General features: G+C 41.8%; 29 protein-coding genes and 6 non-coding genes across 54 annotated transcripts; 23 read left to right on the top strand and 12 right to left on the bottom strand.

The window, feature by feature from the left end:
• Positions 1–46,111: 46,111 nt before the first annotated feature.
• Positions 46,112–69,575, top strand: LOC118101979 (complement C3-like). Its single transcript, XM_047338625.1, is given in 40 exon segments — positions 46,112–46,246; positions 48,649–48,844; positions 48,970–49,132; positions 49,253–49,347; positions 49,522–49,610; positions 49,854–49,936; positions 50,173–50,303; positions 51,145–51,291; positions 52,793–52,892; positions 53,002–53,096; positions 53,187–53,378; positions 53,549–53,695; positions 54,713–54,842; positions 54,960–55,028; positions 55,242–55,400; positions 56,060–56,180; positions 56,284–56,369; positions 56,477–56,616; positions 58,278–58,490; positions 59,942–60,005; positions 60,098–60,187; positions 60,315–60,521; positions 61,328–61,403; positions 61,560–61,719; positions 62,162–62,257; positions 62,605–62,755; positions 63,545–63,630; positions 64,005–64,082; positions 64,445–64,600; positions 64,695–64,757; positions 64,911–64,992; positions 65,182–65,230; positions 65,323–65,413; positions 65,520–65,654; positions 65,657–65,801; positions 66,789–66,878; positions 67,416–67,508; positions 67,644–67,727; positions 68,926–69,070; positions 69,174–69,575. Coding segments are annotated over 40 exon segments (4,710 nt in total). The 5' UTR covers positions 46,112–46,169; the 3' UTR covers positions 69,310–69,575.
• A 23,186-nt stretch (positions 69,576–92,761) lies between these two features.
• On the bottom strand, positions 92,762–94,786 carry phax (phosphorylated adaptor for RNA export). Its single transcript, XM_035147912.2, has one exon. The coding sequence runs from the start codon at positions 94,432–94,434 to the stop codon at positions 93,187–93,189; it is 1,248 nt and encodes a 415-aa protein (XP_035003803.1). The 5' UTR covers positions 94,435–94,786; the 3' UTR covers positions 92,762–93,186.
• Positions 94,787–95,242: 456 nt separating this feature from the next.
• pmpcb (peptidase, mitochondrial processing subunit beta) lies at positions 95,243–101,850 on the top strand. The gene is made up of 13 exons (XM_035147910.2): positions 95,243–95,403; positions 95,723–95,860; positions 96,377–96,463; positions 96,866–96,995; positions 97,265–97,463; positions 97,585–97,664; positions 97,869–97,981; positions 98,130–98,273; positions 99,294–99,454; positions 99,546–99,631; positions 99,711–99,799; positions 100,903–100,978; positions 101,662–101,850. Exons 1-13 carry the CDS (start codon positions 95,326–95,328, stop codon positions 101,724–101,726), a joined length of 1,446 nt encoding a protein of 481 aa, XP_035003801.1. The 5' UTR covers positions 95,243–95,325; the 3' UTR covers positions 101,727–101,850.
• dnajc2 (DnaJ (Hsp40) homolog, subfamily C, member 2) lies at positions 101,779–108,898 on the bottom strand. Its single transcript, XM_035147909.2, has 16 exons — positions 108,624–108,898; positions 107,239–107,429; positions 107,043–107,118; positions 106,852–106,950; positions 106,540–106,762; positions 106,372–106,437; positions 106,191–106,282; positions 105,938–106,059; positions 104,704–104,853; positions 104,520–104,608; positions 104,327–104,396; positions 104,015–104,196; positions 103,781–103,881; positions 102,651–102,761; positions 102,091–102,245; positions 101,779–101,949 (listed from the first exon to the last, which is right to left on the bottom strand). Exons 1-16 carry the CDS (start codon positions 108,676–108,678, stop codon positions 101,881–101,883), a joined length of 1,851 nt encoding a protein of 616 aa, XP_035003800.1. The 5' UTR covers positions 108,679–108,898; the 3' UTR covers positions 101,779–101,880.
• A 140-nt stretch (positions 108,899–109,038) lies between these two features.
• psmc2 (proteasome 26S subunit, ATPase 2) lies at positions 109,039–112,998 on the top strand. Its single transcript, XM_035147911.2, has 12 exons — positions 109,039–109,210; positions 109,511–109,548; positions 109,660–109,741; positions 109,893–109,992; positions 110,245–110,376; positions 110,490–110,562; positions 110,697–110,792; positions 110,942–111,106; positions 111,207–111,294; positions 111,551–111,753; positions 111,852–111,948; positions 112,717–112,998. Exons 1-12 carry the CDS (start codon positions 109,141–109,143, stop codon positions 112,872–112,874), a joined length of 1,302 nt encoding a protein of 433 aa, XP_035003802.1. The 5' UTR covers positions 109,039–109,140; the 3' UTR covers positions 112,875–112,998.
• On the bottom strand, positions 112,964–129,708 carry slc26a5 (solute carrier family 26 member 5). Of its 3 annotated transcripts, none has more exons than XM_035147906.2 (18): positions 129,490–129,708; positions 127,743–128,057; positions 127,049–127,188; positions 126,735–126,845; positions 123,964–124,145; positions 123,550–123,714; positions 123,086–123,321; positions 122,721–122,868; positions 121,420–121,533; positions 121,220–121,297; positions 120,862–120,957; positions 118,475–118,581; positions 118,242–118,311; positions 118,048–118,140; positions 117,392–117,493; positions 116,350–116,556; positions 116,096–116,150; positions 112,964–113,842 (listed from the first exon to the last, which is right to left on the bottom strand). In XM_035147906.2, the coding sequence occupies exons 2-18, from the start codon at positions 127,916–127,918 to the stop codon at positions 113,700–113,702; spliced, it is 2,223 nt and encodes a 740-aa protein (XP_035003797.1). In that variant the 5' UTR covers positions 127,919–128,057; positions 129,490–129,708; the 3' UTR covers positions 112,964–113,699. The 3 variants fall into 3 exon arrangements, with proteins under 3 accessions (XP_035003797.1, XP_035003799.1, XP_035003798.1); XM_035147908.2 differs by having other exon boundaries at positions 116,350–116,505; XM_035147907.2 differs by having other exon boundaries at positions 129,365–129,503.
• A 10,422-nt stretch (positions 129,709–140,130) lies between these two features.
• LOC118101560 (chloride anion exchanger) lies at positions 140,131–152,905 on the top strand. The gene is made up of 21 exons (XM_035147455.2): positions 140,131–140,384; positions 140,826–141,010; positions 142,020–142,159; positions 142,983–143,093; positions 143,194–143,354; positions 143,812–143,976; positions 144,056–144,208; positions 144,527–144,609; positions 145,722–145,869; positions 145,962–146,075; positions 146,598–146,675; positions 146,768–146,863; positions 146,987–147,093; positions 147,809–147,878; positions 148,824–148,916; positions 149,173–149,268; positions 151,256–151,483; positions 151,572–151,626; positions 151,846–151,991; positions 152,114–152,173; positions 152,693–152,905. The coding sequence occupies exons 2-21, from the start codon at positions 140,880–140,882 to the stop codon at positions 152,717–152,719; spliced, it is 2,262 nt and encodes a 753-aa protein (XP_035003346.1). The 5' UTR covers positions 140,131–140,384; positions 140,826–140,879; the 3' UTR covers positions 152,720–152,905.
• A 1,461-nt stretch (positions 152,906–154,366) lies between these two features.
• LOC118101978 (chloride anion exchanger) lies at positions 154,367–161,978 on the top strand. Its single transcript, XM_035148101.2, has 18 exons — positions 154,367–154,494; positions 154,573–154,712; positions 154,965–155,075; positions 155,423–155,583; positions 155,679–155,843; positions 156,565–156,717; positions 157,443–157,525; positions 157,607–157,754; positions 157,942–158,055; positions 158,256–158,333; positions 158,833–158,928; positions 159,055–159,161; positions 160,069–160,138; positions 160,221–160,313; positions 160,413–160,508; positions 160,614–160,835; positions 161,503–161,557; positions 161,788–161,978. Exons 1-18 carry the CDS (start codon positions 154,367–154,369, stop codon positions 161,976–161,978), a joined length of 2,211 nt encoding a protein of 736 aa, XP_035003992.1.
• A 1,381-nt stretch (positions 161,979–163,359) lies between these two features.
• On the bottom strand, positions 163,360–169,851 carry LOC118101843 (E3 ubiquitin-protein ligase Hakai). Its single transcript, XM_035147865.2, is given in 7 exon segments — positions 163,360–164,111; positions 164,114–164,682; positions 164,887–164,960; positions 165,049–165,132; positions 165,431–165,537; positions 168,499–168,663; positions 169,737–169,851. Coding segments are annotated over 7 exon segments (1,449 nt in total). The 5' UTR covers positions 169,750–169,851; the 3' UTR covers positions 163,360–163,674.
• A 922-nt stretch (positions 169,852–170,773) lies between these two features.
• On the top strand, positions 170,774–187,615 carry ppp6r2a (protein phosphatase 6, regulatory subunit 2a). 4 transcript variants are annotated; one of them, XM_035147438.2, is made up of 24 exons: positions 170,774–171,208; positions 173,947–174,116; positions 176,298–176,552; positions 176,665–176,851; positions 176,971–177,108; positions 177,197–177,262; positions 177,390–177,502; positions 177,845–177,958; positions 178,211–178,337; positions 178,570–178,722; positions 179,094–179,318; positions 179,569–179,633; positions 179,934–180,049; positions 180,148–180,224; positions 180,813–180,893; positions 181,035–181,132; positions 181,365–181,422; positions 182,452–182,579; positions 182,691–182,815; positions 182,934–183,078; positions 184,004–184,083; positions 184,220–184,415; positions 185,059–185,166; positions 186,104–187,615. In XM_035147438.2, exons 3-24 carry the CDS (start codon positions 176,326–176,328, stop codon positions 186,150–186,152), a joined length of 2,676 nt encoding a protein of 891 aa, XP_035003329.1. In that variant the 5' UTR covers positions 170,774–171,208; positions 173,947–174,116; positions 176,298–176,325; the 3' UTR covers positions 186,153–187,615. The 4 variants fall into 4 exon arrangements, with proteins under 4 accessions (XP_035003329.1, XP_035003328.1, XP_035003326.1 ...); XM_035147437.2 differs by having other exon boundaries at positions 180,148–180,233; positions 184,223–184,415; XM_035147435.2 differs by having other exon boundaries at positions 180,148–180,233.
• Positions 187,616–188,920: 1,305 nt separating this feature from the next.
• Positions 188,921–246,694, bottom strand: sbf1 (SET binding factor 1). Of its 7 annotated transcripts, none has more exons than XM_035147428.2 (43): positions 246,481–246,694; positions 226,132–226,217; positions 224,942–225,079; positions 224,024–224,152; positions 223,619–223,729; positions 222,376–222,453; positions 219,003–219,032; positions 216,917–217,022; positions 216,196–216,328; positions 215,944–216,052; positions 214,239–214,352; positions 209,576–209,653; positions 208,859–208,972; positions 208,613–208,741; positions 208,095–208,193; positions 207,666–207,873; positions 206,963–207,075; positions 206,583–206,732; positions 205,556–205,624; positions 205,216–205,377; positions 204,751–205,016; positions 203,790–203,962; positions 203,601–203,674; positions 202,086–202,278; positions 201,864–201,991; positions 201,575–201,750; positions 200,711–200,847; positions 199,891–200,101; positions 199,601–199,797; positions 199,161–199,298; positions 198,961–199,056; positions 198,640–198,714; positions 197,918–198,090; positions 197,619–197,795; positions 197,392–197,493; positions 197,125–197,310; positions 196,041–196,167; positions 195,802–195,935; positions 195,286–195,630; positions 193,368–193,570; positions 193,180–193,267; positions 192,970–193,101; positions 188,921–192,791 (listed from the first exon to the last, which is right to left on the bottom strand). In XM_035147428.2, the coding sequence occupies exons 1-43, from the start codon at positions 246,533–246,535 to the stop codon at positions 192,693–192,695; spliced, it is 5,841 nt and encodes a 1,946-aa protein (XP_035003319.1). In that variant the 5' UTR covers positions 246,536–246,694; the 3' UTR covers positions 188,921–192,692. The 7 variants fall into 7 exon arrangements, with proteins under 7 accessions (XP_035003319.1, XP_035003320.1, XP_035003322.1 ...); XM_035147429.2 differs by having other exon boundaries at positions 224,024–224,146; XM_035147431.2 differs by lacking the exon at positions 198,640–198,714.
• Positions 246,695–258,664: 11,970 nt separating this feature from the next.
• Positions 258,665–268,240, top strand: adm2a (adrenomedullin 2a). The gene is made up of 3 exons (XM_035147482.2): positions 258,665–258,801; positions 259,183–259,484; positions 266,712–268,240. The coding sequence occupies exons 2-3, from the start codon at positions 259,384–259,386 to the stop codon at positions 267,121–267,123; spliced, it is 513 nt and encodes a 170-aa protein (XP_035003373.1). The 5' UTR covers positions 258,665–258,801; positions 259,183–259,383; the 3' UTR covers positions 267,124–268,240.
• An 11,704-nt stretch (positions 268,241–279,944) lies between these two features.
• glt8d2 (glycosyltransferase 8 domain containing 2) lies at positions 279,945–291,818 on the bottom strand. Its single transcript, XM_035148085.1, has 10 exons — positions 291,709–291,818; positions 287,982–288,025; positions 286,098–286,190; positions 285,777–285,978; positions 285,109–285,226; positions 284,915–284,999; positions 283,898–284,010; positions 283,404–283,570; positions 282,753–282,865; positions 279,945–280,471 (listed from the first exon to the last, which is right to left on the bottom strand). The coding sequence occupies exons 2-10, from the start codon at positions 287,998–288,000 to the stop codon at positions 280,293–280,295; spliced, it is 1,089 nt and encodes a 362-aa protein (XP_035003976.1). The 5' UTR covers positions 288,001–288,025; positions 291,709–291,818; the 3' UTR covers positions 279,945–280,292.
• A 1,384-nt stretch (positions 291,819–293,202) lies between these two features.
• LOC118101639 lies at positions 293,203–299,522 on the top strand. The gene is made up of 12 exons (XM_035147557.2): positions 293,203–293,267; positions 294,327–294,869; positions 294,949–295,100; positions 295,191–295,268; positions 295,348–295,439; positions 295,535–295,974; positions 296,080–296,389; positions 296,538–296,747; positions 297,362–297,905; positions 298,017–298,229; positions 298,321–299,119; positions 299,251–299,522. The coding sequence occupies exons 2-12, from the start codon at positions 294,328–294,330 to the stop codon at positions 299,441–299,443; spliced, it is 3,573 nt and encodes a 1,190-aa protein (XP_035003448.2). The 5' UTR covers positions 293,203–293,267; position 294,327; the 3' UTR covers positions 299,444–299,522.
• Positions 299,523–302,750: 3,228 nt separating this feature from the next.
• On the top strand, positions 302,751–302,941 carry LOC118102032. Its single transcript, XR_004694621.1, has one exon. It is a non-coding gene; the product is annotated as a U2 spliceosomal RNA (small nuclear RNA).
• A 2,068-nt stretch (positions 302,942–305,009) lies between these two features.
• Positions 305,010–305,200, top strand: LOC118102031. The gene has a single exon (XR_004694620.1). It is a non-coding gene; the product is annotated as a U2 spliceosomal RNA (small nuclear RNA).
• Positions 305,201–306,742: 1,542 nt separating this feature from the next.
• On the top strand, positions 306,743–317,227 carry ankrd16 (ankyrin repeat domain 16). 3 transcript variants are annotated; one of them, XM_035147659.2, is made up of 8 exons: positions 306,743–306,782; positions 312,530–312,905; positions 314,163–314,383; positions 314,610–314,652; positions 314,944–315,052; positions 315,136–315,297; positions 315,610–315,688; positions 316,959–317,227. In XM_035147659.2, the coding sequence occupies exons 2-8, from the start codon at positions 312,562–312,564 to the stop codon at positions 317,120–317,122; spliced, it is 1,122 nt and encodes a 373-aa protein (XP_035003550.1). In that variant the 5' UTR covers positions 306,743–306,782; positions 312,530–312,561; the 3' UTR covers positions 317,123–317,227. The 3 variants fall into 3 exon arrangements, with proteins under 3 accessions (XP_035003550.1, XP_035003549.1, XP_035003548.1); XM_035147658.2 differs by lacking the exon at positions 306,743–306,782 and adding an exon at positions 310,467–310,533; XM_035147657.2 differs by lacking the exon at positions 306,743–306,782 and adding an exon at positions 310,540–310,678.
• On the top strand, positions 307,180–307,370 carry LOC124851316. The gene has a single exon (XR_007032360.1). It is a non-coding gene; the product is annotated as a U2 spliceosomal RNA (small nuclear RNA).
• LOC118102030 lies at positions 308,250–308,440 on the top strand. The gene has a single exon (XR_004694619.1). It is a non-coding gene; the product is annotated as a U2 spliceosomal RNA (small nuclear RNA).
• LOC118102026 lies at positions 310,924–311,114 on the top strand. The gene has a single exon (XR_004694615.2). It is a non-coding gene; the product is annotated as a U2 spliceosomal RNA (small nuclear RNA).
• trnay-gua lies at positions 313,010–313,097 on the top strand. The gene is given in 2 exon segments: positions 313,010–313,046; positions 313,062–313,097. It is a non-coding gene; the product is annotated as a tRNA-Tyr (tRNA).
• Positions 317,228–319,148: 1,921 nt separating the features above from the next.
• On the top strand, positions 319,149–331,021 carry LOC118101705 (rab GDP dissociation inhibitor beta). Its single transcript, XM_035147656.1, has 10 exons — positions 319,149–319,397; positions 324,895–325,002; positions 325,273–325,372; positions 325,620–325,754; positions 325,904–326,102; positions 326,227–326,358; positions 326,653–326,752; positions 327,545–327,716; positions 328,653–328,852; positions 329,899–331,021. The coding sequence occupies exons 1-10, from the start codon at positions 319,164–319,166 to the stop codon at positions 330,049–330,051; spliced, it is 1,533 nt and encodes a 510-aa protein (XP_035003547.1). The 5' UTR covers positions 319,149–319,163; the 3' UTR covers positions 330,052–331,021.
• Positions 331,022–331,460: 439 nt separating this feature from the next.
• asb13a.1 (ankyrin repeat and SOCS box containing 13a, tandem duplicate 1) lies at positions 331,461–334,526 on the top strand. The gene is made up of 6 exons (XM_035147660.2): positions 331,461–331,545; positions 332,417–332,604; positions 332,908–333,064; positions 333,564–333,698; positions 333,877–334,068; positions 334,180–334,526. Exons 1-6 carry the CDS (start codon positions 331,503–331,505, stop codon positions 334,335–334,337), a joined length of 873 nt encoding a protein of 290 aa, XP_035003551.2. The 5' UTR covers positions 331,461–331,502; the 3' UTR covers positions 334,338–334,526.
• A 26-nt stretch (positions 334,527–334,552) lies between these two features.
• On the top strand, positions 334,553–343,003 carry LOC118101709 (ankyrin repeat and SOCS box protein 13). Its single transcript, XM_035147661.2, has 6 exons — positions 334,553–334,741; positions 335,549–335,736; positions 335,965–336,121; positions 336,224–336,358; positions 337,147–337,338; positions 338,436–343,003. Exons 1-6 carry the CDS (start codon positions 334,699–334,701, stop codon positions 338,561–338,563), a joined length of 843 nt encoding a protein of 280 aa, XP_035003552.1. The 5' UTR covers positions 334,553–334,698; the 3' UTR covers positions 338,564–343,003.
• Positions 343,004–427,854: 84,851 nt separating this feature from the next.
• Positions 427,855–458,235, bottom strand: net1 (neuroepithelial cell transforming 1). Of its 2 annotated transcripts, XM_035147533.2 has the most exons (11): positions 458,001–458,235; positions 449,272–449,335; positions 442,343–442,405; positions 432,006–432,113; positions 431,720–431,884; positions 431,175–431,237; positions 430,766–430,939; positions 430,399–430,656; positions 430,133–430,303; positions 429,732–429,918; positions 427,855–429,623 (listed from the first exon to the last, which is right to left on the bottom strand). In XM_035147533.2, the coding sequence occupies exons 1-11, from the start codon at positions 458,144–458,146 to the stop codon at positions 429,181–429,183; spliced, it is 1,842 nt and encodes a 613-aa protein (XP_035003424.1). In that variant the 5' UTR covers positions 458,147–458,235; the 3' UTR covers positions 427,855–429,180. The 2 variants fall into 2 exon arrangements, with proteins under 2 accessions (XP_035003424.1, XP_035003426.1); XM_035147535.2 differs by lacking the exons at positions 442,343–442,405; positions 449,272–449,335; positions 458,001–458,235 and adding an exon at positions 434,898–435,227.
• Positions 458,236–459,095: 860 nt separating this feature from the next.
• rint1 (RAD50 interactor 1) lies at positions 459,096–469,545 on the bottom strand. Of its 2 annotated transcripts, XM_035147993.2 has the most exons (15): positions 469,182–469,545; positions 468,445–468,570; positions 468,070–468,185; positions 467,663–467,836; positions 466,947–467,087; positions 466,231–466,423; positions 465,726–465,836; positions 465,057–465,282; positions 463,602–463,739; positions 463,259–463,353; positions 462,642–462,746; positions 461,885–462,105; positions 461,340–461,520; positions 460,233–460,351; positions 459,096–459,580 (listed from the first exon to the last, which is right to left on the bottom strand). In XM_035147993.2, exons 1-15 carry the CDS (start codon positions 469,413–469,415, stop codon positions 459,367–459,369), a joined length of 2,394 nt encoding a protein of 797 aa, XP_035003884.1. In that variant the 5' UTR covers positions 469,416–469,545; the 3' UTR covers positions 459,096–459,366. The 2 variants fall into 2 exon arrangements, with proteins under 2 accessions (XP_035003884.1, XP_035003885.1); XM_035147994.2 differs by lacking the exons at positions 467,663–467,836; positions 468,070–468,185; positions 468,445–468,570; positions 469,182–469,545 and having other exon boundaries at positions 466,936–467,063.
• A 4,085-nt stretch (positions 469,546–473,630) lies between these two features.
• LOC118101718 (prolactin) lies at positions 473,631–476,183 on the top strand. The gene is made up of 5 exons (XM_035147674.1): positions 473,631–473,761; positions 474,035–474,222; positions 474,482–474,589; positions 474,810–474,989; positions 475,731–476,183. Exons 1-5 carry the CDS (start codon positions 473,740–473,742, stop codon positions 475,923–475,925), a joined length of 693 nt encoding a protein of 230 aa, XP_035003565.1. The 5' UTR covers positions 473,631–473,739; the 3' UTR covers positions 475,926–476,183.
• Positions 476,184–477,283: 1,100 nt separating this feature from the next.
• On the bottom strand, positions 477,284–486,718 carry hspa14 (heat shock protein 14). Its single transcript, XM_035146971.2, has 14 exons — positions 486,567–486,718; positions 485,444–485,524; positions 484,119–484,201; positions 483,391–483,439; positions 482,812–482,917; positions 482,352–482,442; positions 482,153–482,257; positions 480,750–480,911; positions 480,175–480,330; positions 479,268–479,370; positions 478,927–479,142; positions 478,492–478,656; positions 477,713–477,780; positions 477,284–477,459 (listed from the first exon to the last, which is right to left on the bottom strand). Exons 1-14 carry the CDS (start codon positions 486,621–486,623, stop codon positions 477,381–477,383), a joined length of 1,521 nt encoding a protein of 506 aa, XP_035002862.1. The 5' UTR covers positions 486,624–486,718; the 3' UTR covers positions 477,284–477,380.
• Positions 486,719–487,485: 767 nt separating this feature from the next.
• Positions 487,486–492,320, top strand: cdnf (cerebral dopamine neurotrophic factor). The gene is made up of 4 exons (XM_035146972.2): positions 487,486–487,761; positions 488,991–489,118; positions 490,680–490,821; positions 491,036–492,320. The coding sequence occupies exons 1-4, from the start codon at positions 487,689–487,691 to the stop codon at positions 491,206–491,208; spliced, it is 516 nt and encodes a 171-aa protein (XP_035002863.1). The 5' UTR covers positions 487,486–487,688; the 3' UTR covers positions 491,209–492,320.
• Positions 492,321–492,367: 47 nt separating this feature from the next.
• On the bottom strand, positions 492,368–502,839 carry irak3 (interleukin-1 receptor-associated kinase 3). The gene is made up of 11 exons (XM_035146969.2): positions 502,630–502,839; positions 500,996–501,184; positions 500,528–500,691; positions 498,831–498,895; positions 498,628–498,742; positions 497,484–497,602; positions 496,312–496,510; positions 495,653–495,715; positions 495,152–495,322; positions 493,786–494,143; positions 492,368–492,905 (listed from the first exon to the last, which is right to left on the bottom strand). The coding sequence occupies exons 1-11, from the start codon at positions 502,730–502,732 to the stop codon at positions 492,793–492,795; spliced, it is 1,659 nt and encodes a 552-aa protein (XP_035002860.1). The 5' UTR covers positions 502,733–502,839; the 3' UTR covers positions 492,368–492,792.
• Positions 502,840–507,143: 4,304 nt separating this feature from the next.
• Positions 507,144–509,993, bottom strand: LOC118101324 (beta-2-microglobulin). Its single transcript, XM_035146973.2, has 4 exons — positions 509,810–509,993; positions 508,720–508,992; positions 507,553–507,590; positions 507,144–507,440 (listed from the first exon to the last, which is right to left on the bottom strand). The coding sequence occupies exons 1-3, from the start codon at positions 509,868–509,870 to the stop codon at positions 507,580–507,582; spliced, it is 345 nt and encodes a 114-aa protein (XP_035002864.1). The 5' UTR covers positions 509,871–509,993; the 3' UTR covers positions 507,144–507,440; positions 507,553–507,579.
• A 1,305-nt stretch (positions 509,994–511,298) lies between these two features.
• Positions 511,299–514,403, bottom strand: LOC118101655 (beta-2-microglobulin). Its single transcript, XM_035147579.2, has 3 exons — positions 514,243–514,403; positions 512,842–513,114; positions 511,299–512,338 (listed from the first exon to the last, which is right to left on the bottom strand). The coding sequence occupies exons 1-3, from the start codon at positions 514,304–514,306 to the stop codon at positions 512,325–512,327; spliced, it is 351 nt and encodes a 116-aa protein (XP_035003470.1). The 5' UTR covers positions 514,307–514,403; the 3' UTR covers positions 511,299–512,324.
• Positions 514,404–517,799: 3,396 nt separating this feature from the next.
• Positions 517,800–522,409, top strand: tmbim4 (transmembrane BAX inhibitor motif containing 4). The gene is made up of 7 exons (XM_035147926.2): positions 517,800–517,972; positions 519,113–519,221; positions 519,876–519,981; positions 520,521–520,554; positions 520,641–520,758; positions 520,876–520,921; positions 521,471–522,409. The coding sequence occupies exons 1-7, from the start codon at positions 517,882–517,884 to the stop codon at positions 521,675–521,677; spliced, it is 711 nt and encodes a 236-aa protein (XP_035003817.1). The 5' UTR covers positions 517,800–517,881; the 3' UTR covers positions 521,678–522,409.
• Positions 522,410–525,919: 3,510 nt separating this feature from the next.
• Positions 525,920–541,147, top strand: lemd3 (LEM domain containing 3). Its single transcript, XM_035147402.2, has 13 exons — positions 525,920–527,316; positions 528,866–528,906; positions 530,544–530,613; positions 532,296–532,369; positions 533,114–533,193; positions 533,296–533,441; positions 534,660–534,761; positions 535,084–535,186; positions 536,354–536,532; positions 537,609–537,690; positions 537,804–537,909; positions 538,004–538,082; positions 539,090–541,147. The coding sequence occupies exons 1-13, from the start codon at positions 525,984–525,986 to the stop codon at positions 539,275–539,277; spliced, it is 2,583 nt and encodes an 860-aa protein (XP_035003293.1). The 5' UTR covers positions 525,920–525,983; the 3' UTR covers positions 539,278–541,147.
• Positions 541,148–542,636: 1,489 nt separating this feature from the next.
• On the top strand, positions 542,637–552,499 carry msrb3 (methionine sulfoxide reductase B3). 5 transcript variants are annotated; one of them, XM_035147353.2, is made up of 7 exons: positions 542,654–542,790; positions 546,996–547,144; positions 548,899–549,007; positions 549,253–549,330; positions 549,587–549,615; positions 550,277–550,374; positions 551,509–552,499. In XM_035147353.2, exons 2-7 carry the CDS (start codon positions 547,069–547,071, stop codon positions 551,692–551,694), a joined length of 576 nt encoding a protein of 191 aa, XP_035003244.1. In that variant the 5' UTR covers positions 542,654–542,790; positions 546,996–547,068; the 3' UTR covers positions 551,695–552,499. The 5 variants fall into 5 exon arrangements, with proteins under 5 accessions (XP_035003243.1, XP_035003244.1, XP_035003242.1 ...); XM_035147351.2 differs by lacking the exon at positions 546,996–547,144 and adding an exon at positions 544,989–545,096 and having other exon boundaries at positions 542,675–542,790; XM_035147355.2 differs by lacking the exon at positions 542,654–542,790 and adding an exon at positions 544,996–545,096.
• Positions 552,500–554,597: the final 2,098 nt, after the last annotated feature.

The raw sequence follows: 554,597 nt of genomic DNA, 5'->3' as shown, positions 1-554,597 counted from the left end.
CTCAAGGCACGAGAGTTGTGGTTTTTCGTGGTCAGCGTAGATCGCAAAAGCTGAACAGAAATCTGACGCTCTGGTCCACAGATGAGTTCTGTGATTGGTTTCGCCATCTTTTTCTGCTCCTACTGTCGCCCAGCAGCATGTGTGGCTTTGCTCAAAGCTATAGAGCTAACAGTAAACAAGGAATGACTTAAATGTGCAGTTTAGGACATCAGGAATTGAACATGGATGTGTTACATATAATTGGCCCCTCTATGGCCCCTGATTTAGAAAAACCCTAGAGCCACCACTGTTCTAAAGCATGACTTCTTGCTGGCTCCCAAAACACATGGCTGGCATGAAGTCCTTCCTGAAACTTAAATTCTGATGATACCAGTCATTTCAATGTTTTCATAGTTTATTTAGCAATGATTGTTAATGTAGACATTAACTTCTTGGGCCAGCATGCGTCACACGATCCTGTGATACCGAATGTGGCCCCCAATTCAGAAAAAAGGCTGAGACAGAAACTTTTTTTTTTTTAATAATCTGGACAAAACTTTGTTTCTCCAAATTAAAATTCTCACCTATTCAGAGGCGGTGAACAACAAAGGGGGATTTGTTCAGCTCTTCACCTGCTGTAAACTCAGCCCCCGAGTCCATCACCATTCTGCTCCGGCTCTGATTCAGATCACTGCTGCTGTTCTTTAGAAAGATTCTGCCTTCTCATCCTCCAGGGAAAACAAGACACATGGAGGCCTCTCTGAATGTGTTGACTTAAAGAAGTGCCGGGTGTGTTGAACAGTTATGGATGGTGTCTTTACCCAGCATCAAACAGACCAGAGGCTGGAACATCGGGTTTGTGGCACGTGGAAATCAACAAATTGTCCTCCATCTCATTTATCAGTGAGGTAATTGTTGTAACTTGACTTTATTACTAAGTCCAGTAACATCAGGTACAGCTGGAAAATGCCACATCCCATTGAGAGTGAAAGGGTAAACAAAGCGGTGGCTGCATCCGTCCGGCGTCCAGCGCTGATCTCTCCCTCAGGTTCCTGGAACACCGGCGCCCTGCTTCTCCCACTTCCTGTGTGCCTCTGCTCATCCTTCAACTCACGTCCAGCAATCAGCACCTCTCGGCACGCACTGCATCTCTGAGACATCCCGGCTATCTTTACTCCCATCGCCATGGAAACAGCCACAGACGTGCCAGAGAGATGTAAACAGCCGGAGTACCCCCCCCTCAGCCTTCTCCACCCACCCTCCACCTCGCTGCCCGGGGAGGGGGCAGGGTATACGGTGCCAGCTGCTGAAATCCAAAATACCAAATTCGTGACATGAATATTACATGAGAGACTTTTTGGGTTCTTACTTGGTGAAACATCAGGTAACTCCCAGTTCACCCACACTGAACTTACTTGACTGTGAATGTAAATATAGATTCAGGGGATTAGAACGTTTGTCAGGTCAAGTTGAACAAAGTGCTGTACAATAAAAACACAGAGTAAAGTCATAAAATAATACAAGACACAATGTGAAATACGAGAAAATGAATAAAATTAAATGGATTCAATAGTGTGGATAAAAATGTCTTAAGGACACTCAAAAGAACGCAAGAATATGAGAGTCTACAGTCTCGTCTTAGATATGTTGACAGACAGGGAGCTCTTGTTTATGAATGGTGAGTGTTCCAAAGCTTTGGGGCAGCTACAGCAAAAAGTATCGTCAACCTCACTTGTTCCTCGACCAAGAAACAGCCAGGAGCCACTGATCAGAGTCTGTGGTGGAGAGTGAAGTTAGAAATCTTTGTGTTCATCCTACCTGGTTTATCGGCAGTGAAGAAATTTATTTTATTTTATTATTGTTCACGTTATTGTTCGCATGTGTCGATTATATTAAGTGTGAACGATTTACATAACTGCTGTTATTTTTTCATATATTACGTGTCGGCTATTTCAGAGGTCTGTTAAGCAAGCGACACAATCTTCAGACCCAAGTTCACAATTTTTCAAAATAAAAGCTCTGTAACTCACCATGACATAACGCATTAGAGCAAAAACAGATAGACAGATGTTTGTAGAATTAGTGGGCAGATAGGTAGATGTTTTCAAAAGACCTTTTACAACGTATTGTAACATAATATACCTGAACCTCTACCTTTATATAAAACTCCTCAAAGTAACAAACAGAAATTGGCACAACATTGAAAAAACTAAATTCCCAGAAAGAATTCAAGTTCTTAAACTGTCATGAATCAGTGAGGAGACACGTTGATGCTCCGTCAAGTCACACCTGACGTGATTCTACACGACGTAGGAAATGAGAACAAGCTGCCGGGCCCTGAAGCTGTCACTGGTTCAACCCTGATAAGTGCCAGGTAATGGGACTGGCATCGTTGACAAGGGCACAGTGAGTCAGGCGGTAGAGTGGGGGCTCCATTTACAGGCTTTGTTCCAGGTGCCGCACTCATAAAGCCACGGGGACGCTCCAAATTACTCACACGCTGACACGGAGCCCCTTATTGACGACCCGAGGGCTGAGTGGTGGGAACACACCAGAGCTCTGGATGCCAGCGTCAGCTCATGCGAGACAACACAGAGATATAATATCAATAATAACAATCAAACAACAAACAACCAATAATAAAGCAGGCATGAGGCGAGGATGGTACTGGAACTGCAACTGCAGCAGGAAGTGAGTCCACACAGGAGGCCGGCCCTTCAGCCATCATGTCCACCACTTCACTGCTGTAAGTATGTGGGATACTGATGTGTCCTCCTCCATACTTCTGACTTGTCAGCCTTTATTTAGCTGCGGATGGAGGGAGGCACTGCTATGGAAATGTTCTCTTCAGATACAGTAAAGATGTTTCATAATATCTGCGTATATTGTTTTCTGAAGCTTTGTTAAAGAGTTTTATGATTTCTGATGACTTGTGACAGAAATATAAGAAAACAGTTATTTGGGCATCAGTGTTTTTCCCAGCGTCATGAGCACTGATATGGGAATCACTCTCTTATTATTCCAACCAACTATCAGTGACATTTTCAAAAAAATATTTCATAATTTCAAACATTTCATATAACCAACACGTTTCTCTTCTGATGTCTTTAATGAAGTTTCCCAACATTATTCGCTGAGAAACCGAGGAAAATGTTTAAAAAGGAAAATTAAGCAAAGGGATCTGTCCTTCCACTGAGTTTGGTGAGGGGATGAAACTGTGGACATGAAAACAATAAGACCTCGCTCTTTCATAAAGAATAATAATTAAAAATACATAATTCCTCTGCCAGCAAATGCACAAAATGACTACAACAGAGTTACATGACTTACTGAGCACCTTGTCTCCATGAGCAGTCATCGATCAATCTGAAGGTCTGCCGGTCAATCCTTGGCTCCTTCAGTCCTTACATTAAAGTGTTCTTGGGCAAGGCACAGAAATTGCCTGAAATGTTTTTGAAAGTTGTGCCATTAGTGTGTGAAATGTATGTGGCTATATATAGAAGCACTGTGGTTTGTGTGTGTGTGTGTGTGCGTGCGTGCGTGTGTGTGTGTTAGAGTGCTCATTAAGACCAGAAAAGTGCTGGCTCTACTGACCATTCTGTGTTTGACTGTGTTTATTTGCTGTAACTGTTTCCTTGTGCTTGTTGCTTTCCACAGTTCTGCATGAAGCCGCTGCTGAGATGATAGATAAGTCTCAGCCCTCCCAAAAGAACAGCCGGCCCCTGTTTGGACCCTGAGTTTTAAATGGACAGCTGATCATGTAACTGTCGAGGAGGGTCTGCATCCAGAGAGAACCTTCATAGTCTTAATGACCACTGTGCAACACTATGAGTCACATCTGAGCATGAGGGCAACATCGTCAGAGAGAAAGGTTGAAGGCACTATGGTCGATGACCTCTCACAGCCGTGCTAGGGTCGACTCAGAGCTGATTTAACGTGTGAACCTTTTAAAAACTAGTTTGCTTTTCCACAGGCTAGAACCATGTCATTACATCACTGTTTACATCACTCGACAGGTCTCTGATTTGCCAGCAGCACGAGTGCCGACTCCAAACACAACAACAATGGCGGACCATAGAATCTTGCAAATGAACACTGGCATCCGAACACGACCAAAGTAAAAAATACTAAAAATATTGAATCTTCAGAATCTACAGACTCCACATGGAATGAGCACTGTTCTCTTTTTATGATGGTCACAATGTTTTGGTTTGTCTTGTTGGTCTGGTCGGTCACGACATTTCCATCCGCAGCCCCTGACTTGCACAGTCTTCCCTTGAGATCAGCGAGGTGCTGGTGTCAGAGTGGAACAAGTTCTTCTGCTCGAGGGTCAGTTTGTTGGCCGTCGTAAAACAAAGAACTGGTTCGAGAATAGGCGCTGGCTCCGAACTGGCCCTGGGACAGCCTTGGTGGCAAAGTGGTGACAGTGGCTCAGTCTACCTCCTGAGTCACAGCCGCATGTGGTTGGATTATAAAAAGAGGGACATACTGTATTTTATGAGAAAAGGTGGACTTTTGTGCATTAGCTTACAATTTGTGTGTCTTCATCAAGTACAAAATGTGTGTGTGTGTGTGTGTGCGTGCAGTAGCTGTATTTGACATGCTGTTGTGTTTTTTTCCGGGGAAGTGTGGATGAAACTCTACAAACATCAATTAGTTTGGTTGAAGTGTGTTTGCACAGGTTTACTTTCGTTGTGGCGGAGCAGCCTGCCAGACTCGGACCAACGTGTCCCTGTGAATATAGACACACGTGAGAAGTAAACAGACGGAGACAGAATGAGAACATTATGATCAGTAAACGTCTGTTTAATGAAGATGGCTGTGTCGGCCGACAGTAGATTACCTCATTCAAAAGCTCCTCTCACTTTCAATTTACTCTGAAGCAAACTGTGCGGCTGCCAGAATCGCTGCTAAACGCCTCTTACTAAACATCAGGTGAGCTCGTTGGCTGACCAAAGGGGAAGGATTCGCGGCATATTGAGTAAAACGACTGGACGGTTTCCAATATCTTTCGGCTGCCCACAGCTTCACCGTGCACTGCAGCGGTGAAGCACCTCTGCATGCTGAGCCACAAAGTCCTGATGATAAGCAGACAGAGAGGGGAGCATTAAATGTTTTTACGTCAGACATTTCCATTGATCAGCCGAAGCCTCTTATCCAGCTCAGCCGCCTCCGTGTCATTACACAGAGCGAGATCACACACCGCCTGCACCCAGCGGCGTGCTAATGAGCCAGCCGAGCCAAGGTAAGCCTGTGCACACCGTTGCATCAGGCCTCGCGAGCGGCACTCGTGTAAGCAAACTAAATTTAGCACAGTGGGATTTCTGATCTCGCACGAGGTTGATGAGCATTTCCCCCGATGTCACAATTAGAGAGAGCCACGTGTGAGGGATCCCTCTGCCAGGATGGACAGAAGCATGGAACAGAACAAATATTTACAACCCTGACGATGTCTAACATAGATGAAGAAGTGTATCAATGTTTAAAGTATTTGCTCATAAGAAAATTATTTCAGCTGGGGCCAGTTCCCCCTGGCTCCAGCCCTGGATCTGCCCCTGGAGCATGTTACTTTGTAGATGGCTTCGAGCCCATAAAAACTTTGAAAACTATACAGAACTGCATACATACAACATACTACTACTAAGATCACATAAAAATACTGTAACTGGGTAAAGCACTTTTCAGAATGAATACATTTTTCCATCATAAATAAACACATTTGTTGTCCTTGAATATAAAATGCACATTAAAGACCCATTGTGAGAGCTGTGGATCAAGGATTCACTTCCTGTTGCAAATGCTGAACAACTAAAACATTAAACGTGTGTTTTGATCAGTCGAGACAACATGAACTCCATTGTGCATATTTTAAGAAATAAATGCGACCCCATCCCAACTGGAGCAGCAGCTGCTTCCACTGAGACGTCTTCAGTGATGATCACAGCGTAGAAGCTGAAAGTCTGCTCCCTAATTCCTCCGCATTGTTTGTGTTGACAGGACGTCAGCCTGACATCTGCACACAGCTGGAGAGCCGGAGTGACACAGCAGCAGACACAGACACTGTTCCCTCTGCTTGCCTGGCTTCACACCTCATTGAGAGGAAACGTGTCTTTAATAAACACAAACCGCCGCCGACACTAACAGCCCTTCTCTCAGTGTACTGGCAGATCGCAAACAGATTTAAGGTGCATGTATACTTCCATCTGCTGCACCTGCTTTTTCAATACGTGTTTTACTCCAGGAGGGGAAATTACAAGCGCACTAACATCTGAATAAAAAAGCAAAACGAGTTTTATCTACATCAGCAGGGCACTGGTTTCATAGAGGGACATTCAGATTCTTTTAACTGTCACTGAGCCTTTTCTGATAATGTCTATGATATATAGCTGCTCTGCCTTTGAATACAAACTGTCACATATCTCGAGCACCATTCATCTTATCGGCTTCTCTCTCTCGTTATTATTTGCCCTCGTAAGTGTAGCGTTGAATGTGGTGAGATCTGGACACATGATACGATCAATATTAATACAATTTCAATAAACAGGCGACCTGCGCTCTGTAGCATCTGCAGCTGGGACTCATCTATGTAACTGATGTTGTCAGTTGTCGAGCTTCACAGAACTTGGAATAAACAGGTGATCAGCTCTTTGTGCAGCTTCAGGGCTCTGAGGACTGAGACCTGCAGCAGGTCTTTACTTCGCTGCAGCTCAATTACTGCAGGTGACTTTTACAGTTTCAGAAAACTAAACTATATCTAGTATTACCACAGACCAAGCAAACAGGCAGGTTTACAACGGGCACTGCACTAGTTCAAATAAAATGTTCATTCATAAAAACTCAAACTCAAACTTGCACACTCAAATGCACGGTCATCATGAAAGTATATTTTATTTCTGTCATTTTTTCGCAGGTTTGTGATGATAAATGTGACCATTTCTGCTAATCTCCATCTTCTGTATATACAGTGTGATGCTAACATCTGTTGCTGATACATGATGTCGTTGCCATTCACATGTGTAGAGTTAACTGCTACATATTTAATGTCTGCATGTAAAATACACACGTTTCCATCACATCAGTGAACATCTGCTCTGTGTAGTAGTCGGTAATGACCAGTTAGTAATGAGATGATTGATTGCATTGATCATTGCATGATCGCATTAATATTGAGATGTTTAGACGGTGTTGTATTTCAAAAGATTTAAAGATTTTTATTGTCATTTTACTCAGGAACAATGAAATTGTAGGAGGCTTCTCTCTCCAGTCATTATATACATATAAAAGTAGAAACTTATAGACAAATATAAGAAAAATACAAGGATAAGGCTTATCAACATTTTCATAAATATTGCAGAATGGTACAAGAATTCTCTTCATCTGATGTTTTGCATTAACTAAGTCCACAAGATGCATTAATGTTCGATCAATCTAAAGCTGTTAAAAATGCTTCAAAAGGAACAAACCTTTTTTCGAACCGCTAAAACAAAACTCCTTTGCGTCACACAGTTGTAAAAATGTATCGGTCTCTGTTGTAGTGCAGTTTAAGTAAATTCCTGATGTATCCAGACATCCCTGTAATGGATTTGGACTGAAACATTAAACACTCTCAGGGTCTTGTTGTTTATTTGTGCTGTGGTGCATCCAGGCAGCAAATTGCAGAGAGAACACTGGAGGTGTTTGATAGCATCTATTCTCGGTTTATCTCTGTGCAGTCACTGACTCTCAGCTGATGAGTAATTAACATGGAACATTTCAAATCCGCTGCACTTGAAAGAAATGAGAAGGTAAATAACTCAAACGGCTTGTGCCTCATTCGAAATGAATAAAATGGCTGCTCCAGTCTTCATCTGTATCCAGAGCAGCTGAGCAGCTTCTAATCGCTGCCTACATGGAAATAAATGAAATAAGTAATTATAGAGAATCGAGGCACTTTCCTGCTGTGCATAAAACGCTGAAAGGATTGAATTACTTTTAAATTGCAATACTACTTCCCTGCAATTCCAGCCGTGTCATTTATGACATGCAGCATTTTTGGAGTCCGTGAAGTGGCAGGCAATTTAGATGTCAGCCATCACCGGGGCTCCTGTGATGGACCCCACATGAACGTGACTCTAAGCTCTCCCCATCCCAAACTTGACAACTGTAATTGAGTGTGTGATGAATTTGGTTTCAATCAGTGGCACGCGGGTTGTATTCATCGACTCCACATGGCACTGAGGGAATTAGTTTTACTCTGTGTGTCATTTATGTTTGATGCTTTCAGGGAGGTTTCCAAAGCGTGGTATTTTCTCTGCCTGACTGGATTTGTGTTGGCTGACCTGACACAACCGGTAGGATGAGGGACCAGAGTCTCTGCAGAGTCAGAGGTTGTGGGTTCAAATCTCCTTCTCTCTACAGGACATTAACCACATCTGGTTTCTCATCGAATGACCCTTGTTTAAGGCTCAACGTAAAAATATTGAAATGAATAAAACACACGAAATGAGGAGCATCTGAGCATCTGAGCAGCAGTGCATACAGTGTGTGCACGCTGTATATGCCCCAATCAGGAAAGGCTGTTTCGTATTGTAATAATGCAATTTCATACTTAATCATCATCATTTCATCATAAGTAATTGTTTGATTTATATAAGCTTTAGGTTGTGTGTATACATCTGTAGGATGCGAAGGATGCAACATTTCTGAACTATGTATGATGTCATTTTCTGACTTCTTCATGATGTCATTACTTAATTACTCTCTCACACACACACACACACACACACACACACACACACACACACACACCTTGTAGTCGAGAGTTTGTGTGGTTTTTTCTTCAGAATAGACATTATCCTTATTGCACAATCTTTCAAACTCCTAATATTTATTAGACGAGCCAAAAGATGAAGTATTTTTTTATTTGTTCTTGTCATGTTATGACTTAATTCTCATAAATATACGACTCTATTCTCATAATATCACCAACTTATTCATGTGGGTTTACTACTTTTTTCTAGTAATATTACAACTTTTGGTAATATTGCGGTTTTATTCTCATAAATTTACAAATTTAATTATGGAAATATTACCAATATTATTGAAATTTCATTTGATTTAATTGACTGACCTTTTTAAATACAGTCTATGGCTCTGACTGAAAATGAATGTTAACTTGCTCATTACAAACAGCTGTGACTTGTGTGTGTGTGTGCGTGTGTGAGAGTGAGCGACTTTACTCTTGGCGGGTGTATATATACAGAATATACATATATAATGAATATTTATATTTTTTCAATAGTGGCCCACTGACTCCAAACTTATACCAAATTGTATTGCTGTGCTACAGAATCAGGGCTCACCTCTGTTTACTGTGTCTTATATTTAATATGAATCAATTTATTTATAAAGCACCAACACAGGATGTTCAAAATGAATTAAACATGAGTTGGTATATAGAGACCAATGCAAACCAAAACAATGAATAAAAAAAAGCTAAGGTAATAATATATATATATATATGATTATTCATATTTTAAAATCATGTATTTTTCTATAGCTTTCAATAGCTTCCTTGTCATGTGACCCACTGACTCCAAACTAATGCTGAATTGGATTATTACCCTAGATAATCTGGACACGCATTTGTTTTACTAAATGTTAGTGTGTCTTATATTAATATCATAAATAATAGGATACATTTTTTTCAATAGCTTCCATGTCATGTGACCCACTGACTCCAAACCATTGCTCTACAGCTTTAACAGTTATAATCACGCATAATGCAGTTTTTTTTATTGGTGATGACATACAGTTGAGATAAATATGGACCTGGAAAAACGATACGAGAACAAATTCTCTGTGACACGTATTGAAGGAGGTATGACAAGTTAACATCCCCCCCCCCACAAAGTTCTAACTCAATTAGGATCTGAGATGCAGAAAATTTCGTTTCCATATGTTTCTAATAAGATCAAATGGGCAAAACAAATGTCATTAAGATCTGAGATGGTGTGGCCCAATAATTTGACACGAAATGATCTGAGTGTATCGCTGGGGCCCCAAAGGAAATGCAATTGGTTCATTAAGTTTAAAAAAAAACTTCCATCTAGTTAATTAAACAAGAATAGTCTTGTTACAATATCTGTGTTTTTAATTACCATGGTTGGACGGCATCTCTCCATTTAAAACCTGTTGTGTGTAATTGGTTGTAACCAGATGAAATCCGACCTGCAGCTTCTATAAAACAATGTCCCCTTTTTCAAATGTTAAAAATAGGAGCAACACCAGTGTTGTTTTCAATGAACTGTCCCTGTACCTGAAGCTAACGATCTTTAACCTTTTATAAATATTAATAGTATCCATCAGTATAACATGATTACTATTTCTCCTGATGAATTAGATGAAGTACACCATTAGTCTAGGAGTCATACTTGCATTGGTCGACTGGCTCTCTCTGTTTTCAGTATGTTTTGTAATGAAGATGATCGTCTGTGTACACCAAGTCATAATCATTCAAGTGGACATCAGAGCTACTCGGGTGGTAGGCGGGTGTGGCTCAGGACGTAGAGCGGGTCAGTCCTTAACCAGAATGTCAGCAGTTCGATCCCAGTCCCCCAATTCTGCGTGCCCTAGTGTTTTTGGGCAAGATACTGAACCCCAAATCTCCCCGACGGCTCTCTCTCTCTCCGCTGGTGTGCGATTTGATGCGTGAAAGAGAAAATGCTGCAGTATAAATTAGTGTGTGAATGTGTGAAAGGTACAACTGTACTGTCAAGAGCTCTGAGTGGCCGTCAAGACCAGACGAGCACCATATAAATGCAGACCATTTAGCATTTGTGTCATTCTGTCGCTCACAGCTTCAGAGGTATCTCTCTCTGCGCTAACTGGAAAAGGACGTCGAGCACTTAACCCAAATTAAGGTTTCACAACATCCCTTCAGCAACCTGTTGTAGACCTGACAGATGGCGCAGTCATGCCGCCCCACGCGTTCTGCTATATTCATGAATTAAAACAGTTTGCACTAAAACGGTGACGTTCATTAGTGGAGCAATGGAAATGCATGTTCGGTATAGAATGAAAGGTGAGAGAGCTGTAATTCACAGGATGCATTTTTACTGCTCTTAATGATCTGATGGATTACTGCCAGAAGGCGTCTCAGAGATAAATTCTAATGTGGTCGATGGTGGTTGGAGTCTTGTGCTGCGTTAAACAACAGCACTAATTACCACAGGTCAGAACGCCCCCGCCACCCCTGACCCCTGGAAGAGTGAATAATTCAGATGGCTGTGTGGCTGCACAACCATAAACTACATGGAAGCTTGTTCATGTGACTGACTTACAGTATAGGCCTTATATATTATAACTAGTGCAGTGGCCGACAAACCTGCCTTTTAGAATAAGCTGTTCTCTTGTCTGTGTTAATGCTGCAGAGCTACTTCAGAATTATTCCTTACTCCTGAAACAGTTCTCCAATACACTGTCACTTTTTATTGTTTGTGTGCAGGACGTTATGCACAGAGCTTTTTATAAACAGTCTATGGTGCAAACTGTTCATCCCACCTGGTTTATCTGCAGTGAAGATTTAATAATCTTTAATAGTTTTTTAATTTAATAGTTTGTTATCAAATAAAACATTTTCTTACATAATATATATAATAGTTATTTATAAGTTTATATAAGTTTGAATGATTTACTTAACTGGTGTTAGTTTTTCATAGTTTACATGTCGGCTATTTCAGAGGTCTGTTAAGCAACTGACAAAATCTTCAGACCCAAGTTCACAACTTTTCAAAAATAAAAGCTCTGTAATTCAGCTCGATATAAAGCATTGCAGCAACAAAATAAACACATGCTTTTACTTTGTAGACAAATTGCTGAAGAGGAAGTGATTCAATGAATGTCGTTGCCATGGCGGAGATCAGTACCCTTGAATGTCAGTGCGATATGGTACAATAAAAATAATCAATTTATCCAAATGATCTGGTGACCATTTCGACCAGCGGTTTGACCCAAATGCTGACCACTGCGGCAGCTTATTCCGAGGACGTAGATATGATTATTCACATTTTAAAATGTCTCTCTTAACAGCTTTTTTCACCTCACATACACTGCGAAAATTGGTCAGGTATGGTTGGAGCTACAAGAACAGATGTCTTGAACGTATGAATGCATTCTGCACATGTTTTCCCCACTGGGTGCTGATGTTGGTATTACATACAGCTGACATCAGTGCAAACAGAATGAGATGAGTAACAACAGAGAGTAAACAAACGCTGAGTCACTGGGGCCCTTTGCACCAATGCTGCCTCCATCCACATGCAAAACACATTCATGCCTGCAGCGCCTAATGACAATACAACAGACACACAGGAGTCACAAATTAAATCAGTGCATGAGTAATGCAAATGAAAGGAGATGACGAATACACATGAATAACGGCAAAGAGTAAACAATAATCCTCGCTCCTCAGACGAGACTAAGCTCCTTCATAAACAGACTATCAAATAGCCGGATGTGAAAGTAAAGCAGCTTTGTGGTGTGTGTGTGTGTGTGTGTGTGTGTGTGTGTGTGTGTGACGAGAGTGAGTGAGTGTGGGGGAGGTGGGGTTATTGATCTTTAGGCGCCAGGAAACCCTGTTCTCCCATTTCCACTGTAATGAAACATAATCGCCTTGTGAGTGGAAACTTTGCCTCACAGAAAGACTTCAGATAATCTGGGCCTTTTCCAGTTGGCACTGAGTTAGGCTGTGTGTGTGTGTGTGTGTGTGTGTGTGTGTGTGTGTGTGTGTGTGTGTGTGTGTGTGTGAGTGCATTAAGTTGAGAATGGGGAACAAAGAGAATAATACAATGTAGAGTAAGTGAAACCTCTTGATTCTACATGTTCAAAGTTTCAATGAAAAGACACTTAAAAGCAGACTGCAATATATTTTTTTACCTCCGCCAAAGAAGTAACGATTTCACCCCTATCTGTTTGTTTACTGGTGTGTTGGTTTGTTTGTTTGTGTGTTTGTTTGCACACAAGATTACACAAACACCACTGATCAGATTTCCACAGAATATGGTGGAAGAATGTGCTATGGGTCAGGGAAGAACGGATAAATGTGGATCAGGATCAGGGGGCTGATCCAAGAATTGTTTTTGCCCCCGTCTTTAACATTGCGAGATGTTTTTCATAGACGTTTTCAACATTTTCACCACTTTCCCATTTTGATGAAACAAATCAGGGACATTAAGGGAGCTGATATCTCAGAGTGTGTGCAGTTTGGTGGGGCTTGATTGAAGTTAATGGGCCGTTGGGCCTTGGTGGAGTTATGCTCTCTGCTGAGTGACATTCTCGTTGCTTAATGTGATGAGGCGTAACCTGCAATAAACCAATCAGAGGGCAAGATCTAGTTGAAAGGGATCTACTGGCAGAAATTGAATAAAAAATAATCCGAGTGATGTTTTCACTTGTGTGTAATCACCTAAATTGTACGAATTGTTGTTTTCTTTACCCTAGAATCGGCCCTTAATATTTAAATACATTATATTTACACTGGGAGCGGGTCCTCTCTACGGAGGCCGCCATGTTTTTTACAGTAGCCCAAACTGGACAAAATAAACACCTTTTGAGTTTTTATGAAAACTGACGGTTACCATTAAGTTCTCCTCCATGATGGAAGTGGAGGATGAGGTGTATTCAGCTGCAATATGCAACTTCACCACTAGATGTCACTAAATCCTACACACTGAAACTTTAAAAGCCAGGTTCACTCGCACCTTGGTAAATTGCTATTTTAACTTTGCATTCACATGCTCCTTTGAAGGTCCTATTTCCTGAGTTGGGAATTTTTTGTTCCAACGTTGTGTTTGTGTGCTTTGAATGTGGAGAAATCATGGCGACTGTCAACAATATGTGTTGTATTTGTTGTGTTTGTTGCATTGTGTTTAGAGCGTTTAAATGACACCTTGACACCTCTTTCCAATATTTGGATCATAATGTGGAGCAAAGAAAAAGGATCAGTGTGATGGAAATATGCATAATTTAAAATGTATGCTCGTTTGTCAGCAAAAAATCTTGGCCAAAAAGTCTTAGACGCTTGTGAGATGAACCGCTTAACATTTGACAAGTTCACATTAATCCTACTCTGGCTGTAAAAGTATATTACTTTAGTTTATGTCTCTACCAAACTACACAAATTTCCGCTGACTTTCCAAGTTGTTGTCCCGACTTGAGGTGAATTTCCCCAATCTTTTGTAACTGCTTCAAGATAGTGATATGTTAACAACGCACTTGAGCGGTCGGAAACTAGCAAAAACACAATCTTCTCTGTAATTTGTATTTCGAAGACATCTGATGCAACCTGAATTGAGGATATTTCGGTGAGTTACAAGAGAAACTGGAACAGGTGCAGTTGCATATTAAACACAAAGAGATCAATTGAAGGCAAATAAAACTCATCTCCCTTTTTAAAAGAAACTCTGATTGCCCTGAAATCTGCTTCATCGTCTCATCTGCTGCATCTTCAGTTTGATTTTCATCCAGTGCTTATTCTGAATCTTCCATTTGTGCCAAAAAATACCTTTAAAGTTCTGCAGTAATCACATAGATATTCATATTCATATCCAATATAGGGTCTTGAAAAAGACTCCTATCCCAGTAGTTAAAGATACCCTCTGATTTTGTTATTGCAACCTAAAAGTTGGAATATATATATATATATTTCTATAGCCATAAAAAAACTGATTGATTGATCGACAGAAAGATAATCTGCAGCTGTTTCGAACATCCTTTGATTCTCGCTTCTCAAGTTATATTTTCCTGCATCTTCTCAGATTACATTGCAAAATGAATATTTTAAAATATATCACCTTAGACTCTGTTAAGTTGTGATGGGCATTCACAGACAATTGTTGATGATTCACAGACAAATCGTATGAACGATTACTTCGTAGTCTGCAGTGATGGAAATAACTGTTGGTTGCAGCCCAAACATAGTGTGTTAATAATTATTTTAATATGTCATGTTTAAGTTTTAAGCTTGAACTTCAGTACCACTACTGAAATAATACTTATTTTATCTTTCTATATAAACAGGTTTGTATATTAACATGTTTCTTGTATAGAACCTTTTTTTCCACTTTTTCCATCGAACAAAATAAGTCAAAGAAGCAAAAATTAAAAAAACTAAAAGAAAACAAATATCTCCCGGTGAAAAAGTGGTGACAGACACGTAGACGACACGGACGAGGATGTCAAGAGAGTTGGTGGTGATAAGAGCCGACACCCGTGTCTGTGTATCACGTGATCTCTGCAGCGGAGTTAATACGTCACTGCCGTCCACCTCTCGCCTGAATAATGTGGAGGATTTGATGCTGTTGTGAACGCGTCGGTGCAGAAACCTCCCGCTGTGTTGTGCATGTGTGAAAGGCAAACTCTGGATAAACTCTGAGGCCAATTCTCTGGATTTAACCCGCAGCCGGTCATGTCTGAAAAACGGCTTCAGCAAACACTCGCTGCCAAACTGGAGTTGTCAGTTTTAGTCTTTTCTACGGTTGCTAAGTAGCAATAAGGTATTGACGTATAAGACTCAGCCCTATTCAATACTTGAAGGTAGACTTGATAGATAACTAAGCTTTTTATTTCCCTAAACTTTCACTTTTTGTATAAATGGCTCAGCTTGAGAGCTCAAAATACACGGTGAGAGAGGAGGAGAAATGTGCAAACAAAGATTTAAAGTTTGAGAGCAAGGGAGACTTTTTAACATATTAGCCCAACTGGCATTTACTCTGCCTGTCAGCAGCTGTCTGAGCAAACAGGACGGAGACAGAGGAGCGACCCCGGCTGTCAGGTAGAGCTGTGTGTCACCGAACACTTACACCCCTTTTATAGAAAAGAACAGAGGAGCGCAGCAGCAATCACCGGGCTATTTGTCAGAGTTTTAGCCATCTATTGTGAGCAGAGCAGAGCGAGGGACACACGCCTGGCTTATTATCTGATACAATGTTTACGCAACAATTACTGTATTCCTCTTCCTCTTATTTAAGTAGAGCGAGTCGGGTTTTCTGTATCCTGATAATGACCGATAAATTCATACACATTTAGAAGCAGGGTCTCATGTTCCGAAAACGCTGTGTTCTTTGTTTCATGCTCGAGCACAAAGCAAAGCTGGCGTCATTAGAAACTTTGAGAACAGGAGCCCAAAGGCTGCGAGGAGCCTTACATCACTGCTGTTGCTATGCAACACAAAGTTCAACAACAAGTTACACAAGCTACATGTTAATTAGTGCTCCGCCAGCTAACGATGAGTAAAAGATGATGGAGATAAAGTGTGGGTTTAAATGTGCAGTTCACCCAAAACAAACATTTCACAGGTGGCATGAAGTCTGTGGATAGTTTGTGTGTGCATATGCAATATTGCAATGAACGAAGGTGTACTGATCCAGCACCAGCAGGAACATGCTGTTATTGCACATTTTATTTCAACCAGATCAGATTCTCCTCCTCTTGTTCCAGTCCTCAAACGCCTCGCTATGGTTTCAGTCTTACTATGTAAAGTGCCTTGAGATAATGTTGTGTTTTGGCACTAAACAAATACAACTGAATTGAGTAAGCAGCAGCCTTCACCTTGGCTGAAGGTTATTCTGGCTACATTTTTGATTTTTAGAGGCCTCCACCATGACAGTCAGGGCTGGAGTGGTAAAAGAAAAAGGTGCCAATAATCATCGTTGAAAATGGCCCAGACAGTGTAAAGCAATAAAAAATATATTTTCTGAGTTTGTCACACCACAGAGCAACTTGTCATCGACCACCCAAGCAAATTTGATTGCTTACTGACATGTAGAGCATTTGAAGAGACAAATGACTGAATTTGGTTTACACAGTCTTTAATGTCCAGCCAGCATCATTGGAAACTAGGTTTGAAATGAAATTGCTATGATTCAGATAACTTGCCAAGATCAATGCAGCTAATAACTTCTTACAACTTAAGCCTGATTGAGTTCATCAAACATCACACAGGCATGTTGTTAGTCTTACTAACACATAAACAAGCAACCACCATTTACCATTTGCAGGCCTATAATTATGACTGTGTTATTTTTGCTGGATGTTTGGAAAAGTGACAGATGTCCATCCCTGTCGCTGTGTGTTTAAATGCCACTGTACTAAATCTTTAAGGTCATCACTGGCGCGAAAAACTCTGGGCCTATGTGCTCAACACGTCGTTGTTGGATTATTCTCTGTAAATCCAGGGGGCGTACACGCCCACACAGAAAACATTCTGTGAGGTCACTTGTGTTTAACATCGTGTCACAGACCAACATGGCTACACTGATCTCTCTCTCCTCTTCAAGTTTTATGAGCTGTTGCATCACATCGAACTGTTCATCCAGCAAGAGAGGACCCACAGCAGCTCGGTCAGTTTAGAAGAGAGACTGGACTTTGGGAGTCTGCAGACAGCGAGGGCTGAACGATCAGGAGGAGGGGGTCAGGTGCCAGGCAACGGTGAGAAGGGCCGGGGGTGAGGGGAGACTGTGCTCTGAGATTCATAGGAAGCTCAGTAAGCAACAGTGTTGAATTTGACTCAAACTTTGAAAGATAGGACAATAACAAGTGAGTAAACCACCATAAGAAGCTGCGTAAACGCTATTTTGATATTTAAAAAAGGTATGTAAATGGTGTTTACGTGCATTTACCCCCCCCACCACAGCCCTGATGCCAAATGCTACTGTTTGTTCTCCATTAGCAGAGAGTTTACATCTCACATATCTGTGAAAAAAGCACCAGATCATTCTTAGTCCTTATGTTAGTATGGTAAACCTAATTTATCTAAAGTGTAATTTTCTTAATGATAGCCCCACTATGGTTTCCAGCTTGGTACTCACAACTCTAACTTTTCTAATCTCCATCTCACTCCCTCCATACGTCGCATATCCATCAGTTTCATTCCCCTCCATCCACTTTGCTGTCGACATGGGCCGTCAGCGCAGCAGAGAACCGAGTGCTTTTAGGCGCGTTTTAGCCAACGAGTAACCAATCTGTCCTTTTATCAACCTCCATCCGCGCTGGTAATTTCCCACAGCAGCAACATTTTGCCCACCATCCATGACGTGAGCCTGCCGAGGCTCGCTCCATCAAGTTTTGTTTCATAAGCCAGCGTGAGGCAGTTTGCATGGCTAGTGATGCTTCACAGTGGCTCTGCTCCTCTGCTGACAAGAGTTGTTCAAAAAGTTATGAAATAGATAAACTTATAGGGAGTGATGACTGGCAGTTTCTTTTCTGTTGAATTTGAGAGCTAGATATTGATATTTATATTTTTTTTACAACCTAACCCAAAAAGACCTAAAATGTCTCTCACTGACCGAGCCTTGTCTGGATCTGAATCTTCTTCATTGTTATTTTCATCATTGTTTTTGTCTTTTTAACTTTGCTGTAATCTGCTTCAATGTCGCTTCCCTTCGCTTAGATCGTCTGCCATCGTCTGAAACGTTTCTTTAAATGCTTTTTGGCCGGCTGGAGGGCTAACAAACAAACTACATTTACAATAACACCTTTCCCGCGACTGTTTCAGCGAGCATGATGTATTTATCCATCTCTAAAGAGAGAAGTGTGCAGACGTCACATTCGGTCTTCATGGGTTAATAGAAAACCTTGCACCGTCTTTGTCACTTTTGGAAAAATGTTACTTCACTTCTCAGACAAGTAGAAGAGGACGTATCCCTCTGAAAGATTCTTGATATTTTGAATCAGGTTCCTGAGAATAGTCATTTTATAGCATACGATTTCCTACAAGATTTGCTCCCACACCGACTATGACCTATCATGTAATCAGAGCAGATTCTGAGTACACACAGGTTCATTTGGGTGCAGTTTTATAAGACCAGAGATCTGTGGCAGTAAAACAAGACTCTCGCAGATCCAAGGAGTTTGAGCACAGTTTGGTCTGGTCGGAGTTAATCCGTTGCTTCCTGAATAATACGGAGGATTTTTTGCTATTGTGAAGGTGTCTGTGCAGAGAACCTCCCGCTGCGTTGTGCATGTGTGAAAAACAAACTGTGGGAAAAGTCCGGACTGAAAATGGCTTTTGGTTCCTCTTGGTTCCTCAGACCTGAGTGGAGTCAAATATTGATAAAGCAAACCTGTCATGTCTGTGATCAGGCTGTAGTTAGTTTTAATGTTGATTACCAAGATCTTTCAAACATTTAGATGAAAAATATAATTCAGAGCACATGTTTCTCTCTCTACATTCACCGTAGAAATGCACTTGTGCATATTGTGGATTCTGGTAGACTTGGTTGATTTATAGCATGTGACTGTGAATTAACCTTTTATGAATAGTGTATGAAGAAATTTCCGTTTAGGGACCCTGTGCCTTTCCACCCATTTAGTCCAATCAGCTGATGTCAAAGGTGTTAAGCTGTCACCCATTCGCATCTTTCAAGTCTCAGTCGACCGGCAGCGGGAAAAGAATGAATCCCCTGGAGTCCTCGTGTTGGCGCTCGGTGCTGCTACGTCCATACGTCTCAATTATAGTCGGGCTGAAGGACAGTGAAGGGCATGATTTCTGAAGGTAAACGTATCCAGTGTTGGTCTGTAGAGGGACAGCACGCTCACACATGTATTGGTTAGGTCTTTGTTGTGAGTGACAACGTAATAAACCCCACCACCCAGTTAAAGAGACCCTGTATAGGCTTGGTATTGATCAAAAATGACCACTGGGGGAGGTCAAATAAATTTTGGCGAACCATTTGGCCAACACTTCATCTGAATGTGTAATTTTGGTGTTTCGCTGGTTACCTGTACCCAGCTGAGGTCAGCATTGAAGAAAAAACATGACCTTGTTTTTTTCAAAGTCAAATTTTCACCCCCATTCAGCGCTTCGTAAACTCCTACCTAGTGGTGCAGTTTATGTGTCAGGAGAAGAATGTTTTACAAATGACAAATTTCATTTCCAGTCCTCCGAGTGGGTTTCATCCCTGAATTAGGACTGGCGTGCCCTCCGACGGACAGTTCAGGCAAGGTAATTACTTCCATTAGCCCTGTTTCACCTACTGCGATAGTCAAGATTCATTAAATTTATCAGATTATTAATCCACATGTAATTAAGTGCTGGGGACCTCCAGGGTCCTGTTTGACAAATAGAATATCACCTGTCGCGCTATCAGAGGGTGACATTCATCGAGCGTGACTCTATATTGTGACTGACTTCAGAGAGCAGTCAGAAAGGGTCGCCACCCTCAGACACCCAAATTAGTCTCAAGTCAGGGAAAAGTTTCTCTTGTGTAACCAAAGTTAATTAAAATATCTCCTAAGTTTGGTTTAATTAAGAAAAGGAAAATGCACGGGTCGGTTGTTTTACTTTTTATGTCCTGCAATTGACATAAAAATCAAGTAGGCAGGAAGAGGTGTTACTGATGCGACCCTCACGTCCTTGTTTAACCATCCTGCTCTTAAGATAAGACGGAAGATACAGGGAACACACATTTTCTCAGATGCAGTAAATCATTAAGAAACAAAACAAAAGTGAAGGTTTCTCCCGGATGTTGGTTGAAGGTGGTTAAAATGAACTGGATGCAGACTCTGTTGTGTATCCCCAGCTGATGATCATCAGATCTGCAGGGCACTGGGGTTTTATTTCCTTCCCTCACATCAGCACCTGATTGTGACTGATTGAGCCGCTCGTCTCTATTCTCTCTATAATTCCTACTGTAACCATGATTGGTGGAAGGAACAGGTTCCTTCCCTCCTCGGCTTCCGACTGTAAATAACTGGCCAGCTCTCATCTCTTTTCTGCCCTGATTGGTTGCTGATCTCACATGCAGCCCTGCACTGCTCTACAGGAGGTGCATACTGTATTTTTACATTCGAATCCACCTTACAGCAGCGTTACAACATGGCTGTCCCTAATGGAAGCCGAACCACTGACCATCCCAACATCATTCCCTCACTCTGTGTCCTCAGCCACACAGCGTCACTAATCTGTGTGTGGCTGAAGTCGGTGATAGTCTATCACCTGGACTCTTCACATCTCACGGTTGTCGGCTGGTGGTAATCCGGTTAACGTTTTTTTCCGCTGTTGATGGTTTTCAGCTTCAAAGCTCTTACTGGATTTGTCACATGGGTTTCTGTGGAAAGTTCGAAGTGTTTCAGACGGCACCCTCTGCTCTCGGCCTCCACGACATGAAGGACGAATTCATACAGACACGAGATTTTATGGTATTTTTCATCATTTTGCTGTTATCTGGTTGAGGACCATTATATTATATATTATACATAGTTTTAATGCAGATACAGAGAACTTTGCATTTCAACAGATGAAATGCACCCTTGCTCAATACGACACACTCAGGGGATTTGGTTGTGACTTACACTTGGTGTGACATGATCAGCAACTTCTGATGACTGGTATGTAGATTAGTGTGTGGCTCACGCCGCAATTTTCGGGACATTAAAGAGTAGATTTAGTTAATTCACTTGTCATGATAAAAAAAAGTTATATAACAAGTGCAGACAAGGAGGGCAAAGTCTTAAGCTTTATGCTTTAATACCAATTAAGTAAAAGATAGTGAAGGCCATACTATTGGTTCAGTAGATCCAAAAGTCTTTCCAAGTCCGCTGGTTGCCCCAATTCCAGAACTGCTCATGGCTGCAGGGCCACTGCCTGTTCAAAGTGCCATGAAGTGATTGTTTGTGTTATCAGTCGAAGTGGGCCGGAGCTGGGCCGGAGGCGCTGCAGGCCTCTTTGTTTCATTAGCATCATTTGATTATTCCCGGGGTATGAGTGCTGAGTATCTCTGGCATCACGCTCACAAATAAAAAGCGTCCGCCCGGGTGTGAGTGGGATGATAGTGGTAGGACTGTGACTCAGAAATATGTCGGGCACGCGTTTCACAACCTGCCGGTGTCGGAGGGAAAACTCCTATCTGCCAAATGTCAGCAGCGCTGTGTGTTTATCGTTTGATCCAGAGAAGAGGGCGGCTGGAGTGCAGAGGTCATCAACTTTGCAAGAGCAGAATTTTGAAAGCCGAGTTAAAATGAAGCCATGGCAATTGCTCCAACCGGAGTTAAACAGATGTGACTCAACAGCGGTTTAATACAGTTGTAGAGAACATTCAAATTCAGGCCTGCATGAATGTGCACTTATACACACTTACTTTTCTAGTAGTAATTTCTGAAAGACAGTCATTACCCTCACCAGGTGGGCACACTACTACTTCTACTGCACTAACTCGTAACTCTTGTGCGCCAGCAGATATTTGCAAATAACCAAGATCCTAAGAAAACTGCTCCCGAAAGTACTTTCACTTTATTGTGTTTTAGATTTAATTCCAAATGGATTAAATTGCCTGACAAAATGAAAATATTTTTTTAGAATTTGAATCTTTCATTCTTTCAAACTTTCGCCAATTATTCAGACATTTGTTATTCGATACTCGTGTTGCATTCACCACTGGCCATTTATTTTACTCATGATCATGTAGTTGGAACATGAGGAATCAGGGTAAATTACACGATGACTCATCAGATCCAATAAGGAAGTGAGCGTGGGTGTCTGCATCGGTTTCTAAAAGTCTCAGTTTCTGCTCGTCCAGTCTAAAGTGTAACCCTGACTTTTTCTAACCAATATGAGGCGAGCAGCGTTCTCAAAAGTCTCAGTTTCAGGGGCTCAAAAACTGCCTTATGGTAGCAAAATTGATTATATTTGTTATTTTTATTTATTAATTGATCGGTCACTTTCATTGAAATTTTTCAATCTCTCTTTCCAGAGAGACATGACAATAGGAGACATTCAGCAACAGCAAATACATAAAACACAACAAAGAGTTAATAATTAAGAGCAACAAAACAAGGACTTCATTCAAACAATTACAAGAATCATGAAAAACATTGGGTATTAGGGGAATGTAAAGACTTCAGTTGTGGGACAGATTGCAGCTCATTCCATCAAAAAGGTGCATAACACAGTTCTGCTGACATTAGTGCTAGTACAAGGGATATCTACTGTAATGTAGTCACCGTGGTAACTACTTTTAAATGAGAGAGGAGAATAGAAGTAGTTTGGAAGTTTAATCAGTTGTAGTTCATAAATTAATTACATGAGATGACTGTTTTTTTCTTCCTCCAACCGAATGATACAGAGAACAATGATGAGTCACTTGTGGTCAAAGTTATGCAGTGAGTGTGATACACAGGTTTTAACTGCTGAGGTGTTGTTGGGGCAGCATGACGATTCAGTACACGTCTGTCATCAAGGACGGACATGGAATCAACCACAGTAATTTGGCTGCCATTCAAAGTTTTAATGGCAGGATAATCAGAGTCACTGATGGAGGTGGAGAACCTTTACTTTGTCTTTTCTGCATTTTAAACTACTCTGTGAGTTAATTAATGAGTGATGATTGGAAGTAATCAACGGTTGACTGAAGACAGATAAAGGCCTGCGTAAGAGAGGAACCTGAGGCGTATTACATTGTGTCATCAGCCAAAAATGGACTCCTAATACCACATGTGGTTGCTAGGGGAATTCGAAATAATGGGCAAAGCCTCTATAAACTAAATATACTAAATAAAAATTAAAAAAAAAATTCTGATGATGGTGAGTAGGGAGTTCCTTTTGCTGGACCATTAAAAACATTAAGGAGATAAAAGAATATTAACATTGAATACATTTTTCATATTTGTCAAGCTCCCATAAAGTTTTTATCCGGCCCATTCTTTAGTATTTATTTAGTATGTATTTATTATGTATTTAGGCCAATGAAATAGATGTGATTCAATATTACACACATGCGTGGTGCAGTTTTGTGAAGTTTGAACCGAGACAAAACAGAATGAGAAGAAAAGAGAAAACGACAAGGTGTGTGTGTGTGTGTGTGTGTGTGTGTGTGTGTTTAATTGATGAAAACCTAACCCCTCCTCAGGCACAGTGCACAGGGAGCGTGTCCATCCTTTCCAGCAGAATGTTCAAGTAGACACAGTTGAAGTATTTAAAGCAGCAGCAGCCCTGTGCTACATCCATCTGCTGCCAGGGAGGTAAGTACAGCAGCTACGCACGCAGCTCGTAGGCAGGCTGTGTTTTACACAGAGAAGCTGTGCTGGGCCAACAAGTGACTCCACAGCAGGGAAATGTCACCGCGATACGTAGTCACACAGAGGGAGAGAGAATGACTTTGCAGGGATCTAGATACAGAGAAAAAAAAGTGAGATGTAGAAGTAGGGCTGGGCAATTGACCGAAAATGTAGCGAAACAGAGATTTATGACCTCTCACCAACTTAATCTTGCTCATGTCGGTTAATACTTTCCCTAATGCGTGCATTCATGAACTGTTGGATTTCTACTATTCGACTTAATGGTTTGAATTTAAGAGGTTTTTTTTGCACAGATTGAAAAAAACACAGAAAAATGACAAATGATAACATAGTGTTATTGTAAAGCCTCCATTGAAATATTGTTAGAATTTCACAAAATTAAAAAAAAAAAAGGTAATTGACATGGCGAATAACTATGAGAGTCAGCAAATTAAAAAAAACACGTATAGCCTAATGAAAACAAAGAACAACACTTAGATCAATAGAAAAGCAAAAGATGAGTGTGATGTGGACACATGTGCAGATGCATTCACATGCATGGCTAAGTGTGTGTGTGTGTGTGTGTGTGTGTGTGTGTGTGTGTGTGTGTGTGTTGTGTGTGGCAAATTCTAAAATGTTCTGGTCAGGTTAAAAATATTACCTGGTATTACCAGTATTGGTGGGGTTCTAGTTTATAATGCAATAGACGGATTCTGTTTCTGGAGAGCTTAGGTGCTGTGGTGTGGCTTGTGGGGGGGGCAGGGGGCATTTGGTCGGGGGGTTATGGGTCCTTGTTACCTGATGTTATTAGAACTATGTATTTTCTAATCATTTTGAACCATTGTCATTACAATATTTGTTAAAAAAATGACTCATCACTTTTTTTTTTCTCGAAATGTTGTTGTGGAGTTGTGTTGTAGTGTAATAAAGTAGAATAGAGTTGTAAAGTGTAAAGTAAGAGTGTGGATGACATGGAAACCTAAGGTGCACGGTGCAGAACAACATGGAAATACCACAGCAGCTCCTGCATTCACTCCACATCCCCAAAGTGTCAGGAGTTGCTTGGCAACAGACACAGAGGTGAATCGCAGTGCTAAAATGGTGGCATCCCTCGCAGTGATGACTCTGCTCTGAAGGATTTAAAATCCCACAAAAAAACAGTAACAGAGAGCAGCTGCCAACTGCAGAAGTAGTTTCGCTCTCAGTGCTGCACAGATTGCTCCGACGTTTCGGAGAAAATGAAAAATGAATGAAGGAGATTTAGGTCTTCTTTTTCCTAAATCATGCATTTTGGTTGGAGTGCAGATTTCTTGGTGGAGGCTCTGCATGTATTTATGAGCACAGCTCGGAATATAATAACCAAGCCAAAGCTTTTGAAACATGATGCAATTATTCAGAGGTTGTGTGAAGCCATTGCCTCAAGTGTTGGAAGAGAAGTCCAACGTTAAGTCCTAAACTTAGGACTTAAAATATCTCCTCGAGTTAATGTACTTGTGGACAAATATAAGGCCCACTTAAATGTTTCAATTATATATACAATTAAAATGATCAACCATATGGATGTTAATATGATGCAGATCATATAATGTCTTTGTGTTCTGTTTGAACACGACTTTATACAATTATCAACCCTTCCGGCATGGAGTCACATATTCTGACCATTTTGTATTGACTCGCTTTAACAGAATTAAAATAGTCTTATCACAAAACATCAAATACAAGGTTTCTGAATTCTTTTCTCCTCAAACTGAAAATCTGCCAAGGTGAAAAGATGCTTGAAAAAATATGCTGCAGCCAAAGTGAAGCCACTCTATGACTTCAAAAAAATAGAAACTGTCTTTATCTAGCATCCATGGAGACCGTGACATATTGAATTTGAGCTCTTAACCTTTACTTGAAGGTGCTGAGTCTGAATCTTTGTGTTGTGAGAGAAACTCACAACACAAAGATTCGTCCTTGGAGCCTTCGGCAGAACTTCATCCATAGAAAATGACGTATTTTCATCTCGTCTCCATTGACCTGAATGGAAGGCCTTCTTGTCAACCTTCCATGCAAACCTACGCTCAGTGTAAATCTGACATTTTGGAGCCTAATGGCTGCTGGGAGATTTGAGGAGTGGTAAAGATCGACTAAAACACACGGTAAATAACAGGTGTATGTTTTTTCTTGTATTTCTGTATTTGGTATAATTTATTACATACATTTTAATTGTTTTCCTCAATATCAGTTTATGGAAATTTACGGTATAACAATGAAATAACAGAATTCTGGGTGTAGACATCCAAATATATAATATCCATCTCATCAGCGTGTCTCAGATCTGAATTCCTTTGCTGAGAGATCTCTAGTGGTTGTTTTGTGTGTTAGCATATCTCCCATCTGCTCACCTGATGAGAGTCATTATCATGGACTGACATATGTGTAAGCTATGCGTCAGGAGGAAACCCTCCGGCATAATGCTTGCTGGCAAGACCTCATGTTTACTGCACACAAGATGTATTTTATATCCTGGGAAATAGCTTTATATCCTGGGAAACGCCTGGAAACCAAACCAATCCCAAGCTTGTATTTTGTTTTCTATCTCACAGATCGAACTCCATCTGTCCTGAGACAGGTCCGACCAATCTCAACCATTCATCTAAAGTAGGACGGCTTTGATGGAAGAGAAGCACCGCTATCTCGACAAACAAACTGGACAGACGTTTTCTCTAAAAGAATAATAACACTTTCCGTGATGGGGGACACTTTGAGACTGGATGTCAAAAGTGAAGACACAAGTTGGCCGTATACTAGCTCTGTGGAACAGCAATTTTCATTTCATTTCATTTATTTGTTTATTTGACAGGGACATTGCTCATTGATCAACAGCAAAATAACTGCAAATGAGCCAGAGTTAGGTCAACAGGCTCATTTTCATCTGTTGTCCCTGGCCAGTTTTAAAAGTAAGAATCAAATAAATTGTTATAATCAACACAGACAAGCTTTTTATTTTTATTTTAAGGGGGGGGGTTTCTGAGACAAAGCACAGAAAGAAAAACTGCAATTATATACAGCGATAACATGACAAATATGTTATTGGCTTACCAAGACAGTTCAAATGCTCCACAAACAGCCCTATGGCAGCCTCAGGTAAAACTAATCCAAACCTTTTAGTAAAAACACAAAGAAACATGAAATTGATAATCCTCATTTATTACTCCATTAGTCTTATCTTGTGTACCTATCAAATTGGTAAATTAGAGTATGTGTTACAGCAATCCTTTTCATGATCAAGAAATATAATAATTATACAAATTTAAATATTAGAATTTATCCCAGTCCGCCTGCACACACAACCTCAGAACCACGTCGAGCATGCCAGAATGCATTTTCCTTTTTGAAGAATGCCAGGCAGAGGTTATGTTGTCCTTCATCCTGCACTCCTTCCATTCAGCTGGTCTGTGTTCTATTACACGCACGGTCAACCACGCATGACGTTCTGAGTGTGCACCCTGCACAAATAAACCATTAACTAAACACTTAAAGGATGAATTTATACTGGTGAGAATGGTCTCTTAGTCAGGAAAGTATTAATACTCAACAGAATTTATAGTAAATCCCATAGAATATACAGAAAATCGATTTTTTAAGGATTTTGCATGGAGTTAAGTCTGATTCGAAGGAGATGGGCCGCAGCTTTAGTGCCGACTGCTGAGTAAACATTGTACTTGAGTCGAGCCCGGATACCTGATCAGTATGTGACAAATAAAATGTGGCAGATGGTCCTCGACGGCTGCCTCTGTTTGGTTTCCCCCAACCCAACCCCCTGCTGCACATTCTAAAGGAGCCATGTTAAAAGAGCTGAAGTTTGTTCGTTTGTATGATCACAGATGTTCAGTGAAAAGATCTTTGAAGCTTGATCGGAAGTTACAGCACAAAACTACTTTGGTTTATTCAGTTGTGTGTGACTGATCGCAGGAAATCCATTAAGCCTAATTCTAATCAGTTGACAGCATACTACATGGAAAGCCTTGAAGGTTTAACTCATTTGAATTAAGCGATGTTCACACTAGCAGGAAGGGAGGCGACAGTGAGACGGTTTCATTGCCTGCTACTGTTCTGCAGTAATGTCGAAGACCATGGTTCTGCAGCGGAGCAGCATGTTGGCTCTAGTGTTCTTCCAGCTGAGCTTTGTTCAGTGGGATTATACCTGAGAATGGAAATTTGTCAGAACAGTTTTGACATTATGTCAAAGAAGTCTTTGTATTGTAAATGGTAAATGGACTGCGCCTTACACAACATTCATACAGCGCATTCATACAGTGCATCTATGGGCAGCACTCACAGCCAGTCAGGGGCAATTTTAGTAATTGCCCAAGGACACTTGGGCAAACTGCCGACATTCTGGTTAGAGAACAACCCACTTTACCCTGTGAGCCACAGCTGCCCCGATTGTGTTGCATCTATCATGTCCATCTTTATTTTGTACCTAAAGATGTGGTAGTGAGTCAGTCTGGCCTCATTCCAACATGAGAGGATGAGGAAATAACACTGTCCAACTTATTTAGCTATATATATATATATATATATATATATATATATATATATGGCCTTTGCACATTAACAGTGGCTCAAATAAACAGCACGAGATAGCAAATAATTCTGAGGCAAATTCTAACCGCAGTGTGTCAAAACATAGTTAATATCATACAGACTTGTAGCAGAGCATACAACATTGATTCACAATCTCATAGGTACCATTGGATGCTTACAACATTATGGTTGATAATCTAAATCCCTGTTCAAATGAATGGCACAGTTGATCGAGGCCCTGAGACTCCCAAGCAGGTTGTAACAATAACCAGCTCTGAAGGCTACAGTGTCTACATGAAGATGCAGTGGTGTACTTTACTGCTTCTAAATTGATTCTGATTGCCTGGGGCTGTCAGCCAATCAACATAGTGTTATTATGTGCTAATGCTGCATTTTCCGTCATGGGTGTCAACTGAGAATACACAGCTCGTTTTTTAAGAACTTCAGCCTGTAGGGTATAAACATTAACATGATGAATTCATTTTATTGTCATGGATGGTTGAAGTGTGTTGGTGTTGTACTAGAATACCATTCTAAACTGGTCATATTCCTTGTAATATCATTTTAGGTAAAGTGAGTTCACTGCAGTCAGATATCTAGCTATAATTAAATGCCAGTTCTTTTTGGAGGATGATAGTGGGAGGTGGGGTGATTAGGCTCACCTCTTCCTTACAGGCTGCTGCACACTACAGCATTTTCAACTCTTGACCGATTTTTTAAAAAACGTGGGAGACCACAGACACATTTAACAGATTTTTTTTTATCTTCAAATCTTCAGAACACACAAACTAGATGATTTGGAATGTAAAACCACACACTTGCCTTTTTGTAGGAAATGATTCATAGCCGCGATTCAAGAGACTTCGAATCTCACAGAAACTTGCAAGATTCTTCTTCAGTGTTTTTACGGCGGTTGGCGACAACGTTTAGGCGATTGACCTCTGGTCTGGAACCCGTTCATGAGGGAACAAATCAGGTCCGAAATCAGCCTGATTATCCTCTAGTGTGCAGCAGCCTTAACTTGTCTGGTCTAGTTTTTGACGAAAGAGAGAGGTGATTCTTCTTCAGGGAAAACCAGCTCACAGATGCCTCTCATTGTTTCTCCATCACCCAAGTAAGTGTCTCTATTTTAGGGCCATGATGGTGTATTTTGGACAAAAAGTCAAAAAGTGTGTGTGTGTGTGTGTTTGTGTGTGAGAGAGAGAGAGAGAGAGAGAGAGAGAGAGAGAGAGAGAGAGAGAGAGAGAGAGAGAGAGAGAGAGATGGATAGAGAGTGAAAGAGAGGGGGAAGACAGAAGGAAAGCTTCAGGGTCGATCTCTACAGGAATACAGTCAGTCAGCTGTGTTCCTAAATCAGGCTGTTGGCTGTGCCCCCACCAACCCCCCACTCCCAATTTGCCCTTCAAACAGCATCCATCCCCTCATAGATCACCATGGCAACAGGGCACACTCTCAGGACAAAGCAGCAGTGAATATAAAAAGGATTATGTAAGAGAAATTTAGATGAAAGTGGGTTTGGTATTTAAATTCACTCCCGACAAACATAATTGTGGGACTCTGATCAAGTGCATCAGGGAACGATACATGATTAAACAGCTGTGCTGGAGATGCTACAACAAAATACAACACATAAACCAAGGTGGATAACCTGAGAGGCTGTGCAACATGTTCCCACCTGATATTTATGTGTGTGTGTGTGTGTGTGTGTGTGTGTGTGTGTGTGTGTGTGTGTGTGTGTGTGTGTGTGGAAAGTGGGCTGTACATTAGTACTTAACATTTTGACACCCTTCCTCTGTAGCACTTACCAATTGTTTTGACATTCATAACAATCATAGTTACACTACATTCAATATTTTGAATGAATATGATTTACCATAATATTTAAACAGTTAATGGACCAAAGTTTACATGTGTTTTTGTGTTGTATGACTGTATCTCTTTGTTCTAGATAAATAGAAAAAAATTACATTGTGATGCTGATCATAAAAACTTCAGTTACATGTGTGCATCGCAAATATACAAGTCCCAAACCTGCTGAACTGCCAGATAGTCTGATTAGATAGAAAATAACCAACAGATTTTTTTTTTGTACAGATATATTACAAGAATTATTACTTTTTATATCTAAAGTGTCATTAACTCATTGTGTGACTTTCAAATGCTTTCAAATGCTTTTCTGGTCTCGTCAATTGTCCAAAATCAAATGTCAAATCAGTGTGGAGAGCACTGACCACTGTCATAAAGCTTTAATACTTTTTAAAGCACAAATCACGAGGCTAGTGATGACACACACCTCCGGTACTCAGAGTGACGAAAAAATTAAATCATGTATAGAAATAAAATTCTTCAATGCATCAAGAAGCATAGATAATCGTTCTATCATTGAATCGTAGCCCTCTGAATCGCATCGAATCACGAGGTGCCTGGAGATCCCCCTAGGTACTGAGGCAGGAAAAATATGAGTGGGATACTCCAAGTTTAGTTTGGATTGCTCACAAAACAAATGCCTTTCTTTTTGTCCCTGCAAAATAAACGGGGTCTCGGTGGGTTTCAGTGTAAAGAGAATTAATTGGGAATAAAACATTCACATCATGAAAGTGTAATGAAATGGATTAGTAGAGCAAGAGACACAGTGTTTTTGTCCACAGAGAGACAAGTCATTTACTGGAGATCAGTGATGACAGATGAAAGTAATCATATTTGCAGATAACACTTGATTTTATTTACTCCGTTCTGAATAGATTATGTATCCCACGAAGTATCCATCATGCATGACAATAAAATCATTCCTTTGTCGCATATGAACATCAGATGCTCTGATCCTCAAGGGAGGACACACACCAACAGCTGTATGTGTGTGTGTTTCTTGGAGATTAAGTGCACAACATACATCCTGAAGGGTGAAATGTCAGATTTCTGTGATATATGCTTATGTGTGTATGTGTGTAATGGCAATGGGAACATCGATCACTGTTGACAGTTACTGTTGGACTCTCACTCAGGATCAAGGTCATCCAATGACACGGATGGTTGTCTCTTTCATTTCAATCTTATGTGTTTTTACCTGAATTATGGAATCACATATATAATTGTTCTTAGTCCTTAAAATACTGTAATCTACTGTAGTTGTATGATAGACACAGAGGTAGATGGATGTATGGCCAGGAGGCTACATCTTTTATACCAAAAGTAGAAGGTAAATGCGGGTAAACTTGCTTCAAAGGCGATGGACTCATTTCCCAGTGCCAGTAGAGGAGTTTGCCCCCGTCCTTTTTTCATGTTGGACGTCACAAAGGCACCGGAAGCTGAGGCGCTCTCTCTTTCACCTCTGCGTCCTGCCAGTGTTGCACTTTGCATCATTTAAAGAAAAAAATCGCTTTTGCACATTGTTCCCAAGATATAAAAAAACAACAAGTACAAAAACATTCATGGCTTGCACCAATACACAGATAGTTCAATGCGTGCCGTAACATTTCGCCAGATAATGTGCGGCATTAGCATCTAAACAGCCAAAAAGAAGTTTAAAATTAGTGCGTTCACCCGAGTGTCATGTTTCCATCAGTGCTGATTGGAAGCTCGAGCTGGTAAAAAACGTTAAAATTTGTTTTTAAAAATAATTATCACAGTGTAAATATTACCCACAGATTCACCCATCGATGACATCAAGCTGTCAGGCCAACAGCATGAAAGTCGGGGAAGTTCAGGACACTTGTTGAAATATTGTTGACAAAATTGAAAGTACAGATATTTCATCAAAGAAATCCTCCTCCTCTCTCAGCTAACTCTTGATTTTGTTCTTGCAGTGTGACTCCTCGCGGCCCTTTCAGCCCATTCTGTCTGTGCCACTGCCATCCAACCCCTGCCCCCAACTCCATCACAATCAGCGCTGCTTCCTTCTCTTCCTCTCTGCGTCTCGCTTTCTTCAGGTGGTGCGGCTTTGACCTTGATAGAAATCAGTATTCATCACAAGCGGAGACCCATCAAAATGTAAATGATGACAGGTAGAGGCAGAAAAGTGGGAGTGGGCGCATCGTGCACCCAATGAGCCGTGCCTCCAGGGGCCAACCAAATTGCTCTGGTGAGATGGGCTGCTGGGGCTTCCCAGATGGCGAATGGTTGATAGCTCTGATGATGTCACAGCCATCTCCTCTCTGTGTGCGGCTGTAACCTGCTCGCACACAGTTTGTCACACTGGGAGGATTTAATGGAGATAATGGCTGGTTTCGTAGCAGTGGTTTCTGTCATCAGTTCTGTCTCTTTGATTTCCCCTCTCTGTACCAAAATAATCATCTCTGTGTGGCTCCAAATGCCTCAGTGACCTTTTCCGCCGCCTTATTTCAGCCATCTGTCTTAGAGGTTCGATCTCGCCAAAAGATATTGCACCCAAACTGACTTGAGACGGGATTCTGTCACAACCCCACTAAGGCTGCTACATGTAGGCTTTACCATTGGATTTAATGCCAGTGCTTGAATATTCACTGTATTCCTAAATTCATATAAAAAAATTGTGTTAACATGACCCATGTAGATGAGGTCTTAGTGGACTGATTGGTCAATAATTCTTTCGCCATTCAATTCTGGTTTTCAGTTTTCTACTGACATTCTGACTTTGGTTTTAGCTGACCATCATCAGACTCTTACAATTACTAAGTGTTTATAATTGTAACCATGGTGACAAAATGGTCTTAACCCAAACGTCGATGTTTACAAGCCTTAACCAACTTGTTTGGTTTTTTTACCTCAGAATTTAAGAATGAATTGGATGGCTTTTTGAAATGTGTTGCCTATAAACCAAAACAATAAACTAAAAATAAATATACTAAAACGCTCTATAATGCAGAGGGGGACTGCAGAGTTGGTGATAATTCTCTGTATCACTAAGCAACACTTCATATTGAACACTGTAATTTTGGGTTTGTTCATAAAAAACTCATGATTACAATTCATCAGTGGTTTCAAATTATTATTTCTCTTCATTTTTAAATTTATGAACTAAAAAGTAAATGTAGCTAGATATGTAGCCTGAAAAACTCTCTCTCCGCAACTGAATAAAACAGCTGCGGTCGTCAGGACAACAAATACTGTCTCAGGATTAAAATTCTGATTCGTGACCAATTTATTCAGCAACCCCCTCATCTGTCTGACCTCTGCACACCCCTATCAACAACCAGTGCGAACACAGAATCAGAGGGGTCTCACTTGGCTGAGTGGAGTAGTGAAGCAATAATTGTATGAAAAATCTCCCAGTCACAAGATTGGAAAACAGACTCAATGTCCTTTTATTTCTATTTTTTCTCACGTTTGACATTCAAAATAAAATACCGCTCTGTTGTTGTCTATCCATATTTGTTTTGTCACTTTAAAATACATCAACCAAAACACTGACTTTCAACCAATATTGAGATCACAAGTGAATTTGCCTCAAACTGGAAAAGCTGAATACAGAAAGCTCCAGCCAAACCAAATAATGTTGGTAGCACTGTAGACAAGTTTTTACCTAACGTAAAATTAACCCATCATAAATTTGACGGATGTTATAGTAATATAAAAATGTTACAGATATTACGAGTGAAGGAGCCAGGTGGTTAAAATGCTTCAGATTCTTCAGAGCAGCCAAACTCTTGCTAGTCATTGTTGGCCATTAGCATTTTATCACAACTCATTGCCAAGAATCAAGTCACTTTCTCTGGTTATGTAAAAATTGACACTGCACTTTAGTTACAGAATTCAGGCTCAGATTACCACTGACTCACCCCACCTGATTTTGTGATTTTGAGTCGCTAACAGGTAAAATCAGCACCCGGAATTCATTCATTGAACACCTCTTGGATATAAATTTATTTGTATACTGTTTGTTGTGATGTTTAAACCCACTAACATCTGTAAACTTGACTGGGCATGTGTATTATTAAGGGCCAGAGGAAGAACAATGTCGTTTTCTACTTACAAAAAACTGAATAAACAGGCACACAGTCTGTAGGGCCGAGGCTTGACAGTGTGTGAGTCTGTGTACCGTCTTTAACATGTCTTCGTCCTTGCACAGCCCACAGCAGTGGTCAGGAACTGGCAGCAACACAACTGCCTCATCAGCAACAATATGTGTCCCGCCAGATCATGTTGACGATTTTTATTTCCCACAAATCGGACTGACACGGATATTCGTCACAGATACTGCTCTCCGTCATGGCAACAACATTCACAGAATCACTTCCTCTGAAGCAATTTGTCCTCTAAGTAAAACACTATTACGATTACTGTAATTCTTTATACTGAGTTGCTTTTAGAACATTTTAAGAAGTTATTTGTTGTTTATTCTGAATCCTACTAGCTGCAGCTCAATTACTGCAGGTGACTTTTACAGTTTCAGAAAGAAAGCTATACAACCAGCATAACCACAGGCCAAATCAAACAGCCCAGTTCAAACAGGAAAGTTTAGAATGAGCACTGCATCAAAAGACAGTAGGTATCTTTTTAAATGGCAACTACAAAGATGGTGAAATGTTGTCGGAGAGCTGAGAACAGGAAGGGCTCTTTGAAATGTCACTAGGACGGACACGGCCCATTATAACGTGTCCTCTCCATAAGGACAAAAGGTCACAGACAGACATCTGTGTGCGTATAGCTATACACTGTGTGCGGCTTCCTCTGGAAAGATAATTGTGTTATCATCTAATCTTGTGGTGTGACTTTGTTTGTGATTGGAGAAAATAAATTTCTCCTTGTGTGTGTTATACAACCTGATTACCATCCATCTGGGTCCTTAGTGTCCTCTGATGCTTTTTCTGACACTGACCCACAACGGCCCATTTTATTCCATGCAGCTCCAGTCGTCTTAGTCAGTTCTCCCAAAGCTTTTTATCCAATTCTTCCTGACAGATCCTCTTAGCCTCTGACTGGTTGGATGTGTAGTGTCTGTGAGTTGCCATCTACAAGTCTCTCCACAGATGTTCTGTGGGGTTTAAGTCTGAATTTACCTTTCCCTCAATTCTGGCCACGCTCCCTGCCCCTCCTCCCTCAGACGCTCCTTATAGCATGATGTTGACACCACCATGTTTCACTGTGGGGATGGTTTCAGTCATGTGATGAACCGTGCCTGTTGTTTGCTGGACACAGTGAATGGAGTTCAGTTTCTGTCTCATCAGACCAGAGAATCTTTTTCCTCATGCTCATCCTCATGACCGTTTTTGGTTCATGCTTCTTGACCACCTCCCTGAATGAAGCTCTTCTTGCCTGGTTGCTCAGTCTAGCCAGATGGCCAACAGAAGAGTTTTGGTGGTACTAAACTTCTTCACTTTCACAATTATTGAGGGCTCTGTGCTCCTGGAATACTCACAACTTTATAAATGTTATAACCTTGAAATGATAAATGCTTTATGCGTTTATTCCATTCATACTATCCAAAGTTTGAAATTGAATTTCCTAAACCTGCCCTTCCGCATCCCAGTTGTCTGATGTTTTCACTCTTCACTATTTTAGCCACATTTTCTACCCTTTTTCAAAATCATATGTTATCAGTTATTTTCTTTATTCACTATACAGCACACACACACACACACACACAAAGACACCTGTAGTTGAAGGGGTTAAAGACAGTTGAAAAAAATCTTATACCCCCAGGTAGTTGCAATGTTGATAATGTACTGAGGAACAATCAACACACACACACACACACACACACACACACACACACACACACACACACAGACAGAGAGAGAGTTCATACTCTATATATCTACACACACATGCTGCAAATGGCACTATCCCGGCACGCTGCACAGACTATTGTTTTATTGCTCAATCTAGCTCCATTACAGCATGCCTCCTGCTGTGGAAGTCATCTGAAGGTCTTCTTTAAATCTCTCTACTTCATTACCTGGAGCTTTCATGTGACGACCAAGTCCAGTAGATCATTATTATCCCTAACAGTTTGCTGCACAACACATAGCAGCCGCTGCGTTCCAGTGACTGCCTCGACTATTACTCCACTCACTGTTTCCTCATTACTGCTGGAGCGTGGTGAAGCAGACCCGGGCCAACCAATAGGTTTAATAGCGCTACAGATATACAGGGTGAACATGAACATGTGGTTATTCATTCCATACATGTTGGATTTACAGATCTGATAGATTTCATTTTCCTCCAGTTATCCTGGTGGGGGTGAAGGTAAAGGAGCTGTTAAGTTAATAGAGACTAATTCAATGACAGTAGGTGTGAGTATGAGTGTGAATGGTTGTTTGTCTTTATATATCAGCCCTGAGATGTGCTGACAACCTGTGCAGGGAGTACCCCCCCTCCTTTCCCAATGTCACCACATTTTAAGCAATTAAAACTATATTTTCTGAGTTTGTCACACCACAGAGCAAGGTGTCATCAACCAGCCAAGCAAATTTGATTGCTTGAAAAAAATCGCCAAGTAGGGTTAACAGTATTAGCTGCTCTCACACAGCTCTCCATAAATGGTTGTGGAAGCCACGTCCAGTCGCAGAAAAGGTCCCGCCTCTGTCTAGTTCTCTAGTTCTTATTAGTGTTGGGCTCGTTCATCGACGATGACTGACATTTTGATGCATAGAGGGTGGAAAAGAAAGGCAGTGTTGAGTTGCATTATGGAAAATGTAGCATCTAGTGTTTTTGTTGTGTAACCCATCATATTAGTCTGCGTTAATTTTGACCTTTTTTTCTCTCCAACTAATAGAAATCCAAATCGAATTACAAGAATCCCTCTTTTATATAAAATAAAAACCTGGACCATCAATAAATATTGAAAATAAGGGCTGTAATTGTAGCTCTACTTGAAAGTACATAAATTACCAAGCTTTGCACAGAGTGCTTTTTGGACAGTTGAACCAAACATCAGAACCTTTCAGGGATTTTTTCAATGACAGCCGAGTGCAACACTACAAATGGTTTCAAGGAGAGACTGCCTAAAAGGGTTCGCCGTTATCCCCACAAGAACAATTATCATGTCTGAAACCATTATATGATGACAGGCGAGTCTGTTTGAAACCCTTAAACTTAGTCTTAACGCTATCTACACCTTAATGGTTGAGGCCATCAATAAGTGCTCTCATAAATAGCGGCTATAATATTTGTGATTGGTCCAACATTCCTTTTAGGGTCAGTTGACTCTCGATTGATTCCAGTACAGAAATAAACCTTAAAGAAATTGTGCTTGGGACTTGTTCTCTGGGTTGGAAGATGAAGAGTCGCAGATATTCCACTGATTCATCTTTTACAGACCCAACATCTAATTTAGAATTCACAAAGACCAACCAGTTCTCGAAGCTTCTCGTCTCCCTGCAGACTTATTTCCAAATATACTAAATAGGTTAGAATAAAGCACTGGTGTTAATTGAAATAATAACTTTGAGAACATCATTTCGCTCACTCCCTGATCACAAGCACAGTACTGTTTGATATTGGATTATCTTTGCACGTCTGATTTGATGTGAATACGCAAAAATTGGTTGAAGTTGGTGTATCTTTCACTGTTTTCATTCAAGACCTGAAATTTGATATTTTTCTGAATAGCTGATCATAAAAAATAATTTAACACTACTAATTGCAATGTTGTTTTTGACCAAAACTGGGAAAAACTGGTAAAGGTTTTAATATTTTTATCCTTATGTCAAAATCTTGCCCAGTGGTTCGGCCCAAACACCTGCCACTGAAAGCGGAGTTGATTTTGTCACGGATTTATTTGATCTATTTTCTTACCTTTATGCTCTTTCTTAATTAGAATATATTGTCTTGTTCAGTTGGCCTTTCCTATTCAGTACAAGTCTGCAAACAAGGCAAGTTCAGAAAGAGGTTACTAAAGTCCACTACTTATCTGTAGTTCAGAATGTGCCCCATTATTATCAGCAGTAACCATAGCAACCAAGGTGACCCAAACAGCTCTATAGAGTACAACACTTGAATGGTCCAAATATGGATAGAAATATTCATTGTTTGACCTTCCTGGAGACAGATAGAGCCATCTGTCCTCTGCCACAAGTCAAGGCAGAAGTCACAACAGGTTACATCATGGAAAACATGATGTAACGTTTAGATTTCCAAAGAAACATAGTTTCAAATACAGTTCCACTGGTAATCGAAAGCGCTAAAGCCATTATAAGCAAGATAGAGGCACTTAGAATATCCATATATGCACCTTTTACAAGTACAGTCTCAGATTAGCGGGATAGCATTGTTACCTTGTTAACAGCTATCACTTTTCTCCCTCATGCATCAAACCTGCAATATGCTTCTACTTAAAGCCTAGCTTATGCTCACTATTTTTATCTCTGCAAAACACAAGGCAGAAACTACGTAATGATGTGGTGACAATGGGGCTGGTTGTGCACCTCCCAACTTTTTGGACTCGGTGTGCGTCTAGTACAACGTGGATTAATCTGGAGGAAAGAGTCTGTGAACAGGGCTGTCTCGACAGACAATGTCATTGATGAGGGAGCTAAGAGACTCCCAGATGACTCATGGAGGGAGATTGCAGATGCTGCTGGTAAAGACGAGGCATTCTGCAGGAAATTATGGAAAAACCTTAGTGAATGTTTTTTCTTAGTGACGACACTTATCGTTTAGGAAAGTGCAATGAGTCACTGAGCCTCAATTATGAAAGGAAAAGGCGTCTGTTGACATCATACTTGGCACGCACAATGACCAATCCGTCAGGCCTAAGTGTAGTTTTAGACATCCTTCATCTCCTGAAATCTCCTTCCTTCAGCCTATAAGATTTCCCCCTCAGATTTTACAGGATGGTCATGCCGGCCTTCATCCTCCTGTTTTCCTTGTACTTATTTGTTTTAAAGATTTTGCCATTCCCTGTCATACCTCACCCCTACACTGGACGCCCTCAAAGTTTTCATTAACTGGTCTGGCACTTGCCTTCTCAGTGGGTCATTACACTCAATCAATGTTGCCGATTTGCAACCCTCACTTGATTTGGCAACTGCATTCGTTCTGTTTTTTTTTTATTAGGGCCCGAGCACCTCCGGTCGGAGGCCCTATTGTATTTCGAAGGATTTTTATTTCCCTTTTGGGGCTTTTTCAGGACCTAGACATGCTCAAATTCTCACCAAGGTTTGCAGGAAATTCAAAACCCTAAAAAGTATTTGAATTCTGGAGTAATTTGAAATGGGCGTGGCAAAATGGCTCAACAGCGCCATCTAAAGAAAATCCCCTCAGTTAACTTTCACCGATCTTCACAAAAATCGGGACACCTGTGTATCATGACCAGACGCACAAAAAAGTCTAGAGGTGCATTGTGAAAGACACAACAGGAAGCCCGCCATTTTGGATTTAGTGGCCATTTTCCACATTTTCCACATTTTTACTTTGACAAACTTGTCCCAGGGCTTTCATCAGATCAACTTCATATTGAGATGAATGTCATCTCAACAAGATGGAGATATAAACTACCTAGAATTTCACGTTTTCGTCACACGGTGTGACCGTGGCGTGGCGTCAAAGTTTGATTACACGCCATCAAAACAAGGTTCTGTATCTCGGACATATTTGGTCCAATCGACTCCAAACTAGACATGCAAGACAAGATTCCCAGCCTGATGACATCGACACAGAAATCATGACTTAAGATCACAGCGCCCCCTGGTGGCAACAGGAAATGTCTTGTTTTTTGCATGTCTTATACTTGGAAGTATTCCTCCTCATCCACTCACCTCAACCATGTCAAACTGTGTCAAAAGGGTCTCAAGACATTGATAATGAAGGCATAAGATTACTGTGAGTATTCGTCAAACGCCATATTAGTGGCGTGGCGTTAAAGTTCATCAACTCGCGGTGACACATGAAATTGCTGTAACTTCGGTGTTCAAGGTTCATCCCCCCTCAAACTACATTTGTGTAGCAACAGCCCCCCCCCCCTGCAGACATTCATATGGTTTTAAGGAATAGGCATGGCAAAATAACTGACTAGTGCCCCCTAAAGTGCAGCCCCGGCACCACGATTGGCCGACATGTACAAAAATCGGTAGGGCCATGTGTCTTTACATAAAAAACAAAAAAGTCGCTTGGATAGATATGCTAGACCAAACAGGAAGCCCGCCATTTTGACTTTGGTGGCCATTTTGGCCATTTTAACTTTGACGAACTTGTCGTAGGACTTTCATCAGATCAACTTCATATTGAGATGAGTGTCATCTCAACAAGATGGAGATATAAACTACCTCGGTATATACGATTTCATAACACGGTGTGACCGTGGCGTGGCGTAGAATCTTGATGATTCGCCAAGAAAGAGGGATTTATTATAACTCCTCTGTGCATTGTTCTATCAGCCTCAAACCTCATTCACACATTCACAGTCCCGCCCTGATCAGATCCATGTGTCAATATTCACTCATCATTACAGCACCACCTGCTGGCGACAGGAAGTGACATGTTTTATAATTTGATGCACTGCTCCTGGTGGCTTTATAATATGCAGCTCAAATGAGCTCAGTCAAGTCATAGGACCATGGTCAGAATTGTGACATTTGTGTAAACATTGAGGTGCGGCGAAGGTTCAACCTTCGCCAAAGGAGACGATGTTGTCATAACTCCACTGTGCATTGTCCTATCACCACCAAACTTCTGTCTCATGATCAGAGTCCAAGCCTGAACAGCTCTATGTGTCAATATTTCCTCAGTGTCATAGCGCCACCTACTGATTCGCCATGAAACAGGAAGTACTTTGTAAATCCAATCTGCATTATCCAACCGGCCCCCAAATTCTGACCTATGATCACAATCCTGACCTGAAAGCTCCATATATTCATATTAGTGCAGGGTCATAGCGCCACCTACTGATCAGTGTGAAAATTAAGTTGTTGTAACATTGTCCAATTGACACAAAATTGCTCACACCACATGAGAGCCCCTACTTGAACAGATCTATTATCTGTATGTAATAATAGTTATGGTGCCACCTACTGGAAACAGGAAGTAGAACTCATTTTACAACTTTAATAAGATTAACCTAAAATTTTGACTTATGATCACAATCCTGATCTGAACAGCTCCATATATTAATATTAATTCAGGGTCTTAGCGCCACCTACTGATCAGTGTGAAAATGAAGTTGTTGTAACATTGTCCAATTGACTTAAAATTGCTCACGCTACATCAGAGCCCCTACTTGAATAGATCTATTAGTCTGTATGCAATAATAGTGATGGCGCCACCTACTGGCAACATGAAGTAAGCTTTGTTTTACAACTATCATTAGATTTACATAAAATTTTCCCACGTGTGATGTGCAATTGATAGCGTGGACCGTAATGCGCAATTAGCAGGCAAGGATCGACGCCGCGTGACGGAGTGATGGCGCCGCGGACGGCTGCCTCGGTGTGTTGGTGCGCGTTGTTTTGTCTTGTTTTGTTAGTTAATTCAGTGTTTTGCCTAAGAACCGGGAGCTCTTTCACCAGATAAATGCTCATGAACATCAGGGTCACAACTCCTGAGAATATATTTCCGACTTTTATTGCCTCATCTGTCAAAATTTTGGATATTCTGGTCAAAGGCGCCCTCACCTTCGTACATACAGTGAAGCGACGGAGGAGAGGTAAACGTGCCGGTTCGCTTGTGCGTCTCCGCCGGCGGGGACTTCGCACACCGCTACCAGGTATATTCCTCTCCAACGTGCGTTCACTGTGCAACAAGCTGGACGAACTCCTGCTATTAGTTGGTAAAAACAGAGACTTCTCCTCATCTTCTGTCCTGTGCTTCACGGAGACGTGGCTGTGTGGATCGATACCGGACTCTGCGCTGCAGTTGGCTGGCTTCCAACTTTTCAGAGCGGACCGCCACACGGAACTCCGGCAAGATGAAAGGTGGAGGAATCTGCTTCTATACTAACTGCGGCTGGTGCAATGATGTGACAGTGATTCAACAGCACTGTTCTCCTGATCTGGAATATTTTTTTATCAAATGCAAACCCTTCTACTCCCCCCGTGAGTTTGTTTCATTCATTCTGGTCGGTGTTTACATTCCACCGCAGGCCAACGTGCAAGAGGCACAACGCATGCTCGCCGACCAGATACTGTGTGTGGAACGGACTAACCCGGACTCCTTAGTTATTGTCCTCAGCGACTTTAACAAAGGAAATCTCACCCGCGAACTCCCCAAATATAAACAATTTATTAAATGTCCGACCAGAGAGGAGAACATTCTGGATCACTGTTACACCACAGTAAGCAGTGCCTATCACGCCGTCCCCCGGGCTGCACTGGGACTCTCGGACCACGTCATGGTCCATTTGATTCCTGCATACAGGCAGAAACTAAAACTCTGCAAACCTGTTGTGAGGACTTCAAAGCAGTGGACCAGTGAAGCTGTGGAGGATCTTCAGGCGTGCTTGGACTGTACAGATTGGGAGGTTTTCAGGACTGCTACAAACAGTCTGGACGAGTACACAGAGGCTGTGACTTCGTATATCAGCTTCTGTGACGACAGCTGTGTCCCATCACGCTCCAGGGTGTGTTACAACAATGACAAACCCTGGTTCACAGCCAAACTCAAAAAGTTAAGGTTGGAGAAGGAAGAAGCGTTCAGGAGTGGGGACAGAGACAGGTTTATAGAGTCAAAATACAGGTTTAGCAAGGAGGTGAGAGAAGCCAAACGTCTGTACTCTGAGAAACTCCAACACCAGTTCTCAGCCAATGACTCTGCCTCTGTCTGGAAAGGGCTTAGGCAGATTACAAATTGTAAGCCTAGAGCCCCCCACTCCACTAACGACCCACGCCTGGCCAACGACTTGAATGAGTTTTACTGTCGCTTCGAAAGACAATGGGACAGTCCTGACACCATCCCCCGTGACACCACCCTCCAGCCCATCAACTGCACCTCCCCCACCATAGCAAAGGCCTGCGCCTTTCCACAACTGCCCACCTCAGAGCCCCCTCCCTCCTCCCCTACCACAGTGACGACTCTCTCCATCCTGGAGAGGGACGTCCACAGACTCTTCAGGAGACAGAACCCCCGCAAAGCAGCCGGGCCAGACTCTGTCTCTCCATCAATCCTGAAACACTGTGCTGATCAGCTGTCTCCGGTGTTCACAGCCATTTTTAACACCTCACTGGAGACATGCCACGTACCAGCCTGCTTCAAGACCTCCACCATCATCCCTGTCCCCAAAAAAACTAAGATCACTGGACTCAATGATTACAGACCCGTCGCCCTGACCTCTGTGGTGATGAAGGCATTTGAGTGCCTTGTGCTGTTCCACCTCAAAGCCATCACTGACCCTCTCCTGGACCCCCTGCAGTTTGCCTACAGAGCCAACAGGTCTGTAGACGATGCAGTAAACATGGCCCTTCACTTCATCCTCCAGCACCTGGACTCCTCAGGAACCTACGCCAGGATCCTGTTTGTGGACTTCAGCTCTGCCTTCAACACCATCATTCCGGCTCTGCTACAGGACAAGCTCTCCCAGCTGAGTGTGCCTGACTCCACCTGCAGGTGGATCACAGACTTCCTGTCTGACAGGAGGCAACACGTGAGGCTGGGGAAGCATGTCTCTGATTCCAGGACCATAAGCACCGGTTCCCCTCAAGGCTGTGTTCTTTCCCCTCTACTCTTCTCCCTGTATACCAACAGCTGCACCTCCAGTCATCAGTCCGTCAAACTCCTTAAGTTCGCGGATGACACCACCCTCATTGGGCTCATCTCTGGTGGGGACGAGTCCGCCTACAGGTGGGAGATTGACCATCTGGTGACCTGGTGTGGTCAGAACAACCTGGAGCTCAATGCTCTGAAAACAGTGGAGATGGTTGTAGACTTTAGAAGGAACCCAGCCCCACCCACCCCATCACCCTGAGAGACTCCCAGACGACACTGCGGAGTCCTTCCGCTTCCTGGGCACCATCATCTCCCAGGACCTCAAGTGGGAGCTGAACATCAGCTCCCTCACCAAAAGAGCTCAACAGAGGATGTACTTCCTGTGACAGCTGAAGAAGTTCAACCTGCCAAAGACAATGATGGTGCACTTCTACACCTGCATCATCGAGTCCATCCTCACCTCCTCCATCACCATCTGGTACGCTGCTGCCACTGCCAATGACAAAGGCAGACTGCAGCGTATCATCCGTTCTGCTGAGAAGGTGATTGGCTGCAATCTGCCATCTCTACAGGACCTGTTTGCCTCTAGGACCCTGAGGCGTGCAGGTAAGATTGTGGCCGATCCTTCCCACCCGGGTCACAAACTCTTTGAGGTACTTCCCTCCGGCAGGAGGCTGCGGTCCATCAGGACCATAACCTCACGCCACAAGACCAGCTTCTTCCCGGCTGCAGTTGGCCTTATCAACAAGGCCCGGGACCCCCACCTGACTTGGACTCTTATCCCGCCCCCACGCCTCAAGTCTGTGTTACATTAACACACATTACATTGCACATTCTCATTGCACTCCTGTTTTGCATTTTGCATTTTACTTAATTTTTTTTCTATATATATCTTTTATATCTTTTTATTACATTATTATTATTTGTTTTTTTCATGTGTGTAGTACTTATTGTGTTTTTATGTTTTATGTTCCTTGTATGCACCTATATACCAAGGCAAATTCCAGGTAGGTGTAAACCTACTTGGCAATAAATACTAATGATTCTGAAGTTTATCCTTCCCACAGTGCGCGGAACGCATGCAACGCGGAGCCGTGTGCCCGGGCGCCGATCGCTCTCTCCACCAACCGCAACAGGTCCCGAGTTGTGTGTGCTCGGGCCCGTTCATTGCTACAACGTAGCCCTAGTTATTATTTTATTTCAGGCAAAAGAAGGGGCTTTTTGAGGGCTTTAACATGCTCAAATGCTTACCAAACTATGCCGAAAATTAGAAAGTGGTGAAAATGTACGTATTCTGGAGTATTTTAAAATGGGTGTGGCAAAATGGCTCAACAGCGCCACCTGGAACGCAGCCCCTAGGTTTCCCTTTGACCCACCTTCACTAAAATCGGAACACAGCTGTATCATGACCACACAAACAAAAAAGTCTCAAGGGGCATTTTGAAAAACGCCATTTTGGATTTAGTGGCCATTTTGGCCATTTTCCACATTTTTACTTTGACGAACTTGTCGTAGGGCTTTCATCAAATCAACTTCAAATTGAGGTGAGTGTCATCTAAACAAGATGGAGATATAAACTACCTCAAATTGTGTTTGCTTGTGTGTGATTTGTGATTGTGTCTGTGTTCTGAATCAGCAATCTCAGAAGAACTATAAGTGACTAGAAGTTTCTAATCAAAACAAAAAAAAGCATTTTTTTAATGTCTCATTTAAAAAACTGTCCATGGCTAAAGCAGAATAGCTTCTGCGATGAAGTGTTTATTTGTGAGTATGTTTAGCAATCAGTCGGATCTGTTGACCAGTATTGATTCTCTTATGTTTATCTTTTTCTTCACAAAAGGTGATAACCCTTATCTGAACTGAACAATTTCTCAACTGCTGCTGGGAAATTGTGTAGTTGTGTTTGTGTTGACATGTGTTCAGAGGGCTCTGGGAAGGGGCTGGTGAGTCTATGTGGAGGTGAACTAAGTAGAGGAGGGAGGTGAGAATATAAAAAGGCAGTGCAACAGTCTACATTGTCAGAATCAGGGAGGAGGATGAGTAGGACTCCACTGTGGCTTCTGGCTTCGCTGGCCTTTGCCTCTGTCACCTCACTGGTTGATGGATCTCCACTGTGAGTAGATCTGTCTTTGTTACCTCTGCCAGGGAGTTTATGTTTTCATCCCTGTCAATTTGTTTTTCAGCAGGATAACGCAAATACATACTGAGTGGATTTCCACAAAACTTTGTGGAACAATTGTACATGGGCAACGAAAGAACCCATTAACTTTTAGAGGGGATCCATGCAGACACAGGGGCAAATCCAGAACCCCCCCCCCCCCATTTTGTTTTACATTAAGAGATATGACATTTTTAACAAATAGTAATAATATAATAATTATAATAATAATAATAAATCTTATTTGTATAGCGCTTTTGAAGGAACTCGGATAAAAACGTATTATCATTATACATTGAAGGCAGTTCTGAAGAGGTGAATTTTGAATAGCGGTTTGAAAGTGGACAGGGGAGTTCCACAGGGAGGGGGCAGCTATTTAGGAGGTTCTGTCACCCCAAGTCTAATGATTGGGCCTCTGTGGTATGGAGAGGGTTTCAGAAGTGAACAAATTCAGTTCTTACACTTACATAATGAAGGATGTTGTCCAGTTTAGAGTTTCATAAGTCAAGGTAATGTTGTCTTTTAAATCATGTCAGTTAGGCTGGATTTTGTCCTGAGTTTGCAAAGTGATGTGTTAGAACAGACAAAGCAAACAAAGTCCAGAGACATGATGAAATGTTTAACTTGTTTAGATAAATATAAGCTTTATCACAGACTCCGAGACAGTAGTTTGGTGCATGAAAAGCAAACAACAAAACTAGAACAGCACTCAGTAGCGCGCACACTGCTGCCAAGGTCCAAAAGTTAATTAACAACATTACATTACATCACATATCATTTAGCTGATGCTTTTATCCAAAGCAATTTACAATAAGTGCATTCAGCCATGAGGAACAAACCCAGAACAGCAAGAACCACGTAAGTACAATTAGCTTAAAAAAAAGCCAAACTACAAAGTGCTACATCTAAGTGCCATATAAGTGCAACTAAACTTACTTTTTTATTATACATATATATATATATATAAACACCAGAGTTGAGGATTATTAGACATTATCTTCTTAACCAAAGTGTAGTCGGAAGAGATGTGTCTTTAGCCTGCCTTTGTCCTGATGTCAATAGGGAGCTCGTTCCACCATTTAGGAGCCAGGACAGCAAACAGTCATGATTTTGTTGAGTGTCTAGCTCGCAGTGCGGGAGCAGCAAGCTGATTGGCAGATGCAGAGTGGAGTGGACGGGCTGGGGTGTAAGGTTTAGACTGGGCCCGATCCGTTTGCAGCATGGTACGCAAGTACTAGTGTCTTGAAACGGATACGGGCAGTCAGCACATTCATAGACATCAGCAGGGTGTGAGTTGTCAAAGAAATCAGAGCGGAGAGTGTTTTAAAACATTTTTATTCACTTAGCTGAATCATTAACCTCATTGGACCTATAGTCTATGAAGCAGCTATTTTAATATTTATAAAATCATTATGAATTATAATATAACTAATTCAAAACTTGGGCATATCAATGCATTTTCAGGAATTTATATGTATTTTAATCTACTCATTAAATAACTAATATTTTTACTCGATCATACACGACATGCCAAATTTAAATCCTGCTTTCAGTGACAAGTGATAGCTCATCTTGGCCCGTGAGTAAACACAGTAGAACATAATCAAATCCAAATAGTACAGCAAGCTGTAAAACAGCCGAAGTAGCTTAAATATGCCTATTTGTCAGACTAAGAAAGGAGTCTGCTTCAATGGTGGACCTTTGTCCTCTTTTTATGTTTTCCAAATGTGTCAAGATTTCATGGGTTCTTTTCTGACCCACACCACATCCCTCCACTAAATTTCGTGGTAATTTGTCCAGTAGTTTAGCATAATCCTGCCTACAAACAAAAAAATCACATACAGATGAAAACACAACCTCCTATAGGTACAAAAAGAGAATAGTGTCAGTTCATATGGATGTGGGCCACTGCTGCACTTCTGGCCTTCGTGTGGACTGGACAAAATGGATATGAGCCTAAAATAGCCCACTTGTAAATTAGAAAAAGTTGCCCAAATATACCAAAACAAATGGGTTTCTTTTTTGGAAACATGCCGTGCTCTAGGTAAAATGTAATCTGGATGTGGACCTATAGTGGCCCATATGGTAAATGGTGACTATGGCCCAAACACCACAAAACAAGTTCAGGTCACCTTTGGTTGACTTGCAGTATTGCTACGGCTTCATTGTGGCCCAGATCTAGCAAACAGGAGCAGATTGCTCGATTGGCATTATTCCATTCCGTAGGTGGGCTAGATTACACTGTGGCAGTGTCTCATACAAATATGGGCCGAAAATTTGTTTGCCCTGTATGAGCACATGGTGCAAAGAGATGACAGTATGTTTTTTTATCTTTGTCTTTTCCTCCTGCTCTGTAGGAAGGTGATGTCTGCCCCCAACTTGCTGCGCGTAGGAACGGCAGAAAATGTCTTTGTGGAGTGTCAAGACTGCGAAGGAGAAGACATCAGGGTCGAAATCAACGTGATGAACCATCCAACCAAGAACAAAAGGCTGGCAACCACATCTGTGACGCTTACCAGTGCAGAACACTTCCAGGCACTGGTACAAATAAAGGTATGTGAAACACTGTTGCTGTGACTTGGCGTCATTTTCTAACATGAACTCCGAGATAAATGCTCCTCGCACATGTTTGTCCTGCTCCTCAGTCACACACTCATTTCTCTACATGCTGCCATCAGATCCCTGCTGGAGACTTCAGCAAGGACGCCAACATGAAGCAGTACGTCTACCTACAAGCTCAGTTCCCCGACCGCCTGCTGGAGAAAGTCGTCTTGGTGTCCTTCCAGTCTGGCTACATCTTCATCCAGACTGACAAGACCCTCTACACCCCAAACAGTAAAGGTCAGTTCAATACGACTTCAGCGCTGAGGAACTCACCCATATCTCTGCAAGTAGGCCATCATTTTTCTTTTTTATGAATGACTGCACTGTAAAATAAACCTCTATCTCTCTTCCTGTCAGTTCATTTCAGAATGTTTGCAGTGACGCCCCGCATGGAGCCGGTGGAGAGGGACGAGGAAATTGAAAGCGACGCTTCCATTGCCATTGAGTTTGTGGTATTGCATTTTAACTTTGCATTTTACAAAAAAAAAAGTTATAATTAGAATCAGCTCAATGGCACATCATTTCCTAGCTTTCACCATCATCTCCAACGAATTCTTAGATTGTTAGACTTCACTATAAGTGGCAGGGTTCAGTGTTAATGATTGTCCAATGATTTTTATTTTTAGACTCCTGAAGGCCTCGTTTTACCTCTGGATCCAGTCTCTCTGAGTTCAGGGATCCACTCTGGATATTACCAACTCGATGAAATTATCAGGTTAGTATTTAATTAAATCAAATTAAACTATTTTGGGCAGCCATCAGCTTGTTAATCTTTATTAACAACCTGACGGCTTTAGTCTATTGGACTGACAGAAATAACAGAACAGTGACAGACTTCATGATTTATTAGAGAGTCAACCTGGGTACTTTAAATGTAGTTTTTCTCATCTTCAATTTTTGCGTGTGTGTGTGCATGTGTGTGTGTGTGTGTGTGTGTGTGTGTTGGTGTGTGTGAAAGCCCTGGACTTTGGAAAGTTGTGGCTAAGTTCTGCAGTACCCCACAGGAGAGCTTTTCTGCAAAGTTCGAGGTCAAAGAATATGGTGAGTCCCTTTTACCTCAAGCGTTATTTACTGTAAAACCTAAAAAGCATTCATTCATTTTTACTTCCACAATAAACTTACTTGATATAATACATTTTTCATTTTTTAGTGCTGCCCAGTTTTGAGGTGAAACTATAGGATATGTGCATCAGAAATGACCATTTTCATATATATGTTTAGAATGTGAACAAATGTAATGAGCCTGTGGGTGGGTGTGCGTTTGTGTTTCTGCACAGGTGGTGAGATGGTGGAGGCAGAGTTGAGAGGTATCCAGATTGTCACATCACCCTTAGTCACATCACCCTACACCATCCACTTCAAGAGAACGCCCACATTTTTCAAACCGGGAATGACCTTCGATGTTGCGGTAAAGCCCTGACGCATTTTTACAAATATATAAAATAACAGTGACGTTCTATATTTCTATGATGCAACATGAACAAATTATATTCCAGAGGGCAAGCAGTAATTCATACATTTCATATCATTTGTTTATTTATTTGCTGGAGAAAGTGCTCATTAATCAACAGACAAAATACGTTAAAAAAGTTAGCTGTACAAGCTAATTTTATCTGTCGTTTTGTACCAGTTTTGACCAGGCAACCTGAAATAAAATAAAATTACCTATGTTATATAAGATAAAATATCTCTGGATAATATATATGTATTATAAATATTATCTGAACTAACTGTACAAAAAAAACATGATCAAAACTCTAATCCAATTTCAATGTTTGGTTTTGCTTAAATTATTCATGTGTTTATTTGTAATATATTGTAAGGTGTCTTTGGGTGTCTGTCAAGGCGCAGTGAAATAAAATGTATAGTTATTAATATTGTATTATTATTATTATTTCTGTTGTTGTCTTGAGTTTGTATTTTAAAGGTTAGATAATTACTACTCAAGTCAACAGGTAAACTATTCTAATCCCACATAGCAAAATTGTCACTGTCATCCAGCCCACATACTGCGTGGAATGATGGCACTTGAGCAGTCCGCTCCTGTTTGCCAGATCTGAGTGGCCCTAATTAGTTTTGTGCTATTTGTGTAATATTCATCATTGTTCTGTTCTGTCTATTATTGCACAGTACATACACTGCATACAAAATGATGTAATATAGTTTGTTTGCCCTTAATAAGATGTGATTAACTGTATGCTTTGATAATACAGGTGAATATTTCTCATTGTTTGTTTCCTTGATGACAGATTGAAGTCACAAATCCAGATGAAACTCCGGCACAAGGTGTTGCAGTGGTGGTGAATCCAGGTGAGGTGGAGGGTTTAACTGCAGCCAATGGCTATGTAAAGCTTACAGTCAACACAGTGGGCGGACTTCCAAGACTGATGATCAATGTAAGTGTCTGAAGTTTCTTGATTTAAATTTTTGCTCTTTATACGACACAGTTTGTTTGCAAACGGAAGCTGAAACCTACATCAGAGTACATTTTTGATTTTCTTTTGCAATTGATTACAATTTGATTACTATCACCCAACTCTGCAGCTCTGTGCAAGTTTCAGATAGATTTAGTTTGTTGATTTGGTTCTGTTGCTGCTGTACTGAATGTTACTGCTGTCGAGATTTCTTGTAATAATCAAATAATGCAGCTTTAAGTAAGCAAGAAAGGATCTTAAAGTCCCCCTCTGGTGAAAATCAAGTGAAAAAAAATGTTAGCATGTCACCTTTTTGCCTTTTATATACCATTACCTTTTATCTCGGTGCACATGACAGATAAGAACCCTTGACTCCCACTTAATACAAGAACATTTTTGAGTAAAGTAAGCAGTCAACTGCATGGCGGAGTTTTTCCACCTTTACACTGCAGTTAAGAAATGCCAGTGTAAGAAAAGAACAGATTTAGTGTTTTGTGAAGTCTCTACCTTTAGCCTCAGTGTACCCTCAAGTTCGGCCTGTATCATTGATTACAAAGACAAAACACTTGATGACGCCAAGGTGCACAACTGAAGTTAAGTCCATAATGTCCGCTGGTGGCCACTAACAACTGCTAACTTCTACTGGTAGTTGGTAACCTAAATTGTGCAGAAGATCTTCAAACGTGCCAGGGTTATTCAAAATCATGTCCTATATTCTTAAAAACAACAACTATGCTGTGGTTACGCCTGGTGTTCACACCATTCCAGAATTTTAGAGCCTCTAAAACTGAGAAGTTTGGAAACACTGCTGACCCCATTTTAACTCCAAAGCAGTGTTTTAGTCCTAAACGAGCAGAAACAGAGATGTTTGGAAACAGGCGCCTATCACATGACCCTGTTCCAGAAGAAAAAACAGACGGCATTAGCCTTGGCCTCCAGTGTAGAACGCATCATGGATAATCAATTACAAGTGTTGTTAAATTCTGCATTGTACAATGATACAACCGGTAACATGTGAAGGAAACAATCGATTCCCAGAGCAATTCCTGTGTACACCGGCATGTGCATGCCAAGTGTACGTGGTCATGTCATTTTCCTTTTTTACATGTGTTATTATAGATGGGAATTAAACCTGATACGAGCGAAAGCACTCACATTGACAGAGATCATTTTAGTAAAACATAGTAGTATGGATAAAGCCTCAGTAGCTGGAAAAGGCTCCTCCGCCACAGAGGTCATTTTAGCATATTCACCGATCCCAGTCACGGACGTAGGAAGGAATAATAATGATAATAATAAGATATAATTGATTTATAGGAACAGAGAGTTTTAAGGATGTAATAAACTGCTGGAGTAGGACTTTAAAAACCCTCATCAATTCTCGTCAGTGTCAGTCAACAATAGGATGAGATCGGACGGGACGGTGCAGAACTGAGATCTTTTATATGTATTTCTTTATAACCATATGTGTCTCTAATTGAAGGCCAAGACCAACGATCCTCGTATTTCACCTGAGAGACAAGCAGAAGCCAACATGGTAGCTGTCCCATACAACACTAAAAGCCAAAACTACATCCACATAGGTAAGTCTAAATAACTTCAGATGATAGGACAAGGCTGTGATGATAAAGTACTGTATGTGCCATGAACTATTCAGTGTCTCCCACTCATTGCAAATTATCATTTTTGTAGGTGTGTATACAGCAGAGGTGGAATTAGGAAACAATCTGAAATTCACCCTCAGTCTAAAACAGCAGTCAAATCAAGCCATTGACATCACATACCTGGTGAGAGATGTTTTTCTCTGCCTCATGCCTCGACCTATGTAAAGTATAAAGTCCGGTTTTAAGTACTTATGTGTGAATCTGTGCCCCTAGATCCTGAGCAGGGGTCAGTTGATCAAACATGGCCGTTACAGGACAAGAGGCCAAGTGTTGATTTTCCTGATGGTTCCCATCACCAAAGACCTGCTGCCATCATTCCGCATCATAGCCTATTATCATCTAACTGACAATGAGGTGGTGTCAGACTCCGTGTGGGTGGATGTCAAGGACTCCTGCATGGGTTCGGTAAGACTCACATCACTGATTTTACAGAGTTAAACTAATTACGAGAAGAAACAAGACAAGCAGAAAGTGAAAAAGTTGGTTCTGTACTTTTGAGATATATTTTTACGTGTTTTTCATCAAGCACAAAACTGCTGGTCTCTTTCATTCATCGCCCTTCCCTTCATGTTTAGCTGGAGCTGGAATCTTCGAGACTTGCTCCGTCCTACGAGCCTCGCAGGATTTTTTCTCTGAAGGTCACCGGAGATCCAGAGGCCACGGTGGGACTGGTAGCAGTGGACAAAGTTCAGAAAAACAAGCACCGCCTCACCCAGAAAAAGGCAATTTCTTTATTCTATTGTTATCAGTGGAAATATTTCAAAAGGTGGTTAATTTTAACAATGATGTAAAAAAAAAAAAAGGTTGTTTCAGAAATGAACTCCAAAGTTTGCCTTTCATACTGAATGAATGACGCAGGAGGAGATTCTCCGCTTAGACGTGTTCACAACAGCACAGAAATCTCTGAAGCGTTCATGTGAGGGGTGGCGCAGCAGGCAGGATGTAACGTATTCATCCGGCTGCAGAGATCTCGTGTTTTTGTTTACAGCACATCGACAGTGGCATCGGCCCTTATCACCAAAAGCTCTCTTGAGATCTTCATCTGTGTCTTCTACGTGTGTGGCACCGCTTTTTCATCTTGAGATATTTGTTTTTTTCACTTTTGCATCTGTCACGTGTTAGAAGGGTAATCAAAACGCCCATTCGTTTGACGGTGAACCTTCAGAGGATCTCTAGCTCCGAGTCTCTTACTTACACATTTGCGTTCTCACATACAGCCGCGCTGGAGAAGGTCAGAATATCTCGTGGTCAGTCCATGTGTGAAAGCATCTTATTTTGGAGGGTCACAATTGCTCCGCCAAGGCCCAATATATGATAGTCTAGTAATTATAGTACCAATACAAATGAAAAAAGAAAGTGGTTATTTATTTGTCATTAAAAGAAAAGTAAAAAATTACCAGATGGGCCTTAATCCATATTTGGACCAAAGAATAATGATTTCTATTCAGAACCGTTCCTCCAACAAGTTTGGTGGAAATTGGTTCAGTGGTTTTGCGTAATCTTGCTGACAAAAATATCCACCAACAAACAAACCAATAGACACAGGTGAAAACATAACCTCCTTGGTGGAGGTAATAATGTACATGTATAGTGATGAATATCCAGTATACTGTAGTTATCTGTCATGCTGCTGATGCACTTTATAAATACGTCTTCTTTATGGTGATTCAGAACTTGATTTATTTCCTTAATTCCGCAACTTTGTATCCCTGTGTGTAAATGACTTCCACACTGTTCAGGTGTGGGACATTGTAGAGAAATACGACACAGGCTGCACACCCGGCGGAGGGAAGGACAGTATGAGTGTGTTCTACGATGCCGGCCTGTTGTTCAAGTCCGGGAATGCCTCGGGGACTCCCTACAGAACAGGTGACACCGATTTTCTCTCATTTGTTTTCCCTTCTCACATTAGACTGATTTCATCCAACCAAACTATATCCTCTGTCAGTGGCTCTGTTTAACATTTAGTCTGTGTTGCATTTCCAGAGAGGAAATGTCCGGTCCCCACCAGGAGGAAACAATCTCCCACTATAATGCCCGTCACGACCAGCTTAGGTAAGAACCACAACTCTAAACTATCTAGTCCACACATGACTATTTGAATTTTGAATAAAAGTGAACGGCCGTAATGTGGATAAGACTGACTTGACTAGTTTATGTATCTGTTTCTAATTTGCCTTAATTTAAAATGCTTTATTCCAAACAGCTCCCCTTTCATTTTGTACTTCATCCCTTCTCACCTCTGTCTCTCCTCAACCCTCTTTCCAGTGAGTCATTATGACAATGAACTGCAGCATGGCATGAGGGAGACCTCCCTGTCATACACTTGTCAGACGCACAGTGAGTGCATCTCGGACGGTGCATCCTGTGCTGAGGCTTTCCTGCACTGCTGCACAGAGGTGGAGAACCTGCGAGACTTGGCTCACAGTAAGAGACGGGGGATGAGGGAAGGGGGGAAGAGGGCTGGGTGGGTCACCCACGGTCAGACAATAGATTGTACATAAAGATGGACGACACGTCTCCGCTTTCTCCCACTATTTAGAAATGAATCCAAAATGTCCAGAATACAAACTCTGCCATCTTGTGCATTTGGAATCAGAGTCTGAGCAGTAGCGATCAGGGGTAGGAGCCACGCGCTCAACCAATCACGAATCAGTCATAAAAGAAGTAATTTTTTTTAACTCATCAGAAAAATTACAGCTTGAACAAACATCAGTGTGATAAGAACTACCTAAAATGGCAGACACGATTTATTTGACGTGTAGTTAGTTTGATCCATGTTATTGCCAAAAACTCCTTTGACATCTTCGTCGGTGTCTTCTACGTGTGACACAGATTTTTCATCCAGAGATATTTGTATTCTTTTAGTTTTCTGAAATTTTTGCATCTGTCGCGTTTAAGAAATGTCATCAACACAAATAGCAGCTCTAGAGGAGGCTAGATTTATCCCGTATACTGCAGCCAGCCACCAGGTGGCGACCGAGACAGGCTTCACTTTTGTGTCCATCTTTATTTCAGATCTATGGGTCAGACTGGTGGTTGTGAGACAATCAAAGTGGTAACCTTCCTTGTTAATGACTCTCCAGGTGAGGACGATGACGACAGTTACATGGACAGCAATGAAATTGTTTCTCGCACCAGGTTCCCTGAGAGTTGGCTGTGGTCAGACATCAAACTGCGTCCTTGCCCGCGACAAACACCGGACTGGTGAGGCAACTAAAATAGACATTCAAAAATACTATACTTCGTTCATGACACCACCAACGTTGAAAACCTCTCTGAGTCTGTGCACTTTTTTTTTTTGATTCAGTTCCACATCCTTTATGAAGATGCTTCCTTTGCAAGACTCAATCACAACCTGGCAGTTCACTGGCATCAGTCTGTCAAGAACCCACGGTGAGAACTCGGTGAATTTTAGTCGTACCACGATCATCTTAAGTCTCTCTCATCCCCCATTTTCTTTCTTCTCTGTTTCACCACTTCTTATCCTTCTAATCGTTCAGGAATCTGCATTGGCGAACCATTGGACGTGATTGTCCGGAAGGACTTCTTCATTGATCTCAGACTGCCCTACTCTGCTGTCCGTGGAGAGCAGCTGGAAGTTAAGGCGATCCTCCACAACTACAGCCCTGATGTTATCACAGTAAGTCTGAGCGCAATGCTTTGTTGTTTCAGGATGGAGTCAATGAGACGACGATCATTTTTCTCACTGATGTCAAAGAAAGCAAAAGTAGATATTTAAGTGATTGTTTCTCCTGGCTTTCATAGGGTTTTTGTGGGATCTTAAAAAGTCTAAAATTGGTTGAATTTTAGGCTGTAAAGGGTCTTAAATGTGGTACAATGCAACATACTAAGTCTTAAATATGTTTAGGTAGGTCATTTAATTCTAAATCAGTTGCACTTTAAGATAACCATTATTCATTTCTGAGAGAAATGTTTTGGCTTCATGCATAGTTTCTAATATCTCTATCTGTGTAGTTCTTTCTCTGTGATGTGTGATGGAAATTCTGATCTTGGGTAATGATTAATGGAAGAACAGACATGTATGTAGAAGAATGGATGAACAGATGGGTTTCTGTGAGTTAACTTAAGGTTTACGAGTGTTGCTCAAGCAACTTAAATGTTTATGAATTCCTGAAACCTTGAGTGTTCTTGGGCAAATGGTTCACTGCAGGGGTCACTCAAGGGGTCTGAGCAGATGGGTCCAGGGGTCTTTGTATTGTAAATAGGGCCAGGATGTGCCCCACCCTAATAAAATAACAAAGAAGGTAATGAATACCTTCTGCTCCTTTGTGGGAGGGGGCTATGCATTATAAGAACATAGCACTCAGGAGTCTTCTTGGCTCTTTGTATAATGTCCTTCTGATGAGTGTACTTTGAGTCCATCTGCAGATGTAGAATTAAACTTACCGAAAGACAACTGTATGACTTTGTGTTCAATTAATAGAAATTTCCACGACAATTGTCGTGGAAATTTCTACAGCCGGGGCGGCTGTGGCTGAGGGGTAGAGCGGTCGTCCTCCAACCTGAAGGTCAGCAGTTCGATCCCCAGTCTTCCCCATCTGCATGCCGAAGTGTCCTTGGGCAAGATGCTGAACCCCGAATTGCCCCTCATAGAACAACAAAGTGCTGCTAATAGATGCACTGTATGAATGTGTGTGTGAATGGGTGAATGTAAAAAACTGTACTGTAAAGAGCTTTGAGTGGTCATCAAGACTAGAAAAGCGCTATATAAATACAAAACCATTTACCATTTGTAGATATTAGCAGGCTCTAATAAAACTACAAACAAGACCAACATGGGACTGATAGCTGAGTCTACAAACACCTTGGTCAGAGGTTGTCACAGTACACTGATACTGCCTGTAGTTTGTGAGATAGTTTGGTGTTTCCAGGGTTATTATCTACTCTGCTACTTCACTTTATCTTCAATTATGGGGAAGTATAAATAATTGTGTGACTCCAATATTCCTTTGTATCTGTCGTAATTGAAATAAGTCTTAAATTTCATTCATTATGGTCTTAAAAAGTGTTAAATCTTACTTGTAAAACCCTGAAGACACCCTGGATAAGTGTAGTAGTGGCCGACATGGCTCCTTCTCATTCTCAAGGTCAAAATGTTCTTTTGGAAAACAATTTCAACCATTAAATTGTTGTTAATTTCTTTTATTTACATCAAAGTGTACCTGAAATTGTCAAATATGAGAGGAATCATCGAAGAAGAATCCACATCTACTTGAGGCAGATCTTTGACCGACTGCACATATACCTCACTCATTGATGTATCTTTGTGTCTTTCCCAAGGTGCGTGTGTATCTGATTGAGGAGGAGCATGTGTGCAGCGCGGCTTCTAAACACGCAAGGTATCGTCAGGAGGTCAGAGTCGGGGGACAAACCACACGATCTGTCCCCTTCGTCATCATTCCCATGAAGGAAGGAAAATTCAGCATTGAGGTCAAAGCAGCTGTTAAAGACTCAACACTCTCTGATGGAGTCATGAAGATGCTGCAGGTGGTGGTAAGAGAAACACACTCTGTAATATACCTCTTTTACACCACATTTAACAGGTGTAAGAAGGTATTTAAAGCCAGGTAAACCTGCTACAAAAGGTGAATTACACCTTTCCCATTGCCAGAAGAGGAGTTTGCCTTTTTTCCCCCCTGGTGCATCATGTTCTACGTCACAAACTCCTGCTGTCTTGCGAAATTGGCACGTTCAACCGGGTGTCACCTGTCCATCACTGCCAGTCCGATCAAACCCATGTCTGCTGCAGAGCCATTTGACTCGGGAGTGAATAACGATTGTATCCATTCCCATTGCAGGCAAAAGCCAGATGTTAGTTAGCAAGATGCAATAACCGCATAATAGGTCGGGGCAGTAGTGAGACCTTAGTGGGGGCGTCATCAGGGCCACGTCATCAGTCACAGAAATGGCGAGGAGTACTGTAGACAAGCTGTGTGACCAGGCTTGGAATTATTTGTATGATGGGTCATTGATTTTTCTGTCTTGATCTTACCATTTGCTAAATGTTGATCTCCTTGAGGGTCTCCATCTTTGTTTATGTTTACCGGAAGAGGCAGAACCTTAGCAAGTATAACGCTCCCCATGCAGCCGGTTGCCTACACGTACTCGACCTGAGGCCTGTTACTATGTGATGTGGATGTGTGTGTGTGGCTGCTTTCAGCCCGTTGCAACCAGTGTAACCTGAGTTTTTGTACGTAGCCATTTTCATTTTTAACATATCCTGCTCTCATTAGGTGTGTCGATATCATTCCCAATAACTCCATCGGGCTCTATAAAGGCATTCACCCCCTGCCATCAAATCTGAAAGTTCTGAGCCACGAAGTTCACAAAGGCCCAGCCAAAATCAGATGGTCTGATCTGTGAAGGATTTCCTTTTTGTATCACCAGCGTGTCCCGTTCTTACCATCTCATCGTTAGCTACTATGGCTGCGCTTACTGCAGCCCAACCACTCATATACCTAGCTCGTTGGCTTTGCCTCTGGCACGCAATGAATCCTGGGATAGGTTTGGCCAGAGAGGGATTCACCCATTGGATCCCAAATGCAGCCCCTTAATTGGGACACAGCTTTTGTGTCATTAGAAACTACAATTCTACAATGCAGTCCTCATTTTCATATTTCATCAAATGCAAAAGTTATTGCTGTTCACATATATAGCTGTCAGTGGCAAAATACTGAAGATGACTAGTGATTTCATGAATGGCGAACAGCGATCTCCTGTGGTAAAGTAAGTTTGGCGAAGCAGATATCTTTTAGGGCTTTACTTTGACTTCAAATGCAAACTGTATCAGAAATGCAACATCAACTGAGAAAAAGAACCAGACCAATAAGGATTGAATATTTTAACGGACAAACCGCTCTGTATTTTATTGTAAACCAGCATAATATATTACTTAAAAAGTAGTTGTGATTTCTAATGTTTGTTTCTGCTGGGTTTTTTTTCAGCCAGAAGGTGTTCTGGTTAAACAACAACAGATTATAACACTAGACCCCTCTAACAAAGGTGTCGGTGAGTTTACCACATAAACAGCTGCATTTGATAGTAATGTAGTAATATTGTGTTTTCATTATTACTTGAATTCATCCTGTTTCTCTCTTCAGGAGGTACACAAGTGGAAATTATCAACAGTGAAATCCCAAAGAAATATTTGGTTCCAAACACACTTACTACCACACAGATTTCTGTGACAGGTGGGATTATGGTACATTTGGACATGTCGTGTATCGCATGCCCGTAAAATGAATTCATGTTTATTTGCTTGTTTCCTCCTGTTGATTTAAAGTGCTTTGGTTTTTCTGTTGGTGTGTGTGCCTGCAGGGAGGGGAAAAATTGCTCCAATGGTAGAGAACGCAATTAGTGGGCAGTCGATGGGTAGCCTTATCTACCAGCCGGCAGGCTGCGGAGAGCAGAACATGATCCACATGACCTTACCCGTTATTGCAGCCACTTATTTGGACAAAACCAACCAGTGGGAGGCTGTGGGCTTTGAGAAACGAAACAAAGCCCTCCAGCATATCCAGACCGGTAAGATCACTCAGATGTATTTACTCGCACATACCTAATTTTACAGTGGCTGAAGTGGTATCAAAACAAACAAGACACAACATGCTACCCTTGCTCCACATATCCGAGCTACAACACTCAAGCTGTTTTCAGACATGAACTCAAGAGAATATCACACAATTGGGTCCGTACTTTCTCCCAAGTTTTTCTTCCACATATGAACAACACAGCAGGAGATTCTCCGCTTGGACTCATTCACAACAACACAGAAATTTCCAGAGCGTTCGGGGGAGGCTGGTTCAGCAGACAGAGGCAGGATGTGACGTATAAATTCTGCTGCAGAGATCAAGGGTTGTTTATAGCATATCGACACCAGCATTGTCTCTTATCACTAAAATCTCTCTTGACATCTTTGTCAGTGTCTTCTACATGTATGGCACGGCTTTTTCATCCGGAAATATTGGTACTCTTTTTCTCATTTTGTATCTTTTGCGTATTAGAAACGTCATCAACCCACCCACTCACTTGCAGTGAATCCTGCCGAGGATTTCTTGCTCACATCGGCTCATTTTAACTTTATCCAGAGCTTTTACTCAGAGGCTGGCAGGAGAAACTCTGGAGCCTCTCACTCTGACATTTGCGTTCTCACATACAGCCCCCCCGGAGAACGTTAAGGGATTATCTGGAGTTAGGTTCATGTCTGAAAGCAGCTTAACTAAATACAACACATAGACACATACACAACTAAGGTTTTCACCCGTTTTTTACAAACAAAACTGCCATCAGTTATATTCAGTTAAAACATAGTGTGTTTTGTTTGTGTCCAGGCTACAAGAACGAGCTTGCCTACCGTAAAGCTGATGGCTCTTTTGCTGTGTGGGCCCATCACAAAAGTAGCTCCTGGTGAGGCATCATAACATCTATGAACTCATACGTAAACATCCTCTAATATGTAATGTAATGTCTCCTAACGTTTATTCTACTATACTATGAGAGGAAGGGTGTATTTCATTAGCAAATTTATAGAACTGAACAATTACCCCCTCTCCCCTCCCTAAGGCTGACAGCGTACGTTACCAAGGTGTTCGCCATGGTCAACGGTCTGATGGTAGTGAATACCAACTTGATCTGTGACGCTGTGAAGTACCTGATTCTCAACGCGCAGCAATACGACGGCGTGTTCAGAGAAGTCGGAAATGTGAACGACGGAGAAATGATGGTGCGTATGTTACGGGTCCCAGGATTGGTACCACAGCAACAAAGTATGTCTGTAAAATACAGCATGATTGCAGCAGCAATAAAGACACGGAGCATTCAGTTCATCATCCAGACTGCATCTGACATGTGGGCGGAAGTTACCCCAAAGAGACAGTACGGGGTGCAACTGCTCCCGTGCCAAACGTTCCACCTGAGTGCTGCTGTCATTTACTGATCTCTCCATAATGCATATGAAACATTCACCCACGTGACTATCACGTATATTATTAGGAATAATTGCAAAAATTACTATTAAAGTAATTAAATCAAATTTTTGGGGGCATACCACACGTACACTAATTTCATCAACATCAGTCTTCAACTTAATGGAGATGAAGAACACCATTACAAATTTTATAACCATATACAAATAGAATTAAATTTGTGCATATGCGTGTGTGTAGGGTGATGTGCGTGGCTCCGAATCAGAAGCCTCCATGACGGCCTTCATCCTCATCGCCATGCAGGAGTCACGGACTCTATGTGCTGCCACTGTTAGTGTGAGTACCTGCTATCTTGTATTTCTTCATTTACTTACTTCTCATTATGAAACCATTGGCTGAGCCCTGCCCCCCTTATTTACTACTGCCACTCCTGTCAACCTTCCTGTTCTTGCACGGCACATACAGTTACAATAATACTTGTGGCAGATTTACTGCTCAAAAAGTACATTTACTTTGATACTGTACTTAAGTTAAAATTTTCAGGTACTTTTCACTTTTAGGGTCAGGGTAGACACTACACGTATCAGCAAATATCTGTACTTTCTACTCCTTGCAATGCATTGTGTAACATGTTGTATTATAGTGATTCCCCTCGTCCTCTTTTTTTCTCTCCTGATGCCCAGAGTCTTCCAGGCAGTGTAGGCAAAGCGGTGCAGTACCTGGAGAGGCGTTTGGACAGCCTCACCAACCCATATGCTGTTGCCATGACATCGTACGCCTTGGCCAACGAAGGCAAACTGAACCGAGAAGTCCTCTTCAAGTTCGCTTCTCCAGGTGCTGCCACACAACAATATTATATGGATGTGTAGAAGCAAATATAAAACACATCCACAATTAATTAGAGCCCGAACAACATTGATATTATGGGAAGATTTAAGCCAAAAATATAACACATACCTCTGCCAAAGCCCAACAGTCCCATTGTGAAACCGCATTTAAGTTCACTAGATCCAGATTTTTATTTGCATCTTCACCAAATTACAAAGACTCATGACTATTAGTCCCCTAAAAAGTCTGATTGCTTTCATCAAGATCCATGGATTATTCTCTGAGATATCAACAAAAATGTCCAAGTAAAAAAAAAGCCCCAAATCACGTTAAAGTAAAGTAAAAAAAAAAAATTGATCTGTCCCCCAATCCAACTCTGCACCAAAATTCATTATTTTAATAGTTCCTTTCTTTTGTCATGCCCCGCCTCTCCACACAATTTTTAATGAAAATCAGTTGAGTGGTTTTTGCATAATCCTGCTAACAATTAAACAAACAAAAAATATGGTTGTCTGTAAAGTATATATATATTTTATAGTTGAATATCAAGTCTTATTTCAGAAATATTTTACATAAATGTACATATTCAAAACTAAATGTCAAATATCTGTATTTGCCTTAAAAATCCATTATAAATTGGATTTTCATGTAAATAAGCCTGTATTTGCTCACATTTTCGAATTCCTCCTGTTTTTATTTCATTTTTTAAGCAAAATTAGATATTCTAAGTCACTGAAGTTTGTCACAAGTTCTTCTTTGTATTAAAAAGTTGCTTTGTCTGTTTTTTCCCCTCAGAGCTGTCCCACTGGCCTGTACCTAAGGGACATATTTACACACTGGAGGCCACAGCTTACGCTCTTCTGGCTCTGGTCAAGGTCGGGGTAAGCATGTCCCACTTACAGTATGTGTGTTTGACCGGCATGTCGAGCTACACACAATAACAGTCACAAGCCATGCCTCCTCATTAAAAGGCTGGAGGGATTATTAGGCTAGTGCAGTGCCTGTTCTAAAATAACAATTTGGAATGGGCTGATCAGAAGTTACAGGGACTAACCCTAACCCTGTTCTTGTACAGTAAAAAACATTGCTAACCATTGATAATCGATTACTTGTATCAGGTGAGCGCCAAGTCTGTGCAAGGAAGAATTGCCATGAGAGAAAAAACAAATTTATATTGTGGGTTTCTGAAAATCCAACCAAAACCGATGCTCAATCACAGAGACTTCAACCCTTTTCTCCCCCTCTGTTTATAAAGGCCTTCGAAGAAGCCCGACCTATTGTGAGATGGTTCAACCAACAGCAGAAGGTGGGCGGAGGATTTGGATCAACTCAGGTAACAAAGCACTCTCTCCATATGCACCTCTAGCTAGTTATCATGCATTTGAATTGTCATTCATTCATTCAACCTTTACTTTAACCCGGGAATACATTTAGGTTGATACCTCATTTACAAAACAGCAGAAAATGTACAAAATGACAGTTCATGAAATGTTATTCAAAACAAATGAATCAACTAAAACAAGAAAAGCTGGACGTAAAATAAACTGAGATTGACAACTTAAATTGCCCCAAGGATTAAATTGAGTTGAACTTTAGATCTTACTTTATGTTGTGTAAATGAATCTGGACCTATGAACAATATCTTTGGTTTTTAAAAGTGTTATTGTCTCCCCCTCACTCTTTCTCTATCTCCAGGCTACCATTATAGTGTACCAGGCTGTAGCAGAGTACTGGGCCAGTGCTAAAGAACCAGAGTACGATCTGTATGTGGATATCTTGTTGCCGGGCAAGTCAAAGCCTACGAAGTTTTACTTCAACCAGGAAAACAGCTATGCCACAAGAAGATCTAAAGTGAGTACACACTCTCACACACAAACTTGCATGTTGCTTTTCTTTTTGTTTCCTCTCCTGATCCAGTGTGTGTGTGTGTATTTTATATCCTCAGATCAATGATATAAACCAGGATGTGAAAGTGACTGCCACAGGATCAGGAGAAGCAACATTGACAGTAAGTTAAATGTTTTTTTTTTGTTCTTCGCTCTATCATCTGCTGTGTATCTGTTCTTTATTGATCCCAGATCCGACCAGATACATTTTTAACCTAGTGTCAACAAAGCTTGTACGACAAAAGCCCATTTATGTGATATTTTCTGTGTGACAGATGGTGTCTATGTATTATGCTCTACCTAAAGAGAAGGAGAGCGACTGTCAGAAGTTCAACATGTCAGTGCAGCTCATCCCAGGTAATTTGCCTGTCTCTTCATTTTTATTTGTTGTGATCATTTGTCATTTTCTGTTTGTCTCCTTGTATGCGTCTATTTTGTTTGTGTAACTGCAAACTGTGTTTTTCCTGCTGCGTCTCCATCATTCTGCCAAGTTTTTTTTCTTTATGAGAGAGGATTTAATGCTTGTGTGTTATCTTGCTTTTCCAGAAAAAATGGATGCCGATGAGAAGATATACAAGCTGAAAATAGAGGTTTTGTAAGTACAATAAAGAAACAATACTGACTGAAGTGTTTTTCATATTGTTTTAACTGTCTCGTTTAATTGAACATTGTTCATTTTCTACACAGATATAAGGACAGGGAGCAAGATGCAGGCATGTCAGTCTTGGATATCGGTTTGCTGACTGGCTTTACCGTCAACACTAATGACTTGGACTTAGTAAGAGCTTTTACAGATACACACATTCCCACGTAGAGCCAATGTTCAAAGGAGATGTTTAATGGTTTTGAAAGGTGTCTGACACGGTTTGTTTGTGTGTGTGTAGTTGTCTAAAGGACATGTCCGCAATATTTCAAAATATGAGATGAACACTGTCCTGTCAGAAAGAGGCTCACTGATCATCTACCTGGACAAGGTAAGACGTAAGCCTTTCTTCCCCCTTTCACCTTTTTCTCTAGACCTTGCTCTGTCTCTACATCACATTTGCTTTAAATTTCTCTGCAGGTTTCTCACACACGACCAGAGGAGATCACATTTAGGATTCACCAGAAGATGAAAGTGGGCATCTTACAGCCAGCCACTGTTTCTGTCTATGAATATTATGACCGTAAGCCTCAAACACACTTAGAATGACACTCAGTAGAGCACTTACTTTCCCCAAGGCCTAACAGTCGCCATAATTCAAATCAAGCTGCACCAAATTGCACACACTCCAAAAAATGTCCTATCAAGTGTTTAAAGGGGACATAGCATGCAAATTCCACTTTGTTAGTGCTTCTACAGGTTAATGTGGGTATCTGGCATGTCTACCAACCCAAAAACTCTGGGGAAAAAACACTCGCGCGTTTTGTTATAGTTCCTCTAAGTCAGAAACGTCATGCTTGAGCGACTCGATTGCGCTTCCTGGGTATTGTTTCGTAACAAGGAACTGGAAGTCTCCCTACATGGTCTTGGCGAGGCAGCGCAGTGCCATTCTCAAGCGCGCAGCCGCCTGGCTGTTCACACGGGACGTGCATTTCTCCGCGCTGGTCAGCCCCATAGACTGTATATATAAGGTCAGCCCGCGATTCTGCTTTCTCCGCTTGTTGTTGTACCCGTTGAATGTCGGGGTTCGGGGGTAAATGATGGTCTTCATAGCCCCCACCCCTCTCTCTCTCTCTCTCTGTCTGTCTGCTTGTGTGCTTGTAGTGGGGGCAGAGGGGACATTTAATTATGTGATTGGGAAAATTAAAACTCCAGGACAACAGAAGGGAATACAAAGTATGGGATGCATATTTGATAATTTATATCATATAAAATATGTAATTTATATCGTTTAAAATCATGGGGGGAGAGGGGGGAGAGGGGAGCTGGCTCATTAGCATTTAAAGGAACAGGCACTCAAAACAGGTCACTCTGTGGAGGGCTGTTTTATACAGGGTAAAAAGGGTGCTGTTTGAAATGATCCTTGTGGTATTTTGACCAAAGTATGTTACAGACATTTCATTAAGACCCCAAGGAACCATATCAACTTGTGGTAAAATGGGCATGCTATGTCCCCTTTAATGTTGATTTTCACTGATGTAAGCCACTGTATATTTCTTTTCCATTGCAGAAAGACATTGTGTGAAATTCTATCATCCAGAGAGGAAAGCTGGACAGCTACTGAGGCTCTGCAGAAATGATGAGCGCAAATGTGCCGAAGGTAAACAGGGTGGTGTCTCTTTGAAGACAAAAGCCATCCATACATCCATCCACTATCTATACCCCTTATCCTTTGAGGGTCACGGGGGGATGCTGGAGCCAATCCCTGCTGATGTTTGGCGAAAGGCAGGGTACACCTTGGATAAATCAGGGGCCAACATACAGAGACAACAACCGTTCACACTCACATTCACACCTACAATCTCCTGCTTAACTTTCAACTGTTGGAGGAAGCCACAGTAACTGAAGAAATCTCACGCAAACACAGGGAGAACATGCAAAGACACGCTCAACACATGACACTAATGTAGTGCTTTCATCATCCTCCATTGTCTGTTACCTGCAGCCTTTTAGTATCTCACCTCTTTAACTTTGGGTGAAGATTAAATGAGTTGGAAGGAGGTGGTCGTGGAAAGTGGCTCACAGTAAATCTCCAGAAGCTGATGTCTCCGGTCGATGCATCCATACACCAACACATGTTCTCAATTAATCAGGTCATCACTTGTGTATTTACTTTGTGCCTATTGTTTATTTCCAGAGAACTGCAGTATGCAGAAGAAGGGCAAGATCAGCAATGATCTGCGGATAGAAATATCTTGTGAGACTACTCCTACCAGCAAAATAGATTTCGGTAAGATGCACTAAAAATGGTCTGCACTTGAGTTGAGATTTGTTTAAACCTGATCATATTGTGTGTTTGTTTAAGTGAGTGATTGTTAAATAATCAAATAAGTGAGGTAACAATCTGCCTCTTGTCTGTCCTCAGTGTACAAAGTGAGACTGGAGAATTTCACAGAGGGTTTGTCTACTGACATTTGCACAATGAGGATATTGGAAGTGATCAAAGAAGGTGGGCATTTATCTCCTCTGTGAACCATCGGAAATTTAAATCACCTTGTGTTTTATTGAATATATTTCTAAGGCCGTTTTCACAGAAAGTTTGCATCAAGGTCCAAAACCAGGATCATGTCTTTTCTACATTGTTTGCATTTGATCTGTTGTTTTGGTTTCTGATTTTTTTTGTAACGTCCTGTCGCCATCACCTATTTGGGCTGTCTGCCTATACTTCATTTTGATTAGTTTGTAGACAGACCTGTTGTCAGTTCGGCAGGTGGAGAAAATAAATGAACCAGTTGATTTCATTCATTTCGTTGCCACTGTAATATCATTATGGTATTACTAGCAGCATTACAAACTTCAGGCGTGATATAATTGGTACTAGAGACTGCAAGCATTCCTGCAAGCAGCTTGCACTTCTTTGTCTGTCCTCTATTCTTTAATGCCGTCTCAACTTTGAAAAAAATTTGGTCCATTGGTTCAGACCCTGGTCCGATGCCTGCTATTTTGTTTCTGGACTAAACTGAAAAGTCAGATGTGTCCAGATGAAAAAGGGTAGGTGTGAAGAGGTGTAGGTGGCATAGCTACACCTGAACTGAGTGAACTTGCAAAACATGTGCCATCAGAGAAGTTTGCCTTTGTGTTTTTTCCGTGGTGAGTCATGTCTGACGTCACAACCAACACATGAGGTGCTCTCTCATCTTGCTGTCTTACCAAATTAGCGCATCGACCCGGCTGTCATGTTTTCATCACTGCTGATAAGAGCCTCGTAAAACCAGTGTCTACTGCGGAGTCATTTGCCCTGGAAGTGAATACAGATTGAATCCATTCCCATTGCAGACAAAAGCCAGACATTAGTGAATGTTGAGGTTCTTTTTGACCAGTTGAAAAGGGGCTTTTTTTCCCTGCATTGTTGTTTCTGTAGGCACACAGAGCAATAATTGCCCATTTAAAGAAAGTATATTTATTTAGATTTGTGCAGAGGGGCAGATGAAAAGATTGAGTTCTGTTTGCAAAGTAGAAAACTACCCCTAGCAGCAGGCTAACTTAGCTTGCATCGCCAGGCGCAAAAACAGTGGGGGTACAGCCCAGCACCTGCATGTAAACCCCCTTTAGACCCCCAAAATGTCTCACTATTCATTTATGTTACACATCTCCTTTAGCTCTCCATTCAATCCTAAAGCATCTTCTCTCATTTATTTCAATCGCAGGAAGTTTCGATGTGGGTTCTCAGGGGAAACAGCGCACATTCCTGAGTTCTCCACACTGCAGGGAGTCTTTAGATCTGGGCAAAGACAAAATGTACCTCATCATGGGCACGTCAAAAGATATTCACAGAGACGAACAACATCAATCGTAAGTTTCTTTGTGTTTAAACAACTTCAGCTCCCATGTTATCTACTGATCCTGCACTTTTTCCACATAATGTTCCATGATATTTTCACTATGCTCTCCACAGGTACCAGTACGTGCTCGGGGAAAGAACCTGGATCGAGTACTGGCCCACAGAAGCCAAGTGTCAAGTCGAGGAGCACAGACCAACGTGTTTGGGCTTGGAGGAGATGGTCCAGCTGTACGAGCTCTTTGTATGTTAGCAGTAGCGTAACACAAGAGAAAACGCTTTCTTGTTTAAATCATTTTTATTTGCTGCTATAAGATGTGTCTTTTTTCAATCAAACTCTGTAATCTGCTGTGATGTGGAATTTAAGACAACTCACACACTATGAATCAATTAATATTTGCAGCAGTAATAACAGACATTTTTACTGGAACTGAAATGCTGTGCTTCTACTGGCTAAATTGGTTAACAAGAAAATCTGGTCAAACAAATACTGTGAATAAAAATGCAAAGGGAATGTGATGCAGCAGCCGCTCATAAAATTTAAATGAACATTAAATTAGGTGATTCAATAGTTGGACAAGAATTAAGGTGACGTGTTGAAGGTGAGTCTGTGTTGATGGCATCCTAAGCATATGTGGTTCCTCTAATCAAAACGTTTTCTGTCCTTACTAACTTTCACCATTTAAGGCAACTAGATGTCACAAGTGACAGCGTGAGATCGGCTTGATTACTGGACAAAGAGAATTTACAAAATATACTCCACAGTTTGTGGAGAAATGTACTTGGCACAGGAGGATTACACAACGATGTTAAGTCTATTTGTTTAGGGAGATATTAATAACAATTTGCATATATATGAATATATAGCCTACTATAATATATATATATATATATATATATATATATATATATATAGTATATATTACACACACACTACAAACTTGCATGGTGAATTTTCACAATAAGACGCATACATGTGGCATAATAAAAGCAAGATATATGAAGGACATGTGGCATATTATTCCACATAAGCTATCATTACTTGAAGTTATCATTTACTATTATTGGTTATTTTTTTTATATTATTAATTTATTAGTTATTAGTCTAGCTGCCTCATGTCTAGCAGGCAGATTTTGGGTGCTGGAGGGATCACAGTGCAGCTAGGGTCAAGGCATGTGGTGCTACATATTGGTTAGTTTCCAAGTTTCTCTCTTGATGTGATGCCAAATGCCACAAGGAACAAAGTCCAGAGCAATGATGAAATGCTGCATTGATCGTGTGTTGGATCTTGTTCAAGATAATCAATAGGTTACCCATTGCATTTAAAGTCCAAGCGGAAGGGTTAGGGTTAGGGTTAGGTGTGACGAAAAATTGAAATTTGAGGTAGGTTATATCTCCATCTTGTTGTGATGACACTCACCTCAATTTGAAGTTGATCTGATGAAAGCCCTGGGACAAGTTATTCAAAGTAAAAATGTGGAAAATGGCCAAATTAACCACTAAATCCAAAATCGACTTCCTGTTGCCGTTTTCATAATGCACCTCTAGACTATGTCAAACTGTGTCAAAAGGGTCTCAAGACATTGATCATGTAGGCATAAGATTACTGTGAGTATTCGTCCAACACCATATTAGTGGTGTGGCGTCAAAGTTCATCAACTCGCCGTGAAACACGAAATTTATGTAGCTTCAGTGTTCATGCTTCAGTCTCCCTCAAACTACAGTTGTGTAACAACAGCCCCCCCCTGAAGATATTTATATGGTTTTAAGGAATGAGCGTGGCAAAAATACTGACTAGCGCCCCCTAAAGTGCAGCCCCGGCACTACGATTGGCCGACAGGTACAAAAATTGGTAGGGACATGTGTCTTTTCATAACAAACAAATAAGTCTATATAAGGATAGATATGCTAGACCAAACAGGAAGCCCGCCATTTTGACTTTAGTGGCCATTTTGGCCATTTTCCACTTTTTTACTTTGACAAACTTGTCGTAGGGCTTTCATCAGATCAACTTCATATTGAGGTGAGTGTCATCTAAACAAGATGGAGATGTAAACTACCTCGCATTTTGATTTTTCATAACACGGTGTGACCGTGGCGTGGCGTAGAATCTTGATGATTCGCCAAGAAAGAGGGATTTATTATAACTCCTCTGTGCATTGTTCTATCAGCCTCAAACCTCATTCACACATTCACAGTCCCGCCCTGATCAGATCCATGTGTCAATATTGACTCATCATTACAGCGCCACCTGCTGGCGACAGGAAGTGACATGTTTTATACTTTGATGCACTGCTCTTGGCTGCTTTACAATATGCAGCTCAAATGAGCTGAGACAAGTCATAGAACCATGGTCAGAATTGTGACATTTCCTCAAACTGTGTAAACATTGAGGTGCGGCGAAGGTTCATCCTTCGCCAAAGGAGACGATGTTGTCATAAATCCACTGTGCATTGTCCTATCACCACCAAACTTCTGTCTCATGATCAGAGTCCAAGCCTGAACAGCTCCATGTGTCAATATTTCCTCAGTGTCATAGCGCCACCTACTGATTCGCCATGAAACAGGAAGTACTTTGTAAATCCACCCTGCAGTATCCAACTGGCCCCCAAATTCTGACCTATGATCACAATCCTGACCTGAAAGCTCCATATATTAATATTAGTGAAGGGTCATAGCGCCACCTACTGATCAGTGTGAAAATTAAGTTGTTGTAACATTGTCCAATTGACACAAATTGCTCACGCTACATCAGAGCCCCCATTTGAACAGATCTATTAGTCTGTATGTAATAATAGTGATGGCGCCACCTACTGGCAACAGGAAGTAAGCTTTGTTTTACAACTATCATTCGATTTACATAAAATTTTCACTGTGGTCTACAATTGTCGTGACGGACGCAGGAAGTGAAGCGTTTATCCTTCCCGCAGTGCGCAAAACGCATGCAACGTGGAGCCGTGTGCCAGGTCGCCAATCGCTCTCTCCTGAACCAGCAACAGGTCCTGAGTTGCGTGTTCGGCGCTAAAGCAAGGTTGATTCGCGCCAGAGTTTAAACCTGCCACACAACACGAGACGTAACATGACATGCACAGTCAGGACATCAGTGTTAAAGTGATCGGAAAGATCCGGAGTCATGATCCAACATCATCGATTAATAACTAACATGTGATTATCAGTTTGTGTGTGAAGAGTAACAGAGACAAGCTGAGACACAAACACACACACTCCTGCAGAGAGAATAGTTCTTCACGCAGATTATGACGCAGCGCTGTGTTTTAACTTCTTTGTTGTAGGAGAAGCGAAGCCCCGTTTATCCAGGAACATAAATATGAATCCATCAGGTTTTTATAAAGATCAGTTCTACGTGTAAGTGATTAGAAAACATCAGAGGAGCAGAATCACTTGTTGACGTGCATAAAATCCATTTTTTTAATTGCCATTCATCACATTAACTACAATTTCAATTATTTAATCCTGCATTGAATGTAGAAATATAGATGTTTGTTACAAAATATGACTTATTTCCTGCGCTATTCATCGTGCAGTGTGAACCCTGATACAGAGACTGGTGTAGTTTCAGTGGTGGATTCATCAGTGCAAGCACTAAAAAGGTGTGTAAGTGAGCTGCTTGTAGCTCCAGGTTGTTAAGTCATACATCATGAAAAGATGATAGATCTACCACTTATGTGACTCGCTCTCGTGTCGTGATATTACACTAGAGAGGGATATTTACTATAATTATGGACATGAGTGAGATGCAGCTGCATGTAACCCCCTGAGGTGGATCTACATACATACACACTCCACAAGGTCAACAGTGGGATAATGTATATGATTTGACCGTTTTCCTCAAAGTAATCACTTTGAAACACATTACTCACAGGTGTGAATCAACATATACAGGATTACAAAAACAGATGTGAATGGAAAATGCCACAAGGTAGAAAAACATAAAGACCTCAACATAACAGAGGAGCCGTGCCATTTGCATCATGCATCTTTATTGCTCTGCTGCAAGTCAACATTCATCAGTCATGCAACAACGGCCTTCAAAGCGGGAGAGGAAATGAAATTTTGAGATTTTGGCACTGACAGGAGGTAAACCTTACGTAGAGGTCTGAGGAGGAGGGAAGGAGAAGCAAGGTCACCATCATAACGTTTGTAGGTGGAAGAGTTTATTTAGATTTTATTGCTGTGCTGGATTTTTGTACACAGGAAATAAGACACTAGAAGGTTCGATCAGTTGTTGTCTTCTGTACAATACCTGTGTATGTTTTGTTTGTTTATTATGTGTACACAAAAAGACTAAAATATTCATTAATTACAAATGTATAAACCAGTTCATTGACATGGCCCTGCTCTGCAAATCTCATTCATTGTGAAATTGTGTGCAGGCACAGGTCTGATTTCACAGTGACGACGTCTCACAGTTATGAATGTGAGCATGTGCTCAGCAAATTAATATCTCCGTCTGCTCTACTAGTCTCTGAATGAAAAGCAAATACTTAATTCAATGAATAACACTGATGAGGTCCTCCACCTTCCATATGTTGTTTGTAGCAAATGTATTGTCAATAATTAATTAATCACAACCGGTAAACATGGCCAGATTCATTTGTTTTGGGGCCCAGGGGCAGAAAGCTGTTGTTGTGCCTCTAGTGAGCCACTCCCTATAGCTGCTTTCAGACATGCACTGAACTCTGCACCTCCTCTGGATTTTCTCAGTGAGTGTCTATGCACCTTTTTAAACCTATTGTCAAACTAATTGTTCTGAAATAATTAAGCTTTGAAAAATATTTTTGAGAACGGTCATTATAAGAAAGGCCCCCGATAATGCACAACCTGCCTTTAAGCCATTTCCGGTGATGCATGTTTTCCAATTGATCAAATAATCCGAATTAATCTGACACACAGTAGATCTGGAACCGAGGAAGACATCGGTTACATCTGATGCAGGAAACCTTTGGGACAAGCCTAAATTTTGGACAACACAGATAAGCATCACTCACAGCATCAAAGTGCTCCACAGGATCAAAAAAGCTATTTCGATGTTCCCCAGCAACCAGATGGTTCTGTATGACAAAACTGGGCAAACCCTGCAGCACTGTCACCTACGAGTCGCTCATAAGCTAAATATTCAGAGGTTGACATGTGATCTGATTACTGAACACACTCACACAAAAAAGAAAAACGACCTTTTGACCTTAGGTCTCCAGGTATCAGTTGAGCTGTTAAAAACCGAAGCCGCCATGTTTGACACGCTCCTCCAAATCAGCAAGAGAGCAAACAAGTTGACAATACAGTTCATTTGTGCTTCTGATGCCTCCCGGATGAGCTGCGTCAAGCTCCTCAACTGTGCTAACCTCCAAATGACACCAGCTAACACAGAGCTTTGTTGTACAAGCATCAGCCGCTGCAGCATCAGCTCCTCATTTAGACTGACAGTGTTTGAAGAAGGCAAGAAACATCTGTGACAAAAACAAGACAGCTTAAGGGAAATGACATTTACTATGCCTAAGTGACTGGTGCTCAAAATCTAAACAAACCCAAGTGAAACTTTGGTAGCCGTGCTGTGTCCTTGAACTTCTGCAAAAAAAACATGTTATGTACAGGTATGTAATAAATATAAATCAGTTAATGATAAACAGCACCCATGCTCTTTCCATTTCCCTGAAAATAAAGGGAAAACCTGAGATAGAACCATTGGAGGCATTACAGCATAACAGATATTATCATTGCCAACGCTGTATGTGCGATTTAGGTTTTTAATCAAATATTCCTTGACACCCAATTAATACAACTTTGAGAGGCGATTCAAAAATTAATTTATCACAAAATCTCAGAGGTGTGCAGTGAAATGTGTAAAACCCATTGCGGTTTCTAGACTGGTTTATTAAATATAATAAAATAGGGAAAAGAAATGAATGCCCAAAAATGTTGCATGTGTACCCTTTTTATATGCGTATGTAAACTGACAACGGAGGCACTCTCTCACCTCGCTGTCTGACAAATTAGACAAATTAGTGCATTAACCCGGGTGTCGCGGGAAACACTGTAGCTACTTTCCTCCTTGAGGGAGAAAGCAACAGACTTTTCACAGCAACCTTACGAAGCAGAGTGTCAGTGTTTGATATTTAAAACATTTTCAATCTTGACTGACACTCAGTGGCTTCATAGGCTTGCAGAGGAGCTTGTCAGTGCAAATAAATAGACTGTGTTGTGCAGCGGTGTGGAGTTAGCGAGTGCTCTGTGCAGCAGTAATGAATGTGTGCAGAGCTGCAGGCGGATGGGATTGAAGAGACCATGAGGAGTGTTGATAGAATCATTTGTGTGAGATTTTCAGGTACCTGATGTACAAGTAACAGGAATCATGACGCCTGTACATGTGTGTTTGTGTGAGTGCAAAATAAGGTCTCTATCTCCTTTGTGTAAATCAAGGTGAAACTCAGACTCATGCAGAGTTGGGGGAATAAGTGTCAATACGGATGTGTTCACACCTCATCCATAGCTGTTCAGAGATGTCACATCTGTTTCTGTAGCTCATCGCATTCCAGTTTGTTTTTAACTGAGCTGATGAGACTCCCCAAATACCAATCGCATCACTGTTTGTCTTACCTCTCAGTGTTGTTTGTCAGCGTACTCTGCGGAGCTGCATTACGACAGCTGTCTCAGGTGAATAAAGATTTATTTATCGTCATGGCAACGCCGATTCAATAGCAGTCTATTCAAAATACAAGTTGCATGTAGGTCGCATGCTTGAACACCAGGATTTACATGTCCCAGATCGACACACACTAAAAAAGCTTTTGATTCTCATGCAGTTTTTTTTTTTTTAAAGTGACGTGAGGGATAAAAAAAAGAGATCTGAGACAGTTTGAGGTTGTGCGAAGTGCGAAGAAGAATTAAAAACATGTCACAGACTGATAATAAAGCGACTGTCCTGGCAGTTTACAGCCGCACGCGAAAGCTGCACGAAAGCAGCAGCGTGTCAGAGCTGCTTAAGGAGAGGATTAGCGAGAGGCTGTTATTATCAATGAGCAGGTAAAAGCAAACTGTGTGTGCGTATTGATTTGGCTGAATTAGTGGAATCTGTTCACCTCTCTGTCACCACCTCGATTATGCGGAACCGCACACGCAAGACAGCGACGGGAGGAATGCCTCGATTCACACCAGTAGAACCGGGGGGGCAATTAATGCAAGCCGGTTACCATGCCGACAGGAGGCGGTCCATTTCTATAAAAAGCCGGTAGTGTGTTACTTTACATAATTCCAGTCACTTTGGATTTTCCACCCTGCTCCTCGAGACTAAGGGGGCTACATTAATGAAGCAGGTTTAAGGAGGCTCGTCCAATCGCGGTGCAGCAGCGCCAGCAGCTCCACGCCATCGCTTCTGACCTGCAGTTTGACACAAACAGGCATGTCCAAGTGGGCCTTTCGATTTTGATGCTATTGGCTGGTGATGAGTGTAGACGCGCCCTCCGTAACCCTGTGGACTTGACCTTCCTTAGTTTGTTTCATAACATTTTTCAGCTAATCTTTTTTACCTTTTAACTATATTCTGTGATTACAGTATAAATGTGAGGGATCTACAGCTAATTGGTCAGCTGCAACTGTGTAAGGGACTTTTTCCTCTCTACTCTCGCTAAGTGCCTGCTGATAGTGGGAGGGTTAGGGTTATGCTGCTGGGTATCTCTATAGCCATTTCAGGCATGAACTCTGGAGGAAGTGCGCAGAATTGGGTCCAAACTTTCTCCGGAGTTTGACTTTCACACATGAACGCGTTCACAACAACACAGAAATCTCATCAACACCGCTGTTGGCCCTTATCATCATAAGATGTCTTGACATCTTAGTCAGTGTTTTTCATGTGGAGATGTGTTGCATCCTCTTCTTTTGCAATGGTTTAATGCAGAGGTTGAACAAGGAACAATTTTCTAAATATATTCAATGATGTGATAGGTTATAGAGCTAACAGTAAACAAGGAATGATTTAGATGTGGAGAAACATGGTAAGGATTTTAGTTTATGTGGTGTTGTTGAAATGCTAACATTTGCTAAACAAATGGCATAATTGCTGATTATGTACACTAAACTATTCAGTTTGATTGTTAGATTTCACGATCAGATTTCATGATCATTTCTTGATTTTCAATAAAACCCTTTTAAACCTCTTTAAGTTTAGTATGAATGACAATTGTTAACATTTGATGTACTGACAGTCACACATTCTCACCTCCAAACTTCCCCTGCTTGCCACATGATGTGTTTTGATTGTAATGTATGCATTATGAATAGATGTATTTGAAACACACTGTGTTATGTGTGCAGACAACTGAAACTATGTGAAGTGTGGCGTACAAACCAACCACAAAGATTTTAAAAAGTGGGGTTTAAGAGGGACATATAGTGATGATATTGGTTTGATATTATATTCGTCTAATCGGCCAAAAACTTGATTCTACGTCATGCTCAAACAGAAATGCAGATTATTTGTATGATTGATTTATCGTCATGGTTTGCAGTGAATAAAAAGATGAATGATCTTGTTGTAAAGCAGCCTCCATTTTGAAAATATGCAAATACAATCAAAGTTAACAGACTGGTTATGAGCGCAACAGTAATTATGTGATGGTTCCACCAACATGATTCGATTCAGGCTTCACGGTAACACTTGATGTCTGATCAAACACAATACATTCTCCATTCTCTAATAATCAAGCTGTGCTGGCTGTCAGGTTACCATTGTTCATGGACAAAAACAGTTGTATTATAAAATAAATACAATAAAAATAACCTTGATAATGTCATTTAACGTCATATTCTCAATCTGCTTTGACAGGTTTATAGAAATGATAACGATATTCATAATATTTTATCCTGTGTATGGAGAGAGTGACAGTTTATACTTCTCTGCCTCAACCTCTTTCCTGTGTTGGGCAGCCCTGTGAATTATAACAGTGGTCCTACTTCCTGTTCGGGGCTTTCAGTAATTTTCAGGGGGGTAGACTAAAAGCAATCAGCGTTACTTGTAGGGCTGGAGTGGCGACCCAGTGACTCATATAGCACCTAATCTGGCTTCCTTGCAGACTGATGTGCTTGTTCCACTCGTTATTTTTAGCGCACACCAGCGACTCATTGGAGGAAAAAAGAACAATATTTCTCTGACCTCACGCTTTCAATGCTTCCCCTTCACATTAATTGAAGATGAGTGGTTTTAAAAGTTTGTTTATTTTAGAAGCATTCCCCCCTGAATTCCTCATCAAGCTTAACAGCCCTCCGAGTCGACTGAGCCGCAGCGCCACTGAAGCTGTGAGAATTTGTCCACATCACAGACATGGAGCTTATTAATCTCACACTGGTGTCAGGCGGCTGGCAGTGATTTAATGAGCCAATTAATGTTAAACAGATGAGTTGCACAGATTAGGAGCAATTCATTTGAAAAATTATTCTTTAATCATGTGTAAATGTTCTGTTCGTGCTCCTCTGCCTCACTGGAATTGAGAAGGAGCAGTTTCTGATGAAGACCTGTGGTCTTTAGAAGCATGTCAAAAATACATCACCATGGTCTTATGTAGGTGTTATGATTAATGGCAACGGTTTTAGTTTTATATATTCATATCAAAAGGACATACTTTGGCAACATCTGGTAATGTAATTGATGTAATGTAGTCATTATAGTGAAATGTTTCTAAAGGTCTTGATTCCTACAGCATGACTGTGACACATATGCTGGACTGAAATTACACTGAATCAGCTTCTGTGACAAAAAATCTTAACTCAAACATGATCACTTAACTTCTTGAGATGGATGGATGTTCACCTGACTTTACAATTTCATCGATGAAAACTGAAATTCCTCTATTAATGTTTTTTCTTAACTTAATTTACTTATTGAAAAAAACAACAAACTACTGAATAATGTATTATTATTATATCACACCAATGTGTGGGGTTTAGCAGCACTAAATTACTGGTATTGACAGACCTAATGTCAATAATCTGCATTGTAAATATAGCACCAGATGACGCCCTGTGCTTTGTCAGTGAATTTACTATACTTTGAATTAACCCTCAAAACAATTGTCTTGCCTTGAATGCATTTCATCCAACACTTAACATAAGAAAACCTTTTATTGGCACAGTAAAAAAACAAGTATAGCCTCATGAACAAACAAGACTTATTTACTTCTAAACATTGACATAACAACACACAAAAGAAAAAGTAAACGAGACTCCAACAACAGGCCTGAAGTATTAGGTAGAGAAAACATTTCCTCACAGAAAAATGTAGTATAAACTGTATTCACCTTTCAACCATATGTCACCTTAATGCTTTTACTAGGTCAACATTTTAAAACAAATATCCAACGTTATTATTTCTGCAATACCTAGTACAGATACTAGGTATTTATTCATCACCCACTGATATATTTTTCTTTCTTGATTCAACTTGATTCAAATCTGAGGCTTGTACTGCTCAAACAGCTTCATGCCCTCATCTATGTCTGATTTGCATTCAAGAAAGCAAGTTCCCTCACTTTTGAGGGCTTAATGAGATTTCTCCTCTCTGAGATAATTTGTCCAGTCTTGGAGAACATTCGCTCTGACTCCCCTTTACACCTCACTGTTCACGTGCAGGGGAGTAGCACCACTGGAGTGGATTTTATTAGTTTAGAGCAGGCATTGGATGAAATATTTGGGAACACTGATAAAAACAACGGCTCTCAAGTACGACTCTGTGCCTTCATTCATACCAAAGAGCCGTTGAATAGAATCGTATCGTACACCGCTGTTTCTGGATCTGCTTTGTGTCCCTGGCCTGCTGCTTCACTCTACAGCGTCTACAACTTGGATCAAAGTAGTGCAAAGAGGAACTTGCATGTTTAAGTATTGTATAATACCTGAGGGACTCCATGCACCACTGAGCTCCACTAAGAAACAACACTTCCAACAAAACAAGTTTAAACTTGCTGCTGTCATAGAAACTTTAGATTGAATCGTTTTTATGGAGTTTTTCCAACACAACTTCTCACAAAGTTTAAAAAACTGTTCCAACACCGGAAATAGCGAGTTGCTCTCAACACTCCAACTTGAATTTGATGTACAGGTTCATGGACTGAGGCAGCCCTTGATTGGAAAGTGATGAAAAGTCCCAACGCACCAAAATGTACATGTTGGCTTCTTCTAAAAAATATTTTAAAGTTTGGTTCCTGTAACATGATGGAATCATTTGTCATGCCTACTCCACTGATGCCCACCTGTACTGTACTGGTCCCCCCCATATTTACCATTTAGATTTTCTGTCTACTACTCTACTCTTCTGGCTTTGGCACTAAAAGACTACGTCCCTTACATCCCTGCAAAGCCTTGATAGGCTAATTTATTTTTCTAGATTGAGAACAAAACCAGTACTACTGTTTTTATGAGTCAGTAATTCAGCTGTCTGAACCTGGCTAAGATACAGACCACAAATATGTAATGAATACCAAAGGGTTTGATAGCAAACTGTATTTGCTCATGTTAAAATGTCCAAACTAAAAACAACAGATGTCACAGAGACAGAGGTGACACCAGGTAAAACCATTGTTTTATATGGGTCACAGTCTACTCCACTAACTCCAGACATATTTGGAACCAAGAACTTTTCTTTTCCATGCCATCTCTCAGCGTGCGTTACCAGTGCCCTATATTCTCTGTGATGTGGGGGACAAATGTGTGTGCAGAGCCCAGAGCAGACCAAAGCAATAGTGGTCAGTGAGTCTGAGCGATTACACTGGTGGACATAATAGAAGCCCATTATCTGGGGGCAAGAGAGGGATGACAGAGGTGGAAAAGTCACCTGGCAGATTAATGGCATCGCCATCCAGTTCGAGGACACAGCCATTTGGCTTTAGGATTAAGAGGACAACCGGTAAAGAAAGATGTCAATAGACTGGGCCCTGTAGGGCTGGGCAATAAACCTATATCAATACTTATTGTAAGATAATTCCAATATACAGTATATCTATATAATGGTTATGCATTGTTTAAGCACGGTGAGAAGGTACAACACATATTTGATCTTCCTCAGATTTTAAAATGGCTTGTGCTTATAAAGTATCATTGGTTGAGTTTAAAACCACAAACTTCACTCTGGAGCATTTTATTAAAACTTAAATTAAATAATTATTTGACATTTATCATTATAGTTATCCATATTGACTGATATGAACATTTTGTGTTTGGCTATATCCCAGTCATATGTACATATATATGACTTTAATGGAAGGTTCATCTTTTAATGAGCCTAAATTAGACCTCCAGAAACTCCAGAAATTGAGATATAATTGTAAAATTGCTGACTTTAATATACATTAATAAACATGTTAAATGTCCTTATAGCTGTGTTTGCATATGTATATATTTGCATATGCTGCTTATAACTAAAATAGTTATAAGTTGGTTAAAGTTTGGAATTTCCAATAAAGTAGTAGTAAAAGTAACAAAGCATATTTACTCAAGTACTGTATACTGTTACTTTGCCTGAGTATTTGAAATGTATGTTACTTTATACATTTACTCAGCTACTGCTCGGGGGAGACAACTCAATTTATTCTGGTCACTTCAATTGGCTTTCAGATTTAAATTTACTTTTAAGTTTATAAAATACATTTAACCTGTGATTTAACCTGTTGAACAAATAATTTACAAAAGATAGGATTGTGGACATTATGAAAAACTTAAGATAATTAATAAAGAAGGAAAAGAAACTGCGGTCAGAATAACTAAATAAATAAAAGTAATGTTACTTTCCCAGGAAAGTTGCGCCTCTTCACCCACAGAGATTTACCTCAACCGCTGAAATAATTCAGCTTCAGAGAAACACGTCTATCAATCTACCAATTCCTGTGGACTTTTCTGTCATGTGACCCCCCGGCCCCGTATCCTTCATGCAGAAAAGAAGTGGAAACAGTGATTGAGTCTGTACTCATGTGCTCGTCCATCACTGTTTCATATAGCCACACTATTTGTACGCAAAAGATCCCTCATTCGTCTCTGATCAGGGTAGTTAACGGTGGTCTCGGGGCAATCTGTCATTCTGTGCACTTGACAAGGCTTTCTCAGTCTGACATGTGTTTGACTGTCGCGTCGCCACGTGTCTTTCACAGCGAAGCACTAATGTGTGGGTTTGTAGCTCTGATCGCTGTGAGTGGTCTTTATAGGTAACACATTCATATCCATTTGCACACACTCTCCAACAACTCACTTATGTGAATAAGAGCATAGTGAAAAACTATATGTTACAATCGCCCTGCTACAGAGCAGCAGATTATTGTATTTTGACCCTTACAGAGGTTTTAAATGGTCTGTATTTTAAATGGTCTGTATTTAAATAACACTCAAACTGCTTTACAGTTCAGTTTTGCCATTCACACACATTCATACAGTACATCCATTTGCAGCCCTTTCTTGCCCAAGGACACTTCGGTACGCAGAATGGGGGAGACTGGGATCGAACTGCCACCCTTCTGGTTAGTGGATGACCCACTCTACCTCCTGAGTCACATTGTGTTAATATCAGGTTTCAGCTACTTTACACCAAGAGGGCTTCTGACTTTAGCGTGACTGTGACAACTCTGTAAGCACGAATGTCCGTGACTGAGTCAGCTTTGGTCAACTGGACCCCACATGACTGAGGCCCTGTTCAGAGGGTTAGGTCGAGGTCAGGTGATCCGATCACATGCTGACAACTATAAATTCAGGTGTGAACGCTCCCGAGACGCATTCAGGACACATTTGAGATCCGATCACTCAGAACCCATTCGGCGGTGGTCTGGGATCCACGTGGCCACATTGTTTTAACTGTGTGAACACAAATGAGTCCTGGGCTTCATATGGAGAAGGACCACATACTCAGCTGACGTCCTCTGACCTGCTGAGGAGGCTGCCGAGGTCAAAGCCGAACAAAGCGGGGTCACCGAGGTCAGAGGCCTCGTGAAACCGAGCTCCAGGAGAAATTAAAGAAAAAAAAGCAGCTGCGAGAGGGAAACTGGGAACCGTCATGATCTGTCATCACGCTCAACACCAAATCTCCACTTGAATATTGACAATTATTTATTCACAACTAATTTATCTACGGACATTAATAGTCATTTGTTGTCTAATCCAGCCATTTCCAAACTTAAGAATGCCGCGGCCCAATTTGAAAACTGACAAATGTGTGCGGCCCACCCACACCTTTAATCACAACTATATGATCCACACACAGGACTAGAATCATACATATTATTAATTTTATAGCAAAAATAATTGTATATGAACACAGGCATGTGCAGTGCAAATCCAATAACATCCACATTTAAGCGTAACAATTTGCAAAGCAACCAATGTAAAAAAAAACATGAAGTGCAAATAGGGTATTGTTAAAAAATATATTCTTGCTGTTTGTATAACAGAGCACGACAAGAATATCCGGGAGAAGAAAAACACATTTGAGGCGTAACCAAATATACTTAAAGGGGACATTGTATGCCCATTTTACCACAAGTTGATATGGTTCCTTGGGGTCTTAATGAAATGTCTGTAACATACTTTGGTCAAAATACCACAAGGATCATATAAAACAGCACCCTTTTTACCCTGTCTAAAACAGCCCTCCACAGAGTGACCTGTTTTGAGTGCCTGTTCCTTTAAATGCTAATGAGCCAGCTCCCCCTCTCCACCATGATTTTAAACGATATAAATTACATATTTTATATGATATAAATTATCAAATATGCATCCCATACTTTGTAGCACATTAACGTGTAGAAGCACTAACAAAGTGGAATTTGCATGATATGTCCCCTTTAAGGCGTTTAAGCCCCCCCCCAAAAAACACTCGCTATCACATGTCCATAAACTGACATTAACACTGGATTTCCTCTGGTCTGACAGTTTATCAGCAGTTTATCTCGATATACTTGATATTGAATCACACATCGCGTGAAGGGACATCGTGTCACCTGTAACTCACCCAACCAATGAGAGGGCTGGTGTTGCCGCGTGGCTGGCTCCGAGGCTCGAATAAATATTGTCCATGTTTAGTTTCTAAATGGCGGCGGCGCACTTTACACGGTCCCAGGGTCTCGTTAGCTAGCATCTCAGCGCACCGCACACACACACACATGCTTGGGGGTTGTCCTCTGGGCCAGCGACAGGTCCTCACTTGAGTCCTTTCTGCGAGTCCTCTTTTTAGTTTTGAATGATTCAGTTGGACTTCCTGATTCCCCTTCGTCCTTAACACCTTTCCTCTGCTCCATGTTTGCTCGACCCAGAACACAACAAAGTTCTCCCTCACCTATGATTCCCCCGCTAAGGATGCGTTCAAGTGTTAATGTGACGGTCAGCAAAAACAACGACACCTGCTATATAGGTCAGATAAAATGAGAACAACGTGGAATTTAAATGTCTTTGTTTCATTACCTGTGATAACTTTTTTTTTTTTAAATCAACCGTAAATGTTTGGTGGTAATCAACGCTTACTTACAAATCTGAAACTTTTTTATCTATTTATTTTCTGATGACCTGTCACGGCCCACCTGCAGTGGCTTCACGGCCCACCAGGGGGCCGCGGCCCACACTTTGGGAATGACTGGTCTAATCCTTTGACTTTGTTGTTTTTGTAAATTCAGCAGTTTAATCTAGTTTAGTTTGTAATCCTTCAGCTCTGGTTGATTTTGTTTTTTTGATTTGATTTAACTTGATATTCCCTGAGAAGATAGTTTGTCAGAATCACAACAGAAAAGCACATGGTGTGTTTATTTACAGCACACCCAAGCAATGTCTCTTTTTGTTCTTTTTATTTACAAAAATCTAAAACCCTCTGCCGAAGGCACAGTTCTAAAAATGAATTCCTCGTGCAGTAGGCAATCTGAATCCAGTGCAGGAATGTTTGAATCCACTACTATCAATAACAAATAATATACACAGTAAAGACACATTAATATATTGAATGGTTAGAACAGAAAAAATAATCAAATGGGGTTTGACTCCATGATCATATTGAGGAACTTCACTGCTTTTTGACCTGAAAACTAGATTATATGACTTTTCTTTGATGAAACACATTAATGCCGGTTTTAATATCACATTCATTACCAAATATATTTTAAAGAAATCTACATTAATGGATTGAAAATGGCTCATAACTTCACCCAGCGCTTCAAACCGTCTTGGTCGCGCGAGTCCTCTGTTCACAATAATTTCATTTCATTCTAATTCACTCATTTCTCTGTAAGTCTCTCCCGATTGAAATACACCTTCCGGAAACAACCCACTCACATTTGGTTTGTCATATTTTTAGAGATATCTGTGTCTATGAAATTCTAATTAAGGGTGTCCCGCGTCACAGCAAGTGTGAATATCCAGGGTGAGCTTTTGACTGGAGATACGTCACGCAGGCTTGAAGCTTTGTGAGGATATAGTCACGAATAGCACTGGTTTATTTGGCTGCTCATTCACAGCAAAAAAAACAAACACCCACAGTGAAGAATCAGGATGATGCCTGAGAAGGGAAAGCAACATGAAATACTAGTTATAATTCATTGAAGACAGTGTTAAAAAAAGAAACCCAAAACACTGGTGCTCCATTTTGTATCCAGTCACAATTTAACTTCCAATTCCAAGGTTGAAACCAGAACATGGCAGAGTCACGTTCCAATTTTGATTCCAAATTGATTCCTGCTTAAACAAAGACAAACCAAAACCCATTTCTCTCCTAAAAGTAATTAAAATGTGGGTTATTAAAGACATTTCTTATGGTTTCTATCAATTTGTTATTCTCTCCCAGTCAATTTCCAGGCCTCTCTTACCCAGAATGACACAGTACAGCTAGAAAAGCATATCCAAATTCACCACATATTTGTGTTTTAATGTGTTTTAGTCCCCTTTTCTCTTTTAAAGTATCAGCACGGCCCAGGGTTGAGTTAGGGAGGCAAATAGATGGCAACTGGAGGAAGGTTCAAATGTGTCTGTGAGAATCCACACTGACGTTCTTGGGAGACAGTTTGAAAAGACACATTAATGTGTAGGCTTGTGCAATAGAGAAACTCCACATCTAATCTAATGTTATGAAGTTACTGTAACTTTGTTGGTTAGAGCATATCTCTTTGCAAGGACAGCTCAGATTTTTAAATGAAGCTAAGGTTGAGCCAATCACCTGTAAGTTTAAAATGTTCTCTCTCCTTCTTCGTTCTGCTGGCAGTTCAGTGCTGTGATCATTGAGTGACCCATCCTGCACCACCTCAACACTGAATACCAGGTCATCCTCCTCCAACCATCCAACCAGAGGCCTTCAGGACACGTCCCAACTAGGGATGGGTATCGTAAGGATTGTATTGATACCACATTGCTCTTCACAGACAAGCACAAAATAAACTTCTGATTAGAGTCTGTGTTTATTGGTAAAGCGCAAAGTGAGCGCAGGCCAGAGAGGGAGCGGCAATCCTGAAGCAGCAGTCGTAATTTTCCAGCGGCCTAAAACGTAACATGAATATCAGAAGCAAAAAGCGTTCGTTCAGAAGCTTATCTATATTTTGGTACCGAGCAATGAGGAACCAGGACCAATTTAGTAGCGGTTCTCGATACACATCCCTAGTTCCAACCTAAGTCTCTCTTCATATCCAAAGCACCTAATTCCTCAGAACTGCTTCCGGCTTTATCCGTCTAAGCATCAAAGTCTATTCCTCTGTTCACAATAAATTTAATTTCATTATAATTTACTCATTTCTTTCTCAGTGAGTCTCTCTTGATTGAACTATTAGTTACATTTTTTAATGTAATGTCTGTACAGCTCATCTGCCAAGTCTCCCTGATCCTTTATTGCCACCCTGGGATATTTCCCTCACACAGATAACAGGTACATGACAACCATCAGGCACTTCTTATCCTCCAGTCATTTCATGTAAAGCCTATAGCTAAGACACGCAAAGTAGTTGGAAGCTCACTGTGACATAGTAGAAACAAGCTGCAGGAGAACAGCTCCAAGGACAAAGCAGGGAGGGAGAAATGAAGGCTGTAGCTGTACCTAAGCAACAAGCTGCCATTTCTGTGAGGAAAAGAAACCCACTTCTTGTTGATCGCACTGTTCTGCTCTGTCAACTACTTTATAACGTACGTCTCAGTTAGGGGTTCAGTGACTTGCTCAAGGACACTCGAGACACACACTGGAGGAGTTGGGGACCGAACCAGGAACCGTCTGGTCACTAGACTGACCTGAGCCATGATAACAACTCAAGGAGACACCAAAGAGTTTGTTATGGGTCCCAATTGTCACTGATGGTTGCGGATGTATTTTTATTAACAGTAAAAACAAGATAGGGACAGATACTTCATGTTAAAGCTGCACATGGCAGTATTTTTATATTTGCAATAGGCCAATTGACTGTGAAAGGGTTTCAGATCCACAGAGAATTATTTCTGAATCTGTTTTATGACATGAAATAAAAAAGGCATGGACCTGTTAGCATTGCCTTTTTTTTTTTTAAAGTCATGATTTCAGCACTGCTGCTGTCAAAAGGGAAGTCATCAGTTTTACATTTTTATTTCCCTCTTCCTCTTATTTCTGGCCACCACCGTCAATTTCATGCTTGGTTTGAAAGGATGTCAATTCATTTGAAGCGACTGTGAGGATCTCTTGTCAGCCTGCGATCAATTTCATGCTTCATTTGATTGGATTGTCACATCATTTGGTCCGCTTCATCGCTACAATGCAAAGTAGGAATACTTTATGAAGAGCATTTCATTCGTCTTGTATGTACAAGGATCCCGGTCATTTCTATTAAGACGCTTTGTGTTCTACTGGTGGTGCTGCTCTGGGGATGGTGGTCCACTGGTGTGTCAGCCCAACACTTAAACTAGACTTAAACATCCCAACAAGTATCGGATGAACTGCAATCGTTTCTTCCTAAGAGGCTAAAGGCTAATGACTTTGACCTTTGACTTTGGATCTTGAAGCACCAGCAGGTGAAAATTTCCATTGTCCAACCGATTTAGTTCATGGATAAGATTCCTCTTAATCTAATACGTCCCTCTCAGTCTTAGCTGCCTTCATGCTAGCCTGCCAACACAGTGAATGTTAATTCAAGGTTCAAGGTATCTTTATTATCCCTGAGGGGCAATTAGTTGTACAGCCAGCGGTGACCACATAAAGTCAGGCCACATAAAAATAAATACATCGACAAATGAAATGCATCATAATGAGTCATTTAAAAGGCCGATGGCAGCAGGGATAGATTACTTTTTAAATCTATTAGTTCTGCATCTTGGCAGATTGTATCTATGACCAGATAGAATCAACAAAAACTCACTATACAGTGGCTGGCTTCAATCATCAAGGATTGTTCTGGTCCGCTGTAAAATCTTGACATAGTACAGATGATGAAGGTCTATGGGTTGTGCCATCTGACTGTCAGGGTAGGTGACCAGTACCACTTTCACCTCCTCCCACTATAACAATGTGAAGAATATACATGGAGAAAACCTTATATAAGTGGAGAAATATACGATTGTTTGTCCATTCCACAATCAGGGGGTTGAAATTACTTTTATATTTGTATTTGGTTCTAATGATGATATTGTGAACTGTAAGTTCCATCAGCTTGTTGTTCACTGTGACTCCTGACTGGACAGATGTGACAGAGAAGAAATCAGGAGCTCAGACAAATCAGTTCTGGATCATGTCATGAGAATAAAACAGCTGTTCTGTGTTTTATATTTATGTGGGTGTGTCCAGGTGCAACTGTGAGGTTGTGTCACTTTTTTGTTGCTGCCCGCAAAGAATTGTGGGGCATCATTTTCTCCCTTCCTTTCATAAAGGATGGTCCAATGTTTCCTATGCTAAAGGAGATAAGTCAGGAAGCATTGAAGCTCCTTTCCTAATAATTTAGACTTTAGAGAATTCGAAAAGCTCTTATTATGGTGGCCGCTGAAATATATCTGGGTAATTTCACTCAGTTAGGAAGGTTCCTAAGCAAAATGGACTATTCGAACGCACCTTAAGATTCTAACATGCAGCTCAGTGCTCAGTCTGAAATGTTGTTACAGTTTCCAGCCTTCAGCCTCAACTGATACTGATTCAACAGAAAGATTTAATTTATATTACACGTATTGTACAACAGGCGTGGACGGTTACTCTGACACTAACCCTAGAACTGCGATACCATTTAGATCACTGCTTTGTGCAACTTGCATCCTGCTTTCCCTTCCTCCTCCCTGTTTTGGTCTGACAATGAGAAGCACCATCAACAAGCTCTCGAGCCAACATTGCAGCTAAGGGAAAACTCTGTATTAGCCACGTGTGAAATGTTCCTGACTACAATAACAATAGCTGAAGTGACATCATCCCCAGAGGCCACACACACTTTATGAACGTGATCCATCGTCGCTTTTCTCCTCCCAACTGAGTCACCTTTGTTTTTGGTGAAAGTGATGAGTCACTGACTGCTCTCAATGGTGTTCTGATGATGTTATCTAACTCACTTTTACTGCGGTTCATCTGGATACTTGCAGCAGCCCAGGGAACACAGGACGGGACGCACTGAGCATTGCATCCTCTCCCATGGATCTGACGTCTAACTGTGGTGACGTTCTTGCCTCTGTCAGCGGCTCCCTGGGTCAGAAAAGGCTGCACCGATCAACCCTGATTTCTCTTAGCGTCTGCTTTTGTAAACATTAGACAGGGGGAAAAAAGACGTCTTCGAACAGCCTCTTCTGATTTCCAACACGAGCTGTTCATCCAGGACATAGCTCGGTGATTGTGGACAAAACCTCAAAGAGCAGATGCTCCCAGAACTGTGGCGACAAAGACGTAAGCAATAGACATTTTGTTTGCTGCAGCGAACCTCTCTGGAAGCTGACATCATGCTGATGCCTCGCCTCCTGTCCAAAGATACAAGTATTTCAACCAGTGGTCCTGTTTGATCCAATGGAAATAAGAAACAGGGTGTTGTATCCAGGCAACAAGTTTGTTGCCAGGTGACAGATAAAGAAGTCCTGAGACCAGGGACTACATGTAACAATTCCACATGAATAAGACGAGGCACAGCATCATTTCCCTCCTGCAACGCACACGTTTCTTTGATAATCCTGCTTTGATCGCCCTCGCCATTAAAGCAAACAATGCAGGCCTGTTTGCCATCGTATGTTCTTCTTCATGGCAATAAACCCAGCACATGTGCAGAAGAAGGGACGGCAGGAAAAGTCAACCGCAGGAAGTTGATCCCTGCACCTTTCGCGAAACCTTAATCAGCTCTGCCTAACCGCCGCGTGGAGCCAGGACGTGCACAGTGACGGCTTATCAGAAACAACACATCCGCCAGCAAATACGCAAACAGCCGTAAGTGGTGGGATTATCAAACGTGTTTCTGCCAGAATGCTGGGCCTTTCATGTGGCAGCCACGAGCAGAGATAATGATCATTTCCAAGGCGCTTCAGCTGACAAATCCACTGCCACCATTAAAGGCTTTCATTCTCCCGGGAGCTGTGTGAGGCGACTGCATACTTTTATTTTGATCTAGATGCAGCTGCTTTTGTAAGGTGGGGAGGGGGGGGCATTTGTTTATGTTAAGCACAAGTAAAAACTCTAATTTGTAAAGCAAATATTGGATGGCGAACTGTATGCAAGTTGTACATGGAACATTAAAGCTGCACTAATCAGATTTCTTACACTGACAAATGTACGTGATGAAACACCAGACAATTATCACCAAGAATTTAACTCTCATATAATCATCACCATCATCTGTTTCTTGAGTTTCCTCTAACTCTGTGGAGATTTTTAGCAACTTTTAGCTCATTGTTTTGGTTTGAAACCATAAAATCCAACTATATAACCACGTTTTCTGATCCGTCAGGCGGCCCATGTTTTATTTTTCTCGGCAGAAGAAGTTCTAATGAGCCCACTGCGCGCTCGCTGCCTGGCATCAAACAAGAGACAGGCAGATTCAGCTGCTGCGAGCTGGTGAAAAAAGATGGAACATGAAGCAGCTAAAGTTTCTGAGAATTTTCGAAGGAGACGGTTGAGATGAAAACTGAGCACAAAGCAGAGCGAGTGTTGGACTTACTCTGCAAAACAATTAGTGGATGCAGCTTTAAATATAAATGTTTTAGTATTCAGTGACACTTATAAAGTCCTAATAATTTCCAAGCAAGTTTTAGTGTAGCAAGAATATAATTAGATGTAAGATTCATTCATTGATTAAATTGTATATTTCTTCTCAATCAATCAAATTGTATTTGTATAGCCCATATTCACAAATCACTATTTGTCTCATAGGGCTTTAACAAGGTGTGACATCCCCAGTCCTTCACCCTCAACAAGTTCATAGTTAATAATTAAATACTAAACTTGCATAACCTACTGTATTTCTTTTAGTCAGTGGGCAGCAACAAGAATCTGCAGTCAGTAATACAATTCAAGATATATAGTTACCAATAATACATGAAAAATTCTCAATAACCTCAATAATTTTTTAGTTAAGTGAAATTCCATTGGAAACCCATAGTAGCTTATTAAACTTATAAAACATTCACCGAATTAACTCAACTAAAACAACATTCTCTTTGAATTTTGTCTTAATTTTCCTAATAATTACCCTCAAATTACACGGTTGATGCCAGTAAACTTTAGACAATTGATAAGTGAAAAAAATACAGGCTCATGGACTCAAGCATTATGAATAATTCTGTCTGATATATAGATGGCTGACAAATCATTTTTTGAGTTTGTGTCGTGCATAAACTCAGCACCATAACGGCATTATCATGAATAACCGCTTCTGAGAAGTTTGTACCGTTGCCGCCGCCATAATCAGACCTTTGCTGCCATCCATGTGCTGTGTGCTGTAAATGCACGACTGAAAGATGGAGACAACAAGGAAGACAGATGTGCAGATGTTGATCCCTGTGACTGTGACTGTACCAGAGACCAAACTCCACTGCAGGAACTGAGGCATTTGATCACAGTAGATGGGTAAAAGATGTGGATGGGCAGATAAATAGGTCCAGGCACTAGTTGAATAAGGACTCCACATATCTGTGAACGTACATGAGAGTTTTGGAGGCCATTTTTACTTGCACACCAATTTGTCTCTTTAGCCATGACTTGTTTTGCAGCTTCTCTTTCCAGAATCAATGCTGCACTTATGACCCATTAACATAGTCAACAGTCTTCATAGGCACTTGCTGCTTGGTCTATGGATTATGCAGTGAGCCGGACAACGAGTCTAGTACCTGATATATCTGCTGTCACTAGTGATGCAATATATTGTGCGGCTATCTATTTTATAACCACTCAAGTTGATATCATTCATATTCAAGTGCAGTCTAACTGTTAAGTGCCGCTATATATAGACACTTAATTTCATCGTCCTAGTCCAGTCTTTTTAAGTGCATTTTTCTAACATGTATTATTCAGCCACTTGTTTGTGCTTTTATTTCCTGTGGGTAATCAATACTTTTATCTTGTCCTAGACCTTGTGGGAAAGAGTGTGTCCGCCATCTAGTGGACATACCTCTGCACTACTATAGCAGTTCAAATTCTCTCACTCCAGTATTCAGATACTTTATTGAACAATTTATTGAGCCCCACAATTTAGATATTGTGCGCATCCCAGAATATGAGGGACTAAATGAGTGAATTTCTTTAAACAACGATAATAAAAGAAGGGAAACTGTAAAGGTAAACTATTTTTTTATAATATACCCAGAGTCAACTTTATTTATAATCCAGATAGTTAAGCCAACAAACAAACTTATCAACTCAAGACCTCATTATCACAGAATGAAAATTAGAGTAAAAAGAAATTATATTAAGAACTCCACAACATACACAGTATCCTGCAACAACTTGATGATCCAGACTCTGATTTAAAGGCAAACAACATTTGTAACACAAATCAAACTAACTTAAGATTTTTGTTTACATGTGCTGAAATGTAGAAATCCATGCAGTTCCAAACGAGACTTTAACTCCCCTTTCTGTGCTAAGGTAAGGAAAAGGACACGTGTGATTCTGTAATCTTCACTCAGTGCTTTCAGTGTTTGATTTGAATTTTTAAATCCAAGTCGTCCTTTTTCAGACCTCTTAAGAGTTCAAACAGCAGGAGGCCTTCAGAAGACCTCCAGGTCTGCGGAGTTGTACACCACCGCCGTCTCCTCGGTCCCCACAGCAGCTTCTCCCTCACCCTCCTCTTCCTCACCCTCCACCTCCTCTGCAGCCTCCTCCAGTGACTCCAAGGCCTCGTTGGTGTCACTGGCGAAAGTCTCCCTGGACCCGTCGTCATGCTCCTGCAGGTTCAGCGTCCCGATGGCCTGCTTCATCTTCTTGGCCACCATGTACCTCCTCCTCTTCTGAGCAGCTTTCTTGCTCTTGTTGTCCTTCTGGTTCTCATCGATGAATATCTTCCTGATCTGGGCCTTGGTGATGCTGGGTGTGTTCTTCAGCAGGTTGAGATACACCCCACCGGGTGTCCGTCGCCGGGTGCCGTCCATGGTGTACACCCCTCCGCTCTCCTCCAGTGTGGCAGTCTCTCCGAGCAGCTCGATGGCTTTTTTCACCCCCACGACATCAACGATACGCTCTATCAGGTCCTTTTTGGGCTCTTGCAGCCTGTGTGCTATCTCATCTGCCACTTTCTCCTCAGGATCATCCTCTGTGATCTCATACCTGCCCTTGGTGTCCATCTCTGCTCTGGGGCCCAGTCTCTCTTTAGCTGACCTCTTCCTCTTGGCATCTTCTCCCGACCTGTCCTCTGACCCCCGGCCCTTCATGTACTCGTCCAGCTGGGTGTCCAGCATGCTCACCTCTCCATCGTCCTGTGACTGCATCTCCTTCTCCCTCTCCTTGTCCATCAGCTTACGAGCCAGGACGAAGTTATAGGTCTCCACATTCCTGCTGGACATGCTGACCTCACCCTCCATGCCGAATATACCCAGCTCTGCGGTGATGGCGTCCTGGCACTGCTCCTGGACCACGGAGCCCCAGATGTTGTTCACCTTGCGGCCTTCCGTTGCGCTGGGGGCGGGCAGGCGTGTCGGCGCAGGTCGGCCGGTGGCGGAGGCAGGAGGCTGCGGAGCGTTGGACACTTTCTGACGCTTTTTGCGCCAAACAGACGCCTCCTCATCAGACGAGGCCTGGTCACTGTCGCTGGACTCCGCCGTCTTCCCGGCGCTGCGGTAGGCGGCGGCAGGGGGCTGGGCAGCGGCTCTGTTCTGGAAGGACTGGCCGCTGAAAGCTGGAGGAACCCGGGGTCGACTCAGGGCTGCTGCTGCTGTGGCCCCCATGTCTGTGTCCGAGCCGGACCCGGAGATCTCGCCATCTTCCAGATCACCGGCCATTGCATCCCCATTATCCGCCATTTCTGGTCCGGAAGTCACAGCAAAGACAACGAGCTGCCTGTTGTTTCAATGCATCAGCTCCAGTCAAGGCCGCTAACTAGCAACAACAGCTAACTGCACTGTCCACAACCAGCTAACCTCAGAAGTTAATATTCAACCCGGTGAAGACTCACACGAGACTGGGTTCAACAGGAAACACCGTCAGATGAGTAACACAGCAGCTGATTCTCTGTCCGCTTGTATTTTATTCTCTTCCCTTCAGAGAACTGCGGAGATCAGGTTCACGATCTACACGCAAACTTGAGAGACTCATTCAAGACATTTCGCGCTAAGCTAAAGTCCCGCTTCCGCTTTACCAGCGTCACACCCTTTCAAAATAATCGTGACCCAGGAAGAATTTAAAAAAGCGTCGGAAAAGCAAACTTAAACATCGACTCAGAATGCAAGTATATTTAATGTGATCAAAAAAGTTGTAAATACGCGACTAAGACAACTCATTTTCTAAGAGTGTTTTATTCATCATATCGTAGAAATGAAAGAATTTGTGAGTAATTTTCAAATTTAACCAAACATATTTCATTTCATTGTGATGCTATGACTATTTACACAAGTTCAAAATCAGTTGAAAATAAACTTTTTTAGATTTCATTCCGTCGCATTTTAAGTAATTATCAACATCTTGTATTTTTGGAACATGTAGTTGTAAGAATAGATGTGTGCAAGGTTGCGCTGAGTAACAAACACGTGACATTTCAACAATAAGTTTTGTTTACATTAAGATTTTTGCGTGACTTTTTTTTTTTTTTTTTTTATTTTAGAATTTTGTTATTGATGTAATGAAATCATCTCGACATTTCCGGCGGATATTGCATCAATGAAAACCGCACACGCGCAGTCTGACAGATAAACAACATGGCGGCGTCCGTGCAGCGTTTCACGTCTTCTGGGAGGATTCTCCTCCAAAGACTGAAGACAAACTCTCTACACAGGGTAAGAGGAGCGTGTCAGCGGCCATGTGTGTGTTATTTTCTCCCTGTGTGGTTTATTGACGGGTGTCGTTGTACAGTTTCACGGAGGAGACGCTCTCGGCGTGGTCCGTCCGGTTGAGTGTTTGCTAACGTGTTTGCTAACGTTAGCGAACAGCTGTGACATGCCCGGCGTTTCCAAGATGGACTCTTCAAGATAGTGGAGTTTAAGTTTGGCTTGTGTGCTTCTGTCTAACCCATCGATGACATAGTTACATCAGCTGTTACGTCAGTGTCCAGAAAGTGAAGCGTCATCCTGACTGTTGTTGGATTTGCCCCCGCAGCTCTCAGCCGGATCACACAGACTGTTGGCTACACAGGCTGCCCAGCAGGTGGCGCTAAATGTCCCTGAAACCAAGGTGAGCACGCTGGAGAACGGGCTCCGGGTCGCCTCTGAGGACGCGGGACTCACCACATGCACAGTAAGTTCCACGTTTCCTCTCACACCATGATCACCATGACTGCTTTTGTTATTTAAACCACATATTTAATTCACTTACACGTTGTGATGTAATGTCTTGATCATTTCCACACAAACCTTATTTCCATCATGAAATTCACAATCTTAGGCAACATGTTAGGTAGAACTAACGAAACTACAAAGTTTTTTTGGGTGCTAAAAGCAAAGTGAGGTTGCTTTTATTTATTATAATACTACAAACAGCTTTTATTTGTTGAATCATGAATCTAATCAATATGACCTTTTGCATTTAAAAACAGAAGCATTTCTACTTGGTAAACTCCTGCACAGTTTTTCAGAATACTTGATAGCAGATAGATTCAGGTTGCTCCAAGCATCTACACATTGAGGGATTATTTCAGTTCCCAAAACATTTACTTATAATAAGTTTATCTCCATCAGTACAGAAGTTGTGGTACAGTAGCAGTTTCCAGTGTTTTGATATAATATGTAAATATAATTCACTGACTTCTTCCAGGTGGGCCTCTGGATAGACGCCGGCAGTCGCTATGAGAACCAGAGGAATAATGGCACGGCACATTTCCTGGAACATATGGCGTTTAAGGTGAGATGGGAGCAGTGCAGACATATTTTTACTACTGTAAACTAGACTCAGTGGTTTGTATTTAATTGGTTCTTATTTACATTATATGCCACAATTATATAGAAAACGGGTTATTGTAGTTATAGTAAATAAAGAGCTATTGAGTACATGTTTGTAGATACTAGGACTCAGGAAAGGTTCCAGTTATACAGACAGTCTCGCTGCCATTAGCTTTAAAGTGCCCAAGACGCTACTGCTAGATCTGAACAGGTCATAGGTACAGTGACATTGTTTTGGTTGTCAAAATCCAAAAGGGATTACTTAAATCTAATATTATTAACTCAGAAAATGAAATAATGTTCCTTGTGTTTAACATTTCAAGTATTTTAAAAGTTTTGTTCATTGTGTGCATGTGTATGTCAGGGCACAAGGAAAAGGTCTCAGCTGGATCTAGAGCTGGAGATCGAGAACATGGGGGCTCACCTGAACGCCTACACGTCCCGGGAGCAGACTGTGTACTACGCCAAAGCGTTCTCCAAGGATCTTCCACGAGGTACGATACAGCAGGGCAGAGTACCTCAATGTCAGAGGGACCTTAATGACAATTAAATTAGTGATGAAGAGAGAAACATCCATATCTGTTTTCAAAGAATTGCATATACCATACAAGGATGTTAAATAAAGTAAATTACATTACCTTTACATTACAGCATAGTAAAATAACACCCTGAATGTACTGGACATCCTAAACAGATATGTTTGAATATTCATATGAAAAAAATACATATATCCATAAAGTTTTTCCTGTTTCTTTCTCTCAAGCTGTGGAGATTCTGGCTGACATCATCCAGAACAGTACGCTGGGCGAGGCGGAGATTGAGAGGGAGCGAGGGGTCATCCTCAGAGAGATGCAGGAAGTGGAGACCAACCTGCAGGAAGTGGTCTTTGACTACCTGCACGCCACAGCCTATCAGACCACAGCTCTGGGCAGGACCATTCTGGGCCCCTCTGAGAATATCAAGTGAGTCTGACCCTTCATTTATAATGAACTGCTGCTGAGCACAGGCTGACATGTGTTGTTGTGTACACACTACTCAGTTCTTTCCTGCTTTGAGTCAGTTGTATTTTTGTATGTGATGCAGGACCATCAACAGAGGAGACCTGGTGGAGTACATCACCACTCACTACAAAGGCCCCAGAATAGTGCTGGCTGCTGCCGGAGGTCAGAGCTCTTTATCTCCTCGTTTTGCATTCAAATGGTCTTAATATGAGCCTATTAAACAATAAGAATATATGTAAATGGCGGAGGCAGAATAAATTAACATTACTGTTGATTCTTCTTGAAATCTCAGTAAACCACAGTCATGATTTCATACTCCAGTGACATGTAACCCCAGGGTTGTTCTGACCGTGTGTATTTGTTCAGGTGTTTCACATGATGAGCTCATTGATTTGGCCAAATATCACTTTGGAAAACTTCCTGGTCGATATCAAGGTGATGCTCCGCCAGTTCCTCCCTGCCTCTTCACAGGAAGTGAGGTAAGGTTAAGTCTTCATGCTCATTGTTAAGGTGTTCCAGGCTTCTGGGTTCTTTTTTTAAATGTATTATTTACTTTGATTGTTGCACATTTAAAGAAAACAAGACAAAATCATTAATAGATAACTTGGATAACTACTGTTGCTTCAGATCCGTGTGCGTGATGACAAGATGCCCCTGGCTCACATTGCCATCGCTGTGGAGGCAGTGGGCTGGTCTCACCCCGACACCATCCCCCTCATGGTGGCAAACACACTCATCGGAAACTGGGACCGCTCGTTCGGTGGCGGAGTGGTGAGTACTGGTGAAACTCCAGAGTCATGATATCTAGCACAAAGTGATGCCACTCCAGTTTAATTTCCTGTTTAGATTTAATCCTTAAGAAGCACTTAGACCCTTTTTTGTATTCTTGTGGTTGATTTACTGACTTGTGCAATAAGGATGTTAGGTTTTGGTTTTGAGAGCAACATGCACAGAAAATAATTTTGTTTGAATAGAAAGACCACATCATTAAAACCTGCCAGCCATGCGCAAGGATGCGATCTGGTAATAGTATCCGTCCTGAGAGATCTGATCACAAGTGGTCAGCGATAAGTGTTCTGTGTTCACACACCTGGCAATGGTGTCTCCTGTGACCACTTTTGATCCAATCTTACTACCCTGCTCTATATGCAAATACACACTAGATCATTTTTGTTCACAAAAAACAATTATGTTTTTGACCTTATGTCACAGTGTTTTGTTGTGTGTCGGCACAAGCAACAGAGAGAGGCAGAGAGCGAGCAGTTCGGTTCATTGTGAAACTGTAGTGGCTCAGAGACATCAGCTCATCAGGTGGTCCTTCATATGTGACCCAGGAATAGACTGTAGGTCCCACCGGCAAATGTGGTCTGTGTGATCAGATCTCAGGCATGTTCAGACCAATACGGAATATCAGGTCTCATTGGGGTCACTAATTTGATTGGTTCTGAGTTAAATTGACTATTCTACTGTATTTTAATGGTCACACAGAAGGAAATAAATTTCTAAGATTTAAATTTTGTTAAAAGTTTATCATAATTTTATTTTGAGTAGACAAAGTAATTACTCGCATTGTGAGGACTTTCAAAGTATCATTACTTTGAGGTGGATAAATCTAATTCTGCTCTTTATCTGTTGTGTGTAATTGTACCAGGATGGAACATGAGCTATTTCACAGTCATGCTGAATTAGTTTATTTCATACTTTACTGTAAAATCTGCCACAATAAATGCACAGATCCTGCTTCAGTGTTCTCACACAACCCTGTTGGGTTCTTGTCCTGTGTGAATCCAGAATCTGTCCAGTAAACTGGCTCAGATGGCCTGTCAGGGAAACCTGTGCCACAGTTTCCAGTCCTTCAACACTTGCTACACAGACACAGGCCTGTGGGGGCTCTACATGGTGTGTGAGCCCGGCACCATCAACGACATGATGCACTTCACTCAGATGGAATGGTAAGAACACACACTGTTGAAAGGGTTGGAACCATAAATGCTGTGTCGTCTAAATGCAAAAGATAAGAGTTGTCGGTTTGCTTCCTGTCAGGATGTCTCTTTGTACGAGCGTGACGGAGAGCGAGGTGGCTCGGGCAAAGAATCTGCTCAAGACCAACATGCTGCTGCATCTCGACGGTAAGACACGGTCACAGAGTCGGTGTTGATAAGAGAACTGTAGCATCACATGGGTTTTAATATCAGACTGACTCTCCAGGATCCACCCCTATCTGTGAGGACATCGGCAGACAGATGTTGTGCTACAGCCGCAGGATGCCTCTGCATGAGCTGGAGGCCAGAATTGATGTGAGTGGAAACTGTTTTATCGATTCTAAGGTTAAAAATCTAATCAGACACTAGGAAAGAACAAGTTTCTCCTAATCGATACAGATTCCAAAGCTTTTCAATTACTTTTATTGTATGAAAACATTTAAGACACCAGTCAAATTTACTCACCATAGAGTAATAATTGTCACTCCTGATACTTTTAAGGAGAAAGTGAATATTGATTAATTTATGTTGAGGCTAATAATTTTGTTACTCAGGACTGAAACTCAGGACGTTACTCCTACATTAGCCGACTGTCCTGCTAAAACTTGAACAAACATGAGGACGGTGTAATGTACCGTTTAGAAACATCCGGTTGTAACCAACTGTAAATATGTGGCTGGTCTTCTATAGCGGTATCCAAACACGCCAGAATGAGACCGGTGATAGGCCTGGTCGCGTGTCACTCAAAGTGCAGTCAGCCAATCAGAGGAGGGGCTCAAGAGGCAGGCAGAAGAGAGGACATGGAAATACACATTGCAGCAGTTTTTTCGACTTTAAACCACTGATGTATCATCTTAGGGGAACCAATACCTCAAATTAAATCCCAGAAAGGTGTCAAATATAGGCCCTTTAAAACAGCAGCTTCAAAATGAGTGTGATGTTACACTGACTTGAAATAGGGAAAACTGTACCAGGTGAATTCCAACTCATCACTCTGAACCTCTCCTTGCTCAATTTAACCTTAGTGAGAATATGATAACTGACTTAAATTGCTATCATCAGGCCCAGCAAGCTCAAGAGTAATGCTGAATTGATCTCCAATATTCAGCATGGAAACTTTTATCATGGGTAATATCCACAGTTCAGTGAGTGGGACTACACTGTCAGAGCTCCGGTCAACATAGTGAAAGGCTTTCTTTTTTATTCTTTACATGAAAACCATCACTACACATGGCTGCAGAGGGAGCTGTTGCTCAGTAAAAGTTAATGTGTTGCTTTAAGTTCAACAGACTTTATCTGTATCTCACAACTTTCAGTTTTAAATACATCATGAGGTCCTTGATCTCCTTTTTTAAAAGGAGAGTTGTGGGAAATGGTTGCAGTGTCTTACTTTATTTATTTTTGTCACTTCTCAATAGGCCATTGATGCTAACACCATAAAGGACGTGTGCACCAAATACATCTACAACAAGGCTCCTGCCATCGCCGCAGTTGGTATGTGGCTAATTTTTTATCGTTTCATGCAAATGACACTGTAGAGGCCGACTGTACATTAAGTCATGAAAGTTTGAGGTTCTTTGTATAACAGCTTACATTTTCTGTGCTGGAAATGTCTTCGATGTCCACTCGTCAACAAAGAAACTGGTCATTCATGTCTCTGGGACAAGATGCTCAGCTTTAGGTGTTATCCAGGTTCTGTTAACTGTCTGCCACACAAGCAGAGAGATATACACTAGTCTTAAATCATTGCCTGGAGCTCAGCATCACTTAAAGATGACCCTTGATTAGATTTTTACTGAATAAGTACAGAGTCCAAAAGTCTTGAGACAACTTTAATTAAAAAGTGATCTGATCACCTAGACTCATGTTATAATAATGAACAGTACCTGTGGTTTGAAGTTGCTGTGAATGGATTAAGAGGAAAACATTTGTTTATTATAACTTAAGCTTCATTATTTTTGGTCGGGACGTGTTATAATATTGTACTAAGGGGTAAAATAAACAGGTTTCTAACACTTGAGGCTCCTCGGTAGGTTAAATTTGAACCACCATCTGATGCTTGTTACCTGTAACTTTGTGTGTGTACAATGTTACTATTGGTAGATCTGATGCCAGAGCTACAAAAATACAACCACATTTGTTTTAAGGGATTTAAATCCAGTTTGTTTCTGTCTCAGGTCCCATTGAACAGCTTCCAGACTACAACCAGATCCGCAGTGGAATGTACTGGATGAGAACCTGAGGACGAATCACCTTTTTAACTGTACAGCATATTCACATAAAGAGAACCCGTATTTAAGTCTTGTCTTTTTCGTCCTTTAATTTTTTATTATAAAATAAAGACCAACACAATAATGTTAAAATAACACAGATACTATTGTCTTTTGTGGTTCTTGTCATTTTTTGCTCTTGGGTGCCACTTGTTCCTGAGCAGCTTTCTTGGCTTTAACCATTTCCACCAGTTCCTGTCAGAGAAACGGGGGAAATAGATTAGAACCAAGAACCATGCAGTTATTGATGCTTGTGAATTTGTATTATACAGACATGTTACTTTAATCTAACCTCATACACATGATAAAGCCCATAGGAGGAGACCAGCATCTTACCTTGTACCGCTTCATACAGTCTTTCTTATTCCGTCCTGGGACAGCAGCAGCGATTTTCTCCCACCTCTCAGGTGTGGTGACTGGGTACGTCTTCAGGGCCTGTTCCAAAAGCTTCTGCTCCTCTGTGGTCCAGGATGCAGCGTTACCACCAGAGGCTGAGAGGAACAAACGGGAGACATTGGTTTGTCTGGTAGAAATGATCAGCGTCAGCAGAAACAACTTGACTGTTGAAGTAGCACTGATAAGCTCCTTCATTGCTGCAACATGATGCAACAAACTGTTCTCCATGAAAACACTGGTCTCACAGTAAAGGTGACAAAATGATACATTCCTTGTACAGCACAAGTACTATATATTTGTTTTACTTAATGTACAGCCGTCACTGCAAATAGAAAGCAAATTATTGATTCTACTTGGTGGCATACACAAAGTACTGGAAATTTTGGGTCACTTTCCTCACCAATTATTCTCTCCACTTGAGAAACAAACTGATTTATTGTGGTTTCAGTCAGTTTATCACATGTGTCACAGACACTAAGCAGCTGTATAGATGTACTCACCTTCAAATCTCTCTGAGGGCACAGCGTTGTCTATGGTGGGCGCCACAAACGAGTGTTCCTTCTTGAACTTCTCAAAGGCTTTTTTGTTGATCTCATCTTTCTGTAGCGGATCTGAAGAGACGACATGAACACTTTGAGCTCACTGGAATTCATTTATATGGTTACCTGATGACGAAAGGAGTCTTTGACACTGATGTATTCTGAGTATTTAAATTGCAATGGCAGCAGAATTTCTCTTCTATACGAAATTACCCTTTCATTTACTTACTCTTCTGTATATACACACCAGTGATCTCCAGCATGTTTCATTGTAAAATACACATCTTGTTAAGAATGATCAGAGAGAATATTTCTGTCAAAACCTCACTTGTGAATGTAATGTGACATAAAATTATTTGCGTTACCTTATGACTGTTTACTACGCAAAACTTTGTGACTTTTTTTTAAATGCCATCCTATGCTATGACGTTTTTATAGCCTTACTGTGCTATGACTTTTTATACATCAGGTTAGGTTACTTTATTTGTACCCGTAGGTAGATTTGTTTGGCAACCAAAAAAAGAGGAGGCATCCATCTAAACATGATTCAAAATTATAACACACTGACAGAAAAGAAGACCACAAAAAGTGCTAAAATGCTTCGCTATCAACAGAAAATTGGATAAGGCCAAATGTGCAAAGATAGCTATAACCCGTTCAAGTGAACAATTGCAGCTGGAACAAAACTATTTCTGTAGCGTTTTGTTTTACCCCTTGGGAAATTCCCCATGAAGAGGATGTGAGTCATCATTCATAATGGAGCTGCCTAATCACTGTCTGATGTACAGGGACTCTAGGCTCATCTGAGGCCTACCAATCAGCCAACTTACTGTACTATGACGTTTTTATGCCGTATTATACTATGGTCTTTTTAGCACCTTAGTGTACTATGACATTTAATGCCTTAATATATTATGGCCTTTTTTTAACACCTCACTGTACCATGAGCTCAGCAGAAGATAACTTGCACTTTGTTTGGGCTTCTTAAAGCCCATTAACAGGTCTTAATCAGCATTAATGAACTGTAGACAATCACTAATAATGAATAAACATGCATGTGAACTTAATCTACAGTCAGTTGTGAAGCTCACCGAGTCGTTGCAGATTCTTGGCTTTGTTAATGACATCTTTGGCTGTCCTCTTCATGCCGCTGGTGGAGTGCAAGTTCATATAATTGGCAATAACTTCCCATCTGGAAGAGGAGGAAAAATACAGAGTTGGGTAATTTTCTTTATCAGTATACATTTGGAATACACTGCAAACCAGGCATTATTAACCCTTGTCTTCTATTCTGCCATTCGTAACTCGCTGCTGTATCCATTTACCTGGCGTTGGTTCCAGCGGGGAACAGATTGACAGCCTTGATGAGCAGCTGGAGGTCGTCCTCGTTCCAGCCCTTCCCTGAGCTGCCTCCTCCGCCGCTGGCCTGGTCCGCGCTGCGAGCCGCCTGCCTGGCCTGAACCTCAGCCTCCTTCTCCCTCTGCAGTTGGTTGTTCACCTCCTGCACCTGAAAAAAAGACACACCAACATGTCTTTAAACTTGAGCGCACTTAATACCTCGGTAAACATCCCCATGAAGGTGGTGATCATTCCTCTGTCAGCTGTTAAATTAAATAAACATTGACATTTTTTTTTACCTGCTTCTCCACAGCTGCCTTGCTGTCTTCTTTTGAGCCTGAGGCCAGGATTTCATTCAGGGACTGAAGACTGCAAACACACAAGCAACAGAACATAAAAGATCATGTCAGATTAAAGATGCATTAATCCCCAGTGTGTCCACTATTACTAAAGCATTAAAATTCATCCAATTGATGTTGTAGGTGACAATACCTAATCAGCTCCAGCCTATCACAGAGCTTCTCCACTTCTTCCATCATCTTGACACTTTCAGACTCATTGTCAGCAAAGTAATTCCAGTTCTGTGAGGGAGGAAAGATATGGAGTTGACAATAGAGACAATAAGACTAGATCGCACGACTCTTCAGATTTGAGAGTTGAAACCATGAAAACCCACCTTGCAGGTCGTCCTGAGTTTCTGTCTCTCCTTCTTGACGGCCTTTTTCTGGATCTCCTTCTCTTTCTTCGCCTGCTGCGCCACCTGCTTGGCCTCCTCTTCCTCCTTCTCCTTTGCCAAACGAGCTGTCTCCAGCTCCGCCTGCCGGGCCTGTCGGGTTCACAGAGAAACACACTGATGAGCAAATGACACCATTGTAAAAGCAAACTTAAGAATAAACCAAACCTAAAACTTGAACATCCGTCAGGAAGTAAATAATAGTCAGAGTCAAACTATTTCCTTGTCTTATAGGATGTTTAGCAATATTTTATATTTATTAAAAGTTTAAAAAGTGTGTATTCAAATACTGATGAGAGAAGCAGCTTCATCTGTAAATGTAACGATCTGCGTATATTGAGGTGTTTTCAGACATGAACTCCGGAGAATGTCTGGACAATGGGATCCGGAGTTTGTCTTTCACATATGAATAATGCAGCAGGACTTTCTCCGGTCAGACACATTCACAACAACAGGAAAATCTCAGGCTTTTTCAAGTGAGGGGCGGAGCAGCTGGCAGGTTTGCAGCGTCATCAACTTGCCCACTAGTGAATCCTCCGGAGGATATCCTGCTGTGACTTCACACTGACTCACTCGGACATTTTCCAGGCTGAAGAAACTCTAGAGAAAGTCCAGAGCCTCTCACATACACCACATCTCCGGAGTTGAGTGCATGTCTGTAAGCAGCTTAAAAGAAAATTCTGCTCTGTGCCTTGGGAGTCGTCTTGGCTTGGCAGCCACTTCTAGTGTGAGTAGCCAGAGAACTAAACCATCTCCATTTATAGACAGACGGTGGAGAGATTCTCCTGAGGCCTGTTTCATAACAGCAGATGCATCTTGTGAACAACAAACTGAAAAATGTTTTTCAATCTGGTTTCAAAGACATTTGCTCCTGACACCTTTTCTGTTGATGGCTCTGGACTCTGGGTTCACATTACTTTTCCAATACATATCACTTTGAAAGATGGACAAGACCAATACAATGACTTGTGTATCCCAGAGTTAAAATAAAGCTTGCACGAATGAGGGGCTCACTTATTTTGTATTACCACTGTGTATGCAAACCATTTTCTTCTATAGGAACCGAGTGTCTTTATTTTTTCAACATGAGCCTGAAAAGCACGAATGATGCTTTTAGATTCACCCACTACAGACTAAAGTCAGTGCATGTGCAGTGATGTAATGAATGAAGACTTACTCGGTCCTTCTCGTCCTGCTCTCTTTTCTTGGCATCAGCTTTCGCCTTCTTCTCAGATTCCTTCCGGGCTTTTTCGTCGTCTTTGAATTTCTTTATTCTAGGGTCACAGCTGTAGGCAGTATCTGCAGAGAAGCAATAACACGGATCAGTCCCACTGATTTAGGGCCTTGTGCACCTTTGTGATATTTTAGCTGTTAAATTACATTGTGCATCATGAAATCTCTGAGTGTATGCTGGCTCTGAGGGACTGTACCAACTAGTGTTCGTATTCTGTTCATCTCCTCCTTCTTCCTCTGACCTCTGGAAGCTCGATTCTGCTTTTCAATCCACCTCCTCTCATCTCGACTGCAGCACAAAACAGACAAGGGAAGTTATGACACACAAGCTCAAATTTGGCTCAGTTACTTGGATGGCTGTGATAAACGCTAGCTCACCATTCGGCCTTTTCCTTCTCCTCTTCATCCAAGTATGAAAATTCTCTCCACGAGTCAAAGTTGTACCTTTAATAGTAGAAAATAAGAGATTGTGAGTTTGACTTGTTTCTTTTTTTTAAATCTGAAATCAGCATCTTGCTTAATAGTGACCATAAAAACACCACTTACCAAAAAGTGTAAAAATTATCCACGTCTTCAAAAGACGACTCCATGGTTCCGACTTTGGGAACGTGCTTTTTGGAAGACCATCTTGCGTTTCTCTCAAAAATGGGAGCATACGCATCAAAAAAGTTCTCTTTGCCTTCACTCTTTGAAGGCACAGCGTTGTCAAAGGTCGGATCTACACTGTCGAAAGCTCTTCTCTTCACAGGATCTGACAGGATTTCTATAGCTGAGGTTCAGACATTGACAAAGAGCAGCATCAGTTTAAGAGCCCAAAAATAATGTTAGTGTTGGTGACATATAGCAGCAGTTACATACCTTTAGTTATACAGGTAAAGTAGTCGTTGTCTCCTTCTACAATCGTCTCCCCGGCAGCTTTCCTTTTGTCAGGATGATGCTTCAACACAATGGATTTGTCTGTCGAGAAACAGCAGAATGTGGCTTTAATTAATTCTAATCAACAACTACAGATACAACTACATAAGAGCAGGAGGAGGAAGGGTACTCACGAGCAGCTTTGATCTGTTTCTGTGTGGCTTTGTACCTCAAGTGTGGGACGCCAAGGACACTATAATGATCCTGATTCTGACAAGCCAGAGACAAGACAAAGAGGTTCAATGACTCCCTGCGTGAATTTATTATATATGGACTTTCATGGTTTATTAATGAAACATCACTACGTGTAATTTGTTACTGGACCAATACCTTCCAGTCTTTGGGGTCGAGCGTTCGGAGCATGGGGTACTCCTCCAGCTGAAACTCCTCATCCTCTGACTCCTCAGATGACACCTCCTCTTCCTCCAGCTCCTGGAAGGAGGCTGACGTATTCCTGCTCCTCCTCTTCACGAAGGCCTCCAGCCACCGCCCCACAGGTTCCACCTGGACCTGCACAGAGGCTGAGGAGGGAGAGAGGAGGTGAAATAAAAACATGCAGACTGCTCCTAGTCACGTTTGGATAGAACTGCATGAGTAGAGAGAGTAATATGAACTGAGCGGGGTGTTTTACACCTGTCATTGCTCTATGTGTGTGTTTGTGTGGTCCAGGTACAACTCAAGTTGTGGGAACCTATATCATTCTGTTCACACAGTCACATTATGGGGTCTTGTCCTCCTTATGGGGACATAATGTAAATCATTGAATTTTAGGGTGAAGACATGGTTATGCTGAGTTTAGTAACTAGAAATTACGGTTAAGGTAAGAGTTCGTCTCGGAGAAAATCGCTGCAAGTCATGGAGACGCAACTCTGTGTGTGCACCAACTGCAAAGGTGGCCTTGGCTTGGGGTTGCGGTCTCTATTTTTGAATCATTACACCGCTAGAGTATATATACGTGTGTGTGTGTGTGTTCTAAAAGCAAGCCAGTGATGTCTGTGATCACGTACTGCAATAAAATCAATGAAAGAGCAATACAACAACCTACTGCAGGTGCAGCCTGTTGAGCTCTCATTACTTTACTAGGTTTCATTTCACAAAAACACATGCGAGTTACTAGGTTACCTGACAATATTACACATCAGGTTTAACCGCATGAGCATTTTCATCAAATCAAGATGAGGGATGGATCAGTAGACTGTACAGACTCCAGGACACATTCAAATCTGCAGTGATGGACCATTTGGATACGAACTGAAACAAAGCTAAATAAAACATCCAGATCTGAACTGAGCCATGAATCTTTACACCTCGTGTGACGCTAACACAGTAGATCCAGGAGCCATAATGACAGTCACGCTCTATGGAATTTAGCATACTTTTACATGAACTTGCTCCCTGTGGTCACAAACCCCTCAGTTCCCGTGGAGGTGTATTTGGTGAAATGTGAACAGGTCTGACTGTCATAGGTTACAACCGGTAACTTCACATATTATGTAACTAGCTAACAGGCGCAGTCCACCTGTGAGAGTTCAGCTCATAACAGCAGCTAATGACCAGGACATGACACGTGAACACAGAATGACACAGACTAAATTAGCTTTGTTAGCACTGGAAACATTAGCCCAGTCCTTGCTGTGTGCGTTTTAGCTGCATGCTAACGCCTACAACGCTGTAGGTTTAGCTAGCTCTCTTCCTGTGGCCTCCTTCTTTCTTACCGGCAGCGGCTGCGAACACGATCGTCTCATCACCGTCCAGCGCTTCGAGCAGCATCTTGGAAACAAATTACTCGAACACTCGGCTGCTGAAATGTGGAAGCTTCCTAAAGTGCAGGGGTTTGATGGCCGCTCATTGACAAACCACATGGGCCTCCACTCACAAGTGCCTGACCGGGAACGAGCTCCGCTGTCACACCGCCGAACGGTCCGTGTTGGGACTTTGGTTCCTCTCCACTCAGGTTCCGCAGTAGGCGTTTTCATTCACCCGTGTCTATTTACTGGACACTCTGACACATTAATATCATTATTTTTATAACATCTATAATCGAAGTGTTTATACGAATATTTTATTTACGACGAAAAATTTCTTTTTTTGGTACTCCCTAAATAAAAGTCCGTCCCGTACTTCCGGTGAGTGGCGCACAGAAGCGGAAACCCAAAGCTGCTGTGTAATTGTTCAGTTTAGCTGCAGGAGCAGCGTCCTCTCTTTGTGGGAAGCAGTCGATTCAGAGGAAACATGCCGGATTATCTGGGAGACGACCAGAGGAAAACCAAGGAGGAGGAAAAGGAAGACGGTCCCATCAGATGTACGTTTTAAAAATAACTACAAGTTAGTTGCTAAAGGGAGTAAAAGGTTATTTGACGTCGACATTAGCTTTATTGCTAACGTTAGCTTAGCTCGAGAAACAACCCGCTAGTTTACTACTGGTTGAGGTTAAACTGTTGTTCAATAAACGTAATGTGTCAACATGTCTGATGCTAAAAAACCTGAATAGCTTATATAGAGTATTTAGTCTTGTATGAATTAAACTTCACCGCTCAGTTCAGTGCTCGCGGCCTGCTCACACAGTGACCCATCACTGATGTTGTTTGTATCCCCATCACAGCTCTAGATGAAGGGGACATCGCGCTGCTGAAAACATATGTAAGTTTGGACTTTGTGTCCTTTTGGGATCTTTCTTTTGAAATCGGTCCCACTCGCAGTATCTTTAAATTCCAAGTAGCGCTAAGTTGTGTTGGTCTGTTTTCTCTCCAGGGTCAGAGCACCTACTCCAGACAGATCAAACAAGTGGAAGATGACATCCAGCAGCTGCTCAAGAAGATCAACGAGCTGACAGGTGGGGGATCCATCAATTCACTTTAAATGACACCAGAGCTGACTGTGTGTCCTGACAGTGACACACATGGGGCCATTTTCTTTTTTGTGTCATTATGCATTTAATGTCTGATGTTTTTATTATTTTTTTTGACTATTATTTGCTTTGCCAGGTATTAAGGAGTCAGACACCGGCCTGGCTCCACCTGCACTCTGGGATCTGGCTGCTGACAAACAGACCCTGCAGAGTGAACAGCCTCTGCAGGTGGCAAGGTACACCAAACTTGGTCTAAATTACAAAACACAAGATTATTCAAAGTTATTTCTTGACTTTACTTAATTTTTATGTGTGTGTGAAATGGACTGTGAGGCAAAAAACTTAACAATAATGAGTTAATAGATAAATTGACCTATACAGGTATGTCCTGCTTTATTGATTGTTTCTGCCTCCTTGAAGCACCTGTACACTTGCATTCAAAATAAAGTGTTAACGTTACCTTTCATGACTTTGTTTCCTCATCACAGATGCACAAAGATCATCAACGCAGACTCCGAGGACCCGAAATACATCATCAATGTCAAACAGTTTGCCAAGTTTGTGGTGGACCTGAGCGACCAGGTGGCTCCAACTGACATTGAGGAGGGCATGAGAGTCGGGTGAGACTTAAGTGTTATTATATTAAATATAGTATCAAATATCATCACATTTATCTATTTGAGGTGTGTGGTAATACAATCCGCTAACCATCACGTCTCTTTTGCTTGTGCAGTGTTGACAGAAACAAGTATCAGATCCATATTCCTCTGCCTCCCAAGATTGACCCCACTGTCACCATGATGCAGGTATGGATCCACTGGTGGACATGTATAAACATTTTAGTTTGACGTTTTTCGATGTGAAAAGTCTGAATTGCCATGGTAAATGTTGCCCTTTTCAACTTTTCAACAATACTCTTTGTCCAAATGTTGCACTGTAGGTGGAGGAGAAGCCTGATGTGACGTACAGTGATGTTGGTGGATGTAAGGAGCAGATTGAGAAGCTGAGAGAAGTTGTTGAGACCCCCCTGCTGCATGTGAGTGTTTACAAGTGCTTGTCATCAATCGATGGGAATTCAGTCTCTTCTCTTAACCGCTTCTTGTGGAAGAGTCTACACACACACACACACTCTCACACACTAACATACTCACACTCACATACATTGTTTGTTTTTCTTCTCAACAGCCTGAGAGGTTTGTCAATCTGGGTATTGAGCCTCCGAAAGGTGTCCTGCTTTTTGGGCCCCCCGGAACAGGAAAGACCCTGTGCGCCCGGGCTGTGGCCAACAGGACCGACGCCTGCTTCATCCGAGTCATCGGCTCCGAGCTGGTGCAGAAGTATGTGGGAGAGGTAAGAAGAGCTTGGCAGTCAAAGTGTAGCTGTTGTTTAGATTGTAAATGTGGACTGATTTAAAGATTCACTCCCTTTGTTTCCCTCTGTTTGTTTGTAGGGAGCCAGGATGGTGCGTGAGCTGTTTGAGATGGCCCGCACTAAGAAGGCCTGTCTGATCTTCTTTGATGAAATTGATGCCATTGGAGGTGAATCTTACCCACAATGCCCTATTGTCTAATGTGTGAAAATATTAGTTGCAGTACTTTTTTTCTTAAAAAAAATGGCCACAACAGATCTTACATGAGCACAGCATGAAGACTTATATCATTTTGTGTAAAGTTGGCTTCTGTCCTGTCATTAAATACCGGTAGCCATTTTAAAAACAAGTGTAAAAAAAACAATACATTTTAATGAGATGAATATAGTTGTAAAATACTTGTCCTTTGTGCTTGAACTCGACAGGTGCTCGTTTTGATGATGGCGCCGGAGGAGACAACGAGGTGCAGAGGACCATGTTGGAGCTCATCAACCAACTGGACGGCTTCGACCCGCGTGGCAACATCAAAGTTCTAATGGCCACCAACAGGCCTGACACCCTGGACCCGGCCCTGATGAGACCCGGGCGTCTAGACAGGAAGATCGAGTTCAGCCTGCCCGACCTGGAGGTGAGTTCTAGGGGTTATAAAGATACGCAGACATATTCACATTTTTTTTTTTCAATGAACGTTTCGACCTTACCACTTTACAATTTGTGTTTTTTAAGGGTCGCACACACATCTTCAAGATCCATGCCCGCTCTATGAGTGTGGAGAGAGATATTCGTTTTGAGCTGCTGGCTCGCCTCTGTCCAAACAGCACTGGTAAGACTGGCATCATTCTCTGCCATCATCGGTCTTCATTAGACTCACATTCTCACTGTGTTTCCACTACTCAACATCTTCTCCCTCTATTTCCTTACGTCAATACCCTACCAACGTCTGTAGCTCCATTTTATCTATTGTCCCCCTTTGTTCCTGTTGTAAAATGTTCATTCCAAAGTCTCAGGAACATTGATAAGCAGTATATAAGCAGAGTTTTTTTTTTTCCTCATTCGTTTTTAACACATTTATTCTGTTAATTGGCCGTTTTACAGTTAAAATCTAGTCTTGTACACTCAGCAGGACTCGTGTACGACCACAAGGGTGCACTGTAACATCATTCTTTCACTTTCAAGGCAATACCATGTATCTCCCAATGACATGGGTTTGACTTTCTCTGATTGTGTTTCAGTGAAATTCATTCTCTATTTGTATAAGTTCAACTTTATTAGAACCCAGTGAATGATCAAAGTTATAACACCTTATAAACGTGTTGTTTTGAGAAACAGCTTTACTTCATATAAATGTCTTCTCCAAATACAGTTTAATGTTTTTTTTTCAGGGTTAGTTTCCATTTCAAACAAAGATCTGGGGCAGATGTAGACCTGCACTCAAAGCATTAAAAGCTTGTTCCCGTCTTGTTTTTAAAAAAAAAGCCACAGAAGTATCTGATCCAAAACTCTGGAACCTCCAATCTGAGTGGTTTGCTGCGTGAACTTGTGAACTTCCTGTTCGTCCTCAAAGACAAATTAAATGTGTGTTTCCTGACAGGCGCCGAGATCCGCAGTGTGTGCACAGAGGCAGGCATGTTCGCCATCCGCGCTCGCAGGAAGATCGCCACAGAGAAAGACTTCCTGGAGGCCGTCAACAAGGTCATCAAGTCCTACGCCAAGTTCAGCGCCACCCCCAGATACATGACCTACAACTGAGTGCGAGTGCGCGTGTGTGTGTGTGTGAGACTTTCAACGTTTGCGTTCCACCATCGAAGAAGCAAAACAAACTGCGAAAAATATTGTTCTTTTGTTGTCGGTTAAAAATAAAGTTTATTCCAGATTTAAGTCTCAATGCTTTGTTCAATATTGTCAAATGACCTCAAGGCATCCTGTGTTTTACAGTAACAACTTTAAGAAAACACTTTGTTCTAAAATATGACCTTCACAATGTTTAACATTAGTGTTGACTGTAATGCAAATGTGCTATAACAAACATAATACTGCAAATTGACAGTTTTGCTTGTTTAAATACACAATTACATAGAAATACAGCAGAAAATCTCAGACACACATTCAGCATCAGGACACAGCTTCTCTTCAACTATCACATTGGAAACCAGCGGACTGGACTCTTACAGAAAATACTGACAATGCCACTCATACAGCAGCAGCTTACTAAAGACTTAGTCCTCCCAGCAGAGCAGTGACAACTTCAATAGAACTACAGATATGTTAAAGTCTAAATAATTCCCTCTGGAAAGAAGATGAACGGGAAAGAGGCTGGAAACTTGATCCCGAGTGTGAGAGTGGATTAAAAACCTCATGGAACTTCACTATCTCGCTGCTTAGGGCACTTACATTTTATCCTGTCAGAATCAGGAGTGCACCACGTGAAGGAAAACCAGCAGCACCATCACACATTGATTCAGTTCATCTCTACTGCGACGTCCATCCCTCTCCAGGTTGTGGCGCCACCCACATTTCCAGTCCAAGTCAGAACTGCTGCTCTGATCTGTTCTCGGCCGCAGGTGTCGTCCGCTGTCAGGTCAGCTCATTGGCCGGAGCAGCTGCGGGGCGGGGACTAGTGCAGTGCAGCACGGCGTCGTGGACTGTGGGGAACACCATGTCGGTGGTCATGGCCCCGGTGAAGAACTGTAAGGTGTCCAGGTCAGCCAACACCACTCCTTTCAGATTAAAGCACAGATTGAAAAGACAAACAGTCAGACAAGCTATGTTCATACAGGAGTGTTTATTTTAACGAAGGAATGTAATCGCAGGCCTCCGGCAAAAACTGTGGAAGAGCTTCAGTGTGACTCCACCCTCACATAGTTTGTTACTCCCTGTAATAATACTGCTGCTGAGACCTTAGAGGATCTTTACAAGCAAATGTTGCCAGTTCACTGAGGTGAAACCTGCTGCGTGTGGCCTTATCACAATAGTCCTGCAGTAAATCCTTATGATCGCTTTTTAATAAATCACTTTCTGATCTGCGTCGTAGCAACAACATTCATAGAATCCCTTCCTGTTTAGCAGTTTCTCTTCAGAGTAAAAGCACAACATTCGCTTTGTGGCTGCAATGCCTTCTATTGAGCTGAATTACAGAGCTTTTATTTTTTTTAAGTTGTGAACTTGGGTCCGAAGAGTGTGTTTCTTGCCAAACAGACCTCTAAAATAGCTGACATACAAATGTATGCAAAGATTAACAGACGCTGAGTAAATCATTCAAATATGTACACTACCGTTCAAAGGTTTGGGGTCACTTAGAAATGTCCTTATTTTTCAAAGAAAAGCACTGTTTTTTTCAATGAAGATAACATTAAATTAATCAGAAATACACTATACATTGTTAATGTGGTAAATGACTATTCTAGGTGGAAACGTCGGGTTTTAATGAAATATCTACATAGGTGTATAGAGGACCATTTCCAGCAACTATCACTCCAGTGTTCTAATGGTACATTGTGTTTGCTAATCGCCTTAGAAGACTAATGGATGATTAGAAAACCCTTGAGCAATTATGTTAGCACAGCTGAAAACTGTTTTGCTGGTGAGAGAAGCTATAAAACTGGCCTTCCTTTGAGCTAGTTGAGTATCTGGAGCATCACATTTGTGGGTTCGATTATACTCTCAAAATGGCCAGAAAAAGAGAACTTTCATGTGAAACTCGCCAGTCTATTCTTGTTCTTAGAAATGAAGGCTATTCCATGCAAGAAATTGCGAAGAAACTGAAAATTTCCTACAACGGTGTGTACTACTCCCTTCAGAGACCAGCACAAAGAGGCTCTAACCAGAGTAGAAAGAGAAGTGGGAGGCCCCGGTGCACAACTCAGCAAGAAGACAAGTATATTAGAGTCTCTAGTTTGAGAAATAGACGCCTCACAGGTCCTCAACTGGCAGCTTCTTTAAAATGGTACCCGCAAAACGCCAGTGTCAACGTCTACAGTGAAGAGGCGACTCCGGGATGCTGGCCTTCTAGGCAGAGTGGCAAAGAAAAAGCCATATCTGAGACTGGCCAATAAAAAGAAAAGATTGATATGGGCAAAAGAACACAGACATTGGACAGAGGAAGATTGGAAAAAAGTGTTATGGACAGACGAATCAAAGTTTGAGGTGTTTGGATCACACAGAAGACCTCAAGTCACCAGATCTCAACCCCATTGAGCTGTTGTGGGAGCAGCTTGACCGTATGGTACGCAAGAAGTGCCCATCAAGCCAATCCAACTTGTGGGAGGTGCTTCAGGAAGCGTGGGGTGAAATTACTACAGATTACCTCAACAAATTAACAGCTAGAATGCCAAAGGTCTGCAATGCTGTAATTGCTGCAAATGGAGCATTCTTTGACGAAAGCAAAGTTTGAAGAACAAAATTAATATTTCAAATAAAAATCATTATTTCTAACCTTGTAAATGTCTTGACTATATTTTCTATTCATTTTGCAACTCATTTGATAAATAAAAGTGTGAGTTTTCATGGAAAACATGAAATTGTCTGGGTGACCCCAAACTTTTGAACGGTAGTGGATATAAATCACACACGTAAACAGTAACTAAACAAATTCTGTTTCATTTTATGAAAAAACACTGATTATAAAATCTTCACTGCAGATAAACCAGGTAGGATGAACACCAAGCTTTCCAACTTAACTCTGCACCATAGACTGTTTATAAAAAGCTCCAGCACACAAACAATAAAAAAGGGACAGTATATTGCAGAACTGTTTGAAGCTCCAGAGCATAAACAAAGGTCAAGAGTTCAGGCACAGCCCGAGTGAATCGAAAGTGAGAGATGTGAGAAGTTTCCACATCACTATAAAGTTTAAACTGGGAGTCATCAAAGCTTTCCTGTCTGCAGAGCAGATCAAGTGAGTGACTGATAAAAATCTTAGTAACAGTTCCTGTGATTTTCTAGAAATGTGGAGTAATATCCCGATGACTTACGGCTGCAGGCTGCTATCACCACCTGCACATCCACTGCTGCGTATTGCTTGATGACCTGCAGACACACAAACACGCTTAGTGACTGAAAGTGACATGAAAAGTTGTTTAGACATTCAAGTTGTACAGAAAAAAATACGACCAAAATTCCTAAAATACCCTAACCCTAATAGGAGTGAAACCTACACAGCCTCTCCTCCTGATGTGATGACACTGAAAACAGGAGTAAAAAAAAAATAAAAAAAAGAGAAAGGTACCTGTTTGATGGCTTTGGCTCCCACAGAGTCGACGAAGGAGACAGGCGTCCAGTCCAGGACGATGGAGTGGACGGTGCTGGGAGATTTAAGGTAGACCACCTCTTCTGTGTTTGTTTCGGCGCGGCTGTCCCCTGAAGGTCCGTTCCTGTGCTCCTCCAACAAGTGGTTATCGGACAAAACCTCATGAGACACTTCCTGATTCTTGTACTACAACCAAAGAAACTGAATTTTTATGAAGGGATTTCAACAAGTCAAGGACTCAGGTTAGTTATGTGTTGGGTTAGTTGTGTGTATTTTCAGTGGCTCTATGTTTTTTTGGTTGCGAATCCGTCTCATTCTTTTGAACAATATATTTTAAAATGCCTTGAAGGTATTTATTGAAATTTGGCACAAATGTTAATTTGGACTCGAGGATAAATTCATTAGAATTTGGTGTTCAAAGGTCAAGGGCAGAGCTGCCTAATATATCTATATATCTAAAGTCTTCCTTCAGGGAATATCCTCAAATTTGGACCAGCTGTCACTTGAACTGAGTAAATGATTAGGTTTTAGTTGTCAAAGGTCACTGTGACCTCCGATGAGTCGGTTCATGTAGATTGAAACTGCACTGGTTGGCGGAGGAATACAACCATGGTGCTAAAACTGGGGAAATCAGATTTAGCAATGTCCAAATTCTAGACATGGTGCTTTAAGTATGTGGAAGCTTTGTAAAGCTCAACAGGCTGACCTGTCTTTTCCCCTTTACTATTACTGCAAGTGAACACTGGTGATCATGGGTTGGATTAATTAAATGCTCTACATAGATTTAATTCCATCTCGTCACAGAAGTTCTGCACAAACAATCCCTGTAATTCAATCATTACCTTTCAAGCCAACTAAGGCTGGGAAACATGGCCTGGAAAAACCTCCTGAGGTGGGTTTTTTTTTAAATATCAAACTTGGGAAACCGGATTTACACAATCCCCTGCGTTAACAATTTAAACTTGAAGCACCCGTCATGTTTACACAGTCAACAAAGCTGACTGAGCACATATTGACTCACCTTGACACAGATCCTCAGTTGTGCGTTTTGGTTGTCGTTTGCCTTCTCCTGTTTTTTCCTGGCTTTCCGTGCAGCTTGTAGGTTTTCAGGGTTCACTCCCGTCTGTGAAGACATCGACATCACGGTGAACGAGAGGAAACTTTTCAAAAGTGACATTTATGCTTCCAAAAACAACCAAGTCAGACTTCTTCTTCTACAATACTACATATTACTGTCTTTATTTAGATAGGTTGATGTTGTACTTTTAGAAATGTGCATTCAAAATCCAGAGGCAGTTTTAAACTTTGTCTCGTGAAATGCTCAGCATCATAAAGGGAATCACTTGTACAAAGAGGACAACATCCCATTGACCTGAAAGGAATTAACACAGTTATATTTTAGTCTAACTGATTCTAATGTACTTTTATTATATTAGCTGCCAACCTCTGCTGTAGTTTATTAGAGGACGTAGAAGAAGACACACTGCCCCACACCCACTGACTTCTGAAGAGCATTGGTCTCACACACACACACACACACACACACACACACACACACACACACACACACACACACACACACACACACACACACACACACACACACACACACACACACACACACACACACACACACACACACACACACACACACACACACACACACGATAGGATTACCTTCTCCTTGAGGGTATTCACATAAAGGTCACTGTTGGCAAAGTAGATGGAAGAGTTGCAGTGGAAAATCTTAATCCCCTCATATTCAACTGCCTGGGAACAAAACACAGAACAAAATCACCTGTTGGGAATTTATAATCCTGAGTTCAGACTGAAGTGTTGTTTTTTTGTTTTTTTTTAAATCTCAGACTCACCTCCTCATACTCATCCACATCACAGTACAGCCCAGTACCGGGAACATAACCCAAAACGGCACTTTTGGAGCTGAAAGACAAGAAATGTCAGAGGTGAAATATCCCTTTTGAACTCAAATCTTCAGCGAGCATGCTCAGAGCATCTTCCAGCCCGACTCCTCTGCACATGTTATGAAACATGACATTAGGTGTATGCAGCAAATAAGGGGAATAAAGACACCTGTCATCAGTACCTCTGTGTTCTGTAGATGACTGTTAGTATGGCAAACACAATAGCCACTAGGAGGCCAAAGTCCAGGCCCAGCAGCACAGACGCTACGAATGCTACCAGCCAGATGACCTGAGAGAGAGAAGGGAAGAAACAGAAATAAACTAACAAGCTGAGCTTTTATCGCATGATGTCTTTGACTTTTACTATCTGTATCTGTATTATTTTTTTACTCTTTTACACTTTCATACTGCTTGTTGTAAAGCACTTTGTTACTTGTATTGAAAAGTGTTATACAAATGAAATTATTATTATAATAATAATAATAGAGAAAGTAGAAACAGCTTCATCCTCTCTTCCTCCTATGAGAGGGAACAAACTGGCACACACCAGCATGTGACCAAGGCTCACTGCATCTTATTTGCCTATGGTGATGGTAAGAGGAGTTCAATGATCTACTGACGTTACAGTGACACATTGACCCAGAGTGTGTGTCTGTGTGTGTGCGTGCGTGAGTGCGTGCGTGTGATCATACGCAAGCCCTGGCCGGTCAGGGTTAGGGTTAGGGTGACCCAAGGATTGTCATTATCCAATTCTCCTGGGGTAATTGAGACCAATGGATTGTCATTCTCGATTGTCATGGGAGGGGTCATTTAGACCCCCAGAGAGGGCGCTGTGGTGCTCTGTGGGGTCATTTAGACCCACACCTGATTCCAATTGAAATCAAGGGGGGGTACATTAGACCCACATATAAGTCTCAGTGTGCCACTCTCTCCCGGACCATGGCACGATGTCGCGTCAGGAGCGTTTCACCAGAGAACAGGTTCTCCAACAGCTATTCTCCCAGCAACCATCCTCTGAACCCGAAGAGGACGCGAAAGAGCCAGACCGAGAAGCGGACGGACAAGAAGATGGAGAAGCAGACCGAGAAGCAAACAGAAAAGCAGACCGAGAAGAAGACAGAGAGGACGGAGACGGAGACAACGGCGATAGCGAAGAAGACGAAGACGGTGACTACGAAGACGACGACGAAGACTACGACCCAGTGGGTGATGCTTCTGCAGATTCTTCATCCTTGGAAGAAGAAGAAGAAGGAGGACAAGACCACAGCAACACCACCACCGGAAAGCCGAGCGGCGGGAGCCCAGAACGGAACCAGGGGTTGCGGGTAGTGCTCGATGTAACGGAGGGACTGCACGGTCGTAACATCACGCAGCTCCTGGAGAGGAAGCTCACCGTGGTCGGCACTGTTCGGAAGAACAAGCCCGAGCTCCCGACCGGGCTGCTCGCGGTCAAGGGAAGAGAGGTGTTCTCATCCAAGTTCGCATTCACGCCCACCGCCACTCTTGTGTCCTACATCCCAAAGAAAAACAGGAATGTGGTGCTCCTGAGCACACGGCACCCTGAGGCCGACATCAGCGACCGCGAGGACGGGAAACCGGTCATCGTCCTGGACTACAACCACAACAAAGGTGGCGTGGACAACCTAGACAAGGTGATCGGAACGTACAGCTGCAGGAGGATGATCGCGCGCTGACCCCTGGTCGTCTTTCACAACATTCTCGACGTCTCTTCCTACAACGCCTTCGTGATATGGAGAGAGATCAACCCAGACTGGATGCCAGGCAAGCGGAACAAGCGGAGGGTGTTCCTAGAGCAGCTGGGAAAGGCTCTCGTGACTCCGTTCATCGCACGAAGGGAGCGCATCCCCCGCCGCGGTTGTGAAGGCTGTAAAACCCGCCACCGCCGCCGCACAGAGAGCTGTTGACTACGACGCTCGACCCGAGTGTCCGGCCTGTAAGGACTGTAAAACTCACACCATGTGCCGCGGGTGTAACAAATACATCTGCAAGGGCTGCTCACTTGTCTATTGCGCTATGTGTGCGTCCTAATATGGGGTGGGCTATGTGAGGGGGCCAACAGCCGGGGGAAGCAGGGACAACACAAGGGTTATGCACCTTGAAAATCTAAATGTATAACCATCAGCTGTACATGTCAGCTTAGAAAGTGGAAGTTAGGTTAAACATCTATAAATCACGTCATGTTTAACTTGACATGTTTTTTTCCCAAGTTGAACCCTGATTAGATTAGATATCAATATCCCTTCTGAAATGTGTCTTGCGTCACAAGTAAACTCTGTTACAGAGCGTACATAAACAAAATGATAAAGTACAGTGACAGTAAACAACAGCTGCTGAAGACACAGTATGTGTTGCTCATGGTAACGAGACTAATTTGAGAGAAGAGACTCATCACAGTTTAAATCACATCCATCTAGAACCACAGCGAAAAAATACACATACAAGACCCGGATCAGTTTGTTTTGCATCTTCAGGTTTTCATTGGCTGCTGCCAGAGGGGCTCGGCTGCACAGTGACATTTCTGATGTTAGGTTTAATTTAACACACTGACCAGTTCGATCTTAGTGGTCCTCCACAGATTAGGAATGTCTCTGAACTGTTTGAACATCCCCAACAAGTTGACCATGATGATGGCAGCCAGCGCAGTCTGAGAAACGCACAGAAAGACAATAGTGAACAGAGCAATGTTTACACATTAAAAAGGTCTGGCAGTCTTCTGATCTCATCAGGTAAAACATGCAGTTTTACTAGTTTTAGTGACTTGGAGGCTGCATCAGTGCAGCTGTCAGCCACTGTTTGTTCAACAGACTGATAAGAAAATGAAAAATACCTGCAGCTCCACCTGTGATGGTGAGCTGCCACACAGGAAGCTGGAACCTCTGCTCCATCAGCTCCACATTGTCACCCACCTGAGGGAGTGGCTGGAACACAAAACCAACGGCCACAACCACCAGCAGCACCATGAGAGACGCCAGCAGCCCCGCGATCTGAACAAACACACACACACAAAATGATCAACATCATCTCTTCGCCTAATCAAAGTTTAACAATCCAAATTGATTGTGTGTGTGTGTGTGTGTGCGTGTGCGTGTGCGTGTGTGTGCGTTACCTGTGTTTTCCCTCCTGTGCTCTCCTGCACCAGGCTTCTTGACATGGAACAAGAGATGGCGAAGGTTTGGAAGAAAGAGCTGATGAAGTTACACAGACCGAGGGCAATCAGCTCCTGAGGGTAGAGCAAGTCATTCAAATAAACCAATCAAATGCATTTAAAAAAAAAAGGTCCAGTGTGTAAGATTTAGGTGAATTGGCAGAAATGTTATATAAAATAAGGGTTAGGGTGATTTTCCTTAACATGTCAGATACTGTATCATACAACATGTAAACTCTGCAATGAGGTATTTTTACTGTTATCTAGGGTTAGGGTGACCTGTGTTTATTTTGTCTAGTTTCTCTGTCATTGGGCAACGTGAACCAAAAACAAACCAAATACAAAAAAACAAGGTCTTTTGTTTCCACTGTGGCTTCAACCAGACAAAACATAACTTAGAACAATAATTTGCTGGTTACTGAGAGAATCTCGAGCTGCTATCGGACCTGCACTGAAGCCCAGACGTTTTCCAGATTTTCGAGTCAATTGCTCCCAACATTTTCCAGAACATTCCAGAGAATGTCCGAGTGAGCCCACGTGAGAATAGAGAAGGAAAATGTCTGCTAACAAGCTAGTGGACGTGACAATGTTATTTCTAGCATGTGATGAATGCAAAACTGGAAGAATACAAATATCTAAGGATTAAAAAAAGAGACACTGACGAAGACGTCAACTTGGAAAGACAAAGACACTCGAGAGCCTTGGGTGATAAGGGCCGAGGCTGGTGTCGATGTTCTGTAAACATATTGCTCTACCCAGAGGCCACTACTCGTCTGAATGTTCCGGTTGTTGGGAACACGTCTGACCCAGACAATCTCCTGCTGTGTTCTGAAAAGCAAACTCCCGATAATTTCCTAACCCAAAGTTCATGTCTGAAAACACTACACGGGTAACCAGAGAATGTGGTTGCATGCACAGTAGTAACCTGCAGCTAACCAGCAACATATTTTGGTTGGAATTAATTTACATAAAAAGGATGTTTTGCTACATGTAAAATCCCTTCCCTTATACCTCCACTGTCTTGTACCAGCAACATTTTACCTGTTTCATGCCTTTGTTTCACGTTTACACGTAAAAATCTGAGTAGTAACATGGTTATCTGTGTTATTCTCCTTAACCTCGACCTTTTAAAATATCTGTTTATCAGAAAAGGCCGAAGGTAACCTGGTTTCTTAAGTGTGTGCAAACATACTGATCCATGACAGAGTTCATTGTGCCGGGACATGTAGCTTGTCCGGAGCATCTCAAACGTCTGCACTCACCTGGTTGCCGTCCACACTGTACCCATGCTTCAGGGCAAAGGTCTTAGCCAGAGAGATGTCCATTGAGAATCCCACAATCGCTACAGCAAAGGAGTCCGTGATCAGATTGGGTAACAGAGAGAAATCTGGGGCAGCAGGGGGGAGAAGCCTGAGGACGCATAAAAAAACATGTGTAATACATCCATCCCCATGTGAAAGTATGTTTCAGCTGAGATGTTATGGGGTCTCACTTTACAGCTTGAGGAATAAAACAACTAAATTACGATGAAGATATAAAACACAAGTTCTATATGATCTTGTCAGAAAAATAATAAAACCATTAAGATCCTAAAAATTCCCATGAAGATGAAAAGCTAACAACCTACCCTGACGGTATGTACCCAACAACATCCACCTTGTGGTCTGCTGACAGCGACAGGCCGTACGAGACGCCGGTTGACACCATGACGATGATGATCTCTCCGGGAATGGGGATAGGCAGTTTCTTTTTGAAGCGCTCATTCATGTCTTTGACAAAGTACAGGACGATGATACACGCAAGGCCCAGGATGAGAGAGACGACGTTGGTGCTGGTGATGTCTGTGAATACCGCCTTGGCGCTCTGGGGTATGAGAGAGAGGAGAGTGTGACCAATTATGATAAATTTAAGTAAACAAAAAAAAAAAAAACATGCCTTGAAAGATGAGCGTAAAAATATGTTTAAACAAATGAGTCCCACACCACCTACAACAGTGGTCTGAGTGATCAGATCTCAGGACGCTAATCACTTATGATCGTATCACTCCCACATAAAAGAGCCCAAAATCCCTCTAGAAGAAATCAAACTCACATAAATAATAGCGAGGGGTCCGCTAAAACGCTGCGTCTTCACCCCCAGCAGGTACTTGATCTGGGAGATGAAAACATGCACGGCCGCTGCTGTAGTGAAGCCTCGCACCAGAGGCTCTGTGAGGTAGATCGCCACGAAGCCAAACCTGAGAAGACCGAAGACGAACTGGGAAAAAAAGAAAACCAAAGAAAGAAAGAGGTAAGGGGAAAAGGACATTCTATTTAGCTTTGTTTCAGATAAAAACATGAAATCATAGTGCCAATACTTCAATGGTGATTCAGACATCCTGCTGCTTTGAGTACATAGTGATTTGAGGAGGCTGGATCCCTTCATTGTGGTGTCCTAACCAAATAGCAGACACACTGTGGGGAATGAAGGCAGCTCACTGAGTGTGCGGGTTGTTTGGACGCTGACCTGGATGATTCCCACCAGGGTCGTGAGCATCACGGCCACCTGCACCCTCCTGGCATCACGAGCCTCCGTGTCAACGACGGCAGACACGTTGGATGCATTTGCAGGCAGGAGTGGAAACATCGAGTCTGGGGCCTCCCTCAAGGCAACACCCCCGATCATCAGACTTATAACTGCAAAGGTTCCTAAAGAGCACACACACACAAAAACATATTGTGTCATAAAAGAACTACTTCTTAGCCCAGTAAAGTATGAGGATCCCCACTGTCACTGTGGAGGAATTCACCGAAACCATGTGTGTGGCATCATGACTGAATACTATCATGTGCAGTATGTCTTTGAAGGAACAGGCTATGTATCCCGGCACTAACAGCAATTATACCCATTAGGTCAGAGCTACTGAAATGTCATAATCCTGCTGCTCATGTCAGCTGAGCACATGGAGAGAACTTCACAACACTCGCTGTCTTGAAGAGCCCCATTTAGATCAGGATCAACATTGACTAACCTAACAGCATGGGAATAGAATTGTGGGAACTGTTGGATTTCTCTATAAATTTACGCTGTTGACCTTAGTTTGTTATAATTTGGTCCTTAAAATTGAACTGAACTGAAAAAAAGTTTTCTTATTATTAAAGTGGCACAAAAAAAATGATTTCCTTAAAATACAATGGCAAACGTTGATGGTACAACGAAACCTCTAAACTGTGGCTGCTGCCAAACCTTCTGACTGGCATACTGGAGCAGAGATTGTAATCACCTGACTCCATCTAAAACAGACTTCTGTCACAGTTGACATAGTAGGTAAAGGACAAGTTATTCATCACATCATTAGGAACACCTAGCTAAAATGAATGCTATCGAATCCAACAGTCCTGCAAAAAACCTTCCACCAGAGTGTAATGTTAAAGCAAAGAGTCAACCATTCAAATAACTGGCCAAACATCAGAAACACCTGATAATATTATGCAGTACAGTTCAACTGCAGTTCAAATCAGCTGCATATGTATTATGATGAGTAGGAAAGAATAAGAGGAAATTTGTCAAAAGGACCAGGTACAATCAAACTGTGGAACAATCCTTGCAACATTAAGCCAACTGTCTAATCTTAATCTGACGTCATTGTCATCATTTATGGCCTTCAGGAAAACGCAGCCGATCAACAACACAATCAAACATCACCATCCTGTGTCAAATATTATGTCTAAATTAAACTTGGCTCTATATCCAGGCTTGGTGCTGAGCACTGTCAGGATTTCCAGGGATCTGTGGGGTCATGCACTTCAGAGTGTGAGTATGTGTGTATAAATCACTTTGCGTGAACAGGTCATCTTTCCCAGCACTTCCCAGAGCAGCCCAGTTATTCCCACGCACTCTCAGCCAGAAGTGAAGTGATTATTTCCATAGTAACTTGTGATTGGATTCAATTTTGAGAAAAGGCCATTTTACAGGGCAACCACCTGCTTCCTGTTGTGCGTTCCATACACTGTTCAGATCAGGTCTTTAGTTTGAAAAGGTTAAGCAGGTTTAGTTTATTATACACTGGTCAGCGGGAGTCATAGGTTAGAGCTGACATATGAGATGGCCTGGAACAGTCTCAGAGATGTCAGGGTGTGGAGTGAGTTTCACCATCCCACTCCCCGTGTCAGCTGAGGACACGGTTATTGCAGAAGTTCCTGAACTTTGCCCCAGAAACACAGAATCTAACTAGATTTTCAAGCAATAATGAGCTGGGAAGGGAAAGTGGGGAAGTGAAGGAATAGGAAGACCCTCAGTGAAAATATTCAGGGGGCGCTATTGAGCCATTTTGGCTCACCTGCCAAATATTGTCCTTGGGATGAATTTACATTGTGACGCTCATCATACAAATCAATTTTGAGGCAGATTGGAGCTTGGGCAGTGATGTCACAGCCACTTCCTCTTTGTTGGCGTTCCATCGAAGGTCACGCCATCGCTGTTCAACGTTAAGGCTTAAGTGTCACTTGAGTGTGTGTCACCAGGACCCAACAGGGAAGGAGCCTGGTAGCTGAAGCCTCCCATATTAATTTTACAGAGGGAGCCAATGAGTTTCGCTGTTTATTTAAGTGTCTTTTAAAGTTAGCACTTTGGACACAAACACAGAATTTGAACACCTCAGAGTTGGACCTTGCAGCTCGATGGCCGTGTCCAGAGTGTTGCTGTGCAGCCATGTTTCAATGAAAACAAACATGCTGCAGTTTATCACCTCATGCTGGGTACTGAACCTGTCAGGCTCCAGGAGACAATGGCAGCTGTAATTGAGTTTCAGCTGCATAAAATGTGCTCTTTTGGCAGCGCCATGGCAACCAATTCACAATTTATCTTCCACCTTTGCTTCACGATAGCACAGTGTCACGTACAGTATATACCCATCAAGTGCATTTCTAAAACCTGTTTGCATGATTCTATTTTCAAAATAAATCACCAGGTACATCCACTTCATGAAATTTGCCTGCAACAGTTCTACTTTAAAACAGGACGATGGTGCCATTACTTAAAAACATTTATAAATACATTTTGTACCATCAAGAAGTCCGACATCAGACATAGCTATCATTGCAATGTGTGCTGGGGGGCTTCAGGAGCGATCATCTGCAAAACCTTTTATTTTGACAACCTCCATTCAACATAATATTATCTTTACAGGACAACACACATGAGGACATTAGGTAACAGCAAAAAAGGCTCCATACTGGCACCAAACACAGCAGGAGGAGATTTATGTCTGTATGAGAACCTTTTGGTCAATTTCTCACCTACTGATATGTGTCTGGAAGTGCCAAAGAAGGTGTAGAGCAGAACAGGGTAGAAGGAGGAGTACAGACCATAAACTGGGGGCACAGCTGCCAGCATAGCATAGGCTAGACCTGTGGGTCAGAGAGAGAGAAAGAGAGAGAGCTGTAAATAAACAGTTCCAGTGACCGAGAGATTGCATCACAACCTCAGAGCAGCAGATAAACCAAAACAAAGTCAGTATGAAGCCAGCAGCAGCCGCTCAGGAGTCAGCAGCTGCTCCTTCACGCTGTTTAACCCTCGTGTCATAGCATAGCTGGAGCTGCGGGACACTGACCTTGAGGGAGCTGCACAACTGCCGTGCTGAGACCTGAGACCACATCTGAGAATAAGTACTGCTTGACTGGATAGGACGGCAGCCATGTCAGGATGGGCAGGGAGCTCAGAGCCACTGCCTTGGCCCTCGCTGAAGAACACCTACAGAATACGACAGAAGATTCATCACCGCATCAGTTTGTGATTTAAGAAAATTGTTCAATCTGTTCACACACAATCCCAGATTGTCATTGGTAGAATGATAGGAGCTTCCCTTCCCTTCATATATGAATAAATAATGAACATGGACTCACAAATTATATTGATAAGACACTGTTACATTTCTTGTTTGTTGTTTTTCTGTTTGTAATTGCAGTACAATTTGCGTAAAACCGACCTGCCTATTAAACTTCTGGTCAATTCTAAAGGTTTATTAATTCTAACAAATCGGTCTTGTTCCACTTAATTTCCACATCCTGCCAAAAACAGGCAATCACAATGTATATGATGGTTATGCTTCCCAAGGAACGATACTTGAGAAATACATCTTTAAGACGGATCAGTCACATCAGAGCAGGACAATATTAATGTTACTTTTATAGATCTTATGTCCGTAAAAACAATTCTTACAAGTTATATATGACTCACTAGTTATATAGCAAGATTGTCGTCACAGAACAAATCATTAAGTACATTTCTCAGCTTAATCTTCTTACCTGAAGTGATTTGCCAGCCGCTCTCTGAAGGTGGTGGAGTTGTTTTTGCGGCTGAGAAGCTGCGACCGGATGGAGGTTTCATTATAGACTGGACGTTCTATCCTGTACATCAGCGTTGAGTCTGCATCCTCCCTGGCTACAGCTCCATCTTGCTCCATGTCCACAGGCAGGCTCATGGTGTTGAATCAGAGCTTATGTATTTCCAGTGTTTATTATGTCCCCCACTCGCTCGTCTCCATCATTGTCGTGGACAGTGTCTTGTTGATTCCTTTAAAGGCTCCGACTTCAATCTGTCTGCACTAATGTTTTCTGCTCCTGGGGCAAGAACAGACAGGATACAGCGGTTATCATTCCAATAATGACTGCTTTGCCTTTTGCTTCACTACTTTTAAAGGATAGCAAGATGATAACCAACCAGGCCTCTGTGTTCTGTACACTTTTGTGCTGATAGCGAGAGAATACAGTAGGATTTGCAAGGCCTCCTCCTTTGAGTAAATATATAATCTGATTTTTAGTAAATATTGGATCTTTGGCAAGCTAATGCAAATATATACTTTGTATAATGTGATCTATCATTGGGAAAGATTTTGCTTTACAAAATTTGATGGAGCCGATGTTTGTGGTGGCAAATGAACACAAACAGTAATTTTATCCAATAGGAAATTGTTGCTTTTACCTGGATGGTTACTCTGTGTTATTATGAGACTGCTGTAAGTTGCCAAAGGGCTTTCAAAGACAACACTCTGTCTCCCAGGGAGACGGCACAGCTTTGACTCTGGATTGAACCTGGGGAAGCCCGTGGATAATGCTGAATACAACTTTAATGTCGGTACTTCCACTGACCATCACTGTCAATTTACAAACAAGACGAATATTAAAGATTTAACAATCAGATTTAGATTGAACATTAAGATTTGATATTTACATTGAATGTCTAGTTTTAAGACTAACATTTCATAAACTGACCAAGTTTACAAATTTTTGCTGCAAATACGTTCAAATGCGACAACAGAAACTCACAACACTGTTTTCTTTAGATTGTTTGGTGCTAAACATGGAAAATCTTCTTGTTCATTTCAGCATTGAATTCAAGACGTCGTGCCAAAGAGGATTCATGTCAAGATGATTCATCCATTCTTGCACAACCTTGTGGAATATTGTTTCTTTTCAATGTATTTGTTTACTGTTCTCTTCATTTTTTTTTTTTCCTGTTACATATCAATGTCTTATTATCTGTTAAACTGAAGCTATCCACTAGATGGTATCTAATGTTGTGATCTCCACGCCACGATGTTTGTTCATGATGCAATTGAAACAACTTGTGGACTCGGCTCCGGCAGAAGAGGAACACACCCAATACTACAATATGACGAAATCATCCACGTTGTTTCAAAGATTCTACTTTCACCCAAATTATGGAGCAAATATTATTGTTTTTAGTATTAAATTCAGAACCAATGCAAAAGTATTGGTATTTTGAGTGGTGGAGGTTCAGCCCCACAGTGTCTCACAGTGTCACCTCTCCACACCGGTGTCCACGGCCAGGAGCAGAGAGGTCGCCACCGGAAGTGCCACAGCTAGCTGCCACATATGAGTTTATCTCCTTCATAAATAACACTCACATGAAAGTTTCAGCTGTGTTAACCGGAGTTCAGCCTCGCCATCCTCTCTGTGCGCGTGTTTTCTAGCTCCCTGCGCGTCGACACTTAAGCTAACACGGAGATGCTAATGGGAGACAGGCTCTTACCTCCGTCCTCCTCCGGCCGCTGTGAGGATGCTGCAGCTCCGGGACATTTATTAGTGTCAGTCTGTGGTGGGGCTGTGACAGGGGAATCGACCTTTAACCGACAACACACACACACACACACTTTCTGCCACACAGCACAGATGGTCTGCGTCGACAGGATGAACGACTCCGGTTTGAAATCCCTCTCCACTTTCCGCCCTGAGCGCTGAGCCTCACGCATGCGCAGTCCGCTTGCAGTCAGCCCATTTGTAGTCCTTGAAGTTTGGAAGCACTTTGTTTTTTTTAAATCTGGCGGATTTCCTGCGCCCTGACGTCACCTCTTTACATCAACCAGTCAATGGTCGTCACACAGCTTTTCAGTTTAACATATTTATTTCGTGATGATAATAATTTGTTACCCAGCCCAACTAAAAGCACCATAAAGTTTTATATTTCATTTAGTCAGCTGAATCATTACTTATACTTTGCCCTGAACTTACGCCGGCTGAGAGAGATAAACGCACTGCAAATTAAGAAAAAACTACTTTATCAATTTGACTACACATGCACTGCAAAAACTCACAACACATGCATGAAGTTCCATCACCACTGACAAGTAACAGACTTCAATAATGTCACCAAGCATTGAACTACAGCCAGGTTCATCACCTTTTTGGTGCCCTGGAAACATTTCTGGTGTCGTTTTTTCTCAATTTGCATCACCTTTCTGTATTTGCATGTGTTGTGACTTTTCTTTTTGCAGCGCGTGTCATCAAACAGATGAAGTTATCTTAATATGCAGTGCATTGACCTCTCTAAGCCCCCTGTACGTAATACACCTATTTCAAAGCAGCCATTTTGACATGAAATCACGTCTTATCGATCACATTGATTAAGCTTCTGCTCTGTTTAGGCACAGAGCCTTAATTAATGTCCTGTAGTTTAATGCTGTTTCATGTCAAAACGTCCGCTGTGAAAAATGTTTACAGACTACCACAAAAATATTCCTAGATAGATAGATAGATAGGATAGATAGATAGATAGATAGATAGATAGATAGATAGATAGATAGATAGATAGATTGTTTACTATAGGGAGGTATAAAAATACAATATAGTACATCAGAAGCAGTTGGTTATCCACACTTCCACCTTAATGCTAGTGGTTATTAGCTCTGAAGATCTACAATGTTATAAAGAACTTCTATTGAGAGGAATTCTGTGAAAACATGAAATCCATGGTGCGGGCCCACAACGAGAGCAGCAATTTCTTGAAGCTACCATCAGAGTGAGAGCTCTTCCCTTCCTGTGGCTCTCTGTGTGTTAGGGGGCAGGGTGCTGGATGATGAAAGCAGAACCAGCTTCAGAGCAGTCATGCCTTTACATGTAGCAGTCACGAGCTCCCTCCTGTGCCCTGCTATTACTTCTCACACGGTACAAAAAGAGCAAATGCTAAGAGCTTTCCGTTTCCACACACACAATGATGACATTCCATGATCATTGTTTTTTTATTTAATCTTGATCTAATCTGTAAATCTGAATTAGATGAAAAACTTTCTTTTTGACTGTAAAGGGAGGTCCAATGTTTGTCATTATATCGATAGATAGAGTGTAATACACAGGTTCAAGGGGCTGAATCGTTGTGTAGAGCTGCAGCATGACAACACAGTTCACCTCCATAGTCAGGTGAACTGCACAATAGTTTCACACCACAAAGCAGGACTCAGTATGTAGAAGAAGCACGAGGTAAGGCAGATTGGCTGACTGCTTGAGACAGGGACACTAGTGCAGAACCTATAAAACCAGAGAGACAGGTTAATGTCAGGCGGGCAGGTGGTAAAACAGATGGAAAAGCAGATATGACAGGTTTCCAGTGAAGAAGGTGAAGAATGATCCAGCAGAGAAGTGGTGGTTACTAAAGACTAGTTTAGAACTAGTTGCTAAATACGGCCAGGGGTGTTTCAACAGGGTAAGCAAAGCAAACAACTGCCTGGGGCCCGAGCTGAGAGGGGACCCCCGAGATTGATTAGTCCACAGCTACAACAATTTAGTGACTTCTATGATCATCTATGTACATGAGACTGGAATTACACAGTGGTCAGAAAGCCCATTACAAGGCTCCATGCCGGTAGCTTTCTGCTAAAGCTTTCTAAAAGGCAGGGTTGGTAAGTTCTTTCTGAATCAACCTTTCATGTGATTTGTCTCTACCTGTGTCTGTGGCCCTGGTAGGACTGTAATAAACACGACCAATCATTACTATCACCAATCGACCTGCTTTGGTCGCTTTGATGAGAGGGCCGACTGGAGGGGATGGGATGTATCAGCTGCTAGCTTTTCCAGGATTTCCAACCCTAGGTTTAATTTTGGAGCTTTAGTTAAAGACTAGAACATCTAAATGCATGCGTATGATGGGCCTGCTTTTAAGTGTAAGGGGATGTTACTGGCCCTTGAAATGCTCCTGGACACAGCAGGTGAGTTCATTGAATGATTAGGACCAAGTGTGTGGAGCCGGTGGCAGATGCAAGGGGCCAGAAGCCACACCCAGCCAGGAAGGGAGCTAATTGAAACACATATAGAGTCATAGAAACAAGAAATAACTCCAAAAAGTCCATAACATTAACACAAAATCCTTTAATTCTGTTCAATAGGCCCAGTTTCATCTTTAATTTGCGAAATTAAAGTTTTTTTGGGGTCTTGAATGATAGTCCTCTGACAAGCTAAATACCTATGATTCAACAGTATGAATCATACATACATTCATACCAATTACTAACCAATGATGTCAGGGGATTCCAAGGCTTAAAATCTTAGATATTGGATGCTAGTTGTTAATATCAAAAGTTATCATCATGTGTAGCTGTACTACTAAATAAATTATTAAGTACCATAATATCATAATTTGTAATTGTATATTATTTACAACGAGCTGTTTATATACAGTTTATATCATTGCATTTACTGTATGGAGTAACATCGTGCGGACAGAATGAGAAGCAGTGTCGGCGTCTGTCTTTCTGTATTAACATCTTGTTTCCATTGGGGGGCAATAGCAGTCAGGGAGGTAATCATCTTTATTGGGGGACAGACTCTGGAGAGTTTAATCGTAACAAAAGGCTTTCTGTGATCTTATCAAACGTAATAAAATGTGCTGCATATTTTAAAACCAAAACAGCATTTGGCCTTTAGTGTCAAAACATTTTCAATAAATTGTCATTTCATACATTTAGTTTATTTCATACACATTTTTGTATGTGTATAATGTCTGTTGCTGGATGAATTCTGTGTCTCACAGTCATGAGTCATTTGTTAAGCAGGGGAAGGAGAATGGCAATAAGGAACAATAGACAAAGACAGTCTCGGTCCACCAATACAGGAAATTGAAGAAACATGAGAGACTTATTCATTCAAACTGTGAAAGTAGCTTCATTTCCTCTTGTTTCTGCATATGTGAAAAAACATCTGCTACTGTGCTGCTTTCATTTTGGCCAGTGAGTTTAAAAGGGAACCAGCTCAGTCTGTTTGCTGGATGGCTTCAGTGGCCTCAGTAAACAGTAAAGGTGTCTCATTGACATTTGCAAACACTTTCAGCAAACTTTGCTTCCTTAATAAGTACATTACATCACACACCACGTGCTGCCTCACTGTGCCAGCACTGAAAACTACCCTCACTCTAATAAACTGTTATTGGATGTTCTTTCAGTGGTTTATAGCTTTTTGTCATAAGACATCCTCATTGCAACATCCGGATTTTCTCATTTCTACCATACAGTTACAAGTAACTGTGGTGCTGACTTTCACATGTTAGCCACTTGGCTAAACTGTGGAAAAAACTGCCTGATAATCATGTTTTTAAATGTACCTCAGCATCAAAATAATCCAGTGATAGTCTGTTATAAATTATAGTCTGATAATTTGTTATTGTTCTGATTGAGAGAGCCCCTAGTGGCAGGCAAAGACATGATGCCATCGTGATGTGGTAAAGAAAAAGCTGAATCAGAGTGACACATTTTAGAAGGAAGTATTGATGAAACCCCATAAACTAAGATTAGAAGTGGGCTAATTTCCTGGTTCTCGTGGCCCAGTTTGCCAAAGAGAATGACTTGCTATCACAGAATCCTCCTTCTGTCCCTTCCTCTGCGCTGTATTCACCACAGTATTTAAGAAAAGTGGAAATTGCTTCACTAAAGTCATGTTAGCTGTGGTTTTGTGTTCAATGTATCAGTATCATCCTTCTTGTTATTGCTACTTTTGTTGTCTCAACTCTCTGGTAACCTTGTAGCTCAATGTCAATGTCATAAGTACCTTCCTTTAATCGGGACCCACAGCAGTGCTATCATTTATCCTCAGCCTCAAAATTTAGTTTAAACTGATCACAACAAAGGTCCTTCATGTGACAAGTGACACAAGTGTGTGTTATTTTTGCCTCATTTTTTCACACTCTGCTAATACAGGATTGCAGAGAGAGAGGGAGGGGATGCACACACATGACATGTTTTGTTTTTGCATTATGTCGACTAATTGCAAAACTTAAAATAAAAAGAGTTAAATTGTCAAACAATATTTGGACTCAATGATGCTGCATCAATCTTTTGGTTTGGATTAGAGGTTATCTGTATCCTTTATGAAGAAGTGTTGGATCTTCGTAGCTAAAGAGCTCAGACACTTTTGGCTTTAAAAAGAATTCACAGGACTGAAAAATATCAACGAGTCAACATTGTCAGAAACATAATTGTTTGGAGACTGGAAACAGGGAAACGGCTGCCTGGCGCTGTCTGGAAGTATTGGTATCCATCTGTTAGTAGGTTGGATAACCTTTGGACACAGTGTAACACATTGTTCTTAAGAGTTTCCGTGATTTGTAATAAAACACACCCTTGCTCTGGGATTGTAGTTGCGCCAGCTTTATTTGATCTAGTATGACTATTGGCTTTGTTGTCATTATATTTAACTCATCTTTCACCTTTATTGTAAAATCTCTGTGGTAAATAGGTCCATAATTTCCAAAGAAGTTTTCTGGAACTGAAGTGATTAGATGCGACTAAACTCCAGTTATAAAAGCAGGCATTATTCATTAATGTATTATTGGACATTTCTTTGTAATTGTTCAATTGTATTATTGCGTGTCCACAAATAGAACACACTTGTATACAATTTGTAATAATAATAACAAGGATTATAACAAGATGAAGTCACTCTTATGTATGTTACTTTACTGACTGACAACATAAAGATTCCATACCCCCTCTACATCTTTGTATACACATTGCTCTGTAATACAACTTGACATCATTTGAAATATGACTCAGTGTGTTTGTTGTTACATTTCAACTTATTTTACTCAAAGTTTACTCGACTAGTTGACAACACTTAACTGTTATGTTTGTTCTTTTCTGTTATTATGGATTTTTCTTGCCCTGCATGAACCTGTAAACTTTGTACCCCTTGTTGATGCTCCTGGGTAGAAGACTCTGAAGTTTAACTCTGCCCTCTACTGCTGCGACCTCAACACTGCATGGCTGCTGACAGTCATAGAAGCAAACTGACGTACACCACAGTTTATTAAGCCAGTTTTGGTGTAAAAGCTTTTGCAGCCTCTGGTGAATTGGCAAAGATATAGAGCCAAGAGATGGATACATATTAATCACAACTGTAAAGATATGTTGAGGCCTGATCAGAGGAGTTCAGTGACCTGTCTACTGCAGTAAGTGACATTTATCAATATTTACACTTTCTCTTTATCCACACGGGAAAGTAAATCTGTTCAATCAGGGCGTTTTGGTTGAAGACATTTGGAATTATTAGCCTAAGTATTATTTACTTGGAAATCAGCGATTGATCTTCATTATCAGCCCTTTGTCATGAATCCTTGATAATATGTGTTATCTTGGCAAGCAGAATCTCAGATGTGAGATCAGTAAATAGTTCTGGTGTCCACTGGCATTATCTCCACGGGGGGGATGTTGTTGGTATTTATTGCCCATGCTGGGTTTAAAGTCTGTGTAATAAAAACATCTTTTATGTTACAAGCCTCAGATGTTGTGTGTCTAGTGTACACAAATATTTTTACTGGAAAACGACTAGAGGGAGCATTCATTTTAATGGGTTTCTAACATTTGAGAGTACGGCATACAATGGATTGTACTCATACCATTGTACTTAAATCTGGCCGGACTATGTTTGACAGGATCCTTAAATGTATTTCAACACATACATTATCCTAAATTGAATCTACTCTAAAAACATGTGATGGGGCTACACAGTATGGAGTATGAATGTGCAAAATTGGCAAAACAGCGAGGGGAGAGGACCTCTCAGTTTTCAATCCATTCGTGGCCTCGGACATGACACATGCACAGTGGGGGAAACAGAGAGGCAAACTCTTCTACTGGCAATGGGAAAGGAGTTAATTGTCTTTTTTAGAGGGTTTACTCACATTTAAAAAACCTGCATATACTGTACCCGCTGATTTTGGTGCAAAAGAGGTGTTAGTCCACAGCGAAGGTTTGATATAGGGCCCCACATGTCTCTTTTGCCTGGGGCTGCGCGGAGTCAGGGTATAAATCCAGCATTTGTCCGCTAGTTAGATAACAGTTACTATCACAATAATTAACTACAATGAAGTTTATGAGTGGTGCATTTCGAGCAGAGATCATGTTTACCACATTGTTAATCATGCAGCTCTCAGAAAGGATGCAGGCTTGTTGCAAATAATGTTCAATAAATGACAAGACAAAGCTGCTTTTCATTAAAAACTGGTTGACTGAAAAATAACTTTACAGTTTTCATTTTATAGTCAAAATAAAAATGTTCTTATTTCAACAAATATTTTTTTTTGACGCACACTGTTGATACTCCCAGCAGAGGGCCTTCTTCAGACCTGTGCCTGAAACATTACATGGTCGGCAGGTAAAATATATAAGTTTGTGGGAGCATCAACTATTGTGCAGACACTCTCATCTACTGAGACTTGTAAGAAAAACCTTTTAAACAACAGTTAAATATTACGCAGGACATGCTGAGGCATCCCAACTAACTCACAACTCTAAAAAGCCTCATGGCACCAATCAAAAACCTCTTTCATTATGTGTCCCCTGCATGTTCATATCTTTCAAACATCATGTCTCCGTTTGTTGTTATCTGCTAAAATGGGTAAGATCAAAGTCCACATAAGTCACATAAGTTGATATTCATAGTGTCGTCTGTGGTTCGATTTAGGCCACGGCACTTTGGTTGAACACAAGGAAACATTGATGTTTTTGTTAAATGCAAATCCACATGTTGTGTAAACATTGTTAATTTGTTCTGTATTAAATCAACAGACCACAATTTCGTCCTCATATCAACCAAGTGCTGTTATTGCCGAGACACAACCATAAAATCATAATAACAATGATGAGGATATTGTTTTATAAGATCATATAAATTGGCGGAAGACAAACTGCAAGTGAACCTTTGACTGATCAAAACATCAACATATTTCCAACTTGCCAAGTACAATTTGAAATGGATATCAGTGACATTTCAATAAACACTCAATAACAAAATGTTGGAAAAGTGATAATGTGCCAATATGCGTGATATCAATATATTGATCCAAAAGTTTCAAAAAAAAATTGCGAATTGATTTAAGATCAAAATCTTGAATCTGTCATTAACAAAAAGATTCTATTTGTCTTTTTAGATTAATTATTTAACATTAACGTAACCCTAACCTTAGATGAACTGTGTTTTGCTAACAGAAGCCATTGCAGCCATTTCATCACAAAAAACATTAACGATATTTATTTTGGGGACTCGTGACCAGCACCTGGACCTTTCCGGCCACGATGAGCCAAAATGTCTGCCGTGAAAAAAAGGCCTACGAATGGAAATACCCGGCGGCAGGATTGAAAATGTGCAGTCATGAGAGAAGAGGTTTTACAGTGTTGCAACATGAAGACTCCAACCTTCTTTCCCCTGACTCCACGTCCCCTCTATCTGTGTCACCACATCATGTCCACTTCAGGTCAGGACACTGTGTGTGCTGAACGTGGAAGTTACAAGTTGTTCTTGTTCTTTTTGTAATTTAGCTGTTGTATAAAAAAACAAAAAACAGACCAAGCATTGATTTTTTTTTCTCTCAGTTCTCTACAAACCAATGTTAAGTTAAGTAACAAAAGAGTTAGAAATACTGGCTGACAAGACATGTGCTCACTGACACTGATTCTGTCACTATTACCATTTATGTGCTGTGACAGTGTGGCCTCTCCAGTCTCAAATATCATTGAGCGCACCAATACAAAGGGAAAATCGAATTGTACACATCCATACATTAGATTTTTAAACAGTTCCAGTTCAGTGTATTTACTACATGGCCAACTGATTGCTACTTAATTTTCTTTTGCACAACACTATGATACAAATGATAGGGAAAAGTGTTTCTGGCCTACAGTGTGTGTGGATTGTGTGAGTTGGGTGGTGATACCTGTACAGGTTCAGATGCACTAAGAAGGAAATATAAAATGCATTTGGACAATTCAGGATGGATTTGGGATTTTCCAGAGCTGATGTGGGTGCTAGTAAGATAATTATAAGGTAATGAGTACTTTGTGACTATACATTAAAATATCATAATGAAGCTGGGACTTTATTCTGCTGTATAGTAGCTGTTTTGGATTGAAAAAACTGAAAAATAAACTGATAGATATCATCCCTGACTCATCCCATCAGTTTGTTCCTGTTTTAGGCTGGAACAACTACTCAAAATCTTTAAAACCTTGTGATCCTCTGACTCTTTCTGCTGATTTTGTTCAATACTTTAGCTTGAGCAAAACTAATGACATTTCAAGTATCAACAGCTGTACTATTTATAGTGCTCACTAGAAAATGTTGTATGAATATGATGAACTTTAACCAGTAAAGTATACCTGCTAAACATGGACCACTGAAACAGGACCTTTTTCACAGCAGACATGTTACATGTTACAGTAGGAGGAGATCAGGCGTTCATGATGAAGTTAAGATGTGACAGTGATGCCAGCATGAATAACACCAGGAGCTCTGAAGCAGCTAAATGTGACATGTTAAAATATCTGCAGTGAAAAAAGGCCCTTACAGAGAGAATTGTGTGAACTTGTTTAGCAGGGGCTTGAATGTTATAGGCAATACGTAAAAGTCCTGCACTCTCACTTTAAGTTACACTTGATAGTTAAGGGTATACACAGTGGATGTTCTAGTTGTGAATGTTGGTTCTGGACACCTCAAACTAATTCTGGAACACCTCAAAGAAAGAGAGTGTGCACTGCTTCCACATGTGCTGGTATACAAAAGCTTGACAGAGCTCCCATGTCTAATTATGGTTGCTAAGCAATGATTGGACAATTACCTTATTTATTTTGATATCAGATCATTGTGGAAATATAACAGAATAACATTCATGGTCTGGATTGTGTTTTGATGTGTTAATTGTTTACTTTACTTTAAATTGTATCCTTAAAATATACACACGCGTGCTCACACTTTGTTATTTGCTTCAGGCTTTTTTTTATTTTTATTAATGGAAATAGATAAATGCAAACCGAGTGGAAAGTTCTTGACCTTGTGGTTATTGATAATTGTTCCAGCATTTATCAGATATTAACTTTTACACTGCTGCTTATCACTCGCCACGGTGTGACAGAACAAAGGGTGCATGGCCGGAACTGCCTGACAACACTCATACGATCCAATCACACCACTTTATTATACTGATTTATAGGAGATGGCGATTTTACCCGGCAAGTGGGAGGGAGACTGCAGCTTAAACAAGATAGAAATCCACATACAAACACATATTAAAACATTTTTACATGTGCATTTTCTGTTATTAACTCTCAGGTGAAAACATTCCAATGAAAAATCCAAAACTGGAGCTTTTGTTTTCACAAGGACGCACTGTTCATTCATTCTTCTGGGTTTACACACACACACACACACACAGTAAATACACACACTTTTCCCATGAACCTTGACAGCGGGGGGGGCAGACATTACCTCCACTTAATTCTGAGAGGACACTTCGTTAAGGTCATTCACACACTTTCCTGTGATGTTTGCATTCCACCTGCATGTACTGAAACCAGTGACTAACAACCCACAACCACAATTGCACAATACACACACACACACAAACACACACAAACACACTTCATACTCCAGCACTTTCGGGTCTTATCAGTTCGGTTGGTGTTACTTTAAATATGAAGGACGGCGTCTTTTCCCCGTTGGCTCTCTCTCTCTCTCTCTCTCTTCTGTCCACTTTTTGCGAGAGGAAGAACATAGAAGGTCAGTTCAGTTTTACGATGACTCGTGAATTATAACTTGTAATGTGTTTAACTTTCATGCCAGAACTCTGATTATCAGAGCACCAGGGGGTGTCTTATCACACGCCGCTGGATAAATAAATTTTGGACCCTTGCATTCAGCAGTTTTTCCACAAACAATGTCAGTTCCTGCGGCACACAAACTATTGTTACTCCTGAAGTGCACTGTGTGGAGGTCTGCAGCCAACCCTCAGCGGCGTTTCCCCCTCCTGAAAAGTAACTTGATTTCCACTTCATAACAATGACCTGATCTGTCCTGTCCCGTCTGCCCTGTCCACATCCTCCTTATCCTGCCCATCGCTACAATACCTTTTCGACTGCTCTTCTGGGGCGGAAAGCCTCCACTGAAAGTTGTGTGTTGCAGATATCAGTAAGAACAATGGTCAAGGATAAGTTAAGCGTCCAGCAGCTGTGCGAAACGGGGACCTCATCATAATTGCTGTCAATAATTACAGTTGTGATAAGAAGAAGTCGTGGCATTTATTGATGGCAAAACCGTCTCGGGTCTCAGTTGATCCAGAGGAGCCGGAGGAGTTGGAAGAGAGAGCAGACGCTTTGGATTTAGAAACACTGTCAGGTATGTGGGATACGCTGCTGCACAATAGGATATGAGGGCTAGTGGGAAGACTGGGAGCTTCTCAACGTGAAATCTTTAAGGAAGCTTCAAAACTCCAGAGCTGCTGATGTATTTTCAGCGCAAAGGAAGCAAATATTTCCTTGAGTGATTCATATCTTAAAAATGAAAAGATGATCTCTGGGAGAAGTCCGAGAGCTGAGACATTTCAGTGTTAAAATCCAAAACAAGCCTCACTGGTGTTAATCTGTTTCTAGAGCTCTAATGAAGCCTGACAATGCTCATCCACAGATCTGAGCAGGTCCTGACCTGGCACGTGTGTTCTGCCCGTGTTGGAGGGGTCTGGACCTTTTGTTGTCTGCCTGTTCGTGTTCTTTTGATTACTGATGTTCAAAGTCAGGACAGGATCCTCTTCCTAACCCTAATGTGATTACTGGATCTCAGAGTCACATACAGTAGAGGAGAGAGAGCAGCGGTGATCCAGGCGGCAGAGACGACATGATGCGACCGGGAGCCAAGCAGTATGTGGTGGCCAGGCCTCTCTACTCGGAGGACTCCTTCACCGGGGAGCACGAGAGGGTCCACAGACAGCGCAAGACCATGCTGAACCACCTCAAGCAGTACTTCACGTGAGAAACATGCAAAGCTTTTGGTTTTTGATCTGCTGGTTTCCTGTGAAGATTTCTGTCCTGCATGAATGTTAGGATTTCAAGGGACGAGGGGGAAAAAGTTTGGCCTCTGGGTAAAAACGAGTTTCTCTTTATTCCTTCAGCTGTACTTTTAAAACTGCACTGACCACAGAAAACTATTACATTTAAACTACATCATGAAGTCAAGTTTGTATATACAGAAACTGATATTTGAATGTATATTTTACAAATATAATGGTTAAGGTAATGTTTTGTAAAGTAAAGCTTGTATATATAAAAATATAAAAAGAAAGAAAACACACACACACACACCACTTTATTTTTGTCATCGTCAGACTTTCATCAGGCAAAATAAGAGGAAGTAAATACAAATTTTGTTTTCTTCTTTCATGCTCAGAGTTTTCTATCTGACTTTACTATCACACTAATGTCAATTTAATTATTTTAAAAAACTTTTAAATACAAAGTCCTGAGAGGAGTTCAGGATTAAGTCTTCCTGAAAGAATCTTGTTTAAGACAGATAAACAGGGAATTCTTATCCTGTTATTCCCAAAAATCTGATGCTTTCATTTCAGTTTTTATGAGTTTTTATCATCTTAAATAAACCACTAATCCATTTACTACTCCAAGCGTGATTCACTCTCATTTATCTAAGTAATGTAGACATGAATATATAAAGACCACGGAGGAAGAAACAATCAGTATTCATATAAATAAAGCAATGTTTCAAGTATATTCTGTAATCAAACGCTTACTTATCAGAATTAGCCATTTTCATGAGGAATTTATATATATTGGAGTAAAGTAAAAACTAAACCTCAAAGCTGGACTCAATTTCAGGACTTATATGAGCGTGGACTAAGTCTGACACCAACCATCATGTGCACTGTACAAATCTTACCTCTGTTTTGCTTGAAATTCACCAAATGATGCCAATGACTGATCCATCTCCACTTGACTTTATTTCTGTGTCTGTTCATCATTGCAGATGTGACGCCAAGCGGGCCAAGAATGCGGCGCTCTCTCTCCTGCCGGTTATTGGCTGGTTGAAAATCTATCAGTTTAAAGAATGGCTGCTCAGTGACATCGTGTCTGGGGTCAGCACTGGACTGGTCGCCGTCCTGCAAGGTAAATATAATCAGCGAGTTAATGGAGTCTGACTGATAGGTGAAGATCTGACTCCCCCTAGTAGGTGTGTCTTTGCACTATCACATATCAGGAAGTTATATTAACTGAGGGCATGACATTTATTGTTATTCTGTTAAGTTATAATGACTTAAAAATGATTTATTTTCTGCCTCTGCTTACATTGTGCTGATTATTACTCATTTACTGTTCTGAATATGTTCATTTTATCTGGGACACTTGTGCAACTTGAGTCTATTCTGATAACATGAGATTACCTTGCAATCAGCCCTTCCCCTGGTGTCTGTGCTGCTCAGTATAAACTGTTTCTCTCCAGCAGCAGCTCAGACTCTTTATACATACATCTTTTGTCCTGTATCAATTTTATATATATATATATATATATATATATATATATTTATATACATATATTACACATATTTTTTTAATTTATTGACAAGAAAGGCCTTGACACACAGTGTGACATAACACAGGGGAGAGCACCACTCATAAGGTGTGAGTGCATAATTGTAGAGATGAGTGGAGGGCAGAGGGTATGAAAAAAATAAAAAATACAAATATGGATGAATAGGGAGCAAAATGGAAAAGGAAAAAAGGAAGATAATAGAATCAAATAAAATTTGAAAAAAAGATTGTTTCAATTTTAAAATTTGTTGTTAAAATTTGTATTTCATGTCAGTTATATGTCATCATAACTGTCTGATCATGATAAGGTTTGGTTTGGTGAGTAAAAATGCTGTTAAGTAAAAATAATTTGATATAAACATTTTTGTATATCTGTAATGTGCATGTTTTTGTGCTGCAGGTCTCGCCTACTGTCTGCTGGCCTCCCTGCCACCCTGGTATGGACTCTTCTCTGCCTTCTTCCCTGTCATCATTTACTTCTTCCTGGGCACTTCCAGGCACATCTCAGTGGGTAAGGCAGGCGTGTGTGTGTGTATGTGTGAGTGGTGGATGTGAATCTCTTGTCAATACACGAGAACTGTAACCAGCATCTTCTCTGTCTCACCTTGCAGGTCCGTTCCCAGTCTTGTGTCTGATGATCGGCTCAGTGGTCACCAGGCTGGTCCCAGACGAGGGTCCGGCCTTCAACATCACCGGGTTCGAAGGCCTGACGATGGACGATCAGCGAGTGCTGGTGGCTTCTTCTGTGACCTTCCTCGTCGGCATCATGCAGGTTAGACGCCTCATAACAGCCATTCACTTCATCTTCTCAACAACTGCATCACTTCACCTTTATCTTGTTGACCCAACAAAAACTAGACTTATGGTGTAATGGCAGGATTGTGCAATAAACCCCCCCACAACAGGACCAAGCCTCAAAACCTTAGACAATTAGTATTTGCTCTGCTTTAGTATAAAACACAAGAAAAGTGATGATACCCATGTCAAAGATCTTTTAAACTTTGGATCCTGTACTGATATTCGACAGTGAATTTAGCTTGATCTCACAAAAAGTACAGTTTTATTTACTTTTTTACTTTAACTTACGCAAGAAGGTGACTGCAACTGTCATGTCTCACTTTAATGCGGTGCTATATCCAGGTGATAGTTAACCTAGCTTAGCATAAGACGTGTAAAAGTGGGAAAACAGTTAGAAGCTGGTGAGGTCTAACTGTCTGTGTCACTTCCAGCTGGTGATGGGCATAATGCAGGTAGGCTTCGTAGTCATGTACCTGTCAGACACTCTGGTGTCCGGCTTCACCACAGCAGCTGCCATCCACATCCTGGTGTCCCAGCTCAAGTTTGTGCTGGGGCTGCAAGTCCAAGGCTTGAGTGGACCACTCTCCCTCATATACGTGAGTAGAGAGAAGCTTAAAGCTTTCTGACGTGTGTCACAGTCGAGGGAGTGTGTCTCATTTGTCTTCATCGTTTCAGACCCTGGAGATCATCTTCAAAAAGATCACCTCCACCAACGTCTGTGACGTGGTGATCTCCTTGGTCATCATGGTGGTGGTCTTCATCGTAAAGGAGCTAAATGACAGATTCAAATCCAAGCTGCCGGTGCCCGTCCCCATTGAGGTTATTATGGTGAGCAACATTATGCAACACGATACTTATAAATGTTTCCATAGAATGAAGTGTTAAAGGCTTGTTGGTCATATAAACAGCAATAATGATAACACTCATTTTGGCTTTGATGTTTTATGACTTTGCCGAGCAGGAGTGTGCCGTCCATAATCAATAATCAGATTTATGAGATCATCAAAGCATTTATAAGAAAGCATATGTGTTGGTTCAAGGAAATAGCTCACAATCTGTAATCAAGGCCATTTAGATACTGTCCCTGTGAGACAGGGCCAAGTATTTTCAGACATGATGTCATGATTTGTATCATCTCTTCTGCAGACCGTTATTGTATGTGGAGTTTCATATGGCTTTGACTTCAAGACGCGATATGGCGTTGATGTTGTTGGCCATATTCCAAAAGGGTGAGTGTTTGCACATTGGCTGAAGCCAAGAAATTTGATGTGATGATATGTGGGTGGATGTGACTCAGGAGGTAGAGAGGGCCGTCCACTACACAGGAGGATGGTGGTTCGATCCCCCGCACCTCTGTCTGTATTCCGAAGTGTCCTTGGTCAAGATACTGAACTACAAATTCCCTGACAGTGTACGGATGGTGTGATAGAAAAAGACAAAGTGATACTAGAGTTGTATGAATGTATGTGTGACTGGGTGAATGGGAATTGTGCTGTAAAATACTTCGAGTGATTGATAAGACTGGAATAGTGCTATATAGATAAAGTTCTTACACCGTTCTAGTGGCATCAGTGACAATTGAACTTCACTTGCTGTGTACCTGAGTTTTCTCCGACTGTGTGAACCATCAAAATGTAAAGAAATTACAGTGCAGAAAACTGAGATGAGCGAAGCTGAGATTATAGATCATAGGAAACAACATCTAGATGAAATAGCATCTAGGCAAAGTTAGCTGGAGAACCTAGTGAAGCATTGAGCACATAAAGAGTGAGATGAGTTGGTGAAGAAGCTTATTAAAGCTAAAGAAGAGCGAATATTGGACGGATATTTGTTAAGTGATCAGATTAGGAAAATCAGTCCGGTTGTCTTTGATTGTTTTTGATTAAACACAACCTATTTGGTGGAGATAATTACTTTCATTTTCAGCCTCCGAGTGCTCTCCTATAGTTTAATTTAAATGCCACGTAAATCCATGTATCACAAACTCTCTTTGAAGAACAGAGATATCCTTTGTAGGAGGCACAGTTAACTCCTGGGACAGTGAAAGCACTGATTTATCTCTTTCCAGTCACTATCTGTCAGAGCAGAGTAATTAATGAACCAGAGGTCAGTAACAGTTTGAAGACAATGAGGATATGTGTATATCTGTAAGGCCTCACCCATCAGTATTGATACAATACTTGTAAAGTTAATAGCTGAGCATTATCAGCTGAGAGGGTAAATGGGCAAACGTGCGACCCACAGCCACAATTGATGGGTTGAGTGTGGTAAAATTGTTAAAGGAAGAGGTCAAATCAAAGATTAAGAAAATCTTCCGCCTGACAGTACTCACTTGTTTCAGGTATGAGGCTCCGATGGCTCCAAACCTGCAGATCTTCCAGGACACAGCAGTTGAAGCGTTTCCCATGGCTATAGTGGGTTTTGCTGTGGCCTTCTCCGTGGCAAAGGTCTACTCTGTAAAACATGATTACACCATAGATGGAAATCAGGTTTGTACCAATGCTAAAACAAACGGAACACACTGAGGTAGAAGTCTGCGATAGTGATAACAAAACATGTTTTCTCTTTGATTTGGCTGTAGGAGCTCATAGCCTTTGGAGTTGGCAACATCTTCGGAGCTTCCTTCAAGTCTTTTGCTGCGAGTACAGCTCTGTCCAGGAGCGCAGTGCAGGAGAGCACAGGAGGCAAGACTCAGGTAAACCAACACGTCTGACCTGTTATTAGACCTCATAGCGCTGGAGTCAAAGTTTACCCAAACACCAACTGTAACCCCAACACTCATCAAGTAGAGGGAAGATCCACTCAGAGCTGGATGCAGGTTTAGTTATGGCTGAGTCAAGAAGAGGACATTAAATAATACCAGAGGTGGGAGTGTGGGCACAAGTACTCAGCATTAATTGCTTTCTTGTCAAGTCATGGTAGATGAGAGGACGGTTGGTGGTTCGAAACCGCCGACCATCTGGTGCTACTTCCTGAGCCACAGCCCCGCACAATCTAATCAGAGTGACTAATGAGGGCGCTGTGAGGAAGTGTGAGGATGGTAGAGCACACAGGTGACTAAAGCTAAAATCCCTGAAACTTATTATTTGAAGATGAAACAACCATCGAAACATATATATATATATATCTATATATATATATATATATGACATTAATAGAGTAATCCCTACATTTGAACAAACTCTCAACATACATACTCCTCTTCTGTCCTATTCAGGTAGCTGGTTTACTGTCAGCTGTCATAGTGATGATCGTCACCTTGGCCATTGGATTCCTCCTAGAGCCACTCCCCAAGGTGAACCTCAAAACTACCTCGTACTCTCCCAAACATACAGAAGAAGTAACTGGACTGGCTGAGTTCTGACCTTTGACCCATTGCTTGAACAGTCTGTGCTAGGTGCTGTGGTCATCGTCAACCTGAAGGGCATGCTGATGCAGTTCAGAGAAATCCCATACCTGTGGAGAAGGGACAAACCAGACTGTGTAAATTCATATATAATCCGAGAATAGTTAAATAGTTAAAAATTCCTTCAAAAATATTCTGTGGTCATTTTGCGCTCTCTGGAAGTAGACATATGGCTCCTTATGTTTCTCACCTTCGTCCAGGTGGTGTGGTTGTGTACCTGCATTGCCTCCATCTTACTGGGGCTGGATCTTGGATTGGCTGCAGGCCTCGGTGTGGAGCTGATCAGTGTGGTTCTCAGGACACAATTGTTAGTATTTGGCAACAAACCATTTTTCTTGACTCAAAATGTATCTATCTATTTTGTTTTGTCTTGGCTTGCACTTTTGTTCAAAGTCTTCATTGTATACAGTTTGAGCTGCTTCCTGAACTCTGGTAGTCCGTACCAGATATAGCCATGTCAGCAGCACGGCTATAGACCTGGAAATGTTGGTCGGTCCACCACTTTGGAATATCTCAACAATCTCTGGATGGATTGTCATGAAATGTGGAACAAATATATATTCATGACCTCTATATGACAACCTGAATAGATTAATATCATCCCTTAGGTTAATGAACAAATACCTGCAAAACTAACTACATTCCTATAACCTTCAACTGGCTACTTCATGTTCGAAACTAATTAGCAAATACCAACATCCTAATATAAGAAACTAAGACTGTTAAGATGATTTAACAGCATTTAGCTCAAAGTACCATTAAGTACAACTTATATAGCTTCTTCTTCTTCTTCGTTTGGTTTATTGGCGAGTGGCTACCAACATCAATGTGCATTACCGCCATCCACTGTGTGTTTCAATATCCTACCTCTTCTTCTTCCCCATTCGGTACTGTACCTCTTCTTACCCTTGACATTTAACTGCTTCTCCTTCTTCTTCCCACTGACCATAGCTGTGGCCTCTTAGTCTTGTTAACTTTAGGTGCAGACAAACATTCGTTATTGAAATTTTGTTGTCTTTCAGCCCTCGCTGCAGTCAGCTGGCCAACATCAGAGGAACAGACATCTACAAAGACAGAAAGGACTACATCGATGTAAGTTGGTTTGGGTTTTATCATGTGTCTTCTGTAGTTTACGTTAAAGATATAGTTTTGGAAAGATACTTATTTGCTTTCAGGTGGACAGTTAGATGAGAGGGTTGATACCAGTCCCATACCTGTCCATTAAAATAAGGCCAAAATCGAGCTAGTTAGCTTAGGTTAGCATTAACGCTGGAACCACGGGATATAAGCAAGCTGGCTCTGTCCAAAGGTGACGAAACACCTATGACCATCTCTAAAGGTTCTTGATCAACACACACAAATAGTCCAACACAAAAATTATGTAAAATTGTCAGTTTTGCATTTTAGTTAAAAAGAAAAAAAAACATTTGACATGTTAATTTAGTGTAGGTTTGTGGCTTCTGAAGTTTGAGTTACTATAAGCTCATAAGTTTCAACATAAGTGGTATCAATCTCATTTTACGCTTTTGCCTCTCAGCAAATTAGCTCCTCAATGTCAAAGTACCCTGGGTGAAGGAGGTGGCTTCACTTCATGTCATAGGGAGGGAAGGAACACCAGATAAGAGTTTACTGGAATGAACAATTTGTACCGAAGAGGTATTCGAGACCAGCTGAAAGAGGTTATGTGAGGAGGAAACTTCAACGACAGTATTCCTTTAAAGCCTTTATGTGTTTTGCCTCCATCCATTTGCTTGATGTGACATCAGAACTAGTTTGATATAACTATTATTTCATTCATTAGGAATTAGGAGCAGCAGCAGAGACAGGAAAGTGCTTAAAGTTTAATTTCATAAGTTCCAAATTGAATTCCCATAAAGAAGACGTTGTGTCTTTATGAGAACCAGAGAGGTGAAAGTAATCATCCCGGTTTCGGTCCACCTTCTCTGTTTCATTTTCACATCTTTGTTTAAAGAGGTTTGATATATTTTAACCTGATTTTGGCCAAAATGTGGTTATAATGCAAATGACTCTCCCCAGATATACGAGCCAGAGGGAGTGAAGATCTTCAGGATCCCTTCGCCAATTTTCTTTGCCAACATTGAATTCTTCCGGAACAAGCTGGTGGAAGCTGTAAGTCTTGCATGGCTTTAGAGTCTGTTGCATTTTTTTTCATTGTTTAAGACACATATTCATAGAAATATAGTAAGTCATATGTAAAATCCTTATTTTGACCAATTCAGTTTCCAATACAGCATCTCAATCAATGGAAAATTACATAGAGGATGCTGTAAAAAAGAACCAAAGGCTATAGAACTTAACAAATTGTATCTTTGACATGATTCTGTGTCTTGAACCCGTGATTTAAGTCACACAAATCTCTCCTCAGGTTGGATTTAACCCACTGAGAGTGCTGAGAAAGAGAAATAAAGCCCTCAGGATGATCCGGAGGCTTTTAAAGACAGGTGACCTGCAGTGGACATCAGTAAGTAATGACTTTTACTTTGTTTTCAGCGACTACGTTTACATGGACACCAATAATGGTCATAATATTGACCTTTATCAGAATAAGACATTATTTTGATTATGATGTTTACCAGTTTGGAATGGAAAAGTCTGTTCACATTCCTGTTTACATTTTACAGAGCATAGTCGGATTAAGACTCCTGTTAACATTACGTCCATTACGTCATATATCTCGTGAGTTTTAAAGCCCCAACCTGAAATAAATGCACAATGCTGCTCTATACACTTTTTGAGTGTTTTCATTATAATTTTGTAAAAGCTTCAATTCTATTTTTCTAGCTTGTTTACACTCAAACCTAAGGCATGCATCATCAAGCAGTTGATCACCGCCATATGTCGATGTATGTCAAAATGCTGTGAAAAGTCCAAAAGGACATTATAATGCAATTAAGATGAGTACGTGTCTCCATAATGTCACCAAGGTCAGAATACTCCACATGTCTTATCAGATTATAGATTATTCCAAATATGACCTTATTCTGGTTAAGGTTATCAGGAAATGTTGTTTATATGACAGTGTCTTATTCAGAATGTTGTCTAATCCTGTTAATAAAGAAAGCGTTAGTGTCCATGTAAATGTGTCTACTGTAAAGAACATGACACACTTTGTCTTTGGCATCACTTTCCCTTGAGCTTTCAGTTATTCCATTTTTATACAGTCATTGTTATTGTTTCCTGTTTTTGTCTGTAAACTCTATTCAGGTCAGCAGTGAACATGTACACCCCATAAACAACACAAAAGACTTGTCAATATCACAAGAATACAATTAATGAAAACTAATAAATTCAGTAGAAAACTTTATGTTTTTAAATACACTAATCGTGAGTCTTACAGTAGCTGCACCAGAGTCTGGTGCGCGATGGGATTTGCTCAGCAGATGGTACAAAGTTCACTGAGCTTACAAAGAGGTTATTATATGAACCTGATAGGACCAGGCCTGTGATGTGTGGAGAAGCTGAGGGTTTGCTCTGTTTGGTTTGGTTTTTGAAATATATGCAATCAGTTGTTTTAAGTACAAACCTAAACATGTAAACTATTCATTATTAGAAACTATTAGGAACATCAGAGTCCTAGAGACTTGAGAGGATGAAACAAATGAAGACAGCGGAGACACACTTGTCCTATACTGCAACGAGGACATGATCCTGATCAGCTTCATATCAGCCAAAGATCAGGTTTCATCCAAATGAAGAGCAAATTTTAACATAACATCCTGCAAATATTAGGAGCTAGTTGATTGGCATTAAGAGTTGGTCATGCTTATTCTCCAATAAGGCTCCACATTTCTATTTATTTCCCTCTGGGCAGCTGTGGCTCAGGAGGTGGGCTGTCCATTAACCAGAAGGTCAGTGGTTCAATCCCCAGCTCCTCCTCCATTGGAAGTGTCCTTGGGCAAGACACTGAATTTGTGGGTGAATGGACAAACTGTACTGTAAAGTGCTTCGAGTGGTCATGAAGACAATAAAAGCTTGAATACATATATATGTATATTTGAATAAAGACATTTTATCATTTACCATTAATAAAAGGATAGTTACAGTCTCCCTATTACTCAACACAGATCCGAAAAGGTTTTGTCCTTATTTTTCATTTTATTTTCAGGCACTTCAGTGAGGGGAACACTAAACCACCAAGTGCAGTCAGGTTTCACTGCACCTTGTTGAATTTTGCTTTTATAAATACAGCACCTATCACACCGCAGCCTTTTATACAAAGTTTAGATTTACTTTTCCATGTTTCACATCCAGCTTTTTTGGGGCAAATTAAAACTTCATAGGTGTATGAAAAACACACCAATAAATTTTGGTTATGTTTAATGAAACCTAAATTACCCAGATCTCAGGCCTCCCATGTGATCTATCTAAAGTACTTCCTATATTGATTTCTGGTTGAACATTAATTATACCTATCTAATTATAACAACTAATTATATCTTCCATTACAGAAAGGCTTCTCCAATAGCTCTTGTGGACCGATCAAGGAATCAGAGGATGAGAGCACCATGGAGGAGCTGGACCAGCCGACCGACTTCAAGGACCTTCCTGCCCGGATCGACTGGAACGCCGAGCTTCCAGCCAACATAATTGTTCCGAGAGTGGACGTCCACAGCCTCATCCTGGACTTTGCTGCGGTTTCCTTCCTGGACATCTCTGCTCTGAAAGGGCTCAAAACGGTGAGTTTTTGAGTCACAGCATCAAAGGTAGGGATTATTTCAGAGAGGCTGCTTTCCTCTAATCATCTTACACTGGTTGTTTTTGCAGTTGCTAAAAGAGCTGATCCGGGTTGAAGTTGAGGTCTTCATTGTGGCTTGTGATCGTAAGTATGAAACCAGCACTTTCAAGTCCAGACTCGATCCACACAGATCTGTGCCAAGTCCATCACTATCACAAGTCTCACTGGTTTTTACAACAAAACGTACTAAACCAAATCCTTTATGCCCAATTGCTCCACATATTATATACACGGAAACATGTTTTTAAATACAGCCGCCATGAGCATCTTTATTTCAATCTGTGTTTGTTTCCTCACCTGCAGCTTACATCCTGGAGAAACTGCACGATTGTTGCTTTTTCGATGACGAAGTTCAGCCATCAATTTTCTTCCTGACCCTGCACGATGCCATGCTGCACATCCTCGAGAAACATCCAGAGGCCGCCGAGAAGAAATCTGACTACGACAAGGTGAAGATGACAGGACAGTTTAATGAAATACACAACATCTGAAGGAGAGGCTTCAATCTGAATAAAGTCCATATATTGCATTTGCTGTAAATATGTTCAAATCTCTTCATGTTGCCCTGCAGATTATGACGTCAGTCACGGTTCACTACCCTGGAGGCGGTTTGAGGAGCCGAGATAGAAAAGTAAGTATCCATTTTTAAAGAATCTGATAGTTGTTTTTTTTCAGGAAAACTTATATTATATTATATTATATTATATTATATTATATTATATTATATTATATTGTATTATATTGTATATTATATTATACTATATTATACTATATTATACCGGTTTCACTTATTTCATTTATTGGTTTATTTCTTCTTATTCTTAATCATTCATGTGCTGATTTACAATTTTTGGTAAGATGTACTTGAGTGTCTAGAAAGGCACTGAAATAAAATGTAAAATTAATCTTATCATTATTATTATTATTATTCATATTTATAATAATAATAATAATAATAATAACAATAATAATATGACATTCACATCTTACTTAGATGCCAGAAGCTTTAATTTGTATAGTGCACTTCTCCTCTCTCCTCCCCCTTTCATGCTTAATCTATCCTATTAAAAAAGCCAAAGATACAGCTTTTGCAGCTTGACATGTTTCAAATGTAAAGAATACTTTTAAAAAATTCCTTTTTCCCTGACAGGCATCAGATCCAGAAACCAGGTTCTAACATCTGGATGAGAAGATGACAAATTCCATCAAAACAACCAAAGACATAAAGAACGACTGTTTTATACATCATGCTGTAAAATACACTAATGCGATGAATAATGAAATACTGCACTTGGCTTTATTTATCTGACAATCAGCGTTAACCTAGTATATGGTAGTTACTGTGATGTAAAGGAAACAAATTAATGCTATATTATTGTTTTTTACACTGTACATGTTGAATTTGTTGCGATTTTAGATGCAGTATATATTTACATGCTGTATTGGTATGTTTTCATAATAATGAGAATAAATTATCTTTTTTGACTAAATGTTCTCAAAGTAATGTTTTCTGTTTGGGGGGGGGGAAGCAACATGAAAAAGAAAACAACATATTTCATTGTTTGGAACACAGATACGTTATCTCCTTAAATAATTAGATTTAATGACAATTTACAAATTCTTAAGACAAAATAATCAAATCAAAATCCCCCAAATAATACTTTCATTATTAATACTGGGAATTTGGTGATAATTCTTTAAGAGGGTGTAGCATTACAGCAGTTGTTAATCGAGCTCTTATAGTTTTTCAGCACATAAGGAGAGTCTCCCTTCACCTCCAACATCAACACCAAATATGCATGTTGACCCAACCTGAGGTAAAACTGACGTCCAACAACAATTATTCCCTTGTACTTTATTTACATGTTACATAGTGAGGGCTGTCTCCCCTTCTGTCATACGCCCTTGACCCTTGGTCATTGTGCTCTTGAATCCAGGTTTTTCAAAGATTGCATCAGACACGTGCATCCAAAATCCACAGTCCCATTCACGAAAAACTTTTTTTTCAACTTTACATATCTAAGAGAAATTTGTAATTAATTTTAAGGCATTGTTGCCCACCTTGATGTCATCAGAACATCAAAAAGTTGTGTGGTAAAGGGTTATCAACTCTACAACTAAACTCTACAATGATAATATACATTAATACATTTGTTCAAAAAATATTTTCTAAATCTATAACATATTGAATAGTTAGAAAACTTGTTTGACATTTTTAATGGATATTAAAAAAGTGACAAACGCCAATTAATCAGTAGATAGGGATTTACTGAAATAAAATAAAAGCCATTCATTATAGGGTTTAAAAGATACATTGAATAATCATGACAATTAAAAATCTATCGGAAAATGCAGTTTAAGAGGAGAAACAAATAAGTGGACTCACAAATTGAATTAAGAAAACAGATATTAATCAGAAAAATGTCTTTCCATTTCCCTGTTGCTTTTCCTTATTATTCGATTGGTTTAGTCATTTAGATTCTTGTCTCTGTTCAGCCTTCTCATGGCACTTGCAGGAAACTATGCAAATGATCAAAGGGGGTGTAACCAGCTCTCTGGGCGTGAGGTGCAGCTCTCTAACCAATCAGAGCTTCGATCGTTATCAACCCACAATAAAAACAAGACCATAAAAATCTTTCTGACGTATCATCTCAATGAATCAAAGATGTTAATGATTGAACAGTGAAGACAAAAGGGACCAAGTGATGAAATTGATCTCAGTTGACAGATCAGATAGACACTGTAACGGCAGCAACGGCCAAGGTTTCCTTTCGGGATCTATCTCCACAATCTTCTATTTTGTGTCAGAGTCTGAGATGAGAGGATGGCAACTTTGAGGAAACAATACCTGGTGGACAGATGTGTGTACTCTGAGGACAGCCTTGCTGAAGATCATGTGGAGCTCCACAGGGTGCACAAAACCATCCTGCACCATGTCAGAGAGTATCTGACGTAAGTGAGCCCTGGTCACACAGACATCAGGGTCATGGTCTCCGATTTCACATCGTCAACTTTTGTGTTTTTGAGCAGATGTGATTCAAAACGGGCCAAGAATGCCGTCCTCTCTCTCCTGCCCATCATTGGCTGGATGAGGATCTACAGAGTTAGAGAGTGGCTGCTGGGTGATGTGGTGTCGGGGGTCAGCACGGGACTGGTGGCGATCATGCAAGGTGAGGGGCAATTTACTATTCATCATCAAATACAAGATTCTTTATTCTGTGGGAGAGCTGGTAGTATAGCTTTTGAAACATACTCTATGTAAAACCATGAAAGAACTGTTCTTTAACAGCTTAAAAGAGTTCAATCTGGAAGTTTTATTTTATTTTCAACCTTTATAATTTGTCTTTTTTCAATGTTATTTTGCCTAAAAATGATGATAAACCTCATTCTGTCTGCGTTGTTATTCCCCTGGTCTCACTCAGGACTTGCTTTCTCTCTGCTGGCGTCGCTGCCTGCAAGCTACGGACTCTACACAGCTTTCTTCCCCATGCTCACATACTTTTTCCTTGGTACCTCAAGACACATTTCTGTAGGTATGTCACTTAGTGCTCAGTTACCATAGAGGGGTTACTTGAGGTGGGTCCAGGGATTTTTATCACCTTCTTTTAAATTGTGAGAGGGGGCTTTTGTCAATATTTTCATTGATTTCTCAGAGAATAATTCATGGAGCTTGATAAATGTTTAGAGGGCTGATATTAATGAGTGTGTGCAATTTTGGTGCAGATCCAAATAAAAATCCAGGTCTAGTGAATTTATATGTGGTTTGATAAGGTGACTTCTTGGTGAAGGTATGAGTGCCATTGTAGTCTCCTGATAGTAAAGGAGAGAAATTAAAGTTAGACATAAAACGTATACTCATCCACACCCTTTTTCCCTGCAGGCTCCTTTCCAGTCCTGAGCCTAATGATAGGCGCCGTGGTGACCCGTCTGGTACCAGTGGATGGACCGTCAGCAAATATCACAGGCTTTGAAAATCTGACCCAGGATCAGCAAAGGGTCCTGGTGGCCTCCTCTGTCACCTTCCTCATGGGGATCTTCCAGGTAGACTCATGTCTGTGGTTCCTGAAGAACATGGCAGTAATTCCGCATGGCCTCAAACCAAGCCTCTTTTCTCTCCATGTTTCTGTCTCGTGCAGCTTGCCATGGGTGTTCTGCAGGTGGGCTTCATTGTTGTGTACCTGTCAGACACGCTGGTGTCTGGCTTCACCACAGCAGCTGCTGTCCACATCCTGGTGTCCCAGCTCAAGTTTGTGTTGGGGTTGATCGTGCCAGGCCTAAGCGGGCCACTCTCCATCATATATGTAAGTCAGCAAGTCCAGTTGAAAGCAATGGAGGTTGACCACTAATGTTTTCATCATTCAGGCTGTATAGGCGAATAACAAAGACAAGGGAGAGAGGACAGATTAAAGCATTAAATATGCAAGCAGTTCTTATGAAGAATTCTTATCAGATGAAGAAAAAACAGCAGAGATTTCAGTGAGAGGAGCAATTTAGTTTAGTGGCTAGAATGACCACAACTTTAATAAACAACTAACAAACCAGTTTATCTTATCTTAAAACAATAAAGGGGTGAGCTTATTCCAACACAGTGTCCTGTCAGAGAGGATTGGTTCGACAATATCGTGAATATGCTTTTGTTGTCAAAAGGTAGAGGAGAAGATGGACGCCACTCTTATGTCTTGACCATTAAATATGAAGTTAGCCCAGCCAAGCAAAAAGACTGGAAACAAGGTGGAAACAGATAGAATGGCTCTGTACAACGGTAACGGGAACTTTAATCTAAACTTGCTAATAAACATCTTGTAGTGTAAGAGCTGCGTGCCATTGATTCAATGTGCAGCAGAGCAAGAGAAGAGAATGAATTTAATGTTTGTTTCCAACATCCTGAATCTCATTCGTCGAGGAGCCAATGATTTCTCTCCTTAGGAAAAATCTGCAAAACTGTTGCTGAGTGCATAACCACGTGTTGATGAGTGTAATCATTCTCCAGCTGAACTAAATGTTGTTACTTCTTTTATACAGACTCTGGAGAAGATCTTTGACCAGATCACCTCCACCAACATCTGTGACCTGGTGATGACCATCGTGATCATGGTGATTGTGTTCATTGTGAAGGAGCTGAATGACAAATACAAAGCCAAACTTCCAGTGCCTATCCCCATCGAGGTTATCATGGTGAGGGAAGCCTTCAAGTACATTTCATAATACTTTAAATCTCCAAACCACAGCACACATTTGAAAACTCTAAGGTTGGATTATACGAGCACAAGTCGTGATAAGATAAAATCAAATAACTTTATGGTCACCGCACCAGTACAATATAATAAAATTCAGTTTGAAGCTGTCTTGTATCGACAAGACAACTTCAAACGGAATTTTTAGGATTAGGAACATTAGGATTGGGATAATTTTAGGGTGTGTGTATTTTACAGGGCATGTGGAGCTTCTTGTTGAGTTATACTTTAGTATAGGTCTCAAATCAGCACCACATTATCGTAGGTATCAGGACTTTGCAGAAAATTGTGCAAGAAACAGTGTCTATTCCAAAGAAACAACTACACGACAGGACTTTGCCTCTTTTGCACTGCGGTCAAGCTATCCAAGTCGGAGGTGGAAATGTTTGACAGTGGTCAACTGCAAACTGCACGTTATTCAATGGGGTTTCATACTTTCTCTAGAAACAAAGAGATGAATAGTTTTGGATCCAGGACTGAAACTCCAGCAAGCATGGGCTCACCTTGCTTTTTATTTCCCCAAAAATTAGTTTTTTCCTTTATTCTCGTAATATTATGACTGTTTTTTTTTTAATTACGACCCCCCCCCAGGATGAATGTATGGCAATAGCTGCCAGTGGTCAATGTGTCGACCCAACTCTCAGGTGTCTTTTTCTCTTCACACAGACAATCATAGCTTGTGGAATATCGTACGGCTTCAACTTTCAGGAGAGATTCAATGTTGATGTTGTTGGCGCGATGGTTAGCGGGTAAGTTTCAAGTTCTCGATACAAACTTGCTGCTGTTCCATCAGATAATCCCGGTCATTTAAATGCACAACTATCATTCAGGTATGAGACTCCGATTGCTCCCAGTATAGAGGTCTTCCAGGAAAGTGCTGTGGAGGCCTTCCCTATAGCCATAGTCGGGTTTGCTGTTGCCTTCTCTGTGGCCAAAGTCTACTCTATCAAACATGATTACACCATTGACGGGAACCAGGTGAGTTATATATAAAATCCCTGTCTATCAAGGAAATTGTTTTAATTGGTTACTAATACAATGTGACGACAAGCATAAGCCTCATAATTTTGATTATGAAGATGTAAAATTACGTGGATATGCTTTTAAAAGCGGGTCAAACAAAATGTGATAAACATTTCAATCAGTTCCAATTGTTCCATCGCAGGAGCTCATTGCTTTCGGGGTTAGCAACATATTCGGCGCAAGCTTCAGGTCATTTGCGGCGAGCACAGCCCTCTCCAGGACGGCCGTGCAGGAGAGCTCAGGAGGCAGAACACAGGTCAGAAAACAAACCTCACCATTTACAGCTTCTCTCTCCTGGCGTCAAACTTTTTACGATACCACCACCTTCAAAATGTTTCTGTCTCCAAAACATTAGATCGAAACTGTCACTTTACAGTCTGGTTTATATCACATTCTCATCTTTCACAGCCATCTTAAAATGAAATATTAACTTTTTTTTTTTTTTTACAAATGCAGATTGCAGGGTTGATCTCGGCCATGATGGCAATGATTGTAACTTTGCAACTTGGGTTCCTGTTAGAGCCACTTCCCAAGGTGAGAATATATTTAATTTTTCTAGTAGGAGATAAAATGTTTTTTTAGGATGGTTTTCTGGTCCTCTCACTTCTTTAAAAAAGAAAAGATTGGGTCCATCCAATCCCAAGAAGCCTTCGGGAACAAGTGGAATTTTATCTTCTGATCAAGGAGCTGCGAAATTATCCTGATGTCTTCAAAGTTTATTTCAGGATGTTCGTGGTGCAGTTCGATCCACTATCAGCACTGAGACCACATTTTAAAAAGAGCCAAACAGATTTCTGTGATCCAATTGATCCAGAACAGAAGTCAACTCTCTGGAGCACTTTTGACTAATGTGAAAGACGCAGCAAATCAAATCTGTTTTATATCACTTAGTTGGGCAGAATCTTTTTTAATTTTTTCCTGTCACACTGATTCTTTTATGGGATAAGATTTTCTTGTGATTGTATATCTATAAGTCCTAAGGTGCATAGATTTGTTTCCTTATACACACCTTTAATATTCTGTTTGACTGCAGTCTGTCCTGGGGGCCTTGGTGATCGTGAACTTGAAGGGCATGCTGATGCAGTTCAGAGAGATCCCGTACCTGTGGAGGAGGGACAAACCAGAATTTGTAGGCATTCAGTAATTCCAAAATGTACATTTATTTATAGAGTGCAACGTCTCATTTATTTGGTTATTTTCTTGCCATATAGTCTGCTCTGTGTTGGTGTTTGACTTCAGTTTTTTTTTCCTGCAGGTGGTGTGGGTGGCGACGTGCCTGGGTGCCATCCTGCTCGGCCTGGATCTTGGTCTGGCGGTGGGCCTGGGGGTGGAGCTGATCACTGTTGTCTTCAGGACTCAGTTGTAAGGACACATTTCATGGCATCTGACGTCAGTTTGTTAATATGCAAACTGACATTACGTAGGAAATAATGAGAAAATCATGAATTTATTATAGTTGATGAAAAATCCCTATGTGGTCACTTTAATTCAATTCAATTCAGTTTTATGTTATTTGTATAGCCTCAAAACACAACATACATTATTTCAAGGCACTTTACATAGTGAGGTCGAGACCTTACACTAGATTTAAAGGACCAGTGTGTTGTATTTAGGGGGATCTATTGGTGGAAATTTTATATAATATTCTTAATTAGGTTTCATTGTATAATCACCTGACACTAAGAATTGTTGGGGGGGGGTTTTTTAACCTCAGAATGGGCCCTTTATATCTTCATCAGGAGCAGATCCTCCTCTAGAGGATCCTCCATGTTGCACTGTTATGTTTCTACAGTAGCCCAGAATGGACAAACCAAACACTGACTCAAGAGAGGCTCTATTGCGTTGTTACATTACCTAAAGTCCACCGTAGGTTCTCCTGTACACTTCAGCTGCTTTCAGACATGCACTAACTCCGGATGCTCGGGACTTTCTGTGGAGTTTCTCCTACGTCTACCCGCCATCTAGTTATCATCATGCTGGTGCTTAAAACAAAAAAGTCTGTTAGAAACATGACTGAGACTCTATCACATGGCGACTACGACAGAGCTTTGGGTCAAACCATACCTGTCATCAGACTTTATCACACCTCTCAGTGCCAATTAGAGCAGTGCTGAGTATTGATCTGATTCACAAATCACCAGACTCATCTTGGCGATGATCTGAGAGACAAAAAATTAGCTTTAATAACAATCCGTTCACTTTTTTAAGGTTGCTGTGTCTTCATGGATTCCACATCATGAACAATGTTAATGTCTTCATGTCTCTCTAGTCCCCGCTGTTCTGTCTTGGCGAACATCTCTGGCACTGACCTCTACAGGGATCGCAAAGACTACCTGCATGTAAGCTGCTAGTTGCTTTTTGTGTTTTCATTTAATGTCATTATTGTCAACTGAATTAAAATCATACTGCTTTTCTTCTCAGATATTCGAACCAAGGGGAGTAAGAATCTTCAGGATACCCTCCCCTATCTTCTTTGCCAACATAGAGTTCTTCAGGGAAAAGCTCATAGAAGCTGTATGTACGATTCGTCTGGCTCTGTTTCAGTATTTCTCAGGGAGTATTCTGTAAGCCTTGCACTGCACTGCACTGTACTGTACTGTACTCCTGTTCCAGGTTGGATTCAACCCCTTGAGAGTTCTGAGGAAGAGGAACAAGGCACTCAGGAAAATCAAGAAACTATTGCAGGAAAATGATAATCACAGTAGAGAGGTGAGGCCTAAAACTCAAGCGTGCTGAAGAAAAGTAAAATATTATTGTAGATAAATTGTTTTCCTCAAAAAGCTCGAGGCTTACTTTCATATATTTGTCTAACAGACAGGTTTGAGGGTTTTATTTAGCGAAACAACTGATGAGTCTTGCGTGAACAAGGAGGAGATGGATCAGCCCGCTGACCTCAAGGGCCTTCCATTCCGGATGGACTGGAATGCCGAGCTTCCCAACAACATCAGTGTTCCCAGAGTGGACCTCCACAGCCTGATCCTGGACTTCTCCGCTGTCTCCTTCCTGGACATCTCTGCTCTGAAAGGACTCAAAGTGGTAAAGAGGGAAAACATGTGGCAGCTGCACTCATACTAATAAGTCCTGAAAGACGTCTTTATGTTGCTGTGTGGATATGACAGAAATGTCTCTAATCATAGTGAATATTGGCAGAATTTTCTGTTGTTGCTTGAAAATAAAAAACCTTTTCGATATGAAGCAGCAGCAGAAGATATTCTGTTTATCTTAATATTTCAAAGTATTACTGTTTTTTAACTTTTCTCTGATCTGTTTTTACTGATCTGGTGCTTTTTATTAGATCATTTTAAATCTTTGGGTCTCTTGAGAGTAGAAAGTACAAGGTAACTTAACAGTAATGCTTGAGTAAAGTATAAGAACCTCAGAGTACTCACAGTACTTGAGTAACTGTACTCAGTTACTTTCCATTGCTGTAGTTCTGCCAAAGAGAGCAGATCGGTAAACAGGGTTAGATACTGTATCTGACGAACTAAGAATGGAACTCTCGTTGTTCGTTGTGGGAACTCTTGGACGTCTTTATATATAAAGTGCCTTGAGATAATGTATTTTAGGATTTGGCACTGTACAAATCAAATCAAATTGAATTGATTATAATGAACATAATAGAATAATGAGTGACAGCGGTTGTATTGTTCCTGTGTTACCCATGATTTTACAACCTTCTGTTTATCGCTGTTATCCCCTGCAGGGTCTCAAAGAGTTCATCCGAATCGATGTGGAAGTTTACATCGTGTCATGTGACGGTGAGTTTATTGAAGTGCATTAAAAGCACTTCTTCTTAAATGATCAAATCAGTGAGGACACCAACAGCATGAGGTGAATGTTGCCGGTACATACAGGTACCCATAATCCACCTCTCAGGCAGCTGTGGGTCAGTAGCAGAACCCTGATGCATCATACCCACATGTTGAAGTTCCCCCGACACTGAACCCCCATCGAGCCCCTTTCACTGACCTCTCGCCTGTGTCCACAGTGTACATCCTGGAGATGCTACACATGTGCATGTTCTTCGACGATGAGATTCGGACCTCCATGTTCTTCCCGACCCTTCATGACGCCATGCTGCACGTGCTTGAAAAACACAAGGACGACAAGAGTAAAGGCTGGGTGGTAAATAAAAAAGTCTCATTCTCACTTCAAGGATTTTACATCCTTTTCTATTAAGTAGCCTGATTAATCCCTGAACCCACAATTATAACAGAGCATAAACTATAAAGCACTTAATTTCTCATTATAATTAACTTAATGTTGTGAGGGTTAGGGTGTAAGTGATTTGGTTGGGGCGTGTTGGGGTTCATGCACATAAAGGGGGAATGACAGTTTCATATAACATTTAAATAAATAAATATGAATAGCTTCTGTTGTGGCATTAAAATAAGAGCTACACAATTACAGTCAAAGCAGGTATAATGCTTCACAAATAATTCTGTTTTCTTTTTTTAATTATAGATATCAGATACCAAACTGTAGAAGAGTTCAGGAACATCCACTCATGAAGAATATTCATCGTCAACAAATCACAACAAAATGCTGTTTACCACTGTCCCACTTTAATCTACTGTCATTACTCACTATATCACCTCTATGCAATGTTCTATGTCTAGTAAAGGTCTATTGAAAATGTTCATGTTCTTTAAATCATGCAGACTTTGTTGTAATGGGACTTGTTACGGTTTACTTCAAATATTTGTACATGTGTTTCTGATTTCATTTTAGCTTATTGTGTTGATGTTCAACTAACCAACCCTTTGTAAATAATGGCCAAAGAATACATCTTACATACTTCAGATGTGTTGCATTGGACATCCAGAGGGGTTTAACACTGTCCTTAGAATTTCAAATTCCTCTGAACACAAGCTAAATCTATAAGTCAAGATAAACAGAACTGTAAACAGCTGCTTTGATGTTAATTAATCTCTGATAAAAGGACAGGAAATAATCTTGTTTTGTACTTTGTTCAGCACCAGACAGAAAAAAAGACCTTGTCGACATTTTTGAGTATCAATCTGAAGTCAGTTTTTTTGTAAATAAACAAAACACTTCATTTCAGGGACGATTAACCTTTATGACAATGTTTCCCTGGCATGGTAGCAAAGCAGAGAAAACATTTGTGCTGCACAAAATCAAGTTTCTTTTTTCAGAGTTCCTGTACGATCTTTTATTTTGTAAATAACTTAAAAACCTCCTCTGGTCCATCATTAAATAACAATCTGAGAAGAAATTTTCACTTTGGTTTGGGTGGTGCAGACATTTAAATACCATCCTTTGATATGAAGTTACAAGCCATTTTATGGGGTCACAGTCGAAAATTGTTGGAAACCACAGATAAAGACGACCACCAGGTGTAGCCACAGGACAAAATGTCTGGAGGGTTACATACATTGACTAACTAGGTAATACTAGTTTTCACGAGATGTGAACTCCATGTATTGCTTCTCATATCCTTCAAATATCATATAATCATCTTAACTTTATACATTATTAAATATTAACTGTTAGTCAATTGAACTATTTGTGTCAATAGAGCAAAGATGAGATTGAAATCTGCCGTTAAAAATTTATTGAGACATATTTAACATCTTTCATTGAACAGTACATATGCATTAACTCAGCTGACATATATACAGAAATATAAGCTATTAAAAAGGGGACATTCTTGCTCTTCCAAGTCTGCAGTATGCTCAGTGGGAGGTTCAGTACAGTTAACTAAAATGTGCACAGCATACACATTTGTTTCTGGGCAGTATTATCAAAACGAAGCTTCTACGTCCTGTAACCCTGAGGTTTACTATCACATTATTCAGACAAGTGGTGTGGAACAGAATGACACAGACTGTTGCCTATTCATTCAGTCGGCAGTTTACTGATAGTACGGCCGGTAGCGGCCCTGATCTGGGTGATGTGGACCAGGCATCTGGCCCTGGGGAGGAGGACCCTGCATCCGTGGAGGTGGGGGTCCTCTCGGAGCAGGCCACATCCCAGGGCTGAGCCCTCCTGGTTGGCTGAACGGGGGACTGAGGGTGCCCTGGTCTTCAGGGAACTGCTGCATTGAGTTGGGGTTGTAATGATGAGGTGGAGGGGCGTTGACGGGTGGGCCACTGTGTTGTGGTGGAGGTCCTGGGGGCGGGTGGTTCATATAAGGGGGCATAATGTGCCCTGGTGGGGGCGTGATTGGTGGTGGAGCTGTGGACATGGGGGGAGGAGGGGCCTGGTTGTACACCATGTGTGGCGTCCCAGAGGCCTGGGGCGGATGCTGCATTGGGTGGCTGATGGGAGGAGGAGGGGGAGGCGGGGGCCAAAGTGCTGCTGCGGTGGCGCCATCATGTGGTGGGAGTGGGACACGACAGGTGGCTGGCCGGGATAGTCCCCAGGGTGGTGGTGGGGTGGCTGACCGGGGCCTAGCCCACCAGAGTGGGGCTCACGGGAGGAAGAGGAGTCATCTTGGATGGGCACAGTTATGAGATTGCTGTGTTTCCGAGTCGTTACCGTAGCGATGCGGAATGTCTCAGGACCTAAAGCAGACGATGGGGGCGGGGCATCGTGAGCAGAGGGCGGCGGTGGCTGGCTGTAGGGGTCATGGCCGCCATGCTGGAGTGGGTTAGGGAGATGAACATGGTTCTTGGATAAGTGAGGTGGAGGCACACGGAAACGATCAGGGACGTCAGATGACAGGCCGAGGTGCAAGGGCTCCTGGCGGCCTGAGGACGACTTGGCTGCCCTCAGGTGGCGGTGGTTAACATGGGCCTGCAGGTCACGCTGGGACAGGTAGGTGCGCTTACATCCCGGCACAACACTGCACATGTAGAGCGAACCACGCTGGCACTGCTCGATGCGCTGCACTGGATCTGTGCAGCTGTAGAGGGTGAGGCTGGTGGACACAGTGACAAAGCGTTAGTGTCAAAAAGCGGGAGTTACACAAACGCATCGGAAGAGCTACAATCATAAAGGCTACACATTACTTCAAGCTAAATGCAGCAAAAACAGGTTTCGTAAATGTTTTTCAAAATAAGAGTAATAATGAATTCCATTATTCACCACCACACACAAACACAACAAAGTAGAAATGTCTCACCCTGGGCACATCTTGTCTCCTTTCTTTTCATGAAGCAAAGCACAGTCGTAGCAGAAAACATGTTTGCAGGGGATCTGTGGAGTTAACAATTCAACAGGTAAGCATCAGCAGTTCTCTAAGAAAAACATTCTGCGGACAATGGTCACATTAACATGTACATACCATCCGCCCATACAGCTGGATAGGGAGACCACATTTGTCACAGAAGTGAATCGGTACTTCATCCCTTTCTCCAATCAAATGCAACTGTTGGAAAATGATTAAAAAATGGGATTAACATATACTTTTCATTAGAGCACCCTAAAATACTGTAAATATAATCCATGCACTTTTCTATCTGCTCATTCTTTATGACTGAGTCTTTTTATTCCCCACATCCTAGGGTAATGGGAAGATTACTACAACCAGACTTATATGAGGACATGTGTTGTGATTGTCTGGATGTGCATCACCGCTTACTTACTGTGGAATAGTAATGAAAATGTGTGTTGGTTAACCTCTGTCTGAAAAGGTGTGTTGAGTCTGATCATTCTGTGGGATGTACCTTATAATCCCAAAACAGTGGCTGGGGATATCTCCTCTGAGTTGCAAACACATCTCCAGATTTAGCACCGCAGTCAAACCTGTCCTCTTGCTTGAAGCCAAAGTTATCTGTGAAACACAAGACACACGTGTTAATGATGTTTACTTAAAAAAAAGAACAGGAGATTTATCAGGCGAAACCAATTGTAGTATAAAGATATAAGATGATCAACTCACAGTAATAACAATAAAATCGTGGGGAGTAACTATTTAAACAGAATTGGAGAGCCCTCAAACTAGACTTAATTGTCACAGACATTTTGGGCAAGCCACCCTTCTTCACCAAGTCACTTGGTTTGACTTGGTGTTTTAAAAGGTTTATTAAACATTGCAATAAAAATGTTTTCATACAGATCTGACACTGTAAAGTTAAATGAAGAACAAGCTCGAATTGAAACATTCTTTTGCAATGCCTTTTACATTAACTTAATCTTACTTTCCTCTGGGTTAAAAAACGATGCTATCGAACCTCTCGTGTCTGTTGTTCATGGTTAAACTTATGTTATAAGAAACCACGACAGTCTGGTTTCTCCCCAATTCAATGAGAATCAGTCAATGTTTTATGAATTACTTTAACATACTTTGTTTTCAATGCACAGAGTATGACAACTGAAGAGTGAATCATATGGTGTAAGATCCTCTGTGCTTTATATCAGCTACCATTGTCACAATGGGCAATTTAGTAGCGCCCCCTGGTGGTAATTGGCAAACCACATAAAGAAAAAACGCTAGTTTAAAAACAATTGTTTACAGTTTTATCCAAATGTCTTTTTTTTTTTTAAATAAATTCACATACCGTCACAGACCTATGGTTCACCAGGAGAGGGAACCCCAAGTAAAACAAGGAGTACTACAATGATCCTTGTTAACGTCTGTTATTACAGACAGAATTTTGCAATCACAGTATGTAAGAATTGAGCCTATGTCAGTGTCATGATGACTTATGGCAGAAAGGAAACACTGCATTGGCAAAGAGGACATGAGGTAAAACTTCAAACTCTCATCAACACGGACTAAGGAACATTAACAAAACCACCACCACCGTAGCTCCAGCCTCAAATGTAACTTAAAGTGCTGATCTTGGCCTCTGCCAGTGTCAACAGAAACTATATGCTTCATTGAACTTTCTGTTGTTTCTTATTTATCTGTTGGCCGATAAAAATCAGCTGATACAAGCCTTTTGCATATATCCGTATTAGGAAGGAAAAGGTAACTGGTGCCATGGTATACCCTGATAAAATTCCTGACAGTTAGTTGTACTGTTTCAATCCTAAATGACGCTAATTAAGGATTGAAACACACACACACACAGCAGAGACAAATTCGACACTGAATGACAACATAAAGCAATAGACACTTACACTGAGCTGAAATGACACAGGTAAACAGAAATTAGGTTTTTTTCTTTGGTTTCTTTTTAGACAATGGTAGAGAAAACACTACTGCATAAACCGGTTTATTTACTTCTTCTGTTGGATTTTCCAGTGCAGCTATGTGACGTCAATATTTACATTTGTCCAAAGTTCAGTAAATAATTGAAAAGTCTTGAGTTAGTTAGTTGGGCTGCTGCACATTAGAGGATTTTCAACTCTTGACCGATTTTTAAAACGTGGGAGACCACAGACATGATGACAGATTTAACATGTTTGGGGGAAGGCTCCGACTCAATCTGTAGCATAAAGTTTATTTTGTAAATGCCGCAAAACTTCAGGATTATTTGGGCAGATAATCGGCACAGAGTGACCTCCAGCAGGGAACACCGCCTGCGTTTGTCAGAAAGAATTTTTGCGGAACAATTATGCCCCAGAAATTATTGCAATAAATTATATTATTGTCATCATTTTGAAGCCATTTTATACCACTGATATGACATTAAAGCATAATAATGCAAGGGTTGTAATTCTAAAGAACAGTCAGTCAGACATTTGACTTAGAATTACAAACATTATAATACCCTCAGTCAAGAAAACATAAATAACACCACACACACACAACAAATAAAATGGACTCTCTGGCTCTGTTAACAAAAATTGCTCTTGAATAAATATGAAACATTTGGCACAGAATATATTTTACCAGCTCAGTAAACAGGATGGGATGATATGATTGAATTAGGTTAGCATTCCAGTGTTTCCTCTAGGATTGTGTGTGTGTGTGCCTGCTCATCTTCTTCGCTCTTCACACACAACCTGGCCATAACATTTATTTACTTATTAGTCAATGGTGTCGGATCATGAATCCGGATTGTCAGTTTAACCCTGATGCCTGTTACATCTTGTGTTGTGTGTAGCAGTTGAACTGCGAACATACAAAATTTTGGAACCTTTTTTCAATGTGTTTAAATAAGAGTCTCATGAACTCTGGAGCAAATCAAAAAAACTCAGAGTAAACTTCAATACTGTTCCGATCCTAATAACTAGTGATTTGTGTTGGTGTTGATTCTTAAAGTGTAAAGTGAGTGCAGGTCAGCAGGAGGGAGGTCACTCAGACAGGAGACAAGGTACAAATCAACTGCTGCTTTAGCTCTGATCCTGAAGCAGCGGTGCTCATCATTTTACAGCGTTGCATGCAGCGTTGTTGGAAACCCTGCAGTCACACTTTTGTTGCCACTCTTCTTAAACTAATTCAACAAACCGCCTCATTCACATGAACGATCTCTCCTTGTCCCTGTTTCACTGGGGCGACCAAAAATCTTTGGCGTGGCATCAAAGAAAGAAAGGTTACCAGCGGAAAAACTGTTGCCATAATACTGATAACTGTGAGGATTTTTGTTACTATGACCGTGACACAAAATGTTCACCCTATTTAATCTCTAGTGTGCATCTGTGTTTATATTTGCTGATATGAAAACTTTTTTACAGTATAAACCATGCAGAAAAGATAACATTTATGTTGACATATTATATGAAAAAAGGTTTATTTTCTTTATTCAATTTCTTTATATTTCTTTGTATTTATAGTTATGTTTACTAAGGTCTATGGTGCACAATGCAACGCCACAAGGCATGGTGAACTGCAAAATGATCCTACCATTTTCTCCGGGCTCACTTTTAGTTGGCCTGCTGCTGGGTCTTTGGGCGCGTGGCGGAGGTTTGCTCCTTATGGGCTGTTTGGATATGAGTTTGATGGGGATTCGTCTTCGAACATCTGGGCCGCCCAAATTCCCAGAGCCGTCGCTTCCTTGAAGATCATTGTCTGTGGAAAAATAAAAGTAGCAATATTCATAACTTCAACATGCTTATGGGAGTCTTGTGGTGACGTCACTCAGTAGCTATACATTAGAAGTAATATTGCAGAAAATTAAGCAATATGGACTTTACGGACACGCCATCTTTGGCGACAGGACATTTGGTGTTGTGTTTGTGCAGTGAATGATTAGTGTCCAGTTTAAATTACCAGTGGAAGTAATATATAAAATAAAACATACCCCATATGGATATAGTTTTAGAATAGGCTTTCAGAAAGAGATGCTTGAAGTCAGGATGTGCAAATACACAGACTGGGTGACACTGACCATATTGTCCACAATAATTACAATAACAATATCCACAAGTATAATAAAAGATTAAAAGATCAACATTTTCCCGGGAATATCACGGAGTGGACACGTTTTGGAGAATATTCACATCCTCAAACACAGAACTGTGGGATATAGAGTAAGATTTACACATCTAAAGTTTGCAAGGTAACTAGTAACTTTGAGTGACCAGTTTGGTATTTGATATTGACTATAACCCAATAGAGAATAATCCAACCTGAAAATACGAATGCGTTAAGAAAGACAGACGTCTCATACATTGCAGGATAAACTCTTAAGACATGGTATTAGTTGTGACAGCCCAATATCTCAGCTAGCTTAATGCTAACATTGGTTTGTGTAGCATTCGCGCCCCAACTCAGTCGCAGGTTGAGGTGACTCCTTACTCGTGTATGGACACCACACCGTCCACCGTTTAATGGAGGAGTGCGCAGACTCTGTTGTTACCCTGCGTGCGGCTCTGCGTGTTCACTTAAGGCTCAACGTTAACTTTTCGTGAGCACAAGTAATTTAGCTTAACTCCATTGCTAGCCAGTGTTGAGCTAACTCGGACCATGCTAGCTTTAACGCTGCTCTGAGAGATAAAGCGGGGCCGTAGCAAACCCCCGCACAGCGAGGACGGTGCGTCTTTATCCGACGAATTGTTATAATAGCAACTATCGCTGCGTGGAAGAATAGACCAGTTGAAATACGTTCGCTCACATCGGCCTTGACTGGACATTTTGCTTACCGCTTTGGTCCATGATCCAACGAGTGAACGCGGTGCATTGTGGGGGCGAACGGGCGACGAGGAGAGGAGGGTGAAGCGCGAGGAAAGGAAGGAAGGAAGAGAGGAAGGAGGAAGGGGAATGAGTGAGGAGAGAAGCGAGGGAGAGGAGAGATGAAGAACGAGAGGAGGAAACAAGCTGAAGAAAGAGAACAATTCATGAAATGGTTTTCAGGACATAATGTTTACCTCCTTCACAAACAATTGCATCATCTCAAAGATAGTCTATTATTTATTGTTTACATACAATAGTCCAGTTGCCTATTTATTACATACATGTAGAGAAATGTATCTCAATACAAGAGGTTTGCAATAAATGCAACGTTAGGTAGGTTATTACGGGGCTAAAACAATATATAGAGAGAAGGATAGATAGAAAGATAGATAGATATATAGATATATAGATTTACTTTATACTTCCCAAATTTGAAATTGATTGTGACACTGGCATTGAAAATATTGTTGCCAATATAGTTATATATATATATAAATAGTATATATGTAACTACTATATTATTATATTAACTATTAAGAAACTCTATATATCTTACTCTACATAATTTGATTAAATAGGAATATAAATATATATATTCATTTAAAGATTTTGAAATCACTCTGGTTTAAATTAGCCACTCTAAGCCTGATCGACCTTAAATATTTGTGGAACCCAAAAAATAAATAAAGCAAACTTCCAACTTGAATCTCTCACATTTTATAGTTATATGGCAATGCATCTTATTGAACTGTACTGTTATTAAACTGACTACATGTTATTATTGACTGTTCTCATCAACCTGGTATTTATTGTCCACATAACCCACTTTAGAATATGGATAAATATCTAAAGTTGTTGTTTGGTTAGAAATAAAGTATCACAGCTATGCAGGCGGGCCCCTATGTGTGCATCTTGAGAAATAACGTGTATTTTATTAGTATTTGACTTAATGTCGCATCTTTCAGTGCACTGTCTGAAGTCGGTGCACGTTCCCCTGGAGCTCCACTGCGCGCTCTCGTAACCATGTCGCCATTTTGATTCGAAAAATATGACTGAGTTTTTCCTGCCTGGCAAGCTAAAGTTAGCCTCGCGTTTGAATCACTTTGTGCGTGAGTACGAGCCACACACCGTATACCGGGGATAACAGGCACCGCTTCTAGGGCCAGGTAGCCATTGGCGTCGGGGAACTCGTCCATTTGGCAGACTTCACAGCAACATTCGGCTAACGCTAGCTAAGTTGAGCTAGCTAACAGTAGCCAGTGTTGTCGCAGGCTGACCCCTTCTTCAAAACAAATCACTATCCGCACACAGGCTAATGTATGTTAGCTAACACCGATAGCTAATAGTGAGCTGGGTAGCTAGAGACTTAATAGCTGGTGGCTTGACGTGAAACTCCACGAACTAACAGACAGGAGGACTAGCCGCGGGTTTTCAATCAAAGGTAAGCTTTGGACAAGGAGAACGCCATGAGTTTGGGCGAGCAGCTAACGTGTTACTCTGCGGCTGTAGCGACAAAGTTGAGCCTAAGTTGGGGAGCTATTTAAGTTTGCTAACTCAGCTCTGGACACGTTAACCATTACTGGCTAATTAGCTTACGTGCTAATCAGTGTAAAAGGAGGAACTAACGTGAACCTAGTTTGAACAGGTCGCTAGCTTTCAGAAGTTGCTGCCGAACAAGCGCAAACATAACGTTGATCGAGAATGTCACGGTCCTAAAAGGCTAAATTCACTAAAGGAGCTGGTTTAGTTGTTGGATTACTTAACACTACTTGACGGAACATAGTCGCTAAGTTACGTGAACCAGTTGTGGTTGAGTGCTGTCGACATCAGCGACGTTTGTTTGCTCCATTCGTATGTTCTTTATTGTTCCGTATATCCTTACATGGTCGTTATTGTACACTAGTTAACAATCTAGCCGTGTAAGCGGTGGGGTTCACTGCAGCCATTCGGATTTGACTGAGGCCAGCAGCCACCGAGCCTCGCTCCTGGCTGACTTTAATCAGGCGCACGCCGTCATTATGCGTTAGTTACCGGTGGATAAAGTAAGAAAGGGTCATTGTGTATTCACGACAACCGCGAGGAGTGTTAAAACCACCAGGACTTCAATCACCGGTCATTAATTTATGTCGTTTTTTAAAAAAAAATCTTTAATCTTTGATAGTGCTGCCTTCACTGGAGTTGAAGTAAACAGAAATCGGAGCTCCTGCCGCAAGTCAGTTGATGTGCACTTCACGCCAAGGCTACTGCAGCTCAGTTTACATTTCTTTAGCTACATACCAGTGCGCCTCTCATTGTTAGACACATCCTGGGGACCCCCCCTCTGTGCTAAAATACTCTAAACGTGGGAGTGGGTGTCTAATTTTGTATTATTGATTAAGCTGTCATTCTGAAGCGCATATTACTTTACTCAAATCAGAAGGAAAGTATGGCAAGTGTTCCTCAAAGTTCGAGGTCATAGCTCATTTGGCGTGAAGGTTAATAAAATCCAAAGATAATCAGCACTGGGATTTACTGAAACTCCAGGAAATCTTTGAAGGAATACAACAAATCACAAGTGAAATCACTGGCATTTCAATATCAATATTTTGTCACCAGCATCTGTGTATTGAGCTTTAGATGCAAGTCTGTTCATCTAACTTTGCTTCACTGCACCAAAGTACATGTAAGCAGCAACAGGCTGACTAAAACTGAAGCTTTTGTTTGTCCTCTGAAGTGCACTGTTGCAGATTGGTTGATCATTTGCTAGTGCACGTATAAGAACGCGATAAACATTCAGTGGTCACTGTTGCATCTTGATTTGTATCTAGTATGTAAAGCAGAACTCGTGTAAAGTCTAGGAGGAAATTCCCTGGACCACACTTTAATTTGCCTGATTACAGGCTGTTGTTAAGTCACAACATCTACGTGTTTTCCCTTTATGTGTGCCATTGTTCCTCTTTTCATTGTCTGTTATATGTGCCAGTAGACTGTTGTTGTTGAGATTGCCTCTGGCGGGTTCTATTTTGGATGTAAAGTCAAGCATTTGCTTCCCTGCTCAGTGTCCACAGGGAGCGTTCAACGGGTTATTACTGCACTTGTGTACTCTGTAAATGTATGCCAGATGGACACTGTTGCTGCATGTGCAAGGATCGGTCGTCCTCAGGAAAAAAGGAAAAGAAAAAGGAGGAAGCACTTTTAATATCCTCCCTGAGCTTTACTTCCACGATCAACAGTTGATAGCATGTTGCTCAGAGAAGCTTGTTAGGTTGGACAAACCCAGCAGATGCAATAGTTATTTTAGTTTTTGGTCACTTCTGGTGTGTTTGGTTGACTAGATTAGCTGCCACAGCCACAATGTGAGGAAACACTATTTAAACATACTTGCTTAGTCACAAGAGCATTACATATTTGTTCTGCACCATTTAGGATGCATCCTTCATTTACCATAATCTAGTCTTTAAAAGCTTTTGTGGTTGCAGAGCTGATTACACATGACATTTTTGAAAATTCTGACTGTCAGCCTGGGAACAAGCCATAATCTCTAATGGTTGTTTCCAGACTTAAACATTGATACAGCTGGTATTTAGTTCTGCAGAGCCCTATTACATAAGTAATGCCATTACTCGTTTTTATTTATCAGTTAACTTCATACAAGGTGCACAGGAAAAACAAACAAAATAGGCAAAATATATTACATATTTGGGCTCATCACCCTTTGCTTTCAAAGTTGCACCAATCCTTTTAGAACTACTTTTTAAATAATTGGCTGGTAGGTTGTTCACAGCATCTCTGAGAACTTGTCGTCACTGTTCTTCTGTGAACTTAGGCTGTTTCCGTTGCGTCTGTCTCCATGTCACGCCAATCTGACTTTTGTTATCAGGACTCTTGCTGTATATATGTTTGGGGTCCTGCTCAGCATGAATTTGGGTCCGCTCAGATGCCTCCCTGTTGGTATTGCATAATGGATAAGAACCTAAACATCTAAAGGGTTTAAACTTTTACACAGAATTGGACATCACCACCTGATTGTGGACACTTAGTTATGACAACCTAACTTCATATTTGGTGGAGGACAGACATAACTGCACTCACACAGAGTATTTATCCAGATCTGAAATCATGTCTGAATGGTATGATAACACAGTGTCGTTTCTTCGAAAATCTTGTTAAATAAATCCCCGCTTTTTTTGTGTTGTGCAGGTTATGGTGAGCCTCTCAGTCTCTCATCTCCTAAAGAGGCCTGCATTTTAAGAGGAGACCCATGCTGATAAATGCCAGGCCTCGCCACACTCTCTGTCGTCTGCACAAACACAAATGCCTGCCTGCCCGTGGGGGAGGTCTGATTAAAGATATCCACATTTCATCCACTGGTATGTATAAACATGTTTCATCCTTTTGTAATGTATAGATTATGACAACATTTACTTGGACAGCTGTAGTTCAGCTGTTGTTATCATTGAAAATACGATAATATTTTGATGACGATGGCTATGAGTTCCCTTTAGATATGTTCAATTCTCAGTATATGCTTTAGCTTTATTAGTGACTAAAGACCTCCACATGTCACAATATTGAAAAACTTCTTCAACAATAAACACACATGGGGTTATATGGGAAGAAGACTGCTGCTTGTCAGAAGGATTATTACATTTTACAGAATAAAAGGTAATAACTAACAAAAAAAATTTGATTACAGAATATAATTGTATACATATCTACCTCAATGTCCAACATTGTTAGATAATGGATGCTGTAAGTAAAGGTTCCCATATTTTGTAAAAATAAAAATGGCAAAACATCAAGGCCTCCATAAGCATGAATGAATCCCAGTTTAGTTCTGGTCCCCTGTTATGACAGAAGGGAGTTTTGGATATCTACTGTAATAGTGTACAACATCAAGCAAGTAGCAAAAGCCTTCTGAGCAAATAGTTAAAGAATCCTGAGGATACAGGCAACTGGGGCAAGAATTAGATTTTATCCCATCATTTAAATAATTTCTCGAAGGACGTCTGACCAAAATAAAGATATATATATACTGTATAGTGACATCAAAAGATACTATACATGTTTGTTCCTTTTTTTGAACTTTTAAATTAGCTTTGTCAATGAATTTCAATGCACTTCATAGGGGTAATTTCAAATAGGTGTGAACTACATTAAAAGTACACTGGTATGAGTTTGTATTACGCTACATTTTGACTATACCATGCTCACTGGTGGAACACTCACAGGACTAAAGTGGCAGTGATGTAACTACACCAGTGGGAGGCAGCAATGCTCCGAACTGTGCCGAGTCTTTTCTAAAGAATAAGAAGATTTGCTGCAGGCTTCGTCATCATCGGCTTGCACGAGCGAATCGTTTGGAAGATGCGACACCCTGTTCTGCTTTGTTTGGAAACGACACGGGCATAAACTACGTCGCCTATCCCAGTGTGTAATTTTAGGTAGCATGCCAGCGTTACGAAATCAGAGGCATGACGTGTAACACAACAATGTCTGCGTCTGTCCCGTCATGCTGGCTCTTTCTTTTACACAGTCGTCAATTTGGCTCTGTGACTACCTCCACTGACGGCTTAAAGGCAGGGGCAACAATGCCCCCCATTCTGTACTACCTTTACACAGATCGGCGAGGCAGAATAGCGGTGCAGCATTCCTGCCTTGGACAGTCTGTGTAACGGGGCTGGAGAAATGGCTGCAAGCTCTGGACACAGAGATGGAGTTAGGAAAAACTGATGACATTTCCATGATACGGATGTAGTTCGGGTTTAAATTGTCAGACAGAAAGCACCAAGCTAAAATTTGCATATTGTCAGATGACGGAGGTCGCACTGGAAGAAAATAACCAACACACCCTAATAACCGTGTACAGTATTGTCGATTCCAGACTGAGCCTGTGCTTCTGCATGCTGCAATGCCAGTCAGATACCCAAATTTGTCAGTTCAGGAAAAATAAAGTTGACAGAAATGTAGCTTGTAATGTAGTTGCTTGCTTGAATTCAGGAGCTTGTAAGGGAAGCATATTCTCCGTTTCCATGGTCCAAAGTGGACCCCCCCAGCATTTAACCACACACTATCTTTCTATGTCCTGTGGTTTACCTTTGTAGGCAACAACATACTAATCAACTAAAAACCTGGGCTCTTTACATGAAATAACTTTGGAGATTATATAGTTTCTATTGCAAAATCATTAAAAGTTTCATTTTGGTCATACTCTATACAAGTGTCACACATTACTGCAGCATCTGTTTGAGTTTTACACATCTTATTTTGACCACAATTAATCTCTATATTAAGCAGATGTTAATACAGCACATTATTATACTGCATTTAAACATAGTCTGTGATATGAAAAGAAAAGTTTTATCCACAATGTTATATCCTTGTTTACATTAGTTTCTCTGACCTGCTTCCTTCTTCATTCAGCCAGCCACTCTCCCTCTACCTACCCCATATTATTTTTTCTTGACACTGCTCGGCCTCCCTGTGTTCCTTCGACCTTCTCCACCTGCGTGTTTTTTTACCATCTATCACTCTGCTTTGCTATGACCCAGGGCTCTGTCCCCCGTCCCAGCGGCCACCATGTTTTGGAAGTTCGACCTGCACACCACCTCCCACATTGACCAGCTGCTGGACAGGGAGGACGTGACGCTGAGAGAGCTGATGGAGGAGGATGATGTCCTGCAAGAGTGCAAGGCCCAAAACCGCAGATTGCTCCTCTTCCTCTGCCAGGACCACTGCATGCAGGAGCTGGTCAGCCTCATCACCACAGAGCCGCCCGCTGACCTGGAGGAAAGGAGCCGCTTTAAGTGAGTGCCTGCACATCAAGTTCAGTCAGAAATCAGTACAATTTTTTACATGATTTAAATATATAAAAACCAAGCCCCCTCCTCAATGTGACTCTGTTTTTTTTTTAATAAGATTTCCCAACATTGCTTGTGAGCTCCTGACATCAGATGTGTCCATTATAAATGATAAGCTGGGCGGGGAGGAGTCTCTCCTCGAGATACTATACCACTTCTTGGAGCAGGATCCGCCCCTCAACCCATTACTCGCCAGCTTTTTCAGCAAAACCATCGGCAACCTCATTGCCAGGAAAACCGAACAGGTAGAGTGGAAAAAGATCATGACTCGCACGTTTAATGTAACTAAATTAATTAACTTGTACCACATTAACCCTTGGCAAACAGTACTGTGTGGAAACAAAAACACTTTTTATTTTTCCAGGTGATTACCTTTCTAAAGAAAAAGGAAGGCTTCATTGGTCTGGTGCTGAAACATATTGATGCCTCTGCCATGATGGACCTGCTGCTTCGCCTCATCAGTTGTGTGGAGCCTGCCCCCTTGAGGCAGGAGGTCCTTCATGTAAGTGATCTAAATATGTTTGTGTACCTCCCCTTGGTAAGAACCTTGGACGTATCTAATGTAGTTCATGTTTTTTTTTCCATTCCAGTGGCTGAATGAGGAGAATTTGGTACAGAGACTGACAGAGCTTATCCATACTGGTAAAGATGAGGAGGTGAGTGTGAAGCATGCTGGGAGTCCAATGCTGTAAATGTGTTTGTCAGGTGAAGAATATTATAACCCTTCATCTAGAGGAGCCGTCTGTTGATGTAGATTTAATATCTCAACAATTTACCTTTCAGAGACAATCGAATGCGTCCCAAACGCTTTGTGACATCATCCGCCTTAGTCGAGACCAGGCCAATCAGATGCAGGATGGCATGGAGACTGACCCACTATTGGCTGTACTAGAGTCGTAAGTTTCCAAGGCCTTTCAAGAGGAAACAAATGTTTTTAGTAACATAGAATTGAACAATTACCTGTAGTGTGAGGAATGAGTGTGTAAACATTTACATGGCAACATCAAATTTGAGGCAGAAATTTAAAATGGCATCAGATTTTATTTGTTTAGTGGCCAAACGAGTCAAACTCTTGGCTCATCTAATGTTGGTAAAGGTTGCCACATAATTGGACAGCTCTCGTAAATTGCAGATAAATGGGACACTTGTTTACTTCAACACCTCATTAGCATGTCGTCATCATCATTGAACGTCTAGTTGCCGACATTGGTTACAGCATAAACCTGTGAACTTTTCAGGCAGGAGAGTGTGGCGGGGCTCCTCAAGAACTTATTTGAGGGGGAGAGGAGCGAGGCCTCCATCGTTAATGGAACTCAAGTGCTACTTACCTTACTGGAGACCAGGAGGTCAGGGTGAGTCAAAGTGTTTCCTGTCAGGTTTTAACTGTCAATGTTGGGAGCTTTTGGTTTTGTCATGGTCCGTGTCCTCCCAGGTCTTCTAAACAATGAGACAATAAGACAGAAGTCATTAGAACCTTGTTTCATTTTCTTCTGTATTGTATCAGGAATACAGGAAATGCTTGAAACTCTGCTTATATATATATACACTAGTGTATATATGAATAGGGAAATAGTCAAATGTTTTTGTCTGCTTGTGTCTCCCAGGTTGGAAGGGCTGATGGATCTGTATTCTCAGGGTTATGAAAGGTCTTACACTGTCAACAGCAGTATTTTAAATGCCATTGAGCCCCATTTAAAGGACTTCCAGCAGCTTCTTCTGGATCCCCCCAAGGTAAAGCTGCATGGCACCACCAAGTGATGAAGAGAGTTCACTCTCAACGAACTAATTCTGAAATTCTAATGAAATATTCATTATATTTTGGTGAAAGTAATAAATAGTTTTTGCAGGTTGACAACTAAGCGCGTTCAGCTAGCACATTTTAGCATACTTTTGAAAATAGTGCTGTAGCTGAAGGTGAATTCACAGTTTTAACGTTTTAACTGTTTCCCTATTTCATCAACAGAAAAGTGCAATATTGACGACCGTTGGCCTTCTGGAGCAGCCACTGGGGAACGCCCGCCTTCATGTGGCCCGGCTGGTGGCCGCCCTACTGCAGACCAATTCCCCCAGTATGTGCCAGGAGCTGTGCAATCTTACCACCATGGACCTACTACTGGTATGATAAATCTTAACTTGACTCTACACATTGAAACTCCAACTACTTTTTTGTCATTGCACACAGTGTTTGGGGACATTTTATGCCTGATTCTGTTTGTATATCTGGAAAAAGTTGCATCAGATTTGCACAAGGTTTGTCATGAGGGAGGGAGCAACTGATTACCTTATCCCATTCAGTAATGAGAGGGCCGTGGGTGTGGCCTTGGCAGCACATTCATTTAAGGCCATAAAGCTTTGTGTACCGACAGGATTCAAACGCTCTTCTGTTACAACAGTGTTTTTTTTATGGATGGTGTCGTCAGTGGTTCTGTCTTTCGTGCAGTCGTCAGCAGCATGTCAATGACCTTTGATTTCTCTTTCCCGGAATAGGATCTGTTCTTCAAATACTCCTGGAATAATTTTTTGCACTTCCAAGTGGAGCTGTGCGTGGCAGCGATCTTGAACCACCCTTCCTCAGAGGAGCGGCATGTTCCAGGTCTCCAGAACCACGATGGGAGCCCTGCAGTGTCTAACCTCGAAGAGCAGGGGGAGGCCGTGGAGACAGGCAGGACCGTTGACCCACAGACCTCCATCCACAATGCCCTTGTGGCACATGTAGGTGGATTAAGCAGCTTTGAACCCTGACAGTGGCACATTGCACCCTAAAAGCCAGTGAATCTATCCATCAGTCATAAAGAAACTTTACAAGTAAACTTTACAAACCGAGTCTAAGCTAACTGTGAAGTAGATACAGGTGGAGCAGCACGACTCCTATGTTTGTTCGTGTTTTTCTTGCTAGATTTATTTGTATTTTCTCAATTATTTCCTCACTCACCTTCATTCTGTGTTTCACCTGAACCCTCAGCTCTTCCAGAAGTGTCGATTGGTACAGAGGATCCTTGACGCCTGGGAGGAGAATGATAGAATACAGTAAGACTCTCTACATACTTGGCCAGCAATGTGCTCTAACACATTGATATTAAAATAGCAAATTTCCCACCACTATATTATTTCTGTGGGGCGTATTTTGTTGTCATTTAGATGTTTTAAGATATGTATTGTTACATGCTGATTATGCATTTAAAAGCAAAACATAAATATTATAATCTTAAAATAAAAAAAATATTGTCCTCTGTTTTGTGACTTATTAATGCAGTGAGATGTGTTAAATTGTGTTTTTGCCGTAGAGTAACTGTTGAAAATAACCATGCCTGTATCTGTGAATCTCAGGGCTGAGGGAGGCACCAGGAGAGGCAACATGGGTCATCTGACCAGAATTGCCAACATGGTGGTCCAGAACCTGGAGAAAGGATCCGTACAGGTCCAGATCACTGACCTCATAAAAGGTAATCTTATACTACAGTAGGCCCGATGACAGATGAGTTGGCTGTTTAAGTGAAAATTCAGTAACATTTAATATCCCTCCTGTGGTTTACTCTCGCAGAGCTGCCAGAGGACTGCAGAGGTCGCTGGGAGAGCTTTGTGGACGAGACCCTGAGAGAGACAAACAGGAGAAACACGGTAGAGCTGGTGAGATGTCATTAAGATGTCTTTTTTTTTCTCTCTCAAAAAATACATTTCTGGAACCTCCTGTCATAGCATTATCCCTGTGTTCAGAGCCGAGTCCGAGCAGCTGTTACTCAAAGTATTAGACCTTCCTTGTCAAAACTTTCATTTAATACATATTAAAGTGTATACATCAAGTCAGAATTGTTTCCGGTGAATTAACTGTAGTGGCCCTGATTTTTGTTTATAGATTTGAAGGTTTTCTTGTAAACGTATACAATAATGTTTAAGTTCAAAGTCTATTTTTTAAGAACAAGTATTTTTTTTATGCTGCACTGAGCTGAATTCATGTCTGTATTTATATCAAACTTAGCGATGCAATATCTTCCAGCAGGTTGTTTTGTGCTTTAGAACATAACCGCTGTGAAACAATCAGACGAATCGATCACTAAATTAGTTGCCAGCTATTTTTATAATCGATTAAATCGATTAGTTGTTGCAGCCCTAATTTTTTAAGCATTTGTGTGTCTTATCATAATTGCTGTGATTTATAAAATATGTCATGTAAGGACACTAAAACCATCCTCCACACTTGTCTTACAGGTAAGCACCCACAACATGCACTCATCCAGTGAGGACGATGACATGGAGAGCCCCTTCCCCAACGACCTGTCTCTCCAGCAGGTAGGATGCACTCACTGCCAAGGAAACAGAAAGACACTTCAATCTTTTATCTAAATAAAACATGTCCCATATCCATCTGCAGTTACCTCTTCTGTCTATAATGGTATTATCCTAACACGTGTTCCTTTATAACCTTCCCAGGCCTTCTCCGACTATCAGATCCAACAGATGACTGCCAACTTTGTGGATCAGTTTGGGTTCAATGATGAGGAGTTCAATGAGCACGATGAAAATATCAAGTATGTCTTAAAGTCTTACACAAGTTGTTGACCGTTAAGGGAAAAGAGAAAGAGGTTATCTGCTCGGCATCGAACAACTTCACTGTGCAGTCAAAAGAGCAAAAACATTTGTCAGTAAACACTTTTTAGGTTATGTCTGCTGTGTAATTGTAATATTTGCCTCAATGTGTTTTTCTCTTTATTGCTGGATCTTGTTGAATATGTTGAACATTCATCTGTTCTCTTTCCTCAGTGCCACATTTGACAGAATCGCTGAAATAAACTTCAATCTAGATGCTGATGATAACAGTGTAAGTGCATTTGTGTCTTTGACTCTCTTACTGAAGAATTGTTTGATTATTGGTACTAATAATAGAACTACTACTGCTAATGGTGCTACCACGGCTGTAGTCTTTCCTGTGTAAACAGCAATGTCACGAAAAACAGAAATATGAGTTTTTGTGTCTCATAATTGCGGTGGCAGAGACATCACACACAAACTCATTAAAGGAAAACATGAATGCAAAAGTGACAACACAACTACAAAAGCCACACAACAGAAACACAGCCACAATGGAACTGAGCAACTATTGATGTTGTAAATGAAACGGAAGTGAGCCGTCATTTGTGGAAACCCGGACAAGCCAGACACCGCTTAAAATATGATGCTAGTCTATTTGAGGTCTTACGGTACAGGTGTTCGGAGCACCCACTTTAACTCTGCTCGTTCGGTGTCAGTTGTAGCTCACTTCTGTTGTGTTAGTGTGTCTGTGGCGTCACTTTTACATTAGTGTTGTGGCTTTTGTGTTTCCGTTAATGTGAGATGTCTTCGGCCACCATATAAAATTATTTAAAAACATTTTTAAAGAATGTATTCAATGCTGCACTACTTTTCAAAGTAGCAACAGATTTGTATTTTGCTTTAACTTATCATTATGAACTAAATGCTGATTGCACAATGTAATGCTATAGGATTGTTATTTCTCATAACTAATCTAAACCATTGGCATTTAGAGTAGTTTCCTGTTTGCCTCGTCTTCACTGTGCAAGTCTGTCTGCACCCTGGTTCAAAATGTCCAGGGTTAATGAAGCGTTGATTAACGGTGCATCAACCATTGTGCAACTAAAACAGACAGAGGATAGTGCTTTTTTTCTCTCAGGTATTCATCAGTACCTTTCCCCATTTAGCGGATATGGCAGATTACTGACAAATTGTCATCTGTTCTTTGCTTTAGCTGCACTAACCGTAAAACCACTTAGATGGGGCGGGGGTGTTTTGTTCCTCTTCATTTTAATGAACGTACTTTGAAAGAACTTTCCTATGGTTTATTTGTACACAGGCCAATGCGGCTGCCTTTGAAGCCTGCTGTAAAGAAAGGATACGCCAGTTTGACGATGCCGAAGAGGAAGAGGACATTTGGGAGGAGAAGGAGATCAACTATGCAACACAAGCTAAATCCAGAACAAGGTAAACCTGCTGATATAATTCTAGCTTTTAGTTCTGTCAGTGCAGTTCTTTACATGGCAAATCTTTGTTAACCTTCTAATCGTTCCCTTGTCTTTCCTCCTGCTCTTCCAGGTTTGGTGTCTCTCAAACCTCAGAGGGAAGCTCCCGGAGCAGCATGGAGAATGGAGGCAGGGAGCAGGACCACGGATCTGAATCTGATGAGGACGAAGACTCAGAGCAAAACACATCAGATTCAGGTAGATTAGAGGACAGCAGCCATTCACAGAACACAACCTCGTGTCATGTTAGCCTGGAAGCAACCCTTCAAGACGGGCTGTCGTCTTATTTTGTGTCCACGGTTTGTCTTGTTTCCAGGTCCAGGCTGGACAGCGAATTTCAGGGACTCTGGAGGAACGACAGCCTCCCAGACCCCACAGGCGTGGGACAGCTCAACTCGGACCGGAGCAGAGACACATGAAACAGGCTGGGCCAACTTCACTGAGTTCCAGCCTTTCTCTGGGTGAGACGAAAACCTGTTGATCCACATGCGCAAGTCTGAACTCAAATGTTATATTTAAAAGGTCTATTAGGTCATAGTTTTAAACGATATATGTACGAGAGTTTTAGATAAACACAACAAAGTCTGCTAAACACACTGGCTTAAGAAAGTATTGAGACTCATGTACACTTAGTTGTGTGGTTGAATTAGTGTAAAACAGGACTCTTCTGAGTTTCCTCTCCATCCAAACTGAGTGACCTGGCAGGAAGGTCGCTGGAACTGTGCTCCCTCTAACGTTGTGTTCAGATCAAACATAAACCAAATGTTTGCCTTACGGTCACTGTGCACTTTTTGGAGTAACTGTGCAACTGACTATCTGTTTAAGACAGCTAATGCTAGTGCTAACTTGGATGAGGAAGACCAACTGACTGGAACTAAGTAAAAGATTTCATATTTTTAGAACTTTGCTTGTAGTCCTCCTCTTCTGTTGGCCCTTTCCTTTTTATTATTTATTTGTTGTTCGTGACAAAGCGTCAAACGAATACTGAACAATTTTCATCTTGCATTGACACATTTTCAGGTCTGTTCACATTACCCATCATGATTTCATGGCTATTCACATCTTTGCAACAATTTTTGTACGTAAGAGCACCACAAGGAAATTTAACTTTGCTACGCATCTGATTCGAGAACAAGAGCTTCAGAAATCCTCTGCAGAGATAGAAAGAACCTGCTGGACAGACAACCATCTCCTGCTCACTCAGTCAGTCAGGACTAGAGTGACCAGACAGAAGCCTCTCTGAGTAATATGACAAAAAGCATTTAAATAACAGAGTCTGAAAAGGATCCTGGCTAACCTGCTTGAAAAGTGGAGATTGCGTTGGAACAACTGTCTTTTTTTCCAGCCTGGTAACATCATTTGTCTTTCCCCTCTGGTTTCTTACAGCAAAGAGACCAATCCCAGGTGCAGCTCTCCTGTGGACTCGGATGCAGATAAACAAGCCAAACAAAACCATGAGAAGAGCGGTGAGTGTGTCTGCATTCTCAGCGCTTGGCTGATCCACTCAATCCCACCAGTCTACTTCTCTGTTACAGTTGGTTAAAGATTAAATGGAACAAAACAAACTAACATTTGCTCCCCTGTTTGCTGTTTGTGTGTCAGAAGAGGTTAGTGCCACTCCTAGTGCCACTCCTACTGCTTGGACAGCGGAAGAAGGGAGGAAGGCTCCTCTCGTGGCCTCAGACAGCAGCTCCTCCGGGGGATCTGACAGCGAGGAGGATGACAAAAATGCTGGTGCTGCAACCACCACTTCGGAAAAAGCAGTCGCCCCTGGCAACCAGACAGCTGACCTCAAAAGGTTTGTACCTTTATAGCTGAGAACCTTAGGGTCAGGTGCTGAGTGCCTAAAGCTTCCTCTGTTGAATCCACTCTGGTGTGTGTGCGTGTGTGTGTGTACCACGCTGAGGTAATTATAGACTGACTGGGATTTAAAATTACTGGATGCATTCAGTTGGGACTTTCTAAGTAAAGTACAGCCTGAGAGCTTCTCTGCAGAAACTTCAAGCTCAAGCTCACAGTCACAGTCTCAGAAGGTTAAATAGTAAAACAACTGTGACTTGATAGATGTAGTTAATTACTGGGTCACAGTATTTCCTGTGAGTGTGGAAAGTCAGTTTATTTACCAAGGCTGAGAAGGGTTGAGAAAGGGGGAGCGGGGGAATCTATCTAGTAGCGCACTGCTGCTACAACTCCATCCGATGGGAAACACTGACCAATTTATCTGTATTTACTGAATATACTGAGCTATTGTCTAGTACTTGGGTACCTGATTGGAAATAGAGTATAAAGAATGTGTCAGCAAAGAATAAGAGGTAAAATATATATTTTTTTAAATCAGTGTTTATTAATTTATTTTAAAAGCTGGATAGTTTTTTTTTCTTCCTGAAAGTGCTGGTGTGAAATAAATAGTAACTCTTAATTTCTCTGTGTGTGTGTTGCAGTGAGGAAAGTCCTGTGTCTCTGGAGAAACTCTCTCTGTCAGATCCTCCTAAACCATCAGAGCAGCAGCCTGCTGACGAGTCACTTGCAAACACACAGACTGACAAGAAGTAAGTATATCAGATAACTGCTGCTGATCTTCACTAGTTTAATAACAGTTCTGGAGAAATGTCATCAAAAATGGGCATTAAGAAAAAAAACAAAAACACTGTACGTATATGTATATGGTTGTACTACCGCTATGTTCGGTGTCCCTATACACGGACGTGCACACACATTTGTCGGCAGTTCAGGTGATGCAGCCTTGACTTTAGGCTGCATGTAGACTGGATTATGGGCCGTGTGTGAGGAGAAAAGGTATTTCACAGATAAACCCAACAATTGAGAATAAATCGGAAAGTACTGGTCGCATTGCAAAAGTGTGTGAAAGCAGCTCTGTGGCTGGAATGGTCAGTGATATTATTTACTTTGCTTTCTTTAATAATTAATGTTAGATTTTCAGCTTTTGGAGTATTGGTCACATTGATGACATCACATTGAGTTTAAGGAAATTGTGAGGGCTACATCTTTTTTTGAGAGAGAATTTATTTGCAGGCATCCATAATTCGTCTGTGTATTGTAGTTATTTTCCAATGATGCAGAAATGAGCAGATGTATTGTAAGTAATTCTGGGAATCTGATATTCCTTCCTATCTGTGGTACTTTAGAGGTCTTACATTGTATACATTATGGTCTTAAAGGGTCTCAACAAGTCTTAGATGTAAATTGACACCTGCAGAAACCCTGTAATAAGATAAATATCAATCCATCAAATTTTATTTGTATAGCCCATATTCACAAATCACAAGTAGCCTCATAGGGCTTCACAAGGTGCGACATCCTCTGTCCTTAACCCTTAACAAGAGGAATGAAAATATGCTCTGAAACATTTAGGCTTTTTTTTTCTAAAGACCCATCTGAGGTGAAAGTTTCCCAGCAGATCGACCCACACACACTAGACGTTCATCCTGTTCAGAGTCTTGACTGTTTCCTCTGTCGTCCAAACAGAGAGGAGACGCCAGCTCCTCAAGAAGTGTCGGTCAACGGACCCGTCTGATCACCACCCGACGCAGAACCCCCCCTCCCCCCCCCAGTGACGGCGCTGCGGACTGTCGGCCTCCTCCAGAGTGACTCCCCTAAATAACCTCACTGCAACTATGGTGTTTTTTACTGAATCACTCTGCCACGTTATTGGACCTGGACACTGCCAATCAACACCAATAATGAGGCGGCGGAACATGTAAAAAAATAAATCTATATGTATGAAAAATAAGAAAAAAAAAACAACCCCCAACAGACCGAACGGAGCGTAGAGGAATCATCTTCAAAGCCTTTTTTCTGATGTTGCACACGATTACGTGCGGTTTAAATGTAGCAGCGATCTTTGAAAAACGACAGAATCCGAGGGGTAACATCGTCATCGTTATTTTTTTATGTCCTGAAAGATTTCTCTCTCTCTCTCTCCTACCTGTTGGACGCCCCGCGTTAGGGATTTTACATGGTCACCCCCCGGAACGGAATAGCACAGGCTAACTTTTAACGATGCCTCAACAATAAATACCTGTTTTTCAAAACTTTTTTTTTTTTCTCCTTCGAGCTTAAGAAAAAGCACTTATGCAGCCATTTTACTGTACATGATAGCACAATGTAAGTGTTCTCCCCTCATCTCTGCTGGCTGTTTTACCTGCCGCCCCCCACGTCAAGCTTTTTTTTTTTCTCCCTCCCTTTGGTTGCCGATGATGGACCATGTCTCGTCGTCGTACATCACCAGGTGTCTGAATGTGTTGAAGTGCTTCAGGAGGGTCCGTCGAGGAGGAGGAGGTGGTGGAGGAGGAGGGGCGGGTCAATGAACAGAGTTCTAATAGTATTACTGTCTTTTGCTCATGTGCAATAATGTCAATTAGCCATTTTTATTTAAAAATGAAATCAGTTATTTGGTTTTTTTTAAGAATCGATTTAGTATTGAGGACCCATTTGGTGTAGTTTTGAGCAAACATTTGGATTTAATCTGATTTTTTAAATTACTTTTTCTGTAGCTCTTTTCTTTGTAGTTGCATGTTTAACTGGTTCTCTGTTGACCTAGCTAGTGAGCTAAGACCTTCTGATTGTATTGACCTTTAAGTTCTTATTTCTATCCCCCTTAAATCAACCAAACATTATCTACCTATATACAAATATTATCTACATTTAAAAGTAATTTTACAAGCAATCTTGAGATTACTATTGTTGTCTGTTCCTTTTTCTTTTTTTTTTGTCTCTCTCCACCGAGCACTTACTCACAGAGCGAGAGCGGCATCTGATCAGAGTGATGCTGTATGGGTTTCTTTTCTTTTTTAAAGTTTAATTTTATTTCTCTCTGAGCAGCAGGATTGGAAAGAGGGCAGGTCTGCTGGGTTCTGTGGAGCCCCAGGCCTCTTTGGTGTACTTAATTCAATCGTTTGACAGCGATCAGGTTCTCCGGTCATTGTTAAGAAAACAAATTGAAATTAAAAGTGTCTGGTTGACCACATTAATACCAAAGGTTTGGCTTTTACCCGTCTGGTTGTTGTCTTTCCACCTCTGCAAACATGTAGCCGCCTGTTGAAGAGACGTTAAGCTGTGGGGTTGTCACTTCTTCTGGTGGATCAGGTTACCTCAGGTCACCTCAGGTCACCGGACACCGTGCAGCAACGAGACTGATCACAGGTGTCGTTTGTTCCCTCCACCGACAGGCGGAGCAACAAAGCTGTCAGGAGAGTGAGGGGAGACGTCCGTCAAACTCAGTGTGTACACTAGCATGTGAGAGGTCAGAGGTCAGGGTCGGCTAGAGGCTGGCAGACACTAAACTACACACGTCTGTCTGAGAGGTATCATCCCACTAACTGAGGATGATGTCACCGAGCTGCTACAGGCGGTTTAAATGGCAGAGGGCAGTGCAAAATAACCATGTATCAGCCCTCAAACTACAGGCTCACCAAGTTATATCACTGATCATTTTCCAAACATTTACTCAGGTGTGGTATTGATCCGCAAAAGTTCCAGGCAACTGGTAGTTTCAGTGTATTTCAGCCAAAATTAAAAGAACTTGATAAGGTATCAATTCCAGTTCAAGCTGCCATTGTTTGTATGTCTGTGAGAGTCCATCCTTCTCATTCTGGTGAACATCACATCTCAAGAGCTCAAGGGAATTTCTTCAAATCGGGTACAACGTTCACGTCACAGATGAAATGATTAGACTTTGAAGGTCAAAGGTCACTGTAGCCTTACAAAACAAGGTTTTTGTGAACGCTGCTGCTCAGGAACGGCTTGAGGGAATTTCTTCAGATTTGGTACAAACGTTCACTTGCAGTCAAAGATAGTGATTAGAATTTGGAGGTCAAAGTCAGTTCTCTCAAATCTCTTACCTCATAAACACGTCGTCGTCAGAACACCTTAAACGAATCCGGTTTAATTTTTCAACAAAAAACTTGGGCTCAGTGGTCAAAGGTCACGTGACCTCATGACTAAATGTACGCAGACTGAAACTGTTCTGGTTTGCAGAGGCAGACAACCACAGGGCTGTAAGTCTAGTTTTACAGCCGAATAAAATCGAAGATCTGAACAACAGAATCCTAATTAAGAGCTTAAGCGTTACTTCATCTTTCAAACAGTCAATGTGCAGGATACACACATTGGAAGTAATGACACAGTGCGCACAAACAGCTGATTCACGTGTGTGAATCCTGCAGATTGATACACATTTTTAAAACCTTTGGATTTCTTTTCTTAGCTTTTCAGACGAAACATCAGCATCTAGATTACAAAACTAAAAATACAAAACTGATCAACATAAACAAAACACAGTTGGACATTTAAACCCACGGTTTTTATTTGGATCCTAAAAACTATATTGACATGATTGACAACATAACCCGGCTCAGAATGTCATTTCTAATAAAAAAAAGAACCAAAATAAATAAAAAAGGATTATGTCATATTGCTGTGGTTAATTTAGCTGTTGACTTGTTACCATGGAGAGATGAGTAAACGAGAGTGAAAACGATGAGCTGGGTCAGACTGGATGTAGACGACAGTCAGAACGTGGCGTCTTCACACATGCTGGTTCTGGCTGCTGCACTTATACATCTGCAAAATCGTTTTTAATGATCAGATGAAATGATTTTGATGAAGCTGCATCTGACTGTTTAGAGTCCATCTGTGAATGTGGATGTGAAGTCCACACGGATCCTTCAGCTAAAGATCTGTTTTTTTAACATTATGCTCATGAATAAAATAGATGGGACGGGTATGATTAGGAAATAGTGACTGGAACATGAAGATATGAAACTGGCTAACATTAGAAATTCAGTAAGGAGTTAAGAGTTAGAACATGGTGAAGCTACTGTCAGATTCCTGGCCAAACAAGCAATTAAAATGTATAAATTGATCACAGGAGGAGGTTTAGCAGCATTTTTGGGAAACTTCACTGAGCAACGTGACCATTTACTTAGCGATTAAAACCGTATGAGTCATTTTCAAGCAAAAACAGACAAGAAACAATCCAGTTACAGTTTTGTTAAACTTGAGCACATGGTGGACTGTTGGTTGGGTTGTCCCCTGACAATTGAGAAAGTAAATGTTAGCTGCAGCTCTAGTTGGGGTCACAGGTGGCTGAGGGCAGTGAAACACGTCTTCTGCCTTTTTAATGATCATATTGCCAGAAACTTCCAAAACTAAATCAATAAATCTGTACTTTTGGAATCCTTGATTAACATCTTTAACAGTTTCTGACTTCAACCTGACATACAGATCATTTCAGCAGCCCGACCCGTTCAACAGTGTTAAACTTTGCAGAACCCAGCAGGGGTCAGACGTGTGTCCGTTCAGAGTTATTAGACTGTCATCTACACCCAGAGTTCCCATCGCTGTGAGAGCAACACAGTCAAATCCAACCAGCCTTTAAAAAACCACCCCAGAGACTTTCTCTCACACACCATCTCCACTCCTGCACTGACGCTTGGTAGTGAATAAGGACAAGCGTGTTTTTTAAAAAAAATAATACAATGAGGATTTACTTGTACATTATCTAAAAAAAAAAAAAAAACATTAGTCACATTAATACAGAAATAAACAAATGGCACATTGAATTCCTAATTTAAAAATAAAGTGGTGCTTCAGGAACTTTCTTACTGAGGAGACAAGTTAAATAAATTACTACCATAAACGTTACATACAAATCTGGAGTAGTATATACAAAGGAGTTATTAGACACAAAAAAAAAAAAATCTACAATTTCAATTTTTATGTTCAACAAGACAGCAGTAGAACCATATTTTACTGAGCAGGGTTTGTGTTAACAACGGTGTGTGTGTGTGTGTGGAGGAGGAGGGTGAATAAAGGTGTAAGGGGGTGGGGTGGGGGCTGACAAAGTAAAATAAAAATAAGTGACTTGATGTTCGGAAGCTTCCAGCTAAACGTTCAATTTCTCTACAAACTAACTGATGTAAACTCGTCTATGTACAAGTCCCAGCACTGAAGGTAGGAGGCGCTAACGTGAAACACTGGCGTCCACGCGGGTGAACCGATGATGTAACCGAGTCACATTCATGTTTGCCACACAGACAGCGATGGAGCCCGACTCTCCACGTCTCAACATCATTAAAGGGAAATGATGGGATTTTTTCCTCCTAGGTCTTCTTCTCATACTCGTGTGCTCCACTTTACACTCACCACCTCAAACTGTAGAAATTTAGACACGTTTTCTACGACTGATGAATCCAGAACAAACTGTGCACGCCTCCCAAAGTCTCCCACGTGAATTTCACAGAAATCATTTCAAACGCTCGTCTCCAAATCAAAAGTAAACACTGAAGTTAACTTCTGGGATTTACCATGGTGGCTGACTGACTGAACTACCTACTTGTTCATTCATACATTAATTGTGCATCTGCTGATTTGATGTGTACGTGCTAAATAAGCAAATAAGGTTTGTTTCCTTTATTTGCTTTTAAGTAAATTCAAGAGTGAGACTCACAATCAAATCCTTTAGGAACAATTTTGTCATATTTATTATCGTTAGTTGAAGTACAATCTTGCTCCAGATAAACAGGTAGCATGCTAACTAAGCTAACCAAACAGCTAGTGCTTATTAAGCCAGGTGTGTCCCTCAGCTATTAAAGCTAAGCAGTTAGCTATAGTTGCTAATTACTTTTGACTGAGTGTTTGAAATGATTTCTGCTTTTTAATAAAAATGTATTTAATGTCACTATAAATTACTTTGTTGTTTGCTGTAACGTTTTCAACCATCTGCAAACAACTGTTAGCATTTAGCATTTAAAAATAATGAGAATAAGACTCGGGTTGAAAAAATTCCACCATTTCCCTGGAACAAACATCCTCTCAGAAAAGGACAGTCAGTGTCCATCTTTAAAATCTGTAATAACTCTGTGGAGCATCCCATAATATCACTCTGTTCTTAAGTTCCTTCCAGATCCCTCTCACATTTAAAGACATCACTTCAAAATAAATGTTTCCTTCTGCATCCCTTAAAAATCTGAATGTTGTTAGTGGTTGACAAAAAAAAGAAAAGAGAAAACGAGTGAAGAGCAGAGCTGAGTGATGGGAAGTTGATTTTGTAAACACTCTGAGTGAAAAGTTCACCGACACACTCACGATACCTGACTGATTCTAATCTCCCGCTGGCTCCACTGGTTTTGTTCTCTACGACTGATTCATGGCTTTCACAGTATAACGTCATCGGCGTGTGCCGAGGACGAGCATCCACGTCGCTCTGGTACAAATTTGGGATTTTAGAAAAAAGAAAAATTAAGAAAAGGAAAAAAAAAAAAGGGAAAATCCTTCATGATCCGTTGAGGCGTCCTCCCTCTCCTTCCCGCCCCCCCCCTCCCGACACAGTCCACTTCTCTACGACTTGTAAATACATCGGCTACATCAGGCAGTGCGGGGCAGAGAGAGAGAGAGCACAGGCCTCTGAGGACCGGAAGAAAAGAGCGTTTGTTCCTCTGGGTTATTTTTGGTCCGTCAACCCATCAGTCAATCTTCCACACTTCTCCTGAGCGGTCTCACCGGTCGTGTGATGGGCGACCACCACCACCACCGCTGCTGCTGCTGCTGCTCCGTCATTCCTCCCCCGGAGTGTTTTTAAAAGGGTGCGCAGGGTTAGTAGGAGGGAGAGGTTGTGGTTTAAAAGGTGGAGGGTCTGGAAACATCATCATGCTGCTCCAAGCTGCGGGGCGCCTCACGGAAAATGCAACGACGTGCTTGAATATGCGTTCTTTGTTTTTGTGCACACAGACATCCAGCGCACATAGTGGTCAGACTGTCAGGGAGGTGCGAGGCTGCAGCTCCTCGGTGAGACGACAGCAAGTGGTTCTTCTGGGTTGTTTTATTTTTTTTTTTCATTTTTCTTATTTTTTTTTTATAACAAAAACACTGAAACGTTGTGACGCGAGGTTATTAGTTCAACACTAGCGAACAGAACAGAGCTTAAGTGGTGAAAGGCCCCTTCCCCCCCCCCCGCTTCACTGGGATCGGCTGGCAGAGCGACGTCCGCCAGGCGCCGCAGCGCTGCTCATTCGTTCCTGGGTGCATTGCTCGTTTTAAGAGTCCAGCCTCTGCTCTAGGCGTCCGACAAGCAACTCTGAACACTGTCCATCCACAACTGTGCGTTCGGGCTGTCCTGGGCACAGAAGTTATACACTCGTTTGGTCGTCTTGATCTGAAAAACCAAAACAAACCCAAAAAAATGAAATCATTATCTCCGCCAAACAGTTTACGTTTTCCACCCCTGTTCATTTGTTTGTGAACAAGATCACGCAAAAACAATTTAAGAGATTTCCACAAAACTTGGTTCTACTCATACTGCTGACATGACGTGAACAGTGAAGGGGACTCACATCAAAGAAGGCCTTCTCGTCGATGTTTTTCGGCGCTCCCATGGTGGGTGTTCCGGGAATGACGGACTCCACCTCCGCCAGCTCGATCATGCCTTTGCACTCCTTGTCCTGCCTGCTCTCGTAGTATCTCAGCTGAGGACAGAGACGCGTTGTTAGACAGAATCAAAGCTCCAAACTTTTCTCACGTATTTATTTTTCAAGTCCTCTCACCTGATGTTTAGTCTTGTCCAGGACAAACCACCGTGGTTTCCATGGTTTCAACAATGCCCCTTTCTTGAACAAAATGCCTTCAAAACTCCTGATGGGAAAAGGTGAGAAAAAAAAAGACATTGGACATTTTTACGAATGTACCCGACATCTCTACAAATCTCACTCTGTCAGTGGTGGTGGCTACAGACCTGTTCTCGCTCTCCGTGCTCTGGAACTGGCTGTAGAGGGTGCTGGTGCTCGGCCGACCGGCGACAGGCGTGGAGGTGGCGCTGGCCTCGCAGTCCATAGCCAGGTTGATGGAAGACCCCGCGCTCTCCTGCAGGTAGACGCCCTGAGAACGCCGCTGGTGGCTCAGGTTGGACGACATCAGCAGGGAGCTGGAGAACGACGGCTGCGGAGAGGAGGGAAGACGGGAGGGTGAGCCGGGAGTTTTCAGAACGTCACCACAGAGAACCTCGTCTCTTGTTGGACAGCAGAAGCAGCTGCAACGTTCACTGTTACATAAAAGTGAATTCCACCTGTCTTAACTAATTTCAGTTCACTTACTAGAGAAAGTAAATAAAAACAAACCAATGACTTCAATTTAAAAACTTAGAACTTTTCTAGTCTTGATGACAACTCAAAGCTCTGTAAAGGAGCAATTTATTGTTCAGTGTCTTGCCCCCAAGGACACTATGGCGCCCAGAATGGAGGAGATGGGGATCGAACCACCGACGTTCTTATAAGTGGACCACCCTCTCCAATTCCTGAGGCACAGCTGTTGAATGAAACTACAGTATGGTGCTTTTTCTGGGGCAGCTGTGGGTCAGGAGGTAGAGTGTGTCATCCGCTAACCAGAAGGTCAGTGGTTCGATCCCCTCTGCATTCCAAAGTGTCCTTGGGCAAGTAAACTGTTCCCAAATTGCTCCCAACAGCTGTGCCAACTTTGTAGGCTATAGAAAAAGTTGCTGCATATAATAAGCAGTGTATGAATGTATATGTAGAACTACAGTCCATTTAACATTTCAGACCTTAGCTGCATTCTATCTCATCACCACAAGATGTCAGTACACAACATGAGGTGCAATTTATCTTCATCTTTTCATTCAACTTAATATGTCAAGCAGCAGCCATTTGATATTAGGGAACATACTGAATATTTCAGTTTTCACTGAAGGACAGTTCAGAGTTAGGTACTAAACAGTAACACATCTGTTTACAGGTCTAGTCTGACTGGAGCAGAGCTGCTTAGTGTTTGTCAGACTGAACTAAACTACACAGAGTTTAAAGAGGCGACAACAGAAACACTCATGAACTGCTGCTTAGATTCATAAAAACATAAATTATATATGTATATTTGCAGAGACATCCTGTGAAATGTATTTTATGATTTGACATTTATTGTAACAACCCTGTAAAATAGTGTAAGTAAATGTATAAAAGCTTCAATATTTTAGAAACACACCAGTGTAATAGTGGATTTTTATTGGCTGATGCTGATACGAAATTTAGAAATATTGTCTGATATTTATATATATTTTAACGATTTCAAGATGTCATTATCAAAACCTCACAACAAAGAAATGTAATTGAGGCTTCATATTTTAAAGTTTAAACATAAACTTAACTATAAATAAAAAGAAAACACAAATGCAGCCGAATATATAGAACTTGAATTAAGAAAATAAACGTAAGAAACATAAATGTGCGTCTTCATTGCGTTGCTTATCCCGTAAAATAAAAGTTTTCATATCAGCAAACATAAACACAGATAAGATACGTCAGTGAATGGCTCATATCAGCCGATTCTATTAGTCAACTGATAAATCTGTCAGGCTCTAATGCTAGATACTGATAATCATCATGTAACAACAACTTAATTCTTTGGAGGTAAATTTGAAATACTGACCACACACTACAACATTTCTCATTCACTGACTTTTTTTCAGCTCTGAAATCCAAGACTTCAGTTTTACATTCACCATCTACCTTCTGATTAGTGAGGAGATTTTTCCAACAGCCTGCACATGAATGCAACACTTAAACTTTGTATTAACTGTGGTCCTGTAACAACAACAACAACACAAAAAGATCTTTTAAGCTGAGTAAAAATGAAACCAGTGTTACCTTGCTCTCCAGTTTGCTCTCCGCCCTCTGCGTGGTCTTGATTTTATCCCACGTGTCCTTCCACTTCTCTGACGTTTGACCGAGCTCCGCCTCCAGACTCTGCAGGTCCTGCAGCAGCTTGGTGATGGCGTCGGGCACCACCTTACTCAGGCCGTCGTAACACGGCCACACGATGTGCCGCTGCGACTTGGGCCCGCTGGTGTCGGGCTTCTCCGGCGTCTCCTCTGCCACGCGCTCCTGCCGGACCCTCGCCTCCCAGTCGTAGGACGGCCCCTCCGACAGAGTCTCCTCCATGTAGAAGTCCCACACCTTCAGGTTGGAGATGAAGGTGTACGGCCGCAGAACCTGCAACACACAGTTACTGTGAGTCTGCTTGGTTGCTTTAATGCTTCAGTGATTTACATATTAAACATTCAGAATGTCTCTTCTTTTAGCTGCTGCAGTATGTTGCATTCATTCGAGACATGAGAAAGTGTCTCTGTCTCTTAGCTGCTGTGTGTCTTTGCAGGGACTCACCTCGTCGTCCTCAGGGCAGAACATGTAGTTGAAGAAGACGGGTGTTTTCTTGTTGAGTCTGTCGATGTAGTCCCACACAGATTTACACACCTGAGGGCTTCTCCTCTCTCCACCTTTCTCCTCATAAAGGACTCCTGCGCAAACACACACACACAGTAACTCAAACTGTTTCTATGACTCTTTTACTCAGAACAGCAGCTTTTCAGGTCAACAGCCCTCAGGCTCAGTAATGTGGTTACCCAGCTCGATGCGTTCGTAGTCTGAGTCGAGCAGGAAGGTGCGGAAGCGGTTGGACACGTAGTGGTAGGCCAAGAACTTCAGGTAGTACTGACTGAACTCAAACTCCATGGGGAACTGGAGGTGGATCTGAGGGTGGAGGGGCAGAGAATCACTCAGGATTACATTTGAAAACAGTTCACTTTTATCTTTAGGTTTGTTCGACGAACCCTCAATCAGTTCATCTACTGCACATTAATTATTAACTTTACCAAGGAGGTTTCGTTTTCATTTTGTTTGTCAGTCTGTCAGTTTGCAGGATTACGCAGAAATTAATCAACTGATTTACATTTAATTATGCGGATGAGAATCATTCTTTTTCCCCACTTACTTTAACGTTTTCATTTTGATTTGTCAAAGAATTATTCATGCATCTTGATTTAAAATTTTTAAAAAACGAGATCTAGTGAATTTAAATGTGGTTTCATAAGGGGACTGTTGGGCCTTGGCAGAGGTATGAGCTCTACTAGGTGACATTCTAGTTTACTTTTTGTTCTACTAAATGCCAGCTTAAGTACTTGAAAGTTTTGTATGTGAACTAAAGTACAGATGTCAAGTTGTTATTAGTGTGTACTTTCTTCCAGAAAGGTGCTATTGTCATAAAGGACAGAGGAAATAGACTGAGGAAACCACTAGGACAGTATCATCTGTAGAAACAGAAGTAACAGTACGAGAATAGTCAGATCCCTGAAACAACACATCCTGCGTGTGATAAGAACGACAGAATCTACGTCACACATAGAACAAAACAGGAAATAAAGTCAGACTTACAGGTAAACACACAGACAGCATTATAAATGATTATATTCATCTCTACATATAGTAAGAGGGAGGAGAACTGAATTCCTTTTACATTTGGCTCTGGACCAAGTGTCTCTGGTCACTTTGCAGGATTCTTGTTGGGCATAAATTTCTTGGCAAATTAAAGCATCTGAGATTTCTAGAAATTCCTGCATTTAAATAAACTTATTTTCAACCTGATTCTGATCTTCACTTGTATCACAACACTGCAGGTTGAAAAATAAACGTGCATCTCTATGGACCCACCTGGTGCACGCAGTCCAGGAACTGCAGGAACACGGGAGTGAAGCCGCTGCTCTGGCTGCCCAGCGTCTGAGCTCCACGCTGGCTGAACTTGTGGCCGAACGAGAGCCACTCCTTCTCCACTAGCAGCCGGAAGCCGTCAAAGGTTCTGTAGTAGGGATCGGACAGCAGCTGCACCAGGGACACCACCTGCACACAGACAGCACGTCACACTAAGCTTCACTCGGAGAACAGTTCTCAGCAGTAACGTTTCAGGGTGTCGGTCAGAACCTGTGTGGTTACGTCCCAGCCGTCCTCCAGGCTGACCATGACCGATGAGCCCGTATCCAGGAGCTCCACCACGAGGACGGACACCTGCAGCACCCTGTGTAACTGGACACACAAAGACACACACATTGTCAGAACAAATAACCTACAAGGTCACACAAAATAGCTATTTCCCCTCCTGAACACACACACACACACAAAATGATGGATGAAAACCATTGAGCACTGACCAGAGTCATCCACTCAGAATCTTCCAGGCACCGCAGGAAGCTCATGTTGGGGTCAGAGGTCTGGGAGCTCGGCACGCAGGCCTTCATCAACTTCTTAAAGCTGTTCTTCACCTGCCGCACGTCACACACCTCGATGGGAACCACCTCCCACTGCTGGAACGAGTCCTGCTTCCCTCCCTGAGCAAGACAGCAGTCAGTTAATCCAAAGTGTTCAATTCTTTAGGCCCTTTACATGTGAGGGTTTACAAACTCTGCACTAGAAGGAGCACACTCTGTTCTACCACTGTGTCCTTCATCACCTTGAGCTGGGCCTTGTCTCCGATGATGTAGAGGTAGGCCTTCTGCTGGCGGAGGAACAACGCTTCGCTTGGACCTCCATTGGACTGCGGACCCTCTTTCCCAGCCAGACGCGTCCCCACGTCTGGGTTATAGGTACTTAGACGCCCGCTGCCTCGGATACTGCCCCATTTACCTGCAATACACACACAGCTAGTTCAAGTTCTTTTTAATCAAAGGTCAGAAAATAATTGATCATCAAACCTTGTGTAGAAGTCATAACCATGTTAAACAGCCTTGAAAGAATCATTCCCAGTTATTAGGCCTCAGTGGTGGAATTATCCTTGAAAACACACTGATGTGTAGAACATCCGAAGCCTTAACCAGCCATGCTGCTAAACACAGGCAGAAAGGATTGACAGCTACCCAGTCCAGTCTGCTACACCAAGCTGCTGCATTATGATGACACTCAGATTGTTGTTAACACTCAACAGAGAAAAAGAATCAAACAGGAAACGACAAACGTCAGACAACAGAGCTGCTGCAGCACCAGGAGCTGCATGCACACACACCCACACAGCAGCTCTGTGGTAAACAAGAGCAGGCACAACAGTCCATTAGTCTGCAGGAGACAGCACACTACCAGGGATGATGACAGACACACTGACGCTACTGTTAGAGAGATCTGATTGGTTAGACAGGAGTGGAGGGAAAGGTGTGGGGAGTGGGGGGTAGCCTACTGTACCTCTAGCAGGGTTCCTGGCCTTGCCAGACACTTTGGGCTGAGAGAGGGAGATGACTTTCGCCCTTTGACCCAGAGCTGAGGTCAAATGACAGAGACGTTAACCAACAACGCCACACAATGGAGGATGGTTTTGCACATACACACACGCTCACACTCATGGATGGATGGACTGCCTCATTCATCATCCTCCTGGACCAGTCTCAGTTTCAGTGAAAGGTTTCAGATTTAAAACATCGTTCACACAACTCATTTTGAAATTAGAACCATGACAAACTAACTGATGCTACAGGAGCAACACACAAGCACAAAAGAGTGTCTCACCTCCTCTGCTGAAGGTTCCAGGAACATCCTCCTTGGTTCCCATCACCTGTTTCATCAGAGCGCCGATCTTAGGCGGCCGCAGCTTATCGGAGGAGTCTGTGTTTACATCAGAAGACAACACACCAGCTCTGTTACTTCAGTTGAAGACACTACAGGATATTGGTGATGACACTAAGTGAACAGTGTGATAATCCACCCACCTGAGGTGCTCATATGTGTGGAGGTGAATCCGCTGAGTGTGTTCCTGCCGCTGTTCTCACTGTATGAAGGCATGGAGCTGATGATGGCCTGCAGGTATTTCTCCTGCTCCAGACTGGTGGACTCTGCCTGGGAGGGAGCTGCAGAGAGACGACACAGATGAAGAACATTTTATTTTAGTGGCATGTAAGCTGCAAAAAGACACTTTTTTGACAAGGCTATGTACACTAATGTCTTCATCCTGTGCATCTTTGACATTTATTACCACTGGAGTCAAAGTGTCACTTTATAACCACTGAACTCCTGAACTTTGCAAGTGAGGAAATGTGTGGACATGCATCAAGAAACTTCCAAAATAAGGGAACATGTCAGCATCATTTTCTGGATATAATAAGTTACATAAATCATCAGCTAGATGCCTAAATAGGTTTTTGTTGTTCACCTGCAGAGGGGGTGTTGGGGGACTTGAAGAAGCCCACGACACCCTTAGCGTGGAAGCCTGCGGAGCGCAGCAGGACGGCCTTGGTTCTTGAATTCCTCCAGCAAACCACTGGGAAGCGGTTCTGACGGTAGCAGCGGCAGATTCTCTGGATGGTCGTGTCCGGGATACTCTGAGGCACTATCAGCAGGCCGGGGTAGCTGTGATACACACACACACGTACCGTGTATTAAACACTGAGGAGATGCTGTGCATAAACTTTAACAACCTCTTGCTCCTTCTCTGTCTCTCACCTTCTGCAGACGGTGTACATGCGGTTAACAGTCGAAATCCTGAAGGGCTCGTTCTTGGAACGTGTCAGGCTGTTGCTGAGCGTACCCAGACCCAGGCGCTGGTAGTCTCGACAACACGCTCGCTCCACCACGTTGCTCATGGTCTGTCTGTCGGACGAGCGGATGGTAGAGGAGAGGGTGAGCGAGCTCTGCGGTTCCAACTCCTCTGAGACTGTGGAGACACAAAGGAAAGCTCACTGGATGTCCCTCATTTCAAAAACACGAAATTTAAACAAATAAATAAAATAGTTGTCAAACATATTCTGCCACACGTCTGGATATTTCATTTAAAGTCACTGATGTGTCACAGAGAGCACATCATTTTTGGACTTTCAGAAGCAAAATTTTCTTTAGCAAATCATGTCCTCTAACAGCTTCTATTTTAAACATGAAAAACTGAAGAAGTGGAAATTTAGTGTTTAAAGGCATTAAAAAATACAAACAGAAGCTGAAATGGCAGTTGAAGTGTGAGCACGGATTGACATTGACATGTGAAAGTGAATGAATTCTGTTAAAAGACAACAAATTAAAGCAGTGTCATTACTGAACGAAATTAAACTGTCATCTGTCTTAAAGAATATGAGAATGAATCCATTGAAATGTAATATTTCATAGTATCAGATGAAACCGGCTGTGATGTCATGTGTGGAAACCTGATGACAGTTGAAGTGTATAGTGTAAAGTAAGTAAGAGTAAGTTAAGGAGACAGTTGGATGAGTCTCCAGTGTGATATCATCCACTATAGCTTTGAACAATGTAGTATAAAAAACACTGTGCTCACCTGAGATTTCATCTTCATCCAGCTCTGACTGGAAGCTGCTCCTGTTCTCCCAGGTGGGCGGAGAATACTTCTTCCTGGTCACATACTGCCGACCTATGGTCCTTTTGGCACTTTTCACCAGGTTCTTGGAAAGTGTCCTGAAATAAACAAAGAGGGAGGAAGAGAAAGTTAATTGTTGTTTTTTTACAACATGTTCCAATGGAAGTTGCCTCACATCCACTTCCTGCTGGGTCTTTCAAATTTGAAGCCGTCTGAAAGTCCAGCTGACAATGGGCTGATTTGAGTGTTCCTCTCAGTACATAATCAGATGCGTGCACAAATAAACATATCAATCAATCAACTTGTATTTGTACAGCCCATATTCCAGTAACATAACTGTACCAGTTCAGAGCCTCGCATTTTCAGACATGATTGATGGAATCAGGTGCCATCACGTCTCAAAGAGCTCCACACATACATGATGGGAATGGCTGTAGCACCTCGGTCATACAATACACTGTAACCTCATATGACCTTTAGCCTAGAGAAATATGAAGGGCAAATTCTTGAGCAAGAGGTGCTAATTAGTGACTTTGGTTCACAGGGAAATATGAGGTCGCCAGCTGGAGCCAGCTGTAACTCAAAGTGATGTTACAGATGTGAAGGATCACCTGAGCAACCCTACAGGAAGTGACTGCTCTGTGCTCGACCTGCAGGACGTGATGGAGTCAGAGGTACAGAGTGATGCAACAGTCTGTTAGTGCTGAGTCTGCTGACAATTCTGTGGAGCTAAACTAAATGTTCTAACATCCTTAGTTTCTCCTGAATAAAAACATGTTTCACAGACAAATTCCTGCCTTAATTGATTCTACACAGGTTCCTTACTTGAGGGACTGGTTCTTGTCCTTGGTCTTGTGCTCCACCACCATTTTCCCACTCTGACCCACAGTGAAGGCAAACGTGCCCTGGACGTGCTGAGGATACCGCAGCTTGTGCATGTGCTTCCTGAAAACCTCCGCCAGGTCGGACGCAACCTCCTCATCAAACGCAATCTTCATTAGCTACAGTCGTACACAGAGAACAGTGGAGTCAGGGAAGAGAGAAGCATGTACAGAAAATAAAGGATAAACGGGTCTTGTTGTTTATGAAAGGAGCCAAAAGGGGTTCTGAGTACCTGGAAGGTGCAGGAGCGTAGCTGCAGCCCCTCCTGTACAAACTGGTCCATGGGTATAGTGACTGAGATCCTCTTCTCCTTGGTCAGAGAGGCGATGGGGAACGAGCGAGTGATCACTTGTTCACCCACTGCAGGAAGAAGATGCAGACAAAGAGCTGGGTTTAGAGGACTCACAGATCTGACCCATATCTATCGGCGTGAAGTGTGTGTGTGAGGTCTCACCTAGTGGGTCTGTAGGCGTGCCCTTGAAGATGAGTCGGTAGGTGGTGAGGAAGATGGCACCCTCGGCGGGAAGCAGAGGTGGACCTCCCATCATCCCTGTGGCCTCCTCGCGGCCGTCGGGAATCAGGTGGACCCGCATGCCCTCCATCACTAGCTCCTCACCCGGCAACAGAATCGGCCTCAGCAGCTTGGGCTGAACAGACAAAACACAAAAGAGAGGATGACAGGGAGTCTTATTAACGATGTCACAGCAGGAAGAAGACAGACGTCATCTACATAATATAAGGAACAGCATGTTGTAAATAGAAACTGTGGTAACTAAAACTGTCACACTTTCAACTGAAACATGAGTAAATCTGTCATCTTGCAGGAACTCTATTAACATTTAATAATATCAAATATCTTCTAATGATATTTGAACGATCACTGCACACAAAATCCACCACCATGCTGAGTTACTGGATGACCGGCACTGTTTGGGAGGTTACGTATTAAAAAAACAGATGAAATGACTGTGCCACTGTTGCATAATAAGAACATCAGCCAAGTTGGACTGGTGGGATCTTGGAAGAGATGATGTCACAAACAAAGAATTACACAGATGATGTTTTTATTCATGCGGTGTGTTTATATAAAACTTGAACTAGATTTCATTTGAGCAGACGCTGAGGATCTAATATAGCTTCGCTTTATTGAAAGGACTCTTATTTTCAAACAGAGCTGCTCAACTTTGCTTAACAATGGCACTATGAAATAAGCTGGCTCTCGTCCCTTACATCACTACCTGTGCTCCAGTGAGGCCAGGAGAGCTTCCTCAGGAACTCCAAAACTGATAGGATATAAATTTAAACTCTGGCAATCACTTTCATAAACTGTTACGCAACACCATATGTCACACACATCCACATTCCAGCTGCAGGCTCACAGCGGAGGCAGGGGAGTGTTTTAACTGTTTGGACCCGGATACAGAGAAGTCACACCACAATCTAATCTCCAATACAATGAGCTGATCTTTAAATGCTCAGGATGTGCGAAGCTTGTGTGTGTTACAAAGTGAAATGGTGAAACAAAACTGTGAGTAAAAATAAACAAAAGGGAGTGATGAGGACAAATCTGCTCACGTGGAGTTACATTATCTGAAGCTGAGCGGTTACATGTTTTAGTCACAGGTCTTTAGTGAAATGACAAAACATGAGGAGTCGAGCCCCTCTGGAGAACACCACACCCTTCAGACTGAAGGCACTCCAGGTCTGCAGCACCTCTGGGAGCTACAGCAGCCAGGCTGAGCTCAACTGAGGCTCAAAGACCAAACAGCACAACAAGGGGGAGCAATCACCCCGCATGCACTGGTGAGGCGTGCCGTGAGTCATACGGTTCTGTCTCTGGCGGACAGACGTACCTGCTGTGGTACTGTGAGCCTGAGCTGTAAGGATTGGTGGAGAGGGGAGTGGGCGGGGCAGGCTGGGGTTCTGCGTGGCCTTTCTCCAGTGGGACGTAAAAATAGGAATTGGTTACCTTTTGGATTGGAGGCAGTCTCTTACTCTCCCTGTGGACTGCGTCCAACGTCTCAATGTGCATCTGAACAATATCTGCAGGGACAAAGACAGAACAATGAAGATGTTAGAATCCAGATGACAGTTTACAGGCAGTTTAGTGTGATGCTCTCTATGCTAGGAGGCCAGATCACCGAGTGTGCTTCCGTACCTGGTATCATGGTGTGGAGGGCCTTAAGGTGCTCGTTGGTCACGCCGCTCTCATTGCACACTTTGTCGACAAAGCGGTTGATGAAGCGCACCACAGAGTTGGCCACGTCTGAGCTCTCGGCGTCTTCGAAGCCGCTCTCTGTGTCGTAGCTCTCCGCCATGCTGCCTGCAATACTACAAAACAAAACAAAAAGCTTTAGAAAAGGGCCAAACAAGGCAGTGGCTGGGATTAAAACCCTTGCAAATGAATTGTAAACCATTTCATATGAAATCATCACCCACTGTAGCCACAAGTTGAGCTTAAATAAGTAATCAGCTCTTCAATATTAAGAACTGAGTGTTTTTGGCAACATTGCAGGTGAAAAATATGCTGTATTAAGCTGCTGCTAATGCAAACTGAGCACATACTACTGCTGCAGCTTCATATTAAAAGCATTCAACTGGTGACACACAAGTTGACTTTCATCATTAATGTGTCCGAGGACATACAATGTGTCCCCCAGTGAGCTCAGCCTTGAAAAATGTGTCAACAAAACGGCCATTTTTTGACAATGGATCAGTTTGAAATATGTCACAGAACAAGAAGGAGCCACAGTGAACCGTTACATAGAGACTGACAGAGAACGCCCATCAATTATTATTAGAACAATGACAGTTCAAATATGATTGCATCAATAATTTAAGTTAAAGGTATACTTCACACTTAAATGTGTTTGAGCTGTAAACTAAATTAAATGACTGTTCTTTGATGAGATACATTAGTGCTGGTCTTAATATCACATTTACTAACAAATTCACATACACACACGTGGGGTAAAGAGTGAGGCTCTGAGCTGGGAGTGAAGTTACATTTTACTGTAGTTATTATTACACTATTTGTCATTTTGCACTGATTGTTTTATTACTTTTACACCTACATATGTGAGTCCGACCCCCAGGTGAACGCCGACAGCTGTCCATACCTGTTTGTGACGTAGCTGTTGCTAACGCTCTCCACGTCTCCGAAGCCGGTGTTCCTCAGCAGTCGGTTCTTGCTGGTGTCCAGCGGCAGGAGCAGGTAGCTCATCCTGTTGGCGTAGTGGATGGCCTGGCTGAACACGGTGCTCTCCTCCTTCTGTACTCGCTCCATCTGCATTTCCTTGCTAAGTGTCGGCCACAGCCTGTTCTGCTCCGACGCCAGGTCCAGGGCGCTGATTTCCCTGCCGTCACCCGAGCCGTCCTGCTGCTCCTGAGAACAAAACAAAGGAGGTTCTATTAATGACTAATCATCTGAAGACGGCGGACATGAGCAAGCTGGACGTCTATTAGTTTATTCAAAAAATTAATGACTAACATTTACTTTACTGCATTAATGAGCAGGATTAACACTCATATGGTCCCTGCAGTTTGATATCAGATAGACGTGTGATAGAAGTGTAAGTACTCACCAGGTTCTTCTGCTGCTCTCCATCCTCTGATTCCAGGTACAGAGCCCTGATGTGGCTCTGGACGTCACTGTAGAACATGGCCTCCCAGAACTGCATGGTGGCCCACACCATGTGCTCCTGTACACAGCTGTAGGCAAACTGAGTGATGCCTGCGCCGAGTTTCTGTTAAAGGAGAAATATTATGAAGGAGATCCCAGCAACCTCTATTTAACCTGAAGCTCTTCTCACTCAGTGAATTGTAAAATCAATGTGGACAGGTTCTGACTATGTGACGTTTTGGGCTATTACAGTTGAATTAGTGGATCTGAGATGACTCTGGTGATGCTGGTTATGAACTTACTCTGCAGAAGGCTGTGACCAATGGGAGCAGGGCAGCTGCGATGCCATGTTCATCCATGTGTGAACAGTCCTGCACAGACAAAGAACAGCAACACATCAAAACAGACCGCAGGCACCTCTAATATGATGACGGCCATAAAACAGGACAGTATTTTAAATATATTATTTTATTATCTAAACTATCCATTGCATTTTATGTGCTTAATGTTCTGTCCTATATTTTAACTGTTTACAGAAGCGTCTTTTAATGTGAACGGACCAAGATGCACATTTGTTCAACCTTCACAATTGTCCTAAAGTATCATTTCATATCAGCAGACATTTTACAAAAGTAATTCTTACTGTTAAAAGAAAGAAACAAGTTGTTGCAGGTGCATCAAAAAGCCTGTGAGTTATCACACCATTGATCAAACAGTAACCAGATAAATTGGCTAAATGCATCTAAGCTCTCCGTCTTTGTAGGAAAATACAAAGTGCAAATGCAATGCACAGGCAGCATAATGAGACCCAGTGTTTCCCATTAATGACCTAGACTGTGGCAGCGCGCCATGTTCTAATTTGTCTGCACAGTTTCATAATGAACCCAATTTCTGTTACACTTCTCTCAATGACATAAAAGATCTATAACATAGTGTTTTGTGCCGTTTCTTCTTTGTCGAGCGTGTCTCACACACACACACACACACACACACACACACACACACACACACACACACACACACACACACACACACACACACACACACACACACACCAAAGGAGACAGTTGCAGAGGTGGTTGTCATTAAGTTGGACAAACAACTTCTGTTTGAATTTTTTCCAAAACGGTGCTTGCTGCCACACTTGAATTACCAGCTCCAATTCAGGACTGAGGGCTCTGCTACAAGTGGTTTACATGTAGTTATTGACAATGTAGCATGTGAACTATTATCGAACTACTATCGAATCTGTCAAAACGAAGGACAACTCTTGATTTTCAGCACTGCGATAATATTCAGCTCCCCTGTTCCACTACTATCGATGCTTACCTGTAAGGTGCAGTTCAACATGCGGACTATGTAGTCAAACTGCTGGTCGTCCAGCACAGCTCGGTTCTGCAGGACGTGCTGATTGAGCTCCTGGGTCAGACAAACCCGTGCTGCCCGACCCTTCAATGCCCGAAGTACAGCTGGCATCAGCTGAACAGAGGAGACATAACACACAATCACAACTAAATATCTGGGTCATAAACAGACATTTTTTTAAAAAGTATTTGAGGAAAAGACATTTCAAGTTGCTACAACCACTGGAGAGTAGATTGTCTGTATTTTGATCATTAATGATAATTTTTTTCTGTTAAATATGTAAGCAGAATTTTGTGGCAGTTCATTCATTGGTATGAAACTGTGCAGCGACGCATCCCACTCACCTTCTTTGCCTCCAGCATCTTGTTCTCAAAGATGTATGTGATGCAGTTCCTGACCACCTCCAGCCTGCGGGCGCTGTTGGCCATCACGTTTCCGTTTCTATCCACAATGTCTCCTGCAGAGGTGGGTGATCAGAAACTTGTTTTATCACTGCAGCACTGAGCTAAACCCCCATTAAACACACACTGTGAGACGGATGGTCTCAGTGTAAAGTTTGAAGTACAAGGGCAGATGATTACTACATTACTACATATGATATTTTCTATCAAACCCAACCTTACAACAAACTTTTAAAAAAAATCGGTTTATCTTATCACTGCATCCTTTTTTCCTCTCTTCCTCTCTTCACAAAGTCTGTTACCATATTTTTTAGGACTTAAAAGTAGTATAATTTGTATGTATAGTCTGGTCATTATAGCGGTTGGCAGATCATCAATTGGCCTCAAGCAGATATATTTGTATCTGTGTATATGTTGTGCTTTATTTTTTTTATCAACATAATGCAGGAAAAAGATGTTTGGGTTGATTTAGAAATGGTGTCATCATACAATTTTTCCAGCAGAGTCCGCTCTGACACTACAGTTCACTTCAATTTGTAAACTAGTTTGTGAGATGCATTGCTGTAAAGCTACACATCTCCATCATTTTCCCTTTTCAATATAATTCATAATTTTGCATATCCCACAAATCTCCTCCCCAGCTCACCCAGTGGGGGCCCGGACGGCACCATGGCCTTGACCTCCACCTTGACCACGGGAGGTACATTCTTTAGCTTGGCAGTAGCGTGGTCGATGAAGAGCTGCACTGCAACATCGTCCAGCCCAGGAAAGGGCGTCTTATCTGTTGCCGCGTTCTGTCTGTTTTCTGTCGGCGGCTGGACCTTGTGCATCGCCACTGCGGGGTATGGATTCTCCTGGAAGAGGGAAAACACAGAGAATCACTGTTAAAGGAACAGAAGAGAGGAGGGACACATTTGAGTATTGGCGACATAAAGGAAGACAAAGAAGAAGGTCCACCAAGTGAAGAGAGAGGGATTAGTCTCGTGACACTGGGTGAGTAAGACGGGGAGAGAAAAAGGGAAAAAGACTCAGAGGACAACACAGAACGAGAGCCAACAATGCTAAGTTTCAGTACGTTTTTGAACAGCTGCTCAGCGAGCTCCTTGACGTGGTTCATGACTTTGTGTGGACACGTCTCCTCTTGTCGTATCCGCTCCACCTCATTGGCTACCAGCTGTGAAAACATGACAAAGTAAGCGTTAAATTTCACCTCATCTTTCATATCTGAGGCAAAAACATTGAGTTCCCACCAGATTAAGAGTGACACAGACTAACTTTTTCTAATAATCTCATTTATATCCGTAAATTAATGCAATGTGTTTTAATCATTACTATATTTAGTTTTTATGACATTCATTATATTGTTTTTTATATATATTTATTTAAAATATATTCATATATATTTCAGATCTTCCTACTATTTCTCCGTCTCTTCAGATTTTAGGCTTTACCTGAATATCAGTTCAAACTAAATGCTTGTACATTGTCTTCATGGTTCACAAACGATGTGTTACAATATGAGATGATGGTTGGTGGGACGGTGCGCCACAAATTATTTAGAAGTTCTCCTGCACATTGTGCCAACAGACTCACTTCATCAAATAGGTCAGTGGCTCTGTAAGGAGGCCCCCTCTCTGACACGAAACCTGCAAACGCCATGCCGTCCAACACCTTCATCAGGAAATCGTCCTCCGTCAGTGATCTCTGACCCAGGAAGGCCGCCTGCAGAAACACACGTTAGCACCAATCTCCTGCGTGTGTGTGCGATCTGATCGGAATATTCCTTCATGTAAAGTACACAAATGACTTATTATCTACAGTTGAGTTCTCTTCCTGTACCTTGTGGAAGCGGATCACTGGTTCAGGGTGAATGCGAATGATGTGTAGACACCAGCGGTAGCCCTGGAAGAGCCGAGCGAACAGCCACAGGAACACTGCACGGATCTCCTTATCCTAAAACACACACACAATGGATGAGTGAAAGCCAACGCACAAAGACACACACACACACACAACAAAACTGAAGGAATAATGGAATGAATAGGACAGCTTCAACCGTTCTGCATCTGCTATTTTCTTTGGTCAACATTTCTTCTTGAAGATTTCAATAAATACATTTCTCAATTACAATCTTGCTGTATGAATACTGAAGTCTCTGTGTGTGTAACTTCATCCTACTGAATTGTTTTCTGTGTTGACTGTACTGTCTACATTTATAAAAAGTGCTGCACATACAGGATTTATCATTAAGAATTAAAGCAAAGAGTAGGTAACATTTCTTCACCTCAAATATGAAGTTGAGACTTTTTGAGAAAACAAGAGCTGCATTTTCACTGCAGGAACTTTCCCCAGGAACTAGGAACCTTTGCAGGAACTTTGTGTTTCCACCATGACCAGGGTCTAAATCACGTTCTGGAGAAATCTTTTTACCACCAAACGTCCTTGCTCGCGGGGTTAACCAAGGTACAGGAACCATTTAAGGTGGGGTTAGGGTTTTACTGACTCTTTGTTACGAGAAGACAGCAGATTATCAGCTGACTAACTTTTGTTTCTTACCTGGATCTTAAGTGCAGAGGGTTGCGAAGAGAGTGGGGGAAAGGCACGATCAGCAATTTCCAGCTCTGGATCCAAAATCTGCAACAACAAGAACATGAAACCACCATCAGTTACTACATTGGCTTCTACATCTCCCAACCCTCCTACTGTTGCTTGTCTCTGCTCTCATCAGTCAACATTCTTTAACTGAGTCATTAGCAGTGAATCCTGGAAAACAGTGTTCAAGCAGAAACTTTGTTTTACTGTTTAGGGTTTGAAGAGTAAGTTGGTAATTACACGTGTTTTTGATTTGGTGATACATTCGCTACAAACTGGAAATTGTTGTATTTTTCCAACACAGTTTAATTGTCAGTCAAACAGTCTTTGCAGATCTGAACAGAATAATTCCCTTTATTGAAGCTATAACTCTTCCCCTGCAGCTTTAACCATAGCAGCTAATGATATCTATCCTGTTCTTCTAAGTATTGGTACTTAAATATGCTTACAAAACATTTTTATTAGTATTTCTCAAAGACATCACTTTTGATGTCTAATTTTAGAAGAGAAGTTGAGTCCATTAAAATAGTTCCTCTAAGTAACCGATTTTGGTTTGTCCAGCTCCAAGGAAAACAAAATAAAGACTCAGGGTTTTATGAGACAAACATTTGCAGCAGCAACATATTCCAGGCCGAACAAACACAAAACAAATTGTATCCCTTGGAAACAGCCTTTGGTCCCAGGGCTAATGCATGAATATCCCAGCGAAACTGTAAGGAGAGCGGAGCAGCTAAGCTAAGCCCTGGTTCATCGTTGCTGCCCAACAATCTACATCATCACCGTTTTGCGACCTTCAACCAAACCCCACCGATCACTTTTCAAGCTCTGCAGTTTATCTATTCTTGTGTCTTGTTTCAGTGATGGAGGTCAGATCGAGTGCCTGCTACTTTTTATTGAGTAATCTCAGACAACAAGCCACACACACACACACACACACACACACACACAACACACACACACACACACACACACACACACACTGTGGTAACCGAGTTGTGAAACAGCTAAAAAATATATTTATAACCCAAACCCACAGGCATTATTTAAATAAACATGGGCGGGCAGCGGGTGAGAACTCTTTTTAGGGATTAGAAATGAATCCGAGTATGATGTAAAACATCTAAATGAGCGAATAGGAAGCCTAGACAGCTGCAAGGATATATGTTATCGTGAAAGCCTATGACACCCTCTTTTACTTCTGCTCAAATAACTGTCACTACCGACATCAAACTGACTAGAACAACAAAATGGATCACATAAAGACAATAATAGCCAGTGGTGAATATGTTGTCAGTGGATTTGTCGTCACGGAGAAAACACAGGAGCACCGGTGCTGCGACAATTCACAGATGCTTTTCCAAAACTAAGCCAGGTCGCGAGTCATAAGGGTCCACATTTGACTTGCGGTCAACAGGTCCGAGCTTTGCAGATGCGGGTTTGCAGAAATAAATCTGTGCGGGACTCAAACTGGGTCCAAGCACCGTAAAAAGAGACTCCAAGATTCTTCACATTTATGGTGGAATTTTAAGCGCTGACCGTCTGCTTCTTTGGAGTCTGTTTGTATCATTTAGTCCCTCACCGAGGTAAACCAGCTCTGTCGGAGATACAATCCTCCAGTTTATAAATCTGTGTTAGAGCGGAGATCTGCTGGCTGAGGACACAGACCCATAACCCAGTGAACTTTTCTTTGACTCATTCACGGCTTTTACTCCATCCCCACAGAGCAATGACCACAACTCACAGGAGTCTCTAGGTTAGAGGCCATAAAGCACACAGAGCAACCAGTGAGAGAAACGGCCCCAAAAACAAAAACAAACAATTTCACAATAAAGTGTTTTTCATATCTTTATTAGACTTATGTCTTTTGTTAGCCTTGTAATCGGAAACATAGAGCAGATGCCCCAGTAAGTAAGTCACAGTTCGGTGTTGTGCTTGAGGATTTGGTTTTGATGTGAAATTTTTAATGGTAAATGGTCTGTACCACTCAACACGCTTCCCCCATTCACACACACACATTCACACAGTGCATCTCTGTGCTTAGATCATAATTTGGGGGCTTCCTTCAGGGTTAGAAGCAAAACGAGGAATGCTTACATTCAGCGATAATATTATTGAAACATAAAAACACAGAACAACAGCCACAAGAAGAGTTTACAGTCTAATTACTGTCATCACTCTATGACACAGTTATAAAATATTATAAAACAAAGTAGTCTATGGTCTATATCCTTGTTCTGAGTCACCTTGTTAAACCTGTGTTATTGGTTTAAAGGACCACAGGATTGATAAAAACACTAAGATAATAAAACAATAAGAATAATTAAATCAAATGCAGAGATAAAAGAAGCATATTGCAGGGTTGTGCATGTGCTCTGAAACTCCCTGCCGGATGAGATTAGGCTCGCCAACTCACTACCGATCTTTAAATCACTGCTCAAAGCATATTTTTACATGAAAGCATTTCTAACATGCGACTTGTAATTATTTTCATTACAACACTCAGTGTTATTGAGTTCAAGTGTGATGTTCCTGATCTCGTCAGCCATGTTCTCTCTTTTTCTATATCGTTCTCTGTGAACAGCAGTTTCTAAACAAGTCTTCAGGGGTCATTGCAGACGTCCTGAGTAATGTGTTATTTTAAAACATGCATAAATGTAAATCAGCACTGTAGCCTTGTACTATATATATATATATATATATATATATATGAACCTTTTAATTGGAGTGCACACTCTACTCATATACTGCTACTATTAATATATTGTATAACCAACTAGTTGTGTTGTTTTGCAGCTGTAAACATCTAGACTGCCGTAGTAATGAAATCAGCACAATGCATTTATGATGAGGATCAAATCTTGTAAATATTGTGAGAGTTCGTGGGAAGAGAATGTCCAATATTATAATTTAGGCAGCATCTAAATACACTTGGCATATCTGAGCGGAGACAGAAGGGAATGCCAACTCATCAGCTCCCAAACAAACACATCCTAACCTCTAACTCAGTGACGTCCCCAGCAGAGGGAAAACTGTCCTGTGGTTGGTGACAAGCTTGTCAATCTGTCACCAGACACTCACTCACAAATAATTAAATTGATTATTATGATTTACATGCGACAGCAATCACAGGAGCAGCAAAACGAGCTAACTGTCAAGGAAGGAATGATTTAAAAGGATTTTCCCACAACTGGCTGTAAAAGTATGACCTATTCTTAAAATAAATAAAAGTACATAAGGAATACCAACAAAATTGTACTTAAAAACATTATATGAGTAAATGTATTAAGTTACATTCTACCACTACTTGAAGAATTTAACAGATTTTATTTTCTGCTTACAAAATATATACGTCCACTTCTAAGTTTTAGTCTTTGACAAAGGATTTCTATGGATCAGTTAAGTTTATGTGACACTAGTCACCGGCTGATGTTTATAAGCAAAAGCCTAATTTATAACATAATGTTTTTGCCACTATGCCACTATGACATCAAAACAGCGTCATTATGTTCATTGTTTTTAATGCAATTAATGAATAAAACAATAAAACGTTCAGGAAAGTGGGTTCTTTTTATGGATGCTGTATACTGAGTGTTATGACAAATAGTTTGTCTTGCAGGCTATTAACTCTGCAGCACGTGAGCTGGCAGAGCACCAAGATGGTAAAGAGATTATCAAGGGTGTTTCTGAAGCATATGACCAGTGTTTATGTGATCAAACAATTATTCATCAGTCTCCGATTAGAATATTATTTGAGTAACAACAACTCGCACTGTTTAAAAGTATCCTCCCTTTTTACTATGACATAAATCCAACGGCTTCCCAGCAGGGAAGAGAAATGCGCATAATGCTTAAATAAATAAGATGATAAGGAAGTAGAAAAAAGTGTTTAAACACTTGAACAGATAAGCATTTCTCAGAATGGGCTGCGATTGGAATAGAGGAAGGGACTGAAGCTGCAGTGAAGTGCTTGATAGGAACACATCAGTGCAGAGCGGGAAGAGCAGGTGATAGGACATTCTTCTCCATTAAGTGTGGGTGATACGGTTACAACTACAGCTGAGTTGGCACCAACAAAAACTGTTGAAGCACCAAGCATCAACTAAAAAAATAAATAAACACTAAAATAAATACAAAGGAGAATTAACTCAAACTTTCTGTTGCAACAAGAAGAAACACAATTAAATACATTTGAAACAAAGGCAATAGCATGTAAATCTTGATTCATTTTAATTTAGCCCGAAACTAAATGGGGTAGCGACATGCAGGTGATAAAACACACATGTTGTATTATACAATGGATAACACAATCTAATCTGATCTAATCTGAATTTAGACCCCAATTAAATTTGAAGTGACAGAATATTTGTGATTCTGCTAAAACCTATTTTATTAGTACAAGTTTCACCACTTCATACTTGAAAAACAAAGAAAGCCCCATACATTGTAACTACAGCAAATCCAAAATTAAACTGTAAGGATCGTCCTGGCATCTCAGCCCTTTAAGCACCACTGGGGAATTTATTTATTAAAACATTGTATTAAAATAAAGGTTCCTGTGCTCAGTGTGTGTGTGTGTGTGTGTGTGTGTGTGTGTGTGTGTGTTCATTGTTTCGGTTGCAGCTCTCACCATTGCCAGCACAGTCTGTGTCTGCTGAAGGAGCGGTTCAGGCAGCAGGGAGATGTGGACACACTCGGGAATGGTCACCGTACCACCGTCCAGGTCGGCAACGATCACATCCAACTGAGCAGAAAACGCACACATGTAAAACACACTTTTCATCTCCGTTGATAAAAGCACATCAGTGTGATACACAAGCTGATTACAGTGAGTGAAAGATAAAGAGACAGAGAAAAGTCATCTCTGTCAACGGCTGCTCATTACATTACCAGTTATCAAATATCAAAACATAAATTCACTGCAGACAGCAGGAAGGGCTGCCCAGACGATGACCTCTGACCCCTTGACCCTGACGACTGCTGGTACATTGATAACTACTGTACAAAACATAGCATTTCATTGTTATGTGAGATCAATGGCTCCATCAGAGCGGCAGAGTGTAGTCAGACATCTCAATAAGGAGCGTCCATTACACAACTCATCAGGCTTTAATAAGAGAGCAGCAAATTAAATTCTTTGATCAACAGATGTAGACCAGTGGTTTTCAACCTGGGGTGTACCAATATCAACTCCAGGGTTCACCCGGGGGTTGTGGAGAAAAATAAAACAATAAAAGAAATAACTATTAAAACTGGTGAAATGCTTTAACGTAATATCCTCTGTACGAATTATATCATTTCACAATGTGTGTCCTTGAGAGTCAGTGTATGCACATAAGTTTCTACCAACCTGATTATTCTGGGGGGGGTCATGACTTGAAAAAGGTTGAGAGACACTGATCTAGACTCTAATTATTTTTCATTTAAATTGGTGTAATTTAACTTGGCAAGGTTTGTATAGAGAACTGTATTAGAAGGCAACAGGTACCAAATAAGCAGACAGCAGTGGGGGCAGTTTAATAAAAGACAGATGAACCATTACTTAATGGGTCACTGAGAGTTTACATGTAACATACTCCCCAATGTCATCGAAACTCACATCCATGGCAGAGCAGGAGACTGCGTGTAAGTACAAAACAGAAAATCTTAACCTCCTCTGTCTGATTTCAAGGTCATTCAACTATTGAACAAAGCTCTCATATACTTTGAGAACTAAAACAGCCATTTCTGCAAAACAGGTACCACATTTCTCTCCTCCAGCTGGAAACTGGCAGCACGTGATCCAAAAAGTCAATCGTCCACAGAGTGCATGCTGCTTTTTATGAATTAAAGAATGTTCTGTATGGAGTTGGTATTTTGTTCTCTAACTGGCTGTCCACGTTTTCTGCTGTTTTGGGCTGCATCCTAATTACTTTCCGGTTAAAGTGGTTTCATCATTGTGAATAAAGTGCTTGATGAGCGTAACTGCCCAATAATTGAAGTTGTATGTGTGTTACATGTGAAATACATATTTTTAAACACAATACAGGCTCATCAAGAGACTCCCCTGTTTGCTGCTATCCTGTTGAAGCTCTTTTTTATATTAAAAAGGTGGTCACAAGGTTTTGGTTGACTTATTGGTCAAGCTAATCCCATCCCAGCCTCTGACTTAAACAGTTCTTTCCTTTAGACCAACGAAGTGTGGGTGCAAAAGTCGAACCAGTTATTCTGGCCGAAGTCGGTTCTTTGGTCGTTGAAACACAAAGAACTGGTCGAGATTAGGCGCTGGCTCAGAACCAGGCCCTTGAACTGCCATGGGGGGGAATGGGAAATTGTGATGTTGATTAAGAACTCACCAGCTCTTGTGTTTCGGAGCGGAAGAACGAATTGACACCGATGATGAAGGGAGTGGGAGTGCTTAGGACCTCTATTAGTTTTCCAGGTAGGATGGGAACGTAGGTGAAGCTGAGAAAGACACAAACACAAAAAGAGATTTTTCACATCAATTGTTGTCAACTACAGCATACACATGTTGTATTTGATTGAAAAAAATCAACAATAACACCTCGAGAATGATGTGGAGACAGAGACGGTGGGTGGAAACACACCTGTATTTGAGGGGGAACATGATGGCCAACAGTCCACGGCAGGCGTCCGTGAGTCTCTGGTAGCTGTTGGACAGGAACAGGATCTTGTGTTCCGTCAGGGCAGCGCATAACAGATACAACACGTTGACTATACCTGAGGGAGAAGAGAGCACAGACAGGAAATCACTGTCAGCCCACAAGGCGAACTAATTAAAACACATACTAATAAAGTCCAGTTATGTCCTAAATTCTATCTTTAAGAAGCTTTTAATGTTAATGCAACAGCATGTTTATTACAGAGAGTGTTTTTCTCATATTCTGTCCCCATGTCTCCCTATTCAGTAAAGATAGTTGACTTAACAATTTTCTAACAGAAAAGCAGAGCATTATAATCATCCTTAAGGTGAAATTTATGGTAGAACTTATGTTGGGAATGACATAAGATTGTAGAGAAATGGCTACTTGGATTAATGACCAAACAAAGTTTCTAAAAACATCTAAAAAATTGAGTTGGCAGGTAAATTAAAGTGCAGTATAACCCTTTATTAGAAATCTGCTATTTGTCTTTATTAAAATCTATTAAAAATAGAGTGAATCTGGCTGTTTCGGCAGTGGTTCTACTTTGCTGTCACCAGAAAGAAGTCATCATATACATCATAATCTACCAAACCTTCACTTGGACACCTGAGAACACTATTTAGAAATTGGAGGTGTATTGATTAAATATAATATGAGTTCTTACCAAGCTGTCTGAAGAGCTGGGCCACAGTGCTGCCACTGACAGGGAGCGCGTCATTGATGGGAGTCTGGATAACTTGCCGGTCGCCAGCACCTAACGTTATCGTCCGCTATAGATTGGAGAGAGAGGAAAGAATGAAAAGAGGTCGGGAGGTTAGTAGTCCTGGAATAAATGGCCTTTTCTGAGTAATCCAGGGTTTGGAAGCTTGGTTTAATCACAGTTGTGCGTGAGAGCAGCATAAGTTAGCGACAGAGAGATGGAGAATCCCAGAAGCTTAGCAGGTACGTGACAAATCAGACACAAGCCATTCCAGCTGATCAGGATGTGAGTGGAGCTTGGCAGGACTCCATGCCAACAACTGTGCTGCAACACAACACCACCACATCAATGGGCCTTTGTGGGAGACTGAAATCCCAGCATGGCAGGTGTCATGCGCAGGTGATTTTCCACTGTGGCCTCATGTAAGATTGATCATGGTGTATCTGTTCGGATGATTCGATTAGGACCATGAAACTCGGAAGAAGTCTCCCGACACGGAAAAACTCCTCAACTGAGCTGACATGCAATCTGTAAAAAGGCTGAAATAGTTGTCTTTAAAATAAAAAATAAAAACTTCCTGCTGCTTTGTACACAAATAAAACTCAGAGTCAGCCATTGTCCGATCACTATGTCCTCCATTACAGATAAATTGGAAATGTTCTGAGCCCCAGACAGAAGACAAAGCCGATAAATATTGATTTGTGAGTGGATAACCACTGTATCCGGAAGTGGAAATGGAGGTGATTTAGACTGTAAGAAACAAATCTATATAGTATAATTACAATCATCCAGAATTAAGCTCAGCAGCACAAAATAAAAGTCGACTGAGGCGACAGAATACAGCACACTTTACAGACTAGGTTTCTTTTTCATATTAGGCATGCAAGACACATTCATTTAACACTCCAGATAATGTAATTCAAATATTATGTCCTGGTAAAATAGAGAAAACAAAGTTACAAGACCTTGGAGAAACAGTACTCGTGTAAGGTTCATTCTAATCCTGCCAGAGGGCTTTCAGGGTACACAAAAATTATGATTGTGATTGGATATGCAGTTAGCTTCGGAAAAAGGCTTTAATCACGGTTATCAAGCCTGTGAGGCCGTTTGTGTGGACTGGGCTGAGCTGGGAGGGAAGAGTGCAGCATCGTCTCATGCGCTCTACAGCAGCGATAGCAAACATAGCAAGCTGTTAGCATTTCAATACTGCGACCCAACAGCTGATCATCTGGTGTGTTCACGCTGTTCATGATGTCTGCATCATTTTAATAAATTACCACTTGACTAATGTAGGATCTTCTACACTTAATCACTTCTATTAACTGGATGGTGACATTAGTCCTGTGTACATCCAGTGCCCCAAATGGAGATAATCAGATAGTGAATAAATATATATCAATGCACAAGGAGGAGAAGTTAAAGTCGTTGCCTGATATTGTACCTGAATAAACACAGAATGTCCTAATAGATGCATACAACTAGTTTTACCAACTGATATTTGTATCCTACACACTGAAATATCTTACAGTACTTCTGTAAGAAATCTTTTGATACTTGTTGGCATGGTCTTAACCAATGTTTTTTTATATTTACAATTCTGACAAATAGAAGATGTTGCATACTCAAGGATTCATTGACGACAGTTATAAGGATAAAACATTAGAATCCTGTAGTTATTAGAGTAATAAATGACTAAATTATTTTTTCTAATAGCATTAGTCCAGGAAATACATTTTTGATTTAGTAGTTTTGATTTCTTTTTGTAGTTCTTTGCACATGGTTACATTAAGAAAACTAACAAATGATCAGTATGAAAGTCAATTTTCATGAATTTCATGAATCTGGAGGCTCATGCTTGTATCAGAAATGCAGTTGGCTGTTGAAAAAAAGAATGATCAGTTGTTGGTCCCATATCGAGTCTGCATCAAAGCATTTTGATTGGTTCTCCTGCCACAGGAAGTGTGCATGGATTGGCTGAGGGGAATGGGTGGAGGAAAAGAAGTTCAGAGCTGATGGGTGGCGAGAGGAGAATGAAGTAGGGCTGGCGTACCAATCTCTCCTCTCTCTCCTCCTGGCCCGGCTGCACAAGCAACCGACAGACACACACACGCAGACACACACGCAGACACACACACACACACCCCGCAGAATAAGACCCAGGTTAGAAACAACAGGAGCAAGGGCACAGGATGCCCACACTTGACAACAATATGACAATAATGTATCAGCATGGCAAAACAAGGAAGCGGCACAAACAATGATGTCATAAACAAGAACTGCAAGATGACGGCTGTGTAAAAATATAGGATGAGTGCAACGGTAGACATGAGAGAGACACACGTGCAAAAACAAAGTGAAGCCATCATTTGGGATTCAACAGCGCGATGACACCAACAATCATTGTGTCATTTCATTGCCAACTAAAATAAACAGAGAGCAACAATAGCAGAAAACTGTGGCACACTAATTGTCATAGAATAGCAATAACATAACTGCATGAGAGGGGAAAAGAGATATGCAGGTGACATTATTTTCCCAAGTGCCGTCCATTGCAGGACGTTTATCCTACAATGTTTACCTTTGTCTGTTGTTGTAATGAGGATCCATCATTGACTATATGAACTCCTACATCGATGATTCTGATATTTCACTGTAACAGTAACACTGGGAATTTTTAAAGCTGAGATATTTTTATTTCAAAAAATGTTAACATCTTCCCACAGTCTGACTTATTTTCACATCACATGATGGTTGTTGGAACAATAACAGGTAATAAAACTAATTTGGTAACAGCAGAGTTCCTCATTGACACACCACAATAATAAAAGGTGAAGGGAAATAATGTGTTTCCTCACACGATCAGCTGACAGAAAGTAGCAATGACTTCCAGCAAAACAATAAATGGGTTTACCCCCGAATTAAACTCTGCCAGTCACAGTGCTTGGCAGCGTGACAGGCACTGTCCATAAATTGGGATTGGAATTTCACCTTTCACACTAATTACTTATAAAGACAACAACAAGCAAATCGCTAAAAGAAGGGACGGATGACAACTGCCCATACTAAATACAAGTCATCCCACACCATGAGGAAGTCAAACACGCATTACAGAGGACAGGGTCATGTGCAGACTGTGGGGAATCACTATGTTGTTCAAGAGGACTTTACCAGGAAAGATGCTTAAAAAAGAACCAAGTGGTTTGTCACTGTTCTGTGTTAAGGATGATCCTGCTGGTCACCCTGCAGCACTGCTTTTGCAATTCACTATTTCTCACATCAGGCCAACAGCCTCGAGTTCAGTCCAAATTAGAGATGTGTAAACTGCTCAGATAAATAACTGGTGCTGTAACACCCTGTCACAACGTGTTGTTTCACAAGCTGCACTGTTTAAACACCTCTCACACCTTCTAGTTATTTAACAAGCTTTGATACGACAGCCTGCGCCAGGATTTAAATTTAGCTCTAAATTTCAAGGTCAGCGGTCGTACATTTGTACCCTACTGACATATGCATTTAAAAAGATGGGGGCTTTCGTGATGAAGACTAAGCAATGTGTGTGGCAAACGTAGCACTATCTTGGATAACCAGTGGTTTATAATAATAATAATAATAAACAAAATGCTTCAGAAGAGGATAAAACTGAAATACAATTTAATAAAATAAAGAAAATCCATTTTAGTCTTAATATTGTCAATTTTATTTATTAATTTAGTCCTGCTTTAAATGTCCTTGTTAGTTTTTATTATATTTAGTTATCCTCATCCGGTTTTAGTTGACTAAAAGTCTGGGTATTTTACTTCTAGCCAAAAAGAGAATGAATTATATTAGTCCTATAATTCAGGTTATATTAAACATTTTAGTCAATGTATTGCAGCAGAAAGTGATTTGATTATAAAAAAAAAAAAATCTTGGCGCTTGATCGAGCAACAGTTAAATATGGTAAAAGCAATTTTAACAAAAGTATTTTCACTCCCCTTTCTAGCTCATATAACCCTAACCCTTACATACATATACAAAAAGAGGTCCTGTGTGTTCTTAGTAGAAGGTCTAATCATTATTGGTGCCAGCAGCTGTTTGGTGTGTGACAGTGTTGCCACAACAATATGTCTAATGGCCAAAATCATTTCGATGTCATGTTGCTGGAGTCTGTTGTGAGTTCCTGGCCAGAGGCTGAACAGACACATTCTGTGTTAATGACAGACGTTTAGTAAGGCTGACAGGAAAGTCCTGTGTGATTTAACAGTTACTGGAATGTGTGTAAGTGTGTGTTGCTCCTTCTAAAGTGGCCTGTGCTGCTCTTGAGTCGGAAGAACAGAACTGTTTGTCCTTTGGCTGGACAGGAACAGGATGCTTAAAGGGATAGTTCACCGAAAAATGAAAATTCACTCATCTACTCACCACTATCACAGGACATTTAGGCTTTAAAACATGGTGTAAATGACGTTGTTTTTAGTCAAATGTGAATGTCGGGGCTTGCGGACATTTGGGTGACACCACATTAGCAGTATGGAGGCTTGATATGTTTTGTCTGTTTATTAAGTCACCATTTACTTCAATTGTATTTGATCCTGCTGCAACGCTGTTTACCTCTGAGACTCCAGAAGTGTTTTGTGGACTCTAACACTTCACCCACCCCTCCATCGGCATAGTGCTGAGCAGATAATGAGGTGAACTATCCCTTTAAGGGGCTCTGTACATTTACTGTATATACTGTAACTGGGTGTCTGACGTTATACATTGCGTAACAGGTAACATACAGCTTTGTTAATGAAACCACTGATTAACATCTATAGCAGAATCTATCAGTATGACGATGAATGATTCAGGACCAAGCTTTAACATTGACCTGTTTGTGTTTTCAGATTTGCGTTGGTGTGTAAGGAGAGCTGTGCTGTAGCCTCCGCTGTTTGAGACTGTTTGTGTGTTAATACCGATTAGATCTCATTCCCTCATTCAGCTGCTGTGCTTTCCAGTAGGGAGCCATCTGCTGTCCCATATGGCCACACAAATAAATTACGACCTGCACAGCTTCAGGAGGGTGTGTGTGCGTGTGTCCCTAGTGTGTTTGTCAGGTAGTGTGTGTTTCACAGTGAGGAAACAACTTAAAAATAATCAGTGTTCTGAAATACATATTAATAGATGCATCAACTCAGGTTCATGACAAATGCGACAGAAGAAAAAAACAGAAATAAAATGTTTCAAATGATTAACAGCGTGATCCTGTGGAAGCGGTTTGATCACAAAACACAAAAAGACAGATCAAAAATAGCTCAAGCGCCGTCAATCACACATGATTTGAAATGACAGCAAGAGGGAACACATTCCTCAGGGAAAAGAAGACAACTCTTTTACTGCTTGATCAACAGAATCTGTAACATCAAGCTGATTGTTGATTGGTGAAGCTTGCAGGACGGGAAAGTTACCTGGAGACAGGCCAGCAGCCAGTCACAGGCCAGGGCCTGAGGAACCTTTTCTAAACTACATACTGGGGACTCATCCGTCTGTAACACAGAGGAGCCAGCGTACAGTAGGGTGCACAGAGGTGACAAACATGTGTTACAACTGTTAACCACAGTGGAAGGGTTCAACTGATGTACCTTCAGAAAAAAATTAGAATACTTCCTTCTGTTTGTACACCATCAGCATGAGACAGTGTAATAGGGATCTTTAAATGACTTTTAAGAAGTTTTGTGGAAGAGAAATAACTAAACTGAAATGTATTCTTACAAAATATATTTTGTAAAGAGAGTAAATGGTAGTGAGGAAAAAAAGAAATGACAAGAAATAAATCATAAAATGTCGTGACAAATCTGATGTTTGAATTAGCTCAAATGTGTTCTCAAGAAACACACAACGTTGGACCTGCTGGGGCCTGTTCACATGTCAGTGCACATGTGCTACAAAATGCCCAAAATAAGAAACTTCTTCAGTCAGTGGAGAGTTTAAGTGTGGTGAGCTAGAGGCTTAATGGTGAAAGGTTTGTGTCTCACATATGTTGTTACACGAAACAAAACACACATTATAAACAGTATATATACTATAAATGGAAGAGTTGAGATTTTCCTCCATGGCTAACACTGAATAAAACGTGATGATGTAGTCTACCTATGTTAAGTGGTGTTGATCAGGAGAACATGTGCTGATCAAAACGTTGGGCTTAATGTCTCCCAGTAAACTTATAGCAATAACAATGATCTATATTAATGATGTTTACACTTGAGTGTGTTACCAGGATGGCTACCTGAGCAATACACAACGCTGCCCCTGTTCCTGTTTTTTATATGCATACACATACACATGACACAGTCTTAACATCTTCAACAATAGCTAAACATTTTCTTTAGTACCAAACAAACAAAAGTGCAAGTTTAGCAATGCTAGCGCTGGCTGTCCATGCTGAACCGGAAGCTGTGCTAGCTGACAGCGCCAAGCTTTACTTCCCTGCAGTGGCATGTCCGTGACTAAGCTGCCCTGCTGCAAGGCATTGTGGGACATAAGGAGTGTGTACCACCGAGCAAAACTGCACAGCATAAAAAATGAGACTGAGAAACGGTGTCACAGTATATGTTCATCTTTGGGAAGCTGTTCACTTTGGTCTATATGACAGGTAGTTTGTTTTTTCCAGGTGTTTGTAAGAGAAAGAGATGAATGATCAGTAGTTTATACCTGGGAGCCTCCAGCAATGGGGATGACACAGGTGAGGAGGTTCCCGATGACTGTTTCCAAAGGGGCAGACAGGCCATCTACGTGGATGGTGTAGACCAGACCCAGACAGTTCTGTTTGTTAGAGAGGGAGGAAAAAGCAGATAAGTCTCACTGCTTTATTAACTTCAGAAAACATTAATAACGGGCAATATTATTGAACTGTCATCAAAATAATATATTGCATCCACTGCAAGCACTACTTGCTCTTTATTATGCAGCTGCACAAAAATTAAGGAGCTCAAAGGCTCATCAATAATAATGATTTTATTATTGTGTTTCGATTGCCTTTTGTGTTCATTCAGAAAAAGTGAATAATTAATCACACAATAGTGTAGTGGAGTATACAAATGGTTGTGTGCACCGTACCCTGAACACCTCGGTGTAGTCTAGTCGGGACACCAGCACCAGGCTCTTCGGGGCGAAGACCTTCGCTGCCTGGACGACGGCCAAATCTTCATCTACCTCATCCAGCTCGCTGGCATCAGCCTTCTGCAGCTTAACACACAACAGATATGGCTGCAATCAAAGCAGGCTAAAATAAACACATCAAATTATAAACCTGAAGGGATTTCCAATGAAAAAAAAAAAAAAAAATGCCACAACAGAAACTCAGGTTCAGTCCTCAAGTGTAAATCTAAATGCTGCCTTGTCACATGTGAACAAAGTAAACAGACAATGGGCCTCATGCAAGAACATGTTTGTATTCTTGAATTTCTCCTGTATTTGTTCATATGGTGAGTTCGTACAATCATGCCCCGGCAGATTCAACAAAGACTTGTATTTTCAGAGAAGTGTGTAAATGACCAACATAAACAATATGAATGTGAGCGTGTATGAGTTAACATGCACAAGGATAACACATTTGCATAATTAACGCCCCAATAGTACCACATAAGACTACACTTCCTGCCCCATATGTCAATCTGTTCGTACAAACGGTTGTTGCATGAGGTCAAATGTGTACAAGTAGGAAGCATTAAATAATGTGCTGAATGGATATACTCAACACGGAATTTCATTCCAATACAATCTGCTCATCCAGCACATACCACACTTCCTAGAGTGCACTATCTTTGAAATTTCTTTACAATTGGGTGTTCATGGTAAAATGTATTCATGGACCCCAGGGTGTCAAGACTATTATTCCAAAATAAAACAGTAACTCTTGGGACCATGACAGGAAACCAGTGTGGGATCATGTCAATCAGTCATTGCTGCTGCACTAACAACTAGACTGGTAGCTACATATTGTCCTGAGGACTCGTGCCCTGATGTCTGCCACACCTGCGGGTTGTCCAGGCCCTCCCAGAAGGTGAAGCAGGCACAGTAGTGACGCTCCGAGTTGATGTCCGTCAAAACCGCTACAAAGAAGGAGGCAGGCTGCCGCTCAGGAACCAACTGCCAACCGCTGGGCTGACAGAACTATAGAGGGGATGGGCGGGGGTTGAGGTGATAGCGGGAGAGGAGACAGAGGGAAAACACAGACATGGGTTGGAATCAGATTGGAAGGAAGGGGGGAAAAAAGGAGACAGATGGAAAGATTAGTTTACATACCAATGTGGCAATCTTTGTGTCATATCAAACTGTGGGTCACATTCTTACAGCACCTCAGGGTGACTCATCCAGGGCCAAGCTATCATTAACCCAACAAAACAGGTTCTGAATAGTTTCCGCCTGCTTTAACAATATGACAACACCACCAGGGCCCTGACTAAAATGGAGTGAGTAGAAGAGTAAATATATTTTGTCTTCATTTGTAAACACATTAAATACGTTACAGTATGAAATGTTAAAATATCAACATGTAAATGAAGAAATGTTAAAGGCGCAATCAATACTGTCAGTTTTGACTAAGTTGAGCAAACATTAAAAGTCAATATTAGCTGTCTTTTTTGTTACAATATAGCATTTTTGCATTAAATTAACTGAAACAACTGTTTAGTGCTGATTAATTAGCTGATACATTTTCTTCAGAGTGCTAAATCGATCAAGTAACTAATCTTTGCAGCTCTACAACTAACTACGGATCAAGCTATGTTTTCTTTCTCGGCAAAAACTAACTAGTTGAGCAAGACAGCTCCTGTAGTAATGTTTAACAAGTCATCAACTACATTTGGTTCATGTAAAATCTCAAAACAAACTCCAATCACAAAAGTGTAGAAAGTGTAGAAACTGTTAGAATAACTATGTGGAGTGTGGGCCCTGTGGATCAGGAGGTTTGTGAGCTGTAATCATCTTGCTGTGGTGCCACATGTCAGACGGACATGGATTGACTGACCAAGTGTCACTGGAAAATACCTGCCACATAAAATACTCCTTTAGTTCAGCGTGTGATGAAATGTGCCCAACAATAAATCTTGTAATGCTGGCAGTTGTCTCTTGCCCCAACCACTGAGCTGGCCCAGGAAATAAGCTCATGTGTCTTGTCCTGGTCACCAAGCTACACAGGAACATGTCTGTGTGTGTTGACTTACCAGCTCTATGCCTTGTGGGAATGGGCTGTCCTCCCAGTCTTTCTCAGGAAACCGCTGGAGAATGCGACCTTGACCTTCACCCTCCACTGTAGAGACACAGAGACAAATACAGTTCATCCCAAGATTGTTTGTTGTCTGTTTAATTCTACTGATAAACTCTATGAAGTTCATAAGCCATAACAGCACAGTGGCATTCTTCTTTTTGTGTTTTATCATTTTAATGTTGGAAAATAAATAAGGTCTAAATTCAAATAATCATGTTAAAAGTAAATGTATGTCTGGTGGCACCAAACCAAACACAACTTTGCTGATTTGGGAGACATGTGCTTTATTAGCTTTGTGAGCTGGTGTCGTTTAAGGCCTTAGTTTGGTTTTCCAGGTAAGAAATGTGACTGTGAATGACTGCATGCAGTGATGGAGCAAATATGAATATTACAGTAGAAACACAGGAAGTCTATCTGGAGCATGGCCCACCAAACACTTTCAACTCTTGGTTGATGGAGCCGATACTAAGAAGACTCCTTTAACCTAGTTTCTGTTCTTTGTTCTATGATTCTACTTCTATCTTAAGGGGTGCCTGGATAAGAAGTTTAATGGATTTAGCCTGCAGTGTTTAGTAAACAGAGCAACCCTTGTGTTTAAAATGCTATAATAACATGTATTGCATCATCACTTTCGACAGCACATGTAGTTCAATACACATATAATTACTATGATCATTATGAAAAAATATTTTTGGATCAAGTCATCAACTTCTTTGTGAGACTGACAGCTACAAACACAAGTTACCAGAGTCGCGTATGACTCGCCTATGACAAGAGCAGACTGGCCACAGGGTCATGACGTTGGCTCGTGAGTCATGTCCTCCAATGTCACAACTCGCAAAACAAGGAAATCAACATCTTACCAATGACAATAATAAGAAAAATAACAAGCGTCTATTAAATGCAGTAGTTTTTCTTTTAGATAAGTATGTTGCCGAGTAAGTCATTCAAAATTATACCATATCTATCTATTGAACACTAGTGGGATGCATTAGAATGCTCGTTTGCTGATTTCGCTGGTTAATGAGGCCATTTCGACTGTTGGCTCATCCCAGCAGCACGATTACAACGACAAAGACCGACTTATGTAACCACCACAGGACCTGCCGGTTGCTTCAAGGCTGCATTCATCTGCACAGTGAATACAAATGATGTCATTTTAGCATAAAAACAGTACAGAGCTAAACATAATCCTATGCTAAATTAAGGACAAGATTCTCGCCCGCAAAAACCTGGACATTTTATACTAAATTTTGCCTCCGAGAAAAACAACAGAGCCTGTGTGCCTTTACCAAGGGAACTAAAACAGAAGCCCAGACACACACAGAGACAATACACAAACAGAAAGTAGGCCAGCTCCCATAGCACACAGGGAAATGCTAGAGTCAACCCCTCTCCCTGGCGACCTGGGGATGCTTGTGAGAGTGGCGCTCTGCAGTCAGAAGTCAAGCGGTTCACTTTACAGCCCCGAGTTGCTTATAAGTGAACCAATGGTTTAAGGTTTGCTGCTTTACATCGATAACAATAAGTTAATGAAGTCAGTTGATTGTATTTTCCAACATCAGATGCTAAAAATGTTGAGTATCAGATAAGCTTGTGATTAAACAGCAGTTCAAATAGAACCTACAACTTCAGACAGTCACAAAAATAAAACATCCACATGGTTTCTGACTGTGAGACGACGCACACACCAAAGCAGAGTGTGTGTTTTTGGTGTGTACAATACAAAACTTTCATTCATCAGTAGTATGATGAATTGAGTGGTAAAGTGAACTACATTTACACAACAAAGCTGTAAAGTTCCTAATACCCTTTCATCGCATATGAATTTACAACAGAGGAAACACCATCATCAGTCAGCTAGTAGATATTACTTTTATGACACTTAGGAACGTGACTTAGCCAACCCCCGAACACTGTGATGAGTCATCAAGTACAGTACGCTGGACCTGATGCATGCTGGGACTTGATGTCCCAAACGGTTGGGAGGTGACGTCAAGTTGGCTGATGTTACAAAGGAGAGAACTTGTCGCCTGGTACAGCCTAATTTCATGTAGGTGTGTCAACTGGCACACAAACAATGAAATAAATCCTGAAAACGGTGCGACAGCCCAGATTAAGGCGTGTGTAGATAGACTATCTGCCAATAGTGAAGCAGGGTGGGGATTATTAAGCAAGTTAAAGCAGGACATCCTGCAGCCGAGGGAGGAGTGTATGAATGAGCCAGTAAAGAGTCTGTTGGGAGTGACACGCAGGCCTCTGGACCAAAGACATTAGAGAGAGGGACACGCACACACACTCTCATACATCACTCTCCCTCTCATACTCACACTTCTCCCCTTGAAAGCCTTCAACCCAGCTGTAACTCACTGCTCGCTGTGGGAGAGGAACGCTGAATAAAAAAAAAGTGTCTCCTTGTCACAGGAGGTTCATTTTTATTCTAATCCAATGATGTCACGAATATGCGCACGTATACAACTACAGTTGTTTCTATGGAATGTAAACAAGACTTTTAAGTTTCCAATTAACTTAACAAAAGCAGCAATTACGGAGAAATGAGAAGGTGCAGCACGTGCTAGCCGCTGTGCCGTGGTACAGATTACAACCACTGAACATTTGAACTGAACACAACTTTGAAAATATTTTTGCCACACGAAAGTAAACTGCAGACAAAGATGTTCACAAATTGTTGGTCTATATCCATCAAGTTAAAATCAGAATGTTTTATTTTCTGTAGCCGGAGTATTTAGTAGTTTCTTTCTTTTACTGTAATCTGCCAGAAACCAGCTGCTTCCTGTGAGCTGTGGTTGCAGCCAGGGTCAGTCCAACCAGGAAAGATGTGCACAATTCCAAGGGTTGGAAGTGTCACTGAGCCTATGTGTTAGCAAACAGCTAATTATGCATTAGTTCCCCTTATTGAACTGATAAATTACATCCATAAGACCACCTTTCAGGCGGAATGTCTCCCACTGCTCTCAATGGCCAGTTTGACGATGACAAGACGGGTGTTTGTGAGAGAGAGGAAGGTCAAGGCTGCAACTTAAGCAGTATTAAGTGTTTCCTTTTTTTGGATATATTCAATAGTGGCAGAACAAAACAAAATGAATCACCTGTGACTTGGAAATTAACACAGAAATGGATGTAGTAAGTTAAAGCATCTGCTGCTGCAGTCCATGTGTTTTATCACTGATACTATAAACTGTTTCGCACATGTAGATGCGTCATGTTTTACTCAGTTAGCATTAGCCAAGGTAAATAAATTATAGACAAAATATGTGCCAACTATTTAGACTTTAATGTGCACTAAAGACAGTTTAATATTTGTGAGAAAAATGTAGCTTGTTGAAAGTTGAAGAAATTAAAGTTCCCAGGATATATTCTGAGCGTTGCTTTACCTTTGTTGGTGTCTATCATCAAGTATCAAATCACAATGAATCAATTCTGGACTTTGATTTGATGAATCTAAATGATTAGAATCGGGGAAATTATTATTATTATATATTATTAGAGGAGTTATTCAGCCCAGGGGCGGCCTTTCAGAAGCCAAACCCTTAAAGCCGCAGAACAGCATTAGACACAGAAAAATAAAGCCATGAACCCGTCAGTAATATCTCACTATTTCACCAGGATTGGCAAGACCTCCAGCATCAAATTACTGCTGGATCCGGTATGACCCAAAGTTCAAACAATAATGGAAACCCAGCTATAACACAATGTACAAATATTATGAAAAAGTGTTTAGAGAGTAATATTGGGGTTTGGAGTTTTTGTAAAGCAGCCACAGAAGCTCATTTTGAAATAGCCGAGTTTGGTGATAGACATAGGATGTTAGCAAGCAAGTCATAGTTCCCTACAAGGAAGAGGATACCTTTGATGCCACTGCTTGTGACAACAGCTCTGAGTTTGGGGTGCAATCAAACAGGCTGATAGTGAAGTGTTAAAGCAGGTTGCTGTAAGCAAGGTTAGTGGACTTCTCAGTTCTTACAGCAACAAAAGTATGAATGAGAACTTGCACCATCTTCGCTGAGTGCCACAACCGTCTTAACACAGCCACTGCACGCAAATCATCTCCATACCTAAGTCACGTGGCTATATATCAGTCAGGTTTCACATGTGTTGCAATGAAAACAAATATGCAAATAATGGTAACACTACCATTATTACCAGCAGGACTAAGAATTAGTAATATGTAATGAAAATGGCCAAAAACTACTCATCATGAGGATATTTTTGACCAATTGCCAGTACTGTTGCTTTAGGGGGGAGCACTTAAACCTGGCAGACAGAAACTCAACATTTTCACACAGAAAACATGCAAATTCAGCAGTGATTAAAGCCAAGACAGTATGAGGTCATTGTCTTTGTTCTAACACGTCAACCTTTGTTTGGTTTCATGAACACACATATCCCTGCCAGTGAGACAACTGCTATACACTGTTCTGAAATGTTGGTGCACAGGGAAACAAATAATACTCGAAAAATAAGGTCTGCAAAAGAGCTCAACCATTCAGATACGGGCTGTAGCAGGAATGCATCTTTGGCCGTTCAGTTTGCTTGGATCAAACTACCCATTATTAAATCCAATCTTTTCCAGTTCCTGCAGAAGTACTGCTGCGTGTCACTGGATTGATCCGCTGTTTGTTTGGTAGTGTGCTCCCATACACAGCAGGATCTACACCAAACTGTAATACAACAGCATAAACAAGTTTTACTCTGGTTTCTGCAACAACCCAGCAGAACTAACCTTGAATGACGGCCTGCGAGACATAACCCGGACCTCCCAGCTGATCTCAGAGGCAGTGAAACCGCATATTAAGTGCTATATAGTTATTTAAAGTACTTTGTGACAAATAAATAACTGAAGGAAATATTCAGCTCATTGCTTCACATTGTGTCAAACAAATTACGACCCTCACCAACTTGGGTCAGGTCTTTGAGGGCTGGTTACACACTGTAATTGGTGAGCCCAGTGCCAGCATACACAGATAGCAGACTCTCACGTACACCCCGTATAATAGGTACATAGAGCCGAGCAGTAAAGAGACAGATAAGGCTGGTTTGACCAAGAGCAGAGCAAGTTGGTACAGAGCCAGAGCGAATCATTAAGCTGCACAAAGCTGTAACTTGCATTTTACCCATTTGAAATAGGAAGAACAGATGACATATTTAGAGATAACACAATTAAATCTACGTGTGCAGAGCTTCCCATTAATTATTCAGACATTGGAGACCCACCCCATATTCTAATTTGAGCCAACACAGTTTCATAATGAAACAACATTTTTTTTGCACTTCTCATACTAACTTTCGAGATCTCTAACTTGGTGTTTGGCTCCATTGCTGCATCGCATAGCTGTGTACCTGTCACTTGGAATCTGTTGTGCATGAGTGATGCATGTGCGAACCCTTAATTGTGTATTTATATTGTGTAGTTATGTTTATCTTCTTTTTTTTTTAACTGACTATATGATTTGTTTCTAAACTTTTTAAAGTTTAATTCTTAGTATCAATAATGAGCCTGAAAAACCAAGTATTTGCTTGGGGCATAGAAAATAGAACAGGAATTTGTTCTATGAAATCTAATTATACACAATAAAACCTGTGAGACTTCCAGGCGTGTGAAGTTAAACTTGAACGTTGTAATTTAAGTTCTGAAACTCATGTTGTGTGAACGGAAGAATCACACCCTTCAGTATGGGTGGAAAGACAAAGGTGGCACTGAATGAAACTACAGGGGGTGTACAAATAATGCATGATGACTAACAGTCATGAAACGGAAAAGGGCTGTGATGGAAATTTTTTTTAGGATTCTGCATCATCACACAGCAAAAGAAAATCTGCATTTAAAAGAGGCACAGTGCTAAATTCCCCACATGTAGGCCTACTCACAGAATGGCGGAACACTATAGACATTAATGTCACAGGTCAAGGATGTGAAGTATATGATGGGAAATAATGCGGATGTCTGTATCAGGAAATGATACCGTTTCACATAAAAATAATGAGGAAACATTTGTTTTACATTGGTTAATTGGTCTGTTTCGCATTAAGTCGGTAATTACCTCTGATTACAGTGTTGTAGGCCCCGGCAAAGCCAGACAGCAAATTGCAAAACAAGAAAAATTTAATTTTGTGAGCTAGGCTTGTTAACACATGCGTACCACAATGCCAGCAGCTGACTCAGACTGAAATCTAATTTTATATTTGTCTCCTCCATGTCACACCTAGTGCTTTCCAGTAAGACCCAGCTGAATAATACCTGACTTGGCAAGTCTCCAGCAAGCCCCACATTGGCGGTAGAAAAGCGAATACGGTTTCATTTTATATTCTTCTGTTTATTTCACTGTGTTTAAAATCATACTTATTACAGCGATATATTTGTTGTCATTTGGACAAAGCTTTATGTTCTTTCACAGAACATGAAAGTGACATAGAACCAGTTAACTCTAAACAGATAAAGGACTCAGACCAGCTCAGATAAAACAAGGAGGTTGCACCTAAAAGAGAATCTACTTCTGTTGCATGAATATGGTTCGAGTCTGAGAAGCCAACGAGAAAACTGTCCTTTGCGAATTGTGCTGCAGACCAGTCCCCAAAACAGACTCAAAACATCACTAACATCTTTCACCAACTACTCAGGCATCATGTTGAACAGTACAGAGCCACAAAAGTACAGTTCAATGCAAACACAAGACTAAAACCTAAGATGTTGCAAGAGACCTTTGCCCACAACACACACCACATGGCAAAGAACCACAAAGATTGGAGCAGATAACAGCTGCTGTTACAATTTAACACCTGCAACGAATATGGAGAATATGAAAAGGCCAATATCGTGATTTTGGTCGTATGCACATACAGTATGATAGATCATTCATATCCAATCACACTGCGAGATTGTGACTTCACCTTCAGTTGTTCAAATGTCTCCTGCACGTTGGAATGTGGACTTTTGTTTTATTCAACACAGCAAATACCTCATGTTAAATAAAGTACTTCTTTCTGAGGTCCCACAAAATTAATCATTAACCTCTAAACACTTAATTTCACTTAGACCACCCGCTGCTGTTAAAACACCTGATTATGATCTTTGATGCCAAAAGTGCAGAAAGAATGTGTGTTTGTCTAAACATAAACTAATAAGAATTACATTAAAGCTATTACCTTTTAACCACAACGACACAACCCAATATAATTACAGCAAAGGGATTTGGCAGATGTCCACACTGTGCGTGTGTGAGCAGCAAGTGAATAAAGTTAGAGCTCAGCAAGGAGCACTGCTGTTTAGACAGTACAGAGCCGTCTGTTGGCATGACAGAGCTGCTAATGATGTAAGACCACTGCTTCCAAAAGCCCACGATGAGTCTGCAGTGGGACAGGAATGTGAACTGAGCCCAGTTGCCTTTCAGTGATGTGACATCCAGCTATCGGCCAAACATGTTGTGTAACAACAGCAAAATAGTGACGAGAAGGAAACCTATACGCTTCTGCTTGCCCCAGACATTGATGATTATCTCTACAACGATGATGTGGCATCTTATGTAATCCAGTCCACGTTCCTGCACAATGTTTTGTTGGCAACAGTTTATCTTTTCATCCACTTCCTGATTTCCTCCACATGTATTCTCCCTCCTTGTATCTCAAACTCAGGTTTTTTTTCTTCAATTGCTTCATCAGACCAGGCTACATTTTGCTGTCTTCCAACTGTCCAGTGTTTGTCCATCCCGTGACTTGGCTGGAGTGCAACAGCAGCTGCGTCTTCCCAGTGTGAGCAACACAATAGGCAAATCACAATTAGTGCATTCAGTTCCTACAAGGCCGATCAACCAAAGACTCAATGAGATGACTGAACAGGCTTTTTCCCCATCGATGAATCAGGGTTCAATGCTTCCTGGTGGTTGCAGCATGTGATTACGAACAAATTATTTTAGAGGCTTGTTAGCGAAGTAGATAACTATTCAATTCGGACTCTTGCTCAGACTCAAAACAAACAACAATGTTTCCAGATGTTATATGAAGTTTTGTTTTGATAGAGTAGAAAAAAACAACAGTCGGCTGGCAAACAGGATTGTTACAGAATCTAGCTACTACCAATAGTTAGAACAGCTGCCTTTATTAACCTGCTTCTGCTAGTACAGCATCTCAAGTACACATTTCGAATAAAACATACTGCAATTTGCAATTATTCTGTGCATTTGGTAAATATTTCTAACCGTGCATCATTTTAGTGATTTTGATTCTGATTTTAAAATCGAATTCTTCAGTGTCAAGTCCAGAATCTGAGTGTTGGCAAAACAACATATACACACACAGAAATCTGCCACTGATGGCAAGAAAATAATTTCAGTTTTTGTTTTTAGAAGATCTATCTTGATGCAGACCATTACCACAGATACAAATCAGGTACAAAATACCTCACAGCTTCACACAGCCACAATAACAGAGCAACTACCATCACAGCTCACAGTCTGAACCTGAAGCAGACGACTACTCAGACACTCACACACTATAAAAACATGGTCAGATAAAGGTTACGAAAAATGTACTTGACATGGAGAAGAGAGCGAGACAAGAGCATGAAAGCTTGGGAGCATGCGAGACCATGTGCGTCAAGTGGTTGTGTGTCTGTGTGTGCGCATGTGTGCCCGGTGATGACTCCTCACACAGATGACTACTAGCAGCAGCGATGCTCTCTGACACAGAATGGAAGGAGACCAAATGGTCATGTGAACACTGAGCGATGGCAGTCACAGTGGAAATGAGTGTGCACCTCAGTCTGTGTGTGTGCGATTGTGTGTGTGTATCATGCTCTTGCTTTCGAACCAAGCCACAGCTTCTCGTTCGCAGACTTCCAAACCACACTGACACGACATCAGGCAGTTACAACAGAGACTGTAGCAGTCAGTAAAGAAGAGCTCTAAGCCTTGTGTGTTTTTATGCAGGTCTATGTGCACATATGTGAGTGCAGATTTACATCAATGTACAAAAAGAGGTTTAAAGTCTCCTGACGCTGCATCATGTGTAGGTGTCAACTCACTGCTACAAAAAAACTTGTTTGTCATTACACTTTTTTCTACTCATCACAAGCTCCGTGACCTTTTTGATTGGAAATCTTCCATCCGCAAGATGCCAAGGTGCCATATAATACTACAATTCTGTGATTATGTTTAACGATACCACTACACCACATAATTAGATTTATCTCTAAGGCTGCAACAAAAACTCATGTTACTCAGATAATTCGATTACAATCACTTCTCAATTCTTTGCAGTGAGGCTTCGTTTAATTTCTCTCGCGCTCTCTCTATCTCTCGTAGACACATCTGTGTGGGTGTTGTGTTGTTTTGTGTCTATGTTGACTAGTTAACAACTTACAGAACTTTTTAAATCGTCCCCAAATCTTCCGTGGTCTGTCAGTCAACTTTCATTATATGATAATACTCTGCTACTCTGCTCTGCTGCTCGGAGCAGACACTTTCAGTTTCCCGCAGCTGCGGTACGAAAGTTGGAATAAAACAAAACTTATGTAAAAACATCAGAGACAGGACATCCTTTTTGTATGTCGCTATATTTTTTTGCTCTTCTTCGGCTGCTGGTTGAGTGAGTTTTGGTTGTAGAAAGATAAGATATATTCTATTGGAGTCTGTGGAGTCTGGGCTTTAATCGGATAGCTTGTGTTGTTAGCATGAAGTAGCATGATAGTCAGAACCGGCTTTGTGTGCTTGTTCGACATGCTGATTTAGTTGCTTGGTGTTGGAATTGTGTTTGGTTTGGTTGAAAATGGCTGTCATGGGCTTCTACCCGTTCTAACGAGGTAAAGCATGTCTATATTGACTGTGCTCTATTTTATCTATTCTAATCTAGTCGCTGTCTGTAATGTAAATCTAGGGACCTGGCGACCTAGTGGGTTTAATTAATAAGGGAAATGTCGTTTTTCTATCCATTACTCAATTCATCGATGGAATAATCAATGGAATACTCGATTACTCAATAGCTGCAGCCCTACTAATCTCTTAATGTGAAGCAGCATAAGGGCTCTGCAGGTTGAGTGGGATCAGAGTGTAAACATGCACTGCTTTTCACAACAACAATCTCTGCACTGGTAAAAATCAGACACTCACAGATCTGAAACACACAAAGTTATGACATCATATTTAAGCTGTACTGCACACGCCCTGACAGTGCTCTCTCTGCTGTCTACCCAGCTTGCTATCTCTCACACACACACACACACACACACACACACACACACACACACACACACACACACACACACACACACACACACACACACACACACACACACACACACACACACACACACACACACACACACACACACACACACACACACACACCTTGTTGAGTAATATGAAAGCATGTGAGTCACTCTAATTAGAAGCAGCACTGCAGCTACAGGCCGACCCCTCACTGGGTCAGAGGCAACACAATCAGGTTTTTATGTCACAGAAGTCGGCACATCAGCACATCAATAGGTAACACTTGACATTTGGAGCTGTCTCACTTTGGTGTTAGATGACGGCAAGGCTGGTTATCCTGCATAAATGAGCCAAGCCATTTCAGGAACCGATCTGAGGGGGGAAAAAAAACTTCATCTGGCAAATGTCATCGCCGTGTAGACAATGTGGGGCATTTTCTTTGGGCAAAAGCTCTTCAGTAAATTCACATCCTTCCTGCAAAACTAATCTCCACACCAGCCCCCCCACCACCAGCTGAACTCCCACAACAAAAAAATGAAAGGCTTTTCAGGAGAGGAAACGGCCTCAGAGAGCTGCACAATAGCCAGAGACTATTATTTCGGTTTTGAGGAGTAGTTGCTCCAGATGTAATTTGCATCAAAATGCCACAGACTGATGATTGATGACAGCTTTGATTCAGCCTCAGCAGTTGTCTGCTGGTTTATTCTGAGCCACCGAACAAACCGGACTGACCTGCCAGTGCACACCGACCACAGGTCAGTTCGTTTCCAGTCACTGAGCACCGAGTCTGAATCAAGTCCATCCAGGACTCAACTTCCACTGAACAGACCTTTTGTCACCATTCATAGCATGGTTATAAAAAGCGTTTCAGTAAATTGGACAATTTATTTCCCTAGCTCACTGGAGGTCAATTTAAAAAATGCCATTAGTAATTTTGAAATATAACTATGCCAAGTATTTTAGACAGTAATATCATGAAATTAACCAGAACACAAAAGTTAAGCCAACCAAAAAAAAGAAATTATTTTGGTTGAAATACGTCACAGGATGAAGAAGAGTAGCCCAGTACCAGCAGCTTTAAAAATAAACATGTTTTGAATAATCTAATTTGTTTTCATAGAATCAGTCAGTGGATTAAATTCAGTGGAACACTTGGGTGAACTTCGAACTCCCAACAATGACCAATAAAAGATATTTTGACAGTACTGACATTTATTCCAGGAATCCAAAATTGTGCTGTCATTGAATATTCTTAATTTCATTATATAATTGAATGAAATTAAATATGCTGCACTGAATGATGGACATGAGTCACACAACATCACTTCCATTGATCGAGAATGAAATGTAGGCCGAGCTGAAACGAGCAAGTTCAACAACCATGTGGTAATGATGGCAAAAAAGTTCACACTCAGCCACAGAGAGAGTGATTTGCACATCGAGCAATCTACATGCTTGATATGCAAATAAAAGGATAAACTTTGTATATTAGGTTGGATGCTGGGTACGTAAGACAATCCCAAAACGATGCACTGATATGAGCACAGTTCAATGTCCACTTCTCCACCTAAACAGCAACATCTTAACTCACATTTAACACCATAATACGTAGGTAGGAGGATGTTTAGGTTGAAAAACACACACCAACAGGTTGCTTCTGTTGTAGTTGCCACAACAGTAAGTGTCTCCAGGAGCTAAATTTGCCATGATGACACACACACACACACAGACTAGCAATACGCACAGGGCCTACGCCGTTGTGAGCATTCATAGTTGTGTGTGTGTGTGTGTGTGTGTGTGTGCGCGCGCGCGCGCGTCGCTCTGCAATTACACCACTGAAATGCTAGTGGGCATGGAGCCGAAAATCTAGTGGCCGTAGAGTTTCTATGCCACTGTGTTGCGTTTCTTCCGGTTTCCGGTCTGCTTACTTGCAAATTCTCTGGCGTCTCTGTTTACTACAGAACAATGACGAGTGTTATAATGTTGGAGTTGGAGCTGACAGATGTTGAAAAGCAATTGTTGCACGTCAGGGTACGGCTTAGGGTTCTGCGTCGAATCTACGCCGTAGCTCTTGCGCAGCCTACGGGTAGACGTGTACCCTACCCAGAACCCTAAGCCGTACCCTGACGTGCAACAATTGCTCTTCAACAGAAGCATGAATTGGGTTTAAAGCAGTATCACAGCCAGCCAGTTAAGAGGCTGCATGTAACTCTGAGGATCACTGTTTTAGGTTGATGTGATCAAGAGACCAAACGGTCATGTGTAGCAAGAACAAACATTAAAATGTTATCACCTCACAAAGTTAAGTGTCAGCTGGGGGAAGGTTCTTTAATTCTACTGCAAAATGACATCCTGAGCACACTGATGTTAACAGTGAGGTAAAATCCTGTCTTTGCGGCTAATCTAGCAACAGAAACAAGACTTGAAGCTCATGACTTGATGCCAGTTGACTGTCACTGCCCATCCCCCACAGTGAGTCACAATGAACAGCACAGTGACTTTATACAGAGGCTGACCATCATAACCCACCACCAGCTCAGCTTCAGTCTGTAACAGACCAAACACCATTTACCCCTCACTCATTTCTCTTTATAGAAGTGTCTCATTACAAACCACAGCAAAATCCTGAGTAGAAAATGTTTCTCAGAATATGGCTTTAACATAGTCCAATGAGCACAAATTAAATTCAACACAAGGCAATACTTTTAGTCTATATTAGTGTAAATCAATGACAAATATATATCCAACTTTTACGGAAGTGTTGTACGTCAAGAAAAGGACAGGAAACGTTTGTAAGCGATCGTATGTTGAGTATGCATGTTTGACAATATGCAAGGCATGTTAAGCTGCCATTGAGGCTGATATCCAAGAGTGACAGTACGAGAGACATAAATCAAGGACAGCCTCTAGGACTCATCTGTGGATGGAAATCACACGAGGAGGAAGACATACAACCTTCATACTAATATGACGCTGTCTTCTGGCTCTACAGGAGCTTTAAGTGGACTAAGGGATACAGAGGATGTCAGCAGCATGGTGAAATATTTGTTGGTAAATTAAATATTAAATTGTGGAGCAGTAGCATTAGGATGCCACAGAGCAGCATCATTAATTACGCCTGTCCGTACAGTAATTGCAAAGCAGACAGTTTTTACCTAAACATCAAGAACTGAGGAGGATTAAGAGAAGCACGCTAACAGCAACAGAAGGATACAACTGGATTAATATGGTAATCCACCACCGACACAATAAATTGAAGGAAACACAGTATAACTGAAAGCAGTTTCTCAAGTGCACAGTGCAGAATAGACTTCCGTGCGCTACACCAGAAGACTGCAACAGGAAACGTGATAGCTGCGTGCTCAATCACAATTTATCTTCTGGCATGCAGACCTTTGTCTTCACTCAGCAGTGCACTGCACATCCCTCTAATCATTTTAAACACACACACTCGTCTTTCCTCTGCCATCAGTTCGACTATATTCATGTGTCAGATTGATTTTAAATTGCAAATGAACCCTCAATGCTCACAAACACACACAAAGCCCATATATACACACACACACACATCATAGGGTACATGCATACGTCACGTAGAGCAGAAATAAAAATAGGTCTGATTTCTACAAGTTAAGAGTAGTAAGCTGTTTCAGAGCAATGACCCCACCCATGTAACTGGCCAAGTAAAATACATTAATCTCCACACCCTCCGGTTTACAGTCAGCTCGACATTATTTTGTACTATTGCCTCTGTACACCAGTACAATAGATGTGAAACATGCTGTGAAAATGGGATTTAAAGGGTTAGTGTGTAGAATTTAGGGCCATCTGTTGAAAGTAATATTACTTTACATTAATGCGTTATTACCAGATACTAAGACTCATGCTTTCATTACAGTAGAATGAGCCCTTTATACAGTTTATACATTGGGAGCAGGTCCTCTTTCACAGAGACCGCCATGTTTCTACAGTAGCCCAGAATGGACTAACACACTCTAGAGAGGCCCTTTCATGTTACTAACAGCATGATATAATATTTTGGTTTTAGCAGCTGACGACCATGAGTGTGCCACCAATCTAAATCCCTGGGCTTTGACAATAATCTAAATAACCATTAAATAACACAGACCTATTTCTGGGGGGGAGGGGAGAGCAGCAAACGTGCACCATAAATACAGTGTAAACATCAAGCTAGGTCTGGACCAGTAACAGTCCTTTAATCTGTGTATTCAACCCAATCACAGGCTACATATAAGATTAGAGCTGGCACAGTGGGCGTCTGGGAGGCAGATTTTTTTTTTCCTGAAAGAAAGATTTGACCTGGAGGCCATTTTAATAATGATGAGACTTAATCTTCTACCACCAGTCACTCCCCCAGTGTTTCTGCTGCATATATTTTGCGAACATGAGAATTACCGGAAACGAGAATTGGTAGTAATACGACTTTGAATCCTCTAAGAAAGACTATTATGAGTCAATGTTTCCATGCTGATTTGATGAACGTGAAGCAAAACGCTTTTAATAATGGAAAAGTGCATAAAAACCTGTTATCAGGTAAATAAATCCCTTACATTAATATAACTGTGCACCCATAGCCCCTTCCTAAAAGTTAGCATGGCAAACACAGGGTGTTCCAGTGATGTAGTACTGCATATAGTTCTTCCTGTCTCTACACTGTATATACTAGTTTAGTTACATTCATATGTTTCTATATATTTTTTTATTTTCCTTACACTTAAGTATTGCACGTTATTTATTGCTTGCTGATGTCTTTTGGACTCTTGCTGCTGTAACCCTGCACATTTTCCCATTGTGGGACTAATAAAGGACTTCTTATCTTATCTTCGTAAACCACAGCAGCCAACCAGCCTCACACAACTCACAACTATCCTACCATCCCCTTATCTCCAGATCTAAACGATTCGGGACACGCTGGAATCACCCCTCGGGGATTTGAATGATTGCTCTCTCGAGCACCTACGGGCTGACTGAGAGCAGCACTGACTCAGCCTTTGTCACAAGAGGGGACAGAGAAATTCTCTGAATTCCAGGGAAGCCATCAAAGCGCTAAGCAGGAGGTCATCCCTAACACCCCCTTCACACACACACACACACACAAATATGCACACTTACAGACCATGTTTACATGAATATTTTTAATGTTGTTTCCATTATTTAACTTCAACACAAAAATAACTTATATTAATAGACACCCTTGTTGATCATCTATGATATTTGAATGTAATTAATCTTTAAATGTGCAGACTGATTCAATCTGGGGCAAATGACCAAACCATTTGTTGCCTGCCCAACCCAACCCCCCCACCCCCCGGGGTGCAGATCACATTTACTGAGCAACCGACACACAAACAAATGAAAAGTCGACCTACACAGCCTCGGATTACAATTTGCTGTTTAGTATGTGACAGAAGAAGTGGCTGATGACAGAAGCGATCTACATGCCCCGTCTGTGGAGAAAAAGCATGTGTGTAGAAGCATGTATGTGCATCCCTACCCTATGCATGGACACACACACGCACGCACACACTCCCCTATATCTGCATAGTATGAATGAGGGAATGAGGGCAAGTTTGGGGCCCTGGGGCCATCAACTCCCTCATGAATAACAAGCATTCAGCACAGCAGACAGACTGCTGTAACACACACACACACACACACACACACACACACACACACACACACACACACACACACACACACACACACACACACACACACACACACACACACACACACACACACACACACACACACACACACACACACACACACACACGCAACATCACAACAGAAATGTGCGATGGTTTCTCCCCGACCACAGTTCCAAAGCAATTGTCTGTAAAAGCTGCAAATATGTTTCCTGTTTTTGTTGATTTCAGAATTATTTTACTGCCATATAGCATTATAAGCTGAATGCTACAATAACTTCCTCGACTTGTATTAGTGAAGGGTTTTGGTATCTTGCTAATGCCAGCTCAAAGAGCTTCCATAAAAATAAATCTCTGGAACTTGTGCAAACCTTAAGTATGTAAATGAAAAAAATGTAAGCTATTGCATATTCATTTGTGCCAAAAACTAAAAGTGTGAGCGTACTGGTCAGTATTCTCATCACAACCCACAGCCTACGAGGGAAGGGGGGCTAGTCATTGCCGTGGTAACGCGGCAAACAGAGAGAGACAGCCACAAACATTCAGGCAGCCATCTGAGTGGCAGGCGGAGAGCGGGTCACGCCAACACACAAGCGTCAGTGCACTGCCATAACCGAGCGTCACTCTGTGCCTCTATGAAAGGCAGATTGTGAGGGCTATTTCTGGAGGGCCTGAAAGACTGCAGCCCAGCTCTGGAAGGATGGAGGAAGTGGCTGCCCACAGGCAGGCACCGCTGGCAGCATCACACACACTCCTCTCTCCTCATGCTCAGTCACTTACTTCATCTGGCTTTCAGCACGAGAGGACTCTATTAACCCACTGAGCTCTATGTACAGAAGCTTGCTTTAGATCTTCCCTTGGATTCACACTCTCAGCAGGAAATGCACCTGTGACTACCACATGAATTACTCATGGCTTTGCCACAATAACAAATATCCCCATCTTAAACACTACAGAATAGGGCTGTGTAAATGACAACATATATACTGCATAAAATGTCCTATTATACTCCTTTATTTAATTGTGCTGCAAATCACTCTTTACAGCAAAATTTTTCAGCACTTGGACAAAGCTTTGTTACTGAACACAGCACACACTCAAGCAGGAAATTTTCAAAAAGGCAACACAAACAAACAAACAAACATGGAAGATCGTTCAGAAATTTTAACAGCAACACCCCGACCAGCCTAGACAAAACATGGATACTTCACAGAACAAAACTGATTGTGATCATGTAATTTTGGACGTGTCAGAGCTTTCAAATGATAAAGGCTGTTTAATATTGTCACTCGAACTGACGCAGGCAATAAAACTGGTGCCAGAAGTGGAATATTAAAACTATTATGAATTGACAACCCGACTGAGAACACAATCACTACACTGTCCCGGTCAGACACAGCACACTGCTTTCAGACTTCGTATTTACTACGTTATCACCCTTAAGGCCTACACATTATAAGCAAATCGCAATGTCACAACTTTCCAACCATGACAACACTTTATAAACAGCACCAGACAACCTGAGTTTTGTAAACACAAAAGCCTCCGGGCGTGCTCTGTCTGCCCTGTGAGCACCTCTTTGTCTCCTCACTGGCTTCTAATGTTGTGAATGGTCCCAGCTTGACTGCAAGCTGTCGGGGTGTATGTGTGCGTTTTGTGTGTGTGTAGGGGAGGTCGGGCTTCGGTGGAGGCTGCGTATGCCAGAACTGTCACTCCAGCCTGAAAACAACCGCCCTGCATTCTGTTTAGAGTCAGCCACAGCGATGACCAACACCCTCAAACTGCAGCGCCAAAGGCTCACAGATGGAGCTACAATGGGGCCTGTATGCGAGCGTCTGTGTGTGTCTCTTCACTGTCTTGAATGAGGCCGCCTCGCACAGACACACACAGGCCAAACAAGCCCCTTTCCTGGTTTTTCACACACGCACATGGGAGCAAACTGGATTCTCGCACTGAACAGTCCAAAAAGTCTCTTGAAGGACCCCTCCTCTATTTCCTGTTTGGGCCTCACACTGTGTATCTAATTGGCTGCCAGACCCTCGGTGCAGTGAAGGCACCCCTGTCAAAACATGGGGTCATGCTGTGTTTCTCAAGAGACCCTTGCTCGGAGGACCACACCCCAGCAACTATGGACTCTTTGCATCCCACCAGCAGCCATTTTGGCTCCAAGTAAGATCCACTAATAGTACAACTTAGCATCTAGGTTAAGCACAATGTGAGCAACCTGATACCTTAGCAGACAATGAGAGAGGGTGAATGGAAGATTCAAGGCTCTGCCCTCAGGTACATCTCTTTTAGACTCCATCAGTGGCTGTTTAAAAACAAAACTGAGACAAAACTGCATCTAAAATCACAAAAAAAAAGCAGGTGTTGTCAACACCCACGAGGTGTCTCTCGGTGACGCCACTCTGAGAGGCAGATGTGCAGCGATGCGATTAGCTCTGAAAACCTGTCAGTGCCCATGCTTGCAAAGCATTCCACTGACTGAGTAGCAACAACAGTCGCACACATGCACACAAATACACACACGTAGACAGGATGCTTGAGATATTTAGACACAAGAGGAAACTCCACTGTGCTGCAGAATTCCTGGTATTCTTGTGATTGAGGATCTTGATTCGTGGCCAAGTATTGTGGCAGAGTGTTTTCTCATTTCCCATTGCCAGCAGCACCGCAGCTGGAAAAGTGAAAATACGACCAAGAAAGTGTGAAACAAAAGTTTGGAAATCACCAGTGTCAGACTGTAAATTCAGCCCCACCCCCCTCACATCCACTACTGATACTGTAGCAGACATTGGTTAATAATTGGCGAAACATGTCTGCATAAGCAATACTACAATCACTTTCTATTTCATTTTGGAGCTTTGCGATGATGTGTGAGGAACCACACAAAACTACAGGAGCAAAAGACAGCATCTAATGCAAAGACTGAGCAGAAGCATGTTGATCTGACCAATGAGGAGGAGGAACTTGTGATGGTAATGAAGTTAATATTGTCAGTGCATCAAACGATGATGGTAATGACAAAAATGATGGGAGCAATCTCATAGCAGTGACTGGTGACGTTTAACACAACAAAATGCCTCCACCTAGAAGTGCAGAATAAAGTGGCTGCAAACAGTGTGGCGGCAGCAGTAGTGGGGCAACGCTAGCAATCATCATCAGCCTTAAATGTTTAGCTTTACAAGGCATGGGAGCCTTGATCCATTAAAGCCATTGTGGCTTTATTGTCTGGTTCCCAGATGCTTTTTACAGGCCTGTGCTTCTCTGCGTTGCATTCAGGCACGGTAGAACAGGAAGGAGTGTTTCTGCCGCGTTTGCAGTGTCCACGTTATAACATCCTGTATGCAGCCCCTTCTGAGGAAAAATACAAGAGGCAATAAGTGCTTCCATGCAATCAGAAAAGTGATGTAGGCTGCACCAGCATCATCGAGGTAAAAGCCAGTTCTCTGGACACTCTGCTGCACAGAGGGCCTGTCATGTTACAATTTGCCACTTCTGAATAAGTCATAGGTAAAATCCCCACTCTAAGTAAAAGGCGGCAGCACGTTACAAGCAGCATGCGCCCCTCGGATAGGCAGGGTGAATATTTCATGATTAAACGGGGCCATTATACTGCAAAGATCTAGGCCAAGGCTCAGGCTGAAGGGAGGAGGAGGAGGGGGCTCAGATAACGGTCCCAACCCCGTCCCAACTGCACAAGGGAACGCAGCCCCGGTCCAAGGGGGTTCAGGGAGGGGCAAAGCCATCTGGGTTAATCCACACAGAACACGTACAAAGAAAACAATCCGCGACTGCGCCGAGAAGCGAAGATTTGCGGTTTCTGAAAAGGCTTTAAAATCACGTCCGAGCAGGAAACCGAGCAGGGCTGCATCGTGCTGACTTGTCCCCCAGCAGGAGCTCCGGAGCCTGCAGCCACAACGCTGACAGCTCGCTAACTAGCAGTGGGTTCAAATGCAGACACCGGTAACACTCGTGAATGAGACACAATCTGAAACGGGTGAATAAATCCGTGCTAAGGTCACGGTGGAGCGAGCAGGACCCCCCTCTCCTCCCCTCCCCTCCCCTCTCCTCCTCCCCTGAGTCCGGCTCCCGTTAGCTCTTAGCCACTTTGCTGTCAACACAAACTGTTTGTTTTGCTAAAGCTAAAACAAGTCTGCTCATTGAAGGGCTGCGGTTAGCTTTAGCATTCAGCACGCCCCCCACCCCCGTCGGAAAAATGCGGGACACCAGCTGACAGGCGAGCATTAAAGTGCACTAATCCCGCGAGGCCTGCGCGTCCCCGGCCTACAGTGAATCCCGGCGGCGGGTCAGCTGCGAGCGGCGAGCGGCGACCGGCCCCGTCCCCCCGCCTCCACCGCTACACACGGCTAAGGCTAACGAGCTAGCAGGGCAGGCTAACTCAAGAGCACCCACCTCGCTTGTCGAGGTCGTAGCCGACCACTAAGAAGTAGTCGGCGAGCCTGGCCATCTTCGGAGCTCACGGCGACAGGCCTTTCGCGCTGGATCCTCTTGTCTCTCTGCCGTCAAAGGTCCATTCACGTCCTGCCGGCGACAGGCGCATCACGGGCGACAGTAGCATCCTTCCAGCTGCACCCCGCCGCCATACTGTCAGACTGCCTTGCCCTGACAGCGCAGAGCCGGAGTCTGCGCACTGAGGCACTTTAGGGAGGGGCCGCGCGGCAGGAATGTCCCATGCGAGGAGCCCAACCAGCCCCGGGGACCAGAAGTCTGACCAGAAACCGTATACAAAAACAGTGATTAGGGGGTGAACGGCGGTGGTGATTCCAGCAGGCCTTGAACTGAAGGGAATCCACAAACATCCAGTGGGAATGCTTCCTTTTTAAAATGGGGATTTTCATTCATGGGGCCCAGAATGACTTGTTCTGCCCCAGATTATCACCAGAGAACACGGCCCTGCCGCAGATTATCAAACCATATTTAATATTAATGCACAGAGTTAACTGTTTTCTGCACAAGTCCAAAATCTCACCTGGGTTTAGGCGATAAAAAGATAACAATCCTTGTTGCGATATAATTATTCTTCACAAGCAATATAACAAAAGTTTCATAGACATTGGACATATCGGTGAGGACATATAACACATACTTATTTTTGCTCTACCTCAGATTCATGAAATGTTATAAAACCACAGTTAATGTGTCAGGCTTCTTCAGTGTTGACTCAGGAGCAAAAATCAGTCTTAAAACTTCCATCCTTCCATTCATCTTTTATCTATACTGCATATACAGTACTTTGAGGTTGCAAGGGTCTTTTAATATGAAAGAACTAATGATTTGACCCTTATAGCGCTAATTATCGTGATTGGCTGATATGAACATTTTTATCGCGATAACATTTTTGACCAAAGCTACTGCATAGCTAGCCACTCACCTGATAAATAAAAATGGACATTTGACACATTTGAGCTGAAACCAAGGGACAGAAATTAAGTATTTGACAATTAATTTCCATTTTTAAAGAGATATGCCAAACATTCTGATTCCAGCTTCTCCATTGTGAGAGTTTGCTGTTTTATACGATCTTAAGCTGAACATGTTTGGGTTTTGCCATTTTTGTTTTTAGCATTTTTGCTTGTAATTGACAGCGGCAGTGGAGATACAGTCCGGAAACACGGTCAGAGAGAGAGAGAGAGAGAGAGAGAGAGAGAGAGAGAGAGAGAGAGAGAGAGAGAGAGGTTTGCGATGTACAGCAAGAATACCCTGGCAGGAAGTCGAGCTGTGGATGTTGTGGTTATGCGATATTCACCTTAGACGTCCTGGTCACCCCAGGATGTATGATCTTGATTAGGCAAATTAAGGAAATTTGAAACAGTGTCCTCATTGGCTTTAGGAAATTGAGAAGATTATGGACAGGTTCATGAATAATACTTAACTACTTTATGGCCCTTTTAAATTGGTGAAATGTAGAATTACCTTCCCATGTCACAAGTTGCATACACAGAGTTCAAACAAAGATTGATCTTCTCGATCATATTGCTTTGTTTTAATATTGTTTTACATGCTTAAAGAGGTAAAACTACAACATATATCAAACTGAATAAGCCAAAATAAGAGAAAAGTCCTATTGACATATTGTAGAAATATCTTGTTACCCTTGCAACACCTATGATCGTGGCCAGTTAACAAAACAATGTTAAATAAATCAAACTTGCTCACCCACAGGTACTACTAAGTTGGCAGTTTGCTGAGGTGCAGTTTAAACCTCATGCGTTATTCGGTACATCCAGGCAGGGGCTGCATGTCTGGGATTGTCCAGTGCAAAGGGCCAAACCATCAGAGGGGCAATTACAAGTCTGACCACCATCTATTAAGAACAAGCTGCATTGTCTCAATCTAATGTTTGTGCTTCCAAAAGAATGAAGTGTACTGGCTAATGTTAAAGGACATGTCGTTTTTTTTCAAGTCAGTGTTAAAACCACACTGCACATGCACGTGTATACGTCAAGAGAGTCAGTCTTGGGTTGTATTGTACTGTTACAGTTACACCTCCTTGCCAGACCAAGAAGAACAAAATGTCAACGAGACCAATTTCACCAAACCCTTTTCTTTTTATTGCTTTAATCCTCATTTCTGCAACCAAGCTATTTCCCAAAACATTCACTTCTTTTATCTCGCATATTTTCTGCAGCCTGTACTTGAAAGCAAATGGTATCAGGGAGGAAAATATAAATATAAATATGAAGAATGTTGAACTTTTGTCTGTGGGACTACTTTGATTAGGCTTCAGCTGCAGAAACATGGTCATGCTGTTGCAGTGTCAATTTGAATGTGCAGATAACGTGTCAGAGGGAGGTGAGAGAGGCCAGAGGGCCAACAGCCATGCGGCCTGTCCTTGGCTGTCAGCAGTGTAACAGCCTTGAGAGAAGTCCAACACTTCCTGTGCTGTGACCTTTGACCCAAAGTGCTTATCGCTCCCTGGTTGAAAACAATCCCGAGCATGAGATGTCACATTTTTCTTCAAGGGCTTTGTTTTGCCAACACTCAGAAACAACTTGTCTCCCACTTTTCTCCCACAGTTATCTGAGACCCAGGGTGGGTGACTGCAGGACAGCGCTGGCCGCTCTCTGGTAAACAGCGCCTGTTCGGACAACCGCAGCTTTGTTAACAGGAGATAACACGACTCTCAAGCCGGTTCATGAGTGCTCGTTTCAGGGGAAGTCGTACTGAGGTCACCGGTGGTTTTGGTTCTCACAGCTGATGTTACTTGCATCCTGACCTTGAGCTACACTTGCCAGAGATACGCAGCAGATTGGAAAGAAGGTGAGACAAAGACAGGAGGAGCTCAGTCTCTTGCAGACTCTCCCCACAGGACAAGAATATCACCGTAAGGAAACTGTCTCTCCTAGACAAACTGCAACTATCCATGTGCTCAGACATCAAAGACTTTCCTTTTGACTAAAAAATGAAGTGAAAATGTGCAATTTTTTGTGTCTAGTGTGGTTTTTCTGTTCCTCTTTTAGATATGAGACAATGCAAAAAAGATATTTAGCATTTTTTCGACCTGTCATATTTATTTGAAGATGCTGAAAGATATGCAACACCATTTACTGAGAGCATATTTTGTGCAGCTAGCTTAAAGTGAAGCCAGTATCATGGGAAAGAGAAGTACGCTTACTCTCTTTCTCAGAATGGGTTACAAAGATTAACACTACTCTCATATCTGCAAAGCAGCTAATATAAAGCAGAAGCAATACAGCTTAGGCACAAAGCCTGAAACTAGGGATACAGGTAGCCCCTCTCTATAGAATATAAGATAACAAGAGTCCTCATAAGGCATGAATGTTGGGACTGTCCTCTAAGGTCAACTCACCACGTCCTGTTTTAAATAAAGCCAAACCATAAAACTGATGCGAGCAGAGGCTGGTAGTGGAAACTGAGGGCAGCAAGAGGAAGAGTTGCACACGACTCATGTCTGTTGACTCATCTGACACCCTCAGCTCCAGTGTTGACTTTCAATGAACTCACCAAACAACTTTAGACCAAATGCCAGACGGAGCCAAAGCTTGGCCCGGAGAGATGCTCCACACTGCAACAGCTGAGCTATGACCAGGACACACACTTCTAATGTTCTACCTCTGCCAAGGAGGTCATATTTTCATTGCAGTGTCTGTTTGTCTCTAAGCAGGACTGTACAAAAACTAAGGATGCACTAAGGAGGAACCCAATAAATTGACATATTTAGGCCCCTGTTATCTATGAGTGTGTGAATTTTGGATTAAATAAAAAGAGACTGTTCGGCCTATGCACTCTATTGAGTGTAGATAACTTTATTTTTTAAGTTTGGGTAAAAAGGTAAAATATTTAGTTTGAGGTTGAGTTGTAAAATGTTCTTTTTCTTTTACAATTTTAATGTCTTAAACATATGAGTATTAGGTTCTCTGCATGAAACAAAAGTAAAATATAAAGATATAAATAAATGTCCTTTTCCTGACTGTGTAAATTAGATATTTCCAATTCACAGATGATGGACAAAGGCAAAGTGAAAACCACTGTAGGCTAATAATAATGTTAATGATAATAAAATGCATATTTTAAAACTTCTGAACTCACTAGACTCCAGAGGAATGATTTAGCTGGATTATTCATATAATAGTGTCATGATTCTTCAAGCATTCACTGAAGATGTTCCAAGCTTTGGAACAGTCCACCAGGCAAGACATATTTAAGGTTAAACTTTTGTTTTCTCATGGTTTTGAGTGTCCTTAACGTGTTGTTTTAATTGTACTTTATACAAAAACTTTACTTGTCTTGACTTGATTTGAGGTAAGTGTGTAAGATGACCTAAGAGCCACATTCACTTTTATAGGTATTATATTATGAATATGTTGCAGTTTAGCTATTTGAATATTACGTCATCATCATATGTATTTTTCTTTTTTGTCACATTTGATATGAACAAAGCAGAAGAAGAGAGCAGGATATGCACCTGTCCTGTCTCTGATTCTCTGTAATTCGCTGGTTTATTCTAATCAGAGCTCAAAGCCAGTCAATGCAGGATGCAACAGCCATGTGACTTCCTGTAGACTAACCAAAAGACAGGAAGTGGTTTGAAGGCCTCATGCACATCATTGCTTTTCATTGGGCCATTGCAGCAGATCATTTCCCCTCAGCTCAAGTGAAGCATGGCACATGAAAACGCTTCATTAAACATTCATTGGAGCCATAAGTTTAAATTCCCCTGAGCTGAGACAAGCAGATGTCTTCAGAGATGTTTTCACTTTACACTGTCACTACACTGGGTTTCTCTGGTGCAGGTAGCTGAACTGTTTTTTGTGATGACTGATAAATCATAGACAAATACACTGTCTCCTCTCTGCTGTAATCGGAACCCATCTGTTTTCACACAAGTAAACACAGTGTAGCAAAAGACTGTGTACAGTAAACAGTTGTAAATCTGGATTTGTAGCTCTAGTGTTTTCACCGGTAACAATCGCGGAAGATGATCGCAGATAGAAAAGTATTTGTTTTGTCTCCTGTGGCGTGAAATCCTAACATGTCTATTGCAATGCAAGTTTAAGCCGAAAAAAAAAAAAACTTGTCGAGGGTACTCCAGCTCTGAAGTGATTCACTTTCATAAAAGATGAAGAACAGACAGATTAAAGAGAGGTGATTAAAACTGAAGCAGTTGAGGCTGTTGTGTTGGTGAAACTCCAAAAACTACACACCCCATAGTGTAGCTAAATCATGACTATATCTTTGCAACCTCCCTGCATAGTCATCGCCGTCATTTACACCACAACAAGCATTTACAGTAAAGCGAGGGTATGCAATATTTGCTGAATAGTGGCCCCAAGTGGTAATTAGTATGGCTCATTAAAATTTATTTCATTTGCTTTACTGGTGTCAATATTGGTTGACCTGTGGGGGCTAAAAGACTAACATGAAGAGCAGCTGTGGCACACGTAGAGAAGGATCACATAGTAGTGACAACCACAAGAAGTGACATGAAACAGGACAGCATGCCACCTACCGACAAATGCAGGCTTTTGCATCAAAACCTTGAAGTGTTAACTGAGAAAAGGTTTATTTTACAGTAAGATGAAAATCCATCCATCCATTATCTATACCATCTATCCTCTTGCAGAGGGCTGCTGCCAATCCCGGTTGACATTGGGCGAGAGGCGGGGCACACCCTGGACAGGTAGCCAGCATATTGCAGGACCAAGATACAGGGACATTCAACCATTCACATACCTATGGTCAATTTAGAGTCTTTATTTAGCCTGAACCCCAATCTGCACATCTTTGGACTGTGGGAGGAAGCCCGGAGGAAAACACACACAGGGAGAACATGCAAACTCCACTGGAGTAAAAAGTAAATAAATAAAGGGGAAGGGTTTTCCAGACAAATCAACATGGGAACGTATGATTCAACATCCACCAAACTGCATGAACATGTTATATACATATAATCATGTTTACATCAGATATGTAATCGTGCAAACAGAGCAGGTTTATGAGAAGCTTTGATCTAGAAACATCTCAGTGAGATGTTGTTACCACAATAAAGAAGTATCCAATGATGTATGTGACCTATCTGGGGACCATTATGTAATACAGGACTCACAGACAGGAGGGAAGTAGGGGTGGTGTGCAAACTGCCCCCTTTTCTGATATAAATGCTTGGGTGTAACACAGGACATGAACAATGTTAACGTACACACTCTGCTGAACACATGATATGTTAATCACTGGTATCTGTATTCTTGAGTTGGTGTTATTTGTCTTAACCCTGTGTTGACATGCGTCCACTCTGCTGAAGTGTCCTTAAGCAAAGCACTGAATCCCAATAGATAGCCAAAAGTGTTTGGACACCTGCAATGACACCGGGTGGTTGTCAAATAACTTCCCTACCTACAGGAATTAATGTGTTGACATATCTCCAGATGCTGGAACCTGGCTGCAGCTACACAGTTGTCCACATTCAGCTGCAATAAATCCTGACGAGAGGTCAACGTTCCAGTTCATCCAAAGGGTGTTGGATGGGGCTGAGGTCACAGCCGTGTGCAGGCCAGGCAAGTTCTTCCTTATCAAACTGGGAAAACCATTTCTTCATAGACCTGGCTTTGTGTACCTGTCTGTCTTATCATTTCTGTTGCCCTGTTTCCCTCATTACGTGCTTTGATTTCTTGGAGCCCTGCTGTTATCAGCCACCTCGGTCCTTCCCCATCATTTTTCCCACACTGAAATCCAATCCCTCTCTTCTCCGCAGAACTGGCAGGACACTGTCCTGTTAGCATCCTCCTCCCACACAGTACAGCACTGGTAAGCAGCCATTCCAAACAAACTTGACTGAGAGCGCTCGGACAGGGAGACAACAACAAACTGCAGTGAGAAAATGTCTCCAAATTGAGAGGGATTCGTGGGGATGGCTGAGCAACAATTATTCTAAAATTGAAGACAGTGGCCAAGATCTTTTTTTGATGTACACGCACTGGTAAAATATATTTTCATGTGGGAGGTTAAGGGAAACTGACGGGATGCATCACAACAGACTCATTCTCAGCATCGGCTTGTGTGCAGTGTGTTCTGCTGATGTGTCATGAGGTTCACTAGGGGGCAGCAATCATTAGACTACCATACTGTGGCTCGTGATGGACGAAACCTGACTAAGTGATAGAAAAAGGTTGGTTTTAGGTCTCTTCAAAAATACCCATAAAGCAAAACACAATACCCATTTTAACAGAAACATCACAGTCACATGTGTATGTCAGTTATCTCTGGCTGTTATTTGCACAATGAGGCAGGAGCAAACAGATGGGTGTTTCCTAAGGTGTGGGCGGTTTTGGATTAACAACTACACAAACGTGAATGATATTGGTTGAAAACTAAGAAAAGCAGGATGTATACAGTGGATGTAACACTGTAGTATCTCTGCTTAGTTGGAGAGCTGAGAAAATACAAAAATTTCAGCCAGATCAGGTTCTGCCAGAAAGTTCAAAAACATGCTCACAAGCTGTTGTTTGGATATTTCAGTGTATGAGCGGCTATTTTCTCACAAACAGGAGGAACCAGACCGTCTCCCGGAGGAGACAGAAGTTCTGCTTCGAACCTGCACGTGTAGCGTGTTTGTACATGAAATCCCCCAACTCAGCCACTTCAGATCATATGATTCATTTGTTTGGTATCCCAGGACACCTCGGGTCAGAGCCACCAGCATCACCTGCTGTTTATGGGCCTTTTCACAGCAATGCCCCAACACAGATGTGATCACTCACGGACGTGTTTACTACAAAGTTAAAGGGTTAGTTCACCTATATTGTAAAAATGAAAATCAAAAAAGGTTTTAACTTGTCTTTCTGTGAGATTTCAACTAATCAAGTTTAGGCAAACTGTGGCGTTGTGAAGACCATGAGCTGCAGTGGAATGCTCTAGAAAAAGCTGGTAGTTAGACATGGGGTTAAGTTGTTTTGGTTGAAGGGGTTTTTGCTATGAACACCTGTTTCATCAGAAATGTTACAAGTTCTGCTTCAAACTTATTTCCTTTTCTCACCTCCAGTGGTGGATGTGAAAGTAAAACCAACTTTCACTCCTGTTTTGTTTATATTACTTTCCCTTCTTTCTGAATTCTGCTAACCACCTACTACTCGAGCAGGGATGTGTTAACAAGAAGAAAAATAAAGAACAATGCCTTCTTCTTGCAACTGGCTGTTAAGGCTGAGCACAAGTTCACACCAGTCCGACAGCTCATCAATCAGGAGAGTGAACTTGACGAGCTACATCCACACCAAAATACGACAGAATGTTTGATTAAAGTGAGCTTTAAATGCATGAGACAGTTCACTTAAGGTCAGTGTCTGCCTCGGTCCCGCCCACCAAGACAACACTGGTTATTTGTATTTACACAACCTTTAAAGAAGGCAGTGGCCCAGTCTCACCCATTCAAAAGATGACAGAGAACACCACACAATCAAGCGAAGGTCCCTCTGCTCTTTGATCTGTTGACTACGTCCCAACTTTTCCCTTGCGGACGACTTTCAAAGCCTGACAGACGGTGGCTCTTTTTAAGGACGTCCTGCGCGGCTCCACAGAGGACGGACCCGTGTTCGCTAATTGCCGGCTGCAACAAAAGTAAGGCCAGTCCACGACTGAGAGATCAAACCAGGCGGGAAGCCTGTGTGTCGGAGCCAGATTTGGCCTGCTGTCACAGGCCAAAGAGAACTCTTACATAAACGGGTCAGAATCGGTGAGGAAGTGACCTGTTTCCACGGCCCAGTCCGAGTGACAAATGAGTTCTTATCAGCTGTTTGCGTTGTGCCATCGCTGCCAAATCAACAGGTCCCACCGCAGATTGTGGGTTAAGGTCAAGAATAAACATGAAAATATACAATATGACTGAATCAATGCTAAACCTATGGAGAAGGTCAAAGGTCAGAACCACATTCTGCTGCGGAAGGTTTAATTTATAAGAACACAAAAATAAAGGCTGAGAATTGGTTTAACTTTCTCTATTAAGCCAAAGACTAGAGGATCTTTTTATCGCATCCAGACCTGCATTGGTGTTTTTCTCCAAGGTCACGATGGAGCATTCGCTCTGATGGAATAATAACCTGTGGAAAACTACATTTGAAGCTGATTGAGGATCAAAGAAAGGCCCGAGCAGAGCTGAGCTGTAAGACGATATCAGTAAGGGTGAGAAGTTGGCAACAGTCGGTAACAAATCTGTCTGAGTGAATATCGCTCACGCAGCGCTTCACATTAAACAAAAGGCCGGGATCACAAAGCACATTAGGGCTTAAATCCTGAGTTGGCAGTAACTGTGCAGCCCAAATTGTGATGTACAAATGACTTCTAGCATGTTCTCACTGTTACTTATCATTGATTTGAAACTTTTACCGCTTTCCAGGAAATTAATCGCTTTTTTTTTTGTTGCTCTACCTCTTTGGCTTGACACGCAACCAGTAGTGAAGAAACTGGGCTTTGGGCTTTTGTTTTGATGGATTTCTTCTAGGTTAGTGTTTGACTGAAGGAAAATATGATACTTACTGCTGATAGTTTAGATCCAAGGGCCATTTTCTGATTTCAATATTATATAATAATAGTAATTGTTCAATATTACACAACAATTAAGACTTTGGTGGTTGACAAGAAGAATAGCTGCTTTAACAGAATTTCTTTCAAATATCTTAAAGCCACATTTATCAAATTCGCAGTTTGATTGAGTCTTAGATTATATCTCTTGTATTATCTTTACATTTGAATCACAGACTCAAGCAATACATTTTCCCCCGAAAAATCAACATAGGTGGATTTGACAATTTTTCAGTTGTATGGAAAATGTATCCTTTTGGAAGAAGAACATATATCAATATAACTAATAAAAAGGTCACTGTATTATCCCAATCAATGATAGTAGCTGGAAACTAACATGAGCAAAACTTATACTTAGTAGTGATACTGTTTTTTTTTTGTCTTACTTTCCAAACACTTTATATTTCTATTCAAAATCACAAGCATATTTTGCTTGTGTTTATAAGAGCAAAGTTCAACATCTTTTAAAGTACAACAGACAAATATTTTTTGTATCCAGATGTTTGAAGAGTCTTTCCAGGAATACCTTAAGGACTAAATGCATCTATTTCTCAGAAAATTGGAAACATAGCTTTGTGACTTTTTTTTCTATCTTAATAACAAAACCGTGTCTTTACATATCGTACATGTGCAGTTTTCTGTGTACTGATGTTTATTTAGATGAAGACGTCACAAGCCTGAGATGAATTTTGCATCAGCAAAGACACAAATAACAAACATTACATCCCTAAAATTCCTCATGTTGAGACTGTGTTGTTGTTGTTTCTCTTTCAAATACCAGGAAGGACTCTTCCACTCAACTGCTGACAACCCATTTGGCCCGCTTTCATGGAAATGAATGTTGCTTAACTGCATCTGAGTTGACACCAGGTGCAGGTATTACCGGTGTACCGCTGCATCCGTCGGTTAAATAAGAAAGGGAGGAGGGAAACTTGGAACCAGTACAAAAACTCTTACTAATGGGGGGAACTAAGCTGATTCTTCTGAGTCATTACACAGCGTTGTAAGATACTTGTTTAGACTTGTGACATCTGCCCTTCGTCTGTTATAACAGATTTACAACACATCTGAAAGCAATTGCGTAAGTTTGGTAACCAAGCAATGGAAACGACTTTTAGGACAAGTTCTACACCTTTTTGTTTTACAGCGACCTGACAAGCCACGGTGAGTTCCCCAGCACCAGGAGCTTCTGAGGAACTGGGGGCACAGGAAATGTACCCGTGAAGCTTCACGATGAGACAGTAGGCGTAACTCGACAGCAAAGTTCTGAGGACTCTGTGGTTCCCGTGTCACTTTGTATCTATGTTAAACACACCGACTGACAGCGATGATAAGAGATATGAAGAGGGTTTGGCCCCGGAAGAGAGAATGCTCGAGAAATTCATGAAAATATCTTCTGTTTTCCTAAGTATTCTTGACTTTATCAAGAAATTCGTGATAATTACTGAATTAACAGTGAGAGGTTCCCTGTAAGCTGTTGGTGATATGCGTATGGATGTAACTAGCCGAGTCACGCATTGAATTTGGGATTTTATACATAAATAGAGCCCCTTCACAAATTAAACAACAGCAATATGTTAGTATATTGCACGATAACTTAAAGCTAGCAAGTAAACTGACAAACGTAATAACAGTGAAGCTAAAACACAGACATTTGTCTGACCAAAATGTCACGTACCTCTAATATACAACAGCAAAAAGGTGGAGTTGAAGCAGCACACACACCTTAAAGGGGGGTCCATGTCCAGTTTTCTCTTTATATACTAATATATAACCTGTATAGCAGTTTTTGTTTGTTTAGTATTATCTTTTTTGTTATATTTGGGTGTAGGTTTCATATAAGCCATTATTGGTTTGTACCAAAGCCCACATGTATCTTTACATTTTGTATTTATGTTGCATAAACTAAACTAAACCAAACCAAACTAAACTAAACCAAACTTAGCGTTATTAGGCTTAGGGGGTTAGGGGGTTAGGGTTAGGGTGTCACTACAATATTACTGTAATAGGATTAGGGCTTTAAAGTGGTTGTGTTGCTCAATATTCAGTTTTATAGTAAGCTTAACCAAACTTAATCGGATTTTTGAGGGATTTTAAGCTTCCAAGGTAACAACATGCTACCCTATGAATAATAATAATAATGATAATAACAATAATAGTAATGATAATATAGCATATTTCAAAACAGCGGTTTCAAAGTGCTTTACAAAAAGGACAAACAAACCAAGCAACAAAAAACAAGAAGCTAAGTAAAACAATATCATTTAAAAATCAAAGATGATATCACACAAAATCTAAAATCAATACAACAGATAAAATAATACAACATCATTTAAAAGTAGTGGCAAAATAATTCACTCTGCTAGAGATTCATTGCATTCACACAAATCTGATATATATAATATATATAGACATATATAGTATAACCTTGTAGTTGCCTCAAACACAATGTGTGTGCTTGTGTGTGTGTGTGCGTGCAGGGTTACTGCACCTTGCCTTCTGAAATTTGCATGCACCGGTACATGAGGCAGCAGTGAACTCCGCCCACTCCCTATTTAAACCCACTATGTCACTCAGCTTCTCAGTGGAGAACTTGATCTTGACCGACACGTTTGGATTCACGGGGAAAGAGACAAAACAAACAAACTCACGGACAGACCCGGACTTGTGAACGACTCAAAGGTAAGAGGTTTGAATAATGACGTCATGTTTTATTCATTGAAATGCGACTTTTGCTAACTAATTTGCATAATGTATATTTTTTAGAGGGATGTCAAGTTTTCATCTGGTGCATAAGTTTAATGTGTGTTATGAAGTAGATGCTTATAGTTAGTGTTTGATGGTAGATGATATGTGTGTGTGTGTGTGTGTGTGTGTGTGTTTGTGTGTGTGTGTGTGTGTGTGTGTGTGTTGTAAAAGGCTGCACATGTAGTGACATTTTTAAATGAATGAAAAGTTAGAAAAATCATTCGAATAATCTATTTTCTGTTATTATTGACTATTAGTAGTAGTAGGTTAATTAATCATTGATTACTTATTATCTCCTTTCTCTCCCCCTCAAAGGTGTCCTTCAACTCTTGGATACCTGAACCCAGAAATCAGGGGGTTTTTTGGAGAACATTTCTATATATTTGTTTTCCTTATCATTATTATTATCATTGTTTATTTTGTATTCTTATCGTACGCCCCAACTCCACACCACTCCCGGATTTAAACTTGGCCCCCTCCCCTGCACAGCGGGTGTACGGTGAAAGTTGGCCCAAGATGCGGTGCCTTCTCCCGCTCACTGTGTATTGCATCAGCCTGGTTTCCCTCCAGCGGCTGCAGGCTGTACCGGTGGAGGAGCGTCCCGACAGCAGCACCAGGTAAAAACCCACGCACACACACACACACACGAACACCCGCACACGCGCACACACCGCGACCATTGCCAACCAGGACACTACTTTATTAGGCGAAAGAGCATGACCCGCTGCTGTCCTCTGATTGGCTGGACAGTGGGCTACCCTCAGTACACTTTACCCAAATATTACCGCGTTGCTATTTCTGTTGCTGCTACTTTGATTTACTTGGTTTTGTGTGTAATGTCGTTGTGAGATATAACATATGTATTGAATAGCAGCAGCCCACAGTATAGTGTGTCAGTGCCCCCCCACTACAATGCTTCACAGTGGACTTGTTAATTGAAGCTTGCATGTGGCTGCTACAGCCTCATGAGGAGCCCCTCAGAAAATGTTCAAAGTGGGAAACCAGTGAGAGATCATGACTTCTTCTTCATCTTTGTACAGTTTATTGACGGGTGGCAACCAACATCAAGATGCATTACTGCCATCTACTGTGTCTTCTTTTTCTTCTTCTTCTTCTTACATAATACCGTTAAAAATTTTGTTGACCTTTGATCTTTGAGCGGAATCAAAGCCATGAGTGCGTGTAAGAAATCACATCAGCGCTTCTGTTCGTAAAAGTGAAAGTGCTGTGTTGCTGTGTCTGGCAGATAGACAGAACTATAGGTTGCAATGTTAAAGGCCCTGCCGGGATACAAAAAAGATTAAAAAAAAGACTTTCTCTCTCCTTGAGATGATCCCTGTTTAAAAGCACGTCAGCTGTGGAATGAGTCACGGTGTTCGACATTGATATTTAGTTATAACTGTTGAAAAGTTTTAAAGACCCAGCCAGCCAATTTTATTCTTTTATTTTTTAATAAGGTATCCTAACAGTATTTGTTATCAGTAGCATATTTACAGGGGCCTTACTGTGACTTAGTTTTATTTTCTGTGGAGGTTTTTATGTGATCAGGGCTTGAGAGGAGAGTTCAAGTGTAAAAATGTACTTGAAACTCTGTATTTTAAAGTACAGCAGTGAATGTGGCCAAGATTTGACTGTGCCAACGAATACGCCAAATCACATCGCTGGCTTCAGAGTTGCACTCAGTGTTTATAGATTGTATTGAAATACAATTCTGTCCTTTCCTCTCCTTCTCCTCCTTCCTCCACCTCTCAGTCCGCCGTCACATGAGTAACTGTTTATAAAGGTTTTGTTTGGTATAATCTCCTTGTAATTCTATACGGAAAACTATTACGTCCGTGCTTGGAAAACCGGTTTGTCTCCAGCCCAGCCAGAAATACCAGAATGGACTATCATAAAAGATCCTGTGACTGAGTGACACCTGTACTTTTCCACCCCTTTAAGTGACGGAGCTTTTAATAGCCCTGAATAAGACATTGGACAACAGCGCTACAGTCAGTGTAATTCCTCACAGTCCAACCCACGTACAGTACAGTCTGCCGGCTTTGGTGTGTGAGGGAGGGAGGCCTGCCAGCGATGCAATACATGTGTGGATTTGCAGTGGTGAGAAGCAGTGGGGAATGTGGAAGAGTCGGTGTGTGGATGCCCTCTTCTGGAGGATGTTGGACCCACAGCTACTGGCTCAGCACCAGCACTGATGTAAACCAGAGGCAGGCTCAGTGATGTGACATGATGGACGTGGTCAGAGGCAAGCATGGGGCCTATGAAGGTCTAACCTGACTCCTTTAAGTTCATTTTAAACAAATGTCTGACATTAGCACTTACAGCTGAATAATTTATACATACTTTTGGGGCATTTGTGCATTTATTTAATAATGTACACGGATGGGGGGTGTCATGCAGCAATGGATCCTAGCTGCAATCAAACCAGCAACTGTGACCAAGCATGCGAGAGGACAACTCAAATTTATCTGAAATTGTCAAAGTGATAACAGGAAACTGGTCCCACTTAGAAATGGGTCCAGTGGATGTCGTGACCTTTTCACGTCAAAGCAACCAAGGTTGTACTCTGGGCTGTGGGCAATTAGTCATCACTTGTTGGAGCTTTTTTTTTTTTTTAAATAAGCTTGATACCACACTAGTAAAGGAAATTAGTACATTTTAAATCCCTAGGAGTGTAGGAGGCTGGAAGAAAAGCAAGAAACATTTAATTCTGATCATTTTTAATCATAGTGGAAGATCTCAGAGTGTCGATTTCCTTGCATGCATTTGGAACCATCTCTCGGAAGTGTGTGTGTGTGTGACCAAACTCACGTGTTCGGAACAGCGGCGAACACCTGCTGCTGGAAATCTAATCGTTACCCTGGGAATCGAGGTGCCTGGTTCCACGCTCTGTGTTGGTCTGGCCTCATTCGTTACACCTGCCCAGCACCATAATCACCCTTCATTCTCACCACTGTATGACGGGGGGCATCTGCGTCATCACTGCATTTCTGCTCTCAGTCCTAGAGGGTTTGATTTAGGTTTATTCTTTATAAGTTAGGGTTAGGGTTAACTCCTAACTCGTCTTCCCGACTTTCCTGTGTCTCACCAGTAACATTCAGTAATGTCCCAATACCAACTTTGGCTTCCAACCCATCATTAATATTGTTGTAATCCTTTGTATTTTACATGTTGGTCACTTTTTTTGAACATGCACAAATGTTGTTGTTGTTATCATGATGAGTGTAGGATCATTTCATTTATAGATATAATTTCCCCCATTGTCCTATTCCCTGCTGTACTTGTCACTATCAACTGGGATACCTGGAAGGATAGAATCTGGACCAACCCCAAGGAGATACCATGACCACCCAGTAGAAGTCACTTAAGCAGCAACAAGATCATGATCCCTCACTGGCTTCCCACTGTGGGGCACCCATCCATTTTCTGCAACCAGCTGGACACCTCTCTTATAGGTCAGACCTCCTTTAGTTTGGCAAATTAATCATAAGAGAAAACACATTATGCCTGAGTCTTCCAACTGACTTATGGGCATGTAAATACACAAACGGAAGGTCTGCCATTGGGCAGTGTCTTTTTTATGAAGACCTTAAGCAGTGAAGCAAGACCACAGTCTATACAACTATATTTCAGTCTGACAACTCATGGGGGATGATTTTCCTCCCCTGATAAATCCCTCTGCTTCACAAGCCTCCACATTTATCACTTTGCACATCTCACATAAATGTACCGTTGGGCTTTAATTAGGACAGTAAATCCTCCCTCTCGTCTCACGCCACGGAGCACATACTGTTCTGTTACCATCACGGACTGACAGCACGAAACATTTCCCCTCCCGTTGGAGGCTGAGTGTGTCTGGGCCGGGATGATGTTTGTCATTCCTTCCCCCGTTCTGTGTCTGTGTCCACGCTGTCCCCATATGTCCCGTTAAGGACACGACAAACACCAAAGACGCTGTAACAATGGCCAATGGGCGTTTTCCAAACATGGAGAAATTGCATGGTTCCATGGTTCACATGCAGCACATACCTTTCAGTGTCGATTTACATAACATGTTGATGGGGGGGGTTATGCAAGGGAAAAAAGCCAGGGTCTATAGTCAAACAACAAGTTCAATATGGATCAATCTTTCTCCGTCTGGATGATGATGATAATGATGATGACACATCAATCTGTGTGTTTACATCATGGGCGAAATTTGTTCTAACTCTTCAAGGGCAAATAAAGTCCTGTTCTTCTTCAAACAATTTGTTAAATCATTAACTCACTCTTGTATGTGTGGATTTGAACAGCATGGGGTTCAGACGTCCAACGCAGACTCTCTCAGCATAATATTTACCTGAGATTGACTGAAGTCATGTGTCACAAGATGGTTTCCCCGAGCCACTCTGCACACGCAGTTGACTTTGGGTCCGTCCTCTTGATTTGCTATCTCTGTGCTGACATATTTACAACGTATCAAGGAACAACAAGTACGTTAGTTTGTCATTATCATGTATACATGCTGGCAGAAAGATTGAAAGCCGGATTGCCTCTGCTCTTCTCATATATCTTATTTTTGGCTCTGGCTTTTCACATTATTAAACAGTCGTATGGCTCTGTCAGGGTCAATTTGACCAAAACCCAGGCTGAAGCTGAAGAGGCTGAAAGCTGCGACCAAAGAGGCAGAGAATTCCACTGTGGATTAATGGCTAAGACCTAAATTCCACCCTCCACAACTTTAAAGAGCTGGTTTCCACTGCGCACAGAAAGCCACACCATTGTGGAGGCATGGACGTGCATGTATATATATATATGTTTGTATAAGAGGAGCAGCTCGCTGTATAGTGAAGATTAAATGGATGAAGGAAACTGAGAGCAGAAGAAACCTGCTGTGTCTACTCTGCATCGCAATGATAGTTTTTAACTTGGCACCCTGGGTGTCCATGTAATTTACTGGCTGTTCAATGTCCACTGTTGCTTGCATAAAGTAAATCACATCCCGCTGAGGAGGTTATGAAAGCGGAGCGGCTCTTAAACAGCTTGTTCCGGTGCTTCATGGGAAATAAATCACCAATCCTGTATTTTCGTCCTATTTTTCACTAACAACAATCTCCCCACTGTTACATGGTGGAAGATTACAAATGAATGTACCATAATTACTGCTGATTAAGGCCGACCTCGGTAAGCTTCCACCTCTCTGGTAATCATGTTGTGTATCGACAGCATGGAGGGTACAGTGTACCCTCTGCAGGGTTTTTTATAGAGGTTGGTTTGAGAGGTCCTACCCTCTCCATGGGTGGCTATGGTAGCTAAAGCGTGCCATCAAACTGGGGAGACGTCATTCCAACCCTTAAAAGTAGACCAGCCTGCTGTCAATTCAGAAGAAAAAACAAACAACAGGCTGAAGGAACAACTAAAGACAAAGTAACTTTGAAATCTTTGATTGTCTGCCAATCATAGCGATCTCTGTTGCTGTTGAGTTGTGGGATTAGACTCCTAATTGACTTTTCCAGGAAGTGGTCTCCATTGTAATTGTATCAGAGTCACAAGGTTCTTGTCCGCCAGCCAGACGTCCTTACTAGCCTTTTGGTTTCTGGATTTCACTAAAGCTGATTAACATGCAGACCTGCAAAGTCCAATCCTGTGCAAAGGCTGGAGGGCTTGTGTTACTGTATGTCATTGTCGAAAAGTTATTTCGGAGACTATGCATCATGTTCAGCTGTTAGACTGAGCTGATGAGCTCCAAGAGGAAAACAAAGACCTTACTGGTCAGGTATTGACTTGCATACCTGATCTAGAATGACCAAAGCATTGGTGTCACCCAACTTTTAAGTAGTTTAAACCCAGGAAAAAGCTGTGCAGCCACTATAAATATATATACATGACAGTAGTATTACATTCATATAGAGCCCAAATAGTGCAGTTTGGTGCAGGGCCACCACTGCTGCCTTCTGGCCCACGTAAAGAACTCTGCAGACAAGGTGGGTGTAACTTGGTGATGTGGCACCGCAGCACACCGAGACTGTCCTGGAAATAGTGCTCGCCTCTGTCTGTGGCCTGGCGTCACACAGCCATTCATTCAGCCGCTGCCACTGTTGGACGGCAGGTCCTCTGCAGGCTACCAAACCTGCCAGCAGCGCGCCTGCAGCTGAAGTGGCTGAATAAACCCAAAGCTTCTCATTTCACAGAGGAGCTGTCAGCTGCGACGTCTCACATCTCAACCCCTCAGCGTGAGTCAGGATTTCGCGTTCGAGTTGAAATAACACCAGTCAGCAATTCAAATATAGAACACAGTTTTTATAATTAGATCAACTGTGGCCTTTGCCTCGAAGAACATGGGGAAAAAAGGGCCAAACCTGCTATTCAGATTTTTTTCCCCCCCCTTTGACTCCGAAAGGCAAACACGGCAGATATTTTTTCCCTGGTGCTGTTTAAAAACCTCTTTGCAAAACAAGAAGCTATTGTTAACTTTTTGACATTCTGAATCCACCGGCTGCCAGGTGCAACGCTGCTTTTCTATTTATCTCTGTGGACCCTCAGCAGTGGTGATGGGTGAGCACTCAGAGACTAGAGTCACAATGTGCTGTACAAACACTGCAGAGACAGTTCAGTGAGGAGCTGCCGGGTCACGTTGTGAGACGGGACTGTCTTTGTCAAACAATGAGCAGATGGTGAGTCAGTTGCTGCTGTGTTTGCTGAACGGCCGGTACCCGCTGGTCCACTGGCCTGCAGAAAATGTCCACCTTTAACAGGTCATTTAGTCCGATGTGTGTTCTTGGAAACCCATTTTTCATAATGAGTCTGTTTACCCAACCTACAAAACACTGGCTTATGTAACTCAAGTGAGAGTTTTTTTGTGTCAGTCTTTTCCACCCCGATTAAATTGAGGTCAACTGAATTTTGTTTTTGGTGCTCGAAGCACTGAAACGTGACAATTGAGTGATAATATTACCCATTTGCTGTTGTCTCTGAATTGACCTTGAGCTGCTGTATCTATAATATCTGTCATTTTTGTAGGCATGTCCATTGACAAGACAAAAGTCAGAGGGGAAGCAGCATGTTTTGGTCGTTTGTGCGTGGGCATTGTGGATAATTCTGAGAGACGTGACTATAGCCAGCTAGCCACAGACAAGTGTGCTTGACTACCCTTGACTTCCGCTGTTCTGAGATCGGTTATATAGGCTTTCGAAGACATATTGATTCACTTTACACATTTACAGGTAATCGTATGTGCAGGATTTCTCTGTGTATTTTAAAAACCTGGATACATGAACCCCCAAATTGCTGCATGGCTCTTTACTTCTAGGAGTTAGTGAGAAAATAGGATCATAAGATACATAAGATCCCCAAACTGTTTGCTGAAACTCAGCTGAGCATTAAAATGCATGGAGGTGCTGGACTTGATAGAATGATGTCATGTTGGGCATTATGTGAAAAACCATTTACCTTTATGTTGGGCATTAAGAGATGAGCATGGTGTCCACGTGAATGGGCGACTGCGCAGGGAGCCAGTCTGTCTTCAGACAAGCGGCAAAAATGTTTTGTTTATCAAAGCTGCTTTGTGCAGCTAATCGGATTTCTGCACAATTCCCACATTACAACATTATATCAACAATGCTGGCAGGGACATTTCCATGACGCATGAAGCAACCAAAACGGTTGTTAAGTCGGAGAACTCGCTGGATGAATTGTACGATGTGGAACATGGTAAACAGTACTTGCTAAACATCAAAATATTAACATTGTCTGTGAAAATGGTTGCAGGCAAAATAGCTCAAATCACATTTTAGACATGTGACAATGAGAATCACGCACCCAGACAATTTGTCGAGATTTTCACCTGATTTGTATTTTCTCCTCAGGTCGGACCTCCTCAGCAAACTCATGGTCCCGAGGGAGGATAAAGCCTTGGCGTCAGGAAACCAGCCAAACACCGCCATGCCCTCTTCAGCCCCCAGCCAATCCCCAAAATGGCTGGCCGGTTTCCTCAGACACCCACCGGCCTCAGGAGCGAGAATAGGCTCGCCAAACCTGGCATGGCTTTCCAAAGCTTTGCAGATCAAGACGAGGGCACTGAGAGTTCGCCGCCATGCCCACTCGGGTTCACGAGGGGGTCACCACTACCCTCATAATGCCAAGATGATGAGAGTGGGCTGCGTCCTGGGAACCTGCCAAGTGCAGAACCTTAGCCACCGGCTCTATCAGCTCATTGGTCAGAGTGGCAGAGAAGACTCGTCCCCCATTAATCCCAGAAGCCCTCATAGTTATGGATGAGTTATACACCTCCAAACACCCACAGCAAGTCTATCTATATCTCCATTTATTTATCTCTTAATGTATTACTGGTAGTCTTTTGCATTAACGTTTTATGTAGTCCATAACTTATGTGTATCCATCTCAAAAATGAGAATTATACTGACAAATGACTGAATGTCGTGCCTTGCTACTTTTTGTGCTGACTAATGGATTTGAAGATTCAAATTCAAGATCCTAGCTGTCTGAATCCTTTTTCGAACCCCCTAATTTGAGGTCTCCCACCATCCTGGGAACATTTGAAAGACACTGAAGTTCTTTCGATCCTCCTCTCCTGAATCCTCAAAAGAAACCAAGAGGCCTCCGTTTGGTGTCTTAATCCTGTTAATGTAAGAATGAAGGCTTGTCTTCAACACCATCCAGTGGCTCTGCCCTGTCTGCCAGCTGACCTCCCCAGTGGTGGTTATCCCCTGGCTCATTGATCAAACACTTAAGCCCCTAATGTGGATTTCAACCTGCACTCTGAGCTGGAGCCCTGTCCAAACCAATGTATTCCCAAAGACCTGGTAATTTGACCCAATGAACTCTTTTACCTCCTTATTTTTGGTCAACTTTGGAACTTATTTCACTCATTTCAACACTGCACAATAATAGTAATTTGAATAGGAACACTGACATCCCTGGAACAGTCCTCAAGCTTTCAGCTGAACTGGGAATTCATCGCTCAGCAAGACTTTTGTGTTTCACAACCAGGGTTTACATTTGAAACCAGCCACAGCACTTCAGTTAAACCCAAGTTTAGAGCGTTCGGAGTCAGGTCTCAACCACATCAAATCCATGTTGACAACGATTAAAGAAGAAGGTTCAGAAGCCACTGCTTTGGGAGGAATGTCAGTGCCCAAAGGATCAGTTTCTTTGTTGCATTATAGTGGCTGGTTGGCTGACACAGTAGTGAAGCCTGGAGCCATGGATCAGCACTCAGTCGTATCACTGCTGGCATTTTCTCTGTCCGAGGCCAAGTCTGAAATATCAGCCCCTTCACGTGATTCACAAGTTCCCCCTCCAGGTCCGGACTTTGGGTTGACAGGAGTTTAATATACTTGGCTTAATCACTTCAGTCATATATACCGACACAGCGGGGGGGCCTGAGCCTCCACTGGTCTGCACACTCAACACTTATACATAAATATAAAGAGTAAGGCATATGGCCTCCACACATTTGTGCACACGCAGCCTTAAAGGGTCAGTTCAATTTGGGTTTTTCTAAAGTAACGTGAGTTCTTAGTGTAGGTCAAATAAAATTCAGACTAACTTTGTATAGACAATTTATTTTAATGAGGTTGAAGTAGCCCTTTAAATGGTTATGTGCCAAAACATAAAAGAATCCACTTACTTTTTATAAACATACACTGAGCTGACTCTTTACAGCAAGGGACCAATTAAGCACAGTGGACTGAGGGAATAGAGCAATACTCTCAAGTAGTGTTCTTACAAGTTAGTACATTTTTCCTTTTATGCTCAGGTGTTCAAATGGAGGACGTGAGATATTTTGGGGCATCATTCACTAGGAATTAGAAAAAACTAAAATCTTATAAAACAGACAAATCTTTCCCGAACATATGACAAAAGGTCAATTGTTCCTTATGTGTCCTCTTGGCAATAGCTGACAGCACTTTGTACCCATTTACAAAATTTCGTTGGCAGCACCAGGCACCCTAAACGTCCTACTGTTACAATGCGGGTTTCTAATGAGAGACCACGGTGACCAAAATGTTAGGTGTAAGAGAGCTGGATTTTAAATAAGTACACGAAATAGCGTAGCACCATCACAAATGCATGCGCTGACATTTTCTTGTTCTTTAATTATGTCCATCTTTGGAATGGTGGACCGATGATGGACTGAGACTAAACGAGGTCAAGCTCTCCTCATAGTGCATGCTCAAATTTGTTCCCCCCCAAAAATGCAACCAAAGCTATAAAACCCATACGTTTTTTCTGAGAAGCATTTATATTACATATTACTTACATTATTCCAAACCTCTGTTCCATGAGTTTACTTTATTATAGTCAAGTCTTAACTTAGAGAGAGCTGTTGAATATTTCACATTTCAGTAGAAAAGCAATGGATTTACGTGCACACTCATCTAGTTGTTTGATCATAGAAACTTTTGAGCTTTTGTTAGAACATAAAATTTCTGTATTCTTGAGACCATTAGTTTAAACTCACCAAATACCTGGCAATACTTGACGTCATATATTAATGTGTTTTACATCTTAATCTGTGTTTCTTCTGATTTTTGTTTTCTTTGATATTTGCCCTATTTCCCTGAATCAAAGAGCTTCTTTATATTAAGTCTCTCAGGCCCTCTTCTATCTGTAATCATTGGAGCCTGGAGGTCACAGGGTAATAATCATTGGTTCCTAAATCTAATCTGTTCATAGGCTTGCTGAGGTGAAACTTGCCATCCTCTTAGCTGTAATGGAGCTAATCATTGTCTCGTGACAAATCATTAAAAGGCTTTTCAAACGCTGAAAACCCCTGGTGGATCTCTCTTCTTTTTGAACTGTGCTGTTTCACACGTCTGTATGTGTTTGAGCTGAGGTATGCATCCTATCAGGACACTTATCTCCTGTGTTTGATCTGTGCCCTGGACCATTGTGCCACCAGACTCTTTTTTCCCCCCGCAGTACGTTTTTATGACACCGGGCATTGCGTCATGTCTAGTTGTGTGAGCAAACTGTGCACGACCGCTAATACCTCCCCATAGAAATGTGTACAGATTTCATAGATCAGTATTGCAAAGACGTACAGTAGGAATGAGGGCAGTGTCTGCATGTAAACAATGTTTCTGTTAGTGTTGTACGATATAGGAAGACCTCAGTGGATCTACCTTTTCCTTTTTCTTTTTTTTTTTTTGAAACTCACATGATCTGCTTTAGAGTCACAGGAAAGCACTTTAATGCAACAATGTGTTCATTTCCCACAGCTTGAATTTCACTCATTGTAATGAACATGTGAAAGTTGGTTCCTATTGTAAATGTTGCATTTGAGATGTGTTTGAATATGTCAGTGCACTTAATGTGTCATCACGGTGACTGTGAAGGGTGACTGTCATGTGCACCTGTGAATGTGTGAGCGTGTTTGTTTGTATGTATATATATATATATAGGTATATATATGTATACATATATTCATATTATTATTATTTAAAGTTATCTATTTAAGTTATCTTTTTAAGTTAATATCTGTATGTCACCAAAGACTATTTGTCTCTTATTTTACACTGCTCCTTAAACATGACCTTATGGTAGGAGAGGAAGTCTTAACTGTAGTTAAAATGTTACTGTTTGACGATGTCCTTCACTCTGTAAAATAAAGACCTATACTGTAGTGTGATGGAGTATAGACTGTGATTTACGAGTTTGTGTGTGTGCATGCATTTGTTAAGGAAATAAAGATATATAACCTATAAAAGGCTTAAAAAACTCAAATTTGCTAATACATAGCATTTATTATTCAGCATTACACACATATATATAAATACATTTATATCGTTTTTACACCCTCGTCCATGATACTATGTCCTTGACCAAACTGCTGTGACTCAATAGTCAAAGATGTCAATCATTACATGACAGGACTAACAAATTGAATAGGGGAACATGGCACAAGGTGAATCAAACATCCAGAAACCTACGACCAGGCTGTGATGTCACAGACGCCACGTTAGCAGTAAAGGTCGTGTGGTCGGCCAGAGTTAATGAGTGACAGGCGATTTGGTCAACAGCAGACAAGCCATTGCCTCATTTAGCATAAGGTAAAGGAGACGTGAAAGGGCAACACTTTGGCAGGGGCTGGGATTCAAGCCACCGACCTTCTGGTTGGAGGACGACCGCTCTACCCCTTAGTCACAGCCACCCTACTTTAGGGGGAGCTACAATTTCATGGACAGCTAACGTTAGCATTCAACCACTTACTAGCTGACATACTGGTTTATATAGAAATATATGTATTTTCCAGTGAACATAATATCACATAACATTTCTGACGTGACCAGAACATTTCAGTTACAGTCTGCGTTGGAAATTCTAGGCAAGGGCCTGGCATTTTGGGAGCTTGACCCCTTGTATCTATCTTGTGAGTCCCCCAACTTTATGGAGGTGCGATACTAAATCACCGGAGTTCCCAAAACTGAGGAGACGAATGCTGCCTACTACTACTGTGGTTTTCTATAGGTCCCTCAAAGCTTTTTAAAACTTACCTCCACAAATTAGAAAAACACATTCATTCTCTATGTTTGTATTAAGTCCACGTGCCTTTCTGTTATCACTTTGCTCCTGTTTTATCACAAGGTAAACAACAAATACCAAATGTCAACCAGTAGTTATGTCATACCATCTTGCCTGCAGCTGATGTACTGTATGTCAGCCAGCGGAAACTGTGTCACATACCAGGGAACGTTCCCTCCTCACATTCCTCACATTAAAATTTACAGTTGGGTTGACTTTCACGGTCTTAAAGTCGCATATAATGAGAGAGTGCAGAATTCAAGTGTCATTTTCTAGACCACAAGAAAAACTGGTAACCCCAAAATGGAAACAAAAAGCTGAACAATCGTTTGAGTGACTGGAGATGGAACCTCACATGTGGCCAGATCTGGTTTACATTGTATAATAGTGGCTTATTTAAACAGAGCAGATCATGGTACGACAATTCACAAATGATTTTTATATATTTCAAGGGTTTATATTGTATATTATCCAGGATAGACATTTCAAGCTTTTTGTATTTTCAGACAGTTTAAGAATTTTTCCGTCCCCCAAAATGTGTCACTACCAAACAGAATAATAACGGCTATAAAGATAATAACAAGTAGCTCATGTTTTACCATTTTATTAGAGCTTCTCACAGGTGAATTATATGGGAAGAGGAAGAGTAAAAACGGGCAAGATCTCTTGCTGTGCTGTTGGAATATTTTCAGAGAATACTCTTATCAAAGACGCCCTTTAAAGCTGAATGCAGATGTTTTATATGGTTGCAAACCAGTAGACAGACAGACTGGACCGATGAAATCTCTATGACACACAAAGTCAAACTCAATGGTGTAGTTAATGATGACAAAACCACAAAGCGAACAGTCTTGGCTATTTTATAATACATCGTTTGGACACATGCTGCTGCCCAGTGTTGGCAACATTAGCATGTAAACATCACTCGGTATTTATGCAAGAATTGAAGAAATGAATGAATGGGGCTTATCGTAGTTTTATATATGTGATATGATATTTAAAATAAACAATAATTGACTATAAACAAACGCTAAGCCTTTACGACATAATGTCTTCAACTTATGTCTCCTGGCTGTTTGCTCTGGTTTGGCCCCCCCATCCAATTTCTTACATTTGGTCATTGCAGACCTGTTGGGTATATTCTTTGTTTTATATAAAGGCTGATAAACTATGTGTAGTCATTTTGTATCAGAGGAAAGCTGGAGGACGACCACGATACAAGATCCCGGCAAAGTATTTGAGACTAGCCACTGTCCGTCCATGTGAGTGTAGTTAAAACACAGAAAGCAGACCCTGTCTTTACCTTATACACCTGTTCCCAATGCCATAACATTCACATTCCAACACACAACATGACACAGGGCTAACCTTTATGTAATTACAACACTTACTGTAGATAGGCTACTGTATCTCCAACACACACCCAGACACATACTTTGGACTGGGGCATCTGTTAAGCTCAAATGCACGTCTGACTTTGATTCAGGCAAAACTCACACTCTTGCGAGAGTGTCTCTCGCAAGATGCAAAGTGGCAGATTGAGTCGCTAGCCGCTCTTGGGTAGAGTACGGCTAACAGCCTACATGTACTCAGTGATTCTCTACTCAAGATGTAATTGATGAAAAGCAGATTACCAAATAATGCCCATAGAAACTATCACTTCTGTGGCTTTATCCCCTGCTACTACTGAGCCATAAAAACTTTTCATGTGAACAACCAAATGAAACACTATGAATTTCTTCCAGGAGTCTGAAGTGCCTTTGGTACTCTACGTCTTCCATTTGCCGGTTCTGATGTGGTTGGTGGTTGTGGTTGCAAACAGCTTTGACACTCCACTGGCCCTGAATACTACCATAATCCATAATTCAACATAATTTTAACTCTTCAAGAGCCATAGCTGATTTCACAGTATGGATAGAAACAAATCCCGTTGATTAAAACAGCATTAATGTGTGAAATGAATGGAGTCCGTCCCTGACAACTACAAAACCTTTGGCTGCATCTTTAAAAAAAAAACTGAAAAGGCAACTACAGTTACTTTTGATGAGCTCTGAGATGAAGTGCGGTTGGAACTTAGCTGTAAGTACAACACATAACGTAACTTCTGTATCAGCAGCCCAGTCTGGATAAGAGATTGAGTATGCAGCTGCTTGTTTGGACTCTATGACAAAACACTTGGCTATGGTTTGATACTTTGTCTCTATCAAAAGCCACTGACTCGCTCACTGGAGACACACAGAACAGTGTGCACGCTGGTTATCTGTCAGCTGACAAGGGTTTGGGCTATAACAGTAAGATAACTGAGGAACAAGCGATAGGTTTCAAGGTTTTTGGGTCACACTGCGTCTTCTCAGCTTCTAGTTTGGGATTTATAGGATCCAAGTTTAGCTGCTCGGGTTATACCTCCAATGTAATTAACATATTTCTAAATTCCTGCCTCGGGAACTTACAAGTCATTAAGATGAGCATCTAGTCTTATATCTTGGTCTGCCTGTCTTCTCTAAAACTTCCTTTATGTGCTTCTACCTCAGTTATTAGAGGTTTACCATACTTACATAAGTGCAGTTCAAGTTTTGTGTTGCGCCCCTCATTCTAAAGCCATCACATTTTGTAGCTGCTTTGCATTCTGGTTGATTTCAGGCACTGTGGGTGTAGAAATCTATCTTTTCTGCAGTGGACGTCTGAATGTTGGAGACAAGTCAAACTAAAGTGGTGGACAGTGTTTCCAGTCAAACTCTGCATAGTGTCTGTAGACAAACTCTATTGCAGTGTGGAAGGTATTCCAGAGGGACGTCACTTTGTGTGGACTATACCATTTATCTTCTGAAGAGGTAAACATGTTTTTTACTTCTTTTCTTTTATAATATCTTAATATTATTGTACATACAACACATCCCACTCTTTTTTCAATTGTGCACAAGCAATTGCTAAAGAGAATTAGAACTTTTTTCTGTGTCCCCAACAAATCCATTGTCCACATATCATTAGAAACACAACATGATGATGTCAACATTTGAACTCTCCTCAGTGTAATTTCTTTTTATCATCCCCGAGGAGCCTATTTGCCCTTTGACCTACTTTAATTCTGAATCTGCTGTCAGGAGTCACGTTGTGCAGTTATCTGGTGTCAGGTGGTTCTCACTGAGACAGGAATATGGTGGTGAGTCAGTGGCTTGTGCAAAGAGGTGTTACTCTGCGTCATAGCCGAGGCAAGGCATTTGAAAAGAGAAGGAGTCTAGAGTCTTTGGTAATCCACAGTACAATTATGCTGATCCGTGCAAAGCCTCACGCACCTGGAGAGAAAATCAGACTGAACATTTTAAAGGATCTAAAGTGCCAAAGATAAGTGGCAGAGCGGGGACTCAGCATATAGACAATTCAAGCAGGGATGCACACGGAGAGGAACACACAAGGATTCCTGTTGTCGTTTTTTTGATTTGTGTTGAATTTACAGACAGGGAACAGCCTGTTTTAAAATGGGATGTGTGGGTGGAAGCAAACATGGGATGCACATCACTTATCCACCACCGGGAGAACATTTGAGACAACTTATGTTAGGGACATGACTCTGAAATCACATGCCCTGTCAGACACAGTCGGCAGGATGTGAGGGTGAAGCGCCTGCTCCACATAGCTGCAGCTGGACAGCGATTGACAGTAATAGTGTGGTGTACATTTAGACTTTCTGTAGGTTACGCAGGTTTTCCGGGTCACAGGGATCGCAGCATTCAAAGGACGTGTGCGGGGCCGCAAAACTGCTTTATTACATAACAGATAATAAGCAGCCATGAGAATGTATAGCCGACTATATGGGGAAATGTATGGAAGAACATCAAGTTTGTGTGTGGAGCTGTTTTGGTGGAAGTCCCCTTTTCACTCTATAATAATCACATTTAAAGGATGAGGCTGACTTTATGCTATATTTTTCAAATTGTCAGCTATGGAAAGGGCAACACCAGCAACATTTTAGTTCATCTGTTATACTCTATGACATCCACAACCTCAGCTCAAAGCTAAGTTGTTCCTGCTTAATATACAGTTTACCTACGTATGGTTACATTATAGACAAGCTAAGGGTCTTAGCACAGTAAGATTTGCATAATACTCATGAATGTTCCAGGCACACACCGGAACTATATGTATAGGAACCACATTCACAAAAATGTATTTACCACAAACTGGCGGAAATATTTAGTCAAATTGGAGATAAATGACGTATATCCCATGACTGGTCTCATGTGGCTACAAAAATTACTTATGTAACTTATAATCATGCACATGCCTCCCTCCTGACGTCATTATCTTTCATATTGGCACTGGCCAGAGTCTGTTGTAGCCAAAAGTTGAATAATAAACGTGTGGTGTGACACAGCTAGCGAGCTATGATAGCTTCCTCCATTTTGGAGTTTGTGCTCCCTGGAAGGTCAGCACACAGAAAAAAGGGGGTTGAAATTCACCAGGTCGAGTTGAGTAGAAACAGTCGAGTGGAATTAGTTCTCCAAGCCACTAATGAAAAGAGACACGTGTTTACCAACACCAGAAATTCCCTCAATGTGGTCCGGACTTTTTCTGGAGATTCCCTGCTCAGGCACGTTCACAGTAACACAGAAATCTCCCGAGGGTTCAGGTGAGGGGTGATGCAACAGGTAGAGGCAGGGCACGTATTAATCCTACTGAGGGGATCATGTTACCGTTTACAGGAAATAGACACCGGCGTCAGGCCTTCACCAAAAGCTCTCTTGAAGTCTTTGCCGGTGTCTCCTGCACGTATGGCACCGCGTTTTCATCCTGAGATATTTGTATTCTTTTAGTTTTTTGAAGTTTTGCGTCTGTCGCATGTTAGAAATGTCTTCAACTCACCCACTCGCTTGGGTTGAATCCTGGAAAGGATGTCGTGCTGTGGCGGACATTTGTATTTCTCACATACGGCCCCTCCAGAGAATGTCAGGAGACTATCCGGAGATGTTTGAAAGCCGCTTGATTATCCAAGTTCAATTCAAACAGAAGATTCATAAACTTTCTGGTGTGACCAGGACTCATGGATGCCTGTATATATTTTTTATTGTCATCAAATCAGCATGAAAACTTAAAAAACAACTACAAATCAATGAAACTCTTTGTAAAGTATGAGACACACATCTTTAAAGGTACTATATTAAAGTTTTAGTTACATTGCTGAAGTTAACATTTACAGACCATTTGAAATATATTTGATCCATCAAGCTGAAAATGCACACATGATAATTAACATTGGTTGACAGGATATATTAGCCAATGGTTTACTGACAATAAAAATTGCCAGACTCTGAGTGTGCATTTGTGTGTGCGTGCGTGCCTGAGTGTGTGTTGTCAGATTGGCCTTTTTAGCAGAGCAGTGGAAACTAATCTGTGGGAAAGTTGTGGAGAAGGGCGGTGATGTCTGCAGTCTGAAACTCGAAGGTAAACGTGACTCCTCACCATGCTTCTCTCTCTCTCACACACACACACACACACACAGCATACGTGCAGCTTTACACATAGCCTCCCCACAGCTCACAGGCCACAACCTTGCTCTCGCACTAGTTACTGACACCAGACCTGGATGATAGGATTCTCTGTTTGCCTCTATGGTGATAAGTTATATTGTGGGAGCTTTGGGGTTTCTCTCTCTATATAGGCACTGCACTGGTTTTACCCAAATGTCCATCACTCACAGTAAATGCAGGGAGATCGACCAAACTCTCCACTATACTCGGGGTGTGTGTTCACTACAACATGCGTCGCTGTTTGAGGTGTGCTCACTGGCACAGCATCGCACACTTCTGACCACACACATCACTAATGATGGGTGCACATGATTACGCCAAGCAAACCTGCCAATGTAGCCAGCTCATCAAAAAAAACAAGACATCACAGGGCTGCGGGATGTAGAACTACAGCCACAGTGTTGTATAACATGAGGTATTCTTTTTGTTAGAATTAGGTATTCAAATATGGGTCAACTGTGAACATAAATAGATAAAAGAAACAGTATTACACCACCAAGTCAGTTTGGCTCCAGGGATTCGGACTGTTCACTCCAGAGAGTGACTCACTCTACCATCTGCAGCCTCAGCAGAAATCCAGATTCATCAGACCTGGCTACGTTTTTCTGTCTTCATCTGTGCAGTGTTGGCGAGTCTGTGTCACCGCAGCCTCTCGTTTCTCTTCCCAGCTGACAGGAGTGGAACCTGACGTGGTCTCTGCTCTTGTAGAACCATCCACCTCAATGTTTGACGTGTTGCTCCAACCAGTCCGACCATTCTCCTCTGACCTCTCTGACACTGACAATAATGCCATTTATTCCTCATTTCCCATTATTCCCCATGACTAATAGGAGTACAGATGTTGCCATCCTAATACAATGTTGATTCCTGAAAGCCACAACAAACTCAGGTATTAACTACAGGTCATTTGATGTCTCATTTAGATGTCATGTAGAAATCGCACCGATACAGACTCATAACATGAAAAAAAATTAGCAGACCATACAACATGGTGGTACTTCTCCACCTCTTCTTCAGACAGCTCTGCAAAAACAATCTTGCGCTAAAAGCCGATCAGACAAATGTGTTTTATTCTCAAAACAACTTAATAATTCAGCAATCAATAATAATCACATCGAGACTCCAGGAGGACTTTGCACCTGGCAGAGAAACAGTCTGGTACATAACTCCCTTTGAAACCTGCAGCTTACTGGGTTTTGTGACTTTGGGACAGAGCCGGGCTGTTTGCTCCTTCTTGTTTTCGGCCTTTATTCTTCTTTTTTCTACACAAAGCCGGCTGCTGGCTGTATCCTCATGTGTTCGTCAAACGTGTGCAATCGATCTTCTCCTCCGACTCTTGGCAAGAAATCAAACGTGTGTTATCCCTAAGCTGTGCAATAATTGCTTTAGAGCCAACAGAGGCTCATTTGATTGCCACAGTGTGCAGGCGTTCTGCCTTGACCTGAGGGCGGATCAGGGGGCGGGTTTTGAAAATCAGGAGCTGGTGAAACCCAGTAGACATTGGAGTTAGTGGTATTGATCAGTTCAATCACCAGATACACTTAGTTTGTTATGTGAGAGAGAAATATGTAGAGTATAATCTTTAGATACTCCCTCTTTAGATATGGACAGACCTGGTTGTTTAGCTTTCAGGTTCTGGCGTCCTCCCAAAGTGGTGTGCAACTCTGACGTCATGATGAAGTGAAACCACACACACACCTCCACCTCTGATGCACGCCAGGCCCAAAGTCCAGAAATCCATCAACAGATTCCAAGAGGGGTAAAGGGGAGTGATACTTTTAAGTCTCTTTTCACACACACACACACACACACACACACACACCATCATAGGGTGGATGGTCAAAACAGCTTGAATAACGTCATTAGCAACATTCCTGAAATGCATAAACATAAGAGAGGACTCCCCTGACTAATAACAAATAATACATTGTGTGCCAACAGTGTTTCCCTCTCAAAAGCTGCACAAACGACAATTCAGTGATCAGTAACTTTATAAAATAGCGAAAAGGAAAGTTGAGTAGGTATGAACATGTCTTTATTTACTGAATTACATTTTACTATCATGTAGAGTTTCCAATTCTGAACAGATTTTTTGATTTCATGTAGTTTAAGTAAAAAAAATGTAATTCTTTAGAAGGTGAACTGATTCTGTAACTCCTATCAACCCTCTGGGAGACATCCACAATGAAAACACACTTGCTCCAGGGCCGATCTTGATATTTTCTCTGGCGCCTCTAAGTGGATAAAGACTTACATTGCACTAACTTGTTGGAAAATTGATTAATATGATTCTGTTTTGTTTTTTTCTTGGTAATCGATCTTGCTTCTTACACATCCAGACATTCACGCTTGTTCTAGGATCAGTCACCTTTTTCACTTTCAGGTCTGTGATTCTCTGATGAGGCTCCAGCTGAGTCTCTGACTGTCTGAGCTGAGCAGCCATCTAAGTGTTCTAAGGGTTTCTCTCAAAATGCTTTGAAGTCATGGAACACATGACTCTGGGCAGCAGTGTTCCCTGATAGAGTTCTTGAAGGAGATATGTCAACACGGCATAGAGAAGGCTGCTGGTCGCTGCCGTGTTGAAAAGACAAAAGTGATATTGCGAGACTTCTTATGGAAGGAGCCCAAAAATCAAAACCCAATAGATTAAAAGAGGCCAAAAGAGCTCCAAAGATCTACAGAGTTTATTTAATTCATCAACCAAACAAAACTATTTTAAAGGAAATAACAATCAACTATCAATAGTTTCTGAAATCCATTCAACAACTGTTCAGATGATCAACACAGGTTTAAACTTTAGACATCATGACTATAAGCAACATTTGCTGGCTCACCAACGGTTGAGTTGAATTTATTTCCTGACCCAACAATGTCAAGGAGTCTACAAGTTTGTTCTTTATAGTAATTTATCATCAATATATCCTAGTCTCCGAGTAGGAACAGGACATTATGTTTATTTCAACACTTCAATACCATAATTGGTAAAAGTATTAATGACCTATAAAAGAAGAGAAAATGTGAAAAAGGTAAGAATTCTGAGATTTTATTTCAAGTTATCAAGGAAGCATATTTTCTGCAGCTCAACAAATTTGACACAGACAAAAATCTTTTCACTTTGAACACGTTCCTGTATCTGATATCTATTAGCATCCGAGTAGTCACATTGCCTTTAGCAATACAGGGGGCACCCAGTTGATTAACACTGTTTCTCATACAATGTTCAACCAAGCACATTTCATTTTCAACAGCATTCCTCAGCATTACATTCACTGTCTGTTTCCTATTACCCCTTCACCTCCCCGCAGTGAAGCCGTCAACTTCACACGCATCATGCCCCACACCCCTGTGGCTCGGACAAGGTACGTTCCACAGACCTCAGCTGTCACTATCAGGTCGTACCAAGGTGAATCTTCCGGAGGGGTCGGGGATGAACCACCTCTCCCACAGGTCCAAGTGAACAGCGGGATACTTCCATGGTTTGAAAGGGCCATTCCAGTGCAGCAGATGTGCCTCCTGTAGGAAGCTCTCGGAATAGCGGGCATCTGGACTCCAGCCTGGACAGACAGGAATGTTTTTTAAAATTAACCTGAGGGTTGTGTTACAATATAATACGTTTCTTTATGTCTATATGTAGCAGAAATAATGAGTCCCCTCATCACCTCTTGACATTATTCCTCAAAATGGAATTACTGTAAATCACCCGATTATATTATTGATTCTATTGATTAGAATCATCTCTTTCAGTTCTGTGCCTGGATTCGTAGTCACAGATAAAGCTAAGCACTAAGCTAAGCTACCCTAACCCCCCTACTTCAAACACACCTCAGTACACTTCACAGCAGATTCTCTGTCTGTACAACAGCAGGTGAACGCATCCCCGTACAAAGGCACCTTGGTCCGTGCAAGAGTGAACACATCAGCATTCAATGCAGCTGTGATGTCCTGTGCTGATTCAGACTGTCTTAAGTTCATTCAGTTCTGCTGTTGGTCTGATATACAGCACATTCAGTTCAGGACAACGTTGGCCTATATACAAGCTCAGCACATAAGTTTAATGGCTCAGCAGAAGATGGTTTGGTATCAGATCGTGATTGTTTAAAAGACTAACCGTCATGGCTATCATCAGTTTGTGTCAGCAGTCCTACAGCCATGTCAAGAACATTTTCAAGTGAAGGGTGTTTGCCTACAGAGCAACTTCTGGGTCTGCATCTATTACTTGAACACAATCATACAGGCCCAAAGGGATAGTTCACCGAAAAATGAAAATTCACTCATGCTTGCGGACATGAACGTGGCTCCAGGGGAAGGTATCAGAGGACATTTAGGCTTTAAACTTGGTGTAAATGATGCAGTTTCAAGTCAAATTTGAATGTCTGGGCTTAAGGACACTTGGGTGACACCACAGGAGCAGCATGGAGGCATGTTATGTGTTTCTTTCTCTTGTTTTTTATGTTTGAATACAAGGTCGCCCCGTTATTCCAATTGTATTGGATGTGGCTGCAATGCTATTTACCGCTGAAACTCTGACAGTGTTTGGTAGACTCACCCTCCCCTCCATCGACATAGTGGTGCGTAAAAGAAAGAAGACCATGAGACAAGAGGAAGACATTTCAACAATGGTGGAACTTTCGGAAGAGGGACTTTAAGAGTTGATAGGAAACTACAGACATCTTTATGTTGCCTCTTTCTTAAAAGCATTTTGACAACCCCCCCAACTGTTGCCATGTTGGTTGTTATCAGAAACTCTCGACTCTGTGCTGCTCTCTGGTGGATGTTTTGCTCAACAGCTGTGCCAATGAATGGACATAGAAGTTTGTGGACAGTGATGGTTACATTGTTAGAAATGGAAGTATCTCTTTTTTTTATATTCAATGCTGCATAAATGAGCCTTTAACATGTGTAACTAGCACTTACTGTGCACTCCATCACCTGATCTAATTTCTGTCTCATTATTATGCTATATTATTAAGTTACTTAGTTACTTCAAGCTTCAAGTGTCTAATAAATGTGAACATGTCAATGTGAATTAACCCCACCCCAAAGCTGTAATTGGACAGTTTGTTTAACAGAGTCATGTTGGCATGAACATCCCTTTTTCATCTCAAGAAAGAAAAATCTGTCCTGCACCTCTGCATGAAAAATATAAGTTTGTATATAATCTTGACAAGTCTACGCTGCCCTCTGCTGGACAACAATGACAGGTAATACACTTTGCCTTGTTGTCTGTGCTGTGATTACATTTTAATGATGCATTGAAAAGTCATGACACAATAAGCAATTCGGGTAGTTATTAAAGATTAAGAGATACATGGTTGTAATTTAACATATATATATTGTTGTATTTCTTTGGTGCTGTCAATCATGACAATGCAACACGTTTTTATGGCATCAAATAACTAATTAAAACCAAATTCATCAGAAACATACATCAGTGTGATAAGAACTACCTCAAATACTGTGAAATACATGTGAAAAATGTATTTATCAAGCACTTTTTAGTTTGGTCCATGTCTCATAACATGGAGGAGGTGGAGGTTTATGAACTATACTGCAACCTGCCACCAGGGGGCCATCCAGAACTGTCAATGCATTTCCTTACATGTTTCTAATTTTAGGGACTGCTGTTGATTTTGTTCCGTTTTCTATTTGGTAGTTAGAGATACAATGACAACACTTTTAATAAAATAACACTGAATTCTCATATTATGCCCACAAGAGGATGAATTGTTTTCTTATTTATATTTTCAGAAGTATAATTTCATGTATAAGTTTTCAGACTCCTTAGGAAGTCACATTGAAATTCTTCTATGTATGAAAAAAAAGACATGATCTTACCGAGGTGCCTGACGTGCCACAGCGGATCTAGTGTGGTGAATTTGTCATGGAAAACGATCAGCATGGGTGGGGTCGCCACACCTCCCGCCATGGCACTGCTGTATATGTTCTGCCTGGTGGTGAGAAAGGGAAGAGTTTCTGGTGAGACAGGTTTTTATATAGATTATATAATACCTGATAAAACAATACCTGGATACATGGAATACAAGTAAAGATAAAAGACAGAATTATCTGATAGATATAAATTGGAAGATTGGAAAGTAGGAGCATACTTTGCTTCAGGGTGTGGTTGTGATAAAGACTCAAGTCAGAACACACCTGAAGACAAATGAATTTCCACTAAATCTGTCGTATAGGCCGCTCCTATTATTATATATCATCTATGTGTACGTCTGCACTGTGAGATCTATATTCTTGTCATCACAAACAGGACTCTTGTTGAGGGTGAAGGACAGAGGATGTCACACCTTGTTAAGCCCTATGAGATAAATTGTGATTTGTGAATATGGGCTATACAAATAAGATTTGATTGATTGATTGATTGATTGACATTGATTCCTTGCTGATCTTCCAGTTGTAACGAAGGGTTCTTGCCAAGTAGATGTCTGCTGCATTGATACTAATGAAGTGATTATTCACACCAGATCTGACCTGAAATTCTCTTCCATCCATCTCTCCAGCTGTTTGGTGATCTTTTGCTTCTTCCACTCGCTGATGTCTGCAACGAACACTCCAGGGTTGAAGGAGCAGTCTCTGGGGTTGATGGCCAGGTCTTTGACTTCCTGTTTCCTGTAGTCCAGGAAGCCCATGTAGGTTGTCTAGGAGACGAGCTCAGAGGAGAGGAGGGATTTTCAGTCGCAGAGTCTTAAGAAAAGGTTATCAGGGGTCAACGGAGAAAGGCCGTTCTCAATAAATTATATTTATAATCATAACTTCTAAACGCAGCTTAAAATGTTATGATTGCCATAAAGAACTTATACACTTGTACCCCACACATCAATACACTTCTACTTCGTTACTAGCTAAGAAATTCACATTCAGGATCCATTACATTGTTTTTGTCTGGATTTGATTTTCAGGTTTAACAATACTGGACTCTCACACTGACATTTAAGGCATGAAGATAGAAAGGAATAAAGATCCACCTGCATGCCGATGCTGCGCACCATCTCATGCGTGGAGGGCAGGTCGCAGTCGGTGGCGAAAGCAGCAGCATGTCCGGGCTTCAGTTTGATGTTGAACAGATCCTTGATGTCTCCTTGGAAGCAAGAAGAAACAATTAGGTGGCAAAATACATCATACACAAATACACTCTACCTGTCACATCAATGTTATTTAAAAGGGACGGTTATCTCAGTCTGAATCTGCAGTCATTGGGCATAGTTATAGATATTAATGTGTCATTAGACAATATTGAAAAAATGAAATCCTTTTGTAATATTCTTGAATCTGCATTAAAAAGCACTTCAAAAAGGACTTTTCCATAAGTTAAGTTTTAAGTAAGTGACACTAAAAACTGTTTTCATATATCGTGCAACCTCACAGTCCCAGAAAAGGTCATAACACCCTAACCAGAGTTCATTATAACACAATAACATGTGATATCTATGGTGTATTTTTGATGAAAACCCAAGATAAGAAGTAGAGCAGCAAGAAATAAATGGCTCCGGATCAGGAGGAAAGACCCCAACTGGGCCCCAAGATATTAGGGACACACGCCCAGGTCTGATGATCCTGTGGATGTCTTGTGATAAAAATCAAGAAACACCCGAAGACCCTAAGGTGCACAGCTGATGATTGTCCCTAACATCTGCTGGTGATTTCTATAAATCTGAGAGTAGTCTGCAACTTATCATCAATCTAATGTGGGAGACCTTCAAACGTACGTAAGGGATATTCACCATCTTGTCTTATGTTCTAAAATAAATAACTCAGTAGCTGGATGTAATATAGGAAATATTAATAGTCATCCCGGTGGCCTATGGTTTTAACTTTCTTGGTATATAATTATAACATGCTCACACAAGTGTGATGTGCCATCTTGAAACCACCAGTGTACCCACACTGCAAACAGATTTTTCAGTGAAGTAGGAGCTATCGTTCTGTGGTTAAACTTTATTAACTTGAAAGAATTTCCATCAGGCATGATGACGCATACGTACCCTGCACAATGACATCATCATCCAAGTAGATCACTCTTTTGTGGTTGATGTCCAGCAGGGGTAAGTAAAAGCGCACAAAGTTGAGCTGCAAAAACAAAAGCAAAGTCACTATTTCATGATCCCGAGGACTTATATGAGCGTGCACCGTGTAATGTTTGTTCTGCTGCAGGAGCAAAAGCAAACCCACAACTCACTGGATGTAACAGTTCAGGTCGAGAGGAATCTGGCTTCACTTTTCCTCTTAGAACCATGGGGTTGAATTCCAGTATCTTATACCTGATGCCTTTCAGTTTAGTCTTCTCAATGTACTGCCTGCGGAGAGGCAAAGAAAGAAAGAAGAGGTAGATAAACATTAAGGGTCACCCTGATAAGTAGGGTTTGCTCTATAACAGTACAGAGGGAACGAGAACCCCCCCGCCAGGCCAAAATGAAATATTGATCTAATAACAAAACCAGAATGGCACTCAGTAGACTGCATACCTCCACCAAGGCCCAGTGAAACCACATTTAGATTTCCTAGAGACTCAGATTATACACACTCATTATTTTCAGTCACCTAAATATGCCAGAATAAAAACAAATTTAGATAAAGTGCAGCAATGAAGCATGTGTCACTTTGTGAATGATGTGCAAAAGTCGATGCAAAGGTAATTCTTAGGCAATAAAATGTTTCTGGGATTGTTTTCAATGACACTGAATTGTTTTGCTTCCTGAGTACCACCCTGAAACAGGGATAAGCAATAACACTGGGATATCAGGTCAACTTCATATTTGGGACAGTTAAAGTTGACCAATACATTTACAGTTTAAATTAACATATCACCTGAAATATAAAATCATCATTGCACCTTTAAAAACAGACCTTGACAGTTTCACACCATCCCGGAAAGTAACAATATAGAAGAAAACGCTGGCGTCTGTGTTGCTGTAGATGCTGTTGATGGTAGCCATGGTTCCGCCCATCCGCTCCTCTGATGCACAGATGACTACAGGGACGACATTATCTGCCTCTGGTACTTTCAGAGCAGGAACCCGCGCTGCGCTTCCACGGCCCCTCCAGTGATCTGAGAGGAGTCAGACAGCGTAGGTTGGAAGTCAACTTTTGTGTAATGCATGGCCACTCCTGCCTGTACATGGCAGGAGTAAAGGATAAAGGATGTGAATACAAAGTGTGTGGATGTACCTGGGAGCTTGGGCGGAGTGGAGGCTCTGAACAGCGTGTTGTGCAGGAGCAGACACACCATCAGTACCACCAGCACCAGGAGGACATGATTAACTGAAACACAGGGACAGCGTCTGTACAGCAGCTTACATCCAATCAGATTCTAAGATTTCTCTCAGTATTCAGTGGGAGATTTCTCACATTTATTCCTGACCATTTTCAACTATTAGCATCAGTGGGTCAACAAATGTCACACGTTTTAATTCTTTGAATCAAAAAATGTCAAAAAAATATTTAACTAAAATTATTGCCTTGTTATCCAACCAATCAAGTTGCAGTCATGCTATTGACCAATAGCCAGAAAAATGTTTTTGAAGAACATTGTGATGTGCCAGTGAAGTTGACCTTTGGATGTTTGGGAATAAATTGGCATCACTTCATAACTTCATGGTAGTACAGACAATTGGCGTCCAAATTCTTAGTTATGAGTTACAGCCAAAGACGACTATTATGAGGTCACAGTGAACTTTGACAACCAAATTCTATTCAGGTCTTTTAATCCGAGAGGACGTTTGAGCCAGATGTAATGGAAATCCCTCCAGACGTTCCTGATACTGGAAGTCGCATCCACAAGAGACAATTATGCAGCCATCTGCGGAGGTTATGTCTGAAAACGGCTCATGTGAAATATGGAGCTAGGGCACGAGGTTATTAGTTTAGTGTAACATCAAAATTTGGAGAAAGGACAACATTAGGCTCAGTTCTTTCCAAATTTTAAAAACAACTACCGGAAACTCTGATCCTGACTTATTAACATCTTGCAGTTCGACCAAAGTGCTGATTTTACTTCAGAGTGCAGATTAAACAAATTAAATATAATTTGTTGATCAGCTTTAGATGTGTTTGTAGTTTTTTCTACTGATTCCAGCCTTTGGAAAACATTAAGCTGATTGCCTCCCAGCTCCATGTTTAACTAACAGACATGAGACTCCATCTTCTTAAACTCAAAGCTAAAAACGAAATGTAAATAATTTTCTGTGATAGAATAAGAGCATCACTGAATCCCTGCTGAATTGCTGTGTTTGCTATAATTATTTTTTCTCTAACAGAGCCACAGAGATGCACATTGTGTTTCAATCCAGCGTTTGAGTGTGTCCACCAGCTGCCAGACAGACAAGAGGAAAAGAAGACAGACAAGAGGGAAAGAAGATCAAACATCTGCCTGAAACCAGTTCAAAGCCCGTTCTCTGGCTGCTGATCCAGGTGCCATAACTAACCCTGGACAATATCCTATCTGCGAAGAAGTTTCACTCTGAAATACTTGACCCAAACCAAGACCTGCACAGATGTGCTTTGTGAGACACATTAGAATCATTTGACATTGTTTAAGATTTTTTTTAACCTGAACTTTCTCATGTGAATGTTTCACCAGACAAAAGATGGTATATGTTCATGGACAAATTAGGTTTGGGTGAAATCAACCTATTAAAATGACACTTGTTTTATTTTATGAACTTTAATATCAATCTTTTAAAACATGCGTCTTTTTTATTGTTTAATTTTGGAAGCAAACTCTAAACAAGCAATTTACATTCAGTCCAGCTGTTCACACCCTGAATGGAATCATGAACTCTAGCTCCTGACAGCCTGTCATCTGGTCATCTCAGCACGCCCTCCCCCAGCACACACATGCACATGTGGTGCACATGCATGCAAGCTGGATACTTTCCTGTTACCATGCCAAGAACAAAGTCATAGGTTTCTTTACTGCTTCACCAACTAAACCTCACTTCAACAAAGCTCACCCCATAGTCGACTAACTGACCTTGTTAGTGCTACTGCTCGTGGACAGGAACAGGATAAACACATGACACTTTTTTTGGTCTATAAATCAGTTTTACTTACTTTTTCTCAGGAGAGCCATGTTTCATGTTTGCTTCCAGCAGCATCTGCAAACACACACACACACAACACACACACACACACAAAATGGAGAGCGGTTAACTTGACAAACAGGAGATGAACTATTTCTTGGCGTTACAGCAACACTAATGTCTGGTGGGATGAATGAAGGATTTGGCCTCAGTGGAGAATGAATCTGCCAACACAGCTGAAAGTGACAGATGACAGGTCTCATAATTCATCCGACTTCTAAGAATGACACATACAAGTCTCCAGAGTACAGACTTAACTACAGACTTAACTGTTAAGAAGCACTTGGCTGAGCGCCATTAATAAATCAAACCAGGTTCCTCCTCCATACAAGAGATCGTAAAAGCGACTCTCAAGGGATCACATGACTGACAACATAAATACTAAATACACTGACTGATATGATTCCTTGCACTTTATTCAGTGAGATGTTATTCTGCAAGACCAAATATTTGTTTATGTGAAATCTTTATATCTCCAGGAATATTTAACATGGGAAATTAGGAAAGAATCTGCATAAAATTCAGATGAATTTTGAGACGTATAGCTGTTGGTTGACAATAAATGTCAGAGAAATAAGGAAATACTGAAAAGTGCAGACAATGAAATATTTGAGAGGACATGATTGTATACGTTGCTCGGCTGCCACGTGATTGGCTGACTAGAAAATTGCTTAAACAAGCATGTGTGCCGGGGTTGGTTGGGACGGCACGAATCCTGTGATCACACTGAAACTAAACACTGAAAGAAATCATTTTGACTAGAAATAACTTTTGGTGGTTTATATTTTCTAATGTTGTAACAATTGCGAAACGGAGATTGATACTGCGATGTCCATGTGTTTCATATCATGATACGTAACTGCAATACTCCAGCATCAGCCCACTGCCGCAGCTGCCTCTGCAGCCGGTTGAGCTCTCACTCCTAATCAAAGTTCAAAAGTTCAAAGTGTTTTATTTGTCATATATACAGTCATGTACAATGAAATTTTTACTTTGCCTTCTGCTACAAATATATATATATATGCACAGTTTGGTTGTGGTATTTGGTTGTGTGTGTGGGTGTGTGTTGGGGGGCAGAGTGAAGGGTCTGTGTGATGAGACAGTCCAGGGGGGTGTCAGGGCCAGTGAGTGTTTAACAGTCTGTTCCTCAGTCTGGACGTCCTGCATTTCACACTTCTGTAACTTCTACCAAGAGGGCAGAGGTGTGAGCAGTCCGTGTTGGGGGTGGGTGGGGTCCTTCACAATGGTGCAGGCTCTTCTGTGGACTCTGCGTTGGTGCATGTCCTGCAGAGAGGGTAGTGATGTCCTCTCAGCGGTCTTTACCACCAAGATGCTCTCAATGCAGCTGTGGAAGTTGCTGAGGATCTTTGGTGGCATGCCGGGTTTCCCCAGCCACCTCAGGAAGTACAGCCGCTGTTGTGCTTCCTTGACCAGCTGGGTGGTGACTAGTGTCCAGATGAGGTCATCACTGATGTAGACACCCAGTACTAATGTAACATTCACCATCCCACATATATATGTTAAATATTATTGTCCTATTTAAAGTCACGGCAATCTGTATACTGTGTTAAAATTACACATTATTTAATTGTACTCCATATGCACGATGGAGTGATCATAGCTGCTTTCAGACATGCACCGAACACCCAATAATCTCCAGATATTCTCCGAAGGGGCTCTATATGGGAATCAGCCCCCTTGTCAAAACTCAGCAGAATGTCCGAATGAGCTGACGTGAGAAAACCGCAGGAGATCCTCCGCAGCGTTCACCACGAGCAAGTGTTGAAGACCTTTCTAACACGCGACAGACGCAAACATTTTAATACAATGAAAATTAGTGCCACACAAGAACATGTCAAGTGAGATTTTAGTTGTACGGAATGAATTACTACACCACCTCTCAACTGAACACTCCGGTCTGTGTTGTTGTGAATGCGTCTGAGCAGAGATTCTCCTGCTACCTTGTCCATGTGTGAAAGGCAAACTCCGGAGAATGTCCGGACCCAATCGAGCGAACATTCTCCAGAGATCATGTTTGACAACGGTTCATGTCTGCAGTAAAAGTTCGGCTTGTTCAATCAGCCCAAGGTGGATAATAACCCCATCCCCCATCCCTAAACAACACAACCTGCAGTTAACTGACTGAGGCCCAGAGCCAGGAGACCCTGGACAACACACGTGGCTGCATTTAGTCCAAAGCCTTTCACCACTTCCTGATGCCAGTGCTTCATGAAGGAATCTAACTGCCGGCGGGATTGTTTAAACTTTTACGTAACTGCACGAACAGAGATGCTTACACAATGCAATGACAAAAAGCGAATCCCAGCTGCTCCAACTGTAAACAACCTCCTCTGATTTTCCTCCTCCATCTCTATCGCCTCGTTGTGATCGAGGTTAATTTAACAGGATCACTGTGAAACTGTGGGTTTCATTAACGTCATCGTTTGTGCATTTAGCGTGAAGTGGTGACACCTCAGATTAAGGGTGACACCTACACCGTCTGCCGCCCCCCCCCCGTTTCCTCCGAAAACTGCAGACTCGCTCGGAACTTCAACAGTTTGGTTTGTTTGTGGCTGTTTAGAGCAGCCGGCCACATCTGGAACTGCTTAGCTTCAGATACATGGGGCCCGACATGCTCCAACGTACTGTCCCCGGCCTGCTTTCCAACAACTGATGATTCACTCAAGCCAAACATTGTTTCTGTCTTACATCTATCATGACCACGAATCTCATGGCCCCTGCAGTCACATTGTCAATGCTTTGCACAGTTTGTAGAAGGAGATACGAACTTTCGCATTATTTTATTACATTCGTATTCTCTATTTATGAGAAATGTTCAAAAAAAATGTATACGAATGTGGAAACTTATAAAAAAAATATCATTGGGTAATATGGCTCCAGGAATCTTTTTTTATTATGTGACAACAAGCTGTTGTGGAAAACATAAAAAAAAGTTCCTAGACATTGGCAAATTATTGTGTGTGTGTGTGTGTGAATAGTTATATTACTGGTATTGTGGGCACATGAATCTGTTGTCACTGTGGACAAAAAGTAGGTCCCCATAATGAAAACCATGGACTTTTAGAGTGAGTTATTTGTCAGGAAAAGTAGAGCTAATGGGGACTAAAGCCTGGTCCTAATGAGGACACTTCACTTCTGAGGCCCTGGTTAGGGTTAGTGAAACATGAATTATGGTTCGGTTTAGGCATTAACTGGTCATGGTTAATGCTCGAGATAATGTTTTAGTCAGGGTGTGGACAAAGAATGGAAGTCAATGCCAAGTCCTAATAAGGATAGCTGTGCAGGCCTGTGTGTTTGAGTGAGTGGGGGGATGGGGGTCCAAACCCAAAGCACAGAAGTCATCACACTGCAAAAAAATGTTAATCTGAAAAAACGTGGTGGACTTTTTCAAGAATATATAATTACTTCAAATTGTTTTCTTTCACTTGCCAAAAAGAGCAAAACCACAAAAAAGAAGTGAAGCTACAAATGTTTGAAACTAGTTTAAGTGCAAATAGGACAAAATGTTCTCCTGTTTAACTGCACAACAGAGTTACACCAACGCCACAACATGCACAACCTGCAAAAGGACATTATGTTAGAAAACAGACAGAGACACAGACAGAGATAAGGTAAGAAGAGGGTGTGTCACTGACATGTGCCACAGCTGCAAGCACATTAAACATGGGGTTACTCACCAGAGATCAGGCTCACTCCTGCTGCTCCATGTTGTAAAACCTCTGAGGACTGAGACTCACCCTGACCCACGCTCCCACTTTTCTTCTTCTCTCCATCCTCTCTCTCTCTCTCTCTCTCTCTCTCTCTCTCTCTCTCTCTCTCTCTCTCTCCCACTTTCTCTCTATCCTCTTTCTCTTTCCCCCCTCTGTCTCTCTCCCCTCCACTTTCTCTTTTCCTCCTCTTTCTCTGCCACCCTCCTCCCCTATGTTTCTCACTCCTCTTTCTCTCTCCCCCAACTTTCTCTCTCTCTCTCTCTCTCTCTCTCTCTCTCTCTCTCTCTCTCTCTCTCCTCTCCCTCCTCCCCCTTCTCTCCCTCCCTCCTCTTTCTCTCTCTTTCACTCTCTCTCAGTTCTTCCTCCAGATGTGACTCCTCATCCTGTTCACCAGCAGCTCTGATCCCTCTCTGTCATGACGCCATGAACCGGATCGTCTCTCATCCTCTGTCACAGCAGTGATACTGAGCAGGTCCAGGTCTGCTGTGAAATTCTGGTTGGTTGCTCATAACTAATTAACCCATAGGGCTGCACAACTCATACTTACCTGGCTGTGGAGATACCATGATCAAGAAGGTGTTCACCCAGGCCGAGGTTCAGCCAATACACTCCTGTAAATAGCCCCTAATGATTCCTTATAGCTCACAGACCATCGTAGTCAGCGAGCCGGCAGGCCTTGTAAATTTGTAAATAGGGTGGAAACCATGCACTAATAGTGATTGCAATGCTTTCTGTAATTAATTTGTGTATGAATGTATAGTGTTGACTGCTGAGCTTTGCTTGTTTACAATAAAACCAGGCCGTCTGTGCCAAATTGTGAATTTTGTCTCTCCACAACCAAGTCCTGTGCAATGACACAATTATAATGTGACAACACAGAGAAGGACATGAATCAATTACATATTTTGTTGAAAACAAAACACTTTCAAACAGTTAGTGAGTGTAAAAAACTGCTTTAAATAAAGTGCTAAAGTGTGTACCTATAATTTGCAAGAGTATTCCATCTCCAGCTACATTTGCTGTTTGGAAAACTACTTTATTTATAACAGAAAATACGCACAAAGTGTACTGTGCGCTGTAAGTTATAGTAAAGTTTCCAGTCCGAAACAGAATGACACGTCTTGTGAAAAGATATACACACACACACACACACACACACACACACACACACACACACACACACACACAAAATCAGATCTAAACCATGACATCCCCAGCTTTTTGCACGAGAGGGACCTCACCCCCTTGTCGTGGCGGGAAACTCGGGAGTCGCGGAGCCGGAACACGTGAACAGCTTCCTCTCAGCCCCTCCTCCTACTAGTGTCCTGCTCTTGTCTCTTATTGGCTTGTCTTTCATTACCCTCAGCCAATCGAACGGCTCCAGATTCTGGCAAACCTCGATTGGCTTGTCCTATTTAAATCCTCGCTCTCTGACTGGCTGCTGTCCCGCCGCTACCTGGGCAGTTCCGGTTATTCCGCACTTTCCCTCCGTGCAGTTCACTTCGAAAAGTGCCGAAGTGCGACATGTGAGTAGCTAACGTTTAATGTCCGCGTCCTTTATACTTGTCGCTTTCATGGTTTTATGTAACTCATAGTTGTTGGTTATTCACTTAGAACGACGGTTGTTAGTTTTTCTCGTGTTTTGCGAACTTTTCACCGTGAGGAGGTGGATGTTAAATTGTGTCCGTCGACTGTAGCTTTAGCATCTCTGCTAAACATGCTAGTCAGAAAGCAGCTTTACACTTTCCAGGGTTGTTTCAGGCCTGTGGGGGTTCCAACCACATATTCACGGTTAAATCATGGGCGTACAGTTAATTCTGAAACTTTCTTCCGCCTGCAAACTAAATTCAGCCTCTGTGATTTTGATGACTGCAGTGTTGTATGTGTTTTATCATTAAATTCATTAATACGTGCTTACACTGCCAAAGCATACAGATTTTAATAAAAAATACTAATAACCACGTTGCTTATAATTATTTAATATTGAGAACAGTTAAATAACAACAACACAAATACAATGCATTAAAGGGATCGTTCACCCAGAAATGAAAATGAACTCATTATCTACTCACCCCTCAAGTGTTTGAGTCCACAAATGTTTCAGGGGGTAAACAGTGTGGCAATCCAATAGCATTGAAGACATTTGTGACTTATCTTCAGAAGTAATAAAACAACAGAAAAAACACAACATGCCTCCGTACTGCTCGTGAGGTGTCATCCAAGTGTCCACAAGCCCGACATTCATATTCGACTCAAAACGAGGTCATTTCCACTGTGTTTTAAGCCTATAATTCCACCAGAAGTGGCTAAGCTAGCAGACTTAGCATTTCTGACACTCCCTGAATGTAGCTCGTAGGAAGATATCAGTGGACATTTAGGCTTTAAAACAGCGATTCTGCTCTTACAAAGTTTACCCCTGAGACTCCACAAGTGTATGTGGCTTCAAACACTTCACCCACCCCTCCTTCGGCGAATTTTCATTCTTGGATGAACTATCCCCTTAAGCTGACATTTAAATGTCTCTATTTATATTCTGATGGTTTGTTAAACAATACTTTTGCTTCTTGTCCAATTTTTCTCTACAGAATGGATTCCGATCAGGAGCTCTGCAAACAGTCTCCGTGCTTTCAACTCACCCTCGAGCCCTCACCTGATGCGACAGCGTTGGCCCGAGCCTACTACAGGCGAGGGTCAGCTGTGTCGTATGAGATAAAGAGGCCTGAGACGGTGAGGGAGGAGGCGAAGGCTCGTGTCCTCCTGGCCGGAGGAGACCCTGAGTGCTGGCGGCTGGTGCTCAGTGAGAGTGAGCTCCAGTTTGGCCAGTACCAGGGTCAGACCTTCAAGTGGCTGCTCAGCCACGATGTGGGCCACGCCTGTGGTGTATTGATGTCCCACCAGAAGGAGAGGGAAGCCGGGGACACCTCCCAGTCGCCTCTGGCCGTCAACAAAGATGCCCTCGCCTCCTATGCCCAACTGTTCCCAGAGCTCACGCAGGTGATACAGTGGCGTAGGATGTGCGAGGGGACTTTGTCCGTGAGAGGCAAGGACCAGACGCTGGTGGGGTTCGGAGTGTTCGCCGATCTGACATTCCAAGACCTATACGAGTCGACCAGCAGTGATTGTCGTATGTAAGTATTGCGACTGCCTGTGCAGGTGAGCATGGGAGAGGACATGTCAGCTAATGTTTTCTTTTTATCATGTCTGCAGCTACCTGAAGTGGCTGAAGAGTCAGAATGTCAAGGGGGGGACCCTGATCCACACACTGCAGGTGTACGTGCTCGGCCGGGACAACGAGGTGCCAGCAGCCGGACCATCGACTGCTCTTCCGGCTCAGCAGATAGCTCCACAGCCTCCATCGAGTAAGATCTGTCGGTCTGTTTACATGCAGCTCATGAGTAGTGTTTTCAAATGTTAATACACACATTAATTTTTCTTCTGCACTGATGCAGGCGCCGCATCTGCTGGTCCTTCTTCAGAAGTGTCGGATGACTTGCTCCTCGCTGCCACGGTGGAGGTCAACACTCAGCGTGAGTGTATTTGACTTTAAACATCCCTGTTAGTATATCAGCTGTAACGGTGTGACAACTGAGAGTCTGTATTTTCCAGTCTCCGTGGCTCGACCCCCCGTGCCTGCTGTCCACCCTGCAGACGATGGACCAGGTCTGCCCCACACTCCACCGCTGTCCACTGGCGCACAGGTAAAAGGGAATTGCTTACATGTGTGCAGACTTGTATGTAGTTGTCCATATTGGCTGCTTGATTTTAATTTTGATATGTGATATGATTGTTGAAGCTGCTGCCTGAGGGCTGGAGGCAGACGCTGCCAGAGGAACAGCAGGACTGGGTGGGCCAGGCTCTTTTCACCAGGGGCACGGACAAGCAGCCCGTCCTCACCAGTGAGCTGCGCCTCTGGTGGGTCCCCCCGGGAGCCTGGCCCCTCTACACGGAGACCCCCTCTGCCCATGTCTTCTTCCAGTGCAGGTTCTTCCTGTGGGCGCCCTACCAGATGTGGGCATGCAGGCTCACGTGCCCCAACTGTGGGTGCAAACTGACCGGCGCTGGTCTTTACAAGACTGTCCGGAGGGTCCTGGATCTTGACAGCTGGTACTTCATGGGCACGGAGTGCCTGGAATGCGGGTCTTGCAAGAGGAAGTATGCGGCGTGGGCGCAGGACATCTTAGAACAGCTGGACATGGCACACAAGCAGCTTTTTCCAGCTGTTCTCACGTACAAGTAAGGAGAGATATGAAAACCTGGTCATCTCAGTCTCTAAATGAAAGGAAAGTTTTACTCACACGGTGTCATTGTTTTTAATTGAGCTGAGTCCCCCCCCCACAGGTGGTCTTGCGACAAGATGGTGATTGGGATGTTGAAATGGCGCACTTTGTCTAGCCTCCACGACACTCTGGAGGGTCAGCACACCGAAGAGTGGATGCTGCGGTCGGTGAAGTACCTTTCCGTGCTCGACGAGCTTCAAGTACCGGGTGTGGCTCAGCAGCAGGTGTCTTTACCACCCATGCACCCGGTACCCAGCGTGCCCTCTCTGATTTCACTTTATGTGAGGAAGGGCCTCAATCAACTGGAGGAGACTAAAGCCAGGGCCACGTCCATCTTCGGAGACATCCTAAAGATGGACTCCACCAAGAAGGCGAGCTTTTGATTATTATGGATGTTGTGAATTATTATGAATATTAGTAAAACATAACATACATGATTACATGACATACCCTTACATACCACTTTTAAGAGTTATGACATGATGTAACATGGCCGTGTCTCTTTATTTTCCTGTTCAGATGACGAAGCTTGCGGGAGATGCTGCCTGGTTCACTAACGTGGGCAACGAGCACAGGCAGGTGCTCATGTCAGTTCTCACTGACTCGGAGGGGGACGGACTGTTGCCCATGGCGACTGGACTTGTGCAGCGTTACAGAGACGCCGGAAAGGCCCCTCCTCGGGTGTTGTACGTGACTCGGGACTGCTGTGCCACCGTTGGACAGTCCAAGGTACCGTATGTGCGAAAATACATGTGATTATCAGTTCATGTGTGAGGAGGGACAGAGTCGAGCAGACGCACACACGCACACTCCACAGATTACAACGTAACGTGGTGTCTCTCAACTTCTTTGTTGCAGAAGAAGCGACGCCCCGTTTATCCGTGCAGTGCTGCTGCTAAGGGGGGGCCAGTGGGGGGGCACCTTGATACATTAAAAGGCTAAAATCTGAGTTTGTCCTTTTTAAGCCTTAGGTGCAGCACACAAGTGTAAACTGAGAGAATGTCAAATCAGTGTGGAGAGCACTGACCACCGTCATTCACTTACTGTTGTAGTCTGAAATTATGGCACAATTGTTGTAACAGTCTATAATACTTTTAAAGCACTTTCTAAATAAAAACAGAGTTCATGTTTGTCTGACTGATTGTATTAATTGAGGAAAAAGCAGCCCTGTGCTGTAATATAGGAAATAGTGAATGTGATACATTGAAATGCATAGTTGTTGACTGCTGAATAGTAATCCAATCGTGATGCTAGTGAAGATGCACACCTCTAAAGTCAACCAACCACTTTAATTCCTAGACTGACTGCAGATAACTCAAAATGTATTTTGCTCGTTTTGTAAGGTCGCAGCCATGTTCGGCGAGTGGCAGCAGCTGGTGGTGCGGCTGGACGTTTGGCACCTCATGCAGCGCTTCACAAGGGGCTTCACCGCCGACAGCCACCAGCTGTACGGCCTCTTCATGACGCGTCTGTCGATTGCCATCTTTGAGTGGGACAGCAGCGACCTGCACCGCCTGGAGGAGGCCAAGCAATCTGAGGAGGGGAGAGACGCCCACGTCCAGCTCACGTCCAAGGAGCTCTCCTCCCACTGCCGCCGCCGCACAAGGGGTGCGCTGGAGACAGAGCGGCTCATTCAGGAAGTGCTGGACTCCTTCTGGGTGGCGACGGACGCTATGGGCATCCCCCTCATCGACCGTGCCAAGATGGAGGAGGTTTGGAGCACGCAGCGCCGCCATCTCCAGTGCATCCAGGACCCACCAGGAGTGGAGCTGTATGCGAAGACAGGAGAGGTGACCATGGGGGGTGTCATGCTCCCTGTCTACCGCTGTGCCCGTGGCACCACCTCCCTGGAGTCATTCCACCGCCACATGTGCAGGTTCCTTCCATGTGAGTGTGAAATGCATACACCTGAAGCACAGCACACAAGTATGTTCGTGTGTGTGTGTGTGTGTGTGTGTGTAATTAACTAATGTTCTCCCTCTCTCTGTCCTGTCACAGGCACGTTTGCCAACGCCCTGAACTTCCAGGTGTACCTGCTGGAGGGCCTGGTGAGGTGGAATGAAAACTGCGCCAGAGCAGCACTGAAGGATAACCCAAAGACGCTGCTGTGTGGCAACAGTACCCAGCTGCAGAACGACATCATCCAGCTCAGCCAAGAGGTCTTTGGTCTGACGCTGATTGAGAATTACACCCAGCTTAGCAAGTACACAGGTAACCTAAGAGCTCATTTAGCATACAGGCACACGCAGGCTGTCACAGGCCAAATGTAGAAACCACAATTCTTTTTTTACTCTCTGTTCAGGGGAGCTCATTGGGTTGGAGTACCTGTACTCCCAGAGAGGTGCCGTGCTGCCGAAAGACGTGGGCCGGGATCCCGATGCTTCGAATGGGACAGACAGTCTTGAAGAGGAGTTGGAAGATGAGGAGCAGCTGGATGAGGGGTGCATGGAGGACATGCATGGGATTAAACTTTTAACAAATCTAAGTCCGCTCCGCCCAGCACAGCCTGTCCCTCAGCCTGCCGCCGTTCCCACACAGCCTCAGCCGCCTCTCACTGTCCCTCTCCCTGAGGAGGCCTCTGGTCAGGCTGCCACACACAAAGGGCCCCTGGCGCAAACCTTGTATATCATCGTCACCCAGGCTCCTGCAGCCTCCTCCTCCACAAAAACTGCCTCTGCCGTCACCTACGCCCCTGTCGTCACCTACGCCCCTGTCGTCGCCTACGCCCCTGTCGTCAACTACGCCCCTGTCGTCCCCTCCGTCCCTGCCTCCACCTCTACCCCTGCCCCTGCCCCTGCCCCTGCCTCTGCCCTGCCTCTGCCTCTGCCCCTGCCTCCGCCCCTGCCCCTGCCGTGCCTCGATCTACTGCCTGGCAGAGGAAGGTTCGAGAGGAACAGCTACAGCAGGCCCGGGAGAAAGGTTTTTACATTAAGAGCAGGAAAAGATGTCAACATTTCCTCTGTAAGCGCTGTGGCCAGCCAAAGACTAAACAATATGGCCATAGTCGCTACAGAGCAGAGCACTTCTGCTCCCGGGCTGAGGGCCGCTCGGTGGAGGACTGGCTGGCAGAGAAGAAAGACAAGGACGTCAAACAGACACAGGTCAGTTACCGGATTTTATGCACAGTGACATGCTTCCGACATCAACTAGACACCATTGTTATTGTCATTCTTGCTGTTGTAACATGTGGACAGACATTTGTTAACCATGTTGTTAATCTGGTTTTCTGCAGACTAAAACTGCCCAGGCTGCCACCCCTCAGCGTGCCCAACAACCTGTCCTGCCGCCTGCTCCTCAGTCCCCCAGGCAGACAGAGAGCCAGCAGGGACAGAAGTAGATCTAGGAGAAAGGTCCGAAGAGGCCCATGTAAATTTGTTAATGGAGTGGAGACCACGTATAGTTATCAAAATGCTTTCTGTAAATAATTTGTGTATAAATGTTTAGTGTTGACCGCTGAGTTTTGCTTGTTTACAATAAAACCAGGCCATCTGGGCCAAATAGTGATTTTTGTATCTTCCTAAATCTCCACAACCAAGTCCTGTGCAATGACACAATTATAATATGACAACAAAGAGGAAGACATGAATCAGTTACATATTTTATTAAAAACAAAACACTCAAACAGTTAGTGAGTATAAATATTGCTTGTATACCTAGAATAATCTGCTATTGTATTTCATCTCCAGCTTCACTTTGCATTTTTTGGGTGTAAAAAAAACACAATAACAGAAAATACGCGTGTACAAGTGTACGGTGCGCTGTAAGTTATAATAAAGTTTCCAGTCCGAAACAGTGAACGTCTTATGAAAAGATGCTTTCAGTTACTCACAAGAAATATGAACAAAACAGGTTTAATTGATAATAACAATTAAACATACAGGACTGAATGTTGTTATAATATATGAATGTGAGGGATGTGTGTCTGTCTCACTCTCTCTCTCACACATGCACACAAGCCACGTAAACAGACACCATCAGATCAAAAACATGACTGTTGCATCTACTTTGTTCCTGCCAAGACACACAGCATCCTGTGAACCTCCCCCGCCTCACAAACTGCTGACCCCGGGGGGCCGTTTAGGAAGATGCCCCATGGTCAGGCCCCCTTTGAATGCCTTTCACTGTCCACTGCCTCGTCCCCATGCAAATGAGCATGTAAAGTCCTGCCAAAGGCGTTGCTGTAAAAATGCAGGGGGACAGTTCTGATGCTGAAGGACACCTGGTGTTGAAGTGGTTGGTTAGAGAGAACTTCTGCAGCTGCTACAAGGACTTCAGCCTAACAGCAACAACTGCATTCTTTTCAAGAACTTTCCCAGGTTAGTGCTGAATGTCTCTGTCTCAATGTACTGTGGTGTACTGCCTGTGTGAAACTACAAAAATGTACTTTGCTTTTGTTTAATCCTTCCTGTGAAGGATGGAGTACAAAAAGTGCCTGAGGAAAAGGCAAAAGGGAGAGGTCAGCAGCAGCCTGACAAACCATCGGACCCTGCTGCCTGCACCTCGGCTGCCTCGACAGAAAGAAAGAAACGTCAGCTGCCAGTGTGGATGACAGCACCTGGGTCGTTTGCCTCCACCTCTGGTGCCTCCACCAGCAGTACCCCTGCTCGCTGCACAGGAGAAAGAAGAGGGAGGAGAACTCAATGTAAAAGACCAAAAACTGTTTTCCTGTGCCCTGTGAGGGCATCAGTGTGAACCTCTGGCTGGCACAAAATAGGAGAGAGAATGATGAGGAGGAAGATGAGGAGGAGGAGGAGGAGGAGGAGGAGGAGGAGGGAGTATCTTCTTAATATTTAAGTAAAAAGCCTTTTTTGAACTTTGCTTCTCTCCGACTGCTCATTTGTTTCTTTGATTGAACCCAGTTGCCACTGGCTTGGTGCACTAAACAACATGACGACTCCTTGACATCAGTGCAGCAAAACACATCGTCAGACATGCTTCCCTCAATAAATCCATCTCATGAATGGATCCTGATACTCGAAAGGGAGGCGGGGGTAGAGGCTCTCCTCTGCTCTGTGTGTTTACATCCGCCCACTGCAGGCCGACAGACCGTGTGGTTAATTTGCATAAGAGGGAATCTCGGAGGGAAAGACCCTGCGGGACACCGAGCCCGGGGGTTCGATACCGTGTGGGGGTCCCGGGCAGTAAAGCAGAAGAATGTTACCGGGGGGGCCGATGTTCGGTTCCTCTTGGGATCAACTTGGGTTATCCTTACAATCTCCGCCTCTGATTGGTCAAAAGTTGACCTTATCTGGATGTGGGAGGGAGAATTCATGGATCTTGATGGGAAAAAAGGCATATTTATCTGTTTTATGTATGTTTTATTTGTATTATATCTATGTGTGTGAAATTAGGTGCAGCTAGATTGAATTGAAAGGGGCTGTTGGGCCTTGGCGGAGGTCTGCTCTCTATTGTGCACCATTCTAGGTGAATCTTTCTTAAAGGATGTTGATTTATTTCAATGGTCATTTTGGAGGCTGTACATTGTGGAGCTGCTGTTCAACTTAATTGGATTTTACTGGAAAAAGTTCCTAATATCTTGTTAAATTGAATTCCTATAAAAGGGATGAATAATATTCCTGTTCTACAAAGTGGTGACAGGTATTAGATTTTTTCTAAAGGAGTTAAACTAGTAACAGCTGAGTGAGACCTGGGGGGGTGTTTGACAGTGTTTGTTTAGCTTTAGTGTTCTCATGATGTGAAAATCCCCTCTGCATATTTTCTACTGCTGCTGTTTCTCAGCTTGTTTTCTCCTCACTGATCAAAAGAAAATACAGATATACTGTAAGAGAAACATGTTGATGTAAGTGTTGTTCACACTTCAGGACAGTAGGTGGCCGTAGTCAGGATGTCAGTCACTTAAATGGGTAAAGACAGAAACAGGAAGGGGTTCTATTGAGAGGATGAACATGTGTTTTGAGGTTGTTTATTTTCTGAATTTCCGATGTGGATCAAACCACATTTTTTTCAGTTTGATTCATCTTTGAGTCACTTGAACTGACAGTTGAGCTGTTTTTAGGAGTTAAATGAGATAAAACAGACGATTTTAGTTCTGCCTTTCATGTGGAAATACAGCATTGCATGATGGGAAAACTAACCACTCTTTACTTGAATTCCTGTTTTTATCTGATTTATTTCCTCCTGTTTTGAGTAACATACTGAAAAATGAAGACAATGTGTCAATCAATCATGATGAAGGGAGCAGCAATGACAAATGAACTGAGGAGTTATTGTCAACGTGTTGTTCCTACTCCAGGACAGTAGGTGGCAGCAGTCAGGATGTTAGTCACCCACAAACTAGTAGCCAAATAAACCGGAAGTGGATCATTGCGGGTGCGGGGGAGCTTTTTGCCTTTTTCTCTGAATTCGGATTTGGATCAAACCACATTTGTTTCAGTCTTATTCAGCTTTGATTCACTTGAACTGACCGTTGAGCTGCTGTGTGTTTTTTTCGGAGTTAAATGAGTTAAAAGACGATTTTAGTTCAGCGGTATGTAAATGCAGAATTGCATGATGGGAAATCTATCGCATGAAATAACGTGAACAATCTTTGTCCTCCTTTGTATGAAACACTTATTTCTGTATTTGTTTCACTTGTCAGATGGTTGGATTCACAGTGATTCAGGGACTTATTTTGTTCCAGTTTGACAGACTGTGTTTAGAACGTGTTTTCAGACCTCTGAGTGAAGGGGACTGTGAGGAGAACCAGACGGATTCCTCAGCCCCTTCTTCAGTATCGCTTCTCGGCCTTTTGGCTAAGATCAAGTGTAGTATCTGTTCTTATCAGTTTAATATCTGATACGTCCCCTACCCGGGGACCATATATTAAATTGATTTTTGGAACTGGGAGATGGAATAGGGGCTTGCTCCGTCCACTCCACGCATCGACCTGGTATTGCAGTACCTCCAGGAACGGTGCACCCCCCTCACTTTGTCAAATACTAAGCAATATTCAAATTAGTCTTTCATTATTTGTAGGTATATTAGATAATTTTTAGCTACGTTATTTGTAAAATAAGAGCTTTACAAATATATATTTAATAATAAATATTATATTTAGAGTAGAAGCTAATAGAAGCTTGCTGAGCGACTGCCTTTTTGTGTTTGCAACTTTAAAACAGAGTAAGATAACTAGTGATGGCGAGATGAAGCTTCATGAAGCATTGAAGCTTTCCATCTAATTGGTTCACTCATGGGCCGAAGCTTCATTTGCTCTACTGTGCCATCAAGTGGACAATAAATGTTAAACAGGCAGAGTGATTATAATGACACCATGGCTTTGGTGTGTGACGCTTTGAATTCAATAAAAGAATGAATGATGTTTGTGATGCCAATACATAAATTAAGAACTTATTAATATGGTGTCTGTCTTTATGATACAATGGCTGCGTCAAAAGGGAAAGTGGAAACAAATTGGGCAGAGGGTTGTGATGTGAACTGCGTCGTCTACATCGGCTGTGACCTGCCGGCTCTCCTACACCTGTTCCACTCCAGGACCAGTAAGAGAGCAGGCAAGATCATTGCTGATCCTTCCCATCCCGGCCACCACCTATTCCAGAGACTCCCATCTGGAAAAAGGTTCCGGGCCATCAAGACCAAAACCTCGCGCCACCTGAACAGTTTTTTCCCCATGGCAGTGGGGCTCACAAACAAGCCCCCTGCATCACACTGACTCTGCCCCCCCCCGCACATAATTTATAACTTATATATTAGTGGCACTATCCCGCAACCAATCACTGCACCTTAACACCTCAGCACCGCACGTGCCCATAACATAACTTATTGTTCTTTCTGTATATATTGTTGTTTTATGTCCGATTGTTGTTTTTATGTCAAAATGCACCAACCACACCAAGGCAATTTCCTGTATGTGTAAATATACTTGGCAATAAAAATAATTCTGATTCTGATTCTGATTGTGTTACTTGGTTTGTGACTAGGGACAACATGTAACACGTACAATAGGGACAACATTGTATTCATTTTTATGTAAAAATAACTTTTCCACAGTGCTGGGTTTCAGGCAAACGCGCAATAAAGTCCCAAGTCCACAACATGTGTGTGGGGGGGGGATCCATTGCGTTTCGCTGCCTCTTTTATTTCGAATCGCACGCCAAACCCACGAACCATTTTCTGACTCAGTCACGTGGTACGGCCGGTTTGCGAGGCTTTGAACGTCACCACATACGTCATCAACACAAGCCTCGATACGCGCTTCACACAAATCTTCCTGGATTACTCGACACATGCTTCGAAGCCTCGACTACGAAGGACACATCACTAGTTTTAAGTGTTCACAGTTAGATATCATGCATTAGCTGCTGGGTATTTGCAGGTGTATTATATCATTTTGAGCTACGTTATTTGTATAATAAGAGCTTTACAAATATATTTAAACATTATTATTATATTCAAAGGTCAAAGGGAATATTAATAGAAGCTTGCTGAGCAACTGCCTTTTTGTGTTTGCAACTTTAAGACACACTAAGATAACATGTAAAAGTATAAAATAGGATAGAATAGGCAATGTAATACAAATACAGATTAGATATACATAATAAACAGCCGTCACTACAAACAGAAATAATATCTGCAATTTTGAGTTTTTCTCGTTTTCTCTGAATTTCAGATTTGGATCAAACCACATTTGTTTCAGTCTGATTCAGCTTCGATTCACTTGAACTGACCGTTGAGCTGTTGTGTGTTTTTTGGAGTTAAATTAGATAAAAGAGACGATTTTAGTTCAGCGGTATGTAAATGCAGAATTGCATGATGGGAAATCTACCGCATGAAATAATGTGAACAATCTTTGTCAGCCTTTGTATGAAACAGTTTTTTCTGTATTTGTTTCACTCGTCAAATCTTTGGATTCCCAGTGATTCAGGGACTTATTTAGTTCCAGTTTGACAGACTGTGTTTAGAACGTGTTTTCAGACCTCTGAGTGAAGGGGACTGTGAGGAGAACCAGACGGATTCCTCAGCTCCTTCTTCAGTATCGCTTCTCGGCCTTTTGGCTAAGATCAAGTGTAGTATCTGTTCTTATCAGTTTAATATCTGATACGTCCCCTACCCGGGGACCATATATTAAATTGATTTTTGGAACTGGGAGATGGAATAGGGGCTTGCTCCGTCCACTCCACGCATCGACCTGGTATTGCAGTACCTCCAGGAACGGTGCACCCCCCTCACTTTGTTAAATATTACGCAATAGTTCACATTATTGCTATGATTACACTTTTAAGTAGTGATGGCGAGATGAAGTTTCATGAAGCATTGAAGCTTTCCATCTAATTGGTTCACTCATGGGCTGAAGCTTCATGGTGCTTCATTTGCTCTACTGTGCCATCAAGTGGACAATAAATGTAAAACAGGCAGAGTGATTATAATGACACCATGGCTTTGGTGTGTGACGCTTTGAATTCAATAAATGAATGAATGATGTTTGTGATGCCAATACATAAATTATGAACTTATCAATATGGTGTCTGTCTTTATGATACAATGGCTGGGTCAAAAGGGAAAGTGCGTTTCGCTGCCCCTTTTATTTCGAATCGCACGCCAAACCCGCGAACCATTTCCTGACTCAGTCACGTGGTACGGCCGGTTTGCGAGACTTTGAACGTCATCAACACAAGCCTCGATACGCGCTTCACACAAATCTTCCTGGATTACTCGACACACACTTCGAAGCCTCGACACGGAAGGACACATCAGTAGTTGTTTGTATTTAATGCACCTTACAAATATATTGTATTATTATAGTCAAAGGGAATATTAATAGAAGCTTGCTGAGTAACTGCCATTTCCCGTTTGCAGCTTTAAGACACAATAAGATAACATGTAAAAGTATAAAATAGGATAGAATAGGCAATGCAATAAAAATACAGAGTAGATATACATAATAAACAGCCGTCACTACAGACAGAAATAATATCTGTAAAGAAATGTACTTGAGTAAAGTGCTTACAGGATAATTGCATGAGGACATATAGATACTCTGGAAGTATATAGGCAGATAAGGTATACAATATGAATGTTAGGAGTAAAATGGCCACTGTTTTATATATATTTATATATACTGTATATACACAAATGGGTATAATTTTCTAGTAGCATACTATAGTGCATTACTCTTGTGAACACGTGTTGGACATTTTATGTAAATCCTTAATACTTTTTGGGAAGGTTTTTGTTCTGGAAGCTGGTGAAAGGAGAATTCAGGCAGCAGCTGATGTCTTATGCAGAAGATTTTAATGTAGACTTGATGCATCAAGGAGACCAGAATACAAATCAAAATACTACTAAGTTTACATCCTGTGACAAAGAACTGATTGAAAACTGTTGAGGTGAACCCAAAATCTAACCTCTCTCCATCAAAAAAATTGATAAGAGTCATTTCTGCTGCTTCTGCTGTTTCACACCCTGTTTTCTCTTGACTGAGCGAAACAAAACAAGCTAATTGTCCTTAATTTCTTGTTTTTATCTAATTTATTTCCTCCTGCTGTGAGTTACATACTGAAACATGTAGATTATGTGTCAATCAATCAATCAAACTTTAATTTGCATAGCCAATATTCACAAATCACAGTTTGTCTCATTTGGATTAACAATGTACGTCATCCTCTGGGCTTAACCCTTAACAAAAGTAAGGACTAACCCTAACCCATACTCCAGGACAGTAGGTGGCAGCATTCAAGATGTTTGTCACCCACACACTAGCAAGACAAAGAAACAGGAAGTGGTTCAATGCGGGTGGGGGGTTGATTTGTGAGTTTTTGTCGTTTTCTCTGAATTTCAGATTTGGATCAAACCACATTTGTTTCAGTCTTATTCATCTTTGATTCACTTGAACTGACCGTTGAGCTGCTGTGTTTTTTAGGAGTTTAATGAGTTAAAAGACGATTTTAGTTCATCCCTTCGTATGTAAATGCCGAATTGCATGATGGGAAATCTATCGCATGAAATAACGTGAACAATCTTTGTCAGCCTTTGTATGAAACAGTTTTTTCTGTATTTGTTTCACTTGTCAGATGGTTGGATTCACAGTGATTCAGGAACTTATTTAGTTCCAGTTTGACAGACTGTGTTTAGAACGTGTTTTCAGACCTCTGAGTGAAGAGGACTGTGAGGAGAACCAGACGGATTCCTCAGCCCCTTCTTCAGTATCGCTTCTCGGCCTTTTGGCTAAGATCAAGTGTAGTATCTGTTCTTATCAGTTTAATATCTGATACGTCCCCTACCCGGGGACCATATATTAAATTGATTTTTGGAACTGGGAGATGGAATAGGGGCTTGCTCCGTCCACTCCACGCATCGACCTGGTATTGCAGTACCTCCAGGAACGGTGCACCCCCCTAACCTTGTCAAATACCAAGCAATAAATCAAATCAGCCTTTCGGTATTTGTAGTTATATTAGATATATTTGAGCTACGTTATTTGTAAAATAAGTGCTTTACACATATAAATTATTATACTATTATATTCAAAGGTCAAACGGAATATTAATAGAAGCACGCTGAGCAACTGCCTTTTTGTGTTTGCAACTTTAAAACAGAGTAAGATAACATGTAAAAGTATAAAATAGGCAATGTAATACAAATACAGATTAGATATACATAATAAACAGCCGTCACTACAGACAGAAATAATATCTGTAAAGAAATGTACTTGAGTAAAGTGCTTACAGGATAGTTGCACGAGGACATATAGATTTTCTGGAAGTATATAGGCAGATAAGGTATACAATATGAATGTGAGTAGTAAAATGGCAATTGTTGATATATATATATATATATATATATATATACACAAATGGGCATAATTTCCTATTAGCATACTTTAGTGCATTACTCTAGTGAAAACGTGTTGGACATTTTAGGTAAAGCCTTAATAGTTTTTTGGAAAGGTTTTATTATGGACTGACCGTTGAGCTGTTGTGTGTTTTTTTGGAGTTAAATGAGTTAAAAGACGATTTTAGTTCAGCCTTTCATATGCAAATGCAGAATTGCATGATGGGAAATCTACCACATGAAATAACGTGAACAATCTTTGTCAGCCTTTGTATGAAACACTTATTTCTGTATTTGTTTCACTTGTCAGATGGTTGGATTCACAGTGATTCAGTGACTTATTTTGTTCCAGTTTGACAGACTGTGTTTAGAACGTGTTTTCAGACCTCTGAGTGAAGGGGACTGTGAGGAGAACCAGACGGATTCCTCAGCCCCTTCTTCAGTATCGCTTCTCGGCCTTTTGGCTAAGATCAAGTGTAGTATCTGTTCTTATCAGTTTAATATCTGATACGTCCCCTACCCGGGGACCATATATTAAATTGATTTTTGGAACTGGGAGATGGAATAGGGGCTTGCTCCGTCCACTCCACGCATCGACCTGGTATTGCAGTACCTCCAGGAACGGTGCACCCCCCTCACTTTGTCAAATACTAAATAATATATATTCCAAAGCTTATGCTATTAAGTGTTTTCAATTAGATATCATGCATTAGCTGTATGCTATTTGTAGGTATATTAGATAATTTTGCCCTGCGTTATTTGTATAAAAAGTGCTTTACATATTTATTTTATTATTATTATTATTATTTTATTCAAAGGTCAAAGGGAATATTAATAGAAGCTTGCTGAGCAACTGCATTTTTGTGTTTGCTGCTTAAAGACACAGTAAGATAACATGTAAAAGTATAGGATACAATAGGCAATGCAATTAAAATACAGATTAGATATACATAAACAGCCGTCACTACAGACTGAAATAATATTTCTAAAGAAATGTTCTTGAGTAAAGTGCTTACAGGATAGTTGCACGAGGACATATAGATTTTCTGGAAGTATATAGGCAGATAAGGTATACAATATGAATGTGAGTAGCAAAATGGCAATTGTTATTTATATATACACACACAGCGGGTAAAATAAGTATCACCATTTTTCTCAGTAAATATATTTCTAAAGGTGCTATTGACATGAAATCTTCACCAGATGTCGGTAACAACCCAAGTAATTCAGACATACAAAGAAAACCAAACAAATAAGTTCAGAAATTAAGTTATGTGTAATAAAATGGAATGACACAGGGAAAAAGTATTGAACACGCTTACTGAAATTTATTTAAGACTTCGTACAAAAGCCTTTGTTGGCAATGACAGCTTCAAGACACCTCCTGTATGGAGAAACTAGTCGCATGCATTGCTCAGGTGTGATTTTGGCCCATTCTTCCACACAAACAGTCTTCATATCTTGAAGGTTCCGTGGGCCTCTTCTATGAACTCTGATATTTAGTTCTTTCCATAGATTTTCTATTGGATCCAAGTCAGGTGATTGACTGGGCCATTCCAGCAGCTTTATTTTCTTTCTCTGAAACCAATTGAGAGTTTCCTTGGCCGTGTGTTTGGGATCATTGTCTTGCTGAAATGTCCACCCTCTTTTCATCTTCATCATCCTGGTAGATGGCAGCAGATTTTTTATCAAAAATGTCCTGGTACATTTTTCCATTCATCCTTCCTTCAATTAAATGAAGTTTGCCAGTGCCGTATGCTGAAAAACAGCCCCACACGATGATGTTCCCACCTCCAAACTTCACTGTTGGTACGGTGTTTGTGGGGTGATGTGCAGTGCCATTCGACCTCCAAACATGGTGTGTATTATGGCATCCAAAGAGTTACATTTTGGTCTCATCTGATCAGACTATATTCTCCCAGTATTTCACAGGCTTGTCTAAATGCTGTGCAGATAACTTTAAACAAGTTTCAACATGCTTTTTCTTCAGCAATGGAGTCTTGCGTGGTGAGCGTGCATACAGGCCACGGCGGTTGAGTGCATTACTTATTGTTTTCTTTGAAACCATTGTACCTGCTAATTCCAGATCTTTCTGAAGCTCTCCACACGTGGCCCTTGGCTCTTGGACAACTCTTCTGATAATTATTTTCACGCCTCTGTCAGAAATCTTGCCAGGAGCACCTGGTCATGGCCAGTTTATGGTGAAGACACCTTTTTATAGGCCATCAGTTGGGACTAAACCAGCTGATATTCATTTGCACTGACAAGGGGCAGGATTGCTTTCTTATTACTGATAGATTTCAGCTGGTGTCTTGGCTTTCCATGCCTTTTTGCACCTCCCTTTCACCATGTGTTCAATACTTTTTCCCTGTGTCATTCCATTTTATTACACATAACTTAATTTCGGGAACTTATTTGTTTGGTTTTCTTTGTATGTCTGGATTACTTGGGTTGTTACCGACATCTGGTGAAAATGTCATGTCAATAGCACCTTTAGAAATATATTTACTGAGAAAAATGGTGACGTGTTCAATACTTATTTTACCCGCTGTATAAAAAAATGAAAATGTCTGATAGAGATGAAGGGAGCAGCAATGACAAAGGAGCTGAGGAGTTATTGTCAACGTGTTGTTCATACTCCAGGACAGTAGATGGCAGCAGTCAGGATGTTAGTCACCCACAAACTAGTAGCCAAAGAAACCGGAAGTGGTGCTATGGGGGTTGCTTTGTGAGTTTTTTCCGTTTTCTCTGAATTCCAGATGTGGGTCAAGCCTCATTTGTATCAGTTTTATTCAGCTTTGATTCACTTGAACTGACCGTTGAGCTGCTGTGTGTTTTTTTCGGAGTTAAATGAGTTAAAAGACAGTTCAGCGGTATGTAAATGTCGAATTGCATGATGGGAAATCTATCGCATGAAATAATGTGAACAATCTTTGTCAGCCTTTGAATGAAACACTTATTTCTGTATTTGTTTCACTTGTCAGATTGTTGGATTCACAGTGATTCAGGGACTTATTTTGTTCCAGTTTGACAGACTGTGTTTAGAACGTGTTTTCAGACCTCTGAGTGAAGGGGACTGTGAGGAGAACCAGACGGATTCCTCAGCCCCTTCTTCAGTATCGCTTCTCGGCCTTTTGGCTAAGATCAAGTGTAGTATCTGTTCTTATCAGTTTAATATCTGATACGTCCCCTACCCGGGGACCATATATTAAATTGATTTTTGGAACTGGGAGATGGAATAGGGGCTTGCTCCGTCCACTCCACGCATCGACCTGGTATTGCAGTATCTCCAGGAACGGTGCACCCCCCTAACCTTGTGAAATATAATATCTATATATTGTTGAGAATGCAATAACGACATAATCACAGAAAGTATATTTTACACTGATTTGCGATTTTGAAATTATATGTGCTGTACAAATGAAGCTTATTAATATGAAAATTATTGTTATTATTATATTCGATGGTCAAAGGGAAACATTGAAACTTGCTGAGCAACTGTCTATTTGTTTCTTTTTATCTTATAAGACATGATGACATTTAAAAGTGTAAAATCAAATAAAATAGTTAATGCATTAAAAATACAGAGTAGATATACATTATAAACAGCCGTCACTACAGACCGAAATAATATTTGTAAAGAAATGTTCTTCAGTAAAGTGCAGGCTAAATTTGAGCAAACACTTACAGTGGTAGATTAACGATTAAGCAAACACAAATCAAAATACTACTATCCTGTAACAAAGAACTGATCAAAAACGGTTGAGGTGAGCCCAAATCGCATGTCGTCAATAAAAACTACATTTCCCATAATGCTTACGGCGTCGCTCTGCTGGAGAGGACAACTAAAGATTATCCCTTTAATGCTTGAAAGTTGAAAACATTTCTTAAATCAATATCGAATCCATCTAATCCTAATACTTGCACTAAGTAGTTGTATTTGTTAAGAAAATGTGTGTATTATAAAATTTGTAATGTTTAAGTACTTATGTGTCTAAAACCTTATTTAAAGGATTTCCTTAAGTAGCTGCATAAACACACACTAATTGTATTCATAGATGCATATGTGCCTTACTTATGTTACAATGAGCAAATACAATAATCTATTTACTTTTAATAAGGCTATTCATTGTTTTACAACTGGTTAGAATTATGTTAGATAAGTTATTTGATTTTGATGTTGATGTTTCGATAAATCCATGAAAATGTTAATGCTGCTACTGCTACTACTACTACTACTACTACTAATAATAATAATAATAATAATAATAATAATAATAATAATAATAATAATAATAATAATAATGACCTGACTACTTTCCATGCGGTCTTGAGGAATTTAATTTACACATTTGTGTTGATTAATTGATTAAACACATGTCCTTAACTGAGCCTCGATAGTACACAAGGTATTCCTCTGGTTTCAGGAAACACTGGAACAATGATTGTGTCGTAACAATAATCTATTTATCTTGTATTTGTGGGCTGCTCTGATTGTGTTTGTATCTTATATAGAATAAAACTAACTAATACAATAATTAGTGTGTCTGCAATAAAGTAGAATCGAAAGCGTGTGTGTTGTATTGCTGTGTGTGTGGGGCCGGCCCCGTGTAAGGTCATGGTTGACCATGTTATTTCATGTGCCTGTGGTGATAATGGCAGTGATCAGTAGTTTGCAGCTCGTCTTTCCGCAGCTTCTCTAACTCGCTCCCTCTGCTCTGCAGCTGCGGGGTTTGGTATTTAACGTGCAGCCAACATGGACGCGGACAACACGGAGAGGCTGCTGGTGAAACTCGCTCAGGACGGACACACGAGCTCCCTGGAGGAGCTCATCGGGCCCGGCGACGGCTCGGCGGCGGCTCGGAGCGTGTGCCGGGGACACTTGGGCCGCTCCGGGGACACTCTGCTGCACTACGCGGCCCGACACGGACACCTGGACACGGTGGAGTACCTGGTGCAGAGCGTGGGGATGGACGTGGAGGTGAACAACAACGACTACAAGCGGCCGCTGCACGAAGCTGCGTCCATGGGTCACCGGGCGTGTGTGGGCTACCTGCTCCGGGAGGGCGCCGCGGTGGACAGCCTGAAGAGGGCGGATTGGTGAGAGTGGGCACCTACCGATTAATTGACAGGACGGTCAACCTTTGGGTCGTTGCGCCGCTTGGTGGTTTAAAAGGAAACTGCACTCCCATAGGTTTCAGCTCCCTTCGATAGCTCAGTTGGTAGAGCGGAGGACTGTAGTGGCTTAATGCTGAAATCCTTAGGTCGCTGGTTCGAATCCGGCTCGAAGGAGAACATTTTTAATTTGCAGACGAACGTGAATACATTTTTACAAAGCGATCACTGAACACGTGATGTATCAGTAAAATAAAAAAGTAAATAATGCAGCTTACAGCCGTGTTTAACGATGGTGAAGTTAGATTACTCTCTATAATATTTTATGTAAAGCACTCTGAGCTGCATTTCTTGTATGAAAGGTGCTATACAAATAAAGATGATGATTATGATTATGATTATTATATTCAACAGTTAAAGGGAAACTAAAGAAATTTGCTTAGCAACTGCTTTTTTTTGTTTTCTGCTTTTAAGACAAGAAAAGATGTGATAACGGAAAAATATAAAATAGGCAATGACATAAAAATACTGAGTAGATATACATAACAGCTGTCACTACAGACAAAAATATTATTTGTAGAGAAATGTACATGAGTGAAGTGCTTACAGGATGATTGCACGAGGATGTATATATATTCTGTTATAAGTATATAGGCAGATAAGTTATACAATATGAATATTAGTTAAAATGGTAATTATACATAGTTTTTATATATAAATGGGTATAATTCCCTAGTAGCATACTAAATAGTAGTATACTATAGTGCTTTACTCTTGTGACATTTCAGGAAAAGCCTCAAGGCCTCAAGTGTTTGATTAAAAACGACAGTTTTTTTTCCTTTGTGGTTGACACATGAAAAACAGCAGTAAAATGACCCTTCCAGTTTCCATCTTAGCAAATAAGATTTTATGAAGTTGAAATGACTTCAGCTCAGTCAAATCTAGATTTGCACTGAGCAGGTATCGAAACAGGGTCACTCACTGACACTGATTTTGATTGAGGCTTTTTCTCTTGATTTTTTTATGAAGTTAATTGATAAATAAAAATCATTTATTATATTATTTTTAAATGATTGTCACCTTAAAAAATACCACTGTGTATTATCTTGTAAGACTGTAATGTAACTACCAACTTCAAGGGATTCTACTTGGACAATGGGAGGAGGCAAGTCTGTACCTTCATTCATTCATCATGTAGAACAAAGAGCAGATGACACATTCCTGAATCCTTTTCTCTCTCAGGACTCCTCTGATGATGGCCTGCACTCGGAGGAACCTGGACGTGATCCAGGAGCTGCTGCGTCACGGCGCCGACCCTGCACTGAGGAACAAGGACGGCTGGAACTCGTTCCACATCGCCTGCAGGGAGGGGGACCCTCTAGTCGTGCAGCACCTGCTCCTTGTTGCGCAAGAAGTCTGGAGGACGGAGAGCAAGACACGGAGGACACCGCTGCACACTGCAGGTGAAGTGCCTCCCGTCCCCCACTTTCATCATGTGATATGGTTACGTGAAAGACAAACTGAGTCATCACACATCCAGAGGATAAATGCAGAATGTGTCATAATATCAAACTATTCTTACATTGTTCTTTACAAGATCCAAAGAGATTGGTTAAATCTATATGATTGTGTGCTTTGATACCGAAGAGTGTCGGATAGTAACCCCTGCTCTCTCTATTGATAATCCAGCGATGCACGGCTGTGAGGAGGTTGTCAGCATCCTGCTAGAGAGGTAAGTAGAACATTTAGGAGAGGACTACTTCCTTAAATCAAATCATATTCAAAGTCTTAAGTGTAACTTGTGTATATGTAACTCTGTTTGAAGGCCTTAAATCATATGGAATGGAATAAGTACACTTGATAATACTCAAAATCCTAATCATATGATTGTGACCCAGATGTTGTAGTTTAGATCCCTGGTCTAGATTGGTCTAGTCTAGATAAACCCTGGTAGGGGAAAGTGAAGCACATACTCTAACTACTCTTGTCTGTCTGATCCTCACCTTCACTGGCCCTCTTCCAGATGTGGCTACACCCCAGACAGCACAGACAGCTGTGGAGTCACTCCTTTAATGGATGCTGTCAGGAACGGACACGTCTCTGTGGCCAGGCTGCTCTTAGAACACCACCAGGTAGAGCACATGTCAAATCACCAATGTTTCAGCTATTATATTGATGCACTTTCCCCACCTGACGTGTGTGCCTGTGCATGTAGGCATCACCAACGGCAGCTGACAAAGTCGGGGCTCAGCTGGTGCACCAGGTAGCTGTCACTGGCCAGGAGGAGGCGCTGCGGTTCCTGGTGAAGGACCTCGGTGTAGACGTCAACCAGAGAGCGACAGGCATTCAGCTCAGTGCCCTGCATTACGCTGCAAAGGTAAAACCAGTGATTCCCAACCACTGGTAGTTTTACCCCAGGGGTACTTTTGCGGTAGCTCTGGGGTAACTGGGCAGATTGTGGAGTAGTTTGACTAATGGACTACCACATCCTAAAGTCAAATATTAATGTCAAGCGCTTTACAATCTTTACCACATACAAAACTTTATATTCTATGATGGACAGACATGCCCTTAAGTTTTGCATTTACAGAGAAGAGAGAAGTGGCAGCGGTTACATTACAATATGGAAATATTCACACACCAACTAACACAAATAAACTCTACTTCCTCATTTCAACCTGTTTTTCAGGAGGGCCACACGTCCACTATTAAAACACTGCTGGAGCTGGGAGCAGATCTTCATGCTCGGGACACAAAGGGAAGAACTGGTGAGCAACGGCATGTGTTTTGCACCTCAGCTACACTGGTGAATTTGGGGAATGCTTTAGTCATTGGGGCTGGAGCCAGTCACAGCTGACATTGGGGTGAGAGGAGGGGTTCACTTGGACAGATAACCAGTCACAGGGCTCACACATGGAGGAAAACAAGAACAACAACATTCATATACACTTTCACACTTGAGGGCGATTAGAGTCTTCAGTTTATCTAAGATGCGTGTGTGTCCACACAGAAACACCCTGGTCGGCTGTCAGGTTCTCACATGGAACTTTCTTGCTGTGAGGCGACATTTCTAACCACTGCAACAATGCGCAGCCCAAGTTTTTGACTCTAACATTAAATATCTATGGCTATACAAATAAAATAAATAATAAAAGTTGAAGTTTGGGCCAAGACCCAAAAGTCTCCTTATGAAACCACACTAACATTCACTAGGTCCAGATTTTTATTTGGATTGGCACCAGATTGCACACACTCATAAATATCAGTTTCCTTAACATGTCTATTTATTCATCAAGATTCATCTATTATTCATTGAGAAATCAAAGAAAATGTTGACATATGTCCCATCTCACAATGTCCTTTAACAGCACCCTAGACCGGATTCACACCAAAATCTTATGGGTTCATCTTTGGGTCATGCTCCACCCCTCCACCCCACAAAATTTCATGGAAATCTGTTAAGTTGTCTTTGCATAATACTTAATATTTGCTGTGGGTGTGGTTTGATTTGATAGCGTTAAGCAAAAAAAACCACAACTGTCAATTGAATTTGCCAAATCGTGATTGGTGCACAGATGTCCTCGTAAAAACAGGTGAGACAAGCATTGATAAAACAGACCAGACAGAAGAATGTATGTTTGTGTCAGACCAGTTTGATCACAGAAGAAAAGCTGATTGAGAGAAAAAGACTTTCAGGGCCTTTAATGACAATGAATGTCATTTTTGTGGACGAGGTTTGGTTTGTTTCTGAAAAGTGAGATATGAAAGTTGCAGCAGAGACGTAGAGAATCAACTACTGAGCAGCATTTTATTCACAGTCCAAAAATCAAACCCTAAGGAAAACGATGAAAAGATAAGTAGATGCTTATGTTCTCTGTGATGTGATACAACATGTTACAGCAAATAAATACTGTATCCCTCTGTGCTAAAATGAAATGTGGTCGACTGAAGGGTAGGAAATTGAACAAACAAAAAAAAAACTCATTGTGCACTCAGCGTGGTTTTGACCACTCTCTTACTGTTGTTTCCTCTTCTCAGCTCTTCACATGGCTTGCATCGGGCAGCACGCAGGAGCAGCGCGGTTGCTTCAGCAGCTCGGACTCAAAGATTCGGAGGATGCATCTGGCACAAAGGCGCGGCAGTTTGCCAGGAAACCAGACTTAATGGCAGCATTTGAATCCGGCTCAGCAGACACATCATAAACGATACCATGATGAAACCGAACACCGATCTGCCAAAGACTCCATTGATTTAAGTGAAAAAAAGAACCTGAGGTTGTATGGATGACATTAAATCTTTACTTGCGATATGTTGTGCAGTGTTTTCTTAAGTGACAGGACTGGGGGGGTCACATGACTTGAATTTAAGTATATTTACATCAGACCTGGCTTTTGTGACACTGACTTCAACTGCAATAATTTGTAAAGCGTCTCCAAAGCGGAAAAAGCCATGATCGTGTTTTTGCCAGAAGGACCAACCACACTGCTCCATGAGAAAAAGTTATTTGTTTAAAAAGTTTCGACATGATCACACTTGAGATGAGCTTGAATGTCTGGTTGTTTTCTGATATCATCACAAACCCTCTTGACTTGTCAGGACAGGAAGCTGAACCCTCAGCTTTAAACATCAGCAGATAGTTCCACTGGAATACTGCTATGTGTAAAATGTATGAGATGTGTATAATTATTTAAACTTTTTTTAAAGAGGCCTCTTTTATCTTTAGGTTGTATCTTCACTTTGAGTGTCTGCAAGAGTTTCTGCACCTTAATATAAGATGTTCACCTTTTTCTTTAAATGCCTCCACCACAGTTGTCAGTTTGTTGGCTGACAGTGACAGTGGTTATGACAGTGTGGTTTAGTGATGTAAAGACTCTCTTCATGACGGTCTCTGTGCTCAGCTGTGTTGACCACGGAGCTTCATGTGAGACGATGATGAGTTCCTGCTAAAGTGAGTGGGAGGTGTATTGGACCCTCAGAATTTGAGACTATTTAACAGTACACAACCAAACAAATAATTTCTTATAGTGCTTGTGGTCATTTGGTTGGAAAGCAAAACCCATGGAACCTTTGTTATTTTATTGTTTTATTTTTGATTTGTTTCAAGAAAAATGTAAAATGATGGCAGTGTGAAAATCAAGAACTAAAGATGAGGTTTTAAATTGTATTTCTTGTAACATTTAATATGCCATTTGGCTATGCGTTGTGGCCCTCTTGTTAAGGTGCAGGATGGCAGCATATGGAAGAGTTTTAGGGCAGTAATGAAAAACATTAGGAGTAAGATTTTCTTTATCACACAACAACCAGTTAAGAAGCCAAGATGGTAACAAGTTAAAAGCAACAGACATTCTCTCCTTCCATTTCTCTTCTGCTGAACAAGTTACCGTAATGTTAGCTTTAAGACACATCAAAGCTACATTGGGCGGGTTTACCATTACCAGTCTGTGCCCCTGATGAGTTCTTCTGTAAGCAATGACTCAAATGCTATCCATATGCTCAGAACAGACGCATACCCTATCTAATTCCTCTCTCTATTAGATAAGTTGCAGGGCTACAGAATGTTATTTAATTACGCCAATAACTGTACTGTACTGTAGATTTTTACACACATACCACTGCTACCAAGAAGCTCTACACATCAGTGCACTTTTGGAGTTTCAGGGTCAAACACCATTGCAGCCAAATCCACTACAATTGAAGTAAATCCAAGTGTCCGTAAGCTGCAGCCATCGTGAGTTCTCGCAGCAGTAACTAAGAGGAGGAGAAACATGGTGTAAATGATGCCGTTTTGAGTCTAATTTGAATGTCGGGGCTTGCAGACACGGAGGCATTTTATGTTTGTTTCCTGTTGCTTTTTTACTTTTGAAGAATTGATCCCAAGTTACTTCAATTGAATTAGATTTGGCTGCAGCGCTGTTTACCCCTGAAACTCCTAGAGTGTTTTGTGGACTCAAACACTTCACCCACCCCGCCATATGCATAGTGGTGTAGATGTAGATGAGTGAATATGCATTTTTGGGTGAACTATCCCTTTAATAGCTGGATATATTCCCGAAAATGCAACTCCAACCTCGCAATTTCGAGGTTATTTTCAACATTTTGACTTTAAATGCAAAGTTTGACTTGATCTTCAACATTCAGATTTTTTTCTTGAGATTTTGACCGTGTTAAATAAACCTTCCTCCTCTCATGTTTCATATAAATGCCTTTTAACCCAACACTCCTCCACAGGCAGCAACGGAACCAATGCGAGCCACGGGATTGGCCGTCGAGTTGTCACTCAAACACCTCGCACCGCCTCCCCAGTGTGATCGACAGCGGAGAGGCCCCGCCCCCGAGGCGCCTGACGCTGAAGCCTCTTCTCGTCTCCACTCCCGCTGGTCTCCATTTTCTTTCCCCGCTACTGAGGAGCAAAGGAAAAAAGACTCGGAAAAAATGAATGAAGAATACGACGTTATCGTCCTGGGCACCGGGCTCACGGTGAGACACAATCTAATGTCGCGCTCCGCAGCGTCGAGGCGCCTCACACGCTGTTTACCGGCGCAGTTAGCCCTTAGCAGTTAGCCCTTAGCGGCTAGCACTTTGACAGTTGCGCTCAGAGCTAACTGGGCCTAATCAGCGGGACTAGCGCTAAGTAGCTAGCTTAGCCGCCGAGCGACACCCAATGGAAACTGCGAGCGTAGTCGCTAATGCTAGCTGTTAGCAGCGCGCTATCGGCTGCTGCTATCAGCGCCTGGGGGAGTTCACGACACCAGCGGTTGACTTAAACCAAAAAAGAGTCCTAGCTCTGTATCTGTTGTTGTGCCCACTGAGTATTGTGTCGACCCCCGGGGGGGGCAGTAAACACGGTTACTTATCCGGTCGTTTAAATGTCGAACGCCACTTCCGGCAGCTTTTGTCAGACAAGAAAAGGTTATAAAGCGGATGAGAGGTCCGCTAACGTTAGCCGACCAGAAATGATGCTAACCGATTAGCCTGTCAACGTGTCACAGCTCCATCGATAAATAAACATCGTCTGGGAAACGCGATTGTTGACTCTCTCTCTTCCTGGGTGTCATTAGCAAAGCTAGCTACTTTAGCTCCCCGACTAACTGAAGCGACCTGAAGTTGAGCGCCTGTTCGTACGGAGGATTCAACAGGCTGACCGGAAAACAACCGAGTTTCCCCGCAGGCTGAATCGAGCTAACGGTTTACGAAGCCATGGCCCCGAATATCATAAGCAAGAAGTAATTTCGGGAGAAGATCTGACCTACTACTTATCATAAACTGCTAGATGTATGTGATTCATTCAACTTGCAGCTTGTAACCTAAGTAATAGATTGTTAACATGTAAGTTGGACTTTGTTGTTTAATCGCAGTTGCACATTGAAAAGTCAAAATCTGTTAAATCCCGTATAAAATGAGGTGCCAGTGTATGAGCTGATCGCGCTAAAGTAAGGGTTGTTTACCCGGAAATGAACTGTGTTATTCTAAAGCGTGCCATAACCTCGCAGACGGAGCTGCTCTGCTTGACAGGCCTCCTGACTGTCAGGTTGACATGGCACAGGCACGTCGTGGAAATCCCGTGATGTCTTTACAACCGTGCCGAGCCAAAGAGCAGCTTCCTGTCAAATCTGAGTGACTAGCGTCCCCTGCCCTTCCTGGAATGCCCCTGCTCTTGAGAACCTCGGTGCACACTTGTGCTGCAAATATTGTCAGCAGCTCAACTCAGCCTCGATCAGTTTTTGAATCGGAATATTTCATTAGGACAGCTCATGTTGTCATAGTGTTTGGTTTCAAGCTCAGCGCAAGGCAGAGATAACAGCAGGAGCAGCCAAGTAGAACGGAGGGTTGGTTTAAAATTTGGGTGGGTGGGGTGTTGGTGTAGCTCACATTTGGGTGTGGTTCTACCAAGACTCAGGAACCGAAAGTACACTAGAAGTAGTCTGTTAAGCTCTGTTAAGCGAGAGCTACACCGACTAAAATAAGCAAAGCCACAGAGGCCTCACAGTGTCGTTTCGCATGGCTTTAAGTTCCCTTATGCTAAACAGACAGCTTCCTCCTACATGATTCTCACTAACACCAGTTAGTCCAGTAACTCAACAGGTTACATCAAATCTGAATAGGCTTATAATTAAAATTCCAATCAGTGCTGTTCATCTTACTACATTCTAAGTTAGTGGGAGTATCAACCTATCAGGTGTTGCAGTAAAGTGATGGACAAATATTTGACTTCTACTAGAAAAACTCATGTTTTAGTGTAATAATATTCTACCAAAGGTTGATTCAATGTAGCTGAAACTTTTACACACTAAGTTTGTCGATCTCCAGAGTGATTATTTTGTATCTATTTTAATTATTTTGATCTTTTAAATAATTTTCTAAGAAAAAAGTGACAGACTTTCTTTGGCTCCAGCATCTTCACCATGAGGATTTGTTGCTCCTCTTTATCTAGCATGACATTAAATTGAATATTTTAGGATTTTGGACTGGTGGTCAGACCAGACAAAAATATTATTCTTTAAATATCATTTAAGGATTTTGGTTTTAAATTGTGTTTCCCACCGTTAACAACACAACTGGCAGATTACTTCACAATGCAATTAATGTCTGGTACAGACCTTAAGTTAAATATACTGAAGTATGTAGAGTAGCATTGCTAATCCTTTCCCCAGAACCAGATTACAGCTGCTGCTTTGTGCCTGTCAACAGAAGGAAGTTGTGTTAAAGGAAAGGAAATTAATTAAATGTGGCCTCCCCTCCCACTATAAAATATAAGGAGGAGCAGTGTGTGTAGAACCTTTGCTAAAATGACTTCCCAAACATAAATCTTCCATCACTCACTTTATACGAAGCTAATGTTGCTATAAACTACAGTACAGACATAATAAACAGAATCCTTTGAAGCCAGCACATTCCTATCTCATTTTAAAAAGCTTATCACATGTTTTTGCCTGTAAAACTTTAATCTGCTGTGTAACACATCAATGTAAAGAAGTACAGTAAACTATAGTTTGCAGTGTAGTCTTGTACTGTATAGTAGGCCACAGTGTAAAACAAACATCACAAAATATAAAAAATTGACATGACAATTTAGAGGTGCAACAAATCCGATCAGAGATTCTGGTAACGTAGAATGTATATATATTTTTTTTGGCTTGATTATATGAAGCCGAATAATTGATTGTGCGTTAGCTGCGTTTTCCGTTACATACATTTGCTACAGTATTCTGGGTCCTTTCGGGACAGGATCTACTTAGTTGTTTCTAAGAGTGGGCCACTGCTACAGTACCATTGTGAGAAATCTATTCAAAATATCTGACACTCTGGTCAGTGACCCTATAAAGTGGCTGCTGGTGGTGTTAAAGTAAAATCTTTGATCTCAAGTTTCTATTGATGACCGAAGAGTTCTCTCTGACAACTGTCAGCTTATGTCTGAGGGAGCACAACAAAGATTTAGTTAGAGGAAGATTTCCTTTTTTCCCCGCTCTGTATTGATGAAGTGTTGAACCATACTTGAGGCGCTCGCTGTCAGCAGTAAGCTGTTAAGGATTCTGACACTGAATTCACCATAATGAAATGGATGTTGAATGTTTTTGGGCCTTTTAATTAACTTTAATTTATGCACCCTATTAGACCACAGTCTGTGGTCAAGGTGACATCTCTCATTTAAACATATGATGCATTGTTTTGTCATATGACAAACAAGTTATTCCATGTACCGTCAGTAGTGAAAGTCTCATGATGCACACAGTGTTTTCTTGCATCTACAACACCACGGCCGTAATCGTATTAAAGCCTACGGCCTTTGGGAATTCCAGACTCTAGCAAACATGAGACATTGTTCATCATCATAACCAAGCCCCTGAAAGTTCAACTACAATTTGAAGAGTGATCACCGTCGTTATGTGGGCATTGGGTGTGTCAGAACTAAATTCCTAGTTCTGGCTATGTCTGGTTACACTGACTCAGAAATGGTGTTTTTGTTTGAGGTCTCTGGTCACCACTAGTGTTTAGTCTTGTGATGTTTGAGGCGGCCAGCATTCCTTTGTTTAGGTTAATGCAATCTAACATGAGGGAAAGGTGCAGGATTTATTGTTGTAAATTAATTTATATGAGATCATGTGTAGTCCATTCATCACTTTGTATTTGTGTTGCAGTGGCGCTAATCCAATAATCTGGTGTTAGGTATAAATCAAAACCTATGATGCAGCTGTCTACAGTGGGACTGTTATTAATTCCTTAGGTTGAGTGTAATTCCATTTTTTTTGTGGCTCTGGTGGCCAAGAACAGACCAGTGTGTCTGGTTTAACAAAAACAAGAACTGAAAGAGGCTGCCACAAATGACAAATGCCACAGTTTGATGATGTTAGTGTATCCTTATTGCAAGTGAGGTTTATGTAACCAAATGATAATTTATTTACGTAAAGTTCAACACATCTAGATCTAAATACCAGGACATTTTCATCTTTTGATCTTGAACCCAATTGTCTTCCGTGTACAGCAAAATTCCAAAATTTGTCAGAGAGACTGTATATTAAGCTTGTGTTTGTATTGTAATGGCTGAAATTGCTTTTCTATGGTGGTGATGATGGCGCTCATGATTCTACTCACAGTTGGTGTTAGCTAGAAAAGTTTGTGATCCAAATGGCTTTTGAACACATCACTTCCCGTATCTAGTTGGTCTGTGTTTATAATGTCTGTCGCTTCATCACAGGCCAGAGGGAAAAACTCTAAATTTCTGGCTGTGTCCTTCACTTTTTTTTTTCACCAAGCTGCTCTTCTTCGGCTCTTCAAGGCAAACTTTGGAACGATTTTATTTTGGCTCTAGCAGCAACCTTCTCAAATTCCCCTTATAATTGAGGTTTCAGCTTCTTAGCTATCAGCTCACTCACCACAAAACCTGCATTCATAACATTGTCTCTGTCAGAAAGCAGTCTTGTAAAAGCTGCAAGTTGGATATGCGGAATATAGCACCTACCAAAACAATAATAGTTGTTGGCCCAATATTAATGTTTAAAATCTCTGATACATGTATAATCTGTTAGCACATGACATGCAACAAAATGCCTGTCTGAAAAAGAAAATTGGATTTTAATAATGACATGCATCTTAGCTCTCATCTATCAGGATACCCCATCAATATCCAGAAGTGTTATGAGGAAGTCCAGTTCAGTGATTTTTAGCATTCTCTGCAGTGGCCTTACACTTATCCTCAATTATTTATTTATGACCGAGAGACAAAAGAGGTAGCTTTGTTGGCACTTCTGTAATATTTGACTGTAAAATACATCACAGCTAACAGAGAACCAGTGTTAAAAGGAACCAAAATGAAATGACATGACTACATAGATACAAGCCACAATCCTTTCAATAAGCCATTGTAAAATGGCCCCCTGCAACAACTTAACTAGACATGGAGTATCTCTAATTACTGCTAAATGTCAACCAGAATTGATTCAGTGATTATCCACACGCTCTTTATAATGTCAGATTTATCACCCAACTGGGTTGCTGACCAAAACAACTATTAGGATTTAGGACTGTCTGCAGCGTACTTTACACAAGAGGTTTTCCTTCTGATTTGGTTCCGATCCAACTGGGCCAGCCCAAATCTTTTCAACCTCTGTTTTTAAAGTAATCAGAGCTGACTGATATGTATGTTGTTACGAGTGCAGTAGAGGTGTGGACGACTAATGCGCATCAGTGCAGTGGCGCTGCCAAGGGGGGGCCTTGTAACACTTGTAAAAACAGTTTACAATACTTTTTAAAGCACTATCTAAATAAAAAGAGTTCATATTTGACTGGCTTATTGTATTAACTGATGAAAAAGCACCCATTTGCAGTAATATAGAATATTTAGGATGTGATACATTGAAATGCATTGATGAATCCTTTTGCATTCAAATCCTTGACAGCTGAATCATAATCGAATCGTGAGTGCAGGATAGGTCAAATTCATCATTGTCTTATTTCTCTCTTTTGTTTCTCTCAACAGGAATGCATTTTATCAGGCATCATGTCCGTGAAGGGGAAGAAGGTCCTGCACATGGACCGCAACTCCTACTATGGAGCTGAGAGCGCGTCCATCACGCCACTTGAAGATGTGAGCTGACTTTTGACTTTGTAAACATCTATATGTAAACTTTGGATTTTAGGACGACCTGTGGCTTTTTAACATGTTGGATTACACCCTAACCAACCTTGCTCTGAAAGACAATAGATTCACCATTACCTGCAGTTTAGATAAATGCTTTTATGAAATAGTATTCCTTGAAAATAGGGCTGAAGTAAGCTTTAATGGTTACCTTGCCTTATGGACATTTGTGGACATTCTTGGCTTGTAAATAAAGTCTGGTTCTTTGTCTCCCTACAGCTCTACAAGCGCTTCAACCTTCCTGGCAACCCTCCTGATTCAATGGGAAAAACTCGGGAATGGAATGTGGACCTCATCCCTAAATTCCTAATGGCCAATGGTACACTTGGATCACTCATCTTTTTATTACATACGGCTTTTGCCTTTGACCCAGACCTCTGATCTTTAGACGAAGAGCTCACGAAAAGTGTCAAAATGCATATGTCTGTTTTTAAAGGTTCAGTGTGTAGGATTTAGTGACATCTAGGGGTGAAAGAGAAAATGTCAATGAAGGGTCAAAATGTCAAAAAGGATATTCATATCTGGTAAATATTTTCACGAATGATGTTTGTGTCTCCTGCTCACAGGTCAGTTGGTCCGCATGCTGCTGATCACACAGGTGACTCGCTACCTGGAATTCAAAGTGATTGAGGGCAGCTATGTGTACGTAGGGGGGAAAATCTATAAGGTCCCCTCTACTGAGACTGAGGCTCTGTCATCTAGTAAGTTATTGGAGAACGTTTTCGATTTATATTATTTTAGTATTTTTCCGGTCCACTGGTTTTATAATTTTAGTTTTCCTGGTTGCATGTAGCATTGCTTTTTAGGTGGCTTTATTCTTCTCTAAGTCGTCTCCCTTTGTCTTGGAAAGGTCTAATGGGTTTGTTTGAGAAACGGCGCTTCAGAAAATTCCTGATGTACATCGCCAGCTTTGACGAGAAGGAACCCAAAACCATGGAAGGCGTTGACCCCAACAAGACAACTATGAGGGAAATTTTCAAAAAGTTTAGCCTTGGCCAGGAAGTGATTGACTTCACTGGCCACTCCCTCGCCCTCTACCGCACAGATGAGTCAGTGTTATTATTAAAATACACTATAATACACTAATGCATGTGATTTTTATGCCATGTGTCCCAACCTTATGAATCATACAATTTCAATAGTTTAAAACGGTCTCCATCTCTCTGCTCTCAGATACCTGGACCAACCTTGCATCAGCACAATACACAGGATAAAGCTTTACAGTGAGTCTCTGGCCAGATATGGCAAGAGCCCATACCTCTACCCACTGTATGGTCTGGGAGAACTGCCACAAGGCTTTGCCAGGTAGGGGTCATCTGTATGACTGTATGAAAAATGTGTTTGTGATATGTTACAGCACAACCTCCTGCATTGTTGTTAATTTCTAATTATTATAACTTGAAATATTGTTCTTAAAATGCATTTAACAAACAAGTGAAAAAATGTCATCTTTACAACCAGCAAGTTCCAGTAATGATGTGTTTGTAGTCTTGTGATATTAGTAATAGCAGATTAGGTTCATATAGCTCCCCGCTATTCATTGAGGATGTATCTTTTGATAACTAAACGTAACATCGCCGCATTGTGTTTCTGTTCCAGGCTGAGTGCCATCTATGGAGGCACGTATATGTTGAACAAGCCCATTGAAGAGATTGTGGTGGAAAATGGGAAGGTGGTGGGAGTCAAGTCTGAGGGAGAGGTGAGCATTTAGAAGATATGTGTCTTAGAAGCCTTTCATTTGAGTGACATGTAAATTCTATAGAGGCCTATCTGTGTATACAAGATTTTATTAAATTTTTTCCAGATGAAGATCACTTTAAACTATCAAGACTCCCTCATACATAAAGTCAATCAAAGCACAAAGAGCTTCACAAAGAGCTGTTCATCTGTTTACTCAAAGTTCAGTGAAGCTCAACTCGCTCCACAGAACCCAGAACTGGTGAATCAGATTGGTCGTGAACGCGCGCTTGTTGTAATCAACAATGTCACTTACGGGGATGAGTCCCAGTCGCTGCTGCTACAGAGCGCAGGTCCCCTGCTTATTTCAAGTTTATTCATATTGGTTGAATATCGCTTGCACGAATCGAATCAAATGCAACACTGCTCTTCCTTTGGGTGGGCTCCAGACTAACTTTTTACATTGGTTGCACTGGTGCACCCAAATGTTTCACTGCGCCTCTTGGGACCGCAATAACACACCTGTTATACCTTTTTATTGACAGTTCCCATATACATTGGTAATTTCTTAACTAGGGCTGTAAACTGTGCAAGGAAAACGCTAACTTGGTGCATTATTTAAAATTTCATGGTAGGCCTGTCATGATAAGAAATTATTGTGATAAATGATAATATTGTGATCTACTGCTAATACTATAGCATAATCATGCAGTACTGTAAAGGTAATACATGTCTGCTCAGTCGTTCCACCACTTCTCCAGCATTTAAACCTGTTCTTTGTCCTCTGAGCTTTGACTGTGTTTGTCCTCCACAGATCGCCAGGTGCAAACAGCTGATCTGCGACCCCAGTTACATCGTGGATCGCACCAAGAAAGTGGGTCAGGTGATCAGAGCCATCTGCATTTTGAATCACACCATCAGCAACACCGGCAACATCAACTCCTGCCAGATCATTATCCCCCAGAATCAGGTCAACAGGAAACACGGTGAGCACAAACAGGAAGTTAAGACACTTTATCTAACTACAAAGTCTGTAAACTTGAAAAAAAAAAACATGCATCCAGGAGACTCACCGAGACCCCCCTCCCCCTCCTCAAACATGTCTCTTACCGACTGAGCCTTTGTCAACGGTTTAGCAGGAATATAATCTGGATCTGTATCTTCTTCATTTTTCAGAGGTTGTACTTGTAATGTGCCTAACTTATTCATTTAGATGCACCCAAAATATTTCACAACGCCTTTTGGCAGTGATACACATATTATACCTTTTCTGGCAGTTCCCATATGCATAGGTAATTTCTTAACTAGATCTAGGTTCGATTCCATTTGATTTGTTCGAATATTGATTTGGTTAAGGCATATTTCCGTTTAAAATACCACTTTTGCCTTGATATGAACGGAATTCTCAGAGCAAGGAAACCTCTAACTGGGTGCATTCCTGAGTCCACACAACACTTTAGGAGTCTCAGGGGTAAACAGTGTTGCAGCCAAGGTGACCCCTTCATCAGACGTAATAAAACAACAGAAAAAAGACATAACATGCCTCCATACTGCTCCTGTGGTGTCATCCAAGTGTCTGCAAGCCCCACTGGTGAACAAAATTATATCCAGTCCTACCACTTATTTGTTATAGCCATGGAAATACACATATATGTTGCAGCTGCTTATGAGTATTTACCACTTTTATTGTTGTTCAGTTCATTTAAAGTGTGGAATCTCTGGTTTTATCAGGTTATGCTCATATTATCAGTTTATCCCCAGAGCTATGACAATGAATAGATGTGTATAGACAGGCTGTGGCGACTTAAATGGACCGTCCCTAATGTCTCACAACAATTGATTTGACAGATACCATTGAATACGTGTTAAACTTCTCCGTAGTCAAACCACCAGATATTTACTGTAGCTTTTCCTCTTTCCAGACATCTACGTTTGTATGGTCTCCTCTGCTCACAACGTGGCAGCAAGCGGTAAATATATCGCCATCATCAGCACTACAGTGGAGACAACCGACCCCGAGAAAGAGATCAAGCCGGCCCTGGACCTACTGGAGCCCATCGAGCAGAAGTTCGTCAGCGTCAGTGACCAGTATGCACCAACTGACTTGGGCGCTGAAAGCCAGGTATGATAAGAGGGCTAAAATGAGGCATGAAGCACCGCACTGCAGCTGTTGCATGTTTTATCCCATTCAACACAAACCAGGACATGTAATGCCTGGGAATATAATGATAAGTGTGTCTGTCCATGCTTCTGAAACCACTTTGTTTCTGGAGCAGACCTTAAAAACCACTAAGAATTTTCATAAAACTACAATTATGTTCTTCAGGTAATTAAGTAGATGTTTGGTTTCATGAGAGAAATATTACTACTTCAGGTATAGAATATGTTATAAATCCAAGTGATCTGCTCTTTCAAGTTGTGTGTGTGCCGGGGGGATATGTCATCCCCTGATGGTTCTTGTTTGAGATGAGTGATACAACACAGCTAATGGTGAATGTCATATATTGTGTACTTTGAGCTATAACATGCTATTGTGAGAATGAATGTCAGAACGTAAAATGACCTCTGACTGCAAACTTCCCTTAAAGTATAAATATACTGTTTATGATTTTTATTTATTTATCAGCAGTGGAATGGGCTCATTGATAACTGCCAATCTACTCTATATTTATAGTATATAATAGTAATATTTCTACAAAGAAACATTTAGTAAGCTCTCTGACTGTCAGTTTTGGTGCATCAATATTTGAATCCCTGTAATCTAGAACTTTTAGAGCATTCAAAGCTAAGCAGCAACTTGTCCGGTGATTCTGTGAAACTGTAACTTGAGCTAACGTTAGCTCAGCAGTCAAGCGGATGCTGAGAGCGGTCAGCACGATTAATTTAGATAATATCTGATACTGTTATAATTGTCAGTGTCTAACCGCAGTTAGAAATTAAAATCATGATTTGAAAACTAACAGTGTCTTTGAATGTGGCCATCGGGATAAAAAGTTATCCCAGTAACACATCTTCTCTCACTAAATGTGAACTACTGTAAATTGATCTTGTTTCTTGGATACGTGTCTGAAATCATCAAAATACATGTGTTCTGTTTCCTTCCTAATCGACTTGAATCTTCCCAGTGCATATCAACATTTAATCTTTTTTTTTTCTTTTTTCTTCTAGATTTTCATCTCCAGTTCATATGATGCCACAACTCACTTTGAGACCACCTGTGATGACATCAAGGACATCTATAAGAGGATGACTGGCTCCGAATTTGACTTTGCCGAGATGGAGCGCAGGAAGCAGGACATCTTCGGCGATGCCGCAGAGTAGAGGCGAGGCGTCTGCAACACTTCTGATTATCAAAGACAACGCTGCCGACAACGCAAATCTTACAAAACATAGAAAACTTACTCATAAATGTACACATCATGGGCTGGCTGATTATCAAAGTACATGGTTTGCCCATTGAGGAAATTCATGATATATAGAGAGATATGATATAGTATTGTTGGATAGGGTTCAGGAGATATGCTTTGTCAAATCACAATTAAGATGGAGGTTTTAACTCAACACTTGCATTTCTACTGCTTCGTCACGTTAATGGATAGTCCAAAGATGCCAAATAAAAAAATCATTCATAATCCGTAGTATCTTACAAAGTGGGTGTGTTTGTTGAGGGCAATATCATTTGTCTGTCATTTTATAAAAGGTGTTTGGAAGATTTATAAAATCTGCACTTAAGTTATTTTTTTCTCTGCAGGCATTTTTCTTTAGGGTGTGAGAAAAGTGGCTTCGTTCTGTGCGTCTGAATAAAATCTTGTGGTGTGGTGACGTGCCCCATCAACGGCAGCCATCGTAAATAGTCAGATTGTCACTGTGATATCAAATGGTTCAGGGGTGTGTGGGCTTGATATTGTATGGTGTCTCTACCCCCCCTCCCCCACAATGTAGTCTAATCTCCAGCAGAGTAAAACCGTAAAACTAAGCCTCAAGGTGATGTCGTCCAGCATAAACTACCTGAACCTGCTTTCAACAGTCAGTTAATATAACGCATAAGTGGAGATGTATTAGTTCTTGTATTATGCAAAAAAAAGATGGAATCTCGGAGCATTAACAGCAGATTAATGGGAATTGTGGTTAACTGTAATTTGCTTAAGAAGGACCAAATGTGTACTGCAGCAGTATTGAACTGATGAGAGCCCTGTGACATCTTGTCATCCTGTTTGAAATAAAAACATCTTGGGCTCAAATGATTTCTGTACTGCAAAGTAAAAAAAAAATCAACTTTGTCAAAAACCAAGACTGTGTTTGACTTGTTCTTTCTTTTACTGTTCATTCCGTGTGAAATACATTGAAAATAACGTTTGCATACTGTTGTAGCCGTGGTGTTTATTTTTAATAAATAGTTTAGAATTTTTTATTACTGAGATATCGCAGCGCTCCAACAGTTTAAGCTCTTCACCACCGTCACACATTCATATAATCCTTTAAGAAATGGTTTTAGATGCAACACAAAGTAGACGACAGTACTCAACTGAAATAAGTCATTTGCGTTTTGATATATATAGAATGGAAATGATATAAATATGAGATAAGATATATCTTATATGTGATCATGTCTGTCCCTAGGTCTCTTAAATACCATGAGAATATTGGAGTAGCAGCATTTGACACCACTGACTGAACTCCAACTCCCAACACTTCTCTACTTCCTCTGTATACTTGTAACAGCCTCCCTGGGTAGCGCCCCCTGCTGACGTGTCCTGTATTGACCAGTAAACATGGAGTTGACGGCTGCACGCCGCTCGTTTCTGTGCGACATCGGTGAGTCATGCCTCAGTCATGTCAGCCAGATAGCAAGCTGACATTGATTCCATAAGAATAGTCATATCTCAGGGTAACAATGTTCCGATGCAGATACTTCATCTTCAGTTCTGCTGGTTTTCTTAAAGGAATCAATAAAGTATTTCCATATTACAACATGGGGGTGCAGCATACACCCTGTAAACAGATTTAACCAGGCTGCTATACACACATAGTACCGGAGCCCTCTACTGGCCCTGACGAGCAATAGCACACAACTGTCACCTCAGTACAAGAATCATCACTTTGGTTCAGGTTGAATTTTCAATGATCAATGTTGGTAATTCTTTGTTTCTTGTATGTCGCACTAATTTAAATATGATCAGTTAAATAAAACTGAGCCAAGGAGGAGAAGAAGAAGGATAAGTCAGCTGCATTGCCCTGTTGGTCCACCCATTTCAAAATGGTTAGATTGAACTTCAATGAAATCTGGTGAGCAGATGGGCACATCATGCTCTTATATCAAATAAAAGTGTAGGCCCTACACTGTAGGGGGTTAATAAAAGAAAAATGAGTCAATTAATGTCCGGAACAAGCTGGAAGTTTTGATGTTTGAATGATTGAAATCAGTTGAAATTTATGGAGACCAAAAATTGGGACTTTCATCATCATTTCCCTTCATCATCCTCCTTCACACTGTGCCTGTTGTCACCACAGTCTATGGGAACATCTCTTCTGCAGGGCCTCTAGTCTGGAAAAACAAGTTTTAAAAAAAGCAAAAAATTTAAACCTATAGGAGAGAAGCTTGAGCAATTATTTACATGAAATGATAGGACGACTGAGCAAAGAATGTGTTCAGTAATGCTGCATATGTGTGACTGTCTGTGAACAGGATTCTGGGCAGACCGGACTGCCCTGCACGAGGCAGCATTTCACGGCCGGTTTCTGCAGCTCAAACAGCTGCTAGAGAGCGGAGCCTCGGTCAACATGGGGACGGTGGACAACATCACCCCACTCCACGAGGCCTGCACAAACGGGCATCTGAGGTGTGTCCGGCTGCTGCTGGAGGCTGGAGCTCAGGTGGGGCCGACCTCTGTGTTCCTACACCCCCACAGTATGTGGAGGACCAAACCTGACTGGTGTGAATATGAGGAAATATTTTGGTTACACTGGTACATAGTGATAAATACTGCAGGCTCAGATATTTCAATGGACTTGGGGCAATACCTCTGTTACACAGTGTAACACAAAATGAACGATATTGGATTTTAGGCATTATGTGGTATTTCTACACACTTTTTACATTGTAATATTTCCTGTAATACTAAAATATTCTAAAGTTACACAAAATGAAATGGGATCTTTTTCCTTTGGTTCCTCCAGGTGGATGTACGGACCATCCACGGCAGCACCCCTCTCTGTAACGCCTGTGCCTCCGGCAGCCTGGAGTGTGTCGAGCTGCTGCTGGAGCACGGAGCCAAAGTGAACCCGTCCCTCACAGCTCTCACCGCTTCCCCACTCCACGAGGCCTGCATACAGGGTACGACTTCAGGGGGGCCACAGGATTACTTTTCAAACTTTGGGATTTATTTCACCCAAGAATATCAAAATACGAAGGAATGAAAAATAAGCAAATCAAGAAGAAAACTGGGTCCATTTAAAGAGGTCGACCAAACAGACTCTGCTAAATACTTCTGCTAATAAAACAGGACATTCAAACAACGAGACAAAGTGGAGACATAAGCTGGCTGATCAGAGAGGGAAACAAAATAGACAACAGTTTAAACTTCATCCAAAGAAATCCTGTTCCCCCCATTTAACCAGGCCCCACCCTCAGCTACATCTTTTGGCCAAACCAGGAAAGGAGGACTGATGCAGCAGACACAGTAACTCAAAGACAAAGAAAACACAAATATTACAAGTAATAAGGACAAACCAGTTTAATCTGAATGCACAACGTAGTGTCAAAAATGAAGCAGTTAACAAGATTTTAACCAAAAATGCTTCTTCCCTGTGAATGAAACTTCCTGTCTCCTCAGGTAATGACGCCGTGGTGAGGCTGATGATAGCCAGCGGCGCCCAGCTGGAGGCGTACGATATCTACTTTGGCCCCCCCCTCCACATCGCATGTGCTAAAGGACACATGGAGTGTATTAGGGAGCTGCTGATTGCAGGTCAGAACATGTCTTTAAGTAATAATCCACTGCTTAAAAGGAGACACAGATTTAGATTTACCCTCTGCATTGTAATCTACCTCATTTAATTCTACTGGTGTTTATGATTCTCTACACGTCCCCCTTTCATAAATACAAATAAATAAAAGGCCAAAGCTCTCGTCTCCACCTCCTGCAGGTGCCAATGTGAATTCAGTGAAGTTCCATGAGACAGCTCTGCACCACGCTGCACGAGTCCAGGTGGTGGACATGATCGAGCTGCTGGTGGAGTTCGGAGCCAGCGTGCATGCCAGCGACAACGTGGGCAGAAAACCTGTGGACTACACCTCGCCTGCGTCTCCCTCTCACACCTGCCTCAAGTTTTACGAAAGTAAATCCCTTAGTTCTGAATCGCTGTCAGAAAGAAAAAAAAAGAAATTGACATTATTTCTTCTGCCACTGTTGAATCATGACCAACTACACTCGATGTGCTTCTCCCCAGGTCATCCTCTGAGTCTGCAGCAGCTATGTAGGATCACAGTGAGGGGGACGATGGGCACCAGGGCCTCAGAGGTCATAGGTCAGCTGAACGTGTCCCACCGCATCCACAGCTTCCTCCAGTTCTGTGAGCGCCCCGCATCCCTGCACAGCCACACATGAGGGGATTTCTGCCCCTGCAGGAGGGACTGCTGCTCGAGTTCAAACATCCCATTTGAATTCACACGTCATGGACTGAATATCTGCTCCAAATTTTAAACTCTATTAAGTTGTCAAGTTGAATTATTATGATATAAAACCCTGTAACCGCATTATGTATCCAGACGAAGAATAAAAACTGGTCGCGTTCTCCACAGAGGGTGCGGTTTCCTGTTTGTTAGTAAAAACCTACAAGTCCCAGGGTGCACTTCTGGCTGCCAGGTGTGTCACGTGACGGACGCCCGGCGCATGTAAGCGCCGCTCGGGCTGTTTACAAACATCTCGCTGCTGCTGCTGCTGCTGCGTTTACACGAGAAGCAGGAGGATGGAGATCGAAAACTCTCAGCCCTATGTCCTCGGAGACATCGGTGAGTGTGCGAATTAAAACAACATGGCCGCTGAGACTTCTTATTTCTGTGACCCGGTTTGAACAGCGGGTAAGCGAACACGTCCTCTGCAGTCCGCGCCGTGTCCGCATCACCGGCGACGCTGAATATTAGGAACATAGAAAATAAAGATGGTGTTTAAAATGTACAACATGTGAACTAAAGAATACTTTTTTTTTCATATACGTATAATGACCTGAATGCTAACTGTGTGTAAACTACTACCTTTGCTCTGTTTGAAGGCAGATTGTGGTTCCTTTACATGAAGTGACATTACTACGTCATATCGCCTCATAATGTTTACATGTTAAACCTGTGAAAGTCGTATGAACAACATTACAGTAATTATACACCTCAGGCCATATGTATTTGGACATTTAAGTGTAAAGTCTCTGTTTTGATATGAAAGAAATGTGTGTGAGGAATAGACCTTTTAACACAGTGCAGAGGTTAATACAGAGGAATGACACTATAGTTCTCATATATGATTATATGTATTTGTGTTGTTCTAGCATAGTTTTCATATATAAAATACGTATTTGTGTTGTCCTAGCATTGTATTGTATATGAATATATGTATTTGTGTTGTCCTACCATAGTTATCGTATATGAATATATGTATTTGTGTTGTCCTACCATAGTTATCGTATATGAATATATGTATTTGTGTTGTCCTACCATAGTTATCGTATATGAATATATGTATTTGTGTTGTCCTAGCATTGTATCATATATATGAATATATGTACTGTACTTGTATATATGTACTATATATGTGCTGTGCTGCAGGCTGGTGGTCGGAGAGGTCCGATGTGCACAAGGCGGCCTCTCAGGGTCAGGTGTCCCAGCTGCAGCGCCTCATTCAGAGCGGAGCCTCGGTCAACATCGTGGCACTGGACTCCATCACGCCGCTGCACGAGGCCTGTCTCCGGGGACAGACCCAGTGTGTCCAGCTGCTGCTGGATGCTGGAGCGCAGGTACAAGCAGAGGGACGGACAGATTCCAGATCAGGGAACTGTCTGTGTGTCTACTTCATCTGTAGAGTATATCTCAAACAAATACAACGACTGGGGAAAGATGTAGAACACATTTTTCCAGGGTTATTTGACAAATTGAGTGATTGAGAAGATGAAATGTAAATTTCTGGAAGTAGGTTGCAGTACTTCTATTCTTCTATATGTATAATCGTATGCCGCTGTGATCAGGTGGATGCGAGGAATGTAGATGGCAGCACCCCTCTGTGTGACGCCTGTTCAGCTGGGAGTTTGGATTGCGTCAGTCTCTTGCTGGAGCGTGGTGCCACGACCAACCCCGCTCTCACCTCTCGCACGGCCTCACCTCTCAACGAGGCCTGCGTGGGAGGTGAGTGGTCCTCAGCTCACTTCACATGCCTTTTAGTTTCTATGGAATCAAGTTAATTTTGATGAGACAACCATGACTTACACACTGTTGTTTGTGTCTCAGGTAACTCGGACTGTGTGAAGCTCCTGATCGCCGGGGGTGCTTGTCTGGAGTCGTACGACCTTTACTGCGGGACCCCGCTGCATGTGGCTTGTGTTAACAAACACACAGATTGTGTTAAAGTGCTGCTTAATGCAGGTGAGTCTCTCCCCCATTTCTCTTCACTCAGCCCGACCGGTCGAGGCTGATGGCGCCCACACTGAATCTTGTTCTTCTCGAGGTTCCCTCCAGTGAAATGAAAGTGACCTGAATTGAAGTGCTAAGCAGTGCCAACCACTGCATGAAGTTAAATTTGTCTCTTGCTTATATGTTTACTGCACTCAGATGTTTGAGGTCACACTTTTAAATCCAGTCTGACAGTAGATGGGTGTTTTGATTGCACTTGTGGTGTAACTTAAGGACAAGTTACCTGACCTGTAATAATATCCCATGCTACCTCATCTGACTCTGTGGGACCAGGCACCAAGTTTACATGTGGCTATACTGGATACTTTAAATGATGACTCATAAGGCAATGTCTGCATTTAAGTAATTTTAGCTAACAGTTTAGCTGATTACTTGTAGAAACTTTTTCATGTGAATTCATAAAAAGAGTCCAGATCTACGGAAGCAGAGACAAAGCACATTTTATATTATTGTAAAAGTGAAATATACTTTAGTGTCAAATAAATATTCTGCTAAATTTAGCAATTTTCCTTCTCGTTTGTTAACAATTAAGCTTTATTGTTTTGTCGTAATAAATGTTTAATGTAGAATAGACTTCTCATGACACTACATATTTGTGAGTATTCTGCAGGAACCAACGGGCGAGACTCAGATATTGATGGTTTAAAACTTGACACGAGATTCGGACACAATCTGAAAAATGTAAATCAGATACCAGCCTCATCCTCCTCCACCTGATATTAATGCTCCTTTCTGTTTAGGTGCTAAAGTGAATGCTGCCAGGCTACATGAAACTCCGCTGCACCACGCTGCTAAAAACATGCGGGTGGAGATGATACAGACTCTGGTGGAGTTCGGGGCCAACATCTACGCCAGAGACCAGCACGACAAGAAACCAGTGGACTACACCACACCAGGCTCTCCCTCTGCAGCCTACTTAAAGTTATATGAGAGTAAGTCATTCTCAAAAAATCAGCGATGCATGTAACACACACATTACCTTGTTTTGATCAGCCAGGCTGTGTAACTGCCTTTAAACCAGTACAGCAGTGCAGTGTCAGAGTGTCACCAGCAGGTGGCAAGCAAGTATCATTTTTCACTTCCAGGAAACGTCAGCTAGAGACACCTGTTGTTTACCATGATGCTCGCACATACCGTTGGTGACATCAGCCACTGTGACTGGTGCATATGAGAGGGAGATGAATTACACACTTTCCAGTAACAGAACTAAAGTGGAGCACAGACTTTAAATAGAAGCAAACAAGGCTGGAAAAGTTAACATTTTTTAAAAGAATCATTTTATTACATACTTCTACAGCATAGATAGGTTTTGACAGTGTAATGATACATCAAATCATTGTGATGAATACTATTTAGCTCCAATATAATCCATTATTATTGTAATAATATTTTGACCCTCTGTTGCTGTAAGAAGGGATTTCCCCTGGCTCTTCTCTTCTCTTCTTCTCTCCTGTCTTATCTTTGGCTGCATCCATACTACTACGTTTTTGTTTGAAACTTGTGTTTTCAAACCAGAACGATCTCTGTCCACAGTGTTTTGGCTCCGTATCCGTTTTAATCCCCGTCCATACTTCCAGACCTGACATTGAATATTACGTGACCACTCACGTACACTAGGCATGCATGTGCCAGTGTAAACAGGAAGCATTTGGTTGTTAGTTGCAGAAAAAGCTAGGCTAAAAAGGAGATGCAGCAATTTTGCAGAATAGCATCTCCTACACATGTAAACAGCTGTATCATTGTAAAATAGAAAATTGAACTGCACAACAGCTATTAGCAAAGACAACAGGGTCAATAACACTTGTAATTGATTATCCAGACTTCAGTGCTCTACACTGGCAGCTGAGGCAGTGTTCTTACGAAAGGGGGTCATGTGATAGGAGCCTGACGAATCAGCAAAGGATACATCGTTTACAAACTCTGTTTTTGCTAGAACAGAGACTCCAGAGTAGTGTGGATAGCAGGCATATCCGTAGGAGTTGTGGATGTAGCCTAAATCAACATCTAATGCGTTGTCTTCTTTCTGCAGCCACTCCCATGAGTCTGCAGGAGCTCGGCAGGTTGGCGGTGAGGAGGACGCTAGGCACCAAAGCTCTGAAGGTCGCAGGTCAGCTGGACATACCGAAACTTATGATCAGCTACATCTGCTATGAGTGAGAGCCACTGGGAGGAAGAGTCGGATCCAAGCTCAAAAGAAAGGCTGGAATTTCACAGAGCTGCCGCAGCATTCTCACAAATAACATAGGTTAGTGTCAATCACAATGTTGTCACTAGATTTCTTCTCAAAACTTGAATCGAAATTTTACAAACTGCAGTCGAGACAGAGGAAAGTATCTCGGCTTCTGTGGTGGAAATTCAATTTATGTGCTGTATTTGCCCAAATTAATTCATTGTGTTTACATGCAAACTAACAAATTGATCACGCAGAAACTGTTAGCTGTTTTTAGAGTGTATAGTTTTCACTTACCTGAACTGGAAAACTTACCCCAACGCTGCAGAATATTCAATTCAAATCAGTGATTATCATTTGTGTTATATATTTGTTTATGTTATTTTAAAAAGTGAGGCAACATTTAGATTATCTCTATATTAGTATTATTTCTATAACCCACCAAAATACATTGTGTGTTTCCTCGAGCTCTTACAAATGTGCTGGACACATTTCTCTCCTCATATAACATTTGTAAAGCCACATCGCTTCCTTAAATCAATTTTCATTAGGTAGCTTCCTGTTTCCTGCTCTGCCTGCAGAGGTGGAAAACTCTATGATAGGGGTGGTACCTTCAGGTAATAGACAGTTTCACTGCAGCTAATGACAAGACAGCTCGCAATTGCTGCTTATCATAGTTCTGCAGCAAGCTTTGCAGACCTAAAGAATGAAATCCAGTGAAGGCTGCCTCGGCCTACAGTAAGAGGAGTTCACAAAAAGATCATATAATCATATAATATTTTAATATATAGAGATATTAAAGGTTTACAAAGTTTAGGAGCAACTGCAGTAACATATAGTTGGGCTAGGGGCTGTTTCTTTGCTTTTTTTTTATTCCTTGGACTGTGCCATAGTCGAGGATAACTGATGTGTGGCATGTTGGACATCCAAGAACATCCTGACAAAAATACTAGCATGTGCTGATATGTTCTGTGACACTGACACACAGGAGCACAAGGTACTCCTCTGCACATCCGTACACATGGAGAAGTAGAAGAAGTTTTGTGCCACATACGACCACCTATTCTTACACAGCGACCATCGTGAGAGGCAGAAATAGTGTTGGCTGGTGCCGAAATTTATAGGACTGGGTTCTGGGTTCTGGTTGGCTGCATTAACAGAAAGATCAAAGACTAAAGAAATGCAAGTGTTTCATACAAAAAAGTGTTTCATATAAACACTATGATCACAGTCACACCATTGCCTGATCTGTTATTGGAAGTCAGCGCTTTATAGTGTGTGTGTAGACAAACTAGTTAGATATGGACATTTATAGTGACCGTACAACTGGAAATGACTCCTCATCAGCAGCGTCCCTTTATTGATCTCTTACCACTGCTCCTTAGTTTCCTTTACTGCCTGGGTAAAGGAAACAAAGGGGTATTGTTTCCAATAGAGCTGCCAACATGTAATATTATTTAAATATTTCAGCTATTAAAGTCTTAAATATTTATTTATTAATGTTTGACATTTGTATTAATTTAAACAAAGAATAGAACAAGACAAAAACAAGCATCTAATTTTAGAGATGACTGTAGATGGGTATTTATTTAACTAGAGAACAAGTGGCTGAGGTCAGGGAGAGGAATCAGGAGAGACTAACAGAGGATTAAAGGTGGGGAAGGTGAGGAATTGTTGAACTAAAGACCAAAACAAATAGACTCCTTCCTTCAGTGCTCCTTCAGAAGCTCCACCTCCCACACTCGTGCACGCGCATTGCCAAGGTGCACCACTGATCTCAAGTCGTAGCATCTCCAGTGTCTAACAGTACAGTCTTAAGCAGCAGTTTTCTGAGGCTACTTATTTAGCGTGTACTCTCATCCTTCGATAGTAGAAGGCGGAGGAACGATCACATTATCTTGTTTGGGATGTGATCACAGAAAGCCAACAGGAACAGTGTTGTGGTGTTTGGGTCGTCCAGCTTTCAAAGCCAGGCCTCTGTATTTAAACCTGATTTCTTTCTGCGCTTACACAGAACGTCTAGCCGGCAGACCATGAGGAGATATTAGCAGAATTTGATAAAAAAGTGTGTTGGATTAAAATCACCTCCCCTACAATTTATTATTATAAACATTCGCATTTAGACCCTATTGTCACGTCCTTATCTCCATGGGTGGTCATTCCATAAGCTGCACATGGAGGTCCCCATACTGGAGAATAGCTACTTTGTGCTGAGGGGGTGACGAGCGATGCTGTAGATCTCGATGGATTAGATATACATGATTCATGATGAGATCAGTGGAAGAGTCCATCAAGCCTGGATTATTCCGGGAAAATTGCAAGCAACTCACTACACTCCCTCGTGTACTGTAAATACTGAGTAGCACTTAAAATATCAAAAAGCCGACATGTGTGTCAGCATTCCCTGAGTAACTAAAAGTTTAAAAAAATGAAAACATTGAATATGTAGAGGAATACCACTCGGGCCGAAGTTCTCCAGATGCTGCTTGGCTTCATCTCACATTCCTGTAAGTGAAGCCCCGAGCATGGAGACAGCCAGTGTTTGATACAGACACTGTAGTTTCAAGCAGGCGGTATCCTGGATGCCTATTTATAGCTTTGTGTCTGATGCTCCATTAAATCTGCTTATACTGCAGAGAGAGCTTAGTCAGGTCCTGGTATTTGTAGAAGGAGGTGCAGGAAGTCGTTTACAGTACGAGTGGCTCAGAGTGCTTAAGGCTGATTCATCGGCTCTTCTCTATGTTGACATGCCCCGTTTCAGAGTTTCATAACTTTAGTCTAACCATGGATTGAATCAGGACAAACACTCACACGCTGAATAGTTTGACAGCAGAACACTGGAAGATATGTGAAGGATACTGGGCAGCACATTAGAAGATACATTTTGTTCCTGGGTTCAGGTGTGACCTCTGTCTCTGTTTCTCTTCAGACCAAACAGTCAATCAATCTGTGGGACCACGTCCCTTTTAGCCTGGTGATCTTAAACAACAATTCCTCATTCCGTCTTTACAGTGAACTTTCCCAATAATGTGAAAAACAATTCTGTCCCATTAACCTCAGTCACAAAGCGGTTTTGCTGCAGCGAGGAGCTAACCGAAGCTATTGTCTTACTCTGTACATGTCACGTTGTTGTTGGCAGGTACAGACGCCTCTCCACACACAGGAAGTGAGGAGATCCACTGTAAATCCATAGAGATACTGTGTGATTGTTTGAGGGCATTATCCCTTGATATGACAGTAAATGTGGGATGAGAGCTCATGATCAGCATCTTAAACCTTAAACCTTGATTTTCATTGTCAACTGAAATCATTGGGAAATATTGTCCCAGCTAATCATATTGTGCACTTTCATAGTGCTGCTGTTATGCAGTAAATGTGGTGAAATATGCAAAGACACTGTTATAATAGTCTTTCCAAAGCAAGCAGCAGTGAGCGAGGGATGTTTCTACAGAAAGCTGGACTCTCAACATTGTCTTTCCTCTCTTGCCCCTTCTTGCTTTCCAGTATCAAACACAGTCCACGTGCAGTTTGCTGACATCAGCCTTCAGGATTTCTTTATGTAATTTCACAGTTTTCAAACCTCTCTCTCCTACGTGGAGCTGCCAGCAGCAGCGGTGACCTCGGGCAGCTTTAAAGAGCAAGAGGTCACCTGTCAGTTCTGCTGTCGTTCTGCACCTGAGTGTTTTCCAACAGATCTTTACAAACATTATTTCATGCCTTCGGATCTGCATCCAAATCTCTCGGTTCACTCCCCCCCGCTTGGCTCGCTCCCTGAACGTGCCCGGGCTGCACGATGCTGGCCGGAACATGCCGATCGTCTGGCTGCACCCCATAAACATGCCAAGATGTGGAAGTTTGTTTGATCAGAATATAAATCCCTGACAGCAAATCATTCATCATTTCACGATATCTGGAATAGTTTGTTCTTTTAAAAACAAAAGAAGCTGTGTGGTGCAGCTTGGAGCACGCACCTCTTCTCCTTCATGTGGACAGTTCCTTTTAAGAACATTTTGAAATGTTTGACCCCGATACAGATGGGGCTCCTACTTCAGGCCTAAAATAAACACAGCAAAACATGCACGGTTTACTTGAAGTCTACAGAAGGGACTGGAGAAAGCAGAGAGGAGGGCAGGCAGGCAGGCAGGCATGCTGGGTATGTCCTGTTATCTAAGAGGAAACATGTCTCCAGCTCCTAAACAGGGCTGTTAAACTTCAGGATGAACAATGGAGTTGCCGGTTTGTTGGCAGTTGTCTGGGTTGAAATGTTTTATTGAAGTGAATAAAGTCGGGTTTAATCTGCTCTGATGTTCGGAGCCCACTGATTTACGTGTTATCAAAAAAATCATCCCACAAAATGTGTCATAAATATTTATCTGAATAAACTGTACTGAAGAGTTGATTTATTGAATAAATTGTTCTGTTACTTATGTGTTTATGGTTGTCATGTTTTTGCTAGAAATCTGGCTTTAATAAATACCCGAGTACATGTGCATGTATGTTTTTGTGGTGGCGTCTGTCTGATGCCAACTTATTCCTGTAAACACAAACCAAGAACAGCACGTTCTTGATACTTTATCCTGATAGAACATCTCTTCCCTTTGCAGTAGAGTCATTAGTGAGAACTGGGCTACACACCAGATACAATATTACAATTTTTGTGGATGCTGCATCTCCTCAAGCATTAAACTCTGTTGATTTTACGACAGGTCCATGATAAGACATTCATATTTTGCAGACAATTAGCTGAATTCTAAATACATAGTAGGAAGAACAAGGGGCACAGAGATGGAAAATAAAGTGAAACTTTCCCAAAAGCTACAGGGATTATTATACAGTAATTTTGAAAATATAGGTTATATGTAAATATAGTCAAACAAGTTATAGGTATATAGGTAAATAAGTTATCTAATTTTATTTTTATTTTATTAAACTAGAAAAGCACTATATAAATACAGTCCATTTACCATTCTTAAAAAACTTCTGCTTGACCATACCGGCTGATGCTATCTTAAGTTTCACAAAAGTAAGTTATGCAGAGGAGAGGCTACCTGCAAATGTTCTGATATAAATTTGTAAAGAAACTAAGCCCTCAGTGCATTGCTTCAGGATTCTAGTACACAGACAAAGTTTTTTTCTACAGTGTGAAATTGTTAGTAAATTCCATTTGATCCTGTACTACAACATTTGTTTTGCCACTAGGGGGCATTCTCGCCCTTTAAGTTGACATGTTGATTCACACAATAACAGTATTCTCTCTCCTTCGAGCTGTCTCCTTTGTCAGACGACATCATTGCATGGAGTCCATGTTGACTCCATGATGGTAACTTTTGGGCTGTATGTTTATGTTGACAGGCCACCCGTCAGTCAAATCTGATTAAACCCCGCCCACGCAGTCCTGATATTTCAGGATGTCTTTCAAAACATTAAAGGTAAAATAAGTCACTTTTGTTACAGTGTCTATGTTATATATTTTGTTTAACTCAATTAAATCTGGAGGTCTGCACTAAAACTCCTGAAGCATAAACACAGAAGGATCCTAACTGGGTAATAGTGGTGAAGCCATCAACTCCCATGATGCCACTCTACATCTCAACATCACCAAACTGCAACTTTTCTATTGTTTTGATGGAGAGACCTCTGGTGGCAGAAAATTCCATATCGTGCCTTTAAATTTGATTCTTGTTTATTTTTAGTCATAAACATTGAACATTAATTAAGACCTTCAAGTGAGTTTTGGGATGTACAGAGTTTAGGAATTAACTGTACAGCTTTCACTTTAATACTTTGTTTTGAAATCATAGACAGCACCTGAGGATATTAACTATAAGGAATAACCAAAAGAAGCATGTTACCAACTTTTCCTATGTGAATTCAATGATCATTTTAAACAAGTGTGACAGACATGGGCTGCTGCTTTTATTACATCAATGGAGACATTTGCTAAAATCAAAATTTATTTTTATCATGAACATGTATCTTTGAAATTATGTTTTGTAGCAGATTTGCCTGAGTTCACTTTCCCACTGCAAGTTGATGAGAGTGAATGCCCCTCACTAAGATCAGATGTTCTTATTCGCCACTAGGCTGTGCCAAAGATAAGGGAATACCTTGCCAGCCAAATGCTCGTAGTATTAATGAGCCAAACACCAACCGTGTGTTCTCCATCACCATGTGTTGTTCAGGCCCAGAGGACAAAGAGAAAACAAGCCCCTGTAATTGTGGTCCCTCTCCAGCTTGTGGCAAATAAATCAGACCCTGTTGATATACTCGCATGTGTCAGGAAACAGCAGCTCCCTCCGTCTCGTGAGAAATACATCCTCGGCCTTACACCATAAACAAGAGGGGGATCACAACTTGGCAGCGAAGGAGGAAGGAGGAAAATCAGAAGAGGAGAGTAGATCGTTTATTTTAGGAGCTGAACACACAGGAACTTTGGAAGCTTTTGTTTGGAAATCAGAGGAAACGGCAGATTCACATTCTCTGAAACGTGTCTTTTAATAAATAAATGAATAAATACATCAACTTTATTTACGTAGCACTTTTCAAAAACACAGGAGGTATTTTCAAAGGACGTAAAAACAGAAAATGCATGCAGTGCAATAACAATTTTAAACAAGTTAATGCAGGGGACAATGGATAAAATGAAGCAATTAAAGACACAAAAGTCTGGTTAAAAGCAATATAATAACAAAAACAACAAAGTAAAGCACCAAAGAAAAGCATCCAAATGAGTTCATGCTGATTAAAAGTAGTTAAGGTCGAAACCTGCAGTGGTATTTACACTATTATATGCTAGATAAAACATGTAAGAAAATGGGAAGTTAGCTGCCATAGTATAAAAAGATTTATTGGGCCAAACATCATATCAAATATTGGATATCATCCAATCATCACTTTCCTCAGCGACCACAGCTACATGGAAATGGGAAGTTAAGTAGTTCAACCTGTCCTCAGTTGTCTTTATTTGTTCACTTATGGGCGGAAATGCAGTGACCCTACTGCAAAGGTGGCATGTATTGCCCATGACTTAAAGGAACGAGCCATATTTTTTATTTACTATAATACTTTCCTACTGTGACAGAAAAAGTCATATCACTCTCATGGTGATACAGCTAGCCAAGGTTCAAAAAGACCTCTAAAGCTCCCTGACAAACAGGTTGCACCTTGTTTATTTATTCCAAACACGAGTCAAAAGGTGAAACAGTCATTTGTGGTTTCCATCCTGGAAGTATTCACTGAAAGCCCATTATCCACATGTTCAGTGTCTCCAGCTATAGCTCAAACTGCGCAGTTCTAAATGCTTGAGTGTGTTTCAGCACATATGTAACTCGCCCCTGAAAATCATAAATCGTAGGTACTTTGCATGGAGCCAGTCTGGCTGTTTCCCTCTTTTTACAGTCTCTGTATTACACACGGACATGAAATTGATATCAGCACCTTTTTAACACAAACACACATTCACACAGAAGTTTCAAAAACGTGTTTCCTTAAATGTAAATTAACTTTAACACCAGTTGACATTGACACACCTATTGCTCACAGAATTTCTTAATGGTCTTATTACTCCTGAGGCATTTTTCACATTCATATATGTTCTCAGAGTGTTTGCAGAATTGTTATCAGGGTCCATCCAGGCATTTTGAGTTAAAGATATTGTTCTTTTAATGTTGTTAACGTCACAATTTGCCATCAGCTCTCGAGGAAAGCTGTGATGCTTTAAGGTGCACACAGGATTTAGTGGCATCTAGTGGTGAGGATGAAGACTGCAATCAGTTGAATACCCCCTCACCTGACCCCTGCCTTCAAAGCCTATACGAACCTAGTGTGGCCTCCAGATAACCAAATTGCAAAAGGTCATCTCTCGAGCCAGTGTTTGGTTTGTCCATTCTGAGTCCCTGTAGAAACATGATGGTGCAACATGGTGGACTCCATGGAAGAGGACCCCTCCCTCCCTCCCTCCGGATGTAGATATAAAGGGCTCACCTCATGGAAACGAAAACACAACGATTCTTAGGTTTTAATGTCACATTCAATCTCTGCCAACAGATCCCTGTAAATCCTGTGGTGCTTTAACAATAAAGGACTGGAGCAAAAAAAATAAAAGAATGTTCTTGAAAATGTTTTGTAAAGAAACTGTGGCACAAAATAACACTTTAAATATAAAAAAATGTGTCAGCATTAATAGAAACCTGCACTGATGAAATCCCAATTTAGATTCACTGACTTGAATAATCTTCTAGATTTGATTAACAGTATCACATGTGGAGCATACAAGTCTATGAAATGTATATCAACCGCCTCTTTGTTGCTGTTCATTGGTTGGACGTTGCTCTTTTATCCGTCCACATGGTCGGGTATCATACTCACTGTTTTTTTTTCTCTTCCACACGTGGCGTTTGATTTTGTGAGTCCTGACCGAACCAGCAGCCAGTCCCGTGAACGACAGGATTAGATTCTTCCGGGCGCTTTGCTGAATGAAAGGAGGAACACTTTGAACGCGGAACACTGATTTCCACAGACGTGAAGTATCCGACGCAGCAGCTGCTGTGCCTCTGTCATAAAGTCGGGCCAGAACTGAAACCATGTGGAAAGAAGGAGGAAGAAAGAGAGAGAGAGAGCTCACTGAAGCTGAGGGAAGATTATTTACAGCCTCTGGCCTTTGAATGAAGATCTTCACCAAAAAACGATGAGTGAACGTAAATCCACATTTGAAGCAGACATCATTGCTCTTTTGTGTTTTTGTAAGCTTTCAGAACTTTAATGCAAAATGCTACAAGTATATTAAGTTACAGGATGCATGCTGGATAAGAGAACAACATGAAATAAAAAAACAAAACAGGAAAAGAGCTATAATCAATCTTCCTGCATATACTGCCTTGTCTCTTTAGAGCATTTCTATACACCACTGACATCTCGAAAATGAAGAGATGACGAAAAGAGGATGCCCACTTTCAAAAATTGACTTTTCAAAATGATGTCACTGAGTTATTCCACTGTACTTACTTGGTTTGTAAAGCATTAACATTGTTAATCGCAATATCTTAAAGTGAATACATTTTTCTGGTTTGCGATTGTGTATCCTTGCGAGACACTTTCTTGGATACTCAATGAAGGAAGGAAGCAGAACACACAAAGAACTGAGGACAGCAGACGTCATGAACCCATAAAACGCACATCGTGTAAATTATAACACAGCAGAGATGTCGGCGGGAAAAGCAGATGTAGGGGATTAACACTGTAATTGTAATAATTTATTGATGATGCCACTAAATTAAAGACTTCTGAGCTGCAGTTAATTGTTTTCAGCAGGACTCCAGAGGATCCCAGTCACTCTGTCTGGCCTCCACCCTGCAGTCTGCTCCCACGCTTACAGTCGAAGAGGCTGCTTGGGTCTGAGAAAATATAATTCACGTGTCTGGAAGTCTGCACCCAGGGTTACACACACACACACACACACACACACACACACACACACACAGTACAGGGACACTTCAAACGCAGCGAGATGATCGAGCCATCTGGTTGTATTTTGGGAAGGGAGTCCCCCGTCCCAGCGCTGCCTCAGTTCCCGTCGCTCCAGTGTGAATGAAGTCAGCAGAGTCTCCTACTCTCTCCTAGTCTCCTGCTCTCCCTCTCAGTCCTTTGTCTTCTGCTGCAGTGACGCACGTCTTCTCAGCAGTGGCCCACTGGACATTTCTCTGTTTTCCAGCGAAGTTCTAGACGGTCACAAGGGCTGGACCACCTTCTGTCGTTCTGTGGAATTCTAATGTACTTCTTGTTCCTCCTTATTTTTTATGGTGAGAGTGAACGAATAAACCTGCTTTGACCAGCTCTTCAAAGGGAGACAGAGGAACTTCAGAGGGTTTTTATATCCTCAATGTCCTCAATGTAGCTGAAAGGTTGTTTTCGTCTTCTAGAAGCCTCCAAACTTCTGAGCATAGAAGAAAATGGTTTAGTCCAGACCCTGTTTAGACCCTTCACATAAAACTGAATCCAAAAAAGAATACACAATGCTCCTAATAAGGTAAGTGCAGGATTTGTGCATTTATTTACTGCAATTTGGTGTCAGTTTCACGGAGTTTGAAACAAACTGAGATGAAACAACACACACAAAAGAGCAAAAAGTCTTATTTTACTTCCTCTGAAGTCCTTTTTTTTTTATTATATTTTGATTAGGGTTATATAATTAAATAAAGAGAATTACAAGTACTTCCCATCTTTGTTAATAGATAACAGAAATCATGCCACACAGGCCCGAACAACAACACCAGAACAACGTCATTGCACAAACAACAATGGAGTGGATACACAATGAAACAAATTATACCCCAAAACGTTTTGAAGCGTACAAATAGTCATAAATTAGTGGTTGATTTGTGAAAAAAAAAAACACAAACAAACAGCCACTTGTCAGTGTCCACATGTTCCATCATTCCAATGTAAAATATCAACAAACTGACAAAAGTCCAAACTATATTTAACTAAATGACTAAATATAGATATTTGGTGCCAGCATATCGATCATCGTATCTCATGAGTCAGGACAACGATATATTGCCTCAGCGATATTTTGTCCAACCCAGCAACCTGTCTCGACAGAGCTAACCAGTGGTAAAGAGCAGCCATTATCCGTATTACCATCCAATTTCCTGTAACTCTTTTAATCAGAGTACAAACTGCTCCACAAATGAGGATTTGTCGATTGTTATGAGACAAGAACCTTTTTTTTTCACAAATCTTTATTGCAACCAGAGCAAAAGTGACAGATACAAGTAATGAAAGTGTTTTTTTGTTGTTGTACAAATGTAAATCCCAGCCCCCCCTTCTTCGTCCTCCCACCCCATGGCAGCGTCCCTCCCAGTAGTTCCCCTCAACAACCCACCGGGGTCTCCCATGGACTGCTCAACCATAATTACCTCAAGAAAAGGTCAAACGAGACAAGAATCAACGGTTCAAATACATCTCTCTGTGAGACTGACCAAACTATCAGCTACAGACTGTGCTCACCAACATTCTCTCTCAATCTCAATTCCAGGACCACCAGTGTCCTGAGGACGCACAGATAAACTTTGCTGTGCTACGTCTGCTGACCAAGGGCCGTGTTCATTACAGCTGTTGCATAACTGTTGCAACAAGATAAGATGTCCCAGAAGACCTGGCCCAATGTGTGTCAAGGTGAAGACAGCTTGAGTTAATCGTTAGATCATATGTGACCCAACCAGCAGGTAGAAAACACTGATATTTACAGAAAGACATGATTTTGCTCTTTATTCAATTTAAATAATGAATCAAACACTCAAAATGGGGTTTGAAATATGTTCACACCACTCCCCACAAAGAAGATGAGATTTACGAAAAATAAAATAATACATGATGGGGGAATGTGTTTATACCTGTTTTGAAACAGTGGAAGCTGGTGATGATGAGGTGGTGCCGAACTTTGCACACATTTCATTTCCCTTTGCACCAAAAATATGATTACTGAATTCATTTTATCGTAAGAATCAGGGCAGCAGTGTTATGTTGTATTTGATAGTTACACGCCATCTGCACGGTCAACCCTAAACTGTGCCGGCAGTGGATTGTGCCCTATGACGCCCGCACTGTGTTTAGGAGCTGACTCCATCTCCAGCTGCTGCAGCCATCATGTTCATTCTCAAACACTCTTTTGTTGCTAACACTGCTGCTGTGTTTCCTGGGGAACATCATGTGTGCACATCAATATTCATGAGGGTTTTTGCATTTACCATTTATGGTGCATTGTGGGAGTGAGGTGGGTGGAATATGAAGCTTGCCCATGTGTGCACATTTTTTATTTGACGTGCACGTGCAGACTTTTATAAATATGTGTATTCTATCTGTCTTCTGTTGGTATAGTCCAGAATCACACTTTTATGAATGAGGCTCCAGGGCTTTAATGTGGGTACTATGGGTATGCATTGAAAGCACTTCAGCTGCTTCACAGAAACTAAAAGACAGCTTTTTGAATCTGTTATAGATTCACTGTGTCAGGTTCGGTGAAGCAGATGGACCCAGGACGCAGAGTTTAAACAAAAAGTGTCCTTTTAATGGCCAACAGAAAAAAACAACAAACAAAGGAGAATCTCAAAAAGTCAAAAAACTGAAAAAACAAAAAGCACACAGGGGAAAACACTGGAAGCTTTACGAGAAGACGAGAAGAAGCAGGGGACGTGAGCACAGGAGATGAAGCATAACGACAGGGATGAAGACAGACATGAAGACAGACATTAAGACAACGAACTGACAAGGGGAGGCACAGAGACTTATATACACACACAGGGAAGGCAGGGGCAATTGGACACAGGTGGAACACATGAGGACTGGTGCAGACGAGAAGGAAGTGAAGAAAACACACTAGGAACAGAGCCTACAAAATAAAACAGGAAACAGAACATGGAGTGGGAAAGCATGCGACACCGAAACAACTCATATACAAACAAACACAGGGAAGTACAAGAAACACGAGGTAATAATTAAACAGAAAACACTTAATAAAGAGGTGGAAAAAGAAACACTCAAAAATACGAAACCATGACACACTGAGCACAAATTTTCTTTCCGTTTCTGCTTCACATCCACATTTACCCCCCAACGTAAGGCAGGGGAACCCCCGGCCTCCCTGCCATATACACCCTCAAGGTTTCTGCAGGTTTCAACAAGTCAAATTTAAGACTTTCTAAGATCATAATTAAATAAATTTAGGACCTATGTCATGTACGACAGATTCGAAGTAATATTGGAGTCCCAGAATCACAAACTGAAGATAAGGCGAAGGAGCTGAATAGAGAATAACCCTCGAAACGCCACGTTATCTCACCAAACTACAGGCACAGACGTCTCTCCCAGAGTCAAGCTGAGTGTTCTCAGATGAATTCTTGTTTGCAGTTTTATTACAGTGTGCTGATATCTGTATTCTTGAGAAAAGACTGTAACACACAGACATTACAAACTATACATGCCGCTAAAGCATTCTCTAAAAAACACAAGACAGTAGTAGTACTAAATGCAAATGAACATAATTAAGACCGTCCAAAACTTATTTAAGATCTAGTGCATAATATTTTAACATATTTAAGACTTTTTGAGGCCTAAAATTATTTAATTTTTTATTTTTAAGACCCCAACAGAAACACTGATCCTGCGTTTGATCCGGCCTGCAAGTCATTTCATAAATACTAAAAATGCATCTCAAAAATACAAAAGAAATCTCTTGACAGCAGCAACATTTTTTCCGTGAAGAGGGAAAATAACATGAAATTGTAGACTCAAGGACCTTTCAACAGTGGTAACGAGGGAGTGGAAGACATTGCTCTTTGAATTCTTCCCACCAGTTTTCCTCTGCATGCTCAGGGATTGGACTGACAACCTTCTGGACACGAGCCTGCTCGGTGCACGGTGCGGAGTCTTCACTGAAATGTCTTTCAAATTCAATTGACTCTGAATGCAGTGAACTCACAGCCACGATTTGACGTTATCCAGCCTTGAGGAAGCAGCACCAGGGAACATGGTCTTCTTCAGCTGTCACTGTGTGAAGCCTGGAATCCTGGAGGTCATACGACTGGCTCCTGCAGCATTCAGCACATTCAACCCATCTGAACAGACTGCATAGCATCTGCCTGCTTGCACTTAGTGTTCCACTGCAGCTCCGCTTCACACTGCATCAAGACCGAATATTTATGTGGCAGCTCAACGTGAGGCAACTATTGTTTAACTAAGCAGAGACAACTGTTAAGCAACTTATGGGATAGAAAAGATAAATCTGTGACAGTCAAAAAATAAAAGAATATAACTGAATGTGTTGGATGAAGAGTTGATCCAAGAATAGATACGAGCAGCTCATACCTTTCTATTTTGAGGCCATTAACACCAATCAGCAGCAGCTCCCGATAGGTTTTGCCTGATGTGAACACAGCTCGGTCAGATGAACACAATTATTCTTCACTGACAAACACGTAGCTTTCCAAACGCTTTGATTTCAAGATGGATGCTATTTTACATTTATTATTTAAACTACAGTCAGTGTTTTGTCTGTTTGGTCAAGTTTGCATTTGCACAATAACCACATGGCGGCAGAAGGTGCACATTGCAATGATTATTGAATTTTTAGCTTATTTTGCATTATTTACTTTCTTAACTAAATATTTCAATTGTTTATTAATTTACTTTCAGCTACTATTTGGAACTTTCCTGCTATCTTGCTTATCAGCTATATTAAGTCAGTATGTGTATATATTTTTAGATATATCCTCAAATATTGTGATTTCTATTCCTTAAGGTTGATAAGCTGTGATTAAACCCTGGTGAACTGTGCAGTGGTTGGGAGTAGCACCATTAAAGAAGTACTTAAATGAACTTAATCATGGTTAAGAATTTAACGGATTCATTAGCGTGTTAGCACGTCATAAACTGGAAGCACAGCAGCATTGTAATTAGTGTCTATGTAGAATAAAGGTCATTTCTCAGCCCTGACAACAATAACAACAACAACAGCAACAACAACAACATCTGTAGAAGTACAGAATGTGCTGCAGGTAAATTGTTTTCAGCCTGCCCCTCTCTCCCCGACAGCTGTTAATTAGACCTTTCCCTCAGAGAAGACGTGCCATGAATGTAACAGACTCAGCCGTATGTTGACACACTGCTCTGCATAACAGCAGCGATGTTACCAGGGGGGGGGAAGTCAGAGAGGAGTGCTCCTGTTTTAAATGCCTTTGCTGAGGGACATGTTATTATAAACTTTGTGCAAGGCCTTGTTTGTTTTTGTGTTCTGATGATTTCCGTTGCAGTGCTAAATCAGTGGTCGTAATTTGTTTAATTCCATGTAATAGAGCGATATAAACATGAGACCTCAGGACATTTTGGTGAGTCTAGGTTCAGATTAGCATTAGGGTTAGTTATGGTTATGGCAAGGCATTTAGTTGTGATGGTTAAGGTTAGTGTGAGAGGCTGGGGAGTGTATTTTGTCATCGAGTGTCCTCATAACTCTAGAAAGACCAATGTGTGTGTGTGTGTGCGTGGGCTGTGTAAGTGTGTGTTTAGGTACATCGCGAGGCAACAGCCATGAAACAAATTCACAATTAATTCAACAAAGCATTTTTCTGGGACGATAAATCACTTCTGCTCTCTAAACCGTAAATAATAGGTCATAGGAGGACGAGATTAGGCTTGAAAAACACCAGCCTGGCGCCTGGGAGCTGCTGAGGGGAACAGTTTACACCTGTGGCTGCCCCGCTCCCCTCACGTGCGCCGGCCTCTTTCATTTGTGGCTGGCAGGTGAGACTGCTTATTTCACTGTCTGGTGTGTTTATCAGCTGGTGATAAGACGGACCACAGGGAGGCTGGGTGATGAACATTCCCTGGAAGCACTGAGGTACGACACCCCTCGCAGCTCAGTGGCAGGAGTGAAGATGTTATATATTAGTTATAACCAGTTATTGAGGGAGTTTTTTCTCTCCACAGTCGCCAAAGTGCTGCTCATTGTGGGAACTGTTGGGTTTTTGTATATTATGATTTGGCGCTATACAAATTAAATTGAATTGAATTGAATTAAATATGGACATATATAGATGGAATGGAATATATGGAAAGCCATGCAATTACTGCTAATTATATAGCGATGGATTTGTGTACATGTCATTTTCGTTACCACACCCCCCCTTTGTAATAAATCTGTCAGCACTGGCAGCCAAGATGATATTCTAGTGATAAATAACAGCTATTGGCAGTGATCATGCTAAATGAAGAGAGAGAAATGGCCTCTGCGTGTCCAAAAACAACTGACACAACTGGAAAATGCACTCCCCCTCACATAAACAGTGATAGCACAAAAACACCCCCAAAAGGTTTGTCATGTTGTTTCCTGTTCTACTAAATTTAGCTCAGTATGAGCACTATCTGCCTCGTTGTGGTTATGTGTGTTACTTTAGCATGTACGACAATCTTGATCTTTCCTCAAAATATATCAGACATACATTCTAGGTGAGTTACACTAAGGAACAATCTCATGCAAATAGATTATGTCTACATAAAAGCGCTCCACCTCTTTAATCATGACCTCAAAGTTCACGAGTTGTGACTTATATATTAGCAAAGGCCCCAAAAGTTTATATTTTGTTGCATTGTTGGTCAATACAATTTTTCACAACAGGAAAATGGTATTAAAGGGATAGTTCACCCAAAAATGAAAATTCACTCATTATCTACTCACCACTATGCCGATGGAGGGGTGGGTGAAGTGTTTGTCTCCGGGATAAACAGCGTTGCAGCCAAATCCAATACAATTGAAGTAAATACATGTGTATTGTTAAGGGCCCAAGGAAGTGCAGTGTCGAATTTGGTGCGATTTGAACACATGATACAATCGATATTAATAAACATTGAATAAACAGGTGGACAGCAGCGGGGGTGCAGCTTCAGGGTTCTGTAGGCACTGCACTGGTTTCTCAAAAGGAAGGATTACCACTGATCTTTACAACTTAGGAGACTCATTTGTTTGGAGACCATTAAAAGAAAACACGTGGTAACTTACAGCTGGACGAAAAAACATATGGCGCTATCGATACAAAAATGTAGACATTTTACTCTTGCTTTTATCTAATGTCCTCACAATATCCAAGTGTGCATACCCGAGTGTGCTAATTGTGTCTTTGAGTTGCAAGCTAATGCCTCACTCAGACTAATGGCTCCGTAAATATCTGTTTTATAGCGCAGGCCTTGTGCAGTGTCCTCGAAACCATGACCTTTGACCCTAAGCTGATGGGAATTTGACCTGCTACAGGCCCCCCCCACCATCCACCTCCCTCCGTCCCTCTCTATTAACACACTGGGGAAAGTTCAATTCAGATCTGTCATCTCGCAGTTGACACAGCGCTTTTCTTTCCCCTCCATATCCCCCCAGTCCTACCGATCCTCATCTGTCTGTTAACAGTAGCGTGGCGGCAGATTCCAAATTACTTTGGTGAAAATATGATTTTCCACAGGAAATGCTTACTCACACTTTCCAGGCTGGCTGTGAAAACTGGAAAATCAGCAAAGGATAAGAGGGCAGGGAAGGGGACGAGTGTGATTCCTGGAAACTGTCCACACCACCACCACCACCCATCGCTAATCGAGCTCTAGCACGACTCCCCCGAGGTATGTGAGGTTAGTAGTGTGAGGTGGAGAGAGCAAGTGGGTTAGCCAGCTGGCTCAGACATCGGCAGAACTGGTGATGGGGGGGTATCTGGTCTTTATCTTACATTCCCACACACACACACACACACACACACACACACACACACACACACACACACACACACACACACACACACACACACACACACACACACACACACACACACTTTTATGGAAACATTAGAGGCATCTGACGTCAGATGGTAGTGATGGGGGGCGATCACTGAAGTCATTATTGCAGGGATCCCAAACAATAATGGCTGGTTGGTCTGTATTTGTTATTTCTGTTGTAAGAGTAAAAAGCAACAATTTTAACAGGGTCATCCAGTGTTTTGGATTTTTGTGGTTATCTTGTTCCATATCAGTAATCTGTTATTTGACTTTGTCTGGTTCTTGTGGCACCACAGCAGAAATTCTCCTTCCAAAGGAGGTTTTAGCTTCTTTGCTGATAACTCACTCAACACAACTTGCCTGAGTTTGGCCTTTTCCATCACTGTGAGTACATCCCTGCAAACTAGACACACTGGCTTGTCTTTTGGAAATCTACTTTGTATCACCAGTGATACGAAACAGCTACTCATGAACTCAATGAAATGACGGGTCACACATCCAGTGTTATTATATTTCTTTTGTCACAGAAGAATTTAAATTCTGGCATGAAAATATTTTTTTTTTCCATTTCCGAGAAGCTTTTTTATGAACTGTGTTTTTTTGTTTTTCTGAATTAATTATATGAATTATTATAATAATATTACCTCTGAGCCTGGATCAAATTGTTCTACAGGCCGTATATGGCCAGGAGACCAAACGTTCCCTGCTTTAGTCTTGAGTATTCACCCTCTTGTTTTGGCTGGAGGTACTTTGATGCTCTGAAAACTAAATTCTTACCACAAAATAAGTTCCAGACACACACTGACGTTCACAGACTGAAAACATCTAACAGTGTAAATGTCCTCTAGTTACCTTTCCCTTTAAAGTCATTCCTACAGAGCATATTGACGTGTTTCAGACATGTCATTCATATCTGTCTTAATGAACGTCCCCTGTGACTTCAAACCGCAGACCTGTCGACCAGTCATACGGCCTATTGGCATGTGTGTAAATGAGCAGCATGTATCCCCCCTCGGGCCCTCTCAGGATATTGGGTAATGTCTGGACTGTGCATTGTGGCCATGCTCCGTGGTACTGGCCGTCTGGTAAGGCAATCGTCTTGGTGGTGAAAGATATTGGGATGATTGCAGCCAAAATATATAAAAAAAACAGTGAGAATGGAGTAGAGTTTTCCATCAGAGGCTTTCAGAATGTCTGCAGCAAATGCTTGGAAAACAGATACATATAATAAGACATGGAGTGTGTGATTGTGTGAGTGGGCCTGTGTGTATATCCAAGTCCAAAACCTGGGAGCGCACTGCTCTTGTGGGGTCCCACAGCTTGGTTGGGATTAAGGACATGTGTGTGTGTTTGTGTGTGTGTGTGTGTGTGTGTGTGTCTGACCTGGCAAATAAAGATACAGAGTTAACAATTTGATGGCAGCACGAAATGCATTCAGGCCTGAGGCAAGTTTAGCTCAGTCTCAGCTTAGTTCATCATTATGTGATATGATTGATAAGAATTAAAATTACGATAATAACATTATTAAGCACATCACCTCACCCTGTTGTAGAGGTTAAACTCTGACTCTATGCAGATTCATGGGTGTATTTAAAGCTACCTGTGATCCCGTCTGGTAATCAGAGAGTAGCTGCTACAACGACAGCTGGTAATTTAAATTCAAAGTTGTAGCCTTTTTGTCTACGAGTTTCCTTCCATTACATTTACATAAATTTTAATTTTCACACAAAAAACCTGGCCAGAAATCCCAAAACAAGTTGACTATATATAGCTTCTGTAAGGCTACGTTGAAATTGCGAGCGGGGGCGAGACATGAATATAGACAGAAAACCTGAAAAAGGGCATTTTGTCATCTGGCAGCATTGAACGCCCGCTGCAGGTTTACTGTTGAGTGTCGGCTTTCTGTCGGAAAACCCTCGATGAATATTTTACAAGACGGTTAAAATTCTTCAGGTTCTTTCAAGCGGATCAGTTTCGGGGGAAAATCACTCGCACGCTATGAAACTGTTGACGGAGATATTTTGGTGGCGGTGTTCGTGTGTCTCCTGAGTGGAGGTGTGTGTCGCGGGTGGCAGGCAGGGGCTGCTGTCCTCAGGCCCTGCAACAAAAGGTCAAAGGCCAAATTCTTAAAAAAGCACGTCAGGATCAGAGGGGTGGGGGGGGCTTGACAGCTTGTCAGAAAGTTGCAAACTTGGCGCAGCTGACATCCGCTGCAAACCTAAATGGACTGAAGATGTCAAGTGAATGTCGGAGGGGGGGGGACCTACCTGGAAACACTTCAAAAGGAGTTGGAAAAAATAACTCTTGGCATTTGTGTTTTTTTTGTTGTTGTTGAGCAGTTTTCTGATTGTTTGAAACAATTCCCCTTGTGCTTTTTATTGAACCAGGCTGAGGAAAACCAATGGAACAAGCGTAACTTTTTAGATGATGCACGGTTGAGTTTTAATGAAGTGACACATTCAAACCGATGAACTACTTACAGAGAACCATTTTTTCCACACGCATATATAACAAAAACACCATCAGATGTGTCATGCCTGCAGTGAGAGGTCACACCCTTCGCGCTTCCTAATGGTTTTTCTTAAAGGAGATGAGATTGAATTACACCTCCCCTGGAATGACAGACTTTGTTGTTTTTTTTTTATGCTGGAAACCAACATCCATCTTTGGCTGCTCTGGTTATATAATCCCTGCGCAGACACTTTGCCAGAACACGTCTTCTCGCCTGGCTCAGACTGCTGTGTTTTTCTATAGGCTTTATGAAAGTGCATATGTGAATTCATCTTTGTGGATGAATGACTGGCTGTGCTTACATGGACTGCTTCATTTTGACATGAAGAAAGTTGAGACTGGATGAGATGATCCCATGTCAATGACAAATGGTCTGTGTCGATACAGCACTTTTTCATCACTCATACACTGTGGGCACAGCCGTCAGGGGGGATTTGGGGACCAGCATCTTGCCCAAAGACACTTTGGCACATGGGATGGGAGAGATGGGGATCGAAAAACTGAACTGTCTGATTACCCTTAACAGATTAAGTATAATCAGATCAAGACTTAGATAATAATATATCAGCCAAATGTTTGAGCATGGTGTTTTGGCTAAAACCAGCTGTGAGCTTCCATGAAAATGTCTGAAAAAGTCTCAGCTACATACTGTATGTGTGTGTGTGTTTACACTTGTACAGATATCTTTGTGAGGACCATTTTGAGCCTAGACCTTATATGAAGCGGAAAATAATGAAAAGTTGCTTTTAGGATTAAGGTTAGAATTGGGTTTAGGTGAGGGTAAGGCTCACGGTTTTCTTGGAAAAGAAACTGATAAACAAAAAAGAAAACAAAGAAATAAAAGCATCTGCCAAGGTCCTGAGTAATCACAATATACCTTTAACTATAACTAGCTGTGTCAGGCTTTGGACCTCTGAGGACACTGCAGCATATGTTTAAAAAAAGAATCTAACACAAAGGTGTTTACCTGCAGCCAAAGAGGGATTATGTTGTAAGGAAATAACAGCTCACCTCAATTTACCCGTATCAATCTTTTCTGTTATACTGAGGTTCATTTGAGAAGCAGAAATTTAATACTGTCCCTTTATTTACATGTCCCCGATTGTGGGTCATAAGCTGCTGAGGAATCTGACTTTTTTTTGTCTTGGACATATCAGTTCAGCCCGCGCCTCTTTTTGTATGACATCGTGTATAAAGCTAAGAAATTTTAAGTTTTAAAAGTAGTCAGATTATTTAAACTACTGTGAACCTGCAGGAAGAGAGATGTTTGCTTTTGTCGACCACAGACCGAAAGTCAGAGACCCATTGTTCCAAAGAGAAGTAGGTCCCATACAAGTTTTTTTTGGCCCTGATCCTAATGTGAGTACTAATATTGGGTATCTATTGATACCATGTCTGGTCCCATACTTGTATTTCTGTTACAACTGGATCCAATGTTGATTTAAGAGCCTGTGTATCTGATAGATTAAGATACAACACACAACCAATTTTTTGTGATTGGTAAAATACTGAAAGTCTTGGTTGTTGTGATATGAAGTGTATTTATTGGGATTTGCCAGGTACTGACATTAGGGAGCAGCAATAACTTAATATCCAAGTTTAATTGAGTGACTCTATAGGGTCCCGCAACTGGTCCGAAATAATACTTCACATTCACGCACACCAATACAATTTAAACTCACATTACTTGAGTTGTTAGTTACACAACAAGTTAGGTCACCAGATCATATGTGTTTACTGAGTCATGTGAGGAGGACAACAACCGGCGACTTCGTGTATGGGTCCACAAGACCTTTTCTTATGTTGTATGATGCAAGGCGACTTGACCGAGACACAGGTGCAACATGGTCAGAGAAGAAGAGCTGGTTGTCAAACATGGTTGGGGTGAGGGATTTAGATGTGGAGGGATTTTGATGTGGAGGTCGTGCTGGAGAGACTGATTGGCTGGAATGACTAAGAGTTCTGTCATAGAGAGGTTTTGTTCATAATGTCCCTGTCACCATGATTAATTAAATGATGTAAATGGTATTCTTATGGTGCCCCTCTGACATCCTGCGTGCTAAGCAACCGCCCATGTTGCCTGTGCTATGTATTAAGTCAGCTCTGGGTTTATGGCACAATAAACATTGGGAGCTAAGCTCTGTGACATGCAAAGAGACGTTCTAGTACTGAAAGTCCTCCCACACGTCATTGTTAATCATTAGAGGCTTTAATTTGTTCCTAAGTTTCCTTTATAAATTAGTCTTAATAGGTTATGGAAGCCTGATTAGGTTTTTGCTTTAGAAAGCAAGTTTCTTGGCCACATAAACACTTAATTTGGCTTTTATTGAGCTTGAGGAGGATGGAAACAGTAGAGCAACATGTGGTAGAAGTATTTCTGGAAGGAAAATCCAGGCCCTGACTTTGTAATGAGCTGCTACTTCGTAAATCAAACAGTAATCACATGCAAATTGTGAGTGCATATTGATTAAAGACCCAACACACATTTTCCCTTCTGTAGAACTACCCAGGTCGGAATCAAGTGTTCCAGTTGGACATCTTGCTTTCACTAAATATATCGAAACTTTGGACATTAATTATCTTTAGAGAATGAGTTGAACAGAACACACTGAACCCACTTTATTAACCGCAGTGGTAACATACTGTACCAATGGTTTGGCAAAACAGGGCGTGACATGACATTAAAAGCTCCAATGGTCCCATTCTCAATCATTTTTGCTCACACCTGGCAATGCTTATTGCGACACTTGTTTTCATATCTCAGTTTATGGCCCACACTTTTTTTTAACTGTCCCATCAGCAGATAAGTGCAATTGAACTGAACTGATTGTACAGTGGTACAGCAACAGTCCACAGATCACAGCCTCATTAAATGATCATAACACAAACCAGTGTTGGCTAACAATGAACAAACTAATCTTTTGTACTTTGTTTGTATCAAACCTGTAAAAATAGTACAAAGTTCACACTGGTACATGCTGCCTGCAGGAAATAGCCAGATCCGCAATCTCAAAGTCTGGGACAGACAAAAGCTTTTTACTTTCTCCCACCTATTCAGCATGTCTATGTCCTATCCCTTTAGAATTCTAAGTTCCAACACTACCAATGCACTAAGACTAATCTTTATTTGGCAAATAACTGCAACATCTTACATTTTGTATTACACACGTTCTGCAGTGGATGTTCATCTCTGTGTGTTTTCCTTAGTATTGTTGTCATAACCCTGATGTTAACCTCCAGTCAGTGGTGCTGCTGCAGATGTGAACGTAGGCCCAGACCTGCTGTGAAAAGCCTCCTTTGTCTCGCAGTCTCAGATCTTGTCCAGCATCGTGTTTCTAATGGCTTCTCCTGGAAGTCAGAGCGTGCTGCTGATGTAACAAGTGAAATTAAATGTCTGGCCAAAATCTGATGTTGGACAGAGGCTGGCTGGAGTTAAAAAAAAAAGGTTAAAAAGTTGAAGGAGAGAAAATGAGGTGTGAGATGTGTGTTGGAGATTATTTTTGTCTGTCTCCATTTGTATGATTCTGAACTCCAAGGAACCAATTGGACATTTTTGTCGGTAAGCTACAAAGCTCAGGGGAAGTGATGCCAGACAGTCACTCAAACTGGCAAACACTTTGTTCTGGAGCAAGATATCAGCTACTACAGACTGCCATGAAATGACCTCAACTGTCTCGGAAGTTCACTGCACATATTAATGTCCCCCAGAGGATGAACCCTCTTGATTTTGGACAGGAGATGGCTTTTATTCTGTCAGGGATTTTGCACCCTCTTGGGACTTATAGCAAGGCTTGAGACATAGAACTCAGGATGTGAACCCCACTCACTGATGTCCACTGCACATCCTGTGCTCTTATGGTACCGGACCTCTTCTCTGCCAGTCCTACATGGCACAAGAAAACCATTGCCAAGTGAACATTATCCAGCCATTAAGTTTGAAGTTTCCTTTAAAACTTAATGCCGAGAGGACAGGGTTGCCATGCCAGCCACGAAAGGGCTACGACTCAGGTAAAGGTTTCAATTTCAGAGTCAGGCCATTCATCTGTAACTTGGATCCTGCTGCCATTTATCATATAGTTGCTTCATCAAATTATATAACAAGAATGAGTAATAGTCAAAAAAGAAAAATAACAGTAATGGTTTATCAGTGTAAACCAACTATAGGTCAAACAGTGCTGTTGATAAATCATCTGAGATGAATGGGGCCGGACCGTTTGAGTCAGTGCAGATAATTTTCCCAAAAAAATGGGCTCCCTGTAACAAATGAGACTCGTAAAAAAAAAGGCATCTGTGTGTGTGTGTGTGAACACTTGTGCATATGTCAGGCATTAGGTGCTAAACCCCGGATCAAAGCCTCTGGACAGCGGTGGATCTGTCTGCGTTTTGTCATTGTTTCCGCCCGGACAGCGAAGTGTGTAAAGCTGCAGGTGAGGCCTGTCAGACGGCAGAGTCTTCCAAAAGCAAACGGAATGCTGGGAAATCCACGCTGCAGGCAGCTGTTTTCCATCTTCGACATGTGGACACACTGGAGGTTTGGGTGGGGGGGTTGAACGGTGGAAATACAAAAATCAGACAGTGAGAGGTGCAAGGCCAGGAAGGAAAATAACCAAGTACCCCAGTTTTGATGGAAAGTCACGGGCAGGAGACTTTCAACATACACTTGTTGAAAGTCACTTGAAACTGTATTGGTGGCTGTTGTGCAGAAGCTCACTATGGGGAAGCATACATTGACTCTGGAGTCAGATCTGGGTTGCCAGATATTGCAATGTCCAAGGGTTGCCATAGCCACTGCTGTTTTGCCTGCTGCCTCTTGCTTATGTGCTGGGATGTTATCGATTGGGGCCCATTTAACCACCACTGGGGCAGAGGATGTGATATTGATATGATTTGATAATATTGTTGAAAATAAACTTGTCTATATAGTCTTTTGTTTTCATTTTGGATTTTTTTTTTGTCCACGTTTTACAATTGATATAAAAAAATATAAGGTGCTTTGTCTTGCTATTGGATGTCCAATCCACTTCTCAGTTGTCTCAATTAAAATATATATATATTAAAATCTATATTAATGTTCAGTAATGTAAAACAATATAAGTTAGCCAGATTCACCACATTACATGAAGAATGACCCACTTTTCTGCAATGAAACATGAAGCAGGATGTTCTCGCGTCTCCTTTTCTTCCTCCGTCTGTGTTTACCAGTTTCCTGAGATGGTGTTATCTTTCTCCACCATGTCAGTAGGTGTCAGTTTCTGGTTTTACATCACCGGAGACGGTTACGTGGACAGGGCAGGCTGCGAGCTCCACTTCTGGTTAGAGGAGAGTGTTTAAGTGCAATACTTAGACAGTGCATGAAAGACACGAGGAAATATAGGTAAAATAATTTTAGAATGGGAATACATACAGTGTCTTCCGGACGTTTTCAATTATTTATGTTGTTGATTTTATTAAATGGATAAAATGTCCTTTTTTTAATTAGTCCAATTTATAATCTACAAAAGTATTCCGACCCTTAATTTATTACTTTGCAAAATTCCCTTTGGCAGAAATTACAGCTTTGGGTCCGTCTCCTGGATTTGGGCTTTTTATCAGACACCACCCTCTTAAACTCTGTTAAATTGAATGAGAACTATGAGCTGCCACCTTCAGATAATTCCACTGATGTTGGATTTAGCTGGGCCACTCAGGGGTTAGTCAGAAACTTGAGTGGTTGTGGCTGTGTGCTTCGGGTCGGTGTCATGCTGAAAGGTGAACTGTCGTCCCAGTCTCAGGTTGCGTGCACTCTGGGGCAGGTTTTTTTCATGGACCTCTCTGTATTTGACTGTGATCTTCCTTCCCTCTCCTCTGACCACTCTCCTTGTTGCTGCTCACGAGAAGCCCCCCCCCCACGACGTGACGCTTCCACCACCATGCTGCAGGGATGGTGTTAGCCAGGTGATGAGCAGCGCCTGGTTGACTCCAAACACACTCTCTGGGCTTTGTCACATCCGACGAGGGCATCTTTGTTCTCATGGTCTTTAAACACTGTTTGTGAAACACCAACATCTCAAACTCTTCCATCTAGGTTGCACCTACTGTTTATAGTGTTGGATAAAACTATTAATCATCCATCTATAGTGGCAAGGACTCTGTGTACAATCCCTCAACTGATTTATCAACCACAGCACAAATAAAGTTCATAATATTCACTCCATCTTCCCGGTGTTTGACAGTGTTTTCATTACTGGCTGCTGGCAGAAAATAAAGAGCCCGTCCTCTGGTTTTTATTTGGAATGGACGCACCCGGTGCCGCAGCATGTGACACCTACGGGTGCTGGAGTTCTGTGAAGAAAAGGGTGAAGAGGAGAGGGGGTATACACAGCCAGATAAAACTGGGAAGAGACATGACTGGTGAACAGAAGAGAATGTTCTCAGCTGTGGTTGTGAGGTGGCATGTCACCACTGTACAAGAGAAGCCAAGCACGTGTGTGTGTGTGTGTGTGTGTGTGTGTGTGTGTGTGTGTGTGTGTGTGTGTGTGTGTGTGTGTGTGTGTGTGTGTGTGTGTGTGTGTGTAATCTTGTAGGGGGGCTGCATCATGTTGGGCTGAGCTAATAGGCTTATTAGTGCAAACTTTGTTATTCTGAGTGTTGGAACAAACAAAGAATAGGAACGTGAAAATTAGCTTCAATCGCTGCAGGAAACAGTAACACAGCAACTATAAATGACACACCAACATTTACTCAGACTTCATGAGGAGACGAGCAGAAACCACAAGGAATTTTGTCAATAAAAAAAAAAAGTCTGTCATCCTCTGCTGTGTTAGGGGCTTTCCAAAGAAGATGATCTACAGACGGATGTCAGAATGGCCTCTAGACTCTTACAGGCTCAAACTGCTGTTGTGTTTGGATGATCCTCGTCGAACGTGGCAACCCCCAGTCAGGAGGGACTCACGTGCACGACCGAAGTTCCACTGAAACAGCCAAAAATGTTATAGATCCTAGTGGTGAACCAGAGAAAGAACCTGAGGTTACAAACTGTGATGTTGAACTTAAACAACAAACATAATTTGTCTTCCGATTATATTTCTCTCAAATAAATACAAGAGGTTTCTGGTTATTTGTCTTCGGCACATGTCATGTAGTCTTTACAATATAGGGACACATTCACCGACAACGTCATGCCCAGTGTTCAAATTCAGTGTACAAGCCGAAGCTAAACAAGCACTAGCAGGAGCAGCAGTGTGGCTTACAGTGATTGTGTTTAGGTCCTTGTAACGTTTTGCCACACACAATTATCATGATTTTAAAAAGACACAAAAATTTGGAAGCCGTAAGAACAAATTGATGCATGGATGCAGGCGTATATCTTCGTAATTTTGTCACCAAGTTAATAATGGAGTTCTGAGAAAATGGGTACATTTAAGTCAGATGGGGCATGTAACAAAAACAATTTCAAAGACACTTTGAATGTTAAACGTATAAAGAGAGCTGGATACAAGACGTAGATATGAGAGCTGTGAGTCCCTATATGAAGAACAGTGGCAAGAAAAAAACTCAATAGATTCTTTAGAAACATCTGCATTTACGTACGAGTATGTCTTAAAATATGGTCACATCTTCATCGCTCATTAAATACAATCATGAACAAGTACAATCCACTTTAACACAAATCATTGTTATCGTTCAAACATTCACAGGGCAGCTTGAATAAGGATGTGAATTCCTTGCCTTTGGAATCAGTGAAACCAGATAAGAGGTGTGGATTAGAGCCAAACTTCACTGTGAGCCTGAAGTTTGCCAAAGAGCACCATGAGGCTCCAACACTGCTGGGAAAATGCGTGTGGACTAAAAGGACCCAAGGGCTTTCACACCAACCTTGTTTGTCCTGGACCTTTGAAACAAAACAACAGGTGTGAAAGGTGCCTCGGACCCCGGTCGGGACCAATGGACCAAACTTTAGTCTGATGAAAAGAGGTGGTGTCAGGCCAGTTCCTGCTGAACCATGGTTCGGATCATTTGCAGTGTGAAAAGTGTTTTTGGGGATAGTTTGGAATTTCGGACCAATTACAGAAAGGTGATGACGTTTCCTTGGGATAGATACTGAACCCCAAATTGGCTCAGAGTGTGACAACCTTCTTTCTATGCACAAAGTTAGCTAATTCAATAGCAGAATTAGCAACATGTAAGTCATACAAAAGACTTTAGTCCGCTCCCTAAATTGTAATTTTAAACCAAAACCAGGTGGATCAACTGTAAACAATGTACCAAAAACATGAACCTTGGTTTAGACTATAATCCTGACTTGTAGGGTGTGAAAACACCCAAACATCGAATTGTTCAGGAAGAACACGCAGCACTGGGTGTTAAACAAAAGGACAACATGGGGAAGTGGAGTGAATTCCCAAGTTTATCAGCTTATATCAATATCAGGGTGACACCAAACAGAATGACTTCAAACCACAAATATCAGTCATGTTCCAGTGGCCCAGTCAGAGCTCAGACCTTGACCCAATGGAGATGCTGCAGAATCCTCTCATCAGACCTGTTCACAGCAGACATCCTGAGTCCACATCTGCCATGAAGCAGTTATGTAGGAAGAATGTTCCCAAAATTCCTCCTGAACATTGTTCAGCTCAGATCCCCAGCTACACAAAGAGCTTTTATGAGGTTATTGGTTTATACAGGTTTGACCTGTTATCCAAGGGTTCACTTACTTTTTCCACCAGCGCTGTGAATGTGCAATGGGTGTGTCCAATAATGACACAAAATGCCATAGTTGTTTTTGTGTTATTGCCTCACTGTGGTAGTCTGTGCTCACGGCGGATCAGATCACATTTTATGACCAATCAATGCAGAGAACCAGGTCATTCCACAGGTCTCCGGAAAACCGCCAGAGAAAAATAAATCTAACTGTCCCCTGGTGATGCTTACGAAGGAGTCCAACATGTCGCTTATCCGCCGAGCGCCGGCTGTCTGCCCCCCACCCCGGGCCACCAGGGATCACTTTAACCAACCATCAGCTGGAGATTTCAGTTTGCTGTTATTACTGGCTACTGTGACACTGAACAACCGGCCGGAGAAAAAAATAATATAACAACACGGGACGGAGTTAAACACGTGTTAGCACACACAGTAGCTCTAAAACAGCTGCTTACACACATGCACTGGGGAAAAAAAGGCCTGTTGGGATTTCTGCGTCCCGTGATTACAGCTACACAGCCTTTCGGACGCCAGCCATTGTTCAGTGTTGCGTGAGCCCTGTCTGTCAGAGCGCCAAGCTGCACTAAGTGAGGGGAGGGCGGGGGGGTGGTGCTGGAAGGCTGCATTAGTTCTGCTTCATGAGAGTAGAGAGCCAACCTACTGGGGTTTGGGAGGATTCCTAGATATTCGTTCTGCAGGCCCACGTGTGTTTAAGATCAACATTGCAATAGAACAGACTGACAAGCTTTGGATCGGGCTGCACAATAAATGCAACTTACTGACTCCTGTTGCTTCCAAGTAGCCAGAGGATGTTATTTTGTTTCACCGAGGAAAAGGGTTTTCAGACAGTCTGAGAAAAATGAATTCTGGGTTTCCTGAGAAGTCGCCAACGTCCACAAGTCTTTTATTCCAATCAAACCTACCAAGCCCCATATAAGTTAGCTCCAGTGATGTATTACTTGTGAATGTAATTTAGTCTGTACTTTCCCCTAAGATTCAAATAAATTTAAGAGCATTAAATCAACAATTTAAGAAGTTAAGGACCCAGTGTAATTGCATGATCTTAAAGAATATATAATTTCATTGACATTTTATCACCTTATAAAGTTTATATGACAAATGTTATTGCCAGCATGTTTGCCAACGTTGCATTATTTATGCATCGAATAAACCCAGAGGAACACTGGCATTCATTTGTAGTCCTGTTGGTCTACCTGAGGAATGTTAGGACACTCTCCTTTTTGCTTCGTTTTGTTCTCCACCAACTCCAGAGAAAAATGTGTGGCTCTTTTACTGTTACATACTCCATTACACTCACCAGGCAGACGGAAAATTAGCTTGTCTGCTGTTTGGTTCTGAAAAGGGGCACAAGGGGTTTATCTTTGCTGGGCAGGCTGGTGAGGTTTTTCCATCTTAGCTGTGAGTATTATTATCACTGCTGGTGACAATTAAATGGAGAATTTCCAGATAATAGTCGGTCATTTGTCCCATTGTTCATATAAAAGCATTGATTAGTGTACAATTAATGTTTTCACAGTTAATGGAAATTACAGAAACCAACGGATACCTGTAACAATAGACACAGTACATCAAAATGTGTTTTGAATAAAGCCCAGTGGCATGGTTTACAAGATTTCTGTTGCGATGTAATGTGGAAAATGGGCCAGAATATGCAAACCTCTGAGGATCCGCACAACTGTCTGCAGACCCACAGATGTAGAACCATGTTTTTAGCGTGACCATGTTTTTGCAACATTTTATAAAAAGAAGAAATTATGCCGTAGCAAATAAAACCAGAAAGTCTACATCCTCCTCAAAAAGGTTTGCATGACCCTTGAGCAGAGGGCACAAAACCCTGCAGCTTTTCTGAGGTTTCACCAAAAGGATAACACACTGTAAAAGCTGTAAGTCATAGAAGTTCAGTGGCCGTCATCGTGTTAAAAGGAGTCTTGCAGCCCAAACGTGCCACGTTAAAACATGACAGCTTTGTCCAGAGATCCGCTCCGTGTGCGGCGACCTGCCTCTCTGCTCAGATACCAACCTCACCTCTGCAGGCTTTCTGTGAAGGAGGCCATTGTTGCCCAGGTATTTTGGGAGGTCACAATCTGAGCAACGACAGACAAATGGTACGTCTGGCTCACCTGCTCACAAAGGGAGGATTTTGTGAGAGGAGTTGAGCTCCCTGCTCGGTTTACAGACTCCAAGTGGGAGTTAGGAGACTGAAGCAAGACATGGTATGGTGTAATGCAGCTTATCAGATAAAGCTGTATTTTATTCCTGCCATGTCATTACACTGCTGGCACAGAGTAACACACACACACACACACACACACACACACACACACACACACACACACACACACACACACACACACACACACACACACACACACACACACACACACACACACACACACACACACACGTTGCTAAAGCATTAGAGTAGAAGTTCGAGGTCACTTGCATGTCTGTGTGCAAAATATGAGCCTATAGTTAGACGATGGGTTAGCTTAGCATATAAACTATAAACAGGTGGAAACAGCTAGACTGGCTAAGAAATAGTCCAGTAAATAACTCTGAGTGAAACCACAATATTTAACATTTTTAAAGAAAGATTATGCTATTTAGGTTTAGAGAGGATGGTTCTGTTATTTCAAAAAGTTTCCTCATACTTCCACTCTTTATGCTGCCAACTCTCTGGTTAGAGGATGAGCCGCAACAGCTGCCAAAGAATTGCTAATAATAATAATACAGATTTATTAACTGTTGTTGCACTGAGCAGCCATCCCTGTTTTTTTACTTTATCCAGGTTGAGGCTCTTCTGTCTTCTCCAGTCAGAACCGTCTTACAGGAGTGACCAGTTGTAATTTATGACTGAGAGGCAAATTGTCAATTCATATGGAATGTGAAGGATTCAAATTCACACAGGATGTAAAATATCAAATTACACAGTAAGGTTCGAGACCCAAATTTTAGATATGGGACCAATGGGCTATAGCTATTTTGGTCACCTCCACTGTCATTTCAAAAAAACAAGTTTGCAAAGTGTATGGCTCTTTAAAGGCTCTTCATCCTCATCTTCTTCACCATCTTGGTACCTGTAAGAAACCAGACTACAACCTAAAAAATCAAGCCATACTTTGTGGATAAATTGTAACAAACAAAGAATAAATTATACTAATCAAACAATTTGATTTTCCAAAACACCTTGACTACTAAACTCGTACCCAAATGGCACTGATTGAGACCGAGTCCCTGATATGTAATTATGCAGTTTAAGTTGGAGCAATACCAGAAGGAAAGTGCACTGAACGTTGCTTCTGCTGTGCCTTGTTATTATCCCTGGGTCCTGTTTGGCAGGTGTTACTCTTTCGTGTTAAGGCTAAATCACAGGTAATTGGTCTTCATTATATCCCTGTGAATCACTGGAGCAACTGCAGGCAAAAGGGGGAGGGGTGTTAAATTTGGAACAACGACCTGTTATGAACCCTGGCAGGATAAAAGGGGTGCGTGGTCCTGTAATACCTGCACACTACAGCATGTGTGTGTGGACCGGGAGGGGTGGGAGGATGCATGTGTTCTCGTGGCAGGTTGGAAGGTCGGAGTGTACAGGGCAGAGATCATCTCGACCAGTGGAGGCAACTGATGCTACTTATAGCAACGACACACACACACACACACACACACTCTTCCTGTAGCCGGACGGTAAAAAGACGTCGGATACAAGAGGGGCACATGAGAGAAAGAGACAATCCCAGAAAACACACATTGACGTGCTGAGCTTAGCCAGATTACAGCTGCCAAACACATGACAGGCAGCGACAAAGGAGAGAGACAAAGAGCAAAACAACACCGAGTGTGAGAATCTGGAGAAACTCAGCACCGACAGGAGAGCAGCGCACCGGTCTGCGAGGAGCCACGGGACTTCGGGCTCCATCAACAAAAACACAGCGTTACCTTATGCTTGTGCAACTCTGTCCCTGCTGAATAAATCGATTATGTTACATTTGAATGCCACCCTTTTACTCCAGAACGAGGGGAAATTAGTTGTTATAAAGCTGTCAGCTTGTGTCAGGCAAGCTCTTCATCTGCGGGGCATGATATCTGAACACGTGCCTTTGTCCTGAGTTTAACAGATCTTTTTTTTCCCCCTGCGTTCTTCCCAGGGAAATGAACTCCACCATCAGGAAGCGTTTTGAGACTCCATGCTGTTTAATGACCCCTTACAATGCACAGCCTTGTTTGGAGACTGACAGGTTTTTCTTTCGGGGTTTTTGTAATATTCATTTACACGTCACCCTTCTTACCCTTTATATCCCTTTGCTGGGTTCACGTTAAAGTAAAAAGTGCTGTTGACCGTGTTGACCACTGCTGTGCTGTAAATCTGTCAAATAAAAGTATTCTATATCGCTCCTTCATATTATATAGGAATAACAATGTTGGTAAGGGGTTAGCCAGCTTCTATTACTGTTGATATTCTTGTATGAATTTTTGCCTGTGTCCTTCATTCATTTTTTTAAATGAACATAGGTCTGATCAATATTTCACCCCAGCCTCATTAAAGACTGAAAGCTGGTCTAATGATTAATAATTAATTGGAATTTTGCCCATTGCTGTCTTCTATTCCAAAAGCTGTATGCATAGTGTATTGAGATCCAGATGGTCTGGTTAGGCAGCTTTGTCTCCAACCAACTCATGAACTTAACAAAATTGGCATATGTTCATGCAACACTTATCTTGTGCCGAGGGGCAAAACTGAGCTTCTAGACCCCCACTGACTCTCCATTACCCCCTCTCACAGCGTAATGACTCTTTCATTGTTTCCAGATTCGCTGCGTGGACATTTTATTGAACACAACTTAATAAACGGATATGCAAAACCGATAGAACAGTGGAGACTTGTGTAAGCTAATATTGTGCATATTCCCCAATAGATTCTCAAAACAAACCAGTTTAAAAAAAAACAAAACATGTGGCCTATGAGAGATGTTGGAATCTGTGCTCATAGTGTCTGGTTGGTAATTCTCTCTGTAGCATCACCATCAAGACAGACTAGTGATGTACTGGTGAGCAAATTCATTATTTGGTTTACAGGGTTGTAAAAAAACATGTCTGTGAGGAGTTCCTCTTCCTCCAATATGATATTTGCTTTGTCTCACGAGATCCGATCAGGAAGTTTCCTCCATTTGATTGTCTGACCTCTGCCATTTTGGAGAGGGGCTACAGAATTTATTGTATTTCATCTCTCATAAGCGATTTATAAAGCATAAGTATTCATTGAGAAGGGTCTCTCTTGAAATCTCCTTTAGGGGGGGCGTCCTAGCAGGGAGAGGAAACAGGAGGCCTACAAATTAATAGATAAATAGAGTCAAAGACAAAAAAATTCAAGAGCTGAGCCTGTAAATGACCGAGTGCACATTTAAAACTCACATAGCACCTATAGCTGTAGCTGAAATATTTGACATATTTCTCAAAACAAATAAATACATCTATAGTTTTCAGCCTCTGACAGGTGCTCAGGGTTCAACTCTTGTTATCCAAGGTTGGGATTTGATTCCTGCATGTGCTGACAATGTTTACACTCAGGGTTCAGACAAACTCCAGCAAACCCCAGACATTAAATAGAGGGTGAAAGAAAAGGAGAGGCCGTCTGCACAGTCATCATCTGAGACGTGGGAGTGGGGCTCAGACACACACGGTTTTTGGCAGTGAAGACAGACGAAGGCTCAGCACATCAGTCAGCCAAGTGTGGGCTGTTCTCAGGACAGCGTGCATGAAGTTAGAGCGCGCGAGTGAATGACGATGGAGGAGACGCAGTGAGGCCAGCATGATGGTGTGAACCCGAGAAAGAGGGAAGCGTAAGGCAGCAGAAGAAGTCAAAGTCATCTTCTGAGGTCTGGCGGTGAAAAGTGAGAGGAAAAAGGCCTCACACCACCAGCTTTTCCTCAGGAAACAGCGGAAGGGAGGGAGCTGCACGTTGACCCTGCTCTCCGGTTGCAAAGTGCTAATTGAGTCCCGTGGTGGATGACTTTCTAAAATAGGCTTCCTTTGTTCCAGAAACCCCCCTTCAAAGGCTTCCCCATCACACGGATCAACAGAGAGAGTGTGTGTGTGTACATGCTCTGGTGAGTGTCGGGGTCAAACGCATGAGCCAGGCACGTTTTTAGACAGGTTTGAGGAAAAACACTCACAAGAGAGATTTTCCAAACTGCACTACTTTCAAATTTGGCACTCTCCGTTTGTGTCAGCGTTCTCAGGACCCCATGTCATTCCCAGCACTTTAGACAGTTAGGATCAAAACCAACGTGCATAAACACTGGGTGATTTTAAAAAGCAGGCTCGAACGTCAGCAGTGCATGGGCCCAGTGTATCCAACATTTATTGCATTGAAAATTCAGACCGAAGTTACTGCATTTTAGTAGAACTGCTGCAATAGTGCATCTGCTTACAGAGATGATATAAGTAAATGTGAATTCACAGATTTGATCGGCGACAAAATGTTTTTAAAGCCTTGACTTTAGAGACACAGGAGAGCTGTTGTTCCCACTTGGTCAGTGGTTAGATGGCTGTGGTACCAATATGTCCAGGAAACTGTTAAAATTCATTTGAACACAACACACTTGATCTAAACTATGATGAACTGCTGGATTGAAATGGTTCCATTCATTAGTTTCAGGCTCAAGTTAAAAGGCCATATCCGTCCACTAATACCAGAAATCTCTGTCTGTATGTGGAACGCATATCTCGAGAACTGTTCATCGTATCCGCTTCACATTCGTCATGTGTGTTGTTAAAGGCCCAAGGAAGTGCAGTGTTTGAATTTGGTGCAATTTGATCATCCGACACGATCAATCTTAATAAATTGAATAAACAGGCGAGTGCCGTTGTCAGTGACGACAACGGGCACGTTCACAACAACAGCAACAACACGACAAGACATGTTGTCGGCACCAGGTCTTAAAATAGTGAGAGGGAATCTTGCACGTTTCTCTTTTAAACTGAAATGTATTCATGTTCATTCCTGTCCATTGACAATTGAACGGCAGCTTCGAGCTGAGACAATTTCCTCAGATCAAATATTTTATTCTTGTTCATTTGAATAGAAATCCCACAGACAGCCTTTTTAAATGGAAAATCCAGTTGCATTGACATTTAGTGAGGAAGTAAGTGTATTTTCTACATGATGCCAATTCTTCTGCCAGCTCTCGTGAGTCTCGCGGAGCAACATCTTGTCACGCGGGCCGGGTCCACTGTAGAGCAGGATATCTGTTTATGGTCTGTGTTCTGGAGCGAGCCTCATCTACCGTTTACAGTGTTTTCACGTGAGCTCCTTGTATTACAGGCTCTGAAGGATTTTAAAAGGAGCTCATCTCTCTCCCCCGGCTTTGTTTACAGCAGTGACATCTGTGTGCGGACGGATCAAGCAGAACTCCAGGTTTGCTGCTGCTTGGGTGGCTGCTCCTTCGAGTGCATGGTCTACGAGGCTGTTTGTACGAAAAAGAGCCCCCCCCCACCCCCAACCTGCTTTTAGATGAGCAGTTGAGTGGGGGAGATCAGATTTCAGTAAAACAAACTCTTATGTTTCTTTTTTCTTGTTTCCATCAGTCGGACCCTTCACACGCACTCACTGAGGGACGTTGCCATCAACGATCAGTGCCGTGCTTTGATAGATTGTTGTTTGCAAAGGACACACAGGCCTTTATCGCAGGAGACATTTTGACCCGTCACAGGAAGAAGAGCTCAGGTGTAAACGATAACATGAAGGATGACTGGACGTCCTGGTGTTGCTCATGTTGACTCTGTCACAGCCTCATAAGTTACTGGGACACGTGAATAAGAGAGAGTGATCATTAACGGTGCCACTAACACCTGTTTTTTCCGCAGTGCGATGAGTCAACGTGAGCTGTGTGCTTCCTGACTGTCACGGTGAAACGGCTTCTCGCTTCCTTCATTTGATGCATCACTGTGAAATAAGAAAAACTGGCACAGAGGTCCTCAGTCCCAAGCGCAAGCCAGTACACACTGAATACACTCGTACAAAGACACTAAAGCTAAACAAACACCGTGCGATTTAAGACACGTTGTTGTTTCAACTCACACCATACAAGTCAACCGTCTGATGGAATGCTATAGCGTACGATTTACGGCCCCTCCACACACCGGTCTGGCTTTTGTCAAAGAAGTCGAGGTTTGTTTGCTTTCACAATGCTAACAAGAGACACACACCCTGTCTTGGCCATATGTGCCATTCTGTGTTGCCGAAACGTGTCTTTGTTTTTCTGTATATGAAACATCCCGCCGTCACGTCCTGGTTCCACTTTCACTGTGTAGCATTTTTCAACATTTGAAAAGTGCTGCTCTCGAACTGAAAGACTTCACTCTTGACTAAAGATGGGATACATGCACACAAGGCTAATGGATGACTCTTTAAGGCAGGTTCTTTCTCCTTGGCTTGGTCCTTCCCTGTTTGCTATTCTTGCCCGGCCTGGGGTGATCGCCGAGCAGATCTCCTCTTGGATTAGTCAGGAATGCGGCTTCATAGTGGGGCTTCAAATGCACTTTTCATTTCCAAAGTGCTCAGCTTCTATCAATAGGCAGGCTGCTGTGAACCCAGTGCCTAAAAACAAACTTGACGCTTAGATGGGGATTTATCACAGCAGTGGCCCGGTACTGTATGTACAACCCCCCGCTGAAATGATTTCTTTAAACGCTTCAAGCAGCAGCACATGCACACACACACAAAAATATACTGTATATACGCTTATCAGATAATCAGATATTACTTATACATAAGACACAATCAACACCAGTAACTTAATTTTATTTTGGCTGTATAAAGATCGTCAATGTGTCACTGTTACACAATTCCACAGCAGTCATCTCTGTTTTAACATATTGGGAGAGTTTTAATCCAACACTGTGTGGAGCAGTAGTAAGCACTGTCCCCTGAAGAAGGTCACAGGTTCAGATCCCGGTTCGGCTGGGGTCTTTCTGTGTCTGCGTGGGTTTACCCCGGCTTCCTCCCACACTTCAAAGACATGCAGATTTGGGCCAGGTTAATAGAAGACAGGCAAAGACAAGCAGTGTAGATAATGAATAGATGGATGGATGACTCAAAGGGCAATGAACTGCGGCTGCTGTGTGCATGAGCCTCTGTATGGCCACACCCCCAGCGAGTGATGTCAGTGCAGGTGCAGCGACAAACACAGAGCACCTGCTGCGATCCAAAAGTGCTGAACCTCTGAGTCAGCACATTGAGTCCACTTAATTGTGTCCACATTTCTCTCACGTGCATCTTTTTCAATCACTAATAGATATAAAGGGTTACGTCAGGTCAGATGACCCCTAGAGGAGAGTTCTCAGTTTTACTTTTCTCAAAAATATCAGTACTCGGCTTTTGGTTGTATGTGTGTGTCACATCGGTAAGGAAAAATCGTACATCTTTATTTTGTTTCCCTGGGAACAATAATGGGAACAAGCTGAGTGCTACAGTATTTTTTTCTGTTAAGCAAACTAAATCTGTGCAGACTTTTTACATAGCTTGAGTTCCTTTAGGCGAATGCAAATTGTCTTGACTGTGCCGGACTTTTAATAGGAGAATCTATAAAGAATATATAGGCTGTGTCACACAATCCGGTTTTATACACCATAACCCTGCTCTGCCCAATGAAATACTGCACCATTTGGAGCACCAGCCCATCACAACATTACCAAATTTCACTGCTATGAATGTTTTCAACTCGCACAGATGTGTCCTTGCTCCAGTCAGCAGCGCCACAGGACAAATCTCCATTGCTCGTGTTTTTCCATTTGAATTTGTGTGCAATTGTGAATCATAAACACATCACCATTTGTCAAACTGCATCCAGTTTAATGCAGCGGTACAAAATCTTCTCCCTGATCACAACATGTTGTTGATAGTTCCTAATGCTGATGGAAAGCAAAGTTTTGAATTGGAAAGACAAACAACAAACTAGATGCCACAAGGTGTGTCTATGATGTCCACAGCTACTTGGACCCTTCGGGTGGTTTTCCCCTCCTCAAGTTTTTAGTCTGAGTAGATCAACCACAGTGTACAGGCGGCCAAAAGCCACAGACTCAAACGATGCCACGGGAACAATTGACGAATGGATCAAACATTTATACTTTCACCTATGTTCTAGTTCTAATACAGTGAGTCAATACAGAATCGTTCCAATACAAAGGCTGTAATTTTCCGCTCCTCTCTGTGTCTCTATCATTCGCGCTGCGCACTGCAAACTGATTTGAACCAAAATGAGCGCACCTTGCCACCTCCTCCAGCTCCGTACAATGCCTATGTTCCAAAGTTCTGTTGTTTATTCATGTGTCAGTTTGTGTGTGTGCGCAATGTGATATCTTCCTTATCTTAAAATCCACTGTTAAAAATGTATGCAAACTCATTGCTCTAAAGTAAGACGATGAGTTATAATAACTTGTTTATTGTGCTTGTTTTCCACCATTTGAGCACAACTCAATAAGAATAAGTCACACCAACGAAAGAACTGTAATCAAAGCAAAATGCACTGATATACTGCAGCAAGCTGTGAGTCTGTCGAGGTAAGAACTTAAGCTGAGGGATGATCTCAGCTGATTTTATGGGTACAGCCATCAACATTGTCCTTGTCTGTGCACATAACTTTTTGCAACAGTGCATAGTCCGATAACATTAATGAGTGTGCACCTGGTAACATCTGTGAGGATCAGAACACATTTCCTCAGAGCATTCTGCCAAGCGGAGCTCAGACTCTCATTAAAATCAAGGACATATTAAACGAAACACATATGCAGGCGAAAGTACAGAACACTAAGTGCCGGCAAGTAAAATAAAAGACCAGTATAAATTTATTTAAATGCACTATTTAATTTAAGTGAGGACATTGGTTTCATTGACAATGTGCCAAGTGTTCCAGAAAGGAGCTGCTGGTGGGCACAACTAAATGAGCCATGCATCAGTGTCACACTTTATGAAATTAATTGATAAGTGTGTCTTTTACAGTGTTTACGTTGTGTGTCTTTTACAGTGTACTACAATGATGTGTTTAGTTTGGCGTTTCTTTTGCAGTGTAGCAAAGCATAACCGTCTTTGGTCTCCTTCAGCTCAGCTCTCTGTTGGCGCTGCTGCTGTGAAACCTATTAGCCTTTGGCCCAGTGAGATAAGAGCGCACAGGTCAGTTTCCATCTAACACTGAAACCTCCTCATCCTCCCCTCGAGGCCGAAAAAACAAACAATCCACATGCTGGCACTGTGAGAAATGACTCCCACCTCTAACTTTGACTTTACCCTTTCAAGGCAAACAACAAGTTCACCTCGAAACCTCGCGCTTCACCGAGAACCACGAGACAACAAAACAAGGGGTTTCCCTTTTTACTGTGTGGTTTATTATGAAAAGTGATTTGCATGCAATTAGCAAATAATGTAGAATTGGTTTGATTTGGCCTAAAAGCCACTGGAAAAAAATGACCTTCCAAATATAAAATGTGACCTCGCTAATTTTGCAGAACATCATACCTGCTGTTTCTGCTTTTTAAGTCTTTTTGCAGCCATATAAACATCGTCTTGCCTTTTAAATAAAGGCGTGAATCAAAATTTTGAAGATGAAGAGCTTTGAGTAGCTTTTCCAATATATGTGAATTAATTTAATTTATTTTTACCTGCTAATGCTAGATTCAGGACTGATAGAAACTTATGTCTCATTTTAGTGTTTTAGACTTTAGAAGATTTGATTGTTAGTGTAAAATTTACTTGACGAGTGCTGAGAAGAAACGGCTCAATATGGACTGGAGGAAAGGTATTTGTGTGGAAACCAACCAGGCGCTGAGAGCCATTAACCTGCCCTATAAGAGAAAGAGCGCAATTTGGTCCAAACATGGCTTTTGCTCGCAGCAGTACACACACCACTCAATACCCACACATTAACAAACACACCGACCCCCCAAAAGTCAGAGGCATAGGTCTGGCAGATTGGTGGTCCTCCCCTATCAGTGTTTGGATTAGCCCCCATCACCTCCCGGCCGAGGCTAATATACAGAGTGCGATGGAGCTGCGGTTTACATGAGCTCATACCTTTCAGCTGATCTCAACCTCACGTGAACAGAGCTCAGCAGGAGGAGGTAGAGGAGGAACCGAGCGAAGGTCACGTAGCTCACGCTCTCATCCCAATTAAAGGAAGGACTCATCTGTGATTTTATATTCGCTGACTGCACACTCTTATCGCCTGCTGCACTATAAACGCCAACTTTAAACTCTGGTCACTTTGCACGCAGTCATTTGTTTCAACTAACGTGTGCACAAGCGTGGGCCTAACAATCTTGAAAAACATACATATTGTAAACCCAGATACAGGTTAATGCAATGGGACAAATCAGAAGGTCTGGACTAAAAGAGTTAGTGTCAACTAACTGTCAACAAGTGTCAAATAGTGTTGGTGCATTGACCATATTTCAGTGTGTCTTTGTCTGATGATATTCAAACTACTCTCCTTTTAGGTATTTTCAAATGAATACATGACATCATAAGTGAAACACACATTGCAACTAAGAACAAAAAACTAAACCCCACACATACACATCTAAAACATTCCTGTGGAACAATCAGTGTTCAGTGGATTTAAAATCAAATAACACCCAGCAGCTTTATACGCAGCATGTGTGCATGTTGTACGTGCGGGCACACATTCCCACTGTGCGGAATTACAGGCTAATCTCATCCATATCTGCACGCCCCGCTGTGTTCTACAGTGATATCACAGTTTGATAGGGCAGGCGTTTTTGTTTTATAACACCTATGGAGTTCAGGAGCAGCTGTGGCCATTTCCCCTGCATGTCACATCAACAACAGATAAAATCATCCATTGAATCGTGCAAAGTAACACACACACACACACACACACACACACACACACACACACACACACACACACACACACACACACACACACACACACACACACACACACACACACACACACACACACACACACACACACACACACACACACACAGAGAGAGAGAATAGGTCTGTAAAAATGTTTTTTTACGCAACTGTATAAAATGGACGACAGAGTTCCAGAGAGATACACAACCAGATAAACATCAGTCAAAATGCTGTGGCTCCTAGGTAAATTATTATATCATATATGTAACATGTAAGCACAGGCCTGAGATAATATATCCCTAAAACTACATTTTGATACAGGGAGCCTCATTGAGACACTGTCATATGATCAGATCATTTTACACAGCCTACCTTAAAGCACTTGTGTCTTCCTGTCTGCAATGACTTTATAACATTAACAAATCTGTTGATATATAATCTGAACACGTTTTGAACATTTAGTCATCTGAACTCAGAGAGACCCACATTTGTAGTTATAATTATTTATTTGGGCACATTTTTTTCTGTGTCAATACAGTGATATTAGTATTTATTAGAATTGTTTCGAAATGTTTTTGCATTCTGATAAATGCAAAGTCATACATTCCCTCTGCATTTAGCTCTGCTTCAGTCTCTACCAACCCCTGAGTGAAATGTGCTACTAAATGCTCCATCGTCTAGCTCGTCGGTAACTAGCTCTTGGTGCCGATTATGCTGTTCAGTCAAAAACAATGTGCTCATCACTGAGTCGTACACAAGTACCTTAAGTATCATCAACAGACTGTAAAAGGTGGCTTAATGATTCGTTTTAAGGATTTAGGAACCATTAACTCTATGATCAACTTTATTAATCATTAAACAAGCTGCATCTATTTGGTGAGAAGAACAAATGACTCATCAGCTTTCTTCTGCCTACAAACTGTATGTTTTCTCAATGATCCCCCGCGTTCGTACACAACCTCTGACATTCCAGATGTACTGTCCCTAAGCTGGACTCAGCTATCAAACAGACAGATGTCTTCTTTAAACCCCAAATTCTCTGAATGTCTGAAATAAAACCCTGTCACTCTTCCTAACTTGGCTTGATAAATCACGTTCGCTTGCTTTAAAAGGAGAGTGTGACAACACAGCAGCTCGGACTGTTCTCCGGTCTTGATGAACGAGATGGCAAACGAAGGATAAATGCCCTGTTCCCCCTGCAAATGGACGCCACATGTGCATTCAATTGATTCTGCTCGGCTCCCGTGAGCCACACACAGAAAGAAAGGTCTGTGTGTACGTGTGTATTTGTACAGGCACAAAAGAGCCTTTGTCACCCTAAGGCACCGCAGGTAAATGACATCATCCGTCCCACTGTGGGACGTCAAGATTAAAGGTGTGTATGTGTTGGATGTGTGTGTACGTGTGTATGTTTGTGTACGTGTATGTGTGTGGGTGTGTTATTCTCTGTAACCTTTCCCATGAGAGAATAAAGGAAAGGTGCATATCAACTGCCACCATAAGTGATAAGCTGCCGGGTTATAATCACATCATCTATTCAGGCCAAGTTAAAGGAGTGAACACATGTATTCACAACACAGTCATGTGGCTTCATACATGTTGCAGCAGCAGCAGGTTCAGGTTGGTTTTCACACACAGTGGATAGAGAAGCACAATTTGCTACTAGCTGCAAAAGTAGGATTAAAAAAACAGGGAATGGATTTAATTCAGAACTATGATTTTCAGCTCCTCCTTTATAAAGCAACATATTGACATTTTGTGCATGTGTGAAGTTGCAAGGGCTGGGACGGGTCACACAGGCAGTTCTAAGATTGAGAGGTTACTTGTTGTTTTATCCCAGTTGCAGAGAACTGCAGGCATTCCTCCACACATGCAGTGACACCACACACAGCTTTACGAGACTCACTTCACACTCTGTGGTATGCGGATGATTGCTCCCAGGAACCCTGTGGAGTAGGTTATTGGGTCGAGACCTGCAGTGCACGCCCACACACTGCTACGGTACAGTTTGAAGGCAAATCAGGAACTAGGCTAGGCCCACGGCAGTATTAGAGCAAGGAGGATCCACTTGCTCCATGGACGGCATCTATTCATCACGTATTTACAAAGGAGGGTGAGGGGGGAAAATCCCTCCAAGGTGGAGCCCACACCCATTGTTGGTGGTGTCCCCGCTGAGGGAAGGTCGCCCAGTATACACGATCCAACCCGAGGGTGACAGAGGTTACCACGTGAACTGTGCATGTCGACAATTTCACTTATCATTAGTTAGTTGAGTTTTGTTGAGTAGATGACTGGAATTAATTATTGCAGGAAAACACTTTTGAAGTGAAAAGAAAAAATGTGATTTGTGAATATGTACAAAACAGACTAGATTGAATTGAACTGACTTGAAAGTCACAGGAGCCACATACCAACATCTCACAGTTGCACTACTCAAATAACACAACACTAATCTCTCTCACCAGGGTCACCTCTCACTGTTAGCTCAGTTAAACCCCTGCTACTGTCCTTCCTGTACATGTGACACCACAACACATGACATCATCTGACTTCAGATAGGTATCACACACACACACACACACACACACACACACACACACACACACACACACACACACACACACACACACACACACACACACACACACACACACACACACACACACACACACACACAGTAAATCAGGGTCATACCTGCAAGTACTCTATGTGAGTGGTTATGTGCAGAAAAAATATATAAATTGATTAAGAAAACAAAAGTGACAGAAGGTCTTTGAAGTTAGTAAATTTAAAGCAGCCTCCATTGTATTTTTTGGCTGCTTGTGGCAGAACAACAAATTGAAAACACTACATTGGAATGTTATAACTGTACGATCGTTAAGATTCACAGGATGAAAATTGTGAAACTAAAAAGCACATTTCCTGCTGTAAATATGATCAAAATGTAATTAAATGCAGGAACTTTATTTGCACAGGTGCACTGATTGTTTGCATTGCTGGATTATACACAAATATTGGTGCATAACGTTTCGTGAGATATCATGCAAACTGTTTCATGAGACTATGTTGACAGATGGTCTGGTGGACATTTTAAACACTGAACAGACATGCTGCAACATCTGTACCTTGCTGGGCAGGCAGCATTGATGTGCACTGTGAATGTAATGTTTACTGGCGGCTGTGGCTCAGGGGGGAGAGCGGTGGTCCTCTCAGCAGAATGTCGGTGGTTTGATCCCAGTCTTCCCCATTCTGTGTTCCAAAGTGTCCTTGGGCAAGATACTGAACCCCAAAATTACCCCTTCTGTGAGTGAGTGCTGCACACAGATGCACTGTATTATTTCTGTGTGAATGGCAACAACTGTACTGTGAAGCTCTTTGAGTGGTCATGAAGACTAGAACAGCTCTATATAAATACAAAGCATTTACCCTTGTTTTTTGTCCGTATTTGGTGGCAAATGAGTTTCACCATTGGGGATTAATTCAGTCATCTTTGAAGGCGTGTTTCTGTCCTCACAATCTTCATTATTCCCTCTCCTCTCGGCTTCGTTTTGACCGTCCTTTAGCCGACTCCTGATAAAAAACATGTGGCTCCTCAGCAGCTACAGGAAAACGTGATGGGAGCCTTCCCAGTGAAGCAAAGCACCAGCACCAAACAACTAGTCCAGAATTTGAGACTCACCAGGGTATATATTTTTCTGTTTAAGCTATTTCACGAAACGCTAGTACTTCAAAAGAGTGATGGGTATCCCAGGTTTGTCACAGTAATCTTGGAATGTTTACATGGTCAGATAACAGCGGTGACAGTGCGGAATGTAGCCCTAATCACGTTACAGTGAAAACAGTAGCATGCATGTTAATGTGGTGAACAGCACACTGTACACCGCGGCTACACAGAGCAGAGCGGGGCTTCGGTAGAGCTCCTGATGACAACAGCAGCTGCTGCTGCTCTCCTCTCCGACTCCCTGCAGCTTGTAACTCAGCAGGAGTCACACTGATCCCACATCAAAGACCTGCCATGACACACACACTTTAATGTACTCTGTACCATTCTTCAGCGTGACCTCTGGCCGGCCCGCTTTTAAAACCTGTTGTATACATTAAGCCTTTTTTTTTCGATCGTTGTAATGGGTCTAATCGCCATTTAAAACCAGACACGAGTGAACATCGAGGCCTGGATCTACAAAGTGGGCCATGTCCCTCCAACGCAGACACGGCTCAGTTGCAAAAACCACTTTGCCCCAGTTCCCTGCTTATTAGTAGGTGCTGCACCTGGTCAAACATGGAGCGACGCCGGCGAGTTCAGGCAGCCAACTCGAGCTGCGCTGCGCCAATCATGTGACATCCCTCACTCTCCACAACCATCTATAATACACACCCACCTTATCAGGTGGTCTATTTAAGCAGAGAGAAATTTCCCATCATCCCCTTTGCTCGCACTGCTGCTGCAGTATGGCTACCAGTTGCTTCAGCCCCTCCAACACCCCAGCATCCACCTGTAGGCTCCAAGTATTTGCTCATCACTCCCATCATTCCTGTGTAATCATATGGGGGAGTGATTAAGTTGGAGCCTAGACGCCAAATACTGAACCTGTTCTACTGCTGCAATAAATGTTTGAACGTGAGTTGTCTGCCTGAAATGCATTAGCTGGTTGAATGTTTAGTCGGTATCACTCAAAAGGAAAGGCCACACCTTCAAATCCTCAACACGACAAATTGTTGAAGATGCGGGATAAGAGGATTGAAGCAAAGTTGGAGAGAAATGAACCCGTGGTGGGAGGTGGAAGCTTCAGAGGCAACAGATTAATGAGGAGGGCCACTCACCTCTGGCCCGGACCTGCTGAACTGGCTTTATTGACGCCTTCCAGACATGACATTTTTTCTGGTTCACAGCTGTGCACAATCCCCTGCACATTCAGTTCCCACAGTGAGCACAGCCCCCTTTCCTCAGGTAAAACTGGCCTGCTCTCTGTGCTTATGTAACAGCATGCATGCAATGTGTGCCACTGTGCTGAAGACACGGAAAGCATCCAGGTCAACAAGTTCTGTCGTCTAGTTTTAGTCTGGTTCACGTTACTAGAAAACCAGTTAGGTGAATGGCAATAATAGTAATGGCAGCTAAAACAAATCCTGCTGCTACATTGCTAAAGGTGCTTTTAGCATTGCTCGTCAGCACTTTGCTTGTAAAACATATTATAACCATATTTATTTTCATATTTTAGTCAGAGATGCAAAGAAAATGTGATTTTTGTCCCCTGAAAATTGTTGAAATTTTGTACAAAACTAGTTTGGACATTAAATTATAGTAAATAACTTGTTACAACATACAGAACATAGTCTGATGATGTTGATGGACATTTTAACATTCCTTAAAATCGAATTTGTAAGTGTGAGTTTGTCACTTGACTGGCAGTTTAAAGAATCAAAACATCTTTTTCATGCACAACATTTTTGCTGAGCACTGTAAAATGTATTTATGTCCACTGATGGGCAAATTTTAAGCTGTTTGGCCATTGAAATGCAAAAAAAAGTTTAAATGGTAATTCTTGCAAAACACAACATTGTGCTGCTTATCTTTTAATCTTGTTACCTCACAATACATTTCATTGAGCTGACGCTTTTATCCAAAGCGACTTACAATAAGTGCATTCAACCATGAGGGTACAAACCCAGAACAAAGTAAGTACAATTTGCTTCAATAAAGCCAAGTGCTGCATGAAAGTGACATAAGTGTCTTTTGTTTTCTCACACACTGGAGATTTGGCATGGTATATTTTAAGGTGGGAAATTACTAAAATACATGAACACTATTTTTTTTTTGTCACCTGACTGGAAAATGTTTTAAAAGTTGTAAGAAAATACAGCTTTGACACAAAATCACAAAATAGATAAAACACTACCAGCAGAGATCAGAAAAAAAGGGGGGAATTGCAAAAGAAATTTAAAAGTTAATTCGCATGGATCATATTGTTATGATGTTACACTTTCTGATTTGTAATGAGCAGATTATTCAGGTTTTATAAGCTGTTTTCTTTTTACATAAAAGTTATATGATGTGGCAAGACCCTTCTTTCCAAATCATATTAAATACGTGATGCACAGGTAACAAGGTCGACAAACAGTTGGTGCCAGGCAACAAGAAGCCGAACAACACGTGTGACTCGTCATCGCAGAAATACGTGTGGGCTGTTTCTGTCTCGACAGACGGTGACAACCACAGCTCCTTGGTTTCACCCTCATCTCCTCGCAGACTGTGCCCATTGTACTTCATCTGCACTCAGAGGTCACAGGGGCTGCTGAGTACCTGCAGCAACACAAGAGCGGGCCATTTGTAAAGCGGCAGACAGCAGAACGATGGGAGGATAAGAGACAGAAAGCAGAGGGGAATCACATCCCGCCCGGTGACAGAGGAGTGCCACAGGACAACTTGTCCTTTTATAAACAACAAACTACAGACTATAGCTGTGCTGTCATGTGTGTTGAGCCCTCTGGGAGTTTATTGTCCTAAAACACAATCTCTATAAAAAGAGCGAGAGGGGTTTACAGTGTGATGTAACCTTCTACCATTTGAGAGGCTAAAATCAGCAGATGAGGTATTGGGAGGTGTATTTCTGCTCATGTCACGTTGTGTCGAGGGAATGATTCCAAAATAATGCAGCAACACATACTTAATATATACTGTGGCTACAAATAGATGTGAGGTCACCAGCTACACTGCAAAACACCTGCATCTTATCAAGTCCTTGTGAATAAAGGAGAGTTATGGCTGAAGTTTGAAAATAAAAGACCTGATGTGAAATCATTGCATTGAAATAAAGAGGTTACCGCGAACAAGACTGTTGTTTAGACAGGTAGATTATGTACTGTCACTCAAAATGACAAACACTTCCAAACACGAGCAGACACTGAAGGTTGTGTAACCAAACTGCAGCAGCAGCAGGAATCTGGAAACAACAGCCACAGGCGAGCAGCTACTGTCTGTCCACAGGATGATCTGACCAATCCTGAAGATCCCAATCAGCTTCTGTGACTTTGATGAGACAGCTTGTGACGTGGCACGGTTAGAGTGCAACCTGAACGCGATGTTTTCCAGGTTGCATCTTGGGTAAACAGCCAATCAATGTTGTCTGCTGCTGATATGATGAAGCTCCGCAACCTGAACAGACTGTAAACGCTGCATTTAAGGTCTATTTTCTAGGGGCAGTTTGTCAACACCGAACAACAACAGCGTCCAGCTCTGCTTCAAGCTGACCCTGACCCTTGTCATCCACAGGAATCGGCTGGGCAAGTTGTCCAGAGCCACAGTCTCAGGAGGTAGAGTGGGTTGTCCACTAACCAGAAGGTCGGCGGTTTGATCCCTGTCTCCCCCACTCAGTGCGGCAAAGTGTCCTTGGGCAAGATAACGATTTCTAAATTGCCCCTGACAACTGTGCCTGCAGTTTGTGAGTGATGCCCTATATGTGTATGTGAATGGTAAATCTGTAAACTGTAAAGAGCCATGAGTGATCATTAAGACTATAATCGCACCACCACCGCTGTTTTCGGAGCAGAGCTCTGTGCTCCTCAGAAACCACATTAATACAGGACGGTCTAACCTTTCGCAGTATATTGAAAACATGTTTTCTACCCATTTAATCTGCAAGAGAACCATTTGTGCCTCTAAACGTCTTTGCCATCACTCATTTTAATGTTGGAATGGCAAATCCCAGAGCTCGGCTGCTGTCATTAACTTGCACTTCTGTTCATTCTGCTGTAGCAACAGCAGTAATAGAAAAATGTTAGTGACATGTAAATGTCTACAACTCTATGATGAATTCGGCTGCAGCAAAAAAGGAGCAACATCCTCGCCCTCCTTCCTTCTGCGTCTCATTACCTGCAAACAAGAAAAAATTGTTTAGACAAAGTCAGTAACAAATGAAATGGAGCATTTCAATTTTAAGACAATTGCTAGTAAATACAAACAATAATATACACACTCAAAGGTAAGGTTGGAAATGTGTTTCTGAAATCCTCTTCACGTCCCAAATCCTGATAGCCATCAATAAGTAAAGTCAGATAAGTGATAGCCAGAAGTTAATGAGAGTCACAGAACAGTCGGTTTCTAGCAGTAGTCGGGGCGTAGACCCCACCAGAGACACACGCCTCATGGACCCAGTGGACACACACATGCTGGGTAGACTGGTAGCTGTGGACATTGTCGACAAAGCACTTTCATCAGTCTGAAATTCTTCTGACCCTTTATCCGGCCAAAGTTTGTTTCAGAGACTTTGCACCATATACAAGAATAAACACATAGAATTATAGACCTTCAAACGTACATGCAATATTCAACATCTAGTAATATTTTATAAAATAAAAATGAAGAAACAAGTTTTTTTAATGGGATCATATAGTATAAACCATATATTATCAACATATATGTAACATAACATATGTATCCACAAATAAATAAATTGCCCTCTACAAACAGTTATCTTACATAATGACATTTTTGCCAAGATTTTCCCACACACTGCTTCCCAAAATGTATGAGCTATTATGGTAAACATTAACAAGGGCTATTAAGCTCCATTAGTGTGAGAAACAGGCTAAGAAAATATGATGGTGGGATATGGAAAAATAAACTTGTATGTGCAAATAATCAGGAGAATATCTTTCATGTGAAAGCCAGAATAAAAATACCCGGCTGGTGAGCACATGATTGATTGTGTAACCAAATCCACGTTACATAAAATAAACACAGTATGACAAATATGACAACAAAATGATTCAATATGCAGCTTTGGTGTCACGTGTGTTTCTATCCTCCTGCATTTCACAGGAGAGGAAGAGAAAATTAATGGCTCCACCTGGCAACCCAGAGTGTAAGCAGAGAACGGTATGCTCACTTGTCCCCGCCAGACTTCATCGCCGCAACCGCAGCCACCGCTCGTCCGGCCGAACCACTGAATAACACCAGTGTGACGGCATGGCAGGCACAGGGCTGCGATGCGCACTGCGAGCGTTGGGATCTCAACTTTAAGTGTAGCCTATTTGACTTGGCCAGCGTTTCGGTACTCCCTGGTGTGACAAAAACCAACTGTGGAGTGAATCATAAAGCAAGGGGGGGATAAATAAGCTGCTGCAGGAGAGCTATAGCTTCACCTATGACTTGTACATGCATGAAGCGTTGGTGTCAAAGAGGTGCAGGTGAGAGGTTAGTGTCATTACATCAGGGCGGCTCGGAAGACGGACAGCGAAAACAGAGTGTCCCGGTGTGAAGACGGTGACTTACCGACATCCTTCTCACCAGTTACATAACTAAACCCAAGAGTGATGTAAAGTAGTAAATGTAAATTAAAGTAATAAAAAACCAAGCACACTGTGTATAAAAGGTTTGAGAAACACTTCTCCAACGAACACAAAAACACACAACTCATTTCTCTCGTAACATTCAAGATGCTGAATCGTCATCTGTGGTGTTCAGGCCACTGGCTGGTGGACCTCAGTGTGTTTCTGCCATGTTGTGGTGCTGGAGCAGCGTTAAGTGGCATGAAAAGCTCTGCAGCCAAGCGTTAACTCTGCCTGTGTCTTCTCTGTCTGTTACTGCACTGCTGCCATCTTTTTTTGTCCATTTTTAATTCATTATATCAAAGTTCTTCTGTTTCTTTCTGTGTCTGCCTGAAGTTAAAGATGGAGGAAAGGGTGGTGGGAGAAAAAAAATGTAATAAATAATGATTGGAGTTCAAATCCTGCATATAACGTTGCATCACTTGTTAGGTTTAGTTAAGCAGATGGACCCAGGATGCAGAGTTTAAACAAAAGGTGTCCTTTTAATAGGAAAATGTCTTTAACAGAAAAAACAAACAAACAGAGGAATCTCACAAAAAAGTCTAAACTGAAAAACACAGAGGACATGGGGGAAGCTAACAAGAGATGAGAAGAAGCAGGGGACATGAGGACAGGAGATGAAACATAACGACAGGGATAAGACAGACATTAAGACAACGAACCAACAAGGACAAAGGGAAGCACAGAGACTTATATACACACAGGGAAGTTCAGGGGCAATTGAACACAGGTGGAACACATGAGGACTGGTGCAGGCAATCACAAAGACAGGAAGTGAAGACAGAAAACACGCTGGGAGCAGAAACTACAAAATAAAACAGGAAACAGAACACGGAGTGGGCAAACATGACACACAGACACAACTCATAAACAAACATCAACACAGGGACAAACATGAAACACGAGGCGGTAATAATAATTAAACTGAAAACACTCTTAATAAAAGAGTCAAAAATCACCTAAGACAAAACCATGACATCACTATAACCCTGTTCAGACACTGTGTAAATGCAAATCGGCCCTGGGCCACATATGAAGGAACGCGCTCTGTCCTGCTACAGTTTTATAAAGACTCAATTTTTAAAAATCATATTTTTAGGCTTCTCAATGCCCATATGTGGATTTGTTTGTAGCCACCGCCACATTATCAACCCTAATCACCACATAATAACCGATACCTCTTAAATTGGTCAAATCTTTCTTCACAGTAGAGCTGCATGATTTTCATTCAGCCCCTCCTGACTCCTCGCTCTCTCGCGACCTCGCTTGTGCCGACACACACACACACATTAACATAGTGACATGGGACACGTGTAAACTTAGACTGGGTTAAAACAACATCATTTCTTCTTCGTGAATAGAAATGAGTAACGGGATTATTTGCATTTAGAGCGAGGAAGTCAGATTCAATCGCGAGTGGTCACAGGAAACACATTCTGGACACGTTTTAATACCAGGTGTCAACACATGTACTCAACGCTGTCCACTTGTGATCAAATCTCTCAGGACAGATGTTAATACCGGGTCTGAACAGGGTTTGCATGAGGCTGGATCAACAACCAGGGAAAGAAGGCCAGAGGGGCCCCAGACCTCCAGGTGCCACAAAATCCCTGCAGTGGCCATGACTGCTTTCTGAAAGTTCCTCCAACACACCCACCCCACTGCTAATTCTGACACTGGGAAAGATGTGATACGAGGGAACCATACTCCTTTAAGACCCTGCATCCTGCTATCACAACTAACAAACAGCATTTATTTTTTGTCAGAGACACGCCTGCGTGCATTTAAAGGTTTAGGAGCACTTCTTGTCTGTGCACCTGCTTATTCGTGCAATTTTCCAGTCAGCCAATCATGTGGTGGCAGTGTAATGCAGACAATCCTGCAGTTGCGGATCAGGTCAGTTTACAATAAGTGGATGAGGTAACTCTGATAACCACTGTTTACAACCATGGTGAGCATAGTTGAGCGCATCTCAGAGCGCACACCTCCGCCGAGGCCCAATAGTCAATAACGCTCCAAGGTTTCTAGTTCTGTTTGTAACTGCACAGTGGATGAAAGACGACTACCCTCATGTGAAACCATTTAAATCTGCTTGATCCAGATTATTATTTGGATTCGCTCGGAATTACACACACTCATAGATATCAGTTACAGTAAAAATGTCCCCCAAAATAGGAGAAAATGTAAAAAAGACACTTGAGGGATTGTCATTTGATTTGGAATTGGACTTGGATTGTGTCCAGATTCACACTTTAAATAAGTAAATAAGTGGAGCGGCAGTGGCTCAGGAGGTGGTTTGATCCCTGGCTCCTCTCTTCCGTGTGTCAAAGTGTCCTTGAGCAAGATCCTGAACCTCCGAATTGCTCTTGACAGATGTGCCGGCAGCGTGTGTTGGTTGGTTGGTGTGTGTTGTGAGTGATGCGTGATGGAGAAAGTGCTGCACATAGATGCACTGTATGAATGTGTGTGTGAACGGGTGAATGGCAAAACTGTAGTGTAGTGTAAAGTGCTTTGAGTGGTCGTCAATACTAAACAAGCCTTTATGCATGTGATACTTAACCTGTTTATCACCTTGATAATAGCTACAATTACAGTGTTTTGAAGAAAATTCCGCACAAATGCACTGTGTGAATGCAAACACAATGTAGTATGAATCGTACCCTGTGCTTCACCAGGCACTTGCTCTTCCTCAAATGGTGAATTCACAGCTTGCATTGCGCATCCGTCACAGGCAGGCTAGAAAAACACTTTCACAGCCTCGCGAAAACTGACACAGACCCAGACAGGAGCATCTGTCACCTTGGCAGCCCGGCGGTCCGCCAGCGGCTTGAGAGACACGGTCCAGACGAAAACTTCCTGCTGCTGCAGACAGTCGGAGGGAGCGACGGCTACTTCTGCTACTGACTTGGAGAGCAAGGAGAAAACCTATGGGGAAAACAAAGCCAGGCCTGTGACAGTGGCCACCACACTCCCCCACTACGTTTAATCAAGCCTGTCAGAGCGATAAATGTTACACAACCCTTACATTAGTATAGACAACAAGGGGCAGCGTGGATATGCATAGGTTTTGAATCCAGACTTGACTCCAATGAGGACCGGCCTGCGTTAGTTATCCTGCTTCATTAAAGTGAACAATACAATAAGCCAGGATGTGAGCATTTGTTAATCATGTCAGAGCTCTCAGTAAAATGTGGATCTATGTAGATGTTCTAGCTTTTGTTATAAAATCCACAGATGACATATATTCCTCATCTGTTCGAGCAGACTGACACAACTCATACAGCTCTTCATTCTGTTCCTCGATGTTCCGCAGCTGCTGCTTCTCTGATTTCAGCAGTAAACTTCACTGGGGGGGTCAAAGGGGGCGACCTCGAGTGGCAGGGGCAAAAATAATCCCAGAGACAGCGCCGAGCTCCTTGATCCTCCGGGCCAGTCAGACAGGAAGTGTTTTAATCAAGGCTTCCTGTACTGCCTCCTTTTGTCTGACGGAGAGAGGGAGAGAGGAAAGAGTGATGCGTCCAGCAGCTGCTGCGAGAGGCTCAGTGTCTTGGCCGGACAAGTATATTTCATAAAGTTGTGCAAGAGGCAGATTTGAGGAGGACAAATGTCTTTCTTTTTCACCGCGTAACAGCTAATTCAAATTTGACAAAGTTTCAGAAACCTTTCCAACACACAACCCCCGTTCTTACTGGAATATGGAAACCTTTTGAAACGTATAATAAAACCATCCTTAGATCCAATTTCTTTTATGAGTCAATATTTCTTTATTTCATGTCTTGACAGATTTTATTTAAGTAGGAGTACGTTGGCATTAAAACTAGGGTTGGGTCTACGTCAGCCAGACCAGCTCGCGACTTTTAAAGCCAGGGTTGGTAATCCTGGAAAGGTTTGCAAGAGCAAGCTACACTTTGAATGCAAACTTCTTCCACCAGCCCTCTCATCAAAGCTGCTGGAGGCCATCTTTTCAGTGACTTCTGGCTATCGTCTGTGCTTCAGCCGCTTCTATCTCTCCGGCTTGTGAAGACTGAGAGCTGGGGCAGGGTGCACGCGGGCAGGCAGGTCGGTTGATGAGAGACAGGTACATTCGGTCCAAAGGAAATGATTGGTCGTTTATCACAGTCCTGCAAGGGCCACAGACACCGGCTTCTTCTATTTTTCATTTCAGACGACTGTATTCATCTATGGCTACTGGGACATTAGGAAAATATCTATGAATAAGATACAAAAAAGTGTTTCAGAAACAAGTAACCAACCCTGACCTTTAAATATTATACCATTCAGCAAAAATCATACATCATTACAAAAATAGATGGGAACTGAAGCAGCTGTGATCAACAGTTTTAGGGCGACCTGACGACCTCAATGGTTGGGCCAAGGGTACGCACTGATCAGCAGGTCTTCAGGTCAACTCCCACCTGGCCGGAACATTTACTGCATGTCATTCCTGTACTCTCTCTCTCTCTCTCCATTTCCTGTCACTCCTTCACTGTGGTTAACAAATAAAAGCCCAAAACATGTCCCCCCCCCCAAGAAAGAGGGAAACAGGAAAATCTTTTATATCACGTGACAATCTAAAAGAGGTTGCTCATAGCGATCTGGTGATGATTCTGCAGCTCCCCTTCAGCTCTGTGTATTTGTGCCTTTTCTCATCACTTGCTGCCAAACCTAGTCCGACAGCTTCCTCCCCTGTGTGTTCTCTGGTGAAGGTCAGCACGAAGACAGGTCACAGTTGGTGATCAGCGGCACAGGTTTGTAGGTAAGTTCATTGAAATGTAACTTTTAAAAAGGTCCATACTGGTTTACATCACTTCCCTAAGTGAATCTATCCGGTTTCTAATGCCGCCGGGCCCTTTTGTCCCTGAGTGAGAACATCGGTTATGAGCTCCAAAATAATGGGGAAGAGAAACCACAAGACTATTTCTGAGAAAACAAAACATTGGATTCCTCAATGTTGTTCACTGGTGGACACATGCTCAAGACACATGGTCAGAATCTGTTCCTGAGAGCTGACAACCCCCTCCCGACTTTGCATAAGGGTCTCATCACAATGATGTATTTTGACTATCATGTCCTCCCACTGGGCCCTGATTGTTTTGCATTGGTCTGCATTCTGGCCTCAACATCTGACCACAGTTTAACAAGCTCATTATCAGTGATAAAAATCTCCACTCATGTGGCAAGAGCGAACAATAGTCAGACTGTTGACTGAGACATGAGCTCACACATCTCCATGAACTGGTTTGCTGACACGTGACACTCGGTTTCCTCATAGCATCACAGGGACAGTGAAGGTATGCAGAGGGCCACTGGTTTCATGTCTCGCTTTCAGATCTAAAACCGAAAGGCTGCAAGAATCTGGTTCGGGTAAGAGAACTGAAAGCCACTTCTGACTGAGCTCCTAAACACTCTCACACACTCATACGCCCAGAACCCTGTTTAAGACAGTCAATACTCTAATATTATTACATATTCAAACATGTATAACCAGCGTTAATAGCATCACTGTTCCCCTAAAGAAGCCCAGCTTTACTAGGTAATGCAGAAAATATGTTACAGACTTCACAAGTTATTCTCACTACCCTCATTATATCCTAGACCAAAGATGTTTGTCACTAATCCCCCTTCTCCTGCACTAGTCACAGGACAGTGGCTACACATGTGACACATGAGGAAAAACATTCTTTCCCTGTCCAAATGACCCCTGTTATATATATATATATATATATAACATTTGAATGCCATAATCAGTCACGTACCCATACGTGCAGTTTCGAGTTGTGTGGTTGAAGATGATACATTTTTGGATCATGTTGCGTCTTTCTTATCTGTGCCGTCATAATTACTGTCTGGGTAAAAGAGATAACAGGTTTCAAACAGCCACAGGGATGTGCAGGGGTGTGTTCAGATGAGTGACAGATGAAGCCATGATACACACATGGTGGTGTCTGTATTTTTACCCTGTCGTCTCCGCCCTTGCTCCACCCTGTTGCCCACATATTTATCTTGGAGGGAAATTTTACCCTGATTTAATGTCACGTACAGAGATTCATCAATCCTGTTTATCAGCTCTGTGCTACTGGCTGTGTGTCAGACACTTCATTTCTTGTCCTGGTCGGATATATTGAAAGTTATTCAAGCTTTTATTTTTCACATATTGACTGGAGACAAATTCAAGATGAACTGTTGGATCGGGTGTGACCACAGCCATCTTAAAGTTGCCATTTGTGGCTTTTGGTGAAATGTCTTCAGAATTTTGGAATAAGTTGACACTGATTTGGTGAAACATTCATGGTAAACAGAGGATGAATCGCCATGACGACCTAAAATCGTTTGTTGATAGAATTGCAGAGAATCTTTCTTACTTTCATGGTAACTTATTATTTAGATCACCACATGAGACGCATTCTGGAATTTCTAAGATGTTTTTCTGACCACACCAGAGGAAAGAATTTAGTTATCATATGCAGAGGAGACATGCCACACCTATTATTATTCTCCTGTATGTGCCAAAGGAAAAAAAAATTCTGCCCGTCTTTAAAATCATGACACTTTGTAATTTGGGATACTTGGGATTTGCCAAAAAAAAGCCTAAATGTTAAATCAACACAACAGCATTATGATAAAATGACAAGGACATAAGTTGAATAACAACATCTGTATTATTCAAATTGCATTGGTTCATATCAAATATAATATATATAGATATATAAGACTAGACTAAATAATTATCCCTACATGAGATCTCTTCATCTACTGTGTTAATAATAAAATGAATTACATTTTTACTAAAGGATTTTAGAATTTTCATTTCCCTAGTCAAAAGATATAGCTGAGGGATGTTTCCTGTTTCCATTAACTCCCTGTTCAGATACAGCTTCCTTCAATCTCTAACTCTAATGATTAGCTTCTTCCTTTTTCTAGTAATTCCTTCTCTCTCTCTTCCTCTTTCTCTGTGTTGCTCTCTCTCCCTGACACTGTGGTGTCATTGTATTCTGTGATACATTACACTCACAGGGTGGAGGATATTTTCATACCTCAGCCGACTAATGACTCTGATATTTGTACATGATGAACTAGTATGTGTGCATGTACACACATACTACGAACATTGTCTTCTGGTTTGATAAAGATCGATTCCAGGAAGTCCCTACATACATATTGTCCTCACTAGAAGGGTTTAAATGAAAAGTGGGACAGCTAAAAAAAAACAAAAAACACCTAAATATATTGATGCTTGAATAGACCACAAACCTATAATAATAACAATAATAAGAATCATCATCACAATTTAGTTTCTATAGCACAATGTTAAAGGGCTTAATACAATGGAGCATGAGTAGAGAAAAATAAATAATTAAATTAATAGGATTAGTTAGTGTAAATAATAGCCAATTCAAATCATTTGTGGGGATTGAAAAGAAGATAGAGTGTAAGTCTGTCTAAGTTCAATTGGAGAGATAATGTGGGGGCTCTAACAGCGTAGGCTCGGCCACCCTTTGTTACAAGGTGAGACCTTTGACCAGAAAGCAGGTCAACAAATCTAATCTGATAACAATCGGGAACAATGTCTTATTTATGCGGTGGACTCTTGTATCATCATGTCTTTCCTCTTTCTCAGAAGCTGATATGAGCAAAGTACCTTGCCCCCCCGCCCCCCTTCCCAGAGCACACATCCTCAAATTGCAGGAGGAAGGACAGTTTAGAGTTTGTCTGCTGCCAGAGAACATGCACACTGTTTACTGTTTTCACCTGTGTACTGAAGACTCTCTGCCAGGAACCCTTAGGAAGTCAAACATAGAGGAAGTTGTGTTGGATGACAAGGTCAAACGGATGACTTTCACTCACACGACTGGTGTAGGATATTATTTTCTTCCCTGGTAACTTATTACTATCACGTATCTTTTTCTTTTTAATTATTTTCACTGAGAGATCGATTAGGTTTCATCTTGGTTAGGCTGCTGAAAGCCCCGAACAAAACTACAACCACGTGTGCAACAAACACAGCACGTTGCAATGGAGTAATTTAACATGTTTACAACCTGGAACACCCAGCTGCAGCCACAGCTCACAGTTTGGTATTCATTTAATCTGAGGACGCAGGTATTCGAGGATCAGGCCCCTGGTTCTGTTGTCTGCGAGTAAAGAAACTCAAACATGCTGAGGTGTTTATCTAATCTGGTGATAAGGAGGTTGAGGTCACCAGGCCCCCAGCAGGCTTTTAGACGTGTTCTTTCCTCTCTGTGAAACTCTGATACCAACATTTACCTTCCTTAAAAAAAAACAGCACTGATCATTGGAGCACAGAGTTTAGAATAGATTTAGCCTGACGACACAGACAACAGAGGACTATTATGATTTGGCCCGGGGCCGTGACTGTTCTGTTCTCTGACAATGAAACACACTGAGAGGTGTTTATCTTATCTGGTGATATGGAAGTTGAGGCCTTTTAATGTCTCATGCTGTCTCCGTCTCGCAGTCTTGTTATGTCTTCATGTCTTTAACACCACAGCGAATACCACAGTTCATCCTTCCTCTGGTCTCACTCTGGGAAATCTTAGCTCACAACAGTTTTGTGGAAGAGCTGATCTCTGTGGGCATGATTTCTGACACCAAATTTAGCCTCTTTTCCACAGGTCAAAAAACCCACTTACACCCACCAACATCTGGCTTTTGTCTGCACTGGGAACGGCTGCAATCAGTGTTCACTCCGAGGTCAAATGACTCAGCAGTAGACAGGTTTTTATCAGCTGGGGCTCCGATCGGCACAGAGGGAAACATGACACACGGGAGAACATGCTAATTTCTTCACCTTCTCTTTCATTTTAGCTAACGGTGCACATGTTAAAATCTATATCTTTTCAATGATTTGAATCAACCAAACTGCGCACCTCGAAGAGCTGGTCTGCACTCCTGCGGATATTTTTCTCCATCCACACGACCTTCGATACAATCAGCGTTCACTCCGAGGTCAAATTACTCAGCAGTAGACACAGGTTATTATCACGTGTGGCTCTGGCACTGAAACATGACACGTGGGTGAACACTATTTCTTCGTGTGCATTGCATATCCCCGACGATGGCGCATACATAGCCATACAGATGATACAGCTGTTCAAATGTGAAGGAGACAAGCTGTTTTTTGAGCAATCTGTGACAATACTGCAACTAACAACCAAATGCGATTTCAGGCCTGTTTGAATGGAGCCAAAACGCTTGTCTAGCCGAGATTGTTTTTCGGTTTTCAAACAAAACCATAGTGGTATGGACGCAGCCTAAGCCAGCACGACGTGTAGCACTGTAGCACCTTCGGATGTTTTAGGGGCTCAAAATACCACACAGTGTCAAATCAGACTTGCTATTTCTACTTGAAGACTTTCTGTCGGAGCTGTACTGCAGAAATCCTGCATCCTGCTGAGCTTCTTTCACCTCAAAGACAACATTTGATTTCAAAACTAATGCGCCGTAAACCCCCGGAACAATTGAAGGCGTCACTCTTCTAATGGTCTAAAAACTGCTCAGGAAACTGATGGGTGATGTCGCCTGTGTTTTTACTATCATCTGCAGCTGCTGACGCTGTGTATATATGCCTCACATGCGGGATCGTTCTGTCGGTTGGAATTATGGTGAACGTGTGTGATTTAAATGTTTATGTCTGAGCAGCCGATGACCTTCTGGTTTCTGAGAAAAGTTCCCACAGCATTAGCTGGTCCCGTTTTTCAGAAATCAGCAGAGTAAAAATATCAGACCACCATGTCTGTGTTGACACATCACGGACTGTGCAGGTATTACCCATGTGTCACCTGCTGCTAACGCTGTACTCATAATATCACTGTATATAAAAACAAAGGCCAGCTGCAAGGCCAAGCTGTTTCATGCTGCCTTTTACATTTCAGCCATTGTTGTAGAGTGGCTTTATTTTATTTTGAATCCCCAATGTCCCACATTAATGAAATTCTATTCAAGCAGTAATGTCCGAGACACATATTGTCTCTTTTGGATTCTCTGTTGATGAATGTTGAATGTTCATAGTTTACTGTTGATAGCTCATGTTAAATAGCTGTTTAGAAGTTGTGGATCAGTACTTTTGCACATCTTTGCATTTCAGTGATATCTCAGTTGTTGGGATGTTTGGACATTAGAACGGCTGCTTGCATGGAAACCACACTTTATGGGAGCAAGAGGTGGGGCGGATCAAATACATAAACTTGGGATGTTCCTAAAGTGAAGTCATTTTGTCTCAGGTGAATACATTTTGATGCTTTAAGCTTCGATTGGGACCCTGTTATTCAATGTCCTCTGTGGACGTGAGAACTGACTTGATCTGTTTTTGCATGAAATTCAAGGTAGTTCCTAAAACAGGAATACATTTTTAATTGTATTGCCTTTTTTAACCTTTACCCTTTCACTTTTTAACCACCCCATGTAGTTACGTTTTTGCGTACCCGTGCACAGGGTTTCCTCTGGTGGTGGTGTGTTTATGGAGGACTGGTGGAGAAATTTATTTCCCAGGCTTCAGCGACCATTTTAGTGGACGAGATGACAACGACCAGCGTTATATCTCTGTGAGAGGCTTTTGTTCACGTCCAGCAAGTTTTTTTTTCACTCATTGTGGAATTCAGTTGTAAAGTGAGTAGCACGAGTACAAACACTGGAGCACTGGAGTGAGTTATTCAGATCGTTGCAAATTTACGGCACATGCCAGAAACTGGAAACTGTTTGAGAACCTTGGTAGAGTGTCCATTTCAGTTTTGTTTTGGAGGAAGTGGTGGACGAGAGGATCAATTCCTCTCTTGTGTCTGTGTCCACATCCACATACCAGCACCTCTAAGGCCTGGTCTACACAACTCCAACTATTTTCCTGATAAAGCCTACGTCAATGATCCATCAAATACCAGAGCCGAACATTATGAGCAAGCCCAGTAAGCTTATTCTCCTTTGGCGGTAAAAACCATAACAATAGTAGCTCATAATTCTTTTACATTTATATCTTTGCACTTTATCCAAGACCTTTCTGGCCCAAAGGGATTCGTAAAAAACACATTTTTAGGGTTTTAAAACACCATTTGTGTGTGAGCGAGAGGATCAAGATCAGGCCAAAAAGTTTGTTTTACAAAAAAATACACAGTTGTGTGGACAGAGCATAAAGCCCACTGACTGACACATTATACCTTGTGGATTGAATCCACACCAAAACCAAAAAGTAAAAATAAGAAATTGTGGTCTGATTAATATGCAAAACCTTAGGCAACATTTGCCATAATAACAACTGTATCATCTGGCAGTTTATAACACAATTATATGAAATCATGCTGATTATATATTTAAATAATTCCTTTTGGAATACTGTCCTCACAATCATGATAAAACACAGACGTTGGGGAACTTCAACCTCTGGCAGCAACCTGCATGCAACAACGGATGAGCTCCCCAACCGCTCTCCTTATGAAATAATAAGCATCCGCTTCATGATTGCAGAATGTCATAACAGCAGAACAATAGATGACAAGTGGTCCAGAGTAACAAGATATTGAGGTCACTTAGTGTTAAAGATACCAGGTCTGTCTTACATAACACTGAGGGGGAGATAAGGTATATCTGGGGCTGGATTGACAGAGGGTGTGCATGCTGCAGCTGCCGCAATCTGTGGAGCAGTGACACAATATCCTGGACCTCCCCCTTACCACCAACATATCAGCAATCAATCCTTATCAGCTCAACAATGGGCCTACATTCTCCCTCCTTAACCTGACAGGTATACGTCTGCACTCACTGCAGGACGGAACCAACCTGCTCCCATGGAACGAGGGTGTTTTTCACATGGCTTTTCTCAGGCCGCTCATTTCAATGGCGCAGGGGATTATTTTACCGAGACGTTCCCCTGCAACTCAGCTGCACCAATCAATCATCGCCGGTCAATCGCTGGCAGCTAATTCAGGACAAAGGAGAACACTGAGGGGAGGTTCCAGGAGAAAGTAGAACAACGGCTACACTTCAGGGCGAAGTTGGGCAACATGTACAGGACAATAAAACAATTTGATATAGAGGGCTAATGTTTCAAGGAAAATTATGCTCTTAGACAGCCATTGGTGATGCACCCTGCATGTCAGACCTGGTAGTAACATCTGCCTTTAGTGAACCAATCACAAGTGGTCAAGTACAAGTCTGAACACACCCTCAATGCATCTCGAGGTCCGATCACTCAAACCACATTGGGAGGTGATCTGAGACACATGTGGCCACATTCTTTTAGCTGTGTGAACACAAATGTCCACTCAGGGACACAGATGAAGGACCATCTACTCACCTGACGTCCTCTGACCCGCTGCAGTCTTTTTATGCTTCTGAGTCGATACGTCAATTTTCCACCATTATATCAACACTGATCGCCACATAATGATAATAATAATAAAATATGTCTTCCTAACTGCGCACATTCATTTATTCAGTCCCTCCTGACTCCTCTCTCTCTCTCTCTCTCTCTCTCTCTCTCTCTTTGCGCTGACACAAAGACACACACACGCAAACATTGTCATCAGACACATCTGTAAACTCAAACTGGGTGAAAACAACATAATTTGGTCACACAAATGACGGTAAGAGCTGGGAAGTGAGATCCGATCACAATTCATTGGAAACACATTCAGGAGGTATTTTAATACCGGGTCTAAACAGAAGAGCTTAACGCTGAGCGGTTGTGATTGGATCTCTCAGGACGGATGTTATTACCCGGTCAGAACAGGGTTTTTCAGATGATAACATTTAGAGATGGCAGAGACATGGATTTCATCATATTTAACTGAAGCCTTAATAGACCAGAATGCAACGTGAACACATTAAGGTTTTAAGGTTTGAGGTAAAAGTCCTTGTTTTCTCTTCCTGTAAGAGCAAAATGCCATAGAGCTGCAAAGTGGGCAAAGTGAATAGAATTTGTCCTGTGACTCACAGCTGGAGCATTTCTGTCACTTCTAAATCATTTGTACTAAATGTTTAGAACGCCATCAAGACTCAGAGGAAAATATATGGTTTAACGATTGCAATTTTACTCATGAGAAAACTTTTTGATATTCCCAGTGGGCTCATATTTTCCTTCTGTCATTACGCCTCTGTATTTCAAGCATTACGTTACCTGCCAGCGTGCTAAAATGTCAGACTCTGTGGCTCCTGGCCACGACAGAAACGTTAATATCAGTGTCCCTGCTGCTGTGGCCGGGCAGCGGTGTTCTCATTACTTTCATGACCTGAATGCCCAAGCAAACCGTGTGCCCCACTTCCCACGTCGTAACCACAGGCTCACAAGTTCCTGTTGAATATGTATCCATATCTGCATTCATACTTCCCTATCAGCCACTAGCCATAGTCACACAGTAGAACTTATAATACTTCCTGTAATTACTCTATACTGATTCGCTCATGCCAACACTGTTTCATGTGTTCATTCATTCATTGATAGATAGATGTTTGCTCGCTTCAATCAAAAATCACATAACAATTTGCTAAATATGCCTATTTCTTTTTCCTCTCCCCCCAAACACAAATGAATGCAACGCTGCCAATTTTCTTCTCGTGCTGCAACTGAGAGGAAATGAACATTGACTACCTTGTAATAGTTAAAGATAATAACACCCATTGGCCATGACTTCATCTAATGAGCATTTAATGAAAAACAACACAACACTCGGCAGGCAGAGAAATGAACATCTTAACCTTCCACTGCTGTTTTCCTTTTTTGCTGTTTTATGAGAATCCTTCAGGTTCCTATGAAAACAGTTTACCCCCACTGGACCCGTTATTAATGAGTGCACGCTGTCTTTCTTTGGGTAGACGGGAGGTCAGTGTCATTAAATCGATGTGGAACTCTTGACCGTATCCATGTGATCTTTGCCAAGTTGGCTCAGTTACAGTAGATATCCTGACTGTGACTAAATACCTGCATTATGTTGTGCCGCTAATTGCTTGTGCTGTTGGAACTGTGCGGATGCTTGATGGGATTGTGTATCGGTTTCAGCCTCTTATTTGGATAATGTGCACGTATTCCTTGAGAGCACAACAGGGAAAAATGTTGAACCAGGGCTCCCTTGGGACGTTAAGATTTAAAATACTGCACACTTCCATCTTTTTATTGACTCGGGCATGAAAAACTGTGACAAGAAAACGAAAGAAAAGACAGAATAACACTGCCAGTCAGTCAAAATAAATTAGCCAAATAAAAAAAATGACACTCCAGCTATTACTATTACTCTCTCTGTGTACACAATTACTCTGCTCTCTTTTTGTGCTGCTATAAGTGAGCAAGTGGCCCCAAAACAGAGTAAAGCTATTGAAAGAAGCTGTATATCAATCTTAACTCAATCTTATACTTAATATTTATCTGACAGCTATAGCTACTAGTAATAGTAAAGATTGTACATGTAGTTATATACTTTTCAATATGCTATTAACATTATCACATGGTGTAGTAATATACTTTTAATATAAAAGCAGTTCAAAATAATGCGTTGTTAATAATAATTCATTAAAATAGTTGTATTTGTTGTTATTTTGTTTTCAGACATGACCTCTGGTCGGAAACGATAAAATAGACACTTGCTGATTGGGTCTTTTGGTATTTGAGCAACCTTTGCTGATACGTCAATTACATGTGATGCCCCCATTGTCTTAGCTAACAGCTGTTCTGCAGTTAAATTCTACATTTTAAAATGGTAGAACTGTTTACATGTGAAGAAGACAAGCTGCTATGACAATTCTGCAACTAACAACCAAATCCTTCCTGTGTACATCAGCGAGCGCACATGCCCAGTATGCATTAGTGGTCATGTGATATGTGTTTGCCGGCGTGTTAGCATAAACGCGGATTAAAACTGATAAGGAGCCAAAATGCTTGTGTGGACATTGTTTTAATTTGAAAATGCCGATTTCAAATTAAAATGTAGTAGTGTGGATATAGCCTTGAAAACTGATGCTTAGTGTCTTATAATCCTAAATATGATTTTGAGTTTGCATTGCACTACTAAATTTACATCTTCATTAATGTTTAATACTTTACATGGATCTAAAAACTCATTCCAGCACTGCTGCTGAGCTCAACTGAAAGCTCAGAGCGCACGTGAAGGGGAAAATAGGAAAAAGTTAACTTAGAATGTGTCCAGGAAAATTCTTGTATATTTTAACCCGGTGAACTGCAGATCCTAGGCAGTCAGCCATAATGGCTGTTCCAGGGGGCCTGCTCTCTGTGTTTACTTTGGGTCAGGCTCCGACACGAGCGTTTGAGGAGATTGGTGTAAAAACGGTGTTTATTTTGAAAGCTGTAGGAGTTGCTCACTGCGTACTCTGATGTAAAGTGGTTTGTGCGAGTCAACGTTTCTTTCTCGACAGCAAAGGTGGCGAGTGATACGATTGCGTGACCCGTGGAAACACAACGGCCACATTTATGGGAACTATGTCAGGTTAAAATGTGCCAGAATATATTTTCATTGTGGCTTTGACATTTGCACTTACTGACAGTTTTTTTTTTTGTGCTTGTCAGTTCTGGGTTATTCGCTTTACATTCAAAAAGTTGCAGTGGAGTTCATAAGACAGGACGGTTCCTGAAACTCAGTTCCATTAGGAACACTGGTGTCAGTGTAAAAGGAAAACACCAGACGATCGGTCTTTGTCTGCTAGACTTTGGAACAATCCTCCTGAGAAGCTCATGTCCTTTGAACACCATCAGCTATCAATCATTTCTTAAACTCAGTTATCAGTACAGTGACAGCAGGACTGGAATGGAATTTTGACTCAGAAGGTCAGAGCAACAACCTGAAAGCTACGGTTACTGTTCATTAGCACTTCTGTCATTAAATGTGTTGCACACAGAGCCAATTCCTGTCTGTGGACGTGTTACTACAGTGTCAGTATGTGTGAAATGCGGCGCGATGCGCTATTATGAACTGGTTTTGCTAACAATGGCTAGCTGGCTAACGTAAACGGGTTATTCGGGTGGGACGTCATTCCTAGGGCCGAGCTCAGAGGCATAAGCCCTTTTTCCACAAGTCAAAAAACCCATAAACACCCACCAAGAACTGGCTGTTCACTGCAATGGGAATGGATGCAACCATCATTCACTCCCGGGTCAAATGACTCCGCAGTACACATGGGTTTTTCTTGGCTGTAGCTCCGATCGGCATTGATGGAATTCCTGATGACACCCTGGTTAACATACTAACCTTTCCTAACTCCTAACCTTTCTCTGTGTGTCATTATGGCACGTACTGAACTTCCGGGCGCTGGCGTGTAAATACATACTTTTGCAAAATGGAACACTGGCAAGACAGAGAGGTTAAACTTAGTTGTTTCTGGTGCGTTAGTGGCGTCGAACATGACTCTCCAGGGGAAAACAAACAGAACGGTGGGCCAGCCCGGAGTTACTGTGTAGTAACTGTGCAGTGTTGTTGTATTGGTTTGTGTTGCATGGTTCACAGGCGTTGCTGCAGACCCATAGTGAAATAGTGATATTTACTGAAGGGAAACAAGGAGCACCGTAAAAGCTCTGTACAAAATTTACAATTATATATTTCAGAACATTGTGGGGAGAATATTGTAGGAATTCTGTCTGTAGTTTCTTCCTAGACTTCACCCCCCTCCAATTTAAGGTCCCACCACAGTATGCCTCACTTCCTCTCCAGCTAATCTCTGGCTTTTTATCTTCCTCTTGGTACTTACCTCGTCACCTGCTCTGTCACTTCAGAGAGTCAGAGAAATGGATGAACATGCCGGTGGACAAAGGAGACATTGTTAAAACCTGCCCCAGAAACCTCCAGCAACACAGAAAGGAGCCTCGGATCTAAGACGCAACCCGATCCAGGTGCGGAGTTCACCTCGCACGCGGGCTTTGAACTTCTCTGTGATGTCAGCCTCCAGAGGAAGAAAACAAAAGCTGGCTCCAGTTTTGAACACTCACAGTAATCAATGGCCGATAACCTGGAGGACTACAGGCTGGAAAAACAAACAAACCCGGGCATCTCCTTGACACACGTGTGATGTGAAGTATTTGGCACAGTAAATGATTTACAGATCTCCGCTTCACAAAGATGTCCCCTGAACTTTAAATAGGCCGCACTCAACACAACACTCAATAGGCAGATAATGAAAAACAAATCCTTTTGTGGTTAAATTCAATTCCAGAAATAGGTCATGCAGTTGCAGAATCATGCTTCATATAATATCTTATGATATAACATCCATCTGCGTACCTATGCATTCAACACAATAGTGTTACATTGGAACATGTGTGTTGGGTATACGATAGTTTTGTTGGGCCAAGATCAGATAAGAATCAGTGAAATTAATATTCAAATACAATAAATCAGTCATATTAATCAGTCAGGAGATGTTATCGCCTCATATATTAACTTCCATGTGGATAAAGAGATAGCCTCACAATTAAATTACAATGTTTCCTAATAATTAACAGTAACGAAGGAGATTAATACTAACAAAAGGAAACTGGCATTCTTTGATATAGAGAAAACCTCAGATGATAATCTGTCACTCTCAAGAATTTAGGGCCTCGGAGCTATCAGAGTCGCTCTCACCACAAGTTTCCACCCAGTCCGCCAAACACTTGAGGGATTTTAAAGTTAAAAGCAATTTGAAGGATCAGATGAAAACCATGGAGGGACATCAAGATCCTGAGTGATATATTTCAGCTCCTAATCTCCGCAGAAGTTCCAACGTCATTCCATCTCTTTTGATGACCTTTAGCAAGTCCTGAAAACTGGTAAATCAGAAACTATGGGTGTAAATGGAGCAGTTGTCTCCTGCAGTCTGGTGCAAGCCTACTAATCAGCCCTTAATTCACTGCAAGCTCACATACGATCATCACCACTCACGTACACTGGGTGTGCACGTACAGGTGTAAACAGGAATTGCTTGAATAACAGCTTGTCTCCTACACAGGTAAACAGCTGAATCATTGTAAAATGCAGAATTTAACTGCACAACATCTGTTAGCAAAGACAACAGGGTCAGCAACACTTGTAATTGATTATTCTGGTTGTTTGCTTCTGTAAAAGGGGTCATGAGATATGAGCCTGATGGAAGAATGAAGGCTACGTCGTGACTGAAAAAACAAAACAATCAGCACTGTGAGTGTCATCGTTTCCAAACTTCTCTATTACTGCCGGTCCAGATTCTCAAACGGTGCCATGCAGCAGTGTTCCCAAACGTCTCTGTTATAGCGGCTCTAAAACTCAGGAGAAGTGTAGACACCAGACGTATCCGTAGCTGAGTTTCAAACAAAAACAAAGTCGTATGGCTGTAGCCTCAGACAGTGGATGTTAAAGGTGAAACATCTGAACCACAGTATACCTCCACTGGCTCCTTTATTTTCTCTCCTGTGCACAGACGACTGTTGCAGTAAGTTAATAATCCTCATATTGGAAAAACACACAGACGACAGTGTTGTTATGTCTTTTCTCAGCCATTTACATGGACCTGTAATATAAGAATATGTGGACCGGAGCGACAGATCTGAATTCAAAGCTGGAAGGATGGTAATCTCATCAAAACACACAGACAGTCGTCCCACAGCTGCTCGCGGCAAAAGTGTTGGAACGGTCCAGACCTACAAAATACTAGGGAACTGTGTTTGAAAACAGACGTTCAGTGGAAATACAGATGTGATTGTAAAAAAATAAAAATAAAGAAAAAGGCTCAGCGGAGTCTCTGCAGTAAACTAAGCTTTGAAATGGATCAGAGAATATTGGCAACACGTTTTATTCTCTTTAATGGAAAATATGACATGTTTTTCATTTAGTCGCTGGTTTACTTCCCTCTGACAAAAGGACTAGAACGGACTGTTAACCTCCGCTATAAAATCATTGGCAAAACACAAAGACTACCTTTTTGAGTATTGAACAAGTCCTCAAAATGAAATGATCTGGTTTCATCAAGTTTATAAAGTTAAAGAGGAAGTTTCATTCGATTCAAGAACCCAATTGTGAAATGCCAGTCTGTCGTGTGTGTAGACTGACGGATGAATTCTGCTCTCTTTTTACATGGATGAGTCCCAGCTGCTGCAGAGTGCTGGTCTCCTGTTAATTTAAAGTTTATTAATATTGAACGTATCATGTATCCAAAACACTCCAAGTTCGACTCTGCAATTCCTTTGGTCTTAAACAATACAGATGGAAAGTGTGAAGCAGATAAGATGGACGGTCATTGATATATATGAGACACATACAGACAGACAGGCAGACAGAAACTGTTTTCAGACACAAACTCAGAAGAATGTCCGCGAGTTTTACTTTTACATATGAAGAACGCAGCAGGAGAGTCTCTGCTCAGACGCGTTCACAACAACACAGAAATCTCAGGAGCGTTCACGGATGTATCGTAGACATTTTGCTGCGGAGATCACAGGTTTTTCTTTACAACACACTGACATTTGGCCCCAATAAGAAGCTCTCAAATCTTTGTTTTTCCATGATGACATCTTCGTCAGTGTCTTTTACGTGTACGGCTCCTCTGTTTCATCCTGAGATTCTATTCTTCTTGTTTATTCACTTCTAGACACATCATCAACGCGGCGAATTGCTCGCGGTGAATCCTCCGGATAATCTCCTGCTGTATGCTCACATGGGCTCATTCGGACATTATCCAATGGCTGACAGGTGAAACTCCGGAGAAAGTCCGCAGCCACTCTGACATTTGTGTTCCCGCATGCAGCCCCCGAAATCTCCCAAAATTATTGAAAACAGCTGACAGATTTCTGGAATTAGTAGATGGAAACAGTATCTGCCATTGTGTTGTTTCTAATGTTTGTTGTTTTGGCTTATTTCTGTGTACATGTTCTTGAACTGAATCCCCCGAGAGACATATCGTGTGTGAAGTCCAGGAAAATACCAACACAGCGTATCTAATTGCAGCAGCCAGTATTCTTTAGCATTCTTTGTAATCAAAGCAGAGCACTCGAGGTTATTTGAGGTTATTTAGTATAAAGTAGGTTAAAGGCAGTCAGAGATGACTGTTGTACAGCTCCTGCAGACATCCTTGTTGTCAGGATCCCACCGTCTCTGTCATCTTGTTCGTGTGAGAAGCCATTTAGACACCCGATATCTTTGCTTGTGGCAGAGCTGTTTTTTTTTCATGTGGCACCACCTTTACTCGGAGCACACACTATTGTCTCAGAAGTTATGCAACCGTCTTTGTCGGTGGATCGTTTTGTGTGTTTTTTTTGTTCAGTGCTGTCTGTCCCACTGGGATGAGAGAGAGCTTTGCTTCTGTCTAGCACCGCAGGCGAGAGGTGTGTTTGTTGGCAGTGATCTACCTCCGCTGTGTTGGCAGTGTAGGGGGGGGGGTTTCTACACTGAGGGACTGAAGGTGTGAGTGACTCAATGCTGGGATGAGTAATAGCTCGAATGATATGCCGTGTCCCCTGACGTGGTGGAGATGGTCCAGGTGGCTTGTGGGAGGCTCTCACGCAACGGGCTGGTGTAGGGGGGCTCGACCCAGGTGAGGTCAGAATGAGGGAGTCAGGTGTGACGTCTGCCGCTTCACGCTGCACGTGTTGGCGCGTGTTCGCAACAAGCATTTATAGAACAGGTTATTCCAAGAGTGAAGAACTCTTACCTTCATTTGATCAAGAGAAAAAAAAACATGATTCAAGTCTCCTGTGGCAGTGTAAGTAAAAGCAAAGTGCGCTCAGCCATCAATTACAGTTTATAATTCAGGGTTAGGGTTAGGGTGAGGCTAACCCTAACTTTGGAGAGTGTGTGTGTGGTTGTATTGGACCTTTTTATGTGCTGTATATCCCAAGCAATTCATGTACCATTCATATAGACAAGGGGACCGTGAGAAATAAAAGATAAGTAAAATAAAGATTAACGCTGATTGTGAACTCCGAAATGACATTAGGCTACATCCACATCCACTCTTTTCATTTTAAAAGGAAATTCATCACCGACCAGCCATCAGCTCTGTATCAGATATAATCTCCTTCCACAAGGAGCAGATTGTCTAACTGCAGTGAAACGCTACAAAGAAGAAACAACAATCATGAAAAGCTGGAGCAGGGATTTCTTTTCTTGGAACAACGACGACGTTGAACTGTTACCTGCAGTACGTAAATGGTCTGTATTTATTTATACAGTTTTGCCATTCACAAATTCACATACACATTCATACAGTACATCTATGTGCAGCCCTTTCTCTGTTACACGTCACTCACACACAGCCAGGGGCAGTTTTGGGCTCAGTATCTTGCCCAAGGACACTTTCAGCCGCCCCCTTTAGTGTCAGCAAGGCTCTGCATTCAGTCTTGGTTGAGACTGATGTTGTTCGTTATCTTCTAGAAAAGGGTCACGTAATAGAATCAGAGACGGATACGTTGGACCTGATAAAGACCCATGTAGGGAGTTGATATGGGCATCTGCGTCACTATTTCCAAAAGAAGCAGTTTCTGCCTGTGCAGTGCCAAACTTCTTTCCAAACCACTATTCCTTGACCCCAATGGAAGGGGGTCAAGGTCAAGAAAAGTTGTGAAAGAGAAGCTGTAAGGAGTTAGGAAAGGAGGACGACTGTGCAGAGAAAATGCAACTCCACCAAATATTTTACGATTTAAAACTGCTTTTTTTTATAACAGAAGACACGTACAAAATGTCCGGTATTCTGCAACAGTTCAAATTAAGTCTTCTGTCCGAAACAGAATGACACGTCTTGAGAAAATATGTTTTCAGTTCATACAGATGAAACATTTAATCATCAGTTAATCACAGAAATAAACAATGAAACAGATTTTATTGAAACAAAATGTTGGACTGAAAAGTTGAAATAATATACTAACATGAGGATTATACATGGAGAAAATCTTATATAAGTGGGTAAATATGTTCATTCCACAATAGGGGATTGAAATGACTTATATTATTATTATGTATTTGTCTTTTAAATATGAATATATATATATATATATTATTCATATTTTATATATTGTGAACTTTTAGTTCAATCAGCTTGTTTGCTGACAGATGTGACAGAGCAGAGATCAGGACCTCAGACGGTCATGTGAGGATTTAAATCAGTTGTGTCTCTTTTATATTTCCGTGGCCCAGGAGCATCTGTTGTGATGCTTAAATGCTGCTTCAGCAAAGAATTGTGGGGCAGCATTTTCCCCTTTCCTTCCATAAAGGATGGGCCAATGCTTGCTATGCTAAAGGAGATAAGTCAGGAAGCAATGAAGCTCCTTTCCTCATTTACATTAATTCAAACAGCTCTTGTTATGGCGGCAGCTGAAATACCTCCAAATCCTTTCACTCACTAAGGAAGCATCCAAAGCAAAATGGACTATTCCAACGTACCCCTGGGGTTTCAAACTAAAACGATCATGTTTTAGTTTAGGAACTGAAAAACTCCAGAGTAGTGAGGACACCAGATGTAAATGTAACAACAGTGATGAGTTATATAACGCATTAGTGTGAATGTAGCCATAAAGTTTGAATCAACACCTCTGGGACATTGACTTAACAAAAACACAATGTGCTTTACAAGCCTGGTTTAGTGCTGTTGTGTTACAGTTGCACTTAATATACTGGTGACGCAGATTAATATGAAGTAGCGACAGGAAGCGGCACTGGCACATGAAAATACCACGTTGAATTCTTCTGCTCATGATGGCAAATGGAAAGACCAAACTGCTGTGTGACTCTTATTCATCACTTTCTCTCACCCAAGTATCGGGTTCAAGTTAAAACTTAAACTGCAGAAGTTGGTAAAAGATTAACAAGCTGATTATGAGTCAGTGACACATTTTTGTATTCCTGTGTAAGTAACCAAAATCCCTGAAAGGCTGCGTTCACACTACAAGTCGGATGCCCAGCTTTGAATTTAGACAGAACCTGCCTTTCCCAGTCTTTGGTTTCAATCGACTTGTTAAGTTGAGCGAGTACAAATGAATGACACCAATCTCTCTATTCTGTTGTCCTTCATAGTGAGTCAACTGTGACACACGTAGAACAACAGCTGAGGAGATTTCAGTTGTGTTTAATTCAATTAAACTTAATTTTATAGCATCAAATCACCACATACATTATCTCAAGGCCCTTTAGATAGTAAGACCTTACACAATTATTAGAATTTAATTAAGCCAATTTTAGTAATTTAAGCAAATAAGTCTGTAAAATGTTATAATATTGGAAAATAGGTATATTTTTTGTTCCAGCTAATTATTAAAGCAAAAATAGAGAGATACTGAATGGAAGAGGACACACACACACACACACACACACACACACACACACACACACCACACACACACACACACACACACACACACACACACACACACACACACTATTTAGCTTGTACTTTTTCAAACATTAAAGGCATCTGATGTCAGATGGTAGTGATGGTGATGACTACCATGGGGGAATAATGACTCCAGTGATCCCACACAATAATGGCTCCAGTGTTTATTTTATTATATTTTTTCGTTATCTTGTGCCCCACAGGAGCAACAAGGCGCCTTCACAACTTCTCCTTCCAAAGGAGGTTTTAGCATCTTTGCTATTAACTCACTCAATGCAACTTGTCTGAATTTGTCCACAAACACACACAGACACACATAAGTTTGGGACGAGTCCAAACAGCCAACTCCAAGTCAACAAACAAGACGAATGAGACAAAGTCCGGCGCAAAACTCAGACGTCTCAGTCAAAAGATCCACATGGACGAGACGGACTCCAAATCAGCACAATGTGCAGAAACCAGAGCCTGGCTGGAGTAATGAAGCAGCTGGAAGACATCAGCTGGAGGAAAAGGAGCTTTCAGTGCAAGCAAACTGAGATGACCTGCCTCGCCTGCAATGTGCATTTAGATCAAAGCCACTGTGAAAAGTCTGATTACACTGAAATTATCCTTCCATGTGTGTTTGTGTCTCCCATCGCTGTAATCAGATCCGGGACAAATGGCTGTGAAAAATGTGAAGCGGTTAGCTTTTACTAAGCAAAGGGAATGTATCTAAAGTTAATGGTTAGACTCCGGATAAATAAAACACACTGTGGGTGTGACCGATGCAGTGAGTTGTAGGAGCAGAGCACGCACACACACACGCACACACACACACACACACTCACATACACACACTCACTCCTCGCTTCTCAACCAAACCACACTCTGAACTGCTGACCAACATGACTGATGCTCTTTGTTTTGTTTCCTCCCCACCACTCACACCCAAACCCACAGTCTCACACACACACACACACACACACAAGCAGCCCTACATGTGACGACGGCACAAGAGGCGACCACATGTGTTCATGAGGCCAGTGGGTCACAGTCCTGATGCTAAGATCAGTGTGGTTACTGATAGAGGACCTTATTTAAACTCCTAAATTCCTTTCTCAAGAGGAATCACTTGTTCACTTAATAAAACAGGAAAAAGAAAGAAAATGCCTCATACTAAATGAAAGAATACCCTGATGTGTCTTGACGAATAGTTGCTTGAACATGCTCACAGGAAATTCTCCTTTATTGTTCTTTTTCGCCTCGTTAAACCATCCTCAATAAATCACAGAGCGTTATACCTCCGACACGGTGACTTCCCGCTCTCCATAAAATTGGAAAGAACTGGAAAAGCCCTAGCACCTGCCCACCTACCTGCCTTTCTCATATTTCCAGTAAAACTCCAACCCCTCACCTCGACCTTTGACCTGGAGCCTCCGTACCTGTGCAGCTGCAGCCGGCAGGCAGCCACGGCCTGTGGTCTAATGCTTCGGTGTTATGAAAACAGTCCTTCAGCATCTTTGACATTTTCAGACAGGTTTTTGTGTGTGGATGTGATGTAGGTCCAGATTTAGGTTCACACACTCTTTTAATGCATTTTTGTTGTGGTCACACTGTGGATCAAAACAGCCTCTCCATAATCTAATCAAAAATAAGGCACGTAGAGTCTATACACAGCTTTAAATATGTTTTACAGTTATACAGATTCCGGTAATGAAACATAATTACGAGTTTTTACTTGTCGTCGGCCCACGCCGACGCCCTGAGGAGTGAATTATTTGGAAGCTATGGGTACCATTTACTGGCATCTGCGCAGAATACCACATACTGAAAAAACTTATTGTGCCAAGCAGATATTCTTTGTAATTTTTACTTGGGAAATCATCAAGTGCGCAAACAGTCCTCTGATGTCACTGGCTGAGCAGGCAGAGGGTTTCCAGTTTCACTCCCGTTCGGGTTACTTATCAAAATGATGAATCTCAATTACTAACAAACTTCAAGTTGCAGATAAATAACAAAAGGCATTTTGAAGTAAAAGCACTTCAATAATATGTTTTTGTAGAATTTAAATGAACAAGCCATGTAAAAGTTACAGGGCCGAAAAAAACATGTTTCTCAGTGTGGGACAGTTTTTCTTGAATAACTCACAAGTGACTTTGCAAGGTGTCATTTTCCAGTGAATGCTTTCGCAAGCAGCTTAATGATGACTGCTGCTCTGCATCTAATTCGCAGGTATTTGGCCAGCACTCTCACCCACGCCCCTTTTAATGTCTTGAATGTGTGGCTGAGAAGTGGATCAAAAAAAAAACTACAAGGGATTCTAAAAGTTAGGATTGGTTTTTATTCATATGCAACTCTCAAATTCACCAGGATGCCTAATCTATTGCACTTCTGTCCGTCCTGGACGTGGGATCATTCACATGTGGCTCCCTCCGAGGGCTTTCTACGTTTTCCCCCTGTTAATGTTTTTATTTTGTCGTTTTTCTTTACTCTTGTTGAGAGTTAAGGACGGAGGATGTCACATCTTGTTAAAGCCCTATGAGACAAACTGCGATTTGTGAATATGGGCGATACAAATAAAATTTGATTGATGGATGGATGGAAATTGGTTTTGGAAATTAGCTTAAATCTTCAGAGTCACATTTTGTTAAATAAGGGAGTGACTATGTCTTCAGACACTAATATTCTCTAACATTGGATTATTAGTGTCCGTGTTTCTTTTTTAACTGATCAGGCTGCAGTGATTAAACTGACCTTCGACCACATTTTGCAAATACTTTTGACTCGGAAGCATTTTCATTTCCTATCTGCCCGAGTGCAAACTGTGCTCCAGCACTAATCTGCTCTGGAAATCTGACATAAGGAACCTGAAACAGCTCAAGGAGGAAAGTCGGGCTCATTCAGACATTATGAGGACACAGAGGAGAATAGTTGGGCCCGCTGTGGGGTCTTCAGAGATAATACAGCCTCAGGTCTGATGGAAGGTTTCTGTTCAATAGGGAGGAGAGCACATACAGTTGTTTGACACTCGCTCGCTTTGATGTTAAAGTAGAGCAGCCATCTGGAATTGGATCGCTGACTTTATGTAACTGTCTCTTACCTCATTTACCCTTTAGAAGGGATGCAGAGTATGGGGTTAGGAGAAGGAGAAGGCTGGGGGTGACAGTGAAAAATGTCATTTGACATTCAATTCAATACCTCTGATCTTTATCCCAGCTGTTTTGATTAATGTAGAGTTCTGAACACTCTTAAAAAGGAAGAAAACATTCATCTCGCAGGTTCAGTTACGTAAAGCGCAATCATGAAGGTACTAAAAGTGCTAAAATGTAATGAGAAATCATCAATCTGTCGTCTTCAGTGTGTTTAAAGAGACATTTTGTGATGTCTCCGAACGACAGTCCCACCAGATGTGCGTACAGTTGGCGGTGAGAGTAGCAGCAGTTCTGAGTGTGATGCTGTTTATGACCATATGTAGGAATCCAGAAGTGGGAAATCAACCTGTGTGTGTCTGAGCCACATAAACGAGGAAGAATCATAACTTGGATCAGACTTTATTGGCCAAGTCTTTTTTTTACGCATACAAAGAATGTGACGCCATAAGTAGTAACTATTAAGCCCTGACAACTCCTCTAAATTCATTAAAGCCCTTTAAAATAGTCTAAGTGAATATTCTTTGACAACTATTTTAATGATTCTTGATTCATTCTTAATGGTTCATATTGTCTTTTTTGTTTGTGAAGCATTTATTTAAAGTTTCATACAAATACAGATTAACGAGGAGTTGTTATTGCTGTGTTTTGCTTCTGACCTTAACAGTCACGCTGGCAGGTTCTAAATCCGTGTCTATACAGAAGAGCAAAGACGACAATAAGTAGACAAACTGTCGGTGGAGGCCAGAGCCACATGGGATTACAGCACAACAATGTCCCCCTGGTTCACTGCTGCACTACTGTTTAGTCTAACAACAATACTGTTGCGTGCTGCTGAGGAATGGGTTGGTGGAGGAGAGGGAAGCTGGGGCCTCCAACACATTTTCCTGAACATTTTTCCAGGTTTTTACAAGCGAGCAGCATCTGTGGGTTCTCAGTCTGATCTGATGGGATATAAGACCAATATGGTCATGGCACTATAAGATTCTCTTCTCAACTTTTGAAGTCAAACTGAAATTTGCCAGGAAAGCTATAGTACAGTATGCAGTTAACCAACCATGCATTCTATGTTGTTAGCCTTGCTAATTCTACTAAAGCTGCTTTCAGACATGCACTGAAATCCGCAGGTCCTCCGCAGGTTATCCAGGATAATGTCCATACTGTGAACACAGCAGGGGACCCCGACGCTTGATTTACAGCAAGAGAGTGGGGGGGTTGATGACGCTTCTAACATGCGACAGAAGCAAAAGTGAAGGATTAGTATCTTTTGCCCAAGGGAACTTTGGCATGTGGGGACTGGGATCGAACTGCCAACCTCCTGATTGTTTTGACAATTAGTAAAAAGGAAAGTCTGATTCCCATGGTCACTCAGGCAGAGAATTTGATGTAATATGTGTTGTCGCTGCCTTCTAAAGGAGGCGTGTTTACCATATTCCGGAGAAGAGTTTATTTGAACAGAATTCAAGAGTCGTGAGGTGTTCCTGGCGTTTCCAGAAATGGTGGAGGCCATGGACGGTATAAGAAGTTATATTAGTGTCCATGTTGCTGTTGCCCAACAGTGGTGTTTTCGTGACTTGAACACAAGTATACTATGTTCCTGTGTCAAAATAAAGAGCTACCAGTTCCATTTGAAGGTAAAATATGATTCAAACTATGGGTAACATTCAAAGTAATGAACTAGCTGTGAGTTTTGAGAATCTGGTCATTTGGTATGACCCCGATAGCATGTTTTTAATTAACATGACTGAAAAGTAATTAATGATAACTATATAATTATCATATTGGGCTAATTAGCATCTACTTTCCAGACAGAAGCTAGTTAGGTTAGCTTGCACGCTGTACACATCCTAGGTGAAAACTTTACAGCATGATGAGTCTTGCTAACAGTTGATAGTTAACCTTATTGTGAGTGTACAGGGATGTCTCGTATCGACGGGCCCGGGTACATAGTTTGACGTACAGCACGTATCACATGTCAGGCAACCGCTGGTGCCTGAGGAGGTGTGAAACTGAAGAGTTCTACAAATACCGCCCTCTTTAGAAAAATGAAACAGTATAGCTGCAGCAAAGGTCCGGACAAAAGGACAAAAGGTGGCTCAGACACATTTCAATAAAATTATTCTATTTGTTTGTTTTTCATCACACCAATGCAAAAGAAGACAAAAAAAACTAGAGGTGTCAGGGTATCCCAAACAATATACGACTCATGGGTTATATGAATTTCTCTGGTTCGAGGCAACTCCCTATCCTCTTTCCCTGAACTCCCAACACCAGTTTGGACAACTGGCAAACACAGGGCTAGGCATCAAGCAAGAGGGACCGGTATTAACTGAAGCTCATGATAGTCAGATTGTGTTTTAGTTGCACATCTCAGTATTTTGGGGGGGACCACACAGCTTGAAGAAGAAGGAAAAAAAACACAATCTTGCAGACTTCCTCCGGGGGCAAAGTGCATAGATATGGATCTGTGGTCTTGTGAGAGGCATGACTTCCTGTATGCATCTGTAAATTCAGCTCCAGCTTCCCCCCTGTAGTTCTCGATGTTTTGTCTGTGGAATCATATTTTTAAAAGCGGGACAGATGGTAAGGTTTGTTTTGGAAAATGAGAAAAAAGCATTTTAATCACCAGATCCCCTTCCTCCTGTCGTCGTTATGGTGGAATGGCCTTCTTTTCACAGGCTTTACTGGGTTGCTGTTATGCCTCAAATAAGTGATGAAGAAATTAAACCTTACAAACACATGTTATATTTACATTTTGAACAGAATTATGCAAAATTAAGAATGAAATTGGTATCAAGCTGTGAAGTCATACACAATTTGAACTTTATAAGACACGCGCTTCTCGCCAAAGCAATGTTTTAGTACTGCGATGCTGTGAAGACTGACGGAGAAACCTTTCAAGAGATTTGGTGCTGTGGTGAAAAGGTGTGCTCTCATCTTGATACTATATGAGTCAAGGTTTTGTTCCTGGCAAGATGCGGCAGCACGCTGCCACTGTAACCTCAAATTATAGTTCTTCAGCCAAGTTTGATCAGGTCATCTGATTATTCAATTCAATTATATCATGTTTAAAGAGTAGTGTGGTGTCATTCTCTTGGACCTCAAACCAGAAATAGTTTAGGTAGAGAATATATGCTTATTTATTGCCATGGTCTATATATGTTTGAAAGCGATACAACTTAGCCTCGCAATGAGAGAGCATTGCTAGCTGTTCTCCATAGATTGCAGTTTAGGTAATCACCTCTGGATCTTGCTCTGCATAGTCACTGAACAGAAATGAGAGTGGAATCAATCAATTACAAATAAACATCTCTATCAAAATCACTTCAACACCTTTGGGGATGATCAAGTCTTGTCCTGAGTCCTTAAAGAGATAGTTCACCGAAAAATGAAAGTTCACTCATCTACTCACCACTATGCCGTTGGAGGTGGTGGGTGAAGTGTTTGAGTCCAAAAAACACTTCAGGGGTAAACAGAGTTGCAGCCAGATCCAATACATTTGAAGTAACTGGGGGACCGATTCTTCAAACTGAAAAAAAAGTAACTGCAGCAGTAACCAGGAGGAGGACAACAGTTTTTTGAGTTCTCAAAAAACACCTCACCCACCCCTCCATTGGCATAGTGGCTTCCTAGCTATGTACGGGCGGCTGTGGCTGAGGGGGTAGAGCGGTCTTCCTCTTACGCTGAAGTGTCCTTGGGCAAGATACGAATCCTAAAATTGCCCCTTCTCATTGAGAAAGTGCTGCACATAGATGCACTGTATGGATGTTGGTGTGAGTGGGTGAATGGCAAAAACTGTACTATAAAGCACTGTGTGTGCTTATCAAGACTAGGAAAGCGCTGTATAAACACAGACCATTACTTCATGTCTATTGCTCATGAAAATCAATGTGGGAACAAAATCTGACATTACAAAAGCCCAAGTACTTCAGGTGGTAAAGTACTGACACGGGCTGTAAACAGACCATAAAGTTTCGCCCGATAAGCCGAAGCATCGGTTCCCAATCTGTGGGTCAGGGCCCCCACAGGGGTTTGCAAGACATCTTTGGTAAAAGCATGCAGTATTAAGGGAGGGGGGGTGGTTACAAGTAGACATCGCTTTGTTTGAAGGGGCCACGAGCCAAAACAGTTTGGCACCATACACTGATCACATCCATTTTATTTGAGGTAAAGTTGAAAGTGAGTTCACCTGAAATGCAGCTAATGCCGTGTGTACACAACTGCAGTGATCATGATTGAATGTAACTTTTACAAATGCCTTACTTCTATTGTTTCTTGCCCCGTCTTCTTTCAAGTAAAGTTTATAGCTCCGTTGAGTAAAATGTTATATATTATTGATGTGAACGATGGCCAAGACTCCCTCCGAACAACAGGCTCAGAAGTGTTCGCCAACTCCAAACATTTTGCACAAACTCCTTTTCCCCACGGACCCTGCAAAACTTTGCCATGGTCAACAATCCGCTTATGGTGATGTTTTTATAATTTATTCATACAAACTCAGGTCCTTTCCTTAGTGAAGAGAACCCCCCCCCACGGCAAAATGGGAGATCACACACTCGGTACTCTCTCCAATCCCGAGACATGTTAGAGTTTCTTAACCTCAAACCCTCATCTGAGAATGTTGTTGCTTTAATTCCCTCTAGACCCATGAATGAATATTTATGGAAATAATACTGTAACAAGTCCGGAGACAGAAAAATTGCGTCTCACTCGGAAAATTACCTGTGGCTCCTGATGTCAATGTGGAAAATTGCAGGACCATTTATGGGTTGTAGTGCAGTGAGAAAGAGGGCTAGTTAGCAACAAGGTCTCGGTGCAGCCTGAGATAATCCCACATTCTCAGGTTTCCTCTGGCTAAACAAACCTGGTTTTCTCAGCTAATCTATTATTATTATTTTTTTTTTCTGAACACTTGGAGGCTTGGACAGGGACGAGAACACAAAACAATCCGGTGACAGATATGAAAACAAAGCTCTCTCCTGGCATTCATACCTGACAGGCTGAGTCAGTGTGTGGAGGCAAGCGCCGGGGCTGCCAAGCGGCTATTTTAGACGATGCCTAATCTGTTTGTGAATGTATGATATGTGGAGCAGATTGCTGTTTGATAGCTTTTGTCACAAAGGGGAGAAAACTAAATCAAATCAAGCGGCATTCCTCCCAAATTTAACCTGCGTGTGCTCTCACTCAAAGTGCTGCAATATGGGCAAATGCATCTCACTGGGTTTGATCCCTATCTTTTTTTTTGTAAGTTATTATACCACTCTTGGCACGCCGTGTGACCTTAAAGCAAAGCTGCTGTCCGCTGCATCTTACCTCAGCCAATGTCAGCACATAGGCAGCGATTACTCACTCCCACAGACTCACAACGCAGCAACACAGGGAAAGCTTGGCATCGCTGACATCCAAGTAAAACGGCCATTAGCTCAGAGCGAGACGTCACTGTCTCATATTTGCAAAGCCCTGGGCCTCTTCAAGAGGAAATGAAAGAAACTTTGAACCTCCTCCGAACAACAAAAAAGTAATATCTTGGAGGATAAGTAGCATTTCGCTGAATATCACACACACTTGTTGACATTTGTTTCACGTTTTCTTTCATCTGGAGCACTGGCTTATTGAAATGCCTCAGATCGGTATTGGGAGTGATCCGGGCATATTTCTAATGGATCAGTAGTGTCTCTACTGCTAATCAAAATGTCATCTTTTGTGCATGCCCTTCAGATCCTGCTGTGTTTTGTCCAGCTCAGTCTGCTCATGTTGCATCTCCTCTCCTTTGACACTGTCAGGTTCTGCATTATTGCCTCCTGCTGCTTGAGCCAGTGAAATCAGTGTGTGCGAATAACAGAGTCAGAACATCCACTGTGTGTTCTCCTGGCTTCTAGTGGAACCATGTGCGTTGTTCTGTCTGGGGAGCAGCACAATCCGCTGGGCACTGGTTAAACAATGCAACCCATGGAGGGCACACGTTACATAAGTTGCAAGTATAAAGTTTAACGAATCCTCGCTCTGTGTTTGTGATATGAAATATTATCTGGAGGCAGTGGCGACTCCGAGTTTAGATGCTGAGGTTGGAAAAATAGAGATTCAAGCTCCAACTATAATAATCATTAGAAGAGCAGTGAAGGACATTAGCGTTTAATAAATGACCGGCCCATTTGCTGCACTGAGGAAAGTTTTGTTCTTATAAGAACAAGGAATGGAGTTAAATTCAAGACTGACCAACAAAGCAACGTCGACCTGCGGTGCTCTTTGGACTATAGTATAACTTCTATTTCAAAATTATACAGTTCCATAACCACTTCTCCTGAGACTCATTTTCCTCAGTGCAGCTGCTCATTGTTTATAATGAGAATTTAATGATAACATGTTTCATAACCAAACAAACGCAGCCAATAACATAGTCTATGGGAAAGCTAATCAGGACTTTCATCTCTGGAACGGCTGTGGCATAATCCTGCCCATTTGATGAGGGCGCATTTTTTTGGTGCATCATAAGAGTGTAATATAATAATAATGAGATAAAGAGTATTAAAAGTGAACTTTGGGTGATGTAAGTTTTTTTTTTTTTAAAAGCTCCTTTAATGGAAAAAATCAACTAAACAGAAAAAACAACTAGCAAAGGATCTCAAAGGCCTAAACTGAAAAACATAGATCACACTGGGGAAACAGTGGGAACTCACGAGTGAAGGAGAGAGGGGGATGACGCTGAGGAATGACGACGAACCGACAAGGACAAAGGGAAGCACAGAGACTTACATACACAGGGAAGGCCGGAGTAATTGAACACAGGTGGAACACATGAGGACTGGTGCAGACAATCACAAGGGCGCGAAACAGGACAAAGACAGGAAGTCCAGATGGAAAACACACTTAAATATAACAGGAAACAGAAAACTGGGAGAAAACATGAATCGAAACACAGAACAAAACACAGAACGAAACACAGAACGTAAAAACACAGAACGAAACACAGAGTGCGACACCATAAAACACAGGTACAGGTCAAATACAAACATAAACACAGGGATAGATAAGAAACACAAGGAGGTCATAATCAAACTGAAAACACTCTTCATAAAAGAGGCAACAAGTGGAGAGAATAAATAGTCACCGTGACACGCCGCTTTCAGCCCTGCTCTTGTTTTGTGTAAAACGTCCCTGCAGGGAAACACGTCCATCATCCTTGTGAATCAGGTGAATGTTTGAGTGAACCATTAATTGTTGTTCAAGGTTTTTTCCTTTCCCACCCTCACATGTCATCTCCTGGGGCAAAGAGGATCCCCCGAGACAGGGCGATATTTATCAGAGGGATAAAGAAACACATTGAGCTGACAGCTCCTCTCGGAAGTGTGAGGACTGGACATGCTGCCGCTCTGTCAGGACGAGCAGACCAGAGGGTATTTTGACACACAAACATGGAGTCCAGGTTTTGACGGAGCAGCTCTGTGAACCTGTTTGACCTGCAGCCCCCTGAGGCTGCCTGCGAGCGCTACGCTGCTCGGATTGAGTCGTGTGCTTAATGTGTTATTGGTTGTGGGTGTGGATTTGGTGAACTGATCTACAACTCTCATATCCGGGGAGTTTCCAGTGCCTCCCAGCAGCATCTCACCGGGCAGTAATAAAAGGCTGTGCGTGTCTGCATGGTAATCTCACAGACAAACTCTGTGTTATACTATCCCCACTCTGTGTGGGGCTGTGTTGACCTTTTCACCATGCACGAGCCATGAGTGGGTTTCTTCATCGCCCACTGGTCCACCAGCACTGACAGGCTGCTGTGTCCTGTTGTCCATAAGATATGCTGCACACATCATGGACACATGTTTCTGCTCGAGTTTTAACGGTGCTGTCCAAACAGTTCATGCATGTTCACGTTTTTGTCGACATTTTCCCAATCTGGGGAGGAGCTTTATGCTGTGTTCACACCAAACACTAAGTGAATGAGACTACATACAAAGTTAATGCAAAATAGACACAACTTTTGTGACACAGAGATTGGTTCCATTTGCTTTTATATAATTTATATAATATAATATATTTATTCAAACCACCAACCCTGTGGTTAGAGGACGACCCACTCTACCCCCTGAGCCATAGAACATTGAAGTTGTTGCCGTAAAACCAAAACAGTAAGAGGAAAGATGCTAAAAACTTCATAGGGGACAGAGGAGGACTGAAGACGTGGGCAAAGGACCTTTCAGATAAAAAGTGGTGCACAGCACAGCAAAATACTTTCTTAATTTCCTATTGTTGTCATTTGAGCAGTTTTTGATTAAAAAATGAAATAGTGCTGCCTTTAATATTAGTTTTTAAATATTGATGTTCTAAGAGGGTAAAAGATCTGTGAGAGAATGTGGTGGATGGGTAAAAGGCACAACATCTGACTTACAGTCATCAAATTACGTTTTAGTACCAATTTCAGAGAATGAAACTGTTCATTTGACAGTTGGAATATCCAAACCAACCGTGTCACGTTATCTGATGTCCAGTGTTAGGTGTCACTTCCACTTTGTAGTTATAGTAATAGAGAGACTGGGTGTCTGAGTCAGACCAGTCTGGGAACTTCCTGCTTCTCCTCTTTCGATATGATCCTCAAGTAGAGTCTTAAGTTGCATCAGGGTGAGTTTGTGGAATTTGTTTGGTGGAGGGAGATGAGTGGGAAAGGATGTGACAGTGACGACTCACTGACAGGAGGCCTGACGGTCTGCGTCCGTCAATAATCTGGCCCTCAGGTCTGTCAGGAGCACAAGTGAGCTGCTGAGAGCGTCCAGCTCCAGTGGACGGAGGTTCCTGATGGGTTTGTGTCCTGGCTGGTTTTCAGCTCGCTTGGTTTACTGTTAGAAAGAGTCATGATGCTGGTTGAAACCTGCACATTTCTTACATAATCTACAAATAAGCTGCTTTGTAATGTGGCAGCAGTTACATATGGTTTGATTTAAGTCACACAATGGTTCCTGTTCAGGGACAAGGAGACAAAGATAGATTAGAACAGAGCCCCCTCAGGGTCAGTGGCCATGGTTTTTAATTTAAATCGGCATGGACTTCAAATGCATGTGGATGAATCGCAGATTTGTAAACCGACAGTACAAAGTTACACATGGCTCTTCTCATTTCTAAATTCTTACTTCCAATCATCTTTCTGCCTGTTCTCCTTGAACCAATCGGTTGTTGGATGTTGCACTTGAAACATCTCTTTGATGCTGCTTTGATGTTTGAGACATGACACGATGTATTCTGACAGGCTCTGAAGCACCAGCATCATAGCCTAACAACCACACACTGATTGATTGATTGATAGACCAATCGGTGTTGAGTTCAGACGCCTGGTGCATGCTAAAGTTGTTTTTAAATAACGGATTTGTTAATGAAATGAGTGGGACAGAACATGATCAACATGTGTAAGTGGTGAAAACAAGTATAATGTTATATCTGTTTAATTGTGGTGAAAAGCAGGACATTGTGGTAGTGAAGGATGGTCTCTGTGAGGAAATATCTCTGAAAATGGATAAATGGGAAGTGATTTCCCCCGACTCACCCTGATAACCTTGAAAAGGAACTGAAGCTATTATTATAGTTTCATTTTTCATTTGAAAAAAGGCTTTTTGCCAGTGTTTCAAGGAAATACCTCGTTCAGTCATTTGACATCTTTTTAGATAATGGTGATACTGTGTATATGCAGGGATCATTACTTCTCTTACCATTAGGATTGACACTGTCTATGGCCTGGTATCTTGAATATTGGAACAAGAAGTCCTGGGTCTGATTTATACAAGTTCACTGGATACAAATACAAAGATTCATAGGTTTCTGTCTTGAAGTCATCCTCAGTGAACTTCCTGTTTACCTCAGTGAACTGCTCTCTGCTGTTCCTGGCAGATATCAGAGCCGATCATCTAGATGTGTAATCCTCAGTGTTCCGTCTGCACAGCTCTCAGACAAACTGGATTTTCTGGTTATGCACCGAGGCCTTGAATGAATTTACAAGAGGATCTTTGTCTGGAAACGCTGCCTACTCACATTCAAACATCTCATTCAAAAACAATGTTTGGAGATTTATGTGAATGTTTTTCTAAATTGTTCTCATGGTGCCATTTTGTCCAAGTATCCTGTTAAAGAGATCATGTATCTGCTTGGTTAACTAAATTGATCAAAAGAACATTTCTTTTTCCATTAATCAGATTTACTCCAAGGATAATTCTGTTTTTCTACAACTTGGATCTTACTCTGTTTTAACAGTTCAGCCTTCATTAGCAGCAGGAGGCAGTTGAGACAGACAGGAAACATGGGGAGGAGAGCCTGGATGTGGATTGTGAGGCGGGGAATCATCCTGTAAGGATGTATTTCCAAGGGATAATGGGGCTTAATCACAGGGTATGAGTCTGTACCACTTGGCTATCAGGAGGACCAAACTTTGAATGTACTTTTGCGGTTTTGGCCACTTTTTCAATAAAAATAACGTTGTCTGCACTCGGTTAATGGCTGAGATGTGGGAACGCAGCGAAATCACTGAGAAGAAGAGTAATGGAGAGAAATGAGAAGTCAGAGGAACGACGAACAGCCGAGGCAGTCTCACTTTTTTAGAACAGGCCACAAAGATGTAAAAGTTTTTACTTAAACATTGAGCACGTCGGTCAGTTTACAGACCAACATCATGGTTCATCTTTGACCTATCATGTAGTATTATGGCATGTATACTGTCCAAAAATGGTGGTTAATCAAGTTAAACTGTTAGCTGGCCTGCTCCTGTCAACCTACAGTATGTCCTTGCTGTATTTTGAGGATTCAATATTTTATTTAGGCAGAATGGTATGACATCGTACAAGTAAAGAGACAGCATTTCTATCTCCAGTTTAACAAGGGGGCAATCTGTACCCACTTCCCCCTTCAGACTGGATCACAGCCAATAAGAATACTAATGAAGGGAAATAATGAGAATAATGGTCAAAATTAATTAATAAACAAACACAAGAAAAAAGGCAAGGCGCAGGCACTACGGCGACACATCATTTGGAGGGATATTCCAAAAGTCCATCAGCCACCTCCATTGGGAATAGAACTCATCGGAAGAGCCTCTGATTGTGAGGTTTTCCAAATTTAATTGTCAGCCAAATTTTGATAGATTATTACCCACAGTTCTGCTGCGCTAGCTTCGAGATTCACCTCCAAATAAAGCGGTTTAAGGAACCACTCTACAACCAGTCTGATTGTCTGACTGCTTGTGATTGGTGTCCTACGTGACTTTGTTGTGGCCGAGTCAGCGTGTTCCCAGATCTCAGCAACAGTGAGCGTAACGTTATAATAACCACAAAGTTGTAATAAACAGGGATTTACTTGGACTCTCCTGAAAAAAACATTATCGTAAAAGTTTAAAGGCGTTGACGAGGTTGGAGCAAAAATTACAACTCTAACTGCCATTAGATGATGTAAAGCACAGTGGCTTCGATGGTAAGAAGTTGTATCCACTGTTCACACTCGCTGGTGTCTGATGTGCGTCACAGGCTGTGATACATTCATTTCTTTATATGTAACCCTGGTACACGTTCAACTTCTATTAAAGTTGCCTGACTGTGTGGGGAGCATGAGCCAATGTTTGGAGAATGCTCTCAGCCTAACACACTTAATAAGATTGGAGCTGGGTTCTGCCCAGCAGACAAATTAAAGAGAAAGAAAATCTGCTGCACTATGACAAAATACTTAATGTGTTGATTTTAAACTGCTCGCTCGCTGAAAAGAGCCTCTGTCAGTAAACTTTCTGTCTGGTAATCACTTTATCCATCTTGCATCATCTCCAAACTACAGTCCAGTGTGAAGTGTGAACCTCTTTCAGCTCAGATCTGTTTGTTCAAATGTTTCACGGGCTCTTGTGAACCATGTGTCAAGTCTTTCCTAATGGAAATCATGAGGCCTTTCCTCCAATAGACGTTTTATCAACAATAAGTTATTATAATCCTGGAGGGACCAGGCAGGGATGTCACTGTTTGATAAAAAAAAAGCTAATCCTGACTAATTCTTACATTGCAAATGTTTCTCCTGGCGCCTATGACTGTTTAGTTAAGAGTTAGGCAGTCATACATCAATGGGTATCTCCTTTTAGCCTTCACTCGGGGCTCTGCATTTCTCAAAAGGTGAAGTCAGAGCGAAGAAGACACGAAAGCAAAGGTTCAGATGCAAATCTTACACAGACTTTTATTGTTCTTTTATTAAATACAGTTTGAGGCAAGCAAATTGCCTTCTTTCTTTCTTTTTGTTCCATCTCATTGACAACATCTTGTGCACATACGAAAACCTTCTTTTTCCATCTCTCTTCCCCTACTTACTTTTTCCACTCAAGTTTTACCTTCTATCATCCATCTCAGAGCAAGATATCACTGGATTGAAACATCTTGCTCTTACAGATCTTTCTTCTTACTAAACATAACTTTATCCATCTCGTCTTTACTTCATCTCTTCAGCCTTCAGTCAACATTCTTCTACTTTCTTTGGCAAGTCCTTTACACATTTACCCGTCCCGTCCCTCACGACAGGTTCAGACATCATTGCTGCCTCAACAGGTGTGAGCGGTGCCCACAACCACAGCTCCATGCAAGATGCTACACTGAAAAGTTTCATTCTGAAAAGTCAGCTTTTTCTTAAAAAAACCAACATGGCTCAGTTCAAAAATTGAATTCGATAACTCCTCCTCTCATCTCTGACATGATGTCAACATCTGATGATTATTATGTTAATCATAGTGTCGTCTTTGTTCCAACAGTGAGAAAATGAAATCTCATATGTTAGGGATTTAAGTTAATGCCTCTGACTACAGTATATGAAAAAATAAAAAGTGTTTGGGTCCAAACATCTGTCATTTAAGGAATGTATAAAAAATAAGATCCTCTCGTTAATCTAAAAAAAAAAATCAGACTTTTACAGAGAAAGTTGTAGCTTTGTGTAGTACATCTCTTCTATTTGGGGATTCTCTTCTGTTCTTGCCTCATGAACATGCTCAAATTTTTCAAATAACTTCACCTAAAAGCTAAAACAGTGCTGCTTTATGATATCTAAAAAAAAAAATAATACTATAATTAATTTTAGAATATAAAAATGTAAAACTTTCATTAACTCCCCAAACACGGTCTAAAATAATGTTTAAATATCAAATTAATAGTAAACAGGATTTGATGCTCCACCTCTATCTTCAAGAAACCCACTCATGACACACAGATTCATGTGTGAAATGTTTGCTTGCTTCTTGTTGTGCTTCCCTTATTAAAGCTGTTGGAATTCATGCACGTCTCAGAATACTGTGTCTCTGTGGGACGCACTTGGAAGCAGGGGTGAGGTAAATAGCTGCCAAAGAGGACAGTAACACAGAACACTGTTGTAATAATACACACACACACTCACATAAATACAAGTCCCACGCTTCTCTGCGCTGTTATTTAACAGATATGTACAGAAAAGTAAATGTCCGCCCAGGAGTCCATTGTCTCCTGCCAACTGGAGTTTAAACCATGGTCTCTTTTCTCTTCCCTAAAGAACACAGAGACTTCTTGTCCTTTTTGGTTTTGAGTGACGTGGACGAGGAAAGTGGGGACAACGAAGACGTCGAGGATGAAGAGGAGGAGCAGGATGAAGGGGATGCCATGGTGGGGCTGGGCGTTGTGCTGTTGCATGGCGAGCTGGGGGCTGACTGAGAAGTCGGCTGCAGGCAGTTCTCGTCTGCTTCCTCCATGTGGACGATGGCCGAAACGGAGGAGGGGCGGCGCCTGGAGCGGGCCGCACTCATGGGCGGGCTGGGTGTGGTGGGCTCGTTGACGGGCCGGTGGACGGAGATGGCGCTGCGGAGGCAGTTGAGCCACTGCTGCTTGTGGAAGATGTCGTTGACTTGCAGTGTGTGGGACTGCGCCTGGCTCGGGTCTTGAGAGCGCACTCTGAAAATGTTCTTGGCTGTTAAAGAAATGGAAAAATATGAAATTAGTTGTTTGATATATTTAACAGGAGACACAAAGCTACAGTAACAGCCACAAATACTTCAAGGTTGGACATTAGCCTTACCTTTGTCTGCGTTGCTGAAAGCGCCTCTGAAGGAGCCGCCCATTCTGACGTCTCCGTCCTGCAGGTCCTCCAGCACCAGGTCCTGCACTGGGATTGGTTGTCTGTAAACCTGGAAGCACTGGCGCTCATTCCTGGTGACGGGTCGGGTGAGAATCAGCAGCTCAGTAAACAGGAACACGTGCAGCTTCTGGGAGGACCGACAAGAAACAGAATAAATATCAAAACCAGAACAGTGATATTTCACAAAACCACAAGCACAGTTGGAAGATATTATCAAAGCTTATGCTTGCATGGTTAGATCAAAGATGGTTGGGGCGTCAGCAGAGCAGCCAGTTACAGCCTGACTACTTTATAACGGGCAATGTCTTGTCGAGAGGGAAGTATGTGTTTGATTTGCTCACCGTGCCGCTCTTGTTGCGTAGCTCCCCATGACACAGCAGGCTCTTGCAGTGCTCGATGCGAGGATCCTTCTGTCTGTCGTCCAGATATTCCAGCTTGTCGATGTAGTACTGGCACTCAGACTCTCCTTTCTTCATGTTGATGTCAAATAGAACGCCCTGAATGATTGTGATCTGAGAACAAAGAGGAATCAAATGATTAACTTGCAACACATTTTAGGAGAAACAGTCAAAAGATAACATTGGTTCCTTTTTTGATGTTTACTTACGGCTTCCTCGAGACTGCCAACATCTGGATGCTCTGGTGGAGTGTGTCTCAGTATCTCTTTGAGCAGCAGTGGGTACTTGACCAGGCGGGAGCGTGGAATGTCCAGGAAGCTCCACAGGTCCAGCTTCCTGCTGAAGGGCGACTCAAGGCAACGCTGCAGGAAGTCCTGCACTCGTCTGTCCTGCTTCTTCTGGTCCAGCAGCGCCTTGGCTGCCAGCTGGTTGCTGCAGTAGTCTTTGTAGGCGTTTAGCCTGGGCAGCTGCAGAGGAAAGTGGGGGGGAAACGTTAACTAAATGCTGGCTTTATTTGAAAACCATAATATCAACAGAATCATAGAGTTACCAATGACTCAGTGAAAAAACACTTACCCAGCTAATGACAATCTGTCCGATCTGGCCCACAGTTCCGTCTGGGCCCGTTGCTTTGGAGAGCTGGGACAGCAGGTCCTCATGCAGTGGGATGTAGGCATCTAGGTTGCCGAAGATGTGAGTGAGCTCCTCCTCAGACATAATGGAGAGCTTCAGCATTGGGTCATGGTACGCCTGTTGGTGGGAGCAGAACCAAAATTGTCAAATAACAATATCCCAGCAGGCCAAGAGGCGGTGGATGCTATGAATAGCTCAGTGAAGAGCTTTAAGGGTACAACAGAAAGACAGAGGAATAAGTCTTGTCTTTTTATAGTTCCTGGCTTGGCTGTGTGGAAGGCCTGCCAGACTTTGATTTAATCTGCTTGCTTTATATGTACTCCCTATGCCTCGGAGGTTGAAAAGTACAAACCTTGCGTGCGAGCTGGAGGTCCTCAATCAGGTCCTGTTCACCACGAGACAGCTCAAATATAGCCTAAGGAAGAGGAGGATAAGAAAGACACCTTATTAGCAAAACACATGAATCAAGATGTTAGATGATTGCTAGAGACAGTGATTAGACTAAATCTAAAACTGCAGTGGTGCCAAATGACTGGGGTCAACTTTGAATCTCAGGCTGCTCTCTACCTCTCCTTGCTCACTGTGTACAAAACTGTGCAAAGTCTGACAGTTGGCTAAGATATCTGGCATGTGCAGGACAAATGGGGGGTGGAGTGGCTGGGGACTGGGAAATAGACTGGGAAATGGTCCCTGGACTGCTTTTGACCCCATTTAGACTATTTGACACAAATACTACAGGGATTTGTGAAACCAGTTTATAAATTAGGTAGTATTTTACTGCTGTCTGGATTTCTGACTTACCATACTTGCCTGGCTACAAATACACTTTTCCCGTTGGTTTCCTAACCACGTTCTACCATTTCCACTGTAATTAACTGTATTTGAGCTGATTCTCACCTCCTGCCGCTTGATTTCTTTTGTGGACAAAGTTCCCTTCTGGTGGACGTCTAGTGTCTCCGACCACAGCGTGCTGTTCCTCCTCTTAGGCGGTGTGGGGGCCGCTGCCTTGCTGCAAGGCTTCTGGGGCACACCCGGCGACTTGCCATCGCCTCGGAATGAGGCCTGCAGATGGAAAAGAGGGTGTCCCAGATGTCAGGCACGTTGCAATTGGAAACCATGTTGTTTGGCACGACACATAAAACAGCAAAGGGGTGTCCGTAGGCACAGGGTCATGGTGAATTACCTGGATGGTTTGGCCGAAGCGCCGGACGGCCCCATTCTTCCCCGGAGAGATGAGGTTGGCTAGCGACGTCACCCTGCCGAGAGGTCGGACACGCTTGTTGCTGGGTTCCTGCAGAAGCAAGAGAAAATGGAAGGAGAGATTAGTCAGGCATTTTATCGTAGCTTGCGTCAATGAAAGAAAAGAATTGTTTAGTAATGCTTAGTGTGAAATTTTCCCCGATGCCTCAGCAGTAAGCCCATTCGCTCTCTTGTGACTTCCTTGTGACAGAGCACATCAAGTCATTAATAATGATAATTGACTTTACACGCTCTTAGGGTGGAGGTTGAGCAGCAACCAGACAGACTGGCGGACCAGCAGACAGACAAAGACACTGAGTCGGAGGAAGCAGCTCCAGCAGCTGTTGGCTCCATCATGTGAAGTGTCTTGAGCCAGACCAGCCCACTGAGCACAAAGACCCTCACTGACTGCTGATCTAGAGGGGAAGGGGGTCTGGTGGAATGCTAGGAATGCACGAGACCCAGCTCTCAGCTGTTGAACAACCCCCCCACACACGCACACACTGCTACTATCTGGTCTTACAGATAGAGCTACAGTCCCACTTGAGAATGGAGCTTTTCCATCATTCAAACAGTGTAAGATAAATGCCTAGTGATTGCTCTAACTCTTTAACTACCTTTCCCAGGAAGATAAAGTGATATGTGAGAGAATGGCAGTGTTGTCAGAGCTGTTCAGTAAAACAGACCAGCCGTGTGAGGTTGGGGGGGGCAGCAGCAGACAGAGAATCTGTCCTTTCTCAAGTGTTTACATAGTGTGGCGTTGCAGGGGGTGCACGGCGGTGTTGATAGTTGCAAGTCGAGACAAGCTCTTCACAGAGCTTTGCGTGAGAGCAGCACTACACCTGGGCCAGGTGACCCCCCCACTCCTCCCCTCAGCCAGCCCTGAGCTCGGGAGAAAGGAGAGAAGTACTTGGCCTCGTGCCAACAACAACAGACCACAGGAATCAAAGAGCTGCAGATCTGAGGTAATGATGCTGGCCCACTGAGCCTCTTCAAAGACATGACAGGATGAGACAGCCACAACCATAATTGGCATTACCAAAGTTTGCACTCCCCACAGAACAGTTTACTTTTTCACAAACTATACACTAATGAAGCACTGCTCTTTGAAATTGAGTGCAGCACTCCAGCAGTTGCTTGCTTCTCCTGACTCAGGCCAAATGAGATTTTGCCTTGGCTCAGCGAATCTGGGAAACAGAGCAGTCATTGAGGCTCCGGGCCCTGCAGACACAGCTGTGGAACAGATACACTTAATTCTGGCATTGCCTTAGTGCTGCTGAGGCTGCGGTTGAGTCACAGTGTGCTGTGGCCTGGTCCGGGTCTCCACATTAGATCAGATAGGAACAGCCAGACACCCCTCGAGAGCACAGCAAGCCCTCTAGTGGCAGGGGCCATCAAAAAGACAGCTTTGACTGACATACATGGAAGACCAGAATTTTTTGACTTGTCTGTGGAAATCAGATTTGCCTGCCTCTAGTCTATGACCTTTTAATATCTGTAGACAAAGAAAACAAGTACAAAAAAAAGAGCAAAAGTTGGAGGAGGGTGAGGGGTCCTAAAGTCAATATTGGAAAAGTGTGTTGGCCATTATGCGCTTCCTGTCTGTTTGAGACTGGCCCCAGAATAACAAAAGGCCACTAAACCCTCTCATTGTGAATCAGTTGTAAAGTGAAACAGTGCAGACAGGGAAAGTTGCTATTCCTGGCAGTTTGACCCAGGAATTGCAGTGCGTCTAGCAAACTTAAAAAAAAGAAAGCAGATGGAGCCAGGGTTTGTGCTTCTGCTTTGGGTTACTTTTATCAGTGGAACAATGACCCTCTAGAAATGCACGTGTGCTCCTTTAACTCTTCATCTAAGATAGCAACTTCATAAACATCATCCTGTGCTTTCTCTTTGATGTAACCTAATGTATGCTATGAGCTTAACCCCCCAGATGTGTCCCTGTGATTAAAGCACAGCTTGAGCTAAGAACAGAACAGCCTGACCGTAAATGATAGAGTTGAGGTCAGCACACGGAAAGAAAGAAAAAACCTTGCACAAGGCTAAAAAGTGTCTCAATTGTGCAATTTCTGTGAAAACAAGACTTATTTCATGCAATGACCACACACTTCCCCTTCATCGTGTGGTTTTCTGTCAATGAAGCCACAGCATCCCAAATTGTCTTCCGAAAGGGAAGCATGCGGATCTCAAAAGGGGAAGGCAGCAGCTGAAGTGAGTACTCTCAGTACAGAGGCCGCACCTGGGTTTCAACACCTGGGTCCCTTTAATAGCCGAAGGAATGCTCTCAGGCCGCTGAGCTGAATTCACATCAAAGACCTCTAACTTCAGAGTCAGAGGTCAAAAGCAAAGTATTTCTAGACGGGACCATGTTAAATGGAAGCAAGGTTGTTGACTGAGAATTCACCCCGTGGCTTTGCTCTTTGCGAAACTTTAAGTCTGCAGACAACCTGATCTCTGCGTATTGCACCAAGGCTGAGCAGCCTGCTGGGTCGGACACGGTTTATTGTTTACAGCTTCCTTCAGGTACAATGTGATCCAATGATTAACTTTTCCAGATTAGGTAGTATCTCACGCAGAGTTTTAAGTGCCTAAGAACAAAGTTCAAAGTCTCATCTCACAGGCACAGGCCAGTTAAGAGCACACATAGCACACCCAACTAAGATAAAAACAAGGTTAGGCACTGATTTACTCACATTCTGACACATGACACAAAGATAGGACTTCACCTAAATGAACTCCAGTCAAACAGTTTCTGCTGAGACACCGGTAGCAGCTCAGCAAAGTGGAAGTACCAGCCACTGCCACCACAATCATGTGCGTTTTTTGCGGAACTCACCTCTAAGTCTTTGTTGGCTTGGTTCAGGTAGTCTATCACTTGCAGAGTCCGTTTGATAGGCACCAAGCTACCCAGTTCATCGTAAGCCACCATAGCTTTCAGTAAAAACACAATATCCTTTTCTTAATCCTAGCGGGGTCAGCTCCAAGTAATCCACATTAGAGAAAAAAGGTGATGAAAATCAAGGGTTGTGTGAGCGGGAAAAAAAACCCTTAAATAAATAAATAAGCTTTTCTCCTATTCGTCGTTTTCTTCTTTCCTCAGGGGATGAAGCTCCCCTCACACACACATACACACACACTTTCTAAACTTTGGTCTGAGGTCTACTGAGGGGGAGAGGGCTTTATACCAGAAAGTCAGACAGGGAGGAGCCTCCGCTCAGCCCCTGGGGCTGTACATGAGGCGGGACTGCATGGGTTTTGCTTGGAAGTGAGCACAAGCTGCCTGTACGCTGTGTCTGATCCAGCCACTCAGTGAAAAGAGTAGTGAGAAGTACTAAGATCACAGGTAAAGTTCAGTAATACAGAGTTGACACAACAAACTCTGGTCCAGGGAAAGTCGCAAAAGAACTGAACCTTGTCTAACATAATACAGGTTTTTCTTCAGGAAACTTACCTGCAGTAAAGCCAGCCAAAGAATTAGTGAGTTCTTTATGCATTGTGATATTTGGAATACTGTATCAAGTTCTTTTTTGCCAGATACTTGTTTTTAGATAAACATATGACAGTGATAGTACTGCCAATAATTCCTCGCATTTAGAAATAAAATATATGCTACTGATGCTGCAATTGAACAATGAGATTTAACTATTTAAGGAAAGAGGAAGAGCAAATATAAAATAGCACTTTTACACAAATTTACCTGGAAATGGTTAAAGTTAAAGAATATTAATATAGATTAGAGAATATTATATAAATTCTTTATCTAGATAAAATGCTAAATATTTTCGGTTCCAGCTTATCTAGTACAATTCAGAACCAAAACGATACAGTGATCTGGGTTAAAGCTGCGATTGGGGTTTATCTGCCGGATGCTGCCCAGTTTTTGGTGAACTGCCACTTGTAAATATTGGAAAATATCAAACTGAACATGAAATATTCAGTGTAATGATCAGTGTAATCCTCGTTTTTATCAGTTAAGTGTTTGAAACTACGCTGCAGCCTGGAGTCTCTGCTCTCAGTGGGAAGCAGGGTGACAGCTGGCTCATGAATGGGTCCAAAGCTGATTCAATACTCTACCATCTAACAATGATGTATTGTGATGTTTTTATTTCTTTTTCTTTAAAATCACTATGAATTGAATAATGTTAGGCTTTGGATGGCAGTAAGACAAAATAAATAATGAAAAGGGAGGAAAATAACTATGTATTTGATAATGAATACAATCATACTAAAATGTCATTATACCTGTAAGGTTGACAGCAGGGTTTGTTACTTAGAGTTTTATAAAAGTTTACCAATGAATTAGACTGATTTAAGAAAACTGTCAACAAAGTTCAATCACAGATTCAATTATGACTTTATATCCCTTCATTACTGTAATCGTTAGATGAGATAAGATAATCCTTTATTAGTCCCACCAAGGGGAAATTTGCTATAATACAACATCAAGAGTCAAAAATAGTCATCAGTAAGTAATAATAAGTAACATGCAATACTTAAGTGTAAGGGTTAACCAATGTATTGCTCAGACAGAATGAATATTGAAAAGTTAACAATCAATAGTGATCAGTAGTGTCATGATGACATTATGGTCAAATCATCACATTTATAAATAAAAAACCCTGCAAATGCTCCAGGGGAAATTCAATGCTGCAAAATTTCAGTTTTTAATAGACTAATGTTACTCACTAAAACTTAAACCATCATGTATTATTAACATTGCAGCCCAAACACAATTGAGAGATTCTTTTGTTTCAACTTCTACAACGACTGGTATCAGGTGCTAAAATGTTTGAAACTACAGGACTTATTCTGGTTGATATATTTTAAATGAGTAAATTACAAAGTCATTTTATTTTGGTATTTCTTGTTAGCTAATTAAAGCAGTTTCTGTAGGGAAAAGCTCTTTTCTTTTAACCGTCCTTATCAGTATCTTCAGCTGAAATGGGGGAGGTGATCAATTAGAATATCAATAGCAGGGGCACAGTTCAGACAGATGTTTAAAGTGAAACCTGTATATTGAGTGGCGGGGGGGGTGCGACTAACAACCATATGTTGATTGGCCTAATAAGGGGGTGGGGGGCAGCAAGTTTGCCAATTTCAGTAAAGACAAAGGTCCAAACTGAAGCCGAAGTGAAACCTTTGGCTCTTCTTCGTGCATGTTTGCACAACAGAGACGACTCCAGCAGACGGGCTGAGGGAAACCACACCTGAAGCACACACACCCATGCAGCTGGTGCACAAATGCACAGCAAAAAAGTGGAGGTGTTAGCTCTGGTCTGTCGGAGAGGTGAATGTGTGTCTCAATGTGTGTGAATGTGTTTTGGGCAAATGGACAAGCCCGTTCATGACTCTAGTTCATCCTCCTGGGTCAACATGGAGGTGTGAAAAAGGACACAGGCCTCATGCTGGTGCTGTGTGTTTGCGTGGGTGACAAAACACAGATGCCGTTCGAGGTGTATGGATGTTGACACCTTGTTCTTTAGGTTTGTTGACTGAGTGGTCTGGAAAGCTCATCTGCTGCAGACCAACAGCACACGGAGTCTGGATTACATTCATTAGGATGCAAAACAAAGTGGAATAGTGTGGCTTTAGACACACAAAGGGGCGAGGATTTAGATTCAAGCGAGAAAAAGAACAGCAGAGTGTAAAACTATGCAGACTGAGGAGTCAGAGGATCTAATTAAAAATTAAATCTGTCTGTGTTTAGTCTGTCCTTACATCGAGAAGACACCGTGCAGCCATGCTGTTACTCACACTCTGGGGAGACCTAGCGCTGAATCAGCTGTACATCTGGCCCAGCCACTATAAAAACGACAGCGTAACATGGCTAGGCCTGCCTGGCCTGTTCGCCCCCTAGTCACACTGAGCTGCAGCTGGAGTGCAGCCGTGATTTACACTCCTGAACACACAGAAACGCACGCACACGTACTTGACAATGCGAGCGCAGTGTGGGGAAGGAGGATGAGTAATGCAGTGAGCGGCGGAGTTTCACCGCTGCCTAACCTTTGCCGTGCCAGGAACAGACTTAGCTCTGAGGCCTGAGGGGCTAAGCTCAACTTAACATCCACATCAGCAGCAGTGCGAGCACGACACACGGATCCTAATTACAGCTTTGGGGAAGGCACTGGGCAGGGAACCCTGGGCAGAGAAAGTCTGCAGAGTAGTGACCAACTATAACAACATGAGGACGGTGGAGGTAATGCCGCCCTCTGCTGATCAAAGTCAGCAGGATCAGAAAATAGGGGTGAAACAGGGAATTTTTCATCTTTCATGGTAGCAACAACTGATCTGTGAGATCTGTCACTTTATCAAAATTGCCCATATTTGAACTGTTTCTAAGTGAGATTACAACCTTGCAGTGTTACTTGTAATAATAGGTTCCCAAGGAGGGTGGAAGTCTGCCGGAGGGAGGAACCGATAACATTCCCTCATCCGATTTTTGATGATTGACGGGAGCGCTATCTAAATCCTGTTTCAGACATGGTGTATGCATCACTACTGGTTTCATCTGTCTGCAATGAAAGTGACGGCTTTAGTCATCCACACACTGTTAAGTGCCTCTTACAAAAACGATGGCCACACACGGACTGTTGAAAGAGCTGCAATGCTTACATATTATTTTAACACACAGGGACCTATGGTTTAAATCGGACTTTCCATGTTGAGCTGCTAGTTCCTGTTTAAATCTATTCAGCGCTATTGGCTGCACAAACACTAATCAATGGCTGCAACATTTCCTTCCATAGCTCCAAGTTTACCAGACACACATAAATATACAGGATCAATCTCACAGGGTTTAAAACCATTCTTTTTACCTGTTAGAGGAAGGGATAGAAAAAAAGTGTTCCTGGGTCAAACCAAGTAAGATTGCCGTTTTGATGTTTACATGCCTTCATGCCCTGTATTGTACTATTTCTCTCTTACTATAAAGGAATCGGTACTAATAATGGAATTATCAAGAGGGAGTCTATAAAAACTTAAATTAAATAAAAACTCTGCCACAGGGTAAAGGAGTGAGTTTATCTGCAGGGACCTATAAATACCTCCACTACTCGGTGTCTATAATTAAATAAAGATGGGGATATGCAGACGAAGTAGACAGTGATGTAACTACAACAGCCCGCAGAAACAATAAAAACCACAGTTCTCAAACCATCCTTGGATTACTCAACAGTTTTAGTTTCTCTTCTTGACGTTTTGTTTTGTCAGTGTTCACACCCAGAACAACCCTGGTTGCTACAAAACACAGGGAGGTAACTACGACTCAGTGAAACCCCACCTCGTTTGTGGATAGAACAAACTGATATACTGATAGAGCTTCAAACACTAACAGGGAAACACCATTTACCATGTTAAAATCAGGTCATATGCCACCGTGTATGACATATGTCACTGTGACACAGCAACAGTTGGACAATTCACACAGGGATGTTCTGTAGTATTGCCCAAATCTCTGTGTGTATATTCCTTTAACATGTACCTAGAGTGTTTTCAGCTAAACACAAGCACTGAGATTTTCAGGGAATTCAGGCCCGAGTTACAACTCAGGTGATCCAACTCTAAACACCACGTGCGTCACTGACACTGACGTTCTTATTGTGATGACAATTTGTGCTGGAAGTATCAGGGCACATAGACATGAGCTGAGGGCAGGACGAGGCCTGTGCCGGGCGAAGCCACCGTCCAACCCAACGAGGGGGCTGGACCGCCTCCATGGAAATACATGATGTGAAGCTGGTGTGACGAGTTCAAGAGAAATGTTGGCTGATATGATGCATCATACGTTTGATTGTCATCAGAGGTAGTGTTTCACAAGCCTTATTCTATGGTAGATATGACTTTAATATCTATTAATATTTAATAGGAGGTATAAGGCCACTTTGGGTAATGTTGCACATTCCCATCTGGTTACTTTTTCTATTAACAGATTCTCTGCTGATATAAAATTAAAGACACCTATTTAACAGGTCCGAGTGTGTTTATAAATACGACACAAAGAGAACCTCTGACAAGTCTGTGCACGTGGATGCGTCACCTGCCCCTGCTTGTTTTATGTGCAGTATATGGATGGTTTATTTTCTGTCCTGGCCTCTGTTCATGTAAAGACGGTTAAATTGTGTTCTTTATTTCATATCGTTTAGCCATGTACAACAAAAGTGTGCTTCTTCTTGCTGTCAGGGGTTTGTCATCATGTTTTCTAGTGCACAGGTGTCTCTCTGAACAGTTTGCTATGGATGTTCACTTCAATACAGCCCATGATCCAAAAAAATTAAAGTCCAAAGTAAGGATTGGACCATAGATTTTACAGTAAGAACTGTGGCCACTGAACATTCAACCAAATGAGCTCCAGTATTTCAGAGAAGCTGTGAATTCAAGAAATGGGCGACAGATGTTATTTAAAACCCTAAAAAAAAATCAAACAGTGTGCAACAAAATTAAGAAACTGTAAATGAGCCACTTTCTCAGACCATTCCTCGTAACTCAGATTTTACTCAACAGCTCCATTTGGAGTGAGAGCCAAAGGGCAGCAGTGAATGTACCAGCAGCAGCCATATGTTTAACAAGGGATTTCCACAACAGATGTCTCTGTATATGCCACAGAGTGTGCAGGGATTTGACAGTGCTGGAAGCAGCTCAATTAGAAAATAAAATACACAAAAACACAGTTTGAATTTTGTTTATCTAAATCACAGCAACTGATCGGACTGGTTCCAGAAATCCAGGCTGTAAGTCTCTGCTAATCTCTCTCCAGTGGGTGGAGGACCAAAACAACCAGCGTGGATGGATGGAGGCGGCGGCTGGATTGTAAACTGTTCATTGATGCTTGTCTCAGGATAAGAGGAGTTTTGTACAAAAATATGTCAATCAAGACACAAGAATCAAAAATTCTGATCTGACATAAACACCAGAAAACTTTGAACCACTTCTGTATAAACAAGCAATCCATGTGGAAATCTCCCATGTCTGGAAGAAAAATGAAACATGCCTGAAGCTAAAGTCTGTTCTACAGCACTGACAGACTATGTACACAAACGTGTAGGTGTGCTCATTTAACGCCCACACACATAATGAGGGATATAATTCCCAAACCGGGTTTGGTTGTCTGTCGGATCTCTGAATCCAGGTACCTGCTTTTGCGTAACTAACAGCAGACCTTACAAAACAAACAGAGGTTTTATCTAGATGTCTTCCAAAGAAAAACTCGGTCATGTTGATGATATTCTCTGAATAAACAGGAGAAGCAGACACTCCAGCTTTAGCAAGAGATCAGATATGGACTCTGGCTTTCCGTTAGGCAGCTTAGTGTTTCTTTTATCACCAAATGTTTCTGAACAACACCATAAACAGACTAATTTAAGAGAATAATGCATGGACCTTGATGAAGAAAATCAGGCATGTTTGAGGACTGACAGTGTGTGCAAATTCTACTTTTGATTTGATTTTATCCTTGTTTTTAATGACTTGGCCTCTCAAGTCTGCATATGACTAGTTGTCCAGACCCGGAGGCCTAAGATCATAGCTGAATCACAACATGTTGTTTATTTTGAAGGGCAGAGAACATACGGCACCTCCCTTTTATTTCAAAAGTGCAGTTGTGTGTCACAGTGACTAACACTTCAAAAGCATCAGAGGGAGAGGACGTTAGGCTGAAACTCTAGGTTACATTAGATTGAGACCCTCTGTAAGAAGCCAGCAGTTATTGTTTTCTTGGATTTCTTCCTTTGGTTTTACTGGCCTGTTATCAATATGCCAGCTAACATATTAAGGCATATGAAAACAGTGTTTTTGGAGGCCTGCATAAGATGTAATTTCTGCTGTATTGCTTTTATTTGTGTGGGTGTTTTTTAACATCAACCGTACGCTTTTGACTTATTATATGATGTTTATAAAACTGAACGGGTGTAATGTAAAGAGTGTGATCAGTGATATAAAGGAGGAGATGTGTGGATCCTATTTACTGTTTTTTAAGTGGGGTCTACTGTCCACCAGGGGTAGAGGAAGCAGTACCAGGGGCCCCTGGCAAATCAAGAAAATGTAAACTGTCTGACCAGGAACACTGGTTTCACTTTCTGCAATGTGATTGTTAATCATTCTTCAACACTTTTAAACAAACTACAATCCCATAACACAAACACAATATTACAAAATGTTAGCATAGCATAATACACAATTGTATCATGATTATAATAAACTGTGAAAGGGGGAAAGTGTAAGAAGCTCTGGTGTGTGTGCGTGTGGGTGTGTGTTATCTGCCTCATGAGGTCTGATGATGTGATTTACCTTGAAGTCGAAGCTGCAGAGGCTGACTGCATCGCTGTCATCCTTCTCCCTGCGCTTCCGCTTCTGTAAAAAGACATGAGTAGTGTCATTAGTGATCATGTGTCATCCAGTGCTATTACGATGCATAGCGTGAGAAGTCACATCTGCCAAAAACACGTACATTAGTAGGTGAGTCTGGATCACACATGATAGTTGTTTTTTGCTCCAGGTGTCTGTTTATCTATAAATGGTTTGGTTTGGTTTCTATTTATAAAGTGCTTTTCTAGTCTTGATTACCACTCAAAGCGCTTTACATTACAGTTTGCCACACACATTCATACAGTGCATCTATTCGCAGCACTTTTTTACTATGGAGGGGCAATTCGGGGTTCAGCATCTTGCCCAAGGACACTTCGGCATGCAGATGGACTGGGATGGAACTGCCGACCTTCTGTTAGGAGGACGACCGTTCAACCCCTCAGCCACAGCTGCCCCCAAGGATATTGTAGCCGGTTAGATTGTTGAGCTCTCTCTCAAGTTAAAAACAATCAAGATGAACAAGATGTCAGAAGTGGGATCATTTATTCAAACACTTCCGGGATTTCAATTTAAAAGCAAACCTGAGAGCCCTTGCATTTGGGAACAACTAATATGCTGCAGTGTGTTTTCTTTCCATTCTGATGTAGTACACATCCTTGTCTGGGTGCCATGATGAGACTGTCGTAGAAACATTTACAGCCCCCCCATTATCCTCCTGTAACTCAGGTGAGTTATGCTCATTTCCCCTGTAGCTCTATTGTAAAGCTACAATATACACTGCTGTAGGTCCTGCAGAAAACAGGAAAGGGTTCATTAAGCAGTGGGACACTTTAACACCTGCATGTGGACGGTCAGTCAGCGAGTCAGTTAGCAGGTGAGAACAGTAGTCTGGCCTGTTGAGGGTTGTAAAAGCCCAGATGAGCAGAGGTGGCTGCTGGGACACCCTGGGGTCAGTTACTGCGCTCCATTAACCATGGAAGCTAGAATGCTTCTGGCTGGACACACAGGATGTCAAGACCTGATAGACCAGCGAGGTGAGGAGGGCCAAAATGGATATATAATGGTCAGGGGTGGCTGACAATGAATGGCTGGAGATGTTTGTTTGTTTGTGTTAAAGCCCTGTGGTGTTGTGCGGCATTTCCTCTCTTTTAGTGTTTGTTTTCCCACAACCATAAAAATCTAAGAGCTATCTGCTCAACAAATTCAGCTCCACACTGTTAAATATTTCCCCTGCCTGATTACAAGTAGAGTTGTGACCTTACATAGCAATGAATAGGTTGGTTTGTTCAAAGTTGCATCTCAATACGAGCCTGTGAATAGAGCTGCGAATCACAAAAGATCGTCTCTTTCACTTCTACTCGGGAGACTTTCACTCAGTGCTACAGCTGCAGCTGAGCACAAGGAGTTTCAGTGTTAGTATTAAAGCTTATAAAGCTCTCTAAGGAATTAACTGACAAACTGATGGATTAACATGTTCATATATACATATATACATGAACTGATGTCTACTTCCTTCTTTATTACATTACATTACATATCATTTAGTCGAGGCTCTTAACCAAGGCTGTACAGCCCCACGCATTTTTAAATCCTCCTTAGTGCCTGCATACTTATCATGATGTCATTCACAGTGCTTAATAAAAGCTAAATCTCATCATGTCCCAACCCAAGAATAAAGTAGAACTCAATCAAATTGTTTAAATAGGACATTTTCCTCTTTTTCTCTACTTGCCGCACAGTTTGACAGCAATACGCTTCCATAATATATACACATACATATGAACATAGAAAGGCGTACACACAATGTAAACACAAAACCTTATATAAACATGCACACATTTGTATAATATAAACACACACACATCATATAGGAGTGCCTTGTAAGGGATATGAAAGTGTTTGTCTGAACAGGGACACTAAAGCCACAGTAAATGGGGTGGGTACATTTCAGCAGGTCAGCAGGTTATTGTCTGCTGAGCGTGCGTGCTAAGTGTGAATGCTCCCTCTCCAAGTTAAATATTGCCCTAAGCGCATGTCTTACATATGAGATAAAAACGACACAAGCGTAATCTCTGTGCAAAAACAGACACAGCGGGGGAAAAGGAAAAAAAAAAAAGAGCCATCCTGGTCCTCCCACCTTTGGAAAACCCTCCGTCAGCAACTCGCAGATAGAATAACACACTCCAAGCAGCAACTTGTTCAAATGGTTGGCTTGGTACAACGTAAATACTCTGACTCAACAAACACAACCACCCCACTCGCAGGTGATCACACACACACACACACACACACACACACACACACACACACACACACACACACACACACACACACACACACACACACACACACACACACACACACACACACACACACACACACACACACACACACACACACACACACACCATTACTCATCTGGGGAGCGACTGACAGATCCACACAAAAGGATAATGATGTCCACACAACAGAAACACAAAGGGAGAGCCGGGATGAAGAGCTGCCACTACACACACGTCTCACACTTTCAGATAAACACAATGAGGGGTTTTACTCTTCTGCCTCTAGATACCAGCCTGCTGAGGGGTTTGTTACCTGCCACAACTCCTACAATATCCCATACGTTCATTCACACGTTTCTTATTACCATGACATCATCAAGTCAGATGTTCAGAGAAAACTAAATCCATCGTATGACCTGACAACCTGCTTATTGTGACCCAAGCATGTATTAGATAGGAGCCTAACTTGCCAAGAGCTGTTTAACAAGTACAGTCTAGTGAGAGGGAGGATACATATTTACTCTGCAGACAGGAAGAGGTGGACGGAGAAGGAGAGAGAAAAAAGAGATAAAGAAAAATGAAAAATGTTTGTCTGAGCAAACACGTTGCGAATGGTACTGCACACAACTATAAAATGGAAATAATGGAGCAAAAGACCAAGTTAGAGATAGAGAATATGAAACTGTGGGAGGACAAATTAGAATATGAAGGGCCACCTCAGTCTAGATAATTAATGGGAAACACTGCTTTGACATGGCCCTCCCTGATCAAGTAATATGCATCAATAGAGCAGCAATTTGGATTTCCTTGTATTCTGCTGATACAATGACAATACAGGCTTTCTACAAATTCTGATGAGAGCTGCACCTGCAGCATTGGCAGGAGGTTAGGGTACAGCATCATGTATCGTGAAACAAGATTGCGAACATTAGTATTGAAGTTTCGTTTTCTTGGTTTCACTGATATCTTCCTATGAGGTGCATTCAGGGACCATCAGAAATGATAACGTCTGCTAGCGTAGCCACTTCTGGTGGACTTTTAGGCTTAAAACACAGTGGAAATGACCTTGTTTCGAGTCAAATATGAATGTGGGGACTTGCGGACACTTGGATGACACTCCACGAGCAGTATGGAGGCATGTTATGTTTTTCTGTTGTTTTATTACGTCTAAGGATTTGGTCACTAATTTCTTCAATTGTGTTGGATTTGGCTGCAACACTGTTTACCCCTGAGACACCTAAAGTGTTTTGTGGACTCAAACACTTCACCCACCCCTCCATCGGCATAGTGGTGAGTAGATAACGAGTGAATTTTCATTTCTGGGTGAACTATCCCTTTAAAGTGAGGCCAATTGAACTTTCACTTTGCCTAAAAACACGTGGCTATTGGGTCTCTACTGATCAGATCACTGCAGCAAGATACGTTTATGAGCGCCTGTAAAACATCACATAGAGCTAGTAAAACAGGCTAAAACCTAATTTCACTCAACACGTGCTATCAGTTATTAAGAGGCATGAATCCAAGGTAGTGGACAACTGCAATGCAACATCAAAGTGAGGTGTACTTGCAGAGTGATGAAGCAGCTGTGCTGGGTCCTCTCCCTGACATGGATGAGCATCCACTGGAGTGCAACACCCGAGAGGCTTTCTGTGTCATCAAAGGTTATGTGATCTAAATCCTGCCGTCTGTGGAATGCTGAAATATTCAGATAATCAGCAAGGTGTTGGTGTTAGTACGAATTCAAATTTCTGTTGATATGGGCAAGGCCTTCCCACAATAATTATCAAGGTTTGGGTGAAAAACCAGACGCGACTCAGCCACTGACAGCCACATTAAATCACATCATCTGATTAAAGCAGGAATGCTTCTTATCGGGTCGAGGCACTCTTGAGGCTGACATCGCTGGCCGTCTGAACTTGTTGCTTGACGAGACAAAAAAGCTCAGAATCTGACTCTCACCCTTGTTAATTACCTTCACATTCCACCAAAACGGCAGGCTGGTTTGATCTGTTCCACCTTGGCACTGGGCTGGAAATCTGATTCACATTCTTGCCATGACAGAAAGCCCCTGGAGGTCTCGTGCCTGATGTAGTCTGAGAGAATGCACCAAGTGCTCGGGGGGGAATGCTCACTCAAGTTCGCCTCAGGGACAATGCACCCCCACCTGTACCTGGCCACGCTCCAGGCAGCAGTGAACAAAAAAAAAATCCCCCCTAACCACTTCAAAGCCTGAAGACCTGGCAAAACTGTATTTAAAGGCCTGGCAAAACCTTCAAGCTTAAAGTGGCAAGGGGGAGGTAGGGCAATGAGGGGCAGGAAGACAAAGACTCTTCCAAGATTCTTTTATTGTTTGCTGTTTGGTAGATTTATAAGTGACAGATAAATTGGAAGCGGGGGGAGGGGGGTGGATTGAAAGGGTGACCTAATGAGGTCCACATGGTTTTGGTGGAAGAGCTAAGCGTGCCATGTCTGCAAATCAAAGACAGCAGGCTGGCACAAGATAAAGAGCCGTTGGCCTTCTCTCATTGCTTTTATTTCTCCCTCCCTGCCTTCAGACGAGGGATGGATTGTGTTTTAGGCAGCTTTAAAACCGTGGAATGCGCACACACTCTTCATGTTGCTCGCTGTCTAATCTGTACGCTGTTTTCGGTCATGCTCGTTTCATTTAAGTCCGACTGTAAACCACAAGCAGGCCAGTGTATTAGAGACAGCAGCTCTTTGAAGGCCATTATGGTCCTCTCTTACGGGCTGGAATCGGAGCAGGCTGCATTTCCTATATCCAGACTTTGGTCTCTGGGTACATGAACAGACTTAAGTTTAGCTCTGAAGGAGCAACACAGAAATCGTAGTCCATGACTGGGGTATACAGGCTACTCACACAAAGCATTGAGGCCAGGGGTTGAATAGAAAACATTCACAGAGGTCTTTCAAATGTACAGATTCAAAAAATTGGGACAGGGACAGCTTCTATCGCAGTGAATGGCTTTGCAGCTCTGTGGCCCTCACAATGCTTGACAGACTAAAAAAACTCTTTGCTACCCTGCAGAGTGAAGTCAACTTCATGCAAATATTCACTTATGTAGTATAAGTAACACGATCATCTTGATTCTAGCAGAAATGGAAGTATAAGAGATGTTTACTTTACTACGCGAAAGAACCTAGAACCTCCTAACAGGCAGACTTAGTCTACATCCATACTACTATGTTATTATCTGAAAATGGCGTTTTAATACGAAAACAATTCCACATCGGCTTTTAGACTCCGTATCAGTTTTATCCCCGCCCATACTAACACACCTGAATACGCATATCACATGACCACTCACTTACACTTGACGTGAGCGTGTAAACAGGAATACTTTGGTTGGTAGTTACAGAAAGAGCTAGACTACAAACGACAAGCGGCTGTTGTGTCAAAATGCAGAATTTACATTTCCAAACTTCTCTGTTTTACCATTTTTGTTCCGCATGTCCTTAAGTAAACATTAAACAATCATCAGCTTCCATCAGTACATATAAATAAATTGTTGCCCACACTGTGTATAAAAGGAGTATTTACATGTTCACTGACAGACTGAGCTCACCTGTCAAACACCAAGTCAGTGTGGACATTGTGAGGAAGTTCACTCATGAAACATGATGTCATCTACTGTATATACTAACATGAGTCAAGTCAACCCCTTGGGTTAGCTCAGGACTATCTCATTGTTCCTTAAAGGCTGCTCCCAGTACAGCAGTGAATAGCACCAGTGGTAACATCAGATGCTTTGTGGATACGAACACAGGACCAGATCTTCAGCAGCCCTGAACAAAACCAGGCCAACATTCTGGATGGGTTGCAACTCTCACAACAATAAAACCATAGATCACAAAAACTTCAAATACCTCAGACTGTCCGCCCTGTGTTTACAACCAACATTCAACACAACTACTTCAGTTCTGCATGTATAACAGCTTCTGTAATTGCAATGGAATATTTTACTCTATATTTGTTGATAATAATATTGGCCTACATATTGTTAGACTTAATTATTCAGTCAGGCACTAAATAGCTGTTTGTTCCCTATTTACCTCTTTTCTTTTGTGAGTTTGACATTTGGTTGCCATGCCTTTTACATCCCAATAAGTAACATTCATTTTATTATGAGTGATAAAAACTGTACAATCTTGAGCAAATAAAGGGGGAAAAAAAGATCTTATTTTGAATTACCATCAAAACCAGTTACAGTTGTGTATAAACTGTTTCAGTTTTCATATCTTTTTAATAAAGCTCAATAAGTAAAAAGTAAAAACATCTGTCCTTCAGTCTGAATGGTTTATCTGGGTTACAGTAGCCCCGGGCCAACGAGGAGCCGCCTTTCATCGCTGTGACAGTGAACAGCGATACCATTTCCTGGACTCTGATGAGATTTAAAGCCAATAGACCTTGTTATGATGTTAAACGTGCACTCCCAGTTTGCACGGCAGGACAGAAGTCAGCCAGAAGACAACTCTGCACTGTATATCACATATGAAGTAAATAGAGTAGGTATATCATTTATTTTTGCTTGGCAATGGGCCACCTTGTACATGTTTTGCCCCTCTCTGCTGTAGGTTGTTTCGATTGGAATATGAGAGACTTGCACTTACCAGACTAAAGTCCCATTGTGGTCCAGGGGTGAGGAAGGTGAAGGAGCTTCCTCTTCGCAGTGACCTGTGTGATAACAAATATAAAGGGCATCAGAAACCACCATGTACAGTACAGAGCCTGTTTTAAGAATGCCCTCAGTGTCACTACAAGCGGTCACCTCACTGTGCTGTGAACAAACATGACTCCAACCAAATTACTGTATGAGAATATTCAGGAAGCACCAGATCGATTTTAACCACCAGTGACCCAAAGTCCCAGCCAAAGAGTGAGCAAAGCCAGTGACTTAGTGTAATCTGGGAATTCAGAAGGTGATAAGAGGGGGAAACTGGTGGTGTCCTGAGAAAACATCCACTCCCCGTTACCTACCACAGCCTCAGCATGGTGGTGTCGCAGTGCGGCCCTCCAATCCAGAGCAGGACTGACAGATAGGAATCCACCCAGTCACAGAGGAGACGGGAACATGACCCCAGTTAGGCTACTTCCTCAAAGAAGCCTCATCAGCCACTAAGCTGTCCTTGGACCCTCGTGACATTTGAAGGGGGGTCCTTTATACCACACCTTCCTCCCTCCCAAATATTTGGACAGGACCCAAATGTCTTATTTTGTTAAGATATTCTGAAAGGGGAGAGGGTTGCCTTTTTTGGGACTCCATAGTGGGATTGTTTGTACTAAAACGCCGACCCCCCACAATCCAGCCATGCTTACTGTAAGTCCTTCTCGTGTCAAACAACTTCTTCTTCAAGCCACGTGATAATTAAGTGTATTACGGCAAGGATAGGCCGACCAATGACAGAGCACTTACCGCTCAGTGAATAGTTGGTTATACACCAAGAAGAACAACATCAAAGCAGCGCCTTAGATCTGCCTTGTACCAACAATAAAACTGGATTTTTATTGAAGCATTATTTCACACCGACGAAATACTTTAAATGAGCAGTGTGCCTCAGACTGCCATACATGGCTTAGTGACTGTGCAACAAGTAAATACATTACAAATGTCCTGCCGAGTTGACGCAGCCTGTAAACAGCAGGGACTGACTCCTGTATCATCGCATTTATTGGTAGAGGCTGTGACCTTTTAAAAAAAACACCACCAGTAGGAAGATTTCTCAAGTTTCTAGCTGTGAAAATACAAGTAAAAACTATTTGTAATAAATACCAAGCACCATGATTGAAATCATCTGAAAATTCAAACAAACAATGAAATGTTGAGACATTGTGGAGCATGTTTAAAGGAGCGATGAAACAACGATGTCTCATCATATTCAGCAGACGTGACAGCACAGGGAACCAAACCACCGGCACTACTCAGATCTAATGACCCGTTCCGGGACTCACACATGATCGTAATCGTTGCAGTGACCGTAAATGATAGTTTATAATATTGAAGATTCATGGTTTGGGGTGGGGGGCTTCCATGGTGGGACCTAAGGAGTCATGAGCATGCGGAGAATGCTGAGCTGCTCAGAAACACTTGTTCTGCGTGTGTGTCCGGCAAGTGCTGCTCGTGAGGCTGAGCCATTCCAGTCATACTGCCGCCCTGCAAGTGTTGCTTCAGGTGGCGTTCATCCAGTTACACAGCAACTGTCCTACAGCACTGCAGGCGCCGGCAGCACTCCCTGCTAACCTTTCACGCCTCCTAAATATGGCCCGGTGCTGGGATAGACAATAAAGTTACATTCATCTCATGTCTCATCAACGTGGGTGTGATATTTTTAATTTGATAGCACCCACAGTGGTTGAGTGTAGTCAAGGGGCTGATAAAAGAATATCAAAATAAACATAATGATGAGGTAATGATGGTTTTATTTATTTACATAATAATCTGTGTAAGGGTCATTTCACTTACAGCTGGGAATTTATTTATTATTATCATATGCATGTGTTGCCTCCTGGTGGTTGTCCTCACCAAGCTAATCTAAATAAATCCTAATGAATCAGGTAAATATTTGGTAAAGGTGAGTGCATCAAATATTTTTTTGTTTACAGTAATGTATGAAAAAGTTAAAAACAGGAAAACTGGAACTTGACAGTGTCTAACAATTGGCTTGATTAATGGACTATTCTTTTAGTATAATTGAAAACCTGTGAATATGATAATGTAAACAAAGATTATTCACCACTTCAGGAACAAATCAGTACTTTTCATCATCCACACAACCCTGTTGTTCTGGTTTGTGTGTACTTCATAACACAAGACATTTATAGTTGTTTCCAAAGAAGGCCATGCTCAAACATGGAGTGAAAAGCTGGTTCTCAGAGAGAGGAGGGACAATATTTTTAAAGATTCCGGACAAGAGGGGAATAGTTTAGTTTCTGCCGAAATACATTTAAAATCCTTGATATTATAACAGCTAAAAATAGTTGTGCTACAAAAGAAAAAGCCAGAGAGAGGAGTACCACGCCTCCCTCCACAGAGTTGGTCAATGAGAGTGAGTTACATAAATGGATGAACACAGCCCACGACCCCCTTATCTGACCCACCTCAGATAGGGTGTGGGATAAGATATCCAAACATCCGGTAAGCAGTAAATTCTGAGGAATGAGAAAGTCATCACTTTAGTCACACGGTTAACAAGTGATTTCTGGGAAGCTCGGTACACAAGAATGCCACTAAATAAGCTCTCAATAAACCAGAATTATCCGACAGTGCAGAAGCGGTTTGAGATGTTTATAAAACTCAGTCATACCACAATCATCGACAATAAAATAAAAGTAGAGAAAGGTTGAAAGTCCTGTTTGGACCACCCACATTGGAAATGAATGCACCGATGCTCCTGTAAGGTGTTTGGAATAAACGGCATGTGTTGTGGGGGAACAACAGCAGCTACGGAGGGAAGGAAAATGAGACGCTCCCTGGGTGTCCCCGGGGGCAAGTCAGGGGTCAAAGGTCACTGCAGGTGTTGTTTAGATTTAACTGTCAAAGTGCTGACACCCCTGGCACGGGTAGATTATTCTGTTTAAGTGTCCTCAACCCTTTATTTGACCACTCATAATGTGAGTCTGTAAACTTCTACAGGAGGAACCCCTGTTAGTTAAAACGCCACAGGTTATTTGATCAAAACTTCTATAGTCATTCTATCATTGAAGTTCTCAACATCTCAAACACTTAATGGCTCTGTAATGGGAGAATGAGTAGAACATGTTTCACTGTGGTAAACGTGATATTTGTTAGAGTTGTTGTGCGGCTAATCACACACTTCTTATAGTAAACTCCATTACAGTCCAAACCACATGTGGATGTTTACATGATTTACGTTGCACTACGTTGAGTTTTCACCCAGTTGTCTTCTCAATCTGGGGTGAAATGCTCCATAATACTGGATATTTGAAACTTTGATAACCTTAGAGCTGACATTCACTGTTTCTTACTAACCAGTGAATAGATGGAGCCGTCATGAGAGAAGAAGGATTTTAGACTTTACTGTGGTTTGGCATTTAACGTCTCTGTTAAAATATACACGAGGGTGTGTTTGTCTGAAATGGACTGTGTCAAAGGTCAATAAAGAGGTTTATCTATGAGAAATAACAAATGTAAATATTACTAAGATGCTTGTGTGCGTGCGTCAGTGTACATACAGAAAAAAACAAACTCACTCTACAATATTGACATAACATTGATTGTGCTTGGAATTTGCAATATAATGAGCTTGGGGGGTTTTAAGGCCTTAACAACTGTTCTAAAGCAAGTGGCACCGAAGCAGACAAGGGTATTTGTAATGAAAGAGAGTTGTTCGTGATCAGAGAAGATAAAAGGGAAAGACAAAGCTCTTTATGTCAAAGATGCCCCGCCCGCCCCTGGAAACATAAAGGACTTTGCCTGAACAGAACCTTACAGTTTACTATAAAGTATCTGTTGTGCAGTTTCACCAAACAATACTGTATTTTTTTTTAAATAAAAAGGTATTTTGAATTCTGTAGGCCTCTTCCACAGAACACATTTTTGAGATGACACAAAAGCACAGCTATGAAAAATAAACTGATCAAGTCACTTCAGTTTCATGGTACCGACTACGTGAGTGCTGTCTAACGAGAGTAGGCTGTAACGAGTATCGTGTGAACTCGCAAGTTATCGCTGATCTCGTCTCACGTCCCTTAGGCGAGAGCTTGTGCGCTGTGAGCACGAACGTGAACGTAGCTCTGGGCAAAGAAATTAACAGTGAACATTTAGGCTAAAAACTTGGTGTGAATAACCTGTTTTGAGTCGAATTTGAACGTCGGGGCTGACGGACACTTGGATGACACCACAGGAGCAGCATGGAGGCATTTTATGTTTTCTTCAGTTGTTTTTTTTTTACGTTGGAAGAAGTGGTCACCAGTTACTTCAATTGTATTGGATTTGGCTGCAACGCTGTTTACCCTTGGAACTACAAAAGTGTTTTGTGGACTCAAACAAATTTTCAGTATTTGAAAGGCTCATAAAGGCCAATATCATCGATCGCCTGGGCTCTAATCTTTAGCTGTATTATTGCATTTTAAATCAAAAAAGATATAAATATTGATTCGTTTCTGTCTTAAACCCTTGGAGAGCACACAAGTTTGTGTAATAGTGTTATACAAAACAAAAGGCTTTAGTTGGTCTCTTGTGTTCATGCCTTTTTATTAAACTGAAAGCTGCTCATAATGCAGCAACTACATGGTCTGATTGCCACGTCTACTTTCTGTCTATTTTACCAATGAAAATGTCAAAATATTTAAAGTCCAACATTGGCCTGGTTGCTGGTGAGATCATCCCATGAGGCGGCAGGTTCATATGTTCAACCAGCCAAGTGGATACGTCAACACTTTTGTATTCTTTCAAAGTGAGAAACCAAATCCCTGCTTACTCTTGGTAAACTGCCCGTGGACAGATGAGCAACAACTACACATCTGAAAATGAATTCTTCAAAGAGAATCCGATCTCTGGAATATAAGGCAGATTTTATTTCCTCATTCATGTGCAATCTTCTGTGCAGATCATACATATCTCATTAGATGTGCATGTGCATGAATTATGACATTTCGTGGTTCTTTAATATTCATGACTAAACAGCAGCAGTCAAACATGCACTTTGTACACTGGGGTTAATATGAAACAAAGGGGACCTTATCACACATCCACAACCAAATACACACAGTGACACTAATGATCATCTGTCGGTGATTGAGTGTGAGGCAGTTGGCCACTTAACTCAGGCTAAATGATTACTAATGCTATAAGGGTACACATAACACCAGTGTACAACCTACTATGTCCACATTTTGTGAGAGACTTGCTCCGTAACTGTCTATTTCTATTTATGTTCAATAAAAATAGTGTGCAAAGTTTTCTGCATCCAGGGATTTCATCCTCTGACATTTAGTATGACCGTAATCTGGGTCCCCAGAGGCTCTTCAAAGGTCAAAGCTCCAGTTCTAAAAAGTCTAGGGCTGGCTAAAATTATATCAAGACAAAAATGTTCCCATCAGTCAATCACGATAAATGTCATATTACTATTTTGAGTTTAAAGGCAGATTTTTTACTCCTGAGTGAAGGCTGTGATTTAAAATTATTTTTTATTCACAGAGAAGTAAAAAAAAAGCAAAACATTCCCAAATCGGCAGATCAACTATGTGTTATACCTTCTCACTGTGCTTACACAATGCATAAGCAGTATATAGATGCATAGTTATAATGCTATTGATAAAAATTGCACTGCAAAAATGATTGATATTGTTTTATTGCCCAGCCCCACTAAGGTCAATTAAAGCATCCACTGACGCACATAAATACAGGTCCGGTATCACAACAGCACTGCTGCTGAGAAAAATCCCAAGGGAAACACTTCAGTGTTTAGTTTCCCATGCGGTAAGGTGCCCTGAAAGCTGATAACTCCTGTGTGTGTGTAACTTTTTCATAAGTGATTGACATCACCACGCATTCCTCGCCGCCACAAGCCAGGGGACAAAGGTCGGTTCTCCTCCTGTACCTGCTCTGGTGTGTCAGGGGAAGTGTACCCCGTGAGTCAGTGCACAAGCATCCCTGCTCGCCCTGCCTTTGTTTGTCAAAAACTGGCTCTGAAACTCAACTGTTTGCTTCCTGACCCCGCCTGCACGCACACGTCCACCTGATACTCTTTACACCCTCAGAGCCACTTCACGATGCTGGCAGACGGAGCAGGATTCATTAAGATCATCTCACGGGGGTGCATGTTCATATTGCTGTTATATGAAGTGTTATATGATGTGATGTTTATTGAGAGTGTTTCCATTTTTATGAGGCGCAAACCCCACCCTTATAGCATTCGTGCAAAACAACATACATGACATAGCTCCGCCCACTCGACGTGAAAACTTAACCACGCGGCTTTACATGGACAATGAACCCACAACGTCAAGTTCACAGACTTTGAACCAGCCTCGTTTGTTTCTGTTAGTTGGATTCTGCACGTGTTTGGCAACAAGACCACTCAAAATTAAAACATCCAGTGCCCGTCTCGTACATGAATGCCAGTCTCACTTGGGAAAAATCAAACCTTATTTTCTCTCACTCAACATTTACGGCTATTTTTCCCCCGTAAATCTTGTTATTGAGTTCAAATATTGGTGATGTTCTTTCCATGTTTGTCTGCGGAGCCGTGCAGCTGGGCACTGGGCAGGGCCGGGACGCTTTGGCACACAGCATGGAAATCGGTTCAAAGGAAAGCAATATAAATGCTCAGAGGGCTTTATTATCCCAAAACACACTGATTACCATGATGTTAGCCAACAGTCTGAGAATTTAGCAGAAAAATCTAATTTTATTGGAATAAATGAGCTCCGGGCTGGGACGTGGTTTCAGCCCTGGTCACATGTATGGCCAATACATTGGAGACATTACATAGAGAAGGTTAGTCTGTCTAGAATGTAGTTTTTGATTTGATTAAAGATTCAAAAGTTGTAAAAAAGAAATTGGGAAAACACGGCCTGAACGCAAGGTTTACGATTACGAGTGCTGCCTTGGGAATTTTAAGGGTCTCTCCATAAAAAGAGACGCAACAATAAATTCTGTTCTTATTGGCTAACATCAGTCAGATATTATTTGTACAGCTGATATTCAAACTGGCTCCGTTCTTTATTAGTTTGAATGGTTTTACTCAAAGAACAAGGTCACGTGTTTTAACATAAATCACATAAAACAAGACTCACATCCTTTTGTGCATTGAAAGAGTTATTGGTTGCTTTGATTATTCCTCCTCTCAATATTGGCTGTGAATTGATCCCTTCCACTAGTTATCTCTTCCTGCAGCCACTTCAATGTAGAACATCAGAGACAAGATTCACATTTCAGTGCAGAATAAAAAAGAAAGCAGTCTGCGTTCGTCACAGCCAGTGGGTATTTGTTTATGCTGGGTGTTGTCGGTGTGGCAGGAAGGATATTAAAACAAGTAATAACAGTTTTAATGTGCATATGGGTGGGTATGTGAGTACTGCATTGAGACAGGCAAGGAAAAAAATCGTATCCTTTAATAAAATAGTCTAACAAGCTACTTTACTTACAAATCGGCCCTGAAGTCTCCAACTGTAGAGCAGGAGCCAGAGCGTTCAGCTATCAAGCTCCTCTCCTGTGGAATCCTCTCCCACTTTCATTTCAGGAGGCAGATGCCCTCTCTATGTTTAAGAGTAAGGCTTAAAACCTTTCTTTTTGTAAAAGCTTATGTGAGAGCCGGCTCAGCTATTAGTTATGTTGCTATAGGCCTAGAGTGTCGGAGGACACATGGAGCCCCTCTTTACTCCTCTTCCTCGTCATCACATTAATGTCTGATCAGTACATGTTACCGACTTGACTTCTTCCCCGGAGTCTTTGTGCTGTAGCGTTGCAGGATCGCTGCCGAGGCCACATCATGGAGCGTGGACTGTATTATTGTTATTATAATAATACCATCGCTGGTAAAAACCTCTATCAATTCATTTGTCAGTGCTGCTCCATTCTTTTGTCAGACAATACCTTTTGTCTCCATTCATGTTAGAAGCTGTCTTCTCTCATGAATGTTGATATTGTTATTTTGTTGACGTGCTCTGCTACAAGCAACACATATTGCACTCCTGCCAGTCAAGGGTTTTTGCTAGTTTTACCTCACTAGTCGAGAGTCAAGGACAGAGGATGTCGCATCCCATAGAACCCTCTGAACAAATTACAATTAGTGAATATGCACTACACAGATAAAAAAATATTATTCATTGACTAAATGATTTGTTTATCGGACCTGTTATCCACATGCACTTCTTCTAAAAGTCAAATACATAATGTCTGCAGATGAATTAAAACAGGATAGAGTGAATCTGAATGATAAAAAAGCCACAAGACTGCTCCGACAAAATAAATAAGAATATGAAAAACATATCTCAACATGCTGATGGACACATCAGAGAGCAGATGACTGACAGGACCAAAAGAATGGGGGGGAGGTGAAGACACAACTTCCTGTACTCGAGGGGCTCATTGTGAGCCTTTGCTGCCATCTTGTGGAGATTCGACGCAGCAGCAGAAATGAGGTGCACTTTAAATCACAGTAAAACTTAAACGTGTGCACTTTAACTATATGTTCGCACGTGTCACGTTAATGACATCACTTTATAACTGGGCGCCCATTAAAGGTTATAATGTCGCCACTACGCAACACAGAGCCCGTTGCAGTGATGACCTGTCGCATGCTAACAGCTGCTAGCTAACAGTGTTAGCGGTTTCAGCGGCTGTGGTTTCACTGGTTAAAAACAAAGATGGACTCACCGACGCAGGCTCGTGCTGCTGTTGCCCGGGGGAGACGCGTCATCGGCCGGGGACTTCCTCCTCAGCCCCCTGCAGCTCGGTTCTCTCCTCAGCTTGTCACAGCGCGGAGCAGGAGCGGGAGCAGGAGCCTCGCTGGTTTCGCCCATTTGAAACCACAGCGACGCAGAGCAGCGCTGGTTTTATATCAATGAAAGGTGGAGAATAACAACATGAAGCCTCACTACAGCGGAGACTCGTGACTACTCTGTTTGAATATGGCGGAAACACAAACACTGGACCAATCAGAGGAGGAACCGCGGAGGGGATGGGCGGGGCTTCTTCATGTATGACGTCTGATAACAATAACATTATTGTCATTATAATAAAATCTTTCTATTTAAAGACGCAGATTTTTCAAATGCCTTCTGTCCCTCCATTATAAGATTATATTATATGATGGGAGCTGGACCTTCCTATGTAAAGTGCCTGGATATAATGTTATGATTTGGCACAAATAAAGTTAGATGGAAATTTAATTTAATTAGGTGCTGAAATAGAAGAAATAACACACAAATACACAAAAAAGTTTATAGGTGTGCTTTCTTAGTTCTGATCTTAACGACTATATTAGTCATTTACAATGTTTTAGTTCAGTTTTACTCTTTTCTCATCTGAAACATTTTTCATTTTTGTATTCGTGCCCAAATTTCTTTTTTGTTTCCCATAGTTTGCTTTCAATTTTTTTACTTGTAAAGCCCCTTGTAACTGTGTATTGAAAGGTGCTATATAAACAAAATGTATCATTATTATTAGCCAGTGGTAGAGGAGGTACTCAAACATTTTACTCAAGTATAAGTCTAAAAATATTTACTCGAAAGTAAAAGAACCACATTGTGATTAGATGAAGCATGTTCTTGCTTTTAAATGTACTAGCAATATTACTACAGTATTACTTAGTAATGGTTGAGTGTATGCAATAAGTCTTGTCTACTAAATTGTTATGGCTGAGTCTCAGTCTCATCAATTTTGGGGGTTTCAGTGGACCATTCCTTTTATAATTAACTATTGATAACTTTTAATATAATATAACAAACAAAGTGAGCGTGTAATTCAATGCATTGTACAGATGTAGTGAGGTTTATTACATAATATTCCAGACAAAGCACAATTGTTAATAATAACTGTTATGTGGTTTACTTCAGTCAGTTGAGGTGACAGGTAAGTTGGTCCCCCCTACAAAAAGTGCAACACAATAATGATACTATCTGAACAGCCCAACTTTACATTACTGACAAATATTAAAGGTCTTCTTTCCAAACATGGTTAATATTTAATACGAAATATTTTAATATACACCGATATAAACCTCAGAGGGGCGGAGGAAATGTCACTGTCCAGGCCAGGAGGCTCTGAGGTTGAGGAGAATGAGCACGTCGCACGGTGCCAAGCAGTAAACCCCCAACTCATTGAGCGCAGACTCGGGCGGGGGATCCTCTGCACCTGCCCAGTCTTTCGTCTCCTCCTCGGACTCTTTGAGGAGGTTCCTTAGCAGAATAGCAGAGCCCACGTTCAGGCACAAGATGATGCACGCCTCCTTCACACTGTGGACAGACAGCGGACAGAGACAGAACTAATCAGACGAGTGTGTAGCAAATAGCCTCCATCCTCGGTTTACCTGGTTTTATCAGGGGGTATGCAAGTTTATCCAAAAGGCGTACACTGTGCAAATGACATCACAACGGTGCTGAAGTATTGGCTGGGACTCTGACAAGGTATTTCAAGAGCGTCAGTATTTTCTGTGGAGGAGAGGAGCTCCTTTACTGCTGACTATGAGCTTTTTAAGTTTGCTGAACTTTTACATTGACAAACAAAAATTATACAACACAGCAGAGGAAAGAAAAACTAAAAACATATGTCTCCTTTAACTACTTTACTTTTGGTCTGAACCCTTTCTGAAAGCACTGCATCTGGCTTTTAAGCTGCCAACATCTATAGTTGTTTGTCGATATGAGCATGTGTAGTAATAAATGTTATCTATTTATATAATAAATGTGATTATATTATCAAATATTGATAAGACTAGCTTCATTTACAACTTTATTATATGAATTTGTTGTACTTTTCAAATACCTTTTTACTTACACCATTACCAGAGCTGTAGACATGAGACTTAATAATATCATAAGAGTTAAACCTTACATGTATTATGTGTGTTCTAATGACAAAAACAGACACACACACAGACACACTTACTGCTTAAAGAAGTTCTCGGGTCTTTTGCAGTAGTGACCAAACAGAGGAAACAGGTTTCTTGTCATGTCGAACTGAAGCTGAGCGGCTCCCCCATCGCTGAAATGATTTGACAGGATCACCTGAGACGCAGGGAGACACATGGATATAATGAGCTCAGTGTCACTGCACAGCCTGAAAACCACACATATCAGCAGTTTCATGGCAAACACTAAATAAGAGATTTATACAAAAAACTGTTCATTAGTCATCAACCACAGGGATCATTGTGGTGGAATTGTGGGATAATTATAAGTTAATTTAAGTCTGTGTTCATGAGGTGGAGCGCAGCTCAAGCACTGTGGCTGATAGCAGGGAGGCTGTCAGGGATGGGATTGTTGTGTGCACCAATAACCACAAGGTGTCATCAGTGAGGCTTCTGTGAGTTTGGGTAGCATTCAAGTACTGCTGGAATTCCACTCCTACAAAAAGATAAAACAATCACACAGGTATTTCCTGAGCTGACTGTCGACCCCTCAGCAAATAATCTGAAGGCATAAAGAAAAGGGACGGATGGATGAAAGGGATGTTTCAAATTGAAAGGCACATCCGCAGTCTCACAATGAGCGAATTAAAACAGATGCTCAATTGATCAATACCAGTGTGTAATATTCACATATATTGAAGAAACAGCTCGCCCTAACTTTAAGCTTTGCAGCTACAGCACGTTGGGGCTTCCTTCCTCCTGTATTGCTTCACGAGATTGTGGAATGTTTGTCATGGGGTTGGTCTCGGTTTCAGAACTGTTACAGCCTCAGTCAGATGTGTTTGTTTCAGATTTGTTATTGTACTTTCAGGTAGATTAAAGGGATTTGTAGCAAAGAACAGCCAAGCTAAAAAAGTTATTTACTGAACATTTAAACATGATTTATGAGCTTTATAACATTTCTGATCAACATGTCAACATGTACCCTTGCGATAGCCTTTTATCTACGATCTTAACTGTTCCAGTCTGGCTGTATCGCATAATTTGTAGTTTATTGTTAAATGCTCTGCCACGAAACACAAATCATTAAAATCATAAAAACACAAGACAGGGTTGTGGACTTTCAGTGGATATTCATTTCTTACATCCTGGTAGAGAAAGTTGTCGAGTCTGTCCGCCAGGCCCTGCCAGGCGAGTTGGAACAGAGTCAGACTCAGGACCTGATGAAGGTTCAACAGTCTGTCCCTCACGCACAGCATCATGGGACATGCCGAACTGGACAGGGACATGGTGGACTGGTCATGCGGGGAGGGTAGAGACAGCCACCTAAAAAAAGTAAAAGCAAAAAGAGAAGAGAGTAAATCTGTTATTTTTGGCCAGTGGTCCTTGAGATACAAAAACATATCTATAGGTAGGAAATACAATGAAATACTTACTTTCCATTAAATACAGTACAATCAGGATTAAGGCTAAAAGCTAATGGTTTCCCACAAAGCTCAAAATAAAAAAAACTGAGCTGATCTGGTTATTTAGCTATCTTCTGATTTATAAGTGTTAAAAGTGCTCATCACTTCTATCTGACAAAAATGTCTATCTGTCCCTTTAGATGTAACTCCATTAACAACGCCAACAGCATGATCTGAAACGTTCCCTTCACCCAACACTAATATGTAAGGTACTCATGTCTTACCGGTCATGAGAGTATTGTTTGGCTTTCTCTGTGATTTCCCTCATGGTCCATTCCAGTAGTCTTCCCATCATGTCTCCTTTCAGTCGATCCAGCAGCGCTAACAGACCCTCGAACAGAGAGCCCTCCAGAGAGGCCAGACGGCCCAACTCCATCACCCCGAGGCCTCCCAGCACCGCCTCGTCTCCCAGTGAAACCGCCGCCTGCTGCAGCTGGAGGAAAAACTGGACAAAGAATAAAAAGAATGGTGAACGCTTAACTCAGTGAGGAGCTTAAGCCAAAAAATCATGTGAGGGGATGTTTCCATAGAGATCGAAAAGACTGATACACAGATTCACCCTGTTCTTTAGTTGTTGTTTTAGCAAGAAAACTCTGTAGCAAATGAAGATTCTACAAATTTCAGCCTTTATTTTAATCATGTTCAATTCTTGTTTTGAAACATTTAACATTTGAGATGTTTGGCTTCTTTAATTAAATTAAAGACTTGTAAAGTCATATATATATATATTGTATGAGTTTGGACAGATGTGGATGTAAACTGTAACTTGATTGGTTGACGAAGGTGTATAACTGTAAGGCCGTATTTCAATTTTTGGGGTAATATCTGTATTATCTTGAGGAAATGAGTAAACAGCATCTCCAGTGTTGTGATAAACTAATTATACAATGTATTACTTAAGAATAGAATATTCCTTTTGGATGAGAGTGTTTAAAATGCATTACTAAAATAGATATATTTAATGACTAAAACTCCACCCACCACGTTGTCTCCCCAGTCTCCCAGGATGGTGGAAATGTAGTTGACAGCATTGAGGATGGCACAGTAACGGGCACCGAGGGGACAGCGAGACTCCTCCTTCATTACCTGGGGGGAAAAAAGAATACCACCACTGGTTCATCCATCTACCTCTCACCCTTTCTCTCTGTAAATAATTCCACAGAGCACATGTAACACCAAACAAACTTGCACAATGAAAGATGTAACAGTGACACAGCATAAGAATATTTTAGAGCATAAAGACTGAAATTGTGGCTTGTTTACGCTTAAATATCTTTCACAACACAACCTACGTCTCCTCTTTTCAGATATATTTGTATTCTGTACCAAATTTCAAAGACAAGTTCATTTACATTCCTGAAAACAAGCGAGAAGGCAATGATTTTCATCATTTAAAGAAATCAACATTTTACACTGTCTGTATATACAGTAATGAGAAGTCCACTGAGAGGACAATTAATAGGGAAAGAGATTTTAGGGGAAATGCACAATCCTGTGTCCATCATTTCCTCAATGTTTTCCATGTTAACCATGAGCCAAGTGCCTTTCGTCCCTGACAGCGTCTTTCATCATTACTGAGTGTTTCTTGTTGTTATTACCTGGGTGAGTCGTATGCGGAAATCATCCACCAGCTCTCTCTGCAGCCCCAGAAACTTCAGCTGTGCAGAATGACAGGGTAAGGCCCGGTACCGCTCTGAGGACAGAAAGACAACAAAAAAAAGTTGAACATAAACATCCTGTGTGGCTTAAAGATACCCTGTGAAGTTTTCACTAGTAGTAAAGATGCGCATTCAATGGTTTCACTTCTTTTCACATATCAACACTTGGTGGCGCCAACGCAGAGAGAAGAAACGTCTTTTTAAGTTGATGTTCATGTTGGGCAATTAATAATAAATAAGATTATAATACATATACACATTATCTGAAGATCAGTCGTCTTACCGGTGATGACCTGTAGCAGAGTCATGAAAGTCTCAGCACAATCTGGCGCCTTCAGCTCGTCCATATCACTGATGTCTTTGTACTGAGAGCTCCACGCTCCCTCGGCCGACAGCATGGCGTCCATCTTCTCCACTGCCACTGTAAACACAGAGGGACACAGCGTTAGTGAGAATGCTCGCTCGCTCTTCTCAAGCAAACTTACTGAGACCGTGCAGACTGTCTTCTGTGTAGCCAGTGTTACACCATACAGTCTACAGCGTGAATATCTGGACATTACACATAAGATACAGGACATAATTATACATATGGGACAGTGGTTCATTTTGTTTGTCTATATGTGGTGATTTTCCACAGTCTGAGTCACCTGCAGTCTATTTTTGTAATGAGCTACAATGTCATCTCCTGATCTCTCACAGGCCTAAATATGTCTGTTTCAATCTTCACTTCTGATTAGTCATCCTGATGTAGGCCAGTGTGCTGCAACAATTAGGTGCAATTTAGTTAAATCTTTTTTTATCTTTGCCATGCATTAGCCACTCTAATAAAAGCTTTCAAATTTTTTCCCACAGCACGAGTGCCTTGGTTTATTTCCTTTTTTGTATCGTGGTCTTCCACCCCTGTGCTCAAGAGACGGCCTCCTTTTTTTTGCCTGTGTTGGAGATTTCATCTTAAGGAGTCTTAAAATTGGACAGATACTAATGAAGTCAGATAAGATCATCATATGCAGTCAGTGCTGCCAGAGGCATCGACTGTAAATTAAGATGGACAACACATCTCCACTTCCAACCAATGTACAAAAAATTAAGCCAAAATGTCCAAGATACAGCTGCTGACAGCTTGTGCTGGTTACATAATGTTGAGCCACAGTCTGCTAAGTAGTGATCATGGAGTAGAGAAATAGTTTTGGGATCCTGACAGCCCGCGCTCTAACAATTGGAAGTCTTAGCTGTCAATCTAACTTATAAGAAACATGAACACTTGTGTGATAAAAACAACCTAAAATGACATTAAAGTATTTGAGGAAAATGTATTTGACACATACCTGGTCCAGGTTCATGAACAGGGTTTATGACCTATACTGTAGCCAGCCACCAGGGGGAAATCAAGAGGATTTGGCTTCACTTTTGGGAGCTGTCATATCATATCTTTACAGATGGATGATACTTTCTATGGCCTGAAGCCGTTTAACCACAGACATTAGCTGTATCTTCCAATCCAGTTCACCAAAACACTGTCTCTCCGCTCCCAGCCCAAACTAACCCGTATGTAGAACACTTATTCAAAATCAATATACATGTAAATTGTAGTTGGCATAATCACCTGATATAATAATGATGGAATAACTAAATTACTGTATACTTCTGACTAGGAATCACACTGTTGTGGGAGTGAACAGACAGCACCAGTCTGGGCTTAAACTCTGCAGTTTAAGTTCCTGCATCCTTGACAACTTACTCTTTCTCTCCACAGTGAGCCACTTCTGAAGGACTGCGTCATCGAGCAGGAGGTGGAGCAGACCGGGCAGCCCCGCCGGGTACGACTGGTTGCTCCGGAGCTCCTTCTCGAACTGCAGCACCTCCTCCACCAGGTGAGAGAGGAGCACGTCGTCGTACAGCAGCCTGGAAGCGTCGCTGGCCACTTTCTCCTGCACCAGAGACAATAGGCCTCGCCAGAGCTCCACCTACACACACATACACAGAGTCATCAGTGTGCTCAGCTGACAATAGGCATTTATTTATTCTACTTAAATCCAGTTGATCTTCTAACCCAAAAACCTGAGAGCTTCCTGTGGTCTTGGAGTTTAGGTGTTGAGAATAAAAATTCCGTTCCAGTGAGAACAAGTGAATCCCTTCATATCTGCTCTCTGTTAACAGAATGCTATGTGGTGTCTCTCTGCTTCTTAGTAGTGAACACATCCGAGTTGTGTACCTTCTCTCAAGGCAAAGATATTACCATAGAAACACATAAAAATGGGAAATTTCCAGAAACCCAAAGCCCCTGCGCAGGAACATAATAGTAAAGAGGAACATAGTAATCTGGTCTCGATCAAATCTTATTGAAAAACAACCTTCTGATATTACATTTAATCAGTGGAGATAAAAGAAGGCAAATAGAGTAATATACCCTGGCACTGATGGCGGCCCCAGCTCGGTCCAGGATCGGCTGGATCTTCTCGTCCATGAAGGTCGAGCTGTTCCCCATCCACATCAGAACCTGTGTGAGGTACCACTCAGGCTGGAAAGACAACAGACACAGGATGAGTTAAAGGTTCCACAGCTTCACCACCAGACTTCAGGTGTTTAGCTGATGACAAGTTTTCTACTTTTGTCCTCCGTGGGGATTGTAAGAGTTAAAATTTGCATCTGAGCGAAGGTTCGTGAATTGAGGGCTGCTGAAGAACTTGCAGGAAGTTGGGGTGTGTGTAGGAACTTTGATAAATAGGGATAGAGTTGTGCAGTAAGTAGGTGCAAGTAGTTTGTACAATATCTCTGACCACAATGGAAGGCAAAAGTTCTGAACAACCATTAGAAAAAGGAGGGAAGAGGTTGTTTAAATGGAGGAATAACAGGAAATATTTTCAGACATGTTACATACATGTCTTATGCGTGCCTGGGTAAGAGAGACAAACCTTGCCGGGAGAGTTGGTCTGTCGATTGCCGTAAAAGTGGTATCTGAATCTCCTGCTGAGCGGCAGCAGCATGATCTGGATGGGCAGACAGAGGGGAGGTGCTTGGGGCGGAGGTGTGGAAGAAGAAGACGCAGGCGGGGCCGAGGCTACGCCCCGACCAGAGGCCAGAGCCATCTGAGATATGATGTCATCGCTGGAGGGGGGGGGAGTTAAAGAAACAAGCACACAGTGTTCTACACAGACATCATCTTAAGTTTGAATTTGAATCCTGTGGTGGACCAGCTTCATCTCACGATCTAGTCTCTAGGTACTTTTTGGTCAGGAACACCTATACTCCTGCTTATTTATGGAATTATCAAGTCAACCAATCATGTGACAGCAGTGCACTGTTATGTACGAAATCTTGCAGCTACAGGTGTGATCCATGCAACTTTGACCTTGACATGGCGTCACACTGGCTGGTTTTCTTGTGTTTGTGAAGCTGTTTATCTCCTGAGGTTTTCACACACACACACAACAGTCTCTGGAGTTTTTCCTCAGAATGGTGAGACGAGAATAGTCAGACTGGTTGACAGCTGACAGAGAAGCTACCATAACTCAAATAACCACTCTCTACAACTGTGGAGACCAGAAAAAGCATGCGTGTGGCGACTATGAAGGTTATTACATGAAGGTAATAAACTGTGGTTGTGCAGAAGCCCAAACCTGAAGGATACGAGGTCTGCAGGGCGAGCAGTTGAGTGACAAGCAGCTCCAGCTGGCTGCTGATCTCCTGACCATTAGCCGTGGGCGTCAGCGACTGTGTCGGAGGGGAGATGATCGGCCAGTGAAGCTGAGTCAACACTTTCTCAAAATCACTGGGAAAGAATTGAAGGAGGAGGATTTAGCTCACATCGTGAAACAGACAGTGTTGCCGATGGGCACGTCATATAATCGCTATGTGCCTGAATACGTGTAACAGAAGTAACACAGACCACTACGGCAACGCTTGTGTGTGTTATAGCATTTCTGTGCTGTGCAACATTTAGACACACAGTGACATAAAGCATGCGTACGTGTTGGAAGCTTCAATAGAAGGGCTGCTCATTCACTTTGAATGGGGTAATGCCATGTGTTGCTCAACTACATTGTGGTTCCGTTGCTTTGCTTGTGCTGTAGGAGTTGACAGAAGCTCTACTTTTCAAGCAGCAGCACGGGCACCAGCTAATGTAATCACGCTCCTGACATCAAACATTAATCTGGTATGTGAACCTGGTGTGTGTTCATGTAGTTGTGGAGTTTATTTCCCGTGTCCTTCCCTTTAGCAAGGCATTGGCAGCTAGCATTGCACATTGGCACCACAACCAGCTATGTTGTGTGTCCTGAGACCGTGATTGTGTCAGACAAGCCTGCGTTCAAGCGGGTGAGTGTTGGATGGAGGTGCTGTGTTTACCTGGTCAGTCGATCTTTGAGGATTTTGTGCCAGAAGTGAAGCGTTTCCCGCAGGAAGTCCTGGAGGTGAGTACATCCGGACTGACTGAGTCCAGCGTCCAGTGCAGCCATGCTGTCTACTGCCCTAATGGCCTCCCACACACTGCTGGTCATCAGACACTGCTGGACTGCAGCACTGCAGACACACAACACTTCATAAGTGAATGGAGGTGACAAGAACAACAAAAAACAAAACACAGGAAGACAGAAAATGATTCTTCATTGTTTTTTGCATTCAAAGACCAACTTCAGGGTTCTTTATTCTTTCCATTACATTGTTGACCTTTATCCACCTGCTCAAGTCATTTTCATTTTTTTTCTCAGAAACCTAATCAGTGTCCTCTTCCCCCTTCCCTGAGTTTACAGTACCTGAGCTCCTCTATATGTTGAAGGCAGCGAAGGTATTTCATGTGTCTCTCTATGGTGTCCACTTGATTAAGGACCTGGCTAAGATTATCCATCCACGGCTGGGCCCCCTGTAGGTGCTAAAAGAAAGAATCATTTACCAAGACGGTTGCTTAAACCTCCTAGAATGATATAAGTGACAGGACTTTATAGTCCCAGCCAGATTCCACCTTCATGAAAACATTGGATAGTGACTCTTTTTAAACATAGCAGGGTTTGAAAAGATTTAGCAATATTTGGGATCTGGCATTAAAAAGGGGGGGAGGGGGGGCAACACACACTTTCCTCTCTGTTTATGCAAATGAACATCTGGTATATTTCCACTGGTGGTGTCTCTACCTGGTGCAGCATGTTGGAGATGAGTCGCTCTCTCTGCTGCAGGCCGTCCAGGGAACATATTGCGTCCTCAGCTGCAGACAGAGCTGCAGAGACTTTAGGAGGCACAGCACTGGATACGGTCAGAACCTGGAGGACGGAAGTCAAACAGTCACATTCACACAAGGAAATCACAGAGTGTACGTCATAATGGTTTGCCAGAGTTGTGCTGACCTGAACTTGTGGCGTGTCAACATCCCTCAGTATACAACAAGAGTGATGAAGAACTGTGAAAGGTTAAGGAAGATGCTTGGTGCCTACAAAAGGGCTAAATAGTATCCGTCTATCTATCTATGATGTTTTAGGACATGTGTGTGATAGTTAACACTCTGCACAATCTCTGGCTGGATGTGGAATCCGTTTTGGTTTGTTTTGAATGATCCTGTATCTTTGTTGCACTGTCACAGATTAGACATCACTGAATACTTCCTGCACATGTGCATGATTAACTCGTTCAGGTCAAACATGTCCGTAATGTCATGAAGTGAAAAACAAACTCCTGAGTATAAAGTGTCATGAAGGTGACATGTCCTGGTGTGATGCTGAGGCTGGTTTAGGCAAATAGCCCCAATTCAGACCTGTGTCTGTCTGTCTGGGCTTCACAGGCTCCATCTTTACTTCCAACAGAAGAGTAGTAAGTGCACGTGCCCAGACGGTCCATGCAGCACGAGAGAAGCCGTGTGAAGGTGTTGAGTTCCCACCTGTTTCTCCAGCACGTTGTTTTCCTCCGTCAGTGTTTGCAGCAGGTTGCTGACATTCTTCAGGGACTTCAGGTCGCTGCCCACCTCCTTCTGCAGGAAGCCCAGCGCGAAGTCCTCCGCTCCGCCCGACTCGGCCGCACACGAGCCGCTGCCTCGCCTGCTCGGGCTCGCTGGGTTTGAAACGCTGTCTTTTGGTTTGTTTGCTGTTTGCTCTGCAGCACCGACCGCCGCCATCTTTTCCTCTGTGATGACACTGTCAACAGACTTCCGGTTCACAGAGGGGAGGCGCTCGTTTAATATCTACGCGTGAGTCGCGGGCGGTCGCGCCGTCTTTTCTTAACCAGGGTTTCTGTTCGCTCCACCCGTCCTGTACACGCGGGGCACACCGAGGGAGAAACCAAGGGCACCTTTCTGTAAAGATGCTACGTCGGCACAGGAGAGACCGCTGGTTACACGTCATCACAACAGTGGCGGATCTAGGATCTTTCTAAGTAAGGGGCCACAAAGGGGCCACAATTCATGTCCAACATCCACGCACTATTCCTTAATATAAAATATTTAAATACAAAGGGCCAATTCTAGGGTAAAGAAAACAACAATTTGTACAATTTAGATGAAACACACTTGTGAAAACATCACTGGGATTATTTTATATTCAATTTTCAGCCAATAGACACCCTCGCTACGTTTAGCCAAGATTATAGTTGGTTCAGGTCTGTCTTTGGACTAGTTATGCTGATATAGGCCTAGATTGTCAGGGGACACATGACACATGGAGCCTCTCTTTCCTCTTCTCCCTCCTCATCATATTAATGTCTCATCAACACATGTTGCTGACTTGACTTCTCCCCCAGAGTCCTTGTGCTTTATCGTTTGCAGATCCAGGATCGCTGCTGGGGCCACATCGTGGATCGTGATCGTGATGGTGGATCATGATGGTGGTGGATCGTAGACCGTGGACCAAGACTGTGGCAGCTGATCATAGATGATGATTACAACTAGATTTCTGAGATATATGTAATATGCCTGCCCACATATTCTTCCATATTGATAATACCTCCATCACCTCCCATCCTCTCTGTCAGACATTTTCCTTTTTGTATAAATACTTTAAACATTGACACACCTCTCCATTTATGTTACACTGTCTTTTCTCATGAATGTAAATATTGTTTTGTTACATGAGGCATCTGCTGCACTTCTGTCCGTCCTCACTCCTCCTGAGGGTTAAGGACAGAAGATGTCGCTCCTTGCTAAAGCCCTATGAGGCAAATTGTGATTTGTGAATATGGGCTATGCAAATATGAATTGATTGAACAATCAGTTTTTTCTTGCATTCTTTTAATTCTGCAGCACGTCGATGCTCTTGTCTACTGTCTGTCGCCTTCCTTCCTGCCCTCACTCTCAGACGTGCTCCTATGTCTCCAGTCGCTGCCTTGACCTTACTGCCCTTTAAGCTATTTTTTTACTGCTCTTACAAACCCGAAAACTTTCCACTCCAAAAACATGAATCAAATCTCCCATCTACTCCCACTTCTGATGCATCAGACCTGAATTAACATTTGCCCGTATTGCCTTCTCGGTAGCCCGAGGCCAGTTCACTCTGGGTTTCCGCCGGTTGCCGCCCATCACTCCTCCCCTCTCCTTTCTCGGTCAGACTTTTCCAAGAAATCTTGGGCTTCACTGCTGATGACCTTAATTGTGGGTGGCTATGGCTCAGGAGGTAGAGGTTCCTCCATTACGTGCGCCGAAGTGTCCTTGAAGTAACTGACCAAGATGTCAAGCGAGTTTCTGATGATGAGGCCGATGCCTGTGTTAATGTGCTGTGAACAAAAAGACGTGATGTCCTCAGCAGAATAAATACGGTATATCCTGACTCTGCCTGCTGCACCACCCCTCATGAGATTTCTGCGTTGTTGTCTCCTACTGCGTTGTGCATGTGTGAATGAATAACTCCACAGAAAGTCACCACCCAATTCTCCGGACTTCCTCTGGAGTTCATGCCTGAAAATGGCTTTACAGTGCACATGAAGTTGCTTTCAGTGCCACACAGTAACACCACAAACTGTGTTAACATGAATTACATCTTTACCACACCATCTTGTAAAAGACGCCAAAACGCCACGAAAGGAAATTACGTTTTATTGTATTAGCTGGTTGTCAGTCTATTAACAGAAGTTCTTGTGCTGTAAAAGTTGAGCAAAAGGCCAAAGCCTGTGACGATGGTGGCCCAGGCATGTACGGCTGTAACAGTCACCCTGTAACTCTGCAGGTCAGTCTGAATGTGACAACACGAGACCATCTGCCCAACAACACTGTGTGTGTGTGTGTGTGTGTGTGTGTGTGTGTGTGTGTGTGTGTGTGTGTGTGTGTGTGTGTGTGTGTGTGTGTGTGTGTGTGTGTGTGTGTGTGTGTGTGCGAAAACGTGCAGCACAGTCACGTGGAGCAGCAGCCTCTGGTCATCTCTGAAATTTTTCACATGCACGTATACCTACGGGCTGCGTATCACTCTCTCCGCCCCAAACAAATCTGCTCAGTCTCCTCATAACAAGATTTCTATAAAAGTATATACAACAACATATTTTCTCATTTTTTACCAACATTCACATAATGTTATATAAACAGCCTAAAGACAGTACATACCTGTATGAGCATCCACACACACCTTTAGTAATAAGCTCATAATAAAACAGAAATGTCATTATACATATTCACTTACTGGTTCTTTTTCAGTTTTGTGTTCTGGTGTAATGAAAACAACAGCACAACATGGCCACTAACACGGCTCTAGACTTTTAGGCCTGTTCGCGTTTTTACGGATCTTAAACCCATCGAACATTTGAAACTGAGCCTTTATATTCCAGTTAAATCACGCACATGTTTTTTCTACCGTCACAGGCAACGTCACTCTATTTCAAGCTGCAGTACAACGTGACTTGCTGTTCGTAAATACTTCTAGTCTGAAAATGTACCTGACCCAGACTTTACGACTCGCCCTAATAGATGTGAATTTCACCCTTTTCAAAATAAATCAAGCACAAACATTGTCCACAAGGAATCATAACCTTTACTACTGTAGATTCAACTATGAAACTATCAATCACCTCGTGACACCTGACCAACACGCAGCAACGTGAGTCAGCTGCTTATCACAGGGAGGAAGTGATTCAGGCTGCGAGGGCTTGACGTCATCCCTCTGGCCTATAAAGCTCACTCATCTGCCTACACAGAGCCTGGAGCGCTCTCAGTGACATTTTAACAGGCTGAGTATCTTATTTCAACCTGGACGGCATATGAACATTAATAGCTACTGCCGGGGGAACCTCAAGTGTCGACTACACAGATGTGTTGGACAGAGAGATGATGTAGTGGTATGATGCCTGACGCTGGTGATGTCATCCCTCGTGCAGTCTGCATCATTACACACACACACACTGCGTGACAGAACACAGATACAAAGCAACCTTAGCACTACTCGTTTGCTGCATGGAGGTTACTTATAGTACAAATACGTTATAATAACATTCAAATTTTGGAATATGAAAGCATATACAGTATATCAACAACATTTAGTCATACATCAAAAAATACAGATCTCACACTGAGCGGGAGGCTGAAACTGAAACAGCACGGTTACCCTTCATTTTCAGTCTGGTAGGTGGGACAGCTGTGTGTGTGTGTGTGTGTGTGTGTGTGTGTGTTCGATTTTGCTACCTCTTAACACAGCTTCCCAGCATAACGCCAACCTTGTCAGGACCTGTAGACCTCATAGGGGCCAAAACCTGGTCCTATTGAGGCCAAATGTCATTTCTGAGCTCCTGGTTCAGGTTAGAGAAAAGTTTGTCCACACTAAATGGAAGTTAATGCAAAGTCCTATTGAGGGCAGCTGTGCAAACCTGTGTGTCCTCTCAGATACATAAAACTATGATGCAGTCGAACACAACAGTCCTGCAAAGAGCCCCCCCTATAGGATCATTCTGGACTCTGCCGTTTGAGGCACTGTTAAACAACACACGTCAAATCACAATTGTGCCCATCAGTCAATTTAGGTATTGATTTTGAATTGAACTTGAAATTGACTGTGTCCTGTTGTTTGTTTTCTTAATTTTTCAGTTTTAAGTGTCATCTTGACATCATTGAAAATGAAGAGCAGGCCTTCAATGATTCTTCAAGACTACAATAAAGGTTAAATAAATGAATGAATGAATGGGGATGAAGCTACATTAAAGGTATTATATGATATATATATGTATATGTATATGTATATGATATATATATATACAAACATAAACATACTCATTGTCATAAACTGTACATGACAACGACAACAAAGCACAGGATTAAATGAACTCACTCCATGTATTGGTTACAACTGATTCACAGGACTCTCCTTGCCCCCGCCCCCTCTCCCTCCCTCCCACCCTCTCGGTCTTGGATATTAAAGAGTAAGAGTTGAATGGTGAGCAAAGGGACCCTCACATGAAGCAGCGGGGGTCTTTGACAAGAGAAGCCTCCGCACCCTCGGCTCTGAAACCAAAGCCCCTCTGCGCCCTGCAGGATGTCTGGAAACACCAGATCAGGTAACTATCTCTTTGCATGAAGGAAGAACCTCCATCACTCTTTCTTCCTGCCATCCTGCTCACCTCTCATTTCATTCAGCACTTTTTCCATTTTTTTTTTTAAAACAGGCATACACATTCTTATTTTCAAACACGAGGACATGACATGTCTCAATTAGAGCAGATTCTTAAGAATAAGATCTAACTCATCCTGAGACTTTTTGGACTTTTTTCTCACAGTTGTTATTGTATTGTGTTATATTATAATGTGTTCCTTCTGCTGCTCTCTCCCAGTGTCTGTCGTGTGGGCGCTCTTGCTCTGTCTGGTACTCTGCAGGACACTGACCAGCACAGACGCAGCACCTCTCTGCACCAATGCCCAGGCTGGGTGCCATGCTCTCTCACTGGCCAACCTCTTTGACCGGGTCATCCAACACTCAGCCAGGATGCACGGCGTTTCAAACGACCTTCACTCGGAGTTTGTAAGTCTCCTGGTGCACATTTTGACTGGGCTTTATTTAGATTTTTGTAATGGGCATTTTTACATTAGGTCAAACATACTTCTAAATGTGCGATTTGGATTGTACCTACTCACAAAGAAGAGAGGGAGTGAGAGAGATCCTCGGCCGTTTGTGATTCTTACTATTCTCATTAATAACTACCGTACTCGAGCCTCAGCTGACATTTAGACGACCGCTGACCTCTGACATTTCATCCTTGCATTCATCTTTGTCCTCTCAGGAGCAGTACTTCCTGCCCAGCAAGAATCAGATCAGCCGGGTCAGTCGCAACTGTCACACTTCGACCATCCTCACCCCAAACGGCAAGGAGAACGCTCAGAGAATGGCGGTAAATGAACCTCTCCCTCATCATGTTTTCAATAAGAATGTGGCGTTCTCACTTTCTCTGCATTTCCCTTTCATTTCACGATGTGTCTTGCTTATATTTTCAAGCTTCCAATGTCTACATGGGTTCTTTCCACATCCCGAACTTCCAACCATCACATGCGCCGTGACCTAAAGGGTGGCTTGGGTTTGAATGTGACCTGTATGCCTCTGTCCCTCTGCAGAGAGAGGAGCTGACAGAGGTGATTCTGAAGCTCCTGGTGGCGTGGAGAGATCCCCTGTGGCATTTCCACCAGAGCATGGCTCACCACCGCGACTTCACCAACTTCAGCTCCAACAAAGCCCTGGAGATGAGCGACATGGTGCACGAGCTGCGCAAAGGTGTAGAGAAGGTGGCCGAGAAGGTAACGCATGTCTTACGTCAGAGTGAAACGTCAGTGTGTGTGTGTGTGCGGGGCTGGTGTGTCACGTGGCTCCCGGGGATGGAGTGTCTTGTCAGTTTGCGTAATCGTCGTAAATGACAAAGAACCCCAGACGTCACACAGAGCGCTGCTCTGGTCACCCTCAGATGACCTTTTGTTCAGACATTCAGCAACCACGTACAAAGGAAGGAGGACACCGCTTGGTCTGTCTGTCCCTTTAGCCTTCCTCCTATCTTTGTGCAAAGCTACGCACACACAGCATCCAACCAACCAATGCATTTGTTTGACTTAGTTTTTTGGAGTTTTACTTTATAATAGATGAAGGACACAATGAATGAATAAACAAAATCAAGATTAAAAACAAGACATCTCAAAAGTAGATTTTGTTTTCATATTTGTTTTTGCTTATTATTATTTAATCCATTCCATTAAAATCAATGGGAGTTGAGCAAACATCAGACCAACAGTGGGTTGACCTTTAACCAGAGTGTCAGTGGTTCAATCCCAGCTGCTCCCATTTCACAGATTCTGAACCCCATGACGGCTGAATGGTGTGACAGAACAACCGCTCTGCATAAAAGCCCCATATGAATGTGACTACAATGTGCCTTGTGCTTTAAAATGTCCCGAGTGGTCGATAAGATGAGGTTCACTTCCTCAGAAATTAGAGCAATGACAGATTCTGCCTCTTGAAAGCTGACGTGTGAATCCTCTCCGCTCCAGATGCAGATGTTGGGCATGATGAGCGACTCTGTCAGCAGCCAGGCTTCTCCTGAGGCACTGCTGCCGGCCGACAGCGCTGAGTGGCGCCTGATGAAAGACTACGACCTCCTGTACTGCTTCCGCCGAGACTCGAACAAGGTCCAGAACTACTTGAAGATCCTTAAGTGTCGCATTGTCCCGGAGCACGGATGCTGAAGGCCAGAAATACTAACGGCCGCGCTCGACTTCCAGAAACATCAACGCGTTGGGATGGAAATGCCTTAGTCAGAAAGTGCACACAAAGCTGTAGCTTTTGTTGTGTTGTATGGGATAATAAGTGATACACACTGTATGTTCACTCCTGTCATGAAGTGTGACTGGAACCCAAAGACTCTACCCCCACCCACCGCTTCATGCCTGAGATCACACAGAGTGTGAACAAACTATGGATGGAATAAGTGTAATACATGTTATTATATACTCCTGTTGACCTCATATCATGTGTAAATAGTCATATCAGTCAAATCATATAAAACATTTCAGAAACATGGATGCAATGTATTTTGTCATTTCTACAAAAAGGAGATACTTAGAATAGAAGGCTCCATATATGACATAGACTATGATTAAAGATGGTTGACATTGAAGCGTGGAGTGAAGCCAAAACATCTTGATCACCCCCTGGTGGCTGGTTGCAGTACAAAATCACACATCCTCCATGTTAGCAGATGGAGAAAAAACAATGAAAAAGTACATTCTAAATTAATTAAATTGCTGTTGAGTTATGTAGTTCTCATCACACTGAGGTATGTTCAGGTTTTCATGCAACTGATAGGTTTGGTTTTAATTTGTTATTTGATGCTATAAAAACGAGGTAAAGTGTCATGGTTGACTTGACTCGCGATTGGCTGAGCGTGTGTAGGGACCTTGATGCCACGTCCCCACAGAGTAACTCTCACTACTGCTCCGGCTACAATGGACGTGCAAAGTGCAAGACGCCAGCACCCGTATACACAATATATCGGCTTCACTTTTGTACAGTGGGAGGAAGTGGAGAGGCCAAGTGCATCTTTACGTGCAGTCTGTGATACAGACACTGCTGCTGCTTCAAGACCGATAAAACACACACGGTTTCTTCGTAGACACACTGAGGCCTAAAGTTGAGCTTGTTGAACTTTCGTCTCCCTCTTCTGGCTGTGAGAGTAATTACACAGGACTACACAGACATTCCACAGTGCCAAGAAAATAATTTATGTAGATAGAGTAAGGAGACATCCAAGTCTGCCCTTAGCCGCTTCTCTGTCCGGTACTCTCCTATAAGGGACAGTCACCTTAGTCCCTTCCACCCTTTCTCTGAATAATGAGTTCCTTTTTTATATTCTGAACTTTGGCTGCTTTGAGACATGCAGTTCTTTCAGTTACTAAAAGCGTTCACCACCACCATACGATTATAAATCAGTAGGGAAATACAGCTTGGGAATGTACTTCTGTAAAAAAAAAAAAAGAAAAAGTGCATTCTGCTTTATTCTAATGATTAAAAAAGAATCCAGAAGTTAAGAAATCACAGTGGATCATTGGGCTTTTTATCATGTTTATTGAGGGAAAATAGAAAAGAAACACGTCGCAGCGACACTGTAATAATGTGTGTGCTTGGACTGCAGTTCAGTGGCTTCAGGAGGAAGCCGCTATGGAGACGACCTCGGAGCGGCCAGTGCTCTGCTCTACACAGGAAACATGGAGGGAGCCGTCCCTGCAACATACAGAAAGAGTCTGAATCAGAACAAATGTACGATCCCCACAGGAAAATCACTCAGTTAGGAAAGAGGAGTTACATCATTCTAAAGAAACTTAGATCCTTATCCACCAAATCACCCTGTTTTTGATCCACAGCCATAAGGACTCTGAACTCAACAATCACAGTCAGTGGGCGCACACTGACACACTCATGATGTACAAGTGGTCCCGTTAATTGACCCGTGCACTGATCGTGGAAGGGTGGATACCTTTTCATGGTCACCACGGTGTCGATGTCGTGGTTCTCCTCTGTGGGCTGCAGGTCTCTCAAGATAATCTGTACAAATACACACAACAGATAAATGGTTCATTTCAATTATTAATTATCAACTCCTCTTTCATATTTTTACACTGTGTGCCAGTATAGCTAGGCAAGCCGATTGTTATTTTCAACCTTTGTCTGTGTGCAACACCTCATAACCTAATGTGACCTTACAGACGGAAGGTCACCAAACATCTGGAGCAGGTTGGTGAAAAGTCAAGTGAACATGTTGATGACATGACAGACTCAATAATGAAAAAAAAATCATCCTCTGGAGGTTATGTCTGAAAACGGCTTGAGTTAACTGTGGTAAGATTGTCTCTATATGTTCTATACAATATATTTCACCTCAGTGTTTTGTGCCTTTATGTGCCTGCATCTATTGGCTGGTTTAGATCCATTTCCTGCACAAGAAATCTCCACAAATAACAGAGTCAATCAAAACCTTGTATTTGTCAGAAAATGATCACAAACCTTCGCACATAGCACCTATATGAACAAAAATAGTAGTAAATGTAAAATGGTACAGAAGTCTGGGATAAGATGATTGCTCTGCCTTGGTTGTTAAAACATTCAGAATTTGAGATATATCTCAAATTCGAGATATATATATATAGATAGAGATATATCTCAAATTCTGAATCCCAGTGAGGTCGACAAATTCTAGGATCTGCCTCCAAGCAGTGGAATCAGGACATGTGACCCAATGTTGGTGCTTCTCTGTACCTTAGCTAGTTTTTCCGGCTGCTCCGTGACCAATCTCTTGTAGATCTCCAGACAGAGGGAGGACAGTTTCCCCCCTGCGCTCAGGATGTGATGTCTGCGGGCGGGGAGCGGCGTGCCGGATGGAAGAAGAACAGTGAACTGCTCCGCTCCGGATTCATCCACTTCCTGCAGAAACCAGTGGTGGGATGTAACAGAGTACATTTACTTAGTTACTGTACGTAAGTATATCTTAAATGAATCTGTACTTTATTTAAGTAGATTTATTTTAAGGTACTTTTAAATTTTACTCCACGACACATATCTGTACTTTCTTCTGCACTATATTTTTACTTTTTTTTTTAGCGATCAATATTTAGAGGGGAATTGGTCCGTACATTCAAAGATAAAAAAAATTATTTATATTCTCACTGCTGAAAAATTCAACTGTGTTTTTACCTTCACAAGTATGTCTGTGGCAGAAACGTCCACTGTGACGGACTCTTCCTCGGGGGCGAGTCTCTCTCTGCCGACCAGTAAGCCTGCTTGCAGCGCTGCTCCCACCGCAATGACCTCATCAGGAGGCGCCGAGCTCAGAAGCTCCACGTCAGAAAACATGTCGCGGATCATCTGCTGGAGGCGGGGGATCCTGGCCGAGCCGCCGCAAAGAACCACCTGAAGACACACCCGACACATCAGCATCTTGCATGTTGCGTTCGATAAAATATGAACTTTAAAGGTGAACAAACTGTGCGTTCCCAGATGGATCAGTTCAAACACTTCTCTCACACACACTTTACCTTGTTGATGTTGCTGGTGGAGAGCCCTGCCTCCTCCAGCAGTCTTTTGATTGGCTGGATGCTCTTGTTGAAGAGTGATGAGCAGAGCAGCTCGAATCGAGCTCTGAGGAAACATGATACTGACGTCATCACGTTGGTAACAACTACTTATTCACACTGACTTTGTCTAATTCCATTAAACCCACACATACAGATAAACTAGAATTACCGGTTGTATGCCTCTGCCAACCAGTGCAGTTCCGGTGTACGGATTCGTACATTTTTTTTTTCAAGATTCATATAAGGTCACTGTGACCTTTGAGCACTGAAATGTTAACAAATGTTAACAACTGATCAAAAGTTGAAGAAATTCCCTGTCTGTGTTATATGTCACATTCATATTAAACATAGAACGTTTCTTAGTTGCTTGTTTATCATAGCTGCAAATAAAACTTTGTAATAAAACTTGCCAATGTAGAGTCAACAAGTGGAGTGTTGCAAATAGTTATTAATTATGTAATAACTAATCATTACCATGTTGGTGTGTGAACCAGACAATTAGTACATCATCATGGAAGAGACAGAAATGATTTAGAAAGTCCTGGATTGTATTGTATACAAACACGATATCAATAACACATTTTTGAATAATCATGATTAAGTCAAGTTTGCATGTACAGAGACATGGTATTGACACCTATGTATTATTTGCAGGACTGCAGCTGTGTTGCTGAGCTAATACATTATCTTCCGGATAATGACTTATTGACTTCTTGTGATCTTCCCCCACCCACCCCTGCCATGGAACCATGAGTTTGAGATATTTTAATACTGAGTTTAAGAAAACTGTTTCAACTCCATCCTACAGCCTCATCTGTACATATGTAGCATGTTTCCAATCTTTTACCAGGTCGGTTTAACGTCTTACCTCGAGATGTTGCAATCAAAGTCAATGCCATCGTGCAAGGAGTCGACGAAGCAGTTGGCGGATTCCAGCGAGGACAGAGAGTGTTTGGCCATGTCGGCTCCATTCATCAGCTTCATCATGGCCCGGGCGTTGCAGCTCACATCGTGCTTAAAGGTGCTGCGCAACACACAAAGAATGTAAGAATAGCTGGAGGGTATTTAAAATGTGGTTTAGGTGCTGGTGTGTGTGAGGGAACCGAAGGGGCCGGGAGTCAGGGTACATGAGGCTTTTTTACTTGGGAACTGGCCAGAGAAACTCTGGAGGCTCACATACAGCCCCTCCAGAGATTGTCCGGAAAAGGACTGAAAGCAGCTTATGATAATGCTCTGTATTTGATAGTCTAATTTTCTGATGTTCTTTAGTTCTAACAGCAGGTTAGAAGGAAATAAAAGCCTGTAACCAAAAGAACGCCTTGTGTTTGTGTTTGTTCTAGAGGGGCGCTAAAACATGTGGGTGTAATATTAGGACTAACAAAGTGATCTGTTCACTGTGAAGCTTTTGGCCCCAATAACTGTCGTGTGCAACACAATATCTACCGTTTGAACTCGGCCGCCAAGTACTGGGCCAAAGCCTCGGTGAAGCTCTCTCCTCCGATGCTGTGGTCTGTGTGGGTGTTGAGAACCTGGAACATTCCTCCGTTGACCTGCAGCACCGTCACGCTCAACGACGTCCCGCCCAACTTAAACACCAGGACGTGGCTGTGAACACAGTGCAGAGCATCGTCAGGGAAAACTGGGTGGAAATCAAATTACTTTCTTGCCATTAGGTGGAAATGATGTAAACAACAGGAAGCAAACAGAAACTCGCGCATTTAAAGCAACTGATCACATGACGCTGGAGACAAACAACCAAAGACAGGACTGTAGGTGGTGATGGAGAAACATCTGTTTACGTATTGTGTAACAAAATTATTGTGTACTGTAATTAAGGAGGTTTTGTTTTCACCCTGGATCCCCACGAAACTTGGAGGAAGGGGAAGAAAGAATCCATAAAATGTTGGTGCGAATCTGGATCATGAAGCAGATATGAAATCTTTTGGGGTAACTTTCTAAACAATATATTAATAATCAGCATCTAGAGTTGTTAATAATTCTAACAGTAAATCAGGCCTCTCTCTGACTCCAATCTCCTGTTCTACCACATCCCAATGATGTTCTATTGGATTCACTTCTGGTGACTGTGGAGGTCACTGAAGATCACTGAACTCACTGTGGTGTTCGTGAAACCAGTTTGAGACGACCATGGCGTTCAAACCATGACTGACAAGCATCTGACCAGTGTTTGAGTCTGTCTCACTGCAGCCTCACATTTCTCTTCTTAGGAAACAGACGTGGAACCTGACATGGTCTCTGCTGTTGTTGAACATCCACCTCAAGGTTGGACATGTTGTGAGTTCTGATGCTTCTCTGCTCACCACAGTTGTAAAGAGTGGTTATCTGAGTAAATGTAGCCTTTGTGAGCTCCAAGCACCGTAAAAACTGACGACTGTTGAAACCAGCAGTTTCAGAAACACACAAACCAGCTTGTCGGACACATACAATCACGTCACGGTCAAAGTCACTGAGATCATCATTCTGATTATGATGTAAACAACAACTGAAGTTCCAGACGTCCATCTACAGCAAATAAGAGGAAGAGGCTATGTATGTGGCAATGGCCCCAACTGGGCCTCAAGATGTTGGGGACACACACTCAGGTCTGATCAGCCTGTGGTGGGCCTGCCTTAGCAGAAGGAGGTCTTGTGATTAAAAGGCTGAACACCCTATGACGCTGAGGTAAACAACTGATGATATGTCCCCAACATCCACTGGATCTGGTCGTGGTTGGCAACTTATCATCAAACTAGTGCAGAAGACCTTCAAGCGAACAAGGGATTATCACCATCTTGTCCTACGTTCTAAAACAGTAACACGCTGCTCTTCCTCGTCTTCAGTGTTACCTCTTTCCAGAGTGGTTTTCTTGGCCGATGTTGTAGGCCAGCAGAGCAGCAGCAGGCTCGTGGATCAGCCTCAGGACATGGAACCCTGCAGCTTCTGCTGCCTCCCTGCACAAAACAAACACGGTTAGTGCTTTATTTATTAGTGCTGTGTCACAACATCATTGCACAGACGAGTGGATGAGTCAGTAACGCCACCTACCTCAGAGCACGCTTCTGAGCATGTCCAAACTCAAAAGGGACGGTAATGACCGCTTCATTTACATCGGAGCCCAGAGCGGACTGAGCCGTTTCTGTGAAAATGGAAACAGTCAATAAACCAACTGTTTATGAAGCATGCCAGACAAAAAACAGCCCTTTTTACAAGTTTACCTGCATTTGAAAAAAACAAAACACATATACCTGCTAATTGTGGTGTAAAAGCAGCATTAGCAACAGTTTGCCTTCACCAATGTTAGCCACGTTGTGACTGATAAGACCTAATCAGGAAGAGACTGTGGATGTCTGCGGAATGGTTTCCAAGTCTTTGTTTATGGCAATCTAGACTAAAACGCAGCCCCTGAGTTTTAAAAGTAAAATGAGGCCAGCAGCGTTTCCAAAAGTCTCGGTTTTCGTAACACAAAAACTCCAGAGTACCCTCTGTGTGTGTGTGTGTGTGTTACCTTTCATTTTGTGTAAGATGAGTTTTGCGACGTCCTCTGGAGCGACATACTCCGGGTGGTCTCCTGCTGTGATCTCATAATAAGGCTTATCCTTTTTGTTCACCACCTGAAAACAGCGATCACTGCTTTACTCTCCAATGTGTTGAACAAGCATTTAAAAAAAAAACTGAGACACAAAACTGACAAGCCATTGTTACTTTTAACTGAGGACAACTGATAAACAGAACATGACAAATAAAAGAATGTAAATGAAGGAAAGAAATATAATAAATTGTAAAGCACGTGAACGACATTAGTATTAAGGCCTTTTGGATTTTGAGAATAATGTCGTAATATAAAATAGTTAAGCAAGCATTTGTTCTCCTCAGTGCTTATTCCCCACCAAATCTTTTTTCTTAACTCTCATAAAATTATGACCTTTTTCTCACAATTTAACAACTTTATTCTCGTAAAATTACGACTTTATTCTCAAGTTCTCTGATATTTTTTTTGTTAAACATGGCCCTAATATTCCCTCCTATTTTAGACATTTGGGGATTTAAAAAAGAACCAACAAAGTGAATCTGGTCACAAACTCACCTGACACTTGGTCTCTGTTTTGTGAGTTTGTGTCTCTGGATCATCAAAGCTGTTCATTGAGAGACCGAGACAGAAAGAAATCTGTAATTAATACAGTGATAAACAGTCTGTCAACCTGCAGGGATGATCAACATTTAACTCATTTTGTTGACTACAGGCTCTTTATAACATGAATCACTCCTTTAGCTTTGAATTCGAGAGTCAAGGCGCATAAAAACACACAATTTCTCCAAAAACAAGGAATTTAACTGGTTACTGGCTGCACACAGAGAATTCCCTCAAAGGGCACCAGAGTGGTTCTTCTAGATTTGCTCTGATGATGGTACAATCTATTTCAAAAGGATTATCAGTGTAATATTTTTTGGGGAAAACTCCACAACCTGGAAGAGGCGACCAAGGCCAGAATAACAATTTGAGCCTTTTACTGGTAAAAACAAAAGAACTTTTGTACATTTCTTGGACTGTCGCAGTTGCCCCATAAGATTACATTGCAGCCACTACTGTAGTGTTGCTGCTGCCGGTGGAGGCAATCTACTGGACCGATTCCAAAGGTTTTTGTACCATTCATTTACACACCCACATTTATAAACATAGGGAAAAGTTTAAAAGGACCAGAATTCCACTTTAACTTCAATATACAACAAGAGTCAAGCTCATATAAGACTGGGTCTCCAGTACTTTAATATTAGCCAGCAAGACAAATATGAAGTGTAAATATTTCGTGTTACCTTCTACCCAGCACTTGCTTCACTTTAACAACTGTGTTGGCGGCGTTGCGGACTCGTCCTTGCTTTGCTGCGATGCCAACAATCTGAAGGAGAGGAAACATCACTCAGTCAGAACATTTCAAACGTGAAGCCACTCTGAGCTGCAGAGGAGTCACACAATCCAACTTCAACTGCAATCACTGAAAAACTGAGGGAAGGAATGAAGGAGTCTTAAGGTTCAAGCAGCAAAGAATTGTTAAGGGCAAAATGTTTGAATAATTAAAAATGAATAACAATAAAGACATTTAAAAGGGATCCATTCATTGTGGATCTGAAGTTTGAATTATGTTTTAGTAGTAAAGGACGAAATAGGGTCCAGATGAGTAATAATGAAAAACATATCGTGCATTGCTTTAGTTAAATTATTATTTCGTATCTCATATGGCAAGATTTCATACAAAACCAGATAAATGTTGATTCATTATAATAAAGTAAACCTTTACATCTCTGTGTGATGCACAACAACTGTGAAACAGGCTTGAGATACAATACTTTTCAGATTGGTGTTAAGTTTCTAAGGGTTAGGGTTAGGGTATGATGTCATATAGACGTGGCAACATGATGTCATGCAGTCACGACAGTCTTAACCTGTCTCAACCAATACATCATGTCCTATGTCTGTGATTAGAAGTCATGTTATGCATCAGACCTGACATGAGCTGTTTTCAGACATACACTGAACTCCGGATAATTTCCTGAGGCAGTATGTGAGAATGCAAATATCCGAGTGAGAGCTTTCTGCTGAGTTTCTCTGGGAGCCCCCTAATAAAAACTCTGGAGGATGTCCAATGAGACGTTGTGAGAACACAGAGGGAGATGCTAGCGAGTGGGAGTGTTGATGACGTGTCTAACCCGTGAATGATGCAAAAATGACAAAAATAAAAAAATACATATATGTCAGGATGAAAAGGTGGTGCCATAAACGTAGAAAACACAGACGAAGATGTCAAGAGCGCTCTTGGTGATAACATTATGTCCCGACTCTGCCTGCTGCACAACCCCTAGCCTAAACGCTTCGGAGATTTCTGTGTTGTTGTGAACGCGTCTGAGCGGAGAATCTCCTGCTGCACTGTTCATGTGTGAAAGGCAAAGTCCAGAGATAGTTCAGACCCAATCCTGCGGACATTCTCCGGAGTTAATGTGTGAAAACACCTTTGGTAACTTGCTGACATTAGCTCCAAACAGGAGCTGTGAGAAAGACTGATCCCAGTTCTTGTGAAACCCACTCAGCTACGACGCGTCCTGCAGGAAAACTGATGTAAAGACAAGTGAAGCTGATGCTGTACCTGCTCGGTGGCTCTGTAGCCCACCACCGCCGGAGTAACTCTGTCTCCTGCATCGTTGGCCACCACGTCAGCCCGCCCATCCTGAACAAACACACATACAGTCAAAGCAATTAATAATTTCATTAATCAGTAGATGTACAGTTAATCAATCCAAACATTATTGTGTCCCTGCAGAGGATCATGATCAAGAGATGATGCAGCAGGAGCTCAGCAGTAGTCGTGTCAGCAGCAATGTTGACATTAAACAGGACCGAACCTGAAGACTTGAGTTCTCCAGTTAACAGTCGCCCTACATGTCCATCTTCACCTGTGGTCACAAGCTTTGGATATAAAAAAAAGAATCATCCCCTGAGTGATTTGGCTTCTTAAGACGTAGAGTGAGGATTTAGAATGACAGAACACTCCTTTGCCTTGAGAAGAGTCAGCTGAGGTGCTTCAGGATCCTGCTGCAGCTGTTTCAGGTACATCCAGCTGGGACAGAGATGGAGCTCGGGAGCAGGAAGTGTGGGTCACATTGGTGACTGACAGAAAAAGGGACGGAGTGCTATAAGTAAACAATTGATGGATTAAGTGGAGCTGCGATGCCTGAACATCATCCATATTGTGATATGGAAACAGATACAAGCTGCAGGGACGTGTCAGGCTGATACAGAACCTCAGGTTTGGGAGAAGATCCATTAACTTTTAATGGCCCTGCATCAGCAGTGAGAAGTCCGTTTCATTCCCAGAACTTAGTCTGGCCCTTCATGCTCCTTTCCATAAGAGGACCCTCACACAAGAATCACTTGATGGGACCTTTTTGTTCCTGATAAAATCCTTAAACAACATTACAGTGAATATTAATGGAAGAGACGCTTTGCTGTAGGTTCTACTTTCTGCCATTTAAAGCACGTTTGGCTGAGGCTGCACTGCGGAGGTGTACAACTGAAGAAAGAAGAAAACGTGTATCGTTAAAGACAGTTTAACTCCCATGACACCATGATAGTGCTCACACAGTGTCAGCAGCCACATGTGTCAGAGGGAATTCTGGGTATTACAACAAATATGTCGCCATTTTTTCTCCACCTCACTGAGACGCTTGGTGCGTGAGAGGCTCGGCGGAGTGAGTCTGGCCAACACTCACCTTAAATATCGCCACACAGGCGCATGTGTACCCGAAATGAACCCCGATAGCGGCCATGCTGGAATCTCTCTGCTCCAAGGGATCAACCACGCATGCGCGAACCGCTTCCGCTCCCAGTGACGACTTCCGGTACAGCTCTTTCACAACAAAAGCCTCCCACTATGTGTTCAAGGGCCCCTTCTTAACTTCCGCTCTTCTTTCTTTCTTTCTTTCTTTCTTTCTTTTTCTTTCTTTCTTGAGATGTTTTTCCCTTTCTACAATATATTACTTGAAACTTGACACACAGACAGTGGTGGTCACCATGAACAAAAGTGAAGTGAAATCTGTGTCACCTCTCAAGGATTTCTTTTAAATAATATTTTATAAGAGCAAGATATTATTCCAATAATGAAAATCTAGTATACCTTTGATTTTCGCAGAATTTCCACTGTAACATTTTCTGAAACTTGACACACAGACAATATACAAGAGTGAGGTGAGGCGTTTTTTTGTCAGCTCTTAATTATTGTTTTTTGGAATAATATTTTATAAGAGCAAGCTATGACTGCCATAATGAAAATTTAGCTCACTTTCACTTTTACTTTTATCTAAATGTCTACTGTAAAATTACTTGAAACTTGACATACTGAGAGTGGGGTTCACCCTGAAAAAGAGAGAGGTGAAAATTATCTTCACCCCATAAGCATTTTTTAAAGTAATTAATATAAGAGCAAGTTAAGAGCAATAGTGCCACAATGGAAGTTCAGCGGACTTTTCTTTAAGAAAAACACACATTTATTATTCCATTTCGTTTTACTTTTGAAACTTGTAAAGCAAAATTGTCTTTACTTATTTTATCAAACGTCATTACACATTTGTTTTCAGCTTTTTTTCCGCTCTTTACCGTAACACCACGAATATACACGCATCAAACTTCAGGCTTGGGCTGGCGTCACCAGATTCTCACAAACGACGGATCACATGACCACATGAGAAACGGGAGTCGTGAGAAAGTCTCACTCTGGACGTAAAAGTGACCCCGAGTCCCAAAGTGTGAACGCCACGTGGTGACGCGTGCGGTGACGCAGGTCCCCGGGCTCCTCACCGCCGAGACACCCGGGGCTAATAATAACTCACGCCACCATGTCGGTGCTGTCTCTGGCCGTTCTCCTGTTTTTCAGAGGCTCTACTTTCTCTGCCGCAGCCGACTGTGAAGGTTAGACAGCATGGTGTGTGCGCAAGTTCTCTACAGGCGATTACCAGTAATAATAGTAATCAATAACAAGCACTGGAGTCACATGGGGCCTCTGTGGGGGGGGTCAGAATCAGCCCTGCGTGTCAGCTCTCTGCACCATAACCTGCCCTGCACGCGCTGCCCAAACTGGGATACAACATTCAACAAGTGGTTTTACTGTGATTTAAAGAGGAATAGTACGGAAGCGTATTGCATTCACTTGAAAAAATTCCGAAAATATCTCGGAAATTCCGAGATAAGTTCTGTTTTTCTGAAAAAAAAAGAAGAAAAGTTCTGTTTTTCTGAGATAACTATCTCTGAAATTCCGAGATAAGTTCTGTTTTTCTAATTATTTTTTTTTCCTGTTTTTCCGAGATAATTAGAAAAACAGAGCTTTTTTTACATGCTTTTATTTTGAAAGTGAAGTTCCTGTATAGACGCGGACTTCCTGTTATGAATCTGTAACTTCACAAAGGAAAGGTCTGATGTTTTAGCGACCCTCCGAAGAGGCACACGCTCTTACGGTGTTGTTTAGGGAAGTTTCAAATAAACCTGAAAACATCAGTTGAAAGTCTCGACCATCTTTCGGGGATATGCTACAGATAGATAAAGGATAGTTTTCATTTTTGTCCATAATTCAAATATTTCGTTTGTTAGTGTAAGGAACTTCACTTTCAAAATAAAAGCTTTTCCGAGATAGTTATCTCAGAAAAACAGAACTTTTTTTTTTATTATTCAGAAAAACAGAACTTATCTCGGAATTTCCGAGTTAGTTATCTCAGAAAAACAACTTTTTTTTTTTTTCAAGTGAATGCAATACGCTTCCGTAGAATAGAGCTAAACATCTACTATCAGATTGTGGAAATGAATCTAAAACCCCAGACACAACTTTCAGGATGTAGCTTCTGAGGTTTTCCAGTAGTGGAGATGAAATAAATGTAAATAGAGGAGTAAGTTTAATTATATAGTGGGCCACAGTGTGCAAAATACAGCTTATACTATAACTTGTAACTGGAAACATATAAACAGTGGTGTTTTCATTTATGTTCATATTATTTATACTGGAGTGGGGGTGGGCCCACAGAGATTGTAATCTTCGAGTCAGAAACACAAACTCACTCTGCCGTGCACTGTAACACTGATACACGTGTCTGACACCCTGACGTGATGGATGAGTGAGTCCCGTCCACTAACAGTGCACTGGTGTTCAGTGTGTGTGAGCTTCCTCCACAGACTGTACGGCAGCCTGAACTCAGCCCACACAGAACTCACCCCGGCCCTGGTGGAGGAGGAGCTGCTCCGGGCATGCACCGTCGCCCAGGGGAAGGAAGCCAGGCTGGTGAGGATTTACTGTAACCACGACCACAGAGACTTGTATTACGTCCAAATAGATTCACCTCAGTTTTGGATATCTTGCTTTATTGGTTTTCGGTCACACAGCTGTGCAGATGAGCAGTTTGAACTTTGTTGTAAACACTCAGTTTAGTTCATTCCTTCATATGCACACAAGCAATCCAAATTCAATATTTGTGGAAACAATAAAATACACTTCAGTCCCTTAAACTCAATTCAATTATTAAAAAAACTAAAAGGTGTATGTCTCCTCCAACCACTGCAGTTTCTGTCTACTTATTTTTACCCTTTGACCACTAAAATCTCATCAGTTGATCTTTGAGTCCAACTGATCAAAAGTTGAAGAAATTCCCTCAAGGCCATCTTGAGATATCAATTTAGAGAGGCCCAAAAAGTGTTTTGGGAGTTCAAGGTGACCTAGACATTTGACCTTTGACCACCACATTCTAATCAGTTCATCCTTTAGTTCAAGTGAAAATCTGTACCAAATTTAAAGAAGTTCCCTCCAGGCATTCTTAAGATATCGATGGTTAGACCTTTACACTCCCAGGATGTAACACCGTGGCAGCCCACATAGCTGTCAGTCATTCTCCATTTGGATTTGATGGACCAGAGGAGTTGACTTGAAGATCTTCCTCTGATTTTGTTCCTCTTTATTCCTGACGGGTTTTTTTTTTTCAGACTGCGGATACTCTACAAAGCCTCAAATTACACTCCACGAAAACCTCTCTGTTCAATGGCAGCTTTTATTAAATTACGTTTTGCAGATGATTGGTACTGTGGAAAAGTGTGGTGGTATGGCAGGCAACTACAATTTCTTGTTAACATGCAGAATAGTTTCAGATCTTTTATATGATCATCCTTGGTTCATAGCTATACCCTATATTTTAGTTTTTAATAAATCTCAACCTTAACTGGGCTGAAAATGTAAATAGACAGTATTTATAGAGAATGTTTCCCAGTCTTAACCACTCAGAGTCACGTCCACCAGTTCATTTACAGTATATGTAGCTCTTCTCTATCACTCACGCTCTGGTGGTACAGCCGTCAGGGGAAACTTAGGGTTCTGTGTCTTGCCCCAGGAAACTTGAACATGTGGACTGAAGGAGGCTGAAGTATCTACTAATATATAATTCACTGTGTTCTAAAAAGTGCATTGCAGTAGAGATGGGGTCTTCTCATTTGATAGAATCTTCATTAAAGACGGTCTATGTTTTCAGATGCAGATTTGACAGATATGAACGTAATTCCCCAAATACTGAGTACTCTGTACAAACCACTTCTGCTGTGCACACAACACGTTTTCTATGGCAGGGGTGTCGTCCCCCTCACCCCCCACGCCCATATAATCCTAATTAACTACAAATCCATCTGCATTGTTGAGTTATCTTTGCAAGAGTACTTACACACACACTACAATACAATAAGAATGGCATTTTTATTAGTTTTTAACAGCCACCTCAGGACTTGAATCTTGTTCATTTAGAAAAGCAGAACAGAGGGGTTTTTTTTAACAATAACTTTAACTTTTCCTGTGCCGTCCTTAGTGTTACTACCTCGGAGCCAGTAGTGACTCAGCGACACGTGTCACAGCATCAGTGTCCCGCCCGCTGGCCTCTCACGTGCCCGTTGAGAAGATCTGTCAGCGCATGAGCAGCACAGACACACAGATCTGTCAGCTCAGTTATGGTAAAATCTGTGTTTCAGATGCACGACAAAGGCTAACATTGTGTTTTACAACATTTTGCATGTGTAAGAGACTGATATTTATGAGTGTGTGCAATTTGTGGATCTAGTGAATTTAAATGTGGTTTCATAAGGGGACTGTTGGGCTTTTGACAGAGATATACGCTATTACGCTGTCCTGAGTCCCATTCTCGTGTATTTTGTGTTTTGTGTGCAGAGCCTCAGCTGAAGGATCTGAGCAGCGATGGGCTGAAGAAGCTGAGAGTTTTGGAGCTGAGGAACATCTTAGCCTCATGGGGGGAGGAATGTCGAGGCTGCCTGGAGAAACACGAGTTCGTCAGCCTCATCCAGGAGAAGGCCCCGCTGCACGCTCACACTGTGGAACTATGAGTCGCAGTTATGTGTCTCTTCCAGCCGCACAGTAAATAAGACACAAACTTGCGTATTCTTCAGTATTAACGTACACAGACTTGACTTGGTTATCCAAATAACGAAACAAATTCAAATTGAGGATTTTTGCCCTCTTAGTTTGGGCCTGATTGTGACAATAAAGTGCCGCTAAACTTTCCAGTGGCCATCTTGTTTCTCAGGCGTCTAACTATAAACACCCAATTTCACCATATTCACGGGGCGGCCATTTTCCTCTGAGGAAAGCTGTGTCTGCCCGTCTCCTTCACGGGCCAGATAGACCGCAAATAACAGCCAAACCGAAATGGGACGGCCTGGTCTACAGGGGATTCTGTGATTGGTGTTACCAGCTCCCCCCCTTATTGCTGTTGCCTGTACTGTTAGCTGTTCAGTTGAGTTCAAGCGTGATACGTGCATCGGATGTCTTGTCGCTTGCTGGCACCATGACCTCTTTGAAAAATGGTTTGTCACTGAAGTGTAATGAATCCTGGGATAGGCTGGGCCGGGAAGGATCCTTTGTTGGAGACTTTGTTTCCCAGGGATGGAAGGACACATTTGTCGGAGCCTTCTAGACAGTTAATACTTTGCTAGTTTGATTACATCCAATCCATTTTTCGTACAGTCTGCTGTGTACTGGTAGTGAATGAGCTATCAAATATGTAATTATCCGGCGTGGATTTGGTTTCTTTTGGTTTATATCACCCGCATGAATTTTGATCCGGTCAAGACCAGAGCAGGGCCAGATTAAAGAGACCGGATTTGTGCCAGTATTGGCCCGTTGTGCCAAAGGACACCGGCCCAAGCCCCTTCTGTGGATCTGGCCCAGAGGAAACGTTTGTCTCCAATATGGATTTTAAAGTATACAATATTAGCCCTGAACCTTCGCGGGACGAGATGAGCCCAGAATTGCCCCTAATGGCTGTGCTGACAACGTATGACTGGTGTGTGATACAAAAGGTGCTGGATATAGAAAATGAATGTGTGTGTTGTTGTGCTATATAAATTCTTTTCTTACAAAAGTCCTTTAAGCTTGTAGCCTGTATGGCCGGGGTTTTTGTCCTTTAAAAAATAAAACAATCATATCAAACTGTGTACATGGCATCTCAGGGTTCTTACACCTGGATTGATCACAACAGTCCTCTTTATAAAACAGATAGATTTGGTTTAATGCATCAGGGTCGGTTAACGGAAAGGTACAAACAGAGATCTTTACAGAGCCACTCTTGATTTAAAAAATAAGTTATAGAGGTAGTAACCTGTTGAAGATCATAGAATAACGGCAAAATAATAATGCTAATAACAGTAGTGGCAATAACGTGTGTAACTATATATACAGCGGGGAGGTCCAGCCACAGGAGACACATGTGGAGACCCACTCTAATGCCAGGTGTGAACTGCTGAACTCAGAGCTGTGCGCTTATGATCAGATCACCTGAGAAACATGTTCTCAACACGTATGAGCTGCTGCAGTACAGAGGATGCTACAGTAGCAAACAGACAGAAACACACACACACTCAGATAGGTCCACAGAAAAGTTGTCCGGACCGAAACAGGAACTCTGCCCTCTACTGCAGCCCTGCCTCAGAGAACAGTTCCTCTGTCTGAACCAGCCCTTTGTTGTACAGACTCAGTTTGTCCCTCAGCCTGCTCTTGGCTTTGTTTTCCACCATGCTGGAATCTGCCCAAAACACACAAACAAACACACACCTTGATTTCTTTTACTAGGCAAGCACACAGCATATGTAATAAACAAATGTAAGGGGTTGCATTTATGTGAGGATGTCCCCATTAGCAAGATCAGCCAGTCTGATTTTAAGACAGTTTAAGAATAAGAATAAGGCCAATGGCCAATGGCTGTCCAGAGCGGAGATTACAACATAAGAGTAATGAAAATAGTTGTTTTATATTTATTGTTTTTCCACAAAAAGGAAATTGAAATTTACGAAGTTTTAAAGATTTTGTAGTTTCAGATTGTACCTTTAGGACAATTAGTGTGGACCCTAATAGCAAAAACTTGAGATGAGAAAATTGTCCCCCTCTAGTGGTTGAAGGTGCAGATACCTCCAAAATGGAGTGACGTTTGCGAGCTAGTTCAGCCAATCAGCTCGAGTTGCGCCGCTCTGATCATGTGACACATCTCACTCTCCACAAACCTCGATAATAATAATAAAGAAAGCTGCAAAAATTCCACATCACTCCCTTTGCTTGCCCCCACCGCTGCTACAGCGTCAGTGATGCTGCCTGTTGATTCAGCCCCTCCACCTCCCCAGCATCCACCAGTTGGCTTTGACAGGGGGTAAAATGTATTTGGTCCCCACTACCTATTATACTAATGCAATCATATCTGAGTGATGAAGTTCTATGGCTGCAATACACATCTCAAACATGAGACGTCTGACTGAAATAAAAAGTACGGTTAACGTAAGTATTTTTGGGCCGTTTTCTCAAAAACTGGTGAACATGACTGAGTACATTTTAGAGGAACAACTGTGATCAGATGCATTCTCAATGTTTTCACATTGTGCTTGGGGAACTGAGTATCTTAACAACAGACTTACACTGAGGACTCTCTGCGAGGTCGGCGGCCATCCTGTTGGCCCTGCAGTCCTCGCAGGCCTGGCCAGCCGCCTCGGCCGAGCAGCTGCACTCCACGGGCAAGCTGCTGTACAGGTCGGGTTCGGCCTCCCCATAGGGCCCCATAGTGTCACTCAGGTAGGCCACCTCTGACTGGCTGTACTCGCTGGGCCCTGTCAGTGATGAAGAGGCAAGGGGGCTGCGCTGCTCGTCGTGCTCCACGGGGATGGAGGACAAGGGGCTCTGTGGGGCAGTAACAGTGGCTTCATCGTGCAGGCTGCGGGGTTGGTCGGCCAGCGGGCATCTGGGCGGAGGAAGCAGCTGGCTCAGTGTCAGAAGTACCTGAAGACAATTGAGATTTATAGAGTTTATCACACCCACTGTTACTTCAAGGATTTCAGCAGCAGAATAATAATAATCATAATAATAATGTTTTTCACGCCTTCTCACTATCATTCTGCTGGTACGTCTGAATCCAGCCCTGCAGGATCCAGATCTGACACTATGACCCAACTACTCTTCTTATTCTTATTCCAGTTCTTATTCCAGTTCTTATTCTTACTCTTACCCTATTGTGTTTTATCAGCATTATTCAATATTAATTAAAATCATCATTGTATAGCCTATATTCACAATTCACAATTTGTCTCATAGGGCTTAACACGGTGCATCATCCTCTGCCCTTAACCCTCAACAACAGTAAGAAAAAACGACAGAAACCCCATTCAAAGGGGAAACACCTGAGAGAGATCCACATGTGAGGGATCCCTCTCCCAGGACCGACAGAAGTATAACAACTATTAATATTAACTGATGTTGTTGTCATCAATAACATCATTACATTTACGAGTATGACTATTATTATTTTCATTATAACAACCAGTCAGACAGAGCTTAAATATAAATCAAATACAGTTTTTTGAATTGAATTGAATTGAATACTAATTCTGAATACTCTCTCCACCGCTCTCTCTCTTGCTTGCTCACTCGTGACGACACAGACACACACACATTGTTATCAGACACGTGTAAACTCAGACTGGGTAAAAATAACATAATTTGTTCTCTCGTGATGAAGGATGACATATTATTTGCATAAGAAAAGGGGAAGACACATTCAGGACGCATTTTATTGGTATTTATTTGTAGGTGTGAACAGACGAGCTCAGTGCTGTCCACATGTGACTGGGCCTCTCTGGATTGGTGTTAATACAAGGTCTGAACAGGGCATATATACATTTTAAGTGCCTTGAAATAATGTGTAATTGGTGCTATATAAAGTTTGAGCTTGAATTCTTTAGTTACAGATACTGGTCCTAAAAGGATAGAAAGAACTACATCAGTGCTCACGTTCTCCATGCTTGGTCTGAGGCGGGGGCGGCTTGCAGTGCATTCCAAGGCCAGAGCCAGGAGGCTGATGGCCATTGCTGTCGGCCAGCGACCGGCCGCCTCGTCCAAAAAACGCAGACAAGAGTCCACACCACCACCACTGTTCTCCACCTCTGTGACTAACACGTCTCTCTGAAAGAGGAGAGGGACACACAGAGAGACAGCAAGGGAATGAGAGATGTGGTTAAAATGTACACTCAGGGACATGCATTCTGCTGCTAAGTAAAGCTACAAATATGAGCCTTGATCATATATGAAACTCTATGTCTATGATCATAACAGTAGGAGACTGGGATTATTACATAGCTTTAGTGTGGTCACTGCACTGAAATTGCCGATTGCAATACAGTTGTTTATTATTTAGATGCTATTTTCTGGATTTTCGGGACTGTTGATGTAAGACATGTAGCATGTAGATAAAGGCTTCAATAACACTTATCTAGCTGTTCAGTGTGGACTCACCAGCAGTTTTTGATTGGGTGCGTCCTCTATGACCTTCCGTCCTGTCACTGTTTCCATTATCACCTGTGAGCAGGCAAACAGGCATTAATGGAAAATTAAGGAATCATGGTCTAATCGTCTGCACACAAATGCTTCTGCACAACATTATTCATAATTCTATTTTTAGATGTGAGACACACCGGTGGAAAGTTAATGATTTCTATTTTGGGCTAAATAATGTGCTTCCTCTCCTCCACCACATTACAGCTATAATTGTAAATTACTTCTGCAAAATAAGATTATATTTGCTAAAGATGAGATAACTTTGTGAGACATGATGCACGGATGTAAAAACACGACTGGTGTTGGACTGTACTGAAAAAATATACACAATAAGAGCTTTTGATGCGTCAAGTACATTTTTCCGGTAACACTTCTGGGATCAAATGTAATATTGGATGTGCTGTGGATTCACACTCACTGCCCTAAAGTCCCACATTCGCACAGTTACAGAAACATTTAGCAGCTAAAGAGTCTGATATTTCCCTGTGGAGTTGGTGGAGACCCAAAACAGAGCTAAAAGAGAGCAAATATGTGTTTGTGTTCTGTCATTGTTCTAAGTTTCTCTTGAGACACAGAATGATGGAAGTTATCGAGGCTCATGTGATCCTGTTAGTCACCATTCCGAAGCTGTAAACGTCCAGGCTGAAGGTCAGCTTGCCGTCCCGGATGTACTCCTCAGGGAGGTATCCCGGGTTGCTGTGGGAACCCGTGTCGAGGGTGATGGTGCATTGAAGAATGGCTGAATAAGGACGTAGACGGGCCAACCCGAAGTCTGACAGCTTGGGCTGCAGGGCGTCATCTAAGAGTATGTTCTCACTGTGAGGAGAAGCCAAACAGATGTGGACTCAAACTCTGAACTTCACAGATGTGTGTTGGGAATGTCAGATTAATAGGTTGAATTTTATAAATTAATAATGCATAAAATAATTTATCACCCTTGAAATGAAACGGTTATCAGTACTATCACAGCATTGTTAAGATGTGCTGAAAAAGTTCAAAAACTATTGATACAAAGTATATTTAAATTATATATTTATTATCAATAAAAATTATAATATAGCACCAACATCATATCAAAAGTGAAACATTAACATTGAAGAGGAAAGCTTTAGCTAGGATGTCATATATTGCAAAGAAAAGACGGCCACATCCTGTGTGTGCTGCTCTCGCTGTAGCCCCACATTTACACAGACAACTCATTTTGCCAAATTTAACTTGAAGTGCAGCATGAAGTGCAGCTTCACATCATTATTGTTTCGATTTCGTACATTTGGTGAAGCATAATATTAGATTCCTTTTTTAAATCACTTAGCATCCATAAACCATGTATATATGTGCGTATGTATACACACACAGAAATATGTATATTGTATATTTGTTCACGATACAAATTGAAGTGTTCTTTCATCAATGAAAATAGACAAAAGAGAGGAAATTAAAGTAGGCAGTGGATGAGGATGAGGAACAAAAAGCAAACAATGGTGTCTGAGGTATCCTTCATATTCAAATCATAACATGCACTATTTAAAGGCACTTTACATAGCAAGGTTAAGACCTTACATTATTCTAAAGTAAAATTCAAACCTTGTTTCTTAAAATAAATTCTTGTCAACATCCAAAAACATTTTCATTTCTTTTTAAAATGGTTATTCCATGAAGAAAGGAGAAGGGGTGAGTCTTTTGGAAGAATGTTTCCAATTCAGGGCGGGAGTATAAACCTGGAAATGTGCACAGTGACAGAATGTTTTCTGCATGGTGCAGTGTTGGTGAGGTGTGTGATGGCTTGTACCTGGAGACGTTGCCACAGATCACTTGGCAGGGCCTGGCCATATGGAGGTGATGCAAAGCCTTTGCGATTCCCTTGATGATAGTGAGACGCTCCTCCCAAAACAGAGGGGGCTCTCCATCCTGCACAGTGACAACATACCACTTCAGACTTAACACAGATAAATGGGTTCAAACAGCTAATATAGCCAAACATAGTTGGACACAGACCACTGACTAGAAATGACACATGATGGCACAGTATTTTACAACATAGTGAACAGGCTGGAGCAGAATGAACACCACTGATTTAAATAACAACCACTCAAATCAACTCCTGATATCCACTGTTAAAGGGTCAGTGTGTAGAATTGAGTGAAATCTAGTGGTGAAGTTGCATGTTGCAGCTGAATACCCCTCACATCATTCTCTCCTTCCAATATGAAAGAGAACCAGTGGCAGCCTACAGTTGTCATAAAAACGTTGCACACACACTACATGCAATGGGGGGGAATTTGTCCTCTGCTTTTGACCCTTCCGTGTGAACACAGCACACAGGACACAACACACACAGTGAACACGGAGCATTAAAGGACTTATGTCTCAGCCGGATTTAGAAAAACTTTTCCATGTATTTATCTTCAGCTGACTTGACTTGATTGTAATGGTGTGTTCACAGGTCTCTCTGAGAAATCCATCAGAAAGCTGCAGCTGATTCAAAATGCTGCTGCTCGAGTCCTCACTAACACCAAGAAAGTGGATCACATCACTCCGGTTCTGAGATCTTTACACTGGCTCCCTGTCGGTCGAAGAATTGACTTCACATTCCTATTGCTGGCTTATAAAGCAAAGAATGGTTTAGGGCCAAAAATTACTGCACATTTAATATCACACTTTTATGTCTTATTTTATCTTTTTATTCTCTGTTTAACTGTTTTAATTGATTCTCTTTTGTATTGTTTTGTTTTGGATAAATCATTTTTGCCTTGCCCTATTCATTTACCATTTTCTCATAGAAGACTTTGTTCAGTTCTGCATCACAAGCTGCGTAATTTCCTGTTTCACTTCCGGATTTCTGAGTAAAGTGTTACTGGCAACCACTGTGCTCGGGTTTGGTGCAACAAACAGACACAGGATGAGCAACTGCAGCAGGTAAACCCCACACGTACCTGTGGGTGCAGCCTGTGGTAAAGTGATCCGTTGGGGAGGTATGGGTAGACCAGACAGTAGTGATCCTCATCAGAGAAACAGTCCAGCAGCTCCACTATGTTTGGATGTTGATACCTGGAACGCAAACAGCACAGTACATATTGGACAAACCCTATCAGACAAAACAAAGACAGGTACTTGGAGAGTGAGAGCTGGAACATACATGTGATGAACCTCCATTTCTTTTCTGAAGGCATCCCACAGCTTCTTCCAGGTCACGCCGTTTATCTGGACAATGACAAATTAGGTATCAGTGAGACTTAGCAAACTTAAAATACTCAGATGCCCATTGTACAGTAGAGTACAAATATATAGTATACAGAAACAAAACACACTTCTATTTATAGGATGAGCAAGGAGAATATAAGGAAGTTGATTAGACTCTTGCCACATCGGGAAACGTTTGCTCAGTAAGGTTTGACTGTGATGAAGACGTTCCTTCATGAGCAGATCAAGGTATTCTTCGCATGAGGAAGTGAAACAGAAACACAGCAGAGCACCAGTGCAGCAGAGCAAATGTGGGCCTTTTTTTGCAAACATGCATTGTACTAGGCAAGGTGTAATCTGGATGTGAACCTAAAGTTACCCATGTGGTTTATGGTGACTATGGCCCAAATAGCCCAAATAGCACATTTGGTTGACATATATTGCTATGGCTTATAGCCTTATAAAGGTGCAGGTGAAAATGCAGCTATAAGCGGATTGAGGACAGATTGCTATCCGATCAGTCAAACCCCCTCAGATGTGGTTAGGGCCACATTGTTACCACAGTGAACCCAATGCAAAAGCAATGTCAATACACACTGTAAGTGGGAGGGAATAATCACATGTGACTGTTTAAACCAGCTTGTAACTATTAGCCAGTAAACACAGGAAGAAGTCCTCACCTTACCTCAGCTAAATATGTCCATTATACAAGACACTTTTGGAAAAGAAAAAAGAAACACAACTAACTATAGTCCCTCAAAAGAAGACATACCTCTGCCGAGGCCCAGCAGTCCCCTTTATCAAACCACATTTAAATGCGCTAGAGCCAGGTTTTTATTTAGATTTCACACACTTATAAATATGAGTCCCCTAAACATGTTTGAGTTTTCTCATCAAGATCCATGAATTATTCTGTGAGAAATCAATGAAAATGGGGGAAAACGTCTTATCTCGCAGTGTAAAAGAAAGTTTTAAATGAAGCTCCTGGATCTGCCCCTTTATCCGTACCCGCGCCAAAATTAGATGAATTCTTCCATGGCCCATGTTCCATCCTTCTCCAAAGCTTCATGGAAATCTGTTCAGCTGATTAAGTGTAATCTCGCTTAAAAAACTAAACATACTAACAAACCAACAAGACAGGGGTGAAAGTCTAACCTCTTTGGCGGAGGTAATGAAGCCCCTTCATGATGGCTACCATCTTCTCTCCTTCTTCTTCTTCTTCTTTCTTTCTTTTTTTTTTTTTTTGACCCACGCAAACAAGAGAAGGATTTTAATTTGAATGCCTGATGTGACTGGAGTGAGAGTCTTCTTGAGAAGGCTAAACATCAAATAGTTGTATCTCCCAAAATCCCCCACTCTTCCTCTACCTCCTTAAAACCAAAATTAGCGGGTATACGTTATACCTAGGTTATACCTATACGTAGGTTTTTTTAAATGTGGGTAAAATTGTAAAAAGTAGTTTAACTTTGACTTTGTATTATTTGTGTCATGTACAATTTCATGAATGCACCAAAAACTGAGGTGCTCTCGTTCCTCGCTATCTTGCCAGATTAGCCCGTTCACCCAGGGTGTCATGTTTCCATCGTTCCCAGACAAAAGCCAGATTTTAGTGAGTATTAGTGGGGTTTTTTGAGTAGTAGAATCAATAGTCACCTGCTTGAAAAGCTTCACTGCAAATGTATTACTTCCTATCTGTGCTCTATAGACGTTAGCAAAGTGGCCTTCTGCAATTCTGGTTTCAGGATGAAAATTGCGGGTTCCTTCTATGACGTCTTGCAAAGTGAGTCCGGCTGTCTGGTTTTCTGCTGCGGACCACACTGGAATACAGAAACAGATCAGGATTGTGATGTCACACTTCCCCACACGCACGTTTCACTTCAGCTGCTGACGTCTGCCCTGTGGACTCTGCTGGTAAATCGCTGGGAGGCGAGGGTGATTCTTAAACTACGAGATCAGATATCAGGTGTGTACCGCAAAAGAGGAACGGGGAAGGGGCTTTATATTTCCTGTGTGTAATTTGCACTTCCCTCTTACTCTGTCAGCCTTGTAATCAAACAATAGCATTGTTGAAACAAAGGAAAGTCTATTCCCTCTTAAAAAATCCACATGTTTGTGACTGACCTTGAGCTGGACCCTGGAAGAGCTGCAGGGCCCTGAGGTGGCCCATGTCCTGTAGCACCTTCTGCAGGTCCCGTACCCTTTTGTTCTGCTGGGCCCAGGACCACAGCAGCTCCCTGCTGGGACTCCGGCCCGCCGCCTCCAAGCGCTCCAACATGCGAAGTTCTAAGTAGCTGGGGAGGATTCGGACAGCTGGGGTCCAGGAATGAAGACGGACATAGAGAAGATGCCATATTAAGCTGAGAGACTAATTTCCTTTTACCCACACTGTATATACAGTAACACAATTTTGTATATATTATGTTTCCTTATTTTATGTGCTGTCTTTGATTTTAAGAGTTTGTATTATATGGTGGATCGTGGGATGTGAATGGAGATGGTGGATTGTGGATCATGGATTGTGATAATGGATCGTGGTGGCAGCTGGCCGTGGATTATGTTCATGACTAGATTGCTTATATAAACAATATGCCTCCTCACATCACTATAACTGACCCCACCTCTTGTCATTGCTGCTCCCTTCATCCCTGTCAGACTTTTTCTTTTCCATACATACTTAAAACAATGAATAAACCTGTCTTTTCTCATCACTGTAGTAAATATTGTTATTTTGTTGATGTGTTCAGTTACACTTGACATCTATTGCCCTTCTGTCCGTCCTGGGAGAGGGATCCCTCGCATGTGGCTCTCTCTGGGGTTTCTACGTTTTTCCCCGAGGGGTTTTTGGTAGTTTTTCCTTCCTCTTGTTGAGGGTTAAGGACAAAGGATGCTGCATCCTGTGAAGCCCCTTGAGACAAACTGTGATTTGTGAATATTGGCTATACAACAAAAATTTGATTGACTGATTGATTGATTGATTGATCGATTGACTATATCATTTGCTGTCTTTGATTTTAAATGATGCTGCATTAAGTTGCTTCTTGCCATCTATGTGTTCTTTCCTTGTTTGTATTTGTCCTCTGTGAAACACTTTGTAACGGTTCTTTTGAAAGGTGCTATATCAATAACGTTATCATCCCAGGCTGTAGATAACATGGTTATTATGGATGACTTTAAAGGGATAGTTCAATGGAGGGGTGGGTGAAGTGTTTGTGTCCACAAAACTCTTTAGGAGTTTCAGGGGTAAACAGGGTTGTAGCCAAATCCAATACAATTGAAGTTACTGGGGACCACATCTTCAAACATACAAAAACAACAGAGAAACAATAGAAAATGCCTCCTAGGCTGTTAACCCTGAAACTCCAAAAGTGTTTTGTGGACTCAAACACCTCACCACCTGCATAGTGGTTAGTAGATAATGAGTGGATTTTCATTTTTGGGTGAACTATCTATCCCTTTAAGTTGCTCACTAGCCACCAAAGAAAACATAAACAATCAAACCAAATGTATTGATAGTTTTATCATAATAACTGAATCCTCCTCATCTTATTAATCAAAATGTTTCAATGTAACGTCCACAGTTAAAAGGTTGTGTGCCTGTTTAGGATTTCTTTTCTTTTTTTTACAGTAGAAGTTAAGTAAACTCTGCTTTGTTGACAGAAGTCAAGACTACCGACCGTCTGATGAAATCTTTATCGATTGTAACCATCTAAATATGTGGCTGCGGTCGACTGGTGTGTAAAAGACGCTCCCCTCACCCAGTCCACGCCACCCGAGGGTGTCCCCTCCGCAGTCCATGATCCTGTGGAAGCCCTCGAGCACAGCCGGGGGGACATCGTAGAGCAAAGTGTCGGGGTCCATGTCCACGTCCGCCGGTTCTCACTCAGACACTAGTTCGGTACTGCACACTGACAGCCCCGCTGAGGTTACTCAAACACGGAAACTCCCACCCACCCCCGAAATGGCATGCCCGTCTATTCATGGTGTTACGGTACAGTTGCTTAGCACCCAGACATATAAGGAAAGGAAATAAGGAAATTCTCGTGCCAGCTTGCTTCAAGATTACAGTACCAGAAGATTTTGTGGAATAACGCGATTAAAACAATTGATGATTGAGTCTAAAAATGTAAGTGAAAATAGAAATACGTGTGCAATAATATATAAATCATAATTGACACTTTAACTTCCCGTGGCAAATAACAAACTAACTGTACTTTGCACAATCCAGTCTCTAATGTTTACTTACAACATATTGCACAATCCCTCCCCTGGTGCTCATAGTATTTATTATATTAAATCTTTGTTTCCTATTTATATATCTTTTATATTTATACTTGAAGAAATACACCACACCAAGTTCCTTGTATGTGTAAACCTGCTTGACAATAAAACCTGATTCTGATCATTAGAATGTGGAATAATATAATATTTCACTTCAATTGCGTATAGTGTTGGTATTATTTGTTATTATTATAAGTGTCTAAGGTGGATGAGATGTACAGTTTGATGGCCACCGGAAGAAGTTCTGTGGTGCTCCTCTGATCTACCATTGAAGGTGATGCGGTGTGACACCAGTTTTCCGTGGATGATGTGAGAGGTATTGCCCATAATACTCAGTGTAGTTTCCTCAGCATCTTCCTCTCTGTCACCAAGTTCCACTCCCACGACAGAACCATCTTTCCTGATAAGCTTGTTGAGTCTGTGGTGTCAGCTGCCTTCGTCCTGCGGCCCCGGCACGCAACAACGTAGAAGATGATGCCGGCCACCGCCGGGTGATAAAACATCAGCAGCATGGTTCTGCAGGCATTACTAGGAGCTACGTCTTCTGAAAAAATTAGGTGGTTCTGACTTTTCTTGTAGAGCACGTTTACTGAAAGTCACCCGTTAGACATTTGGTAATAAAAGTAAAAACTCAATTGCATTGCAAATAGTACAATAACAATATGTTTTTTTAAAAACTGCATAACAATGACATACCAAACTACATAGGCCCACATGTTAAGGAACCCACAAAATTACATAAAATATGTAAAATATATAATTACATGTAAATTGAATTGACAACGTTAATGTTTGATTCCCAGTCCTCAGCCCTCATGAATGTGGGTGTTGTGTGTTTTTTCTCCAGTTTCCTCCCACTTTTCTCGACGTCATGCGGCAAATGACTTGAAATAAATGAAATCCAAAACAATAATGATCAAATTAATATATCAGACTGAACTTCTTACACAATTCCCACTTGTATAAAAAAATGCTAAAATGTTTTTCTTTTGAACCAATGTTTGTTCATATGAAATTGATATTTTCACAATCCCATTGACATCTACAGTACCTGCTAATTCCACAAACGTCTGCCTGTCTGTATCTGGGACATATATCTCATGAACTGTTTATCTTATCGGCTTCACGCGTGTCATGTGTAATCTTAGTGGTCATGGGAAGAGCAGTGCCGAGGTTGGTGCGATCTGGACATGCGGTACATTCAATATTGATAAAGTAAATTAATAATAATTAAATAAATAGGCAACCTCCCGTCCCCTAGCTTTGGGTCATTTCAACATGTACCACAAATATTTGAATATGAGCTCACTCCAAATGTAGGGGGCAGTCTCCCTCCTCCCACATGACGGGTCTGTGAGTCAGCAAGTAGACTCACGCTATCACAACAAAGAAGGAAAGCCCCTAAATTACAGTCACTCTACTAATCTATCTATCTATCGATCTATCTATCTATCTATCTATCTATCTATCTATCCATCTATCCATCATCCATCTATCTATCTATCTATCTATCTATCTATCTATCTATCTATCTATCTATCTATCTATCTATCTATCTAGCCTGCGTGCTTTATGACTTCTGTGAACTACTATTCTTTGTTTTCAGGACAAAGCTTGAGTCTGATACCAGGGTTATTGTGCACCTTGAGCTCATTAAACCATAAACTAACTTTTACCACGTGCAGTTGGAGGACAAAATAATAAATGCAGTTGTCACAAAATATACAGCTTTCCCTAACTGTAAATACAATATATTTTTTAATTTACGTTTTGTTATAGTGTTTTTTGTGATATGAAAAGAAAGTTTTTTCCACATTAGTAAAGTAATAAGTGCTATACACGCTAAACCTAGAGTGCATTGGGTACTTGTAGTTCTGTTGTCCTGAATCAAGCATTTATACTGCAGTTTCAATCTCCGTTTCTACAGCAAAAATAGTGTCACCAAATTGTTCAGGATAAAAGACGTTTAATTGACCCTGTACGTTGCCTGGATTTAACTTCAGTGAAAGACTGGTCGTTTGTGGTTGTGATGGAAATTTGACCTGGTGAGACTTCTGAAATAAAGAGATTCGAGAGTAATAAGTCTTTTAAGAGGATTTTATTCATTGCAAGGAAGGTCATATGTATACTTTTTATGCAGATACAACGAAGAAATGTGTGTGTGAAGAGTTGAACTGTGTGTGTGTGTGTTTGAGAGTTTGTGTGAGAACTATGCGTTGACTATGTGTTGTGAGAACTACTGTATGTGTTGTGAGATCTATGTGTGTGAACTGAGTGAATAATAAAATTCCAGGAGATTACATTTCATTTCATTTCATCTTATCCAAAAGCTTACAATAAGTGCATTCAACCATGAGGGTACAAACCCAGAACAACAAGAATCAAGAAAGTACAATTTCTTTAAAAAAGCAAAACTACAAAGGGCTATAAGTAAGTGCCATTTAAGTGCTACTAAATTGTTAGTTTTCAAATTTTATTCAAGGTATAGTCGGAAGAGGTGTGACCCAGACACAGGTTTGTCAGGAGACAAACCTAGTCAGATTTGTGATTTTTTACCAATATTACACCGGAATTACATGGTTCAACTGTTTGATGTAAAAAAAGAAATCTACCTAATGGGACGCATCCAGTGACATTGAGAATTTCAGTTTTTCCTCATATCACCATCAATTATTCCTGCTATTACAGCGATGGATCAAATTACCCTGTATTTTTCTTTGTTAAAAAAATTGAAATGCAGGCAGGTGAAGTTTTCTTTGTCGTTTAAAACAATCAATTAAAAAACATTGCACACGGCCCAGTGAAGAAGGGATTTATTTCATAAATGTGTTATTATTTAAAAAAAAACAGTGATTATACGGTAGTGCTTCAGCTTTCATTTCATGAGGGTGTTGAGTCAATGATTATAAATCAAACTTACAATGGCTTATGTGCTCCTGATGTCAAATCTCTATTAACATAAAATGCTTTTGATGGAATATGGTTTTTTGTTGTCTTTGAGATTGCATCAGGAAGAGATTTCCTATTTGCCCGATTCAGGCCAAACAAACCCATAAACTCACTCAAGCTGCACAAGATTAAACATACTCATAAACATCGGTCTCCTAAATATGCCTGAGAATTTGGGATTCATCTAGATGGAGACAAACAAACACATTGACTTTGTTTACATGGACAGCAACAATCCGACGAGTGACCTGATTCTGAATAGGACATTATTCTTATTATGATGATTCCATGAGCAACTAAAAGAATATTCAGTTCATATTCCCGTTTACATGTTAGAGAGCATAGTCTGATTCTGACGTCCAGCATTCTGTAACTGAAGGTGGATGTTGCAAATGCTGCGAAAACTCCGATAGGATGTTATATAGTCATTAAGACGTATACATGTCTACATAAGGCCACTTGGAATACTCCACGTCTTAATTTCGATTATTGCTAATTCCAGGTATGACGTTATTCAGGTTAAGATAATCAGAAAATTGTTTTAACTATTAAGACACATGGAGTGTTCCAATCTCAATCGCATGTAGACATTTATGCATCTTAATTGAATTGTAACATTCTTCTGGAGTTTTCACAGCATTTTGCGTCATCGACATGTAGGTCGTAATCAGACAATGCGCTGTAACACGTGAACAGGAATATGAATGGAGTATTTTTGTCAGCTCAATAGGGCTTTACTTGAAGGGATAGTGAATGAAAATTCACTCATTAACTATTCACCACTATGCCGATGGAGGGGTGGGCGAAGTGCACTTCTGGAGTCTCAGGGGTAAACTTTCTAGAGCAGGATCCAACACAAGTGAAGTCAATGGTGAGTCCTTCTACAGACGTAATAAAACAACAGAAAACCCCAAATGTCTCCATACTGCTCGCGTGTTGTCATCCAAGTGTCCGCAAGCCCACAGAGGCATGTCGTGTTTTTTCTGTTGTTTTATTACGTCTGAAGATAAGTCACTAATTTCTTCAATTGTATTGTATTCGGCTGCAACACTGTTGACCCCTGAAACTCCAAAAGTGGTTTGTGGACTCAACCACTTCACCCACCCCCCCACCGGCATAAGGGTACGTCGATAATGAGTGAATTTTCATTTCTGGGTGAACTATCCCTCTAAAATAAGCTAAATAGTCAGACTATTGGTGTCTATGTAAACGTAGTCGATTTAAGGCTGGATCAAGTGCATTTCACTGATCTGCGGAAAACACTTTCACTTTTGTTATGAAAGTCAAGAGTAGAGATTTTACATTTAAATCTTCTTCACCTCCTCCAGACTGAGCAGACCTGTGGTTATCAAACAAAGGATAAAAAAAAAAAAAATCAATCAGATAGTTCCTGAAAAGATTTCATGTTTACTGAATTGAAAAAATACATTGACTATAATTAAGGTACATACCTGGAACATGGTGGACCACAGAGGTTACTAGTCAAGTTCTGTAGAGAGGAAAACACGAGCACATGTTGAGAAACTGGACAGTTAGGCCACTGTAATTGTGGAGTGTTCAAAAGAAATAACAACACAACAACATTATCAGCTGCATTTCCACCACAGGGACTTTCCCCGGGAACTAGGAACTTTTGCAGGAACTCGTATAAATCGTAATCGTATAATCAAAATGATGTGGCTGTCCAGTTTTGGGCCACAAACTGCCAGTTGTAGACTGCTGCTGTAGTTTACCCGAGGACATAGAAGACGACCTGTTCAACTCTGTCCACAGAATGACGGTTGGCACACTGCCCCCCCCTGACTGCCACAGAGTGCTGGTCACCTGTTTATTACATTTGTATTAATATTGAGCGTACTGTGTGTCCAAATGCCACCAACTTCCTTGGGAAATTGCCAATTGACACACCAAGTGTGAAGCTGATTAGATGAACAGTTCACGAGATATACATTTCACACACAAACCGGTTATTAACTTAAGTTATTTGGAGTGTTATAAGCAGTTGCTCTCATATAAGTTTTATAACTCCAATATATTGAAGTGAAAACTAACTGAAAATAAAAGAAGAGAAAAAAATACGTGTGGTAAGGAGTGTTTAAAATTACAATTATATAAAATAAAAATAAGAATAGAAGTAAAAAGAGAAATTATACAAAGGATAAATTTAGAAATTCTGCTTAATGCCAGGGTACGTATACTCATGGGGTGGTTTCCTGTAGTGGAATGCATGTTATATAGTATATAACCATTATACTTTGTAAACCTTGAACAACCTGATTTTGCAATGCTGTACTTAAAGGGATAGTTCACCGAAAAATTTGTGTCGGGGCTTCCGGACACTTGGATGACACCACACGAGCAGTATGGAGGCATTGTTGTGTTTTTTTCTGTTGTTTTATTACGTCTGAAGAAGAGGTCACAATTGGCTTCAATTGTATTGGATTCGGCTGCAACGCTGTTTACCCCTGAGACACCAGAACTGTTTTGTGGACTCAAACGCTTCCCCCCGCCCCTCCATCGGCAGACTGAATTTTCATTTTTTGGTAAACCATTCCCTTAATGATGGCCATGATGTCAATATTAAAAAAGACATGAGATGGACATAGACAGACTCATACCCAAAATGTGATCGTTGGTCTTCCCCATGTGGGTCACTCTGCAAACGAACTTGTCTTCTTGGTTCAGGGTGATGGCCACAGCTTTGGTCAGGTGGTACTTCCAGGTGTTCGCGAAAGCCAGGTCTGTCTGATTGGCTTTCGGAATTGTCTCTCCATTCTTCAGCAGGTCAATCGTGATCAGTGGCGGGTAGAAGCAAGTCACGTGACAGATTAAGATGTTGTCTTTCCCAAACTCTTCTTTGAGACGGGTGTACACCTGAACGTTGGGTCGATCTACCAAAAAAGGAAAAGATGTCACACATTTCATGAAAACGGATAGAAGATTAACTTATTTCGATTTTACTCATAAGCAGTTTTCAGACATGACCTGTGGGTAAACTCCGGAGAATTGGCTACGGAGTTGCACCAAAATTTTAAGAAATTCCTCCAATGTTTTTTCCGAGATATTCTGTTCACTATGTAGTGACTGATGCCTCTGGCCATTGGCTGTCAAACAAAACCAAGATGGCGCAAACCGAATTTGAAATTGAAACTTGTCAGTTCCCAAACCAGTGGGTGACATCACGGTAGGTTGACTTAGATAATTGATGGGTTTTTTCCGTCAGTGAATCATTGTCGGTAAAAAGGGAATAAGAAGAGAATGAAAAGCAAACAGAGAATTTGAAAACAGAGACTTGACAGAGACTCACTACTGACATAATGGTCGATATTGTTATTCATGAGTTCAATCTTTCTTCAGAGCAGATGTACAAACAACAGAATCCGTCCACTTATATAGTGTTGCATATAAAGGGGCCATTCGAGGGTAAAGAAAACCACAATTTGTACAATTTAGATGATCACACTTTATATTATTATTGTATAGTCAATAGATCCCTTTCACCTAAATTGTACACACTGATCCTTTAACATGAACAAGTTTTGCTCATCTGAGAAACAATATTTGTATTTGTAACATACTGAACTTTACTTCTTCATATTTGACACGGTGGTACGCAGTCAACGTGTCGGAAGGCCTCGCTGCCATTTCACTCGACGGCACCTGAACGGACATTGTAACATAAACACGGACTGAAGTCGAGGTACGTACCTTCCTTGGCCAGTGAAGAGCAGACCACAGCCGATAGGAGAATAAAGATTAAGTCCCGCATGATTTCACCCGTGCTGGGAAAGATGTTTAATCTTTATTCTGCTATTACAGATGGTAAAGCTGGTCCCGGACCAAACCGAAAGTCAAATGTTTCCTTGTGATCTGAGGGTGGAGCTACGAGGCAAAGCAGTAAACCAGGACATTCCCCAACCCCCGCACACACCACAGAGGGCGCGTCTACACCAATAGAAAAACAAGAGCTGTTACTAGGTAGAAGTCCGTCCGACATGTTGCTCGCTGTTGCGCAGTTACATTAACTTGTCTGTTCTTGTTGCTTTTTTATATTTATATATGTTATTTCCTAAGTGTAACAGCTTCTCTGTGTTCGGCATGGGGACATGTCGTGTATGGATTGCTTTTTAGAACTCATGACTTCGCAATTAATGTAGTTATTATCCTCGGGAAGGCATTTTTGCAGACGATCAGATTGTGAAAAACTTCAATATATTTAACAAGGAACTGTGTCATAACCTCTTATCGCTGAGATTAATAGAGAAGAAGAGTGTTATGAGTTTCTGTTTTCTCACTCCTCTTTTTAATTTATTCCCCCCCCCCCCCCCAAAAAAAATACCCCCCTCTATGCGTTTGTATTTTTTGTATTTGTGAAATAATGTGTGTCTGATGTCTGTCACTGCTAAATGCCACATGTGGTTTGAAATGTATCTTTGTACACTTAACATAAAGTTGTTTTTAAGAAAAAAAGTTGTCTTTATGTTGTTTTTACTCAAATTCAGATGTATTAACAAACAATAAGGGACGTCTAAATCATAATGACACATAACACAATATCTAAAAGTGATTGGAAACAATAGGACAATATAGAATATATAATTCAAAACACAAACACACACAGGGAAATTTGAACACACAAAGAGGGGTTCTCTCTAGGAAACAATTGTGTAGGAAAATCTTTGCTAAAATAATATAATTATTTTTCACAAACTCTAAATAGGCAATTTTATGTTTTCATGTTTTAGAACTGGATTATTTTGATAAGTACTGGAAAGCATTCCAGAGAGTAAAGTAAGTAAACCACAAGAAAAAATAAGATGTTCTATTGTTTCAATGTTGGAACTACAAATGTCCAAATATTTTCATGAAAATTACATTTTAATTAGTAAGCAGGAGGATAGTGGTGATACTGGAGGAGTGGTATTTGACACACGTGTTTCATTGTGAAGAGTGAAGGGAAGCAAATGGAAGTGAATGCCGTCCTTAAAAATGTGTGACTGCATTTTTAAAATCAGTAAATGTGTAACCATGGAAGTTGTCCGCATGTTTACCTGAGCTCCCTGAGTTGTCATGGCCTGACAGTCCATTGTTTCCATGGGTGTGTTGTTAGGTGTCATATTAGCACTGACGCACACAAACACAGATACTGCACAAAACATTGTCCTTAGGAAAGAAAAGATTCACCAGAAAGATGTGATTATCAAACCAAAATCCTTTTATTCGTCATTTTATTCATAAAGTAAGTTCTCACCCAATGAAAAATGGAAAACATATCTAACGTTGTTGTTGCCATCACCTGGTATCCTGGTTTATTTGAGCATTTTTTATTGATAAAGTTAAACTCAAAGAGCAACTAGAACAGTGGCCGTCATCAATTATTCATATCAATTATTAATACATGAGACAACTATGGAATCAGTATGAGACTGCCCAGTGAAGACATGTCATGTACATGTCTCAGGTGGAACCCTTTATTCAAACAGCCACACATCACAATAAGTGACTGCAATGGTCATAAACAAATTTAACATAATGACACATATTTGTCGAATAAAATGTGTGAATTGTAGAGGTTTGGATCTAAAAAGTGAATACGTAGATATATTTTTAAGGGACATTTATTTAGTAGTGAGAATAAACAAAACTCTTAACTGACCCACTAGGAAAACACCCGCATACCATCAAGCGCAGAAAGAACAACCCATGAATCTATCATTTGTCTGAGCAGTTTACATTTGAATACCCAATTTAGGAAAGAAAAACAGTTAAGGTCACACACAAATTTAAATGTTAGCCAATAAGATCAATAAACAAGCACATTTCCTTACTTCTTAAAAACATATACACGCAATCGTCACTATCAAAGGCTGGAAAATAAGTTGTTAAATTACAAAGGACTAAATTGCCAGCATGCCCTGTTCATTCTTCTCTTCATTTAACAATAATAGTTCCCTCAATAAGATTTTGTTGTTTGGTTCTGTGAAAAATAGAAAAGCAAGAAAAGCTGTCAGCGTCTGGGATCCTTTTGATTGAAGATGTGAAGATTAATCGTCACTGTAGCTGGAGCCAAGTCACCTGGACAGGCTCCTCCACGAGGAGAAACATCACGGCACGGCGTCGGGCAGCAGAACGCAACGACATCCTGCTGCGGCGCTCAGGTGTGACGTCCCTGCTGGTGGAGAAGCCTCGCCGAAGAAGTCCACTCACCAAGCTGGGCTTACTTTTACATGTTTGGCTCTGTAAAACAACAAAAAAGAAAAATATATAGAGGATTATATTCATCTCATGAGCCAACACTTTAATTTCACATGTCATTGGATTATATTTTAATATTTAGATTGAAATATTGACTGGACACATCTATAACTATTAATCACTGAGGATTCTGCCGTTTTATTTACATATTTTCTTTCTTTCTTTCTTTCTTTCTTTCTTTCTATTTTACCTGCATGAAAAAATATTTCCTTTCTCTTTCTTTCTCGCATGAAGACGTACTTTACCTGCATGAAGACATATATTCTTCCTGTCTTTCCTTCTTTCTTATATTTTACTTGCATGAAGACATAATTTCTTTCTTTCTTTCTTTCCTTAAACACATTTCAGCCTAGGTAAACGTGTGCTCTCTCACATTTATTGAAATCATTTATATCTTCCAAGTGCTGTATGCATATTTTGGCTGTGGCACATGCTGTATTGGCAACTAGACTGTTCCACACACACGTCGGCTGACCCCAACTCACCCCAGCCATAGTGTTTAACGCTGCTGACGTGGGTGACCCTGCAGCTGTACTTGTGTCCATCGAGGGGAGTGAAGGGCACGGTGTTCATCAGATGAAATTGCCAGTTCTGTTTGAAGGACAGGTCCGTCTGCATGGATTGAGGGATCGCCACTCCGTCCTGCAGCAGCTCGATGGTGATGTCAGGTGGGTGGAAGTCCCTCACGTTGCAGATCAGGGTGTTGCCCTCTCCGAACTTTCCTTTGGCACTGCTGTACACCTGGACCTTGGGTGAACCTGAAGGCAACGAGGAGAAGGAAATTAGATCAACTCCCATAAACCATCCTATTTTATTGAGCGCAACTTAATAAAAAAACACATCAGCGGAGCCTGAGTGTGTGCTGTTTTCACAAGTGATTGAATATTCGGTGGTGAAAATCTGCGGCCTTCACAGTCTCCTCGTCTCAACCTAGAGGTGATTTTGCTCTGACACGTTAGGCGGCGCTGTCGGCCTCTCCACCATCACCAAGGCGCCAAATAAGGAAATATCTTTTGGTAGAATCAAGTCCCATCCTCCAGGTTTATTGACCGACCGGTTATACAAGCATAATTGTGTGGGCAAACATTTGCAGGGAGGGAGGGAATCAAAACAGAATGACGATAATAATATAAAGAGATACACAGAGTAGAATAAAAAATGTTTTTACAAAATGAATAAGCACACCCATTACAATTACATAAATAAGTACGGAGCAATCGTATACGGCTGAACGCAACACAGATTGTTGAAGTGCGCAGGAGGGATTCTACTATTTAGTTAGAGTCTTGTGGCAAAGGGAAGGGAAAAAAGCTATTTCTCAGTCTGATGGTGTGAGCCGTGAAAGTCTTGTATCCCCAACCGAAGGGAGAGCAGGCTGTTGTTGTGCTTTTTACCCACAGGCGAGGCCCTCTCGATTTGACATGGTGCCACAAGGATCTAAAACTTAAGAAATACGCCCTCAAAACTCAGCAGTGCCTCCGTGTGCCAGTGGAGGGTGCTGCTCTCCTTTTTTACCTTTTACTGGAATCGAAACTAAATGCAGACTGGAATACGCAGGGGGAATTCCACGCACTTCAAAACCATTATGTTTTATAATTTTTCCTCCAGCATATTATACTAACATAAATCTAATTTTACATTCTCCTTTGGGCGACTGACAATCTTCTGAGACAGATTAATACACATTATTACCGTCTGCCTTGTGTTCCCTACATTTACCATCAGACACGCACACCCTGGTTAATCTGTGATAATAGATATAGTAATCTGTGATGCAGTTCACCACCCTGAAGGCCGTTTGACTACAGACGTGGTTTCTGGAATTCTTCAGTGAATTGACGAAGTGGAAGTTTCAGGGGCTGAGACAGATTTAAACAGGTACTCACTGTATGTGGAGTCCACGGAGCAGTAGACGGCCGCCAGAGCCGCCAGGCACAGAGCAAACTTCATGTTTGATCAAGTCTTTGTTGTCCAGGAGCTCGGAGAAATTGCGCACATCCACACCGTTCGTGAAGCTGGACTAAAGTGAAAGTGTCCGGAGCAGGGTAATGAAATGTAAACTGCCTGACACCGCCCACAACAGGGCACCAGCCAATCATTAATCCCCATCACATTGTTACTAGGTCAAACAGGATCACACAGGTTTGGTTCCATGAGGACAGTGTGGTTGTGGGAACTGGCTCCACCTTCCTTCATGAGACTGCAGAAAAAAAGAAAAAGGGAATTGCTTTGAGTTGCACAAGCTGACCTCCAGACCCCACAACAGGAAGAGCTTCGAGTTTAATGATAAGAGATTTTATTGGGTACAATTTCTCAAGTGTAGTGTGAAGTAGTCTAATATGTTACTACACCCTTTTTCATTTATTTGATATATTATTATCTGTATTTCTTTTAGAACATTAGAGTCACTGTTCGTGTGCTCAGTGAATGATTCGTTGAAGAGGAAAACAATAACACTGCTGTGGCCCTTGCAGTCGCCTTGTCTCAACTCAAACGAGCTCCCATGGGCCATTTTGGATTGATGAGTTCGATGGCTCTCTCCACCTAACGAGGGACTTTATTTTGGAAGTTCCCAGCTTCATCCTCCCACTTGTGGAGTTCCACTCTGGAGGAGGTCTGGCAGCAGGCACTGGAGCTGCTCCGGAGACCACAGCTGCCTTTTGTCCTCAAGCATATGAGAAATTAAAAACTAAATGTGAAATAGAAGTGAAACTGAGCACAAGCAGGGCGGGGCCCTCTTGAGTTATTGTTTTGCATTTGTCATCAGCCATTACGCTCCAAGACGGCGGAACGGCCTTCCAGAGGATCTGAGAGAAGCTGTCGATGTAAACTAAAAACCCATCTTATCAGCCTGGCTTTCGTGTGGTGTTTTATAATTTGTATAATATTTGTGGCTTTTTTTTTAAAGAATTTGAACTGGTTTTAAATATTCTGATAATATCTGTTATTCTTTTTTAAATCCATTTTATAATAAATTTCTTCTTCTTATTTCTTTCTTTCTTATTTTATTAACATTTTATTTTACTATCATTTACTGTATGTTTTACAGTGCATTGGTCTCTGAACTTATTAATCCTTTTTTTTAAACATTATGTCAATCGCTTGTGAAGCACTCTGAACTACAATTCATTAGTTTGAAAGGTGCGATATAAATAAAGTTTTGATTGATTTGATTGTCCAGTGACCAGAAAAGGGAGCAACGGTAGAGACTGCATTATCTTTCTAGCAAAACACTCTATAGCCAGTGGGGGGTGATGCTGCTATCACAGCAGAGAATGGGGGAGCTCGAAATCGAAAGTAAATCCGGACTGCTGAGGGGAATGCCACCAAATCAAAAAGATAATAGGCCTGTTTTATCTTTCTCTTTCACATATGACTCTTGCATCAACTCTTACACAAGCCCAACAGACTGTACCCTCATTCCCTGCCTTGTGTTCTGTATACATACATCCTGATGATGTAGTTTATCTAAAAGATGAGATCCTTCTTCCCTTTCTTTGAACCTTTGGTTGAAGAAAAGACAACTTTAAAAAAAAATGATTCAAACTTTCATAAACAAGCTCAAGTGTCATGATAAGCACTCTTTTTCTCCTCAGGAATATTGTATTGGATAGAGCATGGTGATAATTGAATTGGTCCACTATGGGTGTTCCTTAAACTTATTCATGTGTCAATGAGTTATCTATTTGCCAATCCTGGTGAACCTGTTTTTTATTATCCTTAAAACCAAAACACAACCGAAACACATTCACACACATTTTATCCTGTAACCCACTCAAGGATAATGTGAATGTATTATATTCTTTCTTTATTTATCTCTTTCTTTCTTTCTTTCTTTCTTTCTTTCTTCATGAATCTTCTTTTTTTATTTTGTCTCTACACTAATAAGACTGTGAGGTGTTTCAGCAAGTTAATCACAGCAGAAACTTTTTTTGCATTACTTGAAGTGCTGAGTTTCATTGAATTGCCTCTAGTTTTGGTTCATCTTAAAATACTAATCTTTTGATTAAGTATTTAGCTGATAACGATATTAGTTCATCTTGGCTGCTGTGGAGCAACCTTTCATATGTACAGTTGTAAATTCACCAATCAAAGTATTATATTATATTGTATTAAATTGTATTTAATTGTATTAAATTGTATTATATTATATTATATTATATTTAGGGCTGTCAAACGATTACAATTTTTAATCACAATTAATCACCATTTCTAAATGCTGAAAAATCCCCATTTTCTCTGTATATTGTTGTGGGAACTGAAAGATAAATGAGGGCGGATACATACATTTAACATTTTTGTTTTTTTATTGATGACAAGTCCAAATGATAGAGTTATTAAGATTGAAAAATAAAATAAAACAAACTAAAACACACAACACCATAACTAAATGTGGCTGTCTCTTTGCTATGCCTCTGAGCAGACATAGGATGTTATTTAGAACTTTTTTTTTTTATCAAACTCAAAGATGACCTTTATCCTAAACAATTGGGCCATCTTAGCCTTTGCTCTTTTTTTAAATTTTTTTTAGCAAATATATGATGGTTGAATAAAACTTTTTTCTTTTCTTTATTAAATCAAACAAACAACCAAACCTTTACACAATTAAATGTGAACATGACATCTGAATCTGAGCCCATCTGCAGAAGCAGTGTTGAGCCAGATCACACTTAAAAAGAACGAGTTCCAAGTTCAGTCCGTGCAGATGAAAAAGAAACTAGTTCACGTTCGTAGTTCATTTTTTATTGGGATGATTAAGGTGACAGACGTACGGTCATGTGTTTGGTTCTGAATCGATGGAGTCGGATCATGTCTGCGTGTCGCTGCGCTCATTTTAACACTGGGTCCTGACTGTGAGCGTCACGTCATTTTTCATGATGTTTTTAAATGCAGCCTCATGAACTCTGGAGCGAATCAAACAAACACAACGTGACTTCATGTACTGATCGGGTCCTGATAACCAATGTTGAGTGTTTATTGGCAGAGTGGAGGCGGACACAGGATCTGCAGCTCGGTACAAACAAACCAACCGCAGTTTCTGCTCTGATCATGACGCAGCTGATCTCTGAGCAGCTGAGACCAGAGAAACTCGGTGTTTTCACTGTTCTTCTAAATCACGTGACCGAGCTCTGATCTCACTGCGTGTGTCGCTCTGAGCGAGTGAGGGGGGGCGGGTACACGGAGCGGGTCATTCTGCGCATGCGTTAATGCGTTAAAACAATTAACGCGTTAATTCCACAAATTAATCATCACTCGTTAACGCGTTAATTTTGACAACCCTAATTATATTACAATATTTTATATTATATTATATTATATATTATATTATATATTATATTATATTATATTATATTATATTATATTATATTATATCAATCCGACCAATCATCGCTCTTCTTGCCTAAACCTAACCCAATCAGAGGCAAGGGAGGGGCGCGTCGTCATCATCTTAGCGTCACATCGCTTCCGGGTTCTGCTGAGTCCAGTGTTTTCCAGCTGAGCGTTAGCAACGAAGCAGCGACAAGATGAGTACCGAAAAATACCCCAGGTCTTCCATTGAAGACGACTTCAACTATGGCACCAACGTTGCTACAGCGAGTGTCCAGGTTCGAATGGGTGAGTAGAGAGATGTGAGGTTTGTAGCGTTGACAGCATCTTTCCCCGTTAGCCGAGGCTAAGCTAGCCAAGGCTTACGTTTACAGCTTAAAATAAAAAAAAAAAATTAAATTTAATACCAAACCACTTTACCTGTCCCCGGAGTGCAACTCAAAGGCGCATGGAGCATTGTCGACACACAAGTGAAAACCAGAAAGACACAATGATGACATTAGTGCAATGTAAAATGTCCGCTGACAGTTAAATAACAGTGCAGTGTACACAAATTAAAGAGTAAGAGTATACGGATGTAAAAGGATGGTGAACAGGATATCGGCTGTGGAAACCGATTTTAAGAGCGTATATAAATACTGAATGATAAATACTGAACATGATCACCACTGTATTGTTGTTATAGCGTCAACAGCCACATATGCTAGCAGAGGCTGGACCGTGTTAGCTGGATAGACGAGCACTGGTTGGGAGATAGCACTGTTTTCAACGTTGTCAGTGTTTATATGCTGTTTCCGGTTTGGGGTTTGTTTTTGTTACGTAGCGAGCGTACGACGTAAAAGCTGTAGCTGACGTTGTTAGCTTTACATCCCCACTGGGCAAGTTCATTTTGAGTAGAACAAGCTGGTTATACTGGTGCAGACTCGACACGACCATTTACTTAGAACTTAGACATGTTCACGTACACACACACTTGTCTCTTTATTGTTGTGAGTCCATAGCCCCTTACCCTGACCTTAACCATCACGACTAAAAACCTCTGAACCCTCAAACAAGCCTTTGTGAGGACCAGCCAATATGTCCTCACAAAGTCAAAATGTCCTCACAATGATGGTATGGAACCAAAATTGGCCCTCATAACTATAGATAGACATGCACACACACACCTCATTCGCATTGACTCCTGTTCATTGTGGGCAGACTAACCAAAACCTCATCCTTAACCATGACCAATTCATGCCTAACCCTAATCTAGTTTAACAACATGAGTAATACCTAGACCACACACACACACACCCACACACCACAAAATATTTGTAACTGCTGCTGTTGTTGGGTAAATGAAGGGTATTCTCTGTAAACCTCTGGTTCATAAATACGTGTAAGTTGTTGTAACGCTGGGTCCCCACTGCTGTCTTCATCGATCAGACTTCCTGAGGAAGGTGTACAGCCTCCTGAGCTTGCAGATCATTCTGACCACAGCCACCTCCGCTCTCTTCATGTTCTCCCAAACCATCAAGGACTTCGTCCACGCAAGGTGAGGGAGTTTTTCTAACAAAGATGCAAAGGACTGAATGTCAAGATGATAATGCAACAGTTTCTTGCACGGGCCTTTTACTGTATGGTCCTTTCACTCTGTATCCATAACAGCACCTTTAATTAAATGAAGTTCACTAGTTAAGTTGAATTTGGGAGCTAGGCCATGCCTTAACCACACCTCTAATCACCTGTCAATCTGACATATACCTGGTCAACTCACCACACTCTATTTATCTCAGACTCTTTGACCTGCACTTTCCCTTCCCTACCCATATCCATGCATCCTCCTTCCCTCATCCCTACCTTCATCCACTCTCCTCCTTCCCCCATCCCTACCCTCATCCCTCCATCCTCTCTTCCCTCCTTTCCTCATCCCTACCCACATCCCTTCATCCTCCTTCCCTCACTTAATATTGCAGATTGTTTTGGGGATTGTGAGATGTTCCTACCACTTCATAGTAGCAGGATTTGATTTATAATGTGTTTCCAAAGCGAGATACTTGAATGTATGTTTGTATTGTCCTATTGTAAATGTTATTGAAAACATCTGTTCTTACATGAAAACTGAATTTGGATATGTTGCTTGGTTACACCTTTTATGATGATGTTGTGCTGCTGCTGTTGTCTGACTGTGGTGTGGTTCCTTCCTCAGTCCTGCCGTGGTTCTGGTTTCGGCTCTGGGCTCTCTGGTTCTCCTGCTGGCCCTGGCCGTGTACAGGCACAAACATCCAGTCAACCTCTACCTGCTGCTTGTGTTTGTAAGCCTTTTCTTTTTGGTTTCCAGTATGTTGAATACTGAATTGTTTTATCTCACTAGCTTCGTATTAGAGAAAGGCCCACTAGTTCAGACCTGGTGTTAACATCCGTCCAAAGAGATTCAATCATAGCTCTTTGTCTGTTCTTACCTGATATTAAAATGCATCCTGAATATCAGGAGGGGCTGAGTAAATCAGTGCACTACAGAAGGGGATTTTACCCATTTGAATAAAATATTAATCATTATGTGGTGGGCAGTGTTGCTATTGTGTTGGCGGCCACAAGCTCCTAATGTGATTTGAGAGATAAGGATACATTCAGGAGATATTTGGTTGCGTTTACACTTGTGATTGGATCATTAAGGACAGATGTTGATACCAGATTTGAGGAGGGTCTGCGTAACATTCAGGTATAGGATATTTACCCCTTTCCAATTATGTCCATATTTACCAGTTTGAGATAATGGATTAGGTGCGCATTGACCTTTACAGACACTTTAACTTACAAACTACAAGTGCCATTAATTGTGTGTTTTTCGCAGACCCTGCTGGAGGCGGTTTCTGTGGCCACAGCCGGTAAGTACCTCTTTTCAGGGATTTAGTTAGTTTCCATCCTCTGAGCCTGTTGGCAGACTGTCCTGACTGCAGTTTCCTCTCCACAGTGACCTTCTATGAATACTCCACTGTGCTGCAAGCCTTGTGCCTGACCTGTGCTGTGTTTGCTGGACTGACAGCCTACACCTTCCAGTCCAAGAGAGACTTCAGCAAATTGGGAGTTGGGTGCGTGCGTCACGGCTCCTGTTACAAGTGGTTGCACAATGTTTTTTTGAACTCAATGCTGCTCTATTGGGGGTACACCCTCAGACTTACACTGTCCTGTCTGTTCTGACCTTACAGCCTGTTCGCCTGCCTGTGGATCCTCCTCATCGCAGGCTTCATGAGGGTGAGTGGAATTTCCTGACATGATTATGTCTGTTTCATATGACAGTAATGAAAGGGGAGAAAAAGACTGAAAGAGTGAAAGACAGGGTGAGGTAAAGTTGTGCATCTTCATCACTGAGGTAGAGGAGATACACAGCTCAGTACATTGCCAACAATCCGATCCATCTAAGGCTTCATCCATACAACTAAGATTTTGTTTCAAAAGTGCATTTTCAAACTAAACCGATCTCTGTCCACTCAAGCATTTTGGCTATGTATTTCATGACCGAAATGACCCAATCAGCAAACGTTTGCTTGTGTTTATGTCATCATTTTAAAAACATCTCCATTTCTGCCTGTCCAGAATAAAACACAGCCCCAGAGTTTCAAACTAAAATGTGGCCAGCTGCATTTCCAAACTGTTTTAGCAGCTCTAAATCTCCAGAGTAGTGTGGACGCCAGGCATGTCTGTAGCAGAGGTGATGCGCTTTCAAACAAATCCTCTGTAGTATGGATCTAGCCTAAGATGCAGTCCTCACCCCGCTCCATGCTGACTCTGTTGTCGCTGCAGTTCTTCTTCAACAGCGACAGCACCGAGGTGGTAATGTCCGCTGCCGGGGCTCTGGTCTTCTGCGGCTTCATCATCTACGACACCTTCCTGCTAATGAAGCAGCTCTCCCCTGAGGAGCACATCCTGGCCTCCATCAACCTCTACCTGGACATCGTCAACCTCTTCCTGCACATCCTGCGTCTCCTCGACTCCATGAAGAAGCACTGAGAGCTGCAGACACCATATTGAGCCTTACTGGAAAGCCACAGATACGGCCGTGCTGTGATTGTCTTGTGTTCATGTGAGTTCTGCTGTCCTGACGTAAATAAGAAGTGACATTTTAGGGAGGAATCGTCTTAAATGAAATAAAGTAAAATATAACTCAGTGGTTGGTGAACTCTTTCCAGTTGGCTGTGGGACTTGCTTCTTTTTATTTGTGGTTGCTGATTTCTTTTAAATTGAGGATGTCCTTATCAGTGAAGTGATTTGTTTTGAAACCAGAATTTACTCCTCATGTTATGAGACAGCTCAATGACTTAAACGTAGACATTATTTTAGAACCCACTAGCCAATTGGCCAGATGGCTGCTTACCTTGTTTTGTTTGCCCTTTTCTTAAGTATCATTACGTACATCTCAAAAGGGATTTTACTAATATATTCTCAAATTAAATTTATTGTTGAATGTTTCCAATGTCATAAATAACTTGTTAATATTCCACCAGTGACCTGCATTCCTCACATATGTTAATGTTGTACAATATATAAGAAGAAGATGACACACTGTATGCTGGTTTTTCATGAAGGGTTTGGTGCATGCCTGGGTTTTTTGATTCCTGTGATTGTACATATTGTATTTTTATGACGTGAATGTAACCCCGGGGAGCCAAACTCTGATTGTTAAGCATTAAAGTGGATGAAGAGTTGAATCTGTAGGTTCTTAATAAATATTACGTGATTCTATCCTCTGATTGTATCAATCTCAAGCAGCAAGAGATGGGTGAGTGTTGGGACAGCATCGCTTCAGATTTAATTAAAAAAGACGAGATGCTGTTTTTCTTTTTAAAGCTACAATAGTGCACGACCATGCATGGTACAAACCAAACAGTGACAATAAATTATTTACTGTGAGAATCCAAACTATTATTCTCACAGAGAGAGAGAGAAAATATTTTTTTAAATAATTTTTACCCTGCATGATGGAAAAGCTGCTCAAGGGTATCGCCACATGATTACTGATGGAGGTGATCATTCAGGTTCAAAGGTAAAAAATATCAGAATTCCAAGATAATATCTACAAACAATTTCCCGTCATATGATAAGTGACGTAACGCATTTTCCATGTATCACTGCATCTTGTAGGACTATAGACACGACCTAAAGCTCATATAGACTGAACAAATGATTTATGATCAAACGGTAAGAATTATGTCATTGTGACATCACTATGAAGTCAGAAAATTACCTCACATAATGTAGTAATGTAGAATAGAATTTTCCAAATGCTCAAACTCGTTTAGCCTCTGATGTCATTTCTCTAACAGTTTATAATTTAGTTACTGATGTAAACAGTTCCAGGCTTTCTGGTTTCAAAACAGAGCTTCCAAATTACCACACTAAATAAATATATAACAACTAATACAGTTTCATGTTATTTGAACAAATATGATTTAATTCTGACAGTGATGCATTCATACTCTTATTCCATCACTTGAGTTCAGAATAACACGAGAAGACTGATAATTATTGGAAACAAAAACTAAATCCACTGATGTCTTTTATTGAAACAAATATTTGCACAATGCTAAATATTTGTAATTATTATTAATAAACATCTCATAGAGATTGAAATCAACCACTTTTTTCCTCGTCTCTTCTCTATTTGAAGAAGAGACTTGGCAGCTCATTCATTCGGAAGTCCTGACCTTTTTTTAAAGGGCGGCTGTGGCTCAGGAGGTGGTCGGTCACCGGATCGTTCAGTCTGTAGTCCGAAGTGTCCTCGGGCAAGACACTGAGCCTAACTGTGCTGACATGTTATCTATGAATCTGTGAGTGAATGAGACTTTGAGTGGTTTATAAGACTATAATAATAATTGTATGTACACTAAAGTCAATCTTTTATCACAGGTTGGTTAATCATCAGATTTCTCCCTCACTCATAATGCTAATAAATGTCTCTTGCTTATCCACAGAAGATTTTCTGCCTAATTATTTCCAGTGATACTTTCCTATTCCGGTTAGGTGTATACATGATGTGTGGGGAGTCAGGTGACTGGGACAGGGGGAAATGTGGAGACATCTGGTGGCTAGATAAAAAAAATGGGAGGAGCAGAGGGATCAAAATGAACCAGTCTGGAGTCCTGACAATTAAAATGCCTAAAATCAATTAGAATGTGCACCTGTAGTCCTCTAAATCCTCAATATCAACTAGTTTGAATCACACAACCAGTTTGTAAAAGCCTGACAGCCTTGAGCACTGTGTGGCAGCAGAGCTCTCGACTTAGTGAAGACTGCTGTCTATGCATCAGTGTTACAGACATGTTCTGTATGTTGACAGCTTTACATAGAGCCTTGAGATTCTATCTGGTTTAAAAAATTGCAATGGATGGAGCATTCCGATGTAGCTGGGCCTAACGTAGCTGAACGAATAAGAACGTATCAGGCCTGAGGAAACTGAATTGGTTTGAAGTGTTTCCTGGTCGGCTCTACTCTCTGACTGTGTGGACTGTGAGGTGTATGTGGTTTAGACACTTCAGCCATATTTTTAACACCAAATAACACTATATGTTAATGTCAGTGACAATAGCGCAGTTGAAATCCTGTTTCTTAGAATGTCTCCCCTTAAAATGTTCCTCGACATCACACCAACTGAAGGTGATGTATTTTGAAATGGATGGAATCAATGAACCCACATTGAGCATTAGAATAAAGCTAGAAATGGCTCTTCATTCAGACACTGGTTGTCCTTCCACACCATCATGCACATCTCCAAGTTACAGATTCAGGAATTTTGCAGATTTCTTAGTCTTTCATATCGCTCACAAACCTAGGTCTTTTATTGAATGCCTGCGGGGGAACAGCTGCACACGTCTAGAACAGTGGTGGGTAGACATTTGCTTTGCTGCCAGAATATCTGACCTCTTTTGGTAAAGCAGAGCTATATTTCTTTGCCGATTTTCTGCACGAGGGCTTGTTCATCGCCTCATAAGGGGATATGTTACACACACCACATTGGCTTATTCGAGGAGAACAGGGTCTTTGGGATTTTGCCATGACGAGCCAAATTGCTCCTTCAGTATTTCTACCTCCTCATCAAATATGTTACTTATGTAGTATACACTGGTATGGTAAACATGGAGTCCTTGATGTAAGTAGTTTTAATACCAGTGTATCAAAAGAGATTGTGCGGCAGAAAAAAATCCTTTCACTGTTAAATTATATGCCATTAATAATTTGAATCTATTATAATATAATTATTTTTACATTATTACGACTGATGTATAAGCATGTACATGACATTATTGTAATTCTCATGTAAGCACAAACCAAGAGAGGTTTTCTTCATCGTGCATTGAATGGGACTTGGTGGATGTTATGCTCAACAGGAGCCACCTGTGAAAAACAACAACAGTAAAACAGTTGTCCTCAGCTGATATTCAAACCACAGCTTGGTATAGAAAACTGATGTAAGCATCAGGAGAGCTGATCCATGGCACTGGAGATATTTGAGAGATATCAGCCTACGGTCACCAAAACATTTTTGAAATTATATTTCTCTCTCTGAACGAACTAAAATATTTACACAGAAATAACACTTTTGGAGTTTCACAGCTTGAAATTGACCTATCAAACTCAAACTATTCAGTAGTGATTCAATTTCTATTTGCTCATAAGATCCAAATCCTTATCAATACTCAAGCAATGTAAGAATAGAAAGAATAAGCGATAGAAAAATAAGCAAATGTTTTAAATATATATTTTAAATGTTTTATTACAATGAAAAGTTGTGCGGAAGAAGCAATGTGTTCTGACACTTGATCTGAGAAAAAAGGTCACACGAAATTTCATTGTGGAGAAGACGACGTGAAGAAATAATGAATTATATTTTGTTTGTACATTTGTTGGTTTTAATATCTATCTATATGTATACTCCACAAGAATAGAAAGTTGAGAATGGTAGAAAAATAAATACATGTTTTTCATATGTGTTTAAATGTTTTAGGCCATGTTTTCTGCCACTGGATCTGAATTAAAATATAACAAATATAAAATAGATTTCATGTATTTACACAGACGGTTAATCCAGACCTTTGTGAGCCTTGTTGTGGGTTAGGGTGTTAAGCTTATAACTGTGTGTTCTTCTCTGAATGAAACAGTGATGAGTTCCTCCTCAGCATGAATGTGGGCATTATTAGGGTCAGTCAACAGCTCAGTGTTACTGTGGAGGCTGGACCTTGAACGCAACACAGTTGGTCGTCTGCCACTTCACCTCTACGTCACTTCCGCCACACAACCTTCTCCCAGAGTTTTGTCTAAGATGGCGTCAGTGCAGTTAACGGATGAGGAGCTTTTCTCCGAACTGAAGCGCTTCGGTTTCACGCCGGGCCCGGTCACCGAGAACACCCGCCCGGTGTACCTGAAGAAGCTGAAGAAGCTCCGCGACGAGCAGCAGCAGCGGGGCTCCCGGGCCGGGAAGACGCGCGGCACTGCGGCCGTCAACAGCAGCACTGGCGGCGGCAACACGGCGGGATTCAGGCCAGCCAGCCATGACGTCACGCACCTGAGCTCCAACAGGAGACCGGGCCGGAAGTCCGCCGTCCTCGGCTTCAGCTCCGACGAGTCTGACGCCGAAACTCCACTGAGGAGAAAGGGCCTCAATCACAGCGGCAGGGCGGACCGGAGCCCCGCGTTCCAACAGCAGCCGAAGATAAGGCCTGCCGCGACGCCGACCGGGGCGAACAAGAGTCAGTATGGCGCCGGGAGTGCGCTGAATAGCAGCGGCTCTTCCCCGGGTCCGGACGGGCAGAGAGGTGTCTCGTTGGGCTGGGGGGTTCGGGCAAGATCCAGCCCCGAGGCGGAAGGGAGGGATTACGACGAATCGGGAGACGAGGACGATTATGAGGGGGGGACGGAGACGAACTCTCGCTCTTTAAATGGTTGCGGGGCGCCTCACTCGGTCACTAGCAAGTTAGCCGGGGATTACTCAGACTCGGACGAGGAGGAGGTCGGGGCCCTTGGCGCCGAAGACCGGCGGCGGGACAGACTGGAGGCTCGGCGGAGCCACTCGAAAGCGGCGTTCGCCCGAGGGTCCCAGACGGGAGGGGCCGCCAGAGAGGTTAACCCGCCCGGGAGTCTAAACATGGTGGGAAGTCGGAGGGAGGAGGGGGAGGAAGACGAGCTGAAGAGAAGGGACTCGGACCCGCCGGGAGGCTCGCGGAGCCGAAACTTTCCCAGGAAGTCCATCTACGTGTCCCTCGACCAGAACCACAGACGAGACGCCGGCAAAAACAACCACGTCGACAGCGAGGACGGCTCCCCCAGAAGCGGCGGCGGCTCCAACAGGTTCAGCATCGGCTTGAGACCGCGCTTCACCAACTACAGCAGCCTGTCCCAGCCGTACCGGGGCAACCACTCCAACCACACCGCCCCCAACCACTCGTACAGCCAGGCAGCGCTGAAGCAGAAGCTGTCTGGGCCGGAGGACGAGCTGCTCCAGCAGTTCAAACGGGAAGAGGTGGCCTCCCCCGGCAGCTTCAGCGCCCACTACCTGTCCATGTTCCTGCTCACAGCAGCCTGCCTCTTCTTTCTGCTGCTGGGCCTCATGTACCTGCGGATGAGGGGCTCTGGAGCCTCGGAGGCGGATGGAGTCAGTAAGTGTCTGATTAGATGTGTCACTCAACGTTTTCCATTATCCGTCCCCTGAACGGGTAAAATGTGCCCACTGGTTTAGGGCAGACAGGTTGATCCATCCCCATGTGGCCTGGTTGTTGGGTTTGTTTAGTTTCTGTCAGGCTTCAGAAGAGTGGTGTACCCCATGTAAACAGAGCTGCTGTGGACTATTACACCTGCCTGTCCTGCAAGCAAAACACTACCTTGTCCTTTCTACAAACTTCAGCAGATACCCAACGATAATCAGTTTTCTTCTTCACCAGTGTAAAAAGTCAAGCAGTTGTTAAAAATGTCAGCAACTATCATACAAGGAACAGATCATCCAGTGCAGCTGTGACCTTTCACTGCTTCAACTAAGCAGAGGCCTGATTTGTTGTCAACAGGTGCAAACCACGAGCACAGGTCCTGTCTTCAGTCTGTCCCTCCTGCAGGTGCAGTCGCTGCATGTGCTTCGTGATGGCCGGAGCGAGGCAAGACACCTGACAAACATAATCCACGAATTTCGTGAAAGCGTTGATCCAGTCCTGACCCTGTCGGCTTCTAGATTGACCTGATGCATTTCTTCTCAAGCAAATGACTTCTTGCTGTCTCCAGACATTGGCTCAGAGCTGGTCTGTCCAGGCTTCCCTGCACCATCACACTATTCACATATGCCACACTTCCAAAGGGTCTGCTCACTGTGCAGACCTCAGGCTCTTCAATCCAAACTGGTTTCAGCAATAGGAGAAGGAATGCTATTGTTAGTCAACAACTATAATTATGCACACATAATTAAAATAAAGCTTAATTTAGGCAAATTGGACATTACCAATTCTGACAGGTGATGTGTTGCACATTCCTGCCAGCGGTTTCACCTGATTCCACTCATCTGCTGCACATTTAGAACTGGATTCACTGAACCCCAAACCCTGGATGTAATGAACTCAGTGTGAATCCATTTCCTTCCAATGTGACCAATTTTCCCTAAATGTTCAAAACCAGCGTTGTTGAATCGGAGGAGAAGCCAAACGATAACACTTCAGTTCACAACCTTGAACATTGCTTTGACTTTCAGCAGTTAAAACAGTGCATTTCACACATGACAGTCAGGTCACTTTCACACTGCTGCACATGGATTTCTTCTGTAGTGCTCACATTAGTGTAAAACCAATAACAATACTAGTAACTTACTATCACCATACTTTTTTTCCTCAGCTTCCCATTCGCGAGTAAACAGCCGGATGTGGGATTTTCTTTCAGTATTATAATGTGTACGGTATAATTCTGTTCAGGCTCCAAAGTGCCTGGCTGATGTGGTGAGGCCTCAAGGGCTGAGCTTCGTGTACAGACACTGACTCACGTGTGAAGTGATGTCTGAGCCTCGCTCACATTTCATGTCTCCAAACATGCCGTCTTATTGTACAAGTTTTCCTTCCCACCAATCCAGCTGGTGCTTTTTGCTCTTCTGGTGTGTTTGGTTTACTGTGCACTTTTAATGAGCATGCTGTTGTTTCTGTCCTGACTCTACCACTTTCTGTGTTTTTGTTGCAGTTAGGAGCCACCCTTTTGGCAGCGACTTTGACTCGACTTATGTAAGTAGATATTTTCCTTTGACCCCCTCCTCTTCTGGTTCTGTGTACAACAGTTATGTTGCAAAGTTTTTGTTCAACATGTTTAGCACAGGAAAGGCGATGTGTACAACATGGAATTAGATTGTAAGCATGATGGATGTGAGTGGTGGATGCAGTTGAAGTGCTGCCATGCTAATGAAATTAACTTGTTCTACTCCTGGCCCTGCTGCAAACTGTCCCAGAAACAACACTACCCCTCAAGCTTCGGATATTTTCTGTGATGTGCACTTGGCATGGAAACTGAAGAGAACCAAACGTCTGGCTCGGAGTTGTTTCAGATGTTTTTACATCAACAAGTGTTGATCTGTAGAGCCAGTTCAAACTGAACTGAATACTATTCATAACTCACATTGGGTTTTAAATTCATTTTAAGATCTCCCTAAATCCCAGGTTCTAGATTATACAGATGCCCTGAGCCGAACCAGGCATATTTTAATAGATTAGCATCTGCAAGAATAAAGCAGATCAAAATCTGCTCCTTTCTTTACTCTGATGTGTTTTTTCCACCTCAGCCTGCTCGTGCTGCAGTGCTGTGCCCCGATATGACAGCCAGCCTCTAGAGTGCAGCATTCTGCTGCACATGTGAGTGAAAATAAAGAGTCTGCAAATGTGGAAAATTGTCTGATGGGCACGCCAGTGAGTGACTCCCGAGTTCAGACACCAGTGTGTCTGGATTTGCCAAGTGCCAGCATACGCAAAAGAGCAGCATCCAAAAACGTTCAGATAGCAGCAGTCAGCTAAAACAGATGCTGCTGGTAATGTTAACTCAGTGAGTACCTTGACCAGCATTAGTGAACATAAACTTGTCTGTTGACTGATTTAAATCGGTTCTGAAGCCAATGTTTTTTCAGACTTTGCAGATAAAGGACTCTGATCAGTGTTGGAGCCATACAAATTGATCCAGACATCACTGCTAGTTTGCATTCAGGGTTTGTCCTGGCCGACGTTTAGGCGGGGGATGTACTGAGAGCACAAGATTTACAGTTCTACTGGCTCCGTCAGTAATTTACTGCTCCTCTCTGTGTCTCTATCATTCACGCTGTTTACACATGTGTTTGATGACCCTGTTTGTGTGTGTCGGTGTATGTGTGTCAGTGCGAGAGACGAGCTGAATTATGAATGAACGCGCAGCGACGAAGAAAGATTTGACACGTTTACAAAAATTATCGATCATTACGTGAGGATCGACGTTAAAGCTGTAGTGGGTCAGAGACATCAGCTCCGTCTGTGTGTGAGATAGTGAGGGAGAGGCAGAGAGAGGTGAGCAGCGGAGTCTGTGTGGCGCCATTACCTTTCCCTCATGTTCTGTTACTATCATACAGAAGCTACGCAATTCTTTTATAGTAATCAACCGCTTATAGACATCAATTTGGCCAAGGACAAACATGATCACTCTTAGCGGTTTCCACTGAACTAGAATTTTGTCGGGAGATGGAGGCGGCACGAAATTCGACGGAGGCAATTCTCTATGCAGGAAAACCCCTGCTTTTATTTAGCCTCCCTTCAGGTTTCCAGCTATAAAAATGCCACCACAAAGTTCTAACAAAAAAAAAGACAAGTAACTGTATTTCTGTTGGTGTGTGTTTTATTGTTTGCAGGACAAGGCAGATAAGGACCTGATCCTGAACTTGCTGCTCAATCTACACGACCATCTGGCCAACATCGCTGGTAGCTATAACCCCTCTGTGTCTTCTGAGTGACTGTTCGATGTGTCGAATAAAGACTTTTCTCTCAGGAAAGGTTCTCTCTCTTTTGTTGCTGCGACGACAGAGTGAGCAGCGGTTCTTTATTTTCATAAAGAGTGTGTTCATTCACAGCTCTTTAACTACAGAAATGCGTTGTTAAGCTTGCCATACTTTTGGTCACAGTATCAATATGCAATCATGAGTATTAACGAGTAATCCAATAGAGCGAGTTAATGTGGTTTAAGTAATTTAAAGGTTTGTCAGGTCAAGGTTAGAGAAAGGTGTCACCAGTCAGTGGGGCTGGGACATTATCCCTGACCATTGATAAGACCAGGGCTTTGTCATAGTTAAAAGTTTCTATTTAATATCAGTGGTTCCCATTAATTATCTGGACTGTGGCTGCCTTCCATATTGTAATTTGTCCAACCACAGCTTCTTAATTAACCAAAAAGTGTTTACACTTCCCATAATTACATAAGAGATCTCCAGCTTGGTGTGTGCAGCACTATTTGCAATGTGCTCAGGCTATTGCGAGCTACAGTCCACAATGTTAACTAATCTTTCACGCTTTTAGTCTGTGTGCCTGTCACTCGAAATACGTTGTGCGTGAAAGGGACCTTTGTGCACATTGCATGTGAACCTGTTCACTGACTGATATTAAAAGACAAACATTTGCATTTAATGCACAGACAAAGGAAAAGCAGTACATTGTCAAATGGATGTGAGAGTTCCTCAGGCCAGCATATGTTGTAATGGAAACGGAGGAACTTATAATGACAGGTGATTATATCTTACTGAAAATATCCAGTGGTTTGACAAACGCCCATAAAGCACTTTATTAGGAACATCTGCACACCCGCTTATTAATGCATTATCCAATGAGCTGATCGTGTGCAGCAGTGCAACAGAAAAAAGATGCAGATACAGGCCAGGAGCTTCAGTCAATGAATCATCAATTGATCAGTCAGTTTTTTTCTCAGAATGGAGCCAAAAAAAAACACTTGAGTGAGCAGCAGCTCTGTGTTGATGAGGTCAGAGGAGAATGCTCAGACTGGTTGGAGCTGACAGAAAGGCTACAGCAACTCAGATAACCACTCTTTGCTGTGTGACCAGAAAAGCTTCTCCAAATGAACACCACATTTGACATTAAGGTGGATGTTCTATAACAGCAGAGACCGCATCAGGTTCCTCTCGCGTAGGCTAAGAAGAGTAATGAGAGGCTGCAGTGACACAGACTCACCAACACAGGACAGATGAAGTCAGAAAACGGAGTCAACCGTATGAGTCCATGGAGCCACGTGATGTGGTAGAACAGGACATTGGCAGCATGAATGTGCTGCTGACAAATCGGTTGAGAGGGCATGATGCAGTCATGGAGCATAATCTCAAGGCCTCGAAGAACTGAGGCTGTTTAGGGAGCAAAGAGACAAAGTATTCCATTTTAGTATATTCTTAATGAAGTACATGGGGAGTACACAATACATGTTATACTGTTCAATATTCAAAATCTAATGTGATTTAATAACTTGAGGTTGTGCTTCTCATATAAACAGACCGGAGTGCTAATCTGTACTCTAAACTGGATGTTAAACATTGTGTTGAGATGAATTTAGCCGAGGTGTGTTTTTTTTCCCCGTCACTGATGGTTTGAAACTGTGATTACAGGCCAGCATGACTGTGGAGACCAGAAGTGTCCAAACAGGAGTCTGTCCATAGACGAGGCCGCCGCATATTTAAAGGTACGTCCCCATTAACCAGAAACACGGACCGCAAGAGGCCATGGGATTCTTGGTACTTGCGTATCAGAAAGGAGAAACTGGAAGCTTGATAAGTGTTTTCAGTGAAGTGTGTCAAGGGTCACTTATGAATATTGTGTCTGTGGGAATTTTCCCACCTGCACAACATCAACCAGGATATTCATGGCCGCCGAGGCACAAGGACAAACTTCCTTTAAAGTGCGAGTTGCTATGTTGATGCAGCCGGTTATAATTTCTGTAAAACTGCGTAAACAGAAGGAAGATTGACTTGCTCTGCATTTGGTCGATTAATTAAAGAAAATGCTAAGAACAAGCAGCAATGATATAATGTAAAAGCAGGGATTTCTTTTCTTGGATGATGCTGATCTCATAAGTAGCCTATGTAATCGATTACATTGGTCCTGCAATAACAATCAAATGTATGTATTCAGTCAACAGAAACACTGGAGTGATTTTACTTTTAAACAGGTACAGGAAGTGTTGCAAATATTTATATTTGTGACATATTGAATTGAAGCTGTGGTGGAAAATTGTCGTCACTGTTTATTTTGCGGTGAACCGTGTGCGAGCAAATGGGCAAGACTGACTTTTAGCAGAGCAGCAGTGTGGCCGCTCAAACCCGATAATATAGCCGCCAAAATGAAAGCAAGATGTTCCGTGACATAGTGTGGAGGAAACTGACGCTGTCCCTCTCATCAGTTACCCCTTCTTTTTTTTTTTATTTAGGCCCAGAATAAGGAGTTTGAGTACCTCGTTCTCAGTTCTCTGGAGTGGATAGTCCGGACAGGACAGGATGTTGGGATAAGGTAACGCACAATTTAAATATTGTTGCTGATCACAAGCTTCATCTCGCTGTGTGTGTGACATGTGTCCTCACTCTCTCTCTCTCTGTGTGTGTGTGTGTGTAGGCTGACTGCACAGGTAGCCGATGATCCAGTGACCGACGTGTCTGAGATCTACAGGCTGGAGTCCACACATCCCAAGATGCCCTTCACGTGCCGCTTCCGCCGAGCCTTCCTCACTGTCATCAGCAGAGTCTTCCTCATCGCAGTTGGTGAGATAAACCACAGCAGAATGTATTTTAGATAACTGAACAGAGATATCTGCAGCAACATATATAACATGTTTTCCTTCATAGAAGTTTTGTTTAGAGAAAATAAAACAAGAGTACAGATGGAAATACTGTTGAAGACCTAAAGAGAAGATTTATAAAATATTTGGAAGAAAGAAAGAAAGAGTCCCAGAATCAGTGACTAACCTGATTGTGTTTCTTGATTTATCCGTGGACATCAAATATTTGTACAAACTTAGTTGTTGTGTAGACACAGATGGAGCACTGAAGCTGCCGCTGCTCTGTCGATGGGCTGCTTTCACGTCTTCTCGTTGTACAGACGTGGTGTAAAACATCCATCAGTCACACAAACAGGACAATAGGAGGCAGTGTGCACAACAAATCTTTCTGTATGTGGAACATGTATCTTGAACCTATGATACGAGGAAGTGCAGAGTCGAAATTTGGTTTGATTTGGACAGTCGATACGTTCAATATAAATAAACTGTGAATAAACGGGTTACCAGCGCTCTGTGGTAGTGGCCACTGAAACTTATCATCGTAAAGTGACGTCGTCGACCACAACAACAGCGAGTTCACAGCAACTAATTCTCCAGTTTGGTGGTTCTGTGTACTGAGTCCACTGGACTTTGAATAAACAGCTCTTTGCGGTTGCTTCAGGGTTCTAGTTTCAGAAGAAAATCTGCAACCAGTATAACCACAGACCAAACAGACAGGTTTAGAACAGGGACTACACTGGTTGATATTAAAATAGTAAAATAAAGTGTGCCAACTTATCACAAATAAAGTAACCAAGAAATTGAGCCAGAAAAGTGACTGAATTGCTCTGATCTGTTGCCTAGAACATAATACATCTATCCAATAATCTCCCAAACTAATTAATCCTGCTCAGATTCATGGGTTTTATGGAAGGACAAAATGTGTTTTCTCAGTTGTTATAGGGCTATAACATCGTTAATCCTTAGCCAATTGTTTATTAGCATCTAACCATGTTTTTTTCCAGCAGTTACAGCAGAAGAAGTTGTTAGTTTTTGCTCCAAACAGCAGTGGAAGTGTTTTTTTGCAGTAGCTGTGGTTTTTTGGTCATTTTTCTCTTTAATTTGTTCAATAGAGACAGAAAACTGCATTAACTATGCCTCGAGACGCCCCAAGTAGCTGTGTTTGAATTTGTGCATCCTGTGTTTGTGTCCGTGAGTGCAGTGGTAGGCTGTGTGTGGAGTGTGGTCTGCTATGTCAAGTATCGCTGGAGGAGAGAAGAGGAGGAGACGAGGCAGATGTACGACATGGTGGAGAGGATCATCGGTAAGGACCCCCACACAGTCACTGGACCGCCAACCAATTGAATACAGTGTTTCCCCTCGGGTTTCCTTTACCAGCGGAACTCTCTTAATACCATGGGACAAAAATCTTAGCTCAAGGGTGTGAATACTTTTGTAAATATGAGATATGAGTATAGCTTGATGAATATAAAGGCACATTTACCAATTGAAAGTTAAATTACTCCGCAAATCCTGTTGTTGTGGTGATTTGTGTTACTTGAAACCTGCAGGTTTTTCCTCTGAACGCTGTTTATCATAATTATGCTTTAGTCTTTAATTCTTCCTGTTTTTTTTTACATGTACAGACGTGTTAAGGAGCCACAGTGAGGCTTGCCAAGAGAACCAGGACCTGCAGCCCTACCTGCCCATCCCCCACGTCAGAGACTCCCTGGTTCAGCCTCAGGAGAGGTCAGTACCAATGCTGTCGCAGCTCCATCAAAATACAATAAAAACGTTGAGGTGTAAAATTAACATCACTAGCTGATTATAAATTCTGCTCCTGTCCCACTGTCAATCTTGAGTTTAGATTTGGGGCACTTTAACACCTACCTTATGTGGTCTGGACCGTCTGACTTTCCAGTTTATTCCAAACCAAAAGAGGTGGTTTTCGTCTGGATCAAACTGAATCATGGTTTGGTTTAAAAGCAGTGTGAATACACTTTTTGGGATAGTTTGGACGTATGCACCAAATCGCAGGAAGTCCAAACAGGGTCAAGTATATGTAGACGCAGCCCACATAGGTGATGACAACAGGACGCATGTATGTCATACAAAATTCTTTAGTGCACCCCCTGAACTGCAATTTGAAACCAAAACTAACTGGATCAAATGCAAATGTTTTTCGGACGACGGTCCAGACTTGTCCCTGAAAACTGTTCAGCATGGTGTTCATTCTTAGGTCGTCCGTTCCAAATTTGGGCTGCGTAGAGGCTGAAAAGGCTTCACCGTATAAAGTTTTAACCTCGGGAGCAGCTGGTAATCTTGAACCCGGCCGACCTGAGCAGTCTACAAGGTTCACACTGGTTCAGCAGATCGGATAAGTGTTCTGGATCTAAGCTGCTCAGCGATTTATTGACCAGTAGTAGGATTTTAAAGTTAATTCTTTCCGAGACTGGTTACCAGTGAAGTGGTCTGAGATCACTCAGATCACTTCACTGGTGAAGCAGCGTTCAGGATCAGCTGGTGCTGTCTCAGACAGATTTGTAATGAAGAGCTGATTACAGATCGATGGAGCTTTTTTTTCTCAATGAAAACACATGGAACAGGTTAATCTGAGCCATATTACAATCCTATTTCAAGGAAGTGGAACAAAAACATGCATTGAATGTGTTTGTGTGTGTTGTGTAGCTTTTCTCTAAATGCTAGGTAGGTGCTTTTGTGAATTTTAGATTCTTTTTGCCACCACTTTTTGCCACCACTGCGATAGAAGTGTGTGTGACAGGTTTTGGACATGATGTGTAGTTACTGCTGTCTTCTGTGCCATATGTTAAAGTTAGGTTTAGATGCACCATCAGAAAACGTGATGTCTCAGGTGAGGAAGAATGTGTGAGACGTTCTGGTTCTGATGTTTTACAGGAAGAAAATGAAGAAGATTTGGGAGCGGGCTGTGAGATTCCTCTCAGCCAACGAGTCCCGCATTCGAACAGAGAAGCAGAGGATCGGTGGATCAGACTTCCTGGTCTGGCGGTGGATACAGCCTGCTCTCAGTTGTGACAAGAGCTCACTGATGCCCTCTAAAGTCTGGCAGGGGAAAGGTAACTCGCACTGACTATTTTTCTTGCTCGAGACTATACTGGACCAGGAAAGCAGGAAATTCACTTAAATGTTTGTCTATAAATGTTAATTCTCCATTTCATTTGGTTCTGACTGACACATTCACAGCACAAATTTTTTTTGTTTATAATTAGTGGAGCAGGATATCTGTTCAAAAATCCAATTGAATCAGTTACGTCAAGTGTATGCCAATGTGTGAAGCTCTCTTCAGAATTTATAGAGAGAATAAAATCCCTCTAACTTGTCCTGCTCTCAGTGCTAAAGAGTTGTGGACGATACCAGTAGAGTTGCTGGGGTTGCACAGTGTTCAGGCACATACCAATCACATAATTTTCCCACTGACCACACCAACTGTTAGAGTTTTTTGTATAGACATACAATCTATTAGATTAATTTTTGTATATCAGTGGTAGCACCCACGTCACCAGTTATCAATGTGAAAGTGTGTGCTCCATCGCATCAGAGCAACTGAGTCGTATCACATGATGAGAGGAGAGTGGACCAACAAGGAAGATGACATTTGGTGCTAAAGATGATTACAATGTTCTGGCTGTTTTTAAAAGACAGAGACAGACAGGGAGATAGAAAGAGGGGGGGGGGGAGCAGAGGGCTGTACACAATAACAGCTCAAAACTTCTCAAAGATCTTTTATGTTATTACGAGGAGTGGATTATCACCCTCTGGGTAATTGAACACTTCGCATAAATTCAAGTGGCTTCAGTACATGCTGTACAGACACTGAGTCGGCAGACGTCTTCTCTTGTCTCTTCTCTTGAGGTGGACAGGTGGAAGATTGAGTGGTATGCAGCCTTTGGACATGAGGTGTTTTTGTGCTGCTTCAGACCTTGATGTTTCAAATTGCCGCTGCATGAAGCATGTTGCCACCTTAGGTCCCTGCACTTTACAGTTTCATAGGCCCTGGTAACATGTCATCATGTAATGGGAACCTAAACATTGCTCTTATCGAGGGTCATATCGTTTCACTGTGATCACCATGAACCCGTGGACTGTACTGATCCAGCTGTGCGCTCACTGAAACCTCGTCTCTCTCCTTCAGCTTTCCCTCTGGACCGGAGGAATTCCCCCCCCAACAGCCTGACTCCATGTCTGAAGATCAGAAACATGTTTGACCCAGTCATGTGAGTTCAATCGTCTCTGCTGCCTCCTCGATGAGCTGTCGGGAGCTTATTCCTTTTTTACCAGATCTATATTTCCGTTTGTAACTTCCCTGTATGTGTTTTCTTTTTTTCAGGGAGGTCGGGGAGAACTGGGATTTAGCCATCCACGAGGCTATCCTGGAGAAGTGCAGCGACAACGACGGCATCGTCCACATCGCTGTCGACAAGAACTCTCGAGAGGTACGCTCCGCCCTGTGAGCAGCTTGCCCTCATGTCTGACCTCTATACGTCTGACTACAACGACATCACACTGTGCTTCCTGCTCTCCCCACAGGGCTGCGTCTACGTGAAGTGTCTCTCTGCAGAGCACTCAGGGAAAGCCTTCAAGGCACTTCATGGCTCCTGGTTCGATGGTAAAGCACCCACTTAATAACACATAAATTTACAGCACATCAGCAGTAACAGAGTGAGAAAACAAGGGGCCGTGTTGCTGCAGGTACAAGTGAGAAGATGATATACTATCCAGGAAATCCAGTTTGAATAATTCATGAGTTTTGAGTCAGTCACAAAACACGCAACCGCAGATGCTTGCAACCCAGTGCCGACCTGTTGCCAGAGGAAACCAACTTGAGGAGCATTTATGATTTATTCATCAAAAACAATAACATTGTCGTGCAGAGCTCATAAATTAATACATTAGTTACATTGTGATTCACAAAATATAATTTGAGTGATTGTCTTGCTAAATGTTTGCACCTCACTGCACTCAACTCGGAATAGAACAGCCAACACAGTAGGCGAGTATAATGGATGCATGATGAGAATCAAATCACATTCAATTGTTCAATTGGCTATCTTACTAAACCTCAAAATGGGTCTACCAGCTTCTGATGATAAACAATGAGTAAAATAAGCTTTCACATTCACTCTTGTTTGGTTTCTGCAATAATGTTCACACTGAGAATGGCGACCTAGTTGTCTCTTGTAGCTAGCTGTTCACTGCAGCTCTGGGTATTGGACGGTGAGATTTGTCATAAAGCAGTTTTGTAATGTTCCAGCATGGTACACCAGAGTTACACAGTGCAGTTCCAAGCCTCCAGGGAGCGATGACAGACATCACATTCTCCCAATTATAAGTATGTTTCTTCAAAACGGTTTTTTTGAAGCTGTTATTTTAAGGTATACGTTTGCTCTAGGCCGTAAACACTTGAGAACGGCTTCACCTTTTATTCTAAAACTGTAGTGATGCGATACAATTTTCGGGTTGAGAGAGGAGCTCCGAACACTGGTCTTTGGAGAAACGTTGAAACTGCTGCAGACGGTTCCAAAACAAAATGTAGCTGTGGACATCTGATTAGCTCAATGTATCGAAGAACACTATGGTGAGTGGTCAGTGACGGTTTCCTTCTCATCTTGACAGGTAAACTGGTGACGGTAAAGTATCTGCGTCTGGACCGATACCACCAGCGCTTCCCACAGGCACAGGGCTGCAGCACGCCCCTGAGGGCCTCCATCCTCCACCTGAAAGCCACGGGCACCACGGACACCACGGACACTGCGGCCAGCCCGCAGCAACACGGCTCAGCCAACTCTTCAGTCTTCTCATGAGACGCCCCTTAGCGTTAGATTTAGCGTCATTTTCTTCTGTGCCCTCCCAGCGTCACAGCACCAGTCTGCTGCTGCTCCTTCGCTGCTTTATAACGGGGAAGACTTCAGTCTGTGCCACGGGAGAGCTGGTTCTTTTTTTCCGTTTGTTTGTTGATTTTCTTTTTTTTCTTTTTTATTTCAACACAGGATAATTGCAAGAAAAGCTGTTCTGCGTTGCAGTTGTTTGTTTTCTATAATCATTGTATTAGAAATGTCATGGATTTAACAAGGAAGCCAAGCTCTTCTGGAATATTTAAGATGTGTGCAGATACTCCAGCCCTCCCTCCTTCTCTTCCACGGTGCAACCAGCTCATCCCATGATGGAATTCATCTGGGCACTGTATAAAAAACAGCTGCATGTTTCAGAGTATGCCTCTATGTAAGCTTTCAAGACAACACAGCGTGGATGTTGATTTTCCTGAAGATGTTCGATGTACTCCTTGTTATTATTATTACTCTGATTATTATTATTTAGTTAAGGCGAGGGAGGCATGAACAGATATGCAGCGGGTGTCCTGTAAATACACGTGAATGGTGGCACAAGCTTTATTATTACATCTTTTCTATTAAAAGCAAAACCATAAGCTCATATTTTATTTTTTTTTGTTTGTTGTTGCTGCTGCTGCTCATTTGCCACAGCAGAGTACGTGTGTATGCAGAGGCGACGAGTCCCTTAGAGGCTGCAGTAGCACAGATGCACACAGTAAAGCTCGGGCTGTAGAACCGAGCCACAGTTACAGTGAGGATTCAGCCACCGTGTGTTTCCTTTGCTCCGTGTTTTCTATGAACGGGCTTTTCTTTCCCTTTGTCCTTGATTTTGAGCGATTGTAACAAAATCAGGGGGTGTACCTTTAACAGTCACCTGCAACTTTCTACTGCAGATATAATCCAATATATCCCAGAGTTATCACTTATTACATTTTATTATTTACCTCTTTGAAGATGGGTAATGTTATGCTGTCGGTGCGACCCCCCCCCCTGCATTGAATTGGATTTCCACACCTGTTCTCATGCAAGCAGTGTGTGTCTTCATCTCTTTGGTTTTTTTGCGTACATGACCAACAGACCAGACGAGGACTCTGAAGTCAGAGCGTTTCATGTTGTGACGGAACCTGTTGATCACACAACCCGATGCTACCACGCTTTTTGTCATAAGGAGTACTGTGAGAATGTTGTGGGTTTGTAACACTCTATTCTAAACACCCCCAGCCCCCTGTGAGGAGTCTTCACTGAACTTAGGGATTCCTGATCGCTTGTGTGTTTTTACGGCACCTGTGTATTCAGAAAATGTTTTTGTTTTTTTTTAAAACTCCAGGAGATGCTAGAAATTATGAAATTTTTTTAATGCAGTGAATTGAAAGTTGGATTCAGTATTTGCAGTGTGAAATTGTACAAATGATGCACATTTCAAATGTTCAAAATCTGCTGCGATAGGTAGCAGACGACCCAACAGTGCCTTAAATTTGTGCTTTTAAAAAAAAAAAAAAGACTGGCACTGCATTACTGGACAATGTACTGGATTTAAGAAATAGAAACAGTTCAAAGGGTGAGTAAGGCCTGCCATAGATGTAGTTTTGTTAGTTTTACATCTTCAGATTTGGTATTTTGTAGCAGTTTCCTTTGATATTAAACCAAATGCTTCTCTCTATTTATTTCTGTTTTTTTTGTTGTTTTTTTTAAACAGCCATGGTGATGTACTATTTTAATGTCACTATACCTGTTACATATGTGTCAAAACTTTATTTCATCAAGAATCAAACCGTACATCCACTTCCAAACAAATGTCAGGATGTGTAAAACAACAAAATAAAGTGAACACTTAAAGAAAGAAGCCAGTTGTTTAGTGCATCACTGTAAACTATTTTTGTACCCCCAACGGAAAAGTGCACATAAGGCGTCTCCCCTCACGCTGACTGTCATGAGGCTGAATGTCAAGTGTTTGATGTGATGCCACCTCTCAAGGCTCGTGCTTCACCTAGAAACCTCATGGATGTGTTCTCTTTCCTCTGATGCACTTCATGTTAACACTGTACATTGATATGTGGTCTGTTCTGTTATATGCAGCTTTATTTCCATTGCATTGTATGTTTGGATTTACCAGCATCCCTAACCTGCTAGCCAGGGGGGCGGGAAGGGGGAGGGAGGGTGTGGACCAGAGACATTTATAAAGATAAAAAGTTTTAAATGTAATTTGTCAGTTGTACAAACGGCTCAAATTAAAGAGTTATTAGGAGTTTTTTTTATTTGATGATGTGCTTTTCTGTCTTTCGCACACATGGGGGCGAAATAGCTCCACAGCAGCCTAATCCATTTGCCCTGAGGCTGTTTTAGTTTTGGATTTGATGTTAAAACATTTATTTGTGGAGTACTAGATGTGTAAAGATGTAAATTTCCAGCCTCAGTTAAGAGCATTTAATGGCTCGCATTCATCTTTTTGTTGCCTCACAGAAAACCTGTTAACACTGTTTCGTTCCCCAAGAAGCATCAACAACACAAGTCAAGATTATTGCAAAAAAGTATATACACTTATGTGTATTAAGCATCATTCATATTTTGTTTGATAAGTGAGGCAGTATTCTCTGCTTGGTGAGGGGACATACAAATAAACTTTCAGAAATTAGTAATAGAATAAATAAAGGGTTAGATTAGGTAAAGAATCTAGGATTCCTCTAAATCAGGGGCCATAAAGGGGCCACAATTTACACAGGGGGGGGCAAATATATATCATCCATACACTATTCCGGATTCAGTAAGGTGCACATTAAGTCGTTCCTTGTTTACTGTTAGCTCTATAGCTTTAAAGCCACACAAATCTTTGAATATATTGGGAAAATTGTTTCTTGTGAAAGCACACATATATATAAAGAGAGAGAGAGATATAAGTAACTGTTTTATTTTGAAAAAAACATAGATATTACAAATTACACAATAGCTGAGTGCATTCAAAGCTCATTATGACACTAACAAGTACAAAACTCTATTCACTTGATAAACACTGCCATTTTATTATTTATTAATATATTATATATTAATACGTTATTTATTCTATTATTATTATTATTATAATAATTATCATCTTGCACCTGCATCACCGATCATGAAGTGAGTGTGGCTGTACTGTGTTTTTTCCTTTAACTTAGTCATGTGTAAACCAGTAAACAACACAGTAAACACAATAAACAACACAATAAACAACACTGTAAACAACACAATACATGAACAACTATGCTGCTGTGTTTGTCTGTACAGTCCGATATTATGGGATGTGACGGAGCTGAACGGAAACGGTGAGGGGTCGTGACCATAAAAGGACATGAGCGGGTCTCCTGTCATTCCCCCCGCACACACACACACACTCTGCTGGTCGACGTCCCCCTGCTCAGATGTTCCGACGTCACACCGTCACCACATCACCACCGTTCCGACACCTCCCGGTCCCCGCCGCCGCTGCTCTGCTGCTGCTGCTCCTCTCCGGTGAGTCTCTGTCGCGTTTATCGGGTTTTCACGGAACAGTTCTGCATATGAACGGTAACATGGCGCCCGGTGTTAAACCGTGTCCTCTGACGGGCGACGAACATAACCGACAACACGGAATCACACGAATGTTCGATAACGAGCCAGTCATCGTTAATTTTAGACTCTTGTGTTCGGACAGCTCGGTCAAACATGGCGGCGCCAGCGGGCTCCTAATAACTCCGTGTTGTAACTGACACTTCGGAGTGGAGCTCGGGAGACATGACATGTTGTGACAACGCGAACTGACAAGTACGTCTTTACTAACAGGGGCCAGACTCTATGTGACGTATTCAGTGTTTCCTTATGACGTCAGACAACCAGTTGTGTTCCCTGATGGTTGGAACCATTGCATCCACTCATTGAAGGATTATAAACAAGTTTTGTGTCAACCTCATCTCAGTGTGAAATTTGACTGTATTTTAAAGATGAAATTATGACATTAACAGTTTCTTTGGTAATGTTGACATCCTTAAATGGATTTCACAGTGTTTCTATGTGAATTCAAAGAATATATCAAGACCCTATAAAACATAGAGACATTAAGAAAGCAACAAAACTGTCCAAATGTACGATCAACTTTTCAATGAACATGTAACTGTCTCCCCCTCTTTCTACCTTTTTTATCAGTTTTTGACAAATGTACATTTATCTATCTTCACGTTTATTTATTTAACGGTACTGTCACTTTAACTGGTCATTTTTCTGTGTTGAGCACATATCTGCATTGTTTGCAAAGTTCGTCAATGAAGTTGTTTTCTGGTCTCGTGGATCTCAGAATAGAGGCGTTTGGCAGCTGTGGCTGTCACAGCAGCTTTATTTCACCACCGAGGTGACGGCATTGTGTTACTGAGCTGCTGCTGGAATTAGCCCACAGCCACGGTGGCTGTGACGCCTCAGAGCACAAAGACAAGTGGACAAAAAAAACCACAACAGTGAATTTAAAAAGACTGCAGCAGATAAAGGCAACACAACACATGAGGGCAAATAACATAATTCAACAACAAATAGTTCAATTCAACAAATCAAAAAAACAACAAATCATGAAACACAAAAGGCAAATGACATCACACAATGGCACGCAAATCATGCAACATGCATAACACAATGGCGAATAATTAAACTCACCAATTCACAAACACAACAACAAATCAGAAAACAGCAGGAGATCGGAAAAGACAACCACAACTTGCATAACGGCCAACAACATAAGAATGGCAAATAACTCAACCCATCTAGTGACAAACTAAACAACACATTGGCCCATAGGACAACACGTCACAAACACTACGACATAGAGGAAAGCACAGCAGCAAATAGGAAGAGAGCAAATTACAAAATACAACTGCAAAAAACAAAACACAAGATGTTGGTGTGTTTTCCTACCATTGAGTTTTTTCACCTCACAGCCACTGTGCCATACAAGTATGTACAGTGCCATTTTAAGTCCTGCCCTGGCAGAGGAACAAACCTTTGGAGTCATTGTTTTACTTATGGTGCAAACAAGCTAAAAAAACCATGTCGGGAATTCTTACACTGTTTGTCACATTTGTATGAAGTAAAAGAGCAGAGCACTGTGAGTGGAGCGGGAGCTGTGGCAGAATCATTTACATTGTGAGGAATCTGTCTGACCTCTGAGCTCTGAGCTAACGGCAGCAGAGCCTAAGACTGAGAGAGAACTGAATCAGAGTTGAGCGAGCAAAGCTCACAGGGGAGTTCATAGCTTCGTGGAAGTGGCACCGTTCTTTGTCTAAGTCAACTTTTATTTTGCGGGCCACGTATATCCTCTAAACAGTTTACTCACATTTATTGTCATAGTGTTTTTTAGCTTGTTACAAATCCTAACTCTGAGTAAAGCCAGACAGGAGAGCGTGTAGAGTACAGTTTCCCTGCAGGTGAATACTGCCACACTGCTGGAAACGTTACCATATAAGGCCACCTTCGTCCAGCCTTTTATCAGAGCTCGTCTCAGAGGGAATTTTTCCTCTTTGGATTTTTTTTTTTCTTTCCTGTGTGAATATTCCCTCTGGTGACGTGCACCGTGCTGATCCAGAGACATTAAATATAATCCAACCACCACTGGGCTGAGGGGATGTTTAATGGTGTAATGAAATATATTAAAAAGGGCAGTCTCTGTCTGTCTCTCTGTCTCTCTTCAGTATGACTGTGTCTCATGGCCGTCCTCCTCAGACGTGGGCTCTCGGTGGCCCTGCATCGTGCTGTCAGCGGCTCAGTGTGCCGCCCTGCGCTGCGTGCTGCTCCTCTAGGTAGAGTAACTTGTTAGCTTTACTATGTCGAGCTGTGACAGGGCAATGAAGGCTGTCGTGCTTATTGAAGGAACACAGTTTTTTAAATGTTGTAATCCATCCATTATGAGACTTATATCACCCAACATATCATATCAGACATTCACGACCAAGCTCCAAACTGTCTCTGGAGGCTACGTCTGGAGCTTCATATCAGGGCTGTAGTGGACAGAATTGGAAAGTTGTCGAGGAATAATAGACGGGGCTCAGTGGGACATTGGGGGTGCTAATTTGCTGATGATGGATCAGAACAAAGACTGTATATAAAGATGGATGACATGACCGCTCCCAAAAAGTGAAGCCAAAGTGTCTCAAACACCGACCGGTGGCTGGCAGCAGTACAGGTCATAAATCCCGCCTCCTCCATGTAAGTGGATGGGACATGGCTCAATGACGTGTCATTTTATGTGGTTCTTGTCACAGTGGTGTGCGTTTTTAATGATCATTATTGTCACTTTTTATTGGAAATTAGAACATTCATTTGAACGGAGGGGGGGGGGGGATTCAAAATATACAGTCTAGAAGCGTATAGAAGTAGACCGTCTGAAGTAGTTTGTCTCCTGATCCAGCAGAGGGCGATCACTGTCAGCTCAACCTATTGCCTGCCCTCTTTGGCTATTAGTAAAAAAAGTCAGTAATGTTAAAACTGCAAATACAATGTGAATGGTCAAAAGTAGGCCTTTTCCAATAAAAGGGAGGGATATTCTGATATTGTCACCTCCACCAAGGATGTTATGTTTTCTTCTTGGTTTGTTTGTTCCTCTGTTAGTCAGCAGGACTAGGCACAGAACTACTGGACACATTACCAAGAAACTAAATGGAAGGATGTGGTTTGGGTCAGGAAAGAACCCATTAAATTTTGCTGCAGATCTGGTTCAGGCATTTTTTTTTCACTTTCTTTAACATTACAAAATAGGATGTTTTTCAACATTTTCCTTGATTTCTCAGAGAATAAATCATGGGTTTTGATGAAAAGGCGTCTGTGTTTAAGGGACTGATATTTATAAGTGTGTGCAATTTGATCCAGTTCAGGTTTTAGGATCATCCTTTGGACATGTTTACAGCATCTTCGAAATGTGTGTCTCAGTTGGTGTTTTTATTTGTGAGTCACAGCCTCTCGCCTGCTAACGGTCAGCTCTGTGCATTGTACACAAACCAAATGGACAGCGGTTTGTAGGGCTGGGGTAGAGCTGCATGGCCAAAAGAAAAGGCCACATTTCTAGATGGAAGGAGAAAACACATCTGGTTTTGAAACATCAAGAAAGACTTTGAGATCAAGAGGTTTTCCTCCAAAGGGCAATGAAGTTTAAAAGAATGCAGCAGTAGGATAGACATGATTGGAGCATTTTACGTTAAACTGAGTACGCATGGCTGCATGTACACAATATTACTTTTCTTTAGCCATGTAAAAAGCTTAGAATGAATATTTTCTACATGTTAAATTATGAAACACTGGATGTCTTTTGGAACTTTGGTGCTTCCATCTGTTTCATAAATCTGTGGTGGTTTTATTGGTTTGTTGTGTTTTCTGGTCAGCAAGATAGATGAGGAACGGTTTTCCATAAATCTTGAAAAATGAAATAAACTTTTTAAAATTTCATAAGGACTTTAATTTTGGACGTCACTGTCTGAAAGTACAGTCCCCCGTGCAGGACGAGGCGTTAATGTGTTTTGTTTTTCTAGGTGTGCGTGTGTGTGTCAGTGTTCAACATGCCTGTTAACCAGTCTCCTTCAAACTCTATGTGACCAGTGGGACTCTCCAAGCAGATGCCGACGACCATTGCTCCCATTCCACATCTTGTCTCTAATCCTGTGTTGTCGTGTGTTATTTCTCCCTCTGTCTGCTCCCCCTCCATCCAGCCCAGTCCTCGGTGTAGTCCTGCTGAGGGGCATTTGTTTCTAGTGGTGGGTGGCGTGCCTCTGTCCAGCAGCCATGTCGGGCTTCAATCTGCTGCATCTAATAACCAAGAGTCAGCCTGTAACTCTGAGGTCCTGCAGTCTTCCCTCAGGTCCACTGACTGGGTGCTGTGTGCCTGCTGTGCTCTGCCTCTCTAAAGCCTTAACACCTGGCTGGTGTGTCTGCATGTCTTTACTGTCCCCGTCTGTGTGCGTTCACATTGACCTGAGCTGCTTTCAGCTAGTTTCTTCCATTTGATTCGGAAACAGCTCCTTTTGTTTGCACTGAACGAAGTTTCAGAGCTCCAAACTGGACCTAACCTGAACAGGGCTGGTTACTGGACCTCAGTACCTTTTTTAAAATAGATTTGTACTTGTAGCAGTGAGTATCCACAACTTCCAGGTACTGCAGTTAATAGTTCTGAATGCTTTGTGAGTTTCTTAATCTTGATCACTCCTTGTTTAATCAGATATTACCTTGTTTCAAAGTCTAATTTTGCCCAGATTTATTTTACACAGATGAATTTGATCCTGGAAGGTGCTTCTCCATCTCAAAATAGAAAAAGGGGCCTCTTACACCTCTGCATGAAAAGTTAACATAGCTTTACTTTAAGTATTGGCAGGTCTGTGCTGCCCTCTGCTGGACTACACTGAAAAGCAGTACCAATTTGGTAACTGTTAAGTGATTTGATTTTAATGTAGCAGGAAAAATTCATGTTAGAATGAAACGGTTCATTCAGTTATTAAAGACAGGAAGCTAAATAATAGTCTTGCCAGCAAATGTCTTTCATTTAATCATGATACACTAAATACAAACACACAACAAAGTTTCTTTGATGTGTTTTTATTTGAGGATTTTAAAATTAATATTTAGATAAAGGACAATTATAAAGGTTTCTTTTAGAGTTTAGCACAAATCCCTCACAAGTTACCGATAACCATTTTGTGATCCCTGTACTAACTTGGCTGTTTTGGCTCTCATTTAAAATTTTACAAAACATCCTTTTTCAACACTTTTCCCTCAGGTGTTATAGAATTGTCCAAATAGGGGCACACCCATTCTTGCCAGATTAGAAATAGTTTTGACTAATATGTTAGCCAACCATTTCCTCAACATGTCCAACACAAACAGGGCAATAATATTAAGGTTGTCATGTTTCATGAAACAAAACTACTGTAAGAAATTGGGACCACTGTTTAAAAAAAAAAAAAAACAGTGTTCTAAATCTGAAGACAAAAAAAGTTTGTCTGTTTGAAGTCAAAGCTGACTTCTGTGTGTGGCTGCAAAAGAAACAAATAGCACCCACTTCAGAGGTTAATGATAATCCAGACGTTTAGGAAGAGTCAAGCTAAACATCCATCCCACAAACAGAACATGCTGTGTTTACATCAGGGTTCTCCCTTCTTCAGTTGGCTGAAACATTTATCACAGTACTCACTGTTGACTCGTTGACTCAGAAACAAACAGTAGTGCCCTTAATGGTTTGAATAGCCGCACTGAACCTTGTATTAAACGGTCCATGTATCAGCTCTTCTCACTTGTGAAATTTCAAAATGCTAACACAATAACCTAACAATTCACTGCTTGGCTTTTGTGTGTGTGTGGTTCCGTTCACTATATGTACACTGAAAGGTTTTGTCACAGGTTCTTTTTGTGTTTCGGAATAAAGCGAGCAGTTTTTGGCCGGCCTGCTTTGTTTACATCTTGTGTCTCAGAGCGACGTCAGGAGAGAGGAAGACGTAACGTTTTGTTTGGCATCAACATGAGGAATAGTGTTGTGACGTGCAGCTCTTCTTTGTCTTGCTGCTGTCGTCAGCAGACTTGTATAGTAAATATTTGTTGTCGTCCCTGCCTCCCCCCCCCCAGGAGCATGTAGGACCAAGAAGACATGGCCGGTGAGCTTCTCTCAGGAGGAGCTGAGGAAACGTCTCACTCCCAAGCAGTTCCATGTGACTCAGGAAAGAGGAACTGAGAGGTGAGGTGAACCGCTGCATAACTCTTTGTGTGTGTGTGTGTGTGTGTGTGTGTGTGTGTGTGTGTGTGTGTGTGTGTGTGTGTGTGTGTGTGTGTGTGTGTGTGTGTGTGTGTGTGTGTGTGTGTGTGTGTGTGTGTGTGTGTGTGTGTGTGTGTGTGTGTGTGTGTGTGTGTTCTGTAAATAAACAGTATTTAGTCATTAGTTCATCATGTTTCAGTCTGACTGACGGAGCTTTCTTTCCACAGTGCGTTCGCTGGTGAATTCACAGATCATAAAGATGATGGCACCTACACGTGTGTTGTCTGTGGAAATCAGCTGTTCAGGTAAGTGCTGCATTGTCTCCCTGTGTGAACAAGTGTTACTGTATATGAGTTTACTGATATGACCGTCTCCTGTAGGACCATCTCACCATCTAGTGAATCAGACAGGGGGAATCCTGGTTACATTACCTTATCTTGAATTTAAAAAGAACCCTCTGCTTTAGTCTTCCACTACAATGTAAAAATAATGTTTTCTTTAGAATGTTCCGCTTTTATTTATAAACCATGGATTTAAAATGATTTTTGTTTCCTTTTATAGCTCCAAGACTAAATTTGACTCTGGATCAGGTAAGTTCAATCACTGTTGCTGCTCCTATTTCTGCTGGAACTGGTCTCATTTTTGAATGTGCAGTATATAGCTGCTGGTGTTTGCTGATCATTGTCCTTTAATTATTGATTAGTGGCTTTTCAGTATCATGTGATTTGAATGTTTCAACCTTATTAAGCGGGATAATATGCATGCTACCAAAGTAATGGCTATAACCATTGACTCAGCAGTGAGTGGGGGACCAGGTACATGTAATAGTCAGTCAGCAGCAGGAGGAGGAGGAGGTGCTGCCTCTTCATCAGGACACAATCATGCCAGATGCTCTGTCTGATTCAGCTGGAACAGTCTGACTCGTCCCTCCTCAGTGATGAGTTTGGGTTCCAGCCCTGGAGCCATGCGGACGCAGTAAAACATCACCTTCAACTCAAAGAGTTGAATCATACCTGAATGAGTTGAATCTCACCCACTCTCGCCAAAGTGTAAAAAGTTTGAGATGCACGTATTTACACCAGGGACAGTTTATTGGATGAGGTTTAAATGCATTACATTGTACTGACATATTGTCTCCAGCCCTGTCCATGTTCCTGGATGTAAAATCAAACACTGACCCACATCAACTCCCACCGGCATGTCATGACACCTGTGTAGTGACACGTTTCCTCCCTGCCGCCGTGTGTTCAGGTTGGCCATCCTTCTTTGACCTGGTGAAGGAGGAGTCTGTGACTGTGACCGATGATTTCTCCTATGGGATGCACAGAGTGGAGACCACCTGCAACCAGGTACAGTATAAACACTGCTGTTTACTCCTTTTACCTCAAAGACGTTACATGAATATAATCCAATGCAGCAGCTCGCCTGCAGCATTTCACATAAGGAAAATAAAAACAGAAATAATTAAATACATTTAACTAGATGTCACTCAGTCCAGTGCATACATCTGCCAAGGCCTAACAGTTCCCTTATGAAAACACATTTAAATTCACTAGACCTGGATTTTTATTTGGATCTGCACCAAATTGTGCACACTTTCTGTTTGGTGACTATTCTTGTTTGTCACGGTGCACGTTTTGCAGGAGAGTTCTTTCTGGACAGGTCGGCGGTCTGTAACAGGGAAAAGATCATGTTCAGACCGACATGAGGCCTGCCTTCAAAAACTCATTGATTTTGCTGAGGCCACTGTGTCAACAGAGCGGTGGTGCCGAGGCAGTGTATTCAGGCAAAAAAACAAAGAGGTTAAACCGGCAAAAAGCTGTAATGGATCCAACTTTGACACAAAGCCGTCCAGCAACACAATGTTTTGGCAAATTAAACACATGCAAGTGCACATTCCTGTAAGAACACAAACACAAAGCCCGGCTGACTAGTGATGTCCCAGCTCATAAGCTTTATTTCATTAATGGTTTTGTTTCTTTTTACTTTAAAATTGCTGTGACAGATTACAGACAATTATTGTGACAGTGGCACGTCATCATGTGACACAATTGCTAGTTTCTGCAAATAACAGCTAAGCTGTTAGTGCCACCTAAAATCTTAATTAACCTGAATGTTCAATGTCCAAAAATTCAGTTTGATTGGCCCCTAAAGTGCCCTTGTCCTGTCAGTAGTCCTAGAAAAAACTAACCAACAAAACATATGACAATTTGTTAAGGATTTTTATTTTCGAAGCTGTTTTGAAGATGTATATTCAATGACGTGTAATTCCAGATTACTGAATCTGGAATTTCGTATGGATACAAATGGCCCCTCTGTGTAAATTGTGGCCCCTTTATGGCCCCTGATTTGGAAAAAATCATAGATCCCCCATTAAACAGTAAATAATGACAGGCATATACAAAAAATTGTAAAGCTGATAATGTAGAACATGTCCAACTTGCAAAAAGTTACACATCAATCTTTCCACTGTTGTGTTTCAGTGTGGCGCTCATCTGGGACACCTGTTTGATGATGGACCAAGACCCACAGGGAAGCGCTACTGCATTAACTCAGCCTCACTGGCCTTCCAGCCCAAAGACACGGCCTCCTCCACCTCCACCTCCAGCCCCGCGGCTGAGGGCGGAGCTGCCAGCAGCTCAGCGAGCGATGGGAAGACGGAGCTCTGAACGACCCGCCGGCCTTCTGACTGTGTGTAGGAGTCCAAAAGTTCTCGTAGCATTGAAACACTTCACAGAGTACAGACAGAGTGAGGTGATTGTGTGGCAGAGAGAAGAAAAGTCCTCTAGTTTATCACACAGACCAAATGCACCAAATAATCTGTCACAAGGGAAAGTGCATGTTTCCTAAACAGCCATAAAACTGCAACACACGCACACACTGCATTAATTGGTTGCCTTAAAAGAATCATTTGGTATTTGTCAACCTGGGTGTTGCACACTTTTCTCCGTTGTCGTCATGAGGGGAGCAGGAGGAGGTTGTGTTACTGCCACAGGACCTTCAGCTGTGGTTCAGTGACGACTTCCTGTGTTTCCATTTGGTATGAGCTTCTGCTTCCTGCCCCATGTAACAGTGTCCTTACTGAATTATGCATTTCCCCCCCAGAAAAACATCTACGTTGACAAATAACTAAATTCCACCCTTTAATTATCCAGGTCTGGGTTTCAGCATCTGCTCTGCCAGTTTATATATGGATGAAGTGCTGTGTTCTAGACACACAAACACACGTGTGTATATACAGTACAATAAATATATATTGCTATATTAAAGTGTTGTTTGATACTGAGAGGTTAATTTAACGATATCACCTATGCAAGTGCTAGCGTCAGCAGTGACCGAAGGAATCTTATTGTGGAAAATAATGTAGTGCGGCCTCCAGGTCACTTCCTGTATTTGTTCCTTCTTTAGTCCTTTAGGAAATATTTTCAGCTTGTATTAAAACAGTTATTGGATGAATAAAATATCTTGAAGCACCATGTGACTTTTCTTTCTATTCTTCAATACATGTGTTCATGAAACAATCTCAACTTAATGTCTACTTACTAGTTTCTTTGGAGCTTTACTCTAATGGTCTTCTTCAGGGAATGGATTGACACAGTATGAGATAAATGTGGGGTCATAGGTCATATTTACTCGTTACTGCAACAAGAGAATCGTCAGCCAAGAATAGGCTTGGTTTTTGTATCTCTGTAAGAGGTTTAGGGCCATGTGAAAAAGCAATATTTGGAAGAAAGGATGGAAATGAAAATTAATCTCAGACTTCTGTCTTTTCTCTGAATTCAGATTTTTTTGGTCACATTTCCAAAATGTTCACATGGCCCCTACCCTCTTCCCAATATATCTTTTGTTGTAAGGTGTTTAAATATTTTTCTTTCCTTTTATGTGTCATATGGCATAAGCTATGGACGTGTTCAGGGTGAGGGTTAGTTGGTGTGAAACCTATGTCACTTAATATAAATATATAAAATAGCATTTTTAACAGTTTTTTGGGCTTAAATGTCTTTAAATTAAGTTTGATTGGTTTAGTGACCATTTTCTAAAAGTGGGGAGGTGGGGCCTTAGTGTGATAATAAGATTAAGCTAATGCTTTCTGCATGAACATAAGCTCAAACCTTAATTTCTACTGTTGCAAAAGTTGCTAGTGCACAGTTTGTAGCTTCTGTAATTTATTATTTAATTCTCATTATCTTGATTTTATGAGAGACGACCTCTCCTGGCACCAGCAGCAGCAGATAACTGGTGTTTCCTGAAGAAGTAGAGAGCCTGTGGTGCCTGGCTGACCACTGCGATTGTGCTGCTAGTCCAGAAGAGGTCCTCAGAGATGTGGGTTAGCAGGAATTTAAAGCTGGGGGTCTTTCCACGCCGTCCCTGCTGATAAGGACAAGGCCTGTATCCTCAGAAAGGGCAAAGTAAAATGAGAGAAAGAACAATAAGGTCAGGGAGGAAGCTAATCACATGGCTGAGTGATTGGAACACAGGAATAGGATAAATAGGAGAGAGGAAGAAGGAAGGAAGAAAGGAAAGAAGGACGGATTGTAAGACGGACAGAAATGAGGGTATACGAGGGTGTACAGTAAGACGGAAGGAAACGTAGACAAAAGCAGGATGTGCAAATGACAGTTGGTTCAGAAAACGGCAAAGGAAAAGAGCAAGAGGATAGCAGGAAGAAATAAAGACCGACCCACATATGGAGGTCCGTAGATTCTTGAAACAAGAGTAAAACCTTTAGTTATAATAAAAGTGTGATCAAAAGAGGAAGAAAATTTGAGATAGTTAGGAAAAAATACTGCGTTAGACCAAAAATTCAAACCCAAGATTCTCAGATTCAAAAAGCAGAAGCAGTAAAACTGAAGTTATTTTCAAATCAAATCAAATTTTATTCATAAAGCCCATAATCACAAATCAACAGAAGAATCACAACGTGTGTCGTACACTTTAAATTAAGGTATTATTGGTGCAAAACAACTGAGCACCTGCACAATGGAATTTGCACTCGTAGAAGGAAAGTGTGTGTGTGTATCAAATATTGTGCAAAACACATTCACACACCAGTGCTTAAAGAGAGTATTTCAAAATGAAAAATAAACACAGACTGAGCACAAATCGAACCCAGTGAAAGATTATCTTAAGTTTCTACTCCATAAACGTGACCGTAGGCGCTACAGCTCCCTTCATTGTGGATTAACTCACGAGCGCCCCCTACACAGTGAGAGTGGAAGTTCCCCCCCGAACCAGAAGCCCTCAGCCTCGGTTGGCGTCTGTGGAAGATCCAACAAAAAAGCACTCTGACGAAGGTGAGCAGGGAAACGTGGTGGTTTGGGTTAAACAACACGTCACAAGTCTCTTTGGGCTTTTTTCTACACCAGACCGCCATCTTCCCCTCAACTTAACTGAGAGCGTCTAAACATAACCTTTAACATCTTTATAACACAAGTGGATGTAGAATCCAGAGTGAATCCATATGGCAAGAAGAGCTTCTGTCCCTCTCAACAACACAGAACATATCGCTACGTCCTCCACAGCTTCCTCATCTAACAGTGAAGACCTGGAAACACTGATAACATGTCCCTGT

Source organism: Hippoglossus stenolepis, chromosome 22 (assembly GCF_022539355.2).
Source record: "Hippoglossus stenolepis isolate QCI-W04-F060 chromosome 22, HSTE1.2, whole genome shotgun sequence".
Taxonomy (NCBI): domain Eukaryota; kingdom Metazoa; phylum Chordata; class Actinopteri; order Pleuronectiformes; family Pleuronectidae; genus Hippoglossus; species Hippoglossus stenolepis.
This window is presented reverse-complemented; position numbering and strand designations above follow the sequence as displayed.

What these genes read in the sequence shown, in the direction of transcription:
- phax (XM_035147912.2), bottom strand. Translation starts at nt 94,434, where the DNA reads ATGGCGGATAATGGGGATGCAATGGCCGGTGATCTGGAAGATGGCGAG.
- pmpcb (XM_035147910.2), top strand. Translation starts at nt 95,326, where the DNA reads ATGGCGGCGTCCGTGCAGCGTTTCACGTCTTCTGGGAGGATTCTCCTC. An exon ending in CTCCAAGGATCTTCCACGAG is followed by an intron (nt 96,996 to 97,264) that starts GTACGATACAGC and finishes CTTTCTCTCAAG; the next exon opens with CTGTGGAGATTCTGGCTGAC. An exon ending in AGTGCTGGCTGCTGCCGGAG is followed by an intron (nt 97,665 to 97,868) that starts GTCAGAGCTCTT and finishes GTATTTGTTCAG; the next exon opens with GTGTTTCACATGATGAGCTC.
- dnajc2 (XM_035147909.2), bottom strand. Translation starts at nt 108,678, where the DNA reads ATGCTGCTCGAAGCGCTGGACGGTGATGAGACGATCGTGTTCGCAGCC. An exon ending in CGTGTTCGCAGCCGCTGCCG is followed by an intron (nt 107,430 to 108,623) that starts GTAAGAAAGAAG and finishes CTCCCTCCTCAG; the next exon opens with CCTCTGTGCAGGTCCAGGTG. An exon ending in CCCGCTGGAACCAACGCCAG is followed by an intron (nt 103,882 to 104,014) that starts GTAAATGGATAC and finishes CTCCTCTTCCAG; the next exon opens with ATGGGAAGTTATTGCCAATT.
- psmc2 (XM_035147911.2), top strand. Translation starts at nt 109,141, where the DNA reads ATGCCGGATTATCTGGGAGACGACCAGAGGAAAACCAAGGAGGAGGAA. An exon ending in GAGGAGGGCATGAGAGTCGG is followed by an intron (nt 110,377 to 110,489) that starts GTGAGACTTAAG and finishes TTGCTTGTGCAG; the next exon opens with TGTTGACAGAAACAAGTATC. An exon ending in TGAAATTGATGCCATTGGAG is followed by an intron (nt 111,295 to 111,550) that starts GTGAATCTTACC and finishes TGAACTCGACAG; the next exon opens with GTGCTCGTTTTGATGATGGC.
- slc26a5 (XM_035147906.2), bottom strand. Translation starts at nt 127,918, where the DNA reads ATGAGCCTGCCTGTGGACATGGAGCAAGATGGAGCTGTAGCCAGGGAG. An exon ending in CGGCTGGCAAATCACTTCAG is followed by an intron (nt 127,189 to 127,742) that starts GTAAGAAGATTA and finishes CGTATTCTGTAG; the next exon opens with GTGTTCTTCAGCGAGGGCCA. An exon ending in TGTTCCAGCCACTCCCTCAG is followed by an intron (nt 120,958 to 121,219) that starts GTGGGTGACAAT and finishes TGCGTTTCTCAG; the next exon opens with ACTGCGCTGGCTGCCATCAT.
- LOC118101560 (XM_035147455.2), top strand. Translation starts at nt 140,880, where the DNA reads ATGATGCGACCGGGAGCCAAGCAGTATGTGGTGGCCAGGCCTCTCTAC. An exon ending in CTCTGAAAGGGCTCAAAACG is followed by an intron (nt 151,484 to 151,571) that starts GTGAGTTTTTGA and finishes TTGTTTTTGCAG; the next exon opens with TTGCTAAAAGAGCTGATCCG. An exon ending in AGAAATCTGACTACGACAAG is followed by an intron (nt 151,992 to 152,113) that starts GTGAAGATGACA and finishes GTTGCCCTGCAG; the next exon opens with ATTATGACGTCAGTCACGGT.
- LOC118101978 (XM_035148101.2), top strand. Translation starts at nt 154,367, where the DNA reads ATGGCAACTTTGAGGAAACAATACCTGGTGGACAGATGTGTGTACTCT. An exon ending in GTTGTCTTCAGGACTCAGTT is followed by an intron (nt 159,162 to 160,068) that starts GTAAGGACACAT and finishes ATGTCTCTCTAG; the next exon opens with TCCCCGCTGTTCTGTCTTGG. An exon ending in ATCGCAAAGACTACCTGCAT is followed by an intron (nt 160,139 to 160,220) that starts GTAAGCTGCTAG and finishes TTTTCTTCTCAG; the next exon opens with ATATTCGAACCAAGGGGAGT.
- ppp6r2a (XM_035147435.2), top strand. Translation starts at nt 176,326, where the DNA reads ATGTTTTGGAAGTTCGACCTGCACACCACCTCCCACATTGACCAGCTG. An exon ending in CCACCATGGACCTACTACTG is followed by an intron (nt 178,723 to 179,093) that starts GTATGATAAATC and finishes TTCCCGGAATAG; the next exon opens with GATCTGTTCTTCAAATACTC. An exon ending in GGAGAAACACGGTAGAGCTG is followed by an intron (nt 180,234 to 180,812) that starts GTGAGATGTCAT and finishes CTTGTCTTACAG; the next exon opens with GTAAGCACCCACAACATGCA.
- sbf1 (XM_035147428.2), bottom strand. Translation starts at nt 246,535, where the DNA reads ATGGCCAGGCTCGCCGACTACTTCTTAGTGGTCGGCTACGACCTCGAC. An exon ending in CCATTGCTGGAGGCTCCCAG is followed by an intron (nt 222,454 to 223,618) that starts GTATAAACTACT and finishes TCTGTGTTACAG; the next exon opens with ACGGATGAGTCCCCAGTATG. An exon ending in ATGTTCCCCCTCAAATACAG is followed by an intron (nt 216,053 to 216,195) that starts GTGTGTTTCCAC and finishes TGTCTTTCTCAG; the next exon opens with CTTCACCTACGTTCCCATCC.
- adm2a (XM_035147482.2), top strand. Translation starts at nt 259,384, where the DNA reads ATGCGGTGCCTTCTCCCGCTCACTGTGTATTGCATCAGCCTGGTTTCC. An exon ending in CGTCCCGACAGCAGCACCAG is followed by an intron (nt 259,485 to 266,711) that starts GTAAAAACCCAC and finishes TTTTCTCCTCAG; the next exon opens with GTCGGACCTCCTCAGCAAAC.
- glt8d2 (XM_035148085.1), bottom strand. An exon ending in TGCGCAGCATCGGCATGCAG is followed by an intron (nt 283,571 to 283,897) that starts GTGGATCTTTAT and finishes CTCGTCTCCTAG; the next exon opens with ACAACCTACATGGGCTTCCT. An exon ending in GTGGCACGTCAGGCACCTCG is followed by an intron (nt 280,472 to 282,752) that starts GTAAGATCATGT and finishes CTGTCTGTCCAG; the next exon opens with GCTGGAGTCCAGATGCCCGC.
- LOC118101639 (XM_035147557.2), top strand. Translation starts at nt 294,328, where the DNA reads ATGGATTCCGATCAGGAGCTCTGCAAACAGTCTCCGTGCTTTCAACTC. An exon ending in AGATGGACTCCACCAAGAAG is followed by an intron (nt 296,390 to 296,537) that starts GCGAGCTTTTGA and finishes TTTCCTGTTCAG; the next exon opens with ATGACGAAGCTTGCGGGAGA. An exon ending in AGGACGTCAAACAGACACAG is followed by an intron (nt 299,120 to 299,250) that starts GTCAGTTACCGG and finishes GGTTTTCTGCAG; the next exon opens with ACTAAAACTGCCCAGGCTGC.
- ankrd16 (XM_035147659.2), top strand. Translation starts at nt 312,562, where the DNA reads ATGGACGCGGACAACACGGAGAGGCTGCTGGTGAAACTCGCTCAGGAC. An exon ending in AGCCTGAAGAGGGCGGATTG is followed by an intron (nt 312,906 to 314,162) that starts GTGAGAGTGGGC and finishes TTTCTCTCTCAG; the next exon opens with GACTCCTCTGATGATGGCCT. An exon ending in GACACCGCTGCACACTGCAG is followed by an intron (nt 314,384 to 314,609) that starts GTGAAGTGCCTC and finishes TTGATAATCCAG; the next exon opens with CGATGCACGGCTGTGAGGAG.
- LOC118101705 (XM_035147656.1), top strand. Translation starts at nt 319,164, where the DNA reads ATGCGAGCCACGGGATTGGCCGTCGAGTTGTCACTCAAACACCTCGCA. An exon ending in TCCTGGGCACCGGGCTCACG is followed by an intron (nt 319,398 to 324,894) that starts GTGAGACACAAT and finishes TTCTCTCAACAG; the next exon opens with GAATGCATTTTATCAGGCAT. An exon ending in CCATCACGCCACTTGAAGAT is followed by an intron (nt 325,003 to 325,272) that starts GTGAGCTGACTT and finishes GTCTCCCTACAG; the next exon opens with CTCTACAAGCGCTTCAACCT.
- asb13a.1 (XM_035147660.2), top strand. Translation starts at nt 331,503, where the DNA reads ATGGAGTTGACGGCTGCACGCCGCTCGTTTCTGTGCGACATCG. An exon ending in TGCTGGAGGCTGGAGCTCAG is followed by an intron (nt 332,605 to 332,907) that starts GTGGGGCCGACC and finishes TGGTTCCTCCAG; the next exon opens with GTGGATGTACGGACCATCCA. An exon ending in CTGCCTCAAGTTTTACGAAA is followed by an intron (nt 334,069 to 334,179) that starts GTAAATCCCTTA and finishes GCTTCTCCCCAG; the next exon opens with GTCATCCTCTGAGTCTGCAG.
- LOC118101709 (XM_035147661.2), top strand. Translation starts at nt 334,699, where the DNA reads ATGGAGATCGAAAACTCTCAGCCCTATGTCCTCGGAGACATCG. An exon ending in CTATGTCCTCGGAGACATCG is followed by an intron (nt 334,742 to 335,548) that starts GTGAGTGTGCGA and finishes GCTGTGCTGCAG; the next exon opens with GCTGGTGGTCGGAGAGGTCC. An exon ending in TGCTGGATGCTGGAGCGCAG is followed by an intron (nt 335,737 to 335,964) that starts GTACAAGCAGAG and finishes CGCTGTGATCAG; the next exon opens with GTGGATGCGAGGAATGTAGA.
- net1 (XM_035147533.2), bottom strand. Translation starts at nt 458,146, where the DNA reads ATGGGCGAAACCAGCGAGGCTCCTGCTCCCGCTCCTGCTCCGCGCTGT. An exon ending in GCTTCGGCCAAACCATCCAG is followed by an intron (nt 431,885 to 432,005) that starts GTAATTCACCAT and finishes TTCCATCTGCAG; the next exon opens with GCCTCATTCCGAGGCGATGG. An exon ending in TACGCAACAAGAGCGGCACG is followed by an intron (nt 429,919 to 430,132) that starts GTGAGCAAATCA and finishes CGGTCCTCCCAG; the next exon opens with AAGCTGCACGTGTTCCTGTT.
- rint1 (XM_035147993.2), bottom strand. Translation starts at nt 469,415, where the DNA reads ATGGCGGCGGTCGGTGCTGCAGAGCAAACAGCAAACAAACCAAAAGAC. An exon ending in GGGCCGCCATCAGTGCCAGG is followed by an intron (nt 465,283 to 465,725) that starts GTATATTACTCT and finishes ATGTGTGTGTAG; the next exon opens with GTGGAGCTCTGGCGAGGCCT. An exon ending in CCCGAGAACTTCTTTAAGCA is followed by an intron (nt 459,581 to 460,232) that starts GTAAGTGTGTCT and finishes GTCTGTCCACAG; the next exon opens with TGTGAAGGAGGCGTGCATCA.
- LOC118101718 (XM_035147674.1), top strand. Translation starts at nt 473,740, where the DNA reads ATGTCTGGAAACACCAGATCAG. An exon ending in GTCTGGAAACACCAGATCAG is followed by an intron (nt 473,762 to 474,034) that starts GTAACTATCTCT and finishes GCTCTCTCCCAG; the next exon opens with TGTCTGTCGTGTGGGCGCTC. An exon ending in AGAACGCTCAGAGAATGGCG is followed by an intron (nt 474,590 to 474,809) that starts GTAAATGAACCT and finishes GTCCCTCTGCAG; the next exon opens with AGAGAGGAGCTGACAGAGGT.
- hspa14 (XM_035146971.2), bottom strand. Translation starts at nt 486,623, where the DNA reads ATGGCCGCTATCGGGGTTCATTTCGGGTACACATGCGCCTGTGTGGCG. An exon ending in AAACAGAGACCAAGTGTCAG is followed by an intron (nt 482,918 to 483,390) that starts GTGAGTTTGTGA and finishes CGCTGTTTTCAG; the next exon opens with GTGGTGAACAAAAAGGATAA. An exon ending in CCACAGACATACTTGTGAAG is followed by an intron (nt 478,657 to 478,926) that starts GTAAAAACACAG and finishes TGGTTTCTGCAG; the next exon opens with GAAGTGGATGAATCCGGAGC.
- cdnf (XM_035146972.2), top strand. Translation starts at nt 487,689, where the DNA reads ATGTCGGTGCTGTCTCTGGCCGTTCTCCTGTTTTTCAGAGGCTCTACT. An exon ending in AGGGGAAGGAAGCCAGGCTG is followed by an intron (nt 489,119 to 490,679) that starts GTGAGGATTTAC and finishes TGCCGTCCTTAG; the next exon opens with TGTTACTACCTCGGAGCCAG. An exon ending in GATCTGTCAGCTCAGTTATG is followed by an intron (nt 490,822 to 491,035) that starts GTAAAATCTGTG and finishes TTTTGTGTGCAG; the next exon opens with AGCCTCAGCTGAAGGATCTG.
- irak3 (XM_035146969.2), bottom strand. Translation starts at nt 502,732, where the DNA reads ATGGACCCCGACACTTTGCTCTACGATGTCCCCCCGGCTGTGCTCGAG. An exon ending in CCTCGGGTGGCGTGGACTGG is followed by an intron (nt 501,185 to 502,629) that starts GTGAGGGGAGCG and finishes CCTGGACCCCAG; the next exon opens with CTGTCCGAATCCTCCCCAGC. An exon ending in TCAGACCAAGCATGGAGAAC is followed by an intron (nt 494,144 to 495,151) that starts GTGAGCACTGAT and finishes AATTGTCTTCAG; the next exon opens with GTACTTCTGACACTGAGCCA.
- LOC118101324 (XM_035146973.2), bottom strand. Translation starts at nt 509,870, where the DNA reads ATGCGGGACTTAATCTTTATTCTCCTATCGGCTGTGGTCTGCTCTTCA. An exon ending in CTCTTCACTGGCCAAGGAAG is followed by an intron (nt 508,993 to 509,809) that starts GTACGTACCTCG and finishes CTTTTTTGGTAG; the next exon opens with ATCGACCCAACGTTCAGGTG.
- LOC118101655 (XM_035147579.2), bottom strand. Translation starts at nt 514,306, where the DNA reads ATGAAGTTTGCTCTGTGCCTGGCGGCTCTGGCGGCCGTCTACTGCTCC. An exon ending in CTCCGTGGACTCCACATACA is followed by an intron (nt 513,115 to 514,242) that starts GTGAGTACCTGT and finishes CGTTGCCTTCAG; the next exon opens with GTTCACCCAAGGTCCAGGTG.
- tmbim4 (XM_035147926.2), top strand. Translation starts at nt 517,882, where the DNA reads ATGAGTACCGAAAAATACCCCAGGTCTTCCATTGAAGACGACTTCAAC. An exon ending in TCTACCTGCTGCTTGTGTTT is followed by an intron (nt 519,982 to 520,520) that starts GTAAGCCTTTTC and finishes TGTTTTTCGCAG; the next exon opens with ACCCTGCTGGAGGCGGTTTC. An exon ending in GGTTTCTGTGGCCACAGCCG is followed by an intron (nt 520,555 to 520,640) that starts GTAAGTACCTCT and finishes TCCTCTCCACAG; the next exon opens with TGACCTTCTATGAATACTCC.
- lemd3 (XM_035147402.2), top strand. Translation starts at nt 525,984, where the DNA reads ATGGCGTCAGTGCAGTTAACGGATGAGGAGCTTTTCTCCGAACTGAAG. An exon ending in CTCGGAGGCGGATGGAGTCA is followed by an intron (nt 527,317 to 528,865) that starts GTAAGTGTCTGA and finishes TTTTTGTTGCAG; the next exon opens with TTAGGAGCCACCCTTTTGGC. An exon ending in TCATGGCTCCTGGTTCGATG is followed by an intron (nt 538,083 to 539,089) that starts GTAAAGCACCCA and finishes TCATCTTGACAG; the next exon opens with GTAAACTGGTGACGGTAAAG.
- msrb3 (XM_035147351.2), top strand. Translation starts at nt 545,003, where the DNA reads ATGGCCGTCCTCCTCAGACGTGGGCTCTCGGTGGCCCTGCATCGTGCT. An exon ending in TGTGGAAATCAGCTGTTCAG is followed by an intron (nt 549,331 to 549,586) that starts GTAAGTGCTGCA and finishes TTCCTTTTATAG; the next exon opens with CTCCAAGACTAAATTTGACT. An exon ending in TAAATTTGACTCTGGATCAG is followed by an intron (nt 549,616 to 550,276) that starts GTAAGTTCAATC and finishes CCGTGTGTTCAG; the next exon opens with GTTGGCCATCCTTCTTTGAC.